This window comes from Mauremys reevesii, linkage group 8 (genome assembly GCF_016161935.1).
Source record: "Mauremys reevesii isolate NIE-2019 linkage group 8, ASM1616193v1, whole genome shotgun sequence".
Classification (NCBI taxonomy): Eukaryota; Metazoa; Chordata; order Testudines; family Geoemydidae; genus Mauremys; species Mauremys reevesii.
Genome location: NC_052630.1, coordinates 49,362,296 through 49,860,444, shown reverse-complemented (window position 1 = coordinate 49,860,444; position 498,149 = coordinate 49,362,296). Strand labels below are relative to the sequence as shown.

At 48.0% G+C, this 498,149-nt stretch overlaps 3 protein-coding genes and 3 long non-coding RNA genes across 8 annotated transcripts; 3 read left to right on the top strand and 3 right to left on the bottom strand.

Annotated features, from left to right (window-relative positions):
* Window positions 1-16,546: 16,546 nt before the first annotated feature.
* On the top strand, window positions 16,547-23,629 carry LOC120370065. Its single transcript, XR_005583591.1, has 3 exons — window positions 16,547-16,584; window positions 21,876-21,988; window positions 23,553-23,629. It is a non-coding gene; the product is annotated as an uncharacterized LOC120370065 (long non-coding RNA).
* Window positions 23,630-50,965: 27,336 nt separating this feature from the next.
* On the bottom strand, window positions 50,966-70,397 carry LOC120369913. Of its 2 annotated transcripts, XR_005583494.1 has the most exons (4): window positions 70,346-70,397; window positions 70,159-70,249; window positions 51,382-51,425; window positions 50,966-51,237 (listed from the first exon to the last, which is right to left on the bottom strand). It is a non-coding gene; the product is annotated as an uncharacterized LOC120369913 (long non-coding RNA). The 2 variants fall into 2 exon arrangements; XR_005583493.1 differs by having other exon boundaries at window positions 70,159-70,381.
* Window positions 70,398-72,875: 2,478 nt separating this feature from the next.
* On the top strand, window positions 72,876-387,501 carry TNR (tenascin R). Its single transcript, XM_039483709.1, has 24 exons — window positions 72,876-73,078; window positions 73,409-73,799; window positions 240,111-240,212; window positions 320,103-320,670; window positions 327,457-327,933; window positions 333,872-334,135; window positions 336,975-337,090; window positions 341,554-341,704; window positions 347,889-348,158; window positions 350,782-350,967; window positions 359,624-359,713; window positions 361,195-361,458; window positions 362,046-362,312; window positions 363,295-363,414; window positions 364,682-364,825; window positions 367,336-367,455; window positions 369,069-369,212; window positions 370,139-370,269; window positions 371,723-371,855; window positions 375,403-375,554; window positions 377,752-377,848; window positions 378,938-379,099; window positions 386,178-386,341; window positions 386,734-387,501. Exons 4-24 carry the CDS (start codon window positions 320,172-320,174, stop codon window positions 386,851-386,853), a joined length of 4,071 nt encoding a protein of 1,356 aa, XP_039339643.1. The 5' UTR covers window positions 72,876-73,078; window positions 73,409-73,799; window positions 240,111-240,212; window positions 320,103-320,171; the 3' UTR covers window positions 386,854-387,501.
* A 316-nt stretch (window positions 387,502-387,817) lies between these two features.
* LOC120369914 lies at window positions 387,818-411,042 on the bottom strand. The gene is made up of 3 exons (XR_005583495.1): window positions 410,937-411,042; window positions 393,535-393,642; window positions 387,818-389,940 (listed from the first exon to the last, which is right to left on the bottom strand). It is a non-coding gene; the product is annotated as an uncharacterized LOC120369914 (long non-coding RNA).
* Window positions 411,043-418,705: 7,663 nt separating this feature from the next.
* KIAA0040 (KIAA0040 ortholog) lies at window positions 418,706-440,540 on the top strand. 2 transcript variants are annotated; one of them, XM_039483712.1, is made up of 2 exons: window positions 418,706-418,833; window positions 437,016-440,540. In XM_039483712.1, the coding sequence occupies exon 2, from the start codon at window positions 437,131-437,133 to the stop codon at window positions 437,452-437,454; it is 324 nt and encodes a 107-aa protein (XP_039339646.1). In that variant the 5' UTR covers window positions 418,706-418,833; window positions 437,016-437,130; the 3' UTR covers window positions 437,455-440,540. The 2 variants fall into 2 exon arrangements, with proteins under 2 accessions (XP_039339646.1, XP_039339647.1); XM_039483713.1 differs by lacking the exon at window positions 418,706-418,833 and adding an exon at window positions 423,470-423,484.
* A 12,537-nt stretch (window positions 440,541-453,077) lies between these two features.
* On the bottom strand, window positions 453,078-491,883 carry TNN (tenascin N). Its single transcript, XM_039483711.1, has 16 exons — window positions 491,469-491,883; window positions 490,066-490,437; window positions 485,998-486,261; window positions 483,065-483,247; window positions 481,815-481,904; window positions 479,070-479,333; window positions 477,957-478,220; window positions 475,285-475,548; window positions 474,344-474,607; window positions 461,728-461,858; window positions 460,954-461,086; window positions 459,813-459,964; window positions 457,804-457,900; window positions 456,533-456,700; window positions 455,308-455,471; window positions 453,078-453,806 (listed from the first exon to the last, which is right to left on the bottom strand). The coding sequence occupies exons 1-16, from the start codon at window positions 491,881-491,883 to the stop codon at window positions 453,660-453,662; spliced, it is 3,372 nt and encodes a 1,123-aa protein (XP_039339645.1). The 3' UTR covers window positions 453,078-453,659.
* Window positions 491,884-498,149: the final 6,266 nt, after the last annotated feature.

The window sequence follows — 498,149 nt, the reverse complement described above, 5'->3', positions numbered from 1 at the left end:
GGCTCCAGATCCTGTTACCAGAGCCCTGCTGTGTCATCCACTCTGCCACATGGCCTGTTGTTTGTCCCCAGTTCATATCGTGGGGAAGCCAAGCATTTTGAATGTTGTAATGAGGGGGGAATTTAATTGATTGTAATGTGTTTCAAAGCCGTGATCCAGGCGCTTTATTTTTAATAACCAGGCATACACTTAATTGTACATATGGAGAGGGGGAATAAACCATGAGGCTGAGTGTTAAGTTGTTACTGTGTGAGGGTTCAAGAAGATAGATCACATTATCATGCATGACAATAATACAGAGGTGCCAGTACCACTACCCCAGTGCAAGTTTAAAGTTGAATTAGAAGGTATAGCGTTGTATCTGTTTCCACTCTCATCTGCCTGAAGAATTGCTGTGTGCATAGTGACACCAGATGGAAATGTTTTATTTACAAACATCTCACTTGAATTCACTTTGGTCCCACATTCAACTTGTCCCTTTCAGTACCACATGGGTGCTGGGCTTCACTTGGTAGAAGGGAGAGTCTTGCATTCCCTCACATCCCATTTGGGAACTAGAGTTGCCTGGCTGTGAAAGGCATCCTAGGTCATCCAAAGATTAATGGCTTGGTTGGAGCTTCCTGGAAGGATGAGGTGTGAGATCCTTGTGACCCCTGTTCTAGGGACAGAGGGGGGGAGAGAGAGAGTAAAGGTGGGCTTGAGGTTAAAGCAAAGGACTGAGAGTCGAGCATTGTGAAGTCTAATGCTGACTGCCATAGGTGTCCCGAGTGACATTTGGTGAGTCACTTAACTTCTCCGCATGCCGATGATATCCATTGCTGAGGGTGAGAGGTGCTAGCCGTAACTGACAGGAGTTGAGGTTTACTAGCGCTAATTTGCTTATAAAGTGCATTGAAAATCCCAACTGGGAAGATGCTGTAGATGAACAAAATTACTATCGTCGTCCCTAGGATTGCATCTGGCAGGGAGGAGGAGATATGAGGGTCCTCGACTCCAAATGCAATTTGGATGTGGTTTCTCAAGTGCTTTGTTTTCTTCCCTTGCTTCAGGGGTGGGTGAGCAGGGAGGGAGGGGGAATATTCAGCTGGGGAAGGACCAATCAGAAGCAAGAGGGAGTATGACAGCAACTGCCCCACTTAAGGTGCCATCTTCAGGTCTCAGCCATATGAGCCATGGGAATCAGCATGGCAGAAGGAAGTTCAAATGGCACCTCTTGCTGTGAGCATTTCCCCTGTCACAGGGTTGGTGCGCATGAAATGCCCAGCAAAGCCGCAACTCTTGATTTTCATTTTGCTGCTTTAAAAAAAAAAATTATTTTGCAGATGAGTGACTACTTCCAGATGTTTTTCCCAGACTCAGCTCTATCAGGGACACATTTTTTCATTGATTTCCCCAATTCAGTATCTTATCTCAGGTGGCTTTGCATATTTGTCAGCTGTAATGCCTTATATTTTGCAAAAGGGTTTCCTTGATGTCTGATTTGGTGGTTGGTATGGCAGCCTTTGCTCTTAGGTTCAAAAACTAGGAAACCTCTGTCATTTTGCAAGTGGGTTTTCCCCAAGCTCCGTTTTGATGGGGGGTGTTTTCATAAAATAGCTTTTTGGCACCTGCCAATTTTGTTTAAAGAGGTTGTCATCAGCAGTGTGTAACAATCTGTTTTGAAGAAGTAAAAGGGAGCATAGGATCAGCATAGACCAAAACTTGGTTGTACTTCACCCAGCTCTGTGCCCAAGCAGCCATTCTCGATAGGTGACATTACACTTCTCTTCCCCTCCCACACATTGAAAATCTGTTGGGTTTTTTAATTGAAAATTGGTCTGGCAAGGCTGAGATCTTAAAACGAGAAGCAAAATACATACCATGTATGCTCTGAGGCTACTTTGCAAATTAAATGGAAAACAGTTTAACTTTAAATTCCTTGTTTTTAAGTTTCGATTCCATTTCAATCAAGATAAATGCAAATTCAGTGTCTGGCTCTAATTAGAAGCACAGCAATTCATGAATGGAGTGATGCCGTTGCTTTTGGAAGATGTTCTCTGCTTTAATCCCTTTAATGTTTTTTCTCCAGATAACCCTTCTATGTGTACATGTCATATAATTATTTACTATAAGCTTTGTTAGCAGCATTTGGCTAAAGTTCTTTTGTGTCTGTGCTATTGCAATCTGTTTCTAAAGCCCCTTCCTTCTCTGAGGTCTGTAGCCTAGCTTGGTGGTATGAGGCCAAGTAGTAGATGTAAATGTTTATATTATGGTAGCATCCAAGTGTCCCAGTTGGGACCCTTGTGCATGGTGCTGTACAGATAAAGAAAAGAGAGGATCCTTGTCAGGATTGAATCTGTAAATGTCTAGGCACACCTGAGATGCTGGGACAGCCTCCACACAACATGCCTTTTAGCTGCAGTGTGCGCATTGTCTAGTGCAGGCACACCCTCTGATGACTTTGTCTAGTAGTGTGCAACTGCTAGTATAGACAGGGCTCAGGCATATAACCAGTGTGTCCTGAAAGCCTGTTAGGAAGTTATGGCATGGAGACAGAAATGCCTGAAGGCTGTCTATCCTAGCAAACAGGTACGCTATGTATACATGTATCACTAGTGCATACAAAGGATGTACTCTGTGCGTGTATATATGCGCGCACACACATCTTCCAGCATAGTGACAACAGTGGTGTGTACGTTTACCCACAGACATTCCAAAATAGGCTGTGGACGACCCCATCATAAAGGGTTGAAAAGTTCGAATGCAAAAGGCTACCCAACTCCAATGAAATGCTGTGAATGCAATCTAGAGATCTATCGTTACACCTGGAAATCTGTTTGCTTTGTAGTCCCCTTTTTTGAAAAAGCAATAGTTTTGGGCAGCCCACTGAATTACTTCGACTATAAACTAACATGCATCCCCATAGATGGTATGTTAGTAAATTCTCTCTCATAACAAGCAAAAACTTCAAAATCCTGTGCAGCAAGCCAGCCTCCTTTATGGAATAAGTGAACATTTGTTTACTAGTAGAAGGATGCTTCTGAGCTGAAAGAAGTTTGTTGCTAGAGGGAATGTGAAGTGATGGTCAAGGGGAAATGTGAATTAGTGACGATATGTCAAGGCTCTTAGACCATGAGCATGGACCAGATGTTAATGCTGGTGTTTTGCCACAAAGTGCAAGATCCATGTTTGCTTAGAGTAATTTTATTGAACTATGGAAGTCCATAGAGACTGCAGCGAATTATCGGAAAGGAAATTCTCATATTCTTCCATCAAATTTCTGTGCATACAAGCAATCTTCTCTTCCTCCTCCCCTGCAGCCTCATCTCCTTTCACAGCACTAACAAATGCCCACCAGGATCTCCAGTGGCCAAAGGGCAATGTATTCAATGTACTCTGTGTGGCTTGAGAAATCATGTTGTTGATTTGACCACTTCTACTGAGCACTGTTGAGTATCTACACATGCACACAGTGGTATTAATGCTGATGTCCTGGCTGATAGCCAACTTGGGTAATTACATTCTGCCTACCTAAATTCTCCCTGCAGTTTCAAGCGAAGAACTTTTTGCTTAAAGGCTTGTTTGGTGTTGCTGGAACGGAGTGACAGGTGCATTCCACTGTGACACTGACTGTGTTTTCAGTAGGGAGTAAATGATTCCTATAATAGTCTCTAGAAAGTGCTTTGTTGTCCTTCAGGGTGGAACATTATTACAGAAATGTGAGGGATGACTGGGTCTCTCTGTGTGTTCTGTACAATACATTGAATCCTTTATTTCCTTTATATTTTACATTTTTATTTTCCAGTTTGGTTTTACCTTAGACATATCAGGAATATGGTCTTCTCTTCCTTGGCTTTGCTGAAGACCTGCTCTGAGGTATAAGGGCACTTATGATGAGTCCTTAACACCTTAATTGAAGGGGCAAAGGTGTTGAATCTACAACAAAGGCATTGTTCAAAATGTTAATTAAGCATTGGAGTGAAATAGGTTAGTCTGTCTAAAACTGTTGGGTTTGGCCTAAACATCCCTTCCCTGCTTTATTGCTCAGCTTTCACTTGTTTAGCCATTGTGATGTTGCTGTATCTCTAGTTCACCACAATCATTCTCCGAGCCTTTCCAGGACCTGAATTTCCAATGCAAGTCATTCAGGGGAAAAACTTGGAGTCGGGGGGACTCTTATGCATCATAAAAAAAAAAAAAATCACAAGCCCAATGACTTATCCCTTGCTGGTCACCTTTTAAAAGGTGTCGAGGGAAGGGGTATAGGCTGAAGGCCAGTTACATTCAAGCTTTGCCAAAATCCTCATCAGACCATGGAATATTTTATTTCATGAATTCCACTCATCAGACCATTGCCACCCATGTAGCATCTGATGTCCATGTGCACACTCAGCATAGTGACCGATCTGCTTTACCCAGCAGCCCTTCCTCCTGCTTGTGGTTTCTGTTTTAACACCCTCTATTGGGCAAGAACTACTCTAGTAGCTAGTTTATTTAAAAACTCAGCCAGGTCAGGGGCATGCACCAGCTCCTCTCCTCCCATAGTCTGATCAGTGGAGGTATGGGGGAAATAGTTTATCAAGATCATAGACAAACAATTTCCTCCCTGGACCACTGAGGGACACAAGATGTTTTGTGACTGTTAGTCCCCAAGGTTTTGCTTCTCTTCTGGTAGCCCAGAGTCTTCTAATCATTGTTATAACAATTTTTGGTGACAAGTAGAATGTCTGGGTTTATATATCATTTTTTTTTTCTTCGCAGGTTTGTGAGGATGGAGAATTTACAATCTCAGATTCAAACCATAGTTCAAGCTGAGCATGGGTTTTTTTAATCCCCCTTTTAAAAGGCTCACAATTGTTCCTGCCCTGCAGTCTCTTTTAGGGAGGTGATTAACCATTTATGCTGCTCCACTAGTTTGATTTCTCAAAGTTGGGCTTGAATTTGATTCCAGCACTTAAAACCTGGGTAACTTCAGTGAAATATGGGACATGCTGTGAGCATCTCTAACCCACTGCGCTTTCTTGGATCCTTTCTGGGATCTTTTGTGTTCTTCTGCACCCTCCAACCTCACATTTCAACTTTTAAAGGGAGGCTGAATTAATCCGCTAGTACCTGATGGCAGGAAAAGGGCTGGGGAGCCAGCAGTCATGTTAGTCCTCAAAAGGAAAATAATAGAGATTTTATAAAAATATAAAGGCCATCCTTAGAATGCAGGAATAATTGCATGTGACCGCTAATATTAACCCAACAGTGCAAGCTAGCAAGTGCCTACTTGCTTGTACAAACCTCCGCTGCATTACATCTCCACGTCCTGCTTGTCTTCTCCACTGCTCTCCATCCTAGTCCGGGAGAAGGCCAGACTACTTGGGCGTTGGGAGGAAAGCAATCCAAGTGTTGATGGAGACAGAATGAAGATAGTTTTGTGCAAATGTTAAGGGTTCCCATTTTGCTTTTGGGATTCTTTCCTACAAACCCAACAGATCGTTTCCTGTCTGAGTGATCTAATGGTCCACGTTCCTTCTGAGGGATGCTTTAAAATCAGTCTGTTCCATGGTAATGCTGACTTTAGAAATTACATTGAACCACATTTGCTATGGCTGGCCTAGGGAGGTGTACTTCACACTTCCCCACTGCCAGGCTGCTCCCTGGAGCAGATTCGCTCCAAAGGAGGGTTGATTACCTGCCTTCCGTGGGCGATTCTCCCACAAGGGAGGTAGTTTAACTCCCGCTGTCCCTCTGCATTGGGTTGCACTTTCAGAAACCAGCATGACTGGGACTCGATCTAACACTGCATTTTACCATGCGTTAGTAACATGCTTTAAACATAGCAGTTCCCTGCCTGTGTTGTAATAGCATTGGTCTTCTCCATGTGCCTGAGAACAAATCACACTACGACTGTGACAGTGAATCCTGCTGTAGCCCAGATCAGAGCCAGAGGTAGATGGGGGGCCTAGTCATCTGATAACTAGCAGAATTGCCTGGCGTGTCCCAACAGGGCAAGTAGCAGCTCCTGCTTTTTCCTTTCACTACTCTTTTGGCGACTAGTCTGCCTGTTTCCACCACTGAATTAGCACTCCTCTGTTGCCTCTGGCCATAGAGCACATACTCTATAGCTCAGGATGAATGAGACTGATGGTTTCCAAAGCAATGCAAGCGGAGAGGCTGTGCCCTTGGTATGTGGTGGATGCAGTAAAGGCTCAACTGTTGGATGTGTCTCCTTCAAGCATGTTTAACTTCTCTATAATAATAATAATTGGAGATATACCTATCTCCTAGAACTGGAAGGGACCTCAAAAGGTCATCGAGTCCAGCCCCCTGCCTTCACTAGCAGGACCAAGTACTGATTTGTGCCCCAGATCACCAAGTGGCCACCTCAAGGATTGAACTCACAACCCTGGGTTTAGCAGGTCAATGCTCAAACCACTTAGCTATCCCTCCCCTTCTGATATAGTGCCCAGTGTCCCTCCTGAAGGCCTTGTTCGTGCTGGCAGCAGAACCATACTAGCAACAACTGTATAGAACCCTGGTTATTGCCATGGGGTCTCTAGTGCCAGCTCTCTGCCCGGTGTAGGAATGACTCTCACTGCTGGGTGAGGTTGGGAAGCGTAGTTAAATCAGATTCTGATGAAAGGTCCATCGGCTCTCTACATTAACAGTTCAATGCATTGGGTCTTAGGGAGTATAATGGAGCTAGTTGAGGGTTCTAATTCCAGAGTAGACGTACTGTTAGTGACTCCTTAGCCTGGTGAGATTTCAAATCCCATGCAATTCAGCCATGAGATTCCAAACCCAGGTTATGGCATTGCAGTGCTGTGGCTGCTTAGGTATCTGACACGGAGCTTTATAGAGCTTTTGCCATGTGCTGTGCACTTTGAGTTGCCACACCCAGATCTGAGGGGTTCGTAGAAATGACAGAAGGGATAAAGGTTTCAGACGGGTAGCCATGTTAGTCTGTATCAGCAAAAAGAACAAGGAGTACTTGTGGCACCTTAGAGACTAACAAATTGAGTCAGTTTATGCTCAAATAAATCACATGCTATATCCACAGTGCCAAGGAAGGATTTTTTTTCCCTCATGTTCTCAGGTGTTCGGGCTCTCACCACTCCTCTGTGGAAGACTCTTCCACAATCTAACAGAGCTCCCTGTCAGCAGGAGGAGATAGATACGTCACTGCCTGGCTCTCAAAAGCAGCCTTCCCGGTAAGGCATTTCTCCTCCAAACAAGGTGAAGAAGAAAGAGGAATCTCCTCTGAGAACGTGAGCACCTGGGACAAAGCAGAGAAGGAAGAGAATCTTCCCACAATGCACTGGAGCAGTCATGTGAGCATCCCTTTGGCTAAATAAGAGATTAAGGTTAGTCTAACCAGGAGCTAACCAGCATAACAAACATTTACTAGACCTCCCTAAGTCCAGGTGAGCCAGGTAATTGGGCTTCAAGCAGGAGAGTGACATAACATGAACCATTTTGACCAATGAAAATAGTCCCTAGAAAACTTTCCTTTAGTAGAACAGCCACTCTTGTGTGTTTAAAAACTGTCTGCCCATCCCTGGCTTGTGGGCAGTGACAGCATGTTGGAGGGCGCTAGGCTGAGAGAGACCCAGGGCTGAGCTGACTTTAGCATCCTCAGGGATGCGTTGCCATGTTGTCCCGGTGTTGGGGTTCTCACGCTGTTCAAAGAACTCTGGTTCCTTTGGAGACGCCTGCTGGGTTTCCCACCAGCCACATGCAGTCTAGCCCAGCGGTCCCCAAACTGTGGGGTACTTCCCCTAAGGGGACTTAGAGGAATGTTCGGGAGGGGACACAGTGGTCCCAGGGCAGCCCCCATGGTGGGGGTGGGGAGGGAGCATCACCCCCAGCTCTGCTCTGGCCCTGCCCCCAGCCCCAGCTTCTGCACAGCTCCACACCCGGGCTCAGCCACTGGCCCCTACTACAGCCCCGCTGCAGCTCCATCCCCGGCCTCTGGCCCCAGACCCACCCAGCTGCAGCACCAGCCTTGGCCCCCATCCCTACCCCAGGAGCCGAGGGCCTGCTCCCGGCCCCAGCTCCGGGGGGGTAGGGGGTGCAAACAGGAGTAAGGAGGGGTGCAACCCTGACAAGTTTGGGGCTCGGCACCAGTCCTCATGGGAGGCTGCTCCAGGATTAGTGGCAATGTGGGCAAAGGAGAGTTGGCGAAGGAGATGGGCTGTAAGGGTTGCAGGTGCAGAGCTCTGCTGCTACCCACACCCCCTTCCCTGAGAGTTCGGTCTCTGTGCTTCTATTGTGCCCCCCAGGCTCCTCTGGCTGTGGTAACCCCTCCAGCATCCTGAATCTGGGCACTCCTGCCTTAAAGGTTCAGTGGTTACACTTTTCAGTCTGGATCTGCCAGCCCCACTGTGGCCAGTCTTCCCGTTCTGTCCCCCCACTGCTGCCTTTGCTGACCACAGGATACTAATCCTCTCCTGTGGCCTTGGCAGATGGGCAGGTCTGGAAAGGAGTGGCCTAGGAACCATCTCGCACTCGCCCAGTAGTGCAAATAGAAATCATTTCTTGCTGGTACACTGCACTCATGGGAGGGACACAAAAGGAAGGGCACATGATGGCCCCAGCCCGGGGCCCTGTGCTTTCCCTGTCCCCTCCCCATGATCCAGTCTACATTACGGGGAGGGGGAAGGGGAGGGCTTTGTCCTCCTGCTGCACTGGAGCCTTCTGCTGTACAGACCCCGGGCAGGAGGACTCAGGAGACGCAGCTACGTGGAAGGGCTGGGGGCTGGGCTGGGGGTTGAACAGCTGCGCCAGAGGAGCTGCTGGTGTGGGGCCGCTGTGACAGATTTGTTACCAATCTGCCTGAGGCATCAGGTGATCAGGCTGGGGCCGCAGGACCATTAGAGGAGGAGATGACGGAGCACACCAAGTAACTGAGTTTTAAAGCTTTATTAATAAAATAGCAGAGAGCGCTGGGGATTCCCCACGTCACTCAGAGGAAGGAAGAAAGTGTTAGTGCCCCAAGCCCTAACCCACTTTCATACTCACCCGCACTACCCGAGGCTGGCCAAGCTTGGGTGTAATGTAAGAAGAAGATGGGGAAGGGTGGACGGGAGTTCTTGTCCCATGCACAGGTCGTCCAGGGTCCACTGTTGATCTCCGATTTGCCTCAGGTCCCGGGAGGGTTTTTAAGTCCTGGGGTCTGTTAGGGGCATCTCCTTTGTTCCCCATGCTCTGTGTTCCAGTTCAAACCAGCCTTCCGTGGCTTCCTCAGCTATCCCAAAACACACCGGCTTCAGGACTGTGAGATGGTTATTTTTCCCTCATTGACCTTGTCTCCTTTTTGCGGCCCTGCAATTTTGTTCAGCAACTCTCCTTTCTCACAGCTGGTTGCGGGAGGGAGTGGACTCCCCCCTCCTTCTTTCTTGGCAGGTAGCAGAGTGTGTGCAATGACCTTGGGCTGGAGTCAGCTCCTTATTTTCAGGTGTAGCTGGAACATCAAGTTAACCTGTTCTTTTCTCCTTTCCTCCCCCTCCGGACTTTCGCTGCCCGTAAAGAAACCGTTCTGCATTCATACCTTTAACCCTTTCTGAAATGCCTTGTGATGCTTGCAACAGCATTAGCAACATACAGTGCTGATCTGCCTCCCCAGGGGACCCCCCGAGGGAGGGGGCCATTGGGTTGTGACACTGCCGGGTGGCCCCACATTCTGCTCCTTTTGCTGCTGCTGTTCCTGGGAAAGTCCTGAACCACAGGGCTGGGGACAGGTTCCTCCTGTGTCTTTCCAGCACGCCGTACCTGCTATAAGTATCCTACTGATATGGTGCACCGGACTGTATTACCCTACTTGCACCACTGCCCTCACCTCTCCTGGATGGGAAGGGGTAATGAATTTGCAGCTTGGGCCAGCTTTCTAGGGCTCTCGTGGGACAAAGCAGTGCCATGCCAGGGCCATAATCAGCCTGGAACTGCTTCTCCAGTTGGAATCAGTGCAAAGTCCTGTGTGGATCTGTCTCCCACACGCACTCGCACCCCAAATCCTGGAGAACAGCCTCTTTTGATCCTTAAGAGGTTCCCACTTATGTTTCTCTGTAAGGCTGAGCCTGGAGCTCTGCTTCTTCAAGGCCTCTGGTTCCTGCTGTGCCTGAGCTTCCAGGACCTCTTGGTACCACGTGGGGAGGCCCTTGTGCTGGTGCCAAAGTGGCTTGTTGCAGGGACGTCCTCCGGTGGTGCAGAAAGGCCAGTGGAGACATGCCCTTAGTGACATACGGGAAAGGGGCTCCAATCCCAAGTGCTTTGTACAGGAAAAGAGCCAAGGAAGCTAATTGTCCCATTCCCTGGGGTCTCTCAGCTCAGTGCTGTGCTTTAATGCAGTGCTGGGATTCTTTCAAACCCTTCCTCCCCCCGCTGGTCCTTGGGCACTGCAGGTGGGTCAGGAGAAGAGAGCTGGTCCTGTGAATAACCTTCTGCTCTGCAGGGGTTAATAAGTGCTACCCACTCCTACAGTCCCCATCTGGAAAGATGCTTGACCTCTACAGCTGTGCCTCCTTTGCGGGGCTGTGGGAGAGAGCCTGGCTGGTTAACTGCTTCTGGCAATCTCCCACTGCAAAAATAGCAGCCCTAACCCCATTCTGGGAAGCCTGAGATTCCTGTTTCGGATGCGTTCTCTCAGCAGAGCTGTGCTCCAGTGGCTTCCCATTATCCCAGAGCAACAGCCCCCCAGTAACAGGGCCAGCGCACGTCTGCTGAGTCTGACTGAAACCTGCTTTCTCTGGTTCGGCTAGTTCCCGCCGGACCTTAAACAGGCTCAGTGTGGCTGAGGAGGGACCTAATTGCCCAGCAGCATTGGCCTAGCCCTGTTTTGACCCATCAGCCTGGGACGCTAGGATTTCCACCATCACGGAATGTGCTGCAGCCAAATCTGTTGTTAGATCCTCGCACTGCTCCTGCTTTCTCCACCTCCCTAGAGGAGCTGTTTTCCCTGCCCCCTCCCTAACCTTACCCTCTAATCTACCTCTCAGCCCACGGAACCGTGTTCCAGCGTGACCTGGGCTATGTCTTACTCGGTGTGTCCTAGCCTGTGCTTGAGTGTTAGTGCTGAGTTATAAACCTGGGCTTACAATCACTGCACCCGGGTCACTCAGCCATGGGAATGCGTCAGTACTACTCTACACAGACCTTCTGATGTGGGTCTGCGGCTTGCACTTCGTCCATGCTGCAAAATGACCAGGCTTGGACTCCCCAGCCCTCTCCTTGGTCGAGGTCCCAAGTGCTTGCTAACCTGAGTCCGACTGATTCATGTGTGGGTTGGACTAGATCACCTCCTGAGGTCCCTTCCAACCCTGAGATTCTATGATAAGGGGGCCTTGGGTTCAAACGTGCCTCGGAACCTGGGCGAAGCATGCTGTGTAGATGTACCCCCGCTGTCTCACCCCGCACTGGTGCTCATATCGCAGGCTGTTCTCAGTGTTTGTATTAAAGTAAGTAGCGCATCCCTGAGGGTCTTTCACCTGCTGCCCTTTCCCTGTTCTCTCGCAGGCAGATGCATTCACCCACAAATAATTGGACTAATTGCGGTGATCTAACAAGTCTGAGCCCTGCTGTGGCCAGAGTGAGGCACAGATGAGACGGCCCCTGTGTGAACTGCCTCCAGACAGTCTTTGGGCCCTTGCCATGCACATCCCCCATCTTCTGATGCACCTCCCACAGGGCCTGTTGCACCCTCTGCACATCTAGCACCGGCCTGGCCCCAGTGGTTCAAAGCCTTCCCATCTGGTTTGCACCCACTGCTGATATTTGCCACTGCACTTGTAGGTCAATACGCAGCTCAGCATTGAATTACAGCCCTGGCTGCTGAGCCAGGCTCAGACCCGCTGCTTCAACTGCCCCTCAGTACAAACCCACCGCCCCTGGCTTGTTCCCGTCCTGGGCCTCTAATGCGCTGCCCATGCCCCTCACGCCTGCCCTGCTATCCCCACGTAGGCTTCTCCTGAACCATGTGTGCTGTGATCCAACCACCAAGGTCAGGTGCAGCCTGCTAAACTCACCCCATTTGTGACCTTTGACGTGATTCTGGGATGCATGGGATGGGTTAGGCCACTGAGCCATGGCTTCTGATTTTAATCCCTTAACCCTGTGGCTTGCTGCTCCCTCTGTGCCCGTTGTCATGTGTCTTGGGAGTGCCCTGGAAAGCCACCAAAGAGAAGAAGCTCCTGGAGAGGGGAATAAGTGCGGTGTGTACAGAGGGGCTTCTGGAGATTGTGGGCGCTGGGAAACAATGTATTAAAAATGGATGAGCCAAGCAGGTGCGGCTGATAAGCTGGAGCAAAAGTGTGTATTTAAAAAAAGGAAAATGACAGCTCCCAGGAACCCCCAGCTGCAAAGAGACTGCCAAAGGGGAGCCTGCATTTGCCCACAGGGGCCTTCTTTAAGTAACTGCTTTATCTTGATTACAGCATCTAATTCGACATTCAAAATCCCCAACAATCAATGTGACTCTTAAAGGAGGAAGAAAATAACCTTGCAGCAGGTGGCTGTGGGCGCTGTCAGAGAAAAACATAGTTCTCACTCTCTGGTTGGGTGCAGCAAGGTCAGATACTTTATTTCTCAAGCAATTGCATAGAGGGAGAGAGTGCACTAGGACACAGGGTTTCCCCCTCCTAGGCAGGTCTCTCTCTAGGTAAACAATTACAGCAGCATTTATACCTTTTGTTACAGACAATAATAAGCAACAGCTGCATTTTGTTTATACATAGGTCATCTTGATATCTTATTTTTCTCACTTCTATTTAGACTACAGTCTACATTCCATATCTAACACAAGGTCACAACAACTTCTCTCACGGTTCTTTCCTATTTGCCTCACACAATCCTCGCTTCTGCAAATCTCGCGTTATTAGGGTTACAGCTAGCCTGACTCTTGCTAACAGAGACATGCATTGAAATCCCCTTCAAATCCCTGTCAGTTCTCGCTCTACTTCCACAGTGCGCTCGCGAGGAAGCTGTAGTTGATCAGGCTCTCGCACTCTGGCTGTTAGCATGGCAGACATTGCACAAGAGCAGCGTAGAGAATGTAACTCCGGCCCACCAAAGCGGGGAAGCTGCCGATGGCAACTCCTGTGCTCAATCCTCAACTCACTCGCCTGTGAAAAGCCTCAGGACTCTAGAGGAAGGGAGGAGAGGGCTCTCTGCAGTTCACAGAATAGTGGATGCCACTGGCCTGCTGGGTGAACTTTGGACAAGCCGCCGCTCCTCCCTGTGCCTCAATTTCCCCACCTGCAAAATGGGGATAAAGATACTGACCTTTTGTAAAGTGCTTTGAGATCTACTGTGGAAAAGTACCACGTAAGAGTTGGTTATTTTTATGATTATCGTTCTTATGGGAACAAGCCCAGAAATCAGAGACCAAACAGCCTCCCTTCCCTCCCTCCCCCACACCTGGTTCCCGCTGGTCATGTTATTTTTGGGATGGCTGCAAGGCCGGGCACAGGCAAGAGAGTGATGAGGTAGCACTGTTTTATTTCTATTCCAGTAGTTCCTAGAGCACTGAGATTTGGGCCACATTGTGCTGGGAGCTGCACATGGAGTGAGAGCTGGTCCCTGCCCCAAAGAACTTACACTATAAACGGCTAGGCAGAAAGCTTGTAGGGAAAGAAAGTACGCCATCCTCATTGTACAGGTGGGAAACAGAGACCCTGAGGGACAAAGGGACTTGCCTTTGGGAATCGAACCCTGCCCTGTGGAGGCCTAGCTCAGTGTTTTCATCTGAAGGGACATGGTTTCTTCCTAGGGTGAAGCTGGAGCTGGGCCAAAATAAAAACATCACATCTGAACCCTGACAGATTCCCGGAGTGGGGAGGAGCGGGGATGGTGCAGCTCAGCTTTGAAGTCCTAGGTCTGACTAGCTGCTGTGGTTTGGTTCAAGGTCAGATCCCAAGCCAGAAGGCTCCTGTTTCCCTGGTTTGGATAGAATTGATATCTCCCGTGAAGAGACGTTCTTGCCATATTTTAGCGCGAGAAAAGTATTCCTCAAGAACAGCTGTTTTCATGAGATTAAGAAAATAAAAACAGCTACACTGGGTCAGACCAATGGTCCATCTGGCCCAGTATCCTGTCTTCTCACAGTGGCCAATGCCAGCTGCTTCAGAGGGAACTAACAGAACAGAGCATTTATCAAGTGATCCATCCCGTTATACACTTCCAGCTTCTGACAGTTATAGGTTTAGGGACACCCAGAGCATTGGGTTGCATCCCATACCATGTTGGCTAATAGCCGTTGATGGACCTATCTTCCAGGAACTTCTCTAATTCTTTTTTTAACCCTGTTATATCTTTGGCTTTCACAACATCCTCTGGCAATGAATTCCCTGGGTCAATTGGGCATTGTGTGGAAAAAATACTTCCTTTTGTTTGTTTAAAACCAGTTGCCTTTTCATTTCATTGGGTGATCCCTGGTTCTTGTGTTATGTGAAGGGATAAATAACACTTTTTTCTCCACACCATTCATGATTTTATAGCCCTCTATCATATCCCCCCCACTTAGTTGTCTTTTCTAAGCTGAACTGTCCCAATCTTTTTAATCTCGCCTCGTATGGAAGCTGTTCCAAACCCCTAATCATTTTTGTTGCCCTTCTCTGTGCTTTATCTGGTTCTAATACATTTTTTTTTTAAGATGGGGCAACCAGATCTGCATGCAGTATTCAAGGTGTGGGCATGCCAAGAACTTATGTACAGGCATTCTGATATTTTCTATCATCTTATCTATCCCTTTCCTAATGGTTCCTAACACTCTGTTTGCTTTCTTTTTGACTGCAGCTGCACATTGAGCTGATATTTTCAGGGAACAATCCAGATGATTCCATGATCTTTCTTGACTGGTAACAGCTGATTTAGACCCCATCATTGTGTATGTATTGTTGTGATTGTTTTCCAATATGCATTGCTTTGCATTTATAGACATTGAATTTCATCTGCCATTTTGTTGCCATATCATCCAGTTTTGTGAGATCCCTTTGTAACTCTTCAAAGTATTCTTTGGACTTAACTATGCTGAATAATTTAGTATCATTTGCAAACCTTTCCACCTCACTGTTTTTACCCCCTTTTCTAGATCATCTCTGAATATGTTGAACAGTACGGTCCCAGTACAGACCCCTGGGGGGTCACCATTGTTTACCTCTCTCCATTGTGAAAACTGACCATTTATTCCTATCCTTTGTTTCCTATCTTTTAACCAGTTACCACTCCATGAGAGGACCTTCCCTCTTATCCCATGACAGCTCACTTTGCTTAAGAGCCTTTGGTGAGGGACCTTGTCAAAGGCTTTCTGAAAGTCTAAGTTCACTATATCCACTGGATCACCCTTGTCCACATGCTTGTTGACCCCATGAATGAATTCTAATAGATTGGTGAGGTATGATTTCTCTTCACAAAAGCTATGTTGACTCTTCCCCAGCATATTGTGTTGATCTATGTCTGATGGTTCTGTTCTTTACTATGGCTTCAACCAATTTGCCTGGTACTTGAAGTTAGGTTTAATTGCCAGGTTCACCTCTGGATCCTTTTATAAAAATCGGTGTTACAATAACTACCCTCCAGTCATCTGGTACAGAGGCTGATTTAAATGATAAATTACATACCACAGTTAGTAGTTCTGCAATTTCATATTTGAGCTTCAGAACTCTTGGGTGAATTACCATCAGGCCCTGGTGACTTATTACTGTTTAATTTATCAATTTGTTCCAAAACCATCTCTACTGACACCTCAATCTGGGGCAGTTCCTCAGATTTGTCATCTAAAGAGAAATGTCTCTAGAGGGGGAATCTCCCTCACATCCTCTACAGTGAAGATTGATGCAAAAAATTCATTTAGCTTCTCTCTTATAGGCTTGTCTTGCTTGAGTGCTCCTTTAACACCACAGTTATCAGCCCCAACTGACTGCAGAGCCACTGGATATCTTGTGAGAAGAGCGTGTGAAATTCTAGCATTGTTGTATGTGATGGCCTGGACAGATGAGGCCTTGAGCTCACACCGTCTCCTTATCTCATTTCCATGTTTTTGACACCTGGTGCCATGTCTTGTGACATTTGGTGTCTCACTTACAGCCCCAGAGCATGGAGCTGTGTGATTACATGAGGCGCTCCGCTTGCTAGAAGAATTGAACCTCAGAGGTGTAGAATCAAAAGCCCAACATTTAATGGTTATCTCAAGATTTTTAAGCCTACTTTGGGAATATATATTGTGATGGAGCAAGGCCGGATGGCTACAGGAAAGTACTCAGGAACAGGTATGTTAGCCCCAGGCTAAGCAAATCCCTAGTACCATGGGAACCAAAATGGCAGTTGTTCCAGGGTAATTAAGGCACCTGAGGCCAATTAAGAACTTTCTAGAAGGCCCTGGAGAGAGCTACATTGATTGGAGCACCTGCAGCCAATCAGGGCAGGCTAATCAGGGCACCTGGTATAAAAAGGGGAGCTCACTCCAGTCAAGGAGGAGGAGCCAGAGGAAGGAAGGGCGTATGAGGAGCTTGGGAGCCAGAGCCAGAGCCACAAGTAACAAGCAACTAAGAACTGAGAGGGTGTACTACTGGAGGATTGAGGAAACACCATACAATCAAGCAGTATCAGACACAGGAGGATCCTATGGTGAGGATAAGAAGGGTGTTTGAAGGAGGCTATGGGGAAGTAGCCCAGGGAGCTGTAGCGGTCAAGCAGCGGTTACAAGTAGCACTATAGAGACTGCTGCAATTCACAGGGCCCTGGGCTGGAACCCGGAGTAGAGGGCGGGCCCGGGTTCCCCCCAAGCCTCGCTACTCCTAATCAGACATAGGAGGAGGTGATCCAGACTGTGGGTTTCATCCAAGGGGAAGACCACTGAGGGGAGGAAATCTGCCAATAAGGGCAGGACCTACTAGAGGAGAGGAGGAACTTTGCCACAATATATATCATTTGGTGGGGGTGGGGAGCATGGCTCATGCTTTCCGAATGCTTGAGGTTAGCCATAGTGCACTTCCCTGCACTGTCTGCCTCTAGATGACCTTGACGCGTCTTTTCCAATTCCTTCCATCTAGCAGGCCTGCAGAGATGATCCCTTTTCAGCTCAGGGAGGTGGACTTACAGAGCAGGCTCAAAGAATATTCGCCAAGCAGCTTACACTTGCTGCCCAGTCTGTTGCTATGGGTCTGACGCAGGTGGATTCATTTCAGATAGATGTGGGCAGGGCAGGCAGTAGGGTGAATTCAATGAGCGTTAGAGGTCGTGAGATGGAGAGAGTGGATTCTGGGTAGGATCACGCAGGCTCCCCCAGGAGGTTCTGCCAAAGACCCTCCATTTTGACCTGAAACACCTCTGGTCTGTCCCAATTTTGAGCAGCCTCACACAGGATTTAGCCAAAGCTGGAATTTTTAGTGTCCTGGCACAAAAGTGTCCCCATCTTTTTGCCTGGCTTCAGTATCCTGATCTCCTCGCTTTTCACTGGGCTGTGAGCCTGGGGAGAGCTTAGGGGTGGGGTTGGTAGGTAAAGGCGACCAACAGGGGCTTGGAGGTTTGATGGGATACAGCTGTGGAAGGCAGTGGGCATGTCCTAGAGTAACATCACTCCAGGCTGAACCAAAAACCTCAGGCTCTAATGCCAGGAGCTGCTGTGGCTTAGTTGGAGGGCCTGGTGCATCAGACTCAAGGCAGACGTGGAATCAGAAACCTCGTTATATGCTCCAGCTGCTAGAGGGGGACAAAGACACTTGACCAGTGTGGTGCTCATTTTTCTAGTGCTTCCAGGATACAACCTCTGCTCTTACAAGCATGGGCTTCTGCCAGCGCCCTTCAGGCTTTCTCTAGCCCACCCCTGGCTCAGGGCTTTTGCCAGTGCATCTCAGTCCCACTCTGCAGCCCCCCGGCTCAATCAGCCCATCTCCCTATTCCAGACTTTTTCGCTGTACATCCATCTCTTCTCTGGAATGCCCTGCCCTTCCTCTCCTGACCTACTCCAAACACCGAGGCTGCCGAATTATGTTGCGGGGTGGTTATTGGCTTGTCTGCACAGTGGGATACCCCTGAACTGGAGAACACAGGACTAATGAGCTATTGGGGGGCTCAGGTGGCCCCACCTGTGAGATGTCCGACCTGGATGGGGGGTGGATCTTAGCAAGGGAAAACCCAGCCCCGTTGGAACTTGGTGGCAGACCTCCCGTCCTGGGCTCCTGGAGAGAGGGCAGGCTGAAGGCAGGGGCTCCTCAGACAACTGCTGCCTGACAGCCCCTCCCTGTAGGCTGGCAGGACCTGATAGTGACTTGCCACGTGGAACTATTTCTCCACGCTAACCTGTGAGCCTCCCGGGGGTCACAGCTCAGCAGAAGGCCTTAGCCCATCTATGGGAAAATCCCTTTGCCTCTGTTTGCGAACCCTGAAGGAAGGGTGGATTGGCTGGGGCTCAGCTGGAGGGCTGAGCCTCTAGCTTGATGGAACACCTGGAGGTGGCAGAGTAGAGGCCCAGGTGAGTTCAGGGGCCCGGCCCAAGGGGCACCGTGGGGAAGGAACCCAGCACCAACAGCAAGTGAATGCGCAGCAAGCATTAAGGGGGGGAGGGGGAGAAGTACCTTAGCAGGGTTTAACATGCTAGGTGTGGAAGTGTAGTGAGCCCCGCCACACTCCAGGCTTGTGCTGCGCTGTAGCAATGTCCACACTGGACGTTACCGCACAGCAAACTGGAGCACTGGAGAGTACCTCCCCCGATTGGCTGTGCACTAACTCTCCATGCAGACAAGGCCTTAACGTGTGTTAAGCTAATGCACACACAGGCACTGTTAGCGCGCAGTGTGTCCACATGGGGAGGTAGCCTGGAGGAGCTAGTGGGCCCTGTAGATTCACACCCTGGCCTGCTGCATGCTAACTGGCCTGTGTAGACAAGCCATTATGCTGCAGGCAGCTCTCACTTAGCAGCTACACAGGGTCCACCTCCCCCAAAGACTTTCAGACCTTAGCTGGGAGAGATCCTTGTGAAATCCCATTCAAACTTCCTAGCTCCCTAGAAATCTGGCTGCTAGCATGCAAGATTGACTGTGCCAGGCGTCTGCTCTGTGCTCACCCTCCCATAGAGTTAACCCACCAAGAAAGCAGGGAGTGGGGAAGACCCAGGCAGGGCTGGAGAAAACGGACCAGCACGTTAGTCATGTGTTTGCAGAATCCTGATGTGAGTGTTTATCCCAGGGGAAGCAGCTTGATGTCAGTGCACCTGCCTGTTGTGCTTTTTCTAGGCAACAGTTGCATGTTCACAAGTGTTTTTATTTTAAACACGCTCCCCATAGTCCTCGTTCTCACACCCACAGCTGGAGTCGCTGGGCAACCTGCTGCTGCAGGAGTTTACATCTCGGCAGCACAGCTCTGCCCTGGTTTGGACAGGGTCCTAGGTGTTTTCCTGCTTCGCTTTTCATTGTAGGGGCAGCCAGCGGGGAGAGGGGCTGCCTGCTCACCCCACATTGGTCCCCAAAGATGCAAAAAGAGAAGTGACAGCTACTCAACCTTCCCTTTTAAAAACAATTCTACACTCCTCCCCCCTCCACGTATCAATCTTGCACCAGCACCGAGAAACCCCAATTTCTGCCTTTCTCATCTCATGTCCAAAGGCCCATGTGGGCATAATAAAAGCGTAGCTGCCCCAGCCTCCCCCCACACCATGGGAACCTCCCAAGCTCTCTGGAGACACCCAGACACCTCCGTTCTCCTAGGAAAACTGCTGGGCCCAGGGCTGAGTGGAGACTTGGTCAGGAGGAGTGTGCAAGCATGGGTCAGGGAGACAGCAAGCCAAGCCTGCACGGGCTGTAGTGAAACTAGCAGCAGTGTGCCCCTCTGTACAGGTCTATGTGTTAGAGAGAAAAGTATCTTTCCTAGGTTGGGAATGTGATGAATAGTCGTTCTGCATCATTATACATCCAAAGTCCAGCTGGAATGTTGGCACCAAAGAAGTCACTGCTTTAGGACATCATCGTAACTGTGGCCACGTATTTGGCATGAGTCAGGGAGACTGTTTGACCGTGGCTCTGGCTCCACTACAGAGCTTACAGCGATGCTGCTGTAGCACTGCTAGTGCAGACGGGAGAGCTCTCCTGCAGATGTAATTACTCCAGCCCACACGCTGGTGTAACTTACGATGCTTGGGCTGTAGCGTTTGTGTAGCCCATGAGATCTCAAGCAGGAGGGGCTGGAGGCAGATGGTGTTTGCAGTGTGGTTACACTTCATACATAACAGCTAATGAAACGTTCCTAGCCAGCCGTCGTGTGTGTGTGATGCCCGATGTCTCTGTTGAAGACTGGTTATCAGCCACATGAAGGCTGGGGAAATTCCCCTGAGGAAAAGCAGGGCTGGTGGATACAGCAGGGAAACGGGCCAGCCTGCAATACAGCGTAGCCATAAATGCTCCTTTCCCTGTAGGCACAAGTTATGCCCCCTGGATCCCACTACTCAAAATGGCAGCTACAAGAGGGCGCGGAGAGGGGCTTTTGACCCATGCAGGGCCTAGGTCCCTTGCCCCCCCCCCCCGATATTTCATCCTTGCCTCTGAGACCGCCCAGCTGAGCAAAACTCCCAGGTTCCTAGATGGGGCTGTTTCTCCCACTCACTTTATCTGCTCCACCCTCTACAGGCAGGAACTGAGCTGTTCCCAGCCTCACCCTGACCCCTTGCGCTGGCCGTGTTGGGGCTCTGATGGAAGGGGCTGTGGCAGGTGGCACAAAGGGTGATGGGAAGCGTGCAGCAGTGCCCAGGGCATGCACAACCGAGCAGCGGGCAGCGATGGTTTTGATGCTGCAGACGTCGTTCAACAGGAACGGAGCCGGGACCATGCCACTTCTCCCCCCAACTGCCATCAAACAGCCTGGCAATGCTTGGCCTTGCTGAGTTTGCATCAGCCGGTGCTGCATGCCCCGGTGCCAGTGCAGAATTATTCCCCACAGTACTCGCATTGCAGCTTAGCACCGTCCGTTTTACAGCTCTCAAACAATGAGGCTTCCACCACTTCCTGCTGGGAAAGGAGGCCTGACCCTCTGCCTGCATTTTCTTTTGCCTAATTTCATCCTATTACTTCTAATTATGCCAGCTGGGCTCTCCCTCAACTCCTCCCAACCCTGGCTGTTGAGCCCCTTCTGCCACCTGTTCAGTGACCCTGCTCCTCCCCATCAGTCACCCTTTATTCCCTGGCTCTTTCCAGCAGTGGGGGATGTGGCTCCGGGGCCCATGCTGCTGTGAAGTCCTGTCCTAGCACGTGGCTGGGAAGAGCTCAGCAACAAGTACATGTCCTAATGCAAGTAGGGAACGAAAATGCCATGAGGTGAAAACCAGATGGAAGAGACCCTGGATGGCCAGACCCTCAGCTGGTCCGCACCCTGGTGCCAGTTCCAATGCAGCACGGGTTTGCAGTGAGCAAAGGTGGTTACCATAGGACCTGACGTACTCAGATCCTGGGATGTGCTCAACCCCCGTTCCGCCACAGGCCCCGCCCCCACTCAACCACTTCCCCTAAGCTCTCATTCCACCCAATCCCCCCAGCGCTTCCTGAACGCTGTGCGGCAAGCGGGAGGTGCTGGACGGGACGGGGAAGTGTTGATCTGTGGGGCTGCTGGGGGGTGCTGAGCACCCACTATTTTTTTCCATGGGTGCTCCAGCTCACGGAATTGGTGCCTATGGTTGTCACCATCTGATGGCTGCTTGGCGGGTGGTCTGTGAGATGAGCTCTGTTCTCCTGCTGGACAGATGTTTGCAATACCAAAATAGAGCTTTTCAGTGGAGCTAGGTGGATTCACCCTGCTGAGTGTCTGATCCTAAGATGATGTCGGATGTTCGCTTTTGGCATTTATTTCTCGTATTGTTGTAGTTAACTGAATTAAAATTTGCACTTGTGGGGAATATGGGGCATGATAACACTTCCTGTGACCATTTTTTGCAGGGATCTGTTTCTGCCCTAGGAAACAAATGGATGTAAGTAGGAGTTACACACTCATCTCGGAGGAAAAGCGATACCCGTGGTTATACAAAGATGGGCGACCAGATGCAGAGGAGGTACGTGTCTGAGAAAGCAGGCCAGAGATTGGAGTTGATATCCAAGACCTTGTTGCACATAAAAGGAAAACTCCCTTCCCAGTGATGCAAAACAAGTCCAGCAACTCATACAAGTCTAGTTCCACCATGATTTAGACTATTTAGTGATTGACAAAGATGTTCTAGGCACAGCCAGTTCAGGGAGTTTTAATTAAAACAAGAAGGCCTGGGCGGGTGCTTGGAATCCTCGAGGTGGGGGAAAAGAGGATCTTCCAGTCCCTCACAAGGCAACTGGGTTGTGTTTGGTGATAGCTGAAGCCACCGCATACTAAACAAGGCTGATTGGGTGAGGAGGGAGCTGGAAGGCGGACTTCTCTTTCTGTCTCTGCCCCTCTCTTTGCGTGGTCATAGGCAGGGGGCTAACCCTCTCTGTAACACGGCCGCTCTCTCAATAGTGTGATGTCGCTAGAGTTCTGCCCACTTACGCTGGGTGCCAGATCCTTAGCTCCTGTATTTTGCTTTGTACATTAATAAGTTAAATACTGGCAATGCAGAGAAGACTGCGATGGCTGTTCCGGTTTTAAACTGCTCACGCTCCCTCTGACGTTAGAAATAGTTCTGAGGCGAGGGCGAAATGTTTATGGAGACCAGAGTTATTCCCTGTCTGTCTGCTAAAGGGCAGTGGGAGGGCACTGGCTTTACATGCTTTATTTCCTGGGACAGGCAAGCACCTGAATGTATTTTACACATCACTGGTTTAGTTCCCCCTTGGGACACATCAATGTGCACTGCGCAGAGAGCCTGCCTCTCATCCTCATAACCTTTATCTCTAGAGCAGAGCAACTAGCCTCACGTTTCACTGGAGCTGGCACTGACTCAATCAATGCGATAGATGTTAGGGATTCACCACCAGTTCTCACTTCTCCTATCATGGTGAAGTCAAAGCCACAGCTTGGAACTAGGGCTGCTGGGCTCTGTCCCCTCCCTCCCCAGGCGCTGAGGCTAGGGAGTGCTGTGTGTGACTCTGCAGTGACCCCTGCTGGCCAATACAGGAGTGACTTTGGCTGGCTCCACATCCTGTTTTGCTTAATCTAGGGCCTGGAGGGGAACCCGGAAGTGAAGGCTGAGGACTAGAGATACTCTACGTGTGGGAGTGAAAAGAGTACATGTCTCTGGCCAGATCCACTAGGGAAAGTGCAGGCTGGAACTGTCTGTTCTCAGCCTGCCTCTCCAAGCCGCAACGGGGCATCAAGGGGCAAAGGCGTGTAATGAGGGCTCTGGATCAGTGTATGTGTCAATAGTTAATTAAGGTGCCAGGAGATGGCTCTCAACAGGGGCCCTGGATCACATGGACCCCCTGGCCTAGCAGTGACCCTTTATTGCCTCCCCTTGCAGACTGTTCTTACTGCCAGGTACAATCTGCAGTGGGGCCGGGTGGCTGCCGGCCAGATTCAGGCACAATAGCCTGCTGCATTTGCACTCTGTGTGGGGGGGGTTGGGTGTGCAAGGTCTGGGTCTGTCTCTTGGGAAGGTCTCCAATAGAAAAGAGACTAGTTTCCTTTTCAGTTGTCCCATTGTCATGCAGCCTTGGAGGAAGCGGGATTCTGGCCAATGTGAAGAAGGACAATGTGTGACAAGCCCTCAAGAATGCGTGAGACCCCGTCCAGCTTTGACATCTGTGGGTGCATCTCCTGGTAGAGTCTGTGGGGGTTGTCTGCTGCAGCAAGGGCTGGATTTATCCTATTGGCTGAGACTGATTACTTGCATTGTAAACTCTTGGGGTGTAGGAGATGGCTTTGGGGGTGGGGGTGTACAGTGCTAGTGCAGATCTCTGACTTGGCCCATGGCTCCTGGGGTGCAAGTGTCAAATTATAATCTCTCAAGCTCTCTCCGTGACCATGCCTGATATGAGTAGGCTACACACACATACACACGTTCAGCTGTGTGCATTATATATCCACACTATACACTGTGACAAAGTTCCTCCTCTACCTGGGTGGGTCCTGCGCTTACTGGCAGATTTGCTCACCTCAGAGATTCACCATGGGGGTCAGGAAACAGCCCAGAGACCTTCCCTTCTGGTAGAAGCCACAGTCCAGGTCAATTCCTCCTGTGTCTGATCAAGATTTGGGAGGTTTGGGGGGAACCTGGGCCCGCCCTCTACTCCAGGTTCCAGCCCAGGGCCCTGTGAACTGCAGCTGTCTAAAGTGCCTCTTGGTACACTTGTGTGACAGCTACAACTCCCTGGGCTACTTCCCCATGGCCTCCTCCCAACACCTTTCTCCTGTACTCCTCAGCCTTCAGCAATAGGTCTTCTCACTCTCAGCTCCTTGTGCCTCTTGCTCCCAGCTCCTCGCATGCACGCTACACACTGAGTGAGGTCCTTTTCAACTCAGGTGCCCTGATTAGCCAGCCTGTCCTAATTAATTCTAGCAGTTTCTTCTTAATTGGTTCCAGGCATCCTAATTAGCCTTCCTGCCTTAGTTGGTTCCAGCAAGTTCCTGCTTGTTCTGGAACTGCCCCTGTTACCTGACCCAGAGAAAAGGGATCTACTTAATCTGGGACTAGGAGATCTGCCTTCGAACACTCTCCTGTAGCCATCTGGCCTGACCCTGTCACAACACACACATACAGCTAAACTTATTTTAACACATCCACACGCTCCTACCCCTACGGTGGCTATTGATGTCCCCCTATTAACTGAGAGATGGGGAGAGGTCTTTTCAGTGCTGTTATGCTGACTGGGGAACACACAGCATCTGCAATTGATTGATGAGAATTAAATAACCTCTAACTAGCAGGCGTCAAAGCCCTCAAGGGAAGGAAAGGGAAACAAAACAATCTAAACTTCTCAACATCAAAAGATCCCCAGAGTCACTCTGCTGCCGGATATGGGATAAGGATGAGCCTGGATGTGGCTAGGTCATAGCACAGCAGGTGACAAATACTGGGGGTGGAGGGAGGGGAGGTGCTGCCTCTAGCTATGGGTCATGCTCCAGCAATGGTGCTTCTAGCATGGTGAATTTCAAGCCTGAGACAGCTCCCCTATACTAGCTACAGCACTGCCTGTACAGAACATGAACTGAGGTGCACGGCTCTGTGTGCATCTTCATATAGATAATAAATGGTTCATAGCAGTTCTATGTATTTCGTAGTTCAAGTGCTGGTCTCCATGGATTTCCCTTCTGTGGTGCATCCACCCTGTGAGCTCCCGTTTGGATTCTTTTGCCCAGCAGTGTCCACTGGGGCCGCACCTGCCTGCTTGTGCCTCTCACTCCAGGGCATAAAGGGTGGAGCAGGCCCAGATGGTCCTTGGTTCCTTATCGCCCCTGGCTGAAAATCATAACCCTAACAGAGTGGGTACCTGTCACGTGCTGAGAGACAAACTATCCCCTGCATACAGACAGCAGATCTAGTTACTGGCTAGTGTGTGTTGCTTAATTATTAGTTGTTTCCCCCTTTTAAAAATAACACAATGTTTTTCTTACTTAGCTGAGAGCCCCCAGGTTGAATTGAAGTCTCCTGGTTATAAGAACTGTCCTCCTTGTGACGAGGGGCATACAAGGTGCCTCAGGGTGGGGCACGTTCCTCATACGTGTGGTTCTCTAAGAGAACACAGAAGGCATGAGAGGCCAGCTTACCTTGAAGTTATTTTGCAGAGAAGTCTCTGCAACCCTGTCCGGATTCAGGCATATCAGGACCGATGGACCAGAGCAAACCTTTTTACACAGTGCTCCAGTGAGCTTAATGTCAGCTTGTCGCTGACGATTTATGCCTCTAAGATGACGTCCTCCAGACTGGGAAAACCACTGCGGTTAGAGGGAGGCAGGAGCACTCCACTAAGGAGTATAAGACTAGGTCACCCCCTCTGGGTCTGGGTCTTGTAAGGAAAAGGCAGAGAGTACCTCATCCGGCCTCCTTAATGGGTAGTTCAAGGCCCAGAATGGGTCCCACTGATGTGCCTCAGCCTGAGCTCTACGCCTTGCCTGGTACTGGTCTCTTACAACCTCCATTGCTAATAGTGACCACACTTCTGTCTGTCTTCCCTCGGCACCATCATTCCTGACACCGAGCAGCTGTGCGTTCTCCATTGAGCCCAGATCGCCCCTATTCTCCCGTGTGGTGAAATTACTCTCCGTGGTACCAACCTCTGGAGCTGTTGTAGTACCACCAGCTTCACCAGTGCTGGTCAGGGCAGAGACTGCTGCCCTTCCTCAACCCCTGGGGTAAGGGATACTCTTCTCCAGCCTCTGAGCACAGTGGGGAAACATCACCTCCCCACTCTCCAAGGTCCTGATCTCATGATCCCTCTGGCTCTGAGAGGGAGTCTACAGCCCCTTGTTATTTTCATAGACCTATGGATTCTAGAGGCATTGCCCATGGTTTCCACTCAAACGGCTCATTGCCTCTTACCCTTATCAGCAGCCTTGGACCTACTGGGCCCCTTGGGGCATACACCCAGTCAGGAATCGGCTGCTTCTGCTCCTCTCAAGTCAAGTCTCCCTTCTCCTATGAGACACTGTACAGTGCTGCAAGGAGCTCAAGTGGCAATTCCTTCTCTGGGGGCATTGCATGAGCAGGGCTCTGAGGAGGAGGATCTACGTGCCAAAGAATCTTTAAGCCCTCTGGTTGGGGACCAAGGATACTTAGCACACAAGCACAGACCCACTGGCCACTGCTGGCCAAAAGAATCCAACCCTGAGCACATGGGGGGCTTGCATGTTGGAAGAGGCGTACTACAGACAATGTAGCTTTAAGAGCCCCAGTTACTGTAGGCTTAGTGACCATTTCATCTTCAGGCACCTCCAGTAGCTTTAAATTCTGTGGCTTGGTCAGCAGTCAATTTTAATTCCATTTAAATACAATACAAATAATTTAATTGTTTAATAGTGGTGAACTTGGACAGTGCAAGAACTGCCCCGAGGCGCTCCCAACAAACTGCATTGTATAAGTATCAGAGGGGTAGTCGTGTTAGTCTGGATCTGTCAAAAGCGACAAAGAGTCCTGTGGCACCTTATAGACTAACAGACGTATTGGAGCACGAGCTTTCCTGGGTCATACATGCGTCTGACGAAGTGGGTATTCACCCACGAAAGCTTATGCTCCAATATGTCTGTTAGTCTCTAAGGTGCCCCAGGACTCTTTGTCACTTTGTATTGTATATAAGCATCTTCTGTACAAGCCATATGCTGGGATGTTTGTCTGAGCCAATAACTAACATTATATGCTTGTTAGAAATACGCAAAAAGGAAAGATGGCCTAGTGGTTAGCACTGTAGTCTGGGACCCAGGAGAGCCAGGTCCCTCTTCCTGTGTGACTTTGGGTGACTTAATCTCTGTTCCCCACCCATACAATGGGGATAACAGCAGTGCTTGACCTCACAGGGGTGTTGCGAGAATAAATACATTAACGATTGTAAGGCCTCAGATGCTACAATTATGGGGACAGTGGATGAAGACTATCAAAACACACACTGATGCTCTGGGCTCGCTCACTCTTTATGCCCCATTCCTAGGGCTGTGAGGAGAAGTTCTGCATGCAGATGACATGTACAATATGCCCATGGATGTTGTGACTGGAATACCAAGTAGTCCATATCGGGTGTGACCCTGCAGCCAATGGCAGAGCTCCCAATGATATCCATTGGGGGTCGGATTGGGTTGCTGACACACACACACACACGCTTTACATCAGATACTAGTTATTTGCTGAATGCCATTTGCCTGCTCAGTATTGAATAATAGGGAGAGGAGACACAATTCCCTGCAGTCTAGTGAGGACACATGGCACTGTCCAGACACATAATACACCAGGGGTGAAATCCTGGCCCCACTGAAGTCAGCGATAAAATTCCAAATGACCCCAATGGATCAGGATTTCACTCCTAGAGATTGGTGTCTAATTTCAGTGTAGGGCTGGGCAGTTTCTCCTTCTGTCCTAGGCCTACCAGCTCCCTCCCGGGCCTTCTCTTGATGTTCCACCTCCCCCAGTAGCATGAAACAGAAACTTGGACCCAAAGGGCATGTGTTTCATGTCCCTATACTTCACAAGCCAAGTTTCCCCTCTGTTTTGCTGGTTACTTAGTGCAGCTAGCCTCAGTCTGTGTGTTAATGAAGTTGATTTGAATTGTTTATCTCTGTGGCAAGGGCCATCAAGGATGCTTCACTCTCCATACGGCAATCCATTGTGCTGTCAGCGTTCCCAGACTCAAAGGCGTTCCATCGAAAGGATGAGGTATAGAGAAGCATACATCTACTGCCCACAGTTAAATCCACCAGCTCCAAAGGGCAGCCACACCATTATTTAGCAGTAATGACTGCTAACATTTCATTCTGCTCACACCTGTCATCTGCATCCTCCACCCTGACACGTTCCCATACTGGCTAAATACATGCACAGAGCACTTCTGATCTGGGGCGGGGGGAACCCCGTGGGATTCTGCATTGACATGTCATAGGGTGACCAGATAGCAAGTGTGAAAAATCGGAACAGGGGGTGGAGGGTATTAGGAGCCCATATAAAAAAAATCCCCAAATATCAGGACTGTCCCTATAAAATCACGACTTCTAGTCACTCTAACACAGTGTTTCTCAAACTGGGGTTGCCGCTTGTGTAGGGAAAGCCCCTGGCGGGCTGGGCTGCTTTGTTTACCTGTCCGCAGGTCCTGCCGATCGAAGCTCCCACTGGCCGCAGTTCACCGCTGCAGGCCAATGGGAGCTGCTGGAAGCGGTGGCCAGTAAGTCCCTCGGCCCGCGCCACTTCCAGCAGCTCCCATTGGCCTTGAGCAGCGAACCGCGGCCACTGGGAGCTGCGATCGGCCAGACCTGTGGACGGGGCAGGTAAACAAACTGGCTCGGCCAGCCAGAGGCTTTCCCTACACAAGCGGTGACCCCAGTTTGAGAAACACTGCCCTAACGTGTCATGGCCTTGGGCGACTCTCTGGCCTGTGCAATTGGCTGATGTGATACCTCCGTTCAATGCTTTCATTTCGTAGCCTAGATGTGGCCACCGAGTAGGAGTGATGCCATGTTGGGATGGCCCTGTCCAGATGTGGTGTTGCCTGCCTGTATCTACTTAGTATTGAGGGAGGGAAAGGGGCGGAGTGCAGGGCCACCCAGACAATTCCGGGGGCCTGGGGTCTTCGGTGGCGGGGGGGCCCTTCTGTTCCGGGACCCACCGCGGAAGTGCCCCGAAGACCCACGTCGGAGGCCCCCCGCACCGCCAAATTACCGCCGAAGTGGGACCCGCCGCTGAAGTGCAGCCTGTTCTTCGGCGGTAATTCGGCGGCGGGGGGGCCCCCACCGCGGGTCTTTGGGGCACTTCAGTGGTGGGTCCCAGAATGGAAGGGCCCCCCGCCACCGAATTACCATTGAAGGCCGAGCTGAACTTTGGCGGCGGGTCCCGCTTCAGCGGTAATTCACCAGTGGGGGGTCCTTCCGCCCCGGAGAGGAAGGACCCCCCGCCGACGAAGACCGGGAGCGGAAGAAGCTCCTGGGCCCGTCCCCGCAAGAGTTTTCCGGGCCCCCCAGAGCGAGTGAAGGACCCCGCTCCAGGGACCCCGAAAAACTCTCAGGGGGCCCCTGTGGGGCCCGGGGCCTGGGGCAAATTGCCCCTCTTGCCCCCCCTGGGCGGCCCTGGCAGAGTGCATCTTCCAGAAGGGACCAACCCAGGGCATAGTGCTGGAACAGAGCACCGGATGTGCTGGAAGCGGAAGAATAATGGAGAAAGCAGCTGGAGAAGACTATAAAAGACCAAAAGGAGGAGTAAGAAGATGGAGCAGTAAATCCCCGTCCCTGTTTTGAGGTTGGCAACGGGTGACAGTGGGGATCCTGAAGAGCTTTGATGGGAAAGGGTTGCTGACTCAGAAGTTAGAAATGGAAAGGATTCATAGTGGGGTTGTTTAGTTCACCCCTGCAGTGGTCAATACATGATTGTTTTACTGAAGATTCTCCAGCCCATGGCTGATTAAAGGACTCAAATATTGAAGTTCCTTTCTAGACTCTTCCTTTTAGAGTCAAAGATGGGTCCTTTCTCTTGCTATCCCAAGTGCCTTGGCAATCCACCGTGAAGACCATTTGGTATAAGAAATAATGTGATGCCAGTGCTGAAAGAAAGGCTAGCACAGACGCAGAGAGAGCTTTACCGGCGGCTGGGACATCAGGGCTTGGAAATTATTCAGGAATAACAAATACGCAGAGATCATTTGCATAAACAAGCAGTGAGAACAATGCATGTTATTTACAGGATTGCTCGCTGCCAAGAGGCGCAAACTGCAGCTGAGATAAATCTGCAATGCAAATCAGGCTTATTTGGAACAAGTGTGGCTTGTTTATGAGCTTGCCCAGCGAGACCAGGGGAACATCTATTACATTCCTCTTTTTCCCCCTTCCTCTCTCCTCTACTGTTTTCCTTAAGAGATTAATGGTAACACTTTGTCTTCTAATGTGACAGTAGCTTATGAATTCTCTGTCTCACCCTCATCCTTAAATTATCCACATAATAAAATATGTAGTCGGTGATTTCAGGTCATAATTTGATCTGCTTAGGAAAGAAAGAGCGTGATGGAGGAGGGCTGCCGGCACACTTCACTCTCCTCCATTTGTCTTGATCATCTTTTCCTAATCATCTGTGTGCATGGAGCGACAGAAGTTGCAAGGAGCTGGCTGATCTGTTTTTCCATGCGCACACACATCAGGGAAGCCCCTGATTCATCTAATTTTGGACCGAAGGGGTGGTGTCACCAAAGTTTGGATCAAACCAGAAGACCTCCCCGGACATAAGCACTGTCTCTGTCCCCACTTCGCCAGGCTAAGAAGGCCAGCATACCTTAAGGGTATGTCTACACTACCAGATTAGTTCGATTTAACTTAATTCGAATTTGTGGAATCGACCTTACAAAGTCGAATTTCTGTGTCCACACTAAAGACACTAATTCGACTTTGTGAGTCCACACTAATGGGGCCAGCGTCGACATTGGAAGCGGTGCACTGTGGGAAGCTATCCCACAGTTCCCGCAGTCCCCGCTGCCCATTTGAATTCTGGGATTTCCCCACAATGCATGCTGGGGGGAAAAATGTGTCAAGGGTGGTCTTGGGTAACTGTCATCATTCAGCGTGCTTTCGGATGTCTCAAGGGGAGATGGAGGAGCTTACTGACTCGCTCGGATCTCAGCGAAACCAATATCCCCATTGTTATTGCAGCTTGCTGTGTGCTCCACAATCTCTGTGAGAGCAAGGAGGAGACTTTTATGGCGGGATGGGAGGTTGAGGCAAATCACCTGGCTGCTGATTATGCTCAGCCAGACAGCCGTGCAATTAGAAGAGCCCAGCGGGAAGCGCTGTGCATCCGGGAGGCTTTGAAAGCTAGGTTCCTCAGGGAGCAGGGTAACCTGTGACTGTTCAGTTTCTTTACAGAGAAGCTGGACCTGCCCCTGCTTCAGTTACTGTTGACTTTCTTCTGCGGTTACATACCCCGTTCACCACGTTTCCCCCCCTTCCAACACACGTTTAAAAATAAAGTTAATGGAACATTGTTAATTAACAACGTTTTCTTTATTAATGAATTCGCGTTAAAGGGTTGAAACAGGGATGCAGACTGTGGTGGGTAGGGTGTGCAGTGATGTTAACGCCGCTTCTACACTCGAGGAATGATAGGCTCCTGATCCTGGAGCGGTCTGCAGTGCCGGACTGGTTGTTTCAACGGAGCCTGCCATCCCTCCTTTTCGGGACGCTGTGTGTGGGGGCTATGTGACCTTGTGGCGGGGAAGGACGGTTACAGATTCCCCTGCTGCGTGGCTCTGTGGTCCGGGACAAGGACCGCTGCATAAGTTCTGTAACCGCCCTCCCATGCCACAAAGTCACGTACCCCCCACCAGGGGCGGCTCTAGAAATCGGGCTGCCCCAAGCAGCAGCGAGCGCCGCGCCGCTTCTTCTTCCCCCGGCGGGGCGGTCCCGCCTTTCCTTCCTCCGGCTGCGGCCGGCGGCCGCGCAGGTCCGCGGGACCGGGGAGCCCGGACCTGCCCCTGCCACAGTCCGCGCAACACGCGAGCCGCCTGGAAGACGAGACGCGCCGCGCGCCCCTGGGCCAGGTCGGGCCGGTCGCCGGGTCCGGTGCCCGGACCGCGCGCGCCGCAGCGGAGCCGAGCGCCCACAATGCTCCCCGGGAAACGGCCGCCCGCCTGCCGCCTGCTTGGCGTTCAGTGTCGCTGCCCCCACTCACACAGAACATGGAAAACACCTCCCAGACCGACCAGGGTGCCTACTGACTGCACTGTGTGTGTGACCTGCTGTTGATCCTGCCCCCGTGTCTGTACCCTGGTAAAGGTGACTGTCCTATGCAATTAACAACCCCCTTCCACCCCCTTCACAAACAGTCTTCTGTAGAAAAACTTGACGGAAATAGTAATTAACAGCAAACTACTTTTAATAATCTACTACCCAGTTAGGGGATGAAACTGGGATTGGGGCTTCGGTGAGCCAGGAAGGGAAGGACTTCTCAACATTTAGGGAATGAGAGCCTTCTTGTATTTGTGCACTCTGCAGGGGTGCAGTGACAGTTTTCACGGCCCCTGTTGCCCCTCCTTCTTGTTACTTTGGGTGAGGGAGGGTTGGGACTTTGTGGCGGGGGAGGGCAGTTGCAGATACAGTTCAGGGGGGCTCTGTCCTCCTGCCTGCGGTCCTGCAGAACATCCACAAGGCACCGGAGCGTGTCAAATTTTCCCTGGGCATTTCCTGTGTGGCTGGTCAGAACATCCAAGCTCGGACTGCTGTCCAGAGCGTCAACAGAGTGGTGCACTGTGGGATAGCTCCCGGAGCTACTAAGGTCGATTTCCGTCCACACATAGCCTAATTCGACATAGCCATGTCGAATTTAGCGCTACTCCCCTCGTCGGGGAGGAGTACAGAATTCGAACTAAAGAGCCCTCTAGGTCGAACTAATTAGCTTCCTGGTGTGGATGGGTGCACGGTTAAGTCGAATTAACGCTGCTAAATTCGACATAAACTCCTAGTGTAGACCAGGCCTAAGAGATCTCATCCGGCTAATGCATTAATTGCCATACGTCATTACTAAGCATCATGGAGGGATTTTAAGCCTATGCTTAATTGATCCATGTTTTAATGGAGCTAATTGTAGTGTGGCAAACACCCCTGCCAGGCATAAAACCCTTCCCTGGCACATCATTCAGGATGGCTATGCCGATGGGCATTGATCTGATGGTCATGTTCCAACTTGCAGTTCAGTAGTTGGGTGCTGGGGAACAGTGGGGGAGGAGTCCTTTGGATTGCTCTTAGCTTTCTCCCTCCACCCCATGCTGTTCAATTCAGCTCTCCTGAAATGTAGTGGCTGCCTTTCTCCTGGGGCTCCAGGAGGGCATCACTTTTGCTTCAAACATAACACACTGGCACTCAAACTTCTGCTTGAAAGCCACAGACCTTTGCCCAGTGATGTGGAAGAATGCCTCAATAGGCAGGCTGCAAGAGAGAATTGGTATGCGTAAGTAAGTAGCATTTGCTATATTAGAAGAGATTCCAAGCTAATAGCATGCCTCCATCACTGACCATTGCTAGTTCCTTCACAGGAATGTCTGAACACTCCACAATCTAATGGTGTATACTACACCAAGGGGAGAGCTTGCTTTCTGACTGCAGCTGCTGATCAGTTTCTGCCTTGGAGCGTGAGGATGGACATTCCTTGCGGTATTTAGCCATCACATGCCAGTAGAAGGCAGTGGTTGGTCCCCTGTACATAAACACTATATCCAAGCAGTAGCACCACAGTGTGTGGTGTTAACTGCAGGGGATCTCACCTGTCTGTAACCTAACTTTTTCCTGCAGAATTAAAAAAAAAAAAAAAAAGCTTGTTCAGCCTCCCCCCTTGTTCTGTTCCCCTTCTCCTGCTCGAATACATGACATATGTGTTTACGTATTTCAGTGCCCCAGAAGAGACTGTGATGTCACACACATTGGAATGGGAGGTGACTGATTGACTCAGGGAGGAGAAGTATGAACCTCTCCATACATTCAGCCGTACATCCATGAAGTCGCCCTTCCACATACCCTCCCTCTCACATGTATGATGGCCCCATTGCAAGACAGCTCTGTAGAGAGGGCAATAGTGAGTTAATACAGGAGGTGCCAGCGGATGCCACACAGGAGGATTTTGCATGGTTCCTGGGTTTTGTAGAAGCAACATTCCCTGTCTGTGCACTGCAAGCGGCTTCCTCCTGCAGCTCTTTCCACGAAGCTCTTGACAGGTTCCATCCTCAGTGAAAACTGCCTGGGGAACTTCTTTAAATACAAGATTATAAGCGGTTTGCTTGGTCAACGTGGACCACGGGTCCAGTTTCCACCTCCCAGCCTTTCATCCTTGCGAGATATAAACAACTCCCATTGACGGTCCTGGACAATGGCCGTTAGTCATCTCCTGCAGCAGCAGAACCGCAGCCCATGTCCCTGGCTTGTATAGCACACTTTTCAGGGGTGTCTAGTGCTCACTGAGCTGTGTTAGCACTGATCCCTTTTAACCTGCCCCCCGTTAGCCAGGGTGGTCACAGTAACAAAACCAATTGAATGTACTATTACCCCTACGCCTGCATTTCCAGCTCTACACCATCCGGCCCATGTATTCCTACTGAGCAGCAGGTGCAGGCTGGGCAGTGAGCACACTGCTAAGGGCATGTCAATGAAGTGCAATCTGCGAAAACAACCGAGGCATCTTCCCTCTGGAGCCAGGGACACCCTGCAGGTTTGAAATCGGAGCACAGGCCCGGTCGCACTGTGTGTTTGCCAGCAGCCTCCAAAAGCAGACTGGCTCAGATCAGCCAACTCCCGTTGCACAGAGCATCTGTTTCTGTGCTTGGGGCCTGGATGGCGTCTCGGCCATAGTGTTTCCTTGTCAGGCTGAAAGCACCAGCACACATGGGATGGCAGCTGCTGTAGGAATGGGGAAGGAGAGACAGGGCTAAATCCTGGCTGTCCCTCCCCAGATGAACTGGTGAGGGGAGAGGGTGCTGGGTGTCTCTCCTCCCCTCACCTGGCACTCTCATGCGGGAACCAGACACAACACCGTGCTACCACTCCTTAAAGCACCAGTGCGTGGAGCTTGTCAGAACACCTCGCGGCCCTCTCTGGTCCCATGGGGGGATGGCCAGTCCCGAAAGAGAGGGCCAATATGCTGGCTCAGGCCATTGGACAATACAACCCTGAGGGAGAGAGCGGCCATATTGACTTGACCATTGGGTCACACCGCCCCAAAGGAGAGGGTAGTCATATTGGCTCTGGCCATTGGGTCACACAGCCCTGAGGGAGACAGCAGCCATATTGACTTTAACCACTAAGGATGCTCGGGTGAACTTAGTCGCTGGGCTATAGCAACCCTTACACTGCCCCAAAGGGGACAAGGCGCACTTGCCCTGTGACACCAATTTTTTCAATCTTCCCTCATAGGTCATGTTTTCTAGACATGTTTTCCCACTGGCCTCCTGCCTGAAGTGGAGACCAAAGGTGAAACAGGCCCATATTACAATTGGCAGGCTGAGCGGGACTTTTAAAAAAGATGTTTTCAAATAGGAATTACCAGCCTGGTCTGGCATCCTCTTTCTGGCAGTGGCCAGCTCTGGATGCTTCTGAGGCAGAATCTTGCAGTGGCAGTGATGGGATAAGCTGCTCCCCAGGAAAGTTCTCTCCTGCCCCCCCATCTCTTAAAGGTGGGTTCCTGCCCTGAACCAGGAGGGTTTCTACCCCTTCCAAAGCTTTGGGTTACATTGAGGGGAGGGATAGGTCAGTGGTTTGAGCATTGGCCTGCTAAACACAGGGTTGTGAGTTTTAATCCTTGAGGGGGCCATTTAGGGAACTGGGGTAAAAATCTGCCTGGGGATTGGTCCTGCTTTGAGCAGGGGGTTGGACTAGGTGACCTCTTGAGGACCCTTCCAACCCTGATAGTCTGATTGGGTTAATCCTTATAGTTATTGTCCCTCTCCTGATAGCAGTGTGTCTCCTTAGTTGAGCAGTAGAGGGCGGGGCCTTACAGGTCAGTTTCCCTGTGGAGGAGGGATCAGTGATGTGGCATTCTACCTGTGACTCGCTTCACTTGCACACATACCAGTCCTGGAACGGAGATGCAGGCAGCCCCTTCTCCCAAGAATTTCAGCCCAACCTCTGTGTCTCTGAGAGCAACTTTGCACCAAGAATTGATTCTAATCAGAGCCCAGCCAACTCTCCTGGGGCTCATCCAGCTCCTCCCCCTCAGCACCATGCATAATCAAAACATAACAATGACATAAGCATTTCCTCCATGCCTAACAGCTTGCTTGCATGCTCAGAAAAAGAACTTGGAAAATTATGTGTAACAGCACCACCTGGTGATACCTGCCATGCCATTGATGCATCTTTGGGTATTCTTGTTATCTGCACAAATGTTCAATCCTTTTTTTTATTCAATCCTGCTAAAATCTTGACTTCAATGATATCTTGTGGCATTGAGTTCCACAGGCCAATTGTGGAATATTCCCTTTATTTGCTGAATATCGCTAAATTCTCCACATGTGGGTGTCTAAATGAATAGCAGGGGTGGCTCCAGGCCGCAGCACGCCAAGTGCGTGCTTGGGGCGGCATGCTGCGGGGGGGCGCTCTGCCGGTCACCAGGAGGGCGGCAGGCGGCTCTGGTGGACCTCTGGTCCTGCGCCTTCGGTGGAGCATCCGTAGGCAAGCCTGCAGAAGGTCCACCGGAGCCACGGGACCAGCGGACCCTCCTCAGGCACGTCTGTGGGAGGGCCACCGGAGCCACGGGACCGGCAACCGGCAGAGCGCCCCCTGCTGCGTGCCACCGTGCTTGGGGTGGTGAAATGGCTAGAGCTGCCTCTGATGAATAGCCCAATTTTTAGAAGTGATGAGCCTGGATTTGGGTACCTAACTTTAGGTTCCTTTTAAAAGTTTGGTTCTTTATAGTGTTTAATTTCTATAGCCCTTTAAAAAATGAACTATTGTCTCCCTGAACACATTTAGACCTATTGCAAATGCACATGCAGGCGTCTTGTCGCAGGGCTGGCCCTGAGAGGGACTCCTCTTGTAGAGTTGCAGGTGAGCCCAGGGCTGTCCACAGCCATTTAATACGAATTATAAATGACAACACAGTAGCAGCTAAGATGACCCAGCAGAGGTCAGGGCCTGCATTGTGCTAGGCACTGTGCATACACATAGTCAGAGACTGCTCCTGCGCCAAAGAGCTTACAGGTGGGAGGGGAAGAGACTTGCCCAGGATTGCACAGAGTTCAGTGGCAGAGCTAGAAGTAGAATCCATGTCTCCTGGCTCCCAATCCGGTACCCTAGCTATTAAACTAGGCTCATGATTGCAGGGGTGCTAGCACTGGCTTGTGTTTAAAAGGAAGAGGTAGAGAATAACTTGTTTCCAGGGATGAGGGATGGAAGCCTGTAGAGACACAAGAATATGGGCTCTACAAAGAGAGAGAAGAAAAATCGGGGCAAATTTTGGGCTTCTTGACTGTGGCAATATCCCTTAAGGCTATTTATAAATGTCTGGCAGTAGAAATCTAGCCATCTCTCTGCCTGCTTGTCTAGCTAGATCTGTTGTTTTCTCCTTTCCATACTGTTATCAGCAAGCAGTGCTGTCTGGGCAATGCAGCCAGCCACGAGCCAGGCGTCACCAAAGCAGCAGCAAGAACTACATCACGGGGATTGTGGGTGGGTGGGGTTTCTATATGCAGTAGAAACCGGTGACCAGGCATCAACTGAAAGGTGAGTTAAGGGTTAACACTGGGAGAAGAGAATGCATTTTTAGATAATGTTTTCACCTCTTAGCTCAGTACACAGGCCCTGACTCTAGCTGAAAGCTGGTGTTAAGGTCCTCTACCACTCTGACCCCTGTAGGGGTATCAGAGGGGTAGCCATGTTAGTCTGGATCTGTAAAAAGCAACAAAGGGTCCTGTGGCACCTTATAGACTAACAGACGTATTGGAGCATGAGCTTTCGTGGGTGAATACCCACTTCGTCAGATTCTCCAATACATCTGTTAGCCCATAAGGTGCCACAGGATTCTTTGTCGCTTATAATAACACTGATTTTATAAAACCTCCCCATCCATCCTATCCCAATGCCTTTGTGTCCCCCTGCCCAGAGGAGGGCTCATCATCACTGGAACACCCAGAGCTGTCAGATTTTAATACTGGCTTCTAGATTTGAACATAGATTTTAATTGCTTTAATATACTCTTCAATGTGCTGTAACATTTGAATGGATTGCACTTGATAATAGCAGCAATAAAGGGTGCTTTGCATTTTTAAAAACTGAATTTATAATACCCTGCTGAATATTGATGTCTCTCCAGGATATTTCCAGTCTCTCCTGAAGTTCGAAGCTGCTTTTTCCTTCTGACAATTATAAAGGTTTTGAAAGTTCCCTACAACTTTTGTAAAATCAGGGTCTGTCACTCTGTCATCAGGGAATCTTACGTTCTTATCTAGGTGTAGATGCCATAGCAGCAAGGGTGCTACAGAATTGTTCTCGCCACATGATTAGGGGGTCTGCATTACTGAGCCATGACCATTAATACTATCTCCAAAAATGAGTGGTAAATAAATCTCAAAGTGCCATCCTGGGTCTATCCTGGTATTTCTTTATGCACCTTCTTTTCTTTGGGGTTTGTCCTTTTTTCAAGTCATCGCTTGGTGGTTTTTTTTGTTTGTTTGTTTGTTTGTTTGTTTTTGTCTTTGAAGTCTGTTAATTACTATGGAAACGGTGTCATTTATACCGATGGAATTTGGCAAGATCCAAAGGTGTAGACTCAAGTCACTTGAAATAATCGCCTGAGCTTTATTCTGTGGATTGGGAAATGAACATATTGAGGGGATGGTTTCTGTGACCGCAGAGGGGTTGTGAGGAGAGGGGATGGGGGCTTAAATGGTGTTGGTTTAAGGGCATGAGGAAGGGAAGAGTTTGAGGACACACAGAGTTGTACAGGGGGCTGGCATGAAAAGGGGCAGGGCTGAAGGCCATACACCATTCATTCTGTGGACTTTGTCCCTTTCAGGGCATGAATCCATCGGTACTTCCTGAGACTTGCATTGTGAGAGCTCCCTAATGCATGAGAGGCAACACTACCAAACCCAATGCTTTGTGGAGACCCATTATCCAGGGGCATATCGCTGCAAGTCACACATCTCCATGAAATTATGGATGACGTAAAGCAACAGTATGTTTTTGATTGGGGCCTACGAATAGCTATCAAAAATAATTTACTTTACATTTTTTAGAGACCGACATTGTTACTGAAACCAAAGAACGGGAGATGAGAGAGGACAATGGCTGATGGCATGTGCCACTGTGTAGAAGTGTGTAAATATATATAGATGGATCACAGGCATTAGAGGTGAAAAAAACCTACTAGGCCACCCAGTCCCTCTCCCTGCCAGTGAAGGATTGTTTCCCATTGCACATTTACCTAGCGCTGTGGCCAGGCTGGTGTTTATAAGACCCAACTGCTGGAGTTCCCCTCCTAGATCACCCCCAGCCTCAGAGTCACAATTAGGAAGTTCTTCCTGGCAATATTGACCAAACACAGCTCTACTTCAAGTATGAATTGAGCCTCAAGGCCTAAATCGATAGCTGCTGGCTGATCTCATGGAGCTGGCTCCTCCTCCTCTATTTCCGTCTGGTAAATCCCATTAACAGAGGATAAATCTATTCTCGACCCCTTCCTAATGGCATTGGCTGCCTGCGAGGTATGCCTGGGAATGCTTGTTGTCATAAACCAACCCTGCGGTGTGTGAGAGAGAGATGACCATGCTCTGAAAGAGGCAGAGCAGCTCTGGCCTAACTGCTCCTTTTCTTAACTCCATCCCGTTATCTTCAGGGTATGTCTACACTATGGGATTATTCCGATTTTACATAAACCGGTTTTTTAAAACAGATTGTATAAAATCGAGTGCATGCGGCCACACTAAGCACATTAATTCGGCGGTGTGCGTCCATGTACCGAGGCTAGCGTCGATTTCCAGAGCGTTGCATTGTGGGTAGCTATCGCATAGCTATCCCATAGATCCCGCAGTCTCCCCCGCCCATTGGAATTCTGGGTTGAGATCACAATGCATGATGGAGCAAAAACAGTGACACGGGTGATTCTGGGTAAATGTTGTCTCACTCAATCCTTCCTCCGTGAAAGCAACGGCAGACAATCATTTCATGCCCTTTTTCTCTGGATTGCCCTGGCAGATGCCATAGCATGGTAACCATGGAGCCCATTTAGCCTTTTTTCACTGTCACCGTATGTGTACTGGATGCCGCTGACAGACGCGGTACTGCAGTGCTACACAGCAGCATTCATTTGCCTTTGCAAGGTAGCAGAGACAGTTACCAGCCCTATTACACCATCTGCTGCTTTGGAAATTGGCGATGATGGTTACCAGTCTTTTGTACCGTCTGCTGCTGTCATGGGTGCTCCTGGCTGGCCTCGCTGAGGTCAGCCGGGGGCGCATGGACAAAAATGGGAATGACTTCCCAGGTCATTCCCTTCCTTATGTTTTGTCTAAAAGTAGAGTCAGTCCTGCCTAGTATATGGGGCAAGTCTACTAGAGAACCAGAAAGCACAGCCGCTCCGGGTCAGAGCCCCAGGTATCCCACAGAAATGATGAGCTGCATGCCATTCTAGGGGGTGCCCCTGCAACAACCCCACCCGTTGCTTCCCTCCTCCCACACCCCTCCTGAGCTACCGTGGCAGTTATCCCCTGATTTGTGTGATGAAGTAATAAAGAATGCAGGAATAAGAAACACTGACTTTTTAGTGAGATAAAATGAGAGGGCGGCAGCCTCCAGCTGCTATGATATTCCAGGCAGGACATCTCCATTACTCATTAAAGGGTTGTGGGGGAGAGGAGCACAGCCTCCCGCTGCTATGAGAGTCCAGAATCTCCATTAGACATTAAAGGTGGGGGGGGAGAGGAGCTCAGCCTCCAGCTGCTATGATGAGGACGGTTACCAACCCTATTGCACCATCTGCCAGGACTGAATCTCCAGGACACAAAGCTTAAAGAAGGGAATGACCAGGAGTCATTCCCATTTTTGCCCAGGCGCCCCCGGCCGACCTCACCGAGGCCAGCCAGGAGCACTCACAGGATGATGACGAGGACGGCTATCAGTCATTTTGTACCGTACCGTCTGCCACCGTGGAGGAGAGGGGAGAGGATGCTGCTGTTTAGCGCTGCAGCACCCTGTCTACCAGCAGCATCCAGTAGACATACGGTGACATTGAAAAGAGGCGAGAAACAATTTTTTTCCCTTTTCTTTGGGTGTGTGTGTGTAAATTGATGACATATTCCCTGAACCACTGGCGACAATGTTTTTGACCCTTCAGGCATTGGGAGCTCAGACAAGAATGCAAATGCTTTTCAGAGACTGCAGGAACTGTGGGATAGCTCGAGTCCTCAGTCTCCCCTCCCTCCCTCCATGAGCGTCCATGTGATTCTTTGGCTTTCCGTTACACTTGTCACACAGCACTGTGTTGAGTTCCTGCTGTGGCCTCTGTCTATCATAGCCTGGAGATTTTTTCAAATGCTTTGGCATTTCGTCTTCTGGAACGGAGCTCTGATAGAACGGATTTGTCTCCCCATACAGCGATCAGATCCAGTATCTCCCGTACGGTCCATGCTGGAGCTCTTTTTGGATTTGGGACTGCATGGCCACCCGTGCTGATCAGCGCTCCACGCTGGGCAAGCAGGAAATGAAATTCAAAAGTTCGTGGGGCTTTTCCTGTCTACCTGGCCTGTGCATCTGCGTTCAGATCACTTTCAGAGCGGTCACAATGGTGCACTGTGGGATACCACCCGGAGGCCAATATCGTCGAATTGCGGCCACACTAACCCTAATCCGACATGGCAATACCGATTTCAGCGCTACTCCCCTCGTCGGGGAGGAGTACAGAAATCGGTTTTAAGAGCCCTTTATATCGATATAAAGGGCTTTGTTGTGTGGACGGGTGCAGGGTTAAATCGGTTTAACGCTGCTAAATTCGGTATAAACGCGTAGTGTAGACCAGGCCTCAGTTTTAATCCCTTGTCCAGCCTCTTCCTGGGTGTTTACACCCTTTGGAATATTTCCAGGCTGTTGTCATGTTTTTCCCCCTACTTAGATCACCCCTGAGCCACCCTTTGGCTCACTGGCTTCATGGGGCCTTCGCGCCTGCTTGAAGTTAGTCATGTTCTTAAGAACATGGCTGAACTGGAGCCTTCATCTTTCCTCAGGAATCCATCTCTGATCGTTCTGGTGGCTCAGCTCAGAACCTCCTCCAATTTGCCTGCATCTAACGCCTCTCACCAGCATCCCTTTAATTGGCAATGCCGTGACTCAGGGCCACTGAAACCTTCCATCCCCTCCCATGGTTACTGCCGCTTCCCCCCTCCCTCCCAGCACTATGTGACCTTCACAAAGTTCAATTGATCCTTTGGTGATCATTTTGAGGTCTCTCTACCTCCCCCTCCCTCTTCAGCCAGTCAAACTCTGGTTTATTGACAGGGCCGAGGCAGCCCCTGGGCTTTTCCAACAAGCCAACCATAGCACGCTGCAAAATAATTAGTTGCTGAGGTGTCAGGAGCAGATGTTGAGCTGACATCTCTCGTTTGTGGGTGTAAGCTTCAGCCGGTCTCTGCCTCACACTAAATTATCAGCGGCTTGCTTGACACTGTGATTTTCTGCCATGCAACCTGGCGTTTCTCCCATGGAGGATTAGTAAAAAGCTTCTCACTGCCCTTTCTCCATTGCCCTTTGCCTTCGTACAGTCTTTTTTTCCTTCCCTCCTTTATTTTATGGAATAGGAGTGGGTTTTTTTAAGTCAGAAATCCCAAGCGCTGGAAGAAAAACTCTCTCCATTTTCCCCAAGCATGGACCCAGGTAACTAGCCTCAGCAACGAGGAATTAACTGTTTGGTGACAAATAGCCCTTGGCACTCTCGCTCAGGCCGCCAGCTGTGTCTGGAGAGAAGGAATAGTCAGCTCTGAGGCAATGCTAGTAAGCAGGGAATGGAGGCTCTGTTTTTCCTCTTGCAGCGGTTCAATTACCAGGCAGCTTTGTTTCTGAAAGACCTCATGAGACTCACCAACAAACACTGTGATTGGAAGCCATTTGAGCCGTTGTGCCATGGCTGAGGCTTTCAAAGCAGCCGCGGGGATTTAGACACACAGCTGCCATGAGCATCAATAGGAGCGTGTGTCAAAATCCCCAGGGCTGCTTTGGGAATCTCAGCTCTAGCGAGGAGGGTTTCCTCCCTCTCCTACGAAATGTCGCATTGCTGGAGGGGCCTAAGCTTTAGGTTTGAAACATCTTTACTCCCTGGAACAAGGGGTTCAGATCCCAGCCGTGTCAGCTCAGCTGGTCACACCTGGGGTACAGAGGGGAGGGATTCTGCCCTCCCGCTCTGCCAGTGAAGAGCAGCTTCACTGCCCCACGGGGCAGGGCCTGACTATAGCCATGGAGTGCTCCGTGTAAATTAGAGCAGCCCAAAGGTGGCTTGAAGCTCAGCATGGAGGCTCAGCAAGAGTATTTTTTTTTCAAGTTGGTCCCTTTAGAAACCAAGATTCTGTGTCGTCATCCTATAGCACTTTCCTATAGAGATTTGTCTTGTTGGTCTTGGCCAGAGGTAGCTGCATTTCAACGATGCAGTGTGTGATCTACAGAGTTGCAAAGTGCACTGTGATACTTTGGATTGATGGGCAGTCAGTCATTATCATAAGCTAGGGACAGGTTCTGTTCCTCTGTCTTCAATCCTCTCCTTGTAACTTCGTTAAGTCTCTGCAGCCAATAATGGTGATGTCCTACCACAAGTGTTCTGACTTCAGGAGTAGGAAATAAGCAACAGGAGAGGAATTGCCTCTGCAGCAAAGATCTTGTCATGCAGCCCCAGCTGGTAATTTAAACAAGGAGCAAAGCAAAGCAGATCTGCCTCTAAGCAGAATGCTTTCCCATTTTTTCCATGAGGCATCCAGCAGTTTTGTTAGATTTCATCCCCCACGACGGTTATTGCCGTGTCTGAAGTCATACTCTCTGGTTATGACATCACAGCCGGTTGCCCTGGAAGTGATTACGATGGCATGATACCAGAATTATTTGACATCAGGAGGGGGACTTAGCTGCAGAGCTAGTGGATTCATTATAAAGACAAAGGTCTTGTTTTCATGCAAATGTCTCTAATAATAGCTACAAGAAAAAAGCCCAGGGAAAGAGAGAGAGAATCTGCATGAGAGAGAAGCCAAATTGTCTCCAAAGAGAATATGTTCTGAGTTTTCCTTGGGGTTTTGACAGCTCAGCAATGGAGCGACAGCACTTACAATCATGCCATATGTCAGTGAGACTTCTGAGGGCACAAACTGTATATGCAGAGGTAGGAGTTTGGTTCCTAGAGGCCATGTGCTCCAGTGGCCAAGGAGTCAGGAGACATTATTTATTTATTTATTATTGCTTTTGCTGTAGAATTTGGGGGCTAGAAGAGTGGAGAGCTGGCAGCTGGGTCAATAGGGGGACGCAGGAGGATATCGATATCTATGCATATGAGAGACCAGGGGCTTGTCACTCTTTGGGCTGAGGGCTGTGATTTCTTTTATGTCTGTTCAGCACCTAGCACATTCTGGGTGCTACTACAATCAAATACGGACGGGGTTTTCTCAGCCAGAGGGCGCTGTGGAGACGTGTTCTCCAGCCGGGAGAACAGTTTTCCCCTCGCCGTTCAGCTCCCAAGGCGGGAGCAAAGTTTATGCTGACCAAACAGGCACAGGCAGTTGTTGGCACTACGCAGGGGTGCCGATAAAGCAGGCACACCCAAGTGCACAGCTGCATTATAAACACATGCTTATGCCAAGCCCTGTTTCTTAATGGTCTCCAATATCTTTCCTGGCCCTTGGATTAGTTGTTTGTTCTGCAGATTTACCTCACTGTAATGCAGAGTGCCGGAGGCTCTTCTTACCCCATTCTCCATAGGGAGAGTATGGGATGGGGCACTCTGCCACCACAGTGGAACTGGCCCTGGGTACAGTATGCTGTAGGAGGCCTCAGGGCACCAGGACGACTAGCTAACTAAGCAGAGCTGGGATAATGCAGCGCCCGGATCTGTGCTGTGACACATTCTTCACTGGCAACGGGGGGAGGGGGAGGGCATTGCCTGGATCTGCTTATTTCTCAAAGGATCTTGGTGTGAGCTCTGCCAGGCCAGATCCTCAGGCCAACCCATATGAGCCCAAGTCTCCAGCTCAGATTCCTCTCCTCTCAGTTGCTGCCCCGCTCCTGTGAGATCCACTAAACTTGCTGAGCGGAGGGTGTAATAGCGCTCCCAGAAGCAGCGCCGTGAACGTTTCCCCCCCAACTCCTCTTCCTTACCGAACTGCTCACCTGGCTGACGCTTGGAGGGTGGGTGCAGTTCCACTCTCACTGAGCGGCAACATGGAACACATCTAAGCCCCAGCCCCGACCAGGGAGATGGAGTCCTCCAAGTCACAGCAGACGGGGCGGCTCTGACATCCCGGAGCCGCCCCGGAGTGAGCACAAGGGGAGGATGAGGGCCAGGAAGTACGTGGCCAGTCCCTTAGTTCTGAGGAACACTGGGGCTGCTTGTTCCTGCTCCATGCTGAATAAGGGGTGGGGGGCAGGCAAGGCTGTGGCTCCACCACCCCGTCACCACCAAAGGCTGCTGAAGAGGGCCAGCGTGCTGGGGAGCAATCTCCTTTGTGCCTCTGGGGGCGTGTTAGGATAAAGAGGAACCCTAGGGAAACGATGGGGCCCTATGGAGGCTCCCGTAGAGCAGGGCCGCTTCACACTGCTCTCTACACAGGGCTGTGACTTGCAAGCTACAGTCTAGTCCCCTGTGTGCAGAAAACACCCTCCCATCAGATGTGTGTCTCTTTTCTCAGAGCCTGTCTTCATTGCTACCTGCGCGCACATGCAGCCTGCTCAAGGGCTGAACAGGAGAAACCAGACAAATCTCCCTGCCACAGACAGGTGAACATTCCATCCATCTTCCCAGTCCCTGGATTGTGCTGCCAGGGGCTGGGGATGAGGATATATTTTTCTACTACAGCCTCTTCCACTTCGGGCGGTGGAGGGGGAATGGGGAAATGCCACAGCAGCCAGAAAGCAAACCTGCATGTGTGCTCAGCTGTCAGGCTGCGAAACGACCAGGATTTTGTTGATTGCAATCGGACATGTTTCCCGTCCTAGTCAACGTTTCAAGAGCGCGAGGAAAATTTTAAGAGCACTGGAAAACACAAATTACTTGTGTAACTTGGTCAACTGCTTCCTGAGTGCTGCCTCGTGGCCAGGGGCAATTCTGCAGACCCCTGCCTCCATCTCCCTTCTTCAGGACCCCTTAAGAACTCCAACCATCTTTTTCCTGGCTAACACCACCCCTGCCTTGTTTAACAACAGAGTCAGCTCAAAACTATCCTCAAGGTCCCCAAAAAACGGCCATTGCCACCATGCAAAAGTTCACACTCAGCTCTGGCATCTTCTACCCCACCCAGAGCTCATCTTCTGTCACGGTCTGCTCTTCATGTAGCCACCACTCCCAGCCCTTCTGAGCTGGAGCCCAGCTTTCTGGCTCCAGCTTCCAGACCCCAACCTTTCTCCCAGCACGGGTCTCCTGCAAGAGCCTCCTACTTCTCTGCAGCTGTCTGCAACCACTTCCTCTCCCTGTTCCCTATAAGGAGCCAGAGAGATCTGCTGTCAGGCCCCATCAAGGCTGCTAATGAAGCCCAGGCAGCCTGGAGCAATTTCAGGCCCAGTGCCCACCTCTGTCAACTGCCTCCTTGGCTTTACTCTGGTTTATCCTCAAACCGCTAACCACTTTTAGTTGGATTCCTGTGGAATCTGAATCGGCATTCCCAGATCATTAGAATACCTTGGATGTCAGCCAAGAATGAGTTGTTGCCTTGAAATCAAACTACGTTTAAAAAAAAAAAAATCCATTCTTTGCATTCCTCTGCCCGCCCTATGCGTGCACTCTCTTGCAAACAAAATAACCATGCGGATGGGCTCAGATCCAAGAGCTGGTCTGTGCAGGTACTGCTAATAAAAATATATTCTTGCCTGTTAGTAACATTATGGTCTCTATTCAGTGGAGCCCAGCACAAGACATCTGTGAATAAAGGCACAACCACACACCTCTCAGGGTTCAGACGATGGCACAAAGAGATCAAGCATCACTCTTTGTCAGAGAAAGGATGTTCTCATGGTTAAGACACTGCACTGGGACTCAGGAGACCTTGAGGTCAAGTCTTTGTACTGTCACAAACTCCCTGTGGGACCTTGGCCAAGTCACTTAGTCTCTCTTGGCCTCAGTTCCCCCTCTGGGGAGTTGGAGATAATAATACTGCCTTTGTCTAGCTAGATGGTAAACTTTGTGGCATGGCCTCTCTCACTGTTTCTACAGCACCTAGCACAATAGGGACTTTTTTCTTCATTGGACTCTGGATCAGGGGTGGGCAAACTACGGACCGTGGGCTGGATCCAGCCCCTCAGGGCTTTGGAACCGGCCTGTGGGATTGCCCCCTGTGGCACTGTGGGCCCTGAGCCGCTCTCAGAAGTGGCTGGCACCACATCCCTGCAGCCCCGGGGGAGAGGGAGCAGAGGGCTCCGCACACTGCCCTTGCCTGTGGGCAAGCTTGCCCGAAGCTCCCATTGGCCAGGAACGGGGAACCGCGGCCAATGGGAACTTGCGGGGAGGTACCCACAGGCAAAGGCAGTGTGTGGAGCCTTTTGCTCCGCCTCCCCCAGGGGCTGCAGGGACATGGTGCCAGCCACTTCCCGGAGCGGGGCTGGGATGGGGCCAGGGCAGGCAAGCAGGGAGCTTGCCCTGGACCTGGTGTGTGCTGCTGCCACCCTGGAGCCACTCCAGGTAAGTAGTGCCAGGTTGGAGCCTGCACCTCAACTCCCTGCTCTGAGCCCCCCTAGTCCTCTGCCACACCCCTCCTGCACCCGAGCCCCCTGCCACACCCTGCACCCCTCCTGCCACATCCCGCACCCCTCCTTCACCCCTGCCCTGAGCCCGCTCCCGCACTCTGCACCCCTCCCTGTGCACCACTGCCCTGAGCCCCCTCCCGCACTGTGCACACCCTCTTGCACGCCAACCCCCTTCCCTGATCCCCCTCGTACACTCTGTACCCCTCCTCTGCCCCAACCCCCTGCCCTAAGCCCCTTCCTGCACTCCATCCCACACCCCAACCCCCTGCCCCAGCCCTACATTCATGGCCCTGCATGCAATTTCCCCACCCAGATGTGGCCCTCGGGCCAAAAAGTTTGCCAACCCCTGCTCTGGATGCTCAACAAATAGAAATACCCATCTTTGCAATGATTATAGCACCATGATGCTGTTTGGGGAGGGGTTGTCTGGCTACCTATCCAAACATCATCTAGCCACCTATGCTGCAGCCCCCATTCCTCAACGCCTGGATTGTCAGCTGGTATACATTGATAACATTCCTTTTAACTCAGTGCTAGTTTACACCAGCTGGGGACTTGGCCTTTCCTCAGTGCTGCTGTATGTAAAACAAGTGAACAACTCTATTATTCGGTTACCCCCGAGGCTTGAGAAAGTGGATATTAAAAAGCGAGAGACCACAAAACTAGATTAAAGTATATTAAATATCCAGCTACGAACATCTTAGATTTGTTTGTAATAAAAATCATGTCGTTTTAAATTTCTTGCTTTTAATATGCTCTTGCAAAGCCCCCCCGGTGATTTTTGTTAGTTGTTTACATTGCTATTTGTCTAAGTGTGTCTGCACTGTCTCCTCGCAGTTGCTTTGGTGCAGTTGATGTCAATGGAGGTGGCTGGCGTAACCGAGAGCCTGGGATACAACGTATGAGTAATGCAATCAGCTGTTCATAAGGGAGCTGAAGAGGCCCGGGTGGACAGGGAAGTGGTGGAGATTGCAAGGATGCAAGAGCAGGAATGGCGGGAGCTCTCCCAGGAAGTACGTCTTGACAAATCTCGAACCCCTGTGGGAGTAGGAGGGGGGATTCAGATCTGAGTCTATCAGACTCCCCCTTCCCCTCTGCCTTTCTGGTGAAATCTCACTAGAAGAGAATTTCTAGCAACATAAGAAAGAGCCTGTCTCAGATTCCATTTCCAGCCCTTACCCAAACCAAGGAGCTCAGAGGCAGGCAGAAAAGGAACCCCAACTAAGTGAAAACCTTTCCAAATCTCAGTACAGGTTGGATTCCCAGGGTAACTAAAGGGTCAGATCAGTTCTGTTTCCACATGAACTATTTAGCACTGCCTGGTGTTGTGCAGCTCACCCTCCACAGCATGGCCATAGGACTTTGAAAAAAACCTAGTCAGTGAAATAGATGGATTGAGATGAAAATCTGATGGAAACTTGGGACCCAAAGTGCCACTTGGTCCTTGGGGAAGAATGGTTTAGAGTAGGTTGGCCACAAGTAAGAGAATTTCTCAGGAGCCAACCCAATGGATGCTATGGGCGAATCACTGGGACTCAGCACCAGTGGATGTTCCAAGCCCCCAACACAGTTTCGACTGGTCACTGGAGCATGTTGGATCCTACTAGCATGTCTTGACTGTTCCAATGAATGCCCCAATGTGGATGAACTATTGAGCCGGCCTAGATCCTTTTTCTACTCTGGACCCCAGGATCCTGGGAAGCAGGCTGCATGCATGGGAGTCTGGTTGGATCCCCACTGTGCAGCCTCTTGGAACCATTGGAGATGCTCTCTTCAGCTCTGTCCAAAGAACTTAGCTGGTGGAGCCAGCTACCACCATTTCTTATAGGCATGGGGGTCATCCTACTAAGGGGACAGTGTCCCTTTCAGTCTCGGATTTTGCAACAGACATCAGCACTTCGGAAGGCTTAGACAACACACTGGTCTGGCCAGGTGCTGCCTTTTAGGGGGATGGTCTCCCAGATGCACGCTCTAGCAGGGCCTCTTGCTGGCGCAGGTTCTGGCGCCAAGTCTTACGATCCTTTTGGAGGAGGCCTCACAGGCTTCCCTGCCTTTAGCCAAGTGCCGTTCCTCAGGGCCTTGAGGGCGTTTTCCATGGGGAACATCATGGGGCAAGGGGAACACCCATTCAACCCTCTTTGTAATCATACTTATGCCCTTATGGGCAAGGCCTGTAGTGGCCTAAAATTACAAAAGGCTCAAAGCAGGGGAAAATAATCAAATAGTAAATTGATATTTATTATCTTAAATCTACACACTGATCTTAAACTACCTATAACTTGTTTGGCCTGCCTGATGGAGACCAGGGTGTGGATCGCTGGACAACTGCTCTGGATGGTGGAGGGAGCACTGAAGGACAGTCGGAGAAGGTTGGCTGTTTATACCCTTGGCCTATGGAATATAGACTGGAGGGACATGCATGTGCCAAGTACTAAGCACAAGGGAAGAGGAAATTTGGGGGTGGCCTCAGGGCCTGGTTGTCCACTCTGTTATGATTGTCTTACCCGGGGAGCCGTAGCTTAGGGCTCAGAGGTGCTGGCCCATCTGTGTGGGGAAGTCACCGCTGTCAGTCTCTCATATACACAATAACACCATTAGAAACAGCTGCCTGAAATCACCGAAAGACTTGCCGGGGGGCCAAAATGAACATCCAATGACCTGACAACTTCCCGGCGGAAAATCCCACTTCGTGACACTTGTCTCAGTGCTTGTGCTCCAATCACGAACAGTACAGAAGAAGCAAAGGACCAGTTCTATTCTGTTGGGGATGACATAATTATATTTATAGCCAGTGAAGACAAATGCATACTTCTGAGAGACTCTAATGCCAGAGCTGGAGAAGATAGCAAGGTTTGGAGTGGTGTGATAAAGAACAATGCAATTTGGAAAATGAACAGCAGTGATCTCCCCCTGGTCAGCAAGTGTGCTGCTTGTGAGTTTGTTATTACCAATACAACCTTCAGGCAAGCTGACATATATAATGCCCTTGGATGCATCTGAGGTCAAAGCACTGGTATCTGATTGAGTACATCATTATACAGCCAAGAGACACAAAGGACGTCAAAATCACCAGAGCAATGCGAGGGGCTAACTGTTGGATTTACCACAGAATGATCAGAGCCATTTTCAGTGTCCATGGTAAGCAAACAATGCTGAATGGATTAAACCAAAATTGAACATCACAAAGCTGAGACACCCATTTCATCCAGAAAAACAGAGGGAAAACATGGAGGAAAAATGGATAGTATTGCCTCCTCACCGAATAACATCCTGGAAAAGTGGGATATCTTCAAATCAGCCATTCTTCAAGCCTCTGAAGCAGCTCTAGGCAAAAATCAAAGACTGCATCAGGATTGGTTTGATGAAAACAATGATGAAATAAAAAAGATCCCCAAGGAAAAGAATGATGTGTTTATGTCTTGGCAAAATGATAAAGAATCAACATCAAAGAAAGACAAATTCAAGTACCTGCAAGCCAAGGCTCAAATACAGCTTTGTGTTCTACAGGATAACTGGTGGGAAAAGAAAGCAGAAAAAAATACAATGTTACACTTATACTCACACTGCAAATTTGTTGTATGATTCCCTGAAAGCCATTTATGGCCCACCAAATTCTGGGCTAGCTCCGCTGAAAAGTTCACACCCCCGTCCCGATTTTTCACACTTGCTTTCTGGTCACCCTAGGTTGGAGCACGACAGACGTGATTTTTGATGTGAGACAGATTCAAGAAAAATTCACTTAACAAAACATGGAACTGTGGGCTGTCTTCATTGGCTCCCCCACCCTCCCCCAAAAAGTTCGACACTATGAGTAGAAATGGCCTCTGGAAAATTCTAGAAAAGTTTGCCTGTCCCAATAGATTTGTTAACGTTATCTGTCAATTCCATGACAACATGACTGATCAAGTACTCTCAGCTAGTAGCCTCCCTAAACCATTTCCCATACTGAATGCACTGAAACAAGGCTGTTATGCTCACAGTGGTGTTTCTTGGTCTCTTTTTTCACAACCATTTTGAATTACACAACCCTCAAAAGAGCATCTGCACAAGGTATAGAATTGATGGAAAACTCTGCAGTCTCTGAAGGCTTACATCAACAACAACTGTTAGTGATCTTGCTCCTCACGGAGTGTCTGTACAGCCACAGGAGAATACGTGTGATGCTGTGATGTCACTGTCAGATACAGAGGACAGCCTTTCATAATAATACATGAACAAAAATTTAGATTGTTTTTTAGTGCAGGAACCTATGATGTGTGTGTACAGTACCAAGCACAATGGGCCCCAATCTCAGCTAGGACTGTAGGTACTACTGTGATATACCCATCACTCCAGAAAATAGGTAACTACTTCTCTAAATAACAACTATTGGGCCAAATTATGCTCTGTTTTACTAGTGTGAATCCAGGATGACTCTAATGATGTCAACTCGATCACTCCAGATTTACACAGATGTAACCGAGAGGAGAATTTGGCCCAACTTTTCTAACAACGTTTGCAATGCTTTAACGTGCATCACAACATTTAACATGGAATCCCATTCAAGGACTGTTTGTGCTCAAAACAGAGAAGGGGTTTGCTAGCAATGGCTAAAGGGCCTATTCAGGATTAGAAGGCTACTGGCCAGCTCTATTTGATGTATTAATGTGAACGGCCTAGATAATAGACCTAGGCAACCCGGGAAATGCAAAGGTCAAGCCAAGTCAAACCTCCTGGCTTGACTCTAGCAGCCAAAACCACAAGCCAAGTCAGTGCAGTTGACTGTAAACACCTGCAAAGGGAAATGCACAGTGATAGATTGGGTTTAGGAGAGTGCCAGGGTTCAGTGCCACAATATTAAATGAAAACAACTGTCACTTCTTCATGCGTGGATGTGAATGTAAGCTAAAATAAGGTGTTTTTCCTGCAGGAAATCACAGTTGTGAGTGGGATTTCTCATCTCTGCTTGGCCAGGGTTCCTCTCTGTGCTGGTATAAATGGAGTTCCTCCCACCCTCATCCCTCCTGTCATGGGTAGGGATAGTAGCATTGTGTTCAGAATGTGGTTCTGATGATGGCTTCGGTAGAGAGACATGCAGTAAGTTAGAACAGTTGAAATGGAGACTCCGGGTGTATCTGAGTGACTGCCTCTGTATCAGTTGATTTGGGGCTGCGATGGATAGAAAGGTGTGCTGTGCGTTTCAGGTAGGGTAGGCATTATAGGTGTTGTCCGTTGAAGGGCATTGTTTTGCAGGAGCCATGAAGTCCTGATAACAGTGATTCCAAAATACACTTTGTAACATTTGAGATGGAGGGAGGTGATTCTGCCTTTCCCCATCACACCATCAGCTTCATGGCCCCAGGGCCAGTGTAACCACTAGGCAAACTAGGCGGCCACCTAGGGCACCAAAAAGCAGTGTCCAGCATCACAGGAGTCAGCTGAGCAGGGCAGGGTGGGGAGCGAGGCCTCCATAACAAACCCACCCCCGCAGCAAGGGGCGCCGCGCAGGACGGTCAGTGGGAGTCTGCAGCAGAGCAAAGAGGAGAGAGCTGGCCAGGTGTGGCAACCAGCGCAGCCAAGGGACGGAGCCGTTGGGGGAGGCAGGACGCAGTCCTGAGCTCAGGTGAGCTTCACCCTCCGACACGCTGAGCCTGGGGCCGGGCACAGCCACCTCCTGGGATGAGGGAAAGTGAAACTAAACCCTGCAGCGCGACGGAGGTGCAGGTGCTGCATCCAACCCCCCCTTCCCCGGTGGCACTGTGCCAATGTGGGGAGCCGGCCCTGATCCCCAGGGAGATCCTCCCCTGCTCCCGGGGAGAGCCCGGCTCTGCCCTCCTTGCCCCTGGGTCCCCCCCAGAGGGCGAAGTACTCAGAACCTGGGAATGTTTAGAGACCCTGTGAGCTGGGGGCATTCTCAGGCTCCTCCTTGCTCATAGGTTCCCCTGGGCCAGAAGGGACCATTGTGATCATCTCCTCTGACCCCCTTGTATTAATTCTAATGAACAATGCCACATTATGCAGTATTCATTTTTGAAAGTTTATAATAAGTGATGCTCCAGGGGGAGGGACGGGGGGGCGCAAGATGGAAGTTTTGCCTAGGGCTCAAAATATCCTTGCACCGGCCATCTGGGAATGTTAGTGTGAAGGACACTGTGGGGCATTCAGGTCGTTGCATTGGAGAATAACAAGCCACCCTCTGGCTCTCAAGGCTCATCATCTAATGTTCCATAACATAAGGATCTGGAATGGCTTCCATACGCAGAGAGACTAAAAAGCTTTGTGCTGGTCAGCTTAGAAAAGAGATGACTAAGGGATGAGAAGCATGATAGAGGTCTATAAAATCATGACTGGCGGGGAAAAAGTGAACAGAGAAATGTTATCTTCCCTTTCGTACAATACAAAATCTAGGAGTCACCCGCTGAAAGTATCAGGCAAGAGGTTTAATACAAACAGGAGGAAGTACTTTTTCACACAACGTCTAATTAACTTATGGAACTCTTTGCCAGGGGATGTTGTGAGGGACAAAAGAATAACAGAGTTAAAAAAAGAACTAGATACGTTCATGCAGGATAAGTTCAATGGCTATTAGCCATGATGGTCAGGGGTGACCCTAACTGACTGCCAGAAGCTCTGAGGGGCTCACAAGAGTGGATTTCTACAAAATTGCCCTGCTGTGTTGGGCTCTCATACTGGTGACTGTCGAAGACAGAGTACTGGGCTAGATGGCCCATTGGTCTGACCCAGTATGGCCATTCTTACGTACAAGCATGGGAGAGCCTTGTATTCAGAGCTAATTGGAAAAACACCAATTACTGTTCATGGGACATTTTAAAAAAATCCCTCCCCCAATTTGAAGGGTGTGTGTGGGAGGGGAGGCAAAAAGCCATTTTCCGTTTAAAAAATAAAACGTTCAGCTCAAAAATGTTAACCAGCTCCGCTTGTATTTAGGAAAGACAACAGCCCTCAGTCAGATCACTTGGCCCTGATTCCTTGGAGTGTGCCCCCAAAGCCAGGGTGTTGAGGGAGGAGGGCGGTTGGGTAAGGTTGCCTTGATAAGCAGAAGGACCCCCCGCTGGCGAAGACCGGGAGTGGAAGAAGCTCCAGGGGCCCGGGCCCCACGAGAGTTTTCCAGGGCCCCCGGAGCAAGCGAAGGACTCTGCTCCAGGGCCCCCGAGAAACTGTTGTGGAGGCCCCTGCGGGGCTCGGGGCAAATTGCCCCACTTGCCCCCCTCTCTGGGCGGCCCTGTTTTCCAATCATCCGGGGCCTCCCCTGATCGCTATGAGTTTTCAAAAATAATGGCAAATGGCTCTGCAATCACATCAGCCAACTCCCTCAGCACCCTTGTATGCATTGCATCTAGTCCCATGGACTTGTTCATGACCAGCTTTTTAAAATAGCCCTTAACCCGTTCTTTCACCACTGAGGGCTGCTCACCTCTTCTCCATACTCTGCTGCCCAGTGCAGCAGTCTGGGAGCTGACCTTGTTTGTGAAGACCAAGTAGTTCTGAACTAAAGTCAGATACCCTTTTATTCCCTATATGTGACATCATGGAACTAACCCCCCACATCTTTAGAGGTCCTGTTCTTTGATGGCTTCCTGATCTCTAGTGCATTCTTATAGGAACATTTTCCCAGCATCCCCTTGCTCTGGCTGGCTCTTTAATATGGCACAGCCAAACAACTGCAGTGCTAATCTGGCCATTTTGTAACTGGCAGCATCTGTCTTCTAAGCCAGGAGTGCTTGTTACATTTCCCCCAGCTTATTGCCAAGAGATGGCACGTTCTCACACGATCAGACACAAGCAACCCAACTTAATCCTGCTCCACCACCACCACCACCTCTGAGCAGCCTGTGGGGACACAATAGGCTCTAGAGGGGTCTACCTTACAGCTGTGGTAGCAAAGCTACTGCTAATATTGTATCATCATCAAAGTGCCAGCACTGAGCTGGGCCTCACGCTTTGGTAGCAAGGCCAGTGTGGAGATCTTGGCTAATAGTCTCACCCCATGCCCTTGCCAAGCTGTAGATGCTGAACTCAAAGGTCCAGCCAAAGCCACCAGCAGGATGTGGAGGAGAGACGGGACAGGAGATACATGTGTCCTTCCCTGCCATCATGGGTAGCACCTGACTGTTCTTTTCAAGGGGGTGCCCCAAAAACAAGCCTCACTCACAGCAGAGAGGGGCACAAGCTGCATAATTCAAGTCTAGGTTGGCGTGAAACCCCACAAACTTCACAGGTGTTTTGATCCAAGCTTTTGGTTTGAGTCCTTCCTTCTGACCTCAAGGGAAGCATCCAGTTTGGACAGTCAGAGCCTATCCCTGTCCCTGATTCTGCCACCTATGCAGAGGGTTATGAATGGCCGGAATGCCATGGCATCTACTGCTCACCGGCACTCCAGGTTTAACCTCTTCAGAAAAGGGGCAGAAGGGGCCCCAGTGGTTGTGTGTGAGGGGGAGCTGGAAGGAGTGGGATTAGCCTAAAATGTTAGCCTAGAAAGGCCCATGCTCTTTCCCAGAACTCTAGGTCATCCTGCGCCTACTCCCTACACCCCCATACCCTTACCAACAGGCCATAGGATTCTATTTAGTGTATCAAAATTCCCCCATCTTGCGCCATTCCATTGCATGGCTGTCACAGGAATCCCCATAGCTGCAGGGCTCCAGGGAGAAAGAAGGGAAGTGGGTTGGTTGGTGTGTGTGTGTGTGTGTGTGTGTTTTCATGCAATCTTTATTTAAATAACTCCTGGCAAGTTAGAACTATTTACTCTTAACTGAGCCTCCTGGCCAGCAGTAGGTCTGGTGTCTGTCTGGTGGAAGGACCCCCCGCCGGCAAATTACCGCCGAAGTGCAGCCGGGTCTTCGGCAGTAATTCGGCAGCGGGTGGCCCTTCCATTCTGGGACCCACCGCCAAAGTGCCCTGAAGGCCCGCTGCAGGGGGCCCCCCCGCCGCCGAATTACCGCCAAAGCGGGGGCCCCCCCCCACCAAAGACCCCAGGCCCCCGGAATCCTCTGGGCGGCCCTGTTGGAAAAAGACAAATATAGGGCCTAACTTTAAAAAAGGGAAGAAGGAGAACTCGGGGAACTACAGACCAGTCAGCCTCACCTCAGTCCCTGGAAAAATCATGGAGCAGATCCTCAAGGAATCCATTTTGAAGCACTTAGAGGAGAGGAAGGTGATCAGGAACAGTCAACATGGATTCACCAGGGGCAAGTCATGCCTGACCAATCTGATTGCCTTCTATCATGAGATAACTGGCTCTGTGGATATGGGGAAAGCAGTGGACGTGAGATACCTTAACTTTAGTAAAGCTTTTGATATGGTTTCCACAGTATTCTTGCCAGCAAGTTAAAGAAGTATGGCTTGGATGAATGGACTATAAGGTGTATAGAAAGCTGGCTAGATCAGTGGGCTCAACGGGTAGTGACCAATGTCTTGATGTCTAGTTGGCAGCCAGTATCAAGCAGAGTGCCCTAGGGGTTGGTCCTGGAGCTGGTTTTATTCAACATCTTCATTAATGATCTGGATGATGGGATGGATTGCACCCTCAGCAAGTTCGTGGATGACACTAAGCTGTGGGGAGAGGTAGATATGCTGGAGGGTAGGGATAGGGTCAAGAGTGACCTAGACAAATTGGAGGATTGGGCTAAAAGAAATCTGATGGGGTTCAACAAGGATAAGTGCAGAGTCCTGCACTTAGGATGGAAGAACCAGTGGTGAGCTGGAGCCGGTTCCCACCAGTTCCCAAGAACCGGTTGCTAAAATTAGACCTCCGTGGAGAACCGGTTGTTAAAGGGCCAGGGGGTGGGCAAAGAACTCCGGTCCACAGGCCGCACCATCCTGTTGCTCAGAGGATTCCCAGCTGGGGAGGCTGAGGTTCCCCCGGCCCCTCTCCTGTTTCCCCCCAGCTGCAGCGTGGCCAGCCACTGGCACCAGCTGGGCAGCTCAGCTGAGCTCCTGAGTCATCTTGCTGCTTTGAGCTGCAGGCAAGGCAAGAGGCAGGGGGGCTTCAAGCTCCAGGGCTGCTGGGGGAGGGCAATTTTCCCCAGGCCCTGCATGGGCCCCCAGCCCCATGATTGTGTCTCCCCCCCGGCCCCTCCCCCACTCCCGCCTTAAATCAGAATTTTGTATAGGGAACCAGTTGTTAAGATTTTGGCAACTCATCACTGGAAGAATCCCATGCACTGCTACAGGCTGGGGACTGACTGGCTAAGCGGCAGTTCTGCAGAAAGGGACCTGGGGATTACAGTGGATGAAAAGCTGGATATGAGTCAGTAGTGTGCCCTTGTTGCCAAGAAGGCCAACAGCATATTGGGCTGCATTAGCAGGAACATTGCCAGCAGATCAAGGGAAGTGATTATTCCACTCTATTCGGCACTGGTGAGGACACATCTGGAGTATTGTGTCCAGTTTTGGGCCCGTGTAATCAGTTGGTCGGGGCTTGACCCTCCAGCGGGCAGGAGGGGAGCCACTCCGACTCACTTCTTGTCTCCTGTTCATCTGCTTGAGTGCCAGGGAACAACGTTAGGAGGCCCAGGCCCTCTGGAGCAGGGGCTGGGCAACAGCAGCACAACGTAGGCCCAGGCCCTAGTTCAGGGCGGGGCAGCAACAAGATACAGGGCTCAGACCCTCAGGCAGGGCTGAGCAGCAGTTCAGTGTATAAGCCCGGGCCCTAGCTCAGGGCGGGGCAGCAACAAACACAGGGCTCAGACCCTCGGGCAGGGCTGAGCAGCAGTTCAAGTTCAGGGATTCAGATCCTCAGTCAGGAGCTGAGCAAACAACCGGTAAGTCCAGACCTTTGGGTCGGGGTGCTGGTGTGAGGGGGGAGACTGCCACCCATGAGTGGGGTGGCAGGGGGGACACAGGCCCACCCACTCCACTGTGTCCCAGCCCGGGGCCCTAGCAGCGGCGTGGATCTGCGGCAGTCAGTGGGGATCCTGGCCGCAACACACTGACATGGGCACGTCGGTGCCCGCAGCCTGACAGGGGTCGGCTACCCCCGGGCTACACTCCATTCCCCCCTCAGGGCCTACCTCGTTGGTCGCACTGGGTTCGGGCCAGTCCGGCTGCATCGGCTCCTCTGGACTCGGGCTTGGCGGCAGGTCCGGCAGCTCCTCTGGGAAGTTGGGCCAGGACTGCTCGGGCGGCTCCTCCGGGTAACAGCAGGGCCTGGGGGGCTCCTCGTCGTAGCGGGCGCTCGGCAAGCCTGGGGGCTCCTCGTCGTAGCGGGCGCTCGGCAAGCCTTAGGGCTCCTCGTCATAGCGGGCGCTCGGCAAGCCTGGGGGCTCCTCCTGGTACCGGCTCCAGGGAGGCTCTTCGTTGTAGTGGGCGCGGGGAAGCTCCGGCCAGGCAGGGCAGTTGCCTCGGGCCGAGGAGGGCTCCCAGCCAGGAGCTCCCACCGGCACATCTGCTCGCAGCAGCGGCTGCCGTCTGACTGAGCTTTGGTGCCCTCCTTTCCTACTTCCTGCCCTGCCCCTTGACTTCTGGGGGGCGGGGACTGATGGTGGAAGCTCCGCCCACTGGGGGGTTAGCAAGGGAGCTCCCTCTGCCGGGCAAGAGGGGAGCCACACTGACTCACTACAGCCCCCCACTATAGAAAGGATGTGGACAAATTGGAGAGAGTCCAGCAGAGAGCAACAAAAATGATTAGGGCGCTGGGGCGCATGACTTCTGAGGATAGGCTGAGGGAACTGGGCTTATTTAGTCTGCAGAAGAGAAGAGTGAGGGGGGGATTTGATAGCAGCTTTCAACTACCTGAAGGGGGGTTCCAAAGAGGATGGAGCTTGGCTGTTCTCAGTGCTGGCAGATGACAGAACAAGGAGCATTGGTCTCAATTTGCAGTGGAGGAGGTCTAAGTTGGATATTAGGAAACATTATTTCACTAGAAAGGTAGTGAAGCACAGGAATGGGTTACCTAGGGAAGTGGTGGAATCTCCATCCTTAGAGGTTTTTAAGGCCTGGCTTGACAAAGCCCTGGCTGGGATGATTTAGTTGGGGTTGGTCCTGCTTTGAACAGGGGGTTGGACTAGATGACCTCCTGAGGTCTCTTCCAACCCTAATCTTCTATGATTCTATGATACTAGAACATCTGCTCTTTGTCTATTGACAGCACTTTGCTCTCCTTTCGGGCAGTAGCTGCAGGAATGGGCCCTGGATTCTGCATGCATAGGACACTGAGGGGAGAAATGAGGGGGAAAAGACTCCCACTGACTTCAGTGGGTTTTGGATCAAGCCCAGACACCAGCACACAGAGAGTATACACTCATATGAGTGAGATTTGAAAGCTCAGTAATTGATGAGATTGTTATTAAACCAGCTCCTCTCTCCTGAGCTCTGTCAGGCATTATTCGGCTTGTGCGTACAGCACAGCTCTGTGTCCCATTGCCACTCGGAGTCCCGGGAGACTGCTTGCCTCAGCTTCTAAGGGCTGTTTATTTTGGAGATGAGGATGCTATCGATGGGGCTGCTGTTTGTAATGGAGGAGAAAGCGCGAGGCCTGTCTTGGTGCTGGTATTTTGATGATGATGCGATTTTAACAGCAGCATTGCTTCTCTGGGACGTCTTGAAAATGGGAAGGTGGGGTAAAGAGCGAGCCAGACTCGTACACAGCAGCACTGCACTCTGAGAGAAGAGAAAAAAGAGGATCTACCACTATCCAGACAGTACAACTCCATACGTACCTGACTTTGGGGGCTGCAGCCTGTGCAGCCAGAGGGAGCAGGATACAGCGCAATGGATTGCAAGGGAAGTGGCTATTTGGCAGGCTGCCTTTCCCATTGGCAAAGCACTGGAAATGCAATCTCAGCACCCACTCAGCACAAGCCTGGATGTGCCGCCTCCAGGAACGTTGTGCAATCCTCCAAGGGTCCCTCCCCCATCTCACACACACAGCTGAATCCTGGCGCTTCCCCGAAGCTAACCTGGATGGGTGTTTCTCAGTCCTTACAGGTTAGTAAACCCATATTCAAAGCCAAACATTTTCGCCACCCCCCTCACATTTACTGTAAAAATCATAGTAAATAAAGTATCACCTCCCCATACCCACAGCAGTGAAGCTTTGGTGCTCCAAAGCTATTCTGGACATTTTATTCTACTGCTTTAGACATGGAAAATGGACACAAATCAGATATTAGGAATGGCAATATACAAAAACCTGTAGGAGAACACTTCAACCTCCCTGGCCACACAATAGCAGATCTTAAGGTGGCCATCCTGCAGCAAAAAAACTTCAGGACCAGACTTCAAAGAGAAACTGATGAGCTTCAGTTCATCTGCAAATTTGACACCATCAGCTCAGGATTAAACAAAGACTGTGAATGGCTTGCCAACTACAGAACCAGTTTCTCCTCCCTTGGTTTTCACACCTCAACTGCTAGAACAGGGCCTCATCCTCCCTGATTGAACTAACCTCATTATCTCTAGCTTGCTTCTTGCTTGCATATATATACCTGCCCCTGGAAATTTCCACTACTTGCATCCGACGAAGTGGGTATTCACCCACGAAAGCTCATGCTGCAAAACGTCTGTTAGTCTATAAGGTGCCACAGGATTCTTTGCTGCTTTAGAACTGTCATACAATTTTCAGTGCCTTGCAACCCGCCTTTTGATGCTCTTTCCTGACCTCCCAAAGGGTCATGCCCCACCCACTGAGAAACACTGCACTAGCCATCACTGCCTCCCAATTTTCTGTTGTTTTAATAAAAATGTTTATCTTAAAAATACATGCTCAGTCCTTAGTTACTCGGGTACATGGCTGATACTGTAGGGTAGCTAGCGCAAGAGCAAGTGCAGCTGGCTAGCATCTCCTGCTACGTGGCCAAGGGAGGGGTGTATGGACTATGCTGAGCTCTCAGGATAGGAGTCGATGGTGGGATGGTTGAGTTCCCAGAGAAAGGACTCTTTTGAGCAGACTCAGAGTTTCCTCTGGGAATCCTGGATGACGAATGAGGAAACTCTTACATTTCCCTGGGATCATTCAGAAAGAAAGGTGCCAAATACTGGCCAGGCTCCACCTTCTCAGCCTGGGAGAGCTAATGGGGTCACCAACCTGCAAGGACTGAGAAACACTGGTCTACTGCCTGGGTGCCAGGGGGCTTGGATTCTAGTCCTAGCTTACTGGGTGGCGTTCAGCAAGTCTTTCCCCTGTCTGTGCTTGTTTCCCCTCCCATCCCTTGAAACGCCTCCTAATGCTCACCTGTGTGCAGGGCTCCCTTATGAGACCACATCCCCAGCTGATGTAAATTTTGGTAGCTCAGATATGGGTCATGGGCCGATTTATGATTGCAATTGCAGGGGAAGATGACCCTTTTCCCGTTCTGCATGGAGATCTTTGCAGTCAGCACAGCAGGATTTCTCTTCAGGGAGAGAGGGAGAGAGAGAGAGATTCTGCCGTTATGGCGGGCGGTTTCACAGTAGAACAGCTGATCATTTGTCACCTGCCAAGAAGGCTTTGTGGCGGCTGATGCTGGTGTTGATTGCACGGATCCAGGGGAAAAAACTTAAAGGCAAAAGCCCCCAAATGTTATGTGCTGTTTGCAAACCTGTGAAAACGTGACGCTTCACCAAGGGTGACAATGGTTACCTTTTTATACTGCTGCACTGGAGGGGTGATGAGAGGGCAATTTAAACCTCACACCCTCCAACAGGAAGGGAAGGAAAAGGGGGTTGAAAAGGGAAGGGGTACCCAAGATTGTGAGGCACCTCCCTATCCCCAGGCCTTTAGCATGAGGAAGCCTTGTCTGCGCCTGCCAAGCAACATAATCACCCCCCTTCTCATCCTGTGCGGGCTCCAGCATCCCTCATGCAGGCTAGCGGTAGGCACAGTCCAACCCGTGAGTCTTCCCAGCATCCCTCTGCACTGTCCAGCCCATTCCACTGGATGCACACAGTACTGCTGCTGGTCCCAAAGGAACAGAACACCACTGGTTCCTAGTTACAACTTAAAGCCCAGCTCTATGTAGCACACCACATTTAGACATGGTTATAGAGAAAGCGAGGCTAAGTTTAGTGAGCAAGGAACAGAGATTCCAATAACAGCAACAGAAATATTGGAAACAAAGGGTTACCTAGAAAGTAAAATCATCCCCCGCATTCTAGCACCTCAACATAACTGAGAAGATGCCCTCTGGTCCTGAGGTGGATTAGGGGTTTATGGGGTCCTGGGCCACCTCCCCACCCCTTCTGCCTGCAGTCTCCCCTGCGCTCCTGCCGGGGAGTGTGGGGGCTTGCCCGGCCCTGCTCACCCAGTGCTCCCGCCAGGGAGTGGGGTTGGGGCGCAGGGGTTTACCCCACTCCCGGGCACGCAGCAGTGCTGGGCAGAGCGAGACAAGCCCCCATGCCCTAACCCCTCTCCCAGGCACGCAGCAGCGCCGGGCAGGGCGGAACAGGTCAGGGCACGAGGGAGCCATTTTTCAGGGGGGCCCCCAATTGGTCAGGGCTAATCCGCCACTGCTCTTGTCTACCAAGGTCCTGCTCCCCCCAGAGCTCTTCTCACAGGGTTTTTCCACCAGGATGACCAAGCCCATTGGCATCTTGTCCCCCAGAGGCAGGATGCCAGGACCTCTCTCCGCACCCCGAGATATATTAGATCAGTCCGTTATTCTCCACCTGTAAAGTATGGTGGAAAAGAGACGACTAAGGGGGATATGACTGAGGTCTATAAAATCATGACGGGTGTGGAGAAAGTGAATGATGTGTTATTTACTCCTCCTCATAACACAAGAAATGCGGGGCGGGGGGGTCACCAAATGAAATGAATAGGCAGCAGGTTTCAAACAAACAAAAGGAAGTGCTTCTTCACCCAGTGCACAGTCAGCCTGTGGAACTCTTTGCCAGAGCATGTTGTGAAGGCCAAGACTATAAGAGGGTTCAAAAAAGAACTAGATAAGTTCATGGAGGATAGGTCCATCAATGGCTATTAGCCAGGGTGGGCAGGGATGGGGTCCCCAGCCTCTGTTTGCCTGGAGCTGGGAATGGGCGACAGGGGATGGATCACTTGATGATTCTCTGTTCTGTTCATCCCCTCTGGGGCACCTGGCACTGGCCACTGTTGGCAGACAGGATACTGGGCTAGATGGACCTTTGGTCTGACCCACTCTGGCCGTTCTTATGTTTGTTTGTAGGATGGCCCCTGCTGTTCACCTCTTCCTGTTAATTTTGCCCTGAAGTCCCTGCAATCTCTTCATTAGCATTTGACTCAGAATGCAGCCCGACTTCCATTGTATGACACAATACGCAATGGTCAGCCAGAGAGGCAAGTGCCTCCCACTTCCGGTCTGGTGGAACCTGTCTGAAGGCAGTTTACCTCTAGGTGACCTGCCTTTAACTGAAAGGCTTTGAGAACATAATTTCCAATATACAAACATATATCTCCTTACATACGATCTATACGTACATTTTGCAAAGATGATGCTGACCACTGTGACACAAGCTTTCGGTAGAGACCACACATGATGCTTTGTGGTAAACTAGTCTGTAAATACCACACCCTGTAACTCTGATGCATCTTGTGCCCTCTTCCAGTTGGCAGCAAGAGGTTTTTGGGACACAGTTCCCAGCCTTATCTTTACTGAATTGCACTCAACTTTGCTAACTAACAGCATTGTGAGTACACAGCAAAGTACATAAGCACATGCCTGACTTAAAGCATGTGAGTAATTCCACTGACTTCAAACAGACCACTCATATTTAGAGAGACAGGTTCATAAGTACATTGCTGAACCAGGTCCTAAATAAAGCTGAATTCTCCCAAAATGACGTTGTCGATAATTTGCTGGAGCTCTGCATGTGCCCTAACTACCCAATTCATGTGCACATAGGAAAGAATCATAGACCGCAGGAGGTGCCTTTGGCCAGAGTATGGGGCAGGGGTGGCTGTGAATCTAGGTCTAGGAAGAGAGGCATATCCATTAGTTCATAAGGAAGCCCTAGATGTCTCCAGTATTTCATCCTAGAGAGGTTGACGTGCTGAATAGAGAGAGACTCCCAGACACAGAGGCAGATGCCATTTCAAGTCTGTGTTGTGTCTATAGCCTGCAGCCATGCACTGCTCCTAACTGAGAACACATTAGTGGTTTGCATTCCAAATCTGATTGTCTGAGACAGACGGGAGCCCTTGGAGGACTGTAAAAAACAAAAACAACAAAAAGAGACATTTGAGGAGTTTAGATGCGGTGCCCAATGTTTTCTTTCAGCACCACAGAGCAACTGTCTCTTTGAGGGTTTTGTATCATATGTATAGATAACATCCCCACAAGAACCTTACCAGAACAGTATGAAGGTTGCAAAATCAAGCACTCCAAGGCTAGAAAATACCCAAATTAAGGTTGCCAGTGTGACCTTAGGTCTGCCCCCACGTGTGTATGCAGCATGATACAGTCTTTTAATTATGTGATCAGAATTTTCCATGGTACCCCTGCCTCACAGAATGCGCGGCACTTACTGAAGGAGCACCTAGCCCATATTTTGTTTTCTCCTCATTGTTCAATGGGTGGCCCCAGGCTTTATATACTGCACATTATTCCAAGCCTGCTGTGGTGAAAATTGTTCTCATGGGCTTTTCAGACTGTAATGAATTTATTTTCACACCATCTCTGGCAGATGTGGGGTATTATCCCCATTTTACAGATGGGGAACTGAGAAACAGGAAGATTAAGGTCAAAGGTATCCACTAATTTGGGTGCCCAATCTGAGATGCTAGGCCCCAATTTTTAAGTGTACTCAGCAGTATAGCTAGCCCTTTAGCTGCTCAGACCCAGCTCCCATTAACTTTGAGTGCACCTGTGAGCACTCAACACTTCTGCAAATCACATGCCAGGGCCTCAAGTCGGGCACACAGATACTGAAGATCACACAATTAGTGACCATGTGTGAAAAGCTGGATTTAAGTGGCTTGCCCAGCATCACACAGGAACTCTGTGGCAGGGGAACAGAATCCAGTTCTGCAGGGCAGCATTCTCTTGCTGCAGTCCCCTGCCTCCTTCACTACACATCTTCCAACTTCTGCAACAAATGAGGTAGGGCTCAACAGACAACAGCCTCCTTTGCTGCACCCTCCTGATCCATCCCCAGAGCAGGTCTGCCCTGTTTCATTCACAAGTAGCTAAGCTGCATGCAGGTGAAGTTGAGAAGTGGAGCTATATTAAACCCTATGCACTGCTTTGTCCATATGGCTGAGCTGTTTCCAGCTGAACTCCCATGTTGGCTTTTTCCCCTGCTGTCCCGTCAATAACCATTCCACCAGGGAACATGGCCTGACACAGTGACCCTCTGGCTTCTTGTCTGATCTCAGTCACCCCCTGCCTTCCACTCTCTGGTTCTCAGTCCTAGTCTCTTCACCCAGTCAGTGCACCTGCCAGTAGGAACAACTGCAGGGAAAGGCCTGCTCAGCCCCTTCAGCCTGGGACTGGAGCATGCTCAGTTGCTCTATGGGGATGGTGCATGCTCAATCAGTCAGCACCTAGGAGCTCTGAGGGGCTAGAGAATGCTCAGTGCAGGCAGAATCTTCAGAGAATTTAGTTGCAAGAGGCTAACAAGTCTCTACTGAGCATGTGCAAACAGATTTTTTCAGAGGCTTATAATTTGGCCACATTTGGGTATTTTCTCAGCTGATCCCAATTGACTTCACCTGCCATTCTTACAGCTGGAGCCTTCCCCACAGGTCCCTGCTCTACACTTGCCCTAGTGCCGCTAACCAACCAGCTGCTGCCTTCTTTGCCAATTGCTCCCCAGCTCTCTGGAACATGTAGGTCTGGCTTCTCTTGCTGGACTATAAGTAGAGATGGGCCCCAGCTGCAAAATGTGCATCTGGATCCAAACTTATCAAAACCGGGGGTGCTCAGATCCAGAGTTTTGGTTCTGTCCCTTGTGAACATAGTCAGTGGCAGCTGGTGATCAGAATAATTGGTGGGGCTGCAGGTAGCAAACTGCATGGACTCCTAGGGCTGGATGCTGCAAGGGGCATGTGCAGACAGTCCCATGCTCTACTTCTGTAGGGAAGATCTCTGCTCCACTGAAGCCTGTTTCCCATATTCCATCTCTACTGCCTGCAGTCGTTGTGCTCCAGCTCTGTGTGAGTCCCCCAGTGGCAGCAGGACACTACATGGTTATGACATCATTGTTGGGTTTAACCCCATAAGCCCCTTCAGACCAGCTGTCCCCTGGTCAAAAGGGATAAAGCCCAAAGTGTGAGTGGCACCTGGCTGCAGGAAGAGAAGCAGCTGCTGAGAAATGAACAATGGGAAGAAATCAAAGAGAGGATGACACAATAGGGTTCAAAGGTGATCAACGCAGTGGTTCATTAAAAGATTAGGTGTGAGCGCACAGCAGCAATGGAGTAAAAAGAAATGGGAAATCAGGCTCTTTCCTAGAATTCAGGGGTGTTCAGAGCCGGGATTCTGGTTTGACATGTTTGGCGCCATCTGTGTAGTTTGGATCCAGATCCAAACATCTCCAAAGTTTGGGGTTGTGCGAGGACAGAGTGTCACTTTGGGCCCATCTTTAGTTGTGGATTTCTCTGAGTGTGAGGTGACCACGCTGCAGATTTATAGCCCAACATCATGCCCCTAGTGAACATCTGCTAGTATCACAATGCTGGGGAAAGTCTCCTTCCCACTATGGCTGTTAGATTTAGCTCTTCCCCTCCCCCACTTGTGCCACTACAAGCTGCCAAATCCCCTGCCTGCAGATAAAAGCTCTGTGGCTCTCTCTCAATTTCCCTCTGCATTTTAGGATAAGATGTCAAACCAAGGCTCTGCATCCTCATGCACAGTAAAGACCATGTGGCATATTTTGCAAGAGTCTTGCTCTTGTTTGAATCAGTCCCCTGGAGGAGTCTCCTGGGCAATTGAACTGTGCCTGCCTAAATCAACCCTGCAATGTCAGTTGAATTCCTCTTCGCTACCTCTCCTAATGGCTATGTAGTGCTGCCGTGTGCTCCAAAACAGCTGCTATACTCCATCTCAGAAGTGATAGTATTCCAGTGGTGGGTGAAGTGATCCTTTGTCTTTGCAAAGTGGTTTGTAGAGTGCCTTGGGATGTGCAGGGGAAGTGCCAGGCATTAACTTCACTGCTAAGGCTAAATGTGCCCCTGCTTTAATGTTCCCAAAAGTTCTGCTTCTCAGACTAATGGCAGAAAACCTTTCATTGGTAGGAAACAAGCTCCATTGCAGCACAAACTTGAGGTCATTATTCTGGAGGCATTTGGAGCTAAGAACTCCCTCCAGGTTCTGATAGCTTTCTCTCAAGCCCTAGGGAGGCAAATCACTCTAAACCAGACTGGTAAAGGGGTTTTTCAAAAGTGTTTCAACATGGTATTGGCCACTGTTGGCAGACAGGATGCTGGGCTAGATGGACTTTTGGTCTGACCCAGTATGGTCAGTCTTATGTTCTTATGTAGTGCAGGTTGCTGCTAGTCATTGAAATAAGAGAAGCTGGCAAGTTCTTCCGCCTCTATTGATTCATATCTATCTAGTTACGGAGGTCCACCATCACTGTCATATCTAAGCACCTCACAATCATTCAGCATGTAGCTCCACATGCTCCTCTGATTCAGCAAAGTCCTGTTTCAACAATTGGAGCAAGCACAGGGGGAGACCCAGATGAAGCAGGTTATTTGTAGTGGCTCTACAGGTGAAGGTGAAGGGTGCTGGATTTGGAGCGCTGGAGACTGGAGTTTAGCCCCAGAATAGGTATGGTAACAGCAGCAGCAGTGCCCACTTCCCCGCAGTGCCTCAGGCAAGTGCCTGTATCCAGTGATGAGCTGCCAAAATCTTAGGAACCGGTTCCCTACTGGGTCTTCGGCAGCATGGCTCTGGCGGCTGAAGGACCCACCACCGAAGACCTGGTAGGGAACCGCCCAGTGAGTACACCCCCCACCCACATCCTGCCCCCCCCTCAGAAACCACAACCCCTAACCCCCCCTGCCCTGCTCCTTGTCCCCTGACCACTCCTTCCCAAGACCCCCAACCCTAACTCCCCCCCAGGACCCCACCCCCTGCCAAACTTGCCCCGCTCCCTGTCCCCTGACTGCCCCGACTCCATCCACCACCATCCCAACAGACCCCAGGAACTCCCACGTGGCGCCTACCCAACCCTCCCTTCCCCATCCCCTGTCTGCCCCCCCAGAACCTCTGCCTGATCCAACCCCTCCTCCCCCGCCCCAGTCCTAGCCCTGGCCTCTTACCCCTGCCAGGGTCGGGGCCAGGGTTGGAGCCGCGCCATGCGGCCAGAGTTGGGGCCGGGCAGTGGCTGGAGCAGGGCCAGGCGGCGCCTGGAGTCCTCATCGCGCCCCACCCTGCCCCAGCTCATCTGCAGGAAGCTTCCCCCTGGCTTCTCCTCCCACCGCGCCGCCTGGCCGGACCCGGCCAGGAACTGCGCTGCCTGGCCAGGAACCGGGCAGGAACCGCGCCGCCCAGGCAGGAACCGCGTGGCCCGGACCCAGGCAGAAACCGCGCCGCCCGGCCGGACCTGGCCAGGAACCGCGCCGCCTGGTCAGGAACCGCGCCGCCCGGCCAGGAACCAGGCAGGAACCGCGCCGCCCAGGCAGGAACCGGGCTGCCAGGCCGGACCCGGGGGCCGGACCCGGGCAGGAGCCGTGCCGCCCGGCCGAGGTCGCAGCTGGACCCTGGGGGCAGGAGCCCAGCCGCCCGACCCCAGAGTCTCGCTACGACCTCGCTGAGGGCACGCCGCCTGGAGCCCTCCTCCCGCTGGCACCCCTGCCTCCCGGCCCCAGCTCACCTGGTGGAAGCGCTGCTTGCTTCTCAGCCCTCCCAGCTTCCTGCGCGAACAGCTGATTCGCGGGAAGCTGGGGAGGGGGAGGAGAAGCCGGAGGAGCTTCAGCAGAGGAGGCGGAGTGAGGTGAGTTGGGGCTGGGGGAAGGGTAGGGAGCAGCTAGAGCTTTAGTTAAATTTAAAAGCCCTTTTGGAACTAGTTGTCCCTCCAGGAACAACCGGTTCTAAAGGGGGCTTCTAAATTTAACAACCGGTTTGTGCGATCCAGTGCGAACCGACTGCAGCTCACCACTGCCTGTATCCTGACCTAGAGTGCAGCATCTCTGGGGATGGGATGGGAGTTCTGTCTCGATGGCTACTCAGCCCTGGCTGCCTCTGCTGGTACTGCCAACAAGGGGCAGTTGGGTTTTTATAATGTGGGATCTCTTGAGGGGAGGAAAATCCTATCCAGGTTTCTCTGAAGCTTTCAAACTCCGGAGCCAGCCATTTCAAGCAAGGGGGACTCCACCCAGAGCAAAAACCTTGTCCCTCAAAGTACCTGTTGCTTCTCCACTCTGTCCTTCACTCCGCTGGCCTCTCAGTGGTGTTGACAGGGAAGGGTCCCCCACCTGGTGTGCTGGGCCCTGCCTCTGGGGCACAAGCAGATCATTAGCTTTCGGAGAAGGGGGATCTCTATTTGCATGCTTTGGGCAATGCTATGGTAACTTCCCCTGCACCTTCTTTACCCAGACTTCTGCTGCCCCCTGCTCTGCCTCTCCATGGGCCAGTGCTGCCCTTCTGCTCCAGTCTATCTCTCTCTGTCTCATTCTCCTGGACACATTTGTGCTGTGGCAGCTGATTACATATGCATCAGCTGCAGAGGTTCAGCAGCTGGGAAGATAAACAGAGGAGCTGGGGCAGCCAGCGTATAGCTGAGTGACATCACACCCTACTCTGTGTGGCTTCCGCAGCCAGATCAAGCTGCTGGCTAGCCCTGTCTGGAATGATTTGGGACCACAGGAGTGGACCAGCAAAACGATTCAGCTCTCCCTCCTTTCTCACGTCCCTTCAGCCCTCCCAGTGTTCCCCCTCCTCAGAGGGATGCCAGCTTTTTTCCGCTGTCCGGAGATATTCAGCCCATCCTGGCAGGCAGCGGGCTGGCAGCCTTCAACTTACCACTGTGTTGCTTCCCTTTGAATCTCTGCCCTGATTCTGACCATGGGCCCCTGTACCACACCTCCTGCCTTGATTCAGGCTTGGGGACCTATGTGGGCCCATTCTGACATTGCCTAAGGTACATGAGTGTCAGAGGATGCCCCACCTACCTCCAGAACTTTCCTGCCCAAAGTAGCAGCCTCCCATGATGGCTGCCTCCATGACTTCACCTCAGCGGCTGGTAGATTTCTTTGGGCAGAAGTTAGGTCTGTGTCATCACTGCTGTAAAGGGCAAGGACTCCCTGGGGAATATGTTCTGTTCCAGTGGCTAAATTTAGCTTCCTTTTTAAAGGAAAGCCAAACAAAATGTATACCCAAATCTCTGCTCAGATGCCCTTGCATCCAGCCCCTACCATCTCCTGCATCACTGGATGGGAGGCAAGGGGTGGGGGGAGTAATTCTTCATCCTTCCACTGCTGTCTGCATGTTTCCACTGGCAGTCACTTGCTGTGGACTTGTCAAGCTCCTGCTTTCACTGGGGTTACTCAGGTTTAGGTGATCCTGCCTGAGCACTAGGGATTGGACGTGATGATTTCTCGAGGTCCTGTCCAGCTCTGCATTTCTCTGATTCTATGCTGTAGTGGGGGCTTTGCAGATTATATTGTCCAGGTTTATTGTTCACCTGGATGAGCCATGCTGAGGACACCTGGAATAAGGATGGTCTTGTGAGGCGGGCGCTGGACTGGGACTTGAGAGACCTGCCTCTACCACAGGCTCCCTGGGCAAGTCCTGTAGGACTAGGTTCACAAAGAAACTTCCCCCGGCGTAACTTTTAGGTGCCTAGAGAATCACGGGGATTCTCAATGCCTGAGTACAACACCTAAGCTCCCCATACACTGTCTGGGGAGAGACAGGTGCTGCTGAATGGGATTCACAAAAGCCATCCAGGGGCGTGTGCTACATCCCACCCCTCTCAGAGATAGGCACCTAAGTCCGGGCTGCAGGGAGATGTCTCCCTCTGCTTGGGATTCTCAGCTGCAAACCTCTCTTGGTGTTAAGTGCCCGCATGGATTTAGAACAAAGCTGGGAGGGAGGGGAAAGGACTACCTCCCTCATACCATCTGCTTCAACAGGAGAGACAAAGCGAGCCCTACAGCCAATCTGTAGGGGCCCGCTCTGGTTGGTGAGATCTGCCTGGGCTGACCAAATTGGGTCCCGCAGGCGAGCTAGGCAGAGGTGCACTGCTCTTCCACAGCTTTGTGAGGTGCTCAGGGCCTCGTTACCCAAACGCCCAGATGGGACTGTAGTTCACAGGTGCATGCTCAAAAGCAGAAGCATAGAGGACTTTGACTGTGAAAATTAAAGGCAATGAGTGATTTTTAGGCACCTTCAGGGTTCGGGGGCAGCTGAGCAGGGGTTTGTGAATCCCAGTGGGGCAGGATTCTGGGATTTAGGTGCCTAAAGAGGCAGTTAGGCACCTATGTCCTTTTGTGAATGTAGCCCTTAGCCTCGCCATGCCTCAGTTTCCTATTTATAAAATGAGGATAATGATGCTGCCTCTCCCTCATCTAGTTAGACTATCAGCTCTTTAGGGTAGGGGCTACCTCTTAATATGAGTACGTACAGCACCTATTATAATGGGGCTCCAATCTCATTTGGGGCCTTTAAGTGCCACTAATATATAAATAATGATAGCTTACATGTGGCTAGCACCACATCCCAAAGAGCTTTCTTTACTGTCTTTGCACGATGTGTTCAGGAATCACTCCAGACGCACCCCCAACCCCACTGGAATGCAGCTATCTCTGGGGTAGAGTGCAGCAGTCATCTACTGGCACACAGCAACAGTATAATATTTAGGCCAGACAGCAAATAACCGGTAAGAATGTTAGGGAGGCAAAACATAATGTGATGGGGGTTTATAAATCCCACAGTGTTTAACCATGGGTTAACAGGAGCCTGAACACAATTAGGCCAGTAGGTGGCACTTGGAGGGGTCTTAGGCATAATTGGTGATCAAACCCAGCTGGGGAGAAGCTGGGTCTTCACACAGGAAGACGCTCAAGGCACTGCACAAAAGCCAACAAGGAGACCCAGATGAGAGGTAGCTGGAAGTTTCCTTCTGTGGGTTATAGGCTGAGGGGGAGGCCTGAAGCTTGGAGCTAGAAGCATATGGTCCTGAGCCAGACAGAAATAACTGTGATACCCAAGGGGTATTTGGCCTGGGGGGAGGGGTGGCTGCAGAGAGCAAGAGGAATGCTGCACTTGTTCTCCTGGTAGCAGGGAGTGAAGAAACCTGCAGGGAACAGGAGAGCTCTAGCAGGGTGAGGAGACAGTCTAGGGAAAGGTTTGCTAGGAAGAAAACCAGGGCAACAGTAGCAAGGAGAGTGGTGGAGTGAAGCTTGAGTACCTGTCCTGGAGTCCCTGGATTGGAATCCAGTGGGGGCTGGGTTCCCCTACGAGACACTGGTAAAGTGGTAGGAAGCCACTATAGGGAAGGGCTATGGGCTACTGGAAACCCTGAGGAAAGGGTATATGAGGCCCCTTGGGCCAGACTGAAGGGCAGCAGACCTGGTGGAGGATTGGCTAGTTGTTTTTACCTGTCCCTGTTGTTCTTCAAGGGGTGGGACTAAATGTGACCTGGACCATTACAGGGACCAGAGAGGCTGTCAGGAGAAGGCACTGGAGGAGAAGAAGAGCTTGCTACATCATGCCTAGATATGAGGGGGTGTGCCAGCAGTGAATTCACTCTTCTGCAGTAGCTAGTACCAAGCTGGAATTCAGCCAAACCACTGAGATTGACAACACTGCTATTGGGGGAAGGATGGCAGTGAAATGACAAGGCTATAATACTCTGGCTTCCTGTTGGAGAATGAGACCTTTGCCAATGGCTCTGTTCCAGAAACATTCAAGAAAAGTGACAACAGCATCCACACAGGAGTGTGAACTACCTGGAGAGCAATTGGAGTAGTCAGCAGCACAGCTGGGGAGTAGGAAATGGGCCAAGGAAAATGCTATCTGTATTGGGAAGAACCCAGCAAACTTGTAAGTACAAATTGTAACAATGTCCTAAACCAGGGGTGGGCAAACTATAGCCTGCAGGCTGGATCTGGCCCATCAGGATTTTGGATCTGGCCCATGGGATTGCCACCCCCTTGGTGCTGCCGGGACCACGCCACTGCCGTAAGCGGACAGCACCATGTCCCTGCAGCCCCTGGAAGGGGGGAGGGGCAGAGGGCTCCATGTGCTGCCCTTGCTTGCAGGCATTGCCCCCTGCAGCTCCCATTGGCCAGGAATGGGAAACCATGGCCAGTGGGAGCTGTGGGGGGCAATGCCTGCAGGTGAGGGCAGTGCGTGGAGCCCTCTGCCCCCACCCTTGCCCAGGGGCTGCAGGGATGTGGTGCCAGCCGCTTCTGGGAGTGGCACGGGGCTAGGGCAGGCAGGAAGCCTGTCTTAGTCCTGCTCTATGCCAGTGCCACCCTGGAGCTGCTCCAGGTAAGCAGTACCGGGCCGGAGCCCGAACCCCTCCTGCACCCTGCATTCCAACCCCCTGCTCTGAGCTCCCTTAACCCCCTGCCAAACCCCTCCCGTACCTGAGCTCCCTGATGCACCCCTGCCCTGAGCCCCTTCCTGCACACTGCACCCCCTCCCACATGCCGCACTCCCTCCTGCACCCCTGCCCCAGCCCTACATTCATGGCTCTGTATGCAATTTCCTCACCCAGATGTGGCCCTCAGGCCAAAAAGTTTGCCCACTCCTGTCCTAAACACTAAGATGGGTGTTTTCAAAGCTGCCCAGAGGTTTTGGGGATTCTTTCCCAGTTAATGAGAACAAGGCATTCAGCTCCTTTGGACAGCTGGGAAAAACTCAGAGTCTGTAGTGACTTTATATTTGCGGGTATATGTTACAAACAGATGGTACTAGATGCACACAGGGAATGAGAGTCTCAGCTGCCATTCCTTTGACTCAGTGGTGCTACACTGATTCATACCTGCTGTGGTTTTGGCTTCATGTCTTTAGAGGGCTCTGTTTTGTGGACAACATGGTTACTAGCAATTGCATTAGAAAGTGTACTGCTCTCTTCACTAAAGTTACCTATCCTGATTCATAACTTGCATATCAGGAAGTAGATCTAGTGGTCAAAGAAGGAGGCTGGGGGTCAGGACTGTGTGACTCCTAATTCTGACACTGAATTGCTTTGTGGGAGTGAGCAAACTATATTTGAACTTCTTGCCTCAGTTTACCATGGACATATGGGTATAAAGGCCCCAAACTCATGCTGGCCTTCTGGTGAGGGTTTCCAAAGTGCTTTGAGAATCTCAGCTGGTCTCTGTTATGTAAGTGGTGGTCTCTTCCTGCAGATAGCTGCCACAGATAACTTTTGCACCCAGCCTTTGTGGCCAGTGCAAATATTAACAGATGCCTAATAACTACCTGACTGTGCAGCTTATTTATGGGCTGTCATGCTAGACAGGAAACAAAGAGCATCTCCTGTCTCTGTGAATAAGGCCTAGAGATTATCAAAACCAGAGAGTGATCTAGTAGAGAGGAGTCTGAGACCAAAACTGTCCCAAGCTTGGGGGTCTTCAACGTCCACATTGTTAGCAATTTTCCTGCTGATCTCTGTGCTTATCCATTGTAGCTGGATCCAGTGGCAGACAATGGAAGGGGGTGGATGGTGTGGGATTCTGCTTGTTGTGGGCTCTGGGGAGAGGGAACAAGGAGTCCAAGCCCCAACCAAACACCCTTCAAGTCACTTCCACGCTTGTCTACAGTGGGCAGGGGAAAAAGGAGCTGTATTCTCTCCCCAATAACAAAAGATTCATTGTCACTGGAGTGGTGAAAGCTTGCACCAGCTGAGGATCTGTCCCATGTGCCCAAACCACCTTTCCAGAGTACCATATGTGCTAGTCATCAGCTGTCAAACCTCCAGCTTACCCTCTGGGCAACATCTTTCTGCATCATCGGTACTAAAATCCTGCGGTGCCCTGAAAATCAGGGTTTAATGTAAAATGAAAATAAATAGCACAAGGGAGGCCACATGTATTGCAATGATTCATTTCCCAATTGTCTGGAGTAGAAACCGCTGAATATGGATTTACTTGAGACTTGCCATGCAAATTCCAGTTTGCTCTGGTCCTTTGCAACTGGGTTTTGGACCAGTTTGCTTCAGAATACATTGCATTCTTGTTTACAGTTCTGCAGAGCTTCTTTAGCCTTGTGAAAAGCCCTACCTAGCTAATAATAATGTAGCTTTTTATCCTTATAATTCATAGTCCTATTATTGTAGTGGGCGTGTGGCTGTCTGCCTGAATCTAGACTAAATCTGCCTTGTTTGTTTTGTAGTGTTAATGCTGGTCATGAATTGTGTCTTAGATAAACAGTACAATGAGCTCATTGAGCTGGGATTCGTGTACAGCTGACGCTAAGGCAGCCAAGGAAACTAGGCCCTTTCCAGACTATTTCATGAGGATTCAGGAAATCTTGGTTTGAGTCAAATATGAGTGGATCTATGGCCTGTGTCATGCAGAGGGTCAGACTAGATCATAATGGTCCTTCCCTCACTCTACGAATCTAAATGAATACAGGGTTGGAAGTGAACAATCCCTTAACTTAAAGATTATTGCGTATTTAGATGTTCAAGTCATCTCAAAGAATCAGTTACCCAGAGTAGTAGTAGTAAAAAAAAAAGTGGTGTGTGGTATGTGGTGTGTGTGTTGTTGTGTTTTTTTTTTTTTTTACTAAAGTTTTTTTGGGCTAGTTTAATGGAGACAAGAAAAAAATATAAACCAAGCTGGCCTGGGAGCAAAACTATGTTCGTTTGGCATTTTGGGGTAGTTCTTATTTCAGCACAAAGACAGCTGGTGTGCTGAGACCACTGCCTACCATGCTGACCAAGATGGTCTCATTGTTTTTCTTGTGCTCTCCCATCTGTCTCATCCATGTATTGTCTTCTGATATTGGACTGTGGAATCTTTTAGAGAGGCACCAAAGTTTTGTTCTGATTGGCCAGTGCTTCGCATGATGAGGTCCTGGTCTGTGATTAGGGCTCCTAGTCTTCACTGCAATATGAATAATCATACTAGACTGACATGTTTTATCAGGTGAAGAGTGGGGCGGGGGGGGGGGGGAGAGAGAGAAGAAAGCGTTTTGTGCACTATGGCCCTTTTAAAGCCAATGCAAGGCCTGCACTACCCAGCCTGAGGGTAGAATTCACTGGTGTGGATTGTGGTACATGTCTTGAATCTCTGCAAGCTTGAAACATTTGTAAATAAATGCAAGTCAAAAAAACCCCATACAGCCCTACCTCCCTACCTGCAATGATGTGTTTCAATCAGCAATGCCGGTTAATGACTTAAAATGCAACAACTGAAAATTCTATACATATATCACATGCTTCTGAGTGCAGAAACTCACTCATGTTGGATATTGTGGAGATGTAACCTCACATACTTGCAAAGTAAGGACTCCCTGATCCTACAGTTCCCCCTGTTCCCAGCTACAGCACTGCTAAAAGCTGCCTAGCACATGCGAGCTAACTGTCCTTGCAGCTGAGTTTAAAAACCTGTCAGCCTGAGACTTTAGATCAATGACTAAAACATAGATCAGTCCCACTGGTATTACAGCTTTAACCTACTTTGTAGCCAGTGTGCCCCTGCCCCGCCCCTCAATTATAGTTGAGTGCAGGTGGAACTGATCAGTGCAAATAGGGTGAAATTGTGGTTTAAGTGGCCTGGGCCAAGTAGGGAATGATCTAACATAATTTGATACCATCCATAATGGCTGGCCAGTCAAAACCTAGTGGGTCACAATACTACTTTAAGCCTGGTTTTGAAGTGGTGGCTCACTGGTATAAATGAGCCCTGGATCTAAACAGGATCTATTGTAAAACTGGAATGGAATCAGTATGTTACACCGAATACAATATTTCAAGGCCTGACTCTCGATTCAAGGGGTGTGTAGACAAGCCTGGGGCATGGTAATGCTGTGTTTCAATGGGCATTCACATAAGTCTCAGTGTTGAAGGTTATAGTGGTGTTTGAAAGCCTTTGAATTCCTGCTCTATTTCTGGGCTGTCTTGAAAGGTCAAAACAACCTTATACTAATTATCCCAACCCCTGCTGACCTGCTATTGTCTCAGCTTCTGGCATTTTAGGAGAAATTATGAAAACTCCACTTATGGCAAAAGCCTTTTAAGAAATTACTCCCACCTCATTTAGAATTTCCTGCTCTAATTATTTCTATTTTAGTCCTTCACAAAGACAAGTGACCCAAAGTGGTTTTATTCCCAAGGCCAGCTTGTCAGGTCTGGCTACTGAACATCTCAAGTTCAGCCACACACAGGCAACGGGGGCGGGAGGGGAGAGAAAGGAAGGCTGCTCTTACATGGATTAAAGGGTGGGGGCACTGAGTTCAGTTAAGGGCTACTGGTGGCCTTCCACTTCAGAGGATGCCCTACCTCTGACTTGTGCTTGCAGAGTTCACTGAGCTGGGGCGGGGGCTCTGTCTCTGTTCAGTGACCCCTTTGGTATGGAATGGTCAGTATAATGATGCTGTACTTCCTTGGCTCACTAACTTGGAACCTCCCCAGGCCTATAAAGCCATTTTTGTCTCTTGTCATAAACAGTTAGTTAAGGGTTAAGGTTTTTGTCTACCTGTAAAGGGTTAACAAGCAGTACCTGTGGACACCTGACCAGAGGACCAATGAGGGACAAGATAATTTCAAATCCCAGTGGAGGGAAGTTTTTTTTCCTGTTCTTTGTTTTTTACAGTCTCTCTCTTGGGAATTAAGAGAGTCCAGACATATTAATCAAGTCCTCCCAGGTTTCTGCAATAAATTCTTCTATTCAAGCTAGTGAGTATTAGTAAGGAACTAGTATTCTTATACTTTTATTTCTGTATTTGAAATTCTGTGTTTTGCTATAGAATTTCTTTAAGTCTGTACTGTTATTGCTTTTACTGAGAAAGAAGGGAGGGGGAATTCTCTCCAGAGATTGATAAGTTTAGACCCTGTATATTGTTCCATTTTGGTTACAGAGACAGTGACTTTCTTTTTATTCTTTAATAAATTCTTTTCTATTAAGGACTTGGTTGGTCTTTCCTTGGGTGGATTCTCAGGGAAAGAGGAGGAGGGAGGTATCCCTCTGTAGTTAGATCCCAGTGTCTCTCCTGGGAGGAAGCAGGGGGGAATGGTTTATTTCTCCTGGGTGTAAGAACTCCATGGATTTGGGGCTCTTGGGATCCCCAAGGATTTTGGGGAAGGACTGTGTCCCAATCCACGTCCCTGATTGGGTGGTGGCAGCTTTTACTAGATCTAAACTAGGATTTTAGTTTAGAGATAAATTTCATGCAGGTCCCCATATTGGAACCCAACAGCTCTAAGTGGGGGTGAGACCTATGACAGTCTCATGGCCCATTCCCACCAGATCCCTAGCCTCATTCTCCATATGCACCAGTGTCATCAAGCCCCAAATGCCAAACCTGTCAAGTTTCACTTGTCTCTGGTTATGAGGTGATGACAATTATGTGCACAGCACCATCTAGCAGGGCAGGTTCTGTCTCAGCCTCTCTAAAGTGGGCATTTATTTCCCAGTTCCATTAACTGCCTTCCTTGCATTGCCTAATTCCTGATTCGCCCTTCCTCCCTGCATGCCCTCCCCTCTCAGCACACCTGGCAGTGCTTGCTGCTTATTCAGCTGTCATAGGATAACAGATAATTTGGCAGTTGATTGTAGGGTATTAGATGGATTTAAAGATTTGGGTTTATTGCTTTCACGATTATAGTCAAACCCTCTTAATATCACTGCTGGTTTATAACACACTCCCTCTTATTATCCACAAATCTCCAATTCCCTGAGCACATACAATTTCATAGGCGGCGACTCTGGTGATTGTTGACTCTTCTTGGCATTCCAGCTTGTCTGCAGCCCCCCGCGTGTGACACTGAAAGGGCCTGACAGCATTATGCCGATGTACTCGGCGGATTCTAATAAGCTCTGTCTTTCTGCCATCTCCTGTTCATATATCAAACCTTTCTTGAGTAAAATTTATATTCTTCTCCTCTTGTCTCCAGGGCTGGTATGTTCTAGTCGCAGACAGGGAGTGCAGGGCTTTGGCGACCGTTAAAGGGTTGACTCAGCCTTTTACCATAGAGGCCTGAGAGAAATCAGTCCATATCGGAGCCACCACCACTGGCACCCATTGGTTGCTGACCTGTCACAAGGCGAGATGGGCCCTTTAAGGGAGTTGAACTCAGCCTCTGCTGTACCTGCCTGGCTCCCAGGTTGTGGACCTGAGAGGCCAGAGAACAGGTGATTGAATATGTGCGCAAGAGGTAGGCCTGCTGGGGGTTATAAGGGGCAGCCTGAGCTTGGCTCAGCCAGGAAGGGCAGCAGCTCTGGAGAAGAGAAGCACACAGCCGAGGGGTGGGCTAAGTACAAGGCCAGAAAGGATGCCTGGAGTTGGGGCTGCAGAAAACCCTGGGGAGTTGGAGAAGGGTCTTCAGGGAGTGGCCCTGCAGATAAGCAGGATAGTGATGAGTTGGAGGGTGGAAAGCCCACACTACAGCATCCCATCATAAGGGGATGGTATGGACACCCCATCCTCCACGAGTGTCACCTGGTGCAGATCACCTCTGTGTCAGCACAGGTTAAAGCCATTGTCTGGGCAGGGCTAAGAAAGATTTCCCCCCCCCCACCCTCCTTGAGGGGGCATCAGAAGGACTGAGCCCCAGTGAAAGGTGACATGACCCCTTGTAGACAGAAGCTGTGAGCACATCCTGGCATCAGTACCGGGCAAAAGCCAGGGATGACAAAAGCTGCTTAGCTCAGGGAGGGCAGAAACCCTTTACCAGCCTGGGGGAGGGACAGGACTAGATTCCCAGAAGAGGGAAGGGCTGTAATAAGAAGGCTGGCCTGAAGGCTGAACCTCATCACTCCCATCTGCTGCGGTGAGACAGGCGGCCACCAATGAGAAGGGAAACCCAGACATGTGACAGGATGATGTAGTGGGTTCTTACCTCTTCCCACAGGCTATGGGCTGGGTGGTCTGAGGAGCACATTCTCCTCCCACTTATGGGCTTTGTCCCCATTAGCAAATGGGATCATGGTAGAACATGCCCTGGAGAAGTAGTGTTCTCTAACACAGTGTCAAATGAGGCTTTGCAGTCCATGTGGTGGTGAGCAAACCCTGCTGCAACCGTGAGCCAGGGCAAGCGCCATTGTTGGAGTGATATAAGAGTTTACATTCTTGCTGCCTGTTCTGACACTAACTAGAGGACCTACTGTCTGGGCTGTCAGCTCAGCACTAAACTAACTAGGGAAGGAAATGAAAAGCCCTCTGGAAGGTGGTGACTTACCTGATCTGTGTCCTTTAAGAGAATCCCCCAGCCACCAGTTCTTGCTGCCCTTAGCGCAAAACTTGAGCACTGGGTCTAGTGAAATTGTGTTGCTTTTACCTTTTCATGAAACCATTCAAAGAGACCCTGTTTTCCTTGCACACGTGAAATTTCTGCATTGCAATCTCCCCCAGGAAACACTCTAAGAAGCATGAAGCTGACATTCAGCCTGTTACGCTTCTTTCTCTGAGGATTTGATCATTTAGCCTCCCCACCCCCTAAGACACTATTCCCACCTTGCTCCTTCAATGTTGGAGTTCTCTGGAATACAAGAGTTTGGGGAGAGGGGTCTGCTGGTTGCAATCAAGGCTGGTGGAAGCCAGAATGGGGCTGTAGACAGGCTGCTGGGGTCTGAGCCGCTGGACCAGCAGCTCAATCTAGCACGCAGACACTTCAGGATGTGAATTGTAGGCTGGGTGTGAGCATCCCATGCTTGGAGCTACAGCAGCAAAGCATTGTAAGGCACCCAAGGATGTAGGGCAAATGGTGGCCAACCCCTCACTGGCTGGGTTTGCACCCTGAATGTCATACGAGTCAATAAGTGCCCAACTCCCATAGATTGCTTAGACCTGGGGCTTGGCACTTCCTTCTGGGGCAAATTGCTTGTAGCTGTTTTGCTACAGCTTGGAACTACAGCATTGCAATGCAAAGGCAGTTGTGCTGGTTCCCACTAAGCCACTACTAGATATCCCCACTATTCCCCAGCTCAGACTGCTATGTGGTGACATAGAATCATAGAGATATAAGGCTGGAAGGGACCTCAAGAGGTTATCTAATCAAGTCCTCTGTTTCTGAAGCAGGACCAAGTAAACCTAGACCCAGGGGCGGCTCTAGAAATGACGCTGCCCCAAGCAGCGCGGAGCGCTGCGCCGCCCTTCCCCGGTCCCGCGGCGGGTCCCCTCTTCCCGCGGCTCCGGTTGAGCTCCTGCCGGCATGCCTGCGGCAGGTCCACCGGAGCCCGGGACCAGCGGACCTGCCGCAGTCATGCCTGCGGGAGCTCAACCGGAGCCGCGGGAAGACGGGACCCGCCGCAGTCATGCCTGCGGCAGGTCCGCTCGTTCCGGGCTCCGGTGGACCTGCCGCAGGCATGCCGGCGGGAGCTCCACCGGAGCCAAATGCCGCCCCCCCGGGAAACGGCCGCCCCAAGCGCCTGCTTGGCGCGCTGGGGTCTAGAGCCGCCCCTGCCTAGACCATCCTTGATAAATTTGTCTAACCTGTTCTTAAGCCTCGAGTGATGGGGATCCCACAACCTGCCTTGGAAGCCAAATCAGAGTTAACTATATTCAGAGTTAAATCTTTTTCTAATGTCTAACCTACATCTCCCTTGCTGCAGATTAAGCCCGTTGCTTCTTGTCCTACCTTCAGTTGGTCAGTCAATTTAATCAGTCCTTTTTATAACAACCCGTAACATATCTGAAAACTTTCCAGGTCCCACCTCAGTTGTCTTTTCTCAAGACTAAACATGCCCAATTTTTATAACATTTCCTCACAGGTTGGGTTTTCTAAACCTCTTATTATTTTTTTTTTTGCTCTCCCCTGGACTCTCTCCAATTTGTCCACATCTTTCCTAAACTGTGGCACCTAGAACTGGGCACAGTACTCCAGCTGAGGCCTTACCAGTGCCAAGTAGACAGGACAATTATCTCCATGTGACACTCCTGTTATACACCCTGGAATTATAATTATATTATTTATATTTATATTTTTTGCAGTTGTATCATAGGTCATTGAATCAGCCTCTAGAAGAATGGGCTTTGAGTATCCACCTACCTGCTTCATCAAACATGGACCTATGGCATGGAGAGGGCTCAGCAGCATAGGTGGTGTGGAGCCAAACTCTGCATTTACCAAGAGATGCAGGGACCCATCCAGAGATACCTCATAATAATAATAATAATACTTAGAATGACACAGACATTAACTAATTATTCACCTCATGAAGTACTAGCCCCCATATGAGATGGTAAAACTGAGGCACTGAAAGGCCCAAGGACTATGATCAACAGTGATTCACTGTTAGGGTTGGGATTGGTACTTGGAATATGATTCTAGCACTGTATTTAATCCCCCAAACCACACAGCTTCTCTAGTAACACATGCTTCAAAGATAGAAAAGGCAATTTCCTGTGTACTTTTCAGTATAAGTCTAGGTGTGTGAACTCTTCATGCCAGCAGGGGGAGCTGTTGTTACTGTGTATACATAAAGTGTAATAGAACGCTGGGGTAGAGAGCATGTAACTCACATTGGTGATGCCAGTGTGGTGGTCGGGGCTAAGGTTACGTTTAGCTGATAGCCATTAAAAGTTGCTTTGACAGGCAGACCATCTTCCTAATCCTAGTCTATCTGAGGCAGGCATAGCTGTCCAGTCCAGGAAACACATGGACCTAAAGGCGGTCTGGATTTCTACAGTAATACAAGCATCTCTGGGACCAGCCTGCCAGGACATGGGAGAGGCAGAGCTGTGAGTTTTGTGTTCCTCCAGCCCCACTGTCAGCTGTGGGGAGCAGACTGAGCTTCAGGCTAATAGCACAGGGCAAGGCAGAGCCTCAAAGTGCAGGGTCCCGCAAGTAGCCCAGTGTGGAAGCCAGGTGACGAGCCAAATCTGACCTGGTTTTCTGTGCTCCTGGAGGATAGACTCAGTATGTCCTTGACAGTAATTGAAATAGATGGAATCAGAATGGATCCACGTATCATTCTGTACCTTGGTGAATGGAGACATATGTTTAATTTTCTGCTAATTCAGTCTGGGAGCTCTGGCTCATTCTCTAGTGCACAAATAATGATCACCCCTGGCAAGGGGCCTCCCTGCTTGATATGCGCTGGTTTGTACAGTAGCTTTCTGCTGGAGCTTCCATCTGTGACATTTGAATGGAAAAACACTAGAGCCTGGGTTAGAATCCTCCATGGACATGGGTCCGTGACTAACTGGTTTTTGTGTGTGCCCTGCGTGCTGCATTGCTTACTCCCAAAATAAGGCTGTTCTGCTCGAAAAGTCCTCTGTACCAGCTGAATACAGGGATCTGTTCCTTTAATTCACTAGATGGGAGCCTGTGTGTGAGGGACAAGGGGTGCCAAGTCTGACTGACTGTATGTGTTTGGCTGCTGACCACAGTGCATGTATTTATGCAGCCACTACTGTCTACAGAATGGCACCCATCCATTGGATTGAACACTCGTGACCCTCAGCTGTTTCCCTGGGAGCTTCAGGGCTGGTTGTGTGTCTGTCTGTCTGTGGGGGAAAGCATGTGCTAAGCTGGCTTTATGTACCGTGCCTCATACCAAGGCCCTCCATGCTGGAACATGGCTGAGTGAGCTCATGTGAGAACATCCCTCTTCTCAGCTAGGGGAGCTGCTCATTTCACTGGCTCCTGTTTAACCCCTTATTGTCTGTTCCTCCAGCCCCAGACTAATGTGATGGTATCCAGATCCCCATCCAGATGGTAACAATGTGATCTGTCCAGATCCCCATCTTCACAGATCTCTAGAAGGGGCAGCAGAGGCCTCACCTCCCTGCTTTGCGCAGCTGGCAGTATTTCAGGATGCCACTTGGACACACACAGTTGTGACTAGGCAGCTGCCAACCAAGTGACTTCTCTGAGTAAGGAAGTGCTTGCCAAAGCACTGACAGTCAAGTCACAGGTGACTGGGAGCTTGTAATTAGTACTCTAAGCCTCATGGTTGAGCTAAAAGAATTAGCAGCTTTGTTCAATACACTCAGGTCTGCTGGTAGTCTGTGGGAAGTGACTAAGGGTACATCTACACAGCAGCTGCAAGGGCACTTCCTGGCATGAGTAGACATTGTGCCAGCCCTGCTCACGCTAGTGTATTAAAAGTAGCAGTGTGGCCCTGGGTAGCTAGCCCATGCTTGCCCAGTACAAGCCCAACTGACCCTCCTGGGGATGTATATAGGAGGGCTAGCCTGAGCCTCTACTGCTGTCTGTGGCCACACTGCTATCTTGAACAGAGCTTGTATGTGTCTATCAAGCTGTGCTGGGAATTACCCTCCCAGCTGCCTACCCTAAGGCTTTCCTGCCCCAGTATGCACTCCACCTCTGGTAAAGAATAGGGTGTGTTATACAGGAGCTGTCTGTGTTGGACACTGCAAAGTCCTCGTTAGGAACACAGAGTATTTTCCAGGCCATTAAAATCTAACCAAGCTCTTTTTAAAATGGCATTGTCAGTACTATTCTAGTAGCACCTAAGGTCCTAGCAGTGCTAGGCACAAGGTAAGACTCTCTTCCCCAAAGATCTTACACTGTAAATGTGTGAGGGAGGAAAATCTCTAATCCCCATCTTTCAGGTGAGGAACCACAACAGTTACTCAAAGTCACTAGAATGCTGATCTGTGGAGGCTCAAGGTCAATGCTTTAACCACAAGACCATCCTTTCTCTCTGTAACAACTCTAGTCTGGTGAGTTCAGCATGATTAACCCCATTTTGCAGATCAGTTCACTGAGACTAAGGGCCTTATTCAAGACCTTGGACACTGGAAGAGCTGGCAATAGAACCCAGGTGTCCTGAGGCCCAGTCCCTGCTCTAACTGCCAGACAGCACTCTCTCCAGGGGAATTAAAAGTTGGTGTTTTCTGGGGTTAGGGGTGGAAACTGGTTTCCACTGATTCTTTTCCCCAGCTGGACAGATGTGGCAGCAGCTGGCTGCTGTGACTGGAAACCTCCCAAGCAAACTGAATGAGAAGGTGTGATCACAGAGACTCTTGTGTCCTGCTTGTTTTGTGCTAGTGAAGAAATGACTTGCTTCTTAACTCACTTGCTGAAGTGTTTGCCTAGCGAGACCTGAACTACCTCATTCAGCTGATTGATTCTGCCTTCAACATGATTTTCCTAATTGCCACAGCCACTAGCTGCTGTTCTGTTGCTGTTTGTTTACAGGGCCGCATGCATAAAATCCTCAGGGTCATGTACATGGGGAGCGTTGCAGGGAATTTTCTGTTGCAATGAGGTGTGAAGATGCACAGCAGGCAGCTCGCAGCTGGGCATTGCTGCCAACTGGCCTGTAGTAAAAGCCTCTTTTTCCGACCAATTGAGATGCTTCACCTTGCTATTGGGCAGCCTTTCCTTTCCTCTGGCATACCAGGCTGTATTGGTTACAGTACTGCTAAGGGCCTCATCTGAGATCCAGGTCCCATTGGGCTGGGTGTTGTGCATATGCATAGTCTCTCCCCGAAGAACTTAGACTCACAAAACAAAGGGTGGGAGAGGAAAGAAAGGTCAGGTGTCCTGCCCCCACAACCTGGTCATAGTGCTGGAGGGGGGGAACAGTTTTCTGATCCTGGGAATTTTTGAGACTTCAAAACTTTTCCCCACTGGGCTGAAACCAAGACATTCTAGAGCTTTTCAAGAAACTGCTGACTCCATAGTGGTGGGTAGAGCCCTTGCCTGGGACAGGGGAGACTCACAGTACATCTATGCTGCATATGAAAACCCGCAGGGGCAAGTCTTCAAACCCAACTCTACAGACTCTGGCTCATGATGCAGAGCTAAAAACAGCAATGAAGATGTTGCAGCTCTGCCTCTGGTGACCCTCTTCTCTCTTCTCCCCCCCCCCCCCCGGGCTTTCAGAACCTCTGCTCTGAATCGGGCAGACTTGAACCCATGTTTCTATATCCCAGGTGAGGTGATCTGATCTGAATTTCCATCCTGCATGTCAAAACTAGCCCTTTCCCACTGAAAGCTCTGGATTAGACAAAGGGAAATTTTCCAACAGTCTTGCCAAAAAAAATCCTAACTAGCTCTCCTACTGGAGGTCAGTGATAGAGCCTGGGTCTCAGTCTAATGCTGTATCTGTCTCCAAACTTCCCTGTCAGGACACTCCCACTGAAACCATTAAACAAAAACCTTCCCCAGCTCAGACTTCCTCACTGAGATTCCTGGACAGGCCAGCTCCAAAGCCCACTCAAGTCAATAGAAACTCTACTTTCAATTGGCTTTGGATCAGGCCCCCAAGCAACTCTGGAGATCTCCTTCCTAATGTCAAGGCGCTGTTAGGAAGTGTCCACTCAATGGCTGCACTCTGTTGTAGGATCCCTGAATGACCTCTGGGTGCAGACCACCAGGTTTTTCTTCTCTGGAATCAGTTTCCCTTTTAAAATACTTTCCCATTGTAGAGCATGAAAATTACCATGGTCAGGCTGAAACAGCCAAAAGCCTCTCCTTGATCAGTACCAAAAATGAACTGCTAGACTGACAGATCAGTGAGGGTTTAAAGCCCAAATTCTCATGTCCATTGGGACAAGATGTGCTTTATCCTGCTGAGAATTTCAGTTTTCCTGTACTGAAAGCTATTGGTTCTGCAGCTTATTATTAGTGTGTGTGTGTGTGAGGGGAGATGGAAATCAGAATAATTTTAGGGCCTGATCCATTGAAATCAAATTGACTCCAGTGGGCTTTGAATTAGGCCCCCAGTGAGCAATATCTTGGGGATATTTAAAGCTAATCATTTATATTACCTGAAGCCATGGAGTCTCCCAGCTTTTCAATGGCATAAGTTGTGATCCAGCACCGATCAATGTTAATGGTGTTTCCCTTGGCTTCAGTGGGTGCTATTGCAGGACTTGGTAGAACAGCTGGGTGAATACTGAATTATGTGGGTCACTGGCAATTCTGAAAATCATATATAATTTGACCCAAAACATTTTTTTAAATTTTGAGCATTGTTTAACTTCAGCATTTTGAAAAATAAAATGGAAGGAAACATCAAACTGAAAAGTCATTTTTGAATGAAAAAATCAAAACACTTAATTTTGAAAATGTCAGTGAAACATTTTGACTCCTTGTCTTGGTTTAAAACTCTCCCTGCCCCCCTAATTGGCACAACTTCACAATGATGGTTGCTGAAGGGGGCGGGGGAGATTTCTTGTTAAAAGCGTTGGATGGAAAAACTTCACCTAGCTCTACTCCATAGTAGGCGATAAGAGCAGTCGCTAAATGGAACTTGAAATGGGGGATGGGAAGGAAAATAAGATGTGAATTTTGGCCCAGGTCACATGGCAGATCAGTGTGTGTGTGTGTGTGGGGGGGGGTTCACTTGTTCTCATGTTGCCTTCAGGTACCTTGGGTTCTTAGTCGCCTATTAGCTTTGTGCATTGGTGGGGCTCTACTGGCTGGCCCAGACAGAGGGGAAGGAACCTACCTGTATCCCGCCCGCCCTCCTGGGCAGCGTCTGAGCAGCTCACGATAATGTAGTCTAGCTTCTCAACACCCTTGGGCCGTAGGAGGCGGTATCCCCATTTTACAGATGGGGACCCGCGAGGCACCTTAAGCAGTTTACCCCAACGTCTCACAGGAAACGTGTGGCAGAGCCAGGTCTCTAAGTCCCAGGCTAGTGACTTAGCGGGAGCTACGTTAACTGTAGCTACGAGACGGATCTTGTTCGGCTCACTTAGGAGCGGGCGTTTGGCGGCTGGGCTGAGGGGCCGGGGGCTGGTCCCGGCTGCCAGGGGCGAGTGCCCGCTGCCCTGTGTAGCGCTGGTGGCTGTTCACAGCGGCGCTCGAGACCCATCACACGGCTGCAGGGAGACCTGAGCGGGCTCTGCCCGAGTCCCCCTGGCTCGCCGGGGATTTAACCCCCCCCCCATTCCGGGAGTGCCCGCGGAGCTGCCCCCCACTGCTCCCCGGCCCTTGTCTAAACCCAGGCGCTGCCTGTCCCCTCCCCGCGCCGGGGGGACCCACTGGCGCCCAAACCGGAGCACCCCCCGGCGCCAGGAGTAGCGGCCGCTGCCCCAGGCTCCCCTCCTGGCGCTGGCTCGGCCGTGGCCGGTGCAGGCTCCCCCCGTGCCCGCTAGGGGGCTGCGTGCGGGGCCAGGCCGGGAGAGGCGGCGGGGAGTGGGCGCGGGGGGGGGGGGACCATGCTGCTGAAATTTAAGCCGGAGCCAGCCACAGCCGAGCCATCGCGGGCGCCCTCCGCCGCAGCCTGCGCCGGGGCTCTGCGCTGCGCGCCGGCAGGCTGAGCAGGGGCGGCCGGCTGGAGCTGGAGCTGGGAGCCGCCGATTCCCCAGAGCACCTGCCGCCGCCGGGGCGCGCCGCCTGCCTTGCTGTCCCCGCTCGCCCCCCGGGAGGAGAGGGGCGCGGGAGAGCCGGGACCGCGGAGCACCGGAGCCTGGCTGCAGCTGCTGCCGGTAAGTCCCGCCAGCTGCTCCGGGGCGGCCCCCGCTGGCTTTCAGCACCGCGGAGAGCGCTGCAGGGAGCCTGCCTGGCTGCGAGCCCCGTGCGCCGGGCACAGTCCCGGCCAGGGGCGCGCTGGCCGGGCAGCCCCGCCCAAGGGTGAGCCGGGGAGCTGCCTCACAGCTTATGGGGCTGGGGGGGATGGTAGCCTGGCCGAAAGGGGATGCCACAAGTGGAGTGTCCCTGCCCGGGGCGGCGCAGGGCGGAGGCTTCTGGGGGTGCTCGCTGAGGATCGGGCCCTCAGTGGCTCGGTGATGGCTAGCGAGGGGCCGCTTTGGCAAGTGGAAGGGCCTGAGGGGGGAGTTGCAAGGCTGGGTGCGCTTCTCTGCAAGGAGCCTCTGCCGCGCCCGCCCTGGGGAAATGTTCCCTCCTGCATGCCAAGGTGGCCGGCCAGGCCTTCTTTGGACACCGTCGGGGACAAGCCCGGTTCCTCTGTGGCAAGCTCCTACCTGACCCCGTTCCTTCCTCCGCCACCTGCTTTCCGCCGCCTTCCCACCTCCAGAGCCCAGCTTGGGAAGGGCCAGCGGGAGGTGGGGGTGTGGGGCTGGATAGGTGGCGTGCTCCCCTCCGAGTCTGAGGAACCCCCCCCCCCACACACACACACAGGGTGTGGGGCACTGGGCTCAGGGAAGTGCCACGTAGAGGTCCCCAGAGCTTGGGGTCATGGAACATCCCACGGTGCTTCTGGGAACCCCGACATTACAACTTGGAGAGCTAAAGTTTGTTTCCTTAAATTCCCCAGCATTTCCCCATAGATATGGTGCTTTTTGCCCTAACTGTAGGGTGATATTCCTTACACAGCTGCCACCTTCCAGCCCAGAACTGGCTGCATATAGGGGTAGGCAAAGGGATTTTTTTGGCATGTTGTTTGGTGTAAATCAGCAGCTTTCCAGTAAAGTCAGTGGAGCTAAATTGATTCACATCAGCTGAGGATTTGGCCTGATATTTTGTAAAGCACTCGGGGATCATATAAAACCTCACTGATTTTAGAGGGGAAGCCAGAACCCCGGTACAGAAAGTAGAATGAAGGATGGGGTGGATGGGACCCAAGGAGGAAAGACATGGATGCAACTGACAAACCTGGACAAGAAGCACGGAGTGAGCCCTTTGGTAAATTTGTGACTTTTTTTTTCTTCCCGTCTGAACTCTGGCCATTCCAGGGGATGCCTGTGGCTTGACCACTCCTAGAGCTGTCCCTGGAAGTGAGTCTGAAGTGCCTGAAATTTCCATTCAGGAAGTTTAGCTGATTTGGTTTCCCTTGCTGTGTAACACAGCTCTCATTTTGCAGGCTTCCTGTAGGTTCCCTGTGGAGGGGGGATGGGGAGGGTTGGGTGAAGCAGAGACTTGGGTGTTTCCAAGGCACACATTAATTAAATGTGCTCCATTCACAGATACCTGTTACAGCTTCTAACAGGGAGAGGAATGGGGCCCAATGTAAGATGCTTACTGGAGGATCGGAGAGCTTGATCCCAGGTGCTGGGTATTGCAGAGGGCAGGGTTTCAGTCTGGTTTTCTTTTTCTGTTCTCCCCTGTGAAAAGTACATCCCTGCTTAAAGATCTCATGCAAACAGCCCGCAGTAGGGCTGGGGAAAATCAGGCCCAGTACGGTAGAGGACTAGGAAGGTGTATTTCTTCCCCTCTGGTGGCTGCACCTTCTTGCACCGCTTTAGACAGAGCTCTCCTGTATGTTTAACAGCTGTCTCCCACCCCTATTCAGGGACCATGCGCTGCGGGGGGATAACTAAGGCCATTTATTTTCAGTTTTTACTGATTCTTTATTTTAACTGAAAAATCCCTGCGTCTTACAAAAGCTATTGTTTGGTTTTGACTCTTTTTCTGTCCCAAATTTGGACCCCCTCAAATATAAGAATATATTGATTATTAAGAAAATCCAGTACATTACCGTAGGTCGATCTGTTCTGTTAATGTTAGACTAAGTGTAAATACGATGCTTTTAAACTAAGGCAATGCAGTACGTGTGTGTATTTGTAAGTGTACATACTGCTAATATACAGCTCATTAAAGAAACCACAGCATTAAACTGCTTTTACTTTTCTCTAAATGCTGCTTTTTTTTGTCCTCCTGTCCCCCAGTATTAACCTAATAGTTACCCAGAAAACTGTAAAGTTGTGGGGTTTTGGTACTGATTTCCACTCCTTTTTTAACTTTAAATTGATAAATTCGTGGGAAATATAAAACAAAATTCCGAATGAAAGGAATAACGAACTCTGAAGCTTTTTCTGTTTGTGTGCCAGCTTTCAGAGCTCGACAGCGTCTTGCTCTCTGGGAACAAGGCAGTTCCCGGTCTGCATTTGCTGGCTAGCTTGCCAGGGTCTGTATTACTAAAGGAATGTCTGTTTTACCCTTGGATTTTTGGACCCCTTTCTGATTGCTTTGTCCCCATGGCTCTTCCAGCACTGGATGGGAACACGCATGAGTTCTATTGCTGGGCAGGGAAGCGGCAGTTTAATGTATGCACGTAAAGGCTGGGCAAGGACAAACAGACAGGGAAATATAAACACTGCAGATAGCTCCGCAGTCTTGGCAGAATGTGGCCTCCAGCCTGTTCATTAGGATGTTGGGGATTAAACACACAGTTCTGTTGAACCAACATGCCAATTTGCCACAAGAGATTTGGCGTTCCTGCTCCTAAACTTGCCCTACCTTTTGGGCCTGGGACTCAGCACAGGACGTAAGTTTCTGGAGCAGATGATCAGCAGAACTGGGAATTAAGTGGTGGATGTAGTGGCCTTCTTAGCTCCATTTGTGGGGTCAGCTTGTAAAGAGTTATTTGGGAAGATATCTTCTGTCTGAATTGCTTTAGGGCTGCTCTCCCTTCATGCTGGAGAGCAGCATTTCCCAGCAGCTTCTACTGTAGACATGGGCTGGGCAAGTGGGCCCAGGACTGTGGAGGCACTAGCTAAAGCTAATGCTGTGAAGGCTGATGTTGCCCTGTCCAATCCTGCAGTGACCTCCTGGGCCAAGCCCGTTTACTTGGCCTTTGTGGTCTTGGTCCCCTGCATAACTGCTGGGAAATAAGAAAGACTTAATCAAAGAAACCAGAAACAAAATGTTGTGAAGAGCTTTTGGACCCCAGGTCCCCTGCTATAATCTGGTCAAAATCAGCAGCATATGACAGCTGCTTGGTGATCTGTGGGCAATGAGTTTGGGTGCCTTAGTGCCATTCCTAGTGGTTAGGTCTCCTTATTGCACAAACCACCCTTGCAGCTGGCACCCTACTTGGCAATCTCACCAGAGGTGCCAAAAGCTGAGGGTTGAGTGCCTAGAGGCAGTCCCTCCAGGGCAGAGGGGGAGAAACTTGCCTGGTTGCTACCAGTTGTGTGCACAGGCAGCAGGCTCCAGCACTGCTTTCAGGGAGTTGGTTGCCTGTTCATCAGGGAAGAATTTGCTTTGAAAGAGGACAGCCTGCTACCTAGCGGGCAGCACCCTGCATTGGCATGTGGGAAAATGGGTTCAATTGCTGGTCCTGTTTCATGCTCACAGTGCCTCAGTTTACCTTATGGGCAGCACCTCAGCTTCTGAGACAGAAAGGGTGCTTCCTGGTGCAGTGACCCCTCCAGATAATTAAAGGCCAAATTCTGCAGTGCTTCCTACTAAGCTCAGGAGGGCTGCTCTCATGAGTCGCATGCTCAGGATTGCAGAGAGAGTAACTCATAGGGCCTATGATGGTGATATGGGGGTCCCACCCACTCTTCCTCTGTTTTGGCTATCTCAACAATGTAGTGAAGGGGTCTGGGCACAAGCCTGGAGGTGTAAGGGAGAAGACCTAGGTTAGAAAGGGGCTGGGAAGTAGAATACTCAAAGCTCTGAGATCCAGGGCAAAGAAGAAAACTCAGCCCTATCCTGACCCTGCTAGCTACAGATGCTGCTGGCTCTTTGGAGTGCAAAGGAGTATGGGCTAGTAGCTAAAGCACCGTAGTGGGAGGAAGGACTTTTGGGCTCTGTCTCGGACTTCCTGTGTGACTTTAGGCTAGGCCTTGTAAAGGCCTGATTCCGAACTCTTTCACCACTTTCCGGTGCAGTCTAGAACCTCTGAGAATCAGGCCCTTAATGTCTCTCTGCCCCCAATCTCCCCTTCAATGTGTAGAAAGGGGGCAATGATACCAATCTACTTGCATCACAGGGGTGTTCATTAAGGCTTGTAGAGGGCTTAGCGACCCTTGGATGGAAGGTGCTGTAGAAGTGCAACCATACTATGCTGTGGTTCTTCAGCTAGCAGCACAATGCTGCCTTCCATGTGAGGGGAACTGGGCCAATCCAGACCCCTATGGAAAGGCTCTACGCTGAGTTTATACCCCAGGACAGTATACTTACCACTAAAAATCACCCCCTAATCTATGTAGCTATGCCAGTTGAAGCCCTAGTCTAGGAGCCTATTCGCTAGTATAGTTTATTTTATTTGGGAACTGATATAAGCTACACTAGCACTAGAACTATTTTGCTGATATAAGCTGTGCCTCCTCTAGGAGGGTTTGCGGATAACCCTGTCTAGTGTAGACAAGCCCTTGGATGTTTCAATGTACTGAAACCTGGACTGTGGTCTCCACCCCCAGATACAACTCTAGCTTTTCCAGGAAACTTAAATTGCCCAATCCACTCTGTACCTGGAGTGACCCAAATAAAGTATTCTTGGGGGAGTGATGGTTTTAGATTTTTTTTGTTGTTGTTTTTCACTGTAAAACCTGCGTGCTCTTTGAAGGCCAACCACTCCACCCTCAATCTGCAGCTGTGGCTAACTTCCTTGGGAAATCTCCCATTTGCTTGTTGTGGGTGCAATGTTTGGAGGGTGGTCACTCAGTTTAGTCCCAAAGTTCTACCCAAACCTGCTACTCCCTCATGCCTGTTCCTTAATCTTCTTCACATCAAAAATAACAGAGCAGGAAGGGGAGGCTGTGGAAAGAGCGGCTTACAAGGCAAGAAGAAAGCCCACAGCATTCTGTGTCCAGTAGGACTAATGGTTGTGTCCCTACGTACTGGGTCCTCTATTTGGGCCCATTGTAGGGAGAGGGGGATGTTTATGGGTTATTGTTCAAAGTGAATTCAGGGATGGTGAGAGGTACCACCATGAGCCCTGGAAAACAAAGTCCACCTGAGACCTTGCCCCACCAACAAGTTGTACCACAGTACTCCTATAGTGAAAGCAGTGCAGCCTCCGTAGTGTGGATGCTGTTATATGGGTTTAAATGTGCTTATACTGGTATAGCTGTTCCCAAATGGGAAAGGGACTAAGCTATACTGGTATAATGCACATTTATACTAGTGTAACGGTGTCTACCCTAGGGCTTATGCCAGTCTAACTAGATCAGTAAACTATCACATCCCTAAGCCAAATCATCATACCGGCACAAAATCTATGCATGGACTAGCCCTCACTGCGGTCCCCAGACCGTCTACAGGGCAGGCAAAGGGAGTGCAAGGGTTCCTTCTGCTAAAATGTCTCAATCCCCGCTACCACAAAGGTCTTTCTCCCCAGGTCACTCAATCCTTGGCCTGTTGTCTGGGAATGGCTAACAAGGGTGTGAATTAGAACCAGCTGGTATGGCGGGTGCGAGCTCCTTGCACACAGGCCACTGTAGGGTAAGAACTTCACTCCCCGCTGCTCTGGGGCAGGTGACCTAGAAGTGAAGGGGCTCTATGACTGATCACCAGTCCTCTTGCTGCATTTGTGTCTGAATCTTTCTTGACTATATAGCAAAATGCCATAAACACAGTGCGAGAGGGATCATTAGCAGTGTAACTGTGCAGGGTATAAAGCAGGGCTTGGAGCATATTATATAAGCAAACATAAAGTAATCATAAATTAGATGGGGGAAGAAGTCAATTAATTGATGAAACCGCCCAAGCAGAAGAGAGAGAAACCCGGCACGCAGGAGCTGAGACACTGTGTGATGTGATACGGTCTTCATTTGTAATCCCTTTTTTCTTTAATTGTGTCTGTAATGAGAAATTAAATGTCAACTTCATTGGATGCTGCTTCCCCAAAGAGAGGACACACGTGCCTAGTCACAATGGGCTTGTGCCTACAGGTGTAGCTGCATTGGTGGAAACTCCTAGAGTGACACGATTTACAGTGGTGCAGTGTGGTTTAGCCTGCTTGGGGATTGAGCTACTATCGCTGCGGTAGTGGAAAACCCCCAGTATGACATGCCATTTACTGGCACAGTGTGACTGGCACAGATGCCAATGACCTCAGGTGTGGCTTGCACTGCTGCAGATATGCCCATGGCTAAAATACCAGTGTAGATAAGGCTGGAATCGGGTGGGGTCAGCATGACTCTCACGCACCACTATCCCATATCCCAACACCTCCACAATGGCTTTAACTGGGCATGTGGGGCCTAACTCTGCTGTGGAGCTAGCTGGAAGTGATCACTAAGCTTGTTGGCTCTTACGAACTTGAAAGGTGAAGGGATGGTGATCAGCGCTCCCCCAAGGACAGTAGAGAATCCACTCACCTGATAATAGAATTGGAATCACATCATCTCCAAACTACACAGCGCTAGCAGCTATGCTGTCATATGTCAGGCAGAATGCACTAGAAGCTCGATGTATTTAAATAAGCTAAGGTGGTGGATCATTGTCTTTCCTCTAGCCCCCTGTTGGAATGTACATGGAGAGAATAAAAGGACAAAGGGAGACACTTGTTTTCTCTGACACATGATCCATCCATGTCTGATAGATTCTAGCAGAGACAGAAGCAATTCAGTCTCTTACAGTAGCACGATTCCCTCACAATCTACCATTCTAGCTATACTTCATAACTTCCCCTTCTGTAATTATGTCCTCCTGCATAGTTGCCATTTGTACCTGTTGCTCTGTAATTGTTTTCTTCTGATAGTCTCTCACATGACTTCCCTTTTACATAGGAATGCCCTGACTTAAAGCAATCTGATGGTGTCCAGTACAATCTAATTTGACCTCTAGTTAAAGACTCTCTACACAGCCCCTAACTTTTGTTGGCCCCATGAGTGGTCGTTTTGATCAGCTTTCATTGTAATTTAAGAACCCTTTGACTATCCTGCTTGAGGGTTGACCCTCTGTCTCATTTCAAGACAAACTAAGGAGTCCAGGCCATAGGGTTGTCCCTACAAAGGTGGGAGTGAGTCACATAGACCAGTGCAAACATAGCATTAAAACGCATGCAAAAGTGGTCTGATATATAAGTAAAACTCTATGAAATAACTCACTACAGGCCACAATGCTTCCTGCTAAGTCTCTTCACTTGCAGTGTGGCTGTTCAGCATGTGGGAACCTGTGTGAGATTAGCTGGTCACCTCAAGGAGTGACTAAGCTGTACCAGGTTAGAGCTGTCTACTGTTGTACTGTCTTATCAGTCCATCACCATAGACCTGAGCAGCTGGTGGCCTGTGGGCCCTTCATTCAGTGGAAGGGCACTTGCAATACATGAGATACTAATCTGACTATGAGCAATTGCCCTATTGGTGGGAATCCCATTACTGTCAGTATATATAAATAATTCATTAATAGTTCGGTTTCTGTGCATTAAGGTGCAACAGAAGTAGTGTTGCCCAGCAGCAAAGTGGTTGGTCTTTGCCACTGCCCAAAAGGTCTTGAGCTCCAGGACCTTACCCCTGGAACCTGGCTGACTGCAGAAGAGGAGTACTTGTCCAGAAAAAGTGTATCCTACTTGAGTTTATCCATGTAGCACTGGGAAAGAGAGAGGTCAGTTTATTCCCCACGAAGCCAGCCTTCTCCTGTCAGCTCCAGAGATTTGCCTGAGTTTACCATGCATTGGCTTGAGCCCCAGTCAGAGCTCAGACATGTTGAGACTCACCTTTCCCTACTTAGCTTGACATAACAAGGGGCAGTTTAAGGCAAGATATGCAGGATCTGGGTCCCATGATCAGAGGAGTCCTGGATGGAGTAGCAAGTCTGAGGCAAAGTAGTAGGTGGCACTGTAGGGCATAGCTGATCACATCCAACTGTCTGATTGCGGTAGGGGGGTGCTGCCTCTTGGGGGACGAAGATGGGACCTCATCTGGTGGGCTGAGAGGAAGTCTCTCTAGTGAGAGTTGTGTAGCTGGAATTTGAGGCACAACATTGAGACCACATCCCTTTGTGAGCCCCAGGAGGAAGAGAGGCAATTTTCCAGGGGCTCAAGGGCACCAAATTTCTAAATATGAAAAGTTTCATTTGAAGTTATGAGAAACCTTTGATCCCTGTCAATGCAGGAGACAGCAAACTTCGAGGCTAAGATGTTTCCAAACCTCAGCTGTATCTTCTCTTTGAAATACACAAGGCACATCCTACATCAGCGGTCTGAATCTGTGATGCTCCTTTCTGCTATCTAGGGTATGTGGCCATGTTACCACAAAATGCAACAGATAACTGAGCAAAATGCCAAGTTGTAACAGCATTTAACTTGTGTGAGCCAACCAGCTGGGTGCAGACAGTCTGCAGCAGCACAGAGACATGCTGCTGGGACTGCCAGCCAGAGAGGCTTCCAAAGGTACTAAGAACAATGCCTAATCTACCCGTCCCTCATTTTAAAGGCAGGCAGAAAGGTCAGTGGCTGAACAATGGGACGCCCTGACATGTGTTTGCTCCCCTCAGGGATTATAATGTGCAGCCCAGATTCCCTCTGCAACTGTGTTCTTCAGGGCATGGTTCTGCCAGCTTTAACCCAGGTGGAACACGGCCCTTCTCCACAGCTATTCCCACTGAACCCAGGTGAGCCTGCTGGCAGAATAAGCTGCTGCTTGACATGAATAAGTGTGGCAGAATCAGTCACTTGGCCATGCTGCTACTCCATTCATGAGCAGTGCCACTCACTGCATCCCTTTGCATTGGCTTTCCAGCAGCTTCTTCATATGACCAGTGACTATTGCTTATTCATGAGGCTTGGTTTAGTCCTCCTTGGCATTAATTCACAGCTGGTATTTTATGTCTCGCAGCATTAATGGTCTGGGCTGGCTGGCATTTTATAGCTCCCTGGCATGAACAGTGTGGCTTGGCTGGTATTCTATATCCCTGGCCTGGCTGGCTGGAATTCTAGGTCTCCTTGGCACTAACAGCCTGTGCTGGCTGATATTTCACATCTCTGGGGCTTTAATAAGCCTAAACCGGTTGGCTTTTCATATCTCTTTGGGCACATGCAGCTCGAGCGTGCTCGCCTACTGCATTTCCTTTATGCTATAGCTTAGGCTGCCTTTGGTGCTATTTGGCCCCAGCTAATTGTCTGGAAATGGCATTTTAATACAATAAACCAGTGCCCTACCCTGATGCTAAACTTAACCAGATTTGCCCCCACTGGGTCTGTACTAGCTGTTGCTCTCTCAACCTAGGGTCAAGCTGGTCTTTACGCGCTTCAATTTGATCTTTCTCGCTTCCCCTCTCTTCTAATTCTGTCTCTGGGTTTTATTTCAAAACCATCCTCCTGGCTTTACAGTGATGTTTTCTACTGGCAGAACCTCTCTCAGCAGCCTCCTGGTGGGGCCCAGGTAATTGTCTGAATTTTTTGATGCTTTGCGATGTCAAAGCCTGGAGTTTATATAGATTACTGTGAATTTATCTCCAGCAAATGCATCCAGAGAGCAAGAGCGAGAGAGAGCGTGAGGCTGGAGCCTGCCATGTGAGGCATTGTAAACACTGCGGTGCAGGGAACAGCAGTACTTGTGTATTCTGTGTTCGCCTAAATGGATTTCAGTAAAACATACACTTTAATAAGTCAGTTTTGTCAGCCCTGCCTGTTTAAGTGGCGATGGAGACCTTCCTGCCAGCTTGTAAATATCAAGGTTAGCCTCGGCTGGTAAAGTAGCAAAGAGGGGTGGATATTAGGTCAGGTGATGTTACAAGAGTCTTCTCCTTTCCCCTGCCCCCACTGGGTTTCAGAACTCAGAGACGTGAGCGTCCATAAGGATTGCCACTGGGGGCTGAGTGATAGCTGTCCCCAAAGAGCTGGAGGCCTGATTAAAGTACAGTCCTGTGGAAAACTTAAGGGACAGCAGCACAAGTACTCTATCAAGGTGCTGCCTGTCGCACAAAACAGCGTCTCTACGCAAGGTAGATGGAACTTGTAAACTCCACAATCAAACCTCCCATTCAAAGCCATCTAGGTTTATAGATGTAGAAATGAAGTTTAATGTGGCTGAAAGTAGCCATAAAAAAGCAAAAGGCATCATTTGTCTCTGTACAGCAGGTGGAGATCAATAGACATCCAGTGTGTGTCTGCATTTCCTGCCCATAGCACATGGGCGTATCCTTTCTACATACACAAGCGCACATAACGATCAAAACAATCCCCACTGGGAGGAGAGCAGCGGAGTCAGCTCCAGGGTGTGATAGGGAATGAAAGTGTCTCTGAGAAATGTTCTGATCTCCCTAGAGACTTGCAAAAAAAGAGGATTTAAAAAGCAAATACTTCGAAACTCTGTTTTTATTCATAGCTAAAGTTAATTTAAATTTGCCTGGTTGCTCACAATCCTCAGAGGTGGCCATATCTCGGTGTGCTAGTATGCAATGGACTGTGCTCCCCTTATACGGGGTTATGTATCCGATGCAGCGTGAGGCATAAGGTGGAAGCTTGGGCTTGATGGTCCATGATGCCGCTGAATGCTGCTGCAACAGATGAGGCAAGAGCTCTGTATGTGGGAGAGTGCTGTGGTTTGAGGAGAGCTATTTTGATGCTATGGCCAAATTCAGGCTTTATAGAAGGCTTATAAAAATCGTAAAACTTTTTTATTCTACCAACATACAAAAGGCAGCAGAAATTAAAACCGGTGCACTTCAATATGGGCTTTACGCAAACTCTGGTCTCTGCTGTACAGTTGGCCCTGTCTTATTTATCCATCTACCTCTACGGCCCTTGTGACTGTAGTATCTGAGCACCTTGTTGTGTCTAGAGGGCTTCCCACTGGGAAGGACGCGGTGGAAGCAAGAAGCGAGTGGTGTAAGAGGAGCCAAATGTTGCAGACAGTGAAGGGGAGGTGGTTTGGTGGCGCTGCTGAGAGGATGAAGCGGTGTTGCCAGCTCTTGTAATTTGTTCATGAGTTTGGCAATTATTTTGGTGCATTTTTTTAAAGCCCCGGTTCCTGCGGTGGTGAGTTTGCGTGAAAAATCTCAGCTTTATTTTTTAAGTGAGTTTCTAGCCCTCGCGGTTGCAGAGAAAAGCTTGAAAGTGCAAAGCAAGTGCGGCCTAAAGGCTCAGTAGCCGCAAGGCAAATGGAAAAGAACCTCAAATTGCTTTTTAAAAGAAAAATCTCTGGCTTAAAAATTCTTATGAGTCAGGCACCCAAATGATGACTTTGGAGAGCTTGAGGTTGGTGTGCTGATGCAGGGAGAGGAGTGCAAGGGGTGGTGCTGGCAGGGAGCTAGGAGACTCCTAGAGGCAAGGATACAAGGGGTGGTGCTCCTAGTGTAGGCAGGAGATGCCATGGGGCAGGCTGGGAGCAGCAGAAGGGGGCTGAATGGCTGAGAAGCATGGAGTGGCAACAAGGAGGGGTGAGTCAGAGACAGGCCGGTAGGGAGCAAAATGGGGCTGGGTGTGGTGGGGCCTGGCCTGGGAGAGGCACCGAGAGTCCCAGAGAATGTGGGGTGGGGATTGAGATAACTGAAGTTGCTGATAGCGACAGGCAGAGAAATGCTGGGCCTTCAGGTTCACCTACACTAGGCTAGCAGGTGGGGAACGGTGCATGAAGGAAATGATAAGCAGGGGGCTGAAAGCTAAAGGGCCTGACCCCCAGGTCGGGTAGCTCAGCACTGACTCCATGGAGCTATGCTAGTTTGCACCAGCTCTACACTCGGCTTCAGGCATGCGGACAGAGACGTTCTCTGTCAGCTGTAATTGTCCTATGTACACACAGTCATAGAACTGGGGGGAAGGGATAGCTCAGTGGTTTGAGCATTGGCCTGCTAAAGCCAGGGTTGTGAGTTCAATCCTTGAGGGGGCCATTTAGGGAACTGGGGTAAAAATCTGTCTGGGAATTGGTCCTGCTTTGAGCAGGGGGTTGGACTAGGTGACCTCCTGAGGTCCCTTCTAACCTTGATATTCTATGATTCAGTCTGCTAATGACAGACCTTGAGCTTTTCTGTGCCACTTTAGCTGTAAGGACAGTCGCATTTCCCAGGCTGTCAGCCCTGCGAACACTTACACTGTGATGTGTGTGTACACAGTCTGAGTCCTGCTGATGGGAATGACCAGTTAGCCCATGTTTAGTTTTGTCCCCATAGTTTTCCTATGCTGTGCAGTGGCTTCACCCTCTGCCACTTTATCCTGCAGCGTAAGCTGCCTAGCTGTCTGCTTCTGCCAACCCTGGGGCTGTCAAACCATCTAACACTGGACTACTAGCTGGTCATATCATGATAGCACCTGGAGGCTTCACTGGCTAAGTGCTGCACAAACCAAGCAGAACGTCCCTGCCGCAAAGAACTCACGCTCTAAGCAGGCAAGACTGAGCAAGTGGCAGGAGGAGAAACTGAGGCACTTGCCCAAGGTCACACAGCAGGTCATTGGCAAATCTGGGACTAGAACCCAGGTTTCCTGAATAACGGGACCTTATCCATTGGACTGTGGTGCTTCTCACTGCATCTTCACTGCACTCTGGGTTCCCCAGGCCAGAGTCGTCTCTTCATGAACTAGAGTGGCCTGGAACAAGCCAGCCAGCGGTCGTCATTTTAGAATGGTAGGAGCTGGTTCATAGGTTGGGAAGTCCCCACTCCCCTTGGGTGGGGGTGGGGATGCTGAGCACAAATCTCCAAAGGGCCCTGTCTGGCTCCAGCCACAAGCCAAAGATTTCAGCAGCTCTCCAGGAAATGAGGGTTATACCACTACTTTAGATCAGGCTTAATTTGTGCCAGGGCTTGGCAGTTCAGAGCCCGGGCACCTCCAGGCTTGCTGCATCAGTTATGAATGTTAAAAAAATAAATACATAAAATTGCTTGAGTTCCAGCACCTCTTTCAGTACAAATCACACACTGACTTTAGACTTCTGGATAGCTGTGAGGGAAAGGATGAGCCTATGGTTAAGGTACTCGATGGGTGACTCAAGATCTAGAGTCCGTTCTTGGCTCTGTCATGGATTCCTCATGTAACCTTGGTCAAGTCACTTAATCTCTGTCTCCGCTCTCCATCCATAAAATGGGGATGATGCTACCTTTGTCTGCCTTGTCTATGTAGATTGTTTAGCCTCTAGCTGAGGGCACGCTTCTCACTGTCTGTCCTGATGCTGTAGGGGCCCTGATGCTGGTTCAGGTCTCTAGGCACCTACCATAATACAGATCATTTCTTATAAACAATCAACAACCTTCAAGGGGTTACCAAGGTGTGTGTGTGTGTGTAGTGGGGGCAGGACATATTCTGGCCTCCTATGCTCTTAATAGTTGCCGGTGACACTAGTTAGGTAAAAAGCAGGGAGTGGAGTGTGAGCACATGAGTGTTTAGCAGAGATGCGGCATTCCTCAGCCCGAGCTTTGCCAAGAAGACTTGGCCCAATTTCTGCATGTGGGAATTCAGAATTTCTGTTGCAGAGATGCAAGGAGCTACTGCCCAGGTAGGGAGGGAGTGGAGTTCTCCTCTCAAGGGGCTTTGCAGCTCATATCTAGATGTTTATATGCAGTTTTTAAAATGCCTATCAGTTAATCTCTTATTAAAATTGTCTGAGGCTGAAAAGCCAGAGTTATTAACGTGCAAAGCAGGAGCTGACCCACACTCCCTGCCTTTCTTCCCACCCCATTCCCCTATTTGTATTTGTCAGCTTAATTTAGTGAGCCTGAGAGCTGAGGTTCTGCTTGCTGTCCCTGGGGAACACCGTCTCTCTCCTGCCTTTGTCTGGAAGGCAGGTAAGCCAAGTTAGAGCAACACTAGGGAAACTTTCTCTGCTGGTAAGTTGGTGCAGTGGGCTGGCCGTTCAAGCAACATGAGTGCCTTTCAGCAATTCTCCTCTATTAGATCCTTGAGGTATATGGTACATGACTGACCATTAAGCCAGCTCCCATTGACTTCAGTTGGCATTGTAGGAACTCAGCACCTCTGACTTACAGGCTTTAGGAACCTCAAGCTAGACAATCAAGGCATCCAAAAGTGGCGGATAGCTGAAAAAATGTAATGCTCATTGGCTTTCCAAAGGTCGCAGAGCATGTCCTTGTAGAGTCAAGAACACAATTCTGGAATCTCAACAGGAGCTATGCTAGCCTGTTGTAACGACATCCAAACTCACCTGGTTCTGGATTTTGTTACAGAGCAGAAACTCAGCTCATGTTACCTGATTGGCTCACTGAGGGTCTCAAATGTGTTCTGAGAACCTGGCCTGAGTTCAGTCAACCTGGTTCAGTTGATGCATCTTGAGTACCTCATGATTTCCACCCAAGTTAAGGAGACAACTCTGCCACCCATCCCCAGACTATCACAAATGTGACACTCTGGCTTCATGAACTAAGCTTTTTTCTAAATTCACTGTATGAGCTTCCAGCATCTGTTCTCTTAACTAAGTAACTTCTGCTTACTGGAGCAACTGTAGAGTAAGTGCATTCTCTTCAATGGAATATCCTAGGGAATAAGCTGGCCCAATTCTGTCTCTGAACATGGTGTGCTGTTGTTGGCTTGTAGGAACCAGACAATTAACATGTTCACAAAGGGTGGGCTTAAGCCTGTTTGAATCCAATGCTCCTAGAAGATTTCACTTCAAGGGCATCTGTTCCCAGATGCAGTCTGTCTGCAGCCTTGGGTTCCTTCTGGACACCTCAATACTCTTGGATGCTCAAATAGCTGTGGCAACAAAAAGTGCCCTCTTTCATTTGTGTCTGGGAAAAGACCGCAGCGTGTCCTATCTAAACACTCACAGCCATGGTGACCTACATGTTCATGATCTCCAGGCTTCATTGCTACAAAGAAAGAACATTTCTCCTCTTCCCCCCACCCCCACTCCAAAAGCTCCAGCCAGTACATAATGCAGCAGCCCATTTGATTAGTGCCACATGTCAGCATGATCAGATCTCTCTGCACTAGTTTCCCATGGAACACAAGGCCCAGTTCAAAGTGTCTGCACTGACATTCAGAACCCTCCACAGGATTGGACATAGCTACGGGAGAGAGTGTCTGGCTTTGCTACTGTGACCTCCCATCAGAATGGCAATGCTGCTGATTGATAGGGAGAGGCTTGTGAGGTCAGGAGGCAGAATTTTCATAGGACTGGAACACACACCTGCAAGAACATAGGCCTTGCTAGGAACAGCTATGTTGCAGCTGAGGTGCATCTTCCAGCTCAGGTAGATGTGCATGTGCTAGCTTTGATCGAATGGCAGTGGGGCTACAGCGGAAAGGATGGCAGCTTGAGCGAATCATTGGAGTATGTACCCAGAATCCCCAATGGGACTGTACTCAGGCTGAGCTGCTCGGGCCTGTAGTGATGCATGGACTGACTTGGTGGCGCCCGCTACTGGTCGTCCTCTGGAATTAGCTCATCCCAGCTCTGGAGCACCCTCTGCAGGCCGGTGATCCACCTGATCACTGGGCCCCCATGTCCCTCCCGGACCCTGGTGCCCCTTTCTCTGGGGTGCTGCCCCCCCTGGCAGTACCCCCACACTCTCAGGTGCTGGGTCTCCCCACCCAGGGGAACCCCCATGCACTAACCCCACCTCACATCAGTCTGGGCTACTGGCAGTCACCATCTAGCCCCACTCCCTGGGGCAGACTGCAGTATAAGCCACTCATCACAGGCAAGGGAGTTCGGACCTGCTGCCTTCCTCTACCACCCAGTACCCTTTTAGGCCTAAACCAGGCCTTGCAGCCTGGGGAGTTGCCAGCCAGGAGCTCCCCTGCTCCTCTAGCTTTCCCCAGCCCTGCTTCACTCCTAGAACCCTTTCTGCAGGCAGCCAGGCCCTGCTCCCTCTCAGACCAGAGAGAGCCCGTGTGTCTGCCCCTGGCTTCCTTGCCTATATAGGGCCAGCTGAGTCTGTTTGGGGCACAGCTTCCCAATCATCCCAGCCTAAGGCTCCCAGCCCTCTCCAAGGGCTGGCTTTTAACCCCTTTCAGGCCAGGAGCGGGTAACCACCCCGCTACACCCCCCCCCCCATGATCACCACCCCAGGAGCGGGTAACCACCCTGTTATAGGGCCATGCTGCTATTTTTAGCTCACTAGCTCAATCAAAGCTAGCAGGTGTACATACCTGAGCTGGAAATTACATCTCCCAGTGGTAGTGCAGACCTACCCATTGTGTTCAAAACCAAATGCAAAACTCCTGTCTCTGCTTAGCTCTCCTACTGTTAGATCGTCTTGCCTCTCACACACAGACACACAAATTGTAATTGAGCTGTTTCTCCTACCGCCTGCGAAGGAAGAAAGGGAAGTAAATTATTTCTGTTTAAACACTTGGGTAGCATTCAGCTAGCACACCTCTACCCCGATATAATGTGACCCGATTATAACACGAATTCGGATATAACGCGGTAAAGCAGCGCTGCGGGGGGCGGGGCTGCGCACTCTGGTGGATCAAAGCAAGTTCGATATAACACGGTGTCACCTGTAATGCAGAAAGATTTTTTTTGGCTCCCGAGGACAGTGTTATATCGGGGTAGAGGTGTACAATGATTGCAAGTCTATAAGTTGCTAGCTAGCTGCCATGCTGCAGGTAATTCTGTAATACACCGTGCCTGCCTAGTGATGCTTTCCATGCTGTTTCCATTGTGTTTAGCTTGCTTAACCCATCTTATTTTTTATAATTTCTTTTTCTGTTGGCATTAATTGTGTGTGTGTGTGTGTGTGTAATATATATATATATATATATATACACACACACACACACAGATTGTTACTGGTTGACACACCTGGAGAGAGAAGAAGTAAGCTGGTTTCTCAAGGGAGATGGAAGGGCTGGATCCATTGAAGTCAATGGGCATCTTGTCCATTGGCTTTGGCTTAGGCCTTGAATTACTGTGTTTGGGTACAAGATGTGAGAGATGGAGGAGGCTGTGGGCTCCCTCCCCTATAACAATGCCACAAGGAAGGCCATTTCAGGCACGATGAGAGCCAAATGACCCAAAAGGTACCCAGTATGGCAACAGTAAGTATGCAGTGGTCAGGGTGTAAGATACAATGGAGTTTAATAGTCTCCTGTATCTTCAGAATCCTCTTTGCCGGTCTCAAGTATCTTTGCTAAATAATAGGCAGGTTTGCTAATTGTTGTGCTTCCCCAACCCCTCTTCAATAGCTCTGTAGTGGAGAAGAGATGGTTAAAGAAGAAATTGTGTCTAACAAGCACAAGGAGAGGGGAAATAATACCTCTAAACACTCGCTCCGCACAGCATAACCGTGGAGGCTGCTGCAGTTTTATTTAAGAAAATGGTCTGTTCTGTTTATTCAACTCGTTTTCATCTCGAAAGAATCTGCAGCTTGGGGGCTGTCTCTAATGCCAGGGAACCCACTCTGCCGGAGCGTGTTCCTACTGATGTGTGTGTCAGCAAGTCAAATGGGGGTAGTTAGACTGGAGCCAAGCACCTAATAAAAATTCAAATTAGTGTTTAAAAAACCAAATGAGGGAAAGTGGCTGAGCAGTGAGGACAAAAGAAGTGCGCAATTCCAATGCCCCATGCGAGTAACAAAGAGGAAGAAGCTGGATCTGTCTCTCTCATCTGACACCTTTCCTGCAAATTCAAACTCCAGAGAAGAATTGCCCCTCCCCGCTTATGCCATTAGAAGCAAAGGGCAAAATCTCTGGCTGGTGTAACTCGGCATCATTCCACTGACTTCAGTGGAGTGATGCTGATTTACACAAGCTAAGGATCTAGCCGGCTGAGTTCATTCCTAATTCTTCATTGCGACGCACGTTGGTATTAAACTTCCTTCCACTCCCTGGCGGTAATTATCTTGGTCCTTGCAGGCCAAACTGGAGGTGCTCAGGGTTTTGCAGAACTGTGTGGCATCTGCAGTGTGGAAGCAGAATTAAGAGCAGGGCAAATGTTTTAGTCAATTTCAGAATAGAATAAAAGGTGGCCCTAACCCTAACCCTACAACGCGAGAGTTGTAAGAAATGCTGCTTCCACAGGTAGGCTGATGGGGTCGGGATAGTGAGCCAAGATTGGAGGAGTAGTAAGTGCAACAGTAGCAAGTTGCACTGGTAGAGCTCTGAGGCCCAATGCTGGGACAGCCGGGGCCTTGCAGGTCAGGACAAAGTTGCTTTAGCAGAGCTGTGTACAAGAAGTTTGGGCAGCGGCGGGCTCCAGCTTATGCCCTAAATTTCACTATGATCCCACTCAGTCCAAAAATCCAGCATAAGACCATAGTAATTGCCCTGTGAATCTCCAACTGGCGCAAGCTTAGAAAAAACACTCAGATGCAAGCTCTTGATTCGTGTGTAGGTGGGGAATATGATCAAAGCATGAAAGCACATGAATTACTCAAGACACCAAAGTGTGTGGGGGAACTCCTGGGATGTGTCAAGATCCCAGCAGTGAAGGAGTGGAGGAAGGAGTGACAGGACAGAGAATGAAACCAGGAGTGGAGAAAAGAGAGATTCCACTTATCATGTGGAAAGGTATCGGGAGAGCACCTCCTGGGAGCCCGATCAGCACTGCAATCACAGAGCAGATCAACCAATGCTGCATCCATACATCTAAAATCACTTACGGCTATCGTAGCAGGTGGGTGAGGTTAAAATCCCAGGGAGTGGGCCAGCCAGCTTTCAAATTGCAAAAAGGGAGGAAACAAGCCACAAACATAGGCAGCAGGGGATGGTCCCATGCCAGGGGCTTCCAGCATTTCTGTATGAGTGGCTTGGGGAAAGGGTGTAGGAAGGGCATGCCTGGTCCTCAAAGATGGTTGGAGGAGAATCATTCTAAACACAGCTGATTTGAGGGAGTGTGTAGCAAAATTAAAGGGATGATGATGATTGCAGAAGTAGCTAGAGGTCACGGCCGAGATCAGAAATCCATTGTGCCAGGAACTGCACAAACTCCTAGTGAGACACTGTGCTGGTCCCCGAGACTTCGCAATCTAAATAGACAAGGCAGACAAAGGGAGTGGTGCTATTTTCCAGAGACTTGTTCAGCGTCACCAGTGGAGAGCTGGGGATCAGCTGCAGCCCACTCCCATGCTCTAGCTACAAGACTACCAGAGGTGAAAGTAAGCCGGTATGGTCCGGTACAGCGTACCGACAAGAGCCAGTACGCCGTGCCGGACTGCATCGACTTCCACGGCGGGGACTGAAAGGGCTCAGAGCTCCCCGCCGTAGAGGGCAGCCCAGACCCCTTTCAATCCCGGTGGCAGCTCCGGGCCGGCGGCCGGGCCGGGGCTGGGATTTAAAGGGCTCAAAGCTCCCCGCGGCTGCGGGCAGCCCAGAGCCCTTTAAATCCCGGCCGCAGCTCCGGCAGCTGGGCTGGGGCCAGGATTTAAAGGGCTCCGGGCTTCCCTCAGTGGCAGGAGCTCTGGGCCCTTTAAATCCCTGCCCCAGCCCCACAAAGCTAGGGGTTCCCCCTGGTGGCCAGAGCCCCGGGCCCTTTAATTTTCCATTGAGCCCCGGGGGGCTCCCAGGCACCTCTGCAGCTGGGAGCCCCTGGTTGATTTAAAGGCTCTGGGTCTCCCAGCCACAGCTGGTTCCCCAGGGCCTTTAAATCTTGAGAGGCCTCGCATCTTCCAGATGAGGTCACGCCCCCTTCCGGACTCCGGCAGTACCGGTAAGTCCTGTAAGTTACTTTCACCCTGAAGACTACCCTTCCCTTCTGGCAGACTGTCATGTTAGTTAGAAAACCTATCTCGAGAGTCCCTGAGATGGGGCTGGGAAGGTGACTAGAAACATTTGAATGGTTTTTAAAAATTCAGTGAAAACAGAATAGGGAAGGAAGGGGAGGGATATTTAACCAGGATCATTGTTTAATTAGACAATCCTGGACAGATTTGTGGATCTGGACAGACGTTTATGCAGGGTAACAGGCAGCTGTGGGAGACGGGGCACCAGGGCTGTCCATAAATTACATAATGCGTGACAGGGTGGGTGGGTCCTTAATGTTGTGTGTTTGGGTCAGTGTTGAACTGTTGCAAGGACAAGGTGGGACTTGAAAATGGCCAAAAAAAGTGTTGCACAATTTATGGCCAGCCCTTCTGCCCCAGCTTCCTTGGGTGAACCACAGACGTCTGTGCTTGGCTTCCCCATAACTGCAAAATGGGGAAATACTTCCCTCCTGGAGGCATTGTGAGATGTAATTGGTAAACACTTGGGAGTGCTTTTAGTGATGCTTGGGCCCAGCTTCAGAAAACAATGAGCTCGTTTCCCTGTCAAAGCTGAATGAGTATCAAAGGGCAAAGGGTAAATGAGTTTTACCAGCTCCATTCTGTTTGTAATCATTCAGGTTATTAGTTACACAGGGAAGGGATTTGTTTTGTCCTGTGCAATTTTTATCTTGAGTCCCTTTAATTTCAGGGCTGGTAGCTTGACATTCATGGCTACTGTGGGACATTGAAAATCCTGCTATGGTCATCTTGGTCAGAGCTGGGTTTTCTGGCTCCCAGAGGTGGGTAAATGGCATTAAATACATTTCATTTCAGTTAAGACCCTGCTCTGTCCTATTTTGAGTGTCTCTGGGTGGCAGGACTCTGCATCATTCTTAGGGCCTGATCCAAGGCCCATTGAAGCCAATGGGAAAGACATTCATTACCAGGACAAGACTCAGGTCTCCATTTCTGCTCTATTCAGTTCAGTAGAGCTGTGCAAAATGTTGTCCAACACGACTTTGGAACTTGATAATTTTTTGCAGAAAACTTTCTACATTTTTAGTTAAATTTCTCTATTTTGCTACAATGAAACTTCGCCATTTGAAACAAAAGGGAAAGTTTTCTCTTTGTTGAAAAACTCAGTGAATTTTTGAATGAAATTTAAAAATTGTTTGGGACCAAAGAGCACTCTGCAAGGACTGACTTCTAAATACAGGCCACATCATGCATCTACATATACCCCCCAGCTAGACAGGGATCCTACTGCTGCACCAGAGTGCTAAGCATTTCCGAGGAGTGGATGTTTTTAATGTAACACTTGGAGACGTGCTAATCCAGAGTCTAGTGATCACCTGTAATACACAACTAGCACCTAGGAGAGATCCAGCAGCGGAATACCTGCGGGTGCTTCTTGCGGGATAGAGGTGCACTGAGAGAACCAAAGTTGTTGCAGATCTGGACCTGGGCAGAAGTATGTTGGCAGAGCCAGTGGTTTTGGGCTGAAATAGCAGGTGGTGCTGTAAATTAGGATTAAGGAGTATTAACAGAGCTGTGCTTGAAAAGTTATATACTCTGCTGTGATTGGCTCTAGCAACAGTCTTTGCTGTGCATCCCCTGTTGCTGTTCCAGTCTTCCAACCTTTGTTGAGGATCCTGACCATTTGTCCTTTGCATTTATCCTTTGGGGACTAGACCGAGCTCACCAAATGAGCTGAATTTGTGGTTTGTGGGCAGGATTGGAAACCATCCTTGTAAAGTGGAAAGTCTGGAATAACAAACCACTACCTCACCCAGAACCCAGTTAAGGTGCTTCCATGAGAAAAGACTCTGCTGGGATAGGTGGGACCTTGTTGAGGGTTACAAAATGACTCAACTTTCTGGAGGTCTTTTTGCCTTGAACATCGTTGATCAGAACGCTGTGGCGTGGCTTGGCCAGATTGCACACACCACATAAATAAGGTGGGATAAACTCCCTGGAAACAGAAAAAGGGCAGAGCAGACTGGTAGCTGGCAAACTGTGTTTTACCAGAGGGCAACACTTCAGCTACTCTATCTGCCACTTTTATAGGCTGTGAGCCGGTCATTATGGCAAATATAGAACATTCACTTTATTTTAGCTGAGCATAATATATTGCACTTGTTTCTCTCTCAAAATCACACAATTAGCTGGTTTGCATGAAGCTTAGAAGGTAACACCTAAACTGTGTAATAAATAATAGTTCCCAGGAAAAAGCCTTTCTCTGGAGCCAAGAACTGAGATAATTTATCCCTTACTTCAGCCAATGAACACATAAATCAACCCCCAAGTATTAGAAAGGTGTGAAATCTCAAATGAAGGTTCCATTCAACAACATGCAGATGTACAGTTCAGAGAACCCAAACAACCTTAACTCTGCCCTGTAGTGCCATCCTGAGAACAACCAAGATACTATGGCAATGTTATTGATTGATTCATAGCAAAATTTTGCCTCACGAGTGATCACACGAACAGCAGTACTTTCCTCCTTGTTATGCAGTAGTTGTGCAAACTCCATCTGTCTGTATAGCCATGGGAAGAGAATTACCTTAACAATTCCCAATGAGACACCTAGCACACAAGTCAATCGTGCCCCTTGTGTGTATACTTTTTACATGAATAGTCCATCTGTGCTTTCGTACTCACATGAAAACCATTTAAAATCTGTTGCAATCTCCTACTGTTTCCAGCAGACCCCCATCAAAAACAGCTCGGCTCAAGAGACGTGCACTTTCTGATATTGTAGATGCAGCTGTTTTGGAGATATGAGCCAAAGAACAGTAGGAAAATTGTTTGAAGTGGAGGAAGGAGAGACAGGGGAGAGAGAATGAAACCAGACTAAAGGTGCATTTGTGAACTAGTCTGGCCAGACGCCTTCTGGGATTTACCTGAAGATTTTTGCAGGAAAATCTTGGCCGGGAAGAGAAGTGGTATGTGAAGTTTCAGGTTGGTTGGTTTGGGTAGCAGTCATGAGAGTTGAAACTGCCCTTAAAATGGACCCCTATCTTTTGAGCTCAACTGCGGAGGGAAGAGCACCTATTCATACTTTGCAATGATTAGGGAACTGTCCTGGGACTTTTGAAGCTTGTGTTTTAAGTCCTTCCTCTGCCACAAAATTCCTGTGTGACCCTGGGCAAGTCACTTAGGGCCAGACTTCTGAAGAGTTCTGTGTGCCGATGAGCATCCAAATATCCCTGAAAATCTGGCCTCTGTTCCCCCATCTGTACAATGGAGATCATAGCACTGCCTGCCTCACAGGGATGTTTGCAAGATAAATACATTTGATTAGAGGTGCTCAGACTTGAGGGTAATGGAGGGTATAGATAAGTAGCACCTTTCATCCAAGCCTGTCAAAATGCCATACAAAGGGGAATAAGTAATTCTTACACCCATTCTCCTAGATAGGGAGAATGAGACCCAAAGATGCCAGGTGACTTGTCACAATGACTGCGTGGCAATGCCAGGAATAGACCCCAGAGCCCTGACTCCCAGGCCTTTGCTCTAACCACTTGACACTCTGCCCTTCTTGATCATTTTGCTGTGTCCTACAAGTTGTCCTAAAAGAGTTTTGCCTGCTGGTTTTCTCCTGCGGAGATCTCTGTGACTAGAAACAAAAGGGCACAACAAGCAATGCTATGGAAGTGATGTCTAAAGGGAGAGTTGCTCAGTTTGCATTAGTTGGGGTGTGACTGGGTGACACAATTAGTCTTCATTGGCCTGGCCGCCTGGAATTTGAAAATTGATTGCCAAGTCAATACCAATGCATTTGAACATGGAGAGCTGGCTGCCGGAAGCAGGGCGAGTGCTGCCTCCCCTTGAGTTAATACACTGAGATCCAGTCTGAAGGTAAAGAACTGGCAGCTTTCTTCAGAGCACCCAGCTATTATGGAAGGTGGCATAGAGCAGTCCAAACGCTCCCATTCTGTCTCGGGTTGGCCAGGTCCCATCTAAAACCCAGGGAGGATTATTCAGGAGAAGTCTTCCTTGGTTTTAAAGGCTTGTTCAGGAATATGCAGGGGATCACTAGAAGGATCATTGCATCAACATCCATATTCCCACCTGTCCCAGCAAAAGAGCAGCAGTGACCCTTTCCCTGTATTGTCTCGCTGTTATTTCATATACTATAATCACTGAAGAAATACCTGGGGAAACAGAGATTTTTGCTCTATGGCCTCAAATCACTCACCCCATTCCTTCGCATGTTGGCAACTCATCTATCTCATGGGGATTCCTTACCGAGAACCACAGTAGGGCATTCGATTCCCTCTCTGTACAGCCAGAGCCAGGTGTTTGTATTTCATGTTAGAGTTGGCTCACATCTCAACACTTCAGTTTTGCGGTGTGTTGGAATCTGAAGTTGGATCTAGATCTCAATTTTACAACTTGGGCCCATTTTCCTCAGGACTATCTCTGTTTAGCAGGGCAAAAGCAACGTGTTAAGCGCTGCATGTTTGATCAAAATTGAAAATGCTGTCTTCAAGGTAGGGCTGTTTTTGCTCTCATGTGTGGGCGAGCACATGCACACATTTCAAGGGCACCCACCACTAGAATATCTGAATACCAGTCCCATGGGCCCAAATTTTCAGAAAAGCTCAGGGCAGATTTTCAAGTGCTCAGCATCCACCACGGGGTGCAGATTTTCAGCACGACTCAGCTCGAGCCAAGCACCCAAACAAGAGCCAGATTTTCCAAAGCGCCACAGCACTGGTGGAGGGATTTTCAAAAGAGCTCAGCACTCAGCAAGCACCTAACATGCTGAGATCATTTGAAAATCTGGCCCTTACTTATTTCACTGCCTAACCAGGAGCGGAGCTCAGCTGAAAGTTTTTTTGTGTCGCACTCTCCACAGCGGACCCTTCTAATGGATTCTGCACTTGGCCTCTCTCGGGGTTCTCGACAGCTTTGCTTGTTTGTGTTCTGAGCGGGTGTCTGCAACTCCAGGTGTTTGGTTACCATGGGAGGGGTTTGGCAAACAGGAAGTCTGTCACAGGCACTGAACTTGCAGGTGGGCTGGAGCAGAATCCCTGCTAGCAGTTGCAGAGAAGGCTGCTGGGTCTGAAGTGGCGTAAGGAGAGTAGCAACCATTTTATTTTGAGCATTTTAGAGAGGAAGTGAACCTCTAGAAGTTGGAGCATCTGAGCCATGCCCACCTGGCACCCTCATGTCCTGGCTTAGGCCTGTATCTCTTGACCATCCCCAGTCAGTTTGTTTCTTCCTCTTGCGTGGCTTGTAAATTATCCCTGGCTGCTGGGTTTCTTGCTCACCTCAGAATTCACTGTCTTTAATCAACTCTTATCATTTAATTAACTTTCGAGGTGATTAAACATAAGAGTCAGAACATGGGTAAGTGTGCAATCGGACACCAAAGCAGAATGGCACAGACCATTGTGTTGCTGCAAATCAGGGGCTCAGGCTGGGATGCATGAGTTCGCAGAGTTCCATGGGGTGGCTCTAAACGAGCAGTTGGATGACTATGAATGGAGCAGAGTCTATTTTGTCTTCTCCTGAGGCTTCTTGCCCACCTAAAGTCAGTTCTGTGAGACCCCAAATGTCATTGGCACTAAGTGATGGGCCTCATGGAGGACTATGATGTCACTGGGAAGATGAGTATAGCTGTTCTCTCTTGCTCAGATGGAAAGAGCTGTAAAGATGTACTCCAAGCCCTAGACAGATGTTAACAAATGTAACTGATTCCCTGAGACTGCAGGGGTCTCTGGCATTGGTGCACTTTGTTTCCTCTTATTCTCTGCCTGTGGCACATAATAGTTAATCTCCTTTGGGCTGTAATACTGAAGCCTTATTTCAGTCGTTGGGTTTAGTGTGTGGATGTTGGTGGCCTGTGTTGAGCAGGAGGTCAGACTAGACCTGGTGGCCTCTTCTGGCCTTCAACTCTGACTGTTCAGGCATAGCCTCACAACGTGTCTGCTAGGGGGTAGGTATTGTTGTTGTTTCCAATTTATGGGCAGGGAACTCTGGGGGGCGGGGGGAAAGAGAGAGGTAAGTGATTTGCCCAAGGTCATTCAGCGAGGCAGTGACAGAGGAGAGGAATAGAACTCAAATCTTGTAACTCTCAGGCTCATCCCTCAACCACCAACCCATCCTTCCTCCTTAACCACTGCCTAGCTGATGAGCTTTCAAATTGAAATAAAGAGCCTGTTTACAGAGTATGCAGATGTCCCTGGTAAAAAGCAAGGGAGGAGAAAGACAGAAAATATGCCATATATATTGGAGCTGAATTGCCTCTAAAGGGCTTTGCATGGCTTTCCAGGTGCTGTCAGCTGATCTTTAATAACTCCGAATCCACAGCTATGCCTCGGTTTGCTGGTGCGCTTACGATCTCTAGGCTCCTGGCATGCACAGAATAATTACAGCTGAGGCCCTGATGAATTTGGGGCCAGTAATTAAAGCTCTTATTGATTTTTCTACTTTGGAGTTCCCTGTAGCTACAAACAATGAGGGGGCAGGGAAGGGATAAACAACCCCAGGAAGGTAATTTCTGAAGGGAGGCTTGTTCCATTTGCATTAGCCAGGGCCTGCGACTGGGTGACACCGTCATTTCTCACTCGGCCTTTCCGCCTGGAATTTGAAAATTGATCATCCAGTCGATATGGGCCTAGCTGAAAGCACCAGCTGGGGAGGTGGGGTCAGCTCAGCAAGCCTGCTCAGCCAGACCAGCCGTGTGTCTTTCCAGGGCTCGGTTGTTGGTTGGTTGGTTTGCTTGAATTATTATCATGTGTAATTGGCTCCATTTTATTGTGTGTGCTCATCAAGCAGCAATGGCATTTTCACTGGGAACATTGTTGCGGTCAAAGCATGGGTGGACCTCCCCCCAGGTAGTATGAGCCAAACGTCTGAAAGTCAAGGAGGGGAGGTGCACCGAAGGGGGGAGGGGTGGAGAGAGAAGATGGAGAAATGTGTGGGATATCAGGGGACACACAGGTGGTGAGGATTAGTTGAGATGAAAATGATGCAGCAAGAGACTTCAATGAAAGGTTCATTTGCAGCCTTACTTAAAGATCCCTTAAGTCATTTTTGGGTGCATTTAAGTCTTAATTTAACTTCCTTTTCATGCAGCTAATGTGTAGCCTTTAAAAGACAGGCTAATCAGTAAAGGATCTGCCAGCTTATTTTCCAGGCTACACTCAAGGTCTGTTCTCACCCAGGCCACATCACTCCAGATTTTGTCATTTCGAGACATTTATGCGCTTCCATTTCCTGAACTCTGCCTGTCTCGGTGGCTTTCTCTCTCCTCATTTCCAGATATCAGCTGCTTCGTTGGTTTCATTTGTGAGGGGATCTTGACTAATCAGACTTGGAGATGTTTACAGGTCGCTTTGTGCATCTCCTGACAGTACAGGATTGCCCTGCCTTGGATATAATTTATTTTCAAACTCATTAGGCTCCTTTCTTTCAACTGGAGGCAGCAGCAACAACAAGGGAGATTGGTGTTTGCACAAATTCGGTAAAAATCAGTGTCCAGCAGCAGTAATTTCTGGCTCTTACTCTGCTGCTTTGAGTTTGTCCTCCGATTTTGCAGGTGGCATAGAAGTGACCATGCCAGATCCAGCAAGCTGGTCTAGCATCGTGCCACCGGTGTGGCCAGGGCCATGTGCTTTGGAGAAAAGTGCAAGAAAACCAGCCAAAATCTAGGATTGAACCAGGGACGCTTAGATCTACAGTGTACTGAGTTTCTGCAAATCCTGCAGCATTGGCTGGATCTGAGGTTGTACTTCCTCAGCATTTGCTCCATCTGGGAGCAATGTGAGGAGACCAGGTATGTGCTCAAGTCAAAATGTGCACAAATGACCCCTGAGTTTGGGAGCCTTCATTTGAGTGCCCGACTGGGGACATTGTATGCCTGACTTTTTCATTGGTGCTCAGCATTGACAATGCCAATTGGAGTCAATGGGAGCTGCAGGTGCTCAGCACCTCTGAAAATAGGTCCCAAAGTATTGCAAGTTGGGTACCCAAAATCAATAACCACTTCTGGACAAGCCGTGTCTTGTTGCACATGCATTTTTGGTAGCCTGGGCTGGATTGAGCTGGCATTTGGGAGTACCCCACGCCCTCCCTTCGCTGGGAGGCCCATCCAGTTGCTGAATAATTTATGCTTTTATTTTTATAATTGAGTTTCCAGCTTTTATGGCTGTGAAGAAAACTGGGTTGTGACTCTGTGCCATGCTGTCTGCCTGAGTCTGTGGACACAGAAACAAGGGGCTGCATGCAGTCCGTGTGTCAGTGAGTGCAAGTTCCGTGGATGTCAACCAAGCAAACTGATTGGCTGGTGATGTAAAGGGGTCCCCCACCCCAGTACACCACCTGTGGGGAAGCCCCTATGCAAGTTGGTATTCCCTGGGAACCCACACTTCTGCCTTGTGGCATCTTTTGTGCTGGATTAGTTGGAACAAAAGAGCCACAGGGTGTCAGTGAATCACAGCCAGGTATGTAAAATGAGTGTAAGTTCCATATGAAGGGGCAGCATGGGAGGTGAAGCAGGAAAAGAATCTGCCTCAGATTCTAGGCATCTATTACAGGCTCCTGACAGTTGCCTTTCTAGCTGTGAGTTATGGTATTTCTGGTGATACTTCAGTGCTGCAGCTGTCACTCGGAACTCAGGACATATTGGGGGTGAGGGGTGGACATGGAAAAACAACTGTGCAGGTGGAACAAGAAGTATCCAAACTTTACTTAACATCCAGCAAGGTTTGGATTGGCTCTGGTGGAAAAATGACTTGGAAGTTTTGCAAACACACCCTTTTTGTCATCGGTGTTCAACAGGGTTCGTAAACTAACAAGTCCTTGTATTAAAAACTTGTTGAAACAATTTTTGGATCCAAAAATTGTAGTGTGTTGTGTTTTTGTTTTCTTTAAAAGCAAAATAAATAAATAAATGCCATCCCCTCCACCCCTTTTCTCCCTCCTTTTCCTGTTTGCCACCAAAAAGCGGGGTGGAAAAAAAACAAGAGTCATTTTTTTCCAATTTTGTCAGAAAACAATAGTTGTGAAATGAAACCAGAATTTTATTGCTGAAAATTTCCAGTTTCAAGAAGAAGCCAACATTTTTCTTTGAGACATTTCTCAATCCCCTCTAGTTTGTATCTGGGTTAGCATTTGGGGCAAAGGTTAGCTCTTATTATAGCCAGGTTGGTACACTCCACCCCACGTAGGACGTGTCAGTGAGCAGGGACAGGGCTTGTGCATTCATTTGCCACCTCTTTGCCTGTGAAGCATGGGCATGGAGGGAAGGTATTCTACCTGCCAGTACCAATTGCCTTAGTACTGGCAGGTAGAAAGAAGAACTTTACCCTTGTCCCACAGGAGTCATAGTATCACTAGCCACAAGTGTTCAAAAATCATCAGGTATCTTTTAAAAATTAATAAACTTGCGGGCTCTTTATCTGCCTTCTGAGCCACTAGAGTGCATAAGAGTTGGCATGACTGTCATAGTCACATGACTGAACCATATCTGTGACCTCCAGAATCCCCCTGCATGGTCTGCACGTACTGGGCAAATTCAGTGGAGGAATTTTTCTCCGCTGCAACATTAGGAGCTACACAGAGTTTCACTCTGCATTGTAATTGTTTCTATAATTGCAACTGTGTTTGTGTGCCCTTCTTTCCCTGCAAAATCTCCTCTGTTTCTGTCCGCCGCTGCAGGCTACTACTTTAGAACAAAAGCTGAACTGAGATTGAGTGGAAAAAAAGAGATGTGCTATCGCACAGTGACACGTGCACACAGAAAGCTAATAATCTTAGCTAGTAGTGTGCAACCGAGGCACTCAGCCCCTGTAATATCAACCCAAGGTCAGTCTGACTAGCATGGTATTGGTAAGACCTCTGTTTACTGTTGCTGTGCCCAGTGCCCCGGGAGAAACACTCCAGCAGATACAAAGTTCCCCTATGAAGGATGGGATTGGGATCCGGTGACCGGAAGTGTCTGTTAGTGATGGGAGAGCAGTGGTCTGGCTCAGATAAGGACTGAAGTCAGGATGCTCAATGGAACCTCAAGGGTCTGCTGGAGAGCAGTCACTCACGGGCCTCTTGCTATCACTTCTGGCACATCCTCTTTCCATTTGGACTGGAAGTAGCACAAGAACAGGCCATCTCGTGCTACGCGGGTGCTTCTGGTCCCAGCTGGAAGCAGAGAGCACAGGGATGCAAGTAAATGGAAGGAGAAAACTGACCCAAATTCTTCTGGATCCCTACAAAGGTTTTGTGTTTGTGTTGTGGGGCAGGTGTGAGGTGTAGAGGGGGAGATCTTTAACAGGACATGGTCACCATGCCCTAGACTCAGCAGGAGAAAACATAACTAAGAGAGATTCTCTCTTAGCTGACATGGTTGAGGCCTGTGATTTTTTGGAGCAGGAGGTCAAGGATCATAAACACAGCTTAAGTCCATGCAGCATGAAACATGGCCATGGGAATCTTCATGCTGTCTAGAAACAAGAGGTCTCTCAATGGTACAGAGCCAAGGAGCTGGGAGAGAGGAAGTGTCTTAGGCTCCTAGTCACTCTGGGCTGCCATTTTATGCTGGTTTCATGAGAGAGCACTGTCTCTGAGTTGAGGCAGTGGACTGGGTCTCAGAACTCAGTTCACTTCCCTGGTCTGCTGCAGATACACTGGGCAAATGGCTGTGTCTCTGTGCCCCAACTTCCTTTTCTGTCTGGTCTCTTTAGATTGTAAACCCTCCAGTGCAGGGGCCGTGCCTCAGCGAACATACGGCACATAGCACAACAGGGGCCTGATTTTGGCTGGGACTTCTGACTTTTATGCTAATATAAATAATGGTGTGTGGCCTCTAGCTGCTACAGTAATATAAACAACAAAGCATATGCACATTTTATTTATATGTATACTTTCTATTATACAATTTTAAAAGCAGAGTTTTACTTTGTTTTTTAAAAAACTCCCTTTGTGAAGAACTAGCATTAAAGTTATTTCTAATTACACAGTTAATTTATTATGTAGCACTGGTAACAAAGTAAACCAGACAAACGACTTGACATCTCAGAGATAGCACTCAAAGAATTATTTAATTTAGTAAATAATTCTAACCAAAGTAATTATTTACTGAAAGGAAGAATTTGCTGGAGCGCCTCAGGGGACTCTTTACTCCTGACCACCTAACAAACTCTGTGTATAATTCCTGATTAATTACGTTATGTAAATGGCACATTGTTTACTTTGAACAGTAAAGGGAATTAAAAGAAAATAGGTAGCACTTGAATTACTCCTTTCCTTCCTGACCTTTCACTCCTCACACAATCACACCTGTAGTATAGCCTCCTGGGCAGTAGGGGGCGAGCTTAGCGCAGTGCAGGCTGCCCACCTGCCTCACGTGCCAAGTGCCCCAATTTCCTAATGAGTTCAATGGGAGCTGAGGGGCCTCTTAGGAGAGGCTTGTTACAAGAGTATTGTACAAAGGAGATGGCTGTATGCATGGAGCTAGTGGGTAGGTAAGGTGCCGGGGGTGGCACTCAAGAACAGGCCACATTGGTCATAACTTTTATTGGCTAGAAAAATTAAGTGGCTTCCTGTGTCTGGCACTTCCCATGCAGCTTTTAATAGTGTTCGGCACCTTGTTGGGGTCTACGTAGGGTTACCAGATAGCAACTGTGAAAAAATGAGAAGGGGGTGGGGGGGTAATAGGTGCCTATATAAGAAAAAGACCCAAAAAACAGGACTGTGAATTTAAAAACAAGACATCTGGTGCCCAGCTTTTGTGAGCTCCTCAGGCGTTTACTGACACAGTGGGCAGGCTTTGAACACTGCAGGCTTGATTCAAAGCCCACTGAAGTCAATGGACAGACTCCCCCACACCAAATTGCCCTCACTTGGGATCAGGCATTCTGTGATCCATCCGGCTGGTGTGGCAGTGCTCCCATAGCACCAGCCCATTCATTGTAAGGGGGATGGGGAAGACCAAGACTTTCTGGCAAAGGGTTTTTTTGGACAGATGGGCCAGTCATAGCTGTTGGCATCACAGCTACTAGCTGAGCTTTGGGTGACTAGATGTTTTGATTAAGCAAGGATAAGTTAAAAGGGGAGCAGGATGGCTCAGGGTATGGGGGAGAAGGAGATGGGCTGCGCGTTCCTATACAGCCCAGGCCAGCTGCAGCTGAAAGTTCTTAGCCTCTGTCTGTCTGCTGGCTCATGTGAAACAAGCTTGGTGGTTTCCATGCAGTTCCCAATGGATAGGCAATCAAACCACCACAACTGGCCTTCACAAGCCACCTTGGCAGGAGCAGGAGAAAAGTCAAGGACTAAATGTGCCTGGACACAGAACTCCCCTCTCTCTCTTCTCCAGATTTTCCAATGTGCCCAGCTAGGAGGGACAGAGCAGTATGAGAAGCTGTCATTGCTATTGCCTGGGCTGTGTCTGCTAGAAACACTATCACACATGCCCCAAATCCGAGGCAGGCAGACTACTCCATGACAGGTTATGCTGCCTGCCTCTCTCCTGCTTCCCTCCATCCTACTGCCTCTAACAGCCAGCACCAGGGGGAAGGATGAGTGAGGTCGTTTATTCGAGTGATGGAAAAATCCCCATGTAAACTAGGCACTTGTGACGCACAGTCCCCTGCACCCAATGACTGCTGTGTGTGTTTAATTGTATTTTAGGACCTCTGGCAATAAAAAAGGGCAGCCCACCCCTCTGTAGGACAAGGCAGAAATCTAGGAGATGAATTCTCAGAGCCCAAGTGTATTTGCAAAAATGTTCTTGCAATTGCACACCTGACTTGCACAGCTACTAGGAATGTGCACAAAAGCTGGGGGTCACGGTGCAGGCGCCACTAGTTGCATAACTAATCATTGCCATATGCAGTTGCCTGCTCTATGCCTGTACCAAGGCTCTGATCCAGCGTCCGGATCCCCAGGGGTGGACTTTTGTCCCTGTGTGGCATACCAGTGAAAGTCCGGGTGGCTCTGCAAAGGCAAGAGGATCCATTTGTTTGGACCTAGTTGCAGGATCAGGGCTTAGGCATGTTTGAAAAATTGCCACCCCTGCACCAGCCCAGCTGTTTTGCAGCTGGCCAGAAAAGCATCCCCACCTGGCAGGGTCTCATTTCATGCTCCATCCCTTTTCAAATCAAAATGTCAACATTCAAATTTTTGTTTTTGTTTTTTTGGTGAAGTTAAAGCAAGACCCTTCGCGCCCCCACCACATTTCCCCTGTGCGGGAGAGAAACTAGCCAAAAAAAAGGAAGGGAGCTGTTGATAAGTCTCAGTAGGTGCCTGAGCTGGCAGGTCTCTGTCTGAGTGACAGGTTTGCATGTAAACAGCCGCGACTCATGAAAATAGTTTTTTAATCTACTTGAAAGGCATATTCTCTGAAGGAAATGGAGTTCCCTCCAGGTGTGGGGGAGCGCTTTCAAAGAGCAGCTGCTGCAGCAATGCAAACTCTTACAGAGAGTCTCCTTTGATTATCTGAGATTCTCCTCCACCCACACATGAATGAAACCACCACTGAGGTTAATTTGCTCCAAGAGGGAGGGGGATCCAGAAGCAAAAGTGGGCAGAAGACACCCTCTCTTTCTATACCCTGCTGCACAGGGGCTGATCTGCACTCTCAGATGGGGCAGGGGGGAGGGATTGGAAACCAAGTGGGGCAGGGGTTGTCTGGTGGTTAGAGATCAGGGGCTGGGCATTAAGGCTGAGATTTTCAGAAATGGCTAACTATTTAGGGTGATGCAGGTTTGGGCCCTTAGCTTGCAATGACTCAAAAGGCCCTGACTTTCAGAGGGTGGGTTCTCAGCAGTCTAAAAATCAGGCCTCGCTGAGGTGTGTCAAATTGGGCACCAGAAATGGAGGCACCTCAAATCACTACTCACTTGTGGAAATCCTGGCCCAGGATCCTCCAGGAACCTGAATAAAGCCAGCTAGCTTGAGAGGTTCTCCTCCCGCCGCAGCCTTGTTGGTCTCCATGCATATCTCAAAACAGATCTGTTCTTCTCATAGTACTTCTGTTTCTGGATGTCCGAAATGTCACCTAAGGCTAGATCTGGGGGTTCTTTTGCCTCCCTGTAGATAAGCGGACTCTCACCTGCGGCACCTCCTGCTGGTGACTTCTGGGAATTAGCTCATTCCCACTCCGGAGCGCCATCTGTCAGTCCTCTGGCCCCCGTGTCCCTCCCAGGACCCCGGTGCCTTTTTACCTGGGGTGCTGCCCCCAAGCAGTAATCCCCTCAATTTTAGGGTCTCTCCTCCCTGGGGAACCCCCACCCACTATTCCCACCTTACCTCAGTATAAGGGTACTGCCAGTGATCGTCTAGCCCCATGCCCTGGGGCAGACTGCAGTATCAGCCTACTCATCACTGACAAGGAGTGTTTGGACCTGCTGCCTTGGCCTATCCCTGGGCTGCCCTCTGCAACCCCCAGTACCTGTTGCCTTCTGCTAGGCCACAGCCTGGGGCTTTCCAGGCTGGAGCTCCCCAGCTCCTCTGCCTTTCCCCAGCCCTGCTCCACTCGGGTACTCTGTCTCTCGATCTCTACAGGCAGAGGGAGCCTATTGAGCTCCTGGCTCCCAGCCTCTTTATACAGGCCAGCTGTTGCCTGATTGGGGCATGGCCCAGCTGCAGCCACTTCCCAATCGGCCCAGCTTAGCAGCTCCCAGCCACAACCTTCTCCCCAGGGCCAGCTCCAGGCACCAGCTTAGCAAGCAGGTGCTTGGGGCGGCCACTCTGGAGCGGGGCGGCACGTTCAGGTATTCAGCGGCAATTCGGTGGAGGGTCCCTCACTCCTGCTCAGAGCGAAGGACCTCCTGCTGAATTGCTGCAGATCGTGATTGCAGCTTTCTTTTTTCTTTTTTTTTTTTTTGGGCTGCTTCAGGCGGCAAAACCCCTGGAGCCGGCCCTGCTTCCCCCAAAGCCCTTCAGGGCAGGACCAGGGTAACCACCCTGCTACGCACCCTGATGATGATGATGATGTTCGTCCATCGTTGTCGATGAAGACCTCAACAACTCATTCGTTCGATGACCGGACTCTGTGCACCCGAAGATGACTGATCAGTCCGATTCGGGCATGGAACGTCCTGTCACATGTTGGACAGACATGTGATGGCACGATGATGTGCGGGCAGCTCTGGACTTGTGCAGCTCATGCTTTCTTTCAGCCTCAGCAGTACGCCTCGCCTCAGAGGTATTACTGCCTGTGTGAATTAGGCTGTGCCATGCTGGACAGTTCAGTGCAAGGGTTTTCCATGTGGTGATGTTGATCTCGAGGGACTTCAGAGAGGTCTTCAGCGTGTCCTTGAACCGCTTCTTTTGTCCTCCATGGGAGCGCTTTCCCTGGGCGAGTTCTCCGTAGAAGAGCTGTTTAGGAATGCGCTTGTCTGACATTCTCACGACATGTCCGGCCCATCTGGTCTGGGCTCTCATCAGCAGTGTGTGAACTGACGGCAGACTGACTCTGATAAGGACTTCAGTATCAGGCACTTTGTCCTGCCATCTGATTTTTAGAAGCTTTCGCAGACAGGAAATGTGGAAGTGATTGAGCCTTTGTGCATGACTCTGATAGACAGTCCACGTCTCGCAGGCGTACAGCAGAGTTGGAAGCATCACTGCTTGGTAGACCTTCAGCTTCATTGGTAGGCTGATCCCTCGACGTTCCCAGACATTGGAGTGCAATTGGCCAAATGCAGAGCTGGCTTTAGCAATTCTGCAGTTTACTTCATCATCGACTGACACTGCTCGGGAAAGGGTACTGCTCAGGTATGTGAAGTGGTCCACTGCCTGGAGTCTCTGTCCATTTACAGTGATGGACGGTTCTGAGTACGGAGCGTGGGGAGCTGGCTGGTGCATGACCTCAGTCGTCTTGATGTTAATGGTGAGACCGAAGTTGTTGCATGCAGATGAAAACTTGTCCATGCTGGCTTGCATTTCTGACTCTGTACTAGCATTCAGAGCACAATCATCGGCAAAGAGAAAGTCTCGAAGTACAGTTTCCTTCACCTTGGTGATGGCACGCAGTCGCCTCAGATTGAATAGTTTCCCGTCAGTTCTGTACTTCAGGCCTACTCCTTCAGTGCCATGTTGAAAGGCATCAGTCAGAGTGGCAGAGAATATCATGCTGAACAAAGTGGGTGCTAAAACACACCCTTGCTTGACGCCGTTGGTGACTGGGAAGGCCTCAGATGTTTCACCGTCATCCAGGACACGAGCCATCATACCGTGATGAAATTGACGTACCATTTGTATGAATCTGTCTGGACAGCAGAATTTCAACATGATCCTCCACAGGCCCTGGTGACTGACAGAGTCGAACGCTTTCATGAGGTCCACAAAAGTTGTGTAGAGTTCACGATTCTGTTCTTGACATTTCTCCTGTAGCTGACGCGCAGCGAAGATCATGTCAATAGTCCCACGTCCCTTGTGGAAGCTGCACTGTGATTCTGGCAGTAAGCCCTGCTCCAGGTGAGTGATCAATCAGTTCAACAGAACCCGTGAAAGAATTTTCCCCGCTGTAGAGAGCAGCGAGATTCCACGGTGATTGTTGCATACCTGGTGATTGCCCTTCCTCTTATAGAGGTGCACGATGGACGCGTCTCTAAATTCCTGTGGAATGGATCCCTGCTTCCAGAAGGACTGAAACAGCTCAGTGAGTTTCCATAGCAGCACGGGTCCACTGACTTTGTACACCTCTGCAGGCATCTGACCCTGGGGCTTTGCCACTTGACAGCTGGTTGATGGCTTTCTTCACTTCGTCCTCTTCCGGTGAAGCATCCATGGAGTCATTGACTGCAACCTGGGGCATCTTGTCAATGGCCTCATCATTGATGACGGAGGGGCAGTTGAGAACTGTTTCAAAATGTTCAGCCCATCTCTGGAGAATCTGCGTCTTCTTTGTAAGGAGCACAGTGCCATCAGAGTTCAGGAGGGGAAAGCTCCCAGAAGACTGTGGACCATAGAGTGTGTTGAGGGCTTCATAGAACTGCTTATAGTCGTTCCTGTCCGCATACGCCTGTATTTCATCTACTTTGGCGCTCATCCACAAGTCCCGCATTTTGCACAGTCGGTTCTGTACTGTTCTGCGAGCGTTGATAAAGGCGGTCTTCTTTGCCGCTGATGATGGGTCGTTCTGATATGCACGATGCAGGCGGTGCTTCTCAGCAAGTAGGGCCTGGATTTCTGCATCATTTTCGTCAAACCAGTCTTGCCGCCTGCGTGTGGAGGGCCCCAATACCTTCGATGCAGCTGTATGGACAGTGTTGCGGAATCGCTCCCAGTCTTTCTCAGTGTCATCCTCAACACGAAGATCAGCAAGCTCATTCTCTAGCTCTTCCGCTAGATTTTCAGTGATGCGGCTATTCTTCAGCTTCGACACGTTGATCCTTTTGAGAGCCTTACAGCCTTGTGGTCATCTCTTCGGCATGATACGGAGCTTCATTTTGGATACTATGAGCCTGTGATCCATCCAACAGTCAGCGCTGCACATAGCTTTTGTAACCCTGACATCTTGTCTGTCCCTTCTCCTGATGATGACATAGTCGATCAGATGCCAGTGCTTGGAACGGGGATGCATCCACGAAGTCCTGTTACGGGTAGGGAGGCGGAAGGCCGTATTGGTGATCAGAAGGTCATGTGCTGCACAAGTTTTCAGCAGTAACAGGCCATTGCTGTTACACTTTCCCACTCCATTTTTCCCGATGACTCCTTCCCAGGCTGCGGCATCGCATCTGACTCTTGGGTTAAAATCGCCAAGCAAGATCAGCTTGTCTGTGTGGTGCACTGATGATAGCAGAGCATCTAGTTCTTCATAGAATTTATCCTTCACATCCTCTGGGTTGGTCATTGTGGGAGCGTATGCGCTGATCAAAGTAGCTTGTTTTCCTTTTTGAAGCGGAAGCTGCATTGTCATGAGTCGGTCATTCACACCCTTGGGGGAACTGGCAAGTTTCCAAACAAGATGATTCTTGATGGCGAAGCCAACTCTAGATTCGCGACGCTCATCACTGCTGCGGCCACTCCAGAAGAATGTATAGCCTCCGCCTGACTCGGACAGCTGTCCTTCATTAGCAAGGCAAGTTTCACTAAGGGCTGCAATGTCAATGTTGTAGCGTGCGAGCTCTCTGGAGACAAGTGCTGTTCTTCTCTCCGGTCTGTCTGCCGTGATGTTGTCCAGTAGCGTGCGCACATTCCATGTGCCAATGGTGATCGGTGTCACTCTAAGTTTTGTTTTTGTTCGACTGCTTTTATGGGATCCCCACCAGCCGCGGTATGCTGGCCAGGGTAAGGTGAAGCAGGCAATGTTTAGGGCACCTTTTCTAGCCCCCTCCTCATGCTACGGAGGTGAGCAGTGCAATCCTGATAGGGCTGCTCAGTCGCTCAAGAAGACGCCGAGCTCCACTGCTGCTTTGGTCAGTGAGGAACGACCATTATACCTGAGCCGCCTGTGTGCAGGTCCGCGGCTACAGCTCCCAGTGTATCCACACCTGCTGCTTCGTCGCTCGCCCATCGCCACAGGACTTGTTATGATATGATATGATGTCGAGACTTGCGCGTGAATTGGATTAAAGTGAGGGAGAGTTGCGCAACTTCAACCTCACTCTCTCTTCCCAGTTCCTATCTGTATCCAGTGGCAGGACAAGAGTCGAGACTGCTGGAGATAGGGCAGGGCGCAGTGGATGACCAGGACGCCTACGTGTCTTGTCGTGCTCTTGAGCGTTCCACAACGCTTGCTGTCACCGCCTTCCTGACCGTTGAACCAGGTTTCCTCAGTCAGCCGGATCCAGCCTTCGCGTGCAATGGGTAGACAGGCCCTAACTCACCCAGGGGCTCAAACTCATCGGCCACCCTCACCTGGTTTAGCCCGCCAGTCGAGACGGTTTCTGGGGTGTGGCCACTGTCGCATGCTGACAGCTACTTGGAGCCACAGGTGAGAGCTGAGTGTCAAGTGGGGACCAAAGTGGATGAGCTACTCCTAGGAGTACGACTGCTCCCCTATCAGAGGTACTACCCCTCCCTGACAACCCCATCCACCCCACACACCCTGATACATTTAAAAACAAGGCTTTGGAGCTGTGTTCTGGCTCTGCTCCAGCTCCAGGCAAAAACCTGCAGCTCTGCTGCTCCGCGCTCCAGCTCCAGGCTCCGCTCCAAAGCCCTGTTTAAAAAAAAGCTTGTGAGGGAAATGTGAACACAAGGGGCCTGATTCTCCACAGTTCTTGTCATCACTTACACCAGTGCAAAAGAAAAGGTCAACGTATCATTGACACCTGCTTTGTAATCCATCATGTGAGTTGCATGGCAATGGATAATGAGACCCAAGTACAGAGCCAGGCATGGTCCTAGTAGCAGCCAGGGCTCTTTGGTTCTACTCCCAGTTCTGTCACAGACTCCCCGATTGACACGTCACCTTCGCTGCCCCGTCTCTAAAATGGGGTTCATACAGCTGACCTGTCCCCAAGTGGTGCAGTGAGGATTAATGGTCCATTCCGGTTATGGCTTCTGAGTAAGGACCCTAAATTCTATGGTGATAAGAATCTAGATGGAGCTGATTAGATTGAATGTTTGCCGGGTGTTTGCGGTATATTAGATGCTAAGTTGTTGGTGTATGTGTGTTGTATGACTAATGAATTAATTGTCCTTCTGTCTTGCAAAGCAATGCATTTGGCCCATACTCTCTGCACGGTAGAGATGAAGCTGCAGGATTCAGATCCAGATCAGAGCTGCCTCGAAGCCTGTGGATGTTTAGAGCCAAGATGTTGGTTTGGGCTGATCTCTGCATAGTGAGCTTCAACCTAAGAGCTTTCTGGCACTGGTGTGAGAGTGGGAGCAGCTCTAGCATTACTGAATGGAGCAGCTCAGATAGGTCAATTTCTTATGCTATTGTTCTGCACAGAGGCGCTGTGTGCATAATGTCAATACACAGTCATACCCTCAGCCCTGTGCTGGGTGGAACCTGTCACCCGGGCCCTGATAGCTCTTCAAAGCAAAGCCCTCTCTTCTGTCTGACTCTCATCAGCTGTCCATGAGGTAGTGTCTGCCTGCGAGATCAGTGTCTCTTTCCTGGAGAGCAAATGCTGCTGGAGGTGCCATGGGCCATGCAGAATGGGAGGCTGAGGGACGAAGGAAAGAGACGGCAATTGTGCTGGAGGGGCCGGAGGGCGAATGGCTTATGTCATAAATAAACAGATCAGGGTTAAGGTCTCTTTTACCTGTAAAGGGTTAACAAGCTCAGTAACCTGAGAAACACCTAACCAAAGGACCAATCAAGGGACAGGATAATTTCAAATCTCTGTGGAGGGAAGCCTTTGTCTGTGTTCCTTGTTGGCTCTGAGAGTTCTCTTTTTGGATCTAAGAGAGGCCAGACATGTCTCCAAGTTCTCCTGGAGTAGTTCCTACTATTCAATAGTGAGTATTAATTAGAAAGGCGGATTAGTCTTATAATTTGATTTCTACATTTGCAATTGTGTGTTTGCTAAAGGAAATTCTTTATTCCTGTTTGCTGTTACTTTGCTTTTACTGAGAAAGAAAGGGGGAGGGGGAATGCTCTCCAGGTTTATAGGTTAGACTCTGTGTATTGTTCCATCTTGGAATTACAGAGACAAGTTACTTTCTTTTTGTTTTTTTAATAAATTATTTTCTTTTCTTTGGACTTGGTTAATTCCTTCTTTTGTGGAAATTCAGGGGAAGGGGAGGGGGGAAGAGAGAGTTTCTCCTGGGTTTGATTCAAGGAGTTTGAATCAGGTATCTCTCCTAGGCACTAGGAGAGGGGAGGGGGGAAAAGTAAATCCCTCTTTGTTTGATTCAAGGAGTTTGAATCAAGGTATCTCTCTCCAGGACAAGGGAGGGGGGAGGAAGCAGGGGGGAATGGTTTATTTCTCCTGGGTGTAAGAACTCCATGAATTTGGAGCTCTTGGGATCCCCAAGGATTTTGGGGAAGGACTGTGTCCCAATCCACATATCTGATTGGGTGGTGGCAGCTTTTACCAGATCTAAACTAGGATTTTTAGTTTAGAGGGAAACCAGTGCAGGTCCCCATTTTGGAACCCAACAGCTCTAAGTGGGGGTGAGACCTTATGACAGCTCATATAGAGCTAGTTGGAAATAGTCCATCCGACCATTTACTAAGATGGAAACTAACCTTCAACAAAATGGAAACTGTCATCCAAAAATCCAGGCCTGCGAAAGATTTGGGGGTTTTCATAAAAAAAAAAGACACATTTTTGCAGTTCAGATTTTCTACAAAAACCTTCCAGATTTTGGGGAGAATAAATTCCTTTTTAATTGTCACTCTTCGCAGGAAACAAAATTCATTTCCAGACCTGCTCTAGAGCCAAGACTGAAAGATGAGCAGCCTGGCCCAATGGCCAGACTTTCCATATCAGATGCATGATGGGTGCAGAGCAGTTGAAAATCTGCCCTGAGGTCTTTTTAGAAAATCAGCAGCTCATGGGCCCAGAGTGGGGGTGACGTGATAACCAGCCGGGAGTACCTGGATGGAGGAGCGCTGCCAAGGGAAGGGATTATTCAGAGATCTCATAGGGCATGCCACTGGTAGTGGGATGAAATCAGAACATTTAGGCTGAGAACTCTTGTTACAATGAGAGAATCCCTGAACCATGAAATAGTCCCCCAAGAGGACAGAAGCCGCCTCCACTTCAGTCTGTCTAATGTACCTCAATCCTGACTGGTCGCAAACTCTGCTATTTAAATCCCATAGTCCCCTCCCAACATCTCTGGGCCCTCACCCAGCTCCACCAAAGTACCTGACTGGCAGCATCCCCTAATCTTCAAACCCTGGTCGAAACACCAGCTCTGGGGCTTGAGTGGCAGCACCTCCTGTTGTGCTGGGTCCCTGCACAGCTCTGCCACCTTAGTGCTATCCTGTCTTCAGCTAGGGAAAGCCCCAGAGCAGAGGGACTGCCCATTCCCCACTTGTGCTCTGCAGAACAGCAGTAGGTAGAGCCTTTCCTGGTAGGCCATGGAGTGAAACCAAGCCAGGGCAGTTGCACTGTAGGGACAAGCGGGGACCCATGAGAGGATTTGCCTCTGACCAAGTGAGCTGCAGAGGGACAAAGGTGGGGCCCCGGCAGTGTATCCATCTCGGAGCACCTCTCAATCGCTGATGGGTTTAGCCTCACAACACCTGGCTCAGGGAGGGATGTATTCTTATCCCTGTCTTACAGAGAGGGAGCTGAGGCACAGATTAACTTGCCCAAGGTCACAGAGCTGGGAATTGAATGCAGATTTCCTGGGTCCTAGTCCAATTCATTCACCACAGGATCACCCTTCCTGCCATGCTTAGAAGGAGGGAGGGGTTTGTTGTGAGCCAGGGGGTGGGGGACAGGCCTGTGCTGGCCTGGGTGGGTGGGAGGAGGAACACCAAACTGATCCAACAGGTCTCTTCTAAGCCAGTTCCTGCTGCCATCTGAGCTGCTGGCAAAAACTCCATTGATGCCCAAATCTGGCCCAGTTGGGCTCCAACTCCTAGGTGTCTGTGGAGATGGCAGTGGATGAGCTTAAAAGAAGAGACGCCAAATCCTTGTATCTTTCAGTTGTCAGAATGCAAATGTTGATCCAGGAGGAAAGTGAGAGACGATTTAGCCCCTCAGTCTGTCATGGACTTAAAATAAAATGTCAGCAGGATCTGTTTGTTGCTTTTCACTTAGGCTTTTAGCTGGAGAGTTAAGGGTTTTCTCATGTCTTTTATCTCTGGCTCTCGCTCCTTCCAGCCAGGCTCTTTCCTTGATTAAATAAGTGAAGCTATCCTTCTCCTGTGCCCGCCGTGTCTGGGGTGAAGTACGAATGAAGAAGAAAGGACTGAGAGCGAGCCCAGGGTGAAAGAGCAGCTGCTGTATCTTCACAGCAGCATTCGCTCGCGTGCAGGGCAAAGGTTAAAGGGAGGGTGGGTGGCCAGTGATATGAGAGCAGCGCCTGTGTGTGCGTGTCTGAACCAATGTGCTGCGCTGCTTGGCTGCGGTCTAGTGCCCAGGGAGCAGACAGGGACAGGCTGAGCAGTGTAAGTGCTTCAGGGCTGAGGCTTGATTCTCCTCTCATTGACACCTGTGCAAATGAGGGGTGTCTCCACTGAACGCAGTGCAGCCAAGCCAGCAATGAAAGGGCGTAGCATACGAGGGGCTGGCTCGCATCGGGATTGAGATGTAGTGGCAGAGCTTTGGGGAGGGTGTGGCAATAGCAGGTCATATGCGCTAGCAGGGCTGGGTGGAGCCCAGGACTGGAGGACCAGGGGGCCGGGGGCCAGGACTGAGGTGCACTTGCAGGCCCGGGTGGAGCCCAGGACTGGAAGACCAGGGGGTTGGGGTCCAGGACTGAGGTGCATAGTAAGACTTGGTGGGAAATTGACCCAGTATCTCTCACGCGGTGCCTGACTTTCAGCAGTGATATCCACCTCCTTTTTTTCTTTGCCCACCAATATTGACCTCAGCATATCGGGGGGGGGGAGCCGCTTTTCAAAAGTAAAAAGGAAAGCGAGATTCAGCAAAGCAGGGAGAGAGGGAAGGGAAGCGAAGGGTTATAGAGGGCAGGGGACAGAAAGATAGATAATATAGGTGGTGAATGAGACACACACGAGAGAGGAGATTAGATGGAGCTGAAGGGGGAAGATACAGAGAGGGGAGAGGGGAAGGAGGAGAGTGTAAGGGAGAGAGACGAGGGGTGAGGGCAGTGAGTGAGCCCTGCTCTCACGTACAAAGGCTGAGTGGCTCGTTACAATGACGCCACTGATATTGCTGTTTCAATATACATAAATAATGGCGCGCTCTAATAGAAACGGCCACGCTGACAACGGTGGCACTGAGAGGGAAGGTTACTGATGTCTGTCTGAGGGTCTCTGGAGGAGCCAGGCCAGGGCGATAACAAGTATCCCAAAGTCTCATCAAGACCTTGTAGCCGCCTTGTTTGGTCAGGGATGTTGGTGGCTCTTCTGCTACACCCCTCGCCCCTTTTCTTTGTATTTACATTTCTTAGTGCCCAGGCAGAGTGGGGGTGGTGGGATTCCTGTTTCTTGCTGAGAACTCCCCCTGCAGGAGAGAGATGCCTGCTCCTGCTTCAGGGGCCGATGCTTCAGGGGCAGGGTGGGAGGAATAGCTCAGTGGTTTGAGCATTGGCCTGCTAAACCCAGAGTTATGAGTTCAGTCCTTGAGGGGGCCATTTAGGGAACTGGGGTAAAAATCAGTCTGGGGATTGGTCCTGCTTTGAGCAGGGGGTTGGACTAGATGACCTTCTGAGGTCCCTTCCAACCCTGAGATTCTATGAATTCCAGTGCTCTTTTAACAATGACTTGATTTGAATTGGGGTGTGAAGCTGGAGCTCCTGAAAGTGAAAGATTGAGAGCAGTGGCTAGAGCCAAAGTCTTATGCGAGCCTCAACCCCCAAATCCTCTGCCTGGGCACCTCAGGCCTGACCCGCAGAATCTCCTGTTCTTCCAGGCCTGGGCTCCCACGCACCTGAATGCTGAACTGCTCCCTTCCCTCCCAGCTATAGATGCACCCCCTCCCCATAGTTGTGATACCGCACCTCAGTCTGGGCCTGCAGCTTCCCCTGATGTTTCAGTGGAGATGCGCACAGAGCTCTGCCAATGCACCTCATTGCTGTACTGAGCATCCCATGCTTTTCAGCCCAGGCCTTCCACACAGTTCTTTGAAAGCCCTCCATGGTGACCTGCATCTCTCCCTGCCATTCCGGTCCTGGGCCCCATTAAAGCTGTAGCTAATGCACCTCATTCCTAACCACACATCCCCTGCTAGTTCAGTCTTGAAACTCTCCTGAACAGAGACTACCAGTTATGCCAGTCTATGCATTGGTTTACTGATGTGGGTCAGATTTTCAGTGGACTAGCCTGAGTTACATAGAGCTGGGAGATATATGAATGATCTCTCTCTCTCTCTCTCTCTCTCCAAGTTCTGATTGTGCATGTGTATTTGTCTTTGGTGGGTAAAGGAGGGGAAATGTAATTCCTTCCCCCATATCATCCTTCAAGGTTTTGATCTGGAAAGTCTTCACCTGAATGTTTCTTATTCTCCTCCATATCAGAAAATTCAGACCTGTTTGTTTGGTTCCTGCTAGCTCTCCCCAATCTAGAGACCTCATCAGCACTAAAAATGCAGCATTGTGTGCTTGGCAATTCATGGTCATGGCACCCATTAAAATAAACCTCTCCAAAAAAAAATATTGAAGGAATATTGGAAAGCTTGGGAAATGCAATTCAAAGAGCTCAAGCAGCACAGGATTTCTCATGTCCAGTCAGACCATGGGTGTACACTCAGTCTGAGTCTGACCCTGATCAATATCCAAAGCTACAGAGGATAGTATGGAAAACAACCCCAGAATGTACACGGCCCTTTGTGCAACAGTGTGTGTAGAGATATGCGCGTGTCTATGGTTGGAGCCAGGGAAACAAAACAAAAACCAGATCACTTACAGCACAGTGTTTAAGACCAATACTGCTCCGCAGTTAGAGCTTTTAACATCAGGCTAGTCAACAGATCCCACCAATAGAAAAAGTTATTGGTGAGTCAGTAATAGAATAGGGGAGATCAAAGAGAGAACCCAGGATGGCTGGCTTTGGGTGGGCAACGCAGGGCAGCAGTTAAAAGCTAACTCTCATTGATATAGGCTGTTCCACATGAAAGGCGGTGTGGCTGAGTGACTAAAACCTGGGTTTGTTATACTAGAGATGTAAGTTTTCTTCCCAGCTCTGTGACCATCTGCAACTGCTGTTAATTCATATGTAAAATTGAGGGCTGGAGCAGTGTGCTAATACTTACCTGCCTTCTAGGGCTGGGGCATGAGGTGTCAGCCCATGATAAACGCATGGAAATATAATCAGAAGAAGTGAGATTTAAACTCTTGGCTCAGTGCATGTTCCACTAGGCTGGGGGTTATCGTGGAGAAGTTGCTCTTATGTGTGTGCAGTGCTGTGTGCCTGTACGATGGGATGGACAACCCGGTACAACCAACCTGCAGAATCCCCGGTGCTGGTGGGGTGTGCTCCAAGTCAGGGATGTCTGGATCCAAGGCTCTGCTTTGAGACCAGCTATAGATGAAATTAAACTGGGGGGGGGGGAGGGGTATTTGATAGAACATTTCCTGCTAAAGGCATGTGAAGGTCCAGGCCCTCCACACACTGTGTATTTGGGAGAGCGTATGACAAAATTGCAACATGTGGAGGCTGATCCATTCTGTATAATGTATGTGGGGCCAGTGCAGTAACTGATAACAAGGCGCTCTGAGATAGCTCCGTGTGTGTGTGCGGGGGGGAATGCATGTTTCCCTCCAGTACAACTGATTTAATTTACAGCTTGTGATGCAGCAGCAATTAGTCCATATTATTTACTTTCCTCCTTAATACTTTCCCCAGAGTCTCCTGGTATTTGAATTGCTCATAAGGTCATGCCTGGCTTGTTCAGTGGCTAGAAAATGGGGTGTGTGTGATGGGGCGGGGGGGGTCTCCACAGACTCCGGAGCCTAGTCTGCGGCATGCAATTCAGTCTCAGCATGTGTCTCTCAGCAGCAGCAATGCGACCCTTTTTGTGGATGAATCTGTAATTAATTCCACCCTGCCAACAGCTCTCCTAGAGATGAAGCAGCAAGTGTCAGAGCTTTTGTGAACTAAATGCAGTGATGGGGCCCCTCCCTGCTTTCCCTCCAGCAGCGCTGGGGAGAGGGGTAATTAATTGCAGCCTTTCCACACTGTCCCTGATTCTTCTCTCACAAAACCAGTTGGATGCCAAGCTGACGCCACCACCTTCTGTGCACTTGCTCCCGATTCACATCAGGATCGCTCAGAGGAGGGCCAGGTCCTTTGTGCTCCTTGGGTTTTGGTTAGTTAATTTGCTGTGTGGCTGGTGAGGGGCTGGCGCTGACAGCTGCAGGGGGAGCAGCTGGGAGTCCAGTGGGTCTGCCCTGCTTCTCATTTACACCTGTATAAGAGTATCTTCCCTGAAGCCAATGGGCCCCGTTTTCCACTGCTCTGTGTAACCCACTGGTCAATCTGTCTCTCTCTTACATGCTCACACAGCTGCCTGCTGCTGCTCCCAGCCATTAGACCTAGTCAATGGACACTGACCACAAAGGACCCTTCCACCACAAGGAGCGAGAAAGCAGTTATGTCTTTGTGGCATATTCACTCCTTCCCCTGTTTGCTGAGGCCACCGGCAGAGGGGCAGTGGCTGTTGTCATGTGGACACCTGTGCGCTATAAATCTACTGGGACTCCCCACTCGTTTCACCTGAGGCCCGATCAGCAGCTGCCACTGAAATCAATGGCACTTAAGGGTATCCAGCCTCTTGCAGGATCCAGCTCTTAGACCTGAACTCTTCATGGCAGGTTGTCCCCAGTGGAGGGCTTGGGCCTCTGGGATGTTCTCTCTCTCCTGCGCAGAGCTTATGGTGCAGCTTAGGAAATACCTTTTGCTGTCAGGCTTTTAAGTGCTGCTAGGCGCCTGTAGGAAGGCAGTGTTGCCTAGTGGCTAAGACACTAAACTGGGACACAGGAGGCTTTGAGTGCTTGGGCATGTCATTCCCACTCTCTGCACTGCTTTCAACAGGGTGGAATTGCTCCTCCTAGTTTTTAGGTGTCTTGTCTACTTAGATTGTAAACTCTTTTGGGGCAGGAGCTGTCAACAAATGAAGTAGCCCAGTGATAAAAGAAGCACAAATGTCCCATGATAAGGGAAGATGGAGATACAGAATAAGAATGCATGAGTGGATTTTGCCTTGTGTTTCCAGATGATAAGGTTTAAAGTTAGCATTATAATAAAGTGGCTAGTGTGTATGTGCACCACTGCCATCTGCTGGACAGCATTGGAAGGATTCAGTTGCATGTCACAGACTCTATACTGCTGATGTCTAAAAGTCTTTCTCATATGGCTCAAGCCACATAGGCCTTTTAGAGCAGAGTTCCAGCCCTGCTGACTCCCTGGAGTTCCAAGTAGCCATGGATCTTTGCACAGTGACAGCCGTGAAGTTGCTAAGTGGTCATGGATTTATTATTGCATCGCTATTTGCTGATTTATCTGCAGAGCCATCGCGTTATTATTTCTGGCCCATTAGGGGCTGGGTCATGGTTCTGATACCTGATCTGGGTCATGAATGAGTAGGAGACAAATCTGGTGAAAATCTGTATCTCTTGCTGAAGTGTCATTTCTTTTTGTTAGTTTTGCATAATGAAGACTAATCGCAGGGGGACAAAGATTAACATGTGTTGTGATTTCCGGCCGGATGAGTGGCGATGAGAAATGGCAGTTCAAGTGACAGAGCTTTAGGCAGGTGAAATAAACTGTGTACCAGCAACCAGCCCCAGTGCTAACCACTGCAATCAGCAAGTTGCGTTAGTACATCTATATTATTATGTGAGGAAGAGAGGAAAAATGATGGACCTGGGATGAAGTCACAGAACTGGGAATCAGGAGATCTGGGAGTCAGACCATCCGTTTGGGAGTAATGAAAAAAAATGGGCAAGGGGAAAATACTCATTTTAATTACAAGAAAGTGTATCATGCCCCAATTTATCCCATCTACCATCCACATCAGTCTGCAATGTGAGCAGCCACTTGTAGTGTGATTTAAGTGAGGGTGAATGTTCCCCATAAGGAATAGGCAACGCATACCCCAGTGCTGCAAAAGTATCATCATTTACAGCTCCCAGAGACCCAGCAGATGTCTGTAACCACAGCAACCAGTTAAAACATGAAGGCTCTCTATTATGCATAGCACAGAGATCGGGGCAGCTGATAGTACCAGCAGAAGCAGGTAGACAGACAGCATGAAAGATTAACGGAAAATGGGAAAACAGTCCCTGATCCCAGGAGAGATTAGAACCCATCACAGCTAAGGCAAACCCAAGGTGTAGGCAGAGAAAAGCTCAGCTGGCTTGGAGGTGAATGTGCAATTCACCTGCATGTCCTGTGCCTAAAAACGCTGCACAAGTAGTATTGACCCTGCTGAATCAGTGTGTGTCTGTTAGCTCTGGGGTGTTGCTCTTTCTTACTGATACAAATGTGGGACAGAATGACAGAGTCAAAGAGTCAGCCACACACAGCAACGAACAGGGATCTTAGCTGTATCTACTGTCTGGCCCAGCTGCAAGAGATAATTCGAGGAAGAGAGAGGTGAGCGTAAGAGGCTGGCACAAGCCCTTGCAAAGGGATAAACTGTAGAAGGGGTGTTCCTGTTCTGGGCTCTCTGGTGTGTTATGCTTTCCCATATGTATGTTCAGTCAGAATGAGCTTTATTTTATGTTAACCAGGCAATCCATAGAGGAGAGGGGTGAAAGTAAAATCTCAGTGAAAGAACATAGTGTGTGTGTGTCTTTTAACAGTCTGCACTAAACAGAATACAAAATGGCTGCCTGTGTCCTCCGTCTAGAAATGCAGAGTGGCTGTACACAAAAATAAGAGCAAATCAGAACAGTTCCAGTGCGTTGCTCTAGCCATCGCACATGGCAGTGGGCAACAGGTAGGAAGGACGGGGAGACTGAAAGTAGGGGCACTCCCACAGTGGCTATGTTAGGAGTGGGAGTGAGAAGGAAGCAGTGGGGCCTTCTACAGCGGTCATGGGACTGGGGAGAGAGAGATGGGGGAACTCTAAGATGGGGCTGATTGCAAATCCCATCACTGCCCCTTGTACTGTGACTTTTTGCTTCTCAGGCATCAGCCTCCACCACCCTTTTCCTGTTGGCCTGTGTGCATGCTCTCATTCTGGCTGCAGAGCAATTGCCTACGTGAGCCATCTGCCGGGAGCACTGACTGCTTCACTGTCATCACTGGTGGGCTTGAGAGCTGGCTCCAGAGATGCTGTCTTCTTTCACTACATTAGCGGCAAGTGGAAGCAGAGCTCCTGGGGTCTCCTTACTCATTTTCTTACAGTTACTTACACACACTCGCTCTTTTTCTCTCTGCCCACTATAGATGTATCTGCTTCAGGGCAGACACTGGCACACGTGGCCATGTGACTTCCCCGCTTCTCCAGCTGGAGGTCAACCAACTGCACTGGCCCCACCATGATACCAACCCTCAGGCAAGGCAGTGCTGCTTTGTAGCTCCTGCACCACTGCAGGAGCTGCACCCAGGGGCTCCTTTAGCCTCAGAGAAGAGAAATGGCAGGGGTAGGGCTGGGCTAGGAAACCTGTCAGGATTGGCTGCCTGCCAGTTCAAGTATGGCCCAGCTCATTAGGGACTACCGGTTGTTACAGGCTGGGGGCAGTTTGAAGAGTGCTGCTATTCCTGGTTTGCCATGATGTAAGTGAGGGGAGGATTGGGCTAAATGTCTGTTTGCTCTATCAAGTACCAGGCGTACCTGTGGCGCTCCATACACGTATTCAGTAAGGAGCTTATTCACGCCGCTGAAATACAACCGGTAGCTAGCCGCACTCCTGTATTTAAGTGAAACCGCAGGGGAGTTTGGGTGAACAGAATGCAATTACCTATCTTGGAGTTTGGCCAGAACCCCAGGGCTAAGGCTTCCAACTCGTTATAAAAGGTGCAACGCGATCTTTAATGACCATTAGCACTCAAGATCTGTTTTACAGCACCTACCGCTGCCTAGTGGCCCATAGCAGCACCCCACAGTATTGCATCTGTACTGACTCTGGGGGGCAAGAGGTTTCCTGCAGCAGCCTAATCTTCCCTGGACTTTTCCTAGCTACCTACTGGGCAGGTCCACCCCTGCTTAGTTTGTAATCCTGGCCCAAGATGGCAAGGCACCAGCCATACACCTTCTGCCACCTCCTCTAGAATATAGCACGCTTTCCCTGTGGGATGCCAGAAGACAAATGGCCTGTGAGGTGGGGAAAGTGGGTCAGCTGTTCGGCAGGTGTAATACAGCAGGTGCAGTGGGGAGCTTGTTTGGAACCTCGGGAACTTTGAGAAGCTTGGGCCACGCCTACACTACAGGGACTCTACTACAGCGCCCTGGCAATGTTGGCGTAACCCTGTAGCATAGACGCAGCCTACACCAGCAGCAGGGGTTTGTCCTCACTGCAGGAACAGCACCTCCCCGAGCGACGGCAGCTAGATCGATGGAATCATTCTTCTGCTGACATTCTTGTGTCTACACCAGGGATGGGTCAGCATAGCTGCAGCACTCGGGTGTGGATTTTTCACAGCTTGCACCCAGTCGCTACATCAACTTAAGTGTAGACCGGGCCTTAGAGAGGACGCTGGGCCAGATCCTCAGCTGGTGTTAATCAGCCTGGCTTCATTGCAAGCAATGGACCCACATCGATGTACACCAGCTGAGGAGCTGACCCTCTGCTTTGGCAGACCCTGGTGGGGCCACTCTAAGAAGCAGACTGAAGTAGAGCACCTTTTATCTCTGCCTCATAACTGTATTGATTCCTTAGGGGTGGAAGATAGAAATGTTTACAGCCCAGCTGGTGCAAACTGGGAGAGCCTCACTGACTTCAATGCTGATTTTCCCCAGCCGAGGATCTGGCCTGTGTTTTATAGTGTCCTCTCCCTCTCCCCTTTGTGCTCTTGGTTAGTATTAGTCGGTGCCACCTTATTATCTCCAGTAAACAGGCTCTTTACCCTGCTCCTTCTGGAGAGTCTTGCACTGATGCTGGAATGTTTCCCTCCCAACTTCTCTGCTCAGCTGTTGCTGCTGCTATCTGAGGCCAGTTCGTTTCTATTCTGCCTCATCCCTCTGGAGCCTGGAGGCCCTGCGTAGCCATCAGACCCATTCTCCTTCCACCTCCACCCACCCCATATCCCCACCCCCACACCATTCCCATTTCCAGAGCTGTTCCTGCACCATGTGTCTCAGTTCTGCTTACTTCTCCCATTCCTTGTCACCGAACGTGTTCCTCTCCTCCTTTGCCTCTTTGTTTCTCTCTCTCATCCTCCTTTCTCCTGTTTGTTTTTTTTCTCGTATCCATTTCTTCCTCACGGTCCACTCTTTTGTCCAGCCCTTGCTATCCCTCCCTCTCCTCTTCTGCATTCTTTCATTCTGCCTCTGAGTCCTCTCCCACATGCTTCCGCACCTCCTCTCTCCCCTCTATCCATCTCCCTTTCCTTCCTCTGAGCTGTAGGCTCCTTTTTCCTTCTGCCTTTAATTGCTCCCTCATTCTCTCCCCTCCCCCCCGCTGGGGGGGGGAGCTCCTGGCCCTGCTCACTTTCAGCCTGCCTCTCTCTCCCCTCTTTTGTTCCCCCCCCCCACGGCTTCATTTAAAAGCGCTATTTATTACATTACACCCTAACATTAACTCTGTCTCTCTCCTCCTCCCCCCCCCCTCACTGCAGATGGCATCCTTGTTCAATCCAAGTCCTGTTCTCTGCCAAAGAATAACAATGAACTTGAGAGCTGCAGAGAGACAGAGAAAGCCCATCTCTGTGTTTCAAGAGACATCTCTGTCTCGGGGGCCAAAATAACTTCACTTGTTTTATTTATAAACTCACAGGGACCGGGGGTGACTGGAATACAGATGTTGCCCCAGCTGGGGCTGCTGATCGTACACGGGCCTGGTGTGATTTTTGGGCCCACAGAGGGGTTGGATTTTCCTCCAGTTCGGGTGTTTGGCACAGTCTTTGATGCTTTGAAGTGTGTCTGGCTAGGTTCCCTGTTAAATGTAGTTGTGCAAAGGCTCGGGACTCTGAATTAGCTAGGAAGCAAACTCCGGTAAAGGGGAGGACTGGCTGGTGATTGTCCAGAATTAGGAATGAGGGAGACCAGTTCAGGGTAAATAAGCACCAGGCCAAAACTTTGGCAAAAAGCATCTCTGGGAGGAAGGATGGTGATGTGATTAAACTACAAGAATGGAAGTCAGGAGTCTCATTTTGGCTCTACTATAGGCTCGCTTGGAGGTTGTGTGCCTTATTTGTGCCTCTGTTTCCCCATCTATACGGGTAGGAGGATAAAGCTTATTGACATTAGAGGGCAGTCTCGAGGCCACGTTAATGCCCGTGAAGTGCATTGAGATCCTCGAATGGGGCATGCCATAGAGACGCCAAGTATTTATAATACCAATCCAAATCAGAACTTTTTTGAGGTCTTATAAAGTTCCAATAAATCCCTTCTCCACCCTAGTAACTTTCCCTTTCCTGTCCCTCTGCAGGTGGTTCAGGCCCTGATGGAGCCTAAGGGTCTAAATGCTTATTAGGTCCTTATCATAACCATTGGTAGAGGTGGTAGCTCCTATTGTTGTCGTTTGTTGGGTCTATGACAGTCAAGGCCCAGTCAGGTATCCGAGCCCCATTGTGTTAGGCACTGTGCCAACAGCTAGTGACAGGCAGCCTTTCCCCAAAGAGCTTACAGGCTAAACAGATGTGACAGACAACATGGGGGAGAAAGGAATTATTATCCCCGTTGTACAGCTGGGAAGAGATGAAGAGCCAGGTAATCAAACGCGCTCAGCACCAAGCTTTTCAGAAGTATTTAGGCACCCCAAAGATGCAGATAGGTGCCTCATGACATTTTCAAAAGTGCCTAGACAGACAGCTCCCATTGAAATCAGTGGGCGTGAGGCACCCATATTCATAGACTTTAAGATCAGAAGGGACCATCGTGATCATTTAGTCTGATCTCCTGCTTTATCTGCAGCTGTAGGTGCCTAAATGTCTTTACAGATCTGGCCCCAAAACAGTGTTCAACACGCAGTAGCTCCCACTGAGAGGTGGTGTGGGTGGGAATCCACCCATTTTCCCCTTCTTGAGACAATGTGCTGCTGTGTGAGGAGCACTTCAAAAAATCTGGTCACTTCATTCAGCTCCTGAAATAAGAGCTGGGCGTGGATAGGTTTCCTTGGGAAAAATGATCATAAATGGCAGAGTTGGGAATTGAACCTGGATCTCTCAGGCTCCCCGTAACCATTAAAATCAGCAGGAGGCACAAGTTCCCATTGATTGCCAGTCCCTCCTTTCCTGATGTTTCTAGCCCGACCAGAAGCTGGAGTTTCTGGTTCAGACTCCCATGATCAGGCGCCTGGCCAGCAACAGTCTATGATAAAAAGCTGCGATTTGCTGGGGATTTTCTAGCAATGCTATAAAGTCATGAGTGTTTTCTTCTTGTCACTAGAGCCCTGATGTAACAGCCCAGCTTAGAATTGTTACCCAGTGGGTGTATTTTATACTCTCTGATAACTGAGTCTGAACAAAGCTCCCCACAGATGCCTAATGTAAACATCAGCTTTATTATTTGCAAACAGCCATCCTTTCTCATTTGATATGCTCACTCTCAATTTCTCACTCTCTCTCTCTTTTCCTCTGTCAATGTCTCTCTCGCTCTTTTGTCATCTTCCTAAGAAATAAGCAACCTGGGAATTTTTCAAGCCATTTTGCTGTACCAGGGGGATGGCAGAAATCTCTTCAAACACCCTCACAATCTACATGTCACGTCCAGGCCTCAAAGCAAGTTGGAGCTGATGAGCTCTGGCATTCTCTCCCCTCAGCAGGCGCCTGAGTGGCCTGCGCTGCTTCTGAAGTAAAACCGAACATACATAAATAAAAAGAGCTACTGGAAGAAATTAAATAGAGGAGAAGGGCAAGGAAATGGGAGGGGAAGGAGAGAAAAGATGACCTTGTGCTTAAAGCATTTGGCCAGTACTCGGAGGAGCTGCATTAAATGTCCAGCTTTGCAACTGACTTCCTGTGTAAATTTGGGCAAGTCACTTATGCTGGTGTTTTGTGCCTGACAGCTAGGGTGACCAGATGTCCCAGTTTTATAGGGACAGTCCCGATTTTGGGGTCTTTTTCTTATATAGGCTCCTATTACCCCCACCCCGTCCCAATTTTTCACACATGCTGTCTGTGTGCACATCACAGCATGGGCAATAAGACGGTCAAAGCCTGTCACCGTGAGTGGGAAGGAGCGTACCCTTTACTTACACAGCCAGGCATCACTTCACCCACTGCTGAAACGCAATCCGCTCTGGGGCGAGATTCGGCAGCTGTTTTAAAGCACACAACAACACTGCATGAGAATTTAGTACAGGAAATTAAGATATATGGTTTAACTGAAACTGCAAGGGGTTGTGTGTAGACAGAATGTAGGAACAACCTCCATTCTAAGGCTAACTATACAACCTTACACATCTATAGATTGCCTGTGTGCGCATGCGTGCGTGTGTGTGTGTTTACGTACTCACAGGGACAAATAAGAGATGCATACAAGGACATGTAAAACTAAACTAGGTAAAATGCTAATAAATGTGTAATATTTAACCCATGTATCATAATAAGCAAACCCTGCTGTGTGCCCAGTGCAACAGGGAATGAGAAATTAAATCTATTTTTATCTATTGTATTGTAATAAATTTACTAGGTTGTTCAGTTTGATGGGCAATCAGGTATAGTTGATATCTACCTTAAAATGTATATAAAACTGTGTATGTTTTAATTGTATTACTCTCCCCCACACTTTGTATGCTTTCTATCTTTTTAGATGGTAGGCTCTTTGGTGCAGATGCTGCATGTGTGTGCACACACGGATGCATGTATGTAGACAATGCCATTTTACGTGCTACCAGAATACTACTACTAACGCTGTGTTGGCAAGGAGAGGGGTTAGATAAAGATGGAAAAGATCAATGCAGCTAACTTCTGTGAGAAGACAGCTCTCTGCTTGTATGTATATGGATGGAGGCAGTCGTAGATAGCACCTTCGCAGAGGTAGCTTGGTCTAGTGATTCAGGGACGTGGATTCTGTTCCTGGTTTCAGCACTGATCTACTGGGCAAGTCCCCGGACTTCTTTGTTTCCCCTCCCACCTTTTTGTTTTGTTTATTTACATTGTGAATTCTTGGGGCCGGGGCTGTCCCTGACTGCGTTTTGTGCAGTGCCGAGCACTGTGGGTCTCTGATTGTAGGGGCCGGCCTGTGGCTGCGACTGAAATGTTAATAAGTATCCCCAGAGCTAAGTGCCCAGCTCCCTGGAGGATGCAGTTCTGCACAGTGGCACTCTATAAGGTGCATCCAGCAGTGACTCCTGTAAAACTCAATCATTCTCCTCATGAACAGGCTCTACAATGCTGCGTAGTGCTAACAAGCCAGCACGACTGGCTGCAGAGAGATTTGGAGGTGATGGAGCCTTGTTCTACTTCTACCCAGGGGCTCCTGAGCTTAGAAGCGGGGGGAGGGGAGAGTCCTTCCTCATAATTTATATGCCTTCAAACATGCACATGCACAAAATCAAATTAACTACAATAGTAATGTAGTAGATTCTGCCCCCCCGCCTTTGAGTCGTCCCTCCCCCTCCTTACACACGCTCCCCTTCTCCTCCTGAGCTCCCACTAGTGAATTGGATTAGTCACATTCTTAATTAACTGTGCCAGTGCGAGCTCTATTAGGTATTAAATGTTTGTCACAATCCAATTAAAAAATCCATCTCAGCAGGGCAGGTTTTCCAGGCTGCAGCTCGCGGGGCTGTGTTTACAGCTCTCTCAGCTGGCAATTGGGAACGTGAGGCTGGGCCACTGGGGAAGAAGCTGCTGGGTCAGAGTGACAGGTTTCATTTCCTCCCTGGGTGATGGGAGCAAATGCTCTCTGTTTTTCCCCTTTACACCCTTCCAAGCACTCCGCAGTCACGTACACGGGACTGCAGCCCGTGACAGGCGAGTACGAAGATCGGGGGTCGCCCTCTCCTCCCTGGCCCGTGGAATTGCTTGTCTTGAAATGTTCCCTGGGAATCGTGACCTGGATGCTGTCACATCCACAGTTTAACGGTGGGAGGGGATGTCTCAAGGCAGCTCTAGGGAGATTTTGCCCCAATCTAGTAGGATGGAGAGGGAAGGTGAGAGATACAAACAGAGATGATTAGCTGCCTTTCCTAACTAGGGCCTCCTGGGCTGTCTGCCTTTAAAGCTTCCTGGGCCAGATCTTTAGCTGGTGTAAACAGGTATAGCTCCATTTATGTCAATAGAGCTATGCTGATTTACACAAAGAAGAGTGGGCCCTTGTTCCAAGAAAAGGCTAACCCAAGATCATCCTAAATGCTCATCATAACCCTGGCTCTCCATCCTCTAGCTTCTCTTCTTTCACCCCACTTATTCTCCTGACTTCTTCACGGCCAGTTTTACCATATTTACCTGTCCGGGGCCCACCAGGATATGAAATACCAGACGCAGCTCCTTTCTCTCTCTGACACATTAAGCTGAGCACTTTTAATAGAGCCAGCCAGAGGACAACACTTCTGTTTCATGGTAACTTTCAAGCTTTTGAAATTTGGTTTCATTCCGTGTTGGAACAAAACCAAAACCTTTTGCATGATTTTGCAAAAAATGGAATTGCCAAAATGTCTTGTTTTTCAACTGAAACCTGAGGTGTCCCTTTATAGTGTGCGGGGTTAAGCCACTTACCCAAGATGTAGAAAACCTAAGTTTGAGTCCCTGGTCACCTGATCAAAGCAGAGACTTTTATCCCAGAATCTGGGGCATTGTTTTGTTTGTTTTCATCACTGGAATTTTCAGCAGGAAATTTAAATTTTTTGTTGAAAAACCAAACACCCTGAAACCAAATTTGTTTGGCCGAAGGCTGCTGGAAGCTGAAACACTTCAGTTGTGGGGTGTGGGGGTTAAAAGGAAAACAGACACGTTCCATGAAAATGTTTGTTCGGTTTGTTTTCAACCCAATTTTCCATCAAGGGGTGGGTAGTTCTAACAAATTTTCAGCCAGCCCCAGTGTGTTAGCAGGTCTGTGAAGAGGAGATCAAGTCATTCATTGGACAGGGAGGCAGCATCTGTGCGAGATGGAATGTGTGAATTTTAATGGCTCTTCAACCATGCTTGATGAGAGACCTGAAAATAATCACAAATGTGTTCATTCACTTTCTGTGTTGATCATCAGGATACAGTTGAACTGACCTGTTGACATCTCAGTATGTTACTATGGTAGAGATCCTAACAGCGACCATATATCCAACCATGGGGACCATTTGCTATCTAGTTCCTCTGGGAAAATTTCCTCTCCTTCCTGTTTTTGTTTTAAATGGCCCTGAGACACAAAGTTTGGATGCAGAGCCAAACCTCCCGTAATTGTAGGGCTTCGCATCCAGGTTTGCTTTGGGCCAGTTTCTAGATCTGTAGGTTACTACAGGTGGAACTGCTGTGTTACGCTCTATATCTTTAAAACTGCTAGCAAAAAAATCTCTCTCTCAGCTTGCATGTTGCTGGTTCTCTGGGAAATGGCAGCATTTTGAGGGTTAATAGCCTTTGGGAAGGGCCTTTGAAACTTGCATCTATGGCCTGATAAAGAGAGCCAGAGAACTACTGAGGGAAAGGGAAGCTTGCAGTTAGGTATTGCTTTTGGCTTGGCTTTATCTTCTTGTATTCAAGCTTCTTGGAGAAACGTAGCTGTCCTGTCATATGGGGAGCGGGGAGAGAGGCATATAGGACCAAGAACAGCTATTACCGAGTCAGTATTTTAAAGCAGACCTGGGAAGAATGAGCTGTCTTCCCTCACTCATCTACTCTGAGTGCTGTGACTTGGCTCAAAGATGGTGGATGAAGGATTTGGTGGAGGCAGAAGAGCTGGCGTGAACTAAGTTTTCTGTCTCCTTCCAATTAGCCCTGTTTTGGCCAAGTCCCTTCAGTGTCCATGCCCCATGCTGTGGTCAGCAGTACTATGCTACTCAGTAGACTTGTCCAACCTTTCTGTTGGTAGGGGAAGAGCTTCCCAAAGGAAACTCAACTTATTTTGGAAAAATGTCATTTCCTTCCAGGGATTTGGGTGGCTTTGTTGAAAAATTGAAAAGGTTTCTGTTTTTTGATTAAATTCTCCATTTTCAAAACCCACACATTTTTCAGGGTAAAAAAAAGGAATTTTTCTCACACACAAACATTTTTTAAAAAACATTTTCCATGAAAAACCATTGCAAGTGAGAAGTAAGAGGGAAATCAAGCCCTCATAGTTTAGTTGTAGCTCAGCTCACAAGTGAAATGAGTTTAGTAACCACAGTGCCCCATAGCTCCATAAAGATTTCCTACTACCTCAGAAGCTCACAGCACAATTCCGCACTATTGAGTGTTTCCTCTCAGGAGAAGCTCGGAGACTAGCATAATTGCAGGTCAAGTCTGAGGTGTTTTGGCAGAGCTGTGTATAGCCTAATATGCAATAGCTGGGGCCGCTGGAGATCAGGACTGAGATGCATCAGCAGAGCTGTGCAGCCGACCGGCACTGGAGTAGCAGGAAATGCTGTAGTTCCAGATTCAGGTGCCTTGACAGAGCTGTGTGGGGGAAGGTTGTGCTGTCTGTTTTTTCTCCAAGCATCCCCAGCATCCCATGATCATTTTTAAGGTTGATGCAGCCGGTGAAGTTTGATGGGCATGAACCAGTTATCATGCACACTCACTGGCTGTATGCTGCCAAAGGGCTCTTAAGGGGAAAGAGAAGCTAGTTAAGGGAGTCTGGGTGGAAGCAATACTTTTAAATGGAAGCAAAGTCCCATCCACTAAGTGACCTGAAAGTCTGAGAGCTTCGCTTAATGTCTCAGTTGTCACTCTCTGAGAAGGAAAGCCAGGACAGGCTGTAGGTTTTGATATTGACACTCTTTAAGTGGTAACATCTCCAATTCTCAAGGCAGGAGTTGGAGGCAAGAGAAATCTAGTTCATTTAGTTAGGGACTATATGATTGTTACAGTTCAGCCTCATTTTAGCTTCCTTCTTTCAAGCTGGGCTCAGTTGCCTTCTCTAAATTTGTATATAGCCCGTTCCCGGCGACAGACTCTGTTCATACGCTGCATCTTTTAAATCTGGTTTTCCCCCATCCAGGGGTGATTGTTTTAAATGAGACATCAGCAGTAATATCCCAAATGCGATCTGACATGACAGTCTCTGATGCAAGCTACTCACTAATATAAGTGGAATTCAGGGAGATGACTCTAAGCCCTGGAAAATGTAAACACTTAAAGTAATTTGGGGGTGGTGAAAATTATTTAATTTATTTTACCCTTTGTGGGAAAGATCCGCCCAACTGCCCTGTGCAGCCAGGCAGCTGGTGGGTTTAGGGATTAGAGCTCTTCATCCCATGGTCCTTGCAAATTCTCAGAACTCGTAAGAGTGCCACGGTCCCTGTGGGGAATGAATTAACTGAGCTCATTTCTGTAGCCTAGGTTTGGAGTTGTTCCCCCCACCCCTTTTTTAAAAATGCATTCATGGCCTGATCCACCATCCATTGAAGTCAGCAGGCTTTAGATCAGACCTACAGATGTTGAAGCTTGATCTCTCCCCATCCCAGCTGTGCTTGGGTCGAGCTGATGAAATCAGTGCCTGCTGAGAGGCTTAGGGTCCGGACTCCTTGCCTCTTTCCATTGTAATGTTAACAAATCTCTCAATTAAACAGGAGTTGTCATTCTGGGCCAGTCCAATTGCCCATCTAGTCCAGTATCCTTTCTCTGACAGGCACCAGTAACAGCTACTTCAAGGGGAAATGTAAAGCACTGAAATATAAAGGAGTCTGGTAATCAGCTTATGCCCTAAAGCATGATACTATGGTGATTGGTGTTCTATAAATATCTAAGACGGACAGGCAGATAGATAAAATAAGGATTACTGTCCTTTATACATTTTATTATCCTAGCTAGTGCAACTGTGAATATTATTAATATAAATATCGCATCCAGTTTTACTATTGCCAAGCTCTTATTCTCCATAATATCTAGTGCTAGTGAGTTCCACAGGTAAATTATGTTTTGTGTAAATGTTTTGTATTTTAGGTGTTTCAATTTCACAGGGTGTTCCCTTGTTCCTGGATCATAAGAAATGGCAAACAGAAGCTACTGATTTATCTCCTCTATGCCACTCTTTATTGTAAATACCTCTATCCTGTTGCCTCCTAGACATTTCATCTCTCAGATGGATTTTTTTATTATTATTTTTGCACTCTCTTCATATGAGGATCTTTCTATTGTTCTACTAAAATTGCTGTTCTCTGGAACTTTTCTGTTCCTGCTCTATTGTTTTTGAGAAGAGATGACCAAGATTGTGCACACTGATGCCGTGCCATTGCTTTATGGAATAACATTATAATATTTTTCACTATTATTCTGTTTTTCCCTTTTCTTAATGCAGCCAAATATCATGCTTGCTACTGAATGGCATATTTTTCCCTGAGTGGTTACAGCTCATTTAGAACCCATCAGTGTGTATGAGTAGTTCAAATTGTTCCTTACCTTGCACTTGTCGGCATTGAATTCCATCTGCATCATGTCACCCAATTTTCGAGCTTTATTAAATCCCTCTGAAGTTCCTCACAATTCTCTCTAGACACAACTGCTCTGAATAACGTTCTGACCTACTGCAGATCACTGGGGCACCCCACTGTTAATCTAGTTCCATGCTGAGAACTGATCATTAATCCTGCTCTTTGTCTTCTGTTTTATAGAGACAAGGTAGGTGAGGCAATGTCTTTTATCTCCTGTCTTCTAGTCAGTTTCTGATCCAAGATAGAATTTTACTTCTCACCTTAGCTTTCTCAATAGCCCCTTGAGAGGAACTTTGTCAAAGCTTTCAGGAAAGTTCAGATAAATGGGATCTACCCGTTTTCCAGTGGCATTGTTCTGGAACAGAAGTTGGGCTGGTTTGTCCCTGTCGAATTCAGCTGGGTGTTTTATTACGCTAGTCATTTTCTCAACTAATTTTAAAGCTCACTGGGCTGTAATCCCTGGGATCCTCCTTTGTGCTTTATCGAAGGCTAAGAAAACCACCCGCCAGACTGCTGGGCTAGTAGCTGATGATCAGCGGCATATTGTTTTTAGCAAATTGGCTTCTTCGTTCTTAGCGTTCTTCAGAACTCTTGGCTGAGTCCCTTCTGGTCCTAGTGACTTATTGTCGATACACCAATCGGTTTGTTGTTACACCTCCACCTCTGAAAGTAACCATCTGGGAAACCTCCATCATGAATCCAGGGTGCTTCAGGACGTGTGCTGCTTCCTCAACAGGTGAGGCTCTTCCCTCTAAGCCAGTATTGTGCTCACAATGTACCTGCTTCGTATTAGGTAACATGAGAATGCTGGAAGTTTCATATCCTGCTTAGGGCTTGAAGCAGAGCCCCTGACCTTTCATGGAAATGAACAATCCCATGGCACGTTTTTTCAAGAATTAGGATGTCGGCTCTCTTGTCCCGGCTAAATTTAACTACACATTGCCTCTTTAAATCCCCCTGCTGGCTCAGTTGGATATAGCAGCCTTCACCTCCTGCCCTGAGCCATTTGCGTAGTCACCAGTGTAATGCTGCAATGAGCTGTGAAACAATTGCCATGCTCCTCACAGCAGAGAACAGCTTAGCAGCATATAGCCCATTGGCGACTGCCAGTAGCAAAAATATGCAACTTCTGGAGAAGGGACACTAGATGGGGACAGGGGCGGCTCTAGAAATTAGGCTGCCCCAGGCAGCGCGGTGTGCTGCGCCGCCCTTCCTCGGTCCCGCGGCGGGTCCCCTCTTCCCGCGGCTCCGGTTGAGCTCCCGCGGCAGGTCCACCGGAGCCCCGGACCTGCCGCAGGCATGACTGCGGGAGCTCCACCGGAGCCGCGGGAACAGCGAACCTCCCGCGGGCACGGCTGCGGACGGTTCGCGGGTCCGGCGGCTCCGCTTGAGCTGCCGCAGTCATGGCTGCGGGAGGTCCAGCCGAGCCGCGGGACGAGCCCCCCTCCGCAGTCATGCCTGCGGCAGGTCCGGTCGTCCGCGGCTCCGGTGGACCTCCCGCAGGCATGACTGCGGCAGGTCCACCGGCCCAGCCTGCCGCCCCCTAGATTTGGCCGCCCTAGGCAACAGCTTGGTTTGCTGGTGCCTAGAGCCGCCCCTGGATGGGGAGGGCTCCACAGAGAATTCTGCCCCAGGTATCTGCCTGGAAGGTCTTTCCCACATGCTCGGGGTCTAACTGGTCACCATATTTGGGGTCAGGAAGGAATTTTCCCCTGGGTCAGATTGGCAGAGGCCCTGGGGATTTTTCGACTTCCTCTGCAGCATGGGGCACGGGTCACTTGCTGGTTTGAACTAGAGTAAATGGTGGATTCTCTGTAACTTGAAGTCTTTAACCCATGATTTGAGGATTTCAGTAACCCAGCCAGAGGTTAGGGGTCTATTTCAGGAGTGGGTGGGTGTGAGGTTCCGTGGCCAGCAGCAAGCAAGAGGTCAGACTAGATGATCACGGTGGTCCCTTCTGGCCTTAAAGACTCTGAATCTTGCCTTGGCCAGGTGCAGGCTCCCTGTGCCTCCCCTGGTGGAGCTGCTGTCTGTAGACTGCGTCCAGGTGGATCTGAGCTTTCCTCTAAGCTGATGTGTCTGCTGTGGTTTCTGGCCGGTGTCTGACTGATACCACAGCCCCCTTTCCACCCTCTGGTGGTGATAAAGCCACTGTGTCCTGAGGTCGCATCAGGGGAATTCTCTGTCTTCCCTCCCTTGGCATGTTACCTGTTCAGTCAGCTTCAGATGAGAACAGCTCTGAACCTGGCTGTCTTTCCTCAGCCAAAGATCCTGAACCTGCTTCCTTTTGACAGACAGCAGTGGATGGTAGGGGGAGATTGACAGGACCCCTATCCTCCTGCTCCCCCTGCAATGGCGGCTGCTTCCCATCCTGCAGCTGCTATGTCTCTGCCAACCAGAAGCTCCCCGGAGGCTGACTGAGTTCTGGACGGGGAAAAATCTAGGCCCTTCACTAATGGACAGCAAGATCCTCAATTTCCCACACCAGCATGTGCTGGGCTAGGGAGTGCCTTCCGAACAACAGCGATGTGCTACAATGCATGGGACGTGTCTAATCACAGCCTCCCGCTGCCCTCAGAGAGGGAGGACAATGCCGTCAGGACTCGGGCTTGCCATGTGCAGGGCTCTGAGCAAAACCAGCACCCCAGCCTGCTGCCTTTCCCTGCCGGTAGAGGATGGGAGGAGAGAATCCAGCCTGGAGTCTCCCCTTCTTACCACTGCCAGAAGCGGAGGTAGCTGGTGCAAACTAGAGTGACCACAAGGCTGCTCTAACCACAAGCACACAATTATTGTGCATGGCTCCTGTTCAATAATAACATCTACCAGTACCATGCTCTGTGCTGCCCCTCTGCTGGTGACATATGTCTCTCTTCATGCTCTCCTTTTGGTAGTGCCTTATTTCTACACAATTCTTCCCTTGCATGCAGACCATGGAAACAGCAATCTATTTGCCTTTGTGTAATCTAGAGGATTACACGTACATGAGGACAGCATCCGAAAGCCACCGAGGACTTGTGCAGAGAAGCAATACAGGAGGCATGAACAAGGGTCAAGGCAGTGGAATAGATTATTGGCTGGCAAGGTGGGTCCCTCACCATCCACCCAGTGGCTGTCAGCAGAGAGGAGGGTTGTTTTTCAGGCTGATACCTGACCATTGCACAAAGATAAATTGACGGGAAACTTTACAGCAGTTGTGAATTGAGGAGTGAAGTTTTTTCCAGGGAGGTAAGTTCTCCTGCAGATATATTTAGTGTTTGCCTGGGCTCACATACAGCCAGTTTAGAGCCTTTTATCCTTGTGCTAACATTCTGCATTCCCTCAGCAGCAGCAGCAATTCAAAGATGTCAGTACCACTACTACAGAGTCCAGGGAACAAATGGGTGCAGTTACAAGGCACCCACCTTCAGCTCCTCCCATTACCCAAAGGTCTGTGCTGGTGCATTTCTGGAGCTCAAACAACTGGAGAATCAGGCAGGGTTCACTGCTCAGTTGCACTAGTGTAACCCCTCTGCCAGACTGAATAGATAGCAGCAAGGGTTCAATGCATAGGGGTCCCTTCCCCACAACGTAATGCAAACCAGCTCAAGCCCCCACCCAGTGACCTGGGAAAATCTTACACACACCCCTGGGCGCCTCAAGGAGGCAATACTTCCCCTCTCGCAAGCACAGACTCTTGGTGTAACAGAAAAGGTTTAATTACATGAGATAAACAACAAGCATTAAATTGGGAAAATACCTCAACTAGAGTTCACAGGTCAAACTGTGAGCAAAGACCCACTCCAGCAAATTGGGCCGTGTCCTTCTCTCTGGGCCCTTGAGTCCAGCAACCCCCAAATCACCCACAGTCCCAAAAGTCCCACAATCCAAAAGTCTCTGTCCCGGGTCAGTGCAGCCCCAGAGTTCAAGAGTCTCTCTGCAAAGGTCCCCCTCCCCAGCCTGGGTAGAAAGGGACACCTTATGTGGTTCGGGGCCAACTGCCCTGCTTCTTCGTGGGGTTCTGCTTCCACCAGCCATCCCCGCAAACAGGTCAGCTCTGCTGGCTCTGTGGGCTGCTCCGCTCTGCCAGCTGCTCTGGTCCACCAGCCGTCCTGTGATCTGCTCCGGCCGTCTTCGCGAGCTGCTTGGCTCCACTCACCCAGGGCTGCACAAACTGCTCCACTCCACTCTGCCAGCTGCTCTGCTCCACAGTATTGCTTCAGGCTCCCCCACTCATTAGCACAGTACTCAGTGCTCTCAGCTCAGCAAGTCCAGCTCTTCAGTGATTTCCGCTGTTAGTGATTCCAGCTCATAGTAGGGGAGCCCCAGTGCCAGTGAATTCAGCTCAGTAACCTGTATCTAGATTCTTAAGGGAATCAAAAATTAACTCTGACATTCCACAGTGGAGAGAGACATAGGTGGAACTGGTGCTTCTGGCTCACACAAAGAGCTTATAGCACCAAGTACAGATGTCTGTCCCCAGCCTCTCTCCTTTCAATGGGTTTTGGAACCCATGTCCCATGTCTAGCAAGTGCTATTTAGTTGATAATGAAACCCTCTATCATAAGACAGTTTTGTAGTTCCTCATTTACTTAATCAGGGTGACAACATTTCGTTCCTCCTGCCCCAATAACAACGAAATTGGGGGTCCCACAGCTGTGAAAATAACCATCCCATGCTGCTTTGTGGTATGCTAAGTGGGGTGGGAGTGCCAATGCAAATAACTGAAATGCCAATGCAAACACTTGAAACTTCTTTCCGCACTCCCCATAATTTACCACCAGGTGTCAGGGTGGGGCTCATCCTGACTCTGCTTACACTAGGATTACCCAAGGGACTGCTGCTGCAGTGCTCGCTTTGAACATGCAACCTAGAATCATGTGTCCATGCACATTTCTATCCTTTTGGGGAGACTTGTGACTAGCCTATCTCATTGAAACGGCGGCAGAGTTGAGATGGTGGGGGGTGAAGATATCAGTAATGGAGTACAGAGCCTCTCTACTCCATATCTCTGGGTGGAATCTAGCCCAGTTAATGAGGATCTACGTATCTGAACAGATATTGGAGGGCTATGGTTGAGATGGCATCACCACTGAGTCTGGCGGACAAGAAGTCCTATCACAAAACTTCTTCCATAGCTAGCTCTATTGCTGGCAGTCAAAGCAGAGGGAGCTCATTCCACAGTCTTGAGCCAGACTGGAGAAACCCCCATCTCCCGCACGGATGAGCGTCACCCTAATGGTAGACAGTTCCACTGTGCCAGAGGAGAGGAGTGATTGACCACCATCTTCATCCAGGTGCTTTAGGCTCTTCTAGATACGCTGTGCCCGTGCCATGATACCTTGAACATGACGTGCTGTTCTCTGGAATGCCAGAGTAGATCACAGAAGACAGGTTTGCTGAGCTCTCAGGAGCCCGTGTCACTGAAGAGATTGGCTGTGGCATTTTGTACCAAGTGGAGTTTCCTAAATGCTGAAGTCTTCATGCCCAGGTGTATTGTGTTGCTGTAATTCAGCTGAGAGGTGACAAATGGTCTAGGAATGGTCTATGTGGCCCTGCCTTGAGTGCAGGGGACTGCACAAGATGGCCTATTGAAGTCCCTCCCAGTACAACTCTTCTATGAAGGGATGATTGAACTGAGACCAGGTCATTGTCCCCCAGGATGGGACAGAGGATTCTAGTCAACCAGAGATTGTAGAATGTGTTACTCATGGAGGCTGCAATACAAGAGCTTAGCATCAGCAAGGAATCCCAGGGCCCTCCTGAGCTATAGACTGAACTGACCGATTATGGGTTGATGCCCAAAGGAGACTGCACCATGGCTGCAAACTCTTCACAATGGTTTTCCTCTGCCCACCAGCATCACTGACAGTTCAGCTACAACCAGCTGTTCTGCACCCATGGGCTGATCTCATCCAAGCCTGGAGAGTAGCTCCTCCCTCACTACATTAAGGGGTTCCTTACACTCTGGTTGGTGGCACATTAGCTGGGGACAGCCCTGTTCATAAACCAAGGACTATCTAGTCCAGGCCTGTTGGTCAGGCACCGTTCCCCAGCGTGGGCGCTCACTTGTATTTCTATAAAAACCTGATGAACCCAGCAGTCACGGAGGGGCCTTGAGCTAGCAGCAGTGAAAGAGTCAATTCTCTGCTGCAGAATGCGCTCTAGAAAAGAGAGCCCAATGGGGAGTATCTCTTTGCAGCGAAGGCAGAAAGCTTAATCCCTTTAAATTTCTCTTTATTGATTGTGGATTTACAGAGAACTCACTTTCTATAGAAATGCATTCACATCCTTATTCCAAGTGTATTAACAGACTGAGGGAGTCCTCTACCCGCCCAGCACTGGCACCGGCGCTGCTGACCGCATTAAGGAGTGCTTAGCACACAGCACTTGGCACAGTCCAGAGGAAATCCCAGAACACATCGCCTGACCCTGACAGGGCTTAAATTGGCCACAAAGAACTGCTGAGTCAGCCATTGCCCAGTGATGGGATTCCATTAGTTTGCAGCAAACATTAGTGGGCTTGGCATCGCTCCCTTTGCTGGGGGAAGGAGGGGATTTTTGAATGATAGAGAGCAGAAGCAGAGCAGGTATGGAGGCGAAGTGGTTGGAATTCCCTCCGCTGGGTAGCATGCTTGCATGCGTCAGTCCATTTCACGTATGTCTACACTGTAAGAAAAGACCCATGGCAGAGAGTCTCACAGCCAAGGTCAGCTGAGTCAGGCTCGCACTATGGGGCTAAAAACGGCAGCGTAGATATTCTCACTTGGGCTCTGAATCTGGTGAGGGGGGTGGGGCTTATGGTTTGTTTGTTTTTTGCAGTGTAGTCATTGAGGATCTTAGGTCCAGATCAGCAATGCAACTGGCTGGTGTGGTGCTGATCCCCAACTGGCAAAGGGCAGATATCCCAAACCCAAGAGATCAGTGGTCAGAAGAAAAGCAAAATGGACCCAGGTGGCTTACTGCCAGCCCAGAATCACCATAGACTGCATTCTAGGGTACCATCCCGACATGGGCACTTCAGCACCGTGGCTAGTAGCACCAGGTCCTGACAATAACAGGGGAGGAGGGTGGATGGTTAGTGCTGAACTCTGAGAGCCTGCACACTTTGTATTCTTTCAAGCCTTGATCAGTCAGCTGATAATGGACTCTAGTGATGAACCTGTGGCAGGTGGAAATCCCAAACAGCTTCAACTACACCAATAAATGCACAGATCATGGGCCAATGCATCTGAATCTCCAGCTGCAACCCCCTACATCCTATAGCACTACCCCGTTGTGTTCCTGACTCCACTGCGAGTTAGAATCCCCGGTATCACCACCCTGTCAGGCAGGCAGTAGGAGCTGGACTTCCTGCAATCGACGGTTGTCTGGGACCCTCTAGGGAGTGGGGTGTCCTTTAAGAGCTCATGGCAGCAAGCTGCTTACAAAGGGCCTGATTCTCCATTGCCCCACCTCTTGTGCAGTCCAGGGCAAAGTGGGTTTAAAACCAGTCCGTGAAGCCAGTGGTGGGCCCTGGGGATACAGTGAACAGGACCAAGGACAGACTCAGGGCCCCAGTGTCGTACAGTCGCTTTGCACAGACGGAGAGCACAACGTGGTGAGGAATCCGGTCCAAAGCTCTGTCAGGCGCTTTCTGCTCCTCTGGGATGTGCGCTGCTGGCTGCCCGTGAGGTAGGTTTGATTGTATTATAGAATGTACCTGCCTGAAGCCAGTCCGCAGCTCCACGCTTGTGCATATTTTACCTGGCTTGTATTTTTCAGATCTGCGCCTTTGGTTTGGATTGGTTAGTGACACACCAGGGAGTGAATTTGCCCTGTGGGGGCACTGATTTCCCTTCCCCTCTATGCAGACAGGTAGCACATCCTGCTGCAAACCTCCTGCAGGTCTTCCTCTGCCTGCCCCACCTGTGGCTGTTCCACTGCGCTGCCATCTTTGGGGATGGGGTAGTCCCAAAAGGCCGCCTCCAATGCACTCTCACATCCGCCAGGCTGATCCACTGGGGACGAGGGGAAAAGGAGATTCCAACATGTTATTGATCCCGAGAGCAGAGCATCTGCTGCTTTTTGAGGACTTGCTTTCAAGCAATCAATGAAATGTGTTTATCAGAAAAGCATGTTTGACCCAGACAAGTGTTTTTAGCAATGTGAACAAACCAGGAGAGAGGGAGGAAGAGATAAGCAGGGGTGAGGGAGGAGAAAGCCAGCAACACAAAGGACTGTAAGAGAAAAGAGAGGGAGGAGATGGAAGGGGAAGTGCTCAGGAGAGATAAAGAAGTGAATGTGTATGAAGTGCTTTGAAAGTACACAGCACTATGGAAGTGCTAGGTATTGTCATTGCAATTGGAGACAGAAGCACAAAAGACTGGAGGGGAGGAGAGAGAAGGTGAAAGGAAGAATGCAAAGGAATGGGGGGGGAGTTTAAAAGGGCAGATTTAGGCCTTGTACACACACATTTTTTCTCTCTCTCTCTCTGTCAGGGGCGGCTCTAGAAATTACGCCGCCCCAAGCAGGGCGGCACGCTGTGCCGCCCTTCCCCGGTCCCGCGGCCGGGGCAGAAGTGTCTGCGGACGGTCCCGTGGTCCCGCGGCTCCGGTGGAGCATCCGCAGGCATGCCTGCGGGAGCTCCATCCGAGCCGCGGGACCAGCGCACCCGCCGCAGTCATGCCTGCGGGAGCTCAAGCAGAGCCGCGGGAAGAGGGGACCCTCCGCAGTCATGCCTGCGGCAGGTCCGCTCGTCCCGGGGCTCCGGTGGCATGACTGCGGAAGGTCCGCCAGAGCCAAATGCCACCCTGCCACGAAATGCCGCCCCACGCGCCTGCTTGGCGCGCTGGGGTCTAGAGCCGGCCCTGCTCTCTGTAGTGCCTTATCTATACTGGTAGTGTAGACACAGTTCTAGCAGTCTAAAGAAGCCTTATCTTGGGATAGCTATTCCCATAGCATATCTCCTTCCCTACAGGTATAAGGCACCAGTCTGATTGCATCCATGCTGGAGGATGTACTGGTATAATATAGCATTGAAAATCACACCTCTAATGGACACAGTCAAACTGTGTAGGCAAAACCTTAGACGCCTATAGGGTTAATGGAAACTGGTTTAGTTAACCCAGTGAAAACCCCTGGATGGGCTCTCAGGCCAGATCTGCTCTACCGGCTTCTGCCAGCACAGCTACATCGCTTGGGGCTGTGAAAAGGTGTGATCTTGACACAGCTGTGCCAGCAGAAGCCCCTAGTGTAGTTGCAGTTACACCAGCAAAGCTACACCAGTATAGCTTGTTTTGCTACACTGGTTCAAAGCAGTATTTTGTTGCCATAGCTATGTCCACACTAGGCATACTCTGCCATATAGTGTACTGGATTCCCTATGCCAGTAAAGCACTTCTAGTGTAGACGTGACTTTATTTCTGTTTAGTTCAAGTTGATTAGGAATTGGTTTAAGCTAAACTGTAAGAAGCTACTGTACACCAACTCAGACCATCCACATAGGGCCTTGCACCAGTTTAACTAAACCAGTTCCAGATTGTGTGTAGAAAAGAGGGAAAAGTGTACAGCAAGAAGGGGGGGTTGGTGAAGGACAGGGTTTCCATGGAAAAGAGAGTGGCAGGGAGAAGAGGAGAGTGAATGAAATAATAGAGCAAAGGAGGGTGCAGAGGGGAGGAAGGAAGGAAAAGAGAGTGGTGTATTGATCAGGATATATTTGCTGGGATGTGAATGCATCACAGCTAAGGCAGCAGGGGGGCAGCAGTGGTGTAATCAGTGGGAACAGCTATCCCATGCTGCACCTTAGCACAAGTGACTAGATGAGTGAGGCCGGGATGCCAGCCATGTGCTGAGCTAACTGTGACATTAACGATGCTTTCATTGCATAATGGAGGCATAATTCATCTCCTTCCACCCGACTCCTCTTCGACAGGCACTGGGCTATGGGAGGCACCTAGGCCCAGATCTTCAAAGGTATTTCGGTGTCTGACATTCAAATCAGTGGGTGTCAGGCACCTAAATACCTTTGGGGATCTGCCCAGGAACTAAATTGTTCCAGCATTATCTGCATGCCCAGATCTCTGCCCCCATGCCAGCCTCAGAGCAGTGAGTGGGAATCTGCCCAAGGGGCTCTTCTCCGTAGCGCTCAGGTGGGGCACTTTTTGCCCCGCCTGTCGGACCTGTGCTGAGGTACCTGTTCAACTCTCACCCCCAGCCCACTCCTGCGCCTCTGATCTGTCTCCTGTAACCTTTGATCCCGATTTCTTTTGGCCGGCCCCTTCCTCTGAAGGGATGGCCATTGCTGCCGCTGTGCGGCGGAATGAGCTGAACAGAGGAAGTCATCTGCTGTGCACAACAGTAGCTTTTATCAGTCCTTGCTAACCTAAGAACAGTGCTGCATATCCCTACGTGCCATCTGCAGGTACAGTAACTACTAACTACATATATACAGGCCGCTTTTCTGTAGAGCACTCTGGTAACATGGGAGTTCCCCTCCGTAAACTGGAGCTCAGATAGGCCAGCACCTTCTTAGGGTTGTCAGGTGTCCAGTTTTCAACCAGAACGCCCAGGGGACATGTTGCTGCTTGCAGGGAGCCATCCAATGTGAGCACTGCCCGGAGCCTGCACCCCAAAACCCCTCTTGCACCCTGCCCCCCATGAGCCTCCTCCTGCACCCAAACTCCTGCCCCAGCTCAGAAACCCCTCCTGCACCCCAAACCCATCATCCCTGGCCCCACCCCAGAGCCCGCACTCCCAGCCGGTGCCCTCACCCCTCTTGCACCCCTGCCCCAGCCCAGTGAAAGTGAGTGAATGAGGGGGGGGGAGAACGAGCGACAGAGGGAGAGGGGATGGAGTGCGTAGAAGCGGTGCCTCTGAGAAGGGGTGGGACCTTGAGGAAGGGGGTGGGGCAAGGGTGTTCAGTTTTGTGCAATTAGAAAGTTGGCAACTCTAACCTCCCTCTCTGTGCTCCTCTACTTGCTGTCCTGTAGTGGCACTGTTTGGTTACACCTCTGACCCTAAACTGTCCCCTCTCCATTTTTTCCCCTTTTGTCACCCCACTTGATTGGCCCTGATCTATTTTTGGTCCATCCTTTTGTTGTCTCTCTCATGGGCCTGTTCTCCTGCCCGCCCCCCCCCCCCCCAAGGGTTAAATAGCCAAGTGCCTTTTGCAGTCTCTAAAGGTGTATCTGAGTGTGTCTCTAGGGTATGTGTGTGTGGAGAGTGAGAATTGTCAGGTGGATTGGGATCCATTTCATGAGGCAGTTCCTTTTGATATCTCAGCTGTAGGCTTCTTTGTGCCAGGGAGTGGCCATGTCTAAGCCTACCCCTTAAACAGACAGTATATTCTCCTTTCTGTGCTGCAGGGCACAGTTTAGGGGATGGAAGGAGTGTGTCCTGAGAGAGGAATGCTGGGCCCAATTCATCCTTGTTCAGGTCAATGGCATTAATACCAGGGCGTCAGTTCACCCGCTGTGTTGTCAAATTGCAAATCTTTTGCTCCCTGTGTTGAATCTTTCTCTAGTTAATTTCTCCTGTCTCTTCCTGCTTATGACCTGTCAAATCCTCAGCCAAGCAGAATAGCACATGGGCTCTTCGCATGGAAAAGGCCTTGATGAAGCTTTGTAATCAGTTCTGTGTTGCAAGATGCAATGACCTAATGACCACTTTGATGTTGTTGTACCCTCTAAGGTTGCCCCATGCCTATGGCACCCAGGGACTCATGCTCAGTGGCCTGCTTCTTTCCTTTCTGTTGGCTCATTTTTAGGTTATTTCTTGGGGGGGGCGGGGGGCTGATTTTTTATGAGGTAGCTGTGTTTATGCCAGGCATTTTAGTTATGGGTCTTTTCTTTTTAATATCATATGTGCCTAGCATTTGTGCTAAGGAATCCCACCAAAATTTACAAATACAGAAATTACCTCGCCCAGCACTGAAATACAGCCATCTCTATAACTGCTCACAGCAATGCCACACATCAGTTGAAGATGAAAGAGAAGAAGATTACTCTATCCATTTAAACTGCAAAGGGAATTTAGCTAGGGAGAATGTAGCTACTTCAGCTGGAATGCAGCCAGTTCAACAGGCCTACCCTCTGCAAAATGTACCCTGGGATCTTTAATGACTGTCACCAGTAAGGACTTTGGTCTTGCATGTTATCCAAAGAACTGAGGGTGAAATCCCAGCTCTGTTGAAGTCAATTGAGAATTAACTAAAGTTAGACATCAAAATCCAGATTTTGGTTCTTAATCGGGAGAGCCCTGATTTTTCACAGCTCTTGTGTACCCACAATCCCACTGAGTTCTCTTCTGATCTCACACCAGTGACAATCTGGTGTGACTCCACCAAAGTCAATCTTGTGAAACTGGAGTGAGTCCAGAATTAGATCCATTATCTGGCAGCTGTGGGTGCTGAGCACATCTGAAAAACAGGCCTCTGATATCTAGGTACCTAAATATATAGATTTAGGTCCCTAACTGTAGTCACCTATATTTTGAAAACTTTGGCATAGTAATTTGTGAGGTTATTTGTAACAGTAGCAGGGGCAATATGTTCACTCAGATTCTCAGGATGGTGGTGTCCCTTTAAAAGGCCAGCAATAGATCGTGCTGGGCTAGGGGGCATGATCCTAATAGAGCAGAGCTAAAGCTTTCACTGTAAATAGGGGTGTGTGTGTGTGTCCTACACAACAGCATTCAGACAGGTGCAACATGGGGCTGTTGTTTCCAGAGATGGATTGAAGCAAAACTTTGGATCTGAACCCGCCCCTTGCCCCCAAGAACCTTTCTCCCTTGACAGGATATGTATTATTGACACTGGGTAATAATGTCCTGGGAACCGAGAATGGGGACGCTATCTTGTCATGATCGTTGAACCAAACTGTGTCCTCATCTCTCCTGCATTTTTTCTTAATAGTTCTCTTTGTCTCTTTTTTTACACTTGTCTCTTTTTTCCACCCCACGCTTTTCCTGTCTCCCCTGGCTCCTGATTGCAAAGTGTGTGAGGCCCAGCTCACACAATTGCTCTTCTTGATGGACTTGGGAGGCCTTCAGTGTCCCCACTGATTTTATGTTGTCCCTTTGCCAGGGTTGATTGTGGGGAAGGGCTGCACCAGATGAATATGTGGGTGGTCACTGGTCCACGGACCATGCATGCTCTCACCAAAAAAATAGGTCTTTGTACTGAGCCTCCTGTCCCAAACTGCTCAGCTAGGACAATGGCCAGGCAGGCTACACGAGTGAAAGCAATGCTGATAAATAATCATTTCCAGACCTGAACGATGCAGGGGGTTGCTAGTAGGATCTAGAGCTTGGTCAAAATCAGACCCGTTGGGTAGTCATCTAAAGCTCTTCCCATCTGGTGACTGGTGTCTCATGTGAAATGACTAGGTGTTCTCAGGCTAGTTCTCAATGGACAGGTGTCTGTATTTGGGTCATGTTTGGTCCTTGTGTTTGCAGTTCTAGTAGAGGTCAAGTATTTGAGTGGCCCACAGAGAGTGAGCTACTGGCTCCCCCTCCAGAAGTTGTCCCTCCAGGACATTGTTGATGCACATCGCGGACAGCCTGAGGGAGGTAGCTGACACCGCACCAGGCTGTGCTGTAACTGCTCTGTAGATTGAAGACTTGGACCCAGGGCTGTCAGTCTGGCACAGAGTTCCATTTTTCAGAGACGTGCAGTCTTTGCTTCCTGGGGATGAGACGAGATGAGAGAAACAGCATCCTCCAACGCTGATTTCCACAGCTGTCTTCCACCTGAGCTCCCCCGTGCACTCCCATACATCTCTGTCCGATGTTAAATAACCATGGCAGTGTTTACTTTTGTACTAACCAGGCAAGGTACAGTGCTATCTGTCAGCTGGGGAAATGCACAGTGCTAATGCTGCCGTGTATTGCTTCACAAGGGGAGGCTTCTTATTGGCAGAACAATACACCAGGAAAAGGATGGCATCTTCCATTATTATTAGAATCTGAAGCTAGGATGGTGTTTGGATCCACCTCATATTTGTTTACTTTCCCCTGATGGACTTGTCTCAAGAGCTATGGAACTCATGTTGTATGGTATCCATGTGGGAAGAAATATGTTTTCCTATACATTTTGTCCTGGACTTCGTTATGGTATATGTAAATCAGATGGGATATATAAAAAACTAACCTGATTCTCTACAGAAAAAGAGGGTGCACATACATACACAATTTTGCAAAGTAGTTTTTCATCTCTAAGCCATTGGATGAAATCTGTTCAAGTCCAGGTCATTTGTGATTCAAAGTTATTACCCTCTGCAGACTATTTGGTGGCCAATATGAAATGAGTTGATGGTGCATAGTTAAAGGCTAGGTTCCTGGCAGAGAGGAGTGTCATGTGGAGTTTTGTTGGCATTTTTGTGAGTGGTCTCCTTTGCCATGAGCATTATTCCGGTTACATTGCAAGAGAAAAGAGAGGTCCTCATACAGCAGCTTTAAACGAGAAAAAATGGATGGTTTTCTCATGTTAGTGTTCAGAAAGTTTGTCCTACTGCTGCCTCTTTGGACTTTCCAGCGATATTCATGAAGGGTGAAATTCACTCCATGCAGAGAGCCAGCTATAGCCACAACCTATAAACCGCTTTAAGTCCCAGTTCAGCCCTATTTTGAAGCATTAAGTGGCACATAGGTCTTGTGCTGACCTTACGCACAGGAGTGAATTTCATCCCTAGGGGATAAGCGCTCAGAGCGGAACTGAACACAAAGAACTGTTGTGGGGTGGAGCATGCTCTCGAGAGCATAGTCTGCAAGAAAAGAGAGGGTTTTTTTTTTCTGAGGTTTGACTAGCCCTGCAACCTGCTCATTCTTTCAGTCACAGCACTAGGCTCTGAATATGCAGCCACCCAAAGTTAGGTGTTGGGAGGGCTACATGGTTGTCTGCTTTCTCCCACGTGTATTCACCATGTTCTGTCACAAGCATGCTTTTATACATCTCAGGGACGTTTTCCATCTTAGGATTTGCCATATGTACTGCCAGGTGTTTCAAGAGAAACTGACGTATGGACAAAATCTGTTGAAGTCTTCCTTCCTGTTGACTTCTCCAAAGCGCACACGCGGTAGACCGGCAGCTGTGAGACATCCAGTTAGTGCGGTAAGCATGCAGTCACTCAATGTGGATTTGGAGATGGGCCTGGGTATCAATTTCAGGCTCTGGATTCTAACTTTCCCAAAGTCAAGGGGGGTTGGATCCAGAGTTCCAGGCAGGGCCCCATTAAAGAGAAAGGACTGATCCACAAAGCTTGGATCCAGATCCAGATTTTCCCAGAGTTTGAGAGAATTTGGCCCAGAAATTAGAAGCCTAAATACCTTTGTGGATCTGGGCCTTGGTATCTATGTATTTAGGTTAGTGCCTTCTCCCTATGCAGTTAACCACAGTAGTAAGACATACAGCATGGGGAAGCCAGATCTTGGCCACATAAGATGTATTCACATCAGACCTACTCCAGTTGCCATCGAAGGCAATGTAAGGCTGGGAGCTGGAGCAGACCCACACAGTAAACAAATTAAAGAAAGGAATGCTTTAAATTTCTGTACAGTGCTGAAAAGCAATAGGGAGGGATAGCTCAGTGGTTTGAGCATTGGCCTGCTAAACCCAGGGTTGTGAGTTCAATCCTTGAGGGGGCCACTTTGGGATCTGGGGCAAAATCAGTACTTGGTCCTGCTAGTAAAGGCAGGGGGCTGGACTTCCCTTCCAGCTCTATGAGATAGGTATATCTCCATATATTAAGTAGTGAGTGCACTAGGGGCTATTGGCTTGAATGGAGCTAAACTGATTTACACTAGCTGAGGTTCTGCCCATATGCCCAATCCTGTTGGCCAAATGAGTGGCTTCCATGCCCCATATGGGTTTGATATCTGATATGAAGCAGGGTTAATACATTGGGCTGCAACAGTCTCCTAACCAGAGAGCCCCGCTTACTATCTACACTGTAGGAGCATTTAACTCCAACATCTGCTGTGATTTGCTGAATGACACCAGGGCTGCAGCATGGAGATGCCAACAGCTGGCTTGCCTGCACAAGCCATGTCCAGCCGGTGTTATACACAGCTGTCCTGTATAGCTCTGTCTTCTTATGGCAATATGGCTGGAATCAGCCCAGACATGGATGACATGAAGTCAGGAATGGTACAGCTGAATGGGTTAATGCTTTTGCCTTTTATTTCTGGCACCTGGTCTCAAGGGTGACTGGAGTTATAGTTGACCTGAGCTTGGTGGCTTGAGTCTACTTTATTTTGGATGTTTGTCCACATCACAAGATCACCAAGCAATTTGATTCAGCTGATGCACTCCTAGACAGAGACTCCCAGGACTGGAACAACAGGAGGTGCTACAGGTGAGCCCTAAGAGACATGGGCATCTCTGAGTCTTGTTCAGGTGCAAAATAGCAGGGTTTGCTCAGATCTCCACACAGCTCCCTGCTAACATACCTCATTCCTGATGGGGAAGGACCAGCTGTAGTGGCACAATCATCTTTTAACCATGAAATTCAAAAGCAACCAGTAACTTCTGGATGCCCATCACGAGACACATTGAATGGACCCAATGTTCAGAAACTGGTGAGCCTGAGAACCAAAGCACCCAAAATCTCTAGTTGCGTTGGAACATCTTGGCCTTTGTGCCCTTTCAATCCTTGTCCTTTGGTAATCAACATTGATCACTATGACATGAGACAGATTTGATCCAGTGACCTAGAGTTAGTGTTCTGTATCTCCCAGCTCCTGCTAGTCTTGTGAGCTACCCAGTCTGTAGCTGTCACATGTGTCCTGCTGGGGTTGGTATGCTCATTTTTGTTTTTGGTGTCTGTATGTTACTACATAATCCATTCTCTATGCCTGCTAAACAATACTAGATTTATTGGAGATGGTGAGTCATTGCAGCAAGAGGTCTCCAGTGTCAATAAGAACTTGTTTTCGATGTTTTCTTCCTGGTGAAATAAAGGGTTCGTTATAGTGAGGGTCCATATGCCCAGCGACTCTCATCAACACATAGTTATCTGAGCTGTGGCTGAGTCTTAGGGGGAAATAGACACTAATGGTGTTGATGCGAGAGAATTGGTGGGCTTCCCTATTCTCAGCCTGCCAAGGCCCAAAGGAGGGGAAAGATGCATGAAAATCACGGTGTGGTGGGATTCTTTCCTTTCATGTAACTGACTCTGTCTCCAGCCCCAGCTTCTTGATTCTTTGTTTCCAGAATAAATAATCCTCAACAATAAAAGTGAGAGGGGCTGGAGAATTTTAGTAGCAAAAAGAGTGATGTCCCTCAAAATGAGAAATTTGAAAGGGGTGGCTGCACTGTGTGTTACGGAAATCCTCCACTCGTTTATAATCCAGAAGAAATTACGCCTTCAGCCGTGGAAAGAAGATGTGTTTTACTTGCATTTGTTAGCTGTTTCTTATTGCTTGCATATGCAAGCATGGCTGTATCGGGAGTGACCATAGATCTGCAGGAAGGGGGAAAGAAGAGGGCTTCAGATTAGTTGGGCCTTAATTTGATCTGTGACCTCAGGCAAGTCACCTCTTTGCACCTCAGTTTCCCCATTTATAAAAATGAGCATAACGCTCACGTGTATGTTGTGAGACTAAATCCACTAATGTGTGTAAAGAGCTGTGAAGCTGCCTAAAGAAAGGGGTAGAAATAATTCTGAAAATATCAGAGTGCCATTATGTAATTCAATGGAATTGCCTGGAACACTGCATGCAGTTCAAAAATATTTAGCAGAAATAGAAGGGGTCCAGAGACAGGTGACTAGATGATTTGAGACGTGGCACGATTTCCATATAAGGAGAGATTGAAAAGTTTCGAAGTGTTTGTTTGGCAAGAAGATGAATAAGTGTGGATAAAATAGAGGTATGCAAAATAATGAATGGTGCAGCGAAAGTGAATTAGGTGCCTGTATTTATCCTATCTCATCATACAAGAACAAGTGGATTCATGGTAAAATTCAAAGGTAATACAGGTAAAACTGATACATGGACACATTTCTTATTTATTTAATATTAACATTTCTTAAAACAGTCACAATTACTTTGTGACAGAGTATTCTCCAGGTTATCTTTTGAGGCCAAGAGAATTCTTCCTGAAGCCTAGAGTAGAATTCAAAAAAGGATTGGTAATTTGTATGATTAATGACACCATTCAGAGTTGTAGCCAACAGAATAAAAAAGGAACTAGAAGAGGTATAAACTTCATACTTCAGGGCATAAATGAACTGGTAACTTCCTGTGGTTAGGAAGTAACTTCTCCTATGGGACAACTTATTTCATAATACTATTGTGGAGTTTCTGTCTCCTTCTTATGAAACATTTGGTAATGCCCACTGTTGGAGATAAGATATCAGACTAATGGTCTTAAATGGAATAACTGTTCCTATACTCAGATGTTTGTAAGACCTCCAGAAAACCAGGGCTATACTGAATTCATATATTTTTATCAAATGCATTACAAATATATATAATGTACCATCTGACCGTCCATCCATAAAACCATCCGTACATCGATCTATCTGGTGGTCACTTACAGTATCTACTATAGTTACTGTTGCAAAATCATTTTTCAGAACTTGTTTTAAATTGCACACAACATCTTGAATTTGAATGTCCCTGGGTTTCTGCCTGAAGCTGAATTTCTTTTTTGAAAGCCTGAGCAAAATTTCTTCTTCCATAGTAGTACTGATTTTATTTTTAAAGGACATTTTTCCTGCTTAAAAAAATTCTAACCCAGTCATTTTGAATGGGAACATGTAAAAAATTGCTGCTGTTAAAAAGTGCAAATTTAGCATGGTAAATGTAACAAGAAATAGATATCTTGCTAGGTTTAAAAACTAATGGTTTGGTTTTAGCAAAGTTAGGAGAACTTGAAAACTGCGTATTGCTCATCCAGGTCCCAGTTTAGCAAATCTTGAGTACATGCTTAAGTGCATCCCTATTCAGCACATTTAAGCGGGTGTTTAACTTCACTAACATGCTGAAGTCACTGTCTCACTGAATAGAGACAGACTGCTGAGTTATCACCTTATCTAGGTACCTACATGGCCCTTATCACTATAATATGTAAGTGCCTTAAAATATTATGAGATTAGCCTTGCTCAGAACCAGGGGCGGCTCTACAAAGTAGGCTGCCCCAAGCAGCGGAGCGCTGCGCCGCCTTCCCAGTCCCGCGGCGGGTCCCCTCTTCCGCATCCTGGGAGGGCGGCATTTGCCCGTGGAGCTGCGCTGGCATGCCTGCGGCAGGTCCACCGGAGCCCGGACAGCGGACCTGCCGCAGTCATGCCTGCGGGAGCTCAACCGAGCCGCGGGAAGACGGGACCCGCCGCAGGCATGACTGCGGCAGGTCCGCTCGTCCCGGGCTCCGGTGGACCTGCCGCAGGCATACCGGCGGGAGCTCAACCGGAGCCAAATGACGCCCTCCCCAGGATGCCGCCCCAAGCGGGCGCTTGGCCCGCTGGTGCCTAGAGCCGCCCCTGCTCAGAACCCCCCAGAATCAGGGACGTCTGATTTTACAAGTGAGGAATGGAGGCACTAAGGTCACCACAGGAATTCTGTGACAGAGCCAAGAATTGAACTCCGAGCTCCTGAATCTCGGTGTTTTTACTGTTATTGGGGCAGGCTTAGGACATGAGCAAGCACTTAGCACAGTAGGCTGAACATAGGAGAGAGGGATCTATACAAATATAACAGAGATGGACAGACCACCTCACTCAGGTGGTGCTAGTAGTAGTGGGTAAATAAATAGTTTAGGCAAGACAAATAAACAGCATGGATGGGGAAGCAAGACAGAGGAACAGTATAAATGGATGGAGAAACATGTTAGAGAAATCAGAAGGGTGTCTGGATAAGAGGCTAGAGACTCCAAGGAAGATGGATAGATAGACTGATACAATGTCATGCGGCACATGACAGATGAAATTTGACATATCTCGATCCCACAGAATTGAGGCTTGAATTGATAATTCAGCAGGGATTAAAGCGCCACACTCTTTGTATGAATTCCTGATCCTTTGCTTTGAAGGTATTCCTCCCATCCGACAGCAAGAGAGTCTTCCAATACATTATTTTTATGATTAGTTTCTGGCCTGCAGTGTGGAAGCACCTTGTGCTGCGATCTTGTTAGCTCGCATAATTTACAAGAGCTATGGAGGAATCAGTGCTTCGGTGACAAGAAGTGGTGTTGGTCAGGCGGGGGGGTGATGCATCTGTCCCTGGGAGTAATTCCCCAGCCTGGCACTAGGGGGCGCCGAGCTGCTGGCTGTGCCATCATTCTGATAAGAGTAGCAGCCATGTTAGTCTGTATCAGCAAAAAGAACAGGAGTACTTGTGGCACCTTAGAGACTAAGGCTTTGGCTACACTTGCACTTCAAAGCGCTGCCCTTTGAAGCGCTAAGTGTAGTCAAAGCGCCAGCGCTGGAGTGGGAACCGCGCTCCCAGCGCTGGGGCTTTGACCACACTGGCGCTTTGCAGCACTGGAGAGGGTGTGTTTTCACACCCTGCTGCAGCGCTGCAAATTTGCAAGTGTAGCCAAGGCCTAACAAACACTTCAAGAGTCTTGACTGTTTAAAGACCAACCTGCAGTGTTGCCAGCTTTCAACTGTCCCCTGCTGGAGCCAGTCTGGCATTGACACCAGAAGCCCCAGCCTTCAGGAGATTATAGGGCTGCGCAGGTGAAAATTCCCTCTGGCTGAGTTCCCCACTTCCCTGCCACCTGGGGAGAACAACCTGTCACAGATGCTGCAGGAGGCAGGCAGAGCTCTTCCTGACCCTTAGCAGCTGAAGGTGGTTTTGGATAGGAAAAGGGAAGAGAAAGCAGCTGATGCCAGTCTCATAAGAGGGAGCAGAAGGGGCCCAACAGTTCAGGGCAGCTCTGATCCTTTCTCCTCCATCCACTCTTGTGAAAAATGGGTCCTATTCACTGCTCCTCCCCTTCTGTTCTGCTTTCTAATGCTGCAGCATGGGACCTGGAAAGGGGGAGAAGAGACCTTCTTTGGAGCTGTCTCACTCGGCCTAGCATGGGGGTGGTGGGGAAAACCACCTCATGGGACCAGATTTGATGCTGGAGGACAAAGGGGAGAGCAGGGTTGTTGTGTGACCGGGTGGGTGGAATGGATGTGAGGCTGGGAGAGGTGAGGACGGGGCACACTGAACTGATGTAGCACTGAGATGCAAAGTTAATGTGGGACTGGGGTACAAAATTAGTTGATGTAGCAGTGCAATGTCCAAAATAGTATTTCTCACTATAAACTGGCAATGCATTTGGGGGTGGGGGGCAGGGTTTAAAAATCAGAAAACCGCTCCAAAAACAGTCATCGGTTTTTGTTTCAACTCATGATTTTTGGGCCAATCTCATTATTTGGGGGGGAGGGTTGGTCTGACTCGTGGTTTTTTTAACTTTTGGGGTTGATGATACTTTCCAGGGCTTCTCCCCTCAATATAGGAGTGTTCATCGTGGTGTCTTGGTGAAATTCTAGATCCTCTAATTACATTCTTCCTGCTTAAAATGATTTCTGCAATTTCAATTGAATATGGTATTCTTCACTTCCTGATCTAAACTGTTGCAATGTATTCCTAGTGATGTAAAACACACGACACATTTCAGTCCAGAGAAGGATGTGTTTCCAAGTTGGGTAATGTGATCCCTGTCTGTTCCTTAACTGACTCAGATGATGATGAGCAACTTTATTAATTGATGTTTGTGAAGTGCTTTGAGATCCTCAAACACACGTGGACAAACTGTTCTATTTATGTTCAGCTCTTTTCATCCGATGAAATCGGCTGCCTCCATTGCTCTTAAGCAGTGGAAGTTGGTGAGGTCTGGAATGGGGTAGGCAAAACATACGTGTCACAGTATATCCAGAGCTTTCTTTACAGCCATGCAGAAATGCTGTATCTAAAGGTAATTTAACAGAGCAGAAGTGAGTAGATGCAAAACATACTTGTGGCACCTTAGGTGCCACAAGGACTCCTCATTGTTTTTGCTGATACAGACTAACACGGCTACCCCTCTAAAACATACTTGGAGACTCTTGAACAAAGAGCCATGGAACGTAGGAATTGCCATCCCAGATGCTTCATCTGCTCTGACAGGAGAAGATTCAGAGAAAGGTGTAAACTTCCCATTGAGGATAATTATGCAATAAATAACCTTCCCATAAGGGGAGTTTCTTTTGAACCTGGGGCAGTTAGTACTTGACTCGTGCCTGGACGCATGAGGACTTTTGTCCTTTCTGCATTTTTATCCTCTCTAACGTAACTGAGGATGTTCTTATTATCCATATCAATGTCTAATCCTTTCCAGAATCCTGCTAAGCTCCTGGCACAGATGTTCACAGACTCTGATATTTGTACACAGATCATGTTCATATTTGGGGTCGAGATACTCAGAGCTGTTTGCATTTATCAAGAGTATTCTATAGGTCAAATCAGAATGCAAATAGGGACGGGCCTCAGAATGGTAGCAATCTAACTGTGTGGGTTGAGAGGTTTAATAGAGGAAGCCATCCCTATCCATTCTACCCCATCCTGCCCAACAACTTTGACTGGAATCTTGTGTCCTGCGGTTACCGATGGATGCAGAGAGAGGGGTGCAATGTCATTTCCAAAATAATAGTACGCAGTGTGGAGGGTGGGATCAGGAGGCAGTACAGACCCACTGATTCAGCAGTGTCCATTCCCTGTAGCATCATGCTCTCTTCTGTGCATAGTTCTCTGCATCATAGTACAACAGGTGTGAGTTGAGCGAGGTCAGACTAAAGTCCTCTGTCCAGAGAACTTCAGGGCTGCAGCAGTGTAAGCTCCCCTCCCCACACTGCCCTGCAATGGGCCTCAAGCTTGGTGTGGAGGGACCATCTTTATTCCATCCTAAGCCTCTTTGTTGAGCCTGCCAGCAAGGGAGCAGGTGTGATGGCATGTTTTTAGCAGCAGATGCTTGGAAACTGGCTTGAGGCAACCAACTCCGTTCAGGCAGGCCAGCCAGTAAGCTGTAGATGGCTTGGGGCCACAACGTACTTTGGCTAGATTTTTCTCTTTATCATTTCCATTACGCTAGGGCCGGAGGCCCCAGCCAGGATTGGCGCCCTGTTCTTATACATCACACGAGAAATAGACAAGAGTGGGAGAAAAGGACTCTTATCCCCAGTTTCCAGAGGAGGAACAGAAACACAAAGAGATGAAGTGACTAGCCCAGTGTCACAGGGGGTGTCTGTAATAGAACCAGGCACTGAGTCTGGATCTCCTGAGCCCATCCTGCCTCTCTCCTGGAATCTAGACGTGAAAGGCTCTCTGTGCCCTCACTAGTCCCTACACGAGACAGACCAGCACCCAGCTGCAAACCGCAGCACTGGCGCGCATTCCCAGCTGGCTCACTCTGTTTAAGTTCTGCCCTTGCACCCAGTTCAGGTCGTGCTGAATTGGTGAGTCGGGCTCAATTGACTCACAAATTGCCTCGAAGAGACCCAGCAGCACCTCGACACTGCGGAAACCAGCAGTAACAAGCTGCCGTTCCCCATCCTGATGCTTTACATCAACATGCTGGTAATTTACATGCTACAGTGCCACAGCTGACACCTTCATAGAGGCTTTGTTGATTCCTTCCTCCCGTGAGCCGCCCTTGGCTCCATATCCATCCAGGGCTGCAGCTGCTTCCCACCCCTGCCTGCTCGTTTCATTTCATGCAAAACAATTTATTTAAAACGTGCGAGGCAATAAGATCCCATTTGCAGCGTTTCTAATTTTTATAGCCTGCGTGATTAAATCAACTCCGCTACTGTGGGGAAGCCCTGGTAATTAAATAATTTGGGTTACAGAATATTTAATGAATTGTAATTACCCATGCCATCTAGCAAGCCTCCCATTTAGCACCGGCTGGATCACTACACCAATGTGCATTTTTCTTCTCTCTGGTGCACTCGTGCCAGAGAACATGGAGAGGGTCTTGATGAAGCCAGGAGCAGAGCTGTGGGGCAGAGGAAACTGGAGCCTGACTTCTCCATAAGGAAAATGATTTCTAATGCAGGGCAAGCCCATTTAGCAGCAGCCTGACATCAAAGGGAAGCAGCTGCAGGGGACTGTCCGCAATCTCTTCTCAACCAGGACCACACTGCAGCGAGACAGGTGGCTATTCAGGGCCTTGTGTGAAGTGAATTGATGGGGGGAGCTCACTCTGTCTCCCTGTGGCCTGGTGTCCGTGTCAAACACCACCAGCATGAGTGGCACTTATGGCCATGTAAGGATCATGCTGCCAAAGAAGGACACAGCTAGGAGTCTCAGTGCCCAGCGGTGAATGGGTCTCGTTCCCGTGGTGTGCACTCAGGAAAGAGCCCTAAGAAGGCACTGCTGCTAATTATTATTATTGTTATGATTGTGTCTAGAGGCTCCGAAGGAGCTCAGCCCCCTCTCCCTCCCCCAGCGCTCGGTGCTGCATGTTCACACTGTGAGAGGCCGTCCCTGCCCCAAACAGCTGCCAGTCTAAACAGACAAGAGGTGAGGGACGTGGTGTTATTGTCCCTCTTTTACAAAGAGGAAATGGAGGTGCTCAGCATTTGTGGCAGAGACAAGAATTGAGCGCAGCTCTCCTAAGCCTTGTCTAGCACCTTAGCCATCCGGCCTCCCTTCCTCGCTAAGCACTAAAAGGCTAAGGCTGCTCTGAGGCCCTGCCAAGAAACTAGGCCTCAGAAACAATGGGCTCCTCCCTGCTTAGCTGTATTTGTCCTGTTGGCATGCAAAGGGTCAACTGCCTCTCGCAGCCACTGCTCTGAAGTGCCACGTGCCAGCTCTGAAAGGCCTTGCTACTGCAGGAGGTGAATGCAGCTGACCCTGCCCATAGTGCCATGGCCGTCCCGGCTTCCTCTTCTACTTGCTGCCTGCGCATCTTGGGAGCAGAAGCCGCTCACTCCCACAGAGCTGCATAGCGCGAGCAAGACAAATGGCTTTGCCATGTACCAATTAAAGTTAGTGCTTCCCAGGCCCCCAGCTGCATAGTCTCTCTTCCCTCCCATTAAACAAATGCCTGACCCAGGGTTAAACCTGCTGGGGGAAACAAACCAGGCTCAGGCTGAGGTTACATGAGTCGGCGTTTGTTTACTGTTTGCTGCGCTCTGCTGGGATTTATAAAACCCTAGTAAAAAGGAACATGTAATGGGCAGGAGAATACAGGATGCTGGAAGGCACAAGCAGGCTGCGGCGGAGTAGATAGGCTGGTGACATGGGGTCAGAGGTAAAATACGGCCTTTGAACCAGAAAGTACACTGTGTTCTGCCGCCCCCGACCAGCCGTACAGTAAATACCATAGGTGCAGTGCTCAGGCTCTCTGCATGATTAGTGCCTGGGGCTGGGAGCCAGCAAGTCCAAGTTCCAATCCCAGCTCTGCTGCTGGGTGACCTGGGGCAAGTCACTAAACCGCTGTGCCTCAGTTACCCCACCCACCCATCTCAGAGCTAATGTTTGTAAAGCTCTTCGGAGAGAGAGGCACAGATCCACAGCTGGTGTAAAGTCCATTGACTTCAGTGGAGTTCTACTGATTTCCACCAGTTAAGATCTTACTCGTACAGTGCTAGGTGTTAAGAGAATAGCCCAGGAGCCTGCCTTTGTGATCTGGACCATAGCAAGGGGCTTGGCCAGCTCGGTAGCATGACATGAAAGACAGGGCCAGTGCAAGGCTGTTTCGCACCCTAGGCGAAACTTCCACCTTGCACCCTCCCCTGTCCCCGAGCCCCTGCCCTGAGGCGCCCCCCCCTCTGCCCTGAGGCGCCCCGCGGCACCTCCCCATTCCCCACCCTCCGCCCTGAGGCACCCCCCCTGCCCCAGCTCACCCCTGCTCCGCGCACTAGCACGAGCACCCCGAGCAGCCTTTGCTGCTTCACTTCTCCCGCCTCCTAGGCTTGCGGCGCCTAAGCTTGATTGGCACCGCAAGCCTGGGAGGCGGGAGAAGTGAAGCAGCCACGGCATGCTTGGGGAGGAGGCGGGGCAGAGGTGAGCTGGGGCGGGGAGTTCCCCTGCGTGCCGCCCCTCCCCCCCCGACTTGCTGCAGGCGGCCCTCCCCGCGCTCTCCTGCCCCAGATCCCTCCGCCTAAATGCCAGCGGTGACCAGGGTGACCGAAGATCTGACCACCGTGGTTGCTGCCAAAGAAAATGGCGCCCCCCCCAAATCCCAGCGCCCTAGGTGACTGCCTAGGTCGCCTAAATGGTTGCACCGGCCCTGATGAAAGAGCTCTCTCCCAGGGAGCGTCCACTACCTCCCTGTGGGTCCAGTCCCTGAACTGTGGGCTCAGCTAGGCTCCCCATGCTGCCACAGCAACATCACACTGTGCTGTAATTGGACCGGCCACCTTTGTGTCAGCAATCTAACCACAGACCTATTGGGGCTAGCTCGGGTGCCCTTTGCCCTTGGATCAACCCGGATTGGCTCGCAGAGGTCAGAGTGGAGAGGAGTTTTCTGGATTCTGATGGAAATCTGCGAGCACCCCAAAACTGTGTTGTGAATGTGGGGGCAGGACTGGAATAGCAAGGGGAGTCTCATCAGGGCGGGGATGCCCTGACAGAGCAGTGGGGAACCCAGGACTGGGCACAGTTGAAGGTCAGGACTGAAATGTTTTGGCAGAGCTGTGTGTGTCCATGACTGGAATTGCGGCCTGCTGCTGGCAGGGTTTGCTGCAGGTCAGGTTAGAGGAGCATTGGCAGAGCTTGGGGGAGGGGCTCCAGAGAGAAGAGCAGTGGCAGGGCTGGGAAGGGGTCAGTACTGCAATAGCTGGGGACACCAGTTAGGACAGGGGTGCATCAGCAATGCTATAGTAGAGAAAATGTTCAGAGGGGGCTGCCCACTGTCACGCGGCTCTCTCTAGCCACAGGCTATTAGCTGCTCACTTCCAAGAACACCGATCTTCCACTTCCCCTCCCACACTCCAGGTCTTAAGAAGCTGACGGGCATAGGTGCCAGTGGCCTAAACAAGAGCCCCTTCTCCTGACAGCCCCTCTTGGGGTTGGTCCAGAGCCAACTGCAAGCGAGCACAGCAGCCAAGCGGAGCCCAGGCACTGTTAGGCCGGCAGGATGCTCAGAGAGAGTTAGCATCACAGGTAAATTCAGTGTGAAATAGCCCTGACAGCTATATGGGTCGTGTTTTATTTATTAAAAGAAGGACTGACAGTGAAGATAAATGTAACAGAGGGAAGAGAGCCTGGAAGTCTCTGAGGAGATGTGCGTGAAATGGAGCCCAGGTTTTCCCAGTGCCACAGGGAGAGTGCTAAATACCCCTCCCATCCAGGCTGCACTCAGAGCTGCTTCCAGGGCGGGGGACAGAAGGGGAGGGAGGCTACACGCCTAGAATATCTCTGTGTCTCCTATTCAGAGAAAGTGGGAACCTTCACCCCCATCCCCAGAAAACCAGTCAGAGACAGGGTGGGTCTGTTGTCCCCAAAAAGGAATCAGCACCCCCTGTGCAGAGATGCTGAGGCGATTGGGGTTCCCACATCCATGCCCCTTTACTCCCAGCTTGTTGGAGGGCAGGGGATGAATCGGGTTGGACTAAATGATCTCTTGAGGTCCCTTCCAACCCTAATAATCTCTGAATCTATGAATCAGTGGGTCCCTCCACCCATTCCAAAGTGCAGGGAGGCCCGGGATTCATCACACTTTGGGGGTCCTTCTCTCCTACAATGTCTCATTGGCGTTTAACTCAAAGCTGCAGGCCTCCCCAATGCTGCATTGCCACAGTGCACTTGGCGGTGGGCCACTCAGCGTAGAGTTCTCCACCTGACTTATGCTTCTGGTGAATGGCACGAGGCTGGCCCCTCAGCTGCTGTAAGCCACCAGGGCTCCATGGACTTCAGAGGAGTGGTGCCAGTTTACACTGGTTGAGGAGGCCAACCCCCATTCTTTACCCTGAGTTTGGAGAGAGCCCTGAGGGGCAGGAGAACAGACAGAACACAGGCATATGGGGGTGACGTCTCCTGTTTTGGTCTCTGAATTTTCTGCACCTATTCCTAAGAATTGATCCTGCTGTGTAATGACTTCACCTTTTCCTGGCAAAATTCCACCTTGGAATAAATCCCACCCAGGGGAAATGGTAAAATGGCCCTGCCTGTGCAAAGAATGAAGCCACAGAACATGACCCATTCCCCTTCTCCCTGTGAGCGTGCTTTCCCCGCATGACTCTAGCAGCCCCAGCCTGCAGCGAACCCGGAAAACACGCATCGTAGCCTTTTCTCTGAGCCAGCGAGGTGCTGACACCGTCACAGTTCTGTTGGCCCCATGTTCCAGCAAAGCCCTGACAAGATCAGCCAGTCGAGCCAGACGGAGAACACGTTATCGGAACAATCTCCCCCAGTAGAAGAGTCTCCCATCCTCACGCTAGAGCAGAGGCCCGGGATCACGTGGGGCGGGAAGCAGCACAATCAAAAATCCGATCTGATCCGCCCAGCTGGGCTCTTACATGCCAGAGCTGATACCATCACGTTTTCTAAATGGGGTACAATTAAATCTGAGAGAAAACGAGCTTTCTTTTGTTTCCTCTTGGCTCCTGCCCATATATAGTCGTGATGGCGTGACCTTGATAAAAGCAAGGAGCCAGGCCATAGTCTCCAAAGGAGAGTGGATGCACAAATTAACTTAATGGGTTACTCTGGCTGTGTTCCTGGGCCTCCGTGACTGCTGCTGTGGGGAGCCAGGGCTAGAGCAGCCCATTGCTCCTTTACGGCCAATGTCCTTACATGGCGTCTTCAGGGAAGATTCTGCAATGGGAGTAGGTACAAGCTGTCCCCCAGCCAGCACTGCATCCTAACCCATTCCCCACTTCTTGCTGGAAGGGGCTGGAGCTGGGGCTGCAGACAAGGTGAGCCCCTCACCAGCCAGTGCTCTTCTCCCAGTTCCTATAGTGCTTCCTGCAGGGAGAGACAGGTGCAGATACCCTGGACCTCTACATAAGAACGACCATACTGGGTCAGACCGATGTCCATCTAGCCCAGTATCCTGCCTTCTGACAGTGGCAAGTGTCAAATGCTTCAGAGGGAATGAACAGAACAGGGCAGTTATCGAGCAATCCATCCCCTGTTGTCTAGTCCCAGCTTCTGGCAGTCAGAGGGTTAGAGATACCCAGAGCTTGGTGTTGAGTCTCTGATCATCTTGGTTAATAGCTCTTGATGGATTGATCCTCCAGGAAGTTCTCTCATTCTGTTTTGAACCCAGGTATATTTTTGGCCTTCACAACATCCCTTCACAAGGAGTTCCCCAGGTGGACTGTGTGAAGTACGTCCTTTTGTTTGTTCTAAAGCTGCTGCCTATTAATTTCATTGGGTGAAACCCCTGGTTCCTGTGTTATGTGTACAAGTAAATAACACTTCCTTATTCACTTTCTCCACCTCATTCATGATTTTATAGACCTCTACTATATCCCCAACCCTTAATCGTCTCTTTTCCAAGCTGTTCTGTACCCCACTCAGTATGGTTGCCCTTCTGTGGACCTTTTCCAATTCTAATATATATTTTTGAGATGGGGCATCCAGATCTGTACGCAGTATTCAAGGTGTGGGTGTACCAGGGATTTATACAGATGCATTATGATATTTTCTGTCTTATCTATCCCTTTCCTAATGGCTTCTAACATTGTTAGCTTTTTTGACTGCTGCTGCACATTGAGCAGATGTTTGCAGCCAGCGCCTCTCTGCTCTACACTCTGATGAGCTCTCCGGCAGCCTTCCCTACCAAGCATCCTGTAGTACAGTAACTGGCAGCTTCCCCCCACCCCCACTCTCAGCCAGCCTTCCTCACACATTCCCTATCATGCTTCCTGCTGGGGAAGGCTGGAACTGCAGTAACAGAGAGCCCCTCCCAGTCTGACACTTTACAGCTCCTGGCAGCCCAGCCAATTACGGTCTTTTTGCATTCCAAGCAGCAACATGCGGCCAATATTTTAACAAGATTAAGAAATCCGTCCTGCCTTCGCCTGCATCCTCCCCACGCTGGGGGAGCATGTGCTGCAGGCATGAGACTCGTTTCTTTTCACCTTTAAACAAAAAAAACCCCTTCTCTTTCCCAACCCTCATGGGGAAGGAGGTGCCACCCTGGGCCTCTTTATACATCATCTCTGGGACTATAGCCATCTCCTATATCTATTGATAGTCTAGCACCGTGTTGCACTGCTGTAAATTGAAATGGGAGGAGGGGTGACTCGCGAGGGGAGTTTAGAGATCATCCTCCAGGGAAGTTATTTGGAGAACACCTAACACTCGGTGCATTCCACTTTGCTCTTTGGGAGGATTTCTAGGCACCCCAGGGATAAGCCAGGTTCAGTAGTATCCAGAGATGGTCAGGAGGCCTGCCCTTCCCGTTCATTTGGCAGCAATATTTGAATAAGGGGAGCTGTGCTCAGGCCCCTCCAGCACATGGCTGATTCCCTGGCTTCGTGCTTTACAGCAGAAGCTGCTTGTGTTATGGAGGAAGGGATTTGTTATGTTCCAATGTCTCAGCCTCCCTGCATACCCTCTGGTGTCAGTGTTAACAAGTTCCACTTGACAATCCTATTCCCAATCCTGGCCTCTAGGCTCAAACCCCTGCATCTGCTCCTGCTTTCATGTGTCAGCTCTGGGGAATGACTTTCTCTGCGAAGGAAGGAGAGGAGATGCACTGTTGTTTTGCACAGCTGTAGATTATTTAGCAAAAAATTCCCACTGAGATAGCTCCAAAGCTAAATCTTCAGCTCTCGGAGTCTGAGGGTGGGGTCACGGGATATTAGCAGTAAAGAGATTCATTCTCCTCCAGTTAGTTTACATATCTCCAAGTTTTAACTTATTTCCCGTTGCTGAGTTGGGCTCCTCGCAGCTGTTTGCTTTGTGATAATGTTGTGTTAGCTCTAAACATCCTTCATTGTTTTCCTAAGTGTTAAGAGCCTATCCAGGCAGCTGTGCTCTGTGAATCGCCAAATACAGCTGTTTAACATGTGATCATCCAGATGTGCTCTGTGAATCGCCAAATACAGCAGTGCAACATCTTCTGTCATCACTGGAGAAGGGACATGGCTGAAGACATAGGAAGTCTTGCAAGCTCACCTTTACTTTCTACCCAGAGACAGGACATATGAATAGAGATGGGTAAATGACTTGGATATTAAAGCCACCTACCTCCCAGGGCAATTGGTGTGCTCACTGGGAAGTTACATTTGCACCAAACGGTGCTTTGCTGAACTGTGGGACTGAGATCAGGCTGTGGCTCTCCGTTTAAACTGACAGATATAATCATCCATTAACTACCTCCCCCCTAACGTGCTGTGCAAACCTGCTATCACGCTCAATCTCTTCGCTCCAAGTGGGAGCAGTTAGAGCGGGTGAGCAGAATGCCAATTAAAGGCCTAATAGAGACTAAACAAACGTATCCGTCACCGGTGTCCCCAGCAAACGATGATTTGTATGAGAGTGGCGCTTCGTGGCCCCAGGTGAGAGCAGGGCTCCAGTGCGTTAGGCATTGCGCAGACAGTGAGGAAGAGGCCCTGCTCTGAGCAGTCTAATAGACAAGGCAAAGGCTGGGAGAAAGGAAGGAGCATCATCCCCATTTTACAGATGGGGAATTGAGGCACAGGTTGATGACAGAGCCAGAGACAGAAGCCATAACTCCCGAGTCCCGTCCAGTGCCTGAACCCATGCCCAACCTTCCCTGTGCACTCAGACTTGTACAGCTCGACCAGCTTGGTGCAGGGCTGCCTCAGCCCACAGGAGTTGCTGCAGGAGTTGAACTTGGAGTTCACTCCCCAAACCCTCTAGTCTGGCCAGCCTTGGGTGCCAGGTGACCCCCTGCTTTGCATTTGCCCAGCACTGCTGCCCCGCTCCCTTCCGATCCACCTTCCTTTCTTCAACACCCAGCTTCCCCTTCCCTGTATTCACCCCTTTCCCACGTCTTTCTTCCCTGCCTCTTCCCACAGAAGAGGGGCACCTGTGGGCAGGGTTTATTTGCCAGGCCTGCTTTTCCTCTGTATGCAGTTTAGTAGTGCGTGGGGAATAAACAGTGGGAAATGTACCGCCCCGGGCGGGGGCGGGAGGGAGAGAAGGTGCTGAAAACACAGGCTCTCGGGGGGCCTTTCTGCCTCTGTGGTAGTAGAAAGGAGCCTTGAAGGAGGTAGAAATGGCTCCCTGAGAATACCTGGTTCAGAGCCCCTCCTTGGGTGGGATAATGCTGGCATAAGGGCTCTATACCAGTCCGGCTAACAGCCCCCAGAAGGTGGGGTGGGGAGAGGATGTGGATAGAATACATTGCTCTACGGCTACTCTCTGCTGCCCAGCACCAATGGGGGGCCATGGAAAGCAGAGCAAAACTTTGAGAAGCCCTGAGGCTGCTCTAGTTGATGCTGGGAGCTGGGCTGACTGCTGGCTGTCACCGGAGGTTTGGGAGCTTAAAGATGGCTTAGAGCTACAGTTGCCCTGTGGTGACCTGTGTTCACAGCCTGTATACTAATGTCTGTACAAGGTATGCCTCATGAGGTGTCATTTCAAAACTCAGAATTTGCTGAGCAATAATAGCATGGCAAAAAAGCAGGTAGCAGCGTTGTATGTGAACACCAGCTGAAACCGTGACCTAAAAAATACATTTTCCACAGAAATCTGGGGAGTGGCCAAACCAGTTCCTCCGAGACTAAGGGCAAGCTGAGGCCTCAGCCAGTGTGAACAAGGCTGCTGGGCCATTACCTGCTAAGTGGCCATTCTTTGGCAAGGAAGGGGACAGGGAAAATCTGCATTTTAGCAAAGAAACAGCTTGGAGTTCCTTCCCCGCAGCCAGTCTGCCTGTCGCCATGCTCCTAGCTGGAAATGCTTCTCAAAGGAGCGACGGAACCATAAAAAGAAGGGGAAGACACCCCAAAATACCCATCTGTCTCTTCTTCCCTGCCCTTCACATTCTCTGCACCTGGAAACTCAAAGGAGGAAGCCATTGGACTCTGGGGGAGGGGTTCTGATCTAAAGAGTTTGGTAGTAAAACTGCTGAAAGCATGTGGTGAGAAACTGCTTGAATCTGATAGCTTGTTAGCCATTAGTAAACATTTTATCTTTATTTTTCTTGCCACCATTTCTGACTCTTATGCCTCATTACTTGCACTCACTTCAAATCTCTCTTTTTGTAGCTAATAAACTCGATTTACTGTTTTATCTAATGCAGTGTGTTCAAGTGGAAGTATCTGGGTAACTCCATTGGGGTAACAAGTTGTGTGCATATTATTGCCTCAGAGGAATAGCGGATTTGATCTATTTGCACTGTCCAGGAGAGGGCTGGGCAGTTCAGGACATATGTTTGTAGGGGGGAATCCCAGACTGGGAGTGTTTTGGGGTCACCTTGTGGACTCTTTAGGGCTGGTGAGAGCCAAGGTGGGGCTGGCTGGCTGCAGCTCACACAGACATGGCTGGGAGTGACTTGCGTGCTGGAGGCTGTTTGTGAGCAGTCCAGGCTGGAGGCTACAGCAGCAAAGCAGTGTAAAGGGCACCTCAGGTTATGGGGTAGGGGGGACACAGCTACACCAGTCTGGATTGTACCCTGGTATGTCACACCTGTGCAATCCATTTCTGACCCAAGCAAGCAATGGAGTAACTGAATCTCAGGGCCCAGGAAGGGGATACTTTTTTGGTTATGCACCAGCACAGCATCATGGTGAACGGTTACTCCAATCGGGAGGTGGGTTCAAATGCCATACTTTAAATTACAGGGCACAAGTTCTAATCATCCATCATTACTCTTTAATTACACGGTAACTACAAAGCTATTACACTCAAAACCCCTCCTAACTGCATTCTAATCACAGGTGCCTCTTGATATTTGGTAATGATCACACTTAAACCGAGTCCAAAAACAATTTCCCTGTAATTTGCACTGTGGTGTAGGAGACCGAGCAAAAACCATGCTGGCTTTGTTGTTGCAGGGCTAGTTACCCCCTAATTATCCTCCAGCTTCTCCTGTATGCGGGATCTGATTAAGCAGTAAACAGTTACCTGGCAAGGAAAGAGCTCTCCTGAAAGACGTGTGTCCTGCAGTTTCAAGGGAGGCTACTGGGAGATGTGTTTGGTTAGCAATACAAAATAAGCCCCAATCCTGCAGCCTTGGCTTCAGTAAAAAGTTCCATTGAATGGGTCACGTATGCCCTGCAGGATCAGGCCTAACATCTGCTTCCTGGGTGTTCATCCTCAGCTCAGTCACATCTGTTTAGTTCCCTGCCAGGAACAGGTTAGTTACTCCTGTGTGCACTGCAGAGCCAGTAACAGTTGGGGAAAGCAGAGAGCTGCATCCTATGCTCTGATTCAAGGATAGCATCAGGGCTGATGTACAAAGCTGGGAGAACATCGCTTGATTGCTGGGGCTGAGCCGGCAGGGCTGGCAGGCACAGAAAAACCCCTCTTGCTTCCACTTGTAAGCTGAGCAACGATGATGTGGGAGCCAAGTCTGAAGAATGAATGTGGCCTGCTGAGATGGTATCTTTACAATCCCTTATTTATTCCTTAGGGAGGGCGTTCAGTGAGGGGTGAATAGCACTTGGTGGAGACAGGCAGCGTGGGTGCTGCCAAGCCCACTTCATCCTCATCTCCCGCACCCATGGTATTCCCATTCTCCATCACCACCATGCATGCACTGCCCCTGCTTTCCCAGCCTGGTGCCCCCAGGGGATGTGCCAGCGCACCTTGATCCTGACCTGCAGCACCTGGGCTATTCTGATCCTGTGCCTCATGTCACAGTCTTGTGCTCCATAGGGAACAAAAACTTGATCATGGGCTCTTCAGTCTAGCGGACAAAGGTATCACAAGATCCAGTAGCTGGAAGCTGAATCTAAACAAACTCAGCCTAGACATGCCGTGCAAATGTTAAACAGTGAGGGGCATTCACCACTGGAACGATTCACCAAGGGTCGTGATGGATTTGCCATCACTGGTGATTTTTAATCCAGATTGGCTGTTTTTCTAAAAGATCTGCTCTAATTCACACAGGAATCAATTCAGGGAAGTCCTATGGCCTGTGTTATAGAGGGGGGCAGATTAGATGATCCCAGGAGTCTCTACCAACGCACCACACTCCTGACTTGCAGCATCTAGGTTAGTGCAGTCCTGTGCTCTCCTCTAGTGCCACCAGCGACCTTCAAACCTGCCCTTCAGCTCCCATACTAGGCTACCACAATGTCTGCAAATGCACGTCATGCTTGGCCTGCTATTACAGTCCTGCGCTTTCGTGTACTTCGGCCAGTGGTCTTCACTTTGCTTCAGGCCTGAAAGCTGGCCAATATACTTCCTCTCTGAGCCATAAGGAAACATCCCCTTTCCATTCCGGTCCAGCGTACATCCCTTGAGCAGAGACTGCCAGCTGTACTCTGGGTTCATAACCACGTAGGGCAAATGCTCCTTCATATTGACTCAGGAGTTGAACCTAGGTCTCCTATGATGAAATGGCAGTTGCACTGATCTAATGTATCAGCCAGCCACATACAATATCACTTTTCTTTCCGGACCGAAACTCAGTGCAGAACAACTGCAGCTGGGAAATGCTTCTAATATCATGCTGCAGAGGGGTATCATAACTCTCACAGAACACAAGGCTTGTGGTTGTAGAGTGAAATGGAGATGCAGATAAAACAAAATGCAAAAAAATTGCTTTCCCTCTGCACCTCTATCTGCAGTAAAACGTCCAAGGGAAGGCAATCAGTGAAGCGTTGATGGAGTTTCTCTATAGAGATGAACTGCAGCAAGTGTCTGCACTGATTCTGTAATTGGTGTGGATTGCATTTTGGATCTGAAGCAGAACTGATTCCAGGGCACAAAACTGGAGTGCCAAGCCACTATTATAATACATACCTGTCCTCACACATTGTTATAATACATAGTCCCCACGTGCGCATGCACACTAATATAATGCAACTCGGAAACAAAATAGGAATCTTCTCCTTCACTTACCTGCCACCTCTTTAACCTTTGCCTGTGGGCCATATCCTCTGCTGATGTAAATAGATGTAGCCCCGCTGAAGTCAATGAAGCTGCAGATCTGACCCAGATCTGCCTTTGTTGCTATGCTCAGCAGCATCCCAAACAGCTAAATAAGGTGGTCTTTCCCTTGTGGAAGAAACAGTTGCAGGGCTAGGAGTCCGAGCAGGAAGAAAACCTTTCAAATCTCCATAAAGAGAAAAATGAGTTAGAGAAACTGGCTGTGCAGTTTTTCCTTAATGAATTTATTGCTGCTTGAAACGTGCCACACAGGCAGCAGATCCATGGAGATGGGCATTAAGAGAAGCATTGTCAGCTTCCCTGTACAGCGCCTCATATTAGAACTGAAGGGCCCTTCTCTCAGGGGGAGAGGGGAATTTGGTCTCCATAGCCCATGGCCTTTCAGCTAAGAGCCAAGGTCCTCTGGGAGTTTGCCTGAGACCCATCAAACTCATTTCACATTGGTCACCAAAGACCTCTCAGGTGGCAACCACTACAGAGATGACTTGCTGAGGCCAGGCTCCAATAGCAATGTGGGGTGTGTAAGACTGTAGGGCCAGTCCCTAACCCCCTGTGCCGGCCAGTCCTCCCTTCCACATTTCAAACACAGCTGAGACATTCTCCCCTCCTTTCTGCCGGAAAGCTGCCGTTCCCTGAGACTCTCTTCTGCTCTCGGACGTCTTGCTGCGGGCTGGGTTCCATGTAGATGGACCTTCCCTTCCTGCTTTCACACTGGCCGTGCTCTTTTGTAGGGTGTAGGGGCTGGTAGTGTGTCCGTGTCTATACCCCACTGTAGCTGTGTCCCCGCCAGCATCCTGCCATGAGAACGGGGATGGGCCCCAATTAAAATCCCAGACTTGAACACTCCCAACTTCGACAGAGACAGTTAGATACAGTTTTAGACACCGTGGCTCAGGGCCATCTCTAAATAAGACTCCGTCCTGCTATGCAGCACCTTCTAGCCAAAGCACATTACCCGTGTTAACTGATTAGCCTCACAACCCCACACTGGGGGAGAGATCCCCATTTTACTGTGGGGGAAACTGAGGCACGGAGTGTGTGATTTACACAACATCCATCAGGAGATGCACGTCTGCACCATCCAAGAGTGGGACACTGCCCTGGAGCACACAGCGTTCAGGCTGCACCATCCTTTTGAGTGGCCCAACCTGCTCTCCCTTGTGCCGGTTGGGATTGAGAGGAGGCAGCAAGGCCATGGCCTTCAGAAAGGTTTGTTTCCATGGGGATGCTAGGAGGGAACGGCCCCTGTTCCCCCCTTCCCCACCAAGCCCAGGGACTTTGTGCCTGGCTCTTGCACGGGGGCACATGGTTCCTTCCCCACACTGGCTGGGCACAATCCAGCCCTCCAGACTTTGCCCAACATCACAGAGTGAGTGAGTGAGTGACCAAGGTGGGTTTAGACCTCCTCTCTCCTAGCTCTCCCCATTAGGCCAAGCTGTGCTCTAAGTGAAGATTTTAACATCCAGACTCCTGACAATACCCTGGCGCAATTCTGCTCTCTGTGCCACCTTGTAACCACCCCAGCAGATGAAAATGGGGCCAGCTATCTTTATACCCTGGCAAGAGGAAATGCATTTGGATGGACCCAATAGGGTCCTGATGTGTTTAATCCAGAAATATAAAGAGAGAGAGATTAGAGACAATTTGAAGGGGTTTTTCCTCTCTCAGATCATCAGCGATATGGGATTTTGAGAGACACCCACTGGAAGATTAAAGGGACGCTGGTGAGGCTGCCAGGGCATCGTGACTCTTAATCCAATTGTAAATGTCAATGTAGTTCTTTGTCTAGCAGAGGTTTCTTCCCAAATAAAAAATGAATTGTGATGCCAGCAGCACAATACATATAAGCCACCCTACAATAACAAAGCAGTGTGTAAAGCCCAGGAGTTACTGCAATCAATGGGAGCTAGGCACCTAAATACCTCTGTGTATTAGTGGGCCATCTGTAAAATGGAGACAATGATCCTTCCTTTTGCCCACCCTTTATTTGGATTCAAAGTTCTTCAGGCCAGGGGCTTTCTCTTGCTGGGGTTTGCACAACACCATGTGGCCCCGATTGTGATTGGAGCTTCTAGGCTAATATTTTTAAAAAGGTCTCAGCTTTGGCTAAGGATGTCGCTAGCCCTCAGGATCAGGCTCTCCAAGCAGACAGGAACATAATGTTTTTTGGTAGAGTTGCTAGGATGTGATTATTTACCAGAATAAGCTGAATTGGTAGAACTCGTTCATTTCTAAAATGTAGCTTAGTCACTGTGGTCACTTCTAGTTGCATAGAGTGTGCAAGGACTCAAGGAGCATTCCTTCCACAGCCCAGTAATCCCTCCATGTGTGGTGGTAATACATTGCATGGACCATGACTTAAATTGACCCACATCATGGGTGGGGGACTCCACTATTAGGTCTATGCAGGGCAGCTGAAAGACGAATACAGCAGGTAACGTGATGCAACCCCGCTCCTGGAGCAGGAACTCTGGAGATGACACATTTTGACAGATTTTTAGTACAAAAGAATCTCTAGTCTACTGAGCTATGAAATAACCAGAAAACCCTATCAAATCCATTCTTGTCTAGGCTAGGCTACGTCTACACCTGGAGCTGGGCGTGCGATTCCCCGCTCATGGAGACATGCTCATGCTAGCTCAGTGAGGGCTAGCGCACTCAAAATAGCATGGTACCCAGGGCAGTGGTGGCACAGGCTAGCCGTGCTGAAGACAAACTCCCCCAAACCCTGTGGGCATGTATTTGGAGCCACTAGCCCATGCTGCCATGAGCCACTGCCTGTGCTCCCACAGTTACACTACTGTTTTTAGTGAGATAGCGCAAGTATGTCAGCTCGAACTGAGGCTCACCCCCACGCCCAGCTCCAAGTGTAAATGTAGCCTAAAAAAAAGTGAAACCCTCCTGGGCTAGCAAAGCAAGCTGGGAAGCATATCATCCCTTCTCTTTTCTGTCTGGCCTAACACCTGGCTTACTCCTGAGGTGAGACAACAGACCAGCTGGCAGCTTAGGAGGGGTTACGATTGACTTTGAGAAGCCGTGATGGCTTTGGTGGGAAGGAGAGTGGAGTGGGAGGAAATTGACTTGGCTGTTTATCAGAAGGAGAAGATTGACAGGGATTACTATAGCAACAAGGAATTATCAGGTAGGATAACCAATCAATCAGTCAAACCAGACTGGAAATTCCTTCAGAGACATGTGCAGTGAACTCTGTTTAAAGGGACTGCCTAAGGGACTAGTGAAAATCACTTGCTGAGTAGAGAAGGTCAAAGACAACTATACCAGAAGCCATGTGGATGTGTTTAATTGGTCACTTAAGACAGGGAGGCTGGAGGTGAAGGGCATCTCTCGCTCTCTCTCACGGAAAGTCAAGGGCATAAAATGCAACTGTAAAATTTGCACATATCCTGTGTACCCACCCTCCTGTATTAGCATATTCAGACAGGCATTTCTGTGGGCCAATGGGGTAACTGTACACCCAGGTGGCAAGGATCAGACAAACCCAAAGTTGAATCTGAAGTTTCATTTCAGGCTGTTCTAGAGCATGGGGCCAGATGTGAAATGTGAATCTGAGCCCAGATTTGAATCCCAACCCCCTCAGTGCAGAAATCTCTGTATCTGATGTTTGGGTTCAGCCTAATACCAAGATAGTGGCCAGCTGTGAAATTTGGCTCCAGCCTTTGACACTTGCATCAAGATTTTGAGTTTGGATCTGGGTGTTTGGATCAGGTCCATCTAATGTCATCAGGCCTCTGCTGGGACAAGGCACTGAAGGGGGACTTTAGAGATCTGGTTTCAAGTCCTTGTTATACCACAATCTCCTTGAGCAAGTCACTGAGGGTGAAATGTTCATGGGTGCTCAGCATTGGCCTAACTCTGCTCCTACTGAAGTCAGTGGCGATGTTCCCATTGACATGGATGGGAGCAGAGTCAGGCCAATGCTGAGCACTTTTGAAAATCCCAAGCTTAATCCTTGAATGCTCCATCTATAAAATGGTGGTAATAACCCCTTCCAATCTCATGGAGGTGGGAGTTACTAGGAGGATGCAGGTTAATGATGGAAGTGCTCAGATGCTATCATGACAGAGACCATATAAGTACAGATTTCTGAGTACAGGTGCCATTGGTGAAGCAGGGACTACAACCAGCCTCCTGCCCTGACACGTGTCTGTGTGGCTCTGGCTAACTTCTCCGAGAGCCCCAGGTGAATGTGAAGGCAGATTGTAGCCATCAAAGCTGGTCAACTCCAACCATGCCTCAAATCCCTAGAAGCTGTGAGAGTGAGGCAGAAAACTCTGCCTGTTTGCAAGTGGGAATGAGGGGCTTGCACCTAAGCACCAGATGTTTGAATGTTCGTCTGCCTCAGCTCCTCCTCAGGGAGGAGAAGGGCTTTCACTGCAGCTGGCTAGCGTCTTTGCTAGAGCTGGAGCCTCTCCCTCGCTGGGAGGTGAGTGGGGAAGGACACAGCTCTCACAGCTGCCCTGATTCTCCGTCTGCTGTGGAGAAAGATAACAAGCAATGTGAATCCAATATTCGCTCTCAGTAGGAGTGAGAGATAATCAGCAGAGATGCACTGCTCCAGAGCACACCCTGCTTGCTGTCAAGTCACAGAGAGGCGAGTGTGAGCTAATCCCTCCTTAATCTCTCTGGTTCAAATAAAAAAGTTCCTCTCCCGTTTCGGCTCTTGCACTGCCTGCCAGGAGTCCCTTTGCCAGTGTCATGGCCTGGGTTAGCCACAGTAGTGTATTTCTGGAATCTCTCCTCTTCCTGGTGGTGGAGGGCATCTCTGTGTCTCATGACAGAGCTCTTGAAGGCCAATCAGCCAGTTAACTTGCTTGACTGGCTGCAGCCCCCCTCCTCCGATTCTCTATCAAGAACCGAGGTGCCTTGCCTTGCTTTCCGTTTACTGGAAGAACCTTGTGTGACAGCAGCAGGAACTACCATGATACACAGTGAGAGAGGAGCTTGAGGGTGGGTCCCTGGGCTGAACAAACAGTGGGCACTCCAGCTGGAGAGAGGGTTCACAGCAGCAGTGCTGGGTGTGATAGTAAACCCAAGGTGTAATGGTTAGACTGTAAGCTCCTTGGGGCAGGGGCTGTCTTTTTGTTCTGTTTGTACAGTGCCTAGCACAAGGGGGTCCTACTACTGCCATACACATAAATAATAATTTTCTCTATTAAGTTGAAGCATCAATTTGCATCAGAATAATAAAGCCTATTCCTAGTAGTCTAAGGTGGAGGTTTTCAAAATGTCCGAAGGGAATTAGGTGCCCAACTCCCATTTGAATTAAGCTCCTTTGAGAATCCCAGCCAGGAATCTGTAGATATCTCTAGTTACATTCTGGGGAGGGACGTGCTAAAAGATATGTCTAGCCTCAGTTACCCTCTGCCAAGAGCTCACTGAGCCATGAGACTCTCTCAGCCAACAGAAGGGATCCAGGGGGGACCCTTCCTTTCCCTTTCCAGTGTCATTAGATGCTGTAGAGATGCCCATGTGAGCTCAGAACTGCCTCTTGTTGAATCACAGAAGATGGAGGGAAAGGACGTAGTCACCCGCTCCATCTTCTGCCAATGCAGGATTCTGCCCTGCAGTTTGCTCTCTGGTCTTTTAAATGTCCCAAGCAACTGGGCTTCCATCACTTCCCCATAGAGATTACATGGCTGAATATATTTCACCATATCAGGGAGGTTTCCCTCCTATTCAACCTGTTTTTTTCTAGGATTCCCTTCTCCTACGTGCTGTTCCTTGGTGTACCAGCCGTTCAGACAGTTGTACACTGTTAACACGCCCTCTAGCCTGCATTCATTTTTGCTTCTCCCCAGCTCCCTCTGGTGCAGCTATTGGTGCCTACAGAACTGGCATGCTTGGGTCTGAGACAGCCTGTGGCCGATGGGCTGTGTATTTTTATTACACCCATCGCTATAATATCCAAGTGCCTCATAGAGTCCCTTCTGGCGGAGCAGAGAGAGGCCTCTGAAATCAATATAAAAGGGATCCTTCACTGAGGCTGCCAGACACAGACGAGAGTGGGTCAGTTGTGACTCGCAACACAGCATGTTCCAAACCCCACATTGGCTGGAATCAGTGTTTGCATCATCCCTGTCCAGGTGCTGATTGATTCAGGAACTAGTGTCAATTTGCCGGATGAAGAAGCTTGGGCTTCATGTCACACTCAAGGAGAATGTACAGAGTCTGTCTGTATCCAGGAGCTGAAATAAAGACTCATCTATGGATTTGCTACAACAGAGTCTTTTCTCTTCCCTGCTACAATGGGCTCTTTTGCCCCGGAGGAACACACTTGACTGTCTCAGATCTAGGGCCTCTTTGCCCCAGGATCTGAGTGAAAGAGTCAGTGAAAGGGGACTGTAGCCGTTTTGTAACCCTAACCCCCGTCATATGACAGAGGCCATGAAATCAAGATCCCAGCATTCCTGTCTGACCTTTATCACACCTTCCTCCTTCCCTCCCCATCTATTGACCAGCTAGGAAGGAAACAGTGCAAAACTATTCTGGCTCACATGATTCTAACCCAGCCAACTGTAGAGTGTGTGTGTGTGTGTGTATGTGTGTGTGTGTGTGTGTGTGTGTGTGTGTAAACAGCACATAGTAGGGGTGTGTAGAACACACACACGCACACATACATATACACACTTTCTGATTGTCTCATCTTGGTTAAATTACTGCACAGTTCTAGCCACTAGTTTAAATTGTGTTGTCACTTTTTGGCTACAGCTTGTGTCTTGGGAGCTGTTCCATTATCTCCCAGTGAAATCTGTTCTATAGCTCTGATATAATCAACCAAGTACTGTGTGTTCTTCTGATCTTGGAGATATGGCACATGTGCAGGCAGGAACTATCTCTTAGCTGAACATTCTCACTCTTATCAGTCTCCTGACAGATAGGGATACAGGGATGGAAACCAAAGACAGGAGAAGGCATTCACTTTAGGAGACTGCATTTCTCCTTTCTAGCCACAGTGTGTCCGTCTTATTCCATATGGTGCTCAGCTGGGCACCACTTCCAGGGGGGCAGGAAAACAGCTCTGCTAAAAGAGCCAAGGCTATGGGAGAGTTCTGTCCCCCCTGCCGGGAGATCTGTTGGTGCATCCTTCACTTTCCATGTGCATACTCCACCTTGCCCATGGGCAGTCAAACCAGTAGCAAGCCCTGCAGAGGGGTGTAGATTGAGTCTTGCTGGTACAGGACGCCATATTCGGGTGAATACAGAGTTTGTTCTTCAGTTCCCATCACCTATGTCCTGAAGCCACAGGGCCCAGTGTCATCCCCTGCCTGACATCCTCAGGACCAAGGACAGTTCCAAACCCTATACAGGCTCCAGAAGGCTAGCAGAGCCATCATCTCCAGAGCAAGGGAGCCCAGTGGAACTAATCTCCAAAAAGGCAAATTGCATGTAATGACAAAGCAGGATTTCCCCTCCCGTGTGAATCACTGGCACCCACACTCCAACGCTAGCTGACGCAACATATGGGAACAATACTTGCGTAGCACACAACAAAGATTAACAGATCAAACCTCCCAATGCCTAGCTGAGCTTTATCAGCCCCATTTTACAGATGGGAAAACTGAGGCAGCGAGGCTGAGTGCCTTGCCCACGGCCACAGAGGGAGTTAGTGTCAAGAGATGGCATTAGAGCTAAAGAGTTCCCTGCTCCCAGGCCTGCATGAAAGCCACTAGCTCATGCTGCTTTCCTTCAGAGAGTACTGCAATGCAAGTGGGAACTTCTGCAGCAGGCAAAATGTGTCACATCTCATATGCAAAGGAACACAGGGCTTGACGCTCTTCTCACACCTGAGTAACATCAGTGGAGTTACTCCTGATTGACACAGGCATGGGAGAAGTGTCAAACCCACTGTGCTCATGTGTGAAGTACACACTGGGCACATACCACACAGGCCTTTCACTGGCATGCATTCACAGCGAGGCATAGCTGATAAGTGGGTGTTAATAGGTGGTTTCCTGAAACGGGATGGTGGGTTCAGCTGCATCAGAGCCTAGTTTTTCCTCCAGGGCTCCTCTCTGAAATGTGAATGCTTCCCTGGTGATGCCCAGACATTTCCATCTCTGTATCCAGGAGGCTTTAGGCCGAGAGATGAGTCATCAGGGATTGCCAGATGTAGGTGTGAGAAGCTGCCACATGGCTCCACACCTGTCAATCCACCTAAAGGATATAGGAACTTTTCCTGCAGACACGGCATTTCTCCTCCAAGCCAGTGGAATCTGTACTGAGACACCTCTTTCCAGACAGCCCCCTCCACCCCCGCAGTTGGAGACCTGTTCGCTCTCGGCCAGTGTCAGACCAAATGCTGTGAAAATCCTGCTTCAGAGCATGGGAGATAGGTGGAGAAACTCCACATTACATCCTAGATAATCAGCAGCTCAGCACAGATCAGGCCAAGGATCTCAAGGGAGGATACAGTGCTGCCAATGCTGTTGCTGCTTAGACATTCATAGATGCTTACCAGCCTGAAAGGGCACATGTTGCTTCTATTATAGTTAATAGGACTTGCTCACACACAGCCTGGATGCCAAAGACCCTTTAATAATCCTTACCCTAGCCACCAGTGTAATTTGGGTGAATTATCCAATCACCCTATGCAACGCCTCAGGATTCAAACATTAAAATGCTCCTGCCTTCTGCCAGGGGCCTGATTCTGTTACTATGGCAACTTTTAGCAATGCTCTGCTGAGCCCTTTACTACTTGAGGAGAAACATATGCCATTGGGATATTGGGAGGTTTTTTATTTTTAATTTAAGGTGACTATTAATCCCGCTGAAAATAAGTGACTGTAACAGGTTGACTGTGTTTTGCTAGCAGATGTTGAACCATCTGGGTAAGGGTGAAACAGCTTCTGCTGACTCATTGCGGCAGGTGACTCATAACCCGACTTGGTATAAAAGAGGTGGGAATGGCTCAGTAAGGGAGAGAGGATTGAGAGTGTGGGCTGAGCAGTCATGAGGGAGGAACCTTAGGAGCAGCTGAGCCTGAGGAGTAAGTCTGAGCTGATCTTATCTTTATCTTTGTTAATTGAGCCACTCAGGTTGGGTCTGGACTTTTTCAAATTGTGTGGGCTATATGTTGGGTACAGTGCTTGCTTGCCATGGGGAGCGTGGGGGAGTGCTGTGCCAAACAGACACATGCACACATCTCGGATATACCCACTCCTGACCTGCAGCACCCTCTGCTGTTCCTAGACAAAGCTTGTAGCTCACCTTCCATGGAACCCCATCTTTCTCAGGGCCATGAGCCAGCTAGAGACAAATGCTGTCTTCTTTGACCCCAGTTCCTTGTGACATCTGTGCTACAGAAAATCCCCATCTGGTCTTTTCCAGACATTGAAACAAACTGTTTCGCGGTGAACAGAATCAGCATCAGGGAAACAGATGAAGCAACAGAGACATTAGTAGGGAAGAGCACAGGTCATCCAGTGCCAGGAAGGGAGCTGTGGTACACAAATTAACTCCAAGCCTGCACAAGGGCAGTCCCTCCAGAGCTCTGTTGTGCAGCTTTATGGAGGGTAATTTCTGGGGAAAATTGAGAGTCCAGTAAAAGAAATTCAGCGCTGGTGTCAGCGCAGGCACTCAGCCACCAGTGTGAAATATCCCACCGCTCACTGATGTCAGCTGGGGACAGTTTATGCCACCAGGAAGATGCCATTTGTTCTCTATTGTGAGGGACAGCAATGGGCTGGAGTGCTATGTACCAATCAAGGGACCCACCCACCCACACAGGGCTTCCCCGATCACTCCTTAGGTTATGGAGCATGAGCTGCAGCTGCTGGTTTTATTTCCCGGGAAGGGACTGAACATCTCTATCTCCCCTGTCCCTTCCCAGGCTTTCTCTCTCTCCCTCCCCACCCCAGGTTCCCTACTCTTTCTTTTTATTTCTCTCGCTCCCTCTCTTTCATTGTTATTGTGAAGAAATTCATGCAAACAAAGCAGGGAACTTCCTTTGAGCTCTGCACACAAGCCAAGGGAGGCTAAATATAGTAACAGGCACAAACTCACCAGTTACTTGGTACTTCATTTTAACCCCCTTTGCTGATCCTTGTCCACCTTCCTTCCTGTGCTGCCTTCAGCCAGCAGCATTCTGCTGAAATCAATGGAACGCTAAACAGAAAAGTGGGTGAATTCCACCTAGATGTACCCGGGTCATCTGGGAGCAAGGCAGGTGAGATCCACCTCGGTGTACCCAGAGCATTCAGAAACAGGACAGGTGCACTCCACCTTGGATAGAACTGGGATGATCAGCAGCAATCCAATGCTTAATATGCCCAGCTGTGGATTGCTTCTATTTATCCATGAAGTTATTACGTCCCCTTCTATCTTTAATAAAAAAATGTTCACAAGTCCTATGTGTTAGCCTTATGGTTCAAGGTTCACGAATTGCAGATATGCAGGATCACAAGCTGTGCATTGAAAGGAAAACCCCAGGGAGATCTCCCTACCTCCAGCTAACTCAACATTTTGGCCGACTTGTACAAATGTGGCCTCTGATTTTCTGGTGCCTCGATATCAGGGTGCCCAGCATGCTACACGCTGGGTCTGATTGTCAAAGGTGCTGAGCACGTGCAGCTCCTGGTGCAGTGGGAGCTCAGCACTTGTGAAAATCAGGGTCCTGGCTATCTCATAGTCAGAGTCTCTCTCTGAAAATGTGGGTCTCTGTGTTTATTTAGGTGGGGTGCTGGAGGAATCACTGGAGCTTTCCTTTAAATAGACAGCTTTGATCACTGGGTTTTCCTTCCCCTCTCCAGGACAAGCATATCCATATTTCACAGAACAGTTTAAAAAGCTCTGTCTGTATAGCACAGGTTCTGTGGGCATTGCTGTGCGATCGATCCCTTCTTCTAATGGCTGCTCCCATCCTTGCACTGGTGCTATTTAGCGAGTTACAAAAGGTGGTAAAGCTGAATAGCTTTATATCTCTCTCCATCTGCAGTCTCCATTAGGTTCCTGTCTTTACCTTTGTCTCTAATACCCCTGATTCCTCTGCTCTCCCGTTTTGCTTAACTCCCACATTGGGAGCCTTGCATGTATAGTATTACAGGGTGTAACTGCTGTACCTAGATCTTTCATCTTTGCCGGCTCACTGTGCCCAGATCCAATGTGAATCCAGAGGAAGGATCCTTCAATTTCCTTTTAACCATCCTCGGCTAAATATACAGCAATGTGCAAGGGCTGCAGTTGGAATAATCCCTCTTTCCTGAGCCTGATGACTCTGTTCAGGTGTCTGAAAGACTGGAACGGACCTAAAAACCAGGCAGGATCACTCCTGGGACATAGACATAGGCCTGGGACAGGGGCTGCCTTCATTTTTGTGTGGGTGTGTTCATGTGTGACAGACCCAGCCTGTCCCCTCTTCCTGTTCATTTACTTATTTTGTTACTAAGCCCCCTGAGAGGTCTCGTACCGGATTGCTCTGGTGCTGCCACAGACCAAAGATAGTTCTGGCAATGGACTCAGGTTGCATAAACTAGATCAAATCTACACTGGCTGTCCACAGCCTGCATAGGTCGGACATTCCCCCTGTTATTTCAAACATAGCCAGCCCTCACAAAGCGTCTCAGTGCTGATCTTCATGAACCCCTGCTTCTCTGTTGCCGAGGGTTTCCTCAGCACCTTTGTGATATAGTCACTGTAGATGGCCCCCAGACTCAAGGGTGAGACCATGCTGGCTTTGGCGTGATCACCACTAGGAGTCACCAGGCATCATAGAAAACTCACCACTGAGCTCAGTAAGAATTGAACTAAGTGGCATGTGGTTGAGAAAAGGAGTTGTGAAATGCCAGAGAACTCGAGCTCCTGCACTGTCTCATAGACTTTTTAAAACTAGAAGGGACTATCGTGGTCATATAGTCTGACCTCCTGAACATCACAGGCCACAGAACCCCACCCACCCACTCCTGTAATAGACCCTAACCTCTCGCTGAGTTACTGAAGTCAAACCATGGTTTAAATACTTCAAGTTACAGAGAATCCACCATTTACTCTAATTCAAACCAGCAAGTGATCCCTGCCCCATGCTGCGGAGGAAGGCAAAAAATACCCCAGATCTCTGCTGATCTGACCTGGGGGAAAATTCCTTCCCAACCCCAAATCTGGTGATCAGTTAGACCCTGAGCACATGGGCAAGATCTGCCAGCCAAACACCTGGCAAAGAATTTGCTGTAGTAACTCAGAGCCCTCCCCATCCAGTGTCCCATTTCTGGCCATCGGAGATGCTTGCTACTGGCAGCTGCAGATGGGCCAGATGCCATTGTAGGCAGTCTCATCATGCCATCCCCTCCATAAACTTATCAAGCTCAGTCTTGAAGCCAGTTGGGTTTTTCTCCTCCTCCCCTCTCTCCTCTTGGAAGGCTGTTCCAGACCGTCACTCCTCTGATGGTTAGAAACCATCATCTAATTTCAAGCTTAAATGTGTTGCTGGCCAGTTTATATCCATTTGTTCTTGTGCCAGCAGTGGCCCTTGAATAACTCCTCTCCCTCCCTGGTGTTTATCCTTCTGATGTATTTGTAGAGAGCAATCATATCTCCCCGCACCCTACGTTCGGTTAGGCTAAACAAGCTAAGCTCCTTATGGGTACATCTCTCATTAGCCCAAGTCAGCTGACCTGGATGTTTAATTGCTGTTAGATGTACCCCGCGTGTCCTCCTCTTGCCCAGCAAGCTATCCAGAGAACACACACTCAGCCAGATTGCAAACATTACATCATCAGACAAATTCTCACTGGCTGATCATACCCTTTATTATTAGCAGTACAGTAGCATCCTGAGGCCCCAGCTAAGATCAGGGCCCAATTGTGTTAGGCCCTGGACATGCACCCAGTGAGAGAGAGTCCCTACTCCAAAGAGATTACAATTTAAATAGACAAGTCACAGAGTAGGAGGGGAAACTGAGGCACAGAGCCGTGAGGCGACTTGCATCACACAGCAGGTCAGGGGCAGAGTTGAGAATAGAGCACCCACCTCCTGATTCACATTCTAGCATCCTAGGCACTGGACTATGCTGCGTCTAAGTCAGAGGCTTAGACACTGTTGTGCAAGCTAAATTTCCTCTCAGTTCACCAGTACTACCCACAGCTCAGCCACCAAACTCATGTGACCTGTGGCTCTCAGCAGGATCTCATTCTTTGCACCATCCAATTCCCTGAGATGCCACCTGGATCGTTAGTTAGAAGCAGCTCAGATCCCAGGCACTTTTGGCAATGGACTCAGAGTGCCACCTACCGCAATGCAATATCTGTACTTAACCTTTAGCACTCTCCCCCGTCTGTCTGCTCAGATCCAGGGAGCAGGTGTTACAATTGTGCAATGGGAGAGCATTAAATCTCCTGCAGAGTATTCCACGGGTGTGGGGAGATTTCACAAGCCTCAGCAGTGTCCAGTTCTGGGAGCTAACTCCAGTTGAGAAGAAACACAAATCCAGGGAGACAGCTTGAGACAGGGGCTAGCAACTGCCATATTGTAACTAACTAGGGAACATTTCCTGCCAACTGGGCAAAGGCTCAGGATTAACCGCTGTACACTCGATAAATGCTAATAAAGGAGACTATAAATTACTGCCCACCAACCTGGCAAAGCTCACCGCATCACAGCCCACAGTCTTGAGGCTGGCAGAGCACCAGCCCAAGCGGTAGAAATGGTGATGCTGAAGCAGGCTAAAACCAATTACTGGCTGTCAAGTAGAGATGGGGAATTTGGCAAGCCCCTCCCCTGGCCTGGCTGGGACTATTTCCATGCTGGTGAAATGGCAGTACCCTTCACCACGGCTGTCCAAGGCAGGTGGTGACCTCCGCAAAAGCCCAGATCCGGGTGGCTGGATGGTGAGAGTGCAGCCAAGCTGAGCTACAGAACATGGTGTGTGTGAGGGTGGTGAAAATCAGGCCAGGCTGTAGCATAGTGAAGCAAAGTGATACGCTGCCTAAGTCAGTGGTTCCCAGGTGGAGGTCTCTGGCCCACAGCTAGTCCGCAAAGCACTTCCACCGAGTTGTGGTGAACTCTTCAAGTGAAGACGCTCTCAGCTATTTATAGCCCAGTCCAGGATTCTCACTGGGTTTCCAGAGGCATTACTGACCAGCTGAGCTAGAAAATCCAAGCCAAGCTCGGTCCCCAACAGGAGGCTGCTTCAAATCTCTCTGGCAGGAGCCTCTTTCATGTAAAGGCAACAGTGGGGAAATTTCCAGCTGCCACCAAAGTTAGAGGGTGTCAGGAATGCCGAAGCCAAACTGCAGAGTGACCAGGAAAACTCACAGCTGGGTGGGATGGAGGCAACAAGGGGAAATTTGGTACTAGTGAATGTAATGCCGACCATCAGGCAGAGGGAACTGCCGCCCACAGATAAATAATGTCTGGGTGTGTATCTAAGCAGCCGTACCTATTGCATTTATTTTCCTCTGGTCACCATACTGTGCTGATCATTAACCGTGGCCCATGGAAAGGTGCTGTCCAAAAATGTAGCTCCGGCTTATGATCTGGTCCATGGCATGATCTTTGAGAGCCACTGACCCATGCTGGGAAAGAGCAATAACACCCAAACTCACTCTGTCGAATATTGGCAAAACTCCTCCCAGATTGTGGAATATTAGATACTTCAAAGGGGCCCAGAGCTGCAGTGGGAGCCTGGGGCGTTGAACAGGGATGGCTCAGCTTCCCATGGATCCATATGGGAAGTTGGATTGCTCCCATGGGAACGAGGGATCAGCTGCTGCCCCCGCGGTGGGACAGTGTGTGGGACTCTTCAGAAGGGATCCCTGTGGAGTTTGCACCATCTAAGGCTCCTCCAGCAGATGTTACCTGGCAGGTGGAGGGTGGTATGAAGAAGTCATCAGCTCCATGTGTGATAGTCTGTCATTGCTTCATTGTCCCTATGTGGCCATGTATGGTTATTGTATGCACCCATGTTACAGAGAGGGCATTCCTGGCAGGCACCCAGGTTTTCTGAACTGTGAAACTCTGGGGTTTCGCCCTGAAGGGTTTAATGGGAGCACTTTTTGGTGCTGATCCCCTGCCTCCACTTCACATTGATTTTTGGGGCTCTGGGCATCTGGGCTCTTCAAACAAAACACTGCTATTGGGGCAAAACCTTGGAATCCCCACAGACTCCACGTGGACAGGTTCACTCAGCCTGAAGTGAACTTCCAACAGCTCTCTCCTGAGGTTCAGGGCTGTGCTGACCCCATCTGAGTTTCCTCCTTCAGGGCACGGTACTGGTGTGTGAGCAGCGCTCACTGGTTCTGCCAGGGAAAACTCTCATGGGAATATGGCATTGCCCACCCCAAGTGAGTCAGGCCTAAAAATAAACCATGTGATTGGCTGAGATATCATGAGATCTTTAAATGTAATAATTTGGGCCATATTTTCAAGCTTTTCTCCACAAGGGCTAGAAATGTACCTTTTAGAACATAAGAATGGCCATACTGGGTCAGACCAAAGGTCTATCCAGCCCAGTATCTTGTCTGCCAACAGTGGCCAATGCCATGTGCCCCAGAGGGAGTGAACCTAACAGGTAATCCCACACTTTCACAAGCCTTGGGTGGCAGGCCAGTCCTCGCCCACAGACAACCTGCCAACCTGAAGCATATTCTCACCAACAACTGCACACCACACCATAGTAACTCTAGCTCAACCACCAACCCAAACAAACCTCGATGCCAACTCTGCCACACATCTACACCAGCACACACATCACACCAGACTACAGATACACCATCACCATCACACACCATCACCACACACGCACACATACCAATATATGCCAGCAATGCCCCTCTGCTATGTACATTGGCCAACTGGACAGTCTCTAGGAGGAAAATATAAATGGACAACAAATCAGACATTGGAATGGGCAATATACAAAACCTGTAGGAGAACACTTCAACCTCTCCCACACACACAGATGATGGATGGTGGCCATCCAAAGAAAAAAACTTTAGACCAGAGGACAAAAAAGAGAAAGCTCCAATTCATCTCAAAATTTAACACCATCATCAACAGACTAAGCAAAAAAAAAAGTGAATGCTGGCTTGCCACACCAAGGTTTCAGTTTCTCCTCCCTTCACTCCTCAGCTGCGCTGGAACCCTCCCCCCTCCTTCCTCTCCTCTAACCTCTATTATCTCTATTCTCTTTCTTGCTTATATATACCACCACCACACCTGAAATTTCCACTGCTTGAAGAAGAAGAGTGGGTAGACCACATCATCCACAAAAAAAACTTTAAAGTAGTCTATGCCATAAGGTGCTTGCTCTTTTCTACAGAACTAGACTACCACGGCTACACGACGCTTACTCTGATACTTGACACCATGCACACACGCAATTTATGGAGTGAAATCCATCACCAACATGAAGAACAAGAAACAAATACAAATATCCATGGACATCATACCTAATGGACTAAAGGTAAAAATCCACTGCTACTACATACTACACAGACCACCAGAGTAGTTGCCCTGCCTCATCTCTCTAAGAAACAGAGGAACATCCTGATCTATACAGCAAACAGCAAACAACAAAAAAAAAAAAAAGACTGAAACCAAGAGACTCCTCATCAATAACAAAACTTCTTCATAAAAATAAAACACTAAAAAAATCTAGAGATCTACATTACCCTCTAAACCTCCTCTCAAAAAAAAAAAGGACTGTAAGCTGTCCAAACTCCTGATGCCAACATGGGGCACCAACCGTAAACCCAGCCCTATCAGCCATCTAATCATCCATCTACACAGCCCACCAGAACAGTCCAGAAGATCTGTCTGTCCTCTTCTTCCCTGCCCTTCCCCCCTGCCCATGTGCATTTCTGCAACATGATCTGCTTTTACCTCGTGCCGTCTCGACTCAAGAATACTTCAGGACAACACACAACAACACTGAACATACACAGTTACCACCACCCTCCCACCAACAGAGAAAGAAGAAGAACTCCCACCTCTCCTCCTCCTGAGGAGGACAACCACACCACCTATGCTGAATAATGCTTCCCACGACAAAAGAAAAAAAAAAACAAAAAAACTCTCACAACTGCGTCGTGAAGTCGCAGATGCACCAACCAAAGCCAGCCTCAGAAACCATCCTGACATTATAATCAGGGAGGCTGATAAAGGAGGAGCTGCTGTCATCATCAACAAAGGGAGGCCACAAAAAGAGGCCAAAGACAAACTCCAGACAACAAATTTTTAGGACTTTTCTCACCACCACCACTGACTGCACACTGCAGAATCTGCTCCACTCACTCTACTACTACCACACACTACATCAAAACAAACCAACGCCCGACCAGAACCCCGACCAGGACCCTATAAGATACACAAAAAACCCACAAACCCCCAATCATCATCTCTCCCATTGGAACCATCACTGAAGGACCTGAAGGACTGAAGGACTGTCTCACTATCTCAGACCCTATGTTACCACAGCTCCCCCAGCACCACTGATTTCCCACTGATTTCCTGAGGAAACCATAACCACTGAGTGTGACCTTCAGAAAACACCACCATCAGCCACCATGGATGTAGAGGCTACAAACACACCCACATCACATGGATCACAAACTACAGCTATCAGAATCGAACATCCACTGATGATGCTGAGGTTGCTGAGCTCTTGCTGCTCTGTCCTCTTCACTTTATATTTCAAAATTCTAACAACAATTTCATATATAATAGCACTGCATATTGGCTGCCAATTGGGCACACAGGGCACACATTATGCCAATATTTTTACTAACGCCTTGAACACCGTCGCTCAGCGCCTCTCCTACCGCCCACTCTCTACCTCTCTCTACACTACATGGACATTGATGACATATTCATCTGGAAGACACATGGGAAAAATTCTTCCACCCCTCCATCAGCATCACTCCTCCAGCCCTCCCTCAACCTCAGCCTGGACCTATCTACACGGACACCTGTGGTCATACCAAAGTGGTGTACACCATGGTACCACCACCACCTACCTACCATAACCCAACCTCCGAGCTTCATACTCTCCATGCCTCATCCATCCAGCTTCCACACAAGCACAGCCACAGAAAAGGTACCACACTCCACGTATCTGCGCTAACCCGCAGACCGCTCCTACACCACCAAACACTCAGAAAATCTCAAAATCTCCACACCAAGCATTCTCAGGAAGACACAGATGATAAGGAAAAAAGAGAACACAGAAAACCCAAGAAAGAAGAGAACAACCCAAAAAAACCAACCAAGACAAACTGGCCCAAGAAACCACTCCACTGGCCATCATACAGTCCCTACAGCCCCCTCCCACCACACATCATCATCTGACACACTTTCCTCTGGACAATCATCCCACCTTGGGTGGCAGGCCAGTCTACTGCCCCCCAGACCCCACAACTCAACTGCCAACCACCAGCCACCACCAACTCTACACCACACACCAACCCATGCAACAAACCTCATGCCAACTCTGCCCACATATCTACAATGCCACATCATCACAGGACCTATCCACACCAGCAACACCCATCACCGGTTCATTCACCAGTCCACCACCAACCATCATTATTCATCACACCGCACAAATGCCCCTCTGCTATGTGCATCGGCCAATGCAGCAATGCTCTACACAAACTGGACAACTGACAGTCTCTAAGGAAAAGGATAAATATACAAAAAAACAATGAGGAGACATAAAAAATAAAACACTGCAAAGACATACAGAACCTCTCAAACACAATAAGAAAGAGAGATTGGGACATTAGAGAAAACTGCTGAGCTCCAAGCTCAAAAAACTTTTACTTGAAAACTTGAAACTAAACAAAGACTGCTTCATCAGCTTAGGAGCTAAACAGTTTCTCAGTCCCAGACTTTTCTAACCACACACAGAACAGGGCCCCTCCCTCCTCAGGCTCCCTGATCCTTATCTCTAGCTCTCTTCTTTGCTTCTTGCTTGCTTATATATACACCCTGGAAAGCAAAACTTCTGTTAGTCGAACCAGACTAACACGGCTACCCCTCTGATACTAACAGGTAATGATCAAGTGATCTTTCTCCTGCCATCCATCTCCACCCTCTGACAAACAGAAGCTAGGGATACCATTCCTTACCCATCCTGGCTAATAGTTAATAATTGACTTAACCTCCATGAATTTATCTAGTTCTCTTTTAAACCCTGTTATAGTTTTGGCCTTCACAATCTCCTCAGGCAAGGAGTTCCACAGGTTGACTGTGCACTGTGTGAAGAAGAACTTCCTTTTATTTGTTTTAAACCTGCTGCTTATTAATTTCATTTGGTTTCATTGGTTCATTTTCATTTCATTTTTAGAAAGGAAAGGTGAGATTCTCATGTAATCACCTGACTCCAGGAGCAGGGGCAATAAGAAAAACACCAAATACCAGCAACTCATCAATACTGGAAATAGAAGGGCTGCATCTACCAGAGCCAGGCCCCTCTCCCTGACACATGGATAGTCCCCGCTCCCACAAGCAGGGATGTGCCCAACTCTCACCATAGTTCCAGGGTGATGAGAGGGAACACTCCTTACCTCTTGCATGCTGGAGGCTCCTGAAGAGGGATCCCCCACAGCTCTAGGGCACTCTGCAGAGCCATTAGCAATTGCACACGGGGAAGAGAAGTAAGCGGGGGAGGTAGAGATATTAATTCAGTGATAGCAGCCGCCCGGCTGCTTTCCCGGGAGTGTTGTCCTAGCAGCAGTGAGGGTTACGGGCAAGGAGTTCCCATGCCCACAGTTACTCCTGTGATGATAATCCCTCTCCAAAGGAGTCCTGTGCAGCCTGATGCTAAACATTTGCCCTCCATTCTTCTGCGGTGCACTGGCAGGGCTCAGAAAGGCAGTTCTGCTCTACCTGCAGTGCTGGCTTCACTGTGGACTGAGTAGATCTCTTCAAAAGCCATGACTTCCCCTCTGGTGGGATGTATGTCTGATCTGGGTAATGGCTGGACATGGAGATGAGGGAAGGTGGGTCATCTGAACTCGCTGGATAATGTAAGCAAGATGCCCAGAGCGATGGAGGGAATAAACGTGATTGACACCTGGACTAATACCTGATACCTGGTAGTTCAGCAAAGGTTAAGAATATAGTGGTAGGGCTATAAAGAGGAGAGGTAGGCAGGAAATAGACAGAAAAAAACAAAGGGGCTGAAATAGCCGAAGGGCTAGATAGGCATAGAATATGAAAAAGACAGTGTGTATAGAGAAAAACCAAGGTGAATAAACAAACAGCAAGACAGATAGAGAATATAACCAGGGCGGCAGGGCTCCGGAGACAATTCTAGGAAGACGAGTAAGCCTGGCAGAGGGATGAGGACTGTAAAGAGAGACACTGAACAGTAGAAAAGCGTCAGGCTTTAGCACCGTTAGTTAACAATTTTCAGCTAGCGGAATCCAGTCCCTAATGGCTCTGGCGATGTAGCTTTAATGATGAGATCCCTGGAGCAGAACTGAAAACACACGGAAGCCCTGCTGAGATTTGGTTACCTGCCCTAGGCTTGTCATTGAGAGGAATTTCAATCAGAACCAGCGTGGCAATTAGTGTCTCAGCCTGCGGCTCGCTGAGCAGAATCAAGGATTCCGAATGCTCCAGGCCAACTCCCATGAAACATGCACAGAGGAAGAGAGGATGGAGGGGGAACCTATAAGTGGTGCCGGGGACCCATTGTGTGGGGCAGGTGGTGAGAAGGAAAGCGGGAGGCAGAGTAGTGTGTCTGGGATCAGAGCGATTAACCCAGTCATAAAACATGGTGGTGGTGCCTGCTGGGCAAATTGGCAGACATGGCATTAGAGCTTGTGTCCCAGGTCTACCACTGACTCACTGTGTGACCTTGGGCAAGTCATGGCGCTGCTTTGTGCCTCAGTCTCCCCATCTGTGAAATGGGAATAATGCTAATCACTAGGTGCCCACCTTGAGGCTGAATTAATTAAGACCTTTCAGCTGGTGTGCTGCAAAGAGCTGTAGATGTGCAGTGTATTATCAGTGTACTCAGTCCTTGAACAACTGAACCTGTATGTTGAGGTGGCCATGGAGGGGGCACTGCTGTACGTGTTGTTCCAGCACCACAACGACGCTCTTTTGCAAGCCTGGTTGCAAAGAATTAGGGGTAAAATCATCGCAGTGTGTCTCAATTGGCTTGAGCTAAGGGATCCCCGTGGGTTGAAGATTATCAATGGTTATCGCTCCTAGAGCTAGCAACAAGGGGCATCCTCAAAGAACTGACCGCCATGCTGAGCAATTGTAGGGCAGTTCGGAGAGCACTTTACACCCTGCGCCCAGTTCTTCCACAAGCTCTGTATTCAGTCAAAGGAGCAATGTGGAAGAGCGAACACTGATGCCTGTGCTGAGCCTTGCAGCCCTGGAGCTGTTTCAGTTTCATTCACTCCCAGTGGGCAATGGGCAAATGACAGCTATGTAATAATATATTCTTAGTCTTACTGGCACGAGGCAATGTTGCTCCAGCCACTAGTACTTCACTGAGGTAACACTGCAGTTCTGGGTAGAGCTGGTCAGAACATCCCCAATGGAACAGTTTTCCAAGGGAAAATTCAGATTAGTCGAAATCTGAAGCTGGTTCAGTAGAGGTCCGACAGAGCCCTGCATGGATCCTCAGCAGCCCGGCATTCCAGGTTCCCGGCTCTTTAGCGACTCCCGTGGCAGGGTGATGGGGAGCCGAGATGCTGGCTCCAACCTCTGGTACTCCCAGGGCTTCCAGGCTCCCAGCTCCCCTTCTTCCCTCCAGGCAGAATTTTGTGTAGAAATTATCAAAATAAAATGTTTCATGTTTTCGTAACAAACGTTTTCAGATTTTGTGTCATTTGGAGAATTTTGAAATTTGGGGCTTTCGTCCCAAATATGAACAAAATCACATTTTGCAATTCCAAAGTTTTCCATGAAATGGCATCACCATTCTCCACCCCGCTCTGGTTCTATGTGCTCAAGAAGAGGTGCTTGGATTTCTGTGCTTAGACTGCATGTTCTCCACTCAGGCCGTCCAGGTTCGCTGCTGTGATGTGTTCTGCATGTACCATTTCAGTAACCGACCCTCTCAGTCCAATTCCATGAGACCCTATTGGTGTGCCAAGCTCTAAACGTGTTGCTAAAGGGTCGGAAAGAGACCACCCCCCTCCTCTCAGATACCTGCACATCTCCCCTACGGGCCAACACGCTGTGTCTGGGGCTTGATCCCCAATATCCCTTCGTCCCAAATCTCCTTTCGTGATCTGGTGGCAGGTTGCTAGGTAGAGCAATACGTCTCTCCCAGGGTTAGGGGCAGCTTTTCACTCTGTCTGGCATTTTTCGCAAGAAACGGGGGAAAAAATCCTGCTCATCTCTATTCCCCAGCCAAGTTCAGAATTATTTTGCATGGCTTTTCAGCTTCACCACCCTCCACTCTGACATGAATTTTGCAGCCCACACCCAAAGCTATCTTCCTCTGGAAAGCAAGCGCTGTGTAGGCGCTCATTTCCCACAGTGGAAAGATACCGTAAACAAATACCAGGATTCCTGCTCCCCCCTCATATTAACGAGGCCCCCCACAGCTCGCTCCGTTTGGCACGCAGCCTGCAAAGAGGCCTGCCTATTAATTGCATGGCCTTTCGAAGGCCAAGAGTCCCTGCACCCCTCCCAGGCCCAGCGTGGGCTGCTTTTGCTTAATGACAGCCAACCAGATGCTCTTGTTTATGACTATTGCCAAAGATGCTGCTGAGGGCAAAGGCTGCCTCCCCCCTGAGAGCAGCTTTCCCCACCTGCGGCAGGAGCAGACGCCTAGACGGATCTGCTCACAGGTTTCGTGGCTCATTGGGAATAAACAATGGAAGCGATAAACTCTTACGCGGCTGCTGGGGGAATATTGAGGCGGACGTGTGCCCTCTAATGTTGTTAGCGACGGGATTCTTGCCACGCAATCTAACTGGTAGATAATGTCTCCCTTGGGTTAGCCCTTTATGATCAATCATTGCTCTGGTATGTCCCTCGGCTTGGGGGGCACCAGGGCACAGCTGGGTCTGTAAAGCTGCTGTGAGAATGTAACAGGTACTGTGTGGGCCAATGTTCCTTAGCACTGCTCCACTGACAGCCCCCCAAAATGTGTCTTTTCCCAAACGGGGAGGACTCCTGGCTGAGGGAGCAATTCTGAGAGGAATTCTCTGTTCTTCCTGCCCTTCGGGGAGAGGGAACTTGTGCATTTCCCAGTGACTCCAGCAACAGGGGTCAACTGCTGGTTTGAACACACAGCCTGCTTCTGGCATTGAAGGAATTTGTGCCTGCTGTCATTATACCCGGGCGCGGCCTGTTTGTGTTAAGACTGTGAGGCCATGTACGGCTGGTGGCAATGGTGGGAGATAGTTTGAGGGGAGGGGTGATATCAGAGGCTCCGTCTCCGGCATGTAGCAGTGTGACGCTAAACCCGGAGTAGGCTGGGCAGTTTAGGATGCTTTGCTTGCAGTGAGCTGTTCTAACAGCGATGCACCCCAGCATCTGGGAACAAAAGCTTTGGGTGTGGTGGGACACATGGCCCTAGTGTTCTGCATAAAAGGACAAGTTCAGGGGGGACTAAAATCAGGGCAATGGCAGGAAAAGTGAGTTTGAATGTGTTGGATCCTATTCCTGGCTCTGCCACTGACCTTCTGGGTGACCTTGGTCAAGTCACTTCCCTGCCCCGTGCCTCTGTTTCCCCTCCTATCCATTGTCTGAATAGTTTAGTTATCTTGTAATCTCTTCAGGGCAGGGACCAACTGTTACTATGTGTGTACAGGGTCTAGCACAATGAGTCCTCTGTGTGCTGTTACTAATAATGGATGTGTTTACATTTCCTTGTGATTTAGAGATGTCCGCTCCTAAGTCACTCAGCAGGCTCATTGTTGTCTTCAGCTCTCGGGAGGTAGAACAGAGGTAAGATTTCCTGCATCCTCTGTGAAGCTATGAGGATGCCCCCATCTTCCCCTCTCTATCAGCCAGACAGGCTGCCGTTGCAGAATCTCACTTTACCTCAGGTGTATGTGACTTAGGGAGCAGACAGAGAGCACCAACCTCCAGCCCAGCGCCAGGCCTCTCCCTGTAACAGGCCTTTGAGAATGGCTGTAGATCTAGCTGTGCAGAGCAGCTCCCTGCAGCTCCCAGGCTGTTCCCTCCCCTATGCATTGCTCATTTCTCAGTCCCACACTCACTGACAGGGAGACACAATGGTTCCTTTTACAGCATTTCTCTAATATTGTGCATAAGAGGTACAATTCTGCCCCAGCTGTGGGTCATGCTGGCTGCTCCTATAGGGCCATCTTCTGGCCTTCCTCTCTATTATTAGCATTCTCCATCCTTTTCCTTCTCCCCATGTGTCATCCAGATTTCTGCTGGGGGAATGAGTCTGTGATGTTGCACTCCATATGATTTTATGAAAGTATGCTGATGAGTATGAATATAATGTAACTGGAATATGCTTCATGCAAAAGGTCTCTTGTAAGGTATCATTACAAAGCTTATAATCTACTGAGTGTGGTCAGCCTATTTGTATAAATGTATCACTCTTGTATCTGAAACTAGAAATATGAAATATAACTCTGAGGGCCTATTGTAATTACGCAAAGTGTGGGCCATTAATGGTGGTTTGGAATCTTGATTACTCCCATTAACCAGGACAATTGTCTGTAGATGGCTCTGTTTTACTTGTGAGTCTTCCTGTATAAGTGTGCGCTGGCAAGTGGGTAAAGAAGTCTTACAGTGACATGTGATCAAGTCATCTGAACTGGAATCCATCTTTAACCTGGTGCTTTTCCATTCAGAAGGGGGCGGACTCAGAGGGACAAAGGTATGCAAAAGATATATAAGTGGGTGGAACAGAGAAAAGAGAGAGACATCATGAGAAATCCCCTAGCTACCACCTGTGCTGGAACAAGGGATGTACCAGGGGAAAGGATTGTGGCCAGTCTAGGAAGGCATCCAGTCTGTGAAAGAAACTTATTGAAACATCTCTGAGGGTGAGATTTTATCTGTATTCAGTTTTATTACTGTATTAGACTTAGATTTGAGTGCTTTATTTTCTTTTACTTGGTAATTCACTTTGTTCTGTCTGTTATTACTTGGAACCACTTAAATCCTACTTTCTGTATTTAATAAAATCACTTTTTACTTATTAATTAACCCAGAATATGCATTAATACCTGGGGGAGCAAACAACTGTGCATCTCTCTATTGGTGTTATAGAAGGCAAACAATTTATGAGTTTACCCTGTATAAGCCTTATACAGAGTAAAACGGATTTATTTGTGGTTTGGACCCCATTGGGAGCTGGACATCTGAGTGTTAAAGACAGGAACACTTCTGTAAGCTGCTTTCAGCTAAGTCTGCAGCTATGGGGCATGTGGTTCAGTCCCTGGGTCTGTGTTGGAGCAGACTGGCGTGCCTGGCTCAGCAAGACAGGGTGCTGGAGTCCCAAGCTGGCAGGGGAAGTAGTAGTTTTGGCACATCAGTTGACAGTTCTCAAGGGGGTTTCTGTGATCCAACCCATCACAGAGTCCATGTATTTCTGTCTTTTTAAGTGAGAGGAAAGGTGAGGATGTGGTGACTGGACTCCCTGATATAGCCACATATCCCAGGGAAGCAGGCTCACAGTCATATATGAAGGATTTCTCTGAAGACTCCATTTGCATCCATACTTGAGAATTTGGGGCCCTGATTCACTGTCACTCTGCCCCTTGGTCAGACCATCACATTGGTGCAAAATGGATGTGAAATGCTAGAATGGTATCACATTACACTGCGTTCCACAGGCAGAGCACATTCTTAGCAGCTGTCTCTGTCCATCTGACGCCCGGTGCTGCCCTATAGACATCTGTCCCAGACGTCATCAGAGCACCATCCAAAACCTCGGCCTCCAAACAGGACGTAAATCCCAGTAGGAAAACACAATCTAGGTATATCACCTTCAATGATTCACGCCTCCCACAAGCAGCTCCTCCATATTTTCTTCCAAGCTACCTCCCCTACTCAGGGATCGACCTTCCTAAGGTACTTTGCGAGGCCAAATTCAAATGTCCCCTGTCTATCATGAAGCATCCAAGCAATATACCAGCTGATTATGGGGAGGTTGTGGACTTAGGGGTAACCTATAGAGCTATTACACACAAAAAAGCTATGTGAAAAGAACAGTATTAAAGTTTCAAAGTTAAACACTGCAAAGTTAGGAAATGCCAGAAGTAAAGTTAACCTTAATTCAGTCTGCATTATAATAAAATCTTGAATGACATCACCACATCCTATTTTTTCCATTCATTTCATTGTGTTATTAATAAAGATTACCCAGAGCGTCCAGTTCTTAGTATTGCCAACCCCAAGTGTTCAAATATCACGACTCAGGCCCCAAAAATCATCATATGATTTTAAAAAACAATCGGTGTTGGGTTCTTTTTATTCACCTTCTGGGTTTTTTAAGCTTGTAGGGGTCACATTTTCAAGCTTTTCTACACAATCACTAGATGTGTCATTTTTTTTTAAATGAAAGCTGAGAGTCTCACGTAATCACATGACTCCAGGAGCTGGAGCTTTAAGACAAACATCAATTATTATGAGCTGTAATTAAAATCGTGAGCATGGCCGTTCTGCTAATATGTTGTAGCCACTTCCCCTTGTCTGTTTCTTATTGAGATGGTAAGCTCTTTGGCCAGGGCAATATGGCTATTTTTTGTTTGTTCAGCACTACTGAACAAACACACACGGCTGTACCATGAACAAGTTACCCACTACCTTCCATATCACCAAACTGCTGTTATTTTACTCCTCTTAGAGTCTTCAAGCTACGCTATCATTTGAGCCTCTTCTGCAGATGAGAGAATTTTGATTCAGTTGGCACATAGTACCTGGGTGAACCATTGCATTTATCCTCTGGACGGTGTTCTGGAACATCACACCATAAAGTCATTTATACAGCATCGGCATGATTGCCACTGGCCAGACAAGCAGACTGATAAATACCTCCGTCTTAACAGTGACCTGCAGATGATTTCGTTTTAAATTGGGCTTTGGTTTTGCTTCCATATGCTGGATAAGGAACGCCTGGAAGGGTTCTCCTGTTTCTTCTTCTTTATGGGCGATTTTTCTGACCTGTTTTCTTACCTTAGACATAGCAGGAATCTGCTCAGCTGTGATTTTCCTTTTTGGGAGGCCCTTGGACATGTGCATTATGAGCTATTGCACCTTATTGGAATGGACAGGGTGTCACATTTTTAATCTGGACCTGTTTTCCCCCAAGTGTCCATAAGGCAGTAAAGTTAAATAGGTGTTAACAAATCAGAAGGGTCTGATCGTCCCCTCCCTTGGGAAAATCCAGAGGAGGGTGCTAGGGGGAAATCTGTAACGTCCGCATTGAGTTTCCTCCTGAACCATTCCAGGGAGTCGGGGGTTGCAGTTCAACATCATGGGCTCTCAAGTCCCCTGAGTCCCCAGAATCTATGACTCTGTGTTCCCAGCTGCCCCCCCCCACCCCCAATCCCCGGCAGCACAGCTGCACTGGCACTGCACTACCAAGCTTCCCCATCCAAGAGCTGCTCCCCACAGCCGCCTTCAAAGGTGTAGGGCAGGGAAGGAAAATTAACCCTATCCTGGTCGGCCACTACATACCCCTCATGCTATACAGATTTGTGGGGAGCTCTCCACAGGCTCTGGAGGGGGAGAGTGCACTGCCACAGAAGGCAGATGATTTCCTCTGTGTCTGGATCAAGGGACAACGGGGCCAATGAATCTTAAAAAGCCTCACAAATCCCTCCTTCTCTCCATTGCTTGGGGTCAGGCACTTGCGATGCCACCATCTTGCCATGTCTCCCGTTGCCATGGAATCTTCCAGGGTCCACAGGACCTGAATGTCTCTCCTAAAAACAAGCAGGGGAAAATATCAGCCCCAACAAGAACCCTATCGGGCCTTCTCCCCAAAGCGCCAAAAAAGGAGACAAGCCCAGTTTTCTTCTCCTTCTTCTGCCACATTGCAGTAGCAGAACCAGGACCCCACTGTGCTAGGCACTGTTCAAACCAAACAGAGAGATGGGTCCTGTCCCAAAGAGCTTCCAGTCAACAAGTTTCTGCTTTACAGGTCGCCTGTAATAGCTGAACTTATGCAGTGCCCTAGGACCAGAAAAGCCATTCATTCCTTCAGTGCTTTGCCAACAGAAAGGAAGAGACCTGTGCTAAGCTTTATTACCCTCCTCCACCCATTTGGCCTTGCCTGGGTTAAACAGCATGGGCAAGAGTCCTCATTAGGCTTTTAAATGGCAATTAGTGGGCCAGGCCTAAAATTCGGCCCAAGGCTGGAGATGCTTTGGAGCCATATTTCGCTCTTTAGCCCCATCGTTCGAGTTTAGACCGTCAGCTCCTCCAGTCAGGGCCTGTCTCTTTGAGCGCTTGGGCCCCAGCACCAGGTGGCCTTGAGCTCAGTCGGTGCTGCCGTAACCATCATCATCCAGCACAGGCTGGAATGGAGTCGATATGGCTTCACAGCACGGCAAGCTGTGAAGATTTAGGGGGTACTAGTCATTCCCAATTCAGTCAGCCAGGAAAAACACAACAGCTTTGGATACAGATAAGCCAATCAACTTGGGTTCTGTTAGCCTGTTAAATCCCACTCCTGTATCCCTGTACCAGTTACAGTGACGTCAGTACAAGTTTGAGGTGCACAAAGAATTCAGGCTGAGGCCCATGGGGTGACTCAGTACCCTCTTTTTCTTGTCTTCTCTTCCTTTTCTATCCCTTTGCTCCTTTATTTTCATCTCTCAGCTCAATCTTCTAGTCTTGTCCTGCCTTCCTAAAGGGGTCTCCTATACAATGTGCAGTGGATGCCAGTCAGAAACTCAGCCCGTGCCACTCTGCATTGGCTGAGGAATCACGGGATGTGCTATTCTAAGTCCAGGATGAGAGCATAGTTATTGAAGGGCTTTGGGCCAGAGTGTGTTGAGTTTAATGGAACCTCTGTATGCTGACCTCTTCATTTGTAGATAAGTAACCCCTGCCAAGTGATTTCTTTCTTCTGCAAGTTTCATATGGTAATGGACTGCTTGCTTTGTGTATGTCTCTGTGTGCATGTGTATATCACTGTCCTCTACTGGAAGGAAGCAGAACTGTTGAGCAACTAACTGGAGCCTCCGTGTATTCAAGCAGCAGGCGTTTGGGCTTTTGAGTGCAGATTCCCCCCTTGCTATGAGGTCTGAGTGGGCCCAGTGTACTGCACAGGGACAGGCAGAATGTTTGAAATGGCCAGAACTTTGTCAGGAAATGTTTAATAAAACTTCTATCCATTCAACCAAAATGGTTTTCTTGATTCAGGGCTGGGAGCTCTGGTGCAGCTAAGCTGTGCTTGGTGCAGGACCAGGGGAGGCCAGTGGACAGTTCAGTGCCTGGTATGACTTAGGGCAGCCTTAAGACTACTCTAAGTTCTGCCCATGGCTCCAAGGAGCTGTTCCAGCTACCTGGGGCCACTGGAGCATGCCCTGGGCTCCAGGAGGAAGGGTGGCATGGAGCCAGTTCTGGACACTCTGGGAGATTTCCTATGTTAGGAAATCTCCAACTGGCCTGTTAAGCCAGTTCTCTGCTTGCTTTACACTACTGGAGCTTCACAAAGAAAACAGACCAGGGGCCAGAATCTGGCTCATAGACTTTGAGGCTGAGATTTTCAAAGCTGCTCAGGAGATCTGGATGCCCAATTCCCATCAGAATGAGGCTGCTTTGAACCACGTATTTTTAGAAGTTTCAGTGGAGTCAAAAGCCAGCAACACCCACAAAGAACTTCACTGGCAAGAGCGTTTACAGCTGCCTGCTGGTCTCAGGCACTGAAATGCTGAGTTGCATTTTCGGTGTCTCAAAATAGAGTCTGTCATTAAAGTGTCAAGATGGCTGTTCCCCCTTTGATTGTTAATTATTCTTTTTTATTATATTTAAGACACACTAAAAAAAATCTAGGTGATTTACTCCCCTTTGTAATTCGATGTAGTGATTAGAATCTCTTTCATGTGACACTGCAGTTTTCCTTTAAAGAAGCATTGCCGTAATGAATTTTCCCGGCGGGCACACAGCGCTGTGTTTGAATTTACAATTGCTTCAGTAGCCCTGCAAACAACCAGATTTTCATTTAGGGCAATGTGAGCTGGCTGCCTGCTGGGCACTGGTTGAGGGCACAACGAGGGGCTGCTTCTCCTACCCTAGGCAGAAATGGGGGGTGAGCCAGAAGTAGAACTCTTCCCTTGAGTCATAGGTTTTAAGGCCAGAAAGGACCATTATGCTCATCCAATCTGACCTCCTGCATAACACAGGCCATAAAACCTCACCCAATAATTAATAGGCTGGGGACCAGCTAATGCAGTCAGTTGCACCCTGTGTCCCCAAAGGGGCACGATCAGATGAGCTGGCTTCATGACAAGGCCCCTAGAGCCTCTGCAGCATTGTCCTTGGGTGGGGCCCTTTTTGGAGCAGGAGTATTAGCGTAATTTATATTGAAGTAGCGCCTGGAGGCATCAGTCAAGACCAGCTTTGTTGCGATAGGCTCTTTGTGAACACACAATAAAAAACAGCACCTGCCACAAAGAGTTTGCAATCTGAGTGCTGATCCTGGCAGTCCCTCCGGGACTTAAAATCTCCCAATCTGTGATATACAAGCACTGCTGTGGTGGCAATAATAATAATGGAGTTGTTATAAGCGACAGGTATATGTGCGAGCAGAATCAGACCTCAGATTTCAAAGTTGCCAGAACACCACATGTGCATAGGCACGAACAGCGCCAGAGCAGTCACTCTAACTTCCCATGTGAGACAAGCCTTCACAAGCCCTTTTCTCCAGTCATTCAGATTTCAAGGGACAGAAGGCAGAGGGGGCATTAATATTGCAAGCCACTTTTGTAAATCAAGTTGTTTTAAATCTCTCCAGCAACTCACAACCCAGCTTTTCTCTGCTGATCCTAAAATTGTATCAATGCCCCCAAGTAGGGCATTGTATCCATCAGAGAGACGGAAATGCATCCCCTTCACTAATAGAACAGAATACTTCATGCTAACTGCACCTCCCTTTGTTACTCTTGCTTATAATGCAATTATCGAAGTAATTGCTAAGAAAATTGGAACCACCAAAATGTGTGAGAAACATATTTGAGAACTTTTCCATTAAACTGGAACAAAAAGAGACAGTTATGTATTAACACAAAATGAGCAATTAAAAGGGAACTTTATTGAACTTAAAAATAACCCAAATGCCAGGAACATGTATTAGAGATCAACAGTTGCCTATGCTGTCATATAGAAAATGCTGGCTTCATACATTCAACTGGGGAAATATACAGCTACTGAAGCATGATGAAAGTTCTCCACTACATCCAGGGTTGATTCTGTTGGGAATCCCTGTGAAAGATGAGTCTGCTTCTTCTCCCCAACAGACATTGCTACAAGTTCTTTAATGTTGTGCAGTTTTATGTATTATGCAGGAAGAGAAATCTGAGAAGGCTCCAGTGGATCATGAGAAATGCTCAGATGTTTTACAGTGTGATACTGATGGATAAATAAGGACAAGACTTTTAAAAAACAAAATTGGAATCTGGTTACATACAATGGTCTTTCTTTCAATGGACTCCTTGTGAGTCATCTCCCTAAGCCAATGCCCAGCTCAAATAACTGGGTACAAGGGCAGTAGACTGCTTCCTCTAGCTGCAGAAACCCCCATGGTAGTGGCTGAAGCAGCCCCACACACTCCTTATGTACCCCCATACACACTGAGGACTAGAGCATATGCAGGAGTGGATTCTCTCTTTCCTGTACTCTAGCCCACCTGCCCCTGAGCACAGCCAGCCAGAGAGCCCCCTGCAATGACACTCCAGACCTGTGCAGTGCCCCCCAAATTTCTGCCCTTCCTCCACAGCTGCACTGCACACGTTCCACTGCCAGGGGACCCTCTGTGGCCTTGTCAATTGGGTCTGGATTCGCCCCATGTTTGTGAATGCAGACACTGCCAGATGGAGCAGAAAGCCATGCAGTGTTTGACACATGCTTACACAGTCAGGCTCTCCAACCCTCTAGTAGCTGGACAACACAGAGGCATCACCGTCTTTTTGCTAGCGGAGCTCAGCAGGTTCGTGGTTTTAGATCCGGAAGTCCGCGGCTCTGTCCTCACTGCTGTCAATGTTGTTACACAGAGTTCAGTGGTAGAGAGGCAAAGCATCTATGACTGGCATATAGTATGATCCTTTATGACTGTGGCTTTTTTATACTGTCTCCCAGAAACAGTATCACAGTGATGCCTGCTGGATACATAAACCATCTAAATAGATGAGATTAGACTCAACAGTCCTTCAGATATTTCCTTGCTGCTCACCTAAGCAGACTGGCTGTTAAATTATATGCAATTTTCTTTGAGTATTACTTTAAACTGGCAGTTAAAAGGGGGCTGTTAAAGGGGGAACAGCTCGAGAGTGTCAGCTCCAAACAGTTCAATGCAACTTCGTCAGAGCTGCCTTGTCTCCTGTGCAAGGAGAGTTAGTAGATTTCCCCAGGACAAACTACAGCCTGTTTTGGGGCAATGAGAACAGAGTAAACAGGATTAGGATTTGCCATCCTATCTCAGCCCTAGTTTGCTTTCTCAGTCAGCCTGCTTCGTAACCTTTCTCTCTAGAAGAGAAAGCTACTCTCTGGACTCACTGGCTCAATACTGTACATGTATCTATTGAATTTCAGTTTGTTTCCATTATAGTGTCTAACCCCAGCTGTTCAGTAGCCCAAAAGGCACCTGCTAAGCTCTAGGATCATTGACTATGTCTGAGGCATCAACCTAAGCCCATGAATATCGACCGAGTTGTTACACAGGAAACAACGATGGGGCCAAGCCATGGCATCTGGACCCGACTCCTAACTCAAATGTATTCAAAACTCAGTGGTGTTCAGAGGCTGAGTTCCGGTTCCAGCCCGGGATAGAGATGCCCGAGCAGGGAAGTTCAGGTGTGGATCCAAAATGGCTCAGATTGTGGACATTTGGCTCCGGTGTTCCAGTTTAGGATCATCTCTAACAGAAAGAGAGGGAGGGGAGCGCTGGTATTTCCAAGCATGTGGGTAATGTGCTCAGGGGGCATCAACAGCCAGGAAGTCCCAGCGTGTCTTTAAATGTCAAAAGGCTGAGCTCAGCGAGCCCCAGCAGCAGGTGGGACTGGGTCCTGTGATCACCGGAGGTAGGATGAAGGCTTCCCAGCCTCTGGCTCCTATAGAGAGAAGTGCTCAGCTTCCCAAGGAGCTGCCCCTAACCGGGATAGCTACTGGTGAGAAGGGGAAGCAGGCCCCTCATCAGCTTGCCTGCCAGCATAGGAAGGGAGGGTGAGGAGGCCCTGCCTGGCATCAGACTTGGGGCAGGAGGAACGTATAAGGCGGTTGTGTTTGGTCAGAGTTATGGGGAGACGTTTAACTTCTCCGACCCACAGCAGCTCACCCATCCCTGCTTCTCCTTCTCACGGAGTGTCTGGTCAGGAAGCTCTGGCAGCTGGCAGGGGATCCCGTCCCAAGTGTACAGGACACACCCTGATCAATGCCCTCGAGCAGTACATGCTGAGCGGCAGGTGAGAGAACAACAAAAATAGCAACAAAAGCCGCCCCCCCCCCCTTCCGTGCTGATCAAATGGGCCCCAGCGCCCTTTGTCTGGTTCTCATGCCATTTTCAATCAAAACAGGAACAAGCAGCTACTTTTCAAGTGATGCTGTAAGAGCCGTCAGGAGCACTAGGACGTGCACAGATGCTAGCACTGCTGAAATGGACTGCTTTGCTATCGACTGCTTTGCTCAGCGTGCAAGGCCAGTCTTTGTTCACAGAGCCGCCTCTCCCCACCCTCCACCCCTGAATAAAGATGCAACCTGAAGCAATACAAGCACATGCAGCAGCCTTTGAAAATCTGTGAAAAGGCCACATCCCCCTTCCGATATTTGAAGAATGATCAGGGAACAAACTGGCCCATCTTTGGTCTCAACACTCATGAAATGTGGCAATGGGCCAGGCTCATCAGCACTCAGCTCACTAGAGGGTCGATAGGAGCCCTTCCCCCACAGCACACCCCTGCAAGGGGCTGGGATAAGCTGCCTCCCCGTGCCAGGCTGTACTGACTGACACTGTGCCGCAGAGGTGGCACTTCCTGGCTATAGGCTCAGTTCCACCCAAGCTGCGCTGGCACATGGGAGGAGCCACGTGGCGAGGAGGACCAGCCACTGGAGGCATTATGAGCCTGATTCACCATTACCCTCACTCTTGGGATCATTGACACCTGAGCAAACAGTGCAGAAAGCTCCACTTGGCCTAGGGGTACCATTTTATACCTATTTTACACTGAGGTAAAGGAGCAGGGTGGCCCTGGTCTGGATCTGCCTTGGCATGGGGGAGGGCAGCATGTTGCAGAGTGGATATGTCTACAGCAGCACAGGCATCCTGTCCTGCCTAGCTCCTGCTCCACAACACCTCCTCTGAGGCCAGGCATGTGCAGGTGGTGGTAGCTGCTTCCCTCCCTTGAGCCCTGCAAGACAGGTTATGCCTGTTTCTGTTGGAGGTGAGGGGAGATTCCCTGCACTTTCTGCCACCTCTAATGTACCAGCCCATAGGCAGGGCTGGTTCAGCCTGAGACCCACTGCAACATGCTCCCTCCACCAGACACACTCCTGTACTGGTGCAGGAAACAAGGGAGGGCAGTTGGCACCTTCAGCTGTTCACCGTCTGTAGGGGCTACCATCTGCTGTAATGACCCTGATGGGGCTTTGCAGGGTCATAGGCCCACCCCGATGATGCCTCTTTCTATGCCAAATCTGCCCCCTTCTTCCTCTGACCTGCTCCTGCTCCAGAATGCCCCCGGCACCCAGGGCTGCTGTGGAGGCAGCTCAGATCTGCTGGAGCTGACTCTGCCTGCCTGGCATAGAGGCCCCCTGACCAGGGGGTATGCTCAGGGGACAGGTCTGGCACCTGCCCTGCAGACTTTTGGGGTTAGCTCAGCTGGCATAAAGGGGCCCTAGCACAATGATGAATCAGGCCCGTCATTGTCTCCGGGCTTTGGCTCGTCAAACAGCCTGTCTCCTCCCATGCGCTGCTTTAGCAGGGAGCTGGCATAATTGAAACTCAAGTCTTCAAGAAGATGCATTTCCCTGCCCTCCCTCAGGGGAAGTACAGTGATTCCAATAGTCCATCGAGAAGCGTGTTTCAACTCGTCCTGCTTGTGAAATCCCGGTATCTGCCCTGAGTCCGTTTGCAGAGACCAGCTTGAACTAATCTTCTCAGCTCCTGCTTTTATTCTCTCTCTTTTGGATGGGGCTTTAAGATCGAAACTCTTTCCAAAAAGCTGTGAACTCCAGCTCTCCTTCTGCTTTAATTAATACAGAAACCCTGGTAATTAGAAACAAGGGGAAAGAGTGCTGGGGATTTGTTAGAGGATCAAAGACGGAGCGTTATTTTCCAGTGGTTGTTAGCGGCAGCCAGCAACTTGCAGAGGAGGATAAGAAGATACTGGAGGATTATTACACTTGTACATTTTTGTTGACACTTATCAGAAGGGCTGAAAGGAAATTAAATCTCTGGGAGTAACAATTTCTAATAAGATGTCAGAATGATGCCTGCAGCCGTCGTGTCTTGTGCTGTGATCCCGTCCGTCACCTGTCGCAAGCGGGCAGGGACCTCCCAGAAGAGCCTGGGGGGCAATAACTGAGCACGGAGGGTTTTTTTCGGTTTGAGTCATGGGGCCCGCCTGCTGCTAGGCGGTGTTGTGCAGCTGGAGGTACCGTCTTTCAAACAAGCCATAAAACCAAGTGCCTGGGCATCTCCACAGGGGGGCCATGGGGCCCCGCCGCGGAAACCCAGATCCTGAGACCCAGCACCTCCTACGAGGCTGAAGCCCCGATCCCTGCCCCCCTCCCCTGTGCCTTACCCTGCCCCAAACTGTAATGCAAGAGCAAGGCTATCCCAAGGCTGCTCCACCTCCTTCTCTCCCTGCCCCCTGGCCAGGTCGGGTCACTGGTGGGAAGCCGGAGCTGGGGAGTGTGTGCAACTGCTGCTCTGGCTGGTGCCATGGAGCAGGCAGCCACCTAGTTCCCTCATCTCCTGCTGGTGTGGGGCGTTGAAGCTCCTCCTCAGCTCCCAGACCCCTTTGCTCACGCAGCCGGTAAGAGCTCCTGGGCAGGGGGACCCAGCTCTGTGCCTGGCAGAGCCCTTGGAGAGCAGTTACCACAAGGGAGCCCTCCCGCCACACAGCCTCTAGCTATCCCTCCCCTTGCACCTTGAGCTCCCCCCTCCTGGCAAACAGCCCCAGCTACCCTTCTCCTTGCACCCAGAGCTACTCCTGTGCCTGCACACAGCCCTTAAGTACCCCCCTCCCTGCACCCTGAGCTGTTTTCAAACACTTTGAGCTGAGCCCCCCCCCCACTTTTGTCTTATAATTTTTGGTTGGACCCCACAACCCAAACAGGCAGGTGGCCTGCTGAGGTGACTCAGGGGGTGGAGGTGACACTCCCTCCCTGGACCCCACTGTGCAGAGCTGGCTCAAGCCCCACTGGCCCTTGCCCACCCAAAATAGAAGTCAAACTACACCTATGCCCAAGTCCCCCCCCCCCCCCCGCCTCTCTCCTGGCCCAGAGCCCGAAACCATGGTGGAAGTAAGAACAAGACTGGCTTCATTTCTGGTTTACACAGGCTTATACTTCCCTGCTCGATGTCCCCTAGTGGTTCTGTCTTTTCACAGCTAACCCTTTCTGAAGAGAAAGGGTGATAAACCTTTATCCAAACTTTTCATAAAAAACAGCAAGGTATAACAAAATAAAATTGCAGTGCAAACAAAAATAAACAGCCCTAGGTAGACTGCTCAAACCTACAGCCTTGTGTCAGGGATTTATTCTGCCCTTTTATGACATTTGTCTAGTAGTCCTCTGACTTTTTTGGATTCTCAAGATCTTAAGCAATCCTCTAGAAATGTCTTTCTCTAGCAGGATACATCCTTGCAGGGAAAGGATCTGGAAGACATAGGCAGGCAGGGGGTTGTTCATAGGTTCTGTCTCGGTGTAGGGATGAGTGTATTGGTTCCTGGAGTCACTCAACAAAATGACACTGGTTCTGATGGATGAATCCTGCTAGCACACTAACAAAGTAGGTTCAAGTGGTTCTGGCACATCCCTGCACTGACCCCTTTTCTTGAGAATCTTTCACCTAAATGTAATCTCCTGGACTCAGTAGTCTCAAGGATTGGACTCCATGGCGCCTGTCACAGTCCCTCTTCTGGCAAGTTTTGTATTGATCTTCCTTCTTCTGTAGTTTCAGGAAGTCAGGCCAGCAAGGGTTAAGTTGGGAAGGGATGGTTGAGATCATGAACCAGAGCTTCCTTCCCATCCCTAGCTCTGCAGGGCTGAAGCTGTTTGCTAGAGGTGTTGACCAGTGCGCTAAGAGGGTGAGATGAGGAGCTGAGCATTTAGAAAGGAGTTGTTTTAGAATCTTTATTGTGCATTTTGCTTCCCTGTTACTCTGGGGCAACAGGGAGCTGGATGTGATGTGATTGAAACTGTAGGTCTCTGAAACCTCTTAAAACGTCTCAGTGGTAAACTGGGGACCATTGTCAGACACTGCTTGCTTGGAGATCCCCAAACGGACAACAATGGGATTTATTTTTTCCACAACTGCACCTGATATGGTGTTGAGCAACTTCGCAACTTCAAGACATAAGTTACCAAAAGGCATATTGGATTATGCAGATGGAAAAGGTCAGCCTGTAGAGCAGTTAAGCCAACTTCGATGTAGATCTCTTGGGACATAGTATTCTCTCTTGGTTTCAGAGGGGTCAACATTTTTCCTTTCTCATTTAATGGGGACTGTCCTGGGCCTTTTAATATCTTTTTTGTCTCTTGAGGTTTTGGTGCATTCATCCTCCTATAAGGTGATTGTGGAATCACTGTTTCAGCAGCACCTGTGTCTATTTTAAAGTCTATTTCATACTTCCCCTAGGTGATTGTGGTGGTCTGTGGTGGTTCGTTGTGTTTTTCTTCTGTCTCCCAGGTATGCAATCTAAGTATTACTTAGGTCTTATTCAACTACGGCATTTATACCAGTAGACTGCTGCATAATCTTCTCTTTTTAGATGTTTTGTGCATGTGGTGTCTCTTGCTGGACAAAGCCATTTGCTATGTGGTGATCTGTCACACAATGGACATGCTTTCATGCTGCTGTTGTATTTCTTTTTCTTGGCATTGCTCTTTCTGGATCCCTTTGTCTTTGCACTGGTTTTGGGGGGAGTATTGTTTTAGCAAAGCTTTTGATACAGTCTCCCACAGTATTCTTGCCAGCAAGTTAAAGAAGTGTGGGCTGGATGAATGGACGGTAAGGTGGATAGAAAACTGGCTAGATGGTCGGGCTCAACGGGTAGTGATCAATGGTTCCATGTCTAGTTGGCAGCCGGTATCAAGTGGAGTGCCCCAAGGGTCGGTGCTGGGGCCGGTTTTGTTCAATATCTTCATTAACGATCTGGAGGATGGTGTGGACTGCACCCTTAGCAAGTTTGCAGACGACACTAAACTGGGAGGAGTGGTTGATACGCTGGAGGGTAGAGATAGGATACAGAGGGACCTAGACAAATTAGAGGATTGGGCCAAAAGAAATATGATGAGGTACAACAAGGACAAGTGCAGAGCCCTGCATTTAGGACGGAAGAATCCCATGCACTGCTATAGACTAGGGACCGAATGGCTGGGCAGCAGTTCTGCAGAAAGGGACCTAGGGGTTACAGTGGACAAAAAGCTGAATATGAGTCAACAGTGTGCCCTTGTTGCCAAGAAGGCTAATGGCATTTTGGATTGTATAAGTAGGGGCATTTCCAGCAGATCGAGGGATGTGATCATTCCGCTCTATTCAGCACTGGTGAGGCCTCATTTGGAGTACTGTGTCCAGTTTTGGGCCACACACTACAAGAAGGATGTGGATAAATTGGAGAGAGTCCAGCGGAGGGCAACAAAAATGATTAGGGGGCTGGAGCACATGACTTATGAGGAGAGGCTGAGGGAACTGAGATTGTTTAGCCTGCAGAAGAGAAGAATGAAGGGGGATTTGATAGCTGCTTTCAACTACCTGAAAGGGGGTTCCAAAGAGGATGGATCTAGACTGTTCTCAGTGGTAGAAGATGACAGAACAAGGAGTAATGGTCTCAAGTTGCAGAGGGGGAGGTTTAGGTTGGACATTAGGAAAAACTTTTTCACTAGTAGGGTGGTGAAGCACTGGAATGGGTTACCTAGGGAGGTGGTGGAATCTCCTTCCTTAGAGGTTTTTAAGGTCAGGCTTGACAAAGCCCTGGCTGGGATGATTTAGTTGGGTTTGGTCCTGCTTTGAGCAGGGGGTTGGACTAGATGACCTCCTGAGGTCCCTTCCAACCCTGAGATTCTATGATTCTATGATATTGTTTCTAGGTATCTTGAGTTATTTTCCTCCCCATATCTATGGCTTCTACACTGGACTCTCCCTTTCCTTATTCTTGAGGAAAGCCTGTTGCTCCTTTACAAAATTACTTTGGAGGACTATGTTCTTGGCTATCTCTAGGGTGAGGTTAGGATTATTTTGGAGTCTATTAAATAGCTGACTGTCCCTCAGCCCTCCAACGCCTGTCTCTGATAAATTCTTCGCTCATGTCCCCATATCTGGACTAGTATGTACAGGGCTGTTATGAATCAGGCACTGACTCCTCCTTCTCCTGCTTTTGTGGGTGGAAGCATGCGCTCCCAAAAATCCTATTGCAGCATAGCATGAAATACTTGCCCAGATCGTCTTTAACTGTATTCAACTGTTTAATCTGAGTGGTTGTGAGGCTTCTGGAAAGGGAAATGTCCTCTGCTACAGGTCCCATTGTATAGAGCAGGGTATTAACTTGTTTCTCCTCTGATTGCTGATCCCAACCAGAAGCCAGACAAAATCTCTGGAAGCTGCTTACCCAGAGTGACCATCCCTCAGGGTGCTTTTTAGGGAAACAAATAGGTGTTATTGTGGGGCTCGGCTTGGCTTCATTATTTCATATTCTCTTATCACTCCCTGTTACAGCTCTGGGCTCTCTGTGTTTTTCAGCTCTTCTCTTGTTTTACTGCTAGCTCTGTGCAGCTTTCCTGTCTGGGATGGAGGATTTGTGATGGGTTTGGTCACAGAGACCCCCTTGGGACTGTCACCTGATGTGCTGAAATTACCTCTGAGCCCATTTTCCCTGATGGCTTGGGACTCCAGAACCCTGCCTTGTTGAGCCAGACATGATAGCCTGCTTTAACACAGACCCAGGTCTGAACCACACCCCCAAAGCTGCAGACTTTAACTGAAAACAGCAGGTTACCTATCTCCAGCACCCAGGCACCCAGTTCTCAATGGGATCCAAACCCCAAATAAATCCATTTTTATTCTGTATAAAGCTTATACAGGATAAACTCATAAATTGTCCTCCCTCCATAACACTGACAGAGAGCTGCACAGCGGTTTGCTCCCCCAGGTATTAATCACTTACTCTGGGTTAATTAATAAACAAAAGTGATTTTATTAAGTATAAAAAGTAGGATTTAAGTGGTTTCAAGTAATAACAGACAGAACAAAGTAAGTTACCAAGCAAAATAAAACAAAACATGCAAGTCTAAGCCTAATACATTAAGAAACTGAATACAGGTAAAACTCACCCTCAGAGATGTTCCAATAAGCTTCTTTCACAGACTAGACTCCTTCTTAGTCTGGGCCCAATCCTTACCCCTGGTACAGTCCTTGTTAGTTCCAGCTCAGGTGGTAACTAGGGGATTTCTCATGACTGGCAGCCCCCTTTGTTCTGTTCCACCCCTTTTTATAGCTTTGGCACAAGGTGGGAATCTTTTGTCTCTTTGGATGCCCACTCCTCCTTCTAAATGGAAAAGCACCAGGTTTAAGATGGATTCCAGTACCAGGTGACATGGTCACATGTCCTGTGAGACCCCAGCCTCCATTCTTCCCGGCCTGACTCACACGAACACAGGAAGGCTTACAAGTAAACAGAGCCATTTACAACCAATTGTCCTGATCAACGGGAGCCATCAAGATTCTAAGCCACCATTAATGGCCCACACATTGCATAATTGCAATAGGACTTCAGAGTTATACTTCATAGTTCTAGTTTTAGATACAAGAATTACACATACATACGAACAGGATGAACACACTCAGTAGATTATAAGCTTTGTAATGATCCCTTACAAGAGACCTTTTGCATGAAGCATATTCCAGTTACATTATATTCACACTCATTAACATATTTCCATAAAACATATGGAGTGCAATTTCACATGCTTGTCTGTTTTTCTTTCTTCCTCCTTCCCTTTTGCATGGATGCTGTGTGATCTTTTGGGTCTTTATTCTAGCCTGTTCTGACACAATGTGGACTTTACAGATGTAACCCTTCTGCTGGGTCGGGTTTAATACATAGGGGTCCCTTCCCCACAACATAATGCAAAACCAGCTCGAGCCCCCACCCAGTGACCTGGCAAAATCTTACACACACCCCTGGGCGCCTCAAGGAGGCAATACTTCCCCTCTCGCAAGCACAGAGTCTTGGTGTAGCAGAAAAGGTTTAATACATGATAAACAACAAGCATTAAATTGGGAAAATACCTCAGCTAGAGTTCATAGGTCAAACCGTGAGCAAAGACCCATCCCAGCAAATTGGGCCATGTCCTTCTCTCGGGGCCCTTGAGTCCAGCAACCCCCAAATCACCCACAGTCCCAAAAGTCCCACAATCCAAAAGTCTCTGTCCTGAGTCAGTGCAGCCCCAGAGTTCAAGAGTCTCTCTGCAGAGGTCCCCCTCCCCAGCCTGGGTAGAAAGGGGCACCTTACGTGGTTTCGGGGCCAACTGCCCTGCCTCTTCGTGGGGTCATGCTTCCACTAGTCGTCCCCGCAAACAGCTCAGCTCCGCTTGCTCTGTGGGCTGCTCCGCTCTGCCAGCTGCTCTGGTCCACCAGCCATCCTCGCGAGCTGCTTGGCTCCATTCACCCAGTGGCTGCACAAACTGCTCCATTCTGCTCTGCCAGCTGCTCTGCTCCACAGTATTGTTTCAGGCTCCCCCACTCATTAGCACAGTACTCAGTGCTCTCAGCTCAGCAAGTCCAGCTCTTCAGTGATTCCAGCTCATAGTAGGGGAGCCCCAGTGCCAGTGAGTTCAGCTCAGTAACCTGTCTCTAGATTCTTAAGGGAATCAAAAATTAACTCTGACATTCCACAGTGGAGAGAGGCACAGGTAGAACTGGTGCTTCTGGCTCACACAAGAAGCCTGCACCACCCAATACAGATATCTGTCCCCAGCCTCTCTCCTTTCAATGGGTTTTGGAACCCATGTGCCCCATCTAGCAAGCGCTATCCAGCTGACAATGAAACCCCCCATCACAAGACAATTTTGTAGTTCCCCATTTACCCAATCAGGGTGACAACATTTCATTCCTCCTGCCCCAATAACAACGAAATTGGGGCTCCCACAGCTGTGAAAATAACCATCCCATGCTGCTTTGCGGTATGCTAAGTGGGGTGGGAGTGCCCATGCAAATAACTGAAATGCTAATGTGAATACTTGAAACTTCCACTCTGCGCTCCCCATAATCTACCACCAGATGTCAGGGTAGAGCTCATCCTGACTCTGCTTACACAGAAACTCAGGACACCATGGTGGAAGTGAACACAAGACTGGCTGTATTTCCTGTTTACGCAGGCTGTGTGCCCCTCACGGCTCTATTTTTTCACAACTAACACAGCAGGCTTTAGAAATGGGAAGGGCAGATTTTGCTAATATCATGGAGGAAGAATGGCCAGGACTCAGTGAGGGACCAGGCATGGAACAGAAAGATAGTGACGGGTATTGAAATGACACTATAGTTGAAAGCCTAGTAGCATGGCAGAGCTGGCAATGGTGTCAGAGAAAGGAGCAGAAAGGGGAGGGTTAGGAGTAAGAGGAGAAGCTCTGTTTAGAAAGACTGAGTTTGTGATGGTGGTGGGACATCTGCAGGAGATGTCTAAGGGCTTGTCTATACTACAAAATTAAGTTGACGTAAGTTAAGTCGACCTACAGCAACCGCAGTAATTAAATCTGCTGTGGTGTCCACACTATGCTGCTTCTGTTGGTGGTGCGCATCCACACCAGGAGCACTTGCACCAACTTAAGCGGGGCTCCAGCTATCGGCCTTCGGGCGACGGGGCTCCGGCTGTCGCCCTGGGGCACCAATGTAAGCAACGCAGTGTCTACACTGACACTGCACTGACGTAACTACATCAACTTAAGCGCTGTGCCTCTCACGGAGGTGGAGTTATGAGGTCGATGTAGCGGGCGAGTTAAATCGGCAGGAGGAACACTGTAGTGTAGACACTTACAGAGTTAGGTCAACGTAAGCTGCCTTACATTGACCTTATTCTGTAGCACAAACCAGGCCTGAGACAAAGCTGGAGATGTACAATGACACAGGATGGGGCAGAGAGGCAGGTTTGGCAATCATCCACAGAGAAGTGGTAGATGAGTAAGCTGAGAGTACACATGGAGACAAAAAGGAACTAAGGACAGAACCTTGAGGGATGTCAACTGCTCTGAGGAGGGGGAAAATGAGGATAAATGGCTAGTCATGATTCCGAAATGGTTTTAGATGTGCAGTGTGCAGCCAGGTGAAACAGACTCAATATTTTATAGTTCATCAAACTAATGGCTCATCTAACCTTTACCACCAAATACTTCAGGAGTCCCAAATGTACATGCTAAATGCCACGGTGGGCAGGCCTCTTTTTTACCGTGTTTCACTTAGGATGGGGGAAAGACTATGCACAAAGAAGTCTATTTTCCCATCATTTTTGTGGGCCTCGGTTGTGTTCCAAAACAGGGCTTTCTCTCTGGCAGCCAGCAGTTCTTCCTGCTCGATCCTGCAGCAAAGTCATAAATTCTGACTGAGAACCGTGCGTTTACAACATTACGGTCTGTTGCCGCAAAGCTGATTTTGATTTCCTGCATTATGACTGGACCTTTAACTGAATAGGAGCAGCAGATAGGTTGTGAGCTAGGGAGCAAAGAGCTAGAAGAATTAGCAAATATGGCGATGGAGTCGTGTGGTGAGGCATACTTCCTTTGGATCTCCTGATCTCTAGGGAGGTGAGGTCAGCAATATGGGATGAGAAGGAGGCAGAGAAAAGAAGACTTTAAGGGAAGGGGAGAGAAGATGGCGTGAGATTCCTTTTCATAGCCAGAGCTCAGAGAATCATCATTTCAATTCAGATACAATTTTGATTCCACTTTATTACTGACTGCGTTGGGGGTGCATGCTGAGAGCATTCAAGCGCTTGCACTTTGCTTGTGCAAATACCCAGCACAAGTGACTTTTTAGTTTGAATAGTCACCAAAAGTGAACTGTGAATGTCAGCCCATCAGGGAATGGAAGCCCTGCCGAAGAGATGGCTCCTGGAAGAGGCTGGCTGAGGCTGTGCCTGACTTTCCCAAACCTCCTCATCCCATGACAGTTTGACATCCACAAGGATGATGTCTCTAACACAGTGGCCCAGAGCCCTTTCTGCCCTGCAATGCTCACAGGCAATCTCGGTGAACATCCTGGACCTGTTCTTTGGGCTGGAAGTAAATACAGGGAAAATAAATGCTGACTGAGTCCTCTTTTAGGTGGAAATCTGCTGAGATCTGACTTTCCTGAAAGATTCCAAGGCTCTAAATACCATGATACCAGATTTCTTACTGTTTTGGCACTTTGAACATATTTGCCCTTCTATTGTGCCTTCCAGCTGAGCATCTCAAAGCACTTTGCAAGATTGATGAATTATGTCTCATGACCTCCCCAGGAAGAAACTAAATGTTAGCCCCATTATACAGAAGGGGAAATTGAGGCACAGAAAGGGTGAAGAGACTTGCCCAAGATCATGCAGGAATCTGTTGACAGAGTGAGGAATGGAATCCACATCTCCTGGCTCCCCATCCTGTGTTTGAATCATAAGATTGTCTTTGGCTCCTATCCACGATGTGGGAGGGAAGGGGGTTAAACATAAAAAGTTAACTCAGCTGATTCATTCATCTGGAAAAGATTTGGTTTGAGTGGTGTGAAGGTTCAGGTTGGTTTTCATTTATCCAAATCTCCTTTCCCTAACCAGCGCGGCCTAGTGGCTAGGGGACCAGACAGGAATTTACAAAATGTGTTGGGGGGGGTGTCTATTCCTGATGCTGCTGCTAGATGACCTTGGAAGGGACTTCCTGTACCTCAGTTTTCCCATCTGTAAAATGGGGGTGATGAAACTGACCTCCTTTGTAAAGGGCTTTGAGATCTACTGATCTCTAACCAGAGCTGTTTCATTGTTTGTATCCAATTGAGTTCTTGATAATGTGGTCTCATGCACTGGATTTTATAGGGATTTAGGGTTGTGTGTGCTCTTTAATATTAATCAAGATTATTATTATTTTTTGGTGCTGAATTTACAAGATGAGGCAGTGTTTGGAAATGGTGCTCTGTAGGAATTAATTCAGTTTTAATCAGTTGACGTAATGATGTGATAAAAATTATCTTTCTGAACGGAGGTTAACCAGCACTTGAATGCCCCTTTCACACCATGTTATTTCAAGAGGGGGATTTTTATAGAAATACTGTTAGAGATGTTATTTAATCATGTATTTGTTTTCACTGTGCACACAGTTTTCAATGGGCTTCTCAGAACTGAATGCAGAGACGTATTTATTTATTATTATTTATGGTTAAGTTAGTACCGCTGAAAGATACCAGACTGATAGGCTTGGAGGCTGCAGTAATCTTTTCATACCATCTGGGTTCAGTCGCAAGGAGCAGGACTAACACAGCCCAGTGTAACTTAAAAGAGAGGCACTGCTGTTCACCCCAGTAGCCTCTGTTCTCCCTCTTCTCAGTAGCCTCAACGTGCTACAGCATGTTGGTGAGTTGATGAGGCACTCATGGGTTCTGAGGGTGGCAATTCTACAGCCACATGGGGCCAGATTCTCAGGTGTAAACTGTCATTGCTCCATTGATTTCAAGCTGAGGAACTGTCCCTTAAACCATTCTCTGCCACTGGGAGGTGTGTTTGCAGCACATGTAGATATACCGCTCCTGTACCCACACCCATATATAGCGAGTGCAAAGCTAGCTGAAGTAACAATAGCTGTGAAGCCACGCTGCATGTTACTCAAGCTAGCTTTGTAGATCAAAGCTAGCTCATGTATGTCTACACATGCTACAGTCACACCTCCTGATTGCAGCGTAGGCAGACCCTGAGACAAAGTTGTTTGGAGTTCCCCTTGGTCATAAGATATCTGCATCTGCCCTAGTTATAAATTTGAAGCAACAGTTCTCACTGCAAATGCCAATTTTTTGCAGTGATTGGGGAAGGGAAGTGGTGAGGCAGGTGGGATATCCAGAGTTCATTTTCAGGTGGACAGGTGCAAATAGATTTGGTGTCCAGGATCAGGTTGGGTTGTTCGTTGGGGGAATTGTGGGCAGGTATGGCAGCTGTGAGGTTGGATTAAGTTGCATGTGGGTTCACCAGCTGGAAGGAGATTCAGATAAGTCATTAACGTTCACATGTGCTGCATGCAAATAGGCTGTGAAGGTGGACACCATCTGTCAGTCAGAGTTGATTTTTTGCTTAAATAAATAAATGTACAATCTGGAGGGTACCAGTGGTTTCCCCCATAAATTTAACCTTAAATATGTGCAACAGTTACCATTGCAAATTAGAGACACGGCTAAACCCAACATCTTCATCTGAATCATCCCCTAAACTCCAGATCCAAATCTGAATTTTAAATTGACCTTTATTTCTATAAGGGACTGACGCCAGATCCAAACCTCCCAGAATATGGAGATGTCAAAAATCCAGATCTGAATCCAGATTCTGTGGTTCAGGCCCATCAAGATGGGGCCATTCCAAAAGGGGGAGATGGGCTTACACACTATGCTGTCAAATGCCAAAAGGGACTTAATTCTCATTTAAGAATAAAATATGAAATCCACTCATCAGCTGCAGCCAATAGTCATGGGGATCACATGATGCATTTGTTGCTTCTTTCATACACAGAAACTGCCACCCAGCAAAAAAAATCTTCCCCCCAACAATTTCTGTCCAATTGCTTATGCTTCCTTGGTGCCTCTGGGGAAGGATCCTTCCCCAAGGACAAGTAAAATTTCTTCTCCATGGTAGTATTGATGATGTGTATTTTGGTAGTGCCTAATGGCCCCTAGTAAGGATTGGGCCCCATTGGTCTAGGCCCTTTGCAAACAGAGAAGACTGTCCCTGCACCAGAAAGCTTACAGTGTAAAAGACTAGCCCAGGGGTCGGCAACCTTTCAGAAGCGGGGTGCCAAGTCTTCATTTATTCACTGTAATTTAAGGTTTTGCATGCCAGTAATACATTTTAATGTTTTTAGAAGGTCTCTCTATACGAGTCTATAATATATAACTAAATTATTGTTGTATGTAAAGTAAATAATAGCACAGCGAGGTGAGCCGGGCGGGCGGCTGGTATCCCGGGCCGGCAGCGGGCTGAGTGGGGCCGATGGCCAGGACCCCGGCTGGCAGGGGGCTGGTGGCCAGAACCCCAGACTGGCTGCAGGCTGAGCGGGGCTGACGGCTGGGACGCCGGCTGGCAGCAGAGTGCCACTAAAAATCGGCTCATGTGTCGCCTTTGGTACACGTGCTGCAGGTTGCTGACCCCTGGACTAGACAGACAAACAGATATGGAACAGCAGCAAAAAAGCAATTCAACCAAAATGTGGTGTGAAGCCTTCAGTCCAGAATGGAGAGGAAAAATCATCCACTGCCCAAATTTTGGAAAGGGCTTTAGGGCCAGATCCTCAAAGGTGCCTAAATCCCATTGGAATCAATGGGAGTTAGATGCCTAAATACCTTTGAGGATCTAAATCTTAGTTTCTATCCGGGGGGGGGGGGCGGAATCCTGTGGTCCCAGATATCGGGGTGGGTTGTTGCCATCTTTTAAAATGATTGAAAAATTCCTGTGTTCGTATGAGATGCTTGATTTTACTTTACTGAAATGATGTATGCCGGAGCCCCGGTCCTGCAAACGCAACCCTTTTATTTCACTCCCATCAGTAATCCTACTCATTTCAATAGGGCAACTTATGATTATGATTTGCATTGCAATAGCCTCTAGAATCCCCAACCAACCTCAGATCCCCATTGTGCTGGATGCCCTGCAAACAGAGCGAGAGACAGTCCCTGCTCCAAAGAGCTTAACCCCAGATTTTTAAAGGTATCGCTTATCACTCTCCATCTGAACAGGACACAAGAAGTTATGCATATTTAGAGCACTACAGACAATGCATCTCTCATTGTCAGACAGATCCAGAATCCAGAGCTTGCAGCCTCCCCGGTCGTAGGGAAACGGCAGCACGTGCACAGTCTGTGTTCATTTTTGGGTTATGTCTCATTTTAGTGAGTAAAGCATATGTCTCAAGATGCTAAATTACCCCCTTGATTGGTGTGTAACTAATGTAATTAAGCTACATTTAAGAGCTCTCCAAGGTTCGCCCTTTTCAATGTAGCATTTCACATTTTGTTCTTGCTTAACCATTATGCACCAGAGGCCTTTTACTACTGGATGATATGTCCAAATCAGAGGGTGTAAAACAAAGTTTCCATTGCATTCTACTGAAATCCCTGTTGTCTGGAGCTCGTGATGTGGCTGGCGGGATTTTTGCCGAGGGGCTATCCCCACTGGGCAACAGAGAAACAGAAGGCTAGAATAATGTCCTGCTTTAACAACGTCCCCCGAGCAGCTATCTAGGCAGCAGGCAGTGGTGTTCCGCTGCAGAAAAGCCAGCGAACTGTACCTGGCGGACCAGCAAGTTTCAACAAGTTAGCGCAGGCAGATTATGGAAGCTGTTCTACTGAGTTCATGAAGCCCATTTAAACTCCCAAACAGAAGGTAATGAATTATTTGCAGTCTGCAATCATCTGTGGATAATGGAAATTGCCCACTCATAGGGGACACCGACCAGATCTATTCACAGGCTGCCAAACATCCAGATTAGATCCCTGCCGTCTGCAGAGAAGGATGGGTGTGTATCCAAATCTTCCCTTTTTACAGCTTGATCGTTTATATTGATTCTCTATTATTTATTTGTATTATGGTGATTCCTAGAGGCCACAATGAAAAGATGGTCCCTGTCCCCAAAGAGCTTGCTAATTATCGAGCGACAGGTACAACAAGCAGATGAGGAGAGCGCAAAGTATGACTGTGATTGTTATAACAAGCAGCACTCACATGACTATACGACTCCAGATCTGTACATGCCAAAGGATCCCAAGGCATTTTACTCCGACAGATTTTCAAAGGGCCTCAGCATGAGCTACGCAGACATGCTCAGCACCTCAATACCCTTGAACTCCAGGCGGAGCTGCAGGTGCTCCATACCACCCAAGAGGCACTCAGCACTTCTCAGGATCAGGCCCAGAATTTGAGCCTGCAAATTTACGGACTCCAAGATTAAATGTGTGAGTGTTCACATGGGAGCTGCTTGCCTGGGACATCAGCTCTCTTCATGTGCATTGCTGCCTAGCAGGGACGTGTAAGATGGAACCCACTGCAGGCTGAACTGGAAGGAGACTGCTCACAAGTTCTCCCGAAGAGTCCTCCCCTGGAATCTGCTTCCCTTCTTAGTCCAGCAGGGCCTGGGCTAGTTAGCTTTCTGGCCATACTGAAGTGCCCCACTAGGCATTGGGGACAGAGGGCTGAATGACGGGGTAAGAAAATGGGACCAATGTGATGACTGTGATTAGAGTGGTAGGTAACCATAAATACTTCACTGCTGGGGGAGGAGTTTATTATATGGTGTTTAGAATTAAATGTCTGGTTAAACGTGGTAAACGTACCCAAAGCAGAGGACAGGAACTTGAAAGACTCCAAAGCAACTCAAATGATATTTTGGCACACGGTAGCCCCACGTCAGGAAAGCAGCCCTACTCAGGCCAGCACTTAAGTACATGCTTAATTTTAAGCACTAGCATAAGTTGCATTGAAGTCAGCAAGACTTAACCATGTGCTTAACTTTAAGTGCTGTCCTGAACTGGGGGCCAGCCTGGGGATTTTTGTGCATACAGCGTGACTGCATGAACACATTTGGAGATCACTCTAGAAAACTTGGCCTTCGCTTGAAATCTTCCAACCAGAGACTCAGCGCAGGAACTAATGGATAAACAATGTGCTGGGTGGTGGTTTACAGTCCGTGTTATACAAGAGGACAAACTAGATGACCAGAATGGTCTCTTCTGGCCTTAAAGAATCTATAACGCTAAGAATACGGAGGGTGCTTTCAGATTCCAGAACTGGATCAGACTGTCCCAGCCTTCGTCAGTGAGTGAAGTCAGACTGGAAAAACCTCAAACTGGGGGAGGCTTCCCACAGCCCTTTGGGTAAAATTTTCAGATGTGCCTGAAGGGAGTTAGGACCAGACCTGCCTAACCTGTGAAAAAAACACAGACATTGGGCTTGTTTTTAGCTTCATTGGCTTATGAGTTGCTTGTTGGCTAGTTTATGGCTTGTTGCTTGTTGTAGCTTGTTGCTTCTTTTTTTATTATTGGCTCCCGGCAAGCGGGTGCAAGCAGGGGCAAGGGGGGAAGAGAGTCGGGGGTGCACAGGGGCCCACCACAGTCCCAGACTGCATGCTGGGCGGGGATCTAGTCACACAGAGTGTTGGGCTTCTGAGGGACTGGCTTGTTTTGGCCTTGTTTTGAAATGGGATTAGCTTGATTTTTGGCTTATTGTGAAAGTTGGGGTGTTTATTTACCACATGAAAGTTGACAACTGTGATTAGGACCCTAAATTTCTAAAGAGGCTCCTTGAAGTCAAAATCCCATTGACTTGCAATGAGACACTTAGGCCCCTAACTCACTTTTGAAAATGGGACTTAGGCACTTTTGGATATTTTACCCTTTGGTTCAGTCCCTTTGCATGGTTTCAAAATACAGATCCAAATTTTACAGGTCAGACCCACCTATAACACTGTATACATCACAGTTCTGAAATGCAGCCACCTCTGAAGCAGAGCCCAAAACTATTTTAGCAGCTCACTAGAACAGTTCAAGAGGAGCAAGACCTCTATCTGAAACCACGTAGAGAATAATACAAGGGAGGGAGACCACCTCTGTGAGACAGCCAGTTCCCATCAGTCCCCCTGTGTGATTGTTTCAGACAGATTTGGATGTGTTTTATTTTTAAAGCCCATTCCAGGCATCAGTACAGAAAGCCAGACATTAAAATTAATTAACTTTTTAATGGATTGCCAAATGAGCGCATGAAGGAAATGTGACGGATGTGTAATGTATTTAGAACTCAGTAAAGCCTCGCACAAGCTTCCTTGAATAATTCATTCCTAGGGGCTGTGGATGAGCCCTCTCCCGTGGACTGAAAACTGGCTGGACCACCACAGATGCAGGGCAATGCTGAACAGCAAAGCAGCAGGGGGTGGGGGCTGGCTGGCGGGGTGCCACCACAGGGACGGCTGGCAGGCTCGGTTTTATTTAACATCATCATTAATGAGAGGGCAGGAAGGCGGTGACCAGGGCCTGTCTGAAGTGCTGCACAGCTGATGCTATATTGGCAGGTGTTACAAAAACAGGTGAGGATAGAAGAATAATAGAAAGGGGCTAGAAATATAAAGAGGAAATAATGCAGCGAGATTCCATCTGGAAAATAAAAGCTAAATACAGTGGGAAATAATCCAAGGGCAAGGCTGTGATCCCGCTACTCACTTAGGAAGTGGCTGCTCACATGAGTGGTCCCACTGAAGGCAGTGGAAGTGCTCAGCCAGGGGAGTGACAATCTAGGCCCACTATTCATTAAGAGGCAGGTATATGCAGCAAGATTGAGTCAATAAAGCACAGCCTTGAGCAGGGGGTGCTGGGGAACCACACCAACTCAGGGGCGCTCTAGGGAGTACAGGTGCTGGCCAAGCTCCCCTAGAGGCAACCCCTCCTTGTCCTCCTTTTTGGGTAGCATCCATGGAACATGCCCCTAAGGTTCTTCCACCCTGTGCCCACACAAGGAATGTCATAATCTAGACCTTCGAAAGTAGTAACGTGGCAGCTACTTGTGGATGATGGTGGGCAGTAAATTGGATTCCATTGTGAGATGGTATCCAAACTCATGCCCTTTGGAACATCATATTAGGGATGGCTTGTCATCAGAGTCTAGGGTCCAAATCCTTTCACATTGGTGGGGAAGATCAGTTCAGAGCTCCAGATTCAAACCAATTCCCTCTGCTTTTCCTTTCAGTTTCGGGTCAGAGCCAAACTCAGAAGTCACCTCTTTACTGATTCAGGGTGCGATGTGATGAAATCATAAGCTGCTTGGATGAGATTTCTAGCCTCCTCCTCTCCCCCCCCGCCCCCGCCCCGGTGAACTGTAATCTCACTAGGACAGTTCTTGAGCTAGCAGCACTGCTGAATCTGGCTCCAAACTTTCACCCACTCCGGGAGAGTACACAGAGGCCCCACGCCACAGAGCAGGGAGATGGCCTCTCTTCTGGATCCAACACCAGTGACAGCAATTCTCCCCTGACGCGAGCTCTGCTCAGCACAGGGAAGGAAGTTATGGGTTGCTCTAATCTAACCTACACCATTGGTATAAGGTCACAGAGGGACCCTAAACCATTGGGGAACCAGTTTATCAGAGTGGACCTCTGCCATGCACCTACCTCTTCTTCTTCTTCCCTAGGTACACCCATTATGCTGGGGGTCAGTGGAGCAGCTGACCCAGGAGCTGGCTGTGCTTGCTTTACATCAGTGGAGCATACCCTTCCACCAGGGGAATTCACCATTGCCCGTTTATGGCCAGAATCTATCCCTTTGCATCTCTTTAAAAGTGGAAGCAAGACTCGGGGAAATCTGGGTTCTATCACTGACTCATTGTGTGAATTTGGGGAAGTCATCTGCTTGCTCTGTGCCTCAGTTTTCCCTCCTGCCACATGAGGATAACGGTATTTACATATGTCACAGGGGTGTTGTGCAGCTTAATTCATTAAAGTTTCTGAAAGCTGTAGGTGGCCAATTGCAAAGTAATTATATTACAGTATTAGAATGTAACAGGTTGTTTCCATTTCTAATTTCTATGACTCCATAGGAATCTGATCAGAGTAATCAGAATTATTTCATTTTTGCTGGGGGCAATGTACTGCAGCACAGTATATCTGGGATTCAGCATGAATATTCTGTGGGCAAAAGATGGTTCGGTGTTTGCTGAGTGGCAGTGATGCAGCAAAGCAGAAAGCGGGGGGGGGGGGGGAGATTCCATTCCTTCTGGCCTTCCAGCCCTTCCCTAGGGCAGTGGTTCTCGACCAGGGGTACACGTAATCCTGGGGGATACACAGCGGTGTTCCAGGGGGTACATTGAGTCATCTAGATAGTCGCCTTGTTTTACAACAGGCTACGTAAAAAGCACTAGTGAAGTCAATACAAACTAAAATTTCATACTGTGACTTTATACTGCTCTATATACTATACTGAAATGTAAGTACAGTATTTATATTCCAATTGATTTATTTTATAATTGTATGGTAAAAATGAGAAAGTCAGCAACTGCTCAGTAATATAATGCTGTGACACATTTGTATTTTTATGTCTGATTTTGTAAGCAAGTAGTTTTTAAGTGAGGTGAAACTTGGGGGTAGGCAAGACAAATCAGACTCCTGAAAGGGGCACAGTAGTCTGGAAAGGTTGAGAGCCACTGCGCTAGTCTTATTTTGAGACCAAGGGATGTTGACTAACACCATGAAAAATCAGAACACGATTTTGATACTGTTATCCCCACCGGAGGCTTGTAATAGCTGGGTACCTGATTACTGCCTCCAAACTGAAGGCTTTTACAGCCTTCTCTTTGATGATGAAATGCCATGTGATGGTACATCACTGCAGAGGACAATTCACTGACCTCTCCAAGGTGGATGGGAGCTTAAAGAGTTAACAGAGCAGGCAGGGAGGGACATAAGTCAAGATGTGCCATCTTCCTGCTACAAGTGGGAAACAGGCTTGAAATGTGCGTGTCACTGAAAGCTGGACATCTCCACAAGTGCAAGTATCTGCCTTGAGAGGAAAAGGTAACACCCTTGTACCTTTCTCTCTACAGGTCACTACAGCAGCTTACCTCAATAACGGGCTGCTTCCATTTGAGAGCTGGATCCAGGAGAGGGTGCTGAGGAAGGAAAAACCAAACCACCTACTCCAGCAGGTACCGGACCTTCTTACTTTGTGCTTTCCTCTCCCGCCCAAATCTCCAGCTTCTGGGTGGGGTTCATTGTCCCTTGGTGCCTTGCAGTGGGTGGTTCTGCAGATAGTCCGAGCAGAACTGAGCTTCATGCCTGGCTACCACAGACGTAATGAAATGGCCCCAAATGGTACTTTATTTATTGGACGCCTCGCAAGCTGGGGCTCTGGACTGATGGGGTCTGTAGCAGCTAGTACTAACCTTGTTTTTAATAATGTACTTCAGGAAGCTAGTGATTATGTGGCTGGTAATAAAAATGTATTCCTGTGCTCAGTGATGCCAGGGGTTTGTTCTTTATTCCCACAATACCTGAGCTCAGATGGGCCAGCACAAATCATTTTTTGAATTATTTACTAACCTAACCAAAAACTTCCAGTGCTTCAAAGCCCATAATAAAACATCTCTACGTCCCTTCAGCATCCGCCATAACTCTTTCTGATGTCAAAGGAAAACTCATGTTTCTTTTTCACTCCAAAGATTTCCACATGTTCTCGTTTTTTCCTTCATACAGAGCATAAAGAACCAGACAGTGCAAAACTCTTCTAAGAATGAGTTACTTATGCTGATATTTTATTCTTCTCAGCATTTCCCCCCTTCTGTCAGCTTTCCAAAGAGGCTTTGCTCATGTTTATGAAAGAATAAAATGTCTGGGCTCAATACCCAACTGGTGTAAAATGCCACCACTCCACTGAAGTCAGTTGAACAGCTCCTTAATTGGTGTAAATTGCTACAACTCCAGTGACTTCCATTCCAAGGAACACCACCTGCATATCTGGCCCTCTGGGTTTTTGGAAGGACACGTGGTCTAAAGGTTTCTTTCTGGACAGTCTGGGTAAAAAACATTCCTTGAAAAGAATCCTGTGGCACCTTATAGACTAACAGACGTTTTGCAGCATGAGCTTTCGTGGGTGAATGCCCACTTCTTCGGATGCAAGCAGTGGAAATTTCCAGGGGCAGGTGTATATATAAGCAAGCAAGAAGCAAGCTAGAGATAACGAGGTTAGATCAATCAGGGAGGATGAGGCCCTGTTCCAGCAGCTGAGGTGTGAAAACCAAGGGAGGAGAAACTGGTTCTGTAATTGGCAAGCCATTCACAGTCTTTGTTTAGTCCTGAGCTGATGGTGTTAAATTTGCAGCAAAGAATCCTGTGGCACCTTATAGACTAACAGATGTTTTGCAGCATGAGCTTTCGTGGGTGAATACCCACTTCTTCGGATGCAAGTGGTGGAAATTTCCAGGGGCAGGTTTATATATGCAAGCAAGAAGCAAGCTAGAGATAACGAGGTTAGTTCAATCAGGGAGGATGAGGCCCTGTTCTAGCAGTTGAGGTGTGAAAACCAAGGGAGGAGAAACTGGTTCTGTAATTGGCAAGCCATTCACAGTCTTTGTTTAATCCTGAGCTGATGGTGTCAAATTTGCTGATGGTGTCAAATTTGATTAAACAAAGACTGTGAATGGCCTTTATCCATTTATCTGTTTCTCTAAGGAAAAGGATAAATGGACACAAATCAGACATTAGGAATGGCAATATACAAAAACCTGTAGGAGAACACTTCAACCTCCCTGGCCACACAATAGCAGATTTTAAGGTGGCCATCCTACAGCAAAAAAACTTTAGGACCAGACTTCAAAGAGAAACTGCTGAGCTCCAGTTCATCTGCAAATTTAACACCATCAGCTCAGGACTAAACAAAGACTGTGAATGGCTTGCCAATTACAGAACCAGTTTCTCCTCCCTTGGTTTTCACACCTCAGCTGCTGGAACAGGGCCTTATCCTCCCTGATTGATCTAACCTCATTATCTCTAGCTTGCTTCTTGCTTGCTTATATATACACCTGCCCCTGGAAACTTCCACTGCTTGCATCCGAAGAAGTGGGTATTCACCCACGAAAGCTCATGCTGCAAAACGTCTCTTAGTCTATAAGGTGCCACAGGATTCTTTGCTGCTTCTACAGAACCAGACTAACACGGCTACCCCTCTGATACTTGATTCCTTGAAAAATCTCTAGAAATATTCCTTTTTTACATTTGTGAACCAATTATTTCGACATTTTTCATGAAAATGTATTAGTGTCTTTCAAAAAAACATCTTTAATGAACAGCGAATGAAAAAGGTCATAATCACGGCCAGACTTTCATCAGCTACAGTAATAAATCTGTTAAAGTTTTGGGGCAGCTGTCAAACTAATAAGCACAGGTACGAATTAGCCAGAAGAGTTTCTAATGTGAAGGAATCAATACAGCAAACACAACATCAGCATCATAAAGCAGCCATCGAGGTCATAGGTATTTTGTTACATAATCTCTGTTCTATATGGGCATACTCCATGTTCTGATGCTACAGTGTGTGGAAGCAGGGAAAGAATTAATAAGGATTTGAAGGGGATCTTAATGCATGTCAGTTAGCAAGAGTTAGCCAAGCTGTAACCCTAATGACGTGAGACTTCTAGAAGCAAGGATAGTGTGAGACATAGGGAAAGAACTGTGTACAAAGTTATTACGACCTTGTAACTGATAACCAAATATGCAGGCTTGCTTTTTCCTAGGAGTGAGACAAATAAGATAGCAGGATGGCTTATGTATAAACAAAATGTAGTTGTTGCTCTCTATTGTCTGTATTATTGCTAGTTATTGTCTGTAACAAAAGTATAAAGGCTTGCTGTAATTGTTTACCAGTTGAGAGACCTGTCCAGGACTGGGGCGACCCTGTGTCCTATGGCACTCTCTCCCTCCATTGTAATTACTGGAGAAATAATAAAGTATTTGATTTTGCTGCACCCAAACGAAAAAGCGAGAACTGAGTTTTTCTCCAACAAGTGACATCACACAACTTCATTTTGTTGGGGAAGAGCAGTACGTGATGCTGACAAAATGCTGCCAAGCTGATAATGGCTTAGCAGATGGTAAATGCGGTTCCTATTACTGATCTGCTTGTCTATTGCCATTAAAAAAAAAAGCTGTGCCTGCATACTGTACACACAGCTAGTCTGTGCAAAAACACATGTATTGCTGCTACTCCTTCCTGTCTCTTATTTGTTGGTTTCATCTACCTGGTGCATCTTGTTGTAAACTAAGATTGTAAGGTCCTTGGAGCAGGGACTCTGTTTTATTATCTATAAGTACACCCCCTAGCATAATGGGCCCTCAGTCTGGTTGGCACTTCTAGGTGCTGCTGTTATACAAATAATAAATAAGTGGTAAGAAATCACCATAGCCCAGACCAGTGGCAGAGCCAGGTTTTGCAATCAGGGGAGCAATGAGTCATTCATGGTGGCTGCCCACGGCTCACCTGGCAGCAGCATCTCCCATGGGGCAGGCCCCAGCTTCCCACCCCGGGCACTGAAACCTGGCACATGGGGTTGCAGCACCATTCCCATTTGACCCATCATGCCCAAGGGGCGGCCTGGCCAAATTTGAATGAGTGGTGTCGCGACATGGTGCATAGCTGTGTGCCATGTCACAACGCCCAGAGCAGGGAGCCAGGCTCAGCCCTGCGGGACAGGCACTACTACTGCCAGGTGAGTGGAGGGCAGGTTCACTCTCCAGCCCCATGTGAAAAGGTGCCACACATACACCTAAAGGCCCCCCCTTAGCTCCACTATTGGCCCATGCCATCAAAAGAAGCAAGAGCCTCCAAGCCTCTGCTCTGAAGTACAAGTGGAAGGTGAAGAGGAGGCCAAAGTTTCCTCTCTGATCACATGTATGGTAGATAAGTTTTTCTCCATGTTTGTTGATGGCACTAGACTAGGACGTAGGATGTCTGGGTTTGATTCCCAGCTCTTCCACGGTGTGACGCTCTTAGGCAAGTCACTTAAATGCCTTGTGCTTCAGTTCCCCATCTGTGAAATGGGGATCATTGCACTTCCTGTGGCTGGCTTGTCAGATCTTTGGCACAGGGACTGTGTCTGTATAGCATTTGCCATAGCAGGACTCTGATTTCAGTTGCAGCCCTTAGGTGCTACTCTATGACAAAGAAATAATACCATGAAACAGATAGCTAGATTTAACTGGGCTTTCTTTTTGTTTGCTTTAAACAAAGCTGGGTTTACAAATGCTCCCTAAAGAACACCACTGGAGTTCTGGCCACTGAAATTACAGCGTGGATCTGTTTATCTTCCTTATACACAGTGTTGTGCTGGATTGCATTATTCTCTTTTTCCCAAATCCGGCTCATGCATTTGTAGCTCCTAGGACCCAGTTTCCCAGATAGACAGAGGCAAGCATCTGAGTTTCTTCTGTTGGTGGGAAGGGATTGACCTTCTGGGATTGACTTTATGCACAAATGCATTTGCACAGGCAAGCATGCCAGAGAGTCACTACTGTCTGTCACAGTGGAGTCAGGAGTTAAGCAGATAGGAACATTCTGTGCATGTGCATTAGCAACTCTCATGTTAAAAGCAGTGAAATGGTCCATTTTCCAGTGATGGAACTCTGCAAGTACACGTGTCACCAGTGCAATAAGACAACCCTGGCAAAGGGCTGATTTTCTTCCAGTACATCAGCAAGGAGAGTTTTGGTTCTGTAAGATGCCTGCTTTGAAAACAGGGCAAGTACAAAGATTCCCACCGAACTGACACAGCTGAACCAGTATCTAGCATCAGCTCAATGGAGTGTGGCTGTCCTCCCCATTCAACACCCCCCGTTCAAATGTCAGCATAGCAAAGCAGCATGTGAACAGGCTGAGGTGAATGGCAATTATCTATATGCAGGACAGTAACACTGCTCACAGTGAATTCACATGCCTGGTTTTGGGAGTGAGAGCTGTGACATGCTTTTTAGCAAATTGCCCTGCTATGCTGATAACACTGGACATAGAGAGCATAGATTCACAGTGGAAGCAGGATGCTGTGGGTGTAATGATGTCAATGCAGGATGTTGAAATACTCACAAAATGGGTGGACTGAATCCAGTTTACTGCCACAGTGTCTGCCAATACTATGCCAGGCTAGAGATTATGGTGGAGCACCTAGCTGCTTTAGGCTCCTTTGAAATTCCTGACCACCCTGTTAATGAATTGTTTGCATGTTGTCTGTACTCAGTGTCGGTCTTCTATAGCTTTGGCCAACAATCAGTCCCATAGGCATGGCATGGTTGTTTTGTCCACCAATAGGTCTCACCTCTTCTCATCTAACTTATCCCCATTCTGACATGTTTCTTCTTTGCAAGAACTTGTCACAGTGAGTACAGTCATACATTTTCTGTGCATGCTGGCCAAATGCTATCTTTCAACCATAAACTAGTTCTGTACAGCTAACACTGAAACAGTCCAGCTAACAGGATGAGGGAACATAAGATATAGGCAAGCCTTTATTAGCAATTGGTTGGGCTGGAAAGGTACAGGATATTCAGTGAATCACATTGTATGAGACAATAACTAAGCCTGACTTTCACGCAAAACCAGAATCAAACTTGATTTGAAACCCTAAAACATTTAATTAACATGTTATGAAGGGGAAATATGATAAGTCTTCAACTATCTAAAGTGTTATAAAAAGGGGGGTGATCAATTGTTCTACTTGTCCACTGTGGGTATGACAAGAAGCAACTGGCTTGGTTTGCAGCAAAGGGGATTTATATTAGCTATCAGGAAAAACTCTAATGCTAAGGAATGTTAAGCACTGCAAGAGGTTCCCAAGGGAGGTTGTGACATTCCTGTCGTTGGAGGTTTTTAAGAACAGGTGAGACAAACACCTGTCAGGGATGGTCTAAGTGTACTTGGTGCTGGCTAAGGGCGGGGGATGGAGCAGATGACCTCTTGAAGTTCCTCCCAGCCCAATATTTCTATGATTCTAAGGAGAGCAGCAGCTTGGTTCTAAGCAGCTGAACTTATTAGAACTGAAATTCCGAAAGACCAGGTGCATAGCATGGAAGAGAGAAAATGTCCATGGAAACTGGGTGAAGATTAGCATTGGGGAAGGGCGGATAAGGCAGTGCGGGGTCTCCACCCTGTCTGCCTAGAGCCCCTCAATGCAGACAAAATGTGTTTGGGGCTCCACTGGAAATGGGTGGAACCAGGAAGTAGCTCTGGGGTTCTCAGACTGGGGGTCGGGACCCCTCAGGGGGTCTCGAGGTTATTACATGGGGGGTCGCGAGCTGTCAGCCTCCACCCCAAACCCCACTTCACCTCCAGCATTTATAATGGTGTTAAATATATAAAAAAGTGTTTTTAATGTATAAGGGGGGGGTCTCACTCAGAGGCTTGCTGTGTGAAAGGGGTCACCAGTACAAAAGATGAGAACCACTGGAGTAGCTGCTCTCTGTGGCATGCTCCCTGCACAGTCTCGGGGGCGGGGGGGAGCTACAGGCAGCATGCCACAGGGCTGTCTCTTTTGGGGCCTGATCCAAAGCCTACTATACTCAATGCCAGGCTCCCATTGATTGCAGTAGGCTTTGGAGCAGGCTTTCTCTCTGTGGCGTCAAATGGGGCCTGCACAGACGTCAGCTCTGCATGTCTGCCCTAGGGTGACCAGATGTCCTGATTTTATAGGGACAGTCCTGATTTTTGGGTCTTTTTCTTATATAGGCTCCTATTACTCCCCACCCCCTGTCCCAATTTTTCACACTTGCTGTCTGGTCACCCTAGACTCTGCCCAGAGAGCCAATGGGGCGTGAGCTAGACATCATTCACCAGTCAATGCAAGTAGTGCAGGCCACACCTTCTGCCTCAGCTGCCATCCCTTCCTAAATGAGGTCTGATACAATGAAGAGAACTGCCCAGAATTTGCTGCACAAGTTTTCCCCTCCACACATTGTGTCAGCACTGTGCCTTTCAACGTCTTCCATTTACACTGTGGAAAGCAGGCCTGTTGCCAGCAGTAGCATAAGGCGTTCTGCTCAAAAGCATGCCCCAGGTAGGAAAGATGGTTCCAAGAGGGTACATGGAATTGTGGTGATGGTAATGCAAATGGCTACGGCAGCACCATCAGCAATGAGCAGCTGCAAAGGGTGTGTGATTAAACTCTAATTGAGCCGTTGTTGGAGACAATAGAATTATGATGTGTGGGTGGGCTCCTGCAGACTGTAATAGACAAATGAATCAAAAGAGTAGCACTGTAATGGAAGCACTTCTAACTGTAATCAAGGCGATAATGAAAAGAATGGGGCTGTAATGGAGGTGCTGGCTGCAGTAGAAATGACAATTAAGATCATAGTATTTTAGCAGAGGAGATGCTGTGCTTCTCACTGTGCTAGAGGAATGACTGAAGGGACTGGATGAAACAGCGATAGGGATGCTGACGACTGTGGAGGAGCAGGTCATGATGATCATAAAATCTGCACTGGAGATAAATCTGGGGATAATGGAAGTGTAATGGAGATAATTACGACTGTAATAGAGGCAGAGATGATGGAATTGTAATAGAGGGGTGTTGGTGAAGATGGTGGCAGTGAAGTGGACGGGATGATCTCCGTCACAGAGATAACGGTGATGAAGATACCAGGCTAGATCTTCAGCTAATGTAAATCTGCAGATCTCCACTGACTTCAGTGTCACTTGCCATCAGCTAATAATGTGTCCTGTGACACTGTAGTGGATGAGAGGTTGACTGAGGAAGGACGTGATAATGAAAGACAATAAATCTGTAATGGAAAAATAATTAAAGTATGAAAATCAGGATGGAGATAATTAGGACTCTAATAAAGGTGGTGATGGTGAAGATAAGTGAATTATCTAATGGGGACAATGAAGATAACTGAGTTGTAATGCCGTGCTGCTGCTGCTAACAGAGGTGACGGAGATATGGAATTGGCTGGGTGGAGATGCAGATATCAAAACTGTAAAGGGCATAATTATGACTGTAACAGGGGTAGTAATAAAGATAATGGAATGGTAATTGAGGAAGTGATAGTTATAAAGAAGGAGGTGAAGATAACTATAGTAAAGAAGATAATAGATTGGAATGGAGTTGTTGTTCAAGGTAATGGGGTTCTAATGGAGATGATTCGAAGAGGGAATGGAGGTATAATGAGGTAATGACTGCAGTAGTAGAAAAGATGATTGTTGTTATGGAAGAAATGAGGACAGTGATGCAAGTGAGGATTATGTTGCTCACGCTTCATGATAAGTGGTGGCGGAGGCGACCATGAGGCTAATGAAGAATGGATGCACTGAAGCTGTCAGTTTCTGAAACAAAAGTGAAACTGAGATAAAGATGGGGCAGGGGGGACTGTATAACTGGAAACACAACAGAAGTCCAGATCATTGTGCTGTTCAGAGCTGTACCAGCAGAGGAAGTATGTAACAGATGTGACTGCTGGCAGGGACACATTAAGTGATCCCGGTGGCTGTTGTAGTGCTTTATGCACTAAGGGTATGCTGCCCTTCAGAGCCTGGAGCCCAGCAAGGATGAGGCGCTGGGAGGGCTTTGCTAAGGACTGGAGTGGGAGGGTTGTGGTGATAACAGTGATGATAATGAAGATGGGCAGTGGAAATGCAAAACGTGATGGGAAAGGACAGCATGAGATTGCGGATGACTGCAGTGAAGAGGAGGATGGCTGTAACTAGTCAGTGATGATGGGACACAGATCCTTCTCATAGAAGTAGTGATGATGTTTGGTGACAGGGTTGCAATTTAACATTCCAAAAGTTGATCAGTGACTGAATGGGATAGAAATGTGTGTAAATGTCAAGAAATTAATGGGAATACAAGTATTTCAGTGGTGGTAATGATTCAGATAATGGTTTTAGTAATTCACCTCTATGGAGGAAGAATATGTTACTCTATCTCGGTTGGAAATATCATACCAAAATTAACCTTCACAATAGCATTTGTAGAAGTCCAGGTACACTAACCCACAGCATGGGGATTGCCACAAGGATCATGCATTGGGAAGCCACCTCTGGGTAGGTATATCCATGGCCCTGGGAAGCCACAGATGAAGCGACATGGATGGGCCACGTTTTTCAAAGGTAGTAGTATCTCTGATGCTTACTCTTAATGGGGATCTGGGAAAAGACCATCTGTTTTCCTCTTCCGGACCAAGGCAAGAAAAATAATGTGATTGTGGGTTGATACAGGAAGGGAAATTAGGAGGGGCAGCAGAAGAATGACAACCTTCAAATGGAGAAGTGGGTTACAGCATAAACTCAGGGTACCAAAGCCCTGATGTCGTCAGAACAATTCTCAAGTGGGCAAAAAATAACCCCCAGAATAACGCAGGAAGAGCTCTGCTCCCCTCTGTATGGCTCCTGACTACACCATCATAGTATCTGAGCACTTGTTTCATTTGAACATCAAATACACCCAAGATATAGAAATGAACTGCTTTGTTCCTAGGTACCAAAGTTTGAACCTACACCATAGAACACCCAGCATCAATATTACACTTAGGGAATAAATATTAGCCCTGAAGAAGCTATTTGTGGATTCCAAATAGGAAGGAAACTCTTGCTATTCTCTCCTGGCCCTCGGCTTTAGCACAGTCACTAATCCAGCCTGTAAAGTGTGTGTAGTATTATTCCATAGCTTGTGTGGAAGGGTGTATTTATTCTCTAAGTGCTGGCTCATGCCACGTGAGTTTTGCTATGATAAAAGGGCTCCGAGCATAAGTATTTTAGGCCAACTGCATCAGCGTCAAGTGCCTAAGGCAGAGCAAGGCTCCTCTTTCCCTTCTCAAGCATCCCTGATGTGCTGGGAACTCTCCCCTCCCTTGTATGTTTAGTTTGGAGGCTCTTCTTCAAGGATTATTTTTCCTGTCTCTGCAAGACAGCAGAGGAACTGAAACTGCCCTCAACCCAGCTCTCCTACAGCCCCACATGACTCTCCATTGCTGCTAGACACACTGGCCAATATCGTCACATGCAGGGGCCTTTCAAGTTAAGTTGCTGGCTTCATATTTAGGCTCCTAAATAAGCAGTCTGGTTTTCAGAGGTGCTGAGCATCTGCTGCTTCCTCTAAAACCAACTGGAGTCAGAGGTGCTGGGCAGCAGGTTTAAATGAAGTAACAGCTGCCCAAACTGAGCTTGAGCACTCCTGAATTTTGAGGTTTTCAAATCTGGAAGGCAGGTGCTGGGGGTGTGTGTGGGGGGAAGGGGGGCTGTGGGCTCCGCGGGGGAGCACAGCAGCATGTATGCAGCAGCGTGTCTGGAGCTGCGTGGAGCCAGACACGCTGGTCTGAGTGGCACGGTAAGGGGGCTGGGGGGTTGGAGAAGGAGTAGGGGGTCCCAAGGGGGCAGTCAAGGAACAGAGAGCAGAGGGGGTTGGATGGGGCGGAGGTTCGGGGGGGCAGTCAGGGGCAGGGAGAAGGTGGGGTTAGATGGGTCAGAGGTTCAGGGGGCAGTCAGGGGACAGGCAGCGGTTGGATAGGCATGGGAGTCCCAGGGGTTTGTCAGGGGACAGGTAGGGGGTGGAGTCCTAGGAGGACAGTTAGGGGCAGGGATCCCGGGAGGGGAAGATCAGGGGACAGAGAGCAGGGAGGGTTGGATGGGTTGGGGTTTCTGTGGGGGGCAGTCGGAGGGAGTGGATGGTGGCAGGGTGGGGCTTCCCTCCCCCTGGAGTGTCCTGTTTTTCGAATGTTAAAATATGGTCTCCCTACCATTCACAGTGCAACTCTCCACTCATACCACGCTGCTGCATGAGGTTCCCCCTCTTCCTTTTCAGTTGGTAGTGGCCAAGGGAATGCTGGGAAATGTAGTTCTTTCCCTGCTCCAGGGCTGGCTCTATAGGCAGGGAGCTAACCAAGGAACTACAGCTCCCAGAGCCCCCTGTTTGTTCTCAGCTCCCATGCCGCCCCTGCAAATGGGCTGCCCCAAACAGGTGCTTGCTTTGCTGGTGCCTAGAGCCGCCCCTGTCTGTACAGCTGCTGCACACTTCTCGCTCCAGGGCATTAACCAGTGGGGCAGGAAAACAGCATTGCTGTTTTCATGCAGCCTGCATTGTTTTTCCCATGTGCACAGCCTGAGTTAGACCTCTTTGACACCACGCAAAACAGCAGTGCTTTGGACTGTCAGGGCTGGGGGAAAAGACCCCAAAATGACTCTATGTCAAGTTTTTTACACACACACACACTCTCTCTCTCTCTCTCCAATTTAAAGCCTTCAAATCACTCTGCTCATTACTGCTGAGCTGCTCACTCTACTTTTCTCGGTGTTGCATGAACACCATGTTCTTTGCTGTTATGAGGCAGTGTGCAACACAATCAACTCACTCCCATATGCCTAATGTAAAGAATTTCCACTGTTCTGAGACCACTTTCCCACCCAGGTCTGTGCTCTGCAGGTCTAAATGCTGTAACAATGTCATTGACCCTCATCCATGTCCAATGTCATGCTTTTCTACACACAAAGAGCAGGCTTGGGCTTTCAGATAGAAGGGCATTCACTGTACATGAAGGAAAGCAACACACCAAGAAAGAACAAATGTAGCATCTGCATGAGGCAAATCACAGTGAGTCTGACCCGGTCACAGAATCCAAAACTGCTTTCCAGAATGGAGCACCTCACAGCAGACAGGCAGGACTCCTCCTCCAGTTTGAAGGTGTAGTTTGCAACAATATAATGCATCACTTCTGCAGTGTATTTAGACAGATACCCACCAAACCTCAAGCACTGGAGTTCTTGCTCCTGGTTTTCTGCTTTAAACACTGGAGCATCTGTACAGCCTTGCTTCTGGGCCAGATAGTTAATTCATGAGGAGCCTTGCTGCAGGCCCAGACATCACCCCTATACTTGCTCAGTGAGAGTGCATGAGCTGCTGGTTCGAATAGTAGCTCAATATAAAACACTCCAGCAGCTCAGTCAGACAGACAGAATTCTACCTACTACCAGGGTGAACGTAGCCATGGTCTTTAATCAGAATGTAGTAATCATGGAATACATCATGTACACCATATTGGGAGGGACCTGGGTCTTCATTCTGCTCATTAGACCATGCAGAAACATCCTTTCCATATCACAATATTCCCTTTATGATTTGCCACCGCTATCAGCACCGCAAGGCATCATTAAGTCAACTTAAATTGCTCATTCTCCTGTTGAAAAAGAAATGGACAAAATGATGTAGTAGCCAAGATCTGAGCTAAGTCTTCCTGTAGCTCGGCCTGCAGCCATCACCCCTCAGGCTATACATGTGTCACATTTCATACGTGAACCAGGGATGGACCTACTTATAATTTGGATGGAGGAGCTCTAAGGAAAACCCACCTGCAGGTAGTGATGACAGGGTAGGTTGCACTCTTCTTTCTGAGTCAGCATTGAACCGGTATCCTGACATAGTTTCATGGCGCTGTTAGAGGTCACCTTAATGGTACCATGTTTATTTTTGGCAAGAGACAGGGCTCAAATCTTGATGTCCTGGCCAAATTCCAGTTGGGGTAATTGCAGTCTGCCAATGTCAAGTGCCCCTGAGGTATGCGTCACTGTATCTCCTAATCTGTTGTCATGTTCTGTCAAACAGCAGCCATGTTCTACCGCTACACCCCACAAGGGCCCCTCTCTCTCTCTCTCTCTGTGTGCGCACGCGCACCAGCTCCCCCAGTTGCAGTAACTCAGCATTGCAACATGTACCATGTCCTTCATTATGTATCCATTCAACAGGTGAAGTTGAGGGTGCCCTACATCAGAATAACCCACAGGTCAGGGAGGTGGGAAAGCACCCCTGTTCACATTGTTTTGCTCACTTTGAGAGAGAGAGAGGGTAGAATTGAGCCTGGGTCTCCCACGGCCTTGGTGAGTGCTCTAAGCACTATGGGCCAACCTATAAGGTCGGCATGTCCTCCTCTGGCTGGTTTGTGGCTCATTCCCTCCAAAAGTGGCTTAGGCACTGAAGCCCCCTGACCAGAGGCAGTGGGTTCCTGTTCGTGGATCTCTAAGCAGAGCTCGGTGCCTCCCTGCAGTCCAGAGTTGGGCAACAAGAGTGGAGGACTCAGCACATGCCCCTTGCGTCGGTATCGCTTAGAATGCAAACCACAAAAGCCAGTCCACTAGGTTAGGAGAAACCTATCTGTCCCCATCCATTTTATAGGGAGCCAAGGCACCTAAGTCAGGCTTCGTGGATTGCAGTGTTCCTGTGATTTTCTAGGCGTCTAAACGTTCTGTGCCGTGACACTCGGCATTGCAGCACCTAAATGCCATTGTGGATCCAGGCCTTGGTCTTTCAGCTATAGCTGTATGGACTCATGAGTTCAGATCCAGAGGTCTGGGATTCAGTTGCTGCAGAAACCCAAGGGTGTCATTAGCAGCGCATGTGTGTGTGTACAGCCCAAAGGGTTAAAGAAAATGGCCAGTCCCCTAGGTTACCTGCTGCCATGGATGACACAATGCTATTAAATGGAGGAATGAAGAAGCGGGGTGACATAAATTACAACGCGGTGTTCAAGAGGCTGAAGTCTCTGCCTTCGTGTCACTTTTCTTGGGCTGGACAAGGAGCCTGGATCTGGCCAGGAAAGCCCGTGCTGAAAATACTTGGGGGCTCCCACTGCCGCAGCAGCATGGCATGGGAAATCCTGACGCATTCTGGCTGGCCTCATTTGCAACCAGAAACCGCGCCTGCGTCCCTATGCGTGTAGGGAACGAGAACACACACTTAGCAGACGCTGTTCCGCTGTCTGGTTTGACAACCCTCGTTTGGAACCGCTTAGCAAGATTAAGGCCAAGCAGCCTCTCAGTTAGTCAGTCATTCCTCCTGCCTGTGGAAGCCTGATAAATTGTTCAGGAGCAATTTCTGGCAGGGACAGCCTCCTCCCTGTCATGTAAAGGAAGGCATTCAGCTGGCTGGAGGGGCCTCAGGAATACAAAACGCCAGCCATGGGGTGGGGGCGGGTAGTGGGGGAAGGTTCTGTTAAGGAATGAAAAGGAGTCTCGTTAGCTGAAAGATGAGCGCTGTCTGTCACACTGATACTGATAAGGCAGATAAGCAAAAGGCAGCTTTCCACAGCCCCCAGGAGGATTGGGAAGGCTCCTTGAATTGTTTCATTGTGCAGGGGAAGTTGGCCCATGCTTAGAAATCAGCTGGTGCTAGACAGGCAGCAGGTTTAATCAGCTTAATGCACCATCCTTGGGGGTGCTGAGTGTCACTTGATTTCTGTTCCTTGAGGCACTGTTCCCCCCAAGGGATGCTGCTTTACAGCGTTCTCCGCTAATGAAATGGATGGGATCACGTTGGCCGCAGCAAAGTTCTTGGCCATTCTCCACCTGGCAGTGCCGTATTGAACGGAAGAGATCAGACTGACTCACTGAACAGTGACTGCAGAGCTTCGGGGGCAGGGCTGTGCACAGGTCCATGGAAGCGCAAACACTAGGGCTTGCTTTTGGCCCAGTATTGAGATGTCTATTCCCCAGCCCCAGACTGGCCTCTCTACTGTCTTCATAGCGCCAGGACTCCGCTGAGACTGAATTGAGGAGGTACCTGCTATCACGTACTCAGCTCGCTGACCCCTGTCTAGACCTATACAGTGGAAGCCTCCAGTCGTGGAGTTTTGCTTTTCTCAGAACAACTCCACTGAAGGCAGCGTTTGAATGGGAGGAAGGGATCGGCAGTATTCTCCTCCTGTGGTGGAGTCCACCATATCCTCCCTGCATCAGAGTTAGGCCCAAGCCAAAACCACAGCACCAACCACCTCTGAAGTTGGCTGGAGACAAATCCAGATCTGAAATTAGCCAATGGTACCTCTCTGTGTTTCCTAATGGGTAAAGCATTGCATTAGCGGAGCACATCACCGGCCACCGCCAATACCAGGAGTGAGCGGGCGTGACTCTGCGCACCCGCAGGGGGGACGAGACCTGTGGACCCCCCCGTCGGACTCTATCCCCTAAGCCCTGAACCCACCAAACCGTACTCCACTGTGTGAGGGTCGTCCTAGCCCCATTATTCAGTCCGCTTATTCATGCCCATGACTATCTGTAACCTGTTTGTATGAGTGATGTACCCTCACCGTTTGCTGGCTGTACCTTGAACTCACCCACCGTATACCCCGCATTGGGGACATGACAGACTGTGTATATGTATATATGCTGCCTAACACCAAAACGCTAACATCCCCCCACAACCTGTATGTTACCCCCAATGACACAATAACTGACGCTTCAAACACTTTGTATCATTTATTTTAAATATTCTCTAATAAAACTTAAATCTGTTGTCTGCTCTGCCGTTTGCCTCCTGGGTGACCTTGAGCAAGTCACTTCATCTTGCTCTGTGATAAATAAAGGGGAGGGACAGCTCCCTTTGATAGACACCCAGCCAGCCAGTTAGCTGTAAAATCCCTCTTGGTAGCTTTCTTTACTTGCTTTACCTGTAAAGGGTTAAAAAGCCCCCCAGGTAAAGAAAAAGAGTGGGCACCTGACCAAAAGAGCCAATGGGAAGGCTAGAAGTTTTTAAAATGGGAAAATAAACTCTCTCTTTGTCTGTTGCTCTCTCTGGGCTGCAGGGACACAGAGCAGCAATGCTATAAGGAGGGATGCTATGTAAGGTTTGAACCAGGTATGAAAAATTATTTTCCATACCTAGAAGAAATCACTGGGACAGGGAATGTTTAGGTAGACACGATCAGGTTATTTCTTTATTTTGGCTTGTGGATCTCCTCTGTGCTAACCCCAGATACTTTTGTTTGCTTGTAACCTTTAAGCTGAACCCCCAAGAAGCTATTTTAGGTACTTAATTTTTGGAATTACTCTTTTAAAATCTAGCAAAAGCCTAAGTTCCAAATGTATTTTCCTTCTTTTTGTTTTCAATAGAATTTACCTCAAGAACAGGATTGGATTTTTGGTGTCCTAAGAGGTTTGTGTATATGTTGTTTAATTAGCTGGTGGCAACTACTAATTTCCTTTGTTTTCTTTCTCAGCTCTTCCCCTGGGAGGGGTGTGTGTGAAAGGGCTTAAGGGTATCCCAGAGGAAGGAATTCACGAGTGCTCCTTCCTGGGTCCAAAGGGGTTTTTTTTTGCATTTGGGTGGTGGCAGCATTTACCAAGCCAACGTCAAAGAAAAGCTGTAACTTTGGGAGTTTAATACAAGCCTGAAGTGGCAAGTATTAGTTTTTAGAATCTTTGCAGGCCCCCCACTTCCTGCACTCAAGGTGTCAGAATGGGGATTCAGTCTTGATAGCCTCAGTTTCCCCATCTGTAAATGGGGATGATACTGGCCTCCTTTGTAAAGTCTTTTAAGAGCTACTAATGAAAAGCACCATATAAGAGTGAAGTAATAGTATATAATGGGCTGAATGGTCTGGGACAGTTCAGATCTGGATGATCTCTTGTGGATACTGGCAGAAGATGGCTACTATTCCAGACTCAAAGAGTCTTCTGAAAAACAGACTGCTGGCTTTTAGAATGCAGACGATTTCAATATAAGGGGTGTATTTAACCAAGAATTAGGCTCAGGGGAGCATCCACTAGGACCTTATAGGGCCCAGATTTAATTTCACAGTTGGCTCCCAACTCTGTCATGGACCAAAAGCCCAGAACCCAAAAGGGGCCCTAGCCCCTGAGATGTGAACACCCCCAGAATCAGAGAGGATTGAAATCCAGATCCAAATGTTGTCATTCCCAGGCATGTCTTCACTAATTGGAGATTCACACTAGCTGAGCTCACTGTTAGGTGAGTGTGCGCGTATATATATATCTATCTCTGCTGGGTATAGTGGGTGTAGATACGTCTGCCTGCTAAGGAGAAGAGACAGGGGCAGGCTGCTCAGGGAAGTGACATTTCCTAGAGCCGCTCTACTTACCATTAACTTGGCAATCAGATGAGCAAATCAAGGCAGCAGCCATGAAGCCCAAAGGAGCTCTGTATTTCAAGGTAATATGACACATAATACAACCTGTTTGGCTGTAAATTCTCTTTTGTGCTCCTGTAGCACTCGGCTTTGATGTGATCTGCTGCATTCCTTACAGCCTTGCTTCATTCTGGAGACCAGTAGGTTTGGGTCATTTATTCTCCCCTGGAAGACTCAGGTCATAGGCAGCATCTGGTTCGCAGCAAAGTTTGCCCTGCTTTGTAACGTAAAATCTCCAGCCACATTTGGCTGAGCCATAGGGAGCTCCCTTCTGAGGCCTCCAGGGCACAGAGCAGTTAGTCACTCTCTTCCACTCAGTGTGAGGTTCGGCCAGGCTCCCAGGCCTTTAGCTCTGATTTATTATGATCCATTAGTGGTCGCAGGGTCACTAGGTAGGTAGGTAATTTAGATTTCATGGGCAGGCAGGCATCCTGACACAGCCATGCCACGAAACAGCTGCACAGGCACAAATATACACACACCCCTCATCCTCGTACACACCCACCCACAAACACAGATCCATGTACCCACAGTCCAAGCCACACACCCAGAGACATGTGACTTACATCCTGACACGTACATCCCCCCCAAACAAGGAACACCCAGACACATACAAATGTGTGCATGTGCACCTCCAGAGACCAGGTGAGCGTGCAGACACACATACACAACATCCCAAGAGCGCGGTGGGAGGAAGGGAGATGAAGAGGGATTAAGAGAGAGAATTCAGGGGACTGAGAAAAGATGGGAGCTCTTCAAAGCGCCCCTCTAGGTTCCATTGCCTTTTCTTCCCTCACTCAACCCACAAAAGCACCTGGGCAGCTGAGCAACTCATTCCCAATGCCTGGTGCCAGCTGAGCTCACAGCCAGGAAGAGAGAGAGGCATCTAATGAGAAAGCCTAGCCCCACGAGAGAGCTGTCACCTCCTGCCCCATTGAGCCCAGAGAGGGCTCACAGCACAGAGTCTGCCTGGCAGAGGGGCACTGTATAAGTAGGGGCATTTCCAGCAGATCGAGGGATGTGATCATTCCCCTCTATTCAGCACTGGTGAGGCCTCATTTGGAGTACTGTGTCCAGTTTTGGGCTCCACACTACAAGAAGGATGTGGATAAATTGGAGAGAGTCCAGCGGAGGGCAACAAAAATGATTAAGGGGCTGGAGCACATGATTTATGAGGAGAGGCGGAGGGAACTGGGATTGTTTAGCCTGCAGAAGAGAAGAATGAGGGGGGATTTGATAGCTGCTTTCAACTACCTGAAAGGGGGTTCCAAAGAGGATGGATCTAGACTGTTCTCAGTGGTAGAAGGTGACAGAACAAGGAGTAATGGTCTCAAGTTGCAGAGGTTTAGGTTGGACATTAGGAAAAACTTTTTCACTAGTAGGGTGGTGAAGCACTGGAATGGGTTACCTAGGGAGGTGGTGGAATCTCCTTCCTTAGAGGTTTTTAAGGTCAGGCTTGATAAAACCCTGGCTGGGATGATTTAGTTGGGTTTGGTCCTGCTTTGAGCAGGGGGTTGGACTAGATGACCTCCTGAGGTCCCTTCCAACCCTGAGATTCTATGATATCGATTTGAAATTAAAATGCCAAGTTAAGCATCATCTCGGAGTCTTCTGCTAGTGGCTGCGAAGGGGGATCTCTGAGGCTAGCAGCCTCGAGTCAGATGAGGGACCATCTCCCATCCTGGATCAACATTCAGGCAAAGTCCTTTCCTGATAAATATTTAATTAAAATCTGGGCTGTTTACCAACAAGAACAAAAAGGACTTGCAGCTGCTGGTGCCACCTGTGTCCAGGGAATTCCAGACCAAAGTCTCCTCACCCGAGTTCCCATCTGCAGAGCATGAAGGGCTGGAGCCAGAAAGCAGGAGAGAATCCAACAGCAGCTGAGAGTTGGAGGCAGAGCATGACAGCAGCATGGACCTGATACAAGCCTGCTATGGGATAGCGCTGCTGCTGGACTGGCAGATCAAGGGCCAGATAGACCTGCTTCTGGCTAGACAGCTATCATTAGCACCTGCAGATGCCTGGACAGCAAGCTTATGCTCATATAGTAGGCTCCCGAGTAGATCTAACTATATTTTCAGTTCACTGGCCCAACTGAAAAATTGCAAGGGCGGGGGAGGGGGGAGAATTCATATTGGGTCAACCTGAAATGAAATGTTTTCAAATTTTTCAGTGAACTGAAAAAAATCATTTTGGGTCGAAGAAAATATTTTTCCCAAAAATGAAATGCTGCATTATGGGTTTGAGGGTTATTTATCCCAACCCCCGCCCCCACCAATGCCTTTCAAAAAAAAATTGAAGTAAAACTCGAACAAAAAAAGTTGTGAATTGAAAAAATCAAAATGTTTTATTTCAAAACTGTCAGAACTAGACTTTGATTTTTTTTTCTGAATTTGTTTTTGGCCTTTTCCCAAAACAATTTGGAAATTCAACACAAATTCATGAAACATTTCCACCAATAAATCTGCACTCTTTTTGTCCAGAAATTGCACCCAGCTCTACTCCTGAGACTGTTCTAGCTCAGAAAATTTCTCTCTCCCTCTAAGCCACAGAGTCATAGAAGTTAGAGATAGAAATGACCTATTCAGTCAACCTAGTCATTCCCCAGCCCACATAGGCTTGTCCTTTACAGTGTTTTCTCCAATGTAGTTTTAAATAGCCCAAGTGACTGGGTTTTCATCCTTGCCCTTGGGAGACTAGCCCACAACATAGGCTGGAATACTCTTCAGCCCATGCTTTCCTTTAACTCTCATCCATTTATCCCAGATATTTCCCCTGGGCCTTCTCTAGAACAATTCCTCTTTAGCACAAAGTTCTTCTCTCAGTGAGACCAATATAAAATTCCCAGTAAATCTACTGAAGTCAGTTAAGTTATTTTGCAGCTATAGCAGTGTCATGAAGAGGCAAATTCTGCCTCAGTGTTGATACCTTTCAAGTATTTGTAGATCAATTGTTTGTAATCAAATTCATTGCCTTTGTTTCTTCCACCGTCTTACAGGCTTTTGTCTCTCCTCCCACCTTCTTATCAAAATCCCCTACTATCAAGATCTTTTTTTCCTTCTCTGCCCCCTCAGAAAGTGTGTGACTTTTGTGACTGCAGAATTTTTATGAGTATTTAAGCTTTGATTTATTGCCATGCCAGGTGGGGTGGGGTGTGTGTGTGTGAAGTGCCAAGGGATGTGGGTAAGAACTGTAGGTGATTTCCCATCTCCTTCTCCACAAAAATCATCTTGCCAGCTAACAAGCTCATAATTAAACACCTGTGTGCCAGATGTAGACAGCTGTAGGTGTTTAATACTGCTGATCCAGCTACAGAATGCCTTAAGGGTCTGACTGAAAGCTCGCTGATCTCAATGGGAGTTGAAATATTTTGGTTCGTTGAACTGACCTAAAATGTTTCAATAGAGTCAGTTCAACATTAAACTGCATTTCACTAAAGTGGTGCATTGCCTCATGGGAGTTGTTAGTTTGGGGTGCCTAGTGCCTCCCTATTCTACCCTATGGGCTACACTTCCTGGCTGGACTACATTTCTCATGATGCAACACAGCCCTCGCCCCCCAGGAGCATGGTGCACTATGGGAGTCATATGGCTGCAAGTGCATCAAAGGAGATGTAGACTGTCCCACAGGCGAAAACTGGGGCTTTAGACACCTGAATTGCAACTCTTATGAAGCAGTGTGCCATCACAGAGCAGAGCAATGCAGTTTAATACTGACCTGACTCGAAATATTTTGGGTCAGTTCAGTAAACTAAAATTAAACATTTTGAATCAGGAGTATCAGGAGCTTTATTTATCAAAAACTCCTAAATGAAATGTTTCATCATTTCTGAAGTAACATTTTTGGAAAACTTTTTGTTCTGTGAAAAAAAATTTCAATTTTTTCTCCTGATTTAGGAAAAAATAAAATGGTGAAACATCACAATTTCCTACAGGATGGAAATTGTGATTTTCACACAGCTCTAAAAATAGGGTACTTTTAAATGAGTTTCTTGATGTGAAGTATCACACACACAAACACTATTCAAAAGCAACATACAAAATAAACTCCAAAGCACAAACAGAAAAAGTAACCCTCCTTCTTTCTTGTGCCCTCTTTTCTTGGCTGCGTGAGCAGAAACCAAGAGCCATTTGTTACGCGGAATGAGAGAACTGTTGTCTTTCCTTGTTTAGTGCCTCTCAAGCAATACTGCACAAATCCAATAATGACTCTCCTTAGTTTCTGTGTCTCCAAAGCCAGCACGCACACCCCACCCACCAATAAATCAATTTAAAAGCTTTTTCAGAGCTGGATTCATAATACTAAAATTCTATATTATATACAACGTACTGCTTTTCATGCCAAAGGTTCCCAAAATGCTTTATTAAAAAAAAACCAACCAAAAAAAAAAACAATTTAAGCCCTCTTGAAATGCAGCCTCTGCTGGAATCCATCAGCTGTACAACTGGAACTTTATCAAATGGCTTAGGAAAAAGAAAGGAAGTACAATGCTGTATCCAGTAAGGAACTGTAGGAAGCTTGTTAAATAAGCAAAATATCATTGCCTGACAAGGAATGTGGACAGAGAAAAGTGCCACAGCCTTTGCAATAGCCACAAGTGATAAGGATCTAGGTTTTACCTTTTGTCAAAAAGGTATACAAGGAAGAACCATGTATACAAGGCCCATCAACTTAGGTATTTACTGATTTGCCCTGAAAAAATCCTGGGTTTTTTAAAAGTCAGTAGTCTGGTTTTTACTGATTTTCACTCAAATTTGGCTTTTTTGGGGACCCAGGAATTTTTTGCAAAGGAAGTGACCAAAGCCACGCTGAAAGATCGGGATCAGAAGGGGGCTCTGTTGAGCAGGGGAAGTGGATGGGACTCTGTGCCCTGGGAATGAAAACCGGCAGGGAGCTGGTCTGGTGAGCCAGGACTGCCAGCTTCTCCTGCTGGCCAGAGCCCCTCCTGACCTCAGCCCTTCAGCATGGCCCCAGGAGTTGGCAGGGTGTGCTAAAGGACTGGGGTCAGGAAAGAGATCTGTCCGGCAGGGGGCCAGTACTCACAGGGTGTATGTAGCCTTCTGCTTCCCTGCTGACCTGGACCCTTCAGGGCAGCCCTGTCCGCTTCGTCTGTGCAATAGGGGAGCAGGATTGGCAGGGAGCCAGGTCCCAGCAGCCAAACCCACCTGACTGCTACATTGTGAGCGCCCCTCCTCCGTACTGCCGACATTTTGGCTTTCGCCATTTTTCATCTGCTTTTAAAGTTTAGAATAAACCCTGATACATTCCCAGGAAATGTATTTAAAAATAAAACCCAACAATGAAGGGCTTTAAGTGTATGCATCTGGTGCAGGGGAGAGTACCATCAACTGACTCTCAATAGCACCCAGTTTTCATGGAGGTTTCCTATCTAAACACCTACTAGGTTAGCCCCTGCATAGCTTACAAACTCACTGTGAGGTGCCATAGCTAGGGGAGTGCACTGAAGCCACCCTGCAGTGCCGTTCCAAATCTCATTTGGCTTCCTACTCTATTTTTTTCAAACCAGGTTTCAGTTCTGGAAGAGACTTTAAAAAAAAACAGACAAATAAGAGTCAATCTGTGTTTTGTGCTATGTCTAAAAAAAATCTCATGGGATTCTCTGAAGTCCTCAAACTCAGTGGACCCATCTTTCAGTATCTCTCAGCTTAGCACTGTACATTTCAGTGGCTTCAGAGACCTCTGGTTTACTGGCTGATTCTTAAAACCAGAGCGAACCATGTCTCTTAAAATCAATTGGGTCCCTGGCTTTTGCACATCAAGAACATCTACCTGCATTCAAAGTTTCCCAAAGATACTTGATATTTTATTTGCATTGCTCAGTATCTCAGCATACAAACTGGGATTTTCAAATGCACAACAATTTAGGAGACCAAATCAACAGGATTTACGCTTCTAAATGATTCAGGAGATTTTGAAAATCCTGCCCATATAACCACCTGCTCCTTACCCATACTAAAAAACCCACATACCACATGTACCTTCCTTGCTCAGGCCCCTCCTGGAAAATCATCCAGCAGCATTAAAGCTATGTACAGGCGATCAAACAGATGTTCTAAGAAAGGTGTCCCATTCTTGCACCCTCACAAGTCATCATGCTGGCCAGGCCCGCTTTGACACCACTAGCATGGCCCGTGGTATAATGTCATATTTACAGCCAACAGCAAGGGAGGATTGCAAAATAGTATTTAAAAAAAAATCTTATACTCCTTGGAATAAGAAAAAATAATTAATGAAAAAAAAAACAAAAAACCATTCCAAATACTAAAGAGAGCCCTTTACATGAAGCTTCTATGGGTCAGTTGTATAATGTGTCCAGTATTCCAACATGGTGCGTGTCAATGATAAATCATAGAACTGGTCATCTAGTCCATTCCCCTGCACTCGTGGCAGGACTAAGTATTATCTAGAGTGACCATTCCAGGTGTTTGTTTAACCTTGTTTAACCTCTTAAAAATCTCCAATGATGGAGATTCCACAACCTCCCTAGGCAATTTATTCCAGTGCTTGACCACCCTGACAGTTAGGAAGTTTTTCCTAATGTCCAACCTAAACCTCCCTTGCTGCAAATTAAGCCCATTGCTTCTTGTCCTATCCTCAGAGGTTAAGAAAAAACAATTTTTCTTCCTTCTCCTTGTAACAACTTTTTACATACAGCGCTACCTCGCCACCCGATATAACATGAATTTGGCTATAATACGGTAAAGCAGTACTCCCGGGGGGTGGGGCTGTGCACTCCAGTGGATCAAAGCAAGTTCAATATAACACGGTTTCACCTATAATGCGGTAAGATTTTTTTGGCTCCCAAGGACAGCGTTATATTGAGGTAGAGGTGTACTTGAAAACTTATATCTCCTCTCAGTCTTCTTTTTTCCAGACTAAAACAAACCTAATTTTTTCAATCTGACCTCATAGATCATGTTTTCTAGATCTTTAATCATTTTTGTTGCTCTTCTGTGGACTCTCACCAGTTTGTCCACATCCTTCCTGAAATGTGGCACCCAGAACTGGACACAATACTCCAGCTGTGGCCTAACCAGCGCAGAGTAGAGCAGAAGAATTACTTCTCATGTCTTGCTTACAACACTCCTGCTAATACATCTCAGAAGGATATTTGCTTTTTTTCCAGCAGTGTTACACTGTTGACTCATATTTAGCTTGTGATCCATCCACCTATGACCCCCAGATCCCTTTCCGCAGTACTCCTTCCTAGTCAGTCATTTTCCATTTTGTATGTGTGCAACTGATTGTTCCTTCCTAAATGGAGTACTTTGCATTTGTCCTTATTGAATTTCATCCTATTTACTTCAGACCAGTTCTCCAGTTTGTCCAAATCATTTTGAATTTTAATTCTATCATCCAAAGCGCTTGCAACCCCTCCCAGCTTGTTATCGTCCGCAAACTTTATAAGTTTAGTCTCTGTGTCATTATCTAAATCATCCTTGCTGTCTGCTGCATATAGACCTGGGAAAAAAAGAAATTGGTGAAGCTGCTTAATAGGAGATTAACCCGCCTGCTCTTTGATTACTTGGCACTCTCTCCCTTCTCCCAAGTGGTTTGGGTGAAGGGGAACAACCGGCTCATTGCAAAGTCTGGATTCTATTTAATCTGCAGTGGTAACTAGGGTCACAGGTAAGTGCATCAATCCCCAAAAGCCATATGTGCTACTGTATGCCAAACAGGCTTGTTGGTCAGGAGATAGAGGGTATCACTACAACTACAACAAAATGCCTTACTCCCCCTGCTTCTATGATAGTGGCATCTACCTAATGGCAGCAGGTTAAAAGACACCAGGCCCAGCCCTGTTGAAGTCCTCCACTTTAAAGGGAGTTTTACTGGAGTTGCAATTGCAGCAAGTCTGAATTCACTGTACATTAATGACTAACTTGACATGGTGGTAGGATAGATACCTTGCAGTATTTCATAGCCTTGTCACTCGCTGGCCTCCCTTCCAATATTACCTTCTGTTTGGAGATCTGATTTGTGTATCCAGCAACCCTCATGCCCCTAAAGTTCACTTGGCAACCCCCCAGCAGGAGGTCAGTTCCATTGTCTTTGCAGGTTTCTAGATGACTGGCCATCTAGCAACGATACGCCCTAGAAAAAAAAAAAAGTCTCAGGGTCTACTCTGCTTGACCTGACATTTCCAACATCAACTCCCACCTCTGCTCCTTCCTTTGCAACGTAGCACTGAGCAACTGATGGAACCTGACTCTCCGCCCATCAATAAAAAGGGTGGTGCTCCTTTTAAAAAACTGTCCTAGCCCCCACAATGTGTTTATTTTCCTCACACTCCCATCTATTTAAGAACTTTTCCCAGACCAATTCTCCTTCTCTGCCCAGTTTTAGCTATCATTCCCCAACCACCATGGAACCTTCTAACCCAGTGTTGCCCCTTCACCCTTCCCAGAACAGTCAAAGGTCCCCAGAGCCAATGGCTCAGTTTCACAGCACACAAGGAAGTGATGTGGCCAGCATCAGGTCCAACCACCTTTAACCTGATGGATCAGGTACCCATTTTGCAGCTTGGTGAACTGTAGGAAGCCTTCCAGGTGGAGATCACGTGAGACTTGGCCCTCAACCTTCATCGTTATAGTCAAGCTCCTTAACCACTCAGTCACTGCACCTCATTCCCAGCACAGTGGTGTTGCTCTTATGTTCTGCTCACAGCAGCAGAAAATGGGCCAGATCCCCAGTTGGTGTAAATTAGTATTAACGTCAACTGATTTACTGCATCTGAGGAGCTGGTCTGATACTTAGGACAGCTGGTGCACTCCACGATTAATTCTAATATCTTTGAGAGCTACCTATACAGAGTATTTAAAATAGAAGTATATTTAAAAGATGACGTTCAAAACTATTGTTAGAAATGCCTGTCGTTCTTTCAGTATTTCTCTAACAGTGAATGGTATGAGAGTATTTAGGAGACTAGACCTCCTGCTAAGAAGTCTAGTCATACATTAGAATGATGATAATACTTCATACTTCCACAGAGCCTTCCATCAGAGGACCTCAGAGTGCTTTACAAACATTAATGAATTAAGCCTCATAACTCGGCTTGGAAAGATTTGATTTTTTAATGGGTAAATGTTGGCAAACCTCGATTTCACTGTGCACACACAAACCAACAAAAAACATATTTCCATCAATAATCAAAGTTTACAGATAGGCAAAGTGAGAAAAATGCTGCTTGAGAACTTAGAGTCAACATCCAACAATTTAAGACTGGTTTCCAGTAGGAACCAACGTCGGCATAAGTACCATTCCTACAGTGGGAGAACACTACACTGAAGCACTGCATCACAGTAGTGGGCTAGACTTTTGAATTAGGCTTAAAAAAACCAATATGATTTGCCAGTTTAAGGCTAATTACTTTGATATGTGAAACCGACAGCATGTGTTTTAATCTTATAGAGCTTTAGCTTTTTGAATCTCAATGTCTACTTTCATTAAATAATTTTCTGGCCTTGTCCCATAATTTCACGGAACTGTGAACATTTAAATTAATTAAAAAACTGCTTAAAATAAACATTGATATTATCTGTCACAATTATAAAAAAAAAATCAAATTCTGTCAGGCCTATTCATAAACCCCCCAGGGAGGTGCACTGGAGCCAGCCTTTTGTGGCAAGGGTACTGAGGAACCAATATGGTAAACGCCAACACTTTCAAACATCCCCTTATTTTGGATGCCTCCATGTTTGGGTATCCAACCTGAGACATCTAGTGCCCTATTTCTAGAGATGCTCAGCTCCCACAACTCTATTTGAAGTTAATGGGAGCTGTGTTGATCTGTGCCTCTGAAAATCAGGACCTAGGTGCCAATAGTGTCTCATGAGGACAGCAGCCACTAAAGGTAGACATTTTTAAATCAGCGGGCCGAGATAACTTGCATCCAAGGGGTTTAAAAGAGCTGGCTGAACCATTCATGTTGATTTTTCAATAAGACTTGGAACATTGGGAAAGTTCCAGAATGCTAACCTTGTGCCAATATTTAAAGAGTGTAAATGGGATGATCCAGGTAATTATATTTCTGTCAGTCTGACATCAATCCCAGGCAAGATAATGGAGTGGCTGATATGAGACTCAGTTAATAAAGAATTAAACCAGGGTAATATAATTAATGCCAATCAACATGGGTTTAAGGAAAATAGATCCTGTCAAATGAACTTGATATTTTATATGATTACAAGTTTGGTTGATAAAGATAATAGTGTTGATGTAATATACTTTGGCTTGGTACTGCATGACATTTTGATTAAAAAACTAGAATATAAAAGTAAGATGGCACACATTAAAAGGATTAAAAGATGGCTCACTCATAGTTCTCAAAATGTAATTGTAAATGGGGAATCATCATTGAGTGGGAGTGTTTCCAGTGGGGTCCTGCAAGGACTGGTTCTTCGCCCTACATAATTTAACATTTTTATCAATGACCTAAAAATCAACATAAAATCACGAGTGAAAGTTTACAGATTACACAATTTGGTGTTAAATCTTGGAGTAGTAAATAATGAAGAGGACAGGTCACTGATACAGAGATATCTGGATTGCTTGGTAAGCTGGGCACGAGCAAACAGTACAGATGCTCCCTGACTTACGCAAGCATTCCATTCCGGAATGCTTTGCATAACTCGAATTTTGCATAAGTCAGAAACGTATTCCCAACCATTACACACACACACACACACACAAAAGCCTCCTATTTCTAGCTTACGGAACTTTTTCCATAAGTGCAGATTTGCGTAAATTGGGTTTGCATAACCCAGAGGGTGTCTGTAGGCGTCTTAATACAGCTAAATATAAAATGTATATATCTAGGAACAAAGCATGTAGGCCATACTTAAAAGACTGGAGGATTCTATCTTGGGACGTAGTGATGCTGAAAAAGATTTGGGATGCATGGGGTGGATAATCAGCTGAACATGAGCTCCAAGTGCAACACTGTGGCCACAAGGACTAATGTGATCCTTGGATGTATGAACAGGGGAATATTGCATATGAGTAGAAAGGTTACATTATCTCTGTATTTGGCACTGGTGCGATGGCTGCTGAATTACTGGGTCCCGTTCGTGTTCACAATTCAATAAGGATGTTGACAAATTGTAGAGGGTTCAGAGAAGAGCCACAAGAATGATCAAAGGATTAAAAAACATGCCTTAGAGTGATAGACACAAGGAGCTCAAACTGTTTAGCTTAACAAATCAATAAGGACAGTCAATAAGGACCTACATGGGGAACAGAAATATTCATAGAATCATAGAATCTCAGGGTTGGAAGGGACCTCAGGAGGTCATCTAGTCCAACCCCCTGCTCAAAGCAGGACCAAACCCAACTAAATCATCCCAGCCAGGGCTTTATCAAGCCTGACCTTAAAAACCTCTAAGGAAGGAGATTCCACTACCTCCCTAGGTAACCCATTCCAGTTCTTCACCACCCTACTAGTGAAAAAGTTTTTCCTAATGTCCAACCTAAACCTCCCCCTCTGCAACTTGAGACCATTACTCCTTGTTCTGTCATCTTCTACCACTGAGAACAGTCTAGATCCATCCTCTTTGGAACCCCCTTTCAGGTAGTTGAAAGCAGCTATCAAATCCCCCCTCATTCTTCTCTTCTGCAGACTAAACAATCCCAGTTCCCTCAGCCTCTCCTCATAAGTCATGTGCTCCAGTCCCCTAATCATTTTTGTTGCCCTCCGCTGGAGACTCTCCAATTTATCCACATCCTTCTTGTAGTGTGGGGCCCAAAACTGGACACAGTACTCCAAATGAGGCCTCACCAGTGCTGAGTAGAGGGGAATGATCACATCCCTCGATCTGCTGGAAATGCCCCTACTTATACAACCCAAAATGCCATTAGCCGCCTTGGCAACAAGGGCACACTGTTGACTCATATTCAGCTTTTCGTCCACCGTAACCCCTAGGTCCTTTTCTGCAGAACTGCTGCCCAGCCATTCGGTCCCTAATCTGTAACAGTTCATGGGATTCTTCCATCCTAAGTGCAGGACTCTGCACTTGTCCTTGTTGAACCTCATCATATTTCTTTTGGCCCAATCCTCTAATTTGTCTAGGTCCCTCTGTATCCTATCCCTACCCTCCAGCGTATCAACCACTCCTCCCAGTTTAGTGTCATCTGCAAACTTGCTAAGGGTGCAGTCCACACCATCCTCCAGATCGTTAATGAAGATATTGAATAAAACCGGCCCCAGCACCGACCCTTGGGGCACTCCACTTGATACCGACTGCCAACTAGACATGGAACCATTGATCACTACCCATTGAGCCCGACCATCTAGCCAGTTTTCTATCCACCTTACTGTCCATTCATCCAGCCCAGACTTCTTTAACTTGCTGGCAAGAATACTGTGGGAGACTGTATCAAAAGCTTTGCTAAAGTCCAGAAATAGCACATCCACTGCTTTCCCCCTCATCCACAGAGCAGGTTATCTCATCATAGAAGGCAATTAGGTTAGTCAGGCATGACTTGCCCTTGGTGAATCCATGCTGACTGTTCCTGATCACTTTCCCCTCCTTTAAGTGGTTCAGGATTGATTCCTTGAGGACCTGTTCCATGATTTTTCCAGGGACTGAGGTGAGACTGACTGGCCTGTAGTTCCCTGGATCTTCCTTCTTCCCTTTTTTAAAGATGGGCACTACATTAGCTTTTTTCCAGTCGTCCGGGACCTCCCCCGATTGCCATGATTTTTCAAAGATAATGGCCAATGGCTCTGCAATCTCATCGGCCAACTCCTTTAGCACCCTCGGATGCAGCGCATCCGGCCCCATGGACTTGTGCTCGTCCAGCTTTCCTAAATAGTCCCGAACTACTTCTTTCTCCACAGAGAGCTGGTCACCTCCTCCCCATACTGTGCTGCAGAGTGCAGCTGTCTGGGAGCTGACCTTGTCTGTGAAGACAGAGGCAAAAAAAGCATTGAGTACACGAGCTTTCTCCACATCCTCCGTCACTAGGTTCCCTCCCTCATTCAGCAAGGGGCCCACACTTCCCTTGACTTTCTTCCTGTTGCTAACATACCTAAAGAAACCTTTCTTGTTACTCCTAACATCTCCGGCTAGCTGCAACTCCAAGTGTGATTTGGCCTTCCTAATTTCACACCTGCATGCCTGAGCAATACTTTTATACTCCTCTCTGGTTATTTGTCCAATCTTCCACTTCTTGTAAGCTGTTTTTTTTGTGTTTAAGACTAGCAAGGATTTCACTGTTAAGCCAAGCTGGTCGCCTGCCATATTTACTTTTCTTCCTACACATCGGGATGGTTTGTTCCTGCAACCTCAATAAAGTTTCTTTAAAATACAGCCAGCTTTCCTCGACTCCTTTCCCCGTCATGTTATTCTCCCAGGGGACCTTGCCCATCAGTTCCCTGAGGGAGTCAAAGTCTGCTTTTCTGAAGTCCAGGGTCTCTGTTCTACTGCTTTCCTTTTTTCCTTGTGTCAGGATTCTGAACTCGACCATCTCATGGTCACTGCCTCCCAGGTTCCCATCCACTGTTGCTTCCTCTACTATTTCTTCCCTGTTTGTGAGCAGCAGGTCAAGAAGAGCTTTTCCCCTAGTTGGTTCCTCCAGCACTTGCACCAGGAAATTGTCCCCTACACTTTCCAGAAACTTCCTGGATTGTCTGTGCACCGCTGTATTGCTCTCCCAGCAGATATCAGGGTGATTAAAGTCGCCCATGAGAACCAGGGCCTGTGATCTAGTAACTTCTGTTAGTTGCTGGAAGAAAGCCTCGTCCACCTCATCCCCCTGGTCTGGTGGTCTATAGCAGACTCCCACCACGACATTACCCTTGTTGTTCATACTTCTAAATTTAATCCAGAGACTCAGGTTTTTCTGCAGTTTCATACTGGAGCTCTGAGCAGTCATACTGCTCTCTTACATACAACGCAACTCCCCCACCTTTTCTGCCCTGCCTGTCCTTCCTGAACAGTTTATATCCATCCATGACAGTACTCCAATCATGTGAGTTATCCCACCAAGTCTCTGTTATTCCAATTACATCATAATTCCCTGACTGTGCCAGGACTTCTAGTTCTCCCTGCTTGTTCCCCAGGCTTCTTGCATTTGTGTATAGGCACTTAAGATAACTCGCTGATTGTCCCGCTTTCTCGGTCTGAGACAGGAGTCCTCCCCTCTTGCAGTCTCCTGCTTGTGCTTCCTCCCGGTATCCCACTTCCCCACTTACCTCGGGGCTTTGGTCTCCTTCCCCCGGTGAACCTAGTTTAAAGCCCTCCTCACTAGGTTAGCCAGCCTGCTTGCAAAGATGCTCTTCCCTCTCTTTGTGAGGTGGAGCCCGTCTCTGCCTAGCAATCCTTCTTCTTGGAAGACCATCCCATTGTCAAAGAACCCAAACCCTTCTCTCCGACACCATCTGCATAGCCATTCGTTGATTTCCACGATTCGACGGTCTCTACCCTGGCCTTTTCCTGCCACAGGGAGGATAGACGAGAACACCACTTGCGCCTCAAACTCCTTTATCCTTCTTCCCAGAGCCACGTAGTCTGCAGTGATACGCTCAAGGTCATTCTTGGCAGTATCATTGGTGCCCACGTGGAGAAGCAGGAAGGGGTAGCGATCCGAGGGCTTGATGAGTCTCGGCTGTCTCTCCGTCACATCGTGAATCCTAGCCCCTGCCAAGCAGCACACCTCTCAGTTTTCCCGGTCAGGGCGGCAGATAGATGACTCAGTCCCCCTGAGGAGAGAGTCCCTGACCACCACCACCCTCCTCCTCCTCCTGGGAGTGGTGGTCGTGGAACCCCCATCTCTAGGATGGCGCATCTCATGCCTTCCAATCAGTGGAGTCTCCTTCTGCTCTGTTCCCTCAGGTGTATCATCCACTCCACTCTCTGCACTAGTACCTGCGGAGAGAACACAAAAACGGTTGCTCACCGGTATCTGTGTTTCTGGTACATGGACGTTTCTGGTACTCTTTCCTCTTCTGGATGTCACATGCCGCCACTTATCCTCGCTGGCCTTCTGTCCCCGCTGCGTAGCCTGCTCTGAATCTTCAGAACATTGTGCCTGCTGAAGCTGATCCTGACGTCTATCCAGGAAATCCTCATTTTCTTTTATGGAACGCAGGGTTGATATCCGTTTCTCCAGACCTTGAATCTTCTCCTCCAATATGGAGATCAGCTTACACTTTGTACAGAGAGAGTCACTTCTATCCTGTGGAAGGAAGACAAACATGGCGCATCCTGTGCAGGTCACAACGGCAGATCGCTCAGCATCCATGGTCTCTTCCTTCTAAGAGCTCTCTCCAGGCGAACTCCCAGGCAAACTCCTTCTGTTTGCCTCTCTGCTGTTCGCTGCCCTACATATTGGGCTTTTCAATCTAGCAGAGAAAGGTCCAACATTCTCCAGTGTCTGGAAGTAGAATCTACATAAATTCAGACTGGAAATAAGCCCTACATTTTAACAGAGAGAGTAATTAGCCATTGAAACAACTTACCAAGGGTTATGGTGGATTCTCCATCACTGACCACTTTTAAATCAAGAGGGTCTGTTTCTCTGAAAGATTTGCTCTCAGAATTATTTTGGGTGGTTCTCTGGTCTGTGTGGCACAGGAGCCTAGCTGGTCACAACAGTCCCTTTTGGCCTCAGAATCTGTGAATCATGTAGGGCATCCAAACACCAAGTGACTGAAAATCAGTGGATGCTTTTTAGCCTCAAGTATTTACCAACACAGCAAGTTGGGGTCAGAGCCAGAAAGAGAGCCCAGGTGTCCCCGTCTCCTGCTGTAACTACTTGAGAATATTTCCTCTAGGTAATTTAATCTAATGCCCCCAGCACAGAATATTAAAAAAAAAACCCACTAGAACTTCCTTACAAAAGCTGAGATTCCCTACACAGTCTGAGGGACAGATGCCAGCCTGAGTCACCAGAAAATAACCACTGCAGCTCTCGCTTTGATTGCTGATCATTTAAAATTATTCTTAAGACACATGTTAAGATATTATTTTAATCTTCCTGTGTTAACTCCTGTTAAATCCCCAAACACCACACAGGAGATACAATGACTCCTCAGCTGGGGTCAGGGCTTCAGGAGACTTCAAAGGAGTTACCCAGATTTACTACAGCTGCTGAAGATCTAGCCCAGCGTGCTTCATGTCAAATAAACAGACAAACAGGCCAGCTTGTGCCCTCATCCCTGCCCTCATATCAACCCGATAATACCTGGTGCTTTGCAGCCGTGTGGGGGATGTTTGCAATGACTAAAACAATGTGCCTCCTTCCTCCCTGCAGCCTGGTTATTGCTCTGACAGCTCAGTGGGAGGCGGCTGTGATGAAAGCAGACAACCCAGAGATGGAGCCTGTCATCCCAATGTACTGCATGAAAAGCAGCATTTTTGTTACAAAGCTCTGCACAACGCATATTAGACAAAAATGCATGTTAAGCTGCTATTGATCTTCTGGCAGATCGGGCATTAAAAGAGCATTCTCTCCCAGTTTCTCTGCTCTACATATAAAAGAGGATGTGATATCAAAGGCACTGTGGTTCAGTCTTATCTCTCAGACACCAGCTAGACAACTGATTAGAGATGTGTGGGCCAGTGGAGATATGATAAGGACCCATCTAAACTTCAGCACAGATCTCAAAACTAACCATTTTAATAGCTCAGATACAGAACCCCACCCTCCTTTGTCTCCCTGTTCCTGTTCAACAAGCTGTCTACATCCCGAAGGGCTGCCAGGTGGCTTCCTGTCTTCATAGCTCAGGTATTCTGTGTTAGGACGCTTTGGGATCAATGGATGAAAAGGATTTTATGGGTGACATTTACCTCCATGAAGAGGACCTGAATAAGGATAATTGGCCATGTAACACTCACTGAAGTCTACAAAATAGACTCTGCACAGAGATGAATTTCATCCTATAAGTATTACTGTTATATTTTCACCTGTAGATCTAATACACTTTACAAAGGTGAATAGTGTTAAGCTATCCCCATTTTTCAGATGGGGAAAACTGATGCAGAGAGCAGTGACACGACTTGTCCAAGGTCACCCAGCAGTAGAGCTGGTAACTGAATGCTCGGCTACTGATGTCCAGTCCCACTGGGCTCCACTGCCTCAGAAAGGCATCTATGATATCCCAGGGATTTCAATTGCAGAGAAAAAAGGATCACTCTGAATTTGAACTACCTGTGCAAAACCACAAGTATGGGCAATTTGCGGTGCCTCCCATTCCACAGGACTTGCCTACCCCTCCTACTGAGATCAATGAGACTGGAAGTGTAATTTTTCTACCCTGATAAAGTATGACCTGATATAACACAAATTCAGATATAATGCGGTAAAGCAGCACTCCAGGGGGGTGGGGCTGTGCACTGTGGTGGATCAAAGCAAGTTTGATATAATGCGTTTTCACCTATAACGTGGTAAGATTTTTTGGCTCCCAAGAACAGCATTATATCGGGGTAGAGGTGTAATTGGCCAAATGGATCACTGCTACTTCGAAACGTAAATAAGTCTTTCATTTACAGGAAGAAACAACCAGCATTTGTTGCATGCCAGCTCTTCTCTTAGTTCTGATCATCAGAACTAAGACAACCATATATCCCTGAAAACTATGAATGTTCCTGTTCTCAGGGTCTGCCTCGGTGCCCTGTCAGTTTCAGAGCAAGATTTGTGTCTCAGTCTTTATAGACCTTGGCAGGGTCAGATAAGATCTATAAAGGAGCTAATGAAACTGATGACAGGCTGGCTGAGCACAGCACATACGCCTCAAGAAACACTCTCCACCAGGCCTGGCACATGTTATCACATAGTTGCATCCACAGGATTAAATGTTCCAAAGGATCTACTGATTTCAGATGCTCAGCTTTAGACATCTTAAGGGGACTTGACTTTCAGCAGGCAGGTACTCAGCACATTCTAAAAAAATCAGGCCCCTTTAAAGGATCTCAGGTTTGGCAACTGCAGACTGAAGCACCCAAAGGCACTAGGCACTTCAGAAAATCTTGAGCATTGTGCGATAGGGCAGCAGGGTGTTGCTGAGGTGAGGAGGGAGGGGTGAAGTATGCATGGACAGATGAGCGAGATGGCCACCTAACTCCCTGCTGCCCATTCATAATGTCTTGTCTGTGCCTTCAGCCCCAACCTCTCTTCCCATGAAAGGAGTCCCATGAAAATCTGGTCAGCCTACACAGCTTGATCTGCTAACATCCCCATGGGGAGCCCCCTATGGATCCAGCCTCTGTTCACCAGAAGTGTACAATGAGTGCAGTTTAAACCAATATATCGCCATGTGTTCCAAACCCTCCAGGGGAAGATTTTCACAGGCATTAGTAGCTGTTAGCCACTTCCTTCCCTCTGACTTTCAGTGAAAGGCAGCCATCATGTTACACTGCATAACCAATCGCTGATCACTACCGTAATAGTCAGGGCACACAGGCAGTGGTGGTCAATTTCTGAAGATTTCTGCTATAGCTCAAATGTTACCAACTCAGAAAATACCAGAATTTACGCTAATCTCTTAGGACTGTACCATGCTCTCACTAAAGTCAAGGGGCATTTTGTCATGGATTTCAGTGGCAGTATGCCGGAGCCATTCATCCCTAGCTTTTACATTACTGAACTCCAACAATGACAATGTTTTGCTATTTCCCATTTTCCAGCAATGTGCAATTGCACGCAGTTATATAATTTCTCAGTTCAGCAAACCGCACTTTCGAGGCCAGAGTTTATTATTTATCATTATTTATCTATCCAATGGCTCATAATATAATGTATTTCTTTAGCATAAAAGAAAATACAGGAACAATTTCCAATTGCTCACTTGTAAACTGTTTACTGCCCATCCCCGTGATACTGTCCAGAGTTCTTGAGCATGCAGATAAAAATGTTGCCTAGGAAATACATGGCAAACCAGTATATTGGCTTCCAAATGCCTTCGATCTTTCCCAGCTCCGGGGTCAATGAAATCGTGGCATGTTTAGCTGTGCTACTTAACTACATACTTACAGTTCAACACAAGTGGATAGTAAGTTCTGCTTCAGATCTACAGCTGGTGTAAATCAGTATAGCCCCACTTTGGTGCTTTACAGCCGCTGAGGATCTGATCCTCTCTTGGCCATAAAGTACCATGCTTGTTTCTAATTGTTACATAGCGACATAAAATGTGGATAGATTAATGCAGTTAGGTCACCCTGGGTTATAGGGTGACCAAAGTCTATCAAGCACAAATGTCATTTTTTTTACCCAATAGCTCCAACAAAAGACTCTACGCCTGCAATAAAAAATGATTTCAGCGAATGCCCTTCAGCATACCTCGATTAAGGTTGTTTTAGTTCAAATTCCATGCTAGGATTTTTCATGTATTTGCAATTGAATAGCTTCTTGGACTCTCTTCAATATACAGAATGGATAGAATCTTCATCATCTGATTCTTACACCTAAGAGAGACCAAAACAGTTTTTTCAGCTGCAAATCTGTAAGAAATGGTTTGCTTGGAAGGCAGAACTCTACTCCTAGTTCCTTGGAGATTTGGGGACAGATTCTAGCCTGCTCTATGGCTCCTTTGCACTGTGAAATAATAAGAACGAAGTATAAAGGTGACTTTTTAATTTTGCTTCACCATGCTGTTTACAGTCAAAGGAACAGTAAATTGTGGAGGCAGGAAAGCTGCCTATCATGAATGCCCCTAGGTTCACACTATAATAATATCAGCATGAGCTCAGGGAGAAGAGACTGTATGCTGAGGCGTTTATACAAACAAAATAGTTCTTTTAGGTTGCTTTCCAAAATAGCCCATTTTCCCGTAACAAGTATAGCACCAATTTCTTTGCTACAGTGAGGTTGTGGTCTGCAGGAGGTAACCAAGGCAGGGAGAATTTCACATGCCCTTTACAGAGACAGCCACATTTCACATGTTTTTAACAAAGAATGCATCAGATCTGAATGGAGGAGGACTGCAGCCAGAAGGAGAGTGTGGAAGAGAGAAAAGAGGTACAGGTCTGTCGCATCTTGCGCGTATTTAACATGCGCGATTTCAGCTTTACGCGGTCAGCAAAAACAAAAAAAACAAAAAAGAGAAAAATAATTTTAATACTGTACCTGTAGTGCGGGTGATTCCGCCCGCCATTCAACTCAATGTAATTTTGACTATACGCGGTTTTCGCTTTACGGAACCCCCGCGTAAGATGAGACTCGCCTGTATACTGTTCTCTCTGGTTACAAAATGGGCAGGCAGGTCTGCACTGTAGTGAACGACAAATAATGATACCACCACCTAGGTCTTACATTGCGGTAGCTCTCAAAGTTCTTTACAAAGGAGGTCTGTATCATTACCCCCATTGAACAGCAGGGGAAACTGAGGCACAGAAAAGGGAAGTGACTTGCCCAAGGTCACCAAACAGTCCAGTGGCAGAACCCGGAATAGAGTCCAGGTCCCTATCCCAGGCTCTTATCACTTTTCTTTGGCTTGTTGGGCAGTCTGAGATCTGAGTGGTTTCCCTCCATCTACTGGCTAACACAGTCTCTGATACTGAGGGTCACCACCCCAGGTGTTCATAAATCCTGAGCTGAACCATGCTGCCATGGAATGGACTGAACTACATTACAGAGGGGAGAATTAGAGACACCGCAAAAGCTTCTTCAGGTTTCTCTAAGCCTTCTTAGAGATATGACCATGCTAGCTTGCTATGATCTTCTGCACGACCAGTACTCCTGTGTGCCTGTCCTGAACCCCGGGATCATTCGAGTGATGTTGCCACAGTTAGACACAGCCCAAGGCTGCTCTTCCCCCCTTCTCCATTCAATCAGGCTGTCTTGGTGCTATGTATTAACCCCATGGTCTTCCCTAAATGCATAGCACTGCACATGCCACACGTCCCCTTTTTTCCTTCCAGTCAACAGAACTCCTGCGCCAGTCTCACTGGCTCAGGCAGAACACCAGATTAACCTGTCTGCCACAACACGGCATGTTAACAGCCTGTGTCTTCCCTTCATAACGCAGGAGCAGGCTCCAATCATTCACTGTCTGCGAGGAATACAAACAGTGTGTGTCAAAACGCACCCGAGCCGGCTGAGTCAGAAAAAAGCACTTATTACTGCAAACTCTATATACATTATTTATCAAATGAAGTCTCTGCAGCAGGAATACAATTCATTTTCACTCTCCCCGGCACTCGCTTTCTCTTTCTCTGTTGTTTCAATAGAAGATGAAAGAACCCATTTATGGAATCTTTGTGGACATTACATGTGCAGCATCTATGGGTGTGTCTGAACTAGGAGATGTACCATGGGAAATGTTTGGAATATGAGCCACTGGCACATCTAGGCCAACCTCCCCTAAAAGCAGGGGCAAGATTTAAGCAGGATCTTTACGATCCATGGTCAGAGGCAGCTTAGGGCAGTGAACCAGAGACAAACAGGCAGCAGTGCAGGACACAACTGACTGAGGCCAGCTGGCTACTTGCTAAGGAGATTTGCTAGCTCAGGTGAAAGAAGGACGGATAACTCTGGAGATGAAGGAAGACATTTTTCTCCAAGAGGAAACTTGATATTTGAATGGATCCAGGTGTCATTGAGACTTAAATTTCCAAATAAGTGTCAATGCACGTCTCCTGCAGTCCCTTCCCCATTGTCAGTGGTTACAATTTCTTGCACTCACAGACAACTCCTTCAACATCAGCCACTCTCCTCTTGTCCAGTCCCCGCTATCAGAACTTTTGACACTACTGTGGCAAGGCACCTTCTCGGTCTCCCCAGCCTCTGCTGCTTTTAGCCCTGTCAAGACAGGCTTGGTAAAACAGTCCCTCTTGGTGGCACAGGGGAAGTCCACTCCTTCCCTCCACCAGTCTTTTTTTAGCTTGTTTGTCTCCCTTATAGGAGGGAATGCAGCCTCTCTTCCTGGTGAGGCTCGCTGTCTGGCTGCTCTTAACCTACTGCCAACCGGACTCCTTCTCAGTCTCTTCTTCCCCCAAAGGAGGGTTTAAAAAGGTCTCAGGCAGCCCTTAGTTGAAATCAGCTGATCCTAATTAACCTCAGGTAGCTCCCTCTCAGCTGATTCTAATTGATACTCTGGTAACCCCTTCTCAGCTGAACCTGACTGACCTGTAGTTACCCGCCCCCACCCTCAGTTGATAGGGAGGAGGGGCTTTTAACCCTCTGAGACTGATTTCTGGCCCCCCACCCCCACCCCTGTAACTATCTGTCCTGAGTTTATCACACTACAGATACATAGTGATGAGCCTGCACTAATCCCCTGGCTATGAACAACCTCAAACTTTGGGGGCATTCACAATCTACATCCTAATCGGATGGCTTGAGCCCATCTGAACAGTGAGGGAAGGATGCCTTCGTGCAGGCAGAATAACCTTTGTCCAACACTTAAAATAAAAAAATTTTGTTCCAACAACCCACAAAGTTTGGCCAAGTTTCCCTTCATCCTTATTATTTTTCACATTTGCTGCTGCTGCTGCACTTCTTGATTCCTGGCAGGGCCAGAAGTGCCAAAATGGCAGATATAATTTCCCTGTTTAGATGTAGAAAAACAGCAGGAATAAATCCATGCTCTCATTGATGGGGGAGGGAGGGGGGAGAGGGAGGTAAAGGAAATTGTAATATGAGCACAACCTTAAAAGGACTATAGTTTAATGCCAGTCCCAGGATATACACATTAGGAATCTTATCTGGGATAGGCTGGGTAGCATTGGCATAGCAACCATGCTTTAAATGGTATTAGGACCACCTGCCACTGTGCAGAGCTGGTTAGCAAAGCCCTAATTCCACCACTCTCCAGGCACAGCATTTCCAGTGCATTCCCCCTCCTTCTCTGACAGAGCAAAAGCCTCTCTGTGGCATCTGACACTTTGAGCACCATGGGGAGAGTGTCACTCTGCACACCACAATCTATCCAAGGTAATGCAGATATGGAGTAAAATCCTGATTCCTCTGAAATCAATGGGAGTTTTTCCAGTGACTTAAATGGGGCTAGGATTTCACCCCAGATATACACCTGGGAGTTACCGCTGATCAGACCAGCAGTAACTCCCCAGCATACATGCGCGCACAGAGTAGCACAGCTATCGTGGCTCAGAGCCCATGGGAGAAATACTCTTGAAGGAGCCATGCTGTCATGAAAGAGGAAGAACCATGAAGTGGCACTTGGGGTCTGATCCAAAGCCCACTGTCAGCTACTGGCTTCAGTGGGCTCTGGGTCAGGCTCTTGGCCTCTGCAAGCATCTTCCTCCTGCCGCAGATGTCCTCAGATCTAACGGTTCGGCAGACAAAAACCAGTCACCAGCATTTCTGCAGGGGGGTGGTGGAGTATACTCCACCCCCATCTCAGACAGAAGGAAACTCCACAAGAAGCTACCTGTATAGTGGGTAGCCAGTGCTTCCCTGGTGAAGGGTTCTCACATTTCCCCCCTAGATACCCCAGAAACAGACTGAGAATGATCCTACACTGACTAAAAGTCATCCCAAGGGCATCACTTATATTGTGCCAAGATCACTACATGTATGCAACATTAAATTCCAATACAGTCTAGTGTATTTTGCTCCTCCACCAAATAGACACCTTTTAACCACCCCAGCCTTAATGACAGAGCCCCAGCCGGTGTCTCCATAATATTTGGAAATGAGAAAGATGATTCAATGCTGAAAAAGCAGCAATCTATTCGATTTTTAGAAACACCGAGCCTTTGCAATGGGCAGTACGCACTTGATCCAGTGGCATACACAATCTCTTGATACAAGCCTCAACAGAAGCATAGTAAAAATTACAGTGGAAAGATTAATAAAAAACAAACTTAAACACAAGATCTGCAGAGTTCAAACCACCTAATCCCTGCTGTTTCATACCAAAAATGTATGTACACACAAATCAACCTTCATGTGTGTTTTGAGAAAAAAAAAAGACTTTTCCCACATAGGGCCTATCCACAACAACTTAAGGAACACGTATCGGGCCTGATGCTATAATCATATTGGACCGGATTCTCCTCCGCTGTAGAAATTCACACCTGTGCAAAATCAATGCAAAATGCACCCAGTTAGAATTTTCCATTTACTCCAATCCATGTTTTAAACCCACTGCCCAGCTGTAAATGACTACACAAGGTGAACGGCAAGGGATAATCAGCTCCCTTGACTTCCATGGGCGTATTGCCTGGGTAAAGACTTCAGGCTGTGGCTAAAAGAACAAAGTTTCAATGCTTGGGCTTCTCAGGACAGTTACCCCAGATGTTTATGCTGGTGTGCAGTAATAGCAATGGAACCCTCTTTATAACTGGTATGCAGTGCCCCTACTTAGCATTACATTGGCTCAGTATCATAGTGCTTGTGCAGTTAAATGGGGTCTGATCATTACCTACACAGAGAGGCACAATGGGGCTCAAACAGGCTTAAATACTGGATCATTCTGGCCAATGCACACAAAAGCAGGGAGTGGAACTCCAAGAAGCTTTAGCTCCTCTCCTCATAATATGGTGGAAGCCCTGCCACAAGAGGATCACACTAACAGGGCTCTGAAGTGGACTGCATAACTGGTATAATGGAGATGGGAGACAACTGCTCTAGGTGGTATGGGCTCCTCCAAACCAGCTGACTTTCCATTGGCCTTCTACCCCAATGTGCCTCATTTTATCAAGCCCCACCCATATAACACAGCCTGGACCTCTCTACAACCTAGAGGACCAAGAACTCTATGGATTTAGCTTAATTTCTCAAACTTCACATTTTCTGCTGCTTCAGAACTACTGACCTAGTTTATTAGGTTTATGTTTCCATGTGATTCTGCATGGAAAGATGTTTGGGGAGATGGGGGTGGGGAGGATGGAGGTCCCATTGTGTACAATACCTAATTTAAAGTCTGTCCTAAATTTGCCTGATCTTTTCATCGCCTTTACATTCAACATAGAAACTAGCCCTGTTTCCAATATGTTCAATGCATTTTATACATCATTGCATTTAGAAAAAAATCCAATACATTGTGGCAAAGTACCTGCTTCTCCCCAGCTGGCTCAGTCCCTTTTTGCCTTGGGGACACAGGCTTGGGCAAAGTAAAAGCCTTCCCAGTCGCACAGGGTCTGGCTGATCCTCCTCTCAGTCAGCCCCCTTGCTTGTTTTTCTCCCTTCTGGGGGACAGAGTCTCTTCTTGCAGGGGGGAGGTAGAGCCTTTGCTGCACCTGTTGCTGCTGCTTGCTCTTCTCCTCCTCCCCTGTTTCCCTGCCTGGAGGGAGGGTTTAAAAAACAGCAGCAGCAGGGGCCAACCACCACATTTCTTCCTCCCTGGTAACTGTTCCAGCTGAACTAATCTCTTCTCACAGCCTCCTCTCATCAGGAGAAGAGAGCTAAAACCCCCCCCCCCCCTATATACCCCCCCTTTGTTGTAGCCATTTGGGGCAACATGCAATAGATCTGAGCTGACACAGCATGCGCTGTGCATATGGATAATAGATGACAGTGTTTTGATGGCATCTGGAAGGCAGCATCCTAAGCTATGTAATTTGCATCTGACAGGAAGCACACTAAGTTAAGTGGAGAGGCCCCGAGGAGATCTACATTGCCTCCAAGACTCTAAACATGACAACTATGTATTAGATGCATGGTCACGAGGCCTCTCTTGCTGCTTTCACCTCCGTTGAATGAGAATGATAGGGAAAAAAATTCAGTGCCCAGTCCAAATTGATAGTGACCAAAAGTCATTATCACCTGGTGGACACAGGGTGGCCTCTGAACTGGGTTTTGATCGTTTCAACCCAGTTCCCAGAGGACAGGGGAGAACCAGGAATCTCAGCAGAGACCAAGGTTCGAATGGGCACAGAAAGTGAATATTCCTCTCACCTCTTGGTTCCGATGGAACGACATTGACAAGGCAGGTTTCAGAGTGGTAGCCATGTTAGTCTGTATCAGCACAACCAACAAGGAGTACTTGTGGCACCTTAAAGACTAACACATTTATTTGGGCATAAGTTTTCGTGGGCTAAAACCCACTTCATCAGATGCATGGAGTGGAAAATACTGTAGGCAGGTATAAACACACAGCACATGAAAAGATGGGAGTTGCCTTACCAAGTGGGAGGTCAGTGCTAACGAGACAATTCAATTAAAGTGATAGTGGTAATGGGGCCAATGTAATCAGGGTGGCCCATTTCAAACAGTTGACAAGAAGGTGTGAGTAACAGTAGGGGGAAATTAGTTTTTGTAGAGATCCATCCACTCCCGGTCTTTACTCAGGCCTAATTTGATGATGTCGAGTATGCAAATTAATTCCAGTTCTGCAGTTTCTCATTGGAGTCTGTTTTTGAAGTTTTGTTGTTGAAGAATTGACATTTTTAAGTCTTTTATTGAGTGTTCAGGCAGACTGAAGTGTTCTCTGACTGGTTTTTAAATGTTATAATTCTTGACATCTGATTTGTGTCCATTTATTCTTTTGCGTAGAGACTATCTGGTTTGGCCGATGTACATGGCAGACAAGGCCGCCTCCAGGTTTTCTGCCGCCCCAAGCAGCGGGGGAAGAAAAAAAAAAAGGGCCAATCGGCGTCAGCCGATCGCGCCACTCCATCTTCGGCGGCGTTTGGTAGTGGGTCCTTCACTTCCTCTCTTCCTCTTTGGCAGTACTTCGGTGGCAGCTCAAAGAGAAAGAGAGGGTCTGAGGGCCCCACACACACTGAATTCCCGCTGAAGACCCAGACAGGCCGCCCCAGCAGCGGCCGGAGTGCCTCCCCTTTGTATTGGCCACCCCAAGCACCTGCTTCCTTAGCTGGTGCCTGGAGCCAGCCCTGATGGTAGAGGGGCATTGCTGGCACATATCACATTGGTAGATGTGCAGGTGAACGAGCCCCTGATGGCGTGGTTGATGTGATTAGGTCCTATGATGGTGTCCATTGAATAGCTATGTGGACAGATTTGGCAACAGGGTTTGTTGCAAGGATAGGTTCCTGGGTTAGTGTTTTTGCTGTGTGGGGTGTAGTTGCTGGTCAGTATTTACTTCAGGTTTGGGGGCTGTCTGTAAGCGAGGACTGGCCTGTCTCCCAAGGTCTGTGAGAGTGAGGGATCGTCCTTCAGGATAGGTTGTAAATCCTTGATGAGACGCTGGAGAGGCAGTGTGTGGAGCAGCTTGGATTTCTGCAGACCATTCTCTTCCTGACGTATTGATGGAGGGCTTTGCTCTGCAGGGCTATCTGTCCAGCATCCTTCACTGGCACTACATTAAACAATAAAATCACAAATTATTGCTATGATCGGGAGATTATTGTGTTATTGTTTTAGCATGAAAGGAGTGGCAGCATGGGAAGGAAGGCGGAATGCCACGTTAAAGCCCTCAAAGACAATGGATTCAGACAATGCCACAGGCAGGTACCAATCCATATTTGGTGCATATACACACAGTAATAGGATGACACTGGCCATGGGCTCAAGTCCTCGTGTTTAGTTTTCATCAAGCCTTACAGCACAGGGTTAACGCATCAACTCTTGTTGCACTTCCCTTTAAAAAAGTCAACAAGTTCCTGCCTGGAGAGGTTGATGGGCACAGAAGGGGCTGGTGGAAGAGTCTGAGGAGGGAAGGGTGATGACTAGGGAGCTGAGTCTGTGAGCATGTGAGTCAATAACAGTAGAGAAGCACTGGATGGAGTAGATGGCAAAACTGAAGGACGAGAGTGACTCTGTACCAGAGGAAGCCCACATGAGGCATTCAATGACCAGGGAGCAGCAGCGGAAGCAGATGTTGTGGGTGACCCAAGGTTGATAGTTGGTGGGATAGGTGACAGGGTAGCAGTGATGGTTGGTGCAGGGGGGTGAATCTTCTCTTTAACTCCATGGAGGAGAGAATGGGGAGGAGAGAGCAACAAGGAGGAGATTAAGTGATGCAGAAATGTTGAGGACACTGATGGACATGAGATCATGGGAGGGTTGAGTGGAGGCTCCGGTAGGTGGTGCTACAGAAAATGAGGTGATACTCAGGAACAGAGAACTGTGCTGTGAGGTGATCAGAGGAGGAGCTGTGCTTTGTGATGTGAGGTTGACGGAGTGGCCATTACGCACACACAGCCACATCAGACAGTGGTTCCCTACCTACTGCTGACATCAGAACCCCAATCAGGAGCTGGTAGGTCACACTCAGAAACAGGGAATTTCAGGGGTGAGACAAGCAGATCCACTGAGCACTCCACCCTCTTGAGCCCAGAGAGCTCTTGTCCTCTTGCACTGGACACTACCTGATGTGCTAACTCAAGAGGTTTTGAGAGAGCTCCTTGCTGGATTCCTCTCCCCAGCTCAAAGCCCTCAAGTGTTGATCCTTTGTTCTCAGGATCTCCTGTCTATCTCCCCGATGCTGGGGTTTAGCTGATAGTATAATGTCATGGGGCAGTCAGTTTGGGCTTTACTGCTGAAAGCAGGGCTGGCTCCAGGCACCAGCCCAGCAAGCAGCTGCTTGGGGCAGCCAACGGTGAGGAGCGACATGTCCAAGTCTTCGGCAGCAATTCGGCGGCGGGTCCCTCACTCCCTCTCAGAGCGAAGGACCAGCCGCCGAATTGTTGCTGAAGACTGAAGCGGCGGCGGTAGAGCTGCAGATTGTGGCTTTTTTTTTTTTTTTGCTGCTTGGGGAGGCAAAAACCCTGGAGCCGGCCCTGGCTGAAAGCCATTAGGACAGCCAAATCGGACGAGCCCGAGGAAGACAACAATTAAAAGGCCATTTGTTTTAGTGAACTAAGCAGCAGTTAACAATGTTCTCTGCCCCGGGGCAGAATATCACGGACATTCTCTTTATTGCAAAGAGAGAACCGGATTGGGAGGCCATTGTTGTTCTTGGCAGCAGGCCCCTTTTGGGCACCCTGCCACCCTCCATAGAGATCAAATTGGCTGGCACCTATCACTGGAATTAAATATACGATTGTTTTATTGTAACATCACATCTCCATCAGTTGCAGTATTTAGAACCTTTTTGAGTCTCTTGTTGTGAAGCTGGAAGTTAAAAGGGCGAGCGTAAGAAGGCTGATCAAGAGTTATGACATCAGCCTGGAACTCAGTGCCCTGCTCTGCCACAGACTTCCTGGGCAATCTTGGGCAAGTCACTTAGCCTCTGTGTGCCTCAGTTTCCCATCTGTACCATGGTTATAATAGCACTGCCCTACCTCACAGGGGTGTTATGAGGGCAAATATATAAAAGATTGCAAGGTGCTCAGATGCTATGCTAATGGGTGCCATATAAGTGCCATAGACAGCGAGCTCCAGATATTACACAAGACCTCTAGATCTGTCCTCAAAGGTCAGACCATTGTGCAAGGCCTCTTCAAGTTCTACCATCATTTGCACAGTAGCTACATGGTAATTACATGTATCTGTATTTGACTAGGTCATATTACCCTCAAATTAATTACCATGAACACCATGCCTCCTGGTGAGGATAAAAATAAAACTGTATTTATTTTTGTACTTACATTTTACTTGCCATGTAATTAAATAATCAAGTGCTACCACATAATTAAAGGGGATTTACAGAGTGTTTATGCCCTGTGACTTAACATAATTACTGTTAATTCTTCCTTTATGACTTCAGAGTATTGTTGACTAAGCTATACTTGGTTAAGCACAGGAATAGAGGATTTGCCATACCAGATCATGCCATAGGTCCATCAAGACTGTGATCCTAGCTCCAGCACTGGCCAGTAGCCCACATTTCTGTCTTCAGATATGTGGATTGCATAGTTTTAATCTGATAATTAAGGGAGCTCCCGTCATTGAAGTATTGATGCTCCCAGAATATTAGACAAACAAGGTCGAGACTATAAAAGATATTACCTCATGCACCTTGTCTCTCTAGGGGAGCTAAGCACTTTTTAAAAACTCACCTCAATAGGTTACTATCACACCATGAATTCACATGGGCTAAACTGCTGATCTTATTCTCATTGACTCAAAGTGCCTCAGAACGATAAGAGGTTATACGCTGTTGCAGCCAATGTTGTAGCCTGCCTGTGTATTTAATTCATCAGTAGCCCTGACTAAAGTAGTATAACGGTTTTCATGGGATTTCTTCTGGCCAGTGGTGCAGCTGAGAGTTGATTTTTCAATGACATTTCAGATTAGTGGTTACTTTATTGCTTGGAAACACACAGTTTTGCTTGAAATTTTGTGCTGACAAAATTTTGCACAAGAGTAACACAGGCATCTACATCCAACATACAGGCAACAAAACCTCAAAACCACCACTTAGGCTGCTGCCCAGCATCCCTAGGCACTAAAATTTCCACTGTTAAAGTCTGCTAGACACCTACATTTCTGCCAGTGAGTATGCACACAACCACCTGGGTCTAGGCATCCAGGCACCTGTCTCATGCTTAAACCTTATGTGATCCTCAACAAAGGCATTCCCCCACCTATCTCCCCTGCGGGGGCCCAATCCAAGAGGTGTGCTCAGAGCCACAACCCAAGTCCTTTTGTGGAGCTAGCCCATAGTCAGGGGCGGCTCTACGTTTTTGGCCGCCCCAAGCAGTCATGCGCGGGAGGCGCCCCGGAGCCGCAGGCATGACTGCAGAGGGTCCGCTGGTCCCGCGTGGCTCGGCTGGACCTCCCGCGGCTGTGGACGGTTCGCGGGTCCGGCGGCTCCGCTTGAGCTGCCGCAGTCATGCCTGCGGGAGGTCCAGCCGAGCTGCGGGACGAGCGCCCCCTCCGCAGTCATCCCTGCGGCAGGTCCAGTCGTCCCGGGGCTCCGGTGGACCTCCCGCAGGAATGACTGCGGCAGGTCCGCCGGCCCAGCCTGCCGCCCCCCCCCCCCCCGGCCGCAGGGGACGCCCCCTAGATTTTGCCGCCCTAGGCACCAGCTTGTTTTGCTGGTGCCTAGAGCCGCCCCTGCCCATAGTGATCATTTCCGTGACTTCCATGACCTCTGTGACAGACTTGCAGGCTCAATCATGAGTGAACGTTTTTGCCCACTATGCATTAAGCGAGACAGGCATGCATGAGCCGTCTGTGATTGGATATTGGCCACAGGATGCAGAGATTAGAATGTTAGGCAGCAAACACAAGCTGCAGGAGAACTGAAAAAATAAACTATAAGAATGCACAACTGCATCTTATCTACAAGAGCAGCGGCAGCTGATAAGCAAGCATTGCCTCCTGGCCAGCCCCTGTGGCGTACTCAAAGCATTACTGATTCTCATGACTTGTACACGGCACACAGACTGTTACAGGAGCAATGCTGACAATTGAATAAAAGTATCGAGGAGCAAAGGCAGTTGCTCCATGGCTACAGATAGAATTTCCATCATGAGTCCAATTTTATCTGAGCCTCCTAAAATCCACCCAAAAATGCCATATAGGCCTCACAACGGGTAGGTGGGACGTAAGGCCAAGATGGGATTTTTCTGCAAAGTTTGAAGTGGATTGGACACGGGGTTCCTGATTATGACACCCTAAAAGCTGAGCTGCTCACTAGAGTCCAGAAGTATTTTCCCCTATAAGCCCCTCCCCGCAGAGAAAAACCCAGAAGGATGAGCAGTACAACTTCACTTTTCCAACTCCCCTGGCTGATGTGGCATCCAAAGTCTAATTTCATTAGTTCCCATATTTGGATCATGGCTATTGAACATCTGCCCTAGAAAACCTGGTATAAGATGGGCAGTCGGACTCCTCACAGCACATGAAACTAAGCATGTTTGTAAGCATTTGCAGGGCCTAAACAGACAGTGTCATATTAGAGACTGAGGCACCGAGAAAGTAAGTGACTTGGCCCAGGTCATACCGGGAATCTGTGGCAGAGGTGGGAAATGTATTCAGCTTTCCTGTCATAAACATAAGTACATCCTTCCTCTCCAGCTCTTTGCATATCAGGGACAGACCTCAAAATGTAACCAGGGAGGGTTATCAATGGAGGACAAAGGAGAATTTTTTCCTCTAAAGGCCTGAGAGAGGCAACAATCTCTGGAGCTCATCCCCTCTTGCAGATATCAGGAGGCCCACACAGAGGAGGAGAACGCCCCCCAATCTAGCTCCTGCTCCCACCCAGCCTCTCCTCTAAGATCCATAAGAAAGGAACCCTTTTCTTTCAGAGAAATGGCACAGAGAGAGCAGGCGCGGTCCATATCTTCCTCTCTGAGCATGGTGGGGTTTCCATCAGGTGTAAGACCAGCAAAACTGGCTCCTACATTACCTCTCCAGCACCTGCCAGCCGTAGGCAATTCCCAGCTGATAGACAATCTCTTGGGGACAGCAGCCAGCTGGCAGAGCATAGAGAACTCTAGGCATGGTGCCAAACTGTATCAGGTCTGTGGTCAGCATAAAACCAGCCAGAGAATCATGGAGGCAAAACAGGCCCACTCTCGCAGGAGTGCCTAGGTGGGCTGACTGGAGAATCTGGGCTTGGTTTTTTTTGTTTTGGTTTTATTTTTTTGGATGCCGAAATGAAATATTACCACCTATATTTTCCAAAAGCAACTCAGTTTTTGGGGCCCCAACTTGAAATGCCTTAAAGGGGCCTTTTTTACCAGAGGGTGGGTGCTGAGTACTTTCTGAAAACGAGGCCCCTTTAAACTGCCTCAAGATAGGCACCCAAAATCACTCATCATGGCCAACGTGTTTGTGGAGGCTTTGTGAATGCACAGGCAAGTGCTTTTAATTTTGCACTGACCATTTCACACAGCTCTATGAATAAATCAGGAGGCCGAGCTAGGTAGGAGAGCTCTCGTGGAGCTGGTTAAGCTGATGTTTCAATCTCTGTCTCACCTTTTCTTTGTCTAACAAAAGTGATTTAGTTTATGGATGTGCCAGAGTAAGTACTTCGTGATTCTGCAATACACAACACAGAGGAAAATGAAATCCTTTTGCACTGCAGACAGGCAGTTAGGAGTGTAGGGCATGCCCAGAGAATTCCTTCCCGACCATTGTGGAAATAGACATATGCCCTGAAACATGGTATAACTCTTAGGGTACGTCTACACTACGGGATTATTCCGATTTTACATAAACCGGTTTAGTAAAACAGATTGTATAAAATTGAGTGCACGCGGCCACACTAAGCACATTAATTCAGTGGTGTGCGTCCACAGTCCGAGGCTAGCATCAATTTCTGGAGCGTTGCACTGTGGGTAGCTATTCCGTAGCTATCCCATAGTTCCCGCAGTCTCCCCCGCCCCTTGGAATTCTGGGTTGAGATCCCAGTGCCTGATGGGGCAAAAATCATTGTTGCGGGTGGTTCTGGGTAAATGTCATCAGTCATTCCTTCCTCTGGGAAAGCAACAGCAAGCAATCATTTTGCGCCCTTTTTCCCTGGATTGCCCTGGCAGACGCCATAGCATGGCAACCATGGAGCCTGTTTTGCCTTTTGTCACTGTCACCATATGTGTACTAAATGCCGCTGACAGAGGCAATTCAGCAGCGCTACACAGCAGCATTCATTTGCTTTTGCATGATAGCAGAGACGGTTATCAGTTGTTCTGTACCGTCTGCTGCCATTGTAAATTGGCAATGAGATGACGGTTACCAGTCCTTCTGTACTGTTCTGTCTGCTGCTGTCATGGGTGCCCCTGGCTGAGGTCGGCCGGGGGCGCAAAAGACAAAAATGGGAATGACTCCCCGAGTCAATCCCTCCTTTATGGTATCTAAAAATAGAATCAGTCCTGCCTAGAATATGGGTCAAGTATACTAGAGAACCAGTGTATCAGAGAACCAGAGATCACAGCCACTCCGTGTCAGATCCCGCAGAAATGATGAGCTGCATGCCATTCACAGGGGGTGCCCCTGCAACAACCCCACCTGTTGCTTCCCTTCTCCCCAGCCTTCCTGGGCTACCGTTGCAGTGTCCCCCCACTTGTGTGATGAAGTAATAAAGAATGCAGGAATAAGAATCAGTGACTTGTTAGTGAGATAAAATGAGGGGAAGGCAGCCTCCAGCTGCTATGATAGTCCAGACAGGACATTAAGCAGTGTGGGGGAGAGGAGCCCAGCATCCCGCTGCTATGATAGTCCAGGCAGTACAGAATCTTTTCTTTACACATGAAGGGCAGGGGCTGATGGAGCTCAGCCCCCTGTTGCTATGATGAAGATGGTTACCAGCCGTTCTGTACCATCTACCCAGGCGCCCCTGGCCGACCTCACCTGAGGCCAGCCAGGAGCACTCACGGGCTGATGATGAGGATGGATACCAGTCCTTCTGCACTGTACCGTCTGCCACAAGGCTGATGATGACGATGGATATCAGTCATATTGTACCATCTGCCACCAGGGAGGGGGAAAGAGGATGCTGCAATTCACTGCCGCAGCATCGCGTCTACCAGCAGCATTCAGTAGACATAGGGTGACATTTAAAAAAGTCAAGAGACAACATTTTTCCCTTTTACTTCTGGGGGTGGGGGTAAATTGACGAGCTATGCCCTGACCCACCCCGGACAATGTGTTTGACCCTACAGGCATTGGGAGCTCAGCCAAGAATGCAAATGCTTTTCGGAGACTGCAGGAACTGTGGGATAGCTTGAGTCCTCAGTCCCCCTTCCCTCCCTCCATGAGCGTCCATTTGATTCTTTGGCTTTCCGTTATGCTTGTCACGCAGCAGTGTGCTGAGTCCCTGCTGTGGCCTCTGTTTGGAGATTTTTTAAAAATGCTTTGGAATTTCATCTTCTGTAATGGAGCTCTGATAGAACAGATTTGTCTGCCCATACAGCGATCACATCCGTACGGTCCATGCTGGAGCTCTTTTTGGATTTGGATTTGGGACTGCACCGCCACCCGTGCTGATCAGAGCTCCACGCTGGGCAAACAGGAAATGATATTCAAAAGTTCGCGGGTCTTTTCCTGTCTACCTGGCCACTGCATCTGAGTTCAAATTGCTGTCCAGAGTGGTCACAATGGTGCACTGTGGGATACCGCCCAGAGGCCAATACCGTCGATTTGCGGCCACACTAACCCTAATATGGTAATACCAATACCAATATGGTAATACCAATATTAGCGCTACTCCTCTTGTTAGGGAGGAGTACAGAAACCGGTTTAAAGAGCCCTTTATATTGATATAAAGGGCCTCTTAGTGTGGACGGGTGTGGCGTTAAATCGGTTTAACACTCCTAAAATCAGTTTAAACGCGTAGTGTAGACCAGGCCTTAGTTAAATATGTTTGGGAGGCTTTGTTGGCTAGCCACTCTCCTAGCCTCTTGCCTTCTCCTAGCCCTTAGCCTTGAAAGCAAGCCTTTCTGTGCTCAGCCATCAGAGCCACCTCTAATGCAGAGTGAGCATGTATTTATCAGGGCAGAGGGGTCGGTGTAAGAATACAAATGGTTGCTTCACTTTTTACAAACACTGAGTATGTAGGTCTGGTGGCCTTAAAAAAGGCTCTGCCCAAAGGGCCATGGTTCCAAGTGCTCTGCACCCTGTAGAAGGGGCATCGTCGCCTCCCGAGCACCCCGCACGTGGCTGACTGTGGCTCTATAGGTCATGTGGGTTTAGGAGCTTCTTCTCTGAAAACTCCTGGCAAAGGTAGGTAGGGAATTGGCCAGCCCACTCCAGTGGGTTACAGCTTAGGGCCTTTGTTTGGAACAGCCAGAACCAGTCCTTCTCAGCCCCTTGCTGTTCCCTGAGCTACTGACTCTCTCTGTAGTCTTCTCCAGTCTTCTCCGTCTTTAGAGGGACAGTTTGTCTGGCAGCTTCTCACCAGTCTGCTGGAAGGGTCGGTCCGTCCGTGCGTCCGTCCATCCACCCTCCCTCCCTCTCTCTCTCTCTCTGCCCACTTTCTCCTCAGGAGTTCCCCCTCTAAACTAAGCTCCTTAACTTTTTATCATGCCCAGGTGCTTCCCTGCCTAATTAGCTGCCTCCTAGTTACTCAGTGAGTTAATTACTCCCAGGTGAATCTGAGCTGCCTTGTTCCCCTTAGTGGAGCCTGTCAGAGGCAGGGGCTCAGCCCCTGGTCCATTCAGAGGGGCAGCTGCCCTCTGACACACCGACAACTGGGACTCGGTTTTCAGAAGAACTCACTTCCCATTAGGAAGCCAGCAAAAGAAGAAAAAGAAGCCAGCACCTCCCATTGGGACACTTGTGAAAAGAGCTCAGCCTACCTGGGCGCTGAGCTCTTATGAAATGGGGTTAATCTTGCAAATGGTGGCGCACCCACATCCCACACAGCAGGAGTTGCACTTCATAGAATCATAGAATCATAGAATTCAAGATCAGAAGGGACCATTATGATCATCTAGTCTGACCTCCTGCAAGATGCAGGCCACATAAGCCGATCCACCCACTCCTTAAGCAAGCGACCCCCCCCCCCCATGGAGGAGGAAAGGAAAAAAACCCCAGGCCACACTGCCAATCTACCCTGGAGGAAAATTCCTTCCCAACCCCAAATATGGCGGTGAGCTGAACCCCTGAGCACACTTGCTCAGCCCATACCTGGATCGGGCCCTAGATGGTGATGGCAGCCTGGTTTTCAGACTCTGGTGCCTAATGAACAGCACCAAATTCTGTGTTCACATGCTAAGATCAGAATTTAAATGTCTAGGTTAGACTGTGAGCTACTTGGGGCAGGGCCCACCTTTTGGTTCTGTTTTTGTACTAAGCACTAAGCACCGCAGGCTCCTGATTTATAACCAGGGCTACCAGGCACTTCTGCAATACACATAAGTAATAATAATAAAACTGGTATTTCAGGGACTAAGTGCTGACCTGAGTGCCCAGTGCATTACTGCATGCACTAAGTAAAGTGTCCACAGCTGAAAATCAGAAACACGGTGGAAAAATTTAACCCTCCATGTGCAATTTTCCAACAGAAAATCGAACAGGCAGCTTTCAAGCTGCATGGGAAAATGTAGCCTTTAATTAAATGGGAAGCTAATTAATTTATATTTATTCAGCCTGTAGATGTACATATAGAAAGACAGGAAAGCCACAAGTTATTCATTGTAGAGCTGCTAAAATGCCAGGATGGATTTGGATTACAAGCAGCACCATCGCAAAGATCAAAAGGCAATATCCCACAGGCGGCAAATTTATACATACGAATATGGCAGCGCTTCTTTGGGCCTCACACAGGAACAAGCTTTAGATAGCGATCCGACAAACCATTCTGAATATCACTAAGAAGATTTGAAGTCAAACATGCAGGAGTCATGCTTTACCTGGTAAGGTGCAAATGAAATTATATCACCCAGAACCTTTGTATTAAGCCACTGGCTTCTTTCCTACGGGAGCTTATAGAAGCTATTGATGTATGCTGTGAAAATTCAATTAAAAAAAAAGAATATATAATGAAAGAAAGATGTAATGTAGAGCTGCAATCACAATGACATACATGAATTATTAAGCCTGGAGAATTTATAGTCAGTTCAGGGAATTATAGATTTCTACCTCCATATATAGTTAGAGCACGCTGTTAAAAGCAGCGAAATAGTTCATCCTTAAATATGCATGTAGTCAGCAGATATGAAAATCATGAACCATCTAAGGGCTGTTTGGTAGCCTGTGAGAAATGCCTCGCTGGTCTCAGTCCAGTCCCCATGGTATAAGAGAGGTGGCCGAGTCACAAAAAACACCCTTTCCAGGTACTGATCCTCAGAGGTGGTGGCCCATTTGAAGTCAATGGGAGTTGTTGGAACTCAGCAGCTCTGAGGATCTGGTTAAGCACCAGGAAGAGACAATGGCCCAATCCAGGCCCCATGAGACGCTCCATAGTTCAGCTCCATTATAAGCCCTATTTTTAGCTCCACCTATAACTATAGCTAGCAAAGTGGTTTGGGTCTGAAAATTGCTAAGTTTCTCCATAAGCAAAGATGAATTTTTCAACAAAGTCTTAAGGCTCTTTTTGTGTTATGGATTATGAAAAAATTACCCTGACTTGACGTGTTTACTTGTGGCCAATCTTTCTTTCTCTCTCTCTCTAGCACAAAAGTGCTTGCTGTTACTCCTGTAAATTTCCCATAGAGTTAAAGTTCCATAAAAACTCTCACAGGGATTGTAGTTTAAAAAGAAAAGGGCTTGTAATAAGCAAAGTCATTAACGACTGCCGTATATTTGTATACACTGTATACGTTGTAGCGTGTGCATAAGCAACTAGCCTGTAAGTTCTTCCGGGCATGGACTGTATTTACCTGTACGTATGTGCACACAGCACCTAGCATAATGGGACCCAATCCTGCCTGGGGTCTCTAGGTGCTGACAGTAATAGAAATATTAAACAATTATAGTAACAGCCCTCTGCTGGGCTAGTGACAACTTAGGAGAGAACAGATTTTCCCACTGTGACCTCATCAAATGGACTTATGTCTGTAGGACACCAGGGCCGCCCAGAGGGGGGGGCAAGAGGGGCAATTTGCCCCAGGCCCCGAGCCCCACAGGGGCCCCCACCAGAGTTTTTCAGGGCCCCTGGAGCGGGGTCCTTCACTCGCTCCGGGGCGGAAGGACCCCCCACTGGTGAATTACCGCCGAAGACGGAGCGGGACCCGCCGCCGAAGTTCAGCTCGGTCTTCGGCGGTAATTCGGCAGCGGGGGGGCCCTTCCGTTCCGGGACCCGCCGCCGAAGTGCCCCGAAGACCCGCGGCAGGGAGCCCCCCGCCGCCAAATTACCGCCGAAGACCGAGCTGCGTTTCGGCGGCGGGTCCCACTTCGGCGGTAATTCGGCGGTGGGGGGGCCCCCGCCGCGGGTCTTCGGGGCACTTCGGCGGCGGGTCCCAGAACGGAAGGGCCCCCCGCCGCCGAAGATCCCCGGGCCCCCGGAGTCCTCTGGGCGGCCCTGTAGGACACACCACAATTTTATATCTATTCAGCTGAGTCATATCCCCAACTGGGGTAAATCAGCATTGAAGTCTATGGAATTCCACCAGTTTACAACAGCAGAGGATCTGGCCCAGCATTTTCAAAAATGTCTGAAGTAGTGTTTGTTCTGACAGGGGTATGTGACAGCTGTATGGGGCAGAGTTAAGATTGATTTTGAAATATATATATTTCACACGTTATTTATTTAAGAGCTTGTATGACGTGGGAGCGTATTTAAACATTTCCCTTTCTTCCCATACATGTTCATTTCCTTACCTTTAATTGCTTAGGGAGTTTCAACAGTACACATACCTAGTAGCAGCCTTTAATTTAAAGGTTTTTGACTGCTGCAGGCAGGACTAGTCCTGACAGGGCTATAGACACTGAACTCTCCTCTAATTGACTGAGATGTTCCTTCTGGGTCACTTTGGATGTGCAGTGACAGGACAGTGTGGGTGGGGGAAGGATTACACTCATACAGCTCATACTGTAGCTGCTCTCTGGATAAAAAGGGGATTCCCATCTGCAGGGTTTTCAGTCTGTCTTGTTTCACCAGCTCTATACTCACTTTAGACTTGTATACAATTTATATGTGATTCTAAACATCCCTCTGGATGTGATAGCAAAAATTCCTACACTCAGCCAAAGGGAGCTCTTTTATTTAGGAGTGAGTTAGAGACACTGAACACAGAGTGCTGTTGTTTGTATATGTATAACAGCCTTCCAGTGTATACCTTAGGGTATGTCTACACTGCCCGCCAGATCGGTGGGCAGCAATCGATCCTGCGGGGGTCGATTTATCGCATCTAGTCTAGACATGATAAATCAATCACTGAGTGCTCTCCCGTCAACTCCTGTACTCCACCGCCAAGAGAGGTGCAGGCAGAGTCGACGGGGAAGCGGCAGCAGTCGACTCACCGCAGTGAAGGAGTAGGTCTAAGTACGTCAACTTCAGCTATGTTATTCACGTAGCTGAAATTGTGTAACTTAGATCGATCCCCCTCCCCCCAGTATAGACTAGGCCTTAGAAAGTCAAGGTGGGTGAGGTCATATCTTTAACTGGACCAACTCCTGTTGGTGAAAGAGACAAGCTTTCAAGCTACACTCTTTCACCAACAGAATCTGGTCCAATAAAAGATATGACTTCACCCAACTTGTCTGTCTAATATCCTGGGACCAACATGGCTAAAACAACATTGCAAAAACAATGGCAGTATATACCTTAGGCTGCTAAATTACTTTTATTAGTGCATGTCAAAGCTGATTCCCCACTCTGGCACTTCGAGTGCAGAAGGTGGGGGCCTGCAAGGACTCTAAAAATGAATACTGGCCACTCCAGGCTTGTATTAAACTCCCAAGGTTACAGCTTTTCTCTGACCTTGGATTGGTAGATGCTGCCACCACCCAAGTACAAAAACCCCTTTGAGAACCCAGGAAGGCACACTTGGGAATTCCTTCCTGTGGGGTACCCTCAAGCCCGTTCACTCCCACTCTGGGGAAGAAAGAAAACAAAGGAAATCAGCTGTTGCCACCAGCTAATTAAACAACATGTGCACAAACCTCTTAAGACACAAAATCCAGTCCTCTTCTTAAAAAAGATAAATTTTATTAAAAACAAAAAGAAAGAAAATACATTTGAAAACTTAGGCTATTGCTGGATTTAAAAAAATCCACTTACAATAATTAAGCATCAAGAATAACCATCTTGAGGTCCAGCTTAAAGGTTACAAGCAAAACAAAAGCATTTGGGGTTAGCACAGAGGAGTCCACAAGCCATAAAGAAATAAATAGAATTAAACCTAATTGCGTCTTCCTGGACATTTCCCGATCTACTTACATATCTGGGGTTTCAAATGAATAGTTTCTAGGTATGATTTGATGATTTTTCATACCTGGCCCAAGGTTTTTACAGCATCACTGCTCTGTCCCCTCTCTCTGGAGAGCAACAACAGACAGACAAAGGGGAGTCTTGTTTCAATTTTAAAAAGTTCTAGCCCTCCCGTTGGCTCTTTTGGCCAGGTGCCCACTCACTTCTTTTAACCCTTTACAGGTAGAGCAATTAGAGAACAGCTACTACTAAGAGGGATTTTATAGCTAACTGGCAGCTGGGTCCATAAAAGGGAGGCTCCCCCCCCTTCATTTATCATAGGGCATATAATTTAATCTTTAAAAAAAATGATGCTATAAAATAGGTGCTCAATAGATCTATGAGTTGCTGACGGGAATGTTCACAGAAATATATAATGGGTGAATATGTGGCTGTCTTCACAAGCCATTGCACACCTATTACAGCTTTTCAGAAGAAAGCCCATTTTTTACCCACAGAAACATGCGCGTACTTTGCACAGACTGTCTGAAAAAGTGACTGCTCATATATATTCTCTCTCTCTCTCTCTCTCTCTCTCTCACACTCACACACACACAGTTTTAAGTTTAGCCCTTAACATCTCAGTTTCCTGACTAGAAAGACAACTCATAACTGTTGGCACCTGGTTCTGGTAGATGTCCCCCTCCCACCCAAGTATTTTTGCACATCTCCATTGAGACTTTTGTTTCCTTTTCATGTCTTGGTTGGGTAATTTTCAGGCTCATTCTAGCAGCAGCGGCTACAATGAGGCAGATTGTTGGCAGGCGCTAACACAGAACTCTGCCAATATATCTCACTCGTGACCTGCGCCACCTCCCCGCTATTCCACTTGCGCATCTCCACACATAGTTCTCCCAGTGTCCCTCTGTCCTAACCTGCAGCACTCTTTGCTATTCCAGTCCTCTGTTTTCACACAATTCTACCAACGCACCTCCATTTTTACCAGCAATATCTTCCCTGTTATTGAGCCCGCCTCCAGCTTGGCCCATGTCCCTCAGACCATGGCTATCTGAACATTCCCCTCCCATGAATAACCCATGGCCTGTGTGGCTAATAGTCACTTTTGTGGTGTAACTCCACTGCCAGTCCTTAGTGAGTCAAACTGACAGGCTAGCCTGTTTTATGCCTCTCAGTCCCTGGTGTTTCACAAACCAAGTTGAGTCTGCAAAGCAGATTAAAAAAAAAAAGGCAGAAAAGTGTAAAGAAGCGAGGCAGGTTTAAATTTAGTGTCCCACACCTCACATGCTTTCTCCAGGGCTTCCACTTCAGAGAGATTAAATGTACTGGCTCGTCAGTGAATCAGGAAAATACCACAGGAAGCCAAGGGAATTCACCTTCAAAGCCTGGGATGAGAATTGCCCCTGTAAATCCACATGCGTCTGGCACAAGGACCGTTTGGGATGGCAAAGGGACTGCTTCTTGAGAAAGGGCCTCATTTTTCACTTTCTTTCACGAGCTGCTTTTACAGGGCTGCGTATTTTATTCCTTCCCACTCAATCCTCCCTTACTCTCTTGGCTCTGGGTAGTAGGGAATGTGGCCTCCTTCCTTCCCAAAGCCCATAATTCCACAAGAAAGAATAGGATCAGACACATTCTGCCTCAGGCACTGGGAGTCTCTCAGTGACCAGGTGGGTGCGCTTAGAGAGGCAGAGCTCTTAGCTGATGGCAGGGTCTTTGGAGCTTGTTAGGGCATGAAAGTATAGGTGCTGCAATGGCTGTAAAGGAGTGAGGGCTGAGGGGGTCCTGGCAACCCGCTGAGGTGGGGAGCTGTATAGTGATATGGTGAGGTGATGGGGGTATTCCTGAGGAAGCTGTGAGGACTGGAGAGTGCCAGGAATATTGGGGGAGAATCATGGTCTAAGTGGGAGGTGATGGGACCTGCAAATAGGCCAGGTTTGCTTAAAGCATCGAAATATCCAACTATAAAACTTTTCCAGGCCCACCCTGTCCCTGCAGAATGCACAGGTCATGACCAATGGTGGAATCCTTCGTCCAGATGTTTGATGCCACAGCATGAGACACCGCTCAGTGGGGCAGGGAATAATGGGAAGCCAGCACTGGGTGAATGCACAGGAAAAACACCATTTAAAATACGGGGACAATCACCCAACTCCTGACACCGTGATCACTCCCTCCCTGCTAGCATGTCCCATGAGCACAAGGTCATCCTTATCCCAGTGATACCCCACGAAGGGCTTGACTACATTTAGAATCAAAACCATCCCATGTTGCCTGGGAACCATAAACCCTGTAAACATATCAACAACCAGGCCTTCTCCTGCATGACATCCACAGATCCACTTGGCATCTCGGCCTCACATAGGCCTTTCATAAGCAACGGAAACTTTGAGATGGGAAACCCCAGTTCGACCTGTAGTAACTCTTCTCATGTTGCTTCATCCTTGGGCTAAGGACCCATGACGAGTCACATCCTCTCAGTACATGCAACCTGGGCCTACCTGACAGGCCGCCTGCTAGCAGGTTTAGTGCCTGTGTCTAGCGGGCTGGTGAACTCATCTCTTGGCTTTGGGCAAGTAAACTTTCCACTGGGGCTTAATTAACTAGCTACCTACATCCGTACAATCCCAGAGCACTGTCATAATGCTCTGGCCTATGAAATAGGGTGATTGAGTGGTAATCAGGAGACAAAGGATCTGCTGGATGGCCATGGCAAGTCACGTCACTTGTGTACCTCAGTTTCCCCATCTGTGAAATGGGGGAAGTCATAACGGCTATACTTTGTAAAGCACTTTGAGAGCTACACCTGTAAATCGACTTTACTAGAGGTACACTGATGCTCTAGCAGTGGAGGATCTAGCCCCAATGTGCTTTTTCTGTGGAGCAATAAAGTCCAACGGGTGGGGGAAAAGAAAGAGGGAAATTGCAGAAATTGTGTTGGTTGCAGCTAGGTGCATGAATGACTGCTAGGTGCAAATTAAAGAGGGAAATGGGTATTTCCATATTCTTGCTTTCAGGTTTTCCACTTCTTTTCCCTTTAAACCTTAGGCGATCTATGTTGAGCAGCATAAATAAAAGAATGTATGTAAGTTAAATATTTATTTTGTCATTCTGGTATTTATACATGTTGCTCCACATTAAAAAAAAATAATCTAGGCGGGGTAAGGCAAGCAGTCTGGAAAGATGTGTGTACTGGTGAACAACTTCCTCACACCTTCTATGGGTCATCTCAGTTATCACTTCAAAAGTTTTTTTTCTCCTGCTGATGATAGCTCATCTCAATTGATTGGCCTCTTACAGTTGGTATGGCTACTTTCACCTTTTCATGTTCTCTGTATGTATAAATATCTTCTTGCTGTATGTTCCAGTCTATGCATCCGATGAAGTGGGCTGTGGCCCACAAAAGCTTATGCTCAAATAAATGTGTTAATCTCTAAGGTGCCACAAGTTCTTTTTCCAAGCTCTTTTTCCAAGCTCCAGTTTGAGTTCATTTTCATGACGGTTCTGGCTTACAGGAAACTTCTGACCTATATTTGGATCTAAAGCCCAGCCTAATATGTTCTGGGGCTTCCAAAAACCCTCTGAACAAGCAAGCCTCATCCTTATTCAAAGCATTAGCAGGAGCTGCAAGGAAATCCATCATCAAGCTATGGCTGCCAAAAGAAAACCCTAGAGTTGAGACGTGGCTAAAGAATATACAAAAATAAAGGAGATGTGGAACAAATCACAGCTCAAATGAGAGAGCCCCAAGATCAGTTCAAAGACCCCCAGGCACTAACTAATACTCTGTTTGCAACATATCACACAAACAATAAACTAAGAGCTATAACAACAGCCTCGAGCTAAAAGCCACTCATTTTGTTCTTCACCCCTGCACTGTTCGAGTCATTCATGCACCTAGGTGCAACCCATATATAATAATTCTGTCACATAAACCTAAGGTGGAAGCATGGTTTTGTGGTTAAGCTGCTGGCTTAGGACTCAAGAGATCTGGGGTTGAGTCCTAACTCTGCTACAGCTTTCCTATCTGACACTGAGCACTGTTTCTCACTACTGCTCTGTACAGCATTAAACACAAGGGGGTTGTGATGTCAGCTGAGACCTTTGGTGCTACTGAAACCTAAATAATAGTGTCCCTGCTATACTTCATATGTAACTATGCCAGGCCATATACATGCTTTGCTACCTAGATGTAACAGCATTGCATGTGTACAACAACCAATTACACAGCAATGCCATACCAAACAGGTATACACCTCAGTGTGGACCTGTGCAGTGAATTATAAATGTACCCACCTCAAAATACCTTTTAAAGCACAAATAAGTAGTTGCAAAATAAAGTAAAATAATTTTGGTGAGTAAGATATAAATCACTAAAGCTAACATTGATAAAATGCCCCCTTCTGAAGTACAGATATAGCCACCCTATAAACTCAGCCAACCAGAGCGTTCATGACACGCAGGAAGCATGTGTCTCATATGTTAAGCCATCACATCATGAAATGTCACCACTTTGCTATGCAAACGCTGGCACATCGTCACACAGCTGCTGTTGGGTGAGGTTCTCCCCACGTTTCAGGCTACTTTTAATCTTTTACAAGCCTTGCTTGGAAGAAGGTTGGTTGCTTCAGATGTGGGACTTGCCCAACAAAAACTGAAGTGGCTAGCAAATCCTTACCCAATGACACTAGACTATACAATAACAACCCTTCGCTTTTTACACCCATAGAGCTCAAAATGCTTTACAAAGCACAGTAGTGATCATTACCCTAATTTTACAGATGGGGAAACTGAGGCACAGAGCAGTGACGTGACTTGCACAAGGTCACTCAGCAGGCCACCAGCTGGGGGAGCAATAGAACTGATGTCTCTTGAATGCCATCTCAATTCCCCATCTTCTGGGACTGTAATGAGAATGGTCTACATAGGTAACAACTGAACTGCCAGTCAATGGTGCTCAAGAACACCGAACATAGTTTCTGGGTTTTGAAGGGCCAATAAGACTTGTCATGCACAGCAAATGGCTTCCTCTGTGCAGTTCTTTATGTCAAGTCTTAACACAGGCTTCCCTTTTATGCACTTACAACATTAAAGCGCTAACACAAATGCATCTAATAAGCAAAAGAATTAAGCTGCGAGCACTAGATGATTTATTAAATCTTTTCTATCTCTAACCTCAGTGGTCCATAAGACGCAACCCTGGACAGAGAGGAGCCATTAAAAGTAGAGTGGGGGAGCCCAGTTTTGTTATAGGATTTGCAAAACCTCTTGAATATTTTTTTAAGTTGCATATTATGCGCCTTTTCACTGAGCTTTGTGCAGCTAGCTGGGATCCAGATCCAGATTTTGTTAGGACTGGAGAGTTTGGTTTGTGCCCATTTTTCATGTAAACAATAGTTTTTCTAGGGAAATGTAAAAATCAGCTCTGTTTTTCAAATGAAACGAAAGCTTGTGCTTTGCAAGGAGTACAGATCCTTACTGAGAATAATTTTCGCCTGGCTTCCAGGATATCTGGGGAATAAAATTATAAATCTGTGAAGCTAGCGCTTTGCCAGAGGCACTTGGAAATTGAACCTCAAATGTTTCCCATCCTGTTCTAACTCTAGAAGCCATGATTTTCAAGTGAATTTTCCTGTCTCTAGCTGAGAAGCTTGAACTGAGCTGAGTCAGGCTGTCCGAAGCCTTGTACATATCTTCCTCAGAATAATCTGTTGCTTTAGTGCCAGAGGTAAAAACCCAGGTGAAGTTTGCCATCTTAATTTCAGATGGGTACCAGAGCGAGAATCCCTGTCTGTATGTGTCAAAACAGTCCTTTTGGACAGGTTTAAAACTACTAAGAAGATGCAACAAAATAGCAGACAAATCTGACTTGCAGTGTCACCCAGCACTGAATCAATGCAGTAAATAAAAGGCATTTATCCCTCCCTTTTCCATCACCCCATCCTTTCATCTACCACCCACTCTCTATGCCCCTCCTCCATCTCTACCCTCAGCACAGATAAAAAACAAACAAGTCAAAGCAGTGACTAGAACAGAGGTGGGCACAGGGCCGGTGCAACCATTTAGGCAACGTAGGCGGTTGCATAGGGTGCGAGGATTTGGGGGGGCACCATTTTCTTTGGCAGCGACCATGGTGGCCAGATCTTCGGCTGCCCCGGTTGCCGCCGGCATTTAGGCAGAGGGAGCTGGGGCAGGGGAGCGCGGGGAAAGCCGCCTGCAGCAAGTAAGGGAGTGGGGGCAGCACGCAGGGGAACTCCCTGCTCCAGCTCACCCCTGCCCCGTCTCCTCCCCAAGCACGCTGTGGCTGCTTCACTTCTCCCACCTCCCAGGCTTGCGGCACCTAAGCTGATTGGCACCGCAAGCCTGGGAGGCGGGAGAAGTGAAGCAGCCACGAAGTGCTCGGGGAGGAGGCGGAGCAGGGGCGAGCTGCTTCACTTCTCCTGCCTCCCAGGCTTGCAGCACCAATCAGCTTAGGCGCTGCAAGCCTGGGAGGTGGGAGAAGTGAAGCAGTGATGGCGTGCTCGGGGTGCTCGTGCTCGGAGCAAGGGTGAGCTGGGGCAGGGGGCTGCCTGAGGGTGGGGAAGCTGCCGCAAGGGGGGCACCTCAGGGCGGAGGGGGTGGGAGCTGCCGCGGGGAGCGCCTCAGGGCAGAGGTGTGGGGGGGAGGGCGCAAGGTGGAAGTTTCGCCTAGGGCGCAAAACATCCTTGCACCAGCCCTGGGTGGGCAAACTTTTTGGCCCAAGGGCCACATTGGGGTTGCAAAACTGTATGGAGGGCCAAGTAGGGAAGGCTGTGCCTCCCCGAACAGCCTGGCCCCTGCCCCCTATCTGACCCCTCCCACTTCCCACCCCCTGACTGCCCCCTCAGAACTCCCAACCCATCCAACCCCCCTGCTCTTAGTCCCCTAACTGCCCCCACCCCTAACTACCCCCGGTACCCCACCCTTATCCAACCCCCTTCTCCCTGTCCCCTCACTGCCCTAACCCCTATCCCACCCCACTTCTCCCTGTCCCCTGACTGCCCTAACCCCTATCCAACCCCCCCTTCTCCCTGTCCCCTGACTGCCCTAACCCCTATCCACACCTCCACTCCCTGACAGGCCCCCCCAGAACTCCCACGCTTATCCAACCTCCCCCATTCCCCATCCCCGGACCGCCCTCCCCCAGAACCTCCGCCCCATCCAACCTCCCTCTGCTCCCCATCTCCCGGGACCCCCTGTCCCTTATCCAACCCTCCAACCCCCTTACCATGCCGCTCAGAGCAGCATGTCTGGCTGCTGCACCACCCAGCCAGAGCCAGACATGCTGCCATGCAGCCCTGCAGGAGCGCACAGACCCACCACCCAGAGCGCTGCCCGCGTGGCGGCATTACTGAGGGGGAGGGGGGACAGCAGGGGAGGGATCGGGGACTAGCTCCCCGGCTGGGAGCTCAAGAGCCAGGCAGGATGGTCCTGTGGGCCGGATGTGGCCGGTGGGCCGTAGTTTGCCCATCTCTGGACTAGAACCTGAGAACAGATTCTCAAACCTACTCATGCCAACCATAAGCGTTCCATGGGAATTAGCTAATGATAGTGCTGTGTATACCCACCTCCCTTAAACTGTCAATACAGCCAAGGTCTATTCCATCCTACTCTGGTGCCACAAGGCCTGAAGGACTGGCAGTATATTAAGGAAGCGTGGAGAAGGATCCACTTCATTTTGCTACAGGGCCACTGCAATCGGCATGAACACTAAACCAAAATAACCATGGGAGGTTTAGCTCCTCTGTTCTTGAAGGGAACAAATCAGAGACAATGAAATCAGAGAAAGAATTACAATGTCTATAGTGAATCCCCTGGAAATAGTAGGTTTAGAAATCAACATAACTTTGACTTTGCTCCTTGAACTGTCCCACCGTTTTAAGATTTTCAGCCCAGTGTTACAGATACAAGAGGTTGAGATTGATCGGCCAAGTATCCCATGATTCTCTGAAATGAACCAAAACCAAGCTCCTGAACTTTAGAGAAGTCTGGATTTGGATCCAAACTTTGTGGCTGGCCTTTCTCTTTGTAACACGCCAAACCCAAGTTCTGAATACATCTCCGACTCTGGGAACGCTCAGATACGACTCTAAATTTTGAGGTGTGCTTCCTTGTTTATTCCAAACCTTCTGAACCTTCTGCTGACTTTTGCTCACCCAAGAGAGGAAACCCTGATATCAGTACAGCCCATTAACATAGCCACATGGGGCAAAGGGAATCAGTGAAGCTGAGCCCCACAGTAGGATGGAGCAGTAGCACCACAAACTGATCTCCCAGCTGTTGAAGGCCATAACTAAGGTTGCCAACAGTCCCTTATTATTTCATCTCTGTATAACAAGATCTGGAGTTGCTGAGTGCTGCAAATGTAAGCGAGTACTGCTTATTATTAATAATAATGATTATAACAACAACAACAACAGGGGTCCTGAGAAAACAGTCCCTTATTTTTGAAACACAATATTAGCAACCCTAATGCAAAAGGAACAGAGAGCATTCAGGAGCAGCTCCACACCTCTGGAGGGTAAATTTGGCCAGATGTTACTAATTTTGTCCACGAAGGAATGCAGAAACTTACTGCTCATTCCTACAGAGAGTCTGTAACTGGAGGGGGAAACAACGCTGTTCTGGCTCCGTTAGCTGAATCAGTGGTTCCAAGCGATCTAGCCCCTGGGACGATAAGATGAAGAACATGCAGTGGCTGCCATTTGAAAGCCATTGCTAGTATTATTAGGGATGAGAGAACCTCTGTAGCGGCTCAAGAGGGCAGTGGGCCCTAATCAAAACCACAGTCTACAACACCCCATGTGCAGGAGGAGGCAGATGGGCCAGAAGACCAGTTCTCCGTCCTAGACAGAGGAAAGACAGAGGAGGGTGCTGAGAGGAGAGAGATGGAAGGTGCCTGGGAGAAGGGGAAGAGATGAAAGGGGAGTGAAAGAGATGGGAGTACCTCAGAAAGGACACATCTGGACAACGTACAGATACAAGTATAAGCCTGATAGACTGTGGTAATGTACCCACATGTTTGGCAGAGGTTGGCAGTCACCAGCCAAATCTCAGTCACAGCCAAAGACCTTTTCTGTAAAGAAACTAGGGGTTAATAGGGCCCCTAAAACAGCTAATGCCAATTACAGCAAACTCAGCAGCATCCTGTTGCTTTCCTTCTGCTGCTGCTGAGGAATGTAGTGTGCAGAATGAGCCTGATTTCTCCATCCCTGTTCTTGATGCTGGAATTGTTCTTGTCGATGATGCAGTGGTCAGACTCTGGATGCACCTGGCCGCAGAAGTGACGATAACTCTGAGGTGTAACATGGGCCTTCAGGTTTTCAACCCTAACAAACTTGGTGCTGAGCTTTAACTGGAGATCAGAGCCAGATCCTGAAAGTTAACAGAAAGAGACCCTTTAATGACCAGCTGGGAGAAGCTGACAGCCGCAGTTGTGCTCACAATGTCCGAGGCTCCTCCTAGACACTCATTAATTCCCAGCAGTGCCTAGCCTTTCATTCATCACTGGATGCCTTTCTAAAGGATATGCCCCAGTTCCACTTCAAGTTACTTGTACTTGATGCAGGAATCAGTGGGAGGAATGCTATGCAGGGGAGCCTTAACCTTCTGGGCTTGAAATCTGTGACTCTCTGAATAATTGCTATTCTAAAATCGAAAGTCAAAGACACAGAAGCCTGGACCATTTTTTGGAGCTGTGTGGGTTCATTTGGTCTCTATGACAGATCCATAGTCAGTTCAGAGTTTACCATGTTTCACAGCATGGATACTAAGTGCTCCACAATGACAGCAGGGAGAGAACACACACACGCAGACCCCTACCAAGTAAAGGAACCTCTCCTTTAGTTGTAGCAGTGTCACAGCCTAGGACACAGCTGATCCAATGGCTGGCAGCTAAACAAACTCAGGCACAGATTTTTGACAGTGGGGGGACATGGGGGACTCCCCATCACTTGAAATCTTTGATTCAAGACAGGATATCTTTCCAAAAGATTTGCTGTGGCTGAACCCAAAGTTATGGGTTTGGGGCAGAGTTTACTGGGTGAGGGTCTATGGCCTGGGTTATGCAGGAGATCAGACTAGATGTTCCTAATGGTCCCTTCTAGCCTTAAAATCTACGAAGCTGAGTGGTTGTAATTCCGCCCAACCCAGGGCAGTGATACCCTAGCTGGTACCAGCCCATTACACAGGAATTTCTAGAGAATGGGTGCCCTGTGCAATAGCCAAACTGCTTGCTGGGATCATCAGTCCACCTCCTGGATTCATTCATCTTGTCAGATATTAGCAAGTCCCCATTGTCCAGTGTTGCCATTGCCAGCAATGAGTTAATTGCCGGCTCCATACTAAGCATGGCTGGACTTCCCTGCTGATTCTCTGGGACACTCTGTGTACCGTTCCCAGACCTGAAGAAGAGCTCCATGTAAGCTCAGAAGCTTGCCTCTCTCAGCAACAGAAGTTGGTCCAACAAAAGACTCCCCAGCTCTCCTACCTTGTCTTGCTGATTCTTGTTTCTTTGGATGTGAACTTTAACTTCCAGTGCCCCAGCTGCGGCTAACACACTCGTTGACGACCTGACTTCTTGTCACGTCTCCTCTCAGCGGCTGCCCTGGAGCGGGATTCCTTGAGGTAGCTCTTTTAATTTAAATTCATCTCTCTTTTTACTCCTTCACAGAAAGGTCTCGTAAAGTGATTTCCTTTTTCTTCTCCCGCTTTGATCCTTTCTCCTTTGATTTGCTTTGGTTCAGAGAGTTGTAGATAAATATTGTTTTTCCTTCTCCAAAAGATTGGGGAATTGGGACAAGGAGAGAGGAGGGAGGGAGAAGCGTCTTGTGTGTGGATATGAAGTCCAGAGCCTGGAGTTTTCTGATCCATCCAGCTTTAAGGAAGAACAGCTACTTCTGTGAACTGGTATCTGGTCTATTAATTTTTTGTGCTACTGAGGAACCTTCCCTTGCAGCCACTTAACTTCTTCACAGTCAACATGGCTGTTGTTAAAGGCAGACAATGGGGAACTGCTCTTCTGTGGGGAGGAACCCAAAGACAGCGCTCGATTGTGGCCCAGTTTGCGCAGCAACACAAGGGAGTTACAGGGTGTACGGTACCCCCTTCTGCCAGCTATACAGGTTGAGGGTAGCAGCACAGGAGACAGAGCTTCCCAGCAAGCCAAAAACATCAGTTATTCACTCAGTTCGACTCATAAGAGTTAATTAGGCCTTATCTATACTGGAGATTTGCCCCAATTATAGCTGTCAGCAGCCAGCCACCAGTATAGTTGCACCAGTACAAACCTCTACACAGAGACAGACAAAGCTAATAATTGCACAGTGCACCCTCTTCGTCTGCTTGAAGCCAAGCAAACTGCTCTGGGGCAAATTGTGGCTTATAGGATATATCTATGTTGCATTTAAAAGCCCGCAGCTGGCATGTGCCAGCTGACTCGGGCTTGTGGGGCTGGAGCCTGCGCTCTAGGACCGTGCAAGGGGGGAGGGTCCCAGAGCTTGGGCTGCAGCCTGAACCCAAATATCTACACTGTAATTAAACAGCCCCTTAGCCCGAGCCCTGTGCGCCCAAGTCAGCAGGCACAGGCCAGCCATGGGTTTTAAAATGCAGTGTAGACAGAACACAGAAGCTTTGCATGCCTGTACTAAGGGTTTGCATTGATGCTGCTGCATCACTAGCTGAAACTGGGGGAATCCTTGATACAAACAGAGCATACTAGAGGTGGTGGAGAAATGGCTGGGGGGTGGGGGGGATTTTGGTGAATTCCAAAGCATTTTTAGTGCTTTGTGTTTCCCAGCAACCTGTTTTTTTCATTTTCTACATTTTAAACTGAAGATTTTTTAACCAAAAATTTGTGAATTGATTTTTTTTTTTGATGGGAGGTCACAGAGTTTTGTGACTAAACTCCCAAAGTGAACACTTTTTAGCTTTCCCCATTTTGGGTCTCCGCAGAGAATGGCCCGCATGAGAAAGCTTTGGATCAGGATCTGAAGCCAGGTCCGAACTCTGTGTTTGAGAGGCACTTTGGTTCCAAGGCTCTGAGCTAAGGGCTTTGAGCTCCCGGTTGTAGCAGGGCAGCATATGCAACACCATACTAAGGTTAATGTGATGGAAACGGTCGTACCCTCAGGATACGATAACTCAGGACCTGTCTACACTTACAGCACTGCACAGGTGCAGCTGCAGTGCTCAGTGAAGATGTGGAGAGCATCTCCCATCAGCATAGGTGCTCCACCTCTCCGAGAGGTGGTAGCTGTGCTGATAGGAGAAGCCCTTTCCTCGCCATAGCCCTGGCTCCAGGGTTGGCCAGGTTGGTAGCGCAGACCAAGGCCTACTCTCCAGAACCTCAGCTGTTATGTTCCTGACTCTTCACGTACTAGTACTTCAAACACATTAGCTGCCCAGAATTAAACAGAATTACTGACAGAACCGGCAAGATATTTCCAGGAGTGGGGCCTAGATCAGGAAGTGGAGGTGCCCTAAAAACCATTTAGCACATCCCCTTACCTATCATTTCCAAGCAGTTTACACTCAACTGCTGAACCTTTCCCTGCAGGCAATTTCCTGCCCTCTGGGCTTTTTCTGACATATGACAGGCCCCATGAAGACCATTCCTTGTTGAGGGAGGAGAGGAGAGACCTGGCTTCTTATGGAAATCTCTCTGCTGACACAATGGGGCCAACACAATCGCATTCCACCCCCAGCCGCTGCAATTATCAGCCTGTTCAGCCTGACAGGGCAGGCGAGCAAGTGGAGAAACCCATTTTTAAAATGATTCCATTTACAGAAATAAATAAATAAATACATAGCAGAAGGTGGCGCTTCATTCAGCATTTTTACTTGGAAAGCTAAAAACCACCACTGGCCTTTCCCTTGGCTGCAGTCACAGCTCATGCAGCGCAAAGGAGCACATTCTCTGATCTCGGGGCCAGCTGTGTGCCCACGGGCTCCCCGGGCACTAGAGCATTCTAACAGCTGCTATAACTTACATCAGCTGCTAACAAAGGCCCTAACAGGCAGTCAGGGATCAGTACCATGCAGAGACATCCTGGCTACTCCCACCTTCGCTTTGGTCACACCCTATATGCCAGCGTCAGAGGGCGGGTACGGAGGATGGCTGTTACACTGGGTGATCCTCTTGTGGCTGGATACACCAATGTTAAAGCCAAACTCAGCCGGTGACATGGTGCAAAGCAGACAAGGTACAGCCCAGGATCTGGTCCCAAGTGTCTAGAACAGCCAATGGTGAAGGTGGATCACAACAGAAACACAGCTCGTCTCTAGGGTCGAGCGTGTGTGAAAGTTCTTGCCTGGTCTCATCTGTCTGCTGCCGTAATGAAGTTGGTGAGGTACAGGGGCCTTTCTGTTCCCCTTTGATATATCCGCAGTGGGGGGGGAAGAAAGAGGACGCCTCTTTCAGGAAGCAAGAGGGGACGGGCCAAGATCACAGCTTAGTGCCAAGCACATCTCATTAGGCAGCAAGGACTCGTCAGGAGTGATATGAACCGTGCTGGCTCTGGCAATCCTGCTGACTCTGCCGCGCCCCCAGTCCACCTCATTAACACAGTATTAAATTGGAATTATGGGAGATCCTATTATCTGCTGCTTATAAATTACTACAGGCCACCGTCCCGTGCCTGCTGATGTCCGCTGTGATAATTATATTGATAAGGAGGATTGGATCAATGAGGCTGCACAGATTTCTACTGTATCAGTCTGTCAAATTACTCTATCGTTTTCTCTAGTTTATACAGGCATTAACTATCTGATCTGCTTATGGTCATTAGTTAGTAATCGCTGTCCTGCATCAGTTCTCTCTCCACTGTGTCTATCCATCTAGTCACTGTATCCTTGTTCTGTTAGTCTCGCTCTTTCATATCTCAGTCTTTCATCTGCCTCTCACTCCCGCTCTCATTTCCTCAGCTGGTGGATTTCTGTTTGCTCTTCTGACCAACTCTTGTGTTCCTATTGAACCAGACTGAATTCTGCTCTGGAGAGAAGATCGGGGCAATTTTATATTCACACATCTAAGCCGTGTCTATAATTCTGCAATGAGGTTTTATTCAACATTCCAGCCTGGCTTTGTACTACTAGCTCAGCGTCACAATTACCACCCTACATCTTTCACTCCCACACAAAAGGCAGAGAGGGCCAAAGAGCAGGTAGTTAGCTTCTAACAAACACAAGTCCATCAAAGGCAACGAGCGCTAATTAGTCCCTGGGCTCCTCCCACCGCTTCCAGCCATTGCCAAGGAGAAGCTTCTCTCCCAGGGTCAGTGAGGCCATTGTGGAGTCACTAGAGACTCCAGAAACATAGGAGGCTACCTAGCGAACACACTAATTGGAGGTAGGAAGGCACTTTCTTCAAGTCACGCTGGCAAATGAAGTTGAGATCAAGTGAAAGAGGAAAGCTAGAGAGTTTCACTGCTGGGGAGGCTGAGAGCAAGAGCGCTGATTTTCTTTTGAGGTGTCACCAAGAACTCCAGGAAAGGCGGTTAGAGAACTGCAACGCACTGAGATGGGCACTTCCCAGGGTCAGGTCAAGGTGGAGGCTGTTCCGTTAGTAGCACACATCTCAGGTTCTGCAGCATCTGAGCTCTTTGTGACAGCGGTGGGCAGCAGTAAGGGACCGGCTACCAACAGGAGGAATCAATGTCACGGCAAAGACCACCAGTGAGGAGAAGGCACTGTATAATGCAGAGAAAGTGCTACTGCAGGCTGAGAAATCCTGGTTCTACATGAACAGCAGAGGAAATGCATGCAGCTCATCACTAGATATGAGGCTGAGCCAAGAAGTTTGGACTTAGATCTAAACTTCAGTGGAGTTTGAGGGTGTTAAGATAAGAACTTCCAGTTGGGATCCATGTGATAGAGCCAGGTCTAAATGATGAAATTCAGATCCAGGGGGAACCAAATTCCCCCAGGTATTAGCAAGCACAATGTCAAGTCAATGAGAGTTGTGCCCAGTCTCAACTGCTACTTCTCCCACCCACCTTCTTGTAGTAAAATTTGACCTTCATTTCCTCTCTGTAGATTTCAACAATGTCACATGGAGCATAAGTGAGGGTAGAATTTGGCCATTTCCCACACCCACTGAATACTAAATGGGTGCAAGATACACTACTTTGATCTTATGACTTGTTTTACCATAACGCCTAGAGGCCCCCAGCTGAGATCAGGGCCCCATAGTGCTAGGCAATGAACAAACACATAGTGGGGGCTTACAATCTATCAAATGCCTGAGGAGCTTGCACTGTAAATAGACAAAGGATGAGAAGGGAAACTGAGCTAAAAAGAGAGGAAGTGACTTGCCAGAAGGTGAGTGGCAGCACTGGGAAAAAGGAAACAGGCTCTTTGACACCCAGACCAGTGTCCTACCCACTAGTTCTCACTGTCTCTTTGCCATTTACACCACTGACTCCCATTTTCTGGCCAATGTACACCTGATGTGTCACTTGCACTAGGGAATTTGGCCTGAGCCATCCATGGAGGCTGGATCTACTGACATCAGGTCTGAATTAAATATATTTTTCTTGATTTTCCAGGGAACATTAGGAGAGAGAGGAACTATACCAATGTGTTCCCATGTGCATGCTCAGTAGCAAGCAAGGGTAGGAAAAGTGCAACAGAAGTATTTAGATAATATACGATAACAACCCTGTAAATGCTGAAGAGGCGGCTGAACAGTTATGTTTTCAGGCACGTCACGGCACCGTGAGAGAGAGAAAGCAGTAAACAGTTGGGTTTTTTTTGGGGGGGGGGGGGGGGGGTCAGAGGGGAGAGGCAGATATGTGCTGCCATTCCCATGGGAAACAAAGACAAGGTGCAAGGCACAAAAATAATTATAAATAATATAGGACAATTTCACATGATTACTGCACTGGCAGTTACTGGTAGAGCTCAGACTTCGATAACAGTCCCCAGGCCGGATTGGCAAATGAGCTCCAAATGAATTTGTACTCTGCTTCCTTTCCCCCAGCACCTCCATGGGCACAACACTCAGGTACGATCCCTAGAACAGTGGCCTGTCAGTGGGGTCATAAGGCTGCTACTGGCTGGTTTGCACAGTTTACAGTGTTGCCGAGTCTCATGATTTTCTCCTGAGCCTCCTAATATTTGGTGCTTTTCTTAAAGTTAGGGGATTATGTGAGACTCTTGGCTTTCATTAATTAAACAATTGAGTTTCTAGCTGTCGTGGTTGTGAAGAAAAGCTTGGAAATGTGACCTGCGTGCGCCCAGAAAGCAGAAGACAAATTAAATGAACCCAACCTTTTTTTTTTTAATTATCTCATGATTTTTGAGGCCTGGCTCATGATTTCTGAACGACTGGTGTAGGCAACACCATGCGCAGCTGGGCAGCTCTCTGAGTGACTGGCTAGGCAAAGCGAGAGGAGCACTGCATTCACGAGTCTGCTCGTTTTCAGTTCCTCGGCATTGCAAGGCTTTGAGCAGGGCAGACGAGGGAATTACAGTGAGGACCAGCGTTCCTATCTTCAGCTCCCCAGAAAAAAAACCCAACATTTCCTCCCAGCTCTTCATTCCCTTGCAAAACCAGATCCAAGCTCACTCCCAAGCTTCCCTAACCTCTTGCAACCCCCGACAGAGTGCCCGTAAGCCAGCTGTCACCCTCTCTCCCTCATCCCTTCACATTCACTCGCCCCACTACCAGACCGGCCTCGCCACTAACAGGCCTCCTCCATCCTCCCAGATGCATGTTTGCCCCTCAGCCACCACCCACCTGCTGGTTTCTGGCCCAGTAGCCAGGTTGGAACCAGCAGGCGGGAGGGGGAAGCACAATTTAGGGTGCAGTGATATGTATCACTGGGGTTGGATCTGAACCTTCACCTGGATTCAGTCTTCAATCCCCACCCCAAATTGTAGATTAAGCCTCATCTGGATTTGGGTGGGAACTCCGCCTCCCTGGCGAAATTCTAGTTTAATTCAAGAGGGCTGGTGCAGCAGCTCAGCTGTTTTTCAACGTGCCATTACACTATATCACCCTACTAAGTTTTGATTGTTAGAACACAAAGGCCTGTTTGCGCTCTCACAGCTCTGTAAGTCAGGAGCAACACAAATGCACGTCAATTAGGGTGACCAGACAGCAAATGTGAAAAATCGGGACAGGGGTGGGGGGTAATAGGAGCCTATATAAGAAAAAGACCCAAAAATCGGGACTGTCCCTATAAAATCGGGACATCTGGTCACCCTAATATCAATGGGCCTGCCTCCCCATTGCCCTGCACCTTGCCTCATCACTTACACCAGGACAACCTGAGTGCAAAGCAAGTGGCAAATGTTCCCTGCGGTGCAAATGAGTCCAAGCCAATGGAGAATCAGGTCCAATTGTAGTTACATGGGTGTAAAACCAATAGACACATGAGGAAGATCAGGCCTACTATTTTCCACGTGGAAACAAAACAGTTTCTACCTTGAAAGTGGCACATGCTACAAACACTTTCCAATGTAATCCAATAACAATTCACAGCACCAACAGACCCAAAGGTTCAAGGACTGTAGCAGGGCTCTCAGGAGGCGGCTCAGCAGTCACAAGATTGCTTTGAAAGGAATAGAGGACTAGAAATGCAAAGTGCTGCATTTAGGATCCTTTGTCTGTCTTGGTCTGCATGGGATGGCACCACCTAAGTTCACTTGGAGCTTCGGTGCCAAGTGATCACCAGAACTCTGCATGGTATTCAGCTAAACAAAGCAGTTCAACCACTTGTTGGCGTCAACAATAAGAGAAAGCCCTGAGGAGGTTCAGATGCATTTGGTCATCAAAACACTACAAAGGATTTTGTTGACACCAAACCCAATGGCCCTGGAACTTTGGGTGGTGTTAGATATCAACTCTGAGATGCAGATTCTAATGTGTCTAGTGGCCCTCATCTTTACCAAGGCAAACCAAGAGCCTGGATCCAACACACCCCCAAGCTTCAGGATGTTCAAAATCCAAATCTGTAGTTTAAAAGAAGTGAGCAAATTCCTTGATGTGAATGGGAAAAGGAGGGGCTCAGGAGTCGGGGGAACTTGGTTCTATTCCTAGCTCTGCCACAGACTTGCTGTCTGGTCTTGAGGCAAGACACTGAGACCAACATTTTCAACCCTCGTGCCTAAAGTTCAGCTCCTACATCCATAGCTGACACCTAAATGTAAGGCTCAAAGGTGTTTAGATGTCCATGGGAGTTAGACACCTAAATACCTTGGAGGATATGAGTCGAGGAGCCCAGCTTTAGTCTCATGCTGGCAATGTTTGCCATTTACTTCTCTATGCCTCTGTTTCCCCATTTAAAATGGGGATGCATCTACTGCACGGGAGAATGGATCACTGATGTGTGCCAAGCACTTTGAGATCCCCAGATGGAAGATGCTGCATAAAGAGCATAGGAGTTGCCAGTATCCTGTCTCCAAAAGTGACCAGCAGCAGATGCTCCAGAAGAAGGTGCTAGAAACTCTGCAGTAGGCAGATGTGGGGGTGATCTGCCCTTCATGAAGGTCTCCTCCTAATCCCTGATAGAGAGTGGTTTAAACACTGACAGGATGAGGTTTAATCTCCTTCCCAATACTCTTTTTGTCAGCATTAACTAACACCTCTGAATTTTCTTGCGATCCATATAAATGTCTAATCCCCCTTCAAAGATTAAGCACAAAGTTATGGTTAATTTAAATGTAACCCTTCTGCCAGGTGGTGTCAGCAGCAGCATGGCCAGGTTCAATACCTAGGAGTTCCTTTTACCATCACAAAACAGAACTGGCTTGAGTTCCCATCCAGAATTCTGGAAAACTAAACACCACCCGTGGGTGCTTCCCAGAGGCAATACTTCCCCACTTGCAAAACAAAAGAAAACTTTTATTCCAAGGAAGCGGGAACTCAGCATTAATTTGGGAAACCACCGCAACAATGATTGAAAAGTACGTAAACCATAAGGAAACACCCACCCACCGTATCTTGGCCAGCAGTCCTTTGCTTCAGTTTCCCACCTTGCGGTTTGAAAGTCCAGTGGACAGGTGTCCCTTTAACATGCCACTCCCCGTTCCCTCCACTACATCCCATTCGCAGCAGGTTGTCCAAAGTGAGCAAGGTCCCAGAATTCAGGGGTGCATTCACCTCCCACCCCTCAATGGGGGCCAAACAGGACCTTCGCTGCCGCTGCTTCCCCCTGCCGCTGCTTGCCACTGTCACTGTGCGCTGCTGCGCCTGCTGCATCCTCCCTTTCTCTGCTACACTGTCCCCAACAAGGTCTAAGGTTCAGCCCCTACTGCTACTCATCCATGATTTCAGCTCTAGTGAAACAAGGCCTCTAAATTCAGTCTGATCGGCTTTACCTTTAAACACAGGAAGGGGAGGGACAGACGGTATCCATGCCGCTTTAAACAGAGCCCACACCACCAAGGAGGAACACCTCGCCCCCACCCCCTCTGACTTGTACCTGGATTTGGCATCACTACCTCCTGCTTAGCAAGTAGGTTACAGCACCAATCTGGTGCAACTGACCCCCTCAATTAGGGCATGGTAAGTACAGTTCTGCTGCCCTTAGTCGTACCATAAGCTAACAACAATCCATTAACCCTGCATTCAAGACAAAACTGATCACACTGATCACTCTGCCTGTCACCAAGGCAGAGTAGGTGGGTCTATACAAGGTCTTTTGCCCTATGAGGTCTTTCCCCCGAGTTCATCAGTCCACGTCAGGGTAGAGCTCATTCAGACCCTGGCTGACATAAGTAATTAATTAGGGTTGCCAACTCTATAGGCCATTTCCTGCCCTTGGATATATATGTGCACTTGCCATGAAATCTATCTTCTTTTGTTTCCTTCCTTTTTCTTGTATGTGATGTTGCACTGACATTTTTAATTGTTTGCTTTACAGAGTATTTATTACTGCATTTCAATTATGTGCCTAGTGCTTGTTATGCCCTAATGGTGGAGGGGAAGCAGGAAGGAGCAGACTGGGGAGACGTTGGGGAATATTTCCAAAAGGGCCTGCAGGATTTCGGCAGCTAGGTCCTATTGACGTTCAATGGGAGCAAGACACCTAAGTCACTTTGCAATATTTGAAAACATCATCTTTTATATTAAAAAGTATTAGGCCACAATCCTGAAAAGTGCTGAGCTTCAATTGATCACCCATATTTCCACTGACTTCAGTCTATATTCGTAGTAATTACTACAGGAAACGATGCTAAAATTCAATACTTTGCATTTCTGTTGGACCCTTTAATAAAGAACCATGAGCATTTTACCAGTGTTAATTAATTCAAGCCTTACATGCCCCCAGGGAGGTTAAATGAATAACTAGAGCCGGTCAGGAATTTTTCAATAAAACGATTTTTCAATTGCAAATGCCGACTGAGCAAAACCCAAAGTTGTCATGGGACAGGATCTGTTTTGAAGAGTTTTTCAACTAAAAAATATTTCTGAGAAAAAAGTTTTTAAATTGTCAAAATCTTTTGTCGCCACATTTTCTAAATGAAAAATTCCAGCTTTCCAGTTCAAAATGACTTTTCATTTTGAAGTTTAAGCTAATTATAGTAAAAAAAAAATCAAAATAGTCCATATCAAAATGAAGCATTTAGAAAGTACTGAAATGAAATGTTGTGATTGACGTGAACTGAAATTTTGGTTTGGATTTGGTTCATAAAAACTGTTCAAGATTTCTGCTTTTGGTCCCAATTTGAGACAGGAAATTTTTTCAACATCTCAAATTATCATGGGCCAGGGGGGAAGTTTCCCAGCAAGCTGTAATGAAAAACACTATGATTATAGTTGCCCAGAAAAAGAGGGGGAAGGGCACAAAAATAAGATAAACTACTTCCAGCTAGCTTTTATTATCATCCCTCTTTTACAGGTGGGTAAACTGAGGCACAAGGAGGTCAAAGTGAATTGCTTCCCCCCCGCCCATGTACACACACAACGAGATGATGACAGAACTGAAGATAAACTGCAGCAATTCTGTCTCTCAGCCTCTGCTCTTACTGCTAAACTCTCCTTCCTCCAAACAACTGCACTCCAATTATACGACACAAACCATAAACTAATGATCCAATGAAAACAAAATGCAAGGCAAACAGATTGGCAGCTGGTAACCAATGTGCAATCAAATCGTCCTTTCTGCTGCACTAGGAGCAATTAGAGTCCTTGGGCTCACAGTCGCAGTCCTGCCCGTCTGCTGGCTTCATCCTCTCTGCTATGTTAAGCTGTAATTCTTTAAAGCAGAACAGATGGAGTTAACTGTTGGTCAACATACAATAGTCCCAGCAAGAGTTCTAGAGGCAAATTCATCCCCGGGCAACTCCACTGAAGTCAGTGATTTTACACCAGGGATAAATGTGGCCCTTAGACTTGGGATTACCACCTGGAGACCACAAATCAATAAGAAAATGAAAACTTGTCTTGTTCCAAATAAAGACACTTTACCCCATAATCCAGAGCACAGGGAGGGGATGAAATGACTTCAACAGGAGATACTGGTCTGTCCAGAACATAAACCTAAACAAACTTAATACTGTACAGTCTAATTTAACAGTGTTACTACAGCTACTGAATTAAACCTGGCACTGTAGTGCTCCGTTTCTGGGGCATGAAATGCCATTTGAGATACCACACTGATATGAGAACATGCTTTTAAGCCTTTTTCCCCTCTCGTATTGTATTTGTTAGTGCACCCGGAATAGGCCCCAATCTAAGAATTTATGCCCCAAATATATTAGCAAGTAGATGATGTGCTTCTACCAAAGGAACAATGTCAGTACAAAACAAAATCAACCAAGATAGATGCAAAATTTTCGTCTCCCTGTGTAAAGACTTGGAGTGAAATCCTGTCCCCATCGAACTTAATGGCACTGACTTCAGTGGGCCCAGATTCCACCTTGGGGATGTCTGACAGCTCACAAAAGTGAGGTACTGATCACCTGGCTAAATGAGACCGAGCATAAACCAGACAGCATCACTCTGCCAGCTGATTACCAACGGGCCTCCCAATACGACCCAGCCAGGAACGGCCATCTCCCTTCTATTCTGGTCTATGGACTTTCGCATGAGCAAAGACTTCCAGTATTGGCAAACTGCACCAGATGTTGGCCCAGCCCTTCAAGGTCCTGAGTGCCACCTCACAAGTGCTAAGCACCTTGCAAGATCCAGCTGTTGGGCCAGAGCCAGTTCTCACTGAAAGACCCCCATTGCCCTCAGTGGGCATTAGATCAGGCCCTTGGTGATGAGACAGACAAATGTGAGGACTGGACTCTGTTGAGCTGGCCAAATGCATGACAGGACAAATTCTCCTCTGGTTTACACCCCAAGCAGCCAGAATTTGGTCCTTCAGTTGTGACTTAAGGCCTCCAGCTACAAAAGGCTAGCGAATTATCAGACTGTACCATCTCGCCGGCTTATGACTTACATTTAACCTTTCCTTAAAAACACAGCTATTTCCTTGCCAGCACTGGGTGAGATGCAATCAGGCTGAGGCCAATGGGATGTCACTGGGTTACATCTATGCAGAATCTAGCCCCTTACACCACACTCCAAAAGACTCCTCGTGTGATCTAAGCACAGCAGTCCCATTTAAAGGCTAATATCATTCATGTTCTTCTCATTCAGGGTCTCCAGGTTCTCAGACAGTTCTGTTGGCCAAGGCTGGCTTAGAAGTTGCTTTTCCTGCTCAAGAAAATGGGGGCTGACAGTGAAAACTTAGTCCTGAGGAACATGCTTATCGGTCTCAACTTGCTCCTGCTGGGATCAGTCCTCAAGCCCTTTGAGTGCCGGCTAGAGGTGACAACAGAGCGGATGAGGAGGCGAGTAGTGGATGAGGAAGGCAACTTTGCCAACTACAGCCCACCTATCAAGGAGCAATCCATGGTCTTCAACCATGTATACAACATTAACATCCCCCTGGACAGCTTCTGCTCATCAGCACTCGAGGTGTCATCTGACCAGGAGGTGAGTTCAGAAGACGACAGGATGACGGAATATACGGAGCAGACCTCAGACAGCGAGAGCCAGGTCACCTTCACCCACAGGATAAACCTCCCCAAGCAGGCTTGCAAGTGCTTCACCTCTGCCCAGGTCATGCAGGAGCTTCAGAGCAGAATTGAGATGCTGGAGAGGGAGGTGTCCATGCTACGGGACCAATGCAACTCCAATTGCTGCCAAGAAAATGCAGCTACAGGTAGTAACTGATGCTGTTAGATCTTGCTGGGGACTAAGGTCTCAAGAGAGGAAGGCGCGTGAGTTAGAGTGGGTGACATTACTCAGAGTATTAATGGAGGAAATTTTGCATTTGCTAATGGTCCCACGACGGTGCATATACTCAGCACTGTCAATATTACTTATCAACATAAACAAAGATGGCCAGATTCACTAGCTAGAACCCAGGCTACAGGTTCTGGGAGGTAGAAAGTCCATCGGGAGTTGGGTACAAAAGCACAAGTCTCCACACTGCTGAGAATCCCAAAGCCAGCCTGCATAGCCCAGAAAGAGGGTGGGACCGACTCGGGAGAGGCAGGGTCAGGGCATGCAGGATATATGCTGATTGAGGGTATCTCCTCAGCTGCCATGGTTCCTGTGGAGCCCTCAATGGAATTTAAAGCTCCTCCCCCTTGTAAAACTCCTAAGTGTGTGTGGTGACAGTTCTTCACCCATAAAACAGAGATTCAGTCTCCACGTTCATTGATTCTTGAGCATCCCAACCTGTGACATGGATTTGTCAATGTTTATACATGGGGGAAATATCTGACAGTGAAATTCAGTTGCTGGCCCAAGTGCAGCTTGGTAAAGTGGGTACAATTCCCATGGAAGTCTCGGGGTCAAATTCAGATATAAATGGTGCTGGATGTAAGTTACACGTTGGGTATAAGTTGGTCAGAAGTCAGGTGCAAATGGCAAAGGGCATCAATTCTGAACTCAGCAGATAATGCAAAGTGAGTGTAACCTGCCTGGCAGAGGCAGCAGTTGGAGGAAGAGCAGATAACCCTAGGACAGTGGTGGTCAACCTGAAGCCCAGGAGCTGCACACGGCTCATCACGGTAATCTGCTGGCGGTTTGCCAGACAATTTGTTTACATTTGCACGGCTGCCCGCAGCTCCCAGTGGCTGTGGTTCACTGTTCCCAGCCAATGGGAGCTGCGGGAAGTGGCAGGCCGCAGGGACATGCTGACCACTGGGAGCTGCAGGCAGCCATGCAAATGTAAACAAAGTGCCTGGCAGCCCGCCAGCAGATTACCCTGATGGGCTGCATGTGGCCTGCGGGCTGCAGGTTGCCCACCACTGTCCTAGAGTGTGAGAGAATGCAACTGCTATTGGCTTCAGTGAAATGTCTGCTGATTTACCCTCATGTAACAGAATGGAACTGGGCCCACTAACCAAGGGCTGATTTTGGTTCTCACAAGAAATTGAACTGGTGTAGGTTACACTCACACCTATTTTGACACTCAGGTTGATTGCCAGATTGGTGCAAGTTACCAGACACTACTTTGTCACTTGAGCCCATTTGCTGATCAGCTTAGATCCTACATGTGACTTACCCAGCCCCATGTACATCACCACTGAATCTGGCCCTCTCTCTGTGGTGACTTAGTGTTGAGCTTTCCCCAAGCTCTTCAATATATTCAGCAGTGACCTAAAGGAATCACTGTCTGCTCAGGTTAGAAGAGAGCTGAACTTCATTGCTCTTTGCATCTTGGTCTTCCCCCCACTGCTCAACCAATGGCCCTGTACCTTGACCAACACCTACAACCTTCTACCAATGTACCTCTCCATACTGGCCTAGAAAGACTTTCCTCTTCTGGGGAGAGATGGGAGTCCAGTCCCTCCATCCCAGGCTTCCCCACGCTCCTTCAATAAACTGTGCCTGGGCTAGAGAAATTTGCTTCTCCTGGCATAAGAGGAAAATTTAAGGCCTAGATTTGACTTTTAGGCACTGGAGTTATGTCTAAGTTTCAGCAGCCCTGGAGTAGCCCCAGAAGGCATTGTGACCCTGAGACACACCCCACATCATAATTCCTTCCCTGCTTCCTCCTTGTTCAGGGTGAGGGAGGGGCTTTTTGCTACTAGCCTATACCGGCAGTGAAGTGCAACACCCCCTGCCCTGGCTCTGCGGCTCTGCTCAGCCAGTGGGAAGGTAGGGTCAAGGCCCTGCTCCTTCCTCATCCCTCCGTGCCTACCCATGCCAGCTTGCACCCTTCCTAGAACAATGCATCCCAGACCCAAGGTTGGGAAGGGGGGGAAGTGGGATGCTTAATCCCTGATATGGGCATGCAATCCAAGTCACAATCTAGCCTTAACTCTCTACATTGAACCACCGGGGCCTTTTCCCCATGTACCACCAGCGAGGTGCAAGCATTCTGAAGAGCTACAGGTAAACAGGAACTGAACAGTGAGATTAATCCACAGAGATTCCCGCCAAAAACAACCATTTTATGGTATCATTGCAGCTCAAATCCTTTCACCGGTAATGTATTCACAACCACAGCTAAAACCAGGTTAAAAAACAACTGCATGATACTAGCAAGATGACGAGGCAGCAAGTCCATCTTGTATACCTCCTGCTCCTTAGCAATTGTTAGGCCAGTTCTGTAACTTTTCATGGAATCAGTAGAAGAGAAAAATCTAATGATTTCCTAAATAGTCCCTTCATGCAATACAGCACTGCAGGAGTCAGCAATAAATGAGTTCTCTACCCTCTCCTTAGAAGGACTGAGTGGATATGAAAATCACACAGTTAAAAAAAAATCAGGGGATAACTTTAGCTGCCATGAAAGACAAACAAACCCTTTTATAATGAAGGCACAAAACTATCAACAGAGTATTCCATCTGAATAATAATGTGCAAGCTTTGTGAAGCTTTCTATAACCCTTCCATTAGGGTTACTGTTTCAAAAGACACAGTTCAGTTCATCATCTCTACAAGGCAGTTCTTCAAAACCAAGGAAATAGCGGGTTGCTGTAATGAGATGGGTTATGAAGGAGGGTGTTGATACAATGAATTTCAGCTGAGTGAGGAACCAGAGCCAAGAGCATTTTTTACATCGGAGGGAGCTTCATAAAAAATGGAATGTTTTCACAAAGAGTTTCTGCTTGACTCCTTAACAGCATGCATCCGGGTCTCTGAATGATGAAGCATAGGAAATGAACACTCTAATGGGGCCTATTAGAACTCCTCAAGGGGAGAAAATGTCAAGGTATGCAAGGTATCCAAAGCCCTATCCCAGGTGCTGAGAACCACTGTCCAGTGTAGGGGAAAGACAGGAATTGGCTACAATCAAAAAAACCCACACTTTGCTTCCCTGTGTCGTCTCCTTTTTTAACTTATTATTTTGTAATTGGCATAATACATAATTACACTGGGCCTAACCCTGCTCTTAGTCACACAGCAATGTAAATCAGGAGTAACGACACTGAAGCCAACAAAGTTATATCAATAGATAATAGGAGACTCAGGCTCATGATCTGTGTGTGTGAGGGGGGATTATATGCACACATCATCATACAGAGAGAACACAGCAACACACACAGAAATGTGTATGGGTCAGATCGGCAGCTGGTGTAAATCTGCACCAGTCCAAAGCAAGCGATACCAGTTTACACCAGCTGAAAGTCTGGCACCAAACCCTTATATCCATACATACATATTAATAACTGTATTAGATAAAAATAAAATGTAAACTATTCCAACATTAAACGGATGTGCTGAATAATCACTGTTAAAATCAAGTAATCAAATTCAAGAGATAAAACATGAAAGGAGTTAGTTGTAAAAATAGTTGTAGGTCTATTTGGGTTATTTATAATGTATGCAAATGAACTTATAAAATATTGATCATTCTATGGAATCTCCAGTCCAATCTCAGCTACACCAGGGTGATCTGGAGTAACTTCTTTAAATTCAGTGGAGTTACTCTGAATTAACACCAGTGTAAATCAGACAAGAATCGGTCATCCCACCCACATACCCAGTGTCAGACATTTCCATAAATGATCCTCGACTTTCCAGCAACTGTTCAAGCATCCTCTCTCATCTACTGACAACTTAACAAGAGTCTGAACACCACGCCAATGTGTGCATGGCCTAAATGGTCCTATCACACTTTATAACCAACCACTTTTATGTTTGTTGGTCAGCAACATATATGATAGGCGGTGACAGCACCACCTATAGTTAAGATTGCCTAACATTTTCCATTATAAGCCTCTGCTTTCACTTGCTTATAATTTTGCCAAACTTCAACCATTCAGGTTGACATTGTCCACATCGGGTGTCTGTATCAAGCTGACTAGTTTGGAAAAGTTTCAGTCAAATGGTTCAACCATTTCCAAGAATGAGTTTAGGGGAAAATACATTGTTTTGCCCATGTTAAAATAATTCTTACCACCATCTCACTGAGAAGCTCTAGTGCCTCCATGTACCAGAGCAAGGGATTGAAATTAGGTAACAGGACTGCCCTGGTGTCAGGGATGTGTCTTTTGCTGTCCCAGATTTAGCCAAACAATAAGCCTCCAAAAAAATCTCATTTTGCACATACTAACTAGAGACTTGTTTGGCAGCTAAACTCTCCAAAAATTCTGTCTGCACTGAGCATGCTCCATCCCTGCACAGCTCCTACATGCCAACCAGACTGCATATGTGCCATCCCCACAGAACAGCTGAGCATGCTCTGTCCCGGGCCTGCAGGGGCTGCACAGGACTTTTCCTGCAATTGTTCCTCCAGCCAGGGGCACATCTGTGGTGCCAGGCACAGGAACTGAGAGCAGGGAGACTGTCTCTCCTGTGCTCTCCTGGCTCCCCATTGCTGGCACTTGGGTGACCAGATGTTCTGATTTTATAGGGATAGTCCCAATATTCGGGGCTTTGTCTTATATAGGCACATACTGTATTACCCCCCACCATCACTCAGAAGCCCAATGGGGAGGACAGGCAGCAGGATAGAGGGTATTGCAGGAGCCAGAGAGTGGGAAGGAGAGGAGAGGCAGGACAGACAGGAGCAGAGGAAGGGGAAGAGGATTAGGGGTATTTAGGTGCAGTGGGGAGGGGGCAGGAGCAAGGGGATGGGAGATGAAAAGGAGCAGAGGGGACAGGAACTGATGGTGTGGGGGTGTTGGACAAGAGTAGAGGGGTAGAGGGAGGAACTGGAGTTATATAGGGGCAGGTATTTGGGGGAATCGGGAGTTGAGGGGCTGGGGACAGGAGCCAAGGGGTTGGGTAGGAACAGAGGGTCAGAATGGTCTGTAATCTAGGGCAACCCCTCCAGAATCTGAATTGAACCCAGGTGTCCTGAGTCTACATGCTTCGGCTGACAGCAAACAGCCATCGAGACCCTTGCAAAGAGTCTTATCCCCGTCTGGTGGCCGGCTCACACAGAAGATAATAGCCTACTACCGTCATCGGCACTCCATTAGCTCAAGTGGTAGAGGTCTATGCTGTGGATTTAAAGGTCTGAACTCTGCTGATGATCCACACTGGAGGTGGAGATGGTTCCATATTATAGAATTTCTGGAGGTTTTTTTCAGTTTGGTTTTATTATTAACAAATTAAGAAATTACATCTAAAAAAACCATCAGAAGGTCTTTACAATTGCAAAGCCAAGCGTGCAAAAATTAGACAATGCCAGAATTAAGATTGCCCATGCAACCTAAATTCAGGCCCCTGGTGCAAATGCATTATGATACAGTTAATGACATGAACACATACTATGTCATCCACAGGACCCTTCCAGTTTGAGGATGTTGAATTCAGGGAACAACCATGTAATTTAAGAAGGGTGAAGTGAGACGGAAGAAAGCAGAATCTTCTAATAAGCATATTAGAGAGAGAGAGCGCGCGAGCGTGCAAAACATTTGAACACAAATTATTCGGATTTTGAAGCCCAATAAAATGTTTCTACGGTCAGGTTTTCCCAATTCCAATGGCCAGTAGGAGATGTAACAGTTGCACTTAGCACTCACCTTTGATCACCCCACCTGCCCTCTGCTCATTATTCCATCTCCCCTGGAGGCTACTTCTAATGTTCTCCAACCCCCTGAGCAATTTCAAACAAATACCCTTTTGTTTTAAATCAGCCTGACAGAAATATCCTTCCTCTCTTCCCCTCTATCCAAGGCCCAGGATGGACTAAAGATTCAGTTCTCAGCCAGTCACAGGTTTCCCGTACATAAAAATGTCACAAACCCAGGGCCCCATCTTGCACCAAGTTTAGTGATGGACCTGTGCACCAGGGCAGACTGGGGCTTTAAAATCCAACGTTTTGCAGCCCTTCAGGTCTAGTAGCTGCACATGGTTCAGAGAGGCCATAAAAACTGCTAGAAATAGCTTTTCTATAGCTCACAATGTCATCCACAGTTAGCAACTCTTGTCCAGGCCTGCATAGCATGTGCCAAATCAAAACCCTTTGAATGCAAACTGGACATTTGAATTTTCCAAATAATATATAATAATCCTAAGTGAAAATTGTGTTAAGTGCATCTTGTCCTGGCTCCAAATGGACCTTTTAAGCATGTCAGAAAAACCATTTCACAGCTTGGGGGCAATTCAGCATGACTGGCACTAGCCCACGACTGGAATAGCGGAGGAGCACTGCAGGTCAAGGCCAAAGTGTCCTGGCAGATAGAGACAACACATAACTGTTTATAGTGGGTGGGGAGCACAACTTAAAGGTTCTGGCGGTAAGCCATGGGGTTCATGGCAGGGCATCTAAATCCTGTCAGAAATGGGGGGGGCTTGTGACCCTGCGTACCTTCCCCCATGCGTTGCCTCTGCAAGTGGCAGAGTTATGCAGGAGAATAATGCACAGTGTAATCAGGCTCCTACTCCTATAAGCATTAATGTCCCCCGGCAACTGCCATATGAAACTACAGCACTATTGGAAGGATATCATACTGTGGCTGCAGCAGTTGTGGGGATTCTTCTGTCCCCACCACACAGCCCCTGTTGATAGCTGACTTGTTGATTTTGATCATTCCAGGGCAGCTAGATTACATCCCCCACTGCAGCGGACACGGTAACTTTAGCCTGGAAGCCTGTGGCTGCATCTGCAATGAAGGGTGGGCTGGAAAAAACTGCTCAGAGCCCCACTGCCCCATGGGCTGTTCCAGCAGGGGCATCTGCGTAGAAGGCCAGTGCATCTGTGACAACGACTACAGTGGGGACGATTGCTCAGAGCTCCGTTGCCCGACGGACTGTAGCTCCCGAGGTCTCTGCATGGACGGGGAGTGCGTCTGCGAAGAAGGTTATGCAGGGGAAGACTGCAGCGAGCTGAGGTGTCCCGATGACTGCTCAGGAAAAGGGAGATGCGCCAATGGCACCTGCGTCTGTCAGGAGGGCTACGTGGGGGAAGACTGCGGTCAGCTGAGGTGCCTGAATGCCTGCAGTGGACGTGGGTTCTGCCAGGAGGGGATGTGCGCTTGTGAGGAAGGTTACAAGGGACAGGACTGCTCAGCAGGTAGGAGTGGCCTCCCTACCGGGCACAGAGCTGGTGCCAGGGTAGGCCCTGCTCTCAGCCTGCTTGTGAAGTGGGTGGATCAGGGGCATGTCAAGATGGGTTGACTTGGCAGGAAGGCACCACACTACTGCTGTTCTCTGCTCCCAGGGCCCCATAGGGAGCCATGGGATGCAAAGCACAAGTTAGAGCAGCCCTGAGGTTGCTCTAACTTACATCAGGGCCCTGCCCAAGCCTAGCATATGGGCAGAGATTTAAACTCCCCTTGCCCACCTCCCTCAGTCCTTGCCCTGAGAACAGGAACACAGTAACTGAGACTCAGGCCCACATGTGCCCAGGCGTGGGGCCATTGCACGCAGACAACACTGCCGGACATTCCGGAGGTGATTTCTGCAGAGCAATTAGTTTGAGGAGGGAAACAAAAAATACCATCATGCTCTTGTCACAATTCCCTAACTCAGCCAGGGTCTCCACACTGTGCAGGGGACCTGGGCCGCAGCATTCTGTACTGCCTGCTCAGGACCCCTGCTGACACCAGTGGAAGGACCATGACAGCTGTTACAATAGTTCACATGGGGACCCTCTGCCAGTATCACAGGGGAAGATCAATGTGTAACCAATGGCTGTTTCTATGGCAACTGTAGTCCACCCAATAAGGCCAAGGGCAAGTGCTGCTCCTTCTTGGGGCTATTACCATCTGTCTGGAAACCACCTGCCCTCGGCCTCTTGTGCAGGGACATCTGGGTCATCATCTAAAGTGCTTCTCCACTTGTCTCTCCTGACTAGGGCTACTTGAAAACAAGGATAAAAGCTACGTTCGGCATTTCACTCCAAGCGCCCAGATAACAGGCCTGGCGCTGCAGGAGATGAGGGGAGTGGGTGGGAAGGGAAGCGGTCTCCATCCCAACCAAAGAGATGACACATTTGTCATTCATAAGTTTCCCATCTCCCATCTGGAAGGCAGCATGTGGGCATTGGCTGGGGGCACGTGACACTCGCAGGTTTATATGCATTCACCTCACTGCCGATCTCTCTTTTGCGGTTGCCATCTCCCCAGATCATACAGTTAGGCACCAGGGCTGCCTAGTCCCAGACAACAAGGACATGCTCACCCCAGTGAGTGCCCACTAGGCCTGCTGCTTTGGGCACCCCTCTGCCAAGATACACACAATTTAACCCTTTCGTCCCAGCTAAAACAGTGCATCAGTCACAGAGCGGCGAGGAAAGGGCTGCAGCATTTCTACGTAGGTGAACCTCGCCACTCACAGAGCCCAGTCTCCTCAGCTGGCTCTGCAGCCCCTCTCCCCAGAGGCTCAACCTTTTCACTCCTCCCCAGGACTCTGAGCTGTGCATGGCCAACACGCAACACTGCTCCTTTTTAGTACAGGCACCACAGCTGCAGCTACTACACAGGTGCTGGCCAGCAACCAACCACTTCTCCAGATTCCCTCTGTCCATCCCACGACCCTCTTTGTTGCTCTTCTTTCTGCCCAGCTTCTGCCCCACTCACCACTCCCCTCCACCTTGTTCTTGCTTCTGCACTGCCTGCTTTCTGGACCTGCATTCCCTACACCTGCCACTATCTGCCCAAATCCCCCTTTCACTTAGCCCCTTAACAGCCGCAGTGCTGCTTTTCAAATCAACAAGAAAAATGCTGCATAATGCGATTGGGTTGGGTGGGACTGGGGGAGGTGAAAGAGGGGTGAGAAAGCCATTATTTGAATACTGGTTCACCTCCCAGAGCCCCTCTTCTGCTGCCTTCAGTGGAAATCCTAACAAGGGGTGTTTTGGATGCAGTTTAGGACTATTTTTAGAAGTTTTATGCAGCCCCAAAGAAGGCATGTTTCCTTCTCAGTCACATATGGCCTCTTTATTTTTTTATTTCATTGAAGGCAATTAAAAGCAAAAAATAATTAGTGGGGAAGGAGAGCTAATAACTGATGATATCAAAAAAGCTCAGGTACTTAATGCCTGTTTTGCTAGATACCCAACACAACTAATATTAGCAGCAAGAAGGAAGGACTGCAAGCCAAAATAGGGAAAGAACAGGTTAGAGAATATTTAACGTTAGATGTGTTCAAATTGGCAGAGCCAGATAAAATTTATCCTAGAGTGCATAAGGAACTAGCTAAAGCAATCTCTGAATCATTAGCAATTATCTCTGAGAACTCCTGGAGGACGGGTGAGATCCCAGAGGACTGGAGAAGGGCAAGGTAGACTCAGTCCTACCTCAGCAACGGGGGCTGGATTTGGTAACCACCTCAGTTCCCTTCCAGCCCTTCATTTCTGTGATTCTATGAAAAGCAACATTTCTTGGTTCTCCATCACCTGTGAGTGAGTGACATTAAAAGTGGTTGAATTACAAGCAAATGAGCTGTCTCGAAGGCAAACCCAGCACAAGGTCAGGAATTCCTTCATCCTGGTAGGGACTGTCTGTGTCTGTGTTTGTACAGGGCCTATCACAGTGGGTCCTGCTCCAAGACAAGGGCTCCAGGTGCTACTGCAACACTACTAATGATAATAATGAGAGATGACCCCAAAGCAAATTCCTGTATGTGAGTACCTCCAAACTTTGAGGACATTCAGCTTTGGAGCAGGATCTATGGCTGGCTGCACCTCTGCAATAGGTCGAAACAAAGCCTGGAGTCCAGACACCCACAAACTTGGGAGAATAGTCACATCCAGATCTGAATTTCAGAGTCCAGGGCCATCACGGTTTGACTGCTCCTCCCTTCGCTAGCGTTACACACCCTGATGTGGCACTCAGACATCAGTCCTCACCCCACCAAGGTGGGTTTTAAGACTTAGCAGAAGCAAGACGATACCCTCAGCTGATTGCCTCAACTTTAATTCCATGTATCGCAATAGCTCAGTGCTTTACAAACACAGAACAAGACAACAGTGCCTGCCCTAAAGAATTCCCAATAAGTATAAAATAAGAGATAACAGATGGATACAGACAGATGGGGCCAGCTTTAGGGTGATTCAGCCGATTCCCCGGAATCGGGCCCGTGCCTCTAAGAGGGCCCCGCAATGTCCCGAAGGAGCTGCCGCCGAAGTCCCACCACTGTCTTCAGCGGCAGCTCAATCGCTGCCACGCTGCTGTCCCTCCACCGAAATGCCGCTGAAGGCACCGGCAGCCGATTGAGCTGCTGCCGAAGTCCCGGCACTGTTGGCGGTGGTAGGTCAATGGTTGCCACTGTCTTCGGCGGCATTTCGGCGGAAGGACCTTCCTCTGCGACAGCAATTGAACTGCTGCTGAAGACAGCGGCGGGACTTCGGCGGCAGCTCCTTCAAATTGGGCCCCGTGGTGCCTAAACCAGCCCTGCAGACAGATGAGAAGTAAAAGGAAACGATAAGACAATATTGGTCAAAATGATTGGCAGTGGACTCAGAGCACCAGTAGGCTAACTCTTTTCAAGTTTTTTGTGGGCCTCAGGTTGAAGGAGTTTTAAGGAGGGATATGAAGGAAGATGATGTATCTTTGTGGATGTTTTCAGGTAGCTCCTCACAAGCATGACGGGCAGCATGGGAGAAACCACAAATGTGCTTGTTTGAAAATTTAATCAGTGGGTGATTGAGGCTGGGCAGCACTACGGGGCACTGAGTTAGGAATACTCCCTAGTGAAGATATAGTTAAAAAGCATTTATTTGAAAATACATATACTGGAAATTGCATTCATTCTTCTCCCTCATATTCTGTGCTATTAACACTGGCTTGGAATAACTGTTGTTCTCAAAGTGTGAGTCATTCCCAAGTTTGCCCCATGATAATATACCATTTAACACCCTCCCCCTCATTCACACACACACACACACACACACACACATACACACACACAGTGTCCCACTGACTTTTGTTTACTGAACAACATTCCCGTTGTGCAGGACTAGTATTGATTATTTGCAGGACCAATGGGGTCCCACCAAGATTGGGTCCCTGTTGCACTACACATTGGACAGCCACATACAGCCCCTTCCCTGAAGAGACTGAATTGAGAAGGCAGACAAAGTGTCAGGGCTGGCACGTAGGCAGCCATGCCTAGTGGTTAGCATAGGACAGGGGGCCAGGTCACCCTGCCAGCCGGGGTTCAGAACCAGAAGGTCAGGAGCCGAGATCAGGAACCAAGAGTCAGATACCAGGAATCAAGCCGATTCAGGCAACAAGGAAGTCATGGTCAAGAGACAAGAACAGATAGCACTGGATGATCAGTCCCAAGCAGAGTGGAACCCAGCTGTACAGATGACTTCCTGTTCCTCCTTCTGTCATAAGTAGAGAGGGCAGGCCAATCAGAAGCTTTCATGTTCCACCAATGGGGGTAGAGCCTTCTGTGACAGGTGTTGGCTCTTTGGGATGTCACCTGATGTACTGGGATGCCACTGAATCAGCCTATTCTGCCATCCTGGGTCTCCTTTACCTGGCCTTGCTGGGTTAGGCTCACAAGCCTCTTCCAGACAAGCACACAGGCAGGGCCACACCCAGCTGCACAGAGAGACAGAGATCCACTTTGGAAAGATTCAGCCTTAGGGCTCGCCCCAACACTCTGGTGCCCACTCCCTTTAAGGGGGACAAACCCAGAGGTTTTATGAAATTCACCCTCCTCCCTCAATGCGGAGAGAGATGTGCACAACTTCTCTCTCCCCTCTCCCCCCACAGTTAGAAATTACATAAACTGGGTTATATTATAAATAAGAAATAAGTTTATTAACTACAAAAGGTGAATTTTAGGTGAACATAAGAGAGAACAGACAGAACAAAGCAGATTACTGACCAAATAAAGCAAAACACGCAAGCTAAGCTCAATATACTTAAGAAACAGGTTACCAAATGTAAAGTCTCACCCTAAATGTTATTTTAGGCAGGTTGCAAAGTGTCTGTGGTTCAGCGTTCCAGTTATATTCCTTTTCAGACTGGACCCCTCTCTCAGTCTGGACTCTCTCCTTGCCTTGAGGTGGCTTTAGCAGTCTTTCTTCTTGGGCAGACAGGTCATGGAGAGGAGGAGCCCTGTTTGCCTTCCTCCCCACCTTTAAATAGAATTTACATAAGGTGGGAATCCTTTGTCTCCCAAACTTGACCCCCTGTCCCTCCCAGTGGAAAGTTAAAAGAAGTTCCAAGTCAGGTTTAGTATCAGGTGACAAGACCACCTGACTCTGTAGTATCACAGTGTCCATGAGTCAGTGTATGGAGAAATTATGGAGAGTGTATGGAGTATGGAGAGTCCACAGGAAGGCCAACCCTTTTCACAGTCCATTGTCCACACTGATGGGCCATCCACCCTGTCTGGCTTTATCATTGTTGTACCCGAAGTGTTAGCAGTGGGTGTCACCCAAAGTAGCATAGTTGAAATACAGATACATAGTCAATATTCCTAACTCAGATACATAAATGATACAGGCATACAAATTGGATAATCACATTCAGTAAATTATAACCTTTCCAATGATATCTTACAAGACCTATCTGGCATAAAGTATATCTCAGTTATGTCATATTCATATCATAAGGATATTTTCTTAAATAATATGGAATGAAATGTCACACCTTCTATGTGAGCTGGTCTTCAAGAAGTCCCAGTTCGTGCTGATGCCAGGAACCCACTGGGTGGAGGATTGGAGCCTACAGACCCAGGTTTAAGAGCCACAGGTCATGACAGAAAGGAGTGGAAGGAAAGAGGCACAGAAAGGTGAAGCAGAACTGGAATTAGAATGGGGCCTCCAGGCTCCCAGCCTAATACCATGTCCACACCACAGATAAATATTGACTAGCCCCCTACAAGGAATGGATGAAAAGCTTCAGGAGAGACCATATCACACCTCATTCCAATTCTAAATGTGATCCTAGTCCCTAGACCAAGAAGAACATCATGCCCGAAGTAGCAAGATGGAGGATGGATAAGCCATGCACTCTCTGACACTCCCTGTCTATCACCTCTCCCTTTAGTTGCCCCACCCGAGGATCTGCGAGTGGCTGGGATCAGTGACAGGTCCATTGACCTGGAATGGGATGGGCCAATGGCAGTGACAGAATATGTGATCTCCTACCAGCCAGTGGTGCCGGGGGGCCTTCAGCTCCAGCAACGGGTGCCCGGGGACTGGAGCGCGGTCAACATTAAGGAGCTGGAGCCGAGCCAAACATATAACATCAGCATCTACGCTGTCATCAGCGACATCCTTAGCGTCCCCATCACTACCAAGGTGACTACCCGTAAGTATTGCTTCTCCACCGTATAATTTTATCCCTATTGGCCAGAAGTAATAGAAAGAAGAGTAGTCTCATATAGACTGTCAGATAGACAGCTATCTGTCAGATAGACAGCTTTCCCAGTCTAATACAGTTTCTGGTACATGGTTGCCATCATTTAAAATTGCTTGTTTAAGGCTGGTTGAAATTTTTCCATCAAAACTGTTTTTCAACAGAAAAGTGGGTTTTTGACAAAACTAATTTTTTTTCACAAAAAAGTGTCCACTTTCCATAGAAAATGTACAATTTTGTCAAAAACTTGAACACTTGAAAACCAAAAAGCTTTCAAGTTTTGACCAAAACCAAAAATATTTCTATTAGGAAATACTGTCACAGCACCTCCTGCCCCCATTCTCCTCCAGGACTGGATTCCCTAGCCACATTGCATCTCTCATGCTGTTCCATGGCCGGCAACTCCCAGGATGCACACGGGTGGTGGCTCAGTAAGATGGGAGGATTGTGGTGCATCATGGGAGATGTAGTCCAACAGGGAAACTTGGCCCATAGAGGAGAATGGGGACACAACATGCTAGAAATATAACTCCCATTTAGCACCTCCACAGCATTTCCAAATCAAATTTTCCTTTTTAAAACTGAAAGTTTACATCTGAAAATTTTCAGCTTTCCATTTTTTTGCTGAAAAGTTAAAATTTTCCTTGGGGGAGGGGACATTTTCCAACCAGCTCTGCTGCTTGTAAAATAATGCTTTGGTGGCACCAGGACATCTCTGAAATAAAGCTAACCCCATACAGAACTCTTCCTGAATTAAAGCTGACTGTTATTGACATAGTGCTCTTGTGGAATGAATGCCAGTGATGCCTTTGCTAATACAGAACCTGATCCAAAACCCATCAAAGTTAATGGGCATCTTTCCATTGATTTCAGTGGGGTTTGGATCAAGCATATAATGCTGTCGAAAGGAACTAAAATTCTGGTCTAAGATTGCCCTAAATGTAGTTTTCCCCTAAACCTCACAAACATGCAGGGTACAAGGCTATCTCTCATACAAGGCTGCACCTGATGCATGGATGCCTTTTCTTGTTTATTTTCCTTGAAATCTGTTTTATAATAGAGACAGACCTGAGCATCAAAAAATCACACCTACATCCCCAACAGTTGGTCTGTGATTTTGGTTCAGTCCATCTCTAGGATTGAATAATGAGAAGTGAATGTCAGGAGTTCAGATTCATTTTGAGTACACTCCTACAATTCATGGAGGACAGGTCCATCAATGACTATTAGCCAAGATGGCCAGGGATGCAACCCCACACTCTGGATTTCCCTAAACCTCCATCTGCTAGAAGCTGGGACTGGACGACAGGGGATGGATCACTCAATAATCGCCCTGTTCCGTTCATTCCCTCTGAAGCATCTGGCATCGGCCACTGTCAGATGACAGGATACTGGGCTAGATATTGGTCTGACCCACCATGGTCATTATTATGTTCTTAATTCTCAAAAGCTTATCCAAACTTATCCCCTGAAGCACTGCCCCCTCCCAACCTCCTACATAAGGCCTTTCCTTACACAGCTTTAGCGATTTGAGGTACTTCTATGGCCTTTATTACCATAATAGCTGAGCACCTCACAATCATCAGTGTGTTTCTCCTCACAGCAGCCCTGTGAATTAGGAAAGGACACATACCATTAGCTCCATTTTCCCATTGTACAGAGGGGAAGCCGAGGCACAGAGAGACTAAGTGACTTGGCCTAGGTCACAGAGGGAATCTATGTCAGAGCAAAAAACAGAACCTAGGTCTCCCAAATTCCAGGCAAGCACCCTACCCACTGGAACATTCTTCCTCTCTGTCACAGACATATCAGACACGTGGCCTTGATAATATCCACGGTGTTATTAGAAATGTGTCTGGGTGTGAAGATGGCTCATTAAAAGCATTAAAACTGCCCCTTTTTCACTTTCAACAGTGCTTTCTCCTCTCATCACTGAGTTTCCATTTGACACAGGGAACAGGGTCTTTTTTGGGGGGTTAAAATAATCCCACTTAATTTCTCTCTCTATTAAATTGATTCTGGAAATGATTCTTCCTCTTCCTGACTGACTGTCACATGCTGCCATCATGAATGCAGAGGAGAGAGGACATTGCTCACAGTAGAGCTGTCTGGAACATGGAATTTCAATCCAAGGAAAATTTTAAGGAATTGGAAAAAAATCAGGATGAAAAGGAGAAACCTCAACATTTTTCACAGGGCAGAAATTCCAGAAAAATCCATTCTGGCAGAACCAAAATGGAATTTTTCAGCTGCTCATCTTCCCTCCTGGAGGCCCATGTCAATTTCACTTTCTGCCTGCAGGGAGAACCTGAAATGGACAAGAGTCTTCCAGACAGGCTGACAGAGGTGGAGTGCCCCAACTCTCCACCTCCGCCGCTGTCAGATTTCCCATCTCCCTATCACCCTGGCTGTGGCTCCCAGGGGAAAGGGATACTGACAAGATCCTTCCAGCCAGGAAGACAGGGCACCAATCGTTTGGATTTTTCCAATGTAACTAACATTTTTCAACAAAAATGAAAATTTTCCCACAAAAAAGTTTGATTTTGAGGGGGGGAAAGGGCATTTTCCACTGGAAACTCATTCCAACAGCTGTCAGTACCTACTTCATGACGACCCCCGTCCCCTTTGACACTAGCAGTCGCGTTTATGCAGCCTGTTCCCTCCTAGATGCACATAGTCAAAGGAGAACTAAGCTGTCAGGGATGTAGGGTGTCCTGTGCCTAACGCTGTGTCATTAAAGCAGGAACAGAGACACAGCCTAGCTAATGTGATCCACATTGCTGCATTCCAGATCTCTCCACTCCACAAGGGCTGCAGTTCAAGACTATCACAGAGACCACCGTGGAGGTGCAGTGGGAGCCCTTCTCTTTCTCTTTTGACGGCTGGGAGATCAGCTTCATCCCCAAGGTAACGACAACGGGGACTGCCACGCCTCTGCCCTGCCACTGCTGGCCACCCAAAGTCAGCTCTGTGGTATAGTCACAATAATAGGTCCCTGTTTAAAGGATCAGTCACACAGAGAACAGGGCACAGTGCAGAGCTGGGTAAACACCATCGGAACAAACCCCTACTCTGCCCCCGCCCACCCACCCAAAATTAAGCACTAAAACACCAGGTCACAATCTGGATCAATTAATTTCAGCTCTGCACTGAACAGTATTTTCCATCGATCCTTGGTTTAAGGGTGTGCATCCCTATAGAGGAAATCCCATTAAAAAGATCCTACATTTACCATATAAACAAATGGGTCCTCTAGCTCTCATTCCCTCTCTTCCTCTATCTGTCCTCTTGCTCTCTTCCCTTCCTCTTTCCTTTCATCTCCTTTCTCACACCTTTCTCTCTTTCTTTTCTCCATTCTATTTTCTTTCTCCATCCCTCTTGCCCTGACTTTGATCAGACTTTTCAGAACAATTCAGCAATCGATTCATCTGTTCTAACTTATCAGTGTGAAAATGAGGCATTTGATCACCATCTCTAAAAACTTATTATAGAAACCTGCTTGGGTGTCTAAAGCTAGGCACCTCAATCCATTTTTAGCCACCCAAATATGTGGCTTGATTTTCAGAAGTATTGAGCACTTAGTAGCTCTCAGACACCAAGCAGCCTAAATCACAATTACAAGTAATTCTGGCTGCAAAATTGTAACTACAATTATAGAACAGATACAATTTGTGCTTGCAAAAATGAAGGTTGAGGGCTGAAACTGTTGCCCTAAATTTCAAACATTTTATCTGCATAGACAAAACAACAATAAAGTTGTCATTGATGCTATATTTAATATTTATTCTCAGTTATTGTACCACTTGTATGGAACTACAGCTAAAATTGTATCTGGCACCTCTCTACAAGCATATCCTACACATCTTACAATAAAAGAAATGTGGATGAAGAGCTCAATTATATTGCCTTGACTCAGGAAAAACTCCCACTGAAGTAAACAAAGGTTCTGTGAAATAAAGAACTGCAGAACTGGGCCCCTGGAGGTGTGAAAACATACAATCAGAACCAGTACAAAAACAAAATAAAGATGAGCAGAAATTGACAAAAACAACTTTTTTTTCTAACTTTGGTTTCCAGAAGGACTGGATGGATATTTTTGTAATTTTATGTGTACACACACAAAAGCAAAATTATCTTATGAGTCGCAGTTCATGTATTGCATTTATAAACCCAGAGGAAATTTTCATTCAAAATCAAAACCACTAAAAAATAAGAAATTCTAATGGAAACACTACCAGAATCTTAAGTGAACTAAACTCGCATATCTACAAACACTAGTGAATCAATCATTACAACATAAGGATTGACATGAATGCTAGGATATCCATTTTAAGATGGAGAAACAGAGTCTCAGAAGTGCACTTGGCTGTCTCACCCAATTGTTTGTGAAGATCACCATCCCTCCCTAAAGTCACTGCACAGTCCTAATGTTCATGGCTCTGTCCCATGTCCCAAGGAAATAGTCCCTTGTTTGTCTCAGGCATGACAGTGCAGGGTCGCAATGCATCCAGACTTGATGCCACAAGTAGTCCTTGACATCTTAACTTGACATCATGAGGTGGAGCCACAAACGTAATTATGTCACAATCCAATGCAATCTGTGACATTTTATTTCGGCCTGCACAAGAAAGACAAACCACTGGCCACCATTTTCCTATTAGACCTTAGTCCACATTATACAAACGCAGTTTAATTTTCCCAAGCAGCTACAGTAACTCCTCACTTAACATTGTAGTTATGTTCCTGAAAAATACAACTTTAAGTTAAACAAATCCAATTTTCCCATAAGATTTAATGTAAATGCGGGGGTTTAGGTTCCAAGGACATTTGGGGGGGGCAGACAAAAGGCATTATATACAGTACAGTACTGTACGGTGGTAAGGAGGTGCCCCTGGCTTACCCCTGGGGCTCAGGGCTGGGAGTGCAGGGTCTGGGAGGGAGTTAGGGTGCAGGAGGGCGCTCAGGGTGGGGGTACAGGAGGAGGCTCAGGGCTGGGGCAGGGAGGAGGTACAGAGCAATTACCTGGGGCAGCTCCTATTTGGTGCAGGGGGTGTGCAGGTGGCTCTGCTCAGCGCGGCACCACCCCCATGGCCGCGATTCTGGGAGCCGTGATTCTGGGAGCTGCCCGCCCCCACAGGCCAGAGAGAAGTGGCCCTTTGAAGGGGAAAGCGCCGCTTCTCTCCGGCCGCTGGCTGCACGGCTGCCCCTGCTCCTCCTGAGTCCTCCAGCCCGTGCTCGCAGGGCCGCATTCCAAAAGGGGCTTTAGAGCTGCAGGCCAGGGCCCCATGACCCCCTTAGCCCAGGGCCCTAAAGCCCCTGCGTTCCAGGTGGCCCTGCCTGCCGGGGGTGGGGGTGGGCGAGAGCTTCCCCACTTGCTGCCTCCCCCCCAGAAAGTCCTACGCACCGGGAGGGAGGAAGGGAGAGGGAGGAGGTGGAGAAGAGGAACTTGTGCAATGCTCCCTTGTAAAATCAGCCAAACAACGTTATAAGGGAGCATTGCACAACTTTAAACAAGTATGTTCCCTAATAGAGCAGCGACGTAGCTTTGAAACAACGTTAAGTGGGAGGACGTTAAGTGAGGAGTTACTGTACAGGTACAAGTAACACCTTGGAATGAAACAGGACAGGTACAGTAGAAAAAGTTTGCGAGGCATCTGAATTTTATAAACAGTGGTGCTCTACATGATAGGAGAAATAATAATCACGCTGCGGTGTGTGATTAATAAAGACAGGCAAGTCCCTCCAGTGGCTTTGAAAATCTCAGCCTAAATGCATTATCTGTAAATTTCAAGTGAACTTTTCAGGTCAAATGTATCCCAACTTTAAATTTTGTAAAACTCAATTCTTAAAATCCTAAAACCAACAGAAACATTTCCAAGGTATTTTAAAACATTCCAAATAGTAATATTTCCCTCCAAAACATCACAGCATTGCACTGCCATTGAAAGTGCAAAGCGACTAGACACTGACTATAACTAAAATGAAACTGACCAGCTATTTTCATTGTTTAGTGGAAAGAAATGCAAACATTTAAACAAACAGCATCAAGAGTGAAAAGTAAATATAAGCAACAGCAGTAATATCACATTAACTTTAAAGCTGTGGTTTATGTGGCTATGAAAGTAGGATACCATTTCTTTCTGCGCACTGTACCTCATATTTCTAAGGACTCTGTGTGAGACAGCAACTCTTTTGTTCTCACAATCCCTGCAGACTGCTATAGAGATAGATCCCCTGTGCTCTTGTAAGGAGACTTTAATTCTGGTCTTTCTTGTTGCTGTTGCTCCATAATATAAAATAAAAGTGATTTCAGATGGCATATATATGGTGGCTCTGTGTGAAAGGAAAAAACACAATGAGACTTGCAGCAATAGTGGGAACGGCTCTGCAAAACAACAGAGCTAAGAGAAAACGACAAAGCCACAAAGAGGTTAAAAAAAAGAAAAGAATATTAGAAAAGGTAAAACGGCAATTTAGGGGTAAAGTGGAAGATTTCTAGTTTCATGAGAAAAGGAAGACTGTGAATGGAAATCTATGTGCAAAGATTTGCTTAGTATATTATTAGTGAAGACAATGACAAGAAAAGTTTCATTTGGCTAACACTGGCAGGAAAGGTGACATTTACAGTTGCTTAAAGACTTATGTTTTCCAGAGGAAATACATGGAGTATAAAGACTTAATAGAGATACTTCAAAAGCATTGTGCCAAAAACAAAGGCCTTGCAGTTTCATAGCTATATATAAACCACAAGAGACTCCTGGCAGCCGAGAAGTGCCAGCAAAGAGAGAGGACTGAATCCTGGACCCTTTTCACTGCCTGTTCTCATGTGGAGTCGATCTACCAGCTTGAACATGCACACATATGCACACTAGATAAAAACGGGAATTGAGAAAAATGCTGTCTGCCCACCAGCCATCTGGAAGCAACAACTGAGGGGTGAGCGGCATGAGCTGCATCTGACTCTGTGAGCCACTGCTGGCTGCGCGGGGGCATTGGGACACTTGGCAAAAGAGTCCGCCCATCCTGAGGCATGTAATATCTTTTGGACGGACTGTACAGCCCTTATGCACATTTATGAGCACTGCCCCAGACCTTCAGGCCCATTGAAAACAATGGGAATAATTGAATGAGTAAGATGTCACTACTGTGAATAAGGGTCACTTATGAAACAGACATGCAGGGAGTATGTAAGTTTTCCCCAGGTGGGTACATTGTCCCCAGTGATTGTTGATCCTCTATATTTGGGGCCATGTTGACCTGGCATCTAACCCCATTATCTTCTCCAACTACTACATCCTTTTAATACGTTACCAGTTTCAGACTCCCCCCTCCCCAACTTTTTGTGCGGATTTCTTTTTTAATCTCCCTAGAACAACGAAGGTGGAGTCATCGCACAGCTTCCTAGCAGTGTCACCACTTTTAACCAGACAGGACTGAAGCCTGGGGAAGAATACATCGTCAATGTGGTAGCCCTCAAGGAGCAAGCCAGGAGCCCCCCAACCTCCGACAGCATCTCCACCTGTGAGTGACTCCATCCTTTAGCCCTCGGGCATGCTCTGTCTTTCCAGACCCAGAACAGGGCATGGTCCCAGTCTTGTGTAGCTATCCTTTCACCTCCAGATCAGCAGGTCAGATCTAATCCAGTTCGGCACAGGCTGAAGGCTGGTATCACCTGAGAGTTGGGATCATTCGAGCCAAGTGAAATGAGGTGCTGGTCTCAATACAGATCCCAGCGGATGTGCGTTCATATCACAGAAAACACCAACACAATTGGCATTAATTGGCAGTTTCATCAGAGGAACCAAGGAATGAATAGGCCCTGGAGACTGAACTCCCCTCTCACCATCAGGGGCGGCTCTAGGAATTTTGCCGCCCCAAGCACGGCGGCACACCGCTGGGGGGCGCTCTGGCAGTCGCCGGTCCCGCGGCTCCGGTAGACCTCCTGCAGACGTGCCTGCGGAGGGTCCGCTGGTCCCGTGGCTCCGGTGGAGCATCCGCAGGCACGCCTGCGGGAGGTCCACCACGCCACGGACCAGGACTCCTCTCTGACACGTGCGCGGAGTCCACGCCCCCGCCCCGCCCCGCTCCGAGGCGCAGCGCGCGCCCGCCCACCCCACCCACACACACGCGCCCAGGGCACTGGGCCTGGTCTGCTCACCATTAGGTGTGAGTCAGACAGAGCATGGGGGCATGATGGGGGGGGGGTGGGGGGTGTGGGTTACATTTCTGCTGCCAATGTTGTACTAGTTCCCTGGTTAACAAGAAGAATTCAGTCCCCAGGGTTTTGTTCATACATCTTTCACCAACAATACAGTCAAACTATGGGCCAAATCCCCAGCTGGTGTAAATCAGTGTAGCTCCATTGGCTTAAAACTGAAACGTTTTTAACCTCTGAAAAGATGCAGGTTTGGGTTTGCTTGGAGGGTCAGGTGAGGATTCTGATCATTTTATCCAAATACACCCTCCTTATCAAGGGTAACTTGCAACACTGGATTTACTCTCTGCTAGATAAACTCAGAGGGCAAATTCACCCATGGAGTAACACCATTGACTTACACCAGGGATTACTTCGGTCTACATCATTTCTGCAAGGAAAGTAATAATTAATGACAGCTCTGGACTGGAACATCAGAGTCAAATCCTCCCACTTTGAACTTGGGGGAAAGTCAGACACAAATGCAAATTCTGTGGCACAGGCCCAGTTATGCTAATAACACCTGACTGAGCTGTACAATTTCAGTCTCAAAGACACACTAAAGATGGATGAACTTCTAAACTGAATGATGATTTGGGTTAAACAAATGGCCAGAAATCTGGGGGCTTAAGTGAACGATCCAATTCCATGTGGGCTGCAAACTGGGTGCAGAAGCACTGCAAGAACAGCCCCTCTCCCAGTATTTTGACACTTCTTTTGTACCTAAACCCCTTTGTGGAAGACTCAGTGAGCTTGATAACAGCAAAGGGAAAATTAATTCCCCTCACTGTTGCATAGAACTCACATGCTTCCTTTCCTTCTCCTTTCTCCCCCAGACTCCCCAGTGCATCCTGGGAACTGTAGTTCCTGGGCTCAAAGCTCCAGGACCCATGTAGGAACAAACTTACAGACTGGGATAACTATCTGACCCTAGCTAGCAGGGGCGGCTCTAGGAATTTCGCCACCCCAAGCATGGCGGCACGCTGCGGGGGGCGCTCTGGCGGTCGCCGGTCCCGCGGCTCTGGTGGACCTCCTGCAGACGTGCCTGCGGAGGGTCCGCTGGTCCCACGGCTCCAGTGGAGCATCCGCAGGCACGCCTGCGGGAGGTCCACCAGAGCCGCGGGACCAGCAGGCCCTCTGCAGGCACTCCTGCGGGAGATCCACCGGAGCCGCCTGCCACCCTTCCAGGACCGGCAGAGCGCCCCCCACGGCATGCCGCCCCAAGCACGCGCTTGGCGCGCTGGGGTCTGGTGCCGGCCCTGCTAGCTAGATACAATTCCCCCCACTCCTGGCCTGATGCTCGTGTAGGGAAAACATGGAGAAATGTTAACTGAGCTCAAACAAGGACCAGTTTGGGTTCTAAGTGAAGGCTCAGATCAATTATTGTTCTGTCCAAGTAAGTTTCCCCCCTCTAGTGATCTCACCTTAGGCACATTTCTGAGGTTGGAGTGTTCCCAGTTCCCCAAAAGCGCTTGTACCAGTGTAGACCACCAGCACACCCAGATAACACGTTAAGATCCAAATCCTGGGAGGTGCTGAACATAAGAACGGCCATATTGGGTCAGACCAAAGGTCCCTCTAGCCCACCATCTCATCTTCCGACAGTGGCCAATGCCAGGTGCCCCAGAGGGAGTGAACAGAACAGATAATCGTCATTCCCAGCTTCACATTGATAGACTCAGGTCTCTTCAGAACCAATTTTTTATGCCAGTCACAAGCCCACCAGTTTCCCCCACAAACAGACGAGATTAGAGTCTCCAGGTGTGTACACGGAGAGCCAATTAACCCTTTCATTGCTGAGTCAAAGGTAACACTGGGCAAAGCACATATCTAAGTTCTCACTCTGAATCCTTCCAAGCCAGTCAGATAGCTCCCTCTGGCCACAACATTTACAAACAGAAACACACATTTAAACAGCTCTGTGAAGGTTACAAAGAGACGTGTTCTAATGAGGTTGCTGACTCGGGCTTTAATGGAGCTGGAGACTGAAGGGCTCCTAGGAAAGTTATCCTAAAAAGCACAGTATAACGGAGAGGTCTCTACAGTCAGCACAGGAGGGTCTTTCTAACATTAGAGGAGAGAATCTATCATCTTCCTGCAGATGTTAGTCTACTTGATCTCCGCAAATAAACACAAATTCTTTCCTATTGCTTTGTTTGTGTGTTTGGCAGCTGCTTGAGTAACATGGCTTAACAGAGACACCTACTGGTCATGACTAAATGTTTTCATTCCCCTAACTAGTGAAGCTGTTACACATAGAGCAGCCTCAAACTCACAGTGCTTTCAGTTCATAAGGGATCGTGCAAAGTAGATTAGTAGATTCATAAATCTTCAGGCCAGAAGGGCCTCTGGCAAAACACAAGCCACAGAATTTCACCCCACAATCCCCTCCTCGAACTCAACAATATGTGGTTCTTGATAGGCTCCAACTGCAAAGAGATGGATTCAAGCTGCTGGATCCCAGCTTTCCCAGCATGTGGGGGTTTAAATCTGGGGGTTGGTTTGGCTTGGCCCATTATACAGAGAGGAGTCAGCCACAGAGTCTGGATCTGGATATGACTGCTCTTAAAGCTTCAGAGATTTCTGAATCTGGAGATTTGGTTGACCATCTCTAATGTGAGCCTTTCTGTTCTGTTTTGGTTTATGGGAGGGTGGAACCCCATCCATTTGGTTTTAAGTTGCAATGAACCCAAAATCTCAGCGTGAAGCTCAGCTGAAACATCCAAAACTTTTCTTGTTTTGAGCAGAAACAGGATTTTCCACTCAAAGCCATTGTGCAGTCCAGGCGCACCAACCTTTCAGAAACCCCAGTTGGTGTGGCTGGAACCGGTGTAGTTCAAACTTTCTTCGCTGAAGTTTTGCCCAGCTCTGGTCACAAGGAATTCACCAGATTCGAGACAGACTGCTGACCAGGTTACAGTCCATTAACACTCCCATGTTACATGTTCACATGGAGGCTGGTATTTTCAAAGCTGCATAAGGGAGCTAGATGCCCAAATCCCATTGAATTTCATTGAGGTTTGGGAACCTAACCCTCTTAGGCAGCTTTGAAAATCCAAGCCAAAAATGCAAGCTCAGCATTTTCTGCAGTAGCAACAGCAATTTCCATGGCTGAAAACTGTTGATTTTTTTAGCCAATAATTAGTCTATCCACCTAAGCAGAAAACCATGCAGGACTTGGAGGCATTGCCCCATTAATATAACACCGACAATCTTAATCCACTAAACTAATTTGGAATAAGATTCCCTGTTCTGGAATAAGAGCATCCACATTTGCAGTTAATCAGGAAGAGCTATTTTAGAAAAACTGTGTGTGTAGAAACCTCTTAGATCACCCCAACACCTCAGCCCCCTCTGAAGATCTAGATATTCAGCATATGTTTATTATCCAATGAAACCTGTCCAACATAGAAAATTCACTTAAAAAAAATACCACATTTGCTTTGCACTAACTAAACCCTGGCTTAAAAGGCCAGCACATTTAGTACTAATTACAGAATACAATTTAGGCTGTCACTAGTAAAACTAACAAACAAACAAGCCCCCATACAATATGAACCTGAATTATAGATCTCAGATCCCCAGGTAGAAAAAAAGTCTCAGAACTGGCTGTGCAGCAGGCACTGCATGTTAATGCTGCTACAGTACATGAACAATACAGAGATGCTTGGCTCCTGAGCAGCTAGAATCAAACAGCATCAACCCAGAATTTGAACCCAAACTTTTCACCGGATAACTTTTTTCTTTAGATTATTTTTTATTTCCATGTGGTCCCTGCACTTCTGGATTTCTTCTAAGAGAGGAAGTAGAAATGTCAACATAACCTTGTGGGATTTCCAGATCAAACAGGGAGCAATGGAAATCCCAGGAGGTATTCCTTCTCTCTTGAAAGTTCAAGCCCAATTATTCCAAGCTCTAGAGATCTGGCTACAACTCCTCTCTCTTTGTAAAGGATGGGTAGAACCTCTGGGATATTGTAACTAATGTCAAGCTTTGAAAAGTCTCTTGAAAGTGCTAGTTGTTTTCTCAACTCTTCTCATATTTTCAGCACACTGGAAATCCACAGATTATTAAAAATTGGCTGACAGGTGCCAAAATGTAATTGTAAATGGGGAATTATCATTAAGCCTGGATGTTTCTAGGAGGGTCCTGCAGGGATCAGTTCTTGGCCCTAGGCTATTTAACATTTTTACAGACCTGGAAGAAAACATAAAGTCATACTGGTAAAGGTTACAGATGACACAAAGATAGGGGAAGCAGTAAATAATGAAGAGAAGAGGTCATTGATACAGAGCGATCTGGATCTCAAAGAATATGCATTTTAATATGACCAAATGTAAGATCATACATCTGGGACTAAATAATGCAGGCTTTACTTACAGAATGGGGGACTCTATCCTGGAAAGCAGCAACTCTGAAAAGAACTTAGTGGTAATGGTGGATAATCAGCTGAACATGAGCTTCCCATGCAACACTGTTGGCCAAAGGGGCTAATATGATCCTTGGATGTAGAAACAGGGGAATATTGAGTAGGAGTAGGGAGATGATATTTTCTCTGTATTTGGCACTGGTGTGACCACTCTTGGAACACTGTCCAGTTCTTGAGTCCACAATTCAAGAAGGATGCTGATAAATTGGAGAAGGTTCAGAGAAGAGCCATGAGAATGATTAGATGTTTGGAAAACCTGCCTTATAGTGAAAGATTGCACAGGAGTTGAATCTGTTTAGTTTAACAAAGAGAAGCTTAAGGGGTGACTTGATCACAATCTATAATAACTGACATGGGTAACAGAACTCTTCAGCCTAGCAGAAAAAGGTCTGACAAGGTAGAACGGCTATATGTTGAAGCTAGACAAATTCAGACTAGTGAGGGCAATTAATATTTGGAACAACTTACTAAGAGTTGTGGTGGGTTCTCCATCTGTGGGAATTTTTAAATCAAGATAGATTTTTAAATCTTTTTCTAAAAGATCTGCTTTAGTTCAAACAGGAATTGCTTCAGGGAAGTTCTCTGGCCTCTGCTATACAGGAGGCCAGATTAGATGATCACAATGGTCCCTTCTGGCCTTGGAATCTATGATGTATGGCTTACTCTTCTTGGTTTAGTCCCACTCCATATGAATCTTGGCATATCGGAAGAAGGTTCCCATGAACACCCTAAACCTGAACCAAACCCAAGAATCTATTCAGATCTATCCACCCTTTAACAGACCCCTTCCCCTACATCCTATTGCTTGGCAGCCACAAACAACTCATCTAGCCAGCATGGCATAGCCTGGTGGCCTCTCTCTCATCCACAGACCCTGAGCTGGGATCTTGGGTCACAACTCACATTAGTTTTTGTCCTCCTGCTATTGCCCGGATACTAGGTTGAAAGTGGTGATGGGCCATTTCAAATATCAGATGTAGCGAGACTGTGCCCTCTCTTTCCCCAGGGCCAGATGCCAAGCAATTGACATGTTTTCTGTCTGTGTTTAACTCCCTGAACTAACATGCTTCTTTGGTGTCCAGTAATTGATGGGCCAACCCAAATCCTGGTGCGAGACGTTTCAGACACGGTGGCCTTCGTGGAGTGGACCCCGCCCCGAGCTAAAGTAGACTACATCCTGCTGAAGTATGGCCTGGTGAATGGTGAAGGGGGGAAGACCACGTTCCGACTGCAGCCTCCCCTGAGCCAGTACTCGATGCAGGCCCTGAGGCCCGGCTCACAGTACGAAGTCTCTATCTCCGGGGTCCGAGGGACCAACGAGAGTGACCCTGCTGTCACCACCTTCACAACAGGTACGTCGGTGCCATTTAAAAGGCTAGTTAGAGTCTAGTCCACTACGCAGCCAGCCATCAAGAGACCCACACAACAAATAGGTTGACTCACTGGATGACGGATGAACAGATTGACTTGAATCTGTGATGCACAGGCTGACACCCAGCTGCCCTCACAAATAGATTGATTCCCTTTCTGACAGACTTATCAGGGCCTTCACTGACTGCCCCCACAAACAGGCCAATGCCCTGACTGACAGACACACCCAGCTAGCTGGCTAGTTCATGGACTGACAGACTGGGTAGGCAACTGGCTTTAACACAATGGACTGCCAGACAGACGCTGCCACACTAAACGCACTTCCTCTACTCATAACGGGAGTAGAGCCTCTTTCCTTCAGGATCACGCCCAGTGTCTTCTCCTCTTACTAGAGCAGTGACCAGACACAACGTCTCACTCCTCCACTGCCATCTGCTGCCTGTATGCGCACGGCTGAACCAACACCACTGAGCTCCATGAGACCTGTCTTATGACAGCCTTCGATATAAGCCAATTGTACTGTGACTCTCTGACTCACTGCATAATCTCTGATTCTGCATAGTATCAGGGTAAATACTTCTTGGGTAAAGGATTTTTCTACTCTGACAGATCTGTATGGTATCTCTGTATGTTTCCCTCTACAGTATATACTCATCTATCAGAATTTTACAGTACGTACTTGTCTCTCTTTCTATCGACAGAATCTGTTTGCCTGTCCTATTTGCAATATGTATTTGGCAGGAGAAAAAAATCCTAGGTCTGCAGTGTAATACAATGGTTTAGATTCTCAGCTGGTATAAATCGGTGTAGTTCTATTGAAGTCAATGGAGCTATGCTGATTTTTGCCCAGCAAGTATTGCATTAAGGTAATGCTTTGTAACCCAGAGATATTGATTCGCTGCAAGATGCAACAAGGTACAGGAATTAACTTCCATGAGTGTACGTTGTGCGCCTGGATCCAGAGCTGCATTTTCCCAAAGTTCAGACCTATGTTTTAGTACAGCCCACATCCCCGTAGTATGTAAGCACACCACAAGGGCATGGGTTTGGGTTATTACAGTGATAGGAGCCAGCCCCTGCCAGTTCAAAGAACATTCAGGTCTTCAGAGTAGTTTGAGCCCATAACCAAGATATGCAAAAATGGAAATTAGACTCCTAAATCCACATTTAAGAACCTAAATAAGTCGCCTGATTTTTCAAAAGCACTAAGCTACTGGAAGCTAAGTACTTTAGAAAATAAGAGCACCTCTTTAGATGCCTAAAGAAGGAGGCGTTAGGAGCCTAACTTTAGACACCCATTTTTTGAAAAAAAAATGGCCCCATCTATAGCTATTCAAACTGAGAGAGAGGAGATGGGGGAAGGGCGACCTGAGACAATCTGCCATCAAGCAACTGAAAGTGACACAGTTAAAAATTTGGTTATTTTATTTTGATACTTTATATGAATACTCTAACCAGTCAGTAAACCTTTAATTAATGCTAAGTCTGTGCATGGCTAACAGGTTTAATTTACCGTGCCATAAAGGAGAAGCTAGAGAGCATATTAAAGTGCTATTTTATGGTTTATAAATTACCTGTCATATATATTATCAGTGGATACCAGTGCTTCTATGACAGTAACTGTAGTGTCTCTACTGTATATATTTAGAATGAGATGTACAGTGCTATCAGTTTGCTGAATTTGCCTTTCCTTGTATTATCGCTATGAGCTGTTATGATCAAAAAATCCCTCCAAAAACAAAATAGTTAGATGGGATCTACTGAGTATAATTTTACCTGTGAACCGAAAAGTAGTTATACCCTGGATATAAAATGGCCAAATCCTGCCCTCAGCTATACCTGTACAATCCTGTTGATCAGAATAGGGTTGCATGAGTATAAATGAGGGCAGAATTTGGTACAATATGTACAGTAATATGTAGCAGTGCTAAACAACAAGACATGCTATCAAGGCAGGATTTACCTGCCTATGAGTCTGTGGTGAGCCATGAGATCTTGTGGTTAAGGGACTCAGGAGGAGTCCTGGGTTCAAATCTTGACTCCACCATAGACTTTTTGCCTTACTGTGCCTCAGTTTCCCCATCTGTAAAATGGGAATAATAATAATTCCTTACCTCGTTGAGGTATTGGGTGGATTCAATTTCAACATGCTTTAAAAAAAAACCACAGCGAGGGTAATTCATCATTGGAACAATTTATTGAGGGATGTGGTGCATTCGCCATCACCTGAACTCTTTCAATCAAAATTGGGTGTCTTTTTACAAAAGAGATGCTCTACTGTCCATCTCCATTCACTGGCCTGTGCTATGCAGGAGGCCAGACTAGATGATCACAATAGAGCCTTCTGACCTTAAAATCTATGAATTAATGTAAGAGTCTAGCTACCACAGAGACAGGGATCATATGAATACCTTGATAGCCACACAGCTCAGCAAGTGCACCTCCCTGCAGGTTAGATCATGGTTAGTGTCTGGGGTGGTAGAATACCATGGTCTCACAATAACACAGCTTGGATTCCTTGCCAACACATGAAAGCATTTCCTCAGCTGCAGATGGGGGCAGTCCTGGCAGATGGAACTGCATTTGTTTTCTTATCTTATATAGAGATCGATGCACCCAAGAACCTCCGGGTGGGCTTGCGAACATTGGCCAGCCTGGAACTGGAGTGGGACAACAGTGAGGCGGAGGTGCAGAACTACAGGGTGGTCTACAGCACGCTAGCAGGCGAGCAGTACCACGAGGTGCTGGTGCCGCGGAACGCTGGCCTGACAACCCGGGCCACCCTCACAGGTAAATCCCTCTGTGGACATGCCAGGATCTACATGGATTCTGGGCAGCCTGTTTTTCTCCATGCACTGGGCCCCATTCAGGAGACCAGGGAGGGAGACCAAGCCCATGCAACATACAGCTTCTTCCATCCCACTCCCTATGTACTGAGATGCTCTTGAGACAACTTGGGCCTGATTCGCCCATCACTGACTTCAGTGGAGTTTCCTGATTGACACTGGTGAGACTTAGGGTATGTCTACACAGCAGTCAGGAAGTGTGTTGCAGCACGTGTAGACGTACCCGAACTAGCTTTGATCTAGCAAGCATGGCTAAAAATAGCAGTGAAGCCACACCTCTGCCAGGTCTTGCCCTGCACACAAGACCATGCAGTATCCGTGGTACCCTCCTGCATCTCTGACATCTATCTAGTGGATACCCCGGTGATCTGGCACTTGTCTAGCTAGAACCCCCATGTGTCTGTGGCATCTGGTTCTGGGCAAACCGAGTGATTTTTTGGGAAAGCCCAGGTCAGACTCTGCTCAGTTGGAAAGTTGCAAACACAACAGAATTAATCACAAAAAAGACTGCAGGGCCGGAAAGCAATTAGAGCAGTGAGTGTGACAATGAAGTGTGCGAAAAATACAATATTAGATGTCATTTTTGCTGCATTTCATGAGGGAAACTGCCTTGAGAAGCAGAATTTGATTAGAAGGAGACTTCACAGACTCATGAAACCATGTTAACTTAACTTACCTGCCAGCTTTCTTCAGAGACGTTTACTACCTTTGCAAGCAAGCAGTGAAAGGTAAGTTCTGCAAATGGGCCTAATTCTGCTGTCAATTACACTGGTGTAAATCTGTTGTTACTCCCTTGACATGAATATCATCCACCCCATGGAGTCAGTCTGGATTTACCTCTATGTAATTAAGAGCAGAATCTGTTACTGAAATATTTCACTGAGAGCTGTTGCCAAGTAAAGCCAATTAAAGCAAACACAATAAAGGGGTTTCCCGGGCATGCATTTGTGGAGAAGGAAGGCTTGAGAGACATGCTGAAGAACTGCGACAGGCTTAAAGAGAACAGGCTGGTGGTGTCAAATGGCCTCTCTGGAGAGCCTGAGACACTGAAAACTAGACCAAACAAAATCTTAGATCTGTCTATTGTAGGGAATAACAACACTTCCTCCCCCGACCCTTTGGTCTGTCTTGTCTGTTTGGATTGTTAGCTCTTTGAGGCGGAATGGCTTGTCAATGTGTCTGTGCAGCACTTAGCACAGTGAGCCTCTGATCTCAGCTGGAGCATCTAGGTGTTCCCACAATGCATATATTTATAATGGTAAAAATCATAAGGCACAAGCTGGCACTAGAGGGTAAGTCTGGATGAAGAATCTATTTTCTGTCTATGATTCCAAGACAGGAAATTATGGACAGTGAAGAGAGGCAAGCACCAAAAGTCCATTACCTCAGCAACTGAAGAGATTGCATCTCACCCCGGGGCTATTTCATTTGTCCAATTCCTTTGTAAATTCTTTATAGGTGTTTTCCATGTTGTTGCCATGGTGAGTCCACTCCTTATACTAAAGCGATGCTGCCAAGGTCATTTAGGCCCCAAATTCTACATGGAGTTGGGGCCTGATTCATAGCCTGTTGGAATCAATGGGAGCCTTTCCGGGCTTTGGATCAGACCCATACTGAGGACAATGTTGGTGACGGATAGATTCAACTGAAAGGGTTATATAGAGAGTAAAGGGTCTGAGTACCTTAGAGTCTTCCTCTAGTTGTTCCATGTAAAGAAATTCCACCTGGAATTCTGCAGGGTATGACGTCTCCCCAGGTTTAGCTGGCACCCTTTGTTCTTGCCTTTAATATCAGCACCAGAAGTTTCATAACAGCTAGGCTTTCTGTTCCCCTCAGAAACATGTTTCCTTCCACAAGGTCACCTGTTAATCCACTCTTTCCTATGAATCCCAACCTAGCGTCTCTAGCTGAGATGGCCAGAACTGAAACTGGATCTGTACTCAAATCTCCCTTCAAACCCAAAGGGGTTCAGATTCGGGGTCTTGGATCAGGTCTCTCTCTAGCCTCTTCAAAGAAGGCATCCAGATCTTTGAAAGGCCCTGGTTAGTGTTTCCCCCATATTGATGATCTCCTTTACACAACGCAGAGGCCAGAATTATCCTCATATTGCAACGGTGTTTCCACCATTACCAGTCTCCTATACAGTGCTAAGAGATTTCACTCTGGATCGTGTTAAGAATGTGTTCCTAGGTAGCTCCGGTATTGTAGCCATGTCAGCCCCAGGATAGTCAAGAGAGAAGGAGGGTGAGGTTATGGCTTTGATTGGACCAACTTATGTTGGTGAAAGAGACAAGCCTCCGAGCTTACATAGGGCATTTCTTCAGGTCTGAGAAACTTAGAGCTCTGTGCAAGCTCGAAAGCTTGTATCTCTCACCAATAGCAGTTGGTCCAATCAAAGCTATTACCCCACCCACCTTGTGTCCCAAGGGAGCACTGTCCTTTAGCACTCTCTGTAATGATTCTTTCCCCTTGCTCTTCAGTTACTCTTCCTTCACATGTCTCAACTCCAGAGAGTTGGAAGCTGACTCAATGTAAGTGACTCATTTTTATATAGAGTCTTTCTTCCATCATCATCATCATCATCATCATATTCCAACTCTCATGGAAAGCCTCAGGGCACCATATAAGGAAAACAAATACAATGTAATTATAGCACAGTAAAACACTACTCTGTTATAACAGAAATCACTGCAATTGACAGAGAGGAATCACTTTGCCCATCACTGAAGTCTGGCAGCTCTTTAACAGCACAGCCACACTGCACCTCCGCTGCGGGAGGGAAGGGAAGATGACTAGCAGTATCCACTTAAACTGTGGGAAGAATTTAGATCAGCAGAAGGTAATTAGCCAAACTAGAAGCTGAGCAGGTCTCCAGAGCTAATGTTACTACTTTTGCAATGAGTGCCATAACATCTACAAGGATCACAGCTGGGGATGACATGCCGCCCAAATGCTAGTACGTGCACCAGCACAGGACTCCTAACACCATGACTGAGCACTGCACCACCGCTGATTCCAGGGGAATGCGTGGCTTCTGCTGAATATCTAACTCCACTTCCTCAGCATCGGAGGTTACCCTAGAGAGCTCCCAGCCAAATAACGGCCAAGGCTAACAGTGCTTCTCTCATTCCCCTCCCTACCCCCGAAGGGAGTCTAACGGGATTGGAGTCAGAGTGCAGTGAGGAGCAGATGGTGGAGAGCTTGAAGAGAAGATGTTCTGCTGCCGCAAAGAGCTCTATGTAGGTGGCCTTGCATTCATGCCTCCAGGCACTCGAAGCAGGAGAGAACTGAGTTTCAAGGAACATCCTGTTGGCCCTGTCAACGTGCAACTCTTCCTTGTTTTGTGGGGGATGCAGAGCGAGAGAACTGGATCAGGTTTTATGCTGCTAGTAACAGCATTTGCCTTCAGCTACCCCATCAGCCTGCCCAGCCCCTGGGATACCAACACCCACTACCGCTGCAGCTCTAGCCAGGATTCAGCACACCATGAGCAGTGGGCAGTAGGATGGCCTCTGGAGGGAAAGCAGTGATGCAGCTATTTGGATGGGGCTGTAATGTTGCCATCGGTTGCCTGGAAAATAGAGTTATCTTCATTACTCTCTGGAAAGTGCTGTGCTTCTGAGTTTATCCAGTACATTGCTGGGTGCTGCAGTGAAGAAAAAATTGTATGTTCGCACGGAGGGAACCAAATTCCCCAGTGGAATCAGCCCTAGGTGGGCTGACACCTGACTAAAGAATATTTCAGGCTCTCCCCTAAGCTCTCCATCTCTTTCCCTTCCCAAGTTCCCCTCCTGTCTCTCTTTTCCTGCAGCCTGTTGGTTTCCATTTCCTCCTCCCTGAGTAGAGTAGGGGACCTGCCTGCTGGCCATTCGGCCTCTTCTTGCAGCACATGATTTTGGGAGGGGATCACAGCACACGGGGTCTTCTGGCCAGATGGCTTCTTCCTGCAGCTGAATTCCAGCCAGCATCACGGTGCACCCTGAAACGCAGCCTCTTGGTCAGCCTACACTTAAATCCAGCCCAGTGACACAGGATATCTCCTAATCTAATGATCTTTGCCTTTGGCCTAAGTCTTAGCTACTGCTCATCCCCACATCTGGATACTGATATACCAGTGCCATGTGTGCCAAGGTGCCCAATGATTTCACAGTCCAGCTGTTTTTGTTGGGCTAGGGGAGAACCTGGTGTGTGGAATGGCATTGCCACCAAGTGGCCGGTTTAGTGAACTAGCTTATGCCCATCTCCTACAACACACATGGAAAATCAGTTCTTTCCCACAGTGGGCCCCATGCAATTGTCTCATGAGGGTGCCTGCCAGCTTTGCTCCATTTGAAGGTGAAAGTAGGGCTTCTTAGGTGCTATCCCTGTAACCCAAGCCTGGGATCTGAAAGTCAAGCTGTGTCCTTCCTTTCTAGCACTGCCTCACAGTAATCAAGGTTCTGCAAACAGAACTCTGTTAACCAGTCTGTTGATGATACATGATCCAGAACATACTCCGGCTCCCTCTCCTATAGTTTTATTAGCTACCAGGGCTGGCAGCAATGAAAATTAATAGACGCTTAAGGCATGATCCCCAGCTGATGTAAATTGGTGTAACTCCATTGGACTCTCTTCACATCAGCCAAGGATCTGGCCCAGACAGAGCTGTGGAGTAGAAAGGACTGAAGATCACTTTTGTGACTCTGGCAAACGAGCAGGGTAGGTACTGGAATTAAACATTTTAGTTGGACACTAGTCTTTTTTCAAAATCAGAAACTGTTGTGGGGAATTTTTTAATTTTAATTTTCCCCCTATGAAATCGAAAAACACACATTTGTCATTTTTTATTTGGTCCTTCGCTGATCCTTTAGACCCTCCCTTCCTTGTCTCAGTCTCTCTTCCTTCCCCTTTGCAGTGGCAAAAATGGAAACAGGGGAGATAGAAGAGCAGATTAAAAATTCCAGACCTGAACATTTGTGCAAAAAAAAGTCCAATAACTGAAAACACCATTTCTTTTGAAAACTGGCAAAACAAAAACAACCTTGACAGTTATTCATAATCTTTGGCCAACTCCCTCCCTGTTTTTTGGCCAGCTCTAGTGCAGAGACTGGCGTGGAACTGTTGTCCATCACTCATCCTCATACACAACCACACATTGGCCTTGGAGGATTCCCTATCCTGAGTAGGAAAGGAAGGAGCTGGGGGAGAAGATATTACTCACCTCTGTTTAACTGCTTGGGAAAGCAGCACTCAGGTGCTGCACAGATTCAGTAGCTGGTCTGTTCTGCATCTCTGTGCTACACAGAAGTATGAAACGTGTTTCCCTTAATTCCATTGGCAAGGATGTTCCGCCCTAATGGGGGATTTATTTTTAGTGTTTGTTTTGTCTCGCTCTCTTGTCATGAAACTGGCTGCCTCCACTGCTTGTCTTCTTGCACAGATACAGCCTGCTGGTGGAGACGCTGCAACCCTTAAAGTTTCAGCATGGTTTATGGGATGCTGGCTCTCCGACGCCTCTTCAGAGCTCATAGCAGCTCTTGAAATTCAGGACCCTGGGTTGGCAGAAGTTTCTGTTTATTATTTCACTTTTTAAAAAAAATCTTTCATGTGCTTCCACACTTCCTGAAGCATACCTGGACAGGAAAAGGCCATCTCCTAGTATTTCCAGCATGAAGTAGCAGGAAGTACTGGAAATCTCACAAGATGGACAGATTGCCAGTCCAGTTTTGCAGACCCAAGTGGTTTGGAGAGTATGGTGCGTGCAATATCTTAATTCGGGTGTGGTACTTATCCAAACCTCTGATCCTTTTGCAGCACTGGCCCTGGCATTTACGTAGCACTGGGAGTCTCCTTTTTCTGTACACACAGATGGGGGCAAAGAGGGTGGGTAAGAGTCATGGGCTCAACACTCCAAGGGCTGGGTGGGAAGTCAGGAGACTTCCATTATGTGTAGGTCTCACAGGGATTGGTGCTCTTATCACTGTGGGGGATGCAGGGTTGGGGTGGGTGGTTGAGGAACGTTTTGGCAGCTGTTAAAAGGGTAGGTAAGGGTTGGGTTCCCCTGTTCATAATTTTGCTGAGAAGGAATGTGCACAGAATGGGACCTCTGGAGTGGCCACATGCCTCGTTCACCCCTCACTAATTACGCAGTGCCTAATTGGAGCTGGTGAAGGATTAGCAGCTCAGCTTCCCTATCCTTGTGCCGCTGGCCAGAGAAAAGAATGAAGTACTTTGTAATCCGATTATGAGGACTCTAAGCACTTACTCAGAACCTGAGAGAATGCCACACCACCAGCCCTGACCTCCCTGCTGCCCTAGGCCTTAACAGTGACCAGACCATGCTCTCTTTCCTGATCAAGATGGGAGCAGATGGAGAAGTAGCAATGGAACAGATCCCTGCAAGCACTATGGGCCAGATTTTCCAAGCAGCTTTGAGCCATATTTCCAAGTACTCAGCACCCACAATTGGGGCCAGATTTTCAACAGGGCTCAGCACCCAGCAGCCCCAATTATGACACTTACTTTGGTGCCTAAATGATCGTTATTACTTGTATTAAAGTAGCATTTACAATCCCCCGCTGAGATCAGGGCTCCGTTGTGCTCGGTTCTGCACAAATGCGTCGTGAGAGAGACAAGAGAGTACAACCTAAATAGACAAGACAGGCAAAGGGTGGCAGGGAAAACAGAGGCCCAAAGAGATTATGTGACTTGAAGGCCACCTAGCAGTTCAGTGGCAGTGAATACAGCCTATGTTCCCTGCCTCTTAGTTCACAGAAGGCAGGGAGGGGTCAGAGATTGTCCCCAGATAAGGGCTCCCGCATGCAGCTATGTCACATTTTGGCAATGCTGCTTCTGTGGAAATGAGTTTTGCTTGGCTGCTGTTTTTTTACAGCTTTATCTAACTTGATGGGAAAGATCAATAATGGCCAGGCAGGAGAGAGAGAAACCAATCAGAAACCAAAAGGGAGTGACAGACAAACCCATCAGATATTCCACCGAGATAAAATAGTGATCTGCGATCGGTACCCAGGAAATTAGCTAGATTTCAATCTCCTGAGTCAGAAATTACAGGTTGTGCCTACCACTGTCTAGGACCTGCTTGTTTCAGCTCTCTGAGCAAAAGACTGTTCCTTCATTAATTATTGACCATTTCATCTACACCGCAAAAATAAGACACACAGATGACAATGTTAGATGTCAAATCATTTTGGTAACAAATAAAGCTAGCTTATCATTTCCATCTCTCTCTGGCTGAGTCTCTCGCTCTGAATTTTTGTCTTTTTACAGGCGACTACAGCAGGTCTCAACAGTTGCTTTTAAAAAACATTGCCTTGTCTTTGTTAGAATAATCCAATTTCCCCAGCCAACAATGTATGCAGTGCTCCCAAAAGAGCCAACCGCTCCAGCTCAAATCAAGACACAACTTACATGGATATTTGTTGACTTAACGGTTCTGTAGTGCACTCTATTTTCAAAGCAGGATCTAAAATATTAACTCAGTGCCGGTCTACACAAATATTTAGTCAGGGGTAAAAGTAACTTACAGGACTTACCAGTACTGCCGGAGTCCTGAGGGGGGCGTGGCCTCATCCAGAAGAGGCGTGGCCTCTCAAGATTTAAAGGCCCTGGGGAACCAGCTGTGGCTGGGAGACCCAGAGCCTTTAAATCAACCAGGGGCTCCCAGCTGCAGAGGTGGCTGGGAGCCCCCCAGGGCTCAGGGGCAAATTAAAGAGCCCAGGGCTCTGGCCGCCAGGGGGAACCCTGAGCTTTGCGGGGCTGGGGCAGGGATTTAAAGGGCCCAGAGCTCCTGCCGCTGAGGGAAGCCCGGAGCCCTTTAAATCCTGGTCCCAGCCCGGCCGCCAGAGCCGTGGCCGGGATTCAAAGGGCTCTGGGCTGCCCGTAGCGGCAGGCAGCTCTGAGCCCTTTAAATCTCAGCCGCGGCCAGGATTTAAAGGGCTCTGGGCTGCACACAGCGGCGGGGAGCTCTGAGCCCTTTAAATCCTGGGCCCAGCCCGGCCGCCGGAGCCGCGGGCGGGATTCAAAGGGCTCTGGGCTGCCCGCAGTGGTGGGGAGCTCTGAGCCCTTTAAATCTCAGCTGCGGCCGGGTACATATATAAATAGCTAATAGATAAGGCACCAGTAGATGGTGATCAAGAATATGTAGCATGATTCCACTTCAATGGCCTTTGGAGGGTCATCGGAAATCGTTACGCCTGGCCAATGGCTTCCTCGGACACTTGTTCACGTGAACTCTCATAATATGAAGTTGTTTTCTGAGGTAATTTCTCCTAAGATTTTCCTAAGTTGCTTCACTTTAGCAACATCTCGGAAAATGGCACTTGATACCCCAGAAAATAATTCAGCACTGCCAAATAGTTTTATTGGAAAATTTTCAGCAGCAACCTTAGTACCTAGATACCATAAATACTGTGCCCTTTATACGCACTTAGAGTCTTAGACAGAACAGGAGAACGTGGAGTTGCCATGACAAGGTTGATAGTGAAGAGAGAATGCCGGGGGTGAGGCAAAGCAAAGGAGATACAATCATGTGGTTGGTAATACACACACACTCATGCACCCACACATAAGCATAACCTGTCTTTTTTTGTATCTGCTGGCAGATTTGGTGCCAGGAACCGAATATGGAATTGGGATATCAGCTGTCATGGATAGCAAGCAGAGCATCCCAGCCACCATGAACGCGAGGACCGGTGAGTTCCATGTGCCGTCAGATCACAGCCCTATAAACACGCAAAATAAAACGTGCAGCACGGTACTCACTGGCATCATTCTTAGAGCACAGCACTGCTTCCTTTAAACCAAGTCCAGCCTTATCTTGTGCAGAGCCAGGGAGAGCCAATGCTGCCTGGTGCAGCCTCAGCTATAGGATCCTGCCAGCTAACCTGTCACAGGATATGTCTACACTACAGTTTAAGTTGGCATAACTTATGTCACTTGGGGAGGGGTAAATAACTCCCCCCCCGAGCGACATAAGTGCCGATGTGGACTGCACTATGTCAGTGGGAGAGCATCTCCTCAGTGGTGCTGGAACACTTTTACAGCCAGCCCCCTTACCCCTGTCCATGCACCCCTGCCCCCCCCCAAGCTGGGGCAGGGAGCAAGGCCTTGTCTACAGGAAGAGGGGACCTGGACAGGGTAAGGGAGCCAAGGCTGGAGGAGGGCGCAGGCCCAGCAGCCGGGACCCTGCATGTGGAGCTGGGAGCGGAGCCCCGGGCATGGCATGGCAGCCGGAACCCCACGTGCGGGGCCAGGAGCACAGCCCCAGGGGTGGGGTTGGGACCCTGCATAAAGCCTGCTGCAGCACCCCCCGTACCCCTAGTTCTCACGCCTATGCTTCTCCTGCTAACACAGCTACCACCGCTTGCGGGGGCTGGAGTAGTTAAGCTGGTGGGAGAGCTCTCTCCTGTCAGCTTATAGTGGCTACATTAGAGAGCTGGCAGCTTCGCCACTGTCATCTCTCTAGTGTAGCCGTAGCCCCAGTCTTCATCAGTGTGCTTAGGTCTTGTGACTAGGGGAGTGTCATTTCATGTACCAAAAGCACTAGCCAGCTCCCCTGCCTGCCCTCTCAGCTGATTCACATACCAGAGACTCCCTTGTTATCATAAAGTCACTTCTGGGCACGCCTGGAAGCCATGCACCATTCAGCAATGCTCAGCAGCCCTGCTCAGTGTCCTGGGCTGTAGTGTACACAATTCAACCAGCACAACTCCAGTGTGCTGAGCCCTGTGGCTTGCATTACAATTTACCTCAGCGGTTCTCAACCTGGGGGTACTCAGAGGTATTTCAGGGGGTACATCAACTCATCTAAATATTTGTCTAGTTTTACAACCAGTTACATAAAAAGCCATAGCAAAGTCAGTACAAACTAAAATGTCATACAGACAATGATTTCTTTATACTGCTCTATATACTATACACTGAAATGTAAGTACAAAATTTATATTCCAATAGGTTTATTTTATAATTATATGGTAAAAATTAGAAAGTAAGCAATTTTTCAGAAATAGGGTGCTGTGACACTTGTCTTTTCATGTCTGATTTTGTAAGCAAGTAGTTTTTAAGTGGGGTGTCACGTGGGGGGTTGCAAGACAAATCAGACTCCTGAAAGAGGTACAGTAATCTGGAAAGGTTGAGAGCCACTGATTTACCTCATAATCGTCTCCTCCTACAGAGCTCGACAGCCCTCGGAACCTCGTGGTGACAGCCTCCACGGACACGTCTATCTCCCTGGCCTGGACCCAGGCCAAGGGCCCCATAGACCATTACCGCATCACCTTCACTCCAGCCTCCGGAATGGCCTCCGAGGTGACTGCACCCAAGGATAAGTCTGAGCTGACACTCTCAGACCTGGATCCCGGTACAGAATATACTATCTCAGTCATTGCCGAGAGAGGCCGTCAGCAGAGCTTGGAGTCCACAGTGGATGCATTCACAGGTAGGGAGGGGCCGGGACAAACTCTGCCAGGGCTCAGATTGGTGCAACGCGCTGGCACATCTCCTGACCTGACATCTTGTGCTCCCAAATCTCAACATTTTGTTTGGGGGGGGGGGAAGTCTCTAGCTATTATGGATGCAAATGTGAGCTGAGCATAACTGATGCAGAGATGTCAGTCTGAGTCTGGAACAGCTCATCCAAGAGGTGTAAACTGCCCATACATCTGTATGGTGAACTCGGATACCCAGTGATGATCACTGAAATAGCGGCATCGTTCACTGTGTCATTGCTCGGGAAAGCCTGTAAGAACTCTGGTTCAAGTTAATGGAAAGACCAGGGCCGGCCTCTCTCAATCTGACACTGCTGGGCAGTGAATCCCAGTATTTTACAGTAGCGTCATGCCACATAGTGACATAACCCAGCGAGAAGTGGTTCAGCATGTAGCCATATTTCTGCCTGGGATGCTCCTTGAATGAGACTTTTATCTTATTAATTCTGTATGACGGATGTCTTGTCATATGCAACGCTCCTGCCCTTGTGTGTAACCATTCCGTGACAGACTTGCAACACCTCTCTTTGGTTTCCAGGGTTCCGACCAATCACACAGCTGCACTTTTCTCATGTGACTTCCTCCAGCCTGAACATCACCTGGAGTGACCCCTCCCCTCCGGCAGACAGGTTTATCTTGAACTACAATCCCAGAGATAAGGAAGAGACCAAGCAGGTCATGCTAGATGCCACCAAGAGACACGCCACCCTGTCTGGCTTGCAGCCATCTACGGAGTATATCGTGTCACTGGTGGCCGTGCATGGTTTGGTCAGCTCCGAGCCCATAGTGGGCTCCATCACAACAGGTAAAGTCAGCAGCTGTCTGAGGGGGTATAATGCTCATGCCTAATCTCCGGCTGGAGAAGAGATCCAAGATACACACGGGAGGTAATGGAGACTCCTGGCTCAAAACCATCCTCCAGAGTTGGAGCTAACAGAATAATTTATCTTTACAAAAGAAAGTTGCTGCCCCGATGGATCATTATTTTAAAGGGATTATTCATCTCAGGCTCCAATTCCACATGCCCCATAGCTAGACTGTTTGTCTCAGCCTCCTGTTCTGCATGCTCCAGAACTGGATAATCCGCCTTGGACTCCTATTGCAGCACGCTACATATCCAGTTTCGTATTGTTCTTGTCTTTGCCATGACAACAGAACCCAAAACAGTATAAGGGGATTAAACATTTAGCCTCCCTTAATACTGGAATCTCCACTGTGGCCAAAAAAATGAATGTGTTTAGCTTGTGGTCTGAAATTGCTTTATAGACAACCTCATCCTTCCAGTTTAGGATAAAGCAGCCACAAACAAATGCACAATGGGCTTAGAGTGATGGGAGTTTTGGGAGCTAACCCATTTCCAGACACACAGCAGAGCTCCAGAGAGGGGCTGAGCGTTCAGATCTTCCTCTGGAGTCAGTCAGTGAGACTCTTTCCCTGAGCTTTGCACCAGGCCTTTTGTTTCCCCAGTTTACATTCAGAGCCCTGGCAGGTTTTGAACCGTAGAATAGGGTTCGATGTCAGCATTCCTTGTTGAGTTTGGCTATTTAAACCCCCCGGTGGGTTGTCTTGCTGTCACTCCTTTGCATACACCCATACTATCATAACCTGGCTTTTCTTACAGGTGAGGAGTCTGATAGACACAGCCCCCCTTTCTGGCATCTGGGGTGACTGTGCTATGAAATTCTGCATGCAAGAGTGTTCGGCTGGATCGACTGCTAGTTCAGCCAGCAATCAGTGTTCCGTGACTGCTTCGTAGGCTTTATCTCGCCTCTGCTTTTCTCCTCTAGGGATCGACCCCCCGAAGAACCTCACCGTGGGCAACGTAACCAAGGACTCGGTGATGATCTTCTGGGCCCCTCCTATCACAGCTTTTGACCACTACAGAGTGTCCTACCGATCTGCACAAGGTAACCCAGCTGCCTGCTCTAAAGGCTGTTCCGAAGCGGGCTGTGGGCTCTCCTGGGTGGCTTCTGGCATAATATCAGCCAGCCACCTCACAGGCTGTCACTACAGGGGGAGGTACACGATAGGGAGAAGCCAGCACTGCAAAGTGCATGGTAGGAATGGGAGAGGGGGCAGATGTTTCCTATCCACTGATCAGGCCACCTCCACAGTCACCAAATCCCTCTGCCCAACTGATGTGGGTCAGTTCAGCCTTGGCATAATAATGTAAAGCCCCCTGGGGATGCACCATGATGTGGCTGGTAATACACACAGAGCTCTAACTTCCACACCTGCTGGGAACAGGTCTTATGGGAGGGGTGGGGGTCCAGCACCTCTCAGACACAGGTCCTGAATCTTTCTCCCAGGCTGTCTGCCCAGCTGCTGGGAGCACATTTCCAAGCACAGGTAGGCAGACGTGCGCTAGCTCTGGCGGAGCTAATGCACTAAATGTAGCAGTGTGGTGGCTCAGGCCAGCCTCCCAAGGACAAGCCCACCCAGACCCCCGTGATGAGTACTCTGTTGAGCGAGCTAACCCAAGCAAAGCTAGCATGGCATCTATCTGTGCATGCTCCCAGCTGCAATGCAGACATACCCTAAGGGATCTCGCCCTACTAGAACAGCTCCAGAGCAACTCTGGGGTCTTGCTAGGAGCTAAGCCAGAGATGGAGATGCCCAGATTAGGGGCAATGCAGTGCCCAAAGTCAATGGAGGAAACAGTGCCATCACCACACACTGCTACATCCTCCCTGTCATCAGGCACCCCGCCACCAGCAGCCGGTGCCAAAGCCAGCAAGAACAAAGAGTGAATTTGGCCCGGGTTATTGATCCACTCTGCTGCACCTTGTGAGATGCAAGGCACTGAGGACCAGCCCAAGGGAAAGGTGGCTGCGAGACCTCCAGATCTGACACTGCTCCAGAGGATGAAATAACCCACCATAAGTTTGAGCAGCCCCATGGGGCTGTTCCAACCCACAGTGGGCATATCCCCACTATCCCGGCATGCCCTCTATGCTGGGGCTTGCAAGGCAGGTGGCAAAGGGCCACTCACATTACTATCCATGCGTCTCCTCCAAGTAAGTACTTTCAATATCCCCTAACCTGCCTGTACCCTAGAACTGTGCCGGGGTCTCTGCTCCTTGCACTGCAGCCTGAGCTTCTTTAGGCTCCTGCTCAGAGCAGGATGATCCGACGAGTGACCATGAAGCTCTTTGCTCTGCCTGTGCTTTGCAGGAAGAGCGGACAGCACGGCAGTCGCCAACGACGTCACTGAATACAGCCTCAGCCGCCTGCAGCCAGCGACCAAGTACGAGATCAGCCTGAGCAGCGTGCGGGGCTGGGAGGAGAGCGAGCGGGTCTCCAGCATCGTGTATACAGGTGGGGGACATTTCCATTGACGAGATCGGGGGTTGTGCTGTGCACGCTCTCTGGCAGGGCGTGATGTGCAGGGAGGCAAGAGGAGTGGGGGCAAGGGAGCCAGAATTGCTGCTGACTCACAGGGTGACCTCATTGTTTGGATGACCATAGCTTAAAAGAGGTTCGGACTCATAACTGTAGCCTCTGTTCCTGGTGACTTGAGGTGCACATTACTGGTTCAGGGAAAGGGGCACTATGAAGGCATCCAATGCTATTTCCACACTTTGAAATAACTTCACAATGTTCTAAATACCATGTGTAACCCTTCTGCCAGGTGGAGCCAGCAGCAACAAGGGCCGGGTTCAGTATCTAGGGGTTCCTTTTCAACAATACAACACAAAACCAGCTCGAGCCCCCACCCAGTGATCTGGGACAATTACACACCACCCGTGGCCACCTCTAAGAGGCAATACTTCCCCTCTCGCAAGCATAGAGTCTGAGTGTAGCAAAAACTTTTAATAAAAGGAGGGAATTAACTCAGCATTAATTTGGGAAAACACCGCAACTAGGGTTCATAAACACAAACCATGAGCAAAAGACCTACCCCCAGGTAAGTTGGGCAGTGTCCTTTTCCTCTCAGGGTCTTAAGTTCAGCAACCCAAAAGTCCCTTTAACGTGCCCGTCCTTTCTCTGTACCCCACTCACAGTTCTGTCCTTGGCCAGTGCCACCCCAGGGTTCAGAGGTTCATCCACAGAGTTCACCTCCCATCCTCTGTGGAAGGCAGAGGGGGGGGGGGTAAGGAGGCACCATACACGCTATACTGCTCGGGCACTCGCTTGTCACCCCAACAGCCAATTGCCACACCTCTGCAGGGCTCTGCACTGGCCCTCTCCGCCACCTTCTCTGCTGGCCACTTAACACGCTTTTCCACCAGCTGCCTTGCTGGCCACACCTCTCCACCAGCTGCCCTGCTAGCCACTTGCCACACCTCTCTGCCAGCTGCCTGGCTGGCCACTTGCCAAGATGTCTTCAGGGCCCCCCCCACCACTTAACACTGCTCTCAGTGATTTCAGCTGTTAGTGGGGGAGCTTCACTGCTGGTGCACACTGGGCAGTCTCTTGCAATAGAGACACTGTCCCAAAGTAGGTCTAATACTTAGGTATCCATGATTTCAGCTCTGCAGCCTGTAACAAGACTCTCAGTTGAGTCTAAATTAGCTATTTTATTATACCATGGAGAGTGGAAGGGTAGGGTGACCAGATGTCCTGATTTTATAGGGACAGTCCTGATGTTGGTGTTTTTTTTCTTATATACATTCCTATAATCCCCCCCACCCCACCCCACCCCATCCCATCCCAATTTTTCACATTTGCTATCTTGTCACTCTATGGAAGGGTCAAGTGCTGCCTATGACCCTCAAACAGGAACCACCCCACCAGATACAAGTACCTGTCCCCACACTTTTTCCACTCTTTGGGCTTTGGAACCCATGTCCCCTGCCTACTGGGTGCTGTTCAGTTGAGGGTGAGTCCCTCCATTGGGGTATGTTCTGCTCTGGTGCCCTCGGTTCACATAAGAAGGATACCAACTCTTTATTACTCCTGCTCCAACAACAAGGAGACTGGGGATCCAACACCAGCCACAAGTGAGCATTTGGGCAAGCAATCCCATCATGCTGAGCACCTAGGCAGGGGTGGGTGTGTCCATTCAAATGAGATCAGATTCTGAAGTCTTTTTCCACAGCTCACCACTAGATGTCAGGGGAGAGATCATTCAGACTCTGCTTACACATGTGCCAGTCTGACCCAAGCTCCACTCAATGAACAAGGTTCCTGTGGGCCCAACATGGACTTTTTAAATATATCCAACAAAAGCCCTTAGAAAGTCTGCCTGCCTTAGGGCAGAGGGGAACCATGCATCCACAGTGCGGCCACAGTGCAGCCAGAGGGCAGGTCACAGAAGATGAAGTTGATTGGCTGATGCTAAAACATTCTTTCCTAAGGAAAGTACCAACCTTCAGTAACAGCCCTTCTGGTAGGAATGCACCATAGCCATGGGCAGATGGGGATATGTGAGTAGCCTGTAGGAAGCAAGAGCAGAAATTTCACCTACTGCAAGGGTTTTCTACCCCACAGAGTTTGCAGCAGCAGCATAAAAAAAGCCCTTGTGGATTAAAAAAAAAAGCAGGAATATTATAGCAGGAATAGAAGCTATTGAACCCATATGCAGTGGAGTTAGAATCATAGAACCAGAGAGTCAGAAGGGACCGCAAGGGTCATCTAGTCTAACCCCTGGCAAGATGCAGGATTTGTCCTCTAGACCATCTCAGACAGATGGCTACCCAGCCTTCTTTTGCACACCTCCAGTAAAGGAGCGTCAATGACTTCCCGAGGCAGTCTGTTCCATTGTCCTACTATTCTTACTGTTAGGAAGGTTTTCCTGGGATTTAATCTGGAATTCACCCCTCACCCCCAGAGAGTCCAGTTCCTCTTCACACCCATCACCTGATGAATTTATGGTTCCTTCTCAGCCATGGACCACCCGCTGGGTCTGACTGCCACCAATGTCACCCCAACAGAAGCCCTGCTGCAGTGGAACCCGCCTCTTTCTGAGGTCGAGAACTACGTCATTGTGCTAACGCACTACACAGGTACATCTGTGAAGCTGGAGAGATGAGCTGATTTGCCTCCAACCTGTAAGCAGCGAGATTTGCACGTGGCTTTAGCACCACTAGCTAAACTCGATTAGCTGCAGCAGAAATTAATTAATTAGCCTGACCCCCACCCCTCCCAGACAGCTGGTTTAAAGGGATTCTATCATTATGGGAAATTAGAAGGTGGATTTTGCTCTCTGGGGTGGTTGGCAAAGCCATGCAAAACCAGAAAAGCTAGGACAGGATGGCAGAGGGGCCAGCCATGCCCTGATTTCAAACTGATATCTATTACTGCTTGACTTTTTCCACACAACATTACACAGCCTACTCCTGCCTGAGTGTCCTGTCAACCCAGAGAGAGGTGCCCTGACACTATACCAACAGGGACCATCCCCCCTCTGTGATGCTCCTGGCCCCAGCACTCTGAGGATAAGGAATCCTGAGGCTGACCCTGAAATCTGAGCTCCAGACACCCTCGCAGCTAGCCCAGCTCACCAAAACTAGACATGAATACGACAGAGCCTCCAGTTATCCCCAGTACTGAAGAGGGAAAAATGGAGAAGATGCAGCCCGTGGGCACAGAAAGAGTCCCCTATGCACAGGCCTGGCTGAATTCTATGTTTTTTTACAATTTCAACAATAAATATTGATTTCTATTTTTTATTTTGTCCCCAATTTTTAAATATTTTGATTTTCACAGTTGAGGGAAATAAAGGGGGGCTATAGGGGGTTCCCATAATTGACAGCAGGGCTACAAGGGGCTCCCTGCATGGCTGAGGGGCCCAAAACACTGGAGCACAAGGTGCCAGGGATCATGGCCCGGCACAGCAGAGATCCTGGCCAAGACTGCAAGAAGGAGCACAAGCCACTGGCCATGGGGAGGCCATCCCGCTGCTGAATCACTCCATCCCCAGACAGGGAATCAGGTTTTGCTGGCCCTGCAGGGCTCCCTGCACTGCCACAGGGCTGGTGCTACCCAGTTCCTGCAGGTGCAAGGTCAGGGAGAGGTCTGCACTCTCACCAACTGAGGGTGGAGATTTTTTCATTGATTTCAATGTGGCGGCTGAAATTGACATTTCCTTACATCTGTTGCTTTAAACCCATTCCTGCCCAAGCCTGCTTCTAACACCAAACAAAACTGCTCTGCTCACAGATCGCAGGGCAGCGAGTTTACAAGTTAGTAGCAAGAAAGGAGGCAGCATGATCCAGTGGGGAGGGAACTGGGTTTTAATCCTGCTGACTCGCTTTGTGACCTTCCACAACTCTTAAGCCTGTTTCCCCAGCTGTAAAATGGTGATCATAATTCTTAGGTTCCTTGTAAGTTGCATGGAGAACCTGGGATGGGAAGTGCTATGTACGGGCCAGGTGTTGGCATGGTTTTTGTAAGGAGTGTGGGCAATGGCCATTCTCATTCTTCGCAATCTGAAGGAAGAGGGACATCATTCACCCAAAGAGCGGAGACATGCGGGCAACACAACATGGTAAAATGCCACCTGTTGTGCACAGGCAACCCGCCACGATAGGCTTTTGTTTCAATGGTTCTTTCTTAGTCATATTTTAACAACAGAAGGGCTCCGTATTCAGTCCAAGCCAGCTCCATCTGATTTCAGTTGCAGGGGAGACCATTCTAGTGGATGGGGCCAACCAAGAATACCAGCTGATCAACCTGATGCCCAGTACCAGCTACATGGTCACCATGTATGCCACCAATGGGCCTCTCACTAGCAGCACCATCAACACCAACTTTACAACTCGTACGTACAGTAACTTCTTCCCTTCTCCAACTAGGTGCCCTTAGCAGTTTTTATTTTGTCCAGCTGGGGAACAGAAGCCAAATAAGCTGTTAAACAGTCTGTTTTATGTGCTCAGGGACCACAAAGGCACCCAGATACCATGATGATAGGCATGGTATAAGAACCAGACTATTCTGATACATGTGAGATGTCAGGTTCAGGAAGATGCTTTTCAAACACTCAGCAGTTCCTTTCTGCTGATCCCCCTAGATAAGATATCCTGCTGGCTTCCAGAGGAGACCCTTATCACAGGGGTCCCCAATGCGGTGCCCCGATGGCGCCCGCTGGGGCATCTATGTGCACCCATGTACTGGCTGGCAAACAAGCATCAGCTGAAATGCCGCCGAAAAGCGGCATCATCAAGAGGTGAAAGTCAGCGGCATTTCGGCGGTGACACCTCTTGACGGTGCCGCTTCTCAGCGGCATTTCGGCGGATGCTTGTCCACTGGCCACGGTCCTCAGTGGCTCGTCGTCCGGCGCCTGCCACCCAGAAAAGCTTGGGGACCACTGCCTTATCAGATCCTTTTCTTACCCATTGCCGTAAGGCTGTATACGGGAGAACAATGGAATCTGTTTCACTATTAAATAGCTACTTGACAGACATTGTGCTTCATGCAGTTCAGAGCAATTGCACGACAAAAAAAGTCCATGTGGAGAATATTTATCTGGTTCCTAGTGCCCTGTAAGTGGAGCTCCAGCTAGGGGTGGGCAAACTGGCCTGGAGAGAAAGGGGATGGATGGGCTGAGCAGAAATCCCAGACGTCTGTGGTTCAGCCAGCACTCCTGTCAACATGATTCATGGATCCAGCATGCTGTTTCAGTCAGCTGTAATAGCAATGCTAGTGTGTCAGACGCCCAATTCCCTGGGTTCCTATTGACCTTTGCAGTTCTGGATCCCCCAACTAACTTGACTGCCACTGAGGTCACCCGCCGGAGCGCCCTCCTTTCATGGCAACCTCCAATGGCAGAGATCGAGAACTACATCATGACCTACAGATCGACTGATGGAAGCCGGAAGGTGAGTTTTCACTGATAAAGGGGATTGCACTAAAACAAGAATCAGAGATTGGTGTGGTGGGGCGGGATTAATAAATGAGGCAATCCAAGTCACCGGAGGAAGGACAATGTTTCTGAGAGTTTTGCATAAATACTGAGGCTCAGACACACGGATGACAGACACAAGTTTCCTCATAGACACTACTATTAGACAATGCTTAGATAGGTCACAATCCATGGGGTAAGCCAGGAGATGGAGACAAAAATCAGTTCCCACATCTGCAGGTCCAAATGGGCAAGATACACCTGGAATGTTTGGAAGAAGTAGTGAAGAAAATTTCAGAACCTCTGAAAATTAGTCATTGGAGCCTGGAGAAAGGTACCTGAGCAACGGAAGGAGGCTAATATGGTACTTATCTTTAGGGAGAGTAGAAAGAGAGATGCAGGCAACTAATTCACCCTACAGCACAGTGTGTTTGATCATTTAATGAGTGTGTCAGTATCTGACTATGTGGAAGAAACCTGCCTATGAACATTGCTTTATCAGAAATAGGTCATTGCAAACATGCCTACTAGTTTCCTTTGACAGTATTACTAGTCTGCACGTGACGTAGGATGTTGGCATTTCAGTAAGGGATTCAATAAGAGCCTCATAATCTGTCTGAACACCAGCTAGATTAAAACAACAGAGAGCACAGACTAGGACTTGGTTAACAGAGCTGGCCAGCTCCACTCTTTACGCTGCTCTGGGCATCAGGGATGCCCTGTTTCAAGGGAAAGGCAATGTCCTGAATTCAGGTCCTAGCAGGTACAGTAAACAGACCATCAGTTGTCTACAGGGAAGAGTGAAATACACCTCTCTGCAGAGGAATAGGAAATCGCCTGTATACCACTTAACCCCACCACCACTGCCCCAATAGGGTACGTGGTACATAGATCTCTGCTGAGGGCTGAACTTCATGCTAAATGATTAGGGATTAAAGAGGCTTTTTGAACTACGCATTTTTCCATGAAGCACCTCAGTTGCCTTCCAGTGAGGTTACACAGCATGCTCTCTGGGCCTATGGAAATCAGTAATCCATGTACACAGGGACCATGAATAGCATCTGCACATCACCCCCTATTCTGGAGGACTTGCTCTGTCTAGTCACCCTAAATCTCCCCCGGGGTGAAGTTCAAAGAGGTAACATGGCTGAGCAGCTAAAGCTAAGCCTATGAGTCAGGCGATATGGAGTCTAATCTGTTTTGCCCCAACATACTGTGTCTTAAGGTAAGTCACTTTCCCTCTGTTTACTCCTTGGAGAAATGGGGGTGGTAATACTACTAGGGGTGCTGAGAGCTTACCGGGAATAAATGGCTTTAAGATCCTCAGTCAGCCAGCATGCACTATAGAAGTTCCTGGCTTCTGTTTCCTCTTTACATGCTGTCTGGGTTCCACCTCTTGGCTTCCACCTACTTTTGTGACCCGCATCTAGGAGCTGATAGTTGATGCTGAGGACACCTGGATCCGCCTTGAGGGGCTTTCAGAGATCACGGAATACACCGTACGCTTGCAGGCAGCCCAGGATGCGATGAGAAGTGGGTTCACCTCCACCAGCTTCATCACAGGTCAGGAGTTTATTCCCCACCTCGTTTGACCAGTTGTGCCATGCTGCGCCAGCCGCAGTCTCCCCTGAGTGTCTCAAGGAGATTGTCTATGATCTCCCAGTGCTAAGGAAGACAACTCGTCCCCTAACCCCAGGCCTGCTCACGTTCCAGGGGCTTGGCTCCCTGCCCCTCAACTCACCCAAATACACAAAGCCAAGACTTAAGTTCTATCTCAACTTTCATTACCACAGGCATTACCCTCCCTTCTCCCTACAAAGGGCATAAACCAGAGATAGGAACCAGATCTGGATTCTGCCCTAGTCCAAGGGTATTCAGATCCAGGCTTTGAATTCAGGCCCCATGTCTAATACAGAGATCACCTATTTCAAACAGATCCTTTTACCTTTTTCTTGCTCCTGCTCCAAAGAATTAGAACATTCGATGCAGGGGATACTCTTTAGTGACCAGGGGATGGACTAAATGACTTAACAGGTCTTTTCCATCTCTAAACTCCATGGACATGATTCTGATCTCATCCTGATCTATATCAGGAACAACTCCAACTAGGTCAATAGAACTACCACAATGTACAACCAGTGTAAGGCCAGAACCAGTCCCTGCGATGTTCTGACTGCCCGACAGCACTGCCTTCCTGTTCTTTAGAGCAGTCCTATTTATTATTCTACCCTCATGGAATGGATGTTGTGTTAAGCTGATTAAGACTCACAGTCCCCATGGCCCTATTGTCGGAGTGCTTACTAGAAGCAGTCTGCCCTGAAACACTGCATGTTGAAAACACTCATGTTAAAAATGTGGGCCGAGTACAGCGTCCAGTGTGGGAGAGTTTTATTCAGAAAGCAGCACTCAATAGGCACTATGCATTGTGCAGAGCTGAATTCAATTACATTTGCACCTCAGCTCTTCAAAAGAGATGAGAAAAAGCCTGAAGATGCTGTCCACTCTACAGTGCTGAAATCACTTCCTCTGTATTCATAGTTAGATTAAAAGAGCTCCCTTTAAATCCGCTGCAGACATACACACCAGTCAAGGCACATGGAAAGGCCTTGTAACCTGCTTTCATGTGATAACAGAAGCTAGCAACAACAAAAACCCTTCTTGTCTGATATATCTATAGATCAGGGCCTCTTACACTAGTCTTGCCTTGACTCCATTGGGCACAAAGGATTACAGCATATGCGAGAGGGGATGGAAAAGTAGATATACTTGTTGGGGATGAACTTGAGTTCAAGATGAAAACAGACAAGGCCAGATCCCCAGGTGGTGTAAATCAACGAGGCTCCATTGACAAGGGAGATTATGCTGCGATTTACAGCAGCTGAGGATCTGACCCTATACAGAGTCAGAGAACGTACTGTAGATGGCTTCTTCCCTGAGAGACATGTTAGAAGTAAGTTTAAATGAAAATAGAAGCGAGTAACAAGCACAATAAACCTGTTTCTTTTCTAATATATCTATGAAACAGAAGCATCTTGGGATGAACAATGAAACAACGAGCTCTGTAGACTGCAGTTGCTTCCACCATTCCCTTGTTTAAGAGCCAGGGCATCACATTACATTTACTCTAGCAACATATCTGGGCACTTTCCAGGAGAACAATAGGTTGTTTTTGTTGGTTTGTTTTAAAAAAAACACCTTTATTTAAGATGTTTTGCTTCTTTGTGTTCACACATAACAGGGCTCTTTCATTCTTCCTGGCATATTAATAGCTGTCTGTTCCGTTTGTCTTTCATATTTGCATAAGGTTCTGGGGGAATTGTGTACAAATGGTAAAAAGGAAAAAAAATCAATACACTATTTATAATTTGTAGTTTGAAATTTCTTTCAAAGTCAGCTTCGATTTTAAAGATCTGAATATAAATTAAGAAATGTGGTCTTCACAAAGCACCAGGGACTATAACGTGTGTGTCTTTGAAGCAGATTTCATTGTGTGTTTAATACTATACATGACAAGTCTCTCACTAGATCTTGTGTTAAAAAGCACAGAGACTGTAAAATAGGGGCTGTTTGCCTTTTGACCAAAATGAAATCACTTGACTATTCACACCCCAAGAATTGGTGGTGGGGACTGAATAGAAAAACCAACAACAAAACCAGGGTTTGTAAATGTCTTCCCACTTTTTAATCACACTCCCTTTGATGTTAAACTTACACGGGCATTGCACACCCAGAGAATGCGGTTTACACCCATTTCCTGCGTAACTGACACTGCCATTTAAGCCATCATTGAAACTGAATCAAAGATTTCCCCACAAGTTTGTGCCCATTTGTGCCACAGTCCAGATTCTCCTCACACATACACTGGTTTTCACTAGTGTAAGTCCACTGACTTCTGGGGAGTTGGTCCTTATTTACCCTTGGCATGAATGAAAACAGAATCTGGACTTGCGTATGAAATCTGGTCCACTATAATTAATATTTTTCACTGAGGATGATCACAGCTGTGGTCACTGGGCCTTGTTCTTCTTGCAGTTACACTATATCACAAATAACTCCAGTGGACAGGGCAAATTCCCTCTCTCATGTACAAAAGTGTAAATCAGTACAACTCCTACGCCAGTGATAAGCTAGTGTGCAACTTTTGTGAGCTAAAACTCAGATGCAAGTTCCTGATACTGCAGAACTATTGAGATCACATAGGACTGGTAAAGCATTAACTCAGACCCCCACACTGTGAGCATGTCTTCATTTGAAAATTGCATCAAGCTAGAACTTGTCCACGAAGAATCACGCAACCTACCACAATGCTGACCATGACTTTGCAGTTTGCATAGACCTGGACCAGCTGTGTCCAACACCATGTCTGCTGGGTCATGGGTACACCCTGCTGAATTTTCTAACGAAGACAAGCCCTACATGAACTGGATTGTCCTGACACTTATATGGATGTAGTAACTCAATTGAAATCAGTCTGGTTACATGTTTGTATTGATGAGAAAAGAACACTGGTATTTCCCAAACTATCTGTGTATATTGGGAACAATTAATTTAACAAGATCCATGGAAAACTATCACAAGATGTCACACTCTCATTCATTGTACCCAGTAGAGTTACTGAGTGTCATGCCATTATACCTTGTGGCATATGATGAGTTAATCCAGGGGTTCTCAAACTGGGGGTCGTGACCCCTCAGGGAGTCACGAAGTTATTACAGGGGGTTTGCGAGCTGTCAGCCTCCATCCCAAACCCTGCTTCGCCTCCAGCATGTATAATAGTGTTAAATATAAAAAAGTGTTTTTAATTTATAAGGAGGGGTCGCACTCAGAGGCTTGTTATGTGAGAGGGGGTCCCCACCGCTGAGTTAATTAGTACAAGCAATGAGCTTATTGCATAATGAGGCATGACATGTGAAGTAAGCCAAGAGATAGCTTATGCACTTGATGGAGTTACTATGATTTATCAGGCTGATTCATGACCTCGGAAGTCAATTCATGTCCTTCCTGGATTGCAGTAAGCCTTGTGTGATGTTGTATCATATGGTATATGTCATGTGACATGTGTAGGGAGGTGCTGTGCCCTCTTCGAAGCTTTGCCTCTCTAATTTCACAGGAGGCCGCGTGTTCACTAATCCTCAGGACTGTGCCCAGCATTTGATGAATGGCGACACCATGAGTGGAGTCTACACCATCTCCATCAATGGGGACCTCAGCCAGCGAGTGCAGGTGTACTGCGACATGACCACGGATGGGGGAGGATGGATTGTAAGCCTCCATGTAGAACTCATCATCAGAACAATTAGAGCTGGGGCACATTTTTAGGACAAAAAAACTTTTTTTCCCATTGAAATCTGCAGTTTCAGGTTGACTGAAACTTTGTGCAAATTTTTGTTGGATTTGGCAAAATGTTTAGTTGGGGGAGAATTTCCCTCAAATTCAAAAGGTTTAGATTTTTTTTAAATTCAAAATGATTTTCATTTGAATTTTATTTCAATTTCATTAAATAAAATTTGAAAGGTAAAAAAACTTTTTTTTTTCTAATTTTTTCAGTTTGGACAGTAAACAGGAACATCAGTTATTTGCACAGCTCTACTAATGGTTTTCCATTTCCCAGCACCATCCTTCTATTCCAGAGGATCCCCCACAATGCGTCAGATACCATACAGGGCCACATCATTCACAAAGGCCAAGCAGCCACCTCTGGGGAGGAATGCAGCAGCTGTTTGGCAGCACATGGCAACAGTTACGGGGAGGAAGGAAAAGTTATCCTAATCCAAGTGAAAGAATGAACCATCTGGGTAGAATGTAACTTGGGGGGGGACACAAGGTTTAACATCACTACTCTATCTCAGGGTTAGATTGCAGCTGGCCTTTGAGTGGTTGTGCAAAGGGGGGGCAAAGGTGCAAGTACCCTTCCTACTCCTTGCACTCTGGTTATAATCAAAGTCCCCAGGCTCTTCTAATTGCAGGGACAGCTCCCTGCTAATAGCTGCTGGGGAGAAAGCAGGGAGAAGCTATGTCCAAGTTCTCACATGTATCAGCAGTGGCGCAGGTCAGCACTGTAAGTCACAGCAGCAGGCACACTCCTCCTCAGTGCCCGGCTGGTCTTTGAGACATAATGTGTCCTAGTGCCGAGCAGTGCAGCCCTGCACCACCCCCTGTGCAAGGATAAAGCTAAAAAAACCAAGTCCAAAATATGCCATAGGACCTTCGTCATTACTCCTCCAATAGCCTCCCCAGCAGCATGGTGGCTCCAACTCTATGCTAGGGCACTGGTGCAATGGAAACAGTGATGTTTCCTGAATAAGCAGCACTACTGCCTGCAGCAATGGGGTCTATCCTTCAACTCTCCCATCCAAGAACAAACCAAGCCTGATGCTGCTTAGTTTTGGAGTTCAGATGAGACCACAACTTTTGGATGTGGGGCTATAAGCCACAACAGAGAAACACTGTATGCCCATAATAAATGAAAGTAAAGCACAGCTCTGGCCACACAGCTATGAAAGACAGCAAAGCAAGGCACCAAAAGAGGCTTAATACAGTCTACTTCATTGTCCACGTCTTAAGGAATGGGTCCTGAGCTGTTAATAGGAGCTGCACTTGGAGAAATTCCCTTTGAGTGATTTGAAATGTTTGCAGCTCCTTTTGGAAGTAAAGCATAGCCTGAAGCTGAAACTGATCTATTGTCCTCTACATGAAATTAAATGGATACTAGCTTTCAAAGTAAATGATTTGCACTCACAGGGCTCACCATATGGTGGTGTGAGCCATCAGCTAGAGTGACTTTGTACAGTGCTTTTAGAGGCAAATGCTATTTAGCTGAATCGCATAAACACACCCTGACTCAGGTGGACCGGCACCAGAACCAGAGAATACTCTGCTGTTCCAACTGGATTGTGTTGTCACGCTGTCTCTCACACATTAGTATCTACACATGTTAGCATATGCGCAGTCAGAAAAGGGCCTCCTCAATCAAAGTATAAATTCCTAACACTGCTGGTGTGGATTCTTTCGCCAAAGCTTTTACCTGCTTTTTTACTCTGCTTCAAAGCCTCACAGCTGATTTCATGCTGAAGGGCTTACAGAAATAACTAGTTAAAAAGAAAATCACATGCTGAAAAGTGGGCAGTGTTGTCCATTGGTTAGAGCGGGGAACTTGACATTAGGATTTCTAGATTCTGTTCCCAGCTCTCCAACTGATTTGCTGTGGACATCACTTAACTTCCGTTTATCCACCTGTAAATTGACTGTTGCCATACATGTCTAACTTCCAGGCCTGTAGTGAGAATTAATACATTAACCTCTCAAGCTCTGAGCGCCTCACTTGAAGGGTGGTATAGAAAGGCAAAAGTACTATCTTTTAATTTCACATATAACAAAGCCCATTTGGCTATGATCTATCATTGTTTCTTCCTTAAGCAAAGATTCTTCCATGTGGCTTTCATTCCTTCTCCCTTTGTAGGTGTTCCAGAGACGGCAGAATGGGCTGACAGATTTCTTTCGAAAGTGGATGGATTACCGCATTGGCTTTGGAAACCTAGAGGATGAGTTTTGGCTGGGTAATGCCCTTACCTCTTTGTCTGTCACTGACAGTCAGCCTGGCTGTGATCAGTGGACACTTTGCATCTTTCAATCGGACACTTATCTCTGCAAGCTTAATTTCCATCTCTCTGTGTCTGCGTATCATTAGAGAGGTTATCTGTCCATCTCTCCCCTATTGATCTGCTTTTCTTCACCATGGTATTTCCTCCTTTGTTCTGTCTGCACTCATATCATTAGCAACGTGTCATGCGGAGGAAATGTGACATAAAAGGAGATCACAAAGGTGCAGCAGTTCCTGATTTGTTAGGTGGCACAGTAGGCTTTTTCACTGGCCTTGCGCCCATGGAGACCTGATTTCAAATCTCCTTAGATCACAAAAGGAATGGAGCATGGCCGTTCTGTCCAATTCCCTGGAAGGTTTTTGTCTGCATTATAAATACACGCTGCAATTTAACATGATTGGTAATTTCTTCTCAGAAGAAGCCCAGGCCTAGCATGGTGGAAACTGAGGAATGAGTGGGCGAGGCACTGGCAAAGCTCTGCGTGAGTGGAGCATGTACAATTAATATCGTCAGTGGATGGCTGTAACTGGCATTTCTCATCCCTGATCTTAATGAGTGAGAATATTCACCTGAGGAAATGTAAAAACCAGATATTGATGATTTAGCATTGCTTCAGACCGAAATGCTGTCACACAGGGACAGGACTATGCGTGTACACACTGGAGGTGGGCCCAAGGTGCAAACACCCTTCAAATGTAAGGTGTTTGGCATCAGAAGCCAGATTCGGATTTTGCAAACGATTCCTATTACAATGAGTCAAACCCCAAAACTGCAGAGCCAAACACTCCAGACTTACTGATGCTAGAAATCTGGGTCCAGTGTCTTGTTCTGTACATAAGTGTAAAGTCCACATTCGGTCACTAAGGGCAGAGACACGAACTGAGGCAGGGTGGCTTTTCTTCAAAGCACTGGTGATTTCTGGGTTCTCCTCCTCTGCATTTGCTTGCCATACATTTTCACTGAGCCCAGAATCTCCTTCCATTTTCTTCCCAGAATTGCCAACAGGTACCAGATCTCACCTGAACCCTCTACTTTTCTCTGCAGGGCTGGATAACATTCAGAAGATCACATCGCAGGGACGCTATGAGCTACGAATAGACATGCGAGATGGCCAAGAGGCAACTTACGCCTATTACGACAAGTTCTCCGTCGGTGATGCCAGGAGTCTGTACAAGCTCCGGATAGGAGACTACAATGGCACTTCCGGTACACACTATCACTAACAAGCACCTACGTGCAGCAGGAAGCTTTCTGGACTGGTGGGTCCGAAACGCCTGCAGTGCATAAGCTTGAGCAGTGTAAGGAAATCCCACCACTCAAAAAATTAATTCCTTTCCTGGATGCTACTACCACTCTGGCCCATCCAAATAGAGGCCCTTAGTTGTCTCTGCTGCCTTGTGAGTAATCAGATAAACCACTATGGTAATCACCAGGAGGCACATGTTTAATCAGCACATAGAATTTTCCATGGGCAGTACTATACAACACTCATTGCTGTTCAGCTAATTGGATCAATAATGAGAGCTAGTGCCTCGTACAACAAAAACAGCAGATCAGCCTGTTAATGCCATGCTTCCATAGGAACTGAAAAGCTGATGCCATCCATATAGTACCATTATATACTTTGCTAGAACGTTAGCCCAGCCACTGTTCTTGGGTGAGACAGAACTGCTAAGCTTCACCCACCACAATGTTGGCAGGACGATGTTCTAACATTGAGATACCTTCAGGGGGGTGGTGGGGGAGAACTCACTTCCACAACTAAGGGTATGTCTACACTACAAGAGTAGTTCGATTTAACTTAGGTCGAATTTGTGGATTCGCCCTTATGAAGTCGAATTTGTGTATCCACACTAAGGACACTAATTCGACTTTGTGAGTCCACACTAACGGGGCAAGCGTCGACATTGGAAGCGGTGCATTCTGGGCAGCTATCCCACAGTTACCGCAGTCCCCGCTTCCCATTGGAATGCTGGGTAGAACCCCCAATGCCTGCTGGGGGAAAAATGTGTCGAGGGTGGTTTTGGGTAACTGTCGTCATTCAACCGTCACTCCCGCCCTCCCTCCCTGAAAGCGCCGGTGGGAAATCTGTTTGCGCACTTTTCTGGTCAGTGACAGCGCGGATGCCACAGCACTGCGAGCATGGAGCCCGCTGCGATCATCGCTGCACTTATGGCCATTGTCAACTCCTCGCACCTTATCATCCACCTCTTCCACAGTCAGCTGCTGAGAAATCGGGCGAGGAGGCTCCGGCAGCGCGGTGAGGACATGAAGTGTCAGAGTGGCACAGACCTCTCACAAAGCACGGGATCCCGCGCCGCGGAGATCATGGTGGCAATGGGTCACGTTCATGCTATGGGACGGCGATTCTGGGCCCGGGAAACAAGCAAGGACTGGTGGGACCGCATAGTGCTGCAGGTCTGGGATGAATCACAGTGGCTGCAAAACTTCAGGATGCGTAAGGGCACTTTCCTTGAACTGTGTGACTTGCTGTCCCCTGCCCTGAAGCGCCAGGACACCCAGATGCGAGCAGCCCTGAGTGTGCAGAAGCGAGTGGCTATAGCCCTCTGGAAACTTGCAACGCCAGATAGCTACCGGTCAGTAGCGAACCACTTTGGCGTGGGCAAATCTACCGTGGGGGTTGCTGTGATGCAAGTAGCCCACGCAATCGTTGAGCTCCTGCTCTCAAAGGTAGTGACCCTGGGAAACGTCCAGGTCGTCATAGATGGCTTCGCCGCGATGGGATTCCCAAACTGCGGTGGGGCTATAGATGGGACTCACATCCCTATCCTGGGACCGGCCCACCAGGCCAGCCAATATATTAACCGAAAGGGCTACTTTTCAATGGTGCTGCAAGCACTGGTGGACCATAGGGGACGTTTTACCAACATCTACGTCGGGTGGCCGGGCAAGGTTCATGACGCGCGTGTTTTCAGGAACTCTTGTCTGTTTAGATGCCTGCAGGAAGGTAGTTTCTTCCCGGACCACAAAATAACTGTTGGGGATGTGGAGATGCCTACAGTGATCCCCGGGGACCCAGCCTACCCGCTAATGCCCTGGCTCATGAAGCCCTATACAGGCACCCTGGACAGTGACAAGGAGCTCTTCAACTACCAGCTGAGCAAGTGCAGAATGGTGGTGGAGTGTGCTTTCGGACGTCTCAAGGGGAGATGGAGGAGCTTACTGACTCGCTCAGATCTCAGCGAAACCAATATCCCCATTGTTATTGCAGCTTGCTGTGTGCTCCACAATCTCTGTGAGAGCAAGGGGGAGACCTTTATGGCGGGATGGGAGGTTGAGGCAAATCGCCTGGCTGCTGATTACGCTCAGCCAGACACCCGTGCCATTAGAAGAGCCCAGCGGGAAGCGCTGTGCATCCGGGAGGCTTTGAAAGCTAGTTTCCTCAGAGAGCAGGGTAACCTATGACTGTCCAGTCTCTTTACAGAGAAGCTGAACCTGCCCCTGTTTCAGTTACTATTGACTTTTTTCAGCGGTTACATACCCCGTTCACCAGGTTTCCCCCCTTCCAACAGATGTTTAAAAATAAAGTTATTGGAACATTTTTAATTAACAAAGTTTTCTTTACTAACGAATTTGCGTTAAAGGGTTCAAACAGGGACACAGACTGTGGTGGGTACGGTGTGCAGTGATGTACAGACCGCTTCTACACTCGAGGAATGACAGGCTCCTGCTCCTACAGCGGGGAGGACGGTTACAGGAGGGTGTGCAGGAAGGGGTGAGTTTGCAGGAAGGGGTGAGGGGTGTGTGGGAAGGGTGAGTTGGTGTAGAGGGCTGATGGCTCTGGCTGGGGCTCAGGGCATCGGAGAGGCTCATGGCTAGGGTGGAAGGGCATGGTAAGGGCAGCCTGCCTTGCCATTTGTGGATGCCAGGCGCTCGGACCCTGGGGCAGCATACACCTCCCAGACTGACCTGGGGCAGCAGACACCTCCCAGACTGACCCGGGTGCCTAGTGACTGCACTCTGTGTGTGACCTGCTGTTGATCCTGCCCCCATGTCTGTACCCTGGTAATGGTGGCTGTCCTATGCAATTAACAAACCCCTATCTCCCCTTCACACAAAGTCTTCTGCAAAGAAACATGATGGAAACAGTAATGAACAGCAAACTATTTTTAATTCTCAACTACACAGTTGGGGGATGAAACTGGGATTTTGGATTGGGTGAGCCAGGAAGGGAAGCAATTCTCATACTTTAGGGAATGAGAGCTGTTTGTTACATGAGCGCTCTGCTGGGGTGGAGTGACAGTTTTCACGGCCCCTAGCGCCCCTCCTTCTTGTGATTTTGGGTGAGGGGGGGGACAGGACTTTGTGGCGGGGGAGGGCGGTTGCAGATACAGTTCAGGGGGGCTCTCTCCTCCTGCCTGCGGTCCTGCAGAACATCCACAAGGCGCCGGAGTGTGTCCATTTGCTCCCTCATTAGTCCAAGCAGCGTTTGAGTTGCCTGCTGGTCTTCCTGCTGCCACCTGTCCTCCCGTTCGCTGTGTGATCGCTGCTGCTGAGAGAGGGTCTCCCTCCACTGGCTCTGCTGGGCCGCCTCGGCTCTGTAGCAGGCCATCAGTTCAGCGAACATCTCGTCCCGAGTCTTTTTCTTTCGCCGCCTAATCTGCGCCAGCCTCTGTGAGGGGGATGCCGGGGCAGTTCGGGAAAGAGCCACAGCTGTGTGATGGGAAAAAGGAAGTGATTTCCTTGCAAAGATACATGTTTGCGAACACTGAACACAGTCTAGTCTGTTTCTGTGAACAAGACCATACACGGCACCTATCTCATGCGCTCTCAGGACAAGTTCGAATTTTCGGCATTCGCTTTCATTGCCTGGGGTCTTGCATTGGAGATCGGACAAGCGGGGCAAGACAGCAGAATCCATGTAGCAGCCGGGCCTGATAAGCCGTAAACTTTAGGCTGCTTAACAGTTAATGGATAGCAGTGCCCTCCTGCTGCAGGCAATCTGGAAAGCATAAAGTCTGACCCTGTTCCACCCCCTCGCGGCTGTCCCTGGGAAAGATCCCTGTATGCTTTCCCTCTGCAGCCTCCACCATGTGGCTGTTAAACGATGGTCATTGTTATGCAAAGGAAAAGTCAAGCATTCCCAATAGTAACATTACACTAATTCCCCTAATTAGATGCAGCAGTCGCCGAGCGAGATCACCCTGAGGCGGGTCACTAAGAGAGACAGAGAGCGCATGCTGCGTGAAACCCTGCACAGACCAGGGCCCTATGCTGCCATGCTCGTGGAGGCAATGCTCCCACTGTACCTGAGGATAGCCTGGCGTGGAAGAGTGTGCTTCCACGGAGCACCCAATAAGGCACCTCTCCCCAGGAACCTCCTGCGGAGGCTTTTCGAGTACCTCTACGAGAGCTTCGTGGAACTCTCCCAAGAGGATTTCTGTTCTATCCCTATATGTATTGACCTTCTTTTCATATAGTTTTTATTCCTGTTTTTTAAAAAAATAAATGTTTACATGTTTATAGCACTTACCGACTGATCCTTCCCCTGATTCAGAGTCCGGGTTAATGGCCGGGGAGGGTTGGTAGGGGATCTCTGTGAGGCTGGTGAAGAGATCCTGGTTGTCGGGGAAATCAGTAGTGTAAGTGCTGTCACGTGCCTCGTCCTCCACAAACCCTTCCTCATCTTCCCCATCCACGAACATCGCCGAGGAACTGCCCGTCAACACTATCCCATCCTCAGAGTCCATGGTCACTGGTGGGGCAGTGGTGGCAGACCCACCGAGAATGGCATGCAGTGCCTCGTAGAAGCGGCATGTCTGGGGCTGGGCTCCGGAGCGTCCGTTTGCCGCTTTGATTTTTTGGTAGCCTTGTCTCAGGTCCTTGATTTTCACACGGCACTGCGTTGCATCCCGGCTGTATCCTCTGAGTGCCATGGCTTTGGAGACCTTCTCGTAGGTCTTTGCATTCCGTTTTTTGGAGCACAGCTCCGAAAGCACAGACTCATCGCCCCACACAGCGATCAGATCCAAGACTTCCCGGTCAGTCCATGCTGGGGCCCTCTTTCTACTCTGAGATTGCATGGACTCCTCTGCTGGAGAGCTCTGCATTGTTGCCGGTGCTGCTGAGCTCGCCCCGATGTCCAACCAGGAATTGAGATTCAAACTGGCCAGACAGGAAAAGGAATTCAAATTTTCCCAGGGCTTTTCCTGTATGGCTGATCAGAACATCTGAGCTCGGACTGCTGTCCAGAGCGTCAACATAGTGGTGCACTGTGGGATAGCTCCCGGAGCTACTAAGGTCGATTTCCGTCCACACATAGGCTAACTCGACATAGCCATGTTGAATTTAGCGCTACTCCCCTCGTCGGGGTGGAGTACCGAATTCGAACTAAAGAGCCCTCTAGGTCAAACTAATTAGCTTCCTGGTGTGGACGGTTGCACGGTTAAATCGAATTAACGCTGCTAAATTTGACATAAACTCCTAGTGTAGACCAGGCCTAAGACTAGATATTTCAATGAATAACAAGATAAGCCGCAGCTTGTCAGGGACAGACAGAGGCAGCCAGGTCTAGTGGTTAGCAGAAAGTCATGTTTGGGTTACCAGGAATCAGGCAGGAGCCAGACACACCAATCCAGACAGGGTCAGGCACGACTCAGGAAGCAAGCAGATCAGCAGCTGAAGCACTAGGCGAGATGTCCAAGCAGCAGCCACCTAGGGCCTACTTGTGCAAACCGTTTCCTGTGCCTCTCTTTGGGTTAAATATGATGCCTTGACCAATCAGAGCTTCTGGGTGTTCCTCCAATCAGGGCTCCCTGATGTCGCTTCAGGTTTAATGCTTTCTCCACTCAGTCAGTGAGTAGCAAACTGCTGGGTGCGAGCAGGGACGTGTTAGATGAGTGGAAACCCAGTGGCCCCAGGTTCAAGATGGAGGGGGGGAGTCAGGATACAGCTATTCTAGCTTGGATAAAAATGTCTAATGACCATAAATGCCCAGACTCCAGGTACAAGGCAACCACTCTCTGCCTGGGGCAGCAAGAAACCGTCCACCATATGTAAGATGTAGAATTGTCAATGCCTGTAAGACATCTAGTACTGGGAGAGGAAAGACAGTGGACTAGATGAACTGTTAGTTTGATACAGCATAGCAGTTCCTATGGCCCAGACCCTCAAAGGTATTGAGGCACCTAATTCCCATTGAAATCAAGGGGAGTTAGGCACTTCAATACCTCTGAGGATCCTGGCCTATGTTTGTATCATATCTAGGAGTCTGACACTCCTCCCCTACCCCCAAACTGGCTGAATTATAATGCAACAAAACGCTTTGTGCTTCAAACCCTTTTCTGCAGAGTTAATAATGACAGAGGGGAACCACCCTTTTTGCCCCTTGAAAGGAGTAAAGGTTTCCCAGCCAGTATATTTCCCTTGGGTTTTCCCACATGTATACTCTGTGTGTGTACGCACATGCACATCTCTGTGTTCTTTTTTCAGGACTGTGCATAATTAATATTTTCTGGTCTCTTTGGTATTCTCTTGGGGCATTACAAAGCATTTATTCACTTCTTATTGCCCATCATACATTTAGGGTTACTTTGGAAACATAGAAGCATGACAAAAGTGAAGCAGAAGATGGGCCCAACCCAAAAACCCTAGACTGGAAAATCTCCCAACTGTAGGAAAGTTCACATCATGATCCAAACTCTGCAGCCAACACCTGCCTGCAATGAGCCAAACCACTTCCCCAGATTTGAAAAGCCCCAAACTTTGCAAACTCAGGCTTACCTCTCATTACCATATTCATTACCCTTTCAGACCACAGTCTGAAGGGACCAATGTTTAGAAGGAGAAAACAATCTCTTTGGCCAATGGGTGTAAACAGAAACCCTTCATTAGAGCAGTGATGGGTCCTCGCCTCACACCTACATCTAGATTTCCAGTTCTGCGGTGTTTGGATCCAGGAATTTGCTTTAGCCATGAAATTCAGAACTGGACCTGGCTGCAGGTTTTTACCATCTCCAAAGCCCAAAAGGGTTCAGATCCAAGGATCTAGATTTTGTTCAGGCCCATCTTTACACCAGAGTGTCAGCAGAAAGATCTAGGACCCAAGAGGTCAGGAGGTTAGGAACTCAAACTAATCTTATTCCTGTCGCATTCTGCCAGTCTTCAACTCTTTGAGCTGGAAAGCTATAGATTAGCAGAATGAACAATGTTATTACATCATAATTTACTCATTGTAGAGAGACTAGCCAGGCCTGACATGGTCGTGCTTACACACCGCAGGCGCACCCCTGAGCCTCTCCTCACAGCGTCTCCCTTTATACAGGAGATTCACTCACCTATCACCAGGGACGTCCGTTCTCCACCAAGGACAGAGACAACGACGTTGCTGTTACAAACTGCGCCATGTCATACAAAGGGGCCTGGTGGTATAAGAACTGCCACCGGACCAACCTCAACGGCAAGTACGGCGAGTCCCGGCACAGTCAGGTAAGCGCAGAACCACGCAGCAGAGAGACAGTGCTTCTCATAACCAGGAGCCCCAAGGTGCCTTTCCCGGGCCCTTCCCTTTCATTACACTGGGCACAGTCCAGCTGGTTTCAGGAGGGAAACTTTAAAGCAATGTCTCTTGCCTTGTGAGTGGAAGACACAGGAAAACTAATGAGTTAGCACATACATGAGAGCAGTGGGGGGATAACAAGCCAGAGAGAGAAACCTGCACATTTCTTGCCCAGAGAGTAATAAGAGAAGCTGCTTCATTAAACAAACTCTTTTCTTTCTTCCCACTTAACTTCCAAGTTCAAACATGTTTCCTTCTTTCCCCACCCCCTCCACCTGTTTTGTTGTTTTTGCCCTGTGCCTTTCTCTCCTTCCGCTCGCAGGGGATTAACTGGTTCCACTGGAAAGGCCACGAGTTCTCCATACCCTTTGTGGAAATGAAGATGCGACCCTACAACCACCGTAACATCTCGGGACGGAAACGACGGTCCCTACAGCTGTGAGCCAGCAGGAATCCTGTCCCTCCCCGCCCCAGCCACCCGACCTTTTCTGTCATTCGTTTGTATTTTATAATATGAAAAGGGAAAAGAAATACTACTACTCTGAGCTAGCAACCTGGTCCATAGGAGTCCTGGAAGGGCTGACTGAGCGGCTGGTAGGCTTTGGAAAGGGAAGGGCCTCAACATCTTCCCAGTGAAATGCCAAGTGCCCGCTCCCCCTGCCCACAACATGGAAAGAGCACGAGAGATGGATTTTTAGTATTTTTTTAAAGACTTATAAATCCCAGGTGAACCCCCTAGGACATGTTTTTGTTGAAGGTGCTCCCTCACCACCATCTCCACGGCAGCAGGGCCTCCTTCACGCTGCAGGTCCTGTCAGCCAGGGACGTCGATGGAGGCTGGCCAGGCCACGCTCTGGGGGCAAGTTTGCTTTTCAGCTGAGCTGTTGGACTAGGGCCTGCAGCTGAGGCCGCCTGTAGCACCAGCTGCAGCCGCATGTAGCACCAGCTGCACCTGGGCAGGGACCACACATAGCGCCCGGTCATTTGATCATACTCAGAGGCAACAAGTCTGATGCCCCTTCATCCCAGGGACAGAGACTCCACCTCCTCCCTCTGTCATACCAGCCAGGGAGAGCCTGCCCCCTCCCCAACATAATGCCCAATCCCTCTGTTAGCCATGATGATGCAGCTGTCCCGCTCCCTTTGACCAAGAACACACAGTGTTCCTTATCCCCAGGAGCTCGCTACATGCGTGTACACATACACAGTGGGGAGAAGTGAATTTCAAGCTTGGCATTGTGTACCGGGTTACTGCAAGTCATAGATCTCACAAGAAGTGTGAGATGCTTGTCTGCATTGTATTCATTTCTCCTTTCCTTTAGAGCAATCACAGCCTACCTATGAACCCCACCATCACCATACTTCTAACATGCCCAAGGTCACCCCCTATTTATGGTAGGCGCATGGGTAGTAACAGAATGGATGGTGCACTGCATCTGCCTGTAGATGTGCGCTGCTTTAGTGTTTTCTGGGGTGCAAAAGTGGCCCATCTACTCTGCATGTTGACTTCATTATAAACCCTTTGGTGGGTTTTTGCTGTTATTTTTATAAGGCCTAGCTCAGGGTTGAGGAGAGGGGAGGAGAGGAGAGGAGAGAAGGAATCACAGGAAACAGCTTCTAGGAATCTTTAATGTCATTCTGAAGTAAGTTCATTTATGCTCCTTTTTCACTGTTATTTTTATGTACGATAATTTGTGACTCAGTTGTTATTGGTCCTAAACCAAAGAGTATTAGAGGAAGAGCAGTGAGCAGAAGAACTGGCAAGTGGCCGCAGTTCATCCTGAAGCTTGCAGAATAAATTGCAGCCCTGTGCTGTGACATCTAGTCATCCTGTTCGTGTTCCCTGGGGTTATGGATGAAGGATGGTTTGGTGGTTGAGGCAAAAGACCTCAATGTAGATTCTCTTCCCACCAGCCTCCTCTGTGATCTTGGGTGAGTCACAACATCTCTGTGAGCTGTTTCCATCAGCTCTCCCCTGGGAAACTGAACTCTTCCCTCCCTCACAGTGTTGTCGCAAGGCTTAATTCATTGACATTTGTAGAGCGCTTTCAGATCCTTGGATGAAAGGCCCCATATAAGTTCCAAACATTATGTTTTACCTCCTTATAAAGGGACACTGCCCTGGTTAAAATCTGATATTTAAAACCTCTATCCCATCCCCCCTGCCTGTTGTTACTAACAACACCTTTAATTATTAAAAGTGATTTTCAAACACTGAATTTACTCCTTAACGTTGATGCTGCTTATGTTTTGCACTTTAATCAGTTTGGCCAATGAGAACAGACCAGGCACTTTCCCCTGGTGCATCCCATGCACTAGCACGAGGCGGTTTTGTGTGGGTTCACCATACTGTAGAGGAAAGGTTACCGGGGACTATCGCTATTTGATAGTGGGCCTGAGTCTCATTTACACCAAGGCCACTTTGCACTCAATTGCAGTTTACGCTCACTTTCAGAGAGCACGTAAAGGGGCCTGAGTGGAACAGAGAATTCAGGACAGAGTCTCTTTAACAGATTCAAGGAGTGTGACTAACTCCCATCTGTTCCCATCCAGCCTGTGTCCAGTGGAGAGACAGGAGACTGAGCAGGAAATGTCATCTCCCCCTTCCCCTCTCCCCCACCCATGCCATGCATTGGAACATAAAAACCTAACTAACCCTGGGTTCAGGATTAGGTACAACCCTCAGTCCCCTAGCTGTAAGATCAAGGGGAAAGACCCCATCTGTTGCTAGTCTGGTCTGGTGGAATGGTGCTGCAGCTGCCCTGTCCTTCAAACACTCGGTTGCCTCTTCCAGTGATGTGGCACTGGTATGACCCAGCATGATAAGGGCACTAAGCCTTGCTTTCAGTCCTGAACCCAGGGGGTTTCCTGACCCTTGAGCACATGAATGGGTGAGAGGGTGGTGCTCAGCTAGTCGTAGTTCTGCACACATGTTGGACGTAGAGATGGATCCACAGCCCACTGAAGCTAGCAGAGAGTCTCCTGTGGATTTTAGCGGGCTTTGGACAAGGCCCTGAGTAAATCACCATGAACCAGAGGAGGTGTAGGGAGATCAAGGAGGAACAAGAAGGCTTCAATGAAGAACTAGACCTGGGTTGGGAGGGGAGTAGGATGGATGAGATTCTCATGAGAGGTAGAAAATCTCTTCGTCCTTAGCTATGTGCATCACTTCAGCATTCCAAAAGCCAACGAGAAGCAGCAGTTAGGACTGACAGAAGTTTAGGGAAATCCCTAGCAATTATTTGTATGAAAACTGCCCTCACCCATTGGCAGTCCACAAACAAGAGGTGACCCTACGAAATGACAAAGCAGGGTAGTTTAACGGTTAGTACTAAGTGTAGCAACTGAGCATCCTGGCTTCAATTCCCATCTGAGGCAGTGGTTCTCTGGGTAACATCAAGTAGGACAAGTCACTTGGCTTGATTGGGCTTTCGTTGTCTCCATTGTCCATTCAGGTGGAAGCATGAAACCTCACTGGAAATGCTGCTGCTCAGCACTAGCGATCCAGCAGAGGGAAAGAAAGCTGTTTCTTTGGATTGGTACCAAAAACAAAAAAAAACAATATTCTAAATCACAACTTTGCCCAATCTTATCTCCATCCCTCCATAGAAACTCAGATTGATCTTTCTTTAAGCCTAGTGTTGCTAGCAGGTATCACTTCTCCAGGAAAGGATAGTTATTCTCTCAATAGATTTCCCTACCACACACCCCTCCCTAGCTGCCTCCTAGCTGGGATGGGAGGGTCCTAACGATAGGATTCCATTATCTGACCAGAAGAACACACTGCAGGATGAAGGGCAATTTGCAATCTATCTTCTGACCCCAGCGTATCCCATGACAAGTCATTACCATAGACTTGACATGATGTTACCAACACTGCAACATGGCACAGGGTTTTGGCAATCAACACTGAAAAGGAATGGGCAGTAAGGGGCAGCCAGGGTGGGCTGAGCACTGAGCCCCTTGAGCAGGGATTGTGCCTCATTTTATCCAGACGTGGCACAAGCTAAAGTTTTTCAAACCATCTCTTGCCTACTCTGAGTTGAACCTGTTTTTTTCCTCTGGCTCTGGGTGGAAAATCCCTTCTCTCCATCCTCCCACTGTCCCTTGTAGCCAAGAAGCTCAGCAAGGGTTCCCACCTGGAGTAAGTTGCTGAGGAATCTTTGCTTCTTCCTTCCTCTTCTTCACCATCTCAGCCACCTTACATGCTGTCTACCTGCGTAGATTCCCAGCGCTGGCCTCCATGCTAATCAGAGATCACTTGCCCTCAGGACTACTGCTGCTGCCCTCCCTCACCCTCAGTCTCTGAGACTATTAGACCCCTCAAAGGAGAGATGCCTAGAACGTTACATTTCTGGTGCCTTGGGGGTATCCTGGGAACACCGAGGCAACCAATCAATAATGAATATCTGGCAAAATCTGGCCCTTTTCCTCCATGAAGTGTTGCCCACGAACAGGCTGCAATTTTTCAGAACATGCTGGCTTCTCAGTTTTGTTCAATTAACGTTTTGGATGAACAAAACTTCAGCTAATGGTTATGTGCAAACTGTGTTCAGCGCTGGTGCTATGGGATTGGTCACCTGATTAAACATGGCCTCTTTTCTTGCGCCCTCACAGGATGACCCTTTATAACTACTTCTATAGCCAAAACAAATTTGGTTTTCTCACTCAATTAGTTCTGCTTCGTAACTGAACTAATCTTGGCTTGAAAATGCACATGAAACAAACTTGGCTCCTCCAAGCGTTCATCAGAAACCTATACAAGAGGGAGCAAACTCAACTGAAGGTAAATTCTATACCAGGGGTCGGCAACCTTTCAGAAGTGGTGTGCTGAGTCTTCATTTATTCACTCTAATTTAAGGTTTTGTGTGCCAGTAATACATTTTAACATTTTTGGAAGGTCTCTTTCTATAAGTTTATAATATATAACTAAACTATTGTTGTGTGTAAAGTAAATAAGGTTTTTAAAATGTTTAAGAAGCTTTGTTTAAAATTAAATTAAAATGTGGAGGTCCCCCCTCCTCCCCCGGAGCAGTGGCCAGGACCCAGGCAGTGTGAGTGCCACTGAAGATCAGCTCGTGTGCCGCAGGTTGCCTACCCCTGTTCTATACAAATGTTGCTGAGATGGTCATGGCTTATTGTCTCCCTATTTATCCAGCTCTCGTCCTGAGGAAATCACTGAGTTCTAGGTTGGAAGTCTCTCTAGGCCTGGTCCCCCACCCAAGAAGTCCATGGAAAGACTCACTGATTTCAGTGAGCTCTGGCTCAAGCCTTTAATTCGCAGTGAGCCAGAGGCCTCCATGAAGTCAAGGGGAGGTGTTCTGCGCACAGGGCTTGCAAGATCAGACCCAGGATTTGGTTTGAAATGAATTTGAAGTGAGTGAGGTACAAAAAGGAAAACTCTCAGCAGCAGTAGTGACAGGGGAATTTGGGGTTTGCCCTGGAAAGGTCTGAGCATGCCCTCTGGCTTTTGACTCGAATGGGAGAAGAAGTCTCTTGCGTGGCAAGATTTTAATATTCTTTCCCGAGATGCTATAAGTAAGATAGGGAGGGAATGTTCTTTGTGTATAACATTCCTTTAAGCCAGGGCACTAGAGTCCTTGAGAAGAAGGCTAAACTCTCTCTGAACTCTCTCACCATGGAAGAGATGCCTGTACTTACAACAAAGTACGTGGCAGCTGTTAAACAATGAGCCCTGGTCAGTAGTGTCCTGTTCAGCAGTGCTAGGGAGGATATGAGGGGAGAGAGGAGAGGCTTTCTGAGGGGATGGACTTGTCTTCCTTTGCTCGAGCTGCTTTAGTGACTGAAGAAGTGGAAGTAGAGCTTAGCAGCTGTATCTTTTCTGGTAGCAGATGAACTTCCATAAGGACTGGAGGTTGGGTTAGGTTTGGCTAAAAGGGCTTTGAAGGCCAGATGTTTCCCCAAACCATGAGCCAGCAAAAATCAAGCTGGGAATCTCCTGAGAACAGGCTGTCTTGAGACGTCCTGCTCCTAACCAGGCCAGAAATGGTATTATTCCATGTCTAAAGGCCACAACCATGATCGGGGCCCCAATGGTTCAAGAACTTGCCTCGGGTGTATTTCAGCATTTCTGCTTCTGGTCCCATCTGCAATTGCAGAGAGGCCTGAATATTAAACATGTGGGGCCATGAGGGGACTTTTTCCTACAAAGGTTCTATTTCGGTTTGGGTCAGCTTTAAGGGAAAGTTCAGTTCCATTCCCATTTCATCTCAGCCAGTTCACTCACCCTTGCTCTGTTATTCATTCTGCAGTGGTTTAAGAAGAACCTGAAAAAATCAGGAGCTAGTGAAGGGAGAGCTGCCTTTCCAGGCTTTGCTAAAAGCACATAAATATGAGGAATCTGGTGATAAAACGAGGCCTGGTCCTCTCCCACAGGCAGGAAAATATTCATAGGATGAGCTCTGATAGTTTATCAGAGTTAATTGCTACCCAAGGAATTTGAAGAAACCTTTGCCTTTGTGCTAGTTTATAACAGCAATACCCTGAGGGTCTCAAATCACACTGCAAACATAAATGAACTAACCCTTACCTTTCCCCTCAAGCATTATTTGTCCCCAATTTAGAGCAGAGAGAACTGAGTCCCCGGAGACAAGGGGAGGGTGGAGGATGAGGAGGCTGAAGAGATTTGCTGAAGGTCACACAAGGAGCCAGATCCTCACCTACTGTAAACTGTAAATCTCCAAATTCCCTGGAACTAGGCAGTGTAACATCAGCTGAGGGCATGGCCTTGCAGGTCTGGTTTGTACTGGCTTTGTATCACCAGTTATTTCTGTGATAAATCTGACCTTCACCAATCTGGGAAGTCCATGTCTAAAGAGGTCTTTTCCGCTGAAGGTGACCACAGCCTTGTCTGGGTAAACGCCACACTACAGGGCAGCCTGTGGAGCATACTATACAGGACAGAGGTCAAGATACCCCTCAATACACATAGCCAAATGAATGACGTCTATTAGTCCTTGGTTCCCTAACACTACTGATGGCTCAGATGTCACGTCTTCACAACAGCAGTACCAGGACTGAAACACTGGTTGCTAAGGTGTGCATCAGGTCCAGATAACTAGGAATTAAAATATCAAGGAGCAGAAACTGCAACTAAGCTCACCGAAGGGCGAGGCCACCTTCTTGAGTTATCCATGGAGACACGTGAGGAAGGAACGTTCTTGTCATTTCCTTTAGCATCTCTGGTTCACCGATATCACTTCCTCTCACCCTGTAATGGAACAGGTGGCAGTGACAAATACCAGCCAGAAAATAACAAGGCCAGCAAACCAGTTATATAGCCCCTGAGGCTAGGTGAGCAAAGCAGAGTAAGAGTGGCCCATGTGGGGATATAGGAGAAGTGCAATTTATTAAATCCCAGCGGGCACGCTCGCCCTGCCCCTCTTGCCTCATCCTTCCTTCCTGTAGGTCAGCTAAAGTCAAGGTTTGTTCAGATTTCACCCCCTGCCTCCTGACAATTTTCTAGCACACCTATAGGTGCATGGGACAGCAGCAGGAGAATGGGGGCAGGTCTATTGGTCTCACTGCTTAATACATTTTCGTGGGTGTGTGTATACGCTGTACGTGAAGATATACATATACACACACATTAATACAAGCAAACAAGCTCACCAGCCTAAGTGTAGTGCAGTATGTCAGTCAGATGAGTAACCGACTCCGGACATTACCAACAAAGTGCTCATCTGTTCAGATACCCCTCCCCCACCCCCCCCCCCAGGTCCCCCTAGGAAATTTGCTCAGAGGCATTGATTCTCTGCAAGAGAGAGAGGACCACGTTCCACACACCAGGATGCTCTCCTTTCCCAGCTGAAGGCAGCGCCCCTGGAAATTCCCCCAGCTGCCCAGCATGATCTCTAAGTTCCTACAAATAAGGCAGATGCCATGGTTGGTATGGTAATAAACACTTCCCCCAGTTTGTTATGAGCCTGCCTGACAGCGCTTACTTCCTGTCCTGCCTATGAACTAGATAAGGCACTCGATGGAATTTTGGTACCACATAATCTGCTACACCCTGCTATGGAATACGGCTGCGGCACTGCTGTTTGAAAGAAAGGGGAGGGGGCAGGGAAGGTGCAGGGAGCCAGTGTCTTTCAGCACGAGTCCACAGGAACAGACCCTCCTCACTCTCCACCTGGGGAGACAAACTCTGAACCCTCCAGACTTCGGCCACCGGCGCTTTTTCAGGGGAGTGGCAACCAAAAAAAACCAAACCCCTGCCCCCTCCACCACTTTTGTACATACATTACTCTGGAATTGTGTTTATTATTTAAAAAAGGAATAAAGGAGGCAGAAAGCTCCCCCGCACGAACTGAACTAAATCTACACAACTGAAGGAGGGAGAGAAAACGTAACCGCCCTCCCCACCCTGTCATGGAAACGTGGCTGGGAGAATGGGACCTACGCTTGTTGACCATTGTTAACTAGTATTTTTAGTCCTGACTGCTCTTAGCCTATGTATAGTTCCTTTTTTTAAATGCATTTTCTATACATTAATAAAAGATTCCAAATGAGCAATTTGTGTGTCTGGTCAGTGAATGGGGAGAACCGCGAGGACAGAGACTGACAACTCCTTTCCATTTAGCCCTAACCCAGGCTCCTGATCTCTCCCCCTCTTACCCTATCCTCTGGGTCTGGCAAAGAGATTTTCTGTTCTACCTTCTCTCGCTCTCCTTGATTCACCTCTCTTTCTGCCACTTACTCCTTATGTTTCCCAGGAGACACTCTTTCTGAAGCCCTGTCTCTGCGCACACGCAGCACCAATCTAACTAGACTGGCTTGTTACCAAATTGATCTGAGCCACCCAAACCCGTTTAAGAAGCATCCACGCAAGGGACTTGCAGTGATTTAGCTCAATCGATTGAAAAACCCTTTTTTAGTACAGTCAGTGCAACTTCTGTGCAGAACAGCCTTAAGTCACTGCATCTCTGCCCCAGATGAATGGCAGCTGGATCAAGCAGGCAGTGAGTATGACCCAAATGGATCCTGTATTTAACAAAACCAAACAGCTCCACCAATTGAATGTCCTGATTCCTAAGCTCCCTCTAGTGTTCTCTAGAAAGAATTGCACTCACTCCTGGTCTGCTCAGCCAGCACTAGATGCAGCTTCCCCCTTCTCTCCCTGCTTTTCTTCTCTGCATTTTTGTCCCCACTCTCTGCCTTCCTCTGTCTAACTTACTCTTTCTTTCTTCATTTGCCTCCCTCTTACTATCTCATTCTGTGTCTTTCACTCCATTTCCCTACCCCGCCTTGTTTACACAGATGTGTTTTGTTTCAAGGTGTGCCCAATTCCACACACACCCCCACCGCGTGGGACGCCCTTGGCACTGCTCCGCACCAGCGGCAGACTTTGTTCCTGCAGACTATGCAGCACGAATCACCACATCTGGCCCTCTGAGGCCAACTCCCAAACCAATGGCATCCTCAGCTACCACAGGCCCCCATCCCAGTCTGCACCACCGCCCATGCTGTGCCTCACAAGGTGGGGGCACCCAGGTCTGAGCAGCTGCCAACCAAATGCAAAGCTGGCATGGGGGCGGGGGGTATCAAGGAATCCAAGAGAGGGCATATACATACGAAGCTCCATGACGGTGCATGTCAGAGAGCACCAACTTGAACACAGCAGCTGAGTGCTGGCTAAAAATCAGACAGCTGTTACCATTCTCCAGGGCAGGGAAGGAACAGGGCAGCTCTTCTGAACCAATGCGCAAAAGGAACAGACTCCCCGCAAGGTTGCTTATTCGTTTAAAAAAATCAGCACCACAGATCAAATCCCATGGTTGCCATGAACAGATTTCTGCAAGAGGAGGACAGTACCTGGCCTGCTAAACAGCCACAGCGGCTTGATACTGCTTTGTAAATGATCTAGGAATGTTAGGGAGCATATGGGCAGGTGCGCACACCCCCACACAGCCCTCCCTGGCAAGGAGTGCACACACAATCCTCCCCCAAACTGGTCATCCAAGGATGGGGCACTCCCTCTTGCTGGTGACTCCCAAGCCCGGGGCAACGTGGCAGTGTTGTCTGATGGTGACAATACACCATGCCGATGAGAACAGGGACAAGAAAAGAAAAGTCACTGACAGGTGTCTACCAGTCCCCCAGCTGCTGCTCCCATGGGGCTCTGGGGTTCCTGCCTCCCCACCTCAATACCACAAGTCCTGGCCTGGCTGGCAGCTCCCTGGAAGCCTAGCTCCCAAACCACCTTCTGGGACTGGATCGAGGCTCTTTTCCCACCACCATGGCTGGCGCCTGGCTGGGCTCACTGGGTACATACCTGGTGCTCCTCTTGCCCCTTCCTTGCAGCAGCAGCATTTAGCCTCAGCTGGGAAAGAGAATCCACACCAATGCAGAAACAGCAATGAGGGCTGAAGGTCTGAGGCCTCCCTTGGAGGTGCGTAGAGTATCCCTAAGATTCCCTGCACTTTGGGAGATTTCAGGAAAGCTCAGAAAATACTGTGCAAAAAAAGTGAAACTGTTCCAAGTGTTCCCTGGCACACTGGGGCAGCGTTGTGCGAGGCGCTGCACAGACACTCCAGGAATGCTAGTCCTGCACCAAAAAGAGTTGTATTTCACTGGAGCTTGACAGGGGAAGTCACATTCTATTATAATATCTGCAGATGTGCTCCAGGTCCACCAGGCCTGGAAGTCCCACAAGAGCAGGCAGTGCTACTGTCCCTGACAGTGATTAAAGCAGTGTCTTCCCAGCATTCCTGTGTGTCAGCCCCTTATAACCAGCCCCACCATTCAACCCCAGAGCATGATCTCCTGTCTCCTTACACAAAGGATACTGGGCTCCTAGGTGAGTCTCTTTTCTAAAGCCAACTCTCACAATAACCTTCGTCCTATGCAGCCATGCCACCTTGCACAGAGACTGGACAGCCAAGGGAGCACAGTACTGTGGCATCAAGCTTCCCTTGCTGTCTCTCCCAGGTTCTCTCTTCTTCCTTTCCCTGTGTCTCTCCAAGTTATTCCCTTCCTTTCTCCTTGCCTCTTCTCCCCTTTGTTTTTCAGTTTTCCCTGTAAATAAGCCCCATCTACATCTCAGCTTTTCCCTTCCTCCCTCTATTCTTCTTTCCATCCTTACCCATCAGGCCCTGTCTCCCCACCACAACCACCTCCTCACCTGGCAAGCAAACGGAGGAGCCACCAGCCTTCATACATCTTCCCTTCTCATGTTGCTAGGTCTAATTTGATTGCTGATTTAAAGGGGCAGCACCTTGTGTTATTTACTTACACATAAAGTGTCATGCTTGGCTGACCTATGAATAGAAGAACTGGACAGGAATTTTCCATTGGAATGATTTCCCGACAGAAAATGCTGTTTCTGCAAAATCAAAATTTTATTTTGATGAAAACTTGATTTTCTGTTGGGGTACATTGAAATTAAGTATTTCATTTCAGGTCAGTTCGATCCACATGGGAATATTTTTGGGAGGGAGCGTTAAAACTGATCCTAAATGTTTTGTTTTGAATCAGTTCAACAAAATATTAAAATGCATTTTTCTATCAGCTAACTGTTGGATGGGAGTTGTAATTCAAGCCCCCACTCTCTCCTGAGCTGAGCAACCTGGAGGACTATATCTCCCATAATGCAATATGGATATCCAGGTGACTCAGCTGCATTGTGCATTATGGAAGATGTAGTCTGGCCAGGGAGACGTTCTGATACTTCCCCATGGAAATGTTTCAGAATTTCCATTCTGTGAAAATTTTCAAGTTTTTGCCCCACTTTAGAATGAAAACAAATGTTGAACATTTCAGAATTTGCTGTCCAATGGAAATAACAAATCTTGCTCAACTCTGATAAACAGTAATTTCACATTGGCCAAGCAGATGTTCCACAGCCTAGGTGGGAACAGCAATTGAAGGTGAAAGTCTCTACTCTCTGCCTAATGCCTAAGAGATCTAGCCCCACACTTGGGTAGAGAAAATAACAGATAAACACACTCCCCTTCACAGTGCCCACACAGCACATGCTGCACAATCAGCAGTCAGGCTGTCCTAGGCGAGACCCCACCACATCTTAAATCAAAGCCAATCTCCTTTCCCTTCAAAGCCTGCTGGGCCAGTCCTTTGCAGCTGAAGACAAAGTGCCCTGAGCCTGCAAGTAGCATGTGCTTGAAACGTACGGATGCTGCAGCTGCAGCGTTTCTGGTGTAGGGAGCCTCACCCTTCACTTCCTGCCCAGCTACGAAGCGTTCAGTTTAGTTTATTGTCTCAAAACCACATCTCCAAAGAGGGCCTGAACAGCGATGACACATGGGGGACAGCCTGAGCTGCAGCCACAAATAGCAGTTTTAGTCCATTTATTACTAAACGTGCCCTTGACAAGAGAGGGCTTCAGCTCAGGTTAACTACCCCTCAGGTGAACTCACTCTTTTAATCCTCCTAGCAAAGAGAGGGGAGGGAGAAGTGGACAGTCCTGAAAACAACTGTCTATGAAGGGGAAGGGTGTGGATCATTTATTTTGGCTTTCCAGTTACCCTTGAAAAGAGCCCAGCCCAGCCGTGCAGAAACTGCAAGCGGCATCAGCTGCAAAGGAGAGAAAGAACTTAGCTTCTCCTATGGGGACCCTCCTCCTCCCACCAGTGCACAGCCCACCTCTCCCTCCCACAGGGGAGAAGAGGCCTGCTGCTCTGCTGTGCAGTGTCCACATTCCCAGAGGCAGCAGTTGCTCTCAGGAGATGAAGGGGGTCGGAGCTGCAAGATGTGAGCAGCTGGAGAGGTGGATTTCCGGCAGGCTCTTTAAAGTGTTATGGGCTAGTTATCTCCCCGGGAACTGCCACCAGAACATTGAACTTCTTCATGTAAGGGTCTAGGTGGCTTTGGTTTTCTCTCCCAGATGGTTTTCCCACCTCTATAATGCACCCCCAGACCTCATGACTGAACAAGAAGTGGGATCCTTAACAGTCCCATATAAAGGGAAAGAAGTGTGCCCTAATGGGATTAGGATGGAGTGCAGAGGAGCTAATTAAGCTGGGACACCACAAGATGGTGTCACCTGTCTCCTCCATGGCATACACAGAAACAGGAGGAATATTCCCTCAGAAATACCCTCCCCCACCATGACTCATTCCATGCTGGAGACGCTAAAGTTATTCCTACTCCACACGGCACCTGCTGCTGTTAAGAGCAAACGTCAGCATGGCCCCTGAGTTCACCAGCAGCAGGATCTAGCCAGTGGCACATCGTCACTGCACACCTGATCTGAACATGTCTGTAAAGCAGTGGGTAAAGCAGAGCTGGTTGGCATAATTCATTTAAGACTTCCAAAAGGCCTTTGGTTCTGCACAAGAGGCTACTAAAGAAGCTCACAACCTCCTGTGCAAGAGGCTAAACATTCTCTTGGATCCAAACCTGGCTAAGAGACAGGAAACAGAGTAGGAATGAATGGCTGATTTTCATCATGGAAAAAGGTTAACAGAGGGTGCTTCAAAGTTCTGTACTTGGTCCCATGGTGTTTAATGTATTTATTCCTGAACTGCAGTGGGTGGGGGAGCTGAGAGGAAGCACAATTTGCAGATGAAAATTTAGGTTGATCAGGACCAGAGAAAACTGTGAGGAACACAAGAGAGATCAACTGATTAGATGAATGGGAAACAAGATGGCAGCTGAAATTCAGCGTCGATAAATGCAAAGTAGTTCAGATTGGCCCTTCTCTGGAGACTGCGCTTTGATGTGGCAGGAAGGCATGTGTGCACTAAGGGCTCTGGGAGCTATACAACAGGGAGTTTTAATTCCTGGAAGGGCCACCCAAGCTAAACAAGTCAAAGGGAAGGGACCAGCTGAAAAGCACTCCGGGTTGCAGGTTGAGTGATTGACCAACAAACTTGTAAAAAAGCTGAGTTATAGAAACACAGCAAGGTAGCCATTTCGGCAAACAACGTGATAGACAGGGATGGCGGAGCCTTGTTCACACCTTAAACTATGTCAGGTAGGACAGTAAAGATTCAGAAAGCAGATTGGGGGGTGGAAATTAAACTATTCATACACCTGACAGGGTTCTAAATTACTGAACCAGCTCAGAAAAGGGGATTGGGTGTCCATGTAGACAGCTCACTAAAGACCTGAGCTCAATGTGCAGCTGTGGTCAAAAAAGCACACAAGATGTTAGGATGCATGAGGAATGCCTGGTGAATAATACAAAGCATATTATAAAGTCTTTTACATAAAAATCAATGGTGTGGTCTCATCTGGATACTATGTGCCATTCTCGCCAGTCCATCTCTAAAAGGATATTGCAGAACCGAAGGGGAGTCAATGAAGAGCAACAAGGATGATCAAGGACATGGAAAAACTCCCATGTGAACAGAGATGGAAAAGACGGGGATTGTTTACCTTGGCAAAGAAACGAATAAGAGAGGATGTCACGAAAAATCTATAAAATAATAAATGGGCTAGAAAAGAGAGCTAGTTTCTGTTCTCCCTGTCTCCTAACCCAAGAGCACAGGGACATTCAATTAAAAGAAAAGATGGAAAATTCAAAACTGACCAAAAGAAATGCCTTTTCACACCACTTGTTTTTATTTTTGTGCTAACCACAGACCTGTGACGTTGCAGGTAGTGAAATCAGCGCACAAGGCAGTGGCAGCCCCACCTTTCACGACTGAGAGCTTCCAGATGGAAAATGACACCAGAACCAAACTCCCTTTCTGCCATGTCAACCAGGGGCACTCCTGTTCTGCTCAGGACTTTCCCCTCCCCTCCACCCCCGCTCAACTGCAGGAGGAGAAGTGGGTGGAGATGTGATCTGGGTATATGCCTTGTGCTCTGGGCCTCTCCCATAAACAATTAAGAGAGAACTTGGTATTTAAAGAAGTTAAAAAGAGTTTTTAAGTGAAGTGCCAGACTGTCCCTGTGGACATTTAACCCTTTCATACAAACAATACAGCGTCCTCCCAGCCACCACGCTAGCACTTTACAACAATTCCTATGGGGGAAAGGCTGGGACTACTGACGTCAGATGCTTCCCCGCAGTGATCCCTGCAGGGATAGACCAGGACTAGCTACCTCCCAGCTAGCACTCCTCCAGCATTTGCTAGATTCCCTCCTGCTGGAAGAGGCCAAGTTGGAGAAGGGGACAGCACACTCTTTTCAGCCAGTGCTTCTCCAGCATTTCATACTTCGCCTGCTGGTGGGTTAGGCAGGGTGGGGCTTTTGTAACCATGTACACAAATTTTGCCAGAGGGCAAAGTACATCATCCTGAAACAGTATTAGCAGGGGCACATGTCCCCCAACCATCTACACCGAAGGACTGGGGCCAGGTATAGAAATGCCATGGCACGAGCCTGAACACCAACACAGCTAGACAATCTCAGCCAGCAATCCAGCATTGCCAAACTGGATCACACGCAGGCCATCTCATCCAATATCTTGTCTCCAATAGTGCCCAGTACTGGATGCTTCACAGGAAGGTGCAAGAAACCCTGCAGTGTACAATATTGGAAAAACCTTCCCAGCAGAACATTTCTTCCAAACCCTTCAGTTAGTAGCTGATTTATGCCTTGAAGCATGAGAGTTTAACACACATCTATTTATTTCATTTTTATTCTTCTAGAACAGGGGTCGGCAACCTTTCAGAAATGCTGTGCCGAGTCTTCATTTATTCACTCTGATTTAAGGTTCCGCGTGCTGGTAATACATTTTAATGTTTTAGAAGGTCTCTTTCTATAAGTCTATAATATATAACTAAACAATTGTTGTATGTAAAGTAAATAAGGTTTTTTAAAATGCTTCAGAAGCTTCATTTAAAATTAAATTAAAATGCAGAGCCCCCCGGACCGGTGGCCAGGACCTGGGCAGTGTGAGTGCCACTGAAAATCAGCTCGCATGCTGCCTTCAGCACCTGTGCCATAGGTTGCCTACCCCTGTTCTAGAACCATAGATGGTTTCATTACCCATATAAAAATCTCATCCTATTTTGAATCTACCAAGATTTTGGGTCCTGTGGCAATGAGCGCTTTAGCATAATTATGCATTGTGTGAATCGGTATTTCCATTTTGCTTTTAAGTTTCATCAGAGTAGCCCGTTGCTTATATTATGAGAATGGGTCAAAGGAAATACCTGATTTCCCTTCTCTGTGCCATTCTTTACCTTACGTAACTCTGACATGTATCGTTTTGGTTTTCCTCTCGCTAAACCCAGCAGTCCTAGTCTCATCAATTTCTCTCCAGATAGAGCTATTTTCATGCCTCTCATCATTTTCAGCATCTGTATCTGGGACCCTTTTACTATTTATTCTTGAGGTCGAGTGACCAGAACTGAACACAATGTTCCAGGTGAGTCCATCCCATTGATACATAGCATGGCATTCTAATACACTCAGTATCATTTTCTATTCCATTCTTTACATACCTTCACATTGGGATTGATTTTTGGCTATCACCAAGCAGAGGCTTTCATTAACCCACCCACAATGACACTCCGGTCTTTCTTCTCAGTAATCACTCTTCATCGAGTACTCAGCAATCAACTGCAGCAGTTATTCCTACCAAGCAGAATTCATCTCCATAGGCCATCATAGAATCATAGGACTTGAAGGGACCTTGAGAGGTCATCTACACCAGTTCCCTGCACTCATGGCAGGACTAAGTATTATCTAGACCATCCCTGACAGGTGTTTTTTAAAAGCAGGTTATACAGTCTCCAATGATGGAGATTCCACAACCTCCCTAGGTAACTTATTCCAGTGCTTCACCACCTAGCTTTTTCCTAATGTCCAACCTAAATCGACCTTGCTGCAATTTAAGTTCACTGCTTCTTGTCCTATCCTCAGAGGTTAAGAAGAACAATTTACCTTCTTCCTCCTTATAAACAACTTTTTATGTACTTGTAAAACAATTATCATGTCCCCTCTCAGTCTTCTCTTCTCCAGACTAAACACACTCAACTTTTTCAATCTTCCCTCATAGGTCGTTTTCTAGACCTTTGATCATTTTTGTTGCTCTTCTCTGGACTTTCTCCAGTTTGTGCACATCTTTCCTGAAATGTGGCACCCAGAACTGGACACAATAATCCAGTTGATGCCTAATTAGAGCAGAAGAATTACTTCTCGTGTCTTGCTTACAACACTCTTGCTGATACATCCCAGAATGTTTGCTTTGGGGGGGGGGGCGCAACAGTATTACACTATTCACTCATATTTCACTTGTGATCCACTATGACCCCTTTCCGGATTACTCCATCCTAGGCAGTCATTTCCCATTTTGTATGTGTGCAACTAATTGTTCCTTCCTAAATGGAGTATTTTGCATTTGTCCTTTTTGATTTCTTCCTATTTACTTCAGACCATTTCTCCAGTTTCTCCAGATCATTTTGAATTCTAAGCCTATCCTCCAAAGCACTTACAACCCCTCCCAGCTTGGTATCGTCTGTAAACTTTATATGTGCACTCTCTATGCCATTATCTAAATCATTGATGAAGATATTGAAAAGAACCAGACCCAGAACTTATCCTTGCAGGACCCCACTTGTTATGCCCTTCCAGCTTGACTGTGAACCACTGATTACTACTCTCTGGGAACAGTTTTCCAACCAGTTTTGCATCCATCTTATAGTAGCTCCATCTAGGCTATATTTCTCTAGTTTGTTTATGAGGAGGCCATGCAAGACAGTATCAAAAGCCCTTTCTAAAATCAAGATATACCACGTCTACCACTTCCCCCGCAGCCACGAGGCTTGTTACCCTGTCATGTCTCCCTGCAGCAGAGTTCACTTAGGGGCCAGCAGGCCTTGTGAGCAGGCCACAGCTCAACAGTCTCCAAAGTCTTGGGGGCCTAGTAAGGTAATCTGGGGGCCTGGCGGCCAACTCAGAGTTGGTCATTCTCCCTGTTCCCCTCTCCCCCCTAGTTGGACTAAGGGCCGAGGGAAGAATAAGGCGACCCAAGCCCTCTTTGTCCACTGGGTCCTGGCCCAAGGTCCAAGGGGGGGGAGAGGATGGGATTGTTTTAATCCACTCTAGCTGATACCCCAGACCATCCTCCCCTAGACCACTTCCTACCTGCTTTCCCCACCCCCCACCCCAAGTGCTCTCTTCAGTTTGGGCATGCTCACAGCCCTCGGCTTCCCTCCTTGCAGAGGGTTGCTCAAGCAGCCTCAGTGATTCAGTCCATCATGGCTTCCCAGCTCGCTTTGCAGCATCCACTGATTTCCCCCTTGTTACGGAGAAGGGTAGAGAAAAAGGGGTCAGGACCCTGGCTGCCCAGCTGGGCCTTACCCACAGTCCAGGGCCTTCCCTGGAGTCCTCTGGTCCCAGAAGTTACTACACTGGCTTCCCTCCTGTAGACAGCCTCCCCACCAGCTTGATTGCCAGAGCCCCATTCGAAGCCTTGGCTCCATCACCCCTTTCATCCTAGTGAGGGGTCTGGAAGCCCCACCACACACCCATTTACCTAGCTCTTTATTATTCATTATTATCTGTATTGCAATAACACCCAGAAGCCTGTCATGGACCAGAACAAACACAGAACAAAAAGATAGTCCCTACCCAAAAGAGCTTACAAGCGAAGTATAATAGCCAACAAGAGGAGACAGACAGACAGGAGCACTAGGAAACAACGAGGCAATCTTGGACAGCACGATAGGCGGTAGTCTCAGCACACCTGCTGCCTAACTGTTGGCTAATTTTGTGCTGAATAGCAGGCCTAGGATAGACTCGCGCGAGAGGAGCACCCACTGTCACCCTTCAGCCACACTGGGAACTAACAACTGTTGCTCTGTTTACTGTCTCTTGCTCGGTTGCTCATCCGTGATTGAACTCCACCTCTCACCCTTTGACCTCCTAGTTTCCTTAACAGCCTCCTGAGCGGGACCTTGATCAACAGCTTTTTGAAAGTCCAAATGAAGTATATCAAGCAGTTCTCCTCCAGCGAGCTGACAGACCCACCACAGAAGACCCTTTCGCTCCCCCTCCGCTGAGTTCTGTGTTTCTTTCTTTCAACAGACTCAATTTGCGTTTCACTTTCCTTCCCACTGTGGGTGGGTGCCACTGACAGCTGTAAAGATTTGCAGAAGTGACTTTAGTGCAACACACCCTGCCTGAGCCGCAGAACCACAGCTGCATCCTCTCCAGGAGAATTTCGGGGGGGACCCGTTAACAAATGAGCTGGAGAGAAGGGAAGCTAAGTAGCGCATTTCACCTGTGAAGACCAAAGGTTAAACGGTCACTAGTACATAGAGAAGCTTGGAGATCTCAGCCTGGTTCCTACTAGGAGACACCCTCCTCCCCCGCACCCCCCAGTCTGCATCACCAAGTCACTACCTAATATTAGCAGTAACTGCTGTGGATGGCACCAGCACTGTGAGGGGGCAAGGGGAGGGCTGCAGCCTCAGGCCAGCAGTCTGCTGCATAGGTCAAGGGGTAGAAGGATAGGATCCAGGGCTGGGATAGCAGGGGGTGCGGCAGGTCAGGACTAAGGTACGTTAGCAGAGCAACAGTATGTGAGGAAGTTTGATATTTTATTGGCAAAACTACCAGCTCCTCAATTTCACAAACGACCTCCTTTAAAAATACTATTCAGCATTCTCCATCCAACTGCTAGGCCAAAAGTGCAACACAAACTATATGTGCAGTGCAGAACAGGACGAAAGCAGGGGCCATCGGGGACTGTTCAATGTGATGCTCCAGGCTCAGATGCATTCGTAACAGTTCACATCTCCTCTCCCCAAATGCTCCACACTCACCCCCAAGAATTAATAAAAACCGGCGTCAGGAGAGTTAAAGGCTGAGCAACAAGGGTGGGAGCCCAGCCAGAAGAGTTGTGGATCCTGTACAAAGAGTAACTCCTGTTTATACCTAAAAGCAGTATCAGGAGCCATCAGTGAGGCTGTAATGCAGAAACCAGGTGTTCGGAGCAGCAAAAGGAAATAAACAAAACCTAATGCAGGGGAAGAGTGCATTAACCCCTGGGGAGCTGGAGCAAAGTGCATAGACTCAAGGTGGGGGACTGCAGAGCTGCTAGTAACCAGGGATGGAGTATGCCAGATCTGATAAAATGGCCCTTATGGACAAGTCCCCTATCACAGGCTCTCAAACCGTTTCAGAGCACAGGCCAGCGGCCAGATCAGCCTCCCCTCCCAGTCCCAGCCATGTTCTGGCTTGCAATCCCACCACTTCCATCTAGCAGCTATGCAGACATGTCTTACACTGGCAGGGAACAATGCAGGTGAGGGACTCATCTCTGCAGAGAGCCACATCTCATTGTCCAGCTGCACAGAGGTCTAAGGTTTGCCCTCACTAGAGTGGGTGCTGCAGTCTCTGAGCCTGCTTCTGAGGAGATGCCATCCTCATCACCTTCCTTCTCGTCCCTGGCCAGAGGCTGTGTCTGATCTTTACGAACCTATTGCAGAAGTGCTGCCTCTCTTACTGTGCAGCTGGGCCGCAGTGGAAGTGCCTTAGAGATGGGCGAAGGTTGGACCATGCCATTTATCTCTCCTTATTTGGAGGCTGGTTACAGTGTTACCATCAATGTGAATGCGAAACGACGGGCAGAGCAGTCTGCAGCTTTGTTTTAAGTTCACAGGCATGGCCTGTGTCTGCAAAACACATGGAGAGCCCCAGAGAGCGGGGACTGTATACATGCAAAGTACCTATATTATCTGTCCCATCAGTTATACTTCCATCCCCCGCTTAGTCACGGAGTGGGGGGAGGGAGAGAGAGATTGCTTTCTAACCCCTTCACTCCTGCTGGTACAAATGCCCATTCAAATAAATGAAGCATCAGAACACGCTGCCCCACACCCCTCGGGCTCCATTGGGAAGTGGGTGCCCCAGCTGTTAACAGCTGGTTTCATCCTTCAGCATTAATAAGGCTGACTGTGAGGCAATTCCTAAATTAAACGCATGACATCATCCTGCCTGGGCTTGCTCACCCCCTCAAGTTGCCCCCCTCTTTGCCCCACCTCTCTTGCCGTCTTCCGCCTGCCCCTCACCCGCTCCCTCAGAGAGCTTTGCTCTTAGGATTTCCTCAGGAAGGAATTCCTGTTCATAGCCAAAAAACAGCAAAATAAATTAGTCTTGTCAGAAAAACAACCAACTACTACCATTGCCATCTTTCCAAGTGCTGCAGCACACACAACGGGGACTTGGAGACTTTCCTAAAGACTGTTCTGTCCACTCCCGACCCTGGAGATTACAAGCCTCTGTTTCCCTAGGTCCCTAAAGCATCAAATTTATCTGACAGCACTATAGAAGAACTCTGCTTTCTTTGGACCCTTGGGCTCTGGCCCTGAAACAGACCTGCCACAGTGCTATCTAAGAAATTGCTACAGCAGGGGCTGCATTTTAATAGAGCGGGTATCATCCAACTTAGGTATGGCCCCCACCCGCTTAGTATCTGAGCACCTCACAGTCTTTAGCCACACAACACCCCTGGGAGACAGGTCAGTGATATTATCCTGTTGGACAGATGCGGAACTGAGGAACAGAGAGGGTAAAGGCCAAATTTTTAAAAGGTATTTAGGTCCCTAGCAGAATTTTCAAAAGCATTTAAGCACTTACCTCCCATTGAAATCAATGGATTGCTTTTTTAAATCCTAGTGGGCGCCTAAATCCCTTTAGGAATCTGATCCTAAGCAACTTGCCCCAGGTCACGCAGGAAGTTGGAGGAGAGTTGAATCTGGATTCCCCAAACACCACGCTAGAGCGCTAACCACTGCATCCTAGCCCCCGCTCTGCCAGTGCCTTGCTGTATGTCTATGGGAAAGTCACGCTGCCCCTCTAACATGGGGAGATCGCTCACCCCGCAGGCTGTTGAGGCCTAGTACTGGCAACGTGCTCTGAGAGCTTTGGCTGAACAGCAACTGGAGCCTCTCGAAAAACAGAGACTTTGTCGCAAACATTTTCCTGAAAAATGTGTCCCTGGCTTCCCTCGAAAAATGTGAAATCTGGGAGTTTTCCCACCAGCTCTGAATATGATCTCCCCAGTGGGCTAGTCTCCTTCGCCCTGCACCTCACGTCATAACTCCCACCACCAGCACCATTCTGGCACAGCAGCATACACACCTGCTGAGCATTGGTGGCAGCGGCCAAGAGAGAAGCAGGCCCAGTCAGTGCAAAATATTGTTATTAACATAGGCAGAGCCTGAGAGCAGTGTAAAGAAGCCTTAAAGAGATTGGAAATGCATTTTAAGGTCCCTTTATACTGCCAGAATGATGCAAAAGGGCCTGGGCATAAATGAGAATCCGGCCCAGTATGTATCACTTGCTATTACCATAGGGATAAATCCTGCATTGCCCTGGCAGGCGCAGAAGGGCCGAGAGGCAGGAGAACAGCTACGGTTCCATATAGAGGTGTGGATTTACAGCTACAGAGCTGCTTGGGGACAAGCTGCCTTCCCTCCTCCCCACCAGCCCCAATACTCTGGCCCGCTGCAGGATTTGTCCTGTACGTTATGACACTGTCAAGCATCTCAGCCTGTCCATATGCCTCTACAGCTTGCACAGAGGCTGGAGCTCAGCTGAGAGCTCAGGAGACACAGTCAGAGAAGCTGGCCTGGGAGTTCAGGACAGGAAACAAAAAAAAAACCCAAGAGAAGAAAGGAGGCAGCAGAACTGGCTGACTTGGAGCCTGTCAGTCCTAGGCTGCATGGATCTCAGCCAAGACAGAGCTCTGTGTTTATTCTTTAAGAGGCTGAACTTCTCTCCCAGGGGTCATACATCCCACTCAGCTCCCAACTTTGGAGTTTTGCTCCGGAGCAGCGGCAGGAAAGGCCTTTGCTGATGCAATAAATAAATAACTGACAGGTCTATTTTTAGCTGTCCTACAGCTGGGTGAGTTTTATTTTTAGTGTTTAACATGAAGCCCTCGAGGTGAGGGGCAGAGAAGAAGAGAAGGTGGAGGCGCCCTGGAAAAACGAGAGGCATGCAGCTCTGGGAGCCGAATTTTCCATTGCTTACTTTAATCCTAGCCAGCATCTACAAAGAGAACTCACAGCTATCCAGACAGCCAACAGAGCTTCGGGACAGGCAAACAAGGTGTGTTCCTGCCTAGAGTTTAACCTGCGGTTGGGCCTCATTTCCTCCACTCTGGCTTCTACCCAGACGTTAAAATAAAAAGCGTATTATATTTGCCCATATGTTTTTAACACTGTTTTATGTGCTGCAAGCATAAGGGACAAAATTCTCAGCTGGTAGAACTGAATGAAACTCCACTGGATTAAATGGAGCTGAATCTATTTATCCCAGCAGTAATTTTGGCCCATGGACATTATGAGCCTAGTTCTGCTCTCATATTGGTGTAAATCAGAAGCAGCTCCCTCCCATGTAAAACTGGGGGAAAAGAAGAGATTCAGACCTACGTTACTGTAGTGAGAGATGCAATGAGTCCTGGAGAGGAGTCTGAAACAACCCACAAAGTTTGGGCTTACATCTCAATATTCCCAATGGATGGGAAAGAGAGGCTGGATCTGGGATTTTACATTGGCCCATTAGAGGGATGGGAATCACACTTAAGTATGAAACAGAACCCAAAGTCTGAGGATTTTCAGACCTGTGGTTCTGTGAGCAGATCCAGGGCACATCTCTACCATTAACTAACTTCCTATACCTCACAATTATAGCCACTGCAAACATTTTGTTCCAAAATCCCAAACCATGCCAAATGCAGACCAAACCCAAGGTGTGTCAGCCTCTTGAGCGAACTTGGGCAGAGGGAAGACAGAAGAGCAGAAAAACCATCTTGAAATCCACTATGAAGATTTATCTAGGAAGAATTTAGATATTACACTGATGGGTGCTACAGAAACCCCCCAAATGTAATATCTAAGCAAAGATTAACGCATTCTTGCTGGGAGGGGTAGATTAGAGGGGAGAATTGTGGTGGATTGTGCAGTATAAAAAGGTTAAAACCTTCAGACCTGCCTGTCCCCACCCCTCATACTGCTTGGGGCAGGGGGAGAGAGACTCTGTCTCTCTTCCCACGAGCCAGACAACGGTTATGTAGAGGTCAGAATGCTCACGTGAGGTAAAAGGGCCCAACTCCTGCTCTGGGGGAAGCCTCCCCCACATACATACTTACTCTTCCCTCAAGGTTATAAAACCAAATAACTGTCTCCTGTTGCTGGAGTGACTTAGTGACTCTCCAGGGATTGGATCACTCATTTGGCCCCTCTGTCTTTGCACAGCACCTTGCCGCCTGCCCCCAGTCTGCACAGGATAACTCCTATTCCCTCAGCCTGAACTAGGCTTGCATGATAGTGAGAACACGCCAGCAGCACTCTGAACCCAGGGGTGCACGCAATATATACTACCAGCACTAGGCTCCCTGAGAGCCCCCCTGCTCAATGATTTCCACAAAGCCCAAGGAAAACGGAGAGAACATTTTGCAGAAGAACTTGGATCTAGAAAGGGGTTGGGGTTCTGACCCTCGGTCTGATGGGCCATAAGGAAGTGATGATGGCCATGGATTATGAGGTTCACCCCCTTCCGCACCCTATCTGGTTAAGGTACTTACATGGCCCCCATTATTGTAGTGTCTGAGCGCCTCACAATCTTTAGCATATTTACCTCACAACGCCCCTGCAAGGCAGGGCAGGGCTGTTGTCCCCATTGTGCAGATGAGGAACTGAGGTACAGGGAAACCAGACTTGCCTGGTCACACAGAAAAGCTGGGGTGCAGCAAGGAATGGAAGCCAGGCCCCAGGCTAGCACCTATCCTGCTCATAACCCCTCTTCCCACCCACTTCATCTCCTGATTGCCAGGAACTGTTCGTTAGCGCCTGCTGCTCTGCATTCTGTGCTGAGCATGGCCCCTCACCTGCCACAGTTCGGGAGGTGCTGAATGGCTTTCCTCTCCTAGGAGCTCCTACAGACCACTGGCTAGGCCGGAACAACTTCCCTATGCTGAAAGGAATCCTAGTTGACCTAGGAATAAGTCCCGGTAATGGTTGAAGAGCAGACAGGGCGCACACGCACTTGAGGGGAATTCAGCTACATGACCTCAGAAGCGGACACCAGACAATGCCCCACGGGGCACAAATGGGCCACACAGAGTTGTGCTCCTCTCTAACCACCAGGGCTCCAAAGAGGAAAACCCTGGGTTTCATCCCCCCGCTTGCTGATTTAAGGGTTGACATTAACACCATAAGGCACAGTCAGGAGCAACCTTCCAAAAATAGCCATTTGTTTTCAGGTGCCCAAGTTGAGATGCCTTGGGCCTGATTCTCAGAAGGGCTGAGCACCCACAGCTCCCACTGAGTTCATCTGGAGTTCTGCTCAATAATCAATCAGCATTTTACAGATGGGGAAACCGTGGCACAGAGAGTTTAAGGGATTTGCCCAAAGTCACACAGTGAGTCAGTGGCAGAGGCAGGAAGGAGAGCCAGGTCTCCAGACTCCCTGTCTTGTGTTTAAATTGCAAGGTTACTCTGCTATCTCTTTAGTTTCGCCTTCATTCTACCTCCACCCCAGATATTCCACTGGATTGGCCCATACATCTGGCCAAGCAGAACTGCATGCAGCTTTCTCCAGAATCACACAGTGTTGTGCAAGGCCCATCCAGAAGGGGGGTGCTACACAGCAACTTTAGGCGCTTTTTGCTTATTCCTAGGACCTACGCATGCTCCTTTCTCAGCATTCCCTGGCAGAGACTGCACTGCAATTTGCAGACCCAATTATTTTCATCCCAGAGGACAAATAAAAATAGATGAGAAGTTTGTTCTCAGGCCTGAGATCAAAGCCCCACAATTCTGGGATGCAGATTCAGATCGCTGCATTGCTACTAGACTGGATCCAGAACTGGACTTGTCCTAAAGTCTCAGACACGTGGGTTAGAGCAGATCAGGGCCGTCCCTAGCTATTCTGGGACCCCACACAGCCTCCCCCCCACCCCCGCTGGGGGGGGTATGGGGCCCCAGACCTCTGCGGGGGGGGAGCGAGGGGGCTGGCCCCAGGCCTCCATGTGGGGGCAAGGAGCGGGCCCCAGGCCTACACGGGGGGCAGGGCTGGCTTAGGGGGCAGGGGGAACCACCCCCCAGCACTCACCAGTGGCGCAGCTGGGGCCAGGTCGCTGCACTCCCTCTGCTGGTGAGTGCAGCCCTGGCCCTGCTGCAGAGCTCAGGGGAGTCGGGGTGGGGCTGGGCAGGGGCGGGAAGAGGCAGGGCTGGGGCAGGGAAGCGGCGGGGCAGGGAAGGGGCTGGAGTAATAGGCAGTTGCGCTGCGCAGGGCACCAGGACATTTGGGGCACCAAATTTCCTGGTGCCCTACACAGCTGCGTACTTTGTGTATGGGTAAGGACTGCCCTGGAGCAGATGCTGTGGTTAGGGCCCATCTCCAATTTATAAAGCCTTAATATTTACCAAGTACATGAATTCTAATGAGGATCTATGGTTCAAGGACATAAATCCATGGTGGAGTTTGCTAACGTTACAAGTTGAAGCCTCAATTCAGCAAAGGACTTAAGCAAGTGCTAATGTCCAACTGAAGACAACAGACTTAAGTGCCTTATTGAATAGGGATGGACTTACACTCATGCTTAAATGCTGTGCTGAATAGGGATCCAAGAGAGGCACTGCACACAATAGGAGCTTCGTAGGCCAGTTTCTCCTCCCTTGGAGAGACATATGCCAAGAACCTAAGACTCTGAAACACACACGGTTTACACAGAGAACAAAGTGCTTGTCTGAATCTCTGTGAAGCCTGAACTGCAGAGCTGCCCAGCTTAACGCCTGCCGTCAGTGGAGCAGCATAAACAGTTATGAAAGGCAGAACTGTGAGCTGGATGTTACCCCACCATAACACATGAGAAGCAGGGAAATCGGCAGGCACCTTTGTGGGCGGAAATCAATGGGAGCTTTGCCTAAGCAGAGCAGCATCAATCCCTATTGGACAGATTTTGAAAAGAGTTTAGCTCTTAGCTAGGCATCTAAATGAAGAGGCCCAAATCTACAGACATGAGCCACACCCAGCAACTCCCACTGAGAACAAAGGAGAATTCACCTGCTGTTGAGAAGCAGGAGGGGTTCCTTGAGGTGGCTAAATGGGAGCTAAGCTCTCTTGAAAATACCTGGCCCTATCTATATTCCGGCTGCTTCCATCTCTCACAGGCCACTGAACGTCCCCTTGCCAGCTTCCCTCTTGCTTCACATACAGCCACTTCCTTGCTCAAGAATCTCTAAAGCTACTGATTTTAAGGTGATCGTATTTTAGTCATTAAAAACTGGGCCACACCAACTAATAAGGGAGGGACCTAGAGACTGTCCAGCCTTCCCCATTAGCTGCCAGGCACCCATTAGCTCGGCTGCCGGGAGAGATAATCAGAACATTTTTTCCCTCTCACCTCTGATGCCCTGTAAGAAATTAAACTGTGGCTTCAAAAGTTATCATTTTAAAGAGCACTCAAGAGGAGCAATTGGAGGAGGGAGGGGGGATTCCATACTTAGAGATTAAAGAGACAGATTAATTAGCATTGCTTGGAAAAAAGCCAAGCTAGAAGAGACAGGGCAAAGGTTGCTGATAGATGAGCTGAGTGGTATGCCCAGCTGGAGGCTTCTTCCCAGCCCTTCCATAACACCAAACCAACAGGAAACAGAACTGAATCAACAGGCAGCAAATTTAAAGTGGAAAGAAGAAGAATTTATTTGTGGAGCATGTAAACTCCCTGCCACAGGATATTATTGAGACAATGAGATTGGGCTCTAATCTAGGGACTCTCTTTAGCTGTGTCTTGTGCAGCACGGAGCACACCACCAATTCTTAGCAACTCATAACAAGTCAGCAGGATTCAAAAAAAAAAAGAGAGAAAATAAAAACAGCATCTGCTTGTGACACAGCTAGGATAGCAATGACTAGGGCTAACAGTCCACATGCTTCAGGACATAAATGAGTCCCCAGCTTGGGGGTCAGGAAGATAATTCCCGACCCCCACCACTATGGTATAAATTGCACATGTAGGTGTCTTAAGGCCAGGTTACTCCTCCCATTAAAGCATCCTGCACTGACCACCGTTAGCAGACAACCCTAGATGGACCACTGTGTGTATGCAATGTGGCATGGGCCATATTACTAAATGCAGTACCAGCACAGACCCTCCCTTCACCCCTGAGTCCCCACTGTTTTCTTCTATGCCTGACTTAATTATCCTTTTCCTTCCTTTATCCTCATTCCCATGCTCCCACTTTATTGTCTGCTTCTCTGCCCACCTCCTCTTGTTTTCATCTATTTGCTCCTTGACTGTGCTCCTAGTGCTGCCCTGGGATGTTCACAAGGCACATGTGCTGGTGCTGAACAGATACGTGGTGAGAGCCAGTCTGAACAGACAAGACAGACGAAGGGTGGGAGAAAGATTATCCCCATTTTGCAGATGGGGAACTGAAGCACCGAGAGACCTGCCCAAAGCCATATAGGCTGTCTTGGCACTGGGAATTGAACCCAGATCTCCTCATTCCCAGACCAATGTCTCTTTCAAGGTATTCCCAGAAAAAATTAGCCATATGATCAACCTGGCCAGAGTCAATCATTCTCCATGTGTCCATCACCAGCAAAGGCATCGCTGATACTCAGGGGTGAAAGTAAGGCAGTACGGGCCGGTACGGCATACCGGTAAAAAGTAGCTGTCAGTACCGGCCCATGCCGCTGACTTTAAAGCGCTGCCCCCCATCGGCGGCCCTGTTGGGTCCCCTTAAATTGCACCTGGAGGCATGGGCCAGGCAGAGCAGATGGGCTGGCTGGGGGACACTGACCCCAGCCCCACCCCTTCCACCTGAGGCCCCACCCCGGAACGGTAAGAGCTCAATTTTACTTTCACCTCTGCTGATACTGCATGGCAAGGGCCTCAAAGAGCACAATTCTTATAGAAGACAGAAAATTCTCACCGATTTCAGCTGCCTCCAAACCCAAGCTGACTTCTCAGCATATTGACAACTGGAGGGGTAGGCTCATAGGTTTTCAGTCCAGAAAGAAGCATTATAATTATTTGTATTGCAGTAGCACCTAAGACCCCCAGTCATGTACCGGGACCCCATTCTGCTAGGTCCTGTACAAACACAGAACAAAAACGATCATGTAGTCTGACCTCCTGCAGAGCACAGGCAATAGAATTTCACCCAGTGATTCCTGCATCCTGCCCTATCACTTGCAGATGAACTGTAGCATCTCTTTTAGAGAGATATTCAGTCTTTCAGGGATTCAAGGGTTGGGGCATGAATGCACTCAGACTTTGACATAGGTTACTTGACTTCTACTATGTCACAAGATCTCCATTAACACACAGGTCTGACAGCGATAGGGCTTAAAGCTTTTTGCAATGCTGCTGTGAAATACAATCTGTACATGGGAGCCAATGGGAGGATTTAACACTACGGGAGATCATTGAGACAAATAGCTTGGGAAGTTTCAAAAGCTATGAATCAGGACAGTCTCTCTCAGCAGGGGCTATAAAGAGACAGAGCTGCTGCTCTCCATAAGGGGTCCCTCACTTTGGAATTCACCTTCCTCCTCCCTTCCAAATCTATAGGCCAAATCTGAGTGTCAGGGCAAGCTGTGAGGCTTGGGGAGGGAGGGAGGATCAGGGTGTGACTTTCGTGGGGTATCATCCATTTCATATTTTGGGGGGTGGTCAATTGCTGGCTCAGGAAAGTGGCTGATTTTTTTTTAAATGTCAAAAAGACACCTAGGGCCCAAGATATAGGCTTTTTGCTTGTTATAAATCTAAAACTATCAGTCAATCTGCACTGGGACTCACTGGGGCAAAAATCGCAGCAGCTATGAATCCTTCTGGAGCAGAAATAGAGCCAGAGGCACACCATTGGTCTGGAAGGAACACTCACACTAGCGCAGGATTGAAAAACTGGGTGCATTATGTGGGAGGAGAGAGCCTCTAGAATCAGCCACTGTCAGAGGCAGTGCACCACCAAGATGCACCATAGGTCCGTTCCAATGTGCCACTCCTGAAGTTCTGGTTACTATCCACAACACAGTAGCTGCTATTAAACTTCATTTAGAGAGTTCACTGATAACTGCATAGCTTCCTCAGCAGTATAGACATCAGCATGATCCATTCCGCTTATGCCACAAGTATCTGGCACCTATTTTAAGAGTGGCATGAGTGCACACTAGAATAATATACATTTATGGGCTCTGAGCTAGCATCACACCGTTCAGTCACAATCACAATCAATTCACACCCTCTGCAAACCAGCTGTAAAAAACTTTTATTCCAGGTGATCCACAGAGGTAAGCCACTGGTTTCTCCAACTGGAAGGCGGACCAACACTGCTTTTACAGTAATGGTTTCTTTCCTCTCCCTTGAGGCTGGTTCAAGTTATCATGTCCCTGAGTCAGCAGCTGAGACATGCACATGCCAGCTCACAGGGCACCGCACTCCCTCCAGCCAGAGACAGCAGCACCCACTATAATGTGCCCTTAGCTTTCCAGAAGCCTACGTGGATTGGGTCAGGCATGTGATGACCAGATTCAATGAATGAAGACTGAGTCCTCTGTCTCTCACCTAGATGTGTGGTTATCCTCCCTGGGATACATTATTCTACGGATTCTATCACTGTCTTCCTGTCCCTCTGCTGGTGCTCAGTTTTTGCCCTGTAGTCTATCAGCTATGAGCCCTGGTGATCATTGTTATTAAATGGCTGCTCTATGTCATTCATCTGCTTGGGCAGGCAGAAATTAAAGGTCTCAAGCCAGGTTCTCAAACACCAGCCTTCACATTAGGAACTGCAAACTCTGGATGTAAATAATTGCCAGTGCAATTCTGCACCAGCAGTGACTTGCAGCCACAGTTCATGTCATCCTCAACCCCGACTGCACCCACAAACCAGGTACCTACTGGATTTAAAGCTCTTAAACTGTGGGACAAAATTCCACCTGTGTTTATTTGTACCCACAATATTGCAAGTGCAAAAACACAGTCTTGATAAAGGCCAGACTGAAAAATATGGCCCCTGGCGTACTTTCCAGCCACCCTGGCCTTCTGACCAGCGTTCCTCCTCTCTCTCAAACTAGCACCACTCTCAAGACCCAGGGTCGGGTGGGAGCCATTTGTACCTGCTGCCAAATTTCCTAACGCACAGCCACTCTCATTGCTGGACAGTTTGAGCTCAGATGCATTGAGAGTAGGCAAAGGAGGTCTGAACCACCCAGGTCTCTCTGCCATGCGGTTTGAAATGCTTGCGTAATATCCCTGAGCCAGCTGATAAGGCTGACCACACACACGTCAGTCCCATTCTTCCCTATCAGCGATCTGATTCCTTCGCCCCCTACAGTGTTTGTTACCCAGCTTGTTCTGTTAATGATACAGTACCTTACTCAGGGAAGCAGCTACCAGATCTCTCTCCACATACACCTCTACCCCAATGTAACCCCGGGAGCCAAAAAATCTTACTGTGTTGTAGGTGAAACCATGTTATATCGAACTTGCTTTGATCCACTGGAGTGCACAGCCCCACCCACCGGAGCACTGCTTTACCGTGTTATATCCAAATTCGTGTTATATCGGGTCACGTTATATCGGGGTAGAGGTGTATCTTAGGGTGTGTATATATCTTTGTGAGGGGGTATCTGTATGTGTGTGCACTGGTGTCTCTCTCTGCCTGTAGCATATGTCTATGGATAGCATGTCTGTGTATGTGTGTTGTGTATGGTGTGTGTACAGCGCATGGATCTGTGTGCGGTAGTGTCTCTCTGCTTGTAGCATGTGTGTATTGTGTATGCCTGTGTGCATAGCACATGGCTCTGTGTGCTATTCACAGAGTGTATAGCTTGTGTGTGTGGCTCTGTGTACCTGTGGCTTGGGTGTCTCTCTTCCCGGTAGCATGTGTGCCTGTGGCTAGGATGTGCCTGTTGCCTTGCGAGATAGCACGTGCCTATGTGTTGTGGGGTGCGTCTGTGCGAGGCAGTGGGTTTTCTTACGTGGCTCTGTGCGGCTGGCCCCAGGTGTCTCTTCCTGCAGCATGTGCAGACAGGTCGCTTGTGGCCCAGGGCCTGTACAGCGTGTCCCTTGGCGTGGGCGTGCGGGCAGCGAATGTGGCCAGAGGACAGGTGTCCCCCAGTGGTTTGGGCCCCCTAGGTCAGAAGGGCTGGGGAAGCCTCACGCTGCCGCGCGGGGGAGAAGGAGCCAGCGAGAGCTGAGACTCATCGAATCTCAGGGTTGGAAGGGACCTCAGGAGGTATCTAGTCCAACCCCCTGCTCACAGCAGGACCAATTCCCAACTAAATCAGAGCTGAGCGGGAAAGCTCAAACCGGCAGGGGCAGGGCGTGAGCCGGGCCACGGGGAGCCCCGGGGGCCGGCCTGAGCCGGCAGCAGCCCCAGGTACCGCGGGGAGGCCGGGCAGCGCAAGGGGCGGAGCGCTGGGAGGCCGCTGGCAGCAAACTCCCCGAGCCGTCAGCTCACCACTTCCTCTGGCTGCTGCGAAACTTCTCAGGAGCCGGCGGCGGCGCCTCCGGGAGCTGCAGGTAAGCTGCTGGCGGCCGTGCCGGGGCGTGTGGACGCAGCTGCGGGGCGCTCCCCGCTCCGAGCGCGGGGTGCTCCCGGGAAGCGACTCCCCGTGGGAGCGCTCGGTCCCCGCGCACGCAGCCCGGGGGCTGACGGAGCGAGCAGTCTGGGACCCCCTTTAGCCAAGGCTCGCTCCCGGGGCTGGGCGGCCATCGCCGGGAACTAGCTAAAGCATTGTCCTGCTTTAGCTAAAGGGAAACTGAGGCACGGCAGCGGCGCTCAGGGGTTTCCCTGAGCTCCCCAGCGCCGGAACGCGGCATGCAGCCTGAGCGCCCCGCCTCGGGTCAGTAAGCAGCACTGAACCTATGCAGCAGCCAACTGTCAGCGCTGTGGTCCAGCCCATAGGGCACTGGATTGGGAGGCAGGAGAGCTGGATCTGCGACTGGCCTTGGGCACATTACTGCCCCGCTCCGTGCCTCAGTTTCCCCACCCCATTTGCTGGTCTGGTCTATTCCACTATAAAATCTTTGGGCCAGGGACTGTGTAATGGGGCCCAGAGCTCCGTTAAGGCCTCTGGCTACTACTGGCTTCCAAGTAAATAATAATAAGGTGCTGGTGCTCTGGATTCTGCACTGTTATTTGGCTGTGAGCTTGGAAGCAGCCATGCACAGCGATTCAAAAAGTGGGAGCTGCCATTCCTCAGCACTGTACTGGGAGGGTTGGGGGTAAGTTAGCTTCATTGTTAAAATGGCACATGCTGAACATTTTAGTATAGTTGCCCTTGTTTATAATGAACAGCTCTAGGGTTCCTGACTTGGTATTGCTCTGGGGCTGTCTCCACTATGAGCAGTTCAGACATAAGGGGACGCATCCTCTCCCCTCTGTGAGCTGGCCAAAAGGTCTCCTCCTAATTCCAACAGGAATGACCCTGTGTCCCCCATATCTGCCTGGGCCCTTCTCCCATTCCAGCAGCTGGAGCTCAGAGGGGTGTGGAAACTGACATGAGCTGTGAAGTAGAGTTTCTTTCTAAATTAAATTCCTTGAGTTTTAAAAGGCGAGGGGCATCTCTCCCAGAGCTCAGATGCCTTTGCCGGGAGCTGAGCCTGGTGTACCGGGAATCTTTGACCCACAGTTGTTACAAACGTTCTTCTGCCAGTCAGAGGCCCTATCTGGCCTAGCCTACCTAAAGGATGCCAGCCTGCTATCATTCAGGGATCCTAGTTCAAGACTCAACTCATACTCAGGTTCTTGGAACGTGTATCTTGACTTTAGTAAGGCTTTTGATACTGTCTTGCATGACCTTCTCCTAAAACAAACTAGGGGAACACAACCTAGATGGAGCTACTATGAGCTGGGTGCATAACTGGTTGGAAAACAGAGAGTAGCTGTCAGTGGTTCGCAGTGAAGCTGGAAGGGCATATCGCGTGGGGTGCCGGAGGGATCAGTTCTTAGTCCAGTTCTGTTCAATATCTTCATCAGTCATTTAGATAGTGGCATAGACTCAGAGAGTAAACTTATAAAGTTTACGGACGATACCAAGCAGGGAGGGGTTGCAAGTGCATTGGAGGATAGGATTAAAATTCAAAATGATCTGGCAACTGGAGAAATGGCCAGAAGTAAATAGGATTAACTTCAATAAGGACAAATGCAAAGTACTCCACCTAGGAAGGAACAATCTGTTGCACATTTCCCATTTTGGATATGACTGCCTGGGGAGGAGTACTGTGGAAAGAGATTCGGGGGTCATAATGGATCACAAGCAAAATATGAGTCAACAGTGTAACACTGTTACCAAAAAAAAAAAAAAAAAGCAAACATTCTGGGATGTATCAGCATGAGTGTTGTAAACCAGGGGTTCTCAACCAGCCCAGGAGGTACATTAACTCATCTTGATATTTGCCTAATTTTACAATAGGTTACATAAAAAGCACTGCCAAAGTCAGTACAAACTAACATTTCATACAATGTTTGAGCTATATACTATACACTGAAACATAAGTGTAATATTTATATTCCAAATGATTTATTTTATAATTATATTGTAAAAATGAGAAAGTCAGCAATTTTTCAGTAATAGTGTGCTGTGACACTTTTCTATTTTTAGGTCTGATTTCGTAAACAAGTAGTTTAAGTGAGGTGAAACTTGGGTAGGCAAGACAAGTCAGACTCCTGAAAAGGGTACAATAGTCTGGAAAGATTGAGAGCCACTGTTGTAAGCAAGATACAAGTAGTAATTCTTCCACTTTACTCCATGCTGATTAGGCCTCAACTGGAGTATTGTGTCCAGTTCTGAGAGCCACATTTCAGGAAAGATGTGGACAAACTGGTGAAAATCCAGAGAAGAGGCAACAAAAGTGATTTAAAGGCCTAGAATACATGACCTGTGAAGGAAGACTGAAAAAATTAGGTTTGTTTAGTCTGGAAAAGAGACGACTGGGGGACGGACACACATGATAACAGTTTTTAAGTACCTAAAAGGTTGTTTACAAGAAGGTGGGAGGTAAATTGTTCTCCTTAACCTCTGAGGCTAGGACAAGAAGCAATGGGCTTAAATTTCAGCAAGGGAGGTTTAGGTTGGACATTAGGAAAAACTTCCTGTCAGGATGGTTAAAAACTGCAATAAATTGCCAAGGGAGGTTGTGGAATCTCCGTCGTTGGAGATTTTTAAGAGCAGGCTAGACAAACACCTGTTAGGGTTGGTCTAGATAATACTTAGAGTGCAGGGGACTGAACTAGATGACCTCTCAAGGTCCCTTCCAGTCCTATGATTCTATGCTTCCTGGAATGATGGGGGCTGGTCACACTGTGAAGGCAAAGTGTGTCAGCCCTGCCCAAGGGGAAGAGGATGGGGATGTTTCGCTTCCATTCTGTCCCCCCGCTCAACAAAATTTCATTCCCAGTTTGCAGCACTGGTGTTCAGGGCAGAGTTTTGTGACAATGCTGGATGTGCCCAAGCCCAGGGTGCACTGGTGCTTGCATTTATGGCTAGCAGCAGTGCTGCAGAACAGATACAAAACCTTGTATTGACAAGGCCTCTGGGGCTGATCTGGGAGTAGCTTGGTGCACGGGAGAGGTGCAGCCATCTCTAAGCCAGGGTATTCATCAAGCAGAGGCAGGGCACCTCAGGCTTCCAAAAGGAGGCTGGAGAGAGACTCGAGAGGTGGGAATAGCAGGAGCAGGGCTGCCCAGCCTTCAGCGAATCTGAGTGGCTAAACACACTGCAGTGCTTTAGAGTTTTGTTGATGAAAATCTGCCTTTTCCCCCAGGGTACTGGAACATGAGTCAGAACAAGAGTTTTGCTGGGTTTCAGTTCACAGGGAGTGTCAAGATCTAGAGATGGGGCTGAGCCATACATTTTAGCTCTAATGTTGGGCGGGGGGGAAGAGGTGGCGGGCGGGTGCAGATCCCAAGACTGCTGGTTCCAGCCAATCTCTAGTTAGAACTTTTATTGTCAGTTTCACACAGACAATTCTCAGTAAGGAGTGATGCCCCACAGCTCCAAGCAATATTCAGCTAAAGCCTCCAAGATTCACAGGGCTACCACCTCAAACCTTCAAGTAACCCAGGGGAGTCCTCCCAAAGGGCTTGCAAGCTTTGGTAAAACTTACAGCAAACCCACCCAAGTTTCAGATCAGTCAGAAAGAAAAATGTAAGCAGAGGAGTCATGCCAGGTTGATTATATGGGTTTTGCACAGATCTAGCCAGAGCTCATGAGAACCATCAATTAAATATAGCCTGTGTAAATACACTGCTACCTCGATATAACGCCACCCGATATAACACAAATTCAGATATAATGTGGTAAAGCAGTGCTCCGGGGGGGCTGCGCACTCCGGTGGATCAAAGCAAGTTCAATATAACACGGTTTCACCTATAACGCGGTAAGATTTTTTGGCTCCCAAGAACAGTGTTATATTGAGGTAGAGGTGTACATGGAACCTATTCAAGTCACCAGAAAAGCTCTAACAGACTGTAGGAAGGGATGATTCCTGTACAGAGATCAGCTGGTATCAAATAGGATCATCAGTGCTTAGTAGGGCCCCACTCCTGCAATAAGCTCCATGCAGGTGAATCTCTGCTGGATTGGAGCCTCCAGGCCATGAACAGCTCAGAACACAAGTGATAAGAGACGGGAACTTAAGGCAACAGGAATAAGTGCACTAGCCGCCCACCAGAGGCTGGAGTAGATAGATACACTAGGGGATGGTATTTTATAGCATATTGTGAAGGATAAACCATCTACTAAATCTCATTTTAGAAGTTGTTTTGGACAAAGTTCATTAATAACATTACAAGCATACAAAGTCAGATAGAAACAGTATCATTTTGTTTGAAATTATTATAAAAAGGGTCAAATTGATCGTTGTTCTTTAATTTTATTTTACTATCGGTATCTACATCCACAGATTATATGTCTGGGCCTGTGCATGCTTCTATGGTTAAATTTTCAAAATAGTTTCACTTTTAACCTTGTGTTTTTAAACATTCATAACTTCCAAATCATTCACCTCTGGGGAAAAAATTATCTATGCTTGGCTTCTGTCTGATTTTTTTCAGGGAGGCAAGGGAGGGAAGTTTGATCAAAATCCCTTGAGCTGTTTGTGAGCTCTGGAAGGGCGAAAGGAACATACTATTCACCATTTCAAAAACACCCTAACCAGGCTCTCTTAGGTAATGTTACAAGAAAACCCACTGAATGTGAAACTTGCACTGACCATAAGCAATGAAACATTTCCTTAAGTCTGCAGGTATGCACTGAAAAATAGCCCCAGTACATAGGTGTGGCAAGTTAAGTCCATTTTGATCCAATCAAAGAACTTGCAAGTGTAACATCGACAGACTCCAGTTGTTGGCGGGCAGGATTGAACCAGGGACCTCTGGAGTTTAGTGCATGAGCCTCTTCAGCATGAGCTAAAAGCCAACAGGCTATAAAGCAGACTCATCTCATCTCTGCCTTAAGTGGTCTCGGTGCCACTAGATGGGACAGAACATACCCAGAACGTGTGGGTGTTACACAAGTTGTTCTGGTTAAGTCAGCAGAGCCATGTACCATGTTTAGTCTTTTAGACCTGTGCAAAGGAGAAGGGGGGAACACCACCAGATAAAAATGCTAGCACTTTGCACCAGTGTAATGGTGCAGGGCGGGGCAATAGAGGTTAACCCCTAAATTAGGCCTTGTCTATGTTAAAAAAACATGTGTCAGTGCAAGTGCATTGATCTGGACTGGTTGATATAGAGACTTTGTATGCAGCAAGCCAGGGTGTAAATCTACAGCGCTCTAGCCCACTACTTACTAACTGACCACATGAAATCTGCTAGTGCACTTTGACCTTTTAATACACAGTAGTGGGGTCCACCCGGTCAATGCACAACAAGCAAGTCCACTGTAGATTTACACCCCGGCTTGCCATGCACTAAGTCTCAGGTTTTGGCTACACTTACACTTCAAAGGGCTGCCACGGCAGCGCTTTGAAGCGCTAAGTGTAGTCAAAGCGCCAGCGCTGGGAGAAAGCTCTCCCAGCGCTGTCCGTACTCCACCTCCCTGTGGGGAATAACGTACAGCGCTGGGAGCCGCGCTCCCAGCGCTGGGGCTTTGACCACACTGGCGCTTTGCAGCGCCGCAATTTGCAGCGCTGGAGAGGGTGTGTTTTCACGCCCTGCTGCAGCGCTGCAAATTTGTAAGTGTAGCCAAGCCCTCTGAGTAGAAAAGCCCTTACGCTGGTGCAAACTCCAAATGCAGACAGGTTGTTCTGGCACAAAGTGGGATATGTAGTGTAGCTTTTTGATAAATTACCCAATTAAAGTACATAATAAGTCCCACTTTGGGGCAGTGCATCCCCCCACATCTCCATTATGGGTTTGCAGTGGTGTTAACTATATCCATGCAGTTACACCAGGGCAAAAATTATCTTAAATGTAGACAGGATCTTAAATGTATATATTTCATAGAGTCTCAGATTCCAAGGCCAGAAGAGACCATTGTGAATATCTAGACTGGCCTCCTGCATAGCACAGGCCAGAGAACTCCTCCCCCACCCAATTATTTCTAGAGCAGAGCTTTTAGAAAAACAGCCCATCTTGATGTAAAAATTGTCAGTGATGGAGAAGAATCCATGATGACACTTGGTGAATTGTTCCAGTGCAGGGCAGGGAATTGCTCAAGCCATTACCGTCTAGATTTTAAATTTTCCATTTTCTTCCCATTCCACTGCCTTAAAAACAGCCACCCACCTCTAGGACATTAAATATACAAAGTGTCAGCATTGTGAGAACAAGCACTCAAAAGTTACCATATTCCACAAGTTAAAGCCCCAGTTCTGCAAAGGAATCCAGACGAGCCTTCAAGGAGTCCTGGTGAAATGAGACATTAGAGCATGTCTTCATGGATCAATTTGTAGGATTGGGGCTTGAGGTTGCTGCAGTCCTATTAACTTGGCCACATTACACAGATGTAGTACTTTCCAGTCTTTTCCGTCTTGTTCAGTGTAAATCTCAAACTTCTTTTTTAAAATACATGTTTACTACAAAATATACAGGATGTGGCCAACTCATGTTGCCGGAACAACTTTTATAATTTTAAATTTCCTGACACTTTTAGTGCTTGACCTTGCAACCTTTACATAGTATCAATGCTAATTATTTGGGGTTTGTAGGTCCAAGCTGTCAAATGAAGATCTCTAAAATTAGATGCTTAAATCCACACTGAAGTATCTAAATAAGTGACTCCCCCCCGGTGCTGAGCACCTGCAGCTCCTGTTAAAGTTAATGTCAACAATGAGTGTCCAGAACCTTTGAAAATCAAGTCACATCCTTTATTTAGGAACCTAATTTAGACAACTAAGTTTGACAATTTATATATGAGAGACAAAACACAAACATATCCTATTGATACATCAAGTAGGTGCCTAAAGCTCTAGTTGCAGCAAATTCTTCAAGGCCAAGTTACAAAAACTTTTCTCTGACTCATTTCTACTCCATGCCTAGTGCTGTGAAAGGGTCATTATAATGCACTCATTTCTCTCTTCCATAACTGCTTTACAAGTGAACTAAGTGGCTCTCCTGAAATCAGGACTCTGATTGCATTTGCACAGTACCTGCTTGTACCATCCTCAGGTCTAATCAGTTCTGACATCCTCCCAAAAAAACTCTGACTATCCAAATGAATCAGTCTGTAGCTCCCCCTCCTATTCCAGCCCTGAGCACTCAAGACACAGCTCCTCATTCCCAACTTCAGCAACCCCTGCTCCTCCAGAGGTGGGCCTGGAGCATCAGAGGAAAGTCAGTTACATTAAAACTTCCCTACTGGTTTGAAAGGTACATAGGTGGGGATCTGTGCAACAAACTCCTTCTGGCTGCATGGGGGTGGAGACTAGTGAGGCACACCCTTCAGCAGCCTTACTGACAAGGCTGTTTGTGACTGATCTGAGCATTGCCAGCTCTAAACTGAAATTTCATAGCCAGGAATGCCAAAAAAAAATTTCAAATGATCCCCCCCAATTATTGCACTAACAATCTTCAGCTACAGAGCAAAAGGCAACAGGGGCTCTAAATAATCATTTAAAGTCAGTTGGGTGCCTCCTGTCTGGCACAGAGCTCAGAGTTGTAAATGTTAGAGACAGAAACTTTACTGCTCCACCCCTATGCCACAGCATGGATATATTGAGCAAAAAAAAGGGCTTCAGTCACTGTGCTGAATTAATTAGTGGGGGGGGGGCAGCAGCAGAGCTAGATAGCATGAATCAGTTGGGTGTCAGGCTTAACGGAGGATCAGATTGGGACCCTGACAACAAGGCCTTATGGGTGTGCAAAGAGCCCCCTACTTCCCTGGGCCAAGTACCTGCATTCCTAGTAGCTGTGTAGGGAGAGAACTTCTGCAGGCTCCACCTCCCACAATGCATCGCCAGCACGGGGGGTGGGGGCAGGGGGGAAGTGTTTTATACCTCACCAGATCCGATGCATGTTAATTCCTCTTTTGAGTAAGGGGGAGAATGAGAACCACAGTCTGGCTTGTGGTCTGCTCCTCAGGCAGCACAGCTGCACCCTGCCCCTTACTCAGGTCTTGTGGCAAGAAATTAGGGTCCACTTGGGCTAGACACTTTACACACACATTAAGAGTCACATTCAGCTATGTTTTAAAGGGAAAAGACAGCCATGACAACATTTTAAACAGCTCTGCTTTTCTGTAACCAAGTAATCATGATTTGAAAAAGAAAATTCCAACCCCCTTAAAACTTTCAAGGCAGTAAATATAAAGTGTCTCAATGCAGGAATTAAAACATACATCCTGTTTTGTCTACAATTACTTTTCTTATGGAGTAGAGTGTTATGTGAGTCTGACTTCCCGTTTATGGGTAAATGGCAATACAGCTTCACATACAGAATATCCCGACAAAAACATGATATTCTGTTTGTTTGTTTTGCAGATTGATTACTATTTTTTTCCAGTTCCACAAGGATAAAGTCAATAGGGAAATACAATCAGTTCTAAAAATTACCTTATTTACAGGAGGCTCTGGGGGTGGGTGGCTGGGGGGAGGGATGAGTGTTGGGATTCTAATATTTTAAACGAGAGGCTCTCACATTTACCCCCATGATGCCCCTGTGCAGGAAGGTGGGAATCTAGACACTCCAGTGAGACACTGTTGTCTAATAGGGCACTGGTCGGAGACAAGGGTTCTATTCCCATCTCACCCACTGGTGTGCTGGGTGACCTTGGACAAGTCGTGTCACTTTTCCTTGCCTCAGTTTGCCTATCTGTAAAATGGGGGTGTTGATACAACTCTTTTGTGAAGCACTTTGAGATCCACTGATGAAAAGTTCTATATATGAGCTAGGTATGTCATTCATTTGTTTTCCTATTTAAATAAAAAAGACTCTTTAAATAACAATAATCAAGGAGAGAGTCACCAAACTTGACTGAAGCAACATTTTGCTGCAAGTGTTCATTCCCTGTTGTAGCTTATTAATGTTATTTGTTGTTTCCATTACAGTAACCCTAGAGGTCCCAACTGAGATCACAGCCCCATTGTGTTGGGCTCTGTACATTCACAATACTGAGGGAGTCTCTGTCACGGAGTCCCCAGGTGATACTTTGGAACTGCTCCCCACAAAGCCAGTCAGGACTTTGGGAAGCCTCCTCTCCCTTGGAGCAGACTGTCTTCAGGGCAAGAAGCTCACACGGCTTCACCTTCCTGGGTCTGACCTTGAAGCATTCAGCATATGCTCCTCTGTCCGCTTCCCACAGCGAGTCCGCCCAGGCGGGGTCCTGGGGAAGCCAGAGGGTCCTGCACGCACCCCCACTTCGCAGTCAGACGTGACTCTTAGCCAGCCAGTAAAACAGAGGTTTATTAGATGACAGGAACATGGTCTAAAACAGAGCTTGTAGGTACAGAGAATGGGACCCATCAGCCGGGTCCATTCTGGGGCCCAGCGAGCCAGACAATCCCATCTGCTCTCACTTCCTGTCCCTAGCCAGCTCCAAACTCAAACCCCCTCCAGCCCCCTCCTTCTCTGCTGAGTTCCTTTCCAGGGCCAGGAGGTCACCTGACCTCTTTGTTCTCCCACACCTTTAGCATCCCCTTGCAGGGGGGGAAGGGCCCGGGCCATTAGTTGCCAGGAGACAGAGTGTCAGCCAGAAACTGAGGTACCCACACAGTATTCAGAGGAAACATTAAGAACAGTCCCACTTCATCACAGTCTCTTCCTCTAGATTTTGGCCCACTGAATTAAATCCAGCTCCTGCCATTTAGGCCTTCACCCTGAAGCAATGGTTCTCAGGTGCACTCCTACAGTTAGGCCCGTAAAGGGTGCACCAGAATCCACAAGTGTACCTTGGGTCTATGCCAGACAGGTACATAAATCCAGATCTGTTTTTTCCATCACCAGGGGCTACTCCCACAGTCCATCCCCAGTAGCCCAGAAATCTAGGGGCGGGGATCTTCACCCAGTTCCAAGTGAGCGAACAGACAGAAGGCAGCTTCATTTGTAACTGCCAGAGGGAAATTCCAGGCTAGATATTTTTGCCCTCCCTTCCTCAGCACCCCATATATGGTAGTTTTCCTCTATAGTCTCCTTCTTACCTTGGGCGAGGTGTGGGCTGTGATGGAGTGTGCTGTGTACACACGTGTGCTGGTATGTATGGCACACACACGCACCAGGCCCCGCATGTGTGGGGAGGCATGCAGTATGCAGGTTTTGGCCAGATTGGTCCCCTCTACAGAACTTAGTAACTGGGGTTGCCCTGTTGCGATCCAGCTGGCTTTTGCCAATAACCCATAGGCGTTGGAAGGCAAGTGGGGACATTTCATGCCCTGCGGGGACACATGGACGGATACAGGCATCTAGTTCCTCTCAGCCTTGCCAGCCATTCCAGTTGTGACGCTCTGTCTTGGTGCTGGAGGGAAACCCTCCCCCAAGCTCTTTGGGGCTGAGGCAGCTCCACTTTACCACCACCCTGCATTGCCAGGTGGTGACACTTCCCTCCTGATGGGAGGGTCCCACAGTAAGATGCAAACATCGGGCATGACAAGTTTGTCCCAAAGGCTGCCCTCGGCAGGATTGTGTCACAGTAAAAGCTCCTTCTGGCTGGAATGCAGGAAGGAGGAGGAGTGGTGGCTGTGATGGTGTAATCTGTCTGACTGTTGCTAAGGAGGCTGTAGTCACTGCACTTGGCAGCCCTCGAGGCTGGAAACCGGGGGAGTAGTTGGACACCAGCCTGGTTTGCCTTCTTTTTTTCAAATCCTGCTCTACCCACTGCATGCTGTTTAACCCCTAGTTGATGTGCCGTGATGCTGTCCACACTCTATATATCGCTGCTTGCAGCATAAAGGATCCAGCCCCACTGTGACAAGGGGCTAAGATCATTGTCTGTGGACAAATGAAGGCCATTTGTGTATTTGTTAGTCCATCCAGCCACAGGTGCCCACAGACACTTGGTCTGCTTGGCTAGGGTACATGGGGTCACCTGTTGATTTGGGAAATGCTGCTCCTGAACGCTTCCAGAAGTGACATTGCTAAGCCAGCCAATCACATTGTGCAAGGCAGTGATGCACTTGCTCCTGGAGGCAATAATAGCTTTCTGTGTGCCAAGGCATGGCACCAGGTCAGGTGGCCTCATGCGCTATAGAGCCTAAAGAGAGAGAGAGTTTTCAGTGTAGCCCATCTTAAAACATTAATGAATTAAACCTCATGATCCCCTTGTGGGGTAGAGAAGTAGCACTATCCCCCCATGTTACAGGTGGGGAAACTGAGGCACGGAGCAAGTGACTTGCCTAAGGTCACAGAGCACTCAGTGGCAGAGGTGGGGACAGAACCCAGATCTCCTGGCTGCCAGGCCTGTGCCACCAGATCATTCTCCCCAAAAATCTCTCCCCCCTAGTTTTTTGGCATTTCTGCTTCTGACTCCAGCCACATCGAGGCTTTGCAGAGTCACGTGCAAATAAAGCCCTGTGGTTCAAACATGAATGTGCTTAGCAAAATTATGTGTTCACCACATGCGGATCGGGTTTGGGTTGGCATCACATAATGCACCTGCTCCCAGGGACCACTCAAAATGCAAGCAAGTAGGGTCAGGAGAGTGCAAACGCCCTTCCACCCATGTTGTTTTGTGCCATGGCACGGGTTCTCCTGCTGCTGAAATACACAGGCAGAGGGCACCACCTCAGAGAGCCAACTCTGCACCAGAACAGTGACATGGGGCTTGGGGCCAGGATTCAGTGTCAATGATATTCAGCCAGGGCCAAAGCATCACAGAGCATTTGTGTTTGTATGTGCATGCAGTTAAAGGGGGTAGTTTGCCTAGGCTGACATGGGTCATGAGGAGGCCAGAATCAAGGGACACTACCCAGAAGAATTAATGCCCATCACAGACGCTAGCCTGCTACAGATATAAATTATAACCAACTGCTCCTTTCCTCTTTAGGGCCTTAGGAGTTACACTGTTTGAGTGGGACAGATTGTCAGAAAAGCAGCCTGGTTGTCCACTGGGTGCTGAGTAGAGCTGGCTGCAATTTTTCATTCAGAATTTTTTTGACACAAAACATAAAACAAAAAGTTATTTTTAATAAAAAAAAATTGTGTTTTGTCAAAGCAAAAATGTTTGCCAGAATTGTCTATTTCTGATTAAATAAGGGTAGGGGATGTTGTTGAAATACTAAAACTGTTTCAGTTTTTTGGCAACCAAACTCCAAAAATATTTCTGTCATTTTAAAAAAAAAAAGGCTCTTCAAAAAGTTTTGGTTTTTGGCATGTTTCTGTTTTGGCTGCTGAAAATGGATTTTTTTTTTTAAAACCCAACCACCACCCAAAAAAAAAAAGTAGAAAATTTAGATTAAAAGAATAAAAAGTTTGTTTTCATCATAATCTGTTGTTTTCATTGTTAAAAAAATCAAAACCATTTCCCATGCAGCTGTAATGCTGCAGTGTTTAGAAAATTCAGCTGTAAGTGTCCCAGTGGGAGCAGCTAAGTGCTGAGCACTTTGGAAAAATCTGTCCCTTGTTTTGGTGTTTAAATAAGACCTGAGCTCTTTTGAAAAATCTAGCTTCCTCAGTGGGTGCTGAGCCCTTGAGAATTTCTCTCTTGGTTTTCTGTGATTCAGCACAAGAGACATGGCCAGGGATGCATCATGGATCTGGATTCCAGACAATGCTTAATGTCCTGGGGCAGAATTTCTAATGGCAGACGTCTTCATTCGCTTTCAGGCCACGCAACGCACCATGCTGCTGTGGTAGTGCAAAATGGCAGGTCTGACTCGGTGGAGAGTAGGATGTCACTGCAGGCGGAGGGTAGCAAAGGACTGGCCAGGGTGCACACATGGCCTAAGCTGTAGTGAACAGCCCAATTTTAGGCAGACAAAGATGCTCTGTGGCAGATTAACACCTTCTGCAAGGGTGTCACAACCTCCCTGTGGCCAGGCAGGTCAGTGAAAGACTATGAATGGAGAACATAGATGTTGAGTTACTGTTTAGAAAAAGAGACCAGGTTTGCTGTTCATTAAAACAGAGGATGTGACTGCAAATCCAGAGCCCTAGGCAAGTAGCAGCATCCATCCACTAACCAGATGTTAGGCCCACTGGCCAGATGTACTAGCCAGCACCACAGACACAAGCAAGAGGGTAAAACCTTGGGTATCTTTGCTTGTGAGAGATACAGAAAGGGTAAGACAGCAATAAATGCCACCCACAACGGGAAAACAGCAATACAAACATGGGTCCTTTAATAAACTAGAGTCCCTGGTGATCCCCAAAATGAACACACCGCAGCAGACCTCTCCCATAGTTTAGTAGTTGTAGAACACAAGTGGAGTCCAGATAACCAGATTCTGTCTCTGCCACACAGTGTGTGTGAGCGAGGTCTGATTGTCAGAGGAGGAGAACAAGTACAACCCCCCACTGAAGCCTCTGAAGTTAAGTGTGGGTGTGTTTAAGACATCCATGGTTGAAAGATATGGACCGTCCCCTCTCTGTCTCAGTTTCCTCTTTCTGTAAAACAGGTGTTCCAATACTCACCCTACCTCCCAGAGAGGCTGTGGGACTTGAGTTGTTAATGCAGGCCAAGCCCTTAAATAAATAACAATACTTAGCTCATATAGCAGCTCTTCAGCCAGAGATCTCAAAGCACCTTGTAATCCTTGAGTGGAAAACACTCGGTAAGCACGAGGTTCGATTTATTAGCCTGTAAGTCACCTGCCAGTTCTCCTAGCAGCTATCTGACCACAATCCCAGCATCATCCTTAACCTGGTCACCTCTGTGGAGAATCAAAGCCTCCCGAGGCACCGCCTTTTCAGACAGCTCAAACCCATAAGGCAGGGGTTCTCAAACTTTTTTTTGCTGGGACCCTCCTTAAAAAAAAAAAAATTTCAAGCTGTGGTGACCCTCTCCCATACCGTGCTACTCTTACTTCTGCACTGCTACTGGAGCTGGGTGCCCTGCCACCAGATGCTGCTCTTGCTCCTCCCCCGCCCCTTCCACAATAGTCTTGTGATCCCCTTTTGGGTCAGGACCCCCAGTTTGAGAAACACTGCCATAAGGGCATTACCTTATACAGCCCCTCAAAGGGCTTTGTTAGGTCTCTGGGCAGGCTGAGTGTGAACCCAAGAAGTGGAGCCAGCCCTCTGACCTTGCCCCAGGAAAAGGTAAGCTTTCCTGAGGGAACCTGCAGGTCAGCAGAACCTTGCCCTCTCCCCCAGGGAAGGAAACCTTACACAAGGCCACAAAAATGCTGCTCTTTCTCCTCCACAACCCCGCCCACTTCTTGCAACAATTGCTAGACGAGTCACGGTGGCTGCATCATCTGTCAAACTCTGCCCTGGGTCAAAGAGACGCACTCATCCCACCGCATTTTCTGCCACTCTTCATTAAGTGACTTGAGCCCTGGCTAAAAGATGCCTCTCTGATATTCCAGGAGACTGAGGTCCTCTGTTAATGTAGCCGCAAGGGCATGCTTCTCCCACCTACTTACCTACCTCCAGACACACTCCAATGCCCACTGAGGTCCATAGAAAGACTCCCACTGATTTCAGTGGGTGTTAGATCAGGCCACGTGCACCTCAGGCCATGACCTGCTGGGCTCACTTTGAATTGGGAAAAGAATTGTGTCTACAGCTCTGCTGAGCCTGCCCACCACAGCCAGTTATAGGGGCTGTGACCCAGACACCTAACCACCATGGCTGGGTAGATGTTACTACCCTCCCTCAGACAGCCAAACAGGCATCGGTCAGTAGCAATGTTCAGTCACCACCAATCTAGACCCGAACCAGTGAGCTGGTGATTAAAGGCTTTGTATCCCATCCAAGCCCACCAGGAGCCCAGCTACTGTCTGTCAGCTCTAGTCTGAGAAGCCTTCCATAGAGCTGGCTACTTGCCAAGTTAGACCAAGTAGGACAGCACTAAACTAGCAGTGGGACAAGGGGTAATAAATAATAAAATAAACCCCACAATTCCCTAGGCACATTGGGGGATGGGACCATATTTACCTGCCCGCCACACACACACACATTCTGAGCAAATGTACCCTTGATTGAGAACCACTGGTCTGTGTCCCCATGGGGGTACGCATTGGTCTTCCAAAAGCAGCAAAGAGTCTTGTGGCACCTTATAGACTAACAGATGTATTGGAGCATGAGCTTTCGTGGGTGAATACCCACTTCGTCGGATGCATGCACCCACGAAAGCTCATGCTCCAAAATGTCTGTTAGTCTATAAGGTGCCACAAGACTCTTTGCTGCTTTTACAGATCCAGATTAGCACAGCTACCCCTCTGATAATTGGTCTTCCAGGGGGTACATCAACTCATCTAGATATTTGCCTAGTTTTACAACAAGCTACATAAAAATCCATAGTGAAGTCAGTACAAAGTAAAATTTCATACAATGACTTGTTTGTACTGCTCTATATACTATACACTGAAATGTAAGTACAATAGTTATATTCCATTTGATATATTTTATAATTATATTGTAAAAATGAGAAAGTCAGCAACTTTTCAGTAACAATGTGCTGTGACACTTTTCTATTTTTATGTCTGATTTTGTCAGCAAGTAGTTTTTAAATGAGGTGTAACTTGGGGGTAGGCAAGACAAATCAGACTCCAGGAAGGGATACAGTAGTCTGGAAAGGTGGAGAGCCACTGAAATAGATGATTTTTTGGTTTGGTGGCCAAACCAGGAAATCCACACACAAAAGTTCGGTTAGTTTTGAACCAAAATTGAATTTTTTTGATTTCTCTCACCAAAACGAAAAACCAACATTTTGTTTGGATCAAATGAAACTATTCAAATGTTGATTCAAACTCACATTTTCAGAACAAAATGTTGAAACGCTTCATTTAAAAAAAAAAAAGTTGAAACTAAGTGTGTTAACATTTCCCCCCCCCAAAAAAATTCAGGTGTTTTTCCAGCCAAAGCTATTCGCTTAATTCAACTCAAATTTGTTAAGCGTTTCGGTTTCCCGGAAAATGCATTTTTCAGTAAATAGTAAATTCACCCCCCCAAAAAAAAATTAGTCCGGCTTAACTGCTGGGACCTCAGGGACTAATCAGGGTGAAGACACAACCCCTGTGGAATCACTTGAAAGCAGGCCTTGTGGATTCATTGACAACTTGGCCATCGCCCATACGAAACATGAGGGTAATGACTAAAGGTAAGAGTTGGACCAGGAGAGGCAGGAGCAATTTAGCAAGCTGACAAGAAGGAAAAGTGGTCTGGGCCGCTGCCAAGAATGCAGTGCTCTGCTGGTTACATGCACAGCTAGGGGAATGCCATTGTTACGTCAACCTTTGTTGAAACTTGTGGGAGGCGAACCATTATCCACCGTACAAGAAACCTCGACTGTGAGAAACACTCGGTTAAAAAATAAAACTGAGGGCTGCAGGGAGTGGCTGGCTTGGGGGGATGAGCAGTGGGCTACAGAGCCTTTAACTTCAGAGTCACAAGTTGAAATCTAGCGCTGGTCTGCACAGGCTGAGCAATGTTACCATCTAAATGCTGTAGGTGTGTGTACACTGCAATCCAAGCGATAATTGCAGCTCAGGGAGGCAAATCCCTGCTAGGTTTACCCACACTAGAACAGCTAAAAAATAGCAGTATAGATGCTGTGCAAGCCCGCTGGAACCCTGGCTGTGTACTTACATTGCCAGCCTGTGCCACCACTTCTACGCTGCTGGTTTTAGCCACCTTTCTACCCAACCTGCAATCACACCTTCGACTGCAGCACAGACGAACCCTGTGTAGTAGTCTGTATGCTGGAGGGGTCAGCCCACTTTCTGGTCTCATTACGGAAGCCACCATCACAGTCCTGGCCAGAGGTGAACTGCCAAGTGCACCATGTAGGCTGCACTCAAAGCTCACCAGAAGCGGCAGTCATGGAAAGACTAGAGACTCCCAGCTAAAGCCTCACCAACGTCTACCCCAAGTGCAAGGCACACTTCCTCGACCTGCCTTCTCCCGCCTCAACGCAGAGCTGCATGCACTTAAAAAAACCCTACCCAAACAAACACTGCACCGCACGCACACAGTTCTCTGTTGGCGAAAGGAGGAGAAAGAGAATGATCCACACATAACAAACATGAGTCATGTCACATAATGCATGACTGGAAGATGCTCAGACACTACCGTGTTGGGGGCAGCATAGGAACCTGAATAGAATAGAACTGGCACCCTGCGCTAAATTTCCTTTGCAAGAGGTCATTGTAAAAGCAAGTGAAGAATCAGTTTAAAAGTGTCCCTCCCCATCTGCATTGTCTACCATCACTTCACTATTTCAGTTTGTTTTTCCAGCCGCGGACACATTTTCTTAGGGAGCAGTGGCCCATATAGACGTACAGCCCAGTAGTCAAGGTAGGAATGAGCAAGCCTCAAAAGGTCTCAAGAGTCGGTCCAGATAAAGCACTCACACATTTGGATAACTATCTTATCCTATCCAGGAGGGAAACCTCATGAGACCAGCCTCTCTCATGTATTTCACTGCTTCTGGTCTCCAGGGGAACCCAGAAGCACAGAGCTCTGTTCAAAGTAGTTTGAATTTATTAGATATTCTTATTAATTCTTATTAGAGCTGAGCCCATAACAAAAGCCCAGACCCAAACACTCCCCAAACTCTGGAAATTCCCATATACAAACATAGTGTCTCTAGTGCTTATTGTATTCAAAGCAATACATCCACCTGCAGCTGAGACCCTACGCTGCCATGCCAGAGGCAGGAGTTTGATGCCTGACTCTGGTCCCATTCAGCCTGACCCAGAAGGGGTATGGGAATATAGTGCAAGAAGCACTTTCAGTCTATAGGAGGACGGGATCCCTGGGCTTACTTTGCCAAAGTCCTGTCGTTCAGCAGAAGAACAGCCTAGGCAGTGTAAGCCAGCCCCCTCAGAACTCGAGCCCTTCGGGGAACTTAGTAGTTTTAGGAAGACAGCTACAGTATTAGGTTTACACTGTTGCTGCAGCCAGTGGGGAATTCTTTGGGAACCTGGACCACAGCAGGTTTGCTGGAGGCTCCTCAGCATTGCTGGGCGGAAGGTCTGCGTGATTCAGCCCACAGACCAAGCATCCTGAACCATTGCCCTTTTGGGAGCTGCAAACTCATCTCTGAAGCTGGCTGAGTGCTCACCGGGCTGGCAGGCCCCATGGGGAGCGTTCAAGCTTTGTTGATCAAACGTGGATTTCAGGGCAGCCTCCTGATTTCCTGTTGTTTCCTCTGTCTTCACAGGCACTGACCAGAGCTGCTGCTGGGTTACATTTGCCTTCCCTCAGGACTGAACGCCCAGCAAGGGGACTGCACCAGCCGCAGGTGGGGAGAACGGGTGTCCAGCCAGCCAACTGCCATGGAGCGGGTCAGCTCCTTCTTCGACTCACTCTGGAATCTCATTCGCGCCAAGCACCAGGAGGGCATCTTCAACACTGTCTGCCTGGTCGTGCTGTTGGGGCTGCCCTTCCTCGTCCTCCTCATCGTCCTCGTCATCTGCTGTCACTGCTGCTTCTGTAGACGGCGGGGCAAAGGCAGCAGCAGCGGCAGCAGCAGCAACGGGCAGGTCCCAGCAGAGAGGAACAAAAAGAGGAAGAAGAAGAAGAAGGGTGAAGAGGACCTGTGGATCTCGGCTCAGCCCAAGCTGCTCCTGCTGGACAAGACACCATCACTGCCCGTCTAGTCGGAGGCATGGAGCAAAGACCCTCCTCCCAGTGAGACCTTCTGGCCATGTGCCGCAAGGAGCTGCTGTGATGGCTCCATCTCCTTTGATAATGACTTTAAAACCGGGACTTTCAGGACAAGCCAAACAACTAGTGAGATCACGAAGACATCACTAGAGGGCACACAGTCCAGCATATCTTTACATGCACAGCCAGCATTGCACTAGGCAGCGTCCTTCAGGACACACACATCCATGTGCACAAGGACATGCGTGCACCCACACGTACCAGCATTCATGCAGCTATGAGCACATGGATATTCACCTTCATGTGCACAACATACCTGCACTCCCATGCAAACACGCCCAATGTCACGTGCACAAAGCCACGCGTGCCTAGTGACGTGCACCCTGATGGGCACATGTACACAAGAACATACACACGTGCACTTGAAAACGAACCCACCCTGGCACTCCTCTGCACAGAGATGAGCACAAGGTTACAGCACAGTGAAAAGGGTTTTCCTTCACACCCTGGCAAGCTATTGCTTCACAGCTCCTGAAGACACAGGTATCCAGCCCACTGCCAGAGCTTCCCATGGGGCTTCCTAATCCAGCCCTGCCTTACAGACCAAAAGATGCTCCCTCAAGGCAGCAAAGCAGCCGCCCCTACTGCTGGCAGCCATCCCCAGAGCAGAGGATGGCAAGAACAGATCAAACATGGCACAGTAAGGGACTGAAACTTTTGCACTGGCACTACAAAGCCCGTCTAAGACTGGCCTCAGTGCAGACTGGTCCTTTGGCAGCTCATTCTGCTGCAGGGAAGGTGGCTTCATTTCTGTACTGCAGTGAGAGAGGAGACTCCAGCTGATGCCGCACAGAAGCTTGGTTCCAGCATTAGAGTTATTTATTTAATGACTACTAGAAAGGGTTCATTCGTGGACCAAAGGACCATGTATACTATTTGGGCCCCGGAACATTGACTCCATGCAATAACTTAGGCCATGGACCCCCCAGCGCTCTAGACACACACGCAGCCAGAGCCACACTCCCCCAGACACACAGACATGCCCATGTAGCACACCCAGACAGTGGTACACACAAATGGGAACACACTGGTGGGGAGTAGCTCCTGCCATCCAGCTGTGCCGCTGGTCCAGGGAGCCTTTCAAGGGCAGCTGGCTCTGGAATACAACACAAAGACATAGAAGCAGGCCTGAATCCAGATACACTTCATACCTCCTGCCCACCAAAGCTTCCCTCCCTCCCTGCCCAGCCCTAAGAGAGATTGTCCCAGACAGAACCCCCACACACACATTTCACAGATGTGTCTTCCTCCCACTCCTGAGACCTTCCTCTTCTTCTCCTCAAGCAAGGCAGCTCATCCCATCCCTGCAGGTAGCCAGTCAGCAGGCCACAACCATCTGTGCCCCCTGTCCATCTCTGACCCCACCCATGCCCTTTTTGATAGCAAAGTCTATTTCCCAGGGGTCCTGCCTGACTCCTCCCCCTCCATGCACTATTGCAGTTATCATCAAGGCTTATTTAAGTCTCATTTACATGGTTTGCAAATAAACAGAGTGGGTGGACACCTCGTCTCATCTGCTCTTTCCAACAAGCCAGTGCAAGAGACAAATATTTTTGCTCTAAAGGCTCTGCTGGGAACATTCTGCTTTAGTTTATTTTTAGCCTCCAGAGCAGACTGCCCAGACAGTTCAGGGAAACACACAAACCCATCCGGACCAGCCCTGGCGGAGCGTGCCAAACGGCACAGCCTCCAGCATGGCAGACTCTGGTGTGGTGACCTCATCTGCAGCAGGGTGTCTCACCCACCCTCCACTAGAAGAGCTCTTTGCCTCTAGGATACCCTTCTGCTAGAGTATGCAGGCAGCAGGGAGAGCTGGCCTGGGGCTTACAGAATTAGCCACTTCTGCTGTGCCCTCAAAGTGCATCCCAGTTTGTCCAGCTTTGTGACATCATTTCATGGGGTTTGGCCCTCACTCAGCTATGTTGTTCAGAGCCTCAACCCCAGACTCCTCCTCACTCAGGCCCTTAAGTAGATGCCATTCAGCTCCTTCATTCACTTCATCTCCATTAAAAAAACAGGGACCCCCAATTTCAAGGCTGAGAGGATAAGAGTCAGATTTAAGCTTAAACAGCCTTAAGGGAAGCCTGATTCTAGATACCAACTCTCCTTAAACATCTCTGGCTCCCCCATTGCCCCAACTTCTGCTCTGGGATATTCAATTATTTCTCTTTCCATTTATAAAATGATGTAATTTTATAATCTCTCTCTCTCACTCACACACACACACACACACACACACACAGTGTAGGTCAAAGCTAGAGGAAAACATAACTGGAGCTGCAAGTACTTACTGGCTGGCAGAGAGGAGAATATAGCTAGTCATGACATGGCTACCTTAGGGCTACAAATGTTTTGCTCTGCCATAGTTAAAAGACTCAGAAAAATGTTTCCTGTGAGGGCGCTCAACCCTGTCAGGACCAGAAAGTCAAAGGAAAGGGCCATGTCTGCATATCAGCACTCTGGCACGGGCCCAAACCATTAAATCCAAACACGCCCAAACTTTGGGGAAGTTCAAACCCTACCCAAACGTTACAGCCCTGAGCCATCTCTTTAATGGACTGAACCCACCAGCCCAGAACTCCAGCTCCCGATGACTTGGCCCCATCTCTACCCATCACATACAGTCAAAAGAGCAAAGCTTAGGAAGCTGCTTGTATGAGAGCCATCGTCTTGGCCAATACCAGGTATTGAACCAGCACTTCCAGAACTGAAAGCAAGAGCATCTGGAGCTGGAGCTGCAGAAGAACCATGTCCTCTATGGGTCTGTGTGACACACGCTAACCAGCAGGTTCCATCTGCACAGCCAATGACAAGGCAGTGTCTGATGCATGCTCAGTACACCCTGATAAGGCCCACCTGGGCTCAGGTTCCTCCAGCTAGCTCTGCTCTGCCACTGTGGAGAACAGCCTCTGCCTTGCAAGCAGTTCTTCATGTGCATGGATCTGGATTTCAGCATCGGCCTCTTCTGCACAGTTCATGCTCAAGAAAAATTTTAAAATAAAACTTTTTTTTTTCGAAACTCCTGAGAGTGGTTTTGTCTCCAGATCTCAGCCATTTCTTTGTTTGGGGAAATCTTTTTACACCATCTCACTGGCCTTGGATGAGACCTTTGTTGACATCAGTCGAGAGGAATGCTGAAGGGCACCTCTTTTCAGCCAGTCACAGATAAATTATTCTTAAAAGGGCAGTTTCCAATTAGTAATGTTCAATGTGTCTCCTTGCTAATGAGTGCAGGCAAATCTCTCTTGGCAGGAAAAAAAGTGGGAGGAGGAAGAGTTATGCTTCTGCTCTGTATGAGTTGGGATGCACGCAATATTTTCCTTCGTGGGGTTCAGTCGATCTTAGTTCCAGTCTGGTTTAGGTCACAAGTGAGGAAAGCTTAATGGCGCTCATCCAGTCAGTCCCTCATAGCTGTTTGTATTGTACATATCACAAACACACAGATTGAAAAGCTGAGCCGAAGTGGAGAGGCCAAAAGAGCTCAGCGTGTTGGCTGTATATGAGGTGCTAAGCATTTTTCAAAATCTGACCTTATTTACATGCAATTTATTTAGGGTTCATGAGAGGAGGGTTTGGAACCAATATAAACAGTATACAAATATAAATTAAACAGTAATAGGTCACCAGGGCCAGATGGGATTCACCCACGAGTTGTGAAGGAACTCAAATATGAAATTGCAGAACTACTAACTCTGGTATGTAACCTATTGCTTAAAATCAGCCTCTGTACCAGATCTATACTGGAGGATCATTAATGTGACACCAGTTTTTTAAAATGTCTCCAGAGGCAATTCTGGCAATTCCAGGCCAGCCAGCCTAACTTCAGTACAATAAAGAACAAAATTATCAGACACACAGATGAACACAATTTGTTGGAGAAGAGTCAACACAGCTTTCGTAAAGAGAAATCATGCCTCACCAATCTATTAGAATTTTTTGAGGGGTCAACAAGCCTGTGGATAAGGGCAATCTAGTGGATATAGTGTGCTTGACCTTTCAGAAAGCCATTGACAAAGTCCCTCCTCAAAGACTCTTAAGCAAAGTAAGCAGTCATGGGATGAAAGGGAAGGTCCTCTCATGGGTTAGTAACAGGTTAAAAGACAGGAAACAAAGGGGACAAATAAATGGTTAGTTTTCACAGAGGAGAGAAATAAACAGCAGGGTCCCCCAAAGATCTGTACTGGGACCAGTACTGTTTAACAGACTCATAAAATGATCTGGGAAAGGGGGCAAACAGTGAGGTGACAAAATATGCAGATGATACAAAGCTACTCCAGATAGTTATGTGCAAAGCGACCAAGAAGAGTTACAAAGGGAACTCACTAAACTGGGTGACTGAGCAACAAAATTGCAGATGAAATTCAAACATTGATAAATGCAATGTAATGCACATTGGAAAACATAATCCCAACTATACATACAAAATGATAGAGTCTGAGTTATCTATTACCACTCAGGAAAGAGATCTTGGAGTTATTGTGGATAGTTCTCTGAAAATATCTGCTCAATGTGTGGCAGCAGACAAAAAAAAGCTAACAACGTTAGGAACTGTCAGGAATGGAATTGATAATAAAACAGAAAATATCCTAATGCTACTACATAAATCCATGGTTCACCCACACCTTGAATACTGCATATAGTTCCTGTGGCCCCATCTCAAAATTGATATATTAGAATTGGCAAAGGTGCAGAAAAAGGCACCATATGGAAGAGCTTCTATATGGGGAGGGATTAAAAAGACACGGGCTGTTCAGCTTAGAAAAGAGACAATTAAGGGGGGATGTGATCAATGTCTATAAAATCATGACTGGAGAAAGTGAATAAAGAAGTGTTATTTACCCCTTCACATAACACAAGAACCAGGGGTCACCCAATAAATTAATAGACAGCAGGTTTAAAACAAACTTAAGGAAGTGCTTCACACAATGCACAGTCATCTTGTAGAACTCTTTTCCATGGGATGTTGTGAAGACTAAGAAGTTTATCTGGGTTCAAAAGAGAACTAGATAAGTTCATGGCGGATAGGTCCATCAATGACTATCAGCCAAGATGGGCAGGGACGCAACCCCATGCTCTGGGTATCCCTAAACCTCCAACTTGCAGAAGCTGGGACTGGACAACAGGGGATGGACCCCTCAATAATTGCACTGTTCTGTTCATTCCCTCTGAAGCATCTGGCCCCTGCCACAGTCGGAAGACAGGATACTAGGCAAGATGGACCCAGTATGGCCATTCCTATGTTCTCATGCATTAATGGGTGCTGCACTCCTGAAAAAATCTGTCCTGGTTGTGGGTGCTGAGCATGTCTGAATATAAGGCCCTGAACTCTTTTGAAAAAAATCTAGTCCTTAACAAAGACCGAGGACTGATCGGGCCAGGCTTGGGGTGTATTGGGAGAGCTATGTGCCTCTCAGGACTGGAATGGCAGAGGGTGCTTCACATCAGGAGTGAGGAGCATAGGCAGAGCTGGGTGGGAGTATGGAACTGAATGGCTGGGAGTGGCCATGAGTCAGGACCTAGGTATATAGGCAAAGCCAGTGAGAGAAGATGACAGGACAGGAAGTTTTCATAGCACTTACTTATGCCAGCCCTGACTTTAAGCAAAACAACTAGTCCCTCTCTTTTATGTGCTGACTTCATTAACTCCCTAGCAACAGAGCAAAATACCTGCACTGTCTGGGCTGGGCAGCAGAGTAACATCAAGATTTCTGCATGGACAGGATTTAACACTGAAAGATCTTTTCATGGGGGTCAGATGTTTCATGGCCAGATTCCCCAAAATGAAGTGGACCTAGGGTTCCATCTTATGGCCATTTGTGAGTATTGCAGTGCCCTATTCCCATATCACATGGCTTTTCCAGGGGATTAAAACATATCCCATGTTGCAGGGCCGGCTCCAGCTTTTTTGCCGCCCCAAGCAGGATTGAGCTGCCGCTGAAATGCCGCTGAAGAAGAAGAAGAAGGGGAGTGAAGGACCCATTGCCGAATTGCTGCCGGAGACCCGGACGAACCGCCCCAATAATGGACGGAGTGCCGCCCTTTCTATTGGCTGCCTCAGGCACCTGCCACATTGAGTGCCACTCCTGGCATAGGCGCCTACTTCCCCTCTGCCCAGTGGGTGCTCCACCCCTCCCCCATTCCACCTCCTTCCCCCAAGTCCGTGCCCCACCTCTTCTCCCCCTCCTCCCCTGAGCACACCACATCTCCACACCTCTCCCTCCCGCCTGGAAAGTCCGAAGCGCCGCCAAACAGCTGTTAGGTGGCGGGAGGGGGGGCTGAGAGGGTACGGGAGGAGCAAAGACGCAGCATGCTGGGGGCAGGAGAAGGAGCTGATAGCTTGGCTGCAGAGCACCCACTATTTTTTTCCCATGGGTGCTCCAGCTCTGGAGAACCCACAGAGTCGGCACCTATGACTCCTGGTGAAAGATAGGAACCCAAAATAATCAGGCAAAAATAAACTTCCATCCAGAGCTACACATAAATATGTGGTTCTCATTTTTTGTGGAGGGCCCCATTTTGGAAAGAAGCAGAAACTGTCAGATGTCATAACAAAGCCTGCCTCACCTATTGAATTCTTCTGAATTGACAGCCCTCCCTGAGGTCCAGCTTTTGGACTGGACCACTTTTGCCTCTCAGATTTGCTCAGCAAGCTGCGGGCAGCAGCTGAGCCTCCTGCTCTGTGAGAAGAGATACATGAATTTCTCTATCAGATGTAGAACAGGGCCTCATCCTCCCTGATTGAACTAACCTCGTTATCTCTGGCTTGCTTCTTGCTTGCCTATATAAACCCGCCCCTGGAAATTTCCACTACTTGCATCCGACGAAGTGGGTATTCACCCACGAAAGCTCATGCTGCAAAACGTCTGTTAGTCTATAAGGTGCCACAGGATTCTTTGCTGCTTCTACAGAACCAGACTAACACAGCTACCCCTCTGATACTTGACATCTGTGTATTGTCCCAGATCCACAATGAGTGTGTTAAGCAGTTTATACAGTTTTGGCTCTTTGAGGACAGAGCAGGTATGAAAAACTTTTCTCATAGTGAGGAACTGCAGCAGTTCTGTGTGCTGATTTCTCCTCTCCATGGCCTGCACTGCGCTGAGAGGAGCAGTGGGGTGAGGGCAAGAGAGCTGTGAGCAGGGGCGGCTCTATGTCTTTTGCCGCACTAAGCGTGGCAGGCAGGCGGCGCGCCTGTGGAAGGTCTGCTGGTAACGTGGATTCAGCGGCACACCTGCGGGAGGTCTGCCGGTCCTGTGCCTTCGGCGTACCTGCCGCAGAATTGCCACCGAAACCGCGGGACTGGCAGACCTCCTGCAGGCAAGCCGCCGAAGGCAGCCTGACTGCTGCCCTCACAGCGATCGGCAGGCCGCCTCCCACGGCTTGTCGTCCCAGGCATTCGCTTGGTGTGCTGGTACCTGGAGCCGCCCCTGGCTGTGAGCTAGGGAGAAGGAAGAAGGAGCCTTGGCTGTGTCATAAATAAACAGATCAGGGTTAAGGTCTCTTTTCCCTGGAAAAGGTTAACAAGCTCAGTAACCTGAGAAACACCTGACCAGAGGACCAATCAAGGGACAGGATAATTTCAAATCTCTGTGGAGGGAAGTCTTTGTCTGTGTTCCTTGTTGGCTCTGTGCTCTCTTTGGATCTAAGAGAGGCCAGTCATGTCTCCAAGTTCTCCTGGAGTAGTTCCTACTATCCAATAGTGAGTATTAATTAGAAAGGCGGATTAGTTTTATAATTTGATTTCTACATTTGCAATTGTGTGTTTGCTATAGAATTTCTTTAATTCTGTACTGTTATTGCTTTTACTGAGAAAGAAAGGAGGGGGGATTCTCTCCAGAGATTGATAAGTTTAGACTCTGTGTATTGTTCCATCTGGGTATTACAGAGACTGTTACTTTCTTTTTATTCTTTAATAAATCTTTTCTGTTAAGGACTTGGTTGATCTTTCCTTGGGTATTCTCAGGGAAAGGGGAGGAGGGAGGCATCCCGCTGTAGTTGGATCCCGGTATCTCTCCTGAGAGAAGAAGGGGGGAATGGTTTATTTCTCTTAGGTGTAAGAACTCCATGGATTTGGGGCTCTTGGGATCCCCAAGGATTTTGGGGAAGGACTGTGTCCCGATACACGTACATTATTGGGTGGTGGCAGCTTTTACCAGATCTAAACTAGGATTTAAGTTTAGAAGGATCCATGCAGGTCCCCATCTTGTGAACCCAACAGCTCCAAGTGGGGGTGAGACCTATGACAGGCTGCCTGCTCAGAAGCCCTGAGAGCAGCCAGCAGGGGCAACAAAGCTGGTGCCACAGCTCATTACCTGCCTGCAGCTCTGCTTAGAAGTGACATTTCCACTGGGGCAGCTCAGAGTGACAGCAGGGGCTAATGTCTCTCTGGGTGGCCCTTGTTAGGCAGGAGGGAGGGGACAGTGGGAATCCTGGAGACCCCTTTTGCAGGAATAGCCCCTGGCAGGAGCTGCCTTTAACCAGCAGCCTTTCTAACTGCCTCCCCCCAAAGCACTGGAAGGCATTTCACTCAGAATAAGCCACCACCCACCCACACACACTTGGGGCAGGTAATCCTTTCCAAGGCTGCACCTGTGTTGGGCCCGCTGCTAGGGTGGAACTGGCAATGCTCCCTGAAGCTACAGCAGCCCTGCCTTCCATGACAGATGTTGGCCCATATGACTCACTCATGCTGCCTGTCCAGAAACTAAAGCCCTGAAGAGCTCTTGGGGTTACCCAGCTCAGCCTCCTTGCAACCCCACTCCCCAAAAGCTGCCTCTAGCAGCTCATTTGAAGGGGATGAAGGGATCATATCACCCTATGCGCTGTTAATTTCAAGCTCCAGCCTGAGAGCAGGGGCTGGGAAAGCTCACTTCATTTGTATATACAGCTTCCCCCCACCCCCTTTCTTCCCCCTGACTTTCATGCTGAACCCCAGTTCTGGAGTTAGCTGGAGCTTGTGGCTTTGGTGGGTTCCCCCAGCACAGGCCATGGTAATTACCACTCATTGCTCTATACACACCTGAAAGGCAAACTATGTGTTTCCGTGGCAATGAAACCTTTTCTGAGTTGTAGGAGAGTGAGATTGAAATGTACAGAGAGTGGTTTTGAAAGCGCTTAGTAAAGGCCTGGGGGAAACCTGTCAGTGATAGTACAGAAAGCAGCAGATCTGGAAATGCCCAGAAGCTAAACGCAACAGCTGAGAAATGAGACTAGTGGGGTTTCTTATTTCCAGGGGTCATCTCTACAGGCCAAGACCATTCACCTGGCTCCCGTGGGGTCCTGGGGCCTCTGGAGAGCTGGCTAGGAGGGGGGATCTTCAGTATTAGCACTGAGGGAGAGGAAGGGGAATTCCCACCACAGTTACAATATGTCACCATGTGGAAAAAAATGCACCTGTCTCTGGCTAGCACTGGACCACGTAGCCTGAGTGGGACAAGGGCACTTTGAAGAGCAACACGCCTTCCTCTGGCAATTCCCACCTCTCTTCCACAAAGGGTAGATCCACAGTAGCCAGCGCTTCTGGGTGAACTGGAGTGCCTGTCTTAGGGTATGGCTACACTTGCAAGTGCACAGCGCTCCCGCGGCAGCGCTTTGAAGTGTGAGTGTGGTCGCAGCGCCAGCGCTGGGAGAGAGTTCTCCCAGCGCTGCACGTACTCCACCTCCCCGTGGGGATTAGCTTACAACGCTGAGGCACTGTTTACACTGGCGCTTTACAGTTCTGTAACTTGCTGTGCTCAGGGGGGTGTTTTTAGAATGGCATCCAATCATGATTTAAAGACTCCAAGAGAATTTACCACATGCCCTGGGAAGCTGTTCCAATGACCCTCAAATAGACCCCAAGGGTATGTCTACACTGTGATAAAAAACCTGTGGCTGGCCTGGGTCAGCTGACTCAGGCTTGTGGGGCTATAAAATCACAGTGTAGATGTTTTGGGGTTCAGGAGCTGGGATCTTGAAGCCTGGGCTCAAGCCAGAAGGTCTACACTGCAATTTTTAGCCCTGTAAGCCGACCCAGGCCTTGAGACTCAGAGCCATGGTGGGGTTTGTCACAGTGTGGATGTACCCTAATAGTCTTAGACTATAAGGGTTGGAAGGGACCTCGGGAGGTCATCTAGTCCAACCCCCTGCTCAAAGCAGGACCAACCCCAGACAGACTTTTACTTTAGTTCCCTAAATGGCCCCTTCAGGGATTGAACTTACAACTCTAGGTTTAGCAAACCCATGCTCAAACCACTGAGCTATCCCTCCCCACAACTTGGATTGCTTCACAGCCTTCAGACATTAAGCCAGTGATTATCCCACACATGTTCCTCATCCCCTTCTGGGAACAGACACCAGGGGCCCAAGCCAACTGCAATGGTTTAAAAATCACGACTGAGACCCCCCCAAAAATTCTGTGATTATATTGTGGCTTTGGCCTGGCTTTTGATATTTGAAACCCTCCCCCTGCCCATTTGCAGTGTGTGAGACAATTCATGTTGCCCATTCTCCCTGACTCATTGAGGTGAGTTGTCCCCTGCTGCAGGAGCTCTCACCCCCACATCTGTCCCTCCCCAGCCCAGCAGCTAATTCTGCCCCCCAGCCCCAAATGAATCCCATCCCCACATTAGTTGTGGTCCCTGCCCCCAGTTCTGCCCCCCAGCCTCACCTTTGTTCCTCCTGTAGACCCTGGGCTTCTTCACCCCCCCCCCATTCCAAACTGGGCGTGGGGCTGCCGCAGGTCCCCCTCACCCCCTTCCCAGGCTGGGTGTTGTGGGGAGGGGCAGAAGAACTATCCCCTCTTGCTTGGCGGGGGGATGGGGGAGGAAAGAAAAGGGGCCCAAAAGTGGGTGTGTGTCAAGGCCCAAGCAACATAAAGGCACCATAGTGTAAATGAGAATCATACCCCTTGTGTTCTCATTTACACCAGAGCAAAGTAGGTGTGAAAGGCTCCCAGTAGGGCAAGATTTTTGTTTAGAAGTGTCTTTATTGGTCATGTTTAAGGGGCTCCGTGTGGTCTGTGAATGATTTATGAGTCCTAGGCATTCTTTCTATGTAAGAACCATTTCAATTCAGCATTATGAACTAGAAAGAGACACTGATACACAGGATGCTCATGTTCCAACTGGCACAGCTGATTAACCCTTTGGGATAGTGATTGAATGTGACTGGCTCCCACCAGTCTTGGTGAGCTGGTTCTTCCCCCTGTTGGCTGCATCGTGTGCTCCAGGATCTGAGCTTTTCTTCACAAGCAAATGATGTCGCACCCTTAAGACTGTGAAGAAAAACTTCACCTTGTGAACTGGTTGTAAACCCACGCAGTGCTGCCTATCTTTTTTTTTTTTTTAAGGAGGTAAACACTAATAGGAACTGCTTGATCATGGGGGACTTTAACTTCCCGGATATAGATTGGGAAACTAATGCTAGTAATAATAATAGGGCTCAGCTTTTCCTAGACGTGATAGCTAATGAATTCCTTCATCAAGTGGTTGCTGAACCGACGAGGGGGGATGCCATTTTAGATTTGATTTTGGTGAGTAACGAGGACCTTGTTGAGGACATTGTTGTAGGGGACAACCTTGGCTCGAGTGATCATGAGCTAATTCGTTTCCAAATAAATGGGAGGATAATCAATAGTGCATCTGAGACTAGGGTGTATGATTTCAAAAGGGCTAATTTTACTAAATTAAGGCGACTAGTTAGGGAAGTGGACTGGGCTAACATATTTAGGGATCTAAGGGCAGATGACGCCTGGGGTTACTTCAGGTTGAAGTTGCAGGAGTTGTCAGAGGCATGTATCCCGAGAAGGGGGAAACGGCTCGTAGGTAGCAGTTTTAGACCGAGCTGGATGAGCAAGCGTCTTAGAGGGTCATTAAGAAAAACAGAAAGCGTACCAGGAGTGGAAAATGGGAGGGATCAGCAAGGAAACCTACCTTATTGAGGTCAGAGGGTGCAGGAAGCTGTGAGAAAGGCAAAGCGACGAGTGGAGATGGACCTAGCGAAGGGATTAAAACCAATAGCAAACGGTTTTTTAGCCATATAAATAGGAAGAAAACCAAGAAAGAAGAAGTGGGACCGCTTAAAACTTTAAATGGAGTGGAGATTAGGGATAATCTTGGAATGGCACAATATCTGAACGAATACTTTGCCTCGGTCTTTAATGAGGCTAATGAAGGGCTAAGGAATAGTGATAGAGAGACCGATGGGAATGAAGATATGGGGGTAGACATTACGGTATCTGAGGTAGAAGCCAAACTTGAACAGCTTAACGGAAGTAAATCGGGGGCCCGGATAATATTCATCCAAGAATATTAAGGAATTGGCGAGGATATTGCTAGCCCGTTAGCGATAATCTTTAATAAATCCCTAAATTCGGGATTGTACCGACTGACTGGAGATTAGCTAATGTAGTTCCTATATTCAAGAAGGGAAAAAAGTGACCCGGGAATTATAGGCCTGTTAGTCTAACATCTGTAGTATGCAAAGTCATGGAAAAATCTTAAAAGAGAGAGTGGTTCCGGAGCATGAGGCCGATGGCAACTGGGATAGATTACAGCATGGATTTACGAAAGGTAGATCGTGCCAAACCAACTTGATCTCCTTCTTTGAGAGAGTAACAGATTTTTTAGACAAGGGAAATGCGGTGGATCTCATATATCTGGATTTCAGTAAGGCGTTTGATACGGTACCGCATGAAGAATTACTGGTTAAATTGGAAAAGATGGGGATCGAAATGAAAATCCAGAGGTGGATAAGGAGCTGGTTAAAGGGGAGACTGCAGAGGGTAGTATTGAAGGGGGAACTGTCCGGTTGGAGGGGGGTTACCAGTGGAGTTCCTCAAGGCTCGGTTTTGGGTCCGATTTTATTCAATCTATTTATTGCTGACCTGGGAACCAAGAGTAGGAGTGGGCTGATAAAGTTTGTGGATGACACCAAGTTGGGGGGTATTGTCAATTCGGAAGAGGATCGGGATATTCTCCAGGGAGATTTAGATGACCTTGTAAACTGGAGTATTAGTAACAGGATGAAATTCAATAGTGAGAAGTGTAAGGTTATGCATTTAGGGATGTCTAACAAGAACTTTAGTTATAAGCTGGGGACGCACCAGTTGGAAGTAACGGAGGAGGAGAAGGACCTAGGAGTCCTGGTTGATCGCAAGATGACTATGAGTAGGCAATGTGATGTGGCCATTAAAAAGCTAATGCGGTCTTGGGTTGCATTAGGCGAGGTATTTCTAGTAGGGATAAGGAGGTGCTAGTCCCGTTATATAAGGCGTTGGTGAGACCTCATTTGGAGTATTGTGTGCAGTTTTGGTCTCCCATGTTTAAGAAGGATGAATTCAAACTAGAACAGGTACAAAGAAGGGCCACTAGAATGATCCGAGGAATGGAAGGCCTTTCGTATGAAAGGAGACTTGAGGAGCTCGGTTTGTTTTCCTTAACCAAAAGAAGGATAAGAGGAGATATGATTACACTCTTTAAATATATCAGAGGATAAATACCAGGAAGGAGAAGAATTATTTCAGCTCAGTGCTAATGTGGACACGAGGACTAACGGATATAAACTGTCAGTCAGGAAATTCAGGCTTGAAATTAGACGGTTTCTAACCATCAGGGAGTGCAATACTGGAACAGTCTACCGAGGGAAACAGTGGGGCGAAGGACCTCCATGACTTTAAGATTAAGCTAGATAAGTTTATGGAGGGGATGGTATGATAGGATAACGGGCTTAGTCAATAGGTCAATTAAGTGCCTGGTATGATATAACCTTTTCCAGAGGGTTTGGCTGGAGAGTCTTGCCCGCATGCTCGGGGTTCAGCTGACCACCATATTTGGGGTCGGGAAGGAATTTTCCTCCAGGGAAGATTGGCAATGGCCCTGGAGGTTTTTCGCCTTCCTCCGAAGCATGGGGCAGGGGTCACTTGCTAAGGAGTGGGTGGATCGGCTTATGTGGCCTGCATCTTGCAGGAGGTCAGACTAGATGATCATAATGGTCCCTTCTGATCTTGAATTCTATGATTCTATGATTCTATGATCTTAATCTGCTGGAAACAACAGGTCAAAGAATAGCGTGAACTACCCTTGTTCATGTCAATGTGCTAATTCTGGGGCCTAATGGTGACCATTTAAATGTCACCATTGTAATTATTTCAGCGCTGATGAAAAGGATGCAAGGAAAGAGAGGGACAAACAGGCCAGGTCTACACTACAGACCTATATTGATATAACTACGAAGCACAGGGGTGTGAAAAATCCACAGCCTTGAGCAGTACAGTTAAACTGACTTAGCGCTGTCTACACGGGAGGTTTTGTCAACAGGAGAGTTTCTCCCATCAACACAGCTACCACCTCTCGGGAAGGAGGATTAACTACACCGCCAGGAGATGCCTCCTGTCAGCACAGGAGTGTCTTCACTTAAGTGCTACAGCGATACAGCTACACTAATGCTGTATGTGAAGACACGCCTCATCCTGTGAAAATTTTTCAGAGTCACCTGTGAGTGGCATCTTATTTTGGCATCGTGCGCAGACAGAGCTTAGGATAGTTCAACCACCTTTTTCTGCCCCTCCACCTCTTTATGAAGCCTGTGTAGGAGCTTGTGAACATGAATATACTGTACTCCCTCCTAGGCATTTGTTTTGGTTGGAAGACACCAGCTTTCCAAAGGTTACAATTAAATTATACAGAAGGATTTTAGCATAAAGAGACATGGAGCTGGAATTAGAGGACCCAAGACAACAGAGTTTAAACCAGCGTTGATTAACTTTACCAGCAGTTTAACAGAAAGCATTTCATGATGCTCAATGCCTGTACTGGTGAGACTGTACCTTTAAGAGTAGAGAACGTTCTGCATCCAGCACTAAGAGGTGAAGGAAGAAGAGACAGGTACTGCATGGACCAAGGAGAGAGAGGGAGGAGTGAAGAGATTTCTCTCCTGTGAAGAATTAACTGTTGTATTCAAAATAATATTTAGTACTTAATTATCTTCAAAACGCTTTGCCAGCATTAACTAAGTAACACGCAAAACACCCCTCTGAGGTAGGTTGGTGACTATTATTCTACCCATCTTGCAGATCAGAACACTGAGGCAGAGGGCTTAAATGAGTTGTCCGAGGTCACCAAGAGAATCCTATTCAGAGAACTCAGGTGCTCTCAGCCATTCTGATGTTGATGCCATCTGACAACAAATCCCCTATTGGTACATATTCCTCATTCCAGTCCTCAGGGGAGTGCAACAAATAAACCTGAACTCAGGGGCCTCATAACCAGTGGCTTTAAAGTGACACTGTTAGGTTTAATTTAGATGGGAAATGTAGGTTATTATAAAAAAGCTTATACAAAAACTTAAAACTAGGTGAAATGTTCCCATGTTGTTTTTAAAATTCCAAAAGAAGCAGTGTTTGAAAACCAAATCTTTCCCCACAGCGTAGACAACCCAAGGACTGTGGCATTGTGCTAGCACATGAGGATCTGAAAGAGAAAGTGACTAGAGGCTGATTATTAATAAAAGTGAAGCGCAATGGCCTCTTTTCATCATCCAAGCTGGCAACCGGGAGAAGAAAAACACAGCAAAAACAGAAGCAAGTAAACTAGACTCTTAAAATTATCAACTCACGGGGTTATTTCCAACATAGATGAGGGTGCATTTTAACTTGATGCATTTTAACTTGACAAGATGATGCATTTTAACTTCACAATGCCCCCTTGAGGCCTGAGAAGTTACAGTAGTAGCAGCTGGTAGCAATATCTAGTAGTGAAGGGCGTTTGCAAATATGGGGGTCAGCAACTTGGGTTGTGGGAAGCAGCAGCATGAGTTTAAACCTTGCTTGTAAGGTTCATAATGATCAGGGAAAATAGGTCACCTGTGTGCATTGGACCAGTCAGGTCCTTGTCGAGTTCAGCCAATCAGGAGAGCTGTAAATGTTAGTATTTGCCATCAGTCCCCTCCCACTCTGTGACTGGTGACTTTTGTCAATAGTCTCCAAATGCTTAAAGTAGGCTGGGTTGTGAACCCAGAGAGCTCTGAGCAGGGGCTGAAGCAGGCTGGGCATTGGTTACATAAGTATTGGAACAAGCTGTTCAAATCCTTATACTTTGTTACAAAACAATGGAATTCCATTGTCAGGAATTGACAAGCTCGGCCCTGGTTGGAGGCCATTTTAGGCCCTGGTGGTCTTCCTCTTCCCTGCCTGAGACCTTTTTTTCCTCCCCAGGATTGGTTCATTGTTGGATGATTGAGGACGGATCTTCATTTCAGTGTAAGGGATGGAGAACAAATGGCCTTTCCATGGCTCCCAGTTGACCCCCTGGAAAGAGAACAGGGAATTCCCTTTATTAAGCATGTAAACCCTGGGGTGGGGGGGGGACTGGGATACTAGAATACATAACTCAGATATTGTGAGGGTTGTTATTTATTTGGATTTCTACCATAATAAGAAGAGGGAATCCCTCACAGCCTTCTGGACACCCCTAGCACAAGTTAATATATATTAAGTTGGGCACCCACCAGGATTGAACCCCCTACATGTATAACACATACAGACCTGTGTAAATAGATGTATTTTGTGTCATGCCCTGACACCAACAGACCGGGACTATTTCAGACAAGTTTCTGAGAGGGAGCCCATTTCTGAGCGGAGGTTCCCCTTGTGGAGCATGTAATACTGCCAACCACCACCCCCTTTGAAAATTAGGAAGTTCCAATTCAAATGTTCCTGCCCATTTGCAACTGTAGCAGCATGGCATAAGAGAGAGGTGGTTTCTTAAGGTGTGTCTACACTTCAGCTGGGAGGTGTGATTCCCAGGCCCCAGACAGACAGACTCACACTAACTCTGCTTGAGCTAGCAATCTAAAAATAGCAGTGGGGGCGTTGCAGCACCGGTAGATGCTGAGGCTGGCCGCCAGAGTCCAAGCCCGCCTGCCCCAGCCCCAGCCCCTGCCCCCAGTCCAATCTCAGGTGCCTAGTCCAAGCCACCGCCCATGCCACAATGCCCACCCTGCTTCAGTGTAGACATACCCTCAAGTAGCAAGGTCCCATGCCATCTGTGGCTTTATAGGTTAAAAGTGCCACTTTGAATTCAATCCTGAAACCAATGAGCAGCCAGCACAGAACATGGGGCAGCAGTGACATGTGTTGCCACCACCTAATTAGGTGGGCCCCTGGCCTGAGCATCACATATACAGCGCTTTTCATATGCAACTTGTCTGAGAAAATGCCCCAGCCTTTTACCTCTAGAGACAAGGGTTCAAATCCTGGCTTAGAACACGAGAGAGGTTCCACTACTCATGCTGTCCTTGCTCTCTGGATACACACAGGATTCCAGTCTCCCATGGCTGTCAATCCAGCACCTTTCAGCACCACTAAATTCACTGTTCAGTACTGTGATCAGCTAGCTAGTGGCAGTGTGTCTGCAGCTGTGCTTCAAAGGATGGAACTGGAATCACTCAGTGTGCATGTGTCTGTCTGTCTCATAGGCCCTATACCGATTACTATAAATGGACACTTGTTTAGTTCAAGCAGTAGGCTGTGCTGTCTGGGCTGAATGCTGCAAGTTCCATCCCTGCAGTCACTCTGAAGTTACATGTGGCCATGGTGGGTACCCTAGTAACAACTGGGAGGTTCCTGTGCTGCCATGGGTTGATTACAATACACTCTTTTTAAAGGGAAGAAATATGCCTGATCTGTAACCATTGGATGAGTCTGGACAGCCCTTCCTGACTGAGGCACCATCTGAGCTGTCCAGCATCACCCATGTCCCTGAAGCTGGTGAGAAGAAGCACACTTGCTGCAGAACCCTGGCACTTGCCTCACTGTGCTTGTTTTCTCCATATTTGCCATTGAGGTTAGCTAAGTGGCAGTTCTTGTACCACCAGGCGCCATGGTGCGACCTCGCACAGTTGCTCAGAGCCACATCGTTATCCCTGTCCCAGGTGGTAAATTTCCAGCCATTGTGGTAAGTCAGCGCATCCCCTAAAAGAGAGGAGAAGGAGATGTTAGGCACAGCAATCTGGGGATGCCACTATCAGACTGTTGCGGGGAGGGTGCTAGGAAGATGCAGTTCCACAAAGTTGGAGATCCCCAGAGGGTGGGAGTGAGGGTTGGAATGGATGGGGCGGGGTAGGTGGTAAATGGGACAGGTGAGAGGATTGGAAGCCAAGGGCACAGGCATCATCATGGCAAGGAATACCTGTAGTACAGATGGCAAAGGCCATTATATCATCAGGATGGGAAATAATGCTGGGTGAACTCGCAAGGAGTCTGAATTCCAGTTCAGTTGAGGATCAGGTTGCCACTTCTCCCCACATAACCCTCCTTCTTCTCCCCACCTCCCAATGCTGCCTTCTTTGATTGGGAATGCCCAACAGCCCCTCCAATGTCTTCACAGGCTCATCTGCTGGAACCACTCCCTACTCTGGATTCTTCAGCAGGTGGCCTGCTGGCAGGGGCAGCTCCAGGCACCAGCGCAGCAAGCATGTGCCTGGGGCAGCAAGCCACAGTGGGCGGCCTGGCGGTCGCTGTGAGGGTGGCAGTGAGGCAGTCTTTGGCGGTGTTTCTGCGGAAGGTCTGCCGGTCTGCAGCTTTGGCGGCAATTCGGCAGCGGGTATGCCGAAGGCATGGGACTGGCAGATCACCCGCAGAAACGCCACCGAATCCACCTGACTGCCATGCTTGGGGCGGCAAAAAACATAGAGGCCTGCCTGCTGGGCCTGCTCCCCCAATCCAGTCTGAGGACAGTTCCATGGGCCTCCTCCCTCTTCTCTGCCTCTTTATCCAGTGGCAGGTTAGCCACACCTAGTTCCCCCCCCTTCTCAGGAGATGGCTTGGCGGGCCCACTCCCGAGGTCCAGCCAGAAATACCAATGTATATTTCTCTCCTCAGAGAAGCACCAGGAAGCAACCTGGCTTATGGGACTTCTAATTCATCCCAGTCTATTCCAACCCACATGCTGATGGGGAAACAAGTGTCCCAGATTCCAGTGCTTGCTTCCATTATGTGAGACCGAAGAAGCAAGGATACAAAGCATTCCTTACCGGCAGTGCCTTGGTAATTCCCCACAGAGAGCCTGTACTTATCCTTGCTTGAAGCCACCTGGAAGAAGTCATAGACAGCATAGGCAGAGTCATTGGAGGTTCGCAAATCCACTCGGATCTCATATTGGATGGGAGTACTGCTAGTGAGGTTGTGCAGCTTGTCAAGACCTGGGAGAAGAATCCAAGGTAATTATTCTATAGAGCAGGGGTCGGCAACATTACAGAAGTGGTGTGCCGAGTCTTCATTTATTCACTCTAATTTAAGGTGTCGCGTGCCGGTAATACATTTTAACGTTTTAGAAGGTCTCTTTCTATAAGTCTATAATATATAACTAAACTATTTTGTATGTAAAGTAAATAAGGTTTTTAAAATGTTTAAGAAGCTTCATTTAAAATTAAATTAAAATGCAGAGCCTCCCAGAGCGGTGGCCAGGACCCAGGCAGTGTGAGTGCCACTGAAAATCAGCTCATGTGCCGCCTTCAGAACGTGTGCCATAGGTTGCCTACCCCTGCTATAGAGGGAAAACCAGTATCAAAATTCATTCACTTTCTGTGTTCCAAGGTTTCTTCTTGCCACATTTGTAGTTAAATCAGTGGTTTGCTCCTTCTCATCCCACCTGCTCCCCCTACTTGATCCCGAAGTTACATCATACTGATAAGGATGAGTTTGCACCATTGCTTGTGGCTTCATGGCAGCAGAGAGTGACATCAGAAACACAGGAATGTGATGTCACTGCTAGATCAAGGAGAATAATCCAGACTCTGAAGGAACACTTACTATCTCTAAGCAAATCTAAAGACCCCCAACCACTGTCATATCTAGGTGCTGAATTCACCAATCTAAGCACAGTCAGCTGAAACAGCAGGAAAGGAGACACAGAAAATGACTTGCCAAGTACAGTACTTTTTGTTCTTATTCTTCATGTTTCAGCAAATGCCATGTTCTCCTTTAAATCAGTGCACTAGTATTTTGTGACTCCTCTCCTGGTACAGGATCACAAAACCCTGAACTGAGCCTTTTCTGAGGTATGGAAAACATTGGTTCACGCTGAGTGAAAGCCCGATGAAGTTCAGTGGGCACTGGATTTGATTAATTTGCCTATACACTTCCAAGCAAGAGTAGAAGCAGACAAGCCCAGGGCTGTACCTATAGTATTTCCACCCTGACTGCAGTCCTGAGAAGTTTGCATATTTCAGATAAATGCCAGCCAGCCTCTACAAAGCCTGTCTTTAACTGTCCACCCTTCATCTGTCACATACAGATACAGTACCAAGCCAAAATTCCCCCAGGGGATCTCCAAAGCCTTCGACATAATTCCTCCAGCGCTTGTAGAAATCCAGCTGCCCTGTGTTCCGCCTCTGAAACACCTGCAAAACAAGCACTGCTGCATGAGTCATGAACAATTGGGTAAATTATCCTCATTTTCTGAGTGTGGAATATTCACTAGCAGATGGCAATTTCCTCCCATTTATCCATGATTCCAAACTGCCCACAGAGAAGAGGCATTAATGAGTGTTCAGAATTCAAGCTGTTGGAAAAATGGGATTGGCCAGGTGATTTCACATGCTTTTTTTTTTTAACGTTCCCTGATTGGTTAAGTACACAAGCTCTTCCAATGCATACACTTGTGACTGTAAATTTAAATTTTGCTTTCCACAAATTTTTACCCTATTATAACTCAAATCACATTCCTGTTTGTGGATAGTGAGAATAAAAGGAACACAAACCTCCCAAATGTGGTATAAACACCTACATAAACAGGAACTAGCTATACAACAGGACCAACAAGAACTTTTTTTTTTACATGTGAATGAATATTCATGGGAAAGTGTTTGCATTATTCAGCCTTCACTAAAATAAAAAAAAAAGAGAAAGATGAAGATAATCTTACTCTAGTGGAGAATGGGGTCACTGCACAGACAGACACTCCCAGAATCACACAGTTTTATGCTCCTGCCCAGGGCCGGCTCCAGGCACCAGCTTAGCAAGCAGGTCCTTGGGGCGGCCACTCCGGAGAGGGGCGGCACGTCCAGGTATTCAGCGGCAATTCGGCGGAGGGTCCCTCGCTCCCACTCGGAGCCAGCCCTGCTCCTGCCCTTAGGTCATGGTTTCTGTTATGTGGCCAGCAGTCCACTAGGAACTGGACTCAAGACTGCTTGTTCATTTTACATGAGCCACCATGCAGTTATCAGGTGCTAAGGAAATTCAGCCACTAATACCTTTGGCCTGACTGGAATAAAGGATCAACCAGTGAAATATTTTGTATCTCAATGAACCTGACCCAGTCCCCAACCACCACACCTGTGATTGGTGTTTGCCCCACATCAGTCCCAAAAGGGTTAAGGAAGCTGAGAAAAGGCCCGATAGTGAGATAGGTCACATGAGGGGATTAGGCTGGAGAAGCAACTCCTGATTGGAAGATGGAGCTCAGCTGAGCAGGTGTGGGGCTGGGCTGGGCTAATACAAAGCCAGGAAGCTGGCAAGAGAAATGGCTGCAGTGAGGAAGTCTGCATCCACCTTCTGTGTATTAGAGAGGGAAGGAGGGAGACCAGGGAAAGAGTGGGACCCAGGCCTTTAGGGAAGGGTGTACCCGGGAGAGAAAAGGGCAGAGAAGAAAGCCTACTGGAGGCAGAGTAGGAAGCATCCCAGGGAGAAAGCAGCAAGGTTGAACACTGAGCAGACTTTGGCTGCATGTTGCAGGGGCCCTTGACTGGGACCTGAAGTAGTGGGTGGCCCCAGGTTCCCCTACCTGGCACTGACAGAGTGGCAGTGCCTGCACAGCAGGCCTAGTGAGACTTCATACCCCAGAAGGGAAAACCACATAATGATCTGGCCAGAGGGCTGAGTCCTGAAGACAAAGCTGCAGCTCCTGAGCAAGAGGTGGGCTGCAGAGTGAGGGAGAGAACAATGGAGAGAGAGACCACAAAAGGAGGAGTTGGACCTGGAAGAGAGCTAATCCCCAGAACAGCCAGGAGGAGGAGCCACCTGCAGTGAGTAGAGCATGCCATGACACCACAACTGGCATCCTCATTGTTCAGTCCTTGGCCTCTGCTGAGACTGCCAGGCATACAGGCAACTATCCCCTTGACCCTAAAGATGGTACTTCCCAGGCAAGAGTTGAGAAACAGAAGAGGGATACTTCCAGTGCTGCTGCCTATGCCATGCCTGTGCTGGCCATAAACAGAAGATTTCAGTCTCCAGGGATGTTAGTGCAGCATTAGAGTCACTTGATTTTTTTTTAAAAGTAAACAGATGTACAAAGACCCCAGCACCACTCACTATCCATCCGCCTCCATCGGTGGTCATGTCACAGTACACCTGCATGGGCCTGCCAGCATCACCATTCAGGTAAATAGTGTATATGCCACTGGTGGCATTCCCATTTTGCTGGGTCTGGCTGCAGTCAGCAGGATATGGGTAGAGGAAGGCAACTGTGGGAACAAGACAGGGAAAAACTCACATCAGCAAGTCTGAAAAGGAAGCTGGAGAGGTGTTCCCAACTGCGCCTCCTAAAGAGGATGTGGTTTGAACAGGGGCACAGGAACAATGACAGCCTTAGGCTTATGGGATCATCTAGAGTCCTGCACCATATGCACAGCCACAGGCACCTTGTCTGCCAGCACAAACCTGGATGCCCTGGGTCCTGCCATGCTCCTCCACCTAAGCTGCATATTAGCTTTACCTGCTGTCTACCTGGCCCAGGAATAGGGTTACTGGAAGCTGCAGGAGGCAGACTGGTCCTCGAGAGGGTCTCAGGGAAAGGGATTTTTCTGGGGATAGTGAAGTCATAGATGTGTAGTAAGTACTGGCTCTCAATGTAGAGGGAGCTCACTAACCTCTCCCCACTTGCACCATTTATCCACAATGGGCAATGCCTTTGTGACCTTCCCCAGTAGGACAAACCCCTGCATCACATTGGCATGAAAGGCACCTTAACAGGATGCCATTTTGATGCAAGTTTCCTGGACCCTGTTAGTGAATTTGGGCATCTCTTGAATGCCACAAGCCTTGCTTGCACGATATGAGTTGCCCCCATGCTTCTGGGATGATGCAAGCAGATCCAGAGTTGGTGATCGACTTCCCTACCTCCAATCAGCTTTTCAGAATCAGTCTATCTACTATACTCAACTGGTAGGCTCTGCAGCAACATCATCCAGACAGATCTGAATCTCCATATAAGCCATCCCACTGTGTCACCTCATGCTCTTCCCCCACTGCATCTCCAGCCCGCCATGCATCCTGGCCCAGGGCACTGGACTGGAAGTCAGGAGATCTGTGTTCTATTCCCGACTTACTGAATGACCTTTGACAAGTCATTTAATCTCTCTGGGCCTCTGTAAAGTGGAACCATCACCACTAACCCTTAACTGTGAAATGCTACAGATGAGATGTTCTAAGTATTATTAGTGCCAAGCCCTACCTGTCAAGAAGGTGTTGGCTGCCTTTCTGCTCCGGCGGTCTCCCTTAAAGGCCACCACATAGACTGTGTACCTCACTCCTTGTCCCAGGCCTTCCAGTATGAACCTTTGCTCATTAGGACCCAGTTGCACTTCCTGCCAAAAAAAGGAAAGATAGGCTAAAGATCTGCCCACCTCCATAGTCTGCGTCATCTATTCCCAGCCATACTGCTTCCATTCTCTCCATGCGTTTGGAGGTGAGCAGGGCACAGTCAGAAGAATGCTGGTAGCAGGGTGTACCCTGTAAATACAGGGCCATCTGCATATTAGTGGGTAGGTTGAGGATTCCCTGTCCCTGGAATGAGGATTTGGGGGAAAGAGTGAACTTGCACAGACCCTACAGACAACTGTATCCACAGGGAATAGACCCTATGCACAATCGTGAATGAGATTGTGCAAGGTGCCCTCTGACATGTATAAACACATTGGAAAAGCAAAGTTAAAAATAATATCCCTTCCCCCAACATCAAGGCTAGTTAGGATGGAACTCTTCTATTGTGTGAAGGATCTGCCCAACCCACAACACCCAACAGCAGTCACAGTGGTATGTGCCGCCCAGTAGGGCACCAGCTCCTCCCAACAAGTGTAATTAAGATGGAATATTCCACTCTCCGAGGCACTTCTAAGGTTGTGCATGTATTCTTGATAATGGGATCTGATTTGCTAAACCCAACATCCCATGTGCACTTTAAACTGGGGCAGTTTGTAACAAGAAGGAATTGAAGAGCTCACAGTACCTTGCTGGTGCCATCTGGAGCCTGGTAGGTCAGAGTGTAGCCACTGATCTGTGCAGCAGGCGGTGTCCAGGTAACTACACCACTGGACTGTGTCACATCTGATACACGGAGGTTCTTGGGAGGGTCAATTTCTATTTCAAACAAAAAGCAGAGAACAGAATCAAACTCTCTGATTGTACAAGTACCTCTGAGAAGAAGCAACCCATAGAGTGAATCTTCAGCATTTAATTTAATAATAGGAGATATACCAATCTCCTAGAACTGGAAGGGACCTTGAAAGGTCATTGAGTCCAGCCCCCTGCCTTCACTAGCAGGACCAAGTACTGATTTTTGCCCCAGATTCCTAAGTGGCCTCCTCAAGGATTGAACTCACAATGCTGGGTCGTGCAGGCCAATGCTCAAACCACTGAGCAGGCACCAGAAACATTTTATTTTAATATGTTTGCTTACTTTAACAATTTACAAGTACAAAATAACCCACGTCTCTATGGTTCTGGTCTCTGGCATTTTGTGTGATCCAGACCACCTCCACTAACAGCAAAGACTAAGCCATACATTCAAATATCTGTGTGGTGGTTTCCTGAGTGTGAAGAGCAGGCTGGCTTTATTTTTAACCAATACCTTTTCACAGCGATCATAAATAGCCTCTGATATTGTTCTATACTGAACATACAAGCATAAAGGGTATGAGGCATCCTTTACGACCAGGGTGGTTTCTGACGCTTGTTCCATAGAATGATCCCCTCCTAGCTCCTGAGAGAATGTTTCAATAACAGAAGCGAAGGCAGCCGCTGAAGAATCCGACCCAGTTTTCACACAATGCTTGGTGCAGTCTGGGATAGGGCTCTTTGGAAACCTGTCATTAACTTCACAAAGACCTTCGTCCATTCGGTCCCTCCCTGCTTCAATCTGAGGGTGTCAGGTGGGCAGTGCTGGTATTCAGGAAAGAGCACTAACTATTGACATGGAGCCTATGCACACGCATGCACACACACACACACACACACACACACACACACACACACACACACACACACACACTTGCTTACGTAAGGCAGAACTATTGACACAGGACCCTATGCACACATGCATACACACACATACACCCTCACGTATGGCAGAATTATTGACACAGGAGCCTATGCACGCGCGCATTTGCACACATACACACACACATATGGCAGAACATCATGAAGCTTGCGGAAATACTCAGCTCAATTCCCTGCTCCACAACAGGCTTCTTGTGTAACTTGGGGCAAGCCACTTACTCTCTGTGCCTTGGTTCCCCATCCATCAATGGGGCTGCTCTCCCTCACAGGGTCTTGTGAGGATAGATAAATCCATTAAAGACTGTGAAGCACTCAGATACTGGAGTAATGGGGGCCATATAAGTACCTAAGTTTGACAGATGGAAAGAGTGGAGCAACAGTGGCTTGAACACAGGGTTGGGAGGCAGGAACACCTTCATTCTCTTATGTTTAGAGAGTTTTTTTAATAGAAACGGAGAGAAGATATCTACACAGACAAAGATCCCTTATCAGGTGAGAGAGGAGGGAACTAGTACATCAAAGCGCACATAAGGAACTATTAACGGTGAATGAAACACCATATATTTAATTAATGAGAATAACAGCTCATTGAAGTAACTATTTACAGAACTCCCGAGGTTAAGAAAAAAATCCATTTTTATTATGCATGGAAGCGAAATCCTCTCAGATTAGTACTGTGGAAGCTTAGACAGCAGAGGGAGCTATACGGTATTGGAATCCACTGTCCTATTCCAGTGATACTGCTGTCAGCATTACCCGTGCTCTCCCAATCCACAGTGCTACTGTTAAGGGTCTGAGCTGCAGGGGGCTGTTACAACTTGGACACCAACAAAAAACTGCCTCTTGGCCTAAAAACTTTCCATACAAGGTCTCTGCTACAAGCGTATTATTTTAATCATTGGGAATACACAGCTGTTGTCTTGAATAAGATTTTAAAGGTATTAGCAGAGCAGGTCGAGAATTTTCTGGCATTGGAAAAAAAATGCCATTTTGTTGAAATTGACATGCTTTGCGAGAATGTATCAATTTTGATGAAATTTTATTTAGGAAAAAATTCAAAATGTTTTGATTTTTCATTTTGAATTTTTTAAAACAAATGTGCAGCACTGGGGGAAAGCCGACACATGTGGTGCAGTATGTGGTTTGGAGAGAGACATCCCTTAGGGGAGGATCTATTAATGGAGATTCTCTAAAGGAGAAGAAGATGGAAGATGATAAAATACAGGAAGGATCGGATGAGAAACAGTCAAATGGAAAAAAGTCCCATTCAATTACATCATGTAATGACAGACAGCTAAAAAGTGACAAGTTTTTAAAGTGCTTATATATCAATGCTAGGATTCTAAATAATAAGATGTGTGAACTAGAGTGCCTCATATTAAATGAAGATATTGATATAATAGGCATCACAGAAACTTGGTGGAATGAGGATAATCAATGGGACACAGTAATACCAGGATACAAAATATATCAGAAGGACAAAACAGGACATGCTGGTGGGGGAGTGGTACTATATGTGAAAGAAAGCATAGAATCAAATCAAGTAAAGATCTTAAATGAACCAAACTGTACCATAGATATGGATAGTAATTCCATGCTCTAATAATAAGAATATAGCAGTAGGGATATGTCACCGACCACCTGACCAGGACGGTGATGGTGACTGTGGAATGCTCAGGGAGATTAGATAGGCTATTAGAATAAAAAACTCAGTAATAATGGGGGATTTCTACTATCCCCTGGGTATAGCTCAGGACAAAATTCATAGATAAAGTTTCTTGACACCTTAAATGACTGCTTCTTGGAGTAGCTAGTCTTGGAACCCACAAGAGGAGAGGCAATTCTTGATTTAGTCCTAAGTGGAGCACAAGATCTGGTCCAAGAGGTGAATCTAGCTGGACCGCTTGGTAATAGTGACCATAATATTAATTACATTTAACATCCCTGTGGTGGGGAAAACACCACAGCAGCCCAACATTGTAGCATTTAATTTCAGAAAGGGGGACTACACAAAAATGAGGAGGTTAGTTAAACAGAAATTAAAAGCGGCAAAGAGTCCTGTGGCACCTTATAGACCAGACCCACACAACTCGTAAAGCGGCGAGGGCCACATTCCTCCAAAGGAAACAGCTGAGGGCCGAAACCTCCCGGCCCCGCGGAAACACCCCGCCCCCAGGGCCGCCCAGCCCTGTGGAAACAAACCCTCCTTCCCCAGCGCCGCCCCACCAAAACAGCTGTGGGCCAAAAAGGAAGGTTGGGGGTGGGGAGGTGATACTTTATTTTAAATCAACCAGGGGTTCCCAGCTAAAGAGGTGGCTGGGAGCCCTCAGGGTCAAATTAAAGGGCCCGGGGCTCCGGCGGCTGGGGGAACCTGGCAGGGCCGGCTCTAGGTTTTTTGCTGCCCCAAGCAAAAAAAAAATTTGACTGCCCCCCGTCCCAGCCCTGGGCTCCCCCCTATACCCTCCTGCTGCCCCAGTCCTGGGCTCTCCCCCCACCCACACACACACCCTGCTGCCCCAGCGCTGGGCTTCCCCCTTTCCACCCAACCAGTGCCCTCCCTCCACCCTGCTGCTGCCCCAGCCCTGGGCTCCCCCCCCCCACCAGTGCACCCCCCCACCTCCTGCCGCCCCAGCCCTGGGTCACTGGTAACTCGCTCCCAGGGCAGGTTATTCAGCAGGAATTTTGGATGTGCACAAAACACAGACAGGATTGGTTCCCATATGGTTACAGAGCTGCAGTAAAGTGGAACAATTTTCAGCTTGTGTGATTGGAGGATATCTGGATGCATATTATAAGACTGTCCTCCATAAATGAGGAAAAGTTGAGGTGCCTTTATTATTTTTTTGTTCCACTCTTTCTTTCTATGGGGAATTTGCCAATGCAATATCACTGTCTTCCTTTCAAATAAACAAAAAGGCAATGGCTGTTGAAAATAGCAATTCCAGTCCTAATAAGCATTTCTTGCTCAATTTTATCCTACTTTTTCTACAGCAAGTTACAGTAGATCCGTATATTTGATTTGGGAGAAATGAAGTAAAAGCTGCCCAAACTGAGCTTGAGCACTCCTGAATTTTGAGGTGTTCAAATCTGGAAGGAAGGTGCTGGGGAGGGGGCTGTGGGCTCCACGGAAGAGCATGGCAGCAACTGTCTGGAGTTCCAGGGAGCCAGACACGCTGGTCTGAGTGGCACGGTAAGCGGGCTGGGGATTGGAGAAGGGGTAGAGGGTTCCAGGGGGCAGTCAAGGGACAGGGAGCAGGGGGGGTTGGATGGGACAGAGGTTCAGAGGGGCAGTTGGGACAGGCAGCAATTGGATAAGCATGGGAGGTCCAGAGGTTTAATCAGGGGACAGGTAGGGGGTGGGGTCCTGGGGGGAAGTTGGGGGGGTCTCAGGAGCGGGCAGTTGGGGACAAGGAGAAGGGAGGCTTAGATAGGGGCTGGGGTCCCAAGGAGCAGTTAGGGGCAGGGGTCCCGGGAGAGGGGTATCAGGGGACAAGGACCAGCAGTGCTTAGAGAGGGGGTGGAGGTCCTGGGGGGCAGTTGGGGCAGGGGTCCGGGGAGGGGGCAATCAGCATCCCCGGGCTGGGATTCAAAGGGCTCTGGGCTGCCGGCAGCCGTGGGGAGCGCTGAGCCCTTTAAATCCCAGCCGTGGCTGGGAATCTCTGCGGGCAGCCCGGAGCCCTTTGATTCCCGGCTGCGGCTGAGATTTAAAGGGCTCTGGGCTCCCTGCCCCTGCAGGCAGCCCAGAGCCCTTTGATTCCCTGCGCGGCCGGGATTCAAAGGGCTCTGGGCTGCCCGCAGAGCGCCGTGTGCGGGGGATTTAGAATCCCCCTGCGGGCCGCACAGTGAGGCTCCAGGGGCCGCATGCGGCCCGTGGGCCGTATGTTGTGCAGGCCTGTTATAGACTAACAGACGTTTTGGAGCATGAGCTTTCATGGGTGAATACCCACTTCGTCGGCTGCATCTTGACAGAATACCCACTTCGTCGGATGCACTTGACAGAAATTAAAAGGTACAGCACAAAAAGTGAAATCCCTGCCAGCTGCATGGAAACTTTTTAAAGACACCATAATAGAGGCTCAACTTAAATGTATACCCCCAAATTAAAAAATATAGTAAGAAAACCAAAAAAGTGCCACCGTGATTAAACAACAAAGTAAACGAAGCAGTGAGAGACAAAAAGGCATCCTTTAAAAAGTGGACGTTAAATCCTAGTGAGGAAAATAGAAAGGAGCATAAACTCTGGCAAATGAAGTGTAAAAATATAATTAGGAAGGCCAAAAAAGAATTTGAAGAACAGTACATCAGAAGCAGGAAGTCTGCTAAACAGCCAGTGGGGCCACTGGATGATTGAGATGATAAAGGAGCACTCAAGGACGATAAGGCCATTGCTGAGAAACTAAATGAATTCTTTGCATTGGTTTTCATGGCTGAGGATGTGAGGGAGATTACCAAACCTGAGCCATTCTTTTTAGGTGACAAATCTGAGGAACTGTCCCAGATTGAGGTGTCATTAGAGGACATTTTGGAACAAATTGATAAAATTAAACAGTAATAAATCACCAGGACTAGATGGTATTCACCCAAGAATTCTGAAGGAACTCAAATGTGAAATTGCAGAACTACTAACTGTAGTCTATAACCTATCATTTAAATCAGCTTCTGTACCAAATGACTGGAGGATAGCTAATGTGATGTCAATTTTTAAAAAGGGCTCTAGAGGTGATCCTGGCAATTACAGGCCAGTAAGCCTGACTTCAGTACCAAGCAATCTGGTGGAAACTCGAGTGGGTGGAGGAAAGATAGCTCAGTGGTTTGAGCATTGGCTTACTAAACCCAGGGTTGTGAGTTCAATCCTTGAGGGGGCCATTTAGGGATCTGGGGTAACAATCTGTCTGGAGATTAATCCTGCTTTGAGCAGGGGGTTGGACTAGATGACCTCCTGAGGCCCCTTCCAACCCTGATATTCTATGATTCTATAGTAAAGAACAAAATTGTCAAACACTGTAGATGAACATAATTTGTTGGGGAAGAGTCAACATGGTCTTTGTAAAGGGAAATAATTTCTTATCAATCTACTAGAATTCTTTGAGGGGATCAACAAGCATGTGGACAAGGGGGATCCAATGGATATCATGTACTTCGATTTTCAGAAAGCCTTTGACAATGTCCCTCACCAAAGGCTCTGAAGCAAAGTAAGCTGTCATGGGATAAAAAGGAAGGTCCTCTCATGGATTGGTAACTGGTTAAAAGATAGGAAACAAAGGGTAGGTGTGATGGGTTGGACATCTCCTCCCCCTATCCAGGATGCCACCTGATGTACTGGGGTTTCACTGAGCCCTCCTGCTCCACTAGCTTGGGTTCCCTCTCCCTGTTTTGCTGAATCAGGCTTTCTGGCCTCTGACAGCACACACACACACACACACACAGTTGTAATTGTTACTTAGTCAATATTCCTAACTTTAGATACAGACATGATACTTGCATACAAATTGGATAATCACATTCAGTAAATCATAACCTTTCCAGTGATACCTTACAAGACCCATCTTGCATAAGATATATATCTTAGTTATGCCATATTTATATTATAAGCATATTTCTATAAAGAATATGGAGCATCACATCACAGTAGGAATAAATGGTCAGTTTTCAGAATGATGAGAAGTAAATAGTAGTGTCCCCCAGGGGTCTGTACTGGGACCAGTACTATTCAACATATTCATAAATGATCTGGAAAAAGGGGTAAACAGTGAGGTGGCAAAATTTGCAGATGATACAAAATTGCTCAAGATAGTTAAGTCCCAGGCAGACTGTGAAGAGCTACAAAAGGATCTCTCAAAACTGGGTGACTGGGGAACAAAATGGCAGATGAAATTCAGTGTTGATAAATGCAAAGTAATGCACATTGGAAAACATAATCCCAACTATACATATAAAATGATGGGGTCTAAATTAGCTGTTACCACTCAAGAACGAGATCTTGGAGTCATTGTGGATACTTCTCTGAAAACATCCACTCAATGTGCAGTGGCTCTCAAAAAACAAACAGAACGTTGAGTATCATTAAGAAAGAGATAGATAATAAAACAGAAAATATCACATTGCTTCTATATAAATCCATGGCACACTCACATCTTGAATACTGTGTGCAGATGTGGTTGCCTCATCTCAAAAAAGATATATGGGAATTGGAAAAGGTTCAGAAATGGGCAACAAAAATTATTAGGGGTATGGAACAGCTTCCGTATGAGGAGAGATAGATAAGACTGGGACTCCTCACATTTAAAGATGATTTTTCGACCATTTGGGCTCTGCCTTCTGCGAGCTCTTTTCTCCTCTGCTAAGCTCGGCGGCTTCCTCTCATAACTCCGGAGACCTTTTTAAAGTTTTTGTTTCCAGAGGCTGCAGTCCTGAGTGTGCCTTCCCAGTTGTCCACATCCATGTCCATTTCTTTGAGGTCTCGCTTGCACACATCCTTGAAACGCAATATTGGGAGTCCTTTAGGTCTTTTTCCAGATGCCAGTTCGTCATAGAGGATGTCCTTTAGGATGCACCCATCATTCATTCGGCACACATACCCAAGCCAAAGGAGGGATCTATGTTTGAGGAGTGTTTGCATGCTGAGTATGCTGGCCCACTTGAGCACCTCCGTGTTGGTGACTATGTTCGTCCAAGAGATTCCAAAGATTCGATGAAGGCAACACATATGAAAGCTGTTGAGCCTCTTTTCCTGATGAGAGTATAAGGTCCATGTCTCGCTCCCATACAAAAGTGTGCTGATAACACACGCACGATACACACAGATCTTTGTGTGTTCTGTCAGTTTGTTGTTTTGCCATACCCTCCTGTTCAGTCTAGACATTGTTGTGGCAGCTTTTCCAATGCGGATGTTGAGTTCTGTTTTAAGTGAAAGGTTGACTACGATAGAGGATCCCAGGCATGTGAATTTGTTCACCACTTCAAGTTCATAGTTCTTGATCTTGATGGAGGGTACTTCCTCAACTCCTTCGCACATTATGTTCGTCTTTTTTAGGCTTATGGTAAGCCCGAAGTCTTGGCAAGCTTTGGAAAAACTGTCCATAAAATTTTGAAGACGAGCTTCTGTGTGAGTTGTCACTGTTGTGTCATCAGCAAAGAGCAGATGTTGTATAAGGGCCTCCCAAGTCTTGATTTTAGATCCGAGACTTGCAAGATTGAACAGCTTTCCATAAGATCTTGTGTGCCAGTAGATTCCCTCAGTTGAGGAACCTTTCAGTAGCAAGAAGATTCCAAACAGAGTGAGGGCAAGTACATGACCTTGCTTAACTCCACTATGAATCTGGAAAGCCTCAGAGACTGAGCCGTTGTATTGAACAATCCCATACATGTTTTCATGGAAGGATCGAATCATGCTTAAGAGCTTGGTGGGACATCCAATCTTTTCTAGAAGCACAAATAGTCCGCTTCTACTGACAAGGTCAGAAGTCTTTGGGAAATTGATGAAGGCTATGTAAAGGGGCTTTTTTTGTTCTCTGCATTTCTCTTGTAGTTGTCTCAGTGAGAAGATCATATTGATAGTAGATCTTTCAGCTCTGAAGCCGCACTGTGATTCAGGATAGATTCTGTCTGCAAGGGTCTGGAGTTTATTCAGGACAACTCGGGCAAAGGCTTTCCCCATAATACTAAGAAGGGAAATGCCACGATAGTTGTTACAGTCGCTCCTGTCATCCTGGTTTTTATAGCGTGACGATGTTGGCATCTCTCATTTCTTGTAGTACTTCACCTTCTTTCCAGCACAGGCAGAGCAACTCATGAAGATGTTGCAGTAGAATAGGTTTTCCGTATTTTATGACCTCTGATGGTATTGCAGTCTTTTCTGGGGGCCTTTCCATTGGGGAGACCATCTATGGCAAGGCTAAGCTCCTCAACAGTTGGTTCATCATCGAGTTGGTTCATAACAGGCAGGCTTTCAATGGCATTGATGGCTGCGTCTATAACAATATTTTCACAAGAGTAAAGCTCACAGTAGTGTTCTACACAGCGATCCAGCTGCTTGGTGCAGTCGTTGATTGTTTCCCCTGTTGTTGATTTCAATGGAGCTGTCTTCTTTGAAGTTGGACCCAAGGCTTTCTTGATCCCGTCATTCATGTTTCTGATGTTGCCTGCATCAGCTGCTACTTGGATGCTTTCGCATAAGTGCAGCCAACAGTCATTATCACAGTGTAGAGGAGTTTGTACCTTGGTTCTTGCCACTCTCAATGCTTGTAAGGTTTTTTTCATTTTGGTCTCTCTTGTAGTTGGTTTGGGCTGTGCATTTGGCCTCTATGACTAGTGTCAACTCATTGGAATATGCATCAGACCAGTCATTGGTCTTGTTTTCCTTCTTCCCAAAGACTGACAGAGCTGCATTGTAGATTGTGTTCTTCAGTTGCTCCCACTTTAGCTGAGCGCTTGTGGCACAATCACTGGAGTCCAGGGCTTGTTGTAGTATGTTCTTGTATTGCTGTGACTTTTCTTGGTCCGCTATGGCACTGATGTTAATACGAGGACATCCTTTTACTTTAGATCTGTGTATTTTCTTTGGTTTAAGCCTGACCTTGCTGCACACCAGACAGTGGTCTGTGTCGCAATCAGCACTTTGATAACTGTGATAATGAGGAAGATGTTAAGGTTGGTATGCCTTGTGATGATAAGATCCAGTTGGTGCCAGTGACCAGGTCTGGGATGTTTCCAAGACACTTTGTGATGCAGCTTTGTCTGGAAGAATGAGTTTGTTACACAGAGGTTGTAATAGGAACAAAATTCTAGCAGTCTCTGACCATTTCCATTCATCTTACCAGTTCCATGTTGACCAAAACAGTGGTCCATGCTTCATGATCAGCTCCCACCCTTGCACATATTCATGTTTCGGAATCCTGCTAGTCATAGTACTGGTCCTTGATTTCAGAAGACAAGGAGAGTGTTTGGGCATACATACTCACAAGGTTGACTGGGTCCTCAGATGTGAACAAGCATAGTGTCAAAATTCTCTCTGATCCATTTGTAGGTGGCTCAATCATCCCCAGAAGTGAGTTCTTGATGGCAAATCCCACTCCGTGCTCTCGCATTTCTTCAGCGCTTTTCCCTTGCCAGAAAAATGTGTAGTCTTTTTCCCTAAGAGATCTGTTTGATGCTAGTCGTGTTTCTTGGAGGGATGCAATATCCACATTGAGTCGCTTCAGCTCATCATTGATCACGGCAATTTTATGTGCATCACTGATCTATTGAAGGTCCTCAAATAATCTGGTTGTCATAGTGCAAACATTCCAGCACCCTATCTTTAAGGATGTTTTCTTTCTTTTACTTGATTTGCCTGGTGTGTTAGTTTCACTCCACTTGTCAAGTTATAAAACTCTAAGCTCTAAGCACCCATTGAAGCAGGCAGACTGTGGTGGGACAACACCCTATTGTCTGGAGGCTGCCCAGTTTTATGGTGACTTGGAGTTGTCCAGTGAGATACAATGATCTCTCCCACCGTTAGAGACAGCTCCTGGTGCTCAATTCTATGCCAATCGAGGACAAGCTTAGAATATTCTGCCTCCTTTGTTGTGTCGACGCTTGAGGCAAAGCTGGAGTACCTCTCCACAGTGCAAGCCTGGGCAGATGATATGGAGGCCCTGAGTTGCCCATGCATCAGGACCCCCCTTCTCTTGGCATCACCGGTAAAAATCAAGAGGAAAGGAAGAATCAATACCTCTGGTCCCCGATCGATTGCAGGAGTTTCCAGAAAGATACTAAGATGTTAGTCTTTGGGACTCCACTCCAGATTTTCTGGCTGAGTTTATTCTCATAGACTTTCATTCTCCTGAATTCACCCACAATGCAGGGGACTTTTCTGTCAGGGATTGCTCCCTTAGCCTTACGCCCTCCCTGTCTACCCACAAGGCAGTGAGTTTGATGAGCCGCAGGTAGTACCATCTACTTGCATAGCCTGACCTGAGTAACTCTGATAAAATATATGGATCCTGGTTCTCCACTGCCTTGTGCAGTCATTTATACCGGTGCAAAGAGGGTGTAAAATGCTACCAAATTCAAAGAGTATCAGGATAAGTTAGATGTCATTTGTGACAGAAATTGCAACCATATGCAATATCTTTGGGGACCACATTGTATTAAATTTATGAATGTTTTATGTAGCATTATGGACCAGGGATTGTATGCAACTCCATTAATATAATATATGGAGATATACCTATCTCATAGAACTGGAAGGGACCCCAAAAGGTCATTGAGTCCAGCCCCCTGCCTACACTAGCAGGACCAAGTACTGATTTTGCCCTAGATCCCTAAGTGGCCCACTCAAGGATTGAACTCACAACCCTGGGTTTAGCAGGCCAATGCTCAAACCACTGGAAGGAGGGTTACCACAGCTCCTCCAAGAACTAAAAAAGTGGGGGAAGATCACTGCCGTCCCTGAGATTGCAAACAGCTCCAGAGAAGTATCACCTCCTGGGGTGGTTTGCATATATTCATTTAGGGCAGTACCAAAGGAGAGGCAAGAGAAAAAGGAAGAACTTGGGATTTAAAAGGCTGAGTTTACACAGACTCAGGGCATGTCTACACTACAGAGACTACAGCGGCAATAGCTACAGCACTGTAGCTATGCTAGCACAACCCCATAGTATAGGTGCAACCTATACCGATGGCAGGGGTTTTTCCATTGCTGTGGGAACATCACCTTCCCAAGCAATTGCAGCTAAGATAATGGAAATATTCTTCCATTAGCCCAGCTGTGTCTACACCGGGGCTTAGGTCAACATAGCTACCATACTCAGGGATGTGGATTTTTTACACTCCTGAGCAACGTAGCTATGTCAACCTAAATTTTAAGTGTAGACCAAGCCTTAGGGTCTTTCTTTGGATTCAGCTATCAGACAGGACCTGTGGTCCTAAGGCGGCCACAACCCTCACTGAAGGGTTGGAAGGACTTAGGGCTACCTGGGCCCTATAGGACTGATGGGCAATTTCTGTTACATTTATTGTGCATTTAGAATCTGTTTTGTTTTACCTTTTTTCTGTGATGCTTTTGTCTTTGAATATATGTGCTTACTTTGGATGAGTTGTGTGGTCACTGGTAAAAACAGGTTTGTTGTCCTTGGAAAGAAACTAAGGAGCAGGGGCTTGACATTTGTCAGGCCTGCCTAGGATAATCACAGTAAAGAGCAGGGGTTTGCAGCCTAAAACTCCAAGTTGGAAAGGAGTGGGACATGGTGCCCTGCCCAGAGAGAAGTGAAGGCTAGAGATCTCAAACTTCAGGGGCATTGCTGGAGAGGACCACAGAGGAAGTGCAGTTACCCTTGAAACTGCAAGCTTTCAGGGTGCATATAGCTCTTGCCTCATCTAGTTCTTCTCTCTGTGCCATTGCTAACAGCTCATAGTTATCCAGTTATCTTCATGATGGTTTGGCCACTGCAGAATTTCAAGTAGCTAATACCTGATGGCAAAGTTACCTTTATACAGAAAGATACAAAAAGAGATCATGCAACACCAGATAAGAAAGGGATAGAGATGTCTCCATCTAACTTCCCTTCACTCCTGTCCCCCATTACCTGTCACAGCTTTCGTGTTTGCTCTCTTGCTCTGCTGGCCTCCCTTCTCAGCCCAGATGTAGATGATGTACTCCATGCCGGGCTTCAGACCCGTCAGGGTGGTGGTGCTCTGGTCTTTCCCCATGGCTCTCTCTCTGGTGTCCCCATCAACTGAGGTGTAGCTCACCATGTATCTGTCTATGGGAGCCTGGACTCTGTTCCAGGAGATGGTGGCTGTGTCCTCTGTCACTCGGTCGGTCACCAGGTTAATTGGGCTGTCAATGTCTGAGTAAAAGTGTGGATTATCAGAACATTATTAACAGATTCTAAACTGTCTCCCTGAAGCTTGTTTATTCTGGTCTCTCAATTTTATTTTCATACTCTTAGAACTTTAGTCAGGTGAAGGATAATATGTACATAGGTTTCAGTATTCATGTCTCAATGGCTAAACATCACTCTTGCTACTGGGGTTTTAGGTCTGAAATATTGGGACAACTGAAGGTCAGAACTGAGGTGCATTGGCAGATGCCCCAGCAGTGGTATTGCAAGTGATGCTGCAGGTAAAGTGCAATGGCTGAACTACCTGGGAAAGCCAGGAGTGGAATTTTTGGCTAGGGGCTGCAGGTCAGGAATGAGGCCCAACAGCAGAGCCTTTGGGAGGAGGGACAGAACTAAATTAGTAGGTGTCCTACAGATTACAGTTGGGGTAGAGTGGCAGAGGTGTGAGGGAGAAGTGCACATAGCATTTACCCATGCTACATCTCACTTCTGCCAGATCTATTTTCTCTCACAGGAGAACCAGTTTCTGAGAGCTTTGGGATGCCTACAAGCAATAGCTGTGTGGCAAAAAGTCATATGTTTTATACTGTGTGTAACAAACTAGGGGGAGGACACATTCACAGCTAATCCAGTGTGAAGCCAGTCTGCTTGTAATATCACATTCCAGAAATTCCCCTGGTTACCTGTCACAGCCTTAGTGTTTGTCCTCTTGCTCTGCTGGCCTCCCTTCTCAACCCAGATGTAGATGATGTACTCCATGCCGGGCTTCAGACCCGTCAGGGTGGTGGTGCTCTGGTCTTTCCCCATGGCTCTCTCTCTGGTGTCCCCATCAACTGAGGTGTAGCTCACCATGTATCTGTCTATGGGAGCCTGGACCCTGTTCCAGGAGATGGTGGCTGTGTCCTCTGTCACTCGGTCGGTCACCAGGTTAGTTGGGCTATCAATTTCTGAGAGTAAAAGCCTTGATTATTACAATGTAATTGACTGATTCTCAAGTGACTCCCCCAGGATACCATGTCTTCCAGAGTCAAACCTTTACATACCCTTAGATATTGTGTGAGATAGAGGAAAACAGAAAGGGGCTTGTCGGCCCTATCACTCCCGTCTCACTGGGTAAATACTGCTCTCACTATCAGTGCTTCAGGACTCACAACTGGAGGACTCAGAACTTGGCAGAATTTTTAGGGGGTCCCAGCCTGGAGTAATAAGGTTGTTGTGGGTCAAGATTTAGATACATTGGCAGAGCTGTGCTTACTCCAGGACTAAAATAGCAGGAGATGCCATAGGGAAAGATTGTGGTGCACTGGCAGAGCCCTGTGGGGGAAGTTTGCATAGAACCTATGTCGGGGTGTGCAAACTACGGCCTGCGGGCCGTGTCCAGCCCATCAGAACTTTAAATCTGGTCCTCGAGCTCCTGCCAGGGAGCGGGGTCGGGGGCTTGCCCTGCTCCGGCGCTCCAGCTGGGGAGTGGGTTCGGGGGCTTTCTGCACAGCTCCCGGAAACAGCGACATGTCCCCTATCCAGCTCCAGCTCCTACACATAGGGGCAGCCAGGGGGCTCAGTAGTAGAAGAATTTTATATTTGTATTTTATATAATTTAGAATTAAGGATAAAGAATAGTAATGTAGCATCTATTAAACATATTGGTGTATGATTTGATCAAATCCTGCCAGCCACCCTTTTTGAACAACAGAAAGGAATGGCCTAATGGGCCAATGGGTAGAGATACATCAGCCAGAATCTGTGTCTGGACTGATTTCAAGGCAATGACAGACCTTTGAGGGTCACCAATTTGTTGTACGTTTTGCATTTTAAAATAAGTAAAAGAATGCAGTGATTGTTTTTCTTTTGCATTGCAATTTGATGTTCCTGTTCAAAATGTTCTGTGTAAATTAATTCTGTTTTGTGTGTGAATGAGGAATGTATGTGTTAAGAGATAAGTGTGAAGGCCATTGCTAAACTAGATGTACGAGGGAGGAACCGGAGACAGGCGCAAGGGCGCCAGGAGGCTGTAACACGCCCCTATTGAAATGTCAGAGGAGGGCAGATTGACGACTCTAAAGATGAGACAGGCACCTATCAATGGGGACAAGATAGCTGTGATAAAGAATGAGAAGGACAATTTAAGAAAACAAGCACTTGTCAAACAACAATTGATTACAGCATGACGGAGCAAAACTCATTGGTCCCAATGAAGGAAAATCACTATATAAACAGGGTGCCTTGCCATGAAACTTTGGGTTCGTCCTGCCAAGACTTCCCCGGAGCCTCGTGTCGCAACCGACGGAACCCGGCTCCTCCCTACCAGTGATCAACCTAGGTGGCCACTAAGTTGATCTGGACTGGTAACTATAACATCAACTGGCGGGACAGTGTATGTGTGTATGGTGCGTGATTGAATGCATATGCTAATTGTTGTATCTTCAATAAATGCGGCGTATTGCCTTTTCCCCTGAAAAAGATCCCATGTGCTTCTTATAAGCATAACAACTCCACATGCTTCCCCCACCCCAAGCGCCGCCCTCCCACAGCTCCCATTGGCGGGGAACCATGGCCAATGGGAACTGCAGGGGCGGGACCTGCAGATGAAGCAGTGCACAGAGCTGCCTGGTGAGTGCAATGCCTCCACGTTGGAGCTGGAGGGGGGACATGCTGCTGCTTCCAGAGCTGCTTGAGGTAAGCGCCACCCAGAGCCTGCACCCCAAGACACCTTCCACCACGTCCTAATCCTCTGCCCCAGCCCTGATCCCCCTCCTTCCCTCTGAACCCCTTAATCCTAGCCCAGAGCACCCTCCTGCACCCCAAACCCTCATTCCCTGCCCCACCCCAGAGCCCTCATCCCCAGCCAGAGCCCTCAACCCCCCCCACACACACACCCCAACCCTGATTCCCCCTCCCACCCTCCGAACCCCTTGGTCCCAGCCCAGAGCATCCTCCTGCACCCCAAATCCCTCATCCCCAGCCCCACCCCAGAGCCCGCTCTCCCAGCTGGAGCCCTCACCCTCCCTCTGCACCCCAACCCCCAATTTTGTGAGCATTCATGGCCTGCCATACAATTTCCATAACCAGATGTGGCCCTCAGGCCAAAAAGTTTTCCCACCCCTGACCTATATGCATTATGGAACCAGTCAAGCACCCCATTAAAGTCAATGAAATTTTGCAATTGAGCAAATGGGAGTGGGGGTAAGTCCTAAATCTCAATCTTGGAATGGCCTGCAGCATGTTTGGCCGCATGACAAATTGTTCTATAATGTACACTGTGCAATAAGCTGGAAGAAAACAGAACAAAACACAGCTAATCTTCAGGGAGCAGTTTGTGATATGCAGTTAGCTAGTATCAGATTCCCCTGATTACCTGTCACAGCTTTAGTGTTTGCCCTCTTGCTCTGCTGGCCTCCCTTCTCAGCCCAGATGTAGATGATGTACTCCATGCCGGGCTTCAGACCCGTCAGGGTGGTGGTGCTCTGGTCTTTCCCCGTGGCTCTCTCTCTGGTGTCCCCATCAGCTGAGGTGTAGCTCACCATGTATTTGTCTATGGGAGCCTGCACCTCATTCCAGGAGATGGTGGCTGTGTCCTCTGTCACTCGGTCCGTCACCAGGTTTGTTGGGCTGTCAATTTCTTTTAGAGAAGGTTTAACAGTGGAGAGATACAGTGAGGATTCTCCCCAACACTTCATTAGGAGAGACCCATCAATCCTTCCCCACTTTTCACGGTCCTTCCCCCTTCCACAGCTGTGAAGATGATACTGTTTCTTAGGCCAACAGCAAAGCTCCTACATGAATTAGCACACAGGAAAAAGCCCTCATAGGGACTGGCTGCTACCCTCCATCTACCCTGAGTGCAACTGTATCAGTTCTGTTAATTAAAAAAAAACAAAAAACCCACAACACGTCCCACCAGCACCAGATGTGCTAAGCCCCAGCGCAGTGAGCAGCCACCAAACCACAGGGAGAGCAGCCCTTACACCACTTATCCCTCAATGTCTTACTCTCAGGGTAGTCCTTGGAAAGGTCAGAATGGTGACCTAGGGAAGGTTTCTGAGCTTGTTTATGGCATTCTGAAGGCAAGTCATTAACTCCATGTTTAGTCGGCTAAGAAGCCTTGATGATGGCTGTTTTACTAATTCAAATACCTCCATTGTACTGATATTCATGACTAGCATCTGTGAATAGGGATCTCTACCAGCACTTGTGATTGGAATCACAGAATAGAATAGAATCATAGAATATCAGGGTTGGAAGGGACCTCAGGAGGTCATCTAGTCCAAGCCCCTGCTCAATTAAAAGGCTCCATTTTCACAACTAAAGGCCAGTTTAGCCTACCAGTGAGAATTACAATTTACAGGACAGATTCTTGTCTCATTAATACCGGTGTAGATCAGGAGTAACTTCAGTGAAGTCCATGGAGTTGACAAACTGGTATGAGGTCATGATCAAGCTCCACATTTCTTCCCCTGCCATTAGTTACCTGTCTCAGCTTTAGCGGAGGCTCTCTTGCTCTGCAGGCCTTCCTTCTCAGCCCAGATGTAGATCACGTACTCCATGCCTGGCTTCAGATCCATCAGGGTAGTGGTATTCTGGTCTTTCCCTACAGCAATCTCTCTGGTGTCCCCATCAGCTGAGGTGTAGCTCACCATGTATCTGTCAATGGGAGCCTGGACCCTGTTCCAGGAGATGGTAGCTGTATCCTCGGTCACTCGGTCGGTCTTCAGGTTAGTTGGGCTGTCTATTCCTTTAAAAGAGTGTTTGAAAGTGCAGTGTTAAAAGACTCCCCGAGCAATATTCTACCTGATCCCAACAGTCACATTCCTTGTCATGTGTAGCATTTCTGCATATCTTTTACTCTACAGTGCTCAGCAAACCCTTTCAAGAGTTTGAAAGTATTTTCCACCACCCAATTTTATTGTCTTCTACTTGGCAAACATTAATTCTCTTCCTGACAATGCAAGCAAACCTAGCTTTATTTGGTTTACTTTTGGTCTGGTCAGCAGGAGGGCAGATAGCTTTGAGAATACAATTAGTGAGTTAAATCCTGGTGCAAAGCCAGAGAGCAGGGATCAGAGTGTATTACTGGTGGGTCCTACAAATATGGTGGCTTTTAAAAACTTGAAATACATTATCTGTGGATGAAATGGCAGAATTATCTTTTAAATAGCTGTTTTGAATGCAGGAGGCACTCCTTACTAGGCTGATACCATTTCAAGAGAACTGAAATTTGGGGAGAATAATAATACTCAGTACATTTCATTTTCAAATTACTTTACCAGCAATAACTCATCCATCCTCACAATGGCACCCCAGAGGCAAGTATTGTTATCTGCGGATGAGGACAGCGAGAAAGAAGGGCTAAGTGACTTCCCAAAGACACAGGAGTCAATATCAGAAGTTCCTGGTTCCCAGCTTTATGCTCAGAGGAATGGACTAATCCACTTACTAAGTGCCTGACACAGGGACCCTTTAAAGAAGATATTAGTATTCTCCATTAAAGCACCACAGTGGCCCCTTTGCCTCTCTGCCCACTACCATGGGGAAGGGAGGAGAGAGAATGATCCAGAGATGGCAGGAGAATCATCTTAAAGGAAAAATGGTAGCCTTGAATATTGAATAATTCATAGATGTTCAGGTCAAAAAGGACCACTGTGATTATCTAGTTTGACCTCCTGAACCACCCAGGCCAAGAAACTTCACCCAGTAATTTCTGGTTGAGCTACAGCATCTCTTTTAGAAAAAGATATCTAGTTTTGATACAAAACATTCAAGTGATGGAGAATCCCCTAGGTGAGTTGCTCCAATGGTTAGCTTCACTTAACATTTTGCACCTTAATTCCAGTCTCCATTTGTCTAACTTCAATTTCCAGCCACTGGATCTTATTATGTGTTTTGTTAATGCTTTCGGAGACCTAGTTTAAGATCACTTTAACATCTGAGTTGTCCTTTATTGGGGAACTGTACCCAGTGCTGGCAATGGAGGATGATCTTCTCCACCCCTTCTCTGGTACTAACTCTGGAGTGTTGGGAGAGGCTATGCAAACAACTCATGTACTGTGCAGCATCTGTGCAGCTAACCAACCTGGGTGGGTCTCTCCCAAAGGAGCTCTTGTTCCACAAAACCACTACACAGCTAGCACTCCAGGCAGCACACTTTATGCAGCTGTGTTGCACTTATGTTCTACAATTTCCCTTAAACTTCTATGAATTGGCTGATTTGGTCACACTGAAGAGAACCAGGGAAAAATATGAGAGGAATTAATACATTCATGAAAAGCCTTGGGGCTGTGCAGCACTAGAATGGTCCTATGCAAAGCAGAGGCCGTCCAAGTAATAACCGCTAAAAATGAGACGGAATCTACATGTTCACAATGTTCGAAAACACAGATGACAGATGGAGTCATCATGTTCCAAAGGCAGCAGTGCTTCCCAACCCTACTTCCTTCCAAGGGTAACTGGAATCAGACGTCAAGAGTAAACAAGAGCTCTGATCAAAAGAAAAGCCCAGCAGACTCCGGCCAGGCAGCAGCCAACAAAAGAGACCTCATCAGTGCCACACCCACCCACCTATGCCATTAACAGAGAAGAGATGTGGGAAGGACGGAATGATGATTCTATTTGGGGATCTGTAGATTTCCAGTAGTTGGGGAATCCTGGATTTCCATCTCACAGATGAGAAATAAATGCAGTCAGAGTGAGAACAAGATGGAATTGCCCTGCTGTCTGCATGCAGCATTTGATTACTGGCTGTCAGAGGACCTGGCCAGCTATCTGTCCTCCACACAGTGTGGTGACCAGAGCAACATCCCCCCTATATGCCTTCCTCACTCCTCTGAGAAGAGGACCCAGCCCTCTCTCCTCCTTCCATGCATCCCAGTTGCTTCCCCTTGCTGCTTCTCCTCACCTCCCACCTGTAACCCACACGCTCATCTGGACTGATGGTATTTTACATAGTAAGTTACAATGCAATGTTGCTGAGTCTCATGCTATTTGGTGTTTGTCTTAAAGCTCCAGCTCCTGCAGTCTGGTGATTACCTGAGAATTTCAGGTTGGGGTTTTTTTGTTTGTTTTTTGAGTTTCTAACCCTTATGTTTGTGGAGAGAAGCTTGAAAACATGAATCAACTCAAAACAAGCATCATCACCTATGGACCTTGTATCCCTTTGTGTCTGTACAGCACTGAGCACAATGGAGCTTGATCCTCCTTGGGACTTCTGGATACATACCAGTGCGACCATTCACTATAGATGGTTTTCCTTCAATCTCATCCTTCACAGATATGACAATGATCTTATACTCTGTTCCAGGCTTCAGGCCTATAAGAAAACAAAAGAAGCAGTCCCAACAATTAGGGAATAAAGTACATTAACATTTTCTTAGAGAAATTGCATCTTCTGCTCTCTGATTTTATATTACAGAGGAGTTTGAGTTGTGGGACTGGGATTTGTACTTCTTGTTTGGAGAATATGTGAATCTGATGTTTTGGTTTAGGCTCATCTCTACCGGCCATACTGGTCATAAATTGTGGGGATTTCCATTTTACCCATCCTTAGTGTCCCCAGGTCTGAAATGAATGAGTAAGTTTTTATTTATATGAGGGTAGAATTAAAGTTGAATGAACGTACATTGACATTTACTATCCATACCACATGGGGAGCTTTTCCATGTGATGTCCGATATCACCCTTCAACCCACTCACACACAGAATATCCTCATGATGGCTACCTGTGAAGATGTGAACAAGTGCTGGACTTGGTGCAAAGATGCAAGTAAAGCTGTAGAGCCAGATTCACAGCTGGTGTAAATCACTGAATTCAGTGGAGCTATACCAGTGTACACCAGCTGAGGATCTGCCCCATATGTTTGACAATATTGAAAGTGAGACTCCCAGCCAGATAAAAAGTAAATAATACCTCCTCTTTTGCTACAAGAGCAAGCTAAATAAAATGCTCTGGTCATTCAAAAAGGAGTCTCAGAATCTCTCGTGACTTGAGATCAGATTGAATGGAAATGGGTCCTATCCTGGGGTTCTGCCAGTTAAATTCCAGCCCCACTCCTTCATCAGCGAACATCTGTGCTGAATGGAACTCAGTATAGTTTCAAACTAATGTGACAGTGAGATATATTGTATGAGAAACTCTTGGCTTTCTTCCTTTTAGCTTGGCCAGTAGGTGCTAGAGGTGGTTAACCTGGCAGACTTTCATCTATGTATTACCAGGTTCATGGATGAAGACTCATCTGGGTGGTGTTGTGTTTTTTTTTTTGGGGGGGGGTGCATTGTAGGAGTCTCACAGCAGCAGCCTGGGCATGAAGTGAAAGAGTTCCGCTAACTGTCTGTGTCTGCTCTGAGCAGCCACACAGAAACAAAAGAGATGCTCTTCTCAGCTTATGGTACAAGAGTCAACCTCGCTCTTGTGGTCTGTCTCTCCCTCTCTCTCCCTGGCCATGTCCCGTCTGGCTATACCCAATCACTTACCGCTGATGATGTATCTGCTCTTGGGGTCACTGCTTTTAGGCACCGCCACTTCCTTCTCCTGCCCTTGCAGTGAGCTGAACCTCAGTTTAAAATAGTCCGGCTCTGTTGGGGGGTTCTCCCACTCCACTTCCAGTGAGTCCTCCATCTCCTCTGTCACCCAGGCAGCGCTAACTGCAGATAGGGCTATGGAAGACAGAGGGGGGAGGGTGATGAGCAAGCAGCACATTATCATTTCAGCAGCACCAAAGCCACCTCTCCTCCATGTGTGCACACAAGACAGAAAAGAGCCAAACTACCTCCACCAGGGGTCTCAGGCCTCAGAACCAGGTACAATTTCTCCGATGAACTGAAGGGTTGTTAACTAGGCAAAATGCAATTATTCTTTCAACAGGCCTGACTGTACTCACTGTGAAGCTCTATCCCAGCCATAGAGGACTCCGGCTCCAATGTGTTCTGTTACAAATAAATACACACTCCCCATAATCCAACTCTTTACTGGCTTTAACAAGGGCATTGAGGTAGCACAGTGTGAAGATCTCATCACCTAAGTAGGGTCAGTCTAGTTCAGGTATGGCCCAGATATGCCTGAGGAAAACACAGCTACTGCAGGGAGTGGGGCTGACAATTCAAAACTGGCACTCTGCCCTCTGAGTCCATAATCATAGAATATTAGGATCGGAAGGGACCTCAGGAGGTCATCTAGTCCACCCCCCTGCTCAAAGCAGGACCAATCCCCAGACAGATTTTTGCCCTAAATGACCCCCATAATGTTACAACACTCCACCGTGATTGTTAGGAAATGCTGTGCACCTGGCATTGCCATACGTACAAGTGAAGTCCTGACTACTTCACTCTTTCAGGATCTTCATCGCATACTGTACAGTCTAGGTAGTACCTCTCATCCCCTAGCCAAATCCCACCTGGTAATTACATTCTCCTTCTTTGAAACCCTTCTGTGTCCATTCAAATGGATGGTTTTCAGAGAGTAAGGAGCTTCAATTTCTTAGAGAGAGGTTGGCACAAATTAAAAAGCAAAATTCCTCTACCCCCAACTGCAGAGTGTGAGCAGAGAGAAGGCTAAGATCAAAAGAGTGGCATGGGGAAGTATATATGAGGCAAGAGAGCTCAGGCAGAGATTGGTGGAGTGGAGAGAGCGGGCAGAGTTATAGGTCAATATAGGTTCAGAGGTGTCAGGTGGAAAGAGTCCATGGAGAATTCTGAAGGCCAGCAAGGCATTTGAGATTGTCAGGAAGACAATGAAGGTGACAGAAGGAGGCGGGTGGGGAGCGAGATGTGTCTGTGATGGTGGTAAACCAAGTGCCAGATCTGGCCAAGGTCATAAGTGTTAGTTAAGAGCTGACAAACTCAAAGCTGGAAACCAAATCAGCCCATCTTATGTTAATTTTGTTCAAAATAGGTAGCAGCCTTATAAGAATGTATTGAGTGTTTAGACTCTATGGAAAGCTTGTAAATTGCTGCATTAATCACGCTTGTAATAGCATGGAATATTGATATCAGGAAATAATTAAGTTTCACGTTATAACTTTGAAAATGTTTGCTCTGAACTTGTGAACCCAGGCACAGGAATCCTCAAGATTAAACAGACCATTAATGAATATCAGAGTACAAAGAATTGGTAAATGGGCCTATCACACCTTGGAAATGCCATGTGCAATGGAGCTCGTCTCTTGGACTACAAGGCGAAATGTAAAATATAAAACAGGATCACGAGAAAATTGTTACTTCTTTGCTGTTTGAACTTTCACAGGGTCAAAGACACTAAACTAAGGCAAAAACAATGAGGAGTCCTTGTGGCACCTTAGAGACTAACAAATTTATTTGGGCATACGCTTTCATGGGCTAAAACCCACTTCATCAGATGCATGGAGTGGAAAATACAGAGGCAGGTATAAATCCATCTTTTCATGTGTTGTGTATTTATACCTGCCTCAGTATTTTCCACTCCATGCAGCTGATGAAGTGGGTTTTAGCCCACAAAAGCTTATGCCCAAATAAATTTGTTAGTCTCTAAGGTGCCACAAGGACTCTGTTGTTTTTGCTGATACAGACTAACACGGCTACCACTCTGAAACCTAAACTAAGGCAAAAATCCCCAGGGGTTACCCCTGGGTCTGCCCTGAAAGACGCATTGAATTGACAGATTACTACATCTCTGTCATCTTTAGGAACCATAGATAGTAACTCAGATGCGTCTTTGCTTGCTTTCACCTGTAAATAATTCTCTCATTTCTTTTTCCTAGTTATAAAACTTTAGTTAATTTATTACAGGATTGGCGACAGGCATTGTCTTTGGCGTGAGATCTAAGATGCAAATTGATTGGGGATAAGAGACTGGTCTCTTGGGACTGGGAGCAAACTGAACATTCCATGATTTTTGGTGTAAGTGACCATTTATCACCAAGTCCAGATTTCCTGAGTAGCAAGATAGACGGGAGAGTCTGTCTGTGATTCCCTGGTAAGACTGGTATAGTGATCCAGGAGTTCACATTTGTTACTAGGTCAGTGAAATCTAATTCTAGAACATACCATCAATTTGGGGTGTCTGCCCTGAGGTAGGCACTCACGGTCGTGAGGCACTCACGGTCGTGACAGTGAAACATTCCTGCTTCCTGGAGTCAGAGAGTAAACTGGTCCCAGCACTGTGAACTCCCTTGAATTCAGAAGCAGGGAACAACAGCTGGGACTTTGGGGGGGTGGGAAATTCATCCCAAAAAGCCTTTTGGGAAAAACATCTTTAAATGGGAGAAGAAAGGCTTATAGAATGGGCCTTTCCAAAAGCTCAGACAGGAAGTTGAGTGTAGTGCCATACACCCTCAAAGCCTAGCAGTTTGCTCTCCCTATAGTTTGAACCTGACTTTGAAGACCAGCAAATAAATCCTTTTTTGGAGGAAAGGACTTTCTAGTGCTCCCACCTGTCCTTGCTTGTAGGTGTTCTGGGTTACTGGAAATCCCCTTCTTCACATAACGAAGTGTGATCTGATACTTTGTGCTGGGGCGAAGGCCCGGGATCTCATAGCTGAGCTGTCCTTTTGGCACTCGGACTTGTACTGCAGAGGCCTCGTGCCCTGTTGGATAATAGCTGAGGAGGTAGTAATCCACATCGAGCACCTGATCCCAGCTGAAGGTCAAAGAATCTTCCGTGGTCTTCAGCAGCTGCACATTCTGAGGAGCAATCACTACAGGAAAAAAGGAGAAGAAATTATAAGACTGATATCTCATCTTGGGGCATAGTCCAAAGTCCACTGAAGTCAATGAGAGTTTTTCCATTTACTTCAATGGGTTTGGGATCAGGCCCATATTTTGCATTTGTACAATGAATGAACTGCTGGTGAACAGGCCTAGATAGACAACCCTGGAGGTTGAAGTCCTCTGCTTATTCACAAAGAGGTATAGTTGCAGTGGCCAATGGGAATTGCGAACACTCAGCATTGCAATAAACTAGGTATACTTAGCACCACGTTGTAGCAGACATGTCAATCATCAAAAGAATGCCAAGAAACAACCTCTTTAACACTCTCAGTGTCACCCATGGTACCAGGTGTGTCTGTCGAGGAAAGACGCTCCTCCTTGCTTGGCTGGACGAGTGCAGTTGCCATTTCATCATTCTTGTTCTGTGGCATTAAATAATTCTGTACTGATGTTACAACATCCAGAATAAGTGCAGGACCCTCTAATTGCCTAGTCAAAGAGGCTTGTAAGACATAGTATAGACCCAGGAGGATCAAGACTGTCCTGTAGATCTGGGATCAGGAACAGAACTCTAGGAAGGGCAGCACATCTCAGTGTTCCACACTGGAGATAGCTGGTAGCAGCTTATCCTCTAAAGCCAGTGCTCTGGTGTTGCAATCTGTGGCCTACATTTTCACTGGCACCCAAAGCAGTAACTCTGCAATAGTACTGCAAAGTTTAACTACAGCTGGGGAATGATTTCATCACAGAATTCGAGCGGCAGCAAAAACGGGCCTTAATGCTTCTCGCAACATTTGATCCTGAACCACTGTGTTACCTCTCTGCCTCACCTGACATCTCATCCAGAAACAAATACAAACAATACAAATTCTGAGATCAGCTAGAGCCATTCACCCAGGCAGATGTGACAAACAAAAGCCCTTCTGGGCCTGATCAATAAATTGCAGTCATTTGTCCAGGGAAATGGCATGATGAAAACAAGAAAGGTAAACAAATGTTGCATTTTGGACACTTACTTAGAAACCACTGAAAATCCTCCTCCTTTCCCTTCTCTTTGGTAACAAACAAACTTGCACTGTATGCAGTGCAAGGATTCTTTACATAAACAATACTAAGTGCTGAGGGAAGTATGAGGACGGATGGGGTTTGGGTGACTAGATGCCAAGAGTCCATCTTGTGTTCTAATTACTATTATAAATCTCTCTCCATTAGCCAGTTGCTTCTCAGGAAATAGATTAAGGCCCTATGGCCTAAGCAAGCAGGAAACCAGCAACATGTTTCTAAATTCACTGCTGGGTTGAAAGCTCACATATCTGCCTGTTAGGAATCCTGGCCCCATTGGAAAGTCTCATCTTCTCATTCTTTAAAGCCCCCTCCACTTTCCACCGTTCCTATTGCTTCTGCTCCAACACAATGATTTTTCAAGCAAAGGCAATAACTTGATAGAAAAATTTGGTTTTAATCAGGTGCTACATTTATTTAACGAGGAGGACTTGTGGCACCTTAGAGACTAACACATTTATTTGGGCATGCTCAAATAAATGTGTTAGTCTCTAAGGTGCCACAAGTCCTCCTCGTTCTTTCTGCTGATACAGACTAACACAGCTACCACTCTGACATTTATTTAAGGTATTGCAAAGTGCTCTATAGAGTGATGAGATGATGTTCAAAAAAGAGCACAAGTCAGTATCTGAGGTTTAACATCTACTTCCCTCCATAGCTTCTTACTGATCATAAATGAAAAAAAAAAAATTAATGAGTGCAAATAATTGTACACTTTGGGGAGTAGTTACATTCTAGTTGCTCAGATATGCCAGTAATAATGACAACAAATTATTAAATATATGTCTTGTTGTGTGCAAAGAGATGTAAAACTATACCACAGCAGCACTCGGTAGTAATCCTTCAGGAACCAGAAGTCTCTTTCTCAGAATATAAAAGCCAGTTTAATGACATTGGAAGAGGAGAGCTTGACGGATGCTGCAGAAATATAAACCGTTTCACACAGGATTTAGGAAAAATATTTTTCCTTTTTGTGACCTTGCTGATCTAGTCATAAATTACAATACAAAATGAATTGTATAGCGGTGTATTAATTTTATAACATGTCCATCCTACTACTGGAGCAACAGCAACAACAACAGCATGGGGAGGAGGAAGCCAGGTTGCATTCAGACCCTTCTCCTTGGGAAGCAGGGCCAGAACCCCCTTGGGACACCAGAGACAATTCTGGCTGCCACCTTCACAGACCTGGCTGCCCCTCTGACAGCATTCATTCCTTGCTCATTTCTGTGGACAGAACAGAATGATCGTTGACAGAGAGGGAAATAGAGAACCTGGAAAGAAAGACTGGGGGTTGAATCGGGTAAGGTTAAGAGTTTTGGTATAGGGGGAGAATTTTGTCTCTAGCACTTTTTTTTTTAAACAAGGTGAACCAATGAGCACATGTAGTTTTTGAGGAGCAAGATCAGAGCTTTAATGCTGATCCAGAGCACTTACAATAATCTACATGTACTCAATTCACCTGCCTCAGAAGGTTGAAGGGCTGAGTTGACATGGCTGGGATATGAGCTTGCAGTTATAGAGATTTTAAAGATATTTCAGACTGGATGACTAGGCCACTGAGCCATTTTTATGGGCATTAAGGCTTTTCAAGGATGGGAAGTAGTAATGGTAGCAAGGGCTCAAACTGGTAACTGGGGTTGAGCTGGTTGTCCAGAGAGGGATTCACTCACTACTTGATTAGGGCTCCTATGGCACTTTTTGTGCTAAAAGACCTTGAACGAGACTGAGGCTGAGATTTCAGAGGAGACCTATTGGAATGAGGTGCCCAACTCCTACCTTAGCCCCTTTGAAAATCTCAGACTACAGATTCAACTTAATAGATACATTTGGAGAAACAACAGCAACATAAAACCTTCCCTAGTAGACACCCTCCAGTAAAGGCAGACCTGCCCAAGGAAGGGGATTATGGAAACTGTTTTCAGCTTTGTCATTCTGTGTAAAACCAGACAAATGCAAGCTAAGGTTAATGACCCAAAGAGCAAGGCCATGCACTGAGCCTTGAGTACAGCTACAGAAGGACTTTAGCAGACATCCTGCAGCAAGGAGCCCTACCGATAGTGTCTTTAAACTAAGGAGGTTCTGCTCCTGGCCCAGTCCAGGTGGAATCTCTGGGCAGAGAGCAGGGTCAGCTCACTCAGGTCTAATCAGTCAACCCCCACTGCCTGGTGCAGATACAGGACAAGAAATAGCTTCTTGAATGGGAGTTTCCAACAGCAGCAGTTGGAGCAAACAACCTACCTAGATTTAAGACAGAGCTTGATCAGTTTATGAACAGGATTATATGATGATATTGCCTGAGACAGCAGCAGACTGGACTTTATGACCTACAAGGTGCCTTCCAATCCTAAATTCCTAACTGCCTCAGTCTAGAGTAGATTATTGAAGGTTTTGATATACCATTGTTCACAGCTTGTACTGAATCCTCTGGCTTACTCACAACCAATGCAGACTGCAGCAGGCAGGCAGGCAGACCTGGCTGACCCCCTTGCCTTTATTCCCAGGAGCGATCTATAGGCTTGGTTAGCATTCCTCCCTGGTTATAAGCCTCCATATCCAGCCTTTGGCTATGGGCTGGGGATAGCATCCTCTCCAGCTAATGGATATTGGGTGGGGTTAGCTGCAGAAGGAGCCAAACAAATGCTACAATGGGCAGGAAAGAAGGGGGATACAGGGGCCACGCCAGGATAAAAGACATAGGGAAGGAATAAAAGGAAGGTGCTTCTCACCCTGGGAGCAGTCAAGCCCAATGAAACCATCGTGGCAGTAGCACTCTCCACTGTCACAGAAACCGTTGCCACTGCAGTCGTTGGGGCATCTCTTCTCACTGCAGTCATCTCCCATGAACTCCTCATAGCACTGGCACACACCATTGTTGCAGATCCCATTGCCACTGCAGTTCTTAGGGCACAGCTGCTGACTGCAGTCTTCACCAACGTAGGGTTTGCTGCAGATGCATTTGCCATCAACGCAGCGTCCATGGCTGTTGCAATTGTTGGGGCAGCTGGGGCGGGAGCAATCGCTGCCCTCCCAGCCTTCATCACAGTCACATCCACAGATCTCTTGGATGAAAGTTCCATGGCCACTGCAATTCGAGACACCTGTCCAGTTGGGGACCCAGAGCCGACATCAGCAGGTAGCATGAAGGAGAGAAAGAGGCAGACAAAACAGCATTAGAAATAGAGCCATAGACAGATATAGAGAAGGACTATTCAAAACCACTGGTAGGAAAGAGAAACTAAATGGACTGATTATAGCTGCACCCACTAGTATCATATGAGACCATCACCTGAGCATTCTTCTTTGTTTTGGATAGTTAGCTATCAAAGAAAAACAAATAAACAAATTCTCAACATTTTCCTTTAAAATGAAAAATTCTGGGACTGGAAACAAAACAAAAAACCTAGGAATTCTACAACCACACCTCCTGCTGATGTGGAATTCCAGAATGTCTCCTCTCCCAAGCTCAAGAACTCCAGGCCCTGACTTCTCAGACACTCCAGAATTCCTCTCAAAGCTGAAAGACACGTGTTAGCACATTTTGGGAATGTCAGCTTTCCCCACCAAGCCCAGGAACCTGAGCCCCACCCCATCTTGGAGATTCCAGAGTTCCACTCCCTCAAGACCAGGAAATCAAGTTATCTTGGATCTGTAAGAGTTTAATCCAAGCCCAACCACATCCAGAAACCCCAGAATTCCACATCCCGCTGCTGAGTCTGAGCTCCTTGCCATTGTGAGGACCCTTGAAATCACCCCTACCCCTGTCCATCACCACTGGGGAGCACAGCAAACCAAGCACTTCATCACCTCATAAACACTAGAATTCCTGAGCTCCCCCCAAAGCCCAGTGAAGTCAATGGGAGTCTTTCCATTGGCTTCAATGGACTTTGGATGTCTGTGTGTCAGGAACTCCAGGATTCCCCACCTCAAACTCAGGAAACTAATTGCTCCCATTAAACCCTCTTTCCATATGCCTCAGACTTCCATGCCCCAGTGTAAAAAACCTGGGCTCCAGCCTGACCAGGACTTTTCCAGTAGGGAATAGCACAGCACAGAGAGGGACATACAATTAAAGCTACTGGAGTTAGAGAGAACACACTACAAAACAAATAAATTACAGTATGTTGCACACCTTGGACTCCCCCACAGCACCTCTGTATACTGCAGGCCTCCTTGAGTACCATCATTTCTTTCTCCATCTTTTCCACCCTTTCCAGCAGATCTTTGATGTGTCCCAAAGCTTCACAGTCACCTCTCGGTGTCTGAACTCGGATGTTGTGCCTGAATATGATATTCTGCTCCTCCTCTTCATCCGCATCCACAGCAGCAAGCAGCACATGACTGTCATCTTTGAGCGGCAACGGGTCCGCCTCCACCTTGATCTGGGATGATTTGGGTAGGTCAATCTTGTATGAATGGCTGAAGGAGATTTTCTGACCATTGTTGGTACAGTTGTGAAGTTCAGTGGGGAGCTGAACAGCAGCTGTTTGGAGAGCAAGGTACAGTAACATCCCCTGAGGGAAAGTAAGCCAACTCCAGACACTCATCTTGTAGTTCTTCAGAGGGAAGGCTGATCCTATAAAAACAGTGAAGCTGGTTTCAAGGAGAAAAAAAAAAAAGATGAAAAAAACTCTACCATAAAACCATAAGAAACCCTAACCTGCTATGATGCTATCTGGTGCTGTAAGCTCACAAGTTCATCAGTGACAGGCTGGTCAGTATTTGGATAAATAAGACATATACAAAGAATACCTAGGGTGATATGTTTCAGAGTGGTAGCCATGTTAGTCTGTATCAGCAAAAACAACGAGGAGTCCATGTGGCACCTTACAGACTACAAGGACTCCTCATTGTTTTTAAGTTGTTACAGAAAATGGTAATTGTGTTGACTCAATAGGCGACACTCTTCCTTATGAGTCAGTACTGAATTAGAGTCCTGACCCATCATTAGCAGGCACTGTGCTCTGCAAGATGACATCTTTCAGATGAGACTGAAAACCATAGTCCTGATTATCACGATTATTAACTACCTGTTCCAATTTTAGTACAAGTAAAGGTGTTGGCCCTACCTGACATTAGGCCTAACTAAATTGCAGTTTAAATGGATATAGTATTTGTCTCTCACTTATTACATTAAGCTGCTGTACACTGTTGCAGTGTGCTGTTAAATATAGTTCACCCCAGAGATTGCTGCATGTCAGTGGTGGATGGAGTAAACCCTATACAGTCAGGGGCGGCTCTAGAAATTCCGCTGCCCCAAGCAGGGCGGCGCGCCGCACCGCTCACGCCGCCCTTCCCCAGTCCCGCGGCCGGGGCAGAAGTGCCTGCGGACGGTCCCATGGTCCCGCGGCTCCGGTGGAGCATCCGCAGGCATGCCTGCGGGAGCTCCGTCTGAGCCGCGGGACCAGCGCACCCGCCGCAGTCATGCCTGCGGGAGCTCAAGTGGAGCCGCGGGAAGAGGGGACAGGCATGACTGCGGAAGGTCCGCCGGAGCCAAATGCCGCCCTGCCAGGACAATGCCGCCCCACGCGCCTGCTTGGCACGCTGGGGTCTGGAGCCGGCCCTGTATACAGTGAAACATGCTTTAAGGCAGCCATTCAAGAGACTGACAAAAATCAGCTCCTTAACAGAGGTGATTTTCCAGTAAAGTCTGTAGCAGAATTGTTCTTGGAACAATCAGGATAATATCTTAGGGCAGCCTCTTATGAAAGAGGTTGGCTAATACAGGTGGTGTCTTGCATAGGTTTCACTGCATATAGTTTACATAGCTGTTTGTTAATTGGAAAATATTGTGGGATCCTTTGGGACGAACTGCACCATACAAATGTACAATATTTTATTTATCGTACAGTGAATTTGGTGCCGGTGTAAGGTACCAGGCTCACAACCTGGGAGGCTGAATAGTTCTCACCACACAACAAGTTCAGTGCAGACAATGCCAGGGCAAGACTTTCACATAATGCCCTGTCTGTGTGCCTGCATCCTGACCTGGAAGTCCCTCTTCTAAGAGAGAGAGGAAGCACAGCCTCCATGCTGGGCATGCAGGCAAGGGCACTAACTATGATGAGGACACTTGTACATTATGAACTGGATTCAGACATCAGCTCATTTCATATGTGTCACTGAATGACTACCAACTGCTCATGATTTTGGTTACCATCAGCCTGGGTGATATTTGAACCAGGAAACTGGGCTTGTTTAGTCTGCAGAAGAGAAGAATGAGGGGGGATTTGATAGCTGCTTTCAACTACCTGAAAGGGGGTTCCAAAGAGGATGGATCTAGACTGTTCTCAGTGGTAGCTGATGACAGAACAAGGAGTAATGGTCTCAAGTTGCAGTAGGGGAGGTTTAGGTTGGATATTAGGAAAAACTGTTTCACTAGGAGGGTGATGAAGCACTGGAATGGATTACCTAGGGAGGTGGTGGAATCTCCTTTCTTAGAGGTTTTTAAGATCAGGCTTGACATCCTGGCTGGGATGATTTAGCTGGAGATGAGAAGGGGGTTGGACTAAATGACCTCCTAAGGTCCCTTCCAACCCTGATAGTCTATGATTCTATGATCTAAAGGTTCAAGGCCTCGTATCACCAATTCCTTAGCCATCCAGTCTATCACTCCAAAGACTCCTTTCCAGTCTAAATCACATTATTGGCCACTGTGAAATAAAGAATAGGACTCAATTTCTGCATGCCCTTGGAAAATTAATTCTGCTTCTTCTAAGATGTTGCACATTTTGACCCTTGCATTGTCCTAAACCTGGGAAGTCAAGGTGTTACCCCACATTATATTTTAAACTACTGTATGATGACATGGTGCCATCCTGAGTTTTGAGGTCTTGTTAAGGATTTGAAGTGCTTGATTTAACTAGATGTCAGATTTGCTTTATAGTCATTGCAAAAGTTAATCCAGGAACCACACCAGGTAACCTCATTGTTAGATTGAGTAACAACAGGTCCGCTAAACTAACTGATGCCAATGGGAAAGATAGTCTCTGGCAGGTTTAATCATGGTGGCACTTGTAGTTAAGAGTGAAGATTGTTATAGAAACATACACACACGTACCAGGGACAAACCTACTTTTCATGTCCCAAATCCTGCCTAGGAAAATGGATGAGATCTCCCCACGACATTACAGATCCTCACTTTGACTATCCAGAGCCTGAAATCATGGCATATGGAGTTGTCCTTTAGAGCCTCTTTGGCTTATAACCTAAGCAGGGTTCATGAAGAGTACCCTACTTATTCAGAAGCTTGAGGCTCTGGCTCCTAAAAGCAATAACAAATGTATGTAGGGCCAAATGCTCAACACCTTACTCAGCACATGCTCAGGCAGAACACTCACTGAAATTAATAGGAGTTTTGCCAGGGGAAAGAGTGAGTGAAATAGCCTAAGGACTTCAGGATTCAGTCCATGAGCCTTTATTATGTATAAAGAAAATTTAAAAATGAGAAACAATCTGTAGCTTTTTCCTTCCAGCATTTGTCAAACTCTATCTAATTTTTCATCTCTCAGCACATTATTCTGCTGACGCAGGACTTCTTCATCCTTGTTCTGAGGTTTTGCAACCACCTGTTAGCCAAGGAAGGTGCGGCTTTTAATCCCTTCTCCCATCCCCAATCATCTGCTATTCCATTTCCAAACCTCCACTTTCTTAGGCAAAGAGCCACAGAAATTAACTACCTTCATCTCTCTTTAGCCTTCTGAAACATATCAAGTAATAAAGGTTGTCCTTGTCTCAAGGCTTTGAACCAACATAGTACTTGAGATCCACAGAATCTCACCATAGGCCACAGACAGAGTGTCCAGAACCTTGTTTTACAGGGTTTATTTTCAAAGCCCTGGAAATGAAAAACACACACACACACAAAGCCCTTTTTTCATCATCTCTGGGTATTGCATGCCATTCTGTGTTGTAACATGATGTCTCTACTAATTAGGCTCTCTTGAGCACCGCAAATTGATCTCAGATTTTCCTGGGCAAGCAGATCACTCAAGGGAAAAACTCCTGAACATAGCACTTCTGTCAAATGTAATGAAAGAGGATAACAGTACTTCTGGCTTCAACATCATGTAATAAAGAGATTTTCCCCTGCTGTTTAAGAAAAAGAGGGTGGATGTAACCAATCCTTCATTGAGGACATTATGTCATATGTATAAGATCATGTAACTGGAACTAATAGGGTGAAACTGAGCAAAGGAAAGGCTTAGGAAAAAAATTTCCTGGTATTCAATCTAACAGTCAGATCTATTAGACTATGGAATAGTCTCCTAAGGAAAGTGGTGGAAGATACATTGCTTCTGACATTTAAACCTCAACTTAGTAAAACACTAGATAATAAGACACTGTAGAGAACAGACAGTATTCTCATGGGAAGGATAAGATGATCTAATCCTGTACGTCTTTTCCATTCCTAATGTCTATGCCTGTGTATTTTAGTGTACTGAATTTTGCAATTTGTTGATCTGGACAACAGTATTTCTTCAAGTTAACTGGCTGTTGTATATATTACTTGTACTGCAGTGCCACTTAAATCGCCCCAACTCCTTCGTGCTAGACACCGTACAAGCATAAAACAAAATAGGTCCTTGCCCCATGGAATTGACTATCTAAGCAAACATTTAAAAGGTACCATAGTTTTAACATCTACTGTGAGTGCTTTCATAGGATTTAAACCCACAACCTCTTATGCAAGGCTGATGTACCTAAACCACAAAGCCACTTGATAGGCTGTTAATAAGGTAGCTGTACTTTCCTAACCATTTTAGATTGAAAGCTCTTCAGGGAAGGGACTAGAATTTACAAACTGTTTGTACAGTGCCTATCACAATGGGGCCCAAATAGCTTCAGGCCTGTAGGTGCTAGCACAATACAAACGTTAGATAAAAGTCACTGATCCAGCTGGATGGTTCCTAACACCGACTCAAATATCTGCATCTTCTCCAAAGGTAGCAAACTCCTCGAACTAGAACATTTTTGGTTTTTAATTAATTAATTAATTTTAAAAAAAAGAATTTGGCAACTTTCAGTGCCTCCGAGAGCAAGAGTTTATTAATTGATCCAGATATAGTGTCAGCAGAATCTGGACAAACTGCCTCCCCAGCTCACATCATGCTCTGCCAACCCTAATGAAATGAAAGAATAATTTAAGTCTCATTTAACTAGTTCTTAAACCATACCCATAAGGATCAGTACTCCTGGGTTCTATTCCTATTTCTGTCACTGACTCGCTTTGTGACCTGGAAGGAAATGACATAACTTCTCTGTACTCTGTAAAATATAACACACCTTCTCTTGGAATAGTGCTTGACATACTAATTGTACCCCAAAACACTCCATACATTAAATTCTAGATTTTAAAATAAAATAATTGCGGTCGAAGAGAGACATTTTCAGATGAAAATAGATGCACAGTCAGGAAAGTGGAGAGATGCACGAAGGTTTTTCCAGATGGCAGGAAATGCAAAGGAGAAGGGTCTTGGACCAATAATGGTGATATTGTAATAGGAGGCAGGGAGGATGCTGGCGCTAGGACAGTGGGATGAACAGAAAGGGGAAGGGAGAGAAAAAGAGCCAGCTGCTTGGCTGGTGTAAATTGTCATGGCCTGACTGACGTTGCTGGAACTATAATGATCTACACCAGCAGAGGATCTGGCCTAAAGTCTATGCAGCAAATCTATGAAGGGTTTTTAAAACAAAGCGGTTAATTTTCAACCAGATCCTGAAGTGGAAAGAAAACAGGGATGTTGTTTGAAGATGTAGGTGATATGGCTTCATGTCTTTTTATAGGCGAGAAGGTAGTGAGCAGCGTTCCGTACATGCATGAGTTAGTTAAAGCATGGGAACACTGCAGGGATGGAAACTACTATAATCAAGGCAGGGGATGATGTAACCACAGATGTCGATTTCAGCAGAGGTGAGACTGAGAGGGACATATGCAGGGACAATGCTGCTAAGTTGGAGATGGGGAGATTCACAGACAACATAGGAAGCCTGGGAGAAGGAGAGTTCAGAGTGAAGGGTAACTCCAACATTGCAGACAGTGAAGTCATCCAGGAGAGAAACCAAGGATATGGAGTAATTTTTGAGGATGGTCCTTTCCCTCAAAGGAAGTACATCAGTCTTTTGAGACATTTAGCTAAAGGAAGTTGAGACACAGTAGTCAAGACAGGCAGTGAGGTGGTGGATATGTGCATATTGTAAAAGTTAGCAGTGTTAGCTCAAATTAAAGGCAGAGGAAAAACATCCATGAAAGACCAGAGGGCTGAGAATTGAACCTTGTGGGACTCCATAGTGCTGTGCTATTCCCAAAGAAGAGCAGTTTCTGTGATAAGGCCAGAATGAAAGTGCCAAGGATATTGTGGTTATTGGAGAGGTGAGAGAAGGCTGCTTCTAAACTTCTTTGCTGAGAAAGGGAAGGTCACAGAGAGGTCTGAACATCAAGGTCAAGGGACATTTCTTGAGGAAGGTGGTGGGATTGGCTCCTTGAAGAGGCTGTTTTCTGGGCTAACTAAGGGGAAGTGGCCAAACATTTTCCAAGTATGTTGCAACCAATATTGTGCAAAGTAGTAATTCCATCCCTGGCTAACTGAACCTGGGAACATCGGGGTTGGGTTCAGGAGACTCATATGCTATCGAGTATGAGTAGCCACCATTAGCTCCACCTTAGTGTCCATAACACATACATTGGCTATAAAATTAATTGCTGTATTAAGACTCTAAGAGTTCAATAGCTCTGAAGCAGGGTGATGTGCAATAGCAGCTTGCAAATAAGAAAGGGGTGCATCCCCAGTGGTACATGGCAAAATCCTGTTCC

Coding starts and splice junctions, on each gene's coding strand:
- TNN (XM_039483711.1), bottom strand. CDS start 491,883: ATGAGTGTCTGGAGTTGGCTTACTTTCCCTCAGGGGATGTTACTGTAC. Junction 490,438..491,468: donor GTGCTGTGGGGGAGTCCAAG/GTGTGCAACATA, acceptor CCAACTGGACAG/GTGTCTCGAATTGCAGTGGC. Junction 474,608..475,284: donor AAACACTAAGGCTGTGACAG/GTAACCAGGGGA, acceptor ACTTTTACTCAG/ACATTGACAGCCCAATTAAC.
- TNR (XM_039483709.1), top strand. CDS start 320,172: ATGGGGGCTGACAGTGAAAACTTAGTCCTGAGGAACATGCTTATCGGT. Junction 348,159..350,781: donor TGTCACCACCTTCACAACAG/GTACGTCGGTGC, acceptor TATCTTATATAG/AGATCGATGCACCCAAGAAC. Junction 361,459..362,045: donor CACAGTGGATGCATTCACAG/GTAGGGAGGGGC, acceptor TTTGGTTTCCAG/GGTTCCGACCAATCACACAG.
- KIAA0040 (XM_039483712.1), top strand. CDS start 437,131: ATGGAGCGGGTCAGCTCCTTCTTCGACTCACTCTGGAATCTCATTCGC.